Here is a 576,716-nt window from a genome sequence, read left to right as displayed (position 1 = left end):
TTTGGAACAGCCCCAGTCCCTTCTCAGCTCAAAGTTCGTTGGCTTCTAAAATCCTCATTCAAGCCACCAAGCAAAAAGCCACAGATCTGCCCTCAATCCATTCCTGTGCACACACCTGACAGGTGGAGTTTAGCTGCATTTTATGTATGAGAAAATAAAGACAGGTCACCATTTTCAGAAGTGGGCACAGCTCTTCCATAAGTGTCTCGAGCTGACATCCGAAAATGGAGCCACTCAAATCTCAGCATGTGCTACTGAAAACTTGGCGGATGCCAGGAACTTCTCCGAGGCCACAGAGCAAAGGGAGAGAACTAGGACTAGAACTTCCTGACACCTAGCTTCTGAATCACACGGTCTTCCTTAGCTTGATCGTGCTGCAGTGTCACCTCCAGCCCCCCACACTTCAGGAGGGAAGAGTTTAGAGATCTAAACATCAGGTTTGATTCCTACAGGTTTGAACTGTGGCAGGCTTCTCTCGGCTTGATATGAGATAGCCATGTGGAATTCGATGCTGATAACTGTCCTGGAGTCTTGCAGTTGAGATCTTAAAAGCCCAGCATCCATCAGCTCTGCATGGATATTCAGGGTTCCATGGCATTTGTCATAACAGATTTCAACCCAAGCACCCTTATGCCCGGATTGTCCCTATTACACACGCCTTGATGCACAGCTTGCTTTGCAACAGCTGCCTACCTAGCTTTTACCCTTTACTCCAGGTGCATGCTTTTGATAAGGACCTTTGGATGGAAGGATATATTTTATATATGCAAAATGGGATGGTCCTTCAAGCCAGCCTGTAGGACATGGCTGCAAAGGGAGTGAGGGATGTGTTTGGGAGAAGCCACATTGGAATCCATGTATCTGGAAGCACCACATATGCACTACCAGATACCTGCCGTTGCACAGCAATTTCTTATATTAGGAAGTCCAGAACTAAGGACCTTTCCTGTGCAGAGATCTGAAGATGACTTACAAAATACAGGTGTCACTAAGCTGCCCAACCGTTTTCTGTATGTTGCTGATGGTGAGGGGGATAGCAAGACACGGCTTAGCAGCAACACAGCAGCCTGATAAGGTCTGTGGTTGTCTGTGTGCTGCTTGACAGATAACCATTGTGGGGACCCTGAAAAGTCCTTTTATTTTCTTCTTTCCCTGTCCCAGCTCAGCCACACATTACATGAAAGCCTTTCAGACAAAACTACCTCACCCAATAGATAACAGACAAGCACTTTGAGCAGAGAGTGGCAAAGCAAATTTAACCCTTCAACTCCTCTTCCATTGCATCTGCTCTGCAAGCACAGTCTAGTGAGGTCAATGGAACATCTGGATGTACCTAGAACATTCAGCAGCTCAGCAGGTTTGCCATCAGCCTGTGTTACTGCCAAGGGACTAAATGCACCTGCGGCAGGAGAAGGCACCTGCTGGCACCACTTGCAGTTAAAGGGCTTGATCTTGGGCTCTGATACAAAACTGTACTTGTTGGTGTATGACATGCAGGCTTTGCAACCAATGTTAGTCACCTGGTACCTAAGGGCAACATCAAGCGGAGAGTCGTCATGTCCTAATTCAGCTGGTCTAACAAACATACTATCTGAGTAGTCAAAGGGGTAGCCATGTTAGTCTGTAACTTTAAAAACTACAAGAAGTCCTGTGGCACCTTAGAGACTAACAAAAATATATAGAATCATGAGTTTTCGTGGGTAAAACCCATTTCCTCAGATGAATTGGAGTGGAAATAACAGAAACCAATATATATATATCAGCAGAAAAAGTGCCTGCCAGTTGTAGGACCCATGTTAATGAAGCTAATTAAGTGGGCTGGATGTGTCTCATTCCTAGCTTTGGATGTGAAAATGCAGATGCAAAATTTCTTCTGCCTTTACATTTATTTTTGTTAGTCTCTCTAAAGTGCCACAGGACTACTAGTTTTTACCTGAGCAGTGTAAACCTAAGCGGAACAGCAGCCTAGTCTAGTAGATAGGGCATAAGGTCAACACTCACAGCACCTGAATTCCAGTGCCGCCACTCAGCTGCTCCATATCGTAATGCAAGTTGCTTCACATAAGCGTCCCTTCCCACCTTTTGTGTATCTTATCCTTTACATTTTAAGCTGTTTGGGGCAGGACTATCTGTTACCATGTGTTGGGGCCCTATGTGATACTGGAATATATCAATACATAGTATTTTACATGTGCATAGCACCTTCAATCCAAAAGAATCTCAGCACTATACACTTGGCATCCATACAATATCACTAAATTGGGGTCAACTCCAAGGTGGGGAGTAGCAGATGGGCAGGATGGTGCCCAATAGTAGGGAACTTCTGCTAATGTTCTAAATCCAAATGGACACTAAGGGTGCGTCTACACTGCACTGTAACTCGAAATAAGATACACAATTTGAGCTATGCAAATTGCATATCTTATTTCGATGCTATTTTGAAATAGCTTATTTTGTCAGTTGGCGCTGTCTACACAGCACCGAAATTTTGAAATAAAGCGCTATTCCAAAATGTCCCTTACTGCTCATAGAATGAGGTTTACAGGGACATCAGAATAGAGAGCCTGAAATAACAGGCTTCCTATGAAGACATGGGATAGCCATTTTGGGATACTCTGGTATACTGAAATAGTGTTGCAGTGTAGACGTACCCTTTGAGAAAAACAAGGGCATTCCTTCCCCTCCTAACTAATGACAATTGGCATCTTTTGCATAGGAACGAGGCAACATCAGGACAAGGACCCAGGTCAGACTTCTGCTCTGTTGAGAGAAGCTGTTCTCTTTTCAACAGCCACGGGGAGCAGAGGAAAGGTGAAATCCTGACCCAGTTGAAGGCAATAGAAAGAACTCTCCTTTGACTTCAATGTGACCAGGACTTTAGTGCAGGCCTTCAGTTCTAAGAACTTGTCCAAGTGATTTACATTGAATAAAGTGGATGGGATTCATTTCTACTACAACACCTTGGGAGGAGGAAGAGGCTTTGATTTAATGACTAGCTGACACAAGCAGCAGGCCCCAGTGCTGTCAAACTTCAATTATTTTACAACCTTGAAACCCTATAATTCTTCCTGGTATACAGGAACTTAGTAGTACCCAATGGAAATCACCCTGCAGGGCAGGAGAGATCCACTGTATTATGGAGATCAAATTAGATTATTGTAATGGTCCCTTCTGACTTAAAACACCAAACCAAAAAATCTGGGTGAATCCCTGAAATTCAAGGGTGATGTCTGTCATTCTGGACAGTATGTTTATTATTCAGCTAGGCCTGGTTGTAATGTCTCTTGAAATATAGCATTTTCAGTCTCATCATCACTTCCCCTTCCCCCAAGTATTAGCATAGGTCAGATATATAAAGGGTTATATCAAAAGAGAAGAGGTTGCTTTGAATAACTGCTCGTTGGGCTATTGCTCTAGTTGTGGTTGATCATCTATTTTAAGCAAGACTTGCAAGAGGGGTTGAAGAGATGGTATTGGAAGAGCTGCCCGGAAAATAACATCAACTTTGGCTGGGGTTTTTCAGTTTTATTTTGCTTTTAAAGCAGTCTCCTTAGAAATAGGGAAGTTGTTTGGCCACAACATTCAACTGTCACTTATTGCAGCGTGAAAAGCTTGACCTAAATCTGTCAAGGGTGAGCACAGCTGTGTGGAAAAAAAAATTCTCCTTCTGGACCCATTGCCCCAAACCCACCATGGAATATTAGAATTTCACTTGAGAACACAGCGATAAGATGAGGAATTAAACGCCCTATAGGATGTAGCTATTCCTTCATCTAGCTGCTAGGTACAAAACAAGCACAACATGGGCAGCAAAAGCTCGCCTGTCCTGCTCCATCTGTGTAACAGCCCCTGTTCTGGAGAGAATGATGCTGGACTAGAGGTGGGGTAGAACATCCGTAACCATTTTGGGCCTGATTCGATGCACACTGGAGCCAAAGGATGTCTTTCCATTGACTTCAGAATGACTTGGTGGAATAATGTCACAGAGGCTTGATGGGCTAATACACACAATTGGAATATTGGTATAGAAGGGTACAGCTTACTCAGGAAGGATAGGTGGGGGGAAAAGGGAGGAGGTGTTGCCTTATATATTGAAAATGTACACACTTGCACTGAGGTGGAGATGGATGTAGGAGACAGATATGTTGAGAGTCTCTAGGTTAGGCTAAAAAGGGTGAAAAACAAAGGAGATGTCATGTTAGGGGTCTACTACAGGCCACCTACCCAGATGGAAGAGGTGGATGAGGCTTTTTTTAAACAGCTAACAAAATCATCTAAAGTGCAGGATTTGGTGGTGATGGGGGACTTCAACTATCCAGACATATGTTGGGAAACAAACACAGTGAGGCACAGACTAGCCAATAAGTTCTTGGACTACATTGAAGACAACATTTTTATTTCAGAAGGTTGAAAAATCTGCTAGAGGGGAAGCTGTTCTGGATTTGATTTTAACAAATAGGGAGGAACTGGTTGGGAATTTGAAAGTGGAAGGCAGCTTGGGTGAAAGTGACCATGAAATCATGCAGTTCATCATTCTTAGGAATGGTAGAAGGGAGAACAGCAAAACAGAGACAATGATTTAAGGAAGGCAGATTTTGGTAAGCTCAGAGAGCTGGTAGGTAAGGTCCCATGGGAAGCAAGACTAAGGGGAAAAATAACTGAAGAGAGTTGGCAGTTTTTCCAAAGGAACATTATTAAGGGCCCAGAAGCAAGCTATTCCACTGCGTAGGAAAGATAGAAAGTATAGCAAAAGGCCACCTTGGCTTAACCAGGAGATCTTGAATGATCTAAAAATAAAAAAGGAGTCATATAAAAAGTGGAAACTAGGACAAATTACAAAAGATGAATATAAGCAAACAACACAGGTATGCAGGGGCAAGATTAGAAAGGCAAAGGCACAAAACGAGCTCAGACTAGCTACAGATATAAAGGGAAACAAGAAGACATTCTATAAATATATTAGAAGCAAGAGGAAGACCAAGGACAGGTTAGGCCCACTGCTCAGTGAGGAGGGAGAAACAGTAACAGGAAACTTGGAAATGGCAGAGATGCTTAATGACTTCTTTGTTCTGGTCTTCGCCAAGAAGTCTGATGATGAAGGAAAGCCTAACATAGTGAATGATACTGGGAAGGGGGTAGGTTTAGAAGAGAAAATAAAAAAAAAATTAAAAATCACTTAGAAAAGTTAAATGTCTGCAAGTCACCAGGGCCTGATGAAATGCATCCTAGAATACTCAAGGAGCTGATAGAAGAGGTATCTGAGCCTTTAGATATCATCTTTGGAAAATCATGGAAGACAGGAGAGATTCCAAAAGACTGGATAAGGGCAAATATAGTGCCCAACTAAAAAGGGAAATAAGAAAAACCCAGAGAACTACAGGCCAATCAGTTTAACTTCTGTGCCAGGAAAGATAATGGAACAAGTAATTAAGGAATTAATCTGCAAACTCCTGGAAGATAATAAGGTGATAGGTATCAGCCAGCATGGATTTGTAAAGAACAAATCATGTCAAACTAATCTGATAGCTTTCTTTGATAGGATAATGAATCTTGTGGATAAGGGAGACGCGGTAGATGTGATATACCTAGACTTTAGTAAGGCTTTTGATACCGTCTCGTATGATATTCTTATCAATAAACTAGTCAAATACAACTTAGTTGGGGCTACCATAAGGTGGATAACTGGCTGGATAACCCTTCTCAGAAAGTAGTTTTTAACGGGTCATGATCCTGCTGGAAGGGCATAACAATTGGGTTTCCACAAGGTTCTGTTTTGGGATTGGTTCTGTTCAATATCTTCATCAATAATTTAGATATTAGCATACAGAGTACACTTATTAAGTTTGCAGATGATACAAAGCTGGGAGGGGCTGCAACTGCTTTGGAGGATAGGGTCATAATTAAAATGATCTGGACAAACTGGAGAAATGGTCTGGGGTAAATAGTATAAAGTTTAATAAGGACAAATGCAAAGTATTCCACTTAGGAAGGAACAATCAGTCTCACACATACAGAATGGGAAGCGACTGTCTAGGAAGGAGTATGGCAGAAAGGCATCTAGGGGTCATAGTGGACCACAGGCTAAATATGAGTCAACAGTATGATGCTGTTGCAAAAAAGGGAACATGATTCTGGGATGCATTAACAGGAGTGTTGTGCGCAAGACACAAGAAGTCATTCTTCCACTTTACTCTGTGCTGATTAGTCCTTAATTTGAGTATTGTGTCCAATTCTGGGCATTGCAGTTCAAGAAAGATGTGGAGAAATTGGGGAACAGCAACATGAATAATTAAAGGACTAGAGAACATGATGTATGAAGGAAGACTGAAAGAATTGGGCTTGTTTAGTTTGGAAAGGAGAAGACTGAGAGGGGACATGATAGTGGTTTTCAGATATCTAAAAGGGCGTCTCAAGTAGGCAGGAGAAAAATTGTTCTCTTTAGCCTCTGAGAATAGGACAAGAAGCAATGGGCTTAAACTGCAGCAAGGGAGGTTAGGTGGGACATTAGGAAAAGCTTTCTAACTGTCAGGGTGGTTAAACACTGGAATAAGTTGCCTAGGGAGGTTGTGGGATCCTCATCACTGGAGATATTTAAAAGCAGGTTAGGTAGACATCTAACGGGGATGGTCTAGATGGTACTGGTCCTGTCATGAGGGCAGAGGTATGGACTTGATGACCTCTTGAGATCCCTTCCAGTTCTAGTAATCTATGATTCTATGATTCAGTGAGAATTGGGTCAGCCCTTTGCTTCTCTACAGTGCAAGTGGCAAAGAGTGCAAATTCAATACCAAGGATTTTTAATAAGGCTATCTAGTCACAGGTAGTACACTATGACTGGAGAATAACAACTGTCATATCTATATGTAATAAAGGGAAACAGAGTGTTCTGGATAAATCTGACCTGAGTGCAATTGTTATATGAGATTTTAGAACAAATTGTGAAGGGAAGCGTAATTTATCTGATTTCCTTCTCTGAGAAAATAAGTGGGATTTTTGGGGGGTAAAGGAAATGCATTAGATCTAATATAGTTGGACCTCAGTAGAGCATTTGACACAATGCCACATGGGAAATTATCAGTTAATTTAGGGAAGCGGGGATCGGTACAAGAATTGTAAGGTGGATAAGTAATTGGTTAAAGAGGAGAAGGCAACGGGTTGTGCTAAAAGATGAATTATTGGGCGGGAGGGGGATTACCAGTGGAGTTCCTCAAAGATCAGTGTTTGAACCAATATTATCCAATGTTTTTATTAATGACCTTGGCAAAACAACAGGAGAGTGTTAATGAAATTTGCTAATGATACTAAGTTAGGAGGCAGCAGCAACACAGAGGAAGACCAGAATGTTATGTAGGAAGATCTGGGTGACCTTGAAGAGTAGAGTGACAGAAATGGGATGAAATTCAATAGTACAAAGTGCAAGGGTCTAATAATAAGAACCTCTGCTGCAAGCTGAGGAGCTTATCAGTTGGACATGACAGAGGAGGAAAAAGACCTGAGTGTATGGATCATGTATCGAATGCCTATAAGAGTCCAATATGATGCAGTTATGAAAAAGGCAAAGGGGATGCCAGAATGTATTAGGCAAACACAAAACAATTTCAGTTTATTATTTGAGGTCGGTAGTCATGGAATGCAAATATTTTAAAAAGTATTAATCTCACTATATATAAAACTAGCTCCACAGACAAACGCAACAACTTCTAAAAGCATGTGCAGCATGACAGAGCATTTCACAGAGATCTAACAGCCGACACGTTCAGATCAACTGAACTTGAAAGATGTTTTTGTAACTCCATCATCTGGTGACTCCAAGACAATATTACAGTATCTTGGAAATGCAACGGAGCCATCAACTCATTTCTCAAAAGCCAAAGAACAGCAAGATAGCAACAGGTGACCACAGCTGGACTTGAAATGGTGATGCAATGGTGATGAGTTATGTATCCTGTTATCATTTCTGAGTCATCTTTCCTCTGAATATTTATAAGGATAAAAATGGCCATTTCTGGAGACAGAAAAGGGTCACTTTACTGCCAGGAGCACTTTTGGCTGCTAAAATGCTGACATTTATCTGTAAAACAGTAAAATTTGCCGCATAGTGCACGTGTACAATTTTCCCCACGGGATGGTATTTTGTCACAAGCAGTTGCATTTGCTGGCAGATACAGGGAAGCTTTATTGTAGCTTAGTGGTTCTCCAATTATTTCCCCTTTCTCCATGGATTACTTAAGGAGGGCATTCTCTCCTAGACTGTCTTCCCTGTCACCGTCCCAGGCCATCACTGTGCAATTTTCCAAATGTGCCATTCTGTAAACCAGTGTTTCCCAATTTTATTTGGCCATGGAACCCTTTTAAACTTGAAAGAATTTTGCAGAACCCCTAATAACAGTCTAATATATTGAACTGAAAAAGTCGACCACAAATAAGTAAGGAGAATAATAAACAAATGCTAAACAAGGTCATGAGATCAACATTTAGTTCAATTGCACATATTTAAAAATAAAAATCACATGATATTAATTATTTTTTTAATCATAAAATGTTAATGTAATGGAATTTTCTCGCGGAACCCTTATTTTCACTTTGTGGAACCCCTGGGTTTCGTGAAACACCATTTGGGAAACACTGCAGTAGACTATGCCTGTAGACTTGAGAAACCACTCATGGTTGTTGGACCACAGCTAAAGAGCTGCAGTCATAGATCAAATCTGCTATCAATGTGAAAATATCACTTTTCTCATGCAAAATGGGTCAGAAACTAGTCCTCAGCTGGAAAAATTGGAGGCTAGGGGCTTTAAAAAATGCACTGGAAGCTTACTTTTAAAACAGACCAAAATAGCTTCTTATGTTTGCCAGACTAGTCAGCCTTCTATCAGCCTAATTAAAAAGGACAACACTCTGTAAAGCAAGGAAGAAATATTAGGGCAACACAAAAAAGAAAAAAAACCATGTTTGATTACTAATTACACTCTGGGCTGTCTAATAGATCCCTTCTCTTTTTCACTGCAATGCAATGTAGCATGTGCTGCAGGTGATTCAACAGAGACAGACAGAGAGCAATGTCTATCTGCTACACAGATGTCTGATTTTTGTACTGGCTCTAGCTAACCAGCTTGTTTTTCAAAGTGGGGAGGGTAAAAGCTGTCCTTCAGCACTCATATTTCCCTGTTGCCACAGCTGGCTGAGCACTTTGAGCAGGAATTAGCCTCCGACTGGGAGTCATTATCAGATGCTTTTCTCCTCAGTGCCTCCAGTGGTGGGAAAAGCACAGATTGTATATGGGATCATCTTCATTCTTCTTAGTTCTGCATCAGTTCTTATCGCCAATATGCACAGTCTGCACAGAGAAGAACAGCCAACTCAGCACTGACACCAGGATGCGTGTCAGGGTTTTGCAGGATGGTTCCTCGGTGAGACTGAAAAGGAACTCTGATTAGCAAGGGAGGCTAGCCCAATGGTTTGGCTACTAGCTTACAAATACCAATTGCGCAAAAACCCTTCTGTTCTTTCAATTCTCTTGTGCAAAAATGCGCTTGAGGTGTGGACGCTCCGTGAGTTTTTGCAGAAAAACAGCTGTTTTTCCATGAAAACTCTGTAGTGTAGACATAGCCTAAATATCTATCATAGACTGGACAAGGCAGCAGCATTGAGGTTGCTGACTCTAACTTTCTTGTTGGAGTAGGATCCATATTAGTGGCTTTGGTTAACTGTCTCCTATGTGATTCTTCACTTTGGCTATGTCTACACTACTAGATTATTTCAAAATAAATTATTTTGAAATAATAACTCCCAAAATAATCTTACTCTTCACAAGCAGGAGTGATTATTTCAAAGTAACAGGCTTGGTAGTGTAGACGTGTAACCACCACCAGACAGTTTTGAACCTAAGACCTCAGGAGATCTGTGTAGGAAACTTTACAGCTTGATCAATAAAGCCAGCTGGCTTTTCTGGAGATAAATATGCTTTAAAGAGATTCCAAATGGCTGTATAGCTCTAGCTGTAGAGGCTCCTACACTGAGGTTCAAATCTGCCTTGTGGTGATTACATCCAGGATCTCAACTGGGTCTCTGAAGCTCAAGATGTGCTTCCTCAGCTAGGGGAAGTATGTAACCCACACACCTAGTGTGGTTCACTGTCCCATGTGGTGGTACTGAGACCACTTACAGTGAGAGATAAGAGCAAGGGAGCTCTACAGCCTAAGCTGCAAGGCAGTTGGCTTTATAGCTTAAGCTGAAGAGCTTCCTACCCTAAGTTCTAGAGGTGCCAAGTCCAGATCTGCCCGGTGGCAGTCACAGATACTTGCCTTACTATTTCGAAATAACTCCGCAGTGTAGATATTCCCTCAGTGAGGAGGCTTTGACCAAGCCATAGCCTAGACCAGTGTTCCCAGCCTGCAGCACAAGGCACCACAGGCCTGCATGCCTACCACGTCCCTGGCTGCCTCAGGAACAACTCTGCTGTAAGCCTGGCAGTGCCAATCTGAGCAGCTGCTGTCTCTGCCCTGTGGCTGCTGTTTCCCACACTAGCCACTTGGTACATCACAGGGAAGGGAGGAAGGAGACTAGTGGCTCTAGTCACTCCATTGCCTGCTGCCCTGCCAGGCTGTAACATTCCCAGCAAGAGCTCTGACAGGAGCCTGACTGGCTCTGCCTGAGCAGCTAAGAAAAAATGGCTCCACTGCCTCATACAGCTACCCAGAGCAGCTCAGCAATGGAGGCAATCTAACTTGCACCAGGTGGCTATACCCCCCCAGGAGCCAGAAGGTAAACTGGGGCACAACACTCTCCAGCTACTCCCTCTCTGTTCCCCTTCACACATGTTCCCTGTGCCAGAGGTTAGGAGCCAGCTGTGCCAATTCTGTGTGTGTATATATATATAAATATATATATAGGTGTGCCAATTCCTATATTCCCTGCCTATATGAGCACCGTCTGCCATTGGAGTACTGTAAAGGGAGCAGAACAGGCAGAGGATCTACTCCAACATACTGATTGCAGCCCCTGGACCTTGCTGGAAGATGTTTGACCCTCAGGCTGAAGAGGTTCGATGCCAATGTTCTAGGCACAGAGGTCTGTAGCTCTAAGCCATAGCTAAACAATGGTTAAAAAACAATTAAAAACAATGAATTGTCTTGTAGCACCTTAGAGACTAACAAAGAATATAGACAGTATCTTTTTTTTGATAGTCTCCAAGATGCTGCAGGATCACATGTTGCTTTTTAAGTTTTTGAAGTTACAGACTAACATAGCTACCCCTCAGAAACTGAAATGGTTGATATGGGAAAGCCTCAAAGACAGAGTTTGTAACTTCATTGAATAAAAGCAGTTTCCCTAGTGGGGTCAACCAAGTTCTCTACCACAGTGGAGGGAATTTGTGCCCTCTTTGTGTCACAACATTTCAGCTAGTGGCCTTAAGCTATTTGTGCAGAACCCGTGAGCAGTCATGGTTTGAGTCTCTTTCAATACAATGTTGTAGGCTGTGTCTAGACTACATGCCTCTGTCGGCAGAGGCATGTAGATTAGACAGGTCAGCAAAGGCAAATGAAGCCACGATTTAAATGATCGCGGCTTCATTTACATTTACATGGCTGCCGCGCTGAGCCGACAAACAGCTGATCAGCTGTTTGTCGGCTCACCGCTAGTCTGGACGTTCCCCCTGTCGACATCAAAGCCCTTTGTCGGCAGCCCCGTTATTCCTCGTGGAATGAGGTTTACCAGGGCTGCTGACAAAGGGCTTTGATGTCGACAGGTGGAACGTCCAGACTAGCGGCGAGCCGACAAACAGCTGATCAGCTGTTTGTCGGCTCAGCGCGGCAGCCATGTAAATGTAAATGAAGCCGCGATCATTTAAATCGCGGCTTCATTTACCTTTGCTGAACAAACAAATCTACATGCCTCTGCCGACAGAGGCATGTAGTTTAGACGTACCCGTAGTGTCACACAGCTTGGGTCTCACTGTTTGTCTTCATTGAAGATACTCTTTCCTGGATTTGTAGCAATGTATGCGCATGAAGCAGAGGATGGAGAAAAGTGATATGGGTATCATACAGCAGATTCCTCACAGCTTTCCATGGAGCTGTCAGAGTTTCAGAAAGGAATAATACATTCTAAGACTCTTAGGCCTGGTCTACACTAGACCAGGCAGGTCGGCTAAGGGTATGCCATCCAGCTATGCAAAACACGTAGCTGGATTCAGCTTACCTTAAGCCAAGCCACCATAATGTGTACACTGAGGGAGGCCAATGGGAACACATGCTCTTGTACGTTTCCCTTACTCTTTGCAAAATGAGGAATACAGGACACCAGCGAGGGCTGCCATGATTTAGAGGTCTACACTAGACCTGCTAAATTGAATACTGGAAGATCGACCTCCAGAGGGTCTATCTTCTCTGTAGTGTAAACATGCCTTTAGGGCTTGTCTACACGGGCAGTTATACTGGAGTAATTCAGGAGTAAATAAAGACACTCTAGCGATGCCAGTATAACTCCCTGGGTGAATGCTTTTATTCTGGTATAAGAGTTTTTTTTTTCCAGTTTAGCTTATATTTCTTTGGAATCAGTTTAAGCTATGTCAATAAAACCCTACTTTTATTCTGGGATAAGAGTGTCCACACAGGATTATACCAGTGTAATTAGAGCATTGAACTGTACTAGTATAACTGGAAAAATCTTCCATTTACACAAGATCACTCACTCACCAACATCAGACAAAACCAGTAAGAGCTGTGGGCACATGGGAAGCAGCTCTGGTTTGAGCTTTAAGCAAAAGTTTATCTGCTCTTACTCAATCTGAACCACTTTTCCCTTCTGTCTGGTTTTTTTTTTTTTTTTAAATCATGGCCCTTTGAAGCCAATGAATGGCTTTGGGCCTGATCCAAGAGCCTCTCGAAGTCAGCTGAAAGCCTCCCATTGACTTCAACATGCTCCAGATCAGCCCTTTAACGAGGAGCAAAGCACTCTGCAGAAAAGCAGCGTGGCTGCTTCTGCAAGCCAAGGGTACCTTATTCCTGCAGCTCTTGTTTTTCAGCAGTAGTGTGCTTCTTGGCAAAATCAATTCAGCAAATGACCAGATTTAGAGTTCGGCCGCATGGCGACCTTTTCAGGGCTACACAAGCAACTATTATTTAAAGGCTTTTACAGTATATGTATTATAGGACAAAGAGCACTTTTCCATTAAAGAGTTAAAGCCTTTCCCTAGTGAAGCATGTGTCACCTTGAAGAACAATTTAGGTCGTGCATATAGATGTGACTTGTATGACTGCCACTGCAGGTTCACTTGGCTGGCTTCTCGACAGGTGCCTTCTTCTGCCAAGTAGGTCAAACTGTAAAACCTTTTTCATGGGAGATTCTGAAATGCTTCTCCCCCAAGTAAGTACATGCCAACAGGCTACATCAAAGGACATTCTGTCGACTCATAATTTACTTGAAGAAGACCAATACCAATAAGAGCCATGATGCTTGTCATGGGGTAGACATGCTCATGGGTACAACTTCCACATTGCCAGTTCCTGAAGTTTTGAAGAGAATATTTCTCCTGAGGAAGAGCAAACCATCAGACATGTTATTGAGTGCTGTCCCAAAAGTGGCAACTCCAGCTTGAGCAGGGAATAGTAGGGAGGGAGTGCAAAGGGACAGGGTTAGGAAGGGGGAAATAAGAAGCCCAGAATGTCTTGTCTCTCAGACAGGGCCAACACTGTATCGTTACTTTGTGTGGTGGGCTTGACTTTCCTTTTGCTCACGCTGATGTGGGGTTACTCCTATTTACATCAGAGAGAAGAATCAGGCTCATAATCTGTGCCCTTGCTCTGAGGTGCAGGCAGATGTAGACCCACAAGCATGATTTCCACAAACTATTTCATATATTTCCTATTGGTGGGGGCGATCAGTTTTTTTACTAAGGTGTTAGTTCTCTTTTAAGTGCACTGGCTGTGCTAGGTTCACATTGTGGAAATGACATCCCTACTCTGGGAGTTCATTCCCGGGTAAGTTGAAGGGAATGCAGCAGCAGGTCGGACCATTTGTATGTGCCTCTCATCTTAAAATTCCTAGCTGCATCCTGGGTTTGGATGGGAGGGTGAGTGAAAGCTCTCTGCGATATTACACAAAGGCTCCCTGCTACGAAAATAGAATGCCACCAACTGATTCCACTAGGAGTGCTTTGGTGTTTAAAATGATGTACACAGCAGAGAACAGCTTGATTAATTCGTAAGAACGTTAACTACTCAAGGCTCCATTCATCTGGAATGATCTGTAGCCTTCTCTGCCACAGCAGTTACAAAATGTCCCAGCCTGCAGTTCCAGGTGATCTATTAGTCACACCCCCCAGCAGTCAGCACTGTCACAGAACTGCTTTTGTTTTAAAGATCTATACAGCGGAGCTATTGAGCACCAGACAAGGGCAGGGACTTAAACATGCAGCTGTGCAGGAAGAATGGTGGGTGGGAATGGATTTCCCTAGAGATGGAAGGAAGCCGTGTGGACAAGGCACACTATTGGGTGAATGTGAGAGGGATTCTTTACATGGTATTATGGGGTGGTAACCATTTCATTGTCTGTATCTGGGAAATCATCACCATTGTACGCCGCATGCAAGGGTAATGAGGCACCTGGTCAGGTCATCTACAGGGGCTGATCTCAGAGGCTCTGGAGGTACATGTCAAAATACCTTTTGGGGGGGTATTCATCAAAATTAGAGTTTTCCATAAAAAAAAATTCACCAAAGCCGTTTTTTTGTTTTGTTTTGTTTTTGCCAATTTCCAATCACAGGTCACTCTTTAAAAAGGATTCCAACAGTGTCTCAGTCTGGCATAGGCTCTGGATATTTTAGCAAAAGTCTTTTGCATAAGTCCCCCTTTCTGTATGGCTTGTAATAAAGAACTCACAAGGAAAGCTGTGGGATTTGGGAATCTATTCATTTGCTTTCCTGCTTAAACAACTGAAATCGAGGTGAGAAAAGATGTATCCCAAAAAATTGTAAAGTGTAAGGATCGTATAGCACAGCATTCAGTGAGTGTCACCCACAATGGGGTTAGGTCAGGCTGTAGCTGGAGCTTCAACTGGGAACACCGTTTGGAAATTCCTTCCTAAATGTTATTAATGGTAAAACGTGAACTTTCGGAGTCTTATTAGCTAGCATTGGAAGAGTGACTCTGAAGTCAGCACAAACAGGTTCAAGTTGTGTATCACCATGCCTGCTGGCCATTGTTAAACCCTACTGCAGCCAAGATCAGCAGGCAAGCTGTTAAAGATCACTTGTGTGTACTGAATGCAATGTCTTGTTGAACATCACACTTGTTAACACGAGTTAAGGACGTTGTGGCATAGTGCCACCTTGTGGACACTGTGACTACCTAACATTAAGTGGGCTAGACCAGTGTTTCCCAACCAGTGGTATGAGTACCCTTAGGGGTACTCAAGAGAAGTCACGGGGGGTGGGGGGGGTACATCAACACAACTGAAATCTGGAGAAAACTAAATTTTTGCTTGAAGTTTTACAGCGCTTAATTATTGTTGTACTTTTTCCACCCAAAAATTTCATCGCCTGCCCAGCAACGATTAAGTTATTTAAATAAATGTGTTGCAATGGTAGAAAAAAAAATTGTGTGTCTGAAAACTGTAGGTACTGGGGGTACTTATAAAGGGGTACTTTATAAAAAAAAAAAGGTTGAAAAACATGGGGCTAGAGAGATACATGGCGATAGACCAGGGGTGGGCAGAAGCAGAGCATCACACTTACAGCTGGCAGCCTGTGTTCCACTGCCTCTCCCCCCACCTTGCTCCGTCCTGCAGCCAAGCTGCTTCCAGGATTCTCCTGCTAGCTGTGCAGAGAAGAGGGAGGAGGGGAGTGCTGAAGCCAGGGTGTCCACAGTCATTCTCTGGGGCATAGGGAAGTGTGTTTGAGGCTATGGAGTTGAGCAGTCTGTAGCCATTCCCTGAGAGGAGAACGTTTGAGCTGGTATACCCAGTGACAACGGAGCCAGAAGCTGAAGGAAAGAAGCCAGCAAAAGAACAGCAGGATCTGAGATAAAGCAGAGCCTAGCTGAGTGGCACAGGTTTCCTAGACCAGAACCTAATTAGGGGCCCTGGTTCCCCTAGCAGCCACTGGTGGAATTTGCACATATTGGACAATGGAGCAGAAGACTACCCTAGATAGTCATCTGACAGGATTCTGATATCCCAGAAGGGGAGGACTATAGTGACTTGCCATAGAGCCAAGCCATTGAAGAGACAGTGCCAAGTTGCAAAGAAAGAGAGGCAGCAGGGAGAATGAACACATGACAGAAAGGGGAATCAGACCTGGAAGAAGCGAATCCCAAGTGCAGCCAGGATAAGGCTGGCAATGAGAGCACACTGTGACAGGCTGCAAGAAGGAACCAGAGAGCGGTTGGCCTGCACTGCCTCTTATACCCTTGGTTGTGCTTCTATGAACAAAACAGCAGCTTTGGCAACCTCGAGCATTAGTAATCCAGTGGAGCAGCTGCCAAAATCCTTGGCATGTGGCTCTGAATCTGCTATAGGTCAAATTCAGTATTCTGCTCTAAAACACACAGGACAAATAAATAAAATGAAGGTTGTGGTGAAAGCTCAGTGCAGGAACAAATTATTAAACCAACAGAAGTCAAGTCATCAGTACAAATGACATAAGAGAGTCATAGAATCATAAAATACTAGAACTGGAAGGGACCTCGAGAGGTCATCAAGTCCAGTTCCCTGCCCTTACAGCGGGACCAAGCACCATCTAAATCATCCCTGACAGATGTCTGTCTAACCTGCTCACAAATATCTCTAAGGATGGAGATTCCTCAATTTATTCCAGTGTTTAACTACCTTGATGGGAAATTTTTCCTGCTGTCCAGCCTAAACCAGTCTTGCTGCAATTTAAACCATTGCTTCTTGCCCTATCACCAAAGGCTAAGGAGAATAATATTTCTCCCTCCTATTTGTAACACCCTTTTCTCCCCTCTCAGTTTTCCTTATTCCAAACTAAACAAACCCTTTCTTTCAGTCTTTCCTCATAGGTCATGTTTTCTAGACCTTTACTCAGTCTTGTTGCTTTTCTCTGGACCTTCTCCAGTTTCTCCACATCTTTCCTGAAATGTAGTGTCCAGAACTGGACACAATACTCCAGTTGAGGCTTAATCAGCACAGAGTAGAGTGGAAGAATCACTTCTCGTGTTTTGCTCACAACACTCCTATTAATGCATCCCAGAATCATGTTTCTTTGTTTGCAACAGTGTCACACTTTTTACTCATATTTAGCTTGTAGTTCAAATGACCCCTAGGTCCTTTCTTCAGTACTCTTTCTGAGACATTTTGTATGTATGAAACTGATTGTTACGCTCTAAGTGGAGTACTTTGCATTTGTCCTTATTAAACTTCATCCTATTTACCTCAGACCATTTCTCCAGTTTGCCTAGATCATTTTGAATTATGACCCTATCCTCCAAAGCAGTTGCAATCCCTCCCAGCTTGGTATCATCTGCAAACTTTATAAGCCTACTCTCTATGCCATCAGCTAAATCACTGATGAAGATACTGAAAAGAAACTGTCCCAAAACTGATCCCTTTGGAAACCCCCTTTTTATGTCCTTGCAGCATGACTGTGAAACATTGATAACTTCTTTCTGAAAATGGTTATACAACCAGTTGTGCACCCATCTTAAAATAGCCCCATCTACATTGTTTTCTCTAGTTTATTGATAAGACGATCATGCAAAACTATATCAAATGCTTTACTAAAGTCTAGGTACACCACATCTTCCCCTTCCCCCTTTTCCACAAGTTATCCAATCAAAGGGTATGTCAACACTATAGTGTTATTTCAAAATATCTAATTTCGAAATAGTTATTTTGAAATAGCTTATTTCAAAATAACGTGTCTACACACAAAATGCATTTCGAAATAGCTATTTTGAAATAACGTGTCCACACTGAGTGGACGCTGAATCGCATTTAAGGCTGGCCAGAACCAGGTCCGGCAGGGCATCAGGTCAGGAGTTATCTTGTGTGGCTGCTGCCTAAGGCTATCTGAGACCTGTGCTTAAAGGGACCCGACCCCTCCCCTCCAGACAGCTGGTTCTAAGGTTTCCCTGCTTGCTTGCCTACCTTGCTGAGGGACAGAAAAGCATTTTTTTCTCTGTGTGCTCTGGTTGCCCTCACTCAGGATACCACAGCACTCTGCAGCATGGAGTCGCAGCCGCCCTGGGCACTCTGGTGCTTCTCCTAGACATGTTGCTGTGAGCCTGGCAGCACGTTCTGGAGGCAGTAACAGTCTCCCTGGTGTGGCCCACTGGGAGCTTGTGCCTCATTCCTCCCTCACGTTCTTCCACTTACTCCTCCCTAAGCCCCCTTCCTGCTGTACAATAAAAGATACACGTGTTCATTACAACAAAGCCTCTTTATTGAACAAAACTGGGGTGGGGGGAGAATGAAACTGGGGTGAGACTGGGGAAAGAAGGTGGGAGAGGAGAGGAGGGAGGATGGGAGAGGGGAGGGGAAAACCTGGAAGGAGGGTGCTGGCAAGGGGAGAAAGGAGGAGGAGAAGCTCAGGGCTCAGAGTTGGGGGTCTCACTGGCCCAACTGTCTCCCAGCACCGTGAGTGCGGGGGCCTTGGCATTCCTGGAGGTGTGGGGAGGGTGGGGAGGAAGAATCAGGAGGAGGAGAAGGAGCGGTAGCTGGGGAGGCAGTAGGAGCTGGAGCAGCAGGAGGCAGTAAGCTCTGCCCCAGGATCGATGACCACCTGGGGGGCACAGACCATCCTGCCCCCCAGAATGGGGTCCACGGCATCAAAATAGGGGCAGGGATCTGGATCTGCCCCTTGTTGGGAGCTGCCCCCTGTGGCCCTGGTATATGCCTGCCACAGCTCCTTTATTTTCATGCGAACCTGCTCCTAGGTTCACATGTGACCTTTGGTGGCCAGGCTGGCAGCCATCTACCTGTAGACGGTTGCATTCCTCCATTTAGTGCAGAGATCATGGATTTTGGAGGCATCCCCCCAAACCTGAATTAGGTCCCTGATCTCTGCACTGGAACAGGCACGTGCCTGCCTTTTCCGGCCCTGGCAGGCTCCTGGGAGCTGGCAGACTGATCCTGGGGAGCAGTGGAGGGCTGGCTGGCACTGGCTGCCTGGCTCATGCTGGGGCCACTGGGTCAGGTGCAGTGACTGCTAGCTCTGGGCTGGCAGGCTTGGAGCTGGCACAGGCACTATGGCCAGAGTCTACCCCTTTAAGGGCTCCAGGCAGAGGGGGAGAGAGAGAAGTTTTCTTGGTTGTGCCCAAAGTGGCATCTACACAATGCATATTTTGAAATAGAAATTTCGAAATTGGTGCTATTCCTCATGGAATGAGGTTTACCAATTTTGAAATAAGCCCTCCGCTATTTCAATTTAATTTTGAAATAGCGGTTTGGCTGTGTAGACGCTGATAAAGTTATTTCGAAATAACAGCTGTTATTTTGAAATAACTTTGCTGTGTAGACATACCTAAAGAAAGCTATCAGGGTGGTCTGACATGATTTGGTCTTTACAAATTTATGCTGACTGTTAGTTATCACCTTATTACCTTCCAGATGTTTCCAGATGAATTCCTTAATTATTTGCTCCATTATCTTTCCTGATACAGAAGTTGAACTGACTGGTCTGTAGTTCCCTAGGTTGTCCTTATTTCCCTTTTTATAGATGGGCACTATATTTGCCCTTTTCCAGTCTTCTGGAATCTCTCCCGACTTCCATGACTTTTCAAAGATGTTAGCTAACGGCTCAGATACCTTCTCAATCAGCTTCTTGAGTATTCTAGAATGCATCCATAATTCAATACTTGTAGTATTAGCAAGAGAGGTGTCATCAGAGGACACAAGAGAGCCTCCACGATTTGTACTGAATGTATGGATCTAGAGCTGGAGAAAATGTGGTTGAATAATTCATCAAAAAATGCAGTTTGGGGGCAAAAGAAAATTGTTCATAAACTCAAGTCAAATACAATGAACAGATTTTGCCAAATAAAAAATGAAAAAAAGTTTTTAAAAAAGTTCAACACGTTGCTTTGATATTCTGGAAAGAAAGCATTTTAACTTTTCCTTAAGAAAAGTTTTGTTTTAATTTATTTACACGTTTAAGGGTGAAAACCACCCCAAACATAACAAAATGAAAAATGTTTTGTTTTGGTTTGTACAAAATGTTTCATTCAACCTAGAGCAAACTATTTTTAGTTTTAAATTTTGGCAAGAAATTTTTTTTTTAATCAGCGTAGGTTCAAATCATAATTTTTGGGGGGGGGAAGATTTTTCAATTCAGCCATAAACCAAAAATTCAATTTGCTCAGCTCTATATGGGGCAGAACATCCTGTCATCTGAAGATAATAGGGAGAAGAGAGTCATCCTAAATTAGATGTATAATCTCTGATCCTAGATATTATCAATGATTCTCAGACCTAAATACATTTCCTTTAACTTAATGGGAGCCTCGGGGGGTTGAATAATGAAAGTAATAAGGACCTCATATTTGGTCTTAGTGCCTTAGTAACATGATCCTTGTAACAGGATAATCTGTCCCAATGGCTCCAACACCTCAGCTGCAGACTAGAACATGAATGTGACCCAGTCACCATTCTTTCCTTGCTCCCCACTTGCTCTGGGGAGGAGTAAGTGACTCCCCCTGACAGTTTGCAGCACCTCTGGTCAGCAAATAGAGGTGGGGCAGAGCCTGGGCTCCTCTCCTTCCTCACCTCTGCCCACTACCCACCCACTTGCTTATAGCAGAGGGAATCCCACGACTCTTCCCTGCTCTCCTCCCATGCTCAGAATCACAAGGGAGGCAGTGGGGATTATTTTACTCTCCTGCGCATCCTTGCAACGTCAGTGACAATCTAGCCCTTAAAATCCATCTTCTCTTCAAACATCCTTTTCCAATTATTCCTCCTGACTCACCCCTCACCCTCAACAAATCATGGAACTAAAGACATTTATCGCAATCACATTGTTCGCCCTTTCCCCTGCCCTGTGGCTGTCTTGTCCACTTACACTGTGAGCTCTTCAGGGCAGCAGCTGTCCACCATTCTGTGTTTATTCAGTGCCTAGCACAAAGGGTCCCCATTCCCAGTTGGTTCCTAGGCACTGCCATAATAAACAGAATTACTAATTCCTCCCGAGAGACCCCCTTATTAAAATATTCAGTGAACACAAACAAGCATCAAGGATGAAAACCAAACAAGGTCTAAGTTTAAAACCTGTTTTGGGAATTCCTGGTTCTAACTTTCATCCATCTTGAGGCCATACATGCTGGCAAAGCAAATCTATTTTTCCTTTAATTCCGGGGGAACTTGTAGAAAGATTTCAGAGGCATTCCCCCAGCTCTGGTAAATGTTTATCTAATAACTAACAAGTAGACAGAATAAAAAAGGACCACAGCATAAATAAAGAGAAACTCCGATACAGAACATGTACTTACAAAATAATACTCATGCATGAGAAGTCACTAAGTTCACTAAGACCCATAGGTCTAGATTACAAGGTTTTGTCGGAAAAAGCGACGCAAAATGAGCTCCATATTTTGCATAGCTTTTCCTGATTCTTTTGTCGGAAAAGGCTTTTCTGACATTTGGCCCATCTAGACTGGGCCAAATGTTGGAAAAAAAACACCTCTTTTGGAAGCCCCCTTCTTCCTTGTGGAAGGAGGAATACAGGGGCTTCCAAAAGAGCACAGCTGCACTTCTACAAAAAAAGCAGAAGTGCAAATGCGTTCACTGGACGTGGTGGGGTGGGGTGGGGTTGGGATACCTCCGGTACCCCGAAAAAACTCCATAGTCTAGACATAGATATATATTATAGTGAAGAGAGTTCCTACTTTCATATCACAAGTGGTCACAGCCCCCTCTCTGATTCACAGCCCCCTCTCTGATCACCTGACAGCCACCTGTTCTGTTCATTCTCTCTGGGGCACTTGGCATCAGCCATTGTGGGAAGCCAGGACACTGACCTAGATGAATCTTTGGTCTGACCCAGTATGGCCATTCTTATGTAATGAGAATCCCTGCCCTAAAGAGTTACAAGCAGTTTACAGTCTAAACCCCACAAGAAACAACAACTTTGGACCATGCTGGTGCACCCTGGCCACAGAGGAGAGGAAAGCAGCCAGAGGCAGTGTGAACATATCGGAAGTATTGTGGTCCACCTACTACAAAACTTGGGGAGGAAGTAAGGCAGATTTGTTAGCACCCCTATAAAAAAAGAGGGAAGATCAGGCTAGCTTGCCACAGAACGATGAGAACAAAAAGAAGCCACCTAGTTACTCTCTAAGGACACATTGTACAGGAGACACAGGGCAAAACGGGTAAAAGTCAGTGCATAGCCCCCATCCAGTCAGATGACAACAAAAGTTACAGGGAATATCTAGGCCTTCCAAAGGCACGAAGTAGGGGTATCCTCTCCCTTATTTCCAATGAGGCCAGGTGAGAGCATGCTCATAAGAGATACAAAGGAATAGGAATAAATTGTGCAAGACAATTTATGCAGTATTGTAATCTGAGTTTTCTAGTCTGAAACTCAGAGGCAGGAGACTATATGGCCAGAGCCCCATAGTAATCAAATTACCCCGAGTTTTTTTAGCACTACTTGTGGTGTGTAACTCTTTTGTACTTTTAGGGAGACACACAGAATTGTTAGCAGCCTAAGAGACTGGGAATTTTCCAAGAACTTTACCTCTGGCAAGGCAGTTCGTTGCCTCTCTTGTGGGATACAACTGGGAGGCCCCAGGTGTCAACCTCTAAAAGGGTAGGACCATAAAAGTGAGTCATTAAATTCTCTCTGAGAGTGCATGTGAGAAATCAGTTAACCAATGATCAAGGAAGCTCTGGTCTGAAAAATGATTAGAGCTTTGACAGCATGCTACAGATTATAAAAGAATAGCAATAATCACCTCAGACTAATGGTCCACCTCCGTTAGCATTGTGTCTCTGACAGCAATCACTGCCAGATGCCTCAGAGGAAGGGGCAAGAAACACTACAAAGGACAATTACGAAATAAAACAAATAACACACACAAAACCCCGAGAGAGGAACAATCTTTCCTAATCCTGGGCAGTCAGTGGTTGGTTCTTATGTCCTGAAGCAGAAGGATTTCTATCTCTATTCTTTTCAACTCTAATGTGTCTTTTCTGACTAACTTCTTTACTTGGAATCTATCCTTAACATGCAACATTTTTAGAACTGGGGATTTAATCTTCAACTGATCTCAGCAGTTGTTTTTTACCCTGCATTAAACTTTGATAGCCATCACGTGCATTGCTGATATTGCCTATCACCTTCACAGTCATTGTCTTCTGCAGAAACACTTGTCTTAAAGTAAATCATGGAGACTTTCATGCATGTCTGGATGATGTCTTGTATCCAAAAGAGTAATTCTTCTAAAGGCAGCCTCTTTAAGCCTTATGTTTGCCATTCAATAGGTTGTGAATTTTGTCTTCTTTCAAGCTGAATCTAGGAAATGTAGATGTATTACTTATGTGCTGGCTAATTTGTATGCTTGTTGCTTCCCAGTCTCCCTGCAAATTTATTTTACGCTTCTTTATTTAGCCTGTAAGATATGTCCTGGCTCTTCCCCCAGAATGTCATGGGCGAACATGATGGCACTAGCTGCCATATTGTCATTTGAGAGCCAAGCAATGGGCTGGGGTTCAAGCTCATACATTGCAAAATCAGTCACTCGACAGAATGTATTCACAGCAAACCGTGAAATTCAGCACAAGATAGAAATTTTGCTTGGCTGGCGCTCGCATAGGCACACTGAAAACAAGGAAGTGGAATTATTGGTGAGCAGAGAAACTGAATGTACACAAAATGCAGCTAAACCAGAGCTCAGCTTGAGAGGGGGAAAAAACTATGGTGCAGCTCTCCTCTTCCACCCACAAACCAAACTCCACCCACTTGGGATGTCAAAATGAGATTCTGCCTCCCATTAAATGTGCTGATCTTTAGACATTAATTGCTCCCTGCCTTGCGTGCATGGCTTTGATCAGCAATCAAATAGGCAATGTCAACATTTAAATGATTGTCCTGGGGCATCTGACTAATGCTACACTCAAATGACCATAGGCAGTTCATATTGCTCAGACCTTTTGTTTCAGGCTGTCTGCAGGACTTCAATGGACATCAGAACGTGGGTTATACTTGGGGTCGTGCTTTGAAGGTTTCCACAACCATAAATACTACAGACTCATTTGAAAGGGAAGTGAGGCTATGTCTACACTACAGAGGTTTTTTTGGAAAACCCACCATTTTTCCAAATAAACTCCACTTATGTCCACACTTCAATTGCATTCTTTCGGAAAAAAATCAAAAGAATGGAGGGTTTTTTCCAACATTGGTATACCTCTTTCTACAAGGAAGAAGCCTTTTTTCTGAAAGAGTTCTTTTAAAAAAAGGTGTGTGTGGACAGGGAAGAGGGAGTTCTTTTGAAAGAAGAGGAAATAGGAAAAAACACAGGTGCCCTGATGGCCACTCTGTTCATAGTAATCACAACTTAAATGCGAGATAGCGTTCATTCAGCGTGGATGCTATCTTTAGAAAAAGCAGATTGCTTTTTCAATGTGCTTTTGCAGTGTGGATACTCTCTTTCAGAAGTTTTTTTGGAAGATCTCTTCTGGAAAAGCTTCTTCTGAAAGAAACCTGCAGTCTAGACGTAGCCTGAGATTCTGAATAAAGGATAGTACCCTGAAAAGGGTAGCAAGTTTCTGAGACATCATGGTGCAGGCCAATATGAATCTTTCAAAAGCCTTACAAACATCAGTAGCAACTCTGCACTACAATAGGAGTAACTGGAAGCCTGTTAATAGACACCAAAGAAGTGATGGGCTTTTGAAAAATAAACTGGTCTGCTGCTCTGGAGGTGATCCATCCTGAGAAGGGTTAAGGTGCATTGGAAAGGGAAAGCTGGTCCGATAGCTTCTGGTTTGAAAGACACAATAGAATTGAACCCTGAAAGGTAGATCCACTTCTAACTAATGTAACTGATTCCTAGTCTCTGCACATCGAGAATAACATAAGGTAAAATATGTTCACCAATGTATTACATATGCTATGCTTCTGTCTGACCTGTACAGCAGTTGGACTGTAGAATTTTAATAGGTAGCAAGTTAAAAACAAACAAAATGAAGTTTTTCTTCACGCAGCACACAGTCAACCTGTGGAACTCCTTGCCAGAGGATGTTGTGAAGACCAGGACTTTAACAGGGTTCAAAAAAAACTTGATGAATTCATGGTGGTTAGGTCCCTCAATAGCTATTAGCCAGCATGGGTAGGGGAGGTGTCCCTCACCCTTGTTTGTCAGAGGCTGAAAATGGACAACAGGAGAGGGATCACTTGATGGTTACCTGTTCTGTTCACTATCTCTGGGGCATCTGGAATTGGCCACTGTTGGAAGACAGGACACTGAGCTGGATGGATCTTTGGTCTGACCCAGTATGGCCGTTCTTATGTAGATGGAATATTCCAGCCTCTGTAAAGCCAGCTTCTCACACCAGGATGATTAATATGATTAATAATGTGTGTTTCAGTTTAATTAATAATGGTGTTAAGAGTCACTGGGACACTTCATGCTACTGCCATGCTGCAGAGCAGCTGTTCGCCCACCATAATTGGACAGGCCATATCAAACATTTGCTTAACCCATGAAATCACATCTATAGCCAGTATCCCTCCTCAAGCCTTCCCTTTCTGTTCTATCCTTACTCACCCACCAAGTCCTTCACTTAAGCCCTGATCCTATAACTGTGTCCACACAAGAGGACACCTACAGCTGTATGGTGCTCCTCTGACCTCAGAGGTGCTCTTTTGGCTCAATCTGATTGCAAGATAGGGGAATAAGATTGTAAACTCTCCATGGCAGGGACCTGTTTTGTAAGAGGCTTTGGAGAAGCACCTAGCATACTTGTGGCATGGGTGCTATAAAATAATACAGAATTATTATTGTTGTTGTATCTCTTGGTTCCTGTGACTCTAAAGGTATGTCTACACTACAAAGTATGTCTACACTACGAGGACTAACGCTTAGTACGAATTAAGTAGTTCGAATTAAGGGCTGTGTAGCCACTTAATTCAAACTAGTGGGACAGCAGCTCCACGCTCTAAGTCCTAACCTGATGTCCTGCCAGCACTGCTTCCGGCCATCCTTAACTTCGGTTCAGGGTTCACTCAATGTGGACATGCTAGTTCAAATTAGCAAAACGCTAATTAGAACTAGCTTTGGTTCTAGATGCACTAGTTCGAATTAGCTTAGTTCGAATTAACTAATTCGAATTAAGTTAGTTCGAATTAGTGCTGTAGTGTAGACATACCCTAAGTGACTAGGACTCTGCTTTATATCTCCACCCACCTCCTTCTCTTGCCGAAAGGTATATCTTTTAATTAAGGTAATCATTGTCTAACAGAGATGGGAATAAGAGTCCAGAGGGGACCAAGCCATGAAGGTTGGATCCAGATCCAAACTTTCTTGGAGTCAATGATTCTTTTGATTTGGCTGGTTCCTAAGAAGGAAATCATCATGTTTTGCTAGCAGTATAGTTTCACATGTGAATGTGATAATTATAAACATATCACAACCTCTACAGGTTACTTTCTCCTTTAAGACTAGGCTAGGAACCATGTAGCACTTGCTTGTGGACTCCACTGGCCATCCTGATGGTTTGTTGGCTTTCTTAGCTGCTTATTGAAAATCTTTCAGCTCTTGTATTTGCAAATTCAACTTGGAAGCAAGTCTGAGAACTGGGAGATGATCCAGATGATCCCGAAGTAACCTCCAGGCATTTACCAGCACTTCAGGAAGGATTTACCTTAACCCTAAAGAGGAGTATATTTTAAAAAATACAAATATGGGTCTAGCTCCTGAGCAGGTGTAACTGAGGTATCTCCACTGCCATCAATGTAGCTATGTCAATGTAGTTCACAGCAACTGAGGATGTGGTCCAGGGAATTCAATGTGCTCCTAAGAAAATATTCTCATACAAGTCTTTGCATGCTCATATTACAAGAGACCTTCACTTTCTTTAGATTGATACGTTTTATTCTCCCACAGGTGCTCATTATATTCTTCCGCATGATTCTTTTATGGAGGTACAGTCTGTGGCTGGATGGATGGCGTGGTTTGTTCTGCATATTACATTTTAAGGGTAATTTTTTTTGGCTTCAGGGACTGGCTCCCATAGTATATATTCCAGGAAACATCCATAAAATATCTCTCCTGCCAGCAGTGGGCTTTCATCCCATCCATTGGGAATGATGAGAAATGATGTGTCAGAATTCACGGGCTTTGCAGTGTGCTTGGCTCACCACAAGGATTCTAGGGAGAGGTGAAAAAGCAGATTACTATAATCCACAACTCTGGATAATCTTCTGCTGCTCTTCACCTCCATGAGCGTGGTATTGGTCATTCTTCCTGGGCCTCTCTCCACTTCAGATTTAACACCCCCCACCCATGAAAAATTGCATGATTTGGAGTTTTACAATGAAATACCATCTCTGTGGTGAAATCAGGATTTACCCTTCTCTCAGGTGGCTGATTTTAATACAGTGACAGTACAAAATGGCTGTAAGGCCCCAGATTCTTAATGAAACCTCCCTTTCTGCACAACCCACCAAACAAGCCCAATCTTCTTGGAGCAAGAATATGGGATACAAAGTCAAAGAGCCTTTTCTCACAACCACAGCCTTGCGCCCCATTTCCTCCTGTTCACACCACACCTCAAGAAATCTTTGCCCACTACCCACATGTCTATTCTAATCAGATTCTTATATGGCTGTCATCACCTTACTATCAAGCACCTTCCAGAAGTGCGCTAAGCAACCAGACGGGTATCTGGCATACTTGGGACTATCTCTCTTTCATTTTCCAAGGAAAACTTGGAGAGTGAGGTTAATTTCTGGGTATTTACAATAATAACATAATGTACGATCACAGCTCAAAGAAATGTGCCTTCCTTTTAGAGCAGAAGGTAGTGAGGTTTGTGATGGTTCTTTAATTTCTGTGGGTGTTTGTTCCACTATTTAAATCCCAAGCACACGGATCCAACTAAATAGTTTTGCAAGGTGTGCCACTCTATATCTTGGAAAAGAGCCTTGTAACCCCCATATTCCTCATTAATATATAGAATCGTAGAATCATAGAAGATTAGGGTTGGAAGAGACTTCAGGTCATCTTGCCCAACCCCCTGCTTACAGCAAGACCAGCCCCAACTAAATCATCCCAGCCAGGGCTCTGTCAAGCCAGGCCTTAAAAACTTCTAAGGATAGAGATTCCACCATCTCCTATTTCAGTGCTTCACCATGCTCCCAGTGACATGATTTTTTTTCTAATATCCAACCTAGAACTCTCCCACTGAAACTTGAGACCATTGCTTCTTGTTCTGTCATCTACCACCACTGAGAAAAAACCTAGCACCATCCTCTTTGGAAACTTGTCCCCCTTAGGTAGTTGAAGGCTTCTATCAAATCCTTCCTCATTCTTCTTTTCTGCAGACTAAATAAGCCCAGTTCCCTCAGCCTCACCTCATGAGTCATGCACGCCATCACCTCATCATTTTTGTTGCCTTCTGCTGGACTCTCTCCAATTTGCCTATATCTTTTCTGTGGTGAGGGCCTCAAAATTGGACACAGTACTTTAGGTGTGGCCTCACCAGTGCTGTATAAAAGAGAATAATCATTTTCCTCAATCTGTTGCCAATGCTCCTACTAATGCAGCCCAGTATGCCATTAACCTTCTGGGCAACAAAGGCACTCTGTTAACTTCTATCCAGCTTCTCATCTACTCTAATACCCAGGTCCTTTTCTGCAGAACTACTGCTTAGTTGTTCAGTCCCCAGCCTGTAACAGTGCTTGGGATTCTTCTGTCCCAAGTGCAGGACTCTGCACTTGTCCTTTTTGAACCTCATCAGATTTCTTTTGTCCCAATCCTCAAGTTTGTCTAGGGCTACGTCTAGACTGCATTGCTTTTTCGGGATACCAGAAGTATCCTGAAAAAGCAATGCCGCATCCAAGGAATTTTTTTCGAAAGAACAGATGTACTCTTGCGCCATCCCTGTAACCCTCATTCTACGAGGAATAAGGGATGGCTTGAAAGAGCACTTTTCCCCGAAATTTGGTGCCGTGTAGATGCACCAAATTTAGAAAAAGCCGCTTTCGAAATGAAATTGAAAAAGATATGCAATTTCCATAGCTCAAATTGCATATCTTTTTCCGATTTAAGAGTGCCATCTAGACCTAGCCTAAGTCACTCTGGACCCTATCCCTATCCTCCAGTCTACCTGTCCCTGTAGCTTAGGGTATGTCTAAACTACATGCCTCCGTCAACGGAGGCATGTAGATTAGCCAGATCGGCAGAGGGAAATGAAGCCGCGATTAAAATAATCGCGGCTTCATTTAAATTTAAATGGCTGCCCCGCTCTGCTGATCAGCTGTTTGTCGGCAGATCGGGGCAGTCTGGACGCGACACGCCGACAAAGAAACCTTTCTTGATCGGCACAGGTAAACCTGGTTTCACGAGGCATACCTGTGCCGATCAAGAAAGGCTTCTTTGTCGGCGTGTCGCATCCAGACTGCCCCGATCTGCCGACAAACAGCTGATTGGCAGAGCGGGGCAGCCATTTAAATTTAAATGAAGCTGCGATTATTTTAATTGCGGCTTCATTTCCCTCTGCCGATCTGGCTAATCTACATGCCTCCGTCGACGGAGGCATGTAGTTTAGACACACCCTTAGTGTCATCCACAAATTTGCTTAGGGTGCAATCCGTCCTATCATCCAGATCATTAATGAAGATGTTGAACAAAACTGACCACAGGACCAGCCTCTAGAGCACTCCACTTGATACTGGCTGCCAACTGCATATTGAGCTGTTGATCACAACTAGTTGAACCCAATGATCTAGTCAGCTTTCTATCCACCCTATAACCATTCACCCAAGCCATACGTCTTTAACTTTCTAGCAAGAATACTGTGGGCGATCAATTCAAAAGCTTTGCTAAAGTCAAGATATATTATGTCCACCACTTTCCCCATACCCACAGAGCCAGTTGTCTTGTCACAGAAGCCAATCAGGTAAATCAGGTGTGACTTGCCTTAGGTGAATCCATGTTGACTGTTCCTGATCGCCTTCCTCTCATCCAAGTGTTTCAAAATGGATTCCTTGAGGATCTGCTCCATGATTTTTTTTACAAGAACTGAGGTGATATGGTATAATTGTGATGCTGCATGTAAAGCATGCCATGTGAGGTAGCAAGGGGAAGGTTATGATGTGCTGGGAGCCATTCTTCTGTTTCAATATGTACATCATCAATGCATATGAAATCATAAGAATTCTGTTGTATGGTTTTCACTAAAATATGCTGTGGGTTTGGCAAGCACCCAGATACTAGCTCTCCGGAGACAATGACAAGGGAAGTAATCAATGCCCAATGTATTCTGAACAGATATCACCAGGCATTGTCCAGCAGAGGAATTACAATGCAATGGCTTACTCACAGGAGATGTGCCCAGGGTACTGCTTCCCCTTGAGACTCAACAATGCCCACTAGACATGCCTGGACTTGTGTTCTCCAAGCACAAGGGTCTAAAACAGAAAACAGCAAGCCCATGCTCAACCTTTTCTCCTCCCCCACCTATGCTGCAAGCAACAAGGACACTCAGAAGACTGAAGGCTCCACCAGAGGAGACTGGCCCAGGTGTCAAGGGTAAAACCGATGTACTCTGAATGGCAATATCCAGTGGAGTGAAAAACACTGCTTAATCTAGATGTTGCCCCCTCAAATAGGGCTGAGAGTTTAGAGTGTATGCTTATGTTTTATTTTCTTTTGGTTACTACTCTGACATTTTGCTTATCAATTATAATTGCTTAAAATCTCTCTTTTGTACTGTTTAGCTTTACCAGTAAGTTTGCCTGAAGTGTGTAAATCTGCTCAGGTTTACAAAGGCAAGTGTATATCCACTTTCCATTGATGAAGTGGTGAATCAATTAATAAACATGCGCCGCTCGACTTGAGCAGTGCAAGATGGTATATTCCTGAGGAAAAAGGCTGGGAACTAGGAGGATTTGGCTGGTGTCTTTCTCTGTGTGATTCACGAGTGGCTCCGGAAGCATTCATGCAACCTAGCTGGGTGTGGGGCTCCACATGTGGTTGTGCTAAGTGATAACAGCATCTGGAGTAGTTTGCTGCTTGACCCTAGAAAAGCATTGTGAGAGACAGCCCAGGATGCAGAGTTAAGGGGGTACCACATTCTCTTAGTCCCAGGCTACCCACCAGGGATCCCATCACACAAGGAACAATCTGATTTTCATCTCGTCCTTGTTCTTTTTTCCATGAGCAATGTACCCCCAATAGCCAACACCACAATTCTGCCACCCCAAGCCTTCCAATGAAATCTCTTGGCTTAAACATTTTTTTTCAGTGTTTCCCTTTAAAATCAATGCCAGGAAAAGCATGCCAAATGACAGCACTGGAGAACTGAGCCCCCTGTTTAGCTGACAAATATCTATGCCACGAGTATCAGCATTGAGAACTTATCCACCAGTGTGTTCAAATCCTGTTCCGGAAGAACCACCTTTGTTGACAAGACAGTCATCCCTTTGCTATGCTCATTCAGTCCTTAGAGTCCCTGATGTGATTTCCAGCAGGGGGCATGATTAATACCAATTTGTGTGGGTGGGGGGCTGAGTTGTGCTGTGAGGATTTTTCTGGTAAGAATAGAATTGAGACTACTGAACTCTTTCAAATTGGCCACCCAGGTAATAATGACCATGCACTATTATTGGAATGGGCCAGATTAGACTCCAGAAGTAACTTTTCTGAATTGACAATTTAAATTCATTGGTGGCCGGGGGAGGGAGGGAATAGGGGGAGGGAGAGAAGAGGGCTGTGGGTGAGGGAGGCAGGATGTGGCAGGGAATACTTAGAGAGAGCCGTGAGAAATATTGGTTGAGTACTTCCATGGAATTCTTCATTCTGTTTAATTTGCTCATGGACAAGATAAATGGTCCATGGACTGCATGTTCTGGAAGCCACTCCTTCCTGCCAAACAGACTTGCATTAACTACTCAAATAAATAGATGCAAGCAAAGAAACTTCCTCCTGTCAGATTGATCATGTCAGCGTAGAATTCTTGTATGGCTGCCAGAGCTGACAGAAATGTAAACGAACGTGGTCTTGTTTCCCAGCTCATATTCATTTCCATGCTTGTTTGGTTTTAGCCTTTTTGTGCGTTCGCTTGGGTTTTTTTCCAGCTAATGTAACGTTTGCAAAAGACAGAGTAGTGACAGTTGTGGGGACTGAAATGGTTACAGATGGCAGTGTGGTCTAGTGGATGGGGTGCCTGTTACAGGCTTAGCTCTGCTGCTGGGCCAGTCTTGGTAAGTTACTGCTCTGTATGGGGAATGGGCTGCTTAGTACTGTGGGCTTACACAACACTTGGCATAGCACAAGGGGGCTTCTGTTGCAGCTGGGGCTTCTAAGCACTACCCTAATACAAATAATAAAATGCATGGGAAGGGATTGCACAGGGTGAAACAGTGGTTTATTGTGTCCTATCTTTTCTTTTTTTGATCCATTGGGTGCGAACAAGGACTCATCGGGCGCATCTACACAGCAGGACTTAACTCAAAATAAATTACGCAAATTGAGCTACATCAATTGCGTAGCTTATTTCAGAATAGCTTATTTCAAAATTGGGAGCATCTACATAGCACTTATTTCGAAATAGAGCACTCTTCCTCCGACTTCCCTTACTCCTCATGCAATGAGGGTTACAGGAGTCAGAGTAAGAAGTACTCCAGCTTGACAGTATTTCGACATTATTTCAAAATAACTGCCTGCTGTATAGACATAGACTAAGTTATTTCGAAATAACGCTAGTTATTTTGAAATAATGTTGTTGTGTAGACATACCCTATGGCAAACAGTGAATATTTTCTCTGTAGTCTCGAGTTTGGAGTCATTTAACCTTGATTTCTAAGATTTTAAAATAAATATGACCCAACTTCCCTCCACAAAGATGTGAGCATTCTCCAGCGTGAATATTTGAGGCTTGCACGTGCTATATTAATTGTATTTCCCTTCTTTCATCCTGATTAAACTGTCCACTAGTAATTCTTTGCCTCTAGGCAAAAGCCAGTACAATTTTGTCACTAATAGGAAGTGAGCATGTATGCATAAAAATACAATTAGAGTAACAATATACTTCACATTTCATACCACTCAAATTGGCAAGTGGATGTGTTCTTGCAGGATTTCTCAGGCATTGGTATGAGTTTTGCATATTCTCTAAATTATATATTTCCTTTTACTTTAAAACTGTAATGTACTTTAAATGTTCCATACATTATTTTTGTTTTAAATTAAAAATTTTCCCATGCCCTAGCACATCTATATCATATCCAACTCTACTCTCATGAGCTGAGCAGAGTCAGGTCTAGGGTCAGTATTTGCTCAAGAGGCTGCCTGAAAAGCCCTAGAATATTAGAGATCATGGAGATCAGCAGGGAGGCCTAGCAGCTGGCATTTTGCCCTGGGAAGAGTGAAGCTGAGTGCTTGGGCAGCAGCCCTGGAGAGATTCAAATGCCACCCAGCTGAGTAGCAGAGCACCTATAGCCAGCAGCATGTGTTTCTATTGGTGGTGCACATGCCTTGGTGCATAGAACAAAATTTATTCTGCACTGGTTTGAAAACAATTAGAGAGACCATTTCCTGGGACTCAAGAGAACTAGGTTGCAGTCCTGGCTTTACCACTTCATCTCCCTGGCTACATCTAGACTGCACGCCTTTTTCGACAGAGGCTTTGTCGACAGTATCTTTCGAAAAAGCCTCCGTCGAAAAAGAGCGTCTAGATTACATTATGCGGATCGAAAAATCGATCCGTGTTTTCAAAAAAGAGCATCCAGAGTGCCAGACGCTCTGTCGAAAAAAGAAGGCACCCAGAAGTGCTTCTGGCAGGGCATGGGGGCAGCCTTTATTTCCGGGTGCTGCTAAATGCCCTTTGCAGAGACAGGTGCTTAAAGGGATCCACCTGGACAGCCATTGCTCTGCTCCTGCTTCCGGCTTGCCTACCTCCTAGAGGGAATGCAAAGCTGCTGCAGTTCTTGCTCTGGTTGCCCTGCTTCCTCGGACACCACAGCAATTTATTTTCTGTGTGGTTTTTCTGCTTTTCACTCTTTTTAGCCATGGAGCTTGAGCTGCCCCACGCTGCCATGCTGCAACGTCTGCTGCATCTTCATGACTCTGTCATGAAGCTCCTGCCCCATATGGACCCGGACCGCACCAAGGAGACCCTCCTCCAGGATGCAGGAGCTTGCCCCCAAACTTTTTTGGGGACAGGCAGATTTGAAGGCACGAGATGAGTTCGGACTGGTGGGACCGGCTCGTCATGCAGCTCTAGGACAACGACCACTGGCTCCGCAACTTCCGGATGCAGAAGGCCACATTCCTGGAGCTGTGTGCCTGGCTCGCCCCTGATCTGGAACACTAGGACACTCACCTGTGGCCTGCTATCCCCCTGCAAAGTGGGTCGCAATCGCCCTGTGGAAGCTGGCCACCCCCGACAGCTCCCGCTCTGTGGGACACCAGTTTGGCGTGGGGAGGTTTACAGTTGGGGCCGTCTTGTTGGAGGTAAGTCACTTTCAGGAGACAGGCCGTGCTGAGTGGGGGGGTTGAGAAAGGGGGACTGCCAGGCAAGGGCAAGAGGGAGTGGGGGATGGAGTGGCACTTGGAGGCCGCTCCTTGGCCACCCCCGCACTGATGCGGGGGAGGGGGGCATCCTGACAAGGGGAGGGGCGGGTTGAGGGGCAGGGGGAGGGTTCTCCTCCCAAGCGCTTAGGTAACCTGTCTAACTCCCTGGGGGTACGTCTACACTGCATCCCTAGTTAGAACTAGGGATGCAAATGGAGACGACCGAAGTAGTTAATGAAGCGGGGATTTAAATATCCCGCGCTCCATTAACATGATCTCGCCGGCGCACTTCCTGGTTCGAATCAGCCGTGATTCGAACTAGCACGCCGGCGAGATCATGTTAATGGAGCGCGGGATATTTAAATCCCCGCTTCATTAACTACTTCGGTCGTCTCCATTTGCATCCCTAGTTCGAACTAGGGATGCAGTGTAGACGTACCCTGGTTTCTGTCTGTCTATTTGTCTCGTGCTGCAGGTGGTGAGAGCCATCAATGCGGAGCTGCTGAAGAGGCTCGTGCATCTCGGGGACCTGGACAACATCATTGCCGTATTTGCCGCCCTTGGCTTCCCAAACTGCAGAGGAGCCCTCGATGGCACACACATTGCAATCCGCTCACTGCCCCTTCGAGCAGCCCAGTTTATAAACCGGAAGGGCTACTATTCCATGGTGCTGCAGGCCCTTGTCGACCACCGGGGACACATTATGGACATTTGTGTCGGGTGGTCGAGGCGGGCACATGATGCCCGCATATTCTGCAGCTCCTATCTGTACCGCAGGTTGCAGGCAGGAACATTTTTCCCCCCAGCAGCACCTCTGGAGGTTCGGCTCCTGCTGCCTCCTCTTCCTCGTCCTTCTCCTTCTGGTGCAGCTCTCCCGCCTCTCCTGTCTCGTCTTCCTCCCGCAGGGGTTGGTCCACGATGTGGTGGGGTAACCCGGACTCCACCACACGCAGTGGAAACTGGGCTTCCCCATTGCCCAGGAACTGCTCCAACTCCTGGTAGTAAGGGCAGATTTCTGGGGCTGCCCCGGAGCAGGAGCTCTGGTCCCAGGCCCTGGCATATCCCTGCCACAGCTCTTTGACCTTGGCCCTCACTTGTGCCATGGTGAGGGGGTGGTGCCTTTTGGTGGTCAGTCTCTGGGCCAGGTGCTCATCGATGTCCGTATTCCTGTGGGGTGTAAGCAGGGCTACTTCCTGAGACCAGAGCGCCAGCAAGCTTTTTTTTTCTTGCCCTGACCAGGCTGGTGCCTGCCTTTTGGTGCCCCTGGGTGGGTCATCCTCTCTATCCCAAGAAGGGCCAGGGGGGCTGTGAGGCTGAGACATGGCTAGCATGGCTGGCACGGCTGCTCTGGCTAGCTGCCGGACAGCAAGGCCGGTCTGGGTGCCTGTGCATTTAAGAGGCTGAGGCCAGGAACCATAGAGGTGCTCTACATGTAAAGGCTAGACTGTCCACCAGGGCTTCTTCCTGGAGGCATTTTTTTTCGACAGCATGGGCTCCCTACGTCCACACACACCTTTTTTCGACAGATCTCTGTTGACAAAGGCGCTCCTCCTAGTAAAACGAGGTTTATGCTGTTGACAAAACCGTCATGTTCTGTCGATTTACTCTCGACAGAACGCGGCGGTAGTCTAGACGCGGGTATCGTTTTTTTGAAAAAAAGCCACTTTTTGTCGGAAAAACCCTGTAGTCTAGACACCCCCCCCCCCTCCCCCCCCCCCGTGCTCTGGTTTCTCTACATGTAAAATGAGACTAATATTGCTCCTCTCCTATGAAAAGGACTTTGACATTTAGAGATGCAAAGCTCTAGCTAAGGGCTTGGCAGTATTAAATTCTCATTTGCTGCCTGAATCAGCTCCCTCTGCAGCATTGGGGGAACAGTGCTGTTGGGCATTGAGCCTGTCTTGCACCTCATGTGGTCACATGTTCCCATGCAAAATGCTCCCATTCAGATTCGCTAGCATTTTACAGCCGCTTGGCAAAGGACTGAATAACTGGCTGGAGTACAAGGCAGGGGAGAATGTGGCCTGCCACATTTCAGAGGAGATGAACGGTGCTGATCACTTGCGTTCCTGGCACCAGCTGCATGAAGAGAGGGGGCTCAGCCTGATGTCCTGCCCACATGGCATTGCGAATACATTCTATACACTTTTAACAGGGAAGAACAATACTAAAAGTGTCGTTTACATATGACCCCTGGAATGTTTTGTAATGGCCCATGGCAAAGGTACGTATTAGTGCACATATTTGCATACATATGCAACTCCTTAAAACGATCCCATGACAGTACTCACAAGAGGCTATTTAACCCTAGAGGCCTGGTGACCTGCCAGTTTGGAGAAATCACATTTTGCCTGCCTAGACGCTACAAGCCGTTCCAACTCGATCGAGCGTTCTTCTGCACTTTCCACCTTGCACAGTCCTGTACTGTGCACAACTAAACGGCTTCCGCCTCTCCCCCTAAAGGTGGCTGCATTTATTAATATTTAGGAGGGGGTTGTTAAAGCGGTCTAACTCAGGGAGAGTTGGGGGGGCCGAATTATGCTTGGCCCCTTTGAAGGATCCCACTATCCGCCGTCACACTACACAGCTCTTAACATCTTCGAAGTGTGTTGCAAACATGAATCCAACCACACAGCCTCGCGTGAGGCAGGGAATTATTGATGATGTAAATGCTGAGGCTGCTCAGTGTCAGAGAACACCAAAGCCCTAGGTCCCGGTCGCATGCCAGGTGTATGGGATACAGAGTCAAGCACTGTAGATGCTTTAGCAGATAGGTGCTGACTTCCCCAATAGCCTGGGGATGCTCGACCCCCACTCTGCCCCTGCCCCACCCTCACTACACACCTTCCCAACTCTGCTCTGCCCCCAGCCTGCTCCTTCCTTTAAGCCCTCGCCCCTGTTCTGCTCCCACTCTGCTCCCAGTCCACCCTCTTTCCCCAAACTCCTACCCCTGCTCCACTCCCATGTCAGCCCCAGAGCACCCAGGGAGTCAGCGCCTATTCTTTCAGCAGTCCTTGTAGGTGCTATCCCTGGTGGGGTGCCAAAAGGGAAAGAGTATCTTCCCGAGGGCTATCAGGAAAGGGAAGGCTGCAAATATCCTGGTAGAAAGGCTTATGCAGTGTTAGTGCCAAGTGGGTTTTGTGAAATTTTTGGATGGGTAAAGCTCGCCAATCTGATCAGAATAGATCTAAGTTCATCCTCTATCCCAGATTACAATTCCATGGAACCACAAGGCTCCTCCTCTTGAGGGTCAACAGGCAATGGACAACAACCACACCTTAATTCAGGGAATGAAATAGAAAACAGTTTTATTGCTAATGGAATAATGATTATGATCACCACAGCAAACGCTACAGGACACAAATCACTTCCCAAGATGTCATTAACACAATTAATCCCAAATGTATCTAAGTATACAAAAATAATGATAATAATAGTAATAATAATAATTCCTACACACACAAGAATCCCAAGGTAGGATGGAGAAGGGTGGCTTCCCTTCCCCTGGAGACCTGGAGGCAAGTGTTAGTAGGATTCCTAAAAGCAGACTTAAACAAGAAAAGAAAAGAAGCTGTTACAAAAGAGAGGAATAGAAATAAGTCCTACATTTCTCTAACCTTGTGCTCATGTAACCCAGTATGGACTGCGCTCTTTCTGCGAGGCATCAGATTTCAGCCCCAATCTCTCTAATCCCTAGGCCTAAGTACCCCTTTTGGGCACCAAAGCATACCAGATATACCACCCCTTTTCCATAACTGGGCTTAACACCCCAAGATTTCTGAGGGTGTCACTTTAATTGGAAGAAATCTCTGGGTATCTTATGAATATTCATTATGGGTGCCAGATGACTTTCTTGGACGCGGTCCCTATACCACACACAAAAGGCGGGAAGCTTTATGGAAGCTGCAGTTACCAAGGTTCCATCTGTTCGGATTGCACCAAGAGATGAAACACCCATAACTGTCATGTTAGCAGATTGATACCATAAATTCCGGGTAAGGCTCTTGCTTCACCCCTTTATGGGAAATTACAAGCACAAAGCATATTATTCCCCACTTATATCTTAGGGTATGTCTATACTACAGCACTAATTCGAACTAACTTAATTCGAATTAGTTAATTCGAACTAAGCTAATTCGAACTAGTGCATCAAGACCTAAAAACTAGTTCGAATTAGCGTTTTGCTAATTCAAACTAGCAAGTCCACATTGAGTGGTCCCTGAACCGAGGTTAAGGCTGGCCGGAAGCAGTGCCGGCAGGGCATTCAGATTAGGACTTAGAGCGTGGAGCTGCTGTCTCAGGCTAGCCGAGGGCTGTGCTTAAAGGGACCCGAACCCCACCCCGGACAGACAGTTCTCAGGGGTTCCCCGCTCGCTTGTCTAACTTGATGACGGACAGCAAAGCAGTCCTGGCTTGGAGTGCCCTGAATGCCCTCACTTGGCACATCACAGTACTCGGCCATCAGCCCGGCTGCACTTGCCGCAGGCTGCCATCTGGGGAGGGAGGGTCAATCGGGGGGCTGCAGGAGAGCTTCCACCCCGAGGAGCCCGCAGAGCCAGCCCAGTCCTCCCCATCGGGGGCTCGTACCCCATTCGTCCCTCACCTCCTTCCACTTACCCCTCCTTAGCCCCTCTTCCTGATGTACAAAATGAAGGACACATGTGTTCAAAAATAGAAAGTCCCTTTATTGAACAAAACTCGGGGAGACTGGGAAAAGGAGGTGGGAGAGGGAAAGAGAGAGGGTGGGAGAGGGGAGGGCAACTAAAATGATCAGGGATTTGGAACAGGTCCCATATGAAAAGAGGCTAAAGAGACTGGGACTTCTCAGCTTAGAAAAGAGGAGACGGAGGGGGGATATGATGGAGGTCTATAAAAGCATGAATGGTGTGGAGAGGGTGCATAAAGAAAAGTTCTTTATTAGTTCCCATAATAGAAGGACTAGAGGACACCAAAGGAAAGGAATGGGTAGCAGGCTTCAAACTAATAACAGAAAGTTCTTCTTCACAAAGCAAATAGTCAACCTGTGGAACTCCTTGCTGCAGGAGGCGGTGAAGGCTAGAACTATAACAGAGTTTAAAGAGAAGTTAGATAAAGTCATGGAGGTTGGGTCCATGGAGTGCTATTAGCCAGAGGGTAGAAATGGTGTCCCTGGCCTCTGTTTGTGGAAGGCTGGAGATGGATGGCACGAGACAAATGGCTTGGTCATTGTTTCGGTCCAACCCCTCCAGGGTCCCTAGGGTTGGCCGCTGTCGGCAGACAGGCTACTGGGCTAGATGGACCTTTGGTCTGACCCAGTACGGCCATTCTAAGCTCAGGGCTCAGGGTCGGGGGTCTCACTGGACCACCCTGATTTTCATGCAAACCTGCTCCTGGGTGGCCAGGCTGGCAGCTATCCTGCCCTAGACGGCCACTTTCCTGTGCCTAGTGCGGAGGTCGTGGATGAGGTCCACGATGTCTGCACTAGACCTGGTGGGTGCCCCCCTCTTGCGGACCTGGGCAGGCTCCCGGGAGCCGCCAGCCTTGTTCCGGGAAGAGGCGGAGGGCTGGGTGGCAGCGGGTGGCTGGTTCGTGCCGTGACAGGTGCAGGGTCTGCTGGCTGGGTGCTGGCAGGCTTGCACCTGGCACGGGCACTGTAGCCAGACCGTGCCCCTTTAAGAGCTCCGGGGCCGGAAGGGGGGCAGAAGAGTTTCCCTGGTGGTGCCCAGAGTGGCCACCAGGGCAAGCTGGGAAGGGCTAGCCTCCCACTAGTTCGAATTAAGTAGCTACACAGCCCTTAATTCGAACTACTTAATTCGAACTAGACTTAGTCCTCGTAGAATGAGGTTTACCTAGTTCGAATTAAGCGCTCCGCTAGTTTGAATTAAGTTTGAACTAGAGGTTTGCCTGTGTAGCGCCTATCAAAGTTAATTCGAACTTACGTCTGTTAGTTCGAATTAACTTTGTAGTGTAGACATACCCTTATTGCCATCATCCATCTTACAGAATCTGGATTCTGTAGGCCCCTTGCGTTACCAGCATATTTCAAATCTATACTAAAAAAATATAAGAATAACTTAAAACTAGTACTTAACTAAAGTGAATATCATATTCACAGGCCAAAATAAGGCAAATAGGGTATGTCTACACTACAAAGTTAATTCGAACTAACGGACGTTAGTTCGAATTAACTTTGATAGGCGCTACAGTAGCAATCCGCTAGTTCGAACTTAATTCGAACTAGCGGAGCGCTTAATTCGAACTAGGTAAACCTCATTCCACAAGGACTAATGCCTAGTTCGAATTATCTAGTTCAAATTAAGGGCTGTGTAGCCCCTTAATTTGAACGAGTGGGAGGCTAGCCCTCCCCAGCTTTCCCTGGTGGCCACTCTGGGCACCACCAGGGAAACTCGTCTGCCCCCCTCCCGGCCCCGGAGCTCTTAAAGGGGCACGGTCTGGCTACGGTGCCTGTGCCAGGTGCAAGCCTGCCAGCACCCAGCCAGCAGACCCTGCATATGCGCCAGGATTACTTATCAGTAACAGGGATTGTCTCTTTGCTGGAGATGCTCCTCCTGAAGCCCTACCCCACTGCAGGAAGAGTCCCTAATGAGGAAAAAAAATTTTCAGAGAGAAATTTTTACGAAAAAGGGGGAAAAAATCCTACAACTATGGTAAAAACTAAGTATGAGGAGACTAGCTATGGAAATGCAAAAGTGAAAGCAATGATTCTAACATGATTTAAGGTCTAGAAAACATGACCTATGAGGGAAGACTGAAAGAATTGGCTTTGTTTAGTTTGGAAAAGAGAAGACTGAGAGGGGACGTGATTGCGGTTTTTCAAGTATCTAAAAGGGTGTTGCAGGAAGGAGGGAGGAACATTGTTCTCCTTGGCCTCTGATGATAGGACAAGAAGCAATGGGCTTAAACTGCAGCAGGGGAGGTTTAGGTTGGACATTAGGAAAAACTTCCTGACTGTCAGGGTGGTTAAACATTGGAATAAATTGCCTAGGGAGGTTGTGGAATCTCCATCACTGGAGATATTTAAGAGAAGGTTAGACAGACATCTATCAGGGATGATCCTGCCATGTGGACAGGGGCCTGGACTTGATGTTCTCTCAAGATCCCTTCCAGTTCTAGTGTTCTGTGATTCTATGAACATCTTCATCTCTAGCCATGGGTGATTAAGAAGGAACTAAGTGGGGTTAGCCTGTATGTACTGGCCAGATTCATGGTGGAGCACAAGGAGAGATTGTGCATGTGTGGCCTAACAGAAACTGCTACCAGAGTTTTCTGATCAGCAGTACAGGGATGCAAACACACCAGAGTGGATCCACAAAATCATGTTGACTAGCATTAATTATAAGTAGCACAGAGTCATAGAAATGTAAAGCTAGAAGGGACTTGAAGATATCATCTAGTCCATACCCCAAAACAGAGGCAGCAATAAGTGAATCTAGACCTTATCCTTTCTTTTTTTTATCAATTTAATTCTGTATCAGCTTTTCCATTATTTGTTTCCTAGAATTGATGTCAGGTTCACTGTCTCGCAGTTCCTTGGTCTTCCTATTTGCCCTCTTTGAAAATTGGCATATCATTAGCACTCGTCCAGTCTTCAGGAATTTCCTCAGTATTCTAAGATTTATTAAAAATAACATCAACAGGACCTTGGCCAACTCTTTTAGGACTCTTGATTGCAAGTTATTTGGCCCGTTGATTTAAAAATGTAAATCCTTAATGGATGTTTTCTAAAATCCTTCTCAGCTGCTATGCATCCAGAAAGTACATCATCATTCTCATATGATACAAGTACATCTTCCTGATTATTTCCAAATAAAGCACAGAAATATTTATAGAACATATATGTCTTACTCTGCATTATTATTAACACATCTCCCATCTCTATTTAGTAATGGGTCTATGTCATTGCTAAGATTTATTTTGTTCCTAATATACATAAAAACACTACCTTCTTGTCTATAACCCTACCAGCCATGATATCCTTAGCTTCCCTTATCAATTTTATGCACTTCATAAGTTCTAATTTTGTCCATTGCTAACTATGATGATGTCTAGTTTATCATAATGGTTCCTTCTGGCTTTAGAAAATCTGTGAATCCCTGAGGGTACGTCTACACTACAACGTTAATTCGAACTAACTTAGTTCGAATTAGTTAATTTGAACTAAGCTAATTCGAACTAACGGATCCAGACTAGTTCGAATGCGTTTTGCTAATTCGAACTAGCATGTCCACATTAAGTGGACCCTGAACCAGGCTTAAGGATGGCCAGAAGCAGTGCCGGCAGGGCATCAGAGGAGGACTTAGAGCGTGGAGATGCTGTCTCAGGCTAGCCGAGGGCTGTGCTTAAAGGGTCCCGACCCCCACCCCGGACAGACAGTTCTCAGGGGTGCCCCGCTTGCAAAGCAGTCCTGGCTTGGATTGCCCGGAGTACCCACACTGGGCACATCACAACACTCGGCCATCAGCCCAGCTGCACTTGCCGCAGGCTGCCATCTGGGGAGAGGGGGCAATTGGGGGGCTGCAGGAGAGCTTCCACCCCCAGAAGCCCGCAGAGCCAGCCCAGTCCTCTCCATCGGGGGTGCGTACCCCATTCCTCCCTCACCTCCTTCCACTTACCCTTCCCTAGCCCCTCTTCTTGATGTACAAAATAAAGGACAATTGTGTTCAAAAATGGAATCTGTCTTTATTGAACAAAACTCGGGGAGACTGGGAAAGGGAAGTGGGAGAGAGAAAGAGAGAGGGTAGGAGTGGGGAGGGCAACTAAAATGATCAGGGATTTGGAACAGGTCCCATATGAAGAGAGGCTAAAGAGACTGGGACTTTTCAGCTTAGAAAAGAGGAGACGGAGGGGGGACAGGATAGAGGTCTCTAAAAGCAGGAGTTGGGTGGAGACGGTGCATACAGAAAAGTTCTTCATTAGTTCCCATAAAGAAGGACTAGAGGACACCAAAGGAAAGGAATGGGTAGCAGGCTTCAAACTAGTAACAGAAAGTTCTTCTTCACAAAGCAAAGAGTCAACCTGTGGAACTCCTTGCTGCAGGAGGCTGCAAAGGCTAGAACTAGAACAGAGTTTAAAGGGACGTGAGATCAAGTCATGGAGGTTGGGTCCATGGAGTGCTAATAGCCAGGGGGTAGGAGAGGTGTCCCTGCCCAAGGTTTGTGGAAGGCTGGAGAGGGATGGCACGAGACAAATGGCTTGGTCACTGTCTTCGGTCCATCCCCTCCAGGGTCCCTAGGGTTGGCCGCTGTCGGCAGACAGGCTACTGGGATAGATGGACCTTTGGTCTGACCCAGTACGGCCATTGTAAGCTCAGGGCTCAGGGCTCAGGGTTGGGGGTCTCAGTGGACCACCTTGATTTTCATGCACACCTGCTCCTGGGTGACCAGGCTGGCAGCTCTCCTGCCCTAGATGGCCACTTTCCTGTGCCTAGTGCGGAGGTCGTGGATGAGGTCCACGATGTCTGCACTAGCCCAGGCGGGTGCCCGCCTCTTGCGGTCCCGGGCAAGCTCCCGGGAGCCGCCAGCCTGGTCCCGGGAAGAGGGGGAGGGCTGGGGGGCATCGGGTGGGTGGCTCAAGCCATGCCAGGTGCAGGGTCTGCTGGCTGGGTGCTGGCAGGCTTGCACCTGGCACGGGCACCGTGGCCAGCCCGTGCCCCTTTAAGGGATCCGGGGCCGGGAGGGGGGCAGTAGAGTTTCCCTGGTGTTGGCCAGAGTGGCCACCAGGGAAAGCTGTGAAGGGCTAGCCTCCCACTAGTTCGAATTAAGGGGCTACACAGCACTTAATTTGAACTAGTAAATTCGAACTAGGCTTAATCCTCGTGGAATGAGGATTACCTAGATCGAACTAAGCGCTCCGTTAGTTCGATTCAAATTCGAACTAACGGAGCGCTAGTGTAGCGGCTATGAAAGTTAGTTCGAACTAACGTCCATTAGTTCGAACTAACTTTGTAGTGTAGACATACCCTGAATGAGTTAAATGGCTAGTATGACTCAAATATATTGTGAAGTTATGTCAGAGGGGCAGACTAAAGTGATCGAACAGATGTGACAGTAGGAAGAGTGGAATATTGCGGTTGCACAGTGGTAGGTGGCAGTGAGGGGGTCCAGGAAGAGGAGAGGTTTCTGGCAGCAGAGGGAATGGCAGCTGAAAGACAGACCATGTCATAGCAGTAATGAAAAAAGAAGCATCTTTCCAGCTTGCGCATCCTGACGGTGTGTGCATCCCCATTAATAACACTAAGCTGGTGGTGATGGATAGCGCTTGGAGATGAATTCCACCAACCTGCGTGACTTTTTCCCATAAATATTTCTAAAAATGCTAAAAATGTATCAGGCTGATATAAAATATCATTTTCTCCGGGCTAGGGAGCCAGATGTTCGGCTGCATAGCTCCACTGAAGTGAACAAAGGTATGGTGATTTACAACTGAGACTTCAATTTTTATTTTAATTCTCCTTTACCTTCAATAAAATAAACTATAGACTGAAACTTGATCTCTGGCCTCAACAAGTGCTTGCCATGGACTCAACAGATAAGAAAAATAAAACCCATAGGGTATGTCTACACTACAAAGTTAGTTCGAACTAACGGACGTTAGTTCGAACTAATTTTCCTAGGCGCTACACTAGCGCTCCGTTAGTTCGAACTTAATTCGAACTAACGGAGCGCTTAGTTCGAACTAGGTAAACCTCATTTTACGAGGACTAACGCCTAGTTCGAACGAGCTAGTTCAAACTAAGGGCTGTGTAGCCCTTTAGTTCGAACTAGTGGGAGGCTAAGGCTTCCCAGGTTTCCCTGGTGGCCACTCTGGCCAACACCAGGGAAACTCTATTGCCCCCCTCCCGGCCCCGGAGCCCTTAAAGGGCCACGGGCTGGCTACTCACTTTGTGACAGTTGCAAGGCTGCAAGCACCCGTGCCTGCACAGCCTGCACCTGCCACAACATGAGCCAGCCATCCGAGGGCTCCCAGCCCTCCACTGCTCCCCACGACCAGCCTGGCGGCTCCCAGGAGCCTGCCCGGGGGCGCAAAAGGCGGGCGCCCGCCTGGTCAAGTGCGGAGATCGTGGACCTCTTCGAGGTTTGGGGGGAAGCCTCCAATGTCCACGATCTCCGCACTAGCCACCGGAACGCGGCCGTCTATGGACGCATGGCTGCCAGCCTGGCCGCCAGGGGCCACCAGCGCAGCCGGGAGCAGGTGCGCTGCAAAATAAAGGACTTGCGGTAGTCCTACTCCCGGGCTTGCCTGCCAGGGGCCGACCCGGAGGCCTGCCCCCACTTCCATGCCCTGGACCGCATCCTGGGGCCTCATGCCGTCCCTGCCCCCCGGGACGTGATTGACCCCGGGGCAGAGGGACCGCTCCTGGAGACGGAGGAGGAGGAAGAGGGCTCTGAGAGCCAGGAGCCTGCCACCAACCTGCCCAGGACCCGGGACCCCCGAGGCACGCCACAGAGCCGCTCGCCTGAATCGTCAGAGGCCGGGGAGGCGTCCACCTGTGAGTACCCTCGTGTTCCCCTTATGTGTATGGGGGGCTGGGGCAAGAGGGAGCCCCGGGACCGTGCGCCTGGGCCTTGCCCACCACGGAGCAGCAGCTGGGGATCCTGCAGGGGCACTGGCCTTGCAAAGGGGAGCTGGGTTTCACACACCTGGGCCCCTGGGGAAATTGACCGCTGGTCTTCTTGCACCACAGCTGCAGCACCTGGGCCTGCAGGACGCACCACCCCGCCTGCAGCAGCCGCCCGCGCCCGGGCAAGCAGGACAGCCAGGAACCAGGAGGACTACCAGAGGCGGCACTTCCGGTTCCTGGACCGACAGCTCCGTCTCCAGGACCACTGGGTCCAGGAGGACCTCAGGCTGCGCCAGAGGAGTCTGGAGGCCCTGGAGGAGCAGGGCCGTGCCCTGCGAGGCCACCTCCAGAGCCTGCTGGACCGCTTTCCATTTCCTCCTCCCCCTGCTCCCCCTCTTGCTCCCCCTCTTGCTCCCCCTGCTCCTCCTGCTTCCGCTCCTGCTTCCGCTCCTGCTTCCTCCACACCCCCTGTCCCCTCTGCCCCCCCCTCCACAACCATTCCCCACCGACGCCCCCGGACCCGCAGTGTGGCGAGACGGGAGAGGCAGCCGGACTCCCACCCCTGAGCTTTCCTTTCCCTTCCTCCCTTCCCTCCCCTCCCCTTCCAGCTCCCTCATCCCAGGTTTCCCCCTCCCTTCTCCCACCTTCATTCCTCCCTCCCCCCACCCCAGTTCTGTGAAATAAACAGACGTTTTTGTTGGAAAAACAGGTGTCTTTATTTGACAGTAGGTAGGGAGGGGAAAGGGGAAGGGGGGGGTAGGGTGGACGAAGGCCCCAGTGGGGCATGCAGGGAGAGGTCAGTCCTCCTCCTCCTCCACCTGGAAGCTTTCCCGCAGGGCTTCCCGGATCCGGATGGCCCCCCGCTGGGCTTCCCGGACGGCGGCGGTGCGGGGCTGACCGTAGTGTCCAGCCATGCAGTCAGCCTCAGCCATCCAGGCTGGCAGGAAAGCCTCCCCCTTCCGCTCACACAAATTGTGGAGCACACAACATGCTGCCACCACGGGAGGGATGTTGTGCTCGGCCAGGTCCAGACGGGTGAGGAGGCATCGAAAGCGGGCTTTCAGTCGCCCGAAGGCCCCCTCCACCACGATGCGGGCCCTGGTCAGCCTGGCATTGAAGGCCTGGCGAGAGGGATTGAGGTGCCCCATGTAGGGCTTCATGAGCCACGGCTGCAGTGGGTAGGCGGCATCCCCCACCAGGCACACGGGCATGTCCACGTCCCTGACCCTGATGTGGCGGTCGGGGAAGAAGGTCCCGTCCTGCAGCCGCCGGCACACGGAGGAGTTGCGGTACACTCGGGCGTCGTGTGCTTTGCCGGACCAGCCCACATTTATGTCCGTGAACTGTCCCTGGTGGTCACACGGCCTGCAGGAGGATGGAGAAGTACCCCTTGCGGTTGACGTACCGGGACGCCTGGTGTTCCGGGGCACGGATGGGGATGTGCGTCCCGTCGATGGCCCCCCCGCAGTTGGGGAAGCCAAGGGCGCCGAATCCCCGGATGACGGCGTCCGGGTCGGCGAGGCGGACCAGCACCCGGTTGATGGCCTTGACCACCTGCGGAGAGAGACACAGCAAAGCGCCAATCAGTGGGGCGCCCGGGTGGCTGGGAGCGTGCGTGTCCTGGCAGTGCCCCGCGCCCCACTCCCGGAAGCAACCCCCCTGGCGGCGTGTAGTACGGCCGGGACAGCCCGACCCCTCCGGTGCGGGGCGCTTTCGCCTCCTCCCGCCCCCCCTTTGTCCCTGGGGTGGCCCATCCCCTCCTCGCAGCCCCCCTCCCCCCCGTCTCGGTGGCCGACGAGCGCCGTACCTGCATGAGCACCGCTCCGACGGTGGATCTCCCCACGCCGAACTGGTTCCCGACGGATCGGTAGCTGTCCAGCGTGGAGAGCTTCCATAGGGCGATGGCCACCCGCTTCTGGAGGGGGATGGCGGGTCTCATGCGAGTGTCCCTTCTTTGCAGGGCAGGGGCGAGCCACTCGCAGAGCTCCAGGAAGGTGTCCCTCCTCATCCTAAAGTTCTGGGTCCACTGTCGGTCGTCCCAGCGCTCCAGGACGATGCGGTCCCACCAGTCGCTGCTGGTGTCCAGACGCCAGACGCGGCGGGGCACGCCGGTGCCGGGGTGCCGCCGTGGCTCCTCCACGGCCCCCAGGGCGGCCAGGCGGAGAGGGAGGGGGCTGACGTTCCCCAGGTGGTGCCAGGCAGCCTCGAGCCATTGCTGGCAGGCTTGCAGCAGCAAGTCCAGAAAGTGCACCAGAAGGTGCAGGGCGAGCTGTGGCTCCATGTTGCCACCTGCGGCGGTCCCCCCCGAAGGGAAGCACCGACACAGACGGGCACAGAGACCGACGCTTTGCTGTCCCTCGGCGAGGTTGGCAAGCAAGCAGGAAAAGCTGAGAACCGGCTGTCCAGGGGGGTCCCTTTAAGCACGAGCCTCAGATAGCCTCAGACAGCAGCCACACAAAGCAACTGCTGACCTGATGCCCTGCCAGAACCGGTTTCAGCTGCCCTTAAATGCCCCCCTGCGTCCAATCAGTGTGGACGCGCTAGTTCGAACTAGCAAAATGTTAGTTCGAACTAGTTTTTAGTTCTAGATGCATTAGTTCGAACTAGCTTAGTTCGAATTAACTAATTCGAACTAAGTTAGTTCGAACTAGCGCTGTAGTGTAGACGTACCCATAGGGAACTGTTTGATGAAAAAGACCAAACAAATTCAACAGAATGAGATTCCTAGCCATCTAAAAAAATTAAACATGGAAGCTAGCCCTTTCTCATTCTCGTGGAGCCAAATTCTCAGCACTGTTATGCTGGTGTAAATATGGGGCCACCAATGAGTTCAGTGAAGTCACTGGGAATTTTCACTGGTTAAAATTAGAATCTGGCCCATAATGAATTACTTTTGTGTAATGAGTTAGTCTATAGCAGTGGGGATTTAGCCTTGTAAAAATGTATTTCACAGCAATGGATTATCAAAATTAACAATAACAGTCTTCCTATGTGGAGGGAATGTGGGGTAAGAGAAGGTAGAGATGAAGTGAAGATATGTGAGGTACAAAATATTTAAACTCTTGTAGCCCCTTTCATAGGAGATATTCACAACATTTTAGAGGCAGGACTGTACACACTGCTCAGTGGGAAGTGGAACAACACAGATGGGGAAGCAAAACAGCTGGAGCTGCCTTGCTCTGCTTATCCCACTGCTGGTGGTGAGTGCGAGGGTGGCAGACCCCTGCTGCCAGCCCCCCAGCCACACTAGTCCCCAAGGCTGCTGCCATTGGGGGAAGAGGCAGGGTGGGGATGAGTCCAGGCAGGGGTGAAGTGGAGCAGGGAGGGGTGGAGCAAGAGTGGGATGGGGAGGGGTGAGGGCAGGAAGAGGTGGGGTGGGGCAAAAGAAAGGAGAGGCAGAGCTTGGCATGGAGGGGGGTTGTCTCAGCCCTTGGGAGGGGAGATTACATGTCCCCCTCCTCAGTAGCTGCCTGTGGGCCAAGATAAATATTAACCTTATGCTATGGCCAGGGAAACTGAGGCACTGGCATGTTATGTCTTTCAGGATCCCACATCAGAACCAAGAATGGAACCAATTTCTGCCAATTCCCAGCACGTCTTCCCTAACCACTAGATTAAACTAATTCTGATAGAGCTGGCTAAGTAGTACAGGCCAAATTCTCAGTGGCTACGTCTACACTGGCCCCTTTTCCGGAAGGGGCATGTAAATTTCACTAGTCATCGTAGGGAAATCCGCGGGGGATTTAAATATCCCCCGCGGCATTTAAATAAAAATGTCCGCCGCTCTTTTCCGGCTTTTAAAAAAGCCGGAAAAGAGCGTCTAGACTAGCCCCGATCCTCCGGAAAAAGTGCCCTTTTCCGGAGGCTCTTATTCCTACTTTGAAGTAGGAATAAGAGCCTCCGGAAAAGGGCACTTTTTCCGGAGGATCGGGGCCAGTCTAGACGCTCTTTTCCGGCTTTTTTAAAAGCCGGAAAAAAGCGGCGGACATTTTTATTTAAATGCCGCGGGGGATATTTAAATCCCCCGCGGATTTCCCTACGACGACTAGTGAAATTTACATGCCCCTTCCGGAAAAGGGGCCAGTGTAGACGTAGCCAGTGGGTTTATGTAAGGGGACTGTTACCCCTTACTAAAACTCTGTGGGAGTTTTTTGGTTTGCCAGCTCCCAGTTTCAGAAGGGGAAAGGTTCATGAGACTGACAGACCCCAGAGACAATGAAAAGCAGCCAACATGCCAGCTCAGCCTGATTGACAGGTTGGACAGGCCAGTGAGGAAGGGGAGAGGCCAGGCTCCGTCCTCCCTGTGAGCTGGGATTGTTCTGGCTCTCTCTGAGAAAACAGAGAGCTGAGAGAGTGCCCAAGGAGTGCAAGCTGTGTGCAGAAGAAGTCCTGCAAAAACAGGGAGCGGAGAGACAGCCCAAAGAGTGCAAGCTGTGTGCAGAAGAAGTCCTGCAAAAACAGGGAGCGGAGAGACAGCCCAAGGAGTGCAAGCTGTGTGCTGAGGGGCAGTTTTTGCAGCAGCTGAGCCAGACACACACATCTCAAGGAGTGCAGACCCTGTGTCGAGCAGCAGACTGGCAGTGCTCAGAGAGCCAAAAGGAACAGAGAAGCAACGCAAGAAGCTAGAAACTGGCCAAGCAGCACAGCCTGCAGCTGGATGTGGTGAGCAGCTGGGAACTGCAAAGTGTGGGGAGAGGCTCTGTACTGGGAGAGGGGTCTGGCCACTTAGAGCTTGAGGCTGTGTGGTCACTGCCAGAGGAAGCGTGTGCAGCCTGCAGCACCCCCTGCAGCACATCCAAGGCCTCTAAGGGGCCTCTAAGGAAGAGACTGTGGACTGTCCTTACACTCTGCAGGCTGCTGTTTTGATGTCCCTGTGCTACAGAGCAGGGCTGTGTGTTCTCATTTAACCATTCTCCTTTTTTCTTATTCTTTTCTCTTTAATCAGTTGATGTTTAATAAATTGTATTTGCTTTGAACCTTATGAAGTGATCACTGGGCCAAGAAGGCCTGCAGTGTAAAGAGAGCACCTCGGAGTGGGGACACCCTAACTCCTGCCCCTAGTGACAACAAGGTCAGGGATTAAGCCCCAGGAAACCTGGGCCCAGCCTTGTTGGGGTTTCGAGGACTCTGCTACTCAGGAGAGTGGAGGGGGAGCCCTCAGGATCAGGGAGGCCGTGGGGTAAAGGAAGTGGGAGCGGGGACTCAGATCCTTTCGCTGGTCCATTTCACCAGGGTGGTATAGAAGCCAGGAAAGTGCCCCACAATAGCGGGACCATTCCCCCGCTTACATTTAGATGAATTTTCCCCTATCCTTTCTTACGCTAACAGTGCTATTTACACTGCACAGCTGTGCTCATTGCCTCCATGCCCCTGGAGTGAAGAGACTTTATAATATACCCAGACCCCAGTGGTAAAATGTTACACCCACTTTGCACAGGAGATTCAAGGCAATAAACAATTCAGCCTGCCGATGATGACAAGACTCAGCAGAGTGTCCAATTTTTTATTTGAAGGGGCACATTGAGGGCACATCTACACAGCAGGGCTAAAGTTGAATTAAGCTACGTCGATTGCATAGCTGAAGTCAAAACAGCTTAATTCAGCTTTTGGCGCTGTCTACACAGCAGGAATTCGAGGGAAGAACACTCTTCCTTCGACTGCCCTTACTCCTTGAGAAATGAGGGTTACAGGAGTTGGAGTAAGAAGTCCTCCAGCTCGATATCATATACAGACTTGGGCTACGTCTACACTGGCCCCTCTTCCGTAAGGGGCATGTAAATTTCAAGAGTCATTGTAGGGAAATCCGCGGGGGATTTAAATATCCCCCACGGCATTTAAATAAAAATGGCCGCCGCTTTTTTCCGGCTTTTAAAAAAGCCGGAAAAGAGCGTCTAGACTGGCCCCGATCCTCCGGAAAAAGCACCCTTTTCCGGAGGGTCTTATTCTTACTTCGAAGTAAGAATAAGACCCTCCGGAAAAGGGCGCTTTTTCCGGAGGATCGGGGCCAGTCTAGACGCTCTTTTCCGGCTTTTTTAAAAGCCGGAAAAAAGCGGCGGCCATTTTTATTTAAATGCCGCGGGGGATATTTAAATCCCCCGCGGATTTCCCTACGACGACTCTTGAAATTTACATGCCCCTTATGGAAGAGGGGCCAGTGTAGATGTAGCCTTGTAGTATAGGCGCACACTAAGTTATTTTGCAATAACAACAGTTTTTTCGAAATAAAGCTGCTATGTAGCCATACCCTTAAAAACTTACCTCTCTAAAGCTATCCGTAGGTTGCTAACATGGTTTACCAAACACTCTAAAATTAGCTCCCCCTCTATAGAATCATAGAATCTTGACACAAATCTTTTCCTTCTGTCTTTGGAATGCTCAGTCTCAAAGTCACACTGGAATATAAGGCAACTGCTGAACAAAGACTTGCTTTGCTCTGCTCCCCTCCCGGTGACAGAAATAGACTCCAGGGCTATTTTTATCCTAGAGACCACACAACGCATGCCCAAGTTACCACTGCCAGTAATAAATACATCCCTAAGAGGGTCAAGAAGCTACTGTAAACAGTGATTAGTAATGAAACCATTCTGTTCTCTTATTACCATGGAGGCATCATTATCTATCCTCTAATTTCATACTTTATGTCTCATCACATGAAAGCCCTTACAGAAAGCAGACAGAGCTGTATGTCTTCTCAGGCTTGACCATTAAGAGCAGCAGGAATATAAATAGCTCTTGACCATGTACCCCATCTCCCACTGCATACCATGAAAATACCGTTTCCAAGGCTAGTACCTCAGCATTTCCTTTTGCTGCCATTTGCGGCTGATGCAGTAGCAGGAGATTTATCTTCCTCATTATTTTTCAAAGGGATGTTCATGCTGCCACAACATTTACAGGAAGTGGTCTTTATAACATGGGTTTAAATCTTTATTTTGTGCTGTCCATCATAAACTGACGGGTACATTTTTGTGGTTTGTGCCTCATTGTATCTGAGAAGTTTATAAAGAAAAAGATTTTCTCCTTATAACTGTGTGAGAGGCGTACATTATCCCAATTTGCAGCTGGGGAAACTGAGACACAAGGGTTCGGTAACTTACCTGAGATTGCATAAGGAGCCTATGGCACAGCCAGGCATTGCGTCTGTGTTGTACTGCCCTCTCTCCCTAGAGACACCTTTCTAACCCAACCACTATTGTATCTTTCTAATCCCTGGCTTGTGTCACAATAATTCATAACAAATGCTTTGAAGTCACAGGACCAGATTCACACGAGGGAGGTATAGACTGCACTTCCCTTATCATCTAATCTTCCTCCATCCCATACATGGCTGACTAACATCTGCAGCCTGGAACTGGAGAGAGGAGCACAGTTTGCAGGTAGGAAGAGTTTAGAGGAGGCACCAAGAAGCCACCTGTCTAGTTGTGGGTGGAGCACCTCTGGAAATAGTTCTCTTAATAAAGAGCCAGGTTACTTTTGTAAATCTGGAATCCTCTCATGTTATCACGCAGCACACAGTACATGAAACAATTATGAAGAAGAGGCGGTTGTCTCAGACACGTGGACACAATGCAGCTGCAGCAGCAGATGCTATTTCAGAAAGGAGAAAACTGCTATTTGGACATGGGATCTACACAACAAAATTACTCCATTTGGATAGAAATGACAGATCAGGTCCCAAGCAGTCTCATTGGAAGTGCCATCATTTTGTATAATAGGGCCAGCTTTATCATCACGGAAGTTGACTTACAATTAAATCATTCTCCTTTCCCACTCTTCCACCCACTCCCACCCCTAATTTATGTAAAATGCATTGTGAAGTGAATGAAAAGTTGAAAAGTGCCCTGGAAACTCATATCTTGTGTCTGTTAGCAGTGTTGTAACCGATGTGGGAGAGACAAGAGGAATGAGGTAATATCTTTTATTGGACCAAGTTCTGTTGCTCAAAGGGACAAGCTTCCAAGCTTCACCAAATTCTTCCTTAGTCTTGGAAAAGATAGTGAGCATGCCTGTCATGGCCATGAGGGATGACCAGCAGCCTGGGGACTAAGGGGTTAACTATGTCCCCTGTACCTAGCCAGGTAAAGGTCGGCCAATAGAAATGCAGGCAGGGATTTCAAACTGAGACAAAAGAATTTTTAACTTTTCCCTCTTTTGTCTCTGAGGCAGTTTGCTCTCTAGATACTGAGGGAAACAGAAGCCATGTGTGTCTCCAAGAAAAAGACTCTTCATAATGTGTAAGTAGGATAAAGTCTAGATAACTCTGTCAGGTTTTATTGTTTTCTGGTTTGGGAATTTGGATCTGAGGCCTGTGCTGTTAGGAATGGTTTTCCTCTCTTTTGTAACTAAGTTTTGGCCCATGGGGGGATTCCCCATGAGTATATAAATTGGTGGCTCTTACCATCTAGCCATTCAACTATGCTTGTAACTGGGGTTTTGTTTTGATAATAAAAGTTCTTTTTTTTATTGACCTGATATTGGTTAATTTTTATGTCCTGGTTTTACTTTAGGGCTGAGATTTCCCAAGTGATCTCTTCCCTGGTTTTCTTACCATTAGTTGGGTGGGGGCAGCAGTTTTTATTTCCCAAAGTCTGGGTATTAGGATTTTGGGGGGAGTTTTTGTACCAAAGCCTGTAGAGATCAGGTTTTGGGGTGCTTTTGCAGGCCCCCACTTCTGCATTCGTTGTGACCAATACAAGGTGGGGCACATGAGTAAGCATACAGGGTGTACACATGTGGTAGGAGACAATTAACACCTGTGCAACCCTTTGACAACTGTACATATTATGCAATAGACTGTGTGTTGCAGATTGTTGTAATGAGCCATCAAACCAGTGTCTCTGTTAAGTTCACAATCTTTAGTGTCCAGCAGAGTTATGAATTTAAGTTCCCAGTCTTACCGTTTCCTGGTGTGGGGCAGGTTTCCTTTGAGGATGAGGACTGGGAGGTAAGATGTGGCATGATCATGTAACCTGTATACCTTGTGGGCATGCTGGACTTTTGACATTTTCCTGTGTGAGTTCATTTGAGAGCAGAGCGATTGTCTGGTTTCACCCATGTAATTGTTGTTGGGGCATTTAGCGCCCTGGAGGAGGCATACCACATGTTGCCACCATAGGAATGTGTAAGACCCATTGATCATGAAAGGTGTGTGTCAGGAAGTATTGGTTATCACAGTGGTGGTAACATGGCTGCAGGTTTTGTATGTGTGGTTCTAACACTGTCTATTGCCACTTTGAGTTGGTGTGTCCTAGTCTTGCTTTTGATTATGAGCTTGAAGGGGTTGTTCGAAGGCCATAAGAGGGGAGTGGGAAAAGATTTCTTTCAGGATGCAGTCTCCATCAAGAATGGATGTTAATATGTATTGCTACCCCATATGGGATCCAATGCAGTGTGACGGGTGGCAACTGAGGTTTACAATCCATGGTTATTTTGTTGTTGTTGTTTTTCTGTATTGAAGCAAGTTGCCTTAGAGTATTTGGACGGTCCATTCCATAAGTTCTACTTCTCTGTCTGATCCCAGTGAAGGAACAGCATGGGCAGCAGCAAATTCATCACCAGCTGGGTACCTCAATCCTTATGTGGAGAGATGGGGGGAGAAAGCAGCCCAGTCTCAGGCTACGTCTAGACTGCAGGCTTCTTTCGGAAGAAGCTTTTCTGGAAGAGATCTTCTGAAAAAACTTCTTCTGAAGAGAGCATCCACATTGCCAAGCACATCGAAAAAGCGATCTGCTTTTCCGACAGATAGCATCCAGACTGAACGTAAGTTGTGATTGCTATGGATGGAATTGGCACCAGGGCACCTGTGCTTTTTCCTCTTTCCTCTTCTTTCGAAAGAATTCCCTCTTCCCTGTCCACACACACACCTTTTTCTGAAAGAGCTCTTTCAGAAAAGGCTTCTTCCTCGTAGAAAGAGGTTTACCAATGTCAGGAAAACCCCTCTGTTCTTTTGATTTTTTTTTTCAAAAGAACGCAATTGCAGTGTGGACGTGAGGGTTTTTTCGGAAAAATGGTTGTTTTTCCAAAAAAGAACTCTGTAGTGTAGACATAGCCTCAGTGCACACTTATCAGCATGTTCTATGCTTCTCTGGAACAGAGGGAGCACAGCCTGGGAATCTGAAATCCAGAGCCACTCAAATCCCAGATAATCCCCCATTCACACAACAGCTGCCACCCGGGCCATAACTAGGGATTAAACTTGGGACTCTCAATAGCAAAACCTCTCTCTATCTGATCTGAGTTGGAGACTGTAACAGATTGTCAGCCTTTGGGGATCCAGTACAAAGGGGACATTTAATACACACGAACTAGAGTTGTATGTGCTGACCTTGACCTCTCTGGACTGAGACGGCCAGCTAATTCCAGCTGATGATAGGACTAACACTTCCTGCTGGAAAAGAGACTGAATTCTGCTGGAAAAGAAATTCTGCCCTGACAATGCCAGACACAGACAGGTCCCTGTTGTTCTCCCAGGCCAACTAAACACAGCCTGTTCTATCTAGTGTTATCATTCAGGGTGGAGGGATAGCTCAGTGGTTTGAGCATTGGCATGCTTAAACCCAGGGTTGTGAGTTTGAGCCTTGCAGAGACCATTTAGGGCAAAAATATGTCAGGGATGGTACTTAGTCCTGCTGCACAGGCCAGGGAATGACCTTAAGGTCCCTTTCAGATCTAGGAGATAGGCAATCTCCATTAATTTAATTTAAATCCTGCTAACTACTCTGCAGATTACTGTCTAATATGGCTGGAGACTTTTGACTCACTTCACACATACAGCAAAGTTTGCCTTTATTTAGTAATGGGTCACCCACCAGCTCTTCTTTTACTGGCAACTTCTATTCCAAGAGGCAGTTTACAGGAATATTTTATTCATGACATATTTGATCTATGAGTGATAAAATCCCTGCAACATCTGGCAGAGGCTGAAATGACAGACCCCACAGCTGGGGGGGCAAATCAGAGCTTGGGAAGCTAGAGACCTGGGTCCAGGGTTCCTGGCATGACTGTTCCTCTAGTTCTCATTTATACACTGGACAGGCGAAGGAGGTAGGCTTGTGGGGGTCAATCGTTTTAAAAAAAAACAACAACACTGCATCTGAAAAAAAGTACTAAAACTCCCAACAGACAAATGGAGCTAGCTGCAAAATAATAATTACAAATTATTTTGCAGTGTTTCCAGTAGCTTTTATACAAACAGAGAAGAAATGTATTCAAATTAGCACTGTGCCATATTCATATTTTGTCCTGATAAAAATGTAAGATTGTTGCATATAATTATGTAGATGTGCAACACACAAAAGGTCCCATGGCACAAATCCAGCCTTGCAAACGTCTACTTGCTGGAGGCATTTTTTCTGATGGGTAAAATATCATTAGTTTTTAATTATGGTTAATCATTATGGTCAAGATAAGCAAATAGATTTTGGCCTACATTGCCAGAAATGACTCATATTGGTGGGCACCGGCAGCCCATGAGCCTAGGCGAGCTAGGCAGCTGCCTAGGGTGCCGCTGGCCCGGGTGCCCGATGATGACATCACGAGGTGCTGGGATGCCCTGTGATGACATCACGGCCATTGACAGCCATGCAGGCAGGGGCACTGATTGCGCCACCCCGCCTAGGGCGCCAGCTTCTGCAGCCAGCCTCGGGCCACTCCTGGGTGGGTGCCCAATTTGAGGCACCGGAAGGGGATCTCTGCACTTACTGAAAATGAGATTTCTTTAACGGAACTGTAAGTCTGGGCTGGTAAATGTTCGTGACATTTCCTACAAGGCTGCACTCTACACCGGAGTAGCAGGGTTGTCCCCAGTGTGAGGAGGGAGGGAAATGGTTTCCCCACATTGTGAAAATGAATTGAGCTGTCAAAATATTTCCCGTTCTGTATCAGGATGAACCTAAGACCTTTGTGAAAAATGTGAGAGCAACCAATGTCCAAAAATGGATTAGAGCACTCATGTGGGGTATGGGAAACTGAGTTTCCAGCCCAATATTTGAATCAGAGGGTATGTCTACGCTACAGAGTTTTTTCAGAAAATGGCTGTTTTTCTGAAAAAAAAACTTAAATTATGTCCACACTACAATCGTGTTCTTTCAAAAAAAATCGAAAGAACTGAAGGGGTTTTCTGACATGGGTAAACCTCTTTCTACCAGGAAGAAGCCTTTTTCCAAAAGAGATCTTTCGGAAAAAGGTATGTGTGAATGGGGAAGAAGGCGTTCTTTCGAAAGAAGAGGAAAGCGAAAAAACCATTCCACCCATAGTAATCACAGCTTACATGCGAGATAGTGTCCATTCAGTGTGGACACTATCTGTCGAAAAAGCAGATCACTGTTTCAATGCACTTGTGTGGATGCTCTCTTTCAGAAGATTTTTTTTCAAAATATCTAAAAAAGCCTGCAATCTACACATAGAGACTTGAACCTGAATACCTCAAATATCCCCGATGAACATACTAATCCTTGGGCTATTAGCTAGTCTGGAAAAGGGATCTTTGGTTTCCTTCCCTCCCTCCCTGGAATCAGCCAGAAATTCCATTCTAGATCTGTGAAATCACTCCCTGATAAGTGTTTCATTGAAACTGTTACATTATCTTGAAAAGTTGACACTATTCCAGTGAAAAACCATTTAGTCAGAAAACTCTCAGCCAGTTCTCATGAGCAATTACATCCTAATCCCACTCCTCCTAGCTCTTTCAGAGGAAATGTGGCATTCGTCATCACTTTTTGGCATAAGCTGTGGTGTTCGGTTCTGCTGCTAAACAGCTGCCACATTTCACGCTAGAGGTGGCTGCATTTCATTGGGAAGTGATGTAAATCCACACAGGGAATCTGGTGACTGAACTAAAAACTGACTCCAGATCCCGTCACCCAGTGTGTTTGCACCAAGCAGTTCTTCCTCTCTTAGAGCCTTTTACTGAAAGGGAAACAAGGTTTTCTCACTCAGGCATTTCTTCAGGAAGGTTGTAGCTATTTATGTCACACTTTCAGTGACATGCACTAGCATGTCCTCATGCGCGAGAGGTGCTTGTCTCAGACTTAAACACACTGGCTGTGTCTACACTGGCCACTTATTCCGGAAAATCAGCCGCTTTTCCGGAATAACTTGCCAGCTGTCTACACTGGCCCCTTGAATTTCCGGAAAAGCACTGATGATCTAATGTAAAATCATCAGTGCTCTTCCGGAAAAACTATGCTGTTCCCGTTCGGGCAAAAGTCCTTTTCCAGAAAACTGTTCCGGAAAAGGGCCAGTGTAGGCAGCACAGTAGTGTTTTCCACAAAAAAGCCCCGATTGCGAAAATGACGATCGGGGTTTTTTTGCAGAAAAGTGCGTCTAGATTGGCCACAGACGCTTTTCTGGAAAAAGTGCTTTTCCGGAAAAGCATCTTGCCAATGTAGATGCGCTTTTTCCAAAAATGCTTATAACGGAAACGTTTTCCGTTATAAGCATTTCCGGAAAATCATGTCAGCGTAGACGTAGCCACTGTGTTGGAGGAGGCTGACCTTGATTCTACCTGCCTCTCAGTTCCTTTTTGCTTGAGGATGCACTCTCCCTAGTGGGACAAGTAACACACCTTGTTAGAGCTGCAATCATTTCATGTTCTCTGGCTGCAGTTAATGTCTGGATAGGGAATCTTTTACACTGTGGGATAAAAGAAATCAGAATAGGAGCAGAAAAATGTGTGGCGATTAGATTAGTGCAGATGAAGCAGGATGCATTGTTTGGGGGAGCCATTCTAGATTATTCCTCCAGGGGCTCTAAATTGAGATAGCACATCTACATTAGGGATGTAGGGAATAAGTCTGGACACTCTGGATGCAGGTGAAAACAAGTCAGATGATTTATTACACACTCAGCGCTAGTGGAGTGACAACCACGGGTTAATGTGGTGAACGCTATTTAATCAAAACATTACAATAGATTATATAGGCAGCAGATGGACGGAGAAGAAGCAATTTGATAGGGTCTGGCAGCAAGACAAAATGAGTACGTAAGCCAATCAACTGCGAAGGTTACATAGCATCTCCTCCTATTGCCAATTAAACACATTATCAATAATACAGGTAGTTGTTCCTAACAAGCTGAGCATAGGCGTGCACACGGGGTGTGCCGGGTGTGCCCAGGCACACCCTAATGCCGTGATCACCAACCCATCCATCCAGCAGCTGTGTGCCACTTCTGGGGATTGAGAAAGTGCACAGGCTGCTCCCGTTCCCCCAAACAGCCGGCGCCGTACCACATAGCAGATCTACGGCACGCTGGAGACTGTCTGCGCGGAGAGAAGGTAGGAGTCCCTAGAGGAGGCACGTGCTGGGGCTTTCCTTCTCCACTTCGGGGGTGGGAGGTGTTTCGAAGTCCTATGAAGAAGCGTGCCCAGGCTTCCCTCCTCTATGGGGGAAGGGGAAGGAAGGGGTTTAGTAGGGCTGCTCCAGTTAAAATGACCAGCAGGTGTATAGATATCACTCCAGTTCCACCACCAGACCCACTTCTAGCCCTGTGGTTAGCAGGGTAAATCAGCACCGGAGGTGTGGACATCCAGCCTCCATCATTTCTCAGTCTGTTCATCTACTATAAACCTCTCTTCCCCTCCCCCAAACTCCTTGGAATCTCCACCCTAGATGTATTTGGAACTGTCTCCTCCTGACCAGAGACAGTGACTAATGCCCTAGTACCCCAAGAAATGCAGTATTGATTTTATATAAATACCCCTCGGCTGTGTCTACACTGGCATCTCTTCCGGAAAAGGGATGCTAATGTAGCACTTTGGAATAGGCAAATCCACGGGGGATTTATTTCAAGTAGGAATAAGAGATCCTCCGGGAAAGGCTTTATTTTCCAGAGAATCATGTCTAGACTGGCGCTTTTCTCCGGCTTATCTCCAAGCCGGAAAAAAGCGGCAGCCATGTTAATGCAAATGCCACGGGGGATATTTAAATCCCCCGCGGATTTGCCTATTCCAAAGTGCTACATTAGCATCCCTTTTCTGGAAGGGATGCCAGTGTAGACACAGCCCTCGGGATTGGAACATGATTTCCCACTGCGCTACACCTTGCCTTCAAAATAACCTCAGCAGCAGTGTCCTTACAGATCTCTGCCCTCAGTTCTCTTCATCTTATCACCACCGTGGTGTCAGAGCACCTGACTGGCAATGTTCCCTCTAATTTTTTCCATCCATGTGCAGAATGAATTTTGGTATGTGCACAAAGGCATGTGCAGATGTGCACCACCAGCAGATACACATGCTGCTGGCTGTGGTCGGCTGTGAGCACTTTACTAATCAGCTGGGCAGCATTTGAATCTCTCCTGGGCGGTTCCCAAATGCTCAGCTTACTGGGAACACCACTCAGCAAGTTTTCAAAAATCATGGTTTTTACATGCGCCTTATATTTTAAGTTCCTCTCCCTCCTAATAACATGATAAATAATTCATAATTATTAATCATAACCTGTGTCTCCCCCAATGGGCTTTTCTGATGTGACAGCAATAAATATGGACAATGGTTTGATTAAAAATACAGGTCTTTGTCCTGTGAGCTCAGGTCAGATTCAACCTTAGTGACCCATTTAATGTATCTAATCCTGATGCCTTCCATTTACATGCATTGGAGATGCATTATAGCACCTTCAATCCCTACACAGCTTTTACCTTGTGGGATGGCTGGGGCCACAAGAGGGTTAGAAAGGCAGCAGGCATTCTGCATGAGTAGCTCCGTGCGATAGGTTCTTTAATGGATGAGAAAGGAGCAAGCAACGTTTCCAAATGAAGACACAGTAGACGTTTCGGCCAAGAGAATGCAATGGGAGTGAGCTGAACTCTGGCCAGGATGCCAAGCTCAGCCCAGGACCAACTCACCCACAGAAAAGAAAGAGAGTTCCTGTAAGAGGCATTGGTCCATCTGTGCAATTTTCAGAACAGCCTGGCTAAGATTCTCCTGAAGATGCGAGAGCACCAGATTCGCTTTGTCGCCAAGTCGTAGAGCACGTGGGTGAGTTTCAGCTGAAGCAAGTGGCACAGTACGTTTGCTTTCCCCCTAAAACCTCTGGCCTTTGCTGGACAGACACTTCTCTCAGTCAAGAGGCATCATTAGACTCAAATGTAGACTCATTAGACAGCATCATTCACACAGGGATGCTAGTAAGAGTGTGCATTTCACAAAGATGCACAGGGTTCAAGAAAGAACTAGATAAATTCATGGAGGTGAGGTCCATCAATGACTATTAGCCAGTAGGAATGGTGTCCCTGGCCTTTGTTTGTTAGCGACTGGAAATGGATGACAGGGAAGGGATCATGTGATGATTCCCTGGTTGGTTCACTCCCTCTGGGACATCTGGCATTGGCTACAGTCGGCAGAAAGGACACAGGGCTAGATGGACCTTTGGTTTGATCCAGTATGGCTGTTCTTATGTTCTAATGTAAAGAGCCATCACACCAAGGTCAATTTAGGAGGGAAGGCAACCTTCAAGGAGAGGAGCTGGGACTTGTACAAGTTTCAGTCTGGGTTCTGGGGGACCACCAATGGAATGTGCTTAATCAGCATACAAAGAACTGAATGACACTCAATAAATAGCTCTGCAGCACCTTAGAGACTAACAAAACATGTAGGCTACGGCTACAGTGTAGTCTTCTTCCGGAAAAGCTTATGCCAAGCTTCCTGAAAAAATAAGGAAGAACGGCTCTTGCGCAAGAAGGGTTTTTTGCACAAAAGGGAGCTGTGTAGATGGCTCCTTTTTGTGCAAAAGCCTCGTACGCAAAAGCGGCTGCTAATTAATTATGCAAATGAAGTGCAGTGATATTCCATGCTGCACTTCATTTGCATAAGCTTTTCCGGAAGAAAGGTACAGATGAATGGAATAAGGGGTTCAGGGTTCAAATAAATAGCAGAGAAAGAGAGAGGATGGGGAGGGAAAGAAAAGGAAAAAAAATAGGAAAAAAATACTGTCGATTAGAGTGTCCATGCTAAATGAAGCTAATAGAGTGGGCTGTAAGTACCCAGTACTTAGCTTTTTGTGTCATTAGGGTGAGGAATGTAGTGGCCCATCCAGATCAGGTCTTTGTTCAAACCTTGATTACAGGTGTCAAACTTGTAAATGAAACCAAATTCACCCATTAGAATATAATCTTACCACAGGGCGTGTCTGAAAATCTGGCCTGGATTTTCTATTCTCGGGGACCCAAGCCCTGGACATAACCCAGCGTACCCAGAACTAAAGCTAGCCCCTACGTTTCATTACGGCTTGATTGGAGGTCTGTGCTGCATATTCAGCTGCCCTTGTTTTAAAGGCAGTTGGTTTTCTAGCTGAGTTTAGCCCTTACAGTGGCAGTCACGTGCCAGTGATAAATGGGGAGCAGCAGAGCCAGCTCTCAAAACCTGAGCTTGTTGGCTGGGAGCAATATTCCATTTATTCCTCCTCACACACCAGAGGCCAAATGACTTCAGTCAGGATAAAGGAAACACAAGGGCTAGAATGGATCTCCCTCAGCCCCACACCACTTTCATTCATTTTTTCTTCAGGACTGCGGAAGGGAGCATTTTTGCACAGTCTAATTAGATAAATGCCAGTGAGATGAACAGTCTGATTTCCCTTTTTAGCCAGGTGGCACCAAATGATATGATTCCTCGGAGCAGAACCAATGCCACCTGAAACAAGAACAAGGCAATATAAGGCTTCTTCAGCTTTGTCTTGCCCCAGAGGGGAATTTGGCCACAAAACCCTGCTGCATCGAGATCTGTTTATACATAACTATTCTGAGATCCCTGCTATACTTCCAGCCCTACTTCCCAAGCACCGGTGTATAACTATAGAATAGCAGCAAGCAGAACTGGTCCAAAAACTTCTCTATATGTCCCACAAAACAACCTGAACAAACTGAAAAATATTTATTTTAATTAGTTTTTTATTGACTTTTTCTGTTTTGGATGAAATTTGATCCTTCCCTGTCATTAAGGCTATGTCTACACAGCAGCGTTATTTTGGAATAACTAATGTTACTCTGAAATAATACAGTCTGCGTCCACACTACAAGCAGTTATTTCAACATAATGTCAAAATAAAGTTGAGCTGGAGTACTTCTTACTCCAATTACTGTAACCCTTATTTTACTAGGAGTAAGGGAAGTCAAAGGAAGAGTGCTCTTTCTCGGACTTCCTGCTGTGTAAACAGCGCCAAAAGCCAAGCTAAGGTATTTTGACTTAAGCTACGCAATTCATAGAATCATAGAATCATAGAATAATAGGACTGGAAGGGACCTCAAGAGGTCATCGAGTCCAGCCTCCCGCCCTCAAGACAGGACCAAGCTCCGTCTACACCATCCCTGACAGATGTCTATCTAACCTGTTCTTAAATATCTCCAGAGAGGGAGATTCCACCACCTCCCTTGGCAATTTATTCCAATATTTGACCACCCTGACAGTTAGGAATTTTTTCCTAATGTCCAATCTAAACCTCCCCTGCTGCACTTTAAGCCCATTACTCCTTGTCCTGTCCTCAGAAACCAAGGGGAACAAATTTTCGCCTTCCTCCTTGTGACACCCTTTTAGATATTTGAAAACCGCTATCATGTCCCCCCTTAATCTTCTTTTTTCCAAACTAAACAAGCCCAGTTCATGAAGCCTGGCTTCATAGGTCATGTTCTCTAAACCTTTAATCATTCTTGTCGCTCTTCTCTGTACCCTTTCCAATTTCTCCACATCTTTCTTGAAATGTGGCACCCAGAACTGAACACAGTATTCCAGCTGAGGCCTAACTAGTGCAGAGTAGAGCGGCAGAATGACTTCACGAGTTTTGCTTACAACACACCTGTTGATACAACCTAGAATCATATTTGCTTTTTTTGCAACAGCATCACACTGTTGACTCATATTCAACTTGTGGTCCACTATGACCCCTAGATCCCTTTCCGCCATGCTCCTTCCTAGACAGTCGCTTCCCATCTTGTATGTATGGAACTGATTGTTCCTTCCTAAGTGGAGCACTTTGCATTTCTCTTTATTAAACTTCATCCTGTTTACCTCTGGCCATTTCTCTAACTTGCTAAGGTCATTTTGAATTATGTCCCTATCCTCCAAAGAAGTTGCAACCCCACCCAGTTTGGTATCATCTGCAAACTTAATTGACCAAGCTCAAGTTGCATAGCTTATTTCTGCTTTAGCCCTGCTCTATAGCCATACCCTGAAAAAGGAGGGATGAGAAAAACATCTTGGGGTGAGAAGGTAGAAAGGGAAAGAGAGGATTGTTGAAAAACTGGAAAAATTTGACTCACGTAAAAGTTTTTCACACATTTTGATCAAAAACCCCTTTCCAAAAAATCAATGTTTTAACCCAAAATCAGAGTCAGCCACTTTTCTGAGCAGCTTTTATGGCAAAATCTTTCACTGGAAATGCTGCCACTTCTGAGCTGAGAGCTTGGCTACCTGTGGATGCAGAGTAGCAGATATTTTGTCCAAGGATATGGGGCAAACCTTTCCTTTCCTGGCACAGTCGAGACCCCCTGACACTTCTTTGTCAGAGCACGCAGAGCTTCTGCTTTTAAGGTCTTCCTTTACAGACCCACACTAAGTAACTGTAGGGCAGGGGTCTCAAACTCAATTTAACTTAGGGCCAGTGCCCATCCTGAAATTCTGCTAGTAGGCCAGTGGGCACCTTTCTCTGGCAGGATGGGGATCTCTGTATATCTCCCCTCCCCATGTTTCCCAGCCTCTCCTGCTGACCCACAGCATTTAAAAACCTGCTGGGGGCTCCTGCCGCCGCCACCTGCAGTGCAGAGGGGCTAGAGTGGCTTCCTGCTGCTAGCTACATGCTGCTGCCAGCACATCCCTGTGGCCTGGGAGAGGGGTGAGCAGAGCCATACGTGTAAACTTTGAAACTATTAACTCGTGTTGTGAAGCTGATGTCGACGCTTCTGATTAGCTCACAAGCCTCCTGATCATTTGCGCTTTTTTGTTTCTGGAAAGCCCCAGCCACATTATTAGAATTAAGCCAGATCTGGGAACTTCACTACCTGATGCCTCGTGTACCGCTATCAACTGTGATCGCTCTGACTTAGTTGATGGTGCCTGTTTGTTGGTGCCTGGTGTGAGAAAAGAATCCCAGCGGCCTTTTTCTTTTTTCTTCTTTTTTTCCCCCAAATGAACACTTTAGGTCTCATGATTTGTGGAAAGAAGCTAGAAAACATGCCCCAAAGACCTCAGACACCAAATAAAAAGATCCCCAAGAGTATTATTATCTGTGATTTCCAGAAGCCATTCTCTTTTTCAGGGCTGGGTGGGTGGGTGTGTGATTCACGAGTTTAGAACTCTTGGGATTGGCAATAATACATGCAAGTCGATAGTGTCTCTGCCTGTGAACAGCAGCCCAGACAGAGACCAGGATCCTACAAAAGACCTGAAACTGAATCCTCACCCTCGCACCCTTGTGCTGGGATGTTCCCCTGCTAACATCCCCGTTCTCATGCTGGGACACCCTGCCGCCGGCGGGGCAATAGAAAGCAAAATCCACTGGCTGCAGAAGCAAGTCAGCTTGGGCAGCTCCCTGGCCTGTGCAGTTTGCATAGCGGCAGAGGCAGCCAAAGCAGCTTCCCGGATTGAGTGGCACCTCTGTGGTGGGGGTGGGCATGGGGACTTGGGTGCTGCTGGGAGCTGTGTGCGAAGGTGTGACCCTATGTGACGCCCACTCCCATGTCTCTAGACCAGCAGCCATGTGGGCCTGATTCAATAACTTCTTCAAAATATTTCATGGGACGGATTGGGGACATGCTCAGGCCACCGATAGTCCCGGGGCTAGGAGTGTGCGGCCCTGCTGCAGGGTGCTCAGAACCACCAAGGGCAATCCCAGTATATTTCCAGCCATGATGAGGGTGAGCAGACCCTTTAGGCTGCCTCCTAGAGAGGAAGAGCAAGGGCCACCTGAAACTAGAGCGCTAAGCTGACTGCTCCACTCACAGGAGAGAGCCTGTGACAGGCAGTCCAAGCTCTTCAGGGCCCAACGAGCATATCACTTCCCCCCGTTTTCCCTAACAAAGGTCTCCATCTGTGTCCCTGGTCTAATTTTACATTTTCATTGAAGTAATGAGTTTAATGGGAGCGGAGAGACATGAAGGATGGAGAGAACTGAAGGCCAAAATCTTTTCTGCATGAGTCACATCCAGGTTAAGCACCAGACACCTTTCCCACAATCCCAACTGAGAAACCGCAGCAGAGATTTCCAGCCACACACCCACTTTCTGTGAAAGGCTCTGAGTGCTACGATGCTCAAGTTAACTCCAACCACGTGGGGGATGGAAGAACAAGAGCCTCGAAGCCAAGACGTTCCTTGTAAATATTTCATAGAAAGGCTCTCACACCCAGAGTGATCTTGCTGGCAAACGACTCCTCTGTCTGCTGCCAATTCAAATATTCGGGACTCATCTGTGAATGACTGTTTTCATTGAGGTTCCCCATTGTTGCTGCCACCTGTGAAGCTCAGTCAGAAGCAGCTGTGTGAGGAATGCTAGCGCAGACTTGCTGCTGAGGCTGAGCCAGGTGAGGAGACATGGTGGTTAAACTGCCGATGGCTAGGCTGTTAAGCCAATCCAAATAGATAAATGAAAAATAGTGTGGTGAGGTCTTATGTTCTCTTATGGCGCTTCCGGAGCCTCAGGTAGACATATTAAAGGTTACCATGGAATTATAGGTAACCCAGTTTCCTGAGAATCCTTTCATGATTCTTTGCCATCAGCGTTGGATTTAACTATCTAAAGTAATTCTGTATCAACTGCAAACTTTATCGTCCCTTTTTCCAGCTCATTTCTGAATATATTGAACAGTACCGGACCGATTCCTAGGGGACACTGCTATTTTACCTCTCTCCATTCTGAAAACTCACAATGTATTCCTAGACTTTGTTTCCTGTCTTTTAACCGGTTACTGATCCGTGAGAGGACTTTCCCTCTTATCCCATCACTGCTGAATGTGCTCAAGAGCCTTTGATGAGGGACCTTGTCAAAGGTTTTCTGAACATCTAAGTACACTGTATCCACTGGACCACCCTTGTCCACATGTCTGTGACCCCCGCAAAGAATTTGTGTAGATTGATGAAACATGATTTCTGTTTAAAAAAGCCATGATGATTTCCTACCCTCAATTGTGCTAATCCATGTGTCTAATAATTCTGTCCTATTCTATATTATAGTTTCAATCAATTTGCCTGATACTGAGGTTATACTTATTACCCTGTAAGGGCTAGGATCACCTTGGGAGCTTTTTTTTTAATGGCATCATATTAGCTACCTTCCAGTCATCGGATACAGAAATTGATTCAAGGGATAGATTACATACAACAATTAGCAAAGCTGCAATTTCATATTTGAGTTTATTCAGAACTTGTGAATAAATACCATCTGGTGCTGGTGACTTATTGCTGTTTAACTTATCAATTTGTTCTAAAATCCACCTTTAGCAACATTTCAGTCTGGGACAGTTCCGCAGATTTGTCACCTACAAAGAATGATTCGGGTGTGGGAATCTCCCTCATGTCCTTGACAGTGAAGAGCAATGCAAAGAATTAATTTAGCTTCTCTGCAGGTACTTTGTCTTCCCTGAGTGCTTCTTCAGCATCTCAGGCTATTTCTAGACTATGGAGTTTTTCTGGGATACCAGAGGTATCTCATAAAAACTCCACCGTGTCCAGGGAATGCGTCTGCTCTTCTAACATTTTTTGCAGAAGAACAGACACGCTCTTTCGGATGCCGTGTATTCCTCATTTTATGAGGAAGAAGGGTTCTTCCTAAAGAGGAGTTTTTTTCCAAAATTTGTTCCAGTGTAGATGGGCCAAATTTCAGAAAAGCCTCTTCCAAAAAAATAATCGGAAAAAGGTACACAAATTGCGGAGTGCAATTTGCATACCTTTTTCTGAAAAAAAAAGCAGCAGTCTAAAAGTAGCCTCATTCATCCAGTGGTCCCACTGATTGTTTGGGAAGCTTCCTGCTTCTTGTATACTTTCAGTTTATTTGTATAGGGTTGCCAGGTGTCCAGTATTGAACCGGACAGTCCGGTAAAAAAATTCAGAAAATGCCGGACACCTAAAATGTTTGGGACTTTCTGATTTTTTCCCGGCCAGGAGGTGAAAATCCCGGGCTGTCTAGCTCAATACAGAGGCAGTGCTTACCCTAGTGCTTACCAGGTTCCTCAGGGGAGCTGTTTGGCCCAGCACAGGGTGGCAAGATGGCAGGAGGCCACCAGCAGCCTGTTAGGGCCAAAAAGCCTCACCACACGGCTTTAAAAGGGGCCACAGTGTTTTTGTTTGGTTGGTTGGTTTTTGCTTAATAACTCTCAGGGTCTTTTTTTTTTCCTCAACAAACTTTTTCCTGGCGTGTTTTTTTGTTGTTGTTCTTCAGTATTATTTCTGAAACCATCTGGCAACCCTATTACTTGCTGAGTCTTCCGTTAGTGGCTCTTCAAATTCTTTTTTTGGCTGCCTAATTATTTTGTTACATTTGACTTGCCAGAACTTATGCTCTATTTTTCCCCAGGAGGACTTTACTTCTAACTATAAAAGGATGCCTTTTTGCCCCTAACTGCTTCTTTTACTCTGTTGTTTACCCACCGTGGCATTTTTGGTCCTCTTGCTATTCTTTTAAATTTGGGGTGTACATTTAATTAGAGCCTGTATTGTGGTGTTTTAAATAAAGTTCCCATGAACATATTTCACTCTTCTATTTAACTAATTTCCTTGTTTTTGTTTAGTTCCCCTTTCTGAAGTTAAATGCTACCTTAGTCACTTCTTGCTCCCCTCCCCAACACACACCATATCCACATATCCACATAGAAGGATGTTATATTTCATTGTATTACAGGCACTATTACCAAACAGTCCTACTATATTCTCCTCTGGGACTAGATCCTTTGCTCCACATAGGGCTAAATCAAGAATTACCTCTCCTCTTGGGGGTTCCAGGACTAGCTGCTCCAAAAAGTAGTCATTAGCGGTGTCTAGAGACTTTGGCGCTGCAAAGCATTCTGAGGTGACATGCATAGGCATAGTCTGACTTCTGTATTTGGGACAGGGAGCAGCTCCAGTCAGGCAAACAGAGCCATGCATGATGGGAGAGGGGAGGGCGGTATTTATCCCTCTGATGTATTTATACAGAGTACTCATATATCCCCTCAGCTTACAATGGGTTAGACCAAGCCAAACGGCCATATTGGATCCAACCAAAGGTCCATCTAGCCCAGCATCCTGTCTTCAAACAGTGGCCAATGCCAGATGCCCCAGGGGGAATGAACAGATCAAAAAATCACGTGATCCATCCCTTCATGCTCATTCCCAGCTTTTGGCAAACAGGCTAGGGACACCATCCCTAAGCAGATCAGAAGTGACCACAGGGCTCTGAGAGTGCAGGTGCAGAAGTTACAGCACACATGATGTTTCCATCCATCATTTCAGTCAAAGATAGGGGCCTGAGTAGGGACAGATGCTATGGAGATAAATGCATGGCTGCGCGGATGTAATTGCCAAGAGGGCTTTGGCTAGCTCAACTCAGAAGGATTGCTGAGCAGAGATGGGATCCACCTTTCAAGGAAGGGACACAGCATCTTTGGATACAGCCTGGCTAACCTCATGAGGCAAGCTTGAAACTATATTTGATGTCTCATCAGACAAAAGTCCACAGGTAAGTCTAAAACATGGGGACCAAGATGGAGTGTTAGAATCTGAGGTGGGGAATGATAGCAGGGTCAAATGAGAGACAAGAGGGAATAGATGGAAACATCTAATGATCATGCTGGGTGTCTGTATATAATGCAAAAAGTATGGGAAATAAACAGGAAGAACTAGATATACGAGTGAGTAATCATAATTACGAGGGATGTTAAAATATGTTTATTTTTATAAACATATTTCCGCTGAAATTTTCAGTGGTTACATGTTTACATACAACGGGGGCAGGATCCTGCCTCTCCTGCTCTTGCTGCTGTCTCTAATACAAGCCAGCTCTCCATGTGTACTGGCTCCTGCCTCCCCACCCCCCATGCTGCTGCCTCTGTGGGAGGCAGTGTTGGCGCAGGGGGAGGGGGGCTACACAGGTGGCAACACATTGGAAAAAGTCCAGCAGAGGACAACCAAAATGTTTAGGAGGGTGGCGCACATGACTTATGAGGAGAAGCGGAGGGATTTGGGCTTATTTAGTCCACAAAGGAGGAGAGTGAGGGGGGATTTGATAGCACCCTTTAACTTCCTGAAGGGAGGTTCCAAAGAAGATGGAGAGAGGCTGTTCTCAGTAGTGACAGATGACAAACAAGAAGCAAAGTTCTCAGGTTACAGTGGGAAAGGTCTAGGTTGGATATTTGGAAAAACTATTTCACTAGGAGGGTGGTGAAGCACTGGAATGTGTTCCCTAGGGAGGTGGTGGAATCTCCATTACTAGTGGTTTTAAAGTCCTAGATTGACAAAGCCCTGGGTGGGATGATTGAGTTGGGGTTGGTCCTGTTTGGGTAGGGGGATGAACTCAATGACCTCCTGAGGTCTCTTCCAGCCCTAGGATTCTATGACTGGAAACCATGGTCAGAGTAGTTATCAACAGTTCATGGTCACACTGGAAAGGAATATCCAGAGAGGTCCTTCGGAGTTCTATCTTAGGTTAGTCACTGTTCAATGTCTTCATAAATTATTTAGACAATGACATACAGAGCACATTTGCAGATTATAAATTTGCAGATTATAAGAAGCTGGAAGGGGTTGCAAATGCTTTGAAGGACAGGATTAGAATTCAAAAGGATCTTGACAAATTGGGGAAACAGGCTGAAATAAATATGATGAAATGCAATAAAGACAAATGACAAACACTGCTTTTAGAAAGAAATAATCAATTGCACAAATACAAAATGGGAAGTAAGGGTATGTTTACTCTAGCCCCCTAGTTCAAACTAGGGAGGCTAATTAGGCATTCGAAGTTGCAAATGACTCCTGGGATTTAAATATCCCGGACTTTATTTGCGCCTTCTCATCCGGGCACCATTTTTAAATCCCCCAGTCCGAACTAACTGCCCTTGGCTACACACGGCAGTCAAACGTTAACTCGAACTAAGTCCACCTCGTGGAATGAGGTGTAACAGTTAACTCGAACTAAGGACTTATTTCGAGTTAACGTTTGACTGCCGTGTGTAGCCGTGGGCAGTTAGTTCGGACTAGGGGGATTTAAAAATGGCGCCCGGACGGGAAGATGCAAATAAAGCCCAGGATATTTAAATCCTGGGCTTCATTTGCAACTTCGAATGCCAACATTAGCCTCCCTAGTTCGAACTAGGAGGCTAGTGTAGACATACCCTAACTGTCTAGGAAGGAGTATTGGAAAAAAGTATCTGGAGATAATAGTAAAACACAAACTAAATGAGTCAACAATGTGATAGCATTGCAAAAAATGCAATCATCCTGAGATGTATTAGCAGGACTGTTGCAAGCAAGCCACAAGAATTCTTCCACTCTAGTCAGCAATTGCAAGGCCTCAGTTGAAGTACTGCATCCATTTTTGAACACCTGTCAGCCGACGGTCAGGCCAGTGTGTATGTGCTATACACCCGAGACTTCAACTGCTGGGACCGGGGTCCCTTGCAGTGGGCAACCTGGAGGAGGTTGACAGGTGCCCAATAGGTTTACAGGGAGAGCTTATAATACCTAAGATTTCAGCTGCTAGAATTCATAATTCCTTCGCAGCGGGCAGCCTTAGGGAAAGACTGAAAGGTGCCCCAGTGGATCTGCCACCTGGGAGTGACACAAATCCAAACGCCCAAGCTCTCCCTATATCTGTCCCTTAAAACCGGCTGAAGTTCTTTTAAATTGTGCCTGGTTCTGTTACATCAACTGAAGGAGTCAGGTTAAAGCTTAAACAGTTACAGGTTTATTGAGGAAGCTTATAAATCATATGGTTGCAATGGCTATTGTTCTATTTCTTAACTGCTGGCAAATATATATGTGTGTGTATATATATATATATATAGATCTTAAAAAATGGTTACAAAGAAAATAAAGATAGAAAATAGAGAATAATGGTACCAAATGACAGCTTAATCTTTAAAGAGCTCTATTCTATGCATGCACTAAAACAAAAGGACACATACGGGTACAATTTTTACCCCCTTCTACGTCGCTCGGTCCCAGCGTGTCAGGCCAGTATCGGTCCCTCAATTCCTTGGAAAGACGAAAATACGAGGTGGGCGTCCCCATGGAACCTCGGGAGGTCAAAACACCTAACCTGACCAGCAGGTAGAGGGTAGATTGACACTCAAAAGTGAGTGCGCTGCTGTACCCACCTTTATACCCATTGGGTCACGTATTTCTCTTTCTTATCTGTGATGCCAAATGGTGCTGGTCTGTCTTTTGTGAGACCAGTTCTTACAAGGGAGTTGTGAACTTAATTTACACTTGTAAGAGAGAGTTGAGAGGATTAAATTGGAAGTACTGGGCATTCTTTTTCTCAGTGGGAAATTCCTCTCCCAGGGACTGTGTGTGTTTGAATCAACATGGGTGCCAGCTGGGCACTTCTTGCAGCCTTGAGCTCAGTTTATTGCCTTAATCGTTACTCAGAGTCAGAGAACACTCGCATATCCTGATCTCGCATCAAAGCAGATCAAAGCTTAATGGCTATGCTGATTTTCTTATTGTTCCTTCTCTGCCCTGTATACAGACATCTCAGAGGGCAAGCAAGATTGGTTTGACCAGGGGGGGGCAGTCTGTCTGGCTACAACACCATATTTGGGGAAAGATGAGAACAGCCTAGAAAAAGTGCAGAGAAAAGCAACAACAAGTAAATAAAAACGTGTCATAAAGAGGAGGGTGATAAATTGTTCTCCTTGTCCACTGAGAACAGGACAAGAAGCAATGAACTTAAATTAAAGCAAGGGAGATGTAGGGCAGGTATAAGGAAAAACTTCCTATCTGTAAGGTTTGTGAAGCACCGGAACAAATGACTTAGGAAGGTGGCAGAACTGCTGTCTTTGGTGGTTTTTAAAGTACAAGGTATGCATACATCTATGGGATGCTCTAGATCAGTGTTTCTGAAAGTGTTCTGTGAAATCACTTTGAGAAACACATTAACTGGCCGCCCCGGTTTGTTTATTTACTGGAGCCATGGCCACAGAGCCTCGCGGCTCCTTTTTGTCCTTTGCAGCCAAGGGGAGCCGCGGGAAGTGGGTAGGGGGTTAATTGGAAGAGACAACCTGTCAACAGAAGCAGATTTACCACTGAACACACCGTACCATCGGAGTCCCCAAATTGCAGCAGAGCAGCAGGACTCAGGCAGGCAGGCGGCCTGCATGCCACAGCCAGTGGCCCCGCACTGCTTCTGAAATCAGCCAACTGCTGGCACGTCTCTGTGTGCCCCTGACCGGGGAGAGGCGGTTTCACACACATTGCTCCCGCCCAGGGCAGTGCGTAGAGACCTGCAGTGCACAGAGACCCACCCAAACTCCATCTCAAAGCTCACACCTCTAACCCCTCCTACGCCCCAACTCCCTTCCCCAGCCCAGAGCCTGCACCCCCACCCAAAATCCATCTCAGAGCCCACACCCCAACCCCCCTACACCCCAACTTCCTTCCCCACCCGAACCCACACCCCCATCCAAACTCCATCTCAGAGCCCACACCCCAACTCCCTCTTATACCCCACCCCCTTTCCCCAGCCCAGAGCCTGCACCCCCACCCAAAGTCCATCTCAGAGCCCACACCCCAACCCCCTCATACACCCAACCCCCTGCTCTAGGCCAGAGCCCACAACAAGCATCCAAAATCCCACCCAGAGCTTGACCCCCCCGCACCAATTCCTGCACCCCAATCCCCTGCCTCACTTTATTTTCATTTACTTCATATTCCTTCTAATATAGGAGAAGAAGTTGGGAGGGGGGATAGCTCAGTGGTTTGAGCATTGGCCTGCTAAACCCAGGGTTGTGAGTTCAATCCTTGCAGAAGCCATTTGGGGCAAAAAATCATCAGGGATGGTACTTGGCCCTCCTGTGAAGGCAGGGGACTGGACTCAATGACCTTTCAAGGTCCATTCCAGTTCTAGGAGATAGGCAATCTCCAAGAATTAAGAAAATAAGACCAGAGGTGGGGAGAGAATGTTCCTTTTCTTGCCTGGGTCCCAGTTGGGGGCAGGGGAGAGGGAATGAAGCTGCATGCAGGGCCCCAATAACTCTAAATCCACCACTGCCTGTCAAGCTCCTGTCCAGTCCTACATTTCTCTGATTCTATAATTAAACGTCTGAGGACAGAAGAGGGAAGCACCAAATAACATCACTGGGTCTTAATACAAAATGTGTAGTAGCAATCGCAGGCACCACAAGCCTATTCCAATCCCACCATTACACCCGAGCCGCTGCATAAAGCAAATTGAAATGAGCTGCTTTTCAAAGCCCTATTAGATGATTTCTGATCTGTGCTTGACATTTCACACCTGAGCAGCAGCCCCCCCAGTTAAACTGCTGGGCAAAAGCACTTAAATAGGATTAGGCCTCCTAAAAGAGATTATCTTTGCCAGGTATCAAAGGGCTCTATTGAGACCAGAGCCTGGCACAGGGCCCAGAGGGATTACTCACTCTTAGGCTTTGATCAATAGCACTGCAAACTACAGGGGTGGGCCGTGTCTCCCAAAACAGCACAGCATCTGGCGGGCAGCACATGCTGTACCACCAAAATAGGTGGCTAGACAGCTCCCGAACCCGACTGACTGCTCAGCTGAGCAAAACATGCCTGAAAGAAAAATCGACTCCAGGCTTCAAACAAATAGAAAGGTAAAAGGGCTCTGTTATTTCTGAATTAAACCATAAGGTCTGATATGGCCAGGCGACAGGTGTAAATTAGGGATGTGAAAGGTTAACCAGCTAACCAACTATCTGGTAAGCATCAACCTAAACAGGTAATGCTTACCGGTTCTGGTTAACTGGGGCGGGGGGAGGAAGGGAGAGCTGCTCCAGCCCCATAGGGATCACTGCAGGCAGGGACTGCTCCGGCCAGCTGGCTGGAGCAGCCCCTGTCCATGGTGGGCCCAGCCTGGCCTTCCCACCACAGGTAACACACTGGCTCCCCTGGTGCAGGGCCGGCAGCTCTTGTCAATCCACTCCCAGCAGGGGCTGGAGGCCCCGCTCCGAGGGAGGTCTCGCTGCAGTTCTCTGCAGTATAAATCTTATTTAAGCTTTTATATGGCAGAGGCACAGCGTGTAACTGTGTCACCACGAGAATTTTTAGCGGTGCCACCTGTTTAAACGAATGTTACATCCCTAGCGACACAAGGCAGAGGTGGGTTAGATCTGGGAGCATTTTACACCCTCTTTGCACAAGCTTACATGATCACATCCCAGTGCAGCACCCCGCTGAATCAGGCCCCTCCTCTTCTCTCGACTTGCATAAAGCTGGTATACTGAGTGGAAGGGAAACACAGAGGTGCCCTTCACTGATTAAAGCTCTCGGCTTTCACTCCTGTGCAAGGAGCCTGATGGCTGCACCTTGGAAGATTGCCGGTAGTAAGCAGAGGCCATAGAAATCCTAATGCGAAAACCAGGAACGACACTGAATTTGGCAGATATCTGATGCTGTAGAGAAGGGTGAGGGATCTCCAAAAATGTGAGTAGCCAGTTATATAATGGATTAGAGCAGAAACTGCCAGGCAGGCATGCTGATAGGGGGACCCGGCAATTCTAAGGGGCCCTGGAACTCCCCAGGGCCACCCCAGAGTGCCAGATCACCACACTGGGCGCTCCACAGGCCTCTGAGGGCTGGGGGGGCCCAATGCCACACTCTGGGTGGCACTCGCTGCCCCTGACCCCACCCCTTCTGCCCAACAACTCCCCCCTTCTAGGGCATGGAGCGGATCCCCCCCACACCTTGGATTGGCCCCACTGCTGCCAGTCCAAGCCTGCCACAAAACCTACGGCCTGAGGACAGAGCCTGTGAAACTCTGTGCCTAATGTATTCATGTAGCTACAAAATTTGCATTTGTTCATGTAAATATCCCAAACTTCTCTCTCCATCCATCTACAACATCAGTGCTCTGGCAACGGAGCAAAACCAACAATGAAAATGGAGTGGGGACAGTGTACACTGCTCTTCGGATCATTGGCCATCATCTGTATAAGCGATTGCACTTCCGACAGCCTGGTTTGGCGGTCAGAGGCTGTGTTTCAGGCAGGCAGGCGAGGGGTGAGCTGCAGAATGAGGGTGGCAGAAGGCTTCCTGAGAGAGGCTGGTCTGAAGGACAGCCCGCTGAGTGCCTAGCATGAGACAGAAGCTGGACTGCGCTGGTTACTGCGCAGCACCTTGAGACAGGGGGACTGTGCAGTAAGATGCACACCTGGGGCTAGGAACCATCTCTGTGCTCTGAGTTCGCATAGCAGCTAGCATCCTGCAGGCCTGGCTCATCATTAGGGCTGCTCAGCGCTACCGCAATACAAACTAACAAGGCCAAGGGGCAAGAGAAGACAGCAACTGACAGAGTAGAGCCGTGAGGATGGTGCCTAAGGGAGTCAGGGATCCTGGAGCAGCAGGGCTCTGGCTCAATATTGGCTACTTACACTCCAGGCTGGTGCCGGTCAGGTAAGTCGCCACAGGCAAAGAGACAAAAAGGGCTACGACAATTGCAGCGCTCCCACTCGGTGCCACGGCCTGCTCCCCTTCTCTCCTCCCTGCCTGGTGCTGGCATGGCCAGTGGGGAGGAGGAGGGCAGGGACATTGTGCAGCCAGGGGGCCGAGAAGGGATGCCCCCTTGGCAACAGGTGGCACCGCAGTACTGGGTGAACTTTGCGAGGGCTGACGCCTCGCTTTGTGCTCCATTATCTCTCACAACCGGCCCTGCCTCTGTGCCCAGCATGTGCTTCATGCTGACATGCACTTTGCATTGTGCTCATTTGTTGGGGGGAGGGGAAGGATTCACTGCCACATGGGCTGGAATGCACGGAGTGGATCTGGGGAACTCTCCTCCGCGAGCTCACGGAAGCTGCCGGAATGTTACCTGCGCCCGACTCCATGTTTTTAGACCAAGTCGGGAAGGGATCCTTTGCTACACATCATCCCCAAATGCAACTCCGGTCTGTTCCCACCACAGCGCACAGAGCCCACCAAAGGGTTTGCAGGGAGGAACCCTTAAGAAACAAACCCCAATGAACAGACTCCTTTCCCAAACAAAGGGTGTGTACGGGAGACAGGTCTGACCCCTCCACAGACATGGACCCTCCTGCTCACTAGATGGTCTGCAGGAGTTTATTGTTTAAAAATAAAAAAATATATACAATGGAGATTGCCTATCTCCTAGAACTAGAAGGGACCTTGAAAGGTCATTGAGCCTAGTCTCCTGCCTTCACAGCAGGACCAAGTACCATCCCTGATGAATTTTTGCCCCAAATGGCCTTTGCAAGGATTGAACTCACAACCCTGGGTTTAACAGGCCAATGCTCAAACCACAAAGCTATCCCTCCCTATCTTTGCAAAGAAAAAAGCTGGGGCATCCACCCGTCCCTTAACTGGGCTCATCACAGACATGTCCGTGTGTCCTTTGGTGGAACAGCTGCATAACAGGGCTCCTAACTTTCTAGGAGACCAACTGGGAAAACTCTCTCAGCCTGAGGCAGACTCTAGTGGCCCATGACTTTTTTTTAATATTTTGGCTGGGTTATTGCAATACATCACTTGGAAAAATAAGCTCTGGCCCATGCAATGCTCCAAACAAACATCTGCTAGGACTGGCACTCATACAAAGCAGACACTGGGCCACTCCCATTGCAATGTGGGTGTTCCAGCTAACCCTGGGTGGCATCGGAGGAAAATGCCACTGCTATGAGGTGATAGTGTTTTACCAAGTCAGAGTCACCATTTAAGGACAGAAGAGGACACCAGATTATCTCTGATCTATTGTACATCAAAGGCCACCACTGCCACCCAGCACTTACCTGGAGCACAGAAAGATTGGAAAAAAAACCAAGATGACTCTGACTTGGTTGAAAAATTCCATCCCACCCTACATGTGGTGATGAGTTAGACCCTGACCAAGTGAGCCAGAACCAGCCAGCTAAGCACATGAGAGTGAGGGAGAATGCTCAGTCCCACCTCAGAGCCCTGTCCTGTCCTTGTCCAGTGTCCTATTTCTGAATTTCAACAGAAAAAGACAACACACATATCCCGCTTCCCTAAGGGGAGGATCCCTCCCTGGCTCCCGCAGGTGACCAGTCACCCCTGGGGTGCAGTCTAGGAGCTGGAGGAGCTGGTGTACCTCAACTCCCCAGCTGAGCAGTCTCTCTTGTGCTGCTTTGCTGGTGATTCTGCAAGCCTCACCAGCTTGTTCCGACACAACAGCGGATGGTGCCACACACCCAACCAAGCTACCTGAGGGTATGTCTACACTACCCCGCTAGTTCGAACTAGCGGGGTAATGTAGGCATACCGCACTTGCAAATGAAGCCCGGGATTTGAATTTCCACGAGGTGTACCGGAAGTTCAGAATAGGAAGCCTGGTCCGAACTACCTAGTTCGAGCCCCATGTAGCCGCGCTGCACGGGGTTCGAACCAGCGGGGTTTTAAAAATGGCGGCTCCCCGCTTATGCAAATGAAGCCCGGGAAATTCAAATCCCGGGCTTCATTTGCAAGTGCGGTATGCCTACATTACCCTCCTAGTTCGAACTAGAAGGGTTGTGTAGACATACCCTGAGTGCTTTATTTAAGCCACTCAAGGACAGACAGCCAATTTTCCAGCTCCCCAGTCTTGCACCCTTGCTGAAGATTAAACACAGCATTATACCATCTTGCACTGCATAGGGCTCTGTCTAATGCAAGTTCATTAATATACTCACATCCCTCTCTACGTGGGAAAGATATGCATCAGCCTTTGTTCACAGGGCTAAGATTTTCCCAGACACGTCACTCAGAACTCACTGATTAAGATAAAGCATAAAATAAGTTTATTAACCGCAGAAAGATAGATTTGAAGTGACTCTAAGCAATAGCAAACAGATCAAAGTCGATTACCTAGCAAAAATACTTAATGTACTAAATGGATAGGATTTGAATTAGCCATATCTCACCCTGACTGATGATACCAGCAGGCTTGCAGGTTCTTAAGGAACAGACTGCAACTGCTGTGCACCTGGCTTCCCTTCCTCCCTTCCAAGTCCTTTGTCTTGCAGAGATTCTGTCAGGTGCAGAGTTGTGGAGGAGTGAAGACAACCCAGGATGTCACTTCTCACCTTGTACAGTCTCTCCAGGATCCCTCCTGGCCCATGCGCCACCCAACTTCTCCTGCTCCTGATCTGCTCCTGTCCTCAGGCTCCTGCTGCCACAGTGAGTGTAGGGAGGGGGTGATCCCTGCTGCCACCCCTCACCAGGCTCCCAGGTAATTGCCTGGGCCACCTTGGGCCCCACAGGCTCCCATCAATATGGGGGACCGTCCCGTCCATAAGATAGTTGGGACAGCCACCATGGTGTTCTCCAAAGCACAGTGCCTAGGGCTGCCACCCCAAACCATCCTATGTACAAGATAGCTCTGATCACAGCAGCAATTATTCATTGGCTTGCTGAAGCATTCACAGGAAGGCTAAGCTTTTTCATGGTTCGCTGTCTTTGCTGTCATCAGCACTGTCTAGCTTCTTCACTCTTGTACCTGAAATGCTAGCTGTGGGTGTTATCCAGAGTAAGCCCATCTGAAATACAGATATATAGTCAGTATTCATAATGCCAGATACAAAAAATGATATTTGCTTACCAACCAGATTATCATATTCAGCAACTTGTGATGTTTCCATAGACACCTCACAAGACATGTCTTGTAAAAGATGCAATATAATTATGTCACAATCATACCATTATGATGAATTTCACAATGAGCTTTCAAGAACATATGACATAAACCAGAGGGGAAGGCTGTAGCAGCCAATCCCTGCTTCCCTCCCCCCATGACCATCACAAGTAACCCCATCATACAATCATACTCAAATGTGTCCACCTCTCTTAAAACCAATGAAGTTGTTTGCCATTCCCATTTGGAAGCTTTCCAAAACCTCACTCCTCTGATGATTAGAAACCTTCCAAGTTCCAACCTGAATTTATTCACAGCCAGTTTATTCCCATTTGTTCTTGTGCCACAAATGGGCTTGGTTCTTGTTAGGGCTTTCCTTCACCCTCCCTTGTTTCTTGTCACACAGACAGAAAGGAGAAGGACAGAGTCTAAAGTGCAGGCAATGTGATGTTTATTGGGTTACTAAGCAAGCATAACCCACAGCTCTGTACACCAGAAGAGCTTTTTCCATCCCCCCTCCTCCTTCTTAGTAGTCTCAATTATACCTCTAGGCTGTGTCTAGACTGCATCCCTTTTCCCTAAAAGGGATGCAAATTAGACACATCGCAATTGCAAATGAAGCGGGGATTTAAATCCCCCGCTTCATTAGCATAAAAATGGCTGCCACTTTTTTCCAGCTCGGAGCTTTGCCGGAAAAAAGCGCCAGTCTAGACGCGGATCTTTCGGAAAATAAAGCCTTTTCTGAAAGATCCCTTATTCCTCTTAAAACAAGGAATTTTATTCCTCTTAAAATAAGGAATTTTAAGAGGAATAAGGGATCTTTCAGAAAAGGCTTTATTTTCCGAAAGATCCACGTAGACTGGTGCTTTTTTCCAGCAAAGCTCCAAGCTGGAAAAAAGCGGCAGCCATTTTTATGCTAATGAAGCGCGGGGGATTTAAATCCCCGCTTCATTTGCAATTGCGATGTGTCTAATTTGCATCCCTTTTACGGAAAAGGGATGCAGTCTAGACACAGCCCTAGTGCCTGGCCCTGGTTCCAACCCTTACAATTTATGGTCATGTTCTATTTTGTAAGGTCTCGAGTCTGGGTGGTGACTTCAAAATCACCTATTTTGTACCCCCTGGGAGGGGTAGGAAGTGAAGTTGTGTTTCAGCTAAGGTCACCATTTCTTCAGTGTCTAGTGTTTTCTTCTGCCTCCTACAGCACTCCTCAGGCCAATAAACAGGCCTAAATACTGTATCACCATCACTAACAATTCTCCACTGCCTTGCAGCTTGCCTAGGCCCTTACACCTGGGCAAATCAGATATAAACTTACCATCATGTTTTGTAACCCCTTTGTGCACATGTAAATGGCTACACGAGCTGTAAGACTGCTAAGAATCTGGGCGCTAATGTCTTTCCTTTGATCAGATGCGGACGGTAGCCTGGCTGGGCATGAGAATACTTCTTTGATTAAAAGCTAACAAAGATTCATCCCTCCTTAATCCCAATGGACAAAACCTAGACACGCAAAACTCATTCATTTGTGGTGTATTCCAGCAATCTGCTTCAAAACGTTCTAGGGAACAATAACAAAACTTAAAGGACTGTGAATCAGGAAGAAATAAGCCAATAAATTGCATTTATTTAAAAAACAAAACCTAGATCAGCGAGGACATACCCTTTATTAATGACAGGTGTTAGGAAGTTACATATAACATGTACAGATTCTTACCCATAGCGGCTCTTCAATAAATTGACAAAGACATGTCACCACATGGAGAGCAGGAGACAGAGATAAATGTCATGTTAACCATGGGATAGTTTCCTAGATTTCTGATGCCCCATCAGCAGATGAAAAACTACAGAGAGAGTACAGGAGAGCAGATGCATCAGTGGTGAAGGTTATTGCCATATAAGGCAAGGAAAACCAACCACTCACCGAAAGAGGACAGGTTCAAACAGATGGAAAGACCCTGGTTCAGAACATTGAACAGTGAGTGCTAAGCAGAGCCCGAGTGAAATATGAACTAGAAAACAATCTGTCACTGCCCATGAGAAGATCAGAGGAGCCAAGAAACTGCTCTGTGGACATATGGTGCTGAACAGAATCAGTCCTGACACTTTGGAGCTCTAGAGACCAACAGCTCGGATGTGCTAAGGTGTCCAAGCTCACATGTAGGCCATCATCCTGTAAAGAGAGCCTGAGACACATGGACCCCCCTATGTTCTGGTAAAATCACTCAGAAGTCTCTATGACTCTGGGGGAGAAAGAGTGGCTGTGTCTAGACTGGCAAGTTTTTCCACAAAATCATCTGCTTTTGCGGAAAAACTTGCCAGCTGTCTACACTGGCCGCTTGAATTTCCACAAAAGCACTGACTTCCTACTGTAAGAAATCAGTGCTTTTTGTGGAAATACTATGCTGCTCCCGTTCGGGCAAAAGTCCCTTTTGCGCAAAAGGGCCAGTGTAGATAGCTGAGATTTGTTTTCCGCAAAAAAGCCCTGATCACAAAAATGGTGATTGGGGCTTTTTTGCGGAAAAGCGCGTCTAGATTGGCCATGGACGCTTTTCCGCAAAAAGTGCTTTTGCGGAAAAGCGTCCATGCCAATCTAGATGCTCTGTTCCGAAAATGCTTTTAACGGAAAACTTTTCCATTAAAAGCATTTGCAGAAAATCATGCCAGTCTCGACGTAGCCAGCATGTCTAGAATGATCCCTTTTCTGGACTGTAGCCTATCCTATTGACATCTTCATGTTTTGTTGGGCTCTCCCCTTGGTTGGGATCCATCTGTTGTCTCTTGTCTTAGTTTGACACTGACAGTTCTTTGTTTTTGTTCATGCTTTTGTTCTCTGTTGGTGCAGCAGCTAGTATTATGAGGTCTAGGCACTGCCACAATACAAATCATGAACAGTTATAGTCTTGGCCAGAATCACTGGAAGAATCCCAATTCCATGATCTTGGTGTGGCTTGAGCACTGGTGAGCCTTTGACTGCTGTACTGCCACAGAGAATCTAAGTCCTGGCATTAGTACTTAGACAGCAAGGCGATTAGGGCCTTAGAAATACCTTAGGTAGAAGGAGATTAGAGGCTGATAAGTGTTGCAATTGCTTACCTCTCCTGATGTGATCTATCAGTGCTGAGGGGATTGTTAAACAACAGACAGTCTGCATCTTTAGGCTATTTTAAATATGGCCATCAAGACTACATTAAAAAAATAACAAAGAGCCAGATTCTCTGCTGAGCTGGGGTTATTTCGGGGCAGCAAGCAGGAAACAGATCATGGCTCTCTGGCTGGATTTGTGCCAGCCCCAGCAGAATGTAGAGCAGCTCCTTCAGCTAATAAAGGTTCTTCAGGGACCTACACCATCTAGGGATGGCTGTAAAGCAGAACTCTCCGGCCACACCTTCTCCCATTAGGGACTTCAGCCTCAGGGGCGTATCAAGAAAGGGAGGGAGCATTTAGATCAGCTTTACGCAGCTGAGAATCTCCCCAGTTTGAGGAAGTAAATTCTCAAGTGGCCAGTCAGATTTTGGCCCCTGTGTCACAGCAGAGCTGTACAAAGGAGGTCAGAGGCAAGGGAGAAGATCTGGCCCTGCATTACAGCTGGTCGAAGGTTTTATGAACAAGAATTTTTTCAAACCAAGGGTTTTCATCCCAAACCCACAGAGTTACCCCCTCACCACAACATTGTCATTACTCTAAAAAAATAGGCATTTGGGCTCCGCACTCCCCGTGCTGTATGCGGGGCATGGAGCCCAAACGGTCGCTTGCGCCTCTTGCTCCCACGCGACAGCCCGGCTGAGCGGCGCAGAAGTCAGCCGAGCGCCACAGCGGGAGGCGGAGGGGGGCGGGGTGATGATGTTCACGGCCAGGGGGCGGGGCCTGGAGCCGCTGTCACGCCGCACATCACCGCCCCGCTCCCTTCCCCTGCCACCATGGCACTCGGCTGACTTCTGCGCTGCTCAGCCGTGCCGCTGCAGGGGAGCAAGCGGTGCAAGCGGCCATTTGGGCCCCACACTCCCCATGCAGCACAGGCTGCCCAGAGGGAACAGCTAGCATTTAAGCAACAGCGCCACCCAGAGGGAACAGACAGCATTTCAGGCAACAGCGCCCCCCAGAGGGAACAGACAGCATTTCAGGCAACAGCGCCCTCCAGAGGGAACAGACAGCATTTCAGGCAACAGCGCCCCCCAGAGGGAACAGACAGCATTTCAGGCAACAGCGCCCCCCAGAGGGAACAGACAGCATTTCAGGCAACAGCGCCCTCCAGAGGGAACAGACAGCATTTCAGGCAACAGCACCCCCCAGAGGGAACAGACAGCATTTCAGGCAACAGCGCCCTCCAGAGGGAACAGACAGCATTTCAGGCAACAGCGCCCCCCAGAGGGAACAGACAGCATTTCAGGCAACAGCGCCCTCCAGAGGGAACAGACAGCATTTCAGGCAGCAGCGCCCCTCAGAGGGAATAGTCAGCATTTCGGCGTTACAGACTCTCAGACACTGGGCTACTATATCTCAAAATGGTTCCCCCTACCTCAGCCACAAAGTGAGACTGGGCTATTTGCCTCCACTTATCCACCTATCCACACACACTGGCGGGCCAGTTTCCATGCCCCTGCAAGCAATGGATTCAGAAGAGTCGTGATGCTGTTTGGTCTCTTGCACGTGTCCTCCCTTTCTGGGGTAACAAAGAGGACAACATGTAACAAAAGTCCTTTCCCCCTCTTTCTAAGACCTTAAGTATCTTGCCTGCAGAGGTTTCCACACTCCCTTTTCCCCTCAGGACAAGCGGCCAGGCTAACGAGTCCCTTATTCAGCAATAATTGTTCCCCCTCCAGAAGGCAGTGGTTTCCAAAGTCCTTTACACTTCACTACAGGGGTCTCTGCACCAGCTCTGGAGATGAGGCCTTAGGAGGCTGGTAGTGGGTTAGCCGACTCCTATGTACCTCCTTTCAGCTAGGGATGGTTCTGGACCACCCTCCTAACAATTTCGCCCTCAAAGTGCTTCTTAAACAAACCCATAAAGGTTCTTTCATCCACTCACCCCTTTTTGTCACAGGTCTGAGTTTATTCACATAAACAAGGCACCAATATAAAACTCCAAGTCTTCAGACACTGTCCATCACTTTTACCCTCTTTAAAGGTCACTCCAGGCTTTTCCTGCTTGTAATTCCAGCAGGGAAACCCCAAGCCCCAGGTCATTCCCAGAAGTCACCAATTCACTCTACTCCCAGGCCTTCCTGCTTTGGGCTTTTCCTGCCAGTCCCAGAAACAGACCCTGCCTCACTTTTCTGGCTCCCATCCCAGAATTTAAGTCTTCCCTGTAGAAGACGTTTCTCATTCCTGTGCCTCCCTCTTCATTCCAGCCACCTGCTGCCCTTTATAGAGAATTACCTGATCCACCCCCAGTTGTGTCTCTTTAGTAACCTGGGTTGGCTCACCCCGGACAAGCCACCTTGTTACAAGTCCCATATCCTCTCTGTAACTACCGGTGCCAGCTGTGAGACCCTAAACCACAGCAGCGCTCCTTCCCGCCACCCAAAACCTCCCTGCTTCTACAGTCTCTTCCTATACTGTCTGTCTCTTTCAGGGCCTTTCCTTTGTCTCATTGCAGATCTGTAGCACATCTGGCTGGAGCTCCTCCCCAGAATTCCTCAGCACAGGCTTCCTGAGTTCTTATCCCAACATTTTTTATGAGACAAGAGGAAAGATGCCACTTACCCCCCTCTACCTTTCATCTTCAGGGCTCCCATCATCTAAGGTAGACGAACAGAGCCTCGTACAGTCTTCTTCCATTTCCTAGCAGGTGTTGCTGTAGCCTGAAATTGCCTGGTCCACAAGAAGAAAGCCAGGCACAGATGGGAGCTGGGCCGTGTCTTAAAGGGCAGCTCACCCTGTGACGGTATAATAGTAGAGAACAATGAATATGATTATGCAATAGGTCAGTCATCCTGCCTAAGCAAAAGCAGAGCTCCAGTTGTATCATCGGAGTAAGGAGTAGTAGTGAGCAAATACAAAATCGTTTTCCTTAAATTTAACCAAATTTTTCAGTTTTATTTCAGCCTGTGCTGCAGCTCATTTGCATGGCATTTTCTGAAAATGACTTGTTTTCACTGAAGAATTTAAACGAGGGTTTGGGGGGGGGGTTTGCATGGAAAAAATAATCTTGCATTTGCAATTTGGGGTTTTTGCTGAAAAAAATCACTAGTGTTACGATTTGGGGAATTTTTGTTTGTTTGTCCAAAAGCCTAATAATCATGAAATGTGTGTCTATTTTGTAATCAAAGAAGTGACTCAGAACAGCACACCCAGTACAGCGGGACAGTGCTTAAATAATGCGTTGGATACAGTGGTTCCGGTTCTGATCTTTAATGGAGTTGTTCTGGATTCACACCATTGTACCTCTGATCAGAATCTGGCTTACTGCTCCTGCATGCAAAAATAGGCTTGAAAATTAAAAGAACACAAAGCCATCTGGTTTCTTTAATTCACAGGAGTGACTTCAGGCCCCAGAACAAGGAGAACGTGTGCCAGAAGAACCTTCCCCAAGGAGCCCTTCCACAGACACAGTCAATCACAGAACCACTGTATTAAAGAGACGCTGCTGAGGCCCATTAATCAAAGAATGACACTCACGTACCATTTCATGATACATGTTTCAGATGATGGAAGAGGAAAACATGAAAGGCTTACTCCAAAAAACACTATAGTCAGTGGACAAATTCACATAGATTTCAGTGGGGATAGTCTTTGACGCAAGGACTAATATTCTAGAGAATCCAAAACTTTATTTTAGCACAGCCCCAGGATCGCTTGATGAAATGATAGCTTCATGATTTAATTTGTCTGGGTTTGTTAGAACAGGCACCTAGCCTGTTCTCTGAGCACACGTATATTCCAATCAACGAGAAAACTTACCCACAGTAAAAACGATGAACCCAATCAAGAATCAGTCTCCTTCTCAAAAGCATCAGACAACACATGGCTACCAAACTCGGAGCAGTCAGAGAAGTGTAACTCACTGCTCAGTATGTGTGATGTGGTGCATTCTGGGCCTGGACCGATCCACAGAAGATACAAGTCTGCTACTGCTCCTAGCTAGGTAATTTAGCTGCGTTGGCTCAGGGCCAGGCCACAACATTTTGGCACCTGAGGCGGGGAGCTCAAAAGACACCCCCATGCCACCTTTTCTCCTGCCTCCCTGTTATGTCTCTTGTGCCCTCCTTCCTCCAGCACAGCACTCTACCATCTTTGTGCATCTAGAGCAGAGAGAATACATATGCACCAGCAGCAGAAACAATTTTCTACACTCTGGGTCCTCGTGGCGCCTCCCCCTATAGTCTGGCACCTAAGGCGGCCGCCTCAGTTCGCCTTATGGTGTTAGAGGGACTCTCATGTTATAATGTTGATCTGTTCATAATGGTTATAGTGCAATTGTTGGTTACAGAATTTGGGTAAGGTACACAGTTAAAATGGCGATTGTCATCAGAACTCGGTGGAAAGATCTGGACTTGTTTCCCACCAGAAGTCTTTGCACTCATTACCAACTTATGCACATGGCACACAAAAGCTGTGCACAAGGCATGCAGAGGTTTGCACCAGGCACTCAGATCCTTTGCACCCAGCCTGAAATTGTGCACACCACCCTACGCAAGTTTTTCCGCCAAAGATGGTACAAAAGCACTGCACCCCAAGGGAGGGTGTGGTCAGTGTTCCGTCTGTGTCTGTGAGGACAGTGTGTCTATGCCGTTGAGGGCCCACTTCCCTGTGTCGAAGGATCAGGATCCAATGACAGTTACCCTTCAAGAGCAGCGTTCCAGCCTGACAGCGCCACAGAGGGAAAAGGCAGAGGGATCATTCACAACTGCGGTGGGTTCCCACACCATGCTGTGGCAAAAGCTCAGCACGGGTGATCTGGGATACACCAAACAGAGGTGTTTGATCTCTACCTGCCTCAGGCCATAACATTGTCATTGTCCCTGAAACACTCCGTTGTGGTGAAGGCCCAATGAGAATCATACCAGAACTGTTCCACCATTCACCATCAGCCGTGGCTCCTGTGGCAACAGCCTAGGATTCCACCGAGGGCAATTGATCCATCTGCAAGGTTCCTCCCGGAGGGCTAACCTGAGCCCAAAGGTAGAAGGTCGTAAGCACCAGTACCACCATCGGCAACACAGAGACTGCTGTATCGTACAAATACCTTACCTGTATTGGGGTCTTTCTGTCTTTCTTCTCTTCTGTTTTGTGGTGGGGTTTGGATTTTTTGGTTGTTGTTCTTGTTCTTGTTCATGCACTTGTCTTACAATATATTAGTGAACTTTAATCTGGACTCCAAGCATGTTTCTTTTGGGGAGACATCACCGGTGATCAGATTCAGTGTCAGGGGCCTCCCTTCTGGTAACCAGAGCATTTAATATCATCAATCAGATCCCTTATCCTAAAATCTAAATTAATTCAAAAGATTCTGCTCGTTACTGAGACTCTGGGGTAACAATGGTAAGGCCAGCCCTGCATTGGCTTATTATGATTTGGCTCTGGAGATCCTGGATTCGAGCCAATGACAAGAAAAGTGGCAATTGTTACAAAAAGTGAGGACTTGTCCAGGGTCAGAAATGCTGTGGGTCTCAGGTGCTCACAATGAGCTGCTTTTGTCCAGAAGAAATCTCTAAGGCACTGTCCCATGTGTGTTATATATCTCCCTGAAGTGCAGGGGTAATCAATTATTTTTTTGTCAAGGTCCACAATCCTTGGTATAGTCAAGGTCCAGATAAAATAATACAAAAATAACAATTATGATAATACTAAATAACTAAAAAGATGTTGTGATCTGCTCAAAAGGGAATGGTGGTCTGGATTTGGCCTCTAGTCTTCCTATTGGACCCCTCTGCTCTAGTGACTAGCCCCTTGCTATAGTGACTAAGCAGTATGGGCCAGCTATTGCTACCAGTGAGAGAAACTAGTCCTTCAGCTCAAGCTGTGGGCTCCGGAAGCCATACTCATGTCTTTGCATGAGGAAATGGGAGAGGATTTCAAAATTTCCCCCCACTCTACGTAATTTGAAGAATTCATTACCAGACATGGGGATTGATTCAGCTAATTTGTTCAATGTGGTCTTAATTGTGACTGAGACTTCCTCATCTCATGTCAGCTAATAGCAAGAATGGTGAAAATGAGTCAGTTTATGCCTGCCTTTGTGTGTGTGTGTGTGTGTGTGTGTGTGTGTGTGTGTGTGTGTGTGTGTGCGCGCACGCACATAAGTACATCTAGTCTACAGAGCTTTTCCAGGATACCGTCTGCCATCCTGGAAAAGCTCTACCATCCCAGAAAATCTCTACCACATCCAAGGAATGCATCTGTTTTTCTGGCATCCCTGTAAGCCTCGTTTTATGAGGAAGAAGGGATGTTCCGAAAGAGAGTTTTTTTCTGACATTTGGCCCGTGTAGATAGGCCAAACATTGGAAAAACCTCTTTTGGAAGAAAAGCAGAAAAAGATATGCAAATTGTGGTTCTCAATTTGCATATCTTTTTCCGACTTTTCTTTGTAATGTAGACACAGCCTATCTGTGTGCATACACGTGCACACAAATAGAACAATTCATGTATGTGTGAATAGAACAATTCAAGACTCCAGCAAGTGATCAAGAAAGTTTTAGGCAGCATCTTCACTGTAAATAAACTACAGGCCCTTTTCTCTGCCAAGAATACTTAATGTAGCCACAGACAAGTGGCATTAAAAATGGCTTTGCATCTTCTAAATGACAGCAATGCATAAAAGAAATTCCCTGTAGTGATTGGCTACTTTGAAAAGATACATTCCTGCCCTCCTCAAGAGCTCCTGACTTTAAAAACGGTATATGTGGCCTAATTATGTAGTAACTTCACAATAGAAAGGAGCTATTCTGTTCCAGCAGATAAGCACCATGTTTAAAACAACCATTTATTATATCATTATATAAAGGCCAGAATGGCTCTTTAGAAAACAAAACAGATCTGCCATCTACTCAAATGCAAATTATTTCCCCCACTCCCTCAGTACCTAATTACTAAGGAGCCTGTATTTCTCCACCCCCCCTCCCCCATCATTAATACATATTTTATAAAGCTCCAAAAAACACAGGGCCAGATCCTGAGCTGGTATAAATCGTTGACATTCTATTGATTTTGGTGGAACTACCTACTGTGATGGACCGGGCCGGGTCTGGGCACAGCTGAGGGCGTCTGCTCAGGGTGAATTGATCAAATTCGGGGCTCTTTACAGCCCTCCAACTGGAGACCTTCCCAAATAGGCCACAAACCAGTGCCACAGAGCGCTTCAGCTGCCTGCCTGAAGCCCCACAAGCAAAATCCCTCCGACAGCCCAGCAATATCCGTGCCCCAGATGGCCCTGGGCCTCATACACAGGTGAGGGGTCTTAGAACCCATCTCACTTACCCCGAAAAAGTTCTGTCCGGTTGCAAGAAACCAGCCACAGATCCCAGGTCAATTTACACTCTGGATCTTACCCACAAATCACGCTGAGCCAATCCTTTAGAATCTACAATCTAAAAGTTTATTACTACAAGAAACAAAAGCCTGAGAGTAAGGTTGTTAAGGTATCATACATTACATGCATCAAATCTCCCAGTTCTCGATGCAGGCTCGCAGCAGAGATGTTATAACTGCTGGCTTAAAAGTCTTTGGTGAACATCCTACATCAGGATGGGTCCACAGTTGTTTCTGGCTCTCCGATCCCTGCACTGCTGCCTCTGGGATGAAGAGCTGAGCTGAGTACCAGGATGGAGTCAGCCACATGGCATATTTATACCTCCTTCCTGGTCTCTTCTTGGCTGCAGCAGGTCACCTGGCCAGCAGCCTATCCCTGTGTTCCCTGCTGGTAGCCCTTAGCTGTCATTCCCCATTCTTGAGGTGTATCCTTGGCCTATTGAGGGCTATTGTTCCAAAGAGCCTCACTAACTAGCATGTCCATAGGCCGAGCTCTGCCCATTGCTCAACCACATACAGAGAAACATTCAGTACTCATACAAAGTACATGCTTATAACTTCACACATAGATATTATACAATTACATGAATAGCATATATAGAATCAGCAGACAGTAAGCTTTAGTTTGACACCTCACATGGCCCCCCCTTATACCACTTTTGGGGCAAACACCCCCCCATGGATGCAGCAGTGATATGGCTGCTCCCCTCAAAATCCAGTAACGTGACACCTACATCCATTTTAAAGGAGATTAGTCCCACTGAAGTCAATGGTCTTGTGTCTACTTTCTGGCAAAATTAGTGGCAATAAGTATAAATATGTCAAGCTGAGTTTATTTTACTATTGTCAGCTCTTATCGCAAGTCTTGTGATTTTTGGTGCGTTTCTGAAAGCCCCACTTTCACCAAACTTGAGATTCCATAAGAATCTCAACTTCTTTTTTTAAAAAAAAGTATGCTTATCACTTTTGCAGTTGTGGAGAAAATCCTAACAACACGAAGAGAGAGTAGCCAAAAGGCAAAGAAAAAGAACCCAGAATGTATTATTTTAAAACAACGGCATGATGTTTGGGACCTGACTTGTGACTTTTGAATGTGGGCGGATGGCAATATTGCTAATGCATCATTGTGCTTGGGTTAGGCCGGGGGCAGCTAAGTGTAAGTCTGCCTTCAGGCCCAGGAACTTTCTCCTTGAAAAGCACTAATGCGGAGGGTGTTTCAGAACAAGGCAGAGATGAACTGTGGTGAAAAGAAGCATGGTCCAGGCAGACATCTGCCTCGACACTTCTGCGCCCTTCCATTGAAGCAAGTTAGTGTAGTGCTCAGAGCTGCGCTAAGCTGCACCAGGTCTAAATTTAGGAGTAGGTGACCCAGGCGACTACCTGAGGTGCCAGGTTTGGGAAGGGGGGAACGGTGCCAAGCTCAGGATGCTGGTTTTGTTGTTAGTGACAGAAGGGAAAATAGAATCTTTGAAGTCAAATGATTTAGGTATTCCTTAGGTGGATTCATTTTTCACTGACCTCTTAGAATGTTCTGGACCCTTGTAGGATTTCATAGGATTTCATAGAACCTTCATGCATGAGCACCTATATTGAGTAGTTTGTAAAGAGACTATGGATCATTACTGCAGCAAAACAATTCAATATGAACTGAGTGACCTTATGGCAAGTGGGAGGGGGGGGAGGCTTGATAACATATTGATGAGGCTCAGCAAAGCGGGGAATGACTAGGAAGGAGTACTGCAGAAAGGGTTCTGGGGGTTATAGTGGACCACAAGCTGAATATGAGTCAGGAGAGTGACACTTGGCAAAAAAAAAAAAAAAAAAAAAATCATTCTGGGATGTATTAAAGGAGTGTTGTAAGTAAGACATGAGAAATAATTAGTCCTCAACTGGAGTAGTGTCCAGTTATGGACACCACATTTCAGGAAAGATTTGGAGGAGTTGGAGAAGGTCCAGAGAAAAGCAACAAAAAGTGTTAAAGATGTAGAAAACATGAACTATGAGGAAAGACTGACAGAACTGGGTTTGTTCAAACTGGAAAAGAAAAGACTGAGATTGAACATGATAACTTTCAAGTGCCTAAAAGGCTGTTACAAAGAGAAGGGAGAAAAAATATTTTCCTTCGAATCTGATGATCACACAGGAAGCAATGGGCTTAAATTGCAGCAAGGGAGGTTTAGGCTGGACATTAGGAAAAACTTCCTGTCAGGGTGGTTAAACACTGGAATAAATTGCCTGGGGAGATTGTGGAATCTCCATCACTGGAGATTTAAGAGCAGGTTGGACAAACATCTGTCAGGGATGATCTAGATGGTGCTTGATCCAGCAATGAGTACAGGGGACTGGACTTGACCTTTCAAGGTACCTTCCAGTTCTAGGTTTCTATTATGTCATAATAATGGACTATACACCCAATAGTGTCACAGTGAAAAGAGGTCATTTGCAGTAAGATTTATTGAGGAGAATGGCTGTATCCATGTAAAGAAACACTGTATCTGTTTCTAGTCTGTGGAAGGCTCTACTGGAAAAGGCCTAACAGAATTGTTTATGAACTTTTTGAATGAGAGTAAAATAAAGGACTGTCCTGTTGTGGGTAGCATGTGTGTATTTTTGAAGCCACCACTGTGACAGCAATCAACTTATATCCTGTGTGACATACACTGTGGCTACGTCTAGACTGACATGATTTTCCACAAATGATTTTAACAGAAAAGTTTTTCCATTAAAAGCATTTGCGGAAAAGAGCGTCTAGATTGGCACGGATGCTTTTCCGCAAAAGCACTTTTTGCAGAAAAGCGTCCGTGCCAATCTAGACGCGGTTTTGCGCAAGAAAGCCCTGATCACCTTTTTTCACGATCGGGGCTTTTTTGCGCAAAACAATACCACGTTGTCTACACTGGCCCTCTTGCGCAAAAGCATTTGCGCAAGAGGGCTTTTGCCCGAATGGGAGCAGCATAGTATTTCCGCAAGAACACTGACAATCTTACATAAGATCGTCAGTGTTCTTCCAGAAATTCAAGCGGCCAGTGTAGACAGCTGGCAAGTTTTTCCGCAAAAGCAACTGCTTTTGCGGAAAAACTTGCCAGTCTAGATGCAGCCTGTGTGTGCCACACTGAGCACCCACATGGTTGCAAAGGATGCCAGCACCTTTGCCTATATGCCATGCAATGGCTGCCTTCACAATTATGGCCTCCGTGTTTTCTCCTGTGAGGCTACTCTAAACCCAGTGCCATGCCTCCTACTTCCTCCCCTTGTAGATCTTTGCCTCTTCCACCCCAATTGCTGTGTGTAAGACACATTTATAAATTCTGAGCCAGACATCCCACAGGTGTAAATTGACATTGCTCTACTGAAGTCAGTGAAATCATTATTTGCATCAGCTGAGCATCTGGCCCATTGTATCCATGGCAAATACCTCACAGGGCCTAAGTGCTGATTGCAGCTATTGCTAATAATTGGAGGTGGTCAAATAATATTAATGAAATTATTTATTCACTTTCATATTTTTCAAAACACAAGGAGATATCCAGTGGCACCTTAAAGACTAAGGCCTGGTCTACACTACAGCAGAAGGTCAAATTAAGATGTGCAACTCCAGCTACGTTAATTACATAGGTGGAGCTGACGTATCTTAAATTGAGTTTTTGCACCATCCACACAGCAGGAGGCCAACAGGAGCAAACGCACCCGTCAGCTTCCCTTACTCATTGCAAGGAGTGGGAGTACCGGTGCTGATGGGGACACCTTCTGAGTTCAATTTAGTGGGTCTTCACTAGACCTGCTATATCGAAACCTGGAAGATCAACCACGGCAGAATGGATCTTCTGCATAGTGCAGACATGGCCTAAGAGATTTATTTGGGCATAAGCTTTTGTGGGTAAAAACTACTTTGTCAGATGTATTTTGGGATGAGAATCTGCCAACCCTCAAAGTGGTAAAGTGGGTTTTACTTAAAGCTTATGTCTTTAAGGGGCCACAGGATTCCTTGTTGTTTCTGGCAGATACAGACTAACATGGCTATCTCACTGATATTTTTCAAATAAATTAGCAAACAATATCTGTAAAACATTATTCTCCCATCATCTACAGAGGGACAAATATATGATTTGACTAAATTGTTCAATGCTTTCGGTCAAACTTGTCAAAGAAAATATACACTGAATATTTGTTTTCATTCCCATCTCTACTGATAATAGACCTATAGACTATTAATCTTGAAATAATATGAAATTGCTTATTGTTCTCCATTTATGCAGTGAGTTTCCTTTTGGCTTTTCACTGAGCATGGCTAGTGAAACTGCCCAGGTCAGTTTCTCTTTGTTTCTCTTCACTTTTGCTCTGTGGTTTTCAGAGACTAGCAGAATGTTACTGGGTGGGGGTCACAATCGAGGGAGCTGTTTATCCTACAATCAGAGGAGTGACTGCAATCTTGCAGTGAACAGATAGCAAAATGTGAAACTGGGACACATTTCTGGGGGGCATAGGAAGTGTTCAGTTGCATATATCAGACAAGGCTCCTCCTATTAGGACAGTCCCTATAATGTTGGAATGTCTGGTCACTCTACTGCAGCTTGGCTACACATACCAGAGCTAGCTTTGATGTAACCAAGATGGCTAAAAGAAGCTGTGAGGATGTGGTGGTGTGGGCTTTGTCGAGGACAAGGCATATGGTTTATACCCAGGGTGAGCAGGTGTGTAGAGCCTACACTGAAGCACAAGATTTCCCTGCTTTGTTATTGTTAGGCACTCTAGCTAGATTAAAGCTAGTGTGGGCATGTCTATTTGAGCTGCAATCCCACCTTCAAAAGCAGAGTAGGCATCCCCCCAAGTCAGAGTGTTTAAAACCATCACAATGGATATACAGTATTTGTTTTATGAAAGAAATTTGAGTTTGGTTTTCAAATCTTTCCCCTGAGATTACAAACCAAGGCTCTGATCTTGCAGACACTTGCATACAACGCCTATGGCACCAATGTGTGTCTAGGAAGGAGTATGGCAGAAAGAGATCTAGGGGTTATAGTGGGCCACAAACTAAATGAGAGTCAACAGTGTGACGCTGTTGCAAAAAAAGTAAACATGATTCTGGGATGCATTAACAGGTGTGTTGTGAGCAAGACACGAGAAGTCATTCTTTCGCTCTACTCTGCGCTGATTAGGCCTCAATTGGAATATTGTGTCTAGTTCTGGGCTCCACATTTCAAGACAGATGTGCAGAAATTGGAGAAGGTCCAGAGAAGAGCTACAAGAATAATTAACAGTCTAGAGAACATGACCTATGAAGGAAGACTGAAAGAATTGGGCTTGTTTAGTTTGGAAAAGAGAAGATTGAGAGGGGACATGATAGCAGTTTTCAGGTATCTAAAAGGGTGTCAAAAGGAGGAGGGACAAAAATTGTTCTTCCTGGCCTCTGAGGATAGAACAAGAAGCAATGGGCTTAAACTGCAGCAAGGGAGGTTTAGGTTGGACTTTAGGAAAAAGTTCCTAATTGTCAGGGTAGTTAAACACTGGAATAAATTGCCGAGGGAGGATGTGGAATCTCCATCTCTGGAGATATTTAAGAGTAGATTAGATAAATGTCTATCAGGGATGGTCTAGACAGTACTGGGTCCTGCCATGAGTGCAGAGGACTGGATTCGATGACCTCTCAAGGTCCCTTCCAGTCCTCGTATTCTATGATTCTATGTAACTCTTATTAATGTCAGTGGAAAGACGCCTACTGACTTCAGTGGGACATGGATCAAACTCAGAAAGGATATGTGTACACAAAGTTATTCTCATGCATAATGTTTGCAGGACAGCATCTCTATTTTGTACCTAGCTTTACTTAACAGTATTAATTGCATGAGAACAGGTTCCATTTTGATGAAGCAAATTATAGAGCTCTTTGGCTAATATTGATACAAATACATGAAATAGAGAAGTTGCTTTGGCCAAGTAACCTATTGTTCAGCATGCCTGTGTGTCCCCTGAGGAGATGGTGCACAGAGGGCATGAGTGCACTATCCCAGAAGCTAGAAGAGTTACCCCTTTTGACCCAAGTGGCAGAAGTTCATACTTCTGAGCCCTGGACATCCCAGGTGTTATTACAACAGAACTTCACACTGAGCTTAAGGAACTGAAGAACACACAACCGAAAGGAGGGCTGCCTTTCCTTTCATCCGAGATCTCAACATGAGACCAGGCCAAACACTTTGCAATCCGGTGACTAGAAAACAGTATGATTTACATGGCACTGTAAATCTGATATTTTATATTGTGTAATCAGCGGCAGATTGGTTCTTTGGCATCTGCCATTGTAAAATAATGTAAATGTCTGAAAAGTTTGTATTGTCACTGAAAGGCCAACATTTACCGAAAGCAGTACAATTTGAGATGAAGGAGATTAAATACTACACCTAAAGGGCCTGATGCAGCTCCCATTGAAGTCAATATGGGAAATGGATCAGATCCCACACCTGAGGGAACCTTTTGAGCTCATACACTTGTGTGTTGGGGACAGTCTGTCTTTTAACAGCCCACTTTCTGTTCTGAACTTAGTTCTGGTTACTTGAAATACTTTTCCCCTGACTCTCTAGTCCCTTGCCCGGCCCTCTGACTTTCCATAATGTGCAGCTGCAATACAATAACAAGTGTGGCCATATGTCACATTTGACAGCTGTATGGAAAATGGAGAGGATTCCAACAAGAATTTTGTATCGTGACACTCTTACATTCCAGCTCTGTACACCACAAGAAAGGAGTTTCTTGCTGGGAGGTCCCATTGAAATAAATATTGAATTATTTACCATGCATTGTGTTTAAAACTGAGCTAAAGAAATCAATGTCGCTTACAATGTAGGAGGAAAGTGGTTTTGCTGTGTGGTACTTTGTACATTAATTACGTGGAGGCTGGACAGACATCTGTACAGTTAAAAAATGAAGAAGCTAAGTTACAATTAAACCTCACATTCACAAAAAGAGTAAACATCAATTTGATTTTTTTTGACAACTCATATCTAATCTCTTTTCCTTCACAATGAAACCAGACTTAAGCTTCAAATCTTGTTTGCTTTCCTCATTAGTCTTTCTACTGAACTCCACAAGCCAGATCCTCCATTGATGTAAATTGTCATAGCTCTATTGCAGTCAATGGAGTGAGCCTGTTTTATACCATCTGTGGATCTAGCCTTGTGTATTCATTGAGGCATAAAATTATTCATGTGCCTAAGTATATCCAGAATGTAGGGAGATATTATGAGTAGAGCTCAGTACGGTTTCTAAATGTACACAGCCGACCTGGCATTCTGGACATATTTTAGGAAAAAAAGTGGAACGCTGACTTGGAAAAAGAAATGCAAAAGGCTTCAGATTTCACTGATTTCCCTTGAGAACCATTTTGGTACCTGGAGTGTTTCCTGTTCTGTTCTGGGAAGCCCTACCCTGGTCTGGGACCGCCCTCTCAAACATTACCAGCTGTATTAACGGAACAGAATGCAAGGTGCCAAAAGCCCCTTGGGCTATTTACATTTGCCTGGAACTCACTGCTCTGGCCAAGTTACAGAGATACTTTGTTCATCAGCCGTGCAAGGAAGCCAGCTACTTCAAGCTGCTTGGCCTTGCTTATGCTTCAGATTTACCATGGAACTCCTCTTGCCTAGCAGCTTTGTAAACAGAGATGTTACAGCTGTATTTTCCAGGACCTGCCTCTCCACCCTAGGAGTGCCTGGAATTGGCAGGAAGAGTTGGGATGAAGTTCAAGTGCAAACTAACTGAATGCTTTCAGTAAAAGATCACTCATAGTAGCATGGAGCCTTGATTCTTTCTTGTCGCAAAAGAGGATAGCTGGATTGAGGATGTAAACACTGTAGGATACAAGGGGGAGTGGTATGAAATATTTGTATCAGCATGAATTTGGGATGGTGGCAGCCCACACAAAGCAGCAAAGCCATTGATGGCATATGCAGATCACTTCAAGTAAGGCAGTTTCAGGTGAGTAATGCAATCCCATACAGCAGTGAAAGGAATTGTTCTAAGAACTTGCATAGAAGCCACGGTGAGGTGTCTAAATACCTTTGACACTCTGGATCTGAGTGACATGCATAACATAACTGGGCCAAACGGTCAGCTGGTGTAAATCAGCGAGGCTGATGGAGGTCCACGTAGCTCTGCTGATTTATAACAGCTAAGGATCTGTCCCAGGATCTTTCACTAAGCTTGAGGACAGAGTTTAGGGACCAAGGGTGAAATCCTGGCCCCACTGAACTAAGGGGGTGTTTCACCATTGATCTGTGGTGCCAGGATTTCAGAAGGAGATAGCCGTTTTGAGAGGAGGAGCAGAGAGAGAGTTTGTCCCTCTCCGTCTTTATCCTTTGCTGGCTGGCTAAAGATCCCAAACAAAGATGCTTTGGGTGGCATTCCTGACAGTGGCGCTGCTCCTGTGAAACGAAAGCTTTCTTGCTGCTTGTGCCCTGCAAAATCAGGAGTGCAAATAGGTATGAATAAAATCCATGCTGCTTGCTATTTGCATCCACCCATTTTCTCCTACAGAAGGAACAAGTCAAACCTAGAGTTCGTTCTTTCTTGATCAATAAGAGCCACCACCCTGCTAAGCTTTTTCATTTCAAATTAGGGATGGGTGAACAAGCTGGATAAAATGATCAAATTCCTGAAAGCCCAATTGAAGCTTTCAATCCAAGTTTGAAAAGTTCACTTATCTAATAGCCTCTGACATGGCAGGAATAGGAAAGCAAAGCTGCTTTTGGACAGACAAAAGAATATATTACAATCCCATTATTAAATGCATGTTCACTCACTCACACAGGCTAGACACTAGAGTAACTCTACTGAGATCAGTGAAATGACTCTGGATAGACACTGGCCTCTAGGTCTGTTTCTATGGCAATCATGGGTTGTCATGGCAGCTTGTGTAGACATACCCAACCTGAATATGACCTAGTTAGGCTTTGTTGATACTACCAAGTTTTGTTTCCAAATGTTATGTCGACACCCAAAAGTTAACAAAACAAAAAATGCCAGAGGGTGTTCACAATCACTCCTTCTGTCGACAGATTGTGTTCACACTGGGGGGCACAATCATCAACAGTGTGAGCAATACACTGTGGGTATGTATCCCATAGTGCAGTGCTGTGGGAAGGCAGAGATGATCGCATCTTGGGATTCCTTCTGAGTTCTTATGGATAAGGGAGAAGAGGTGGATGTCATATACCTAGACTTTAGTAAGGCATTTGATACAGTCTCGCATGATATTCTTATTGATAAACCAGGCAAATATAACTTAGATAGGGCCACGATAAGGTGGGTGCATAATTGGCTGGATAACCATAGTCAGAGAGTTGTTGTTAACGGTGCTAAATCCTGCTGGAAAGGGATAACAAGTGGAGTTCCGCAAGGGTCTGTTTTGGGACCCGTACTGTTCAATATCTTCATCAATGATGTAGATATTGGGATAGAGAGTACGCTTATTAAGTTTGCAGATGATACCAAACTGGGTGGGGTTGCAACTTCTTTGGAGGATAGGGACATAATTCAAAATGACCTTAGCAAGTTAGAGAAATGGTCAGAGGTAAACAGGATGAAGTTTAATAAAGAGAAATGCTCCACTTAGGAAGGAACAATCAGTTCCATACATACAAGATGGGAAGCGACTGTCTAGGAAGGAGCATGGCGGAAAGGGATCTAGGGGTCATAGTGGACCACAAGTTGAATATGGAGTCAACAGTGTGATGCTGTTGAAAAAAAAGCAAATATGATTCTAGGTTGTATCAACAGGTGTGTTGTAAGCAAAACTCGTGAAGTCATTCTGCCGCTCTACTCTGCACTAGTTAGGCCTCAGCTGGAGTACTGTGTCCAGTTCTGGGTGCCACATTTCAAGAAAGCTGTGGAGAAATTGGAAAGGGTACAGAGAAGAGCGACAAGACTGATTAAACGTTTAGAGAACATGACCTATGAAGCCAGGCTTCATGAACTGGGCTTGTTTAGTTTGGAAAAAAGAAGATTAAGGGGGGACATGATAGCGGTTTTCAAATATCTAAAAGGGTGTCACAAGGAGGAAGGAGAAAATTTGTTCCTCTTGGTTACTGAGGACAGGACAAGGAGTAATGGGCTTAAAGTACAGCAGGGGAGGTTTAGATTGGACATTAGGAAAAAATTCCTAACTGTCAGGGTGGTCAAATATTGGAATAAATTGCCAAGGGAGGTGGTGGAATCTCCCTCTCTGGAGATATTTAAGAACAGGTTAGATAGACATCTGTCAGGGATGGTGTAGACGGAGCTTGGCCCTGCCTTGAGGGCGGGGGGCTGGACTCGATGACCTCTCGAGGTCCCTTCCAGTCCTATTATTCTATGATTCTATGATTCTCCCACAGCCTCCTCGGCTACTGGAAGCAGCACTATGAGTCTGTAAATTCTTTGTGCTGAGGAAATCAAAGCAGCATAGCAGCTTGTCCCCCTCCCCCTGCTGCAGCCATCTGCCTACCATTGTGTTCCTAGCAGGGCAGAACAGATGCAGTCCAATGATTTGTTCTTTGTTTGTTCCCCAAATGAAGCAGCTCACTCAGCTATCGGATACTTCCCAGAGCTTTGCAAGGGGAAGGATACATGCCTGCAAGGCAGCAGAGATCACAAAACACAGCACAGCCATCAGGGCAGGCATTGTGGGACACCAGCAGAAGCCAGTTCTGTCAACAAAACAAAGAGCAGTGTCTACGCTTGTTCTTTATCAACAATAAAAGGAGGGGAAAAGAAAAAAGTTTTTTGTCATTGAAATTAGGTGTTTTTCCTGACAAAAGTCACACTGCAGTGTGTATGCTCACTGTTTTGTTGCCAAAAGGCAAGTTTTGATGACTAAACTTGATAGTGTAGACAAGGCTTCCAAGGTTGGGTACTGGAGTAATGACACTGCAGCAGCTGTACAAGTCCACCCAGAACCCTGGATCACCCTGGGTCTGAGCTGAAGCCCTTGTTGCTGCAGCTTCACTGCTAAGAATTCTGTTTGTCAGAGGTTGGGAATGAGTGACATCACTTGATGATTACCTGTGCTGTTCATTCCCTCTGAGTGCATCTTGCATTGGCCACTATTGGAAGGCAGGATATGGGCTAGATGGACCTTTGGTCTGACCCAGTATGGCCGTTCTTATGTTCTTACGTTATTCTGGTTAGGACTTGTGCGCACATGTAGCATTGAAATGGTGCAACTGTACTGCTTTCGTGAAGACAATACTAGGTCAATGGGAGAATTTCTCCCATTTGTTTAGTTGATCCATCTCTGTGAGAAGTAGTAGCTATGTCAATGGGAGAAGCTCTCCCATCTGCCTAGCACTGTCTATACTGAGGAGGATTAGGTTGGTATAACTGCATCGCTCACAGGTGTGGATTTCTCACACCTCAGAGCTATGTATTTATACCCCTGTTGAGAAGTGTCTTTGATCCCTCCCTGCCTCTTCAATTTGTTAAACTTTTGAATTCCTTATTTTTAATTGCATTTGTAGCTCATTTTGATGCATGATTTGCAGGTATGATTTATCCCTGCCATATAAGACAATATATTTGCACACTAGAATCTGTAAATGTTTATTAATTCATACCATATGTAAGCAAATAAAAATTGTTTTCTCTAGGCTTATAGATACTTCTTAATTTTAAGAATAACTGAAACATGCTAACATCAAGGAACTGAACTGTGCATCAACCCTGGGTGGACCAGTATTAAGTTGTATTAGAGTCTGTAAGAAAGGTATACAGTTAACCCCATATTAATCTTACCCTTGTTTTCATAGGCCTCAATTATGGTCCCCTTATTCATATAGAGTAGCACATTTCTCCACCAATAGTCTCACTGAAGTCAGTGGGAGGTAACTTAACTCTCAATGTGAGCCAAGGCAGCACTTTGTTAAAAAAAAAAGACAGGAAAGCATTTAAAAACTGACAAAGCAAGATAAATAGGTGGCATAAATAAAATATGTGGTGGTGCAGGAGGCAATGCCATAAAGATATTTTTATTGTCACATGTCTGGAAAGACCAACATAACTCATCACCTCATCACAGCTCTGCCACTCATCAATAATGAAGTAACGCCCCACACACGCCGCTAAAAACATTATAGCATCCTCACGTATGACCTGTATAATGGACAAGGGAATAAGGAGTTGAAGATTGTTAATAAAGATGAGATTCCCATCACCACATCTTAAATACCTGGCTTAATTACTATGTAATATTAATAATGTCTTACCTCACACACTATCATATGTGCCTCGGTACCTGCCCTGTGGGTGAGGTAATATCATTTATTGGACCTACTTCTGTTGGTCAGAGTGACAGGTTTTAGAGCTTACACAGAGCTCTTCTTCAGGTCTTGTTCAGTCTCAGGTGCTTAGACAAAGCTGGTCACTATAGTATCTCAAGGATACTAAGGTGAAATTGTGGCTTCACAGAAATCAACATGAGTTTTGTCCTTGAGCCAGTGAGACCAGGATTTCACCTGTAGGCCTTGTCTACCCTAGACCAGGCAGGTTGGCTTAAGGTTTGCCATTCAGCAACGCAAAATGCATAGCTGGACTCAGCTTACCTAAAGCCAAGTCACCGCAATGTCTATACTGCGGGATGCTGACGGGAGCACACACTCTTGTCAGCTTCCTTTACTCTTCACAGAATGAGGAGTACAGGACGCCAGCAGGGGTTGCCCTTAGTGTTTGATGTGGGAGCCTACACTAGACCCACTAAATCAAATGCTAGAAGATCGACCTCTGGAAGGTTGATCTTCTCTGTAGTGTAGAAATGCCCTTATAGTCCAGAAGGGTATGACTACACTCGTAGAGTGAATCTAGTTTCTGATACATGACACATAGTACAGTAGGCAGTGGGAGTTATGTTAATAGCCATTCTTCCCCACCCACAACTATATTCAGAAGTAGATTATTATGTTACTAATTCAAGGGACTCCCATTCTGTCTTTGCATCTTGGAAATCATGTACTGTCAGCTTTTGTCTATGTTTATAGCTAATGTCCACCACGAAGATGCCAGAAGCAAATGTGATTTGAGAGAGAGATAGAAAGACAGACAGACAGAATGTGTGTGGGTGTGTGCACGCGCATGCATGTGTATGTGACTGTGTGTGCTAGCTCAGTCATGAAATAAATTAATAATGTATGTCTATGGCACAGGCAGTGTGCAAAAAAAGTATGTGTGACTGCAGGGATTTGGAATGAGTATGATTGTAATTGTGCCTTTGAACAACTTCAGTCAGAGTCAAAGCACTGACAAACCCTAACCCTCAACAACATCCAAGCAAAGTTTATTCCCATCCTCTAATTCTTTACATTATGTTCTGGTAGTTCTGTGGCACCAGGCTGTGCTGGGGATGAAGGAAGGGGAGGGATCATATCACTTTGTTAACTTCCCTTTTCTTGGTGACATTGTAAAGTATTTTGTATTGTCGTATGGTGTCAGCTCAATTTTGTCACCTGACACTTCGGCTGTGTGATTACACATGGGACAAAAAACTAGGAACCAAAAATCACACCCAGTTTAAATAATAAGAGGGGTGAAGTACCTACAATGAAATATCTCAGTCATCAATCAATGAACTATTACTCGATAAAAGAAGGTCAAGTACCCTGCAACTTAGAATTTAAACATAAGAGGCTGGGTCTTCAGCTAGTATTAATAGGTCTACCTCTACTGCAGTCGTTATAGCACATCAAGGACCACTCTGAAATCTGCCAAGTAGTCATGATATACATACAGCCGAGTGGAAGTTTTTAGACTAAACCTTTTTTCTATATAAATGTGGATTTGGGTTGAGCAAACTTTTCATGACTCTCAGCCACTGGGGCTAAACACAACATGGCTCTGAGGGTTCTCAATACATCGCAGGATCAGAACCCTGGCACTGTGAGAGAGAAGATGCCATGTACCATCCCCTTTCCCTTCAACATCCCATCCCAGTCGGCTGTGTGGATTTTCAGTTTTTTGCCTGCTGTATTCTCAAGGCACAACATGTGATAGCTAAATGCTACCTACACTAAATCATAACCAATCTGACACAACATCCGATAGAGACTACTCGGCATACTTGCTACCAATGGAAACTCAAGGTATCAACCACTGCCCACCTCTAAACTAAGCACCTCAGGAAGAACCATGAGTAGAGCCCTGCTGATATAAAATTGGTATCTGCATTCACATCAGCAAAAACGGTCTGCAGATTTCTGCATCCACATCTGCAGAAGCAGATACCTGCTAATATAAAGTGGATAACAGCAATTTTGCAAGTGTCTAGATACAAAATTTGTACTCACATACGTATCCATAAAAATGAGCTGTGGATATCCACATTGGTATATTAAGCAGATATCTGCGAAACTGCAGGGCTCTAACCAGGGCTATGTCTAGACTGCAAGCCTCTTTCGAAAGAGGCTCTTTCGAAAGATACTTTCGAAAGAGCCTCTTTCGAAAGAGAGCATCTAGACTGCACATTGAACTTTCGAAAAAGCGGCTTGCTTTTTCGAAAGAAAGCATCCAGTGAGTCTGGATGCTCTCTTTCGAAGAAGCCCTATTTACATTGAAGAACGCCTTCTTTCGAAAGAGGAACTTTCGAAAGAAGGCGTTCTTCCTCGTGAAATGAGGTTTACCGCCATCGAAAGAAAAGCCACGTTCTTTCGATTTAATTTCGAAAGAATGCGGCTGCAGTCTAGACACAGGTGAGGTTTTTTCGAAAAAAGGCTACTTTTTTCGAAAAAACCCCTGAGTCTGGACACAGCCCAGGAGAAAACAGGCAGGCTTTTTTGTATGTATTCTAGGCTCAGAGTTTCAAGTGACCTTAAGGCAGTGGTCCCCAACCTTTTGGGGCTGCTGGGCACCCGAGGGCGGAGCTGCCCATGCGCTGGGCGCCCAGGGCAGGGTCGGCCCTGATCACTCAGTGGGCGCACATAAATGCCCCTGCGGGCGCCATGGCACCCGCGGGCACCGTGTTGGGGACCACTGCCTTAAGGAGTTCAATGCCTAAAGTCTATTCAAATTCAACTGAAGTTAAGTATAGAGTTGATCTGAATTTTTTTTTCTTCCACAGAAATTTTTAACAAAAGCTATATATATATATATTCTTGAAATTTCCCATAGAAAATTTTGACATTTTCAATAAAAACTCGAAATTTAAAATATTATGACTGAAAATGAAAGCTGTAATTAGCTCCTCTTTTCTCTGCTCTCCTTCATGGGCTGGGATTCCCAGCTGTAGTACATTTCCCATAATGCATCACAGACAAGTTTGTCTTTTTGATTACGGGAAGCTGTACAATGTTCCCTGGCCATGGAACATTACAAGAGACATAGGTCAGCTGGAGATCCTGCCTCTAAGAGGAGAATGGGGACACAAGGAGCAAACTACAGCCCCCTGAAAAGGTCGTACAACTCCCACTTTTATCTGAAATATTTTGGTTTTCACCTGAATTAGTTGGATGAAAAAAATGAAGTTTTCCATGGAAAGTTTTCAGTAGCAAACTCAACTGTTTTTTAGTTAAAAAAAATCAGACAGCTCTCATTGGGTGCTTACCTCCGGTAAGTTCGTTTGAAAACCCAAACCAGCCTCAGTTATTTTGCACCAGCTGGGAAAACAAGTTCCACAGCTGAGATCTCTGCTACAGCCTCCCTTCCTGCAGCTTCCAGCTATGCAAATCAAAGGAATGGGCAATGCAAAAAAACAATATTCAATACTGCCTAGTGCTTAGATACTTGTGATACTTTAATATGTAGCTAAAGGCCAATTCTTCAGGGAATACTGCTTACAACTGCATGTCTGTTCATTCCAGTCAGACTCCTCCTGGTAGCAAATGCTGTAAAACTTGTCCAAAGAGCACATGGGTGAATGGACAGACCTCCATTGACTTCAATGGGCTTTGGATCAGGCTCTTGTGATGCTGACAGACCAGACACCGACACATGCCCAGACTCTTTGGCCTCAACTGAACACTGATCAAACATAGCTTCAATCTGTTCTTTCCATATTCTGACTTGTATTCCTTCCCTCTTGTTGTTAATACTGTGTTGCGTATCTGGTGAAGACAGAGAAACTTGAGCTCAAGGCATCTCCTGTTCAAATGGAGGCTAAAATGCTGGAAATGTTATCAGAGAACCTATTCCTAATGTAGAAACAAGCAGTCTAGAGAAGTGGCCACATTTGTAGTCTCAGAGGAGTAGCCATGTTAGCCTGTAACTTTAAAAACAACAGTTAATTCTGTGACATCTTAGAGGCTAACAAAAATATACATGGTATCACGAGCTTTTGTGGGCAAAACTCAGTTCTTCAGGTGAGCCGGAATGGGAGTAACAGGAACCCAGAATTTACAACAGAAAAAGAAGGGAAGAAAAAAAAGGTACCTGTGTGGTGTAGTGGGGTGCTGTCTGCTCTGTGACCCGGGGTCCCCCTGTGCTGTGATGGGAGATTCTCACTGACTCTCCCAAAAGTGTATTAACCCAGACACCCAGGCTCAGCCTCCCAGGGAGGGAGACAAAGGAAGGAGGGTGGAGGCTAACACCTGGCTGGGGGGCAGGGCTGGAAGAGAAGTTTTAGTTTCTGTCTGGTATCATGGAGGAAGCAGCCTAAGCAAGGGGCTGGGATTTAGGGGCCCAGTCTCCCCCATCTCAAGGGGGGGGCTAAGGCATCCTAGGCCTGGCCCTATAACCAGATTACATCTATGCTGTGCTGTATCCTGGAGAAGCAATAAACTCCCCCTATTCTGCTGGCTGGTGGAGTCTGTTCATGCCACTATGGGGGTGCAGGAGATGGGGGAACCCCGACGCGCTGTCACAACCTGTCAATTGTAGTACTGGTGCTAATGAGGATAACTGAGTAGGCTAGAAGTGTCCCATACTTAGCTTTTGATGTAAATGGGGTGTTAAATGCAGGGAAGGCTGGTTTTATAATGTGACATCCAGTTAATGTGTTTGTTCAATCCCCGGGAAACAGTGTCAAATTTGCATATGAAGATCAGTGCCTCACTCTCTCTCTCTAATTGGCGTGTGAAATTGCTTTGTAGAAGAATTGCTACTTTTAAATCCATGATTGCATGCCCTGGCAGCTTAAAATGTGCCCGTGCAGCAGGTGTGGGAACCTCAGGCAGGACTGGATGTGGCCCCTGGCTTGCCTGGATCTGGCCCCTGAGGCTCAGAGCTCCCCCCCAGCATTGGGGAGTCCACCTGGCACTCCAGTGCCACTGCTACCCCACCACAGGGCTATAGCACACAAAATCTACTAGCCTGGTCCCCCTGGCCTCTGGTGTGTGAGGGGAATGTGAGGAATGACTTTCTCCTTCTCAGTCAGGGGCCATGTCAATGAGGGTTGGTTTCTTTGTTTGCTTTTCATGTGTGCAGCCCCTGATTCATTTTCCTGTGGTTCAGAGGTCCCTGGCCCCAAAAAAAGTTCCCCATCCCTGACCTACAGGTTTGTGTGTGTTACCATTTCTGATGTCTGACTTGTGTCCATTTATTCTTTGCTGCAGAGACTGTCTAGTTTGGCCAATATCCATGGCAGAGGGGCATTGCTAGCACTTGCCGGCATATATCACATTAGAGGATGTGTCGTTATATGAGCCCCAATGTTGTTGCTTATGTGGTTGGGTCCTGTGATGGTGTTGCTTCTATAGACGTGTGGACAGAACTGGCAACAGAGTTTATTGCAGGGGTAGGTTCCTGGGTGAGGGTGTCTGAGGTGTCACCTGGCAGTTGGAAAGAATTTGCTTCCAGTTAGGGGGTTGTCCAAAGGCAAGGATTGACCTGTATTTTTAGTACTACTTATTGCAATTTAATAATTGTATTGTGGGAGCTCCCAATAAGTAAGGATCAAGCCCCACCTTGGAAAACGCTGTCCCTTGACCCCAAAGAACAAAATCTGGGGTTTGCCCATTACTGTGATTTACTTATTATTCCAGGGTTACGGTGGCATGAAAGAGAGGCATCATATGCAGAATCAGTTTAAAACTAAGGTGAAAGCGCCCTCTACTGCCCCCTCTAGGAAACTGAGCTGTTTTGTTAAGAGCTTCAACATCTGCCGCTCAGGACACAGGCCTGTGCTTGCTCCTCCTTGTGTAAGTATGTAACACCGCTGCTGTGTAATGAAAAGAGAAGCATGAAAAAGGAGCTCTAATTGTCAGCCTGACATGAGTGCACTGGAAAAGCCCTGTCTCCTGGTACACATGCAGTTTGGGGAGGGGGGAGGGAGGTGCTAGTCACATAAAGACATCTCTGCTCCCCAACAAAAATTTGGGCCAGTGAGAAAGCTTACAGAGCACATTTCTACAGAGCCACAGGGAAACCTTATTGCTCAAGCAACCTACCGAGCCAGCTGTCTTTCTGTGAGAGATCCAGACCAGGCAGAAGGGAGGATGCTGGAAAGCAGAGTGCTGCCAAATAAAATAAAGCCACCAGGCATGATAAAGACTTGGACAGACACAAGCAGGGAAGGGAGGTGATCTGGGAAATGGGCTGACATGAGTATTCTGCGAAGCCAGCTCCAGGCTCCGTGGCGCTTAATGCAAAGACTGACATGCAAGGCCCCAGGTAGGCTGGGGTAGCACGGACGGCACATACAGGGGAAGGTTGGACATCTTCAGAATCACTTGTCATTAGGATGACGTGGCAGACTTGTGCCATATGATTTCAACAAAAATACCGGATACACTTGTCATTACATCACAATCTACATTACATCTTATTTAGAAAATACCGGACGTTTATATTTTCTCATTTTGTTTCCCAAACAGAAAGCTCAAATACTGGACTGTCCAGTTCAACACCGAACACTTGGCAACCCTCGCTAAAAGCAGCTGGAAACCCCCCTGCCCAGCTTTAGTAAGCAGCTAAACACCATCACCTAAGCTGGAGCATTGAGAACTCTCCCTTCTGGTTCTATTTATGTTACGTGTAGCTGGGAACCTGACTGGGTTAAGCCCCGAGGGGGTGTAACTGGGGTGAGGTGGGATGGAGTGCTAGGACAAAGAGAGACCCTCAGAGTTACTGAATCCTATGAAGTCCCTCAGTTGGGTGGGCTGGGTAACCTGAAAGGTGCAGGAGTGGTGCTAAACAGCAGACATGATGCCCACAGTTAGCGTGAGAGGAGCCCATCCAGATATTGTGTGTGTACTTCCCCTCACAGACAGGAACCAGCACAGAGGAAGGAGCACGGTTCTTGCCCAAATTCTCTCTGTGCACAAGGGCTGTCCAAAAATGGAAGCTATCAAGAGACAAACCTAGCACAGCTCCCACTAGCTTGGGCAAGGGGAGGCTTCCTTCTGGGTACACTGGCAGTACTGTTAGCAATGCACTAAGCCAGTCTCCATTTGAGTTGAGGAGAATACCAGCCAATGTGCGTGTGTGTGTGAAGTGGGGAGGGGGGGGATCCACTCATTGGCTAAGCCAGCTATGGCATTTGACCACGAGCTGGCAAGCAGATCAGGCTAAAAAAAAGTCTTAAATTCCTCTGAATGGGATATGAGGAAATAAAACACCACCCAGCAGCCAGGCACTGTGCTGGCAGACAAAACAGGTGACAGATGCAAGCTCGATCCCAAAATAAAATCAAGGCCCTCTGGTTTTTTCCCGGTCCCCAGATGTTTCTGCTGGCAGGACCTCTATCACCACTTGGCACCTCGCTCCTCAGAGGACGTGAGGAATGTGATGGAATATGGAGTCAATGGCATGTCTCTCTAGCACTAGAGCTCAGTGCTGGCTGCTCTCTAGTCCCTCAGTACTCAATAGAAAAAAAAAAAAAAAAACACCTCTCACAGCCTCTGTGCTGCTCTGCTTGGCGGGCTAAGGTCGAAAGGCAAGATGGAGAGCTGCAGGATGCGGCCAACATAGGGGCGGGTAGTGCTAACAGAGAGAAGGCCCTGCTGTCATAGTCTCATCAATCACAAGCAGTGGAGAGGGGATGCTCTTCAAGGGGCACGAGGAGGAATTCCAGTAGACTAGGGCTCAAATCTGCAAGGGGCTCAGCTTCCATTGATGCTGCTGGGAATTATAGATATTCCAATACCATGATTGTTCCCAAAAAATTCCATCAATGTTGTTTTTATGCAAATTTAGGGGTTCATCTAAACTAGCTTATTTGCTGAAGATTTGTTCTTATTGTTGCTTTCTTTGATTTCATTTTTCATTAAAAAAAACTCCACAACACCTGAAAACAGGAAAATGTTGATTTGGAAATGCTGCCACAATGCCTCATGGGAGTTGAAGTTCAGGTGCCTCATTTTCTCCAGTCTATCCTGCAGGCTGAGTTGCCCAGCACTGTCTCCCATGGTCTCCCGTGATAAGTGTTTCCTGTAAGCTGTGTGCTTGGGCATCCACCCAGGAGAGATTCAAATACCGACCAGTTGATTAGTAGAATGCCCAAAGTCAAAAGTGTGTGTTTCTACTAGTGGTGTACATTCCTCGGTGCATATAACAACATTTATTCTGCACATGGATGGAAAAAAATTAGAGGGAACACTGCCCTTGCTGAGCCACAACAGAGTATCACTGTGATCAGAAAAAATAGTGTAATTTGATGAGAGAGCCTGGTCCATAATGAGCATGGAGGACCCAAAATGCCACTCAGAGGTGACATCAACGTGGCATTTCCAAGCCAAAGGTGTGGGGTGTTGCATGAAAGTTTTCAATTTTTCACCAACAGTCAAAATTTCCCATGGAAATTCCTCACAACTTTCCAGCTACACAGCATCTCTCACAATTCGGCTTCATTGGACTGAGGTCTTGGCTAGAAGGGAAAGACCAGGAGTTAACACCACAATCAAAGCTAGACTTACCTGCTAATGTTTGCTTTGTCTGCTTGCTATTGCCTGTATCACACTTTAAAAATCCCACTGTCGTAGTTGCCAAACACCTTGCAGACTTGATGGAGAAAAATATTTGGCCAAACTATATTTGTCTTCCCAGGTATGAATTTTGATACAGTGGTCTCCCATCAGCTTTGGGGCTGCTGCATTTATCTGTCATTCACACTTGTCAGTGACTAGGATGTGCATTATTGTGTGCAGCAGCTGAAGCCTGAATCAGACGGAGTGATTAGAGATGGAGTGAGTCGTAGCGATGTAAAATCCCATTTAATTAGTTCACTGGTTAAATGTTAAGTTAGGGAAGGGGTATGGATGCAGGAGAGGATTTTGAACTGGGGGAGGTGATGAAGGAAGGGGTAAAGGGTCAGGGGGGAGTTGTAACCTGGGGTGGGTGCAGGAGTTGTGCAAAGGGCTTGGGTGGTGACCAGAGGCATGGAATTTGGGGAGCAGGAAAGGGGGGGCAGAGGCAGGCTCTGGTCAAGAGGCACTTAATTGAGGCAGTTCCTGGTCAGCATCCCAACAGGGACCCTGAGGCAAGCTACCCGCCTGCTGCAGCCCCAGGCTACTCAAAATGGCTGGCAGCTCCCTCTAGGTGTTGCACACCCCTGGCAAGAGCAGGGAGATTTTGTGCACTGACCTCACACCCAGGCCAAGCTCCCACCAGCCAATGGGCTCTGCAATGACTGGGAGCAAGGGAGTGCGCAAAGTCTCCCCTCTCCTCAGGGCATCTAGAGGGAGTCACAAGCCATTTTGAACAGCTTCAGGCTGCAGCAGGCGGAGATCTCCCTCAGGGTCTCAGCGATTTGGGCCGGATCTGTCCCATGGGCTATCTTACCCACCCCTGTGCTAGGAGGCCCTTTGCATATCCATGGACAAAGAAACAGGTTTCCTATTTTGTTATGCACTTAATTTCCATTAGGCTCCATATATGCTCAGGGCCAGATCCTCAGCTGGTGTAAATTGCGGTAACTCCACAGAAGTTAATGGAAGGACACAGATTTACACCAGCTAAGAGTCTGCTGCTCAAATTCCCCAGATTGGAGTCCCCAGACTCAGATTAAGCAGGTCTCTTGGCAGTCTTGCCTTTTGCTTATTGATAGGTTATTACAGACTGTTCCTTGATGCTAAGAGGCATGTGCCTTTGGCCTCTCATCCACTTCTCTGGGAACAAATCTCCCAGCATCTCTCTCTCACTAAGATTTGTACTTACTCTTAAGGCCAAGAGGGATTTTAATGGATTTCCTATGTACCTGCCGCAATGCACTTTATCTTTGCTGGCAGGCCAAAGTGCCTTCAGACTTCCTTCTCCTGCACCACTGCTCAGCTATCCCTTTTGTCTCAGCTCGTTAAGGTGGGAAGATTTGCAGCACTGGCAAAGAAGAGGTTTCCCAATAATGAAAAACAATATCTTGTGTGTATTCTGAAGGAGTCTAAGACACACTCCAAATTATATGAGTGCACAGACCAAGATTACAGGGATGATATTCATACACTAGGTGACTATGTAACTAGGTAGATTTGAACCTGGGACCTCGGGAGGTTAGCATAAGAGCTTTTACAGCTTGAGCAATAAAGCCAGCTGACTCTCAGCTCAGCCTGTGGAACTCCCTCATTCTTAGCTCTCACTGTAAACGGTCCACTATATGGGATAGTGAACCACACCAGGGCTATGTCTATACTATGCCTTCTTGCACAAAAAAATATGCAAATGAGGTGAAGTGTGGACGATTGCTGCCCTATCACAGTAGCTTAAGTTGGGGAATCCCCCAAAATGGAGGCATCTCAGATCACAGGCCACTTTTGAAAACCTTGGTCTTAATTTCAAAATAGCCACACAAATAGTTTTTTTTGTAGTTAGGTAAAAAACAAATTTCACTCCTGACTTGATACAGCTTGTGGCAACATTCAGCAAGAACCCGGCTATTGGAACAGACATACCAACCCCAATATAGATTGTTTATAAAGGATACACTTGCAGAATATTAACTGTAGCAGCACTAATTGGAGCTGTTGTGAGACAAAACTTTGAGACCTATTAACAAAGATGTTTTTCTTGGTTTCCCTTTGCTGGTTTTTCTTTGTTTTCTGTAAAATAGATGGATTTAAAAAAAAAAATCTTTGATGACACTTAAAACTTCCTAAGCAGTCAGAATTTAGAGCCGATCAGAAATGTTTCCAACAATTTTGTTTGATTTTGCTGAAAAAAGCAATGTCTTGAATCAGAAACTGTTTGTGAAACTGCGTAGGGTTTGAAGAATTTCCTGACTCAGATTTTTTTTACTAAAAAGGTTAAAAATCATCATATCCTATTTCAATACTTTTGAACCTGAATGTTACTGGGTTTTAACTTTCCAATTTGAAATTTTAGTAAAGTTAGAGAACAAATACTTAAAAAATGAAACAAGGTCAAAACTGAAATGAAAGGGTCTGGAATTATTGAAAAGAAACTTTTTAGTAGTTGGCCCAAAATCTGGCCTCAGGTGGGGGGGACTCTGAGGTTTTTTTTATTTTTAAATCTGCCTCCATATCTCTAGTGAACTGAGCTAAAACCTTGGTGCCAGACATCCTCTAGGCTTTGGGTAAGTTTGACACCAGACATAAACTTTTTAACTGGCATATTCACTACAAGAAAGAGAATGCCAGTTACCATTCTGCAGTGACGGCATTTCCCCCTCGCAGGCACCCCATAGAGCATGTTATTTCAGAATAAATCCAGAAGGTGGCACCCTTCACCACGCTCTGCCAGTCTCATGATGAGTCTTTTGAAGTAACCTGAAAAAAATCTTACCAGCATTCTGATCTCAAAGCCCTGAATCAGCTCAGTCACTCCACATGTGGCGTGTCTGATGATCAAGCCAGGTGGCAAGGAACAAACAAGTGTTGAGCAAACCGACACAAAGCAGTAAATTTGGGCACGTACAATAACAAACACACACACACACACACACACACACACACACACACACACACACACACTGCCAAAAACCAGCTCATCACATAAAACTATGACCCTCTGTAGCCTCAGGTCGATCCATCGGACATGCTGCTACAGAAATGATCTGTTGCCCTCTAATCCCATCTAGTCTTTCTTCAAATCCCCACCCTGATTTCTCCTCAGACAAGGCCCTGCCCAGTCTCATGCCACCTCTCAGGGTATGTCTACATGGGCGTGCTATTTCAGCATTCTGGTGACCCTCATTCCACGAGGGCTAAGGGATGACTCGAAATAAATAGCACTTTATTTTTAAATTGGTGCTGTGTAGAGCAGCTCTCTTCCCCACCAGACCTTCCACACTTCCTCCTTACAATCCTTCCTTGAAACAAAATGCAGGACAATGTAGCACTTTAAAGACTAACAAGATGGTTTATTAGATGATGAGCTTTCGTGGGCCAGACCCACTTCCTCAGATCAAATAGTGGAAGAAAGTAGTCACAACCATATATACCAAAGGATACAATTAAAAAAATGAACAAATATGAAAAGGACAAATCACATTGCAGAAGAGAAGGGGGATGCGGGGGGGTGGGAAGGGGGAGGAAGGAAGGTAAGTGTCTGTGAATTGATGATATTAAAGGTAGGGAGAGTGGGATGTTTGTGAGTTAATGGTATTACAGGTGATAATTGGGGAAACTGTCTTGGTAATGGGTGAGAAAGTTCAAATTCTTGTTAAGTCCTTGTTGGTAAGTGTCGAATTTTAACATGAATGACAGTTCAGAGGATTCCCTTTCAAGTGCAGATGTAAAAGGTCTTTGTAGCAGAATGCAGGTGGCTAAGTCATTTAGAGAGTGTCCTTTCTGGTTAAAGTGGCAAGAAACTGTTTTCTCTTTGTGATCTTGTCTGATATCTGTTTTGTGGGCATTAATCCTTTGGCGAAGTGTCTGAGATGTTTGTCCAATGTACATAGCAGACGGACACTTTCGGCACATGATAGCATAGATTATATTTCTGGATGCGCAGGAATATGTGTTCTTGATCTTATAACTCACTTGGTTAGGTCCAATAATGGTATCAGCAGAATGAATATGTGGACAAAGCTGGCAACGGGGTTTGTTGCAAGGGAAGGTACCAGGGTTGGTATTAGTGTGGTATGTCCTGTGGTGGTTGGTAAGAATCATCCTGAGGTTAGGTGGTTGTCTATAGGAGACTATGGGTCTGTCTCCCAGAGCCTCTTTGAGTATGGTATCCTGTTCCAATATAGGCTGTAGTTTATTGATAATGTGTTGGACAGGTTTAAGTTGGGGGTTGTAGGTGATGACAAGTGGTGTTCTATTGTTGGTTTTCTTGGGTCTGTCTTGAAGTAGATGGTTTCTAGGTATTCGTCTGGCTCTTTCAATTTGCTTTTTTATTTCTCTGGGTGGGTAGTTGAGATTTATAAATGCTTGGTAGAGATCCTGAAGCTTCTGGTCTCTGTCAGTGGGGTTAGAGCAGATGCGGTTGTATCGAAGGGCTTGGCTATAGACGATGGATCGTGTGGTGTGTTCTGGATGGGAGCTGGATGCATGTAGGTAACTGTATGAGTCGGTGGGTTTTCTGTAGAGAGTGGTGTCTAATTTTCCATTGTTGATTTGTACGGTGGTGTCCAGGAAGTGGATCTCTCGTGTAGAATGGTCCAGGCTGAGGTTGATGGTGGGGTGTAGGTTGTTGAAATCTCTGTGGAATATCTCCAGTGTTTCTTGGCCATGTGTCCAGATCATAAAGATGTCATCGATGTACCGTAGGTAGAGGAGGGGTGAAAGGGGACGGGAGTTGAGGAAACGTTGTTCTAGGTCAGCCATAAAGATGTTAGCATACTGTGGGGCCATGCGTGTACCCATGGCTGTGCCGCTGATCTGGAGGTATAAGTTGTTCTCAAACTGGAAATAATTGTGGGTGAGAACAAAGTTACATAGGTCTGCTATCAGGTTGGCAGTAGTGTCCTCTGGGATAGTGTTTCTAATTGCTTGTAATCCGTCTTCATGTGGGATGTTGGTATATAGAGCTTCTACATCCATGGTGGCAAGGATGGTATTATTGGGGAGGTTATCGATGTTTTGTAGTTTCCTTAGGAAGTCAGTAGTGTCTCGGAGATAGCTGGGGGTATTGGTTACGAAGGGTTTGAGAAGAGTGTCTACATAGCTGGATAGACCAGTAGTGAGCGTGCCAATACCAGAGATGATGGGACGTCCGCGGTGCCCAGGTTTATGGATCTTGGGAAGTAGATAGAACAATCCTGGTCGGGGGTCAGAAGGTGATTCTGTGAGGATTTGTTCCCGAGTAGCTGTGGGGAGGCTTTTAAGGAGACAGTGTAGTTTCTTTTGGTAGTCCAAGGTGGGGTCAGAGGGGAGAGGTTTGTAAAATGTGGTGTTCGAGAGTTGTCTGGTTGCCTCCTGGTTATAGTCGGCCTTATTCATAATGACCACAGCACCCCCTTTGTCAGCTGGTTTGATTACAATGTCCAGGTTGTTTTTGAGACTCTGGATGGCATGGTGTTCAGCGCGGCTAAGATTGTGTGTTGCTTGTTGTCGTTTGCGAATAATGTCAGTCTGTGCATTGTTGCGGAAGCTGTGTATATAGAAATCCAGATTGTAATTCCGACCGTCAGGGGGAGTCCATATAGAATTATTTTTCCTTTGGTGTTGGTAGGGGGGATCTGGTAGGTCAGATTGATGTTCAGTGGTGGTTTGGAAATATTCTCGGAGACGGAGGCGGCGAAAAAAAGCCTCAAGGTCACCACAAAATTGTATCCAGTTTGTGGGGGACGTGGGGCAGAAAGAGAGACCCCGGGAGGCTTCTCCCAAGAGGCCGGTGAACCTGACACAACACAATAAAAATTCCAGAGGCAATACATAGACCCTAGCAAGGCAGGTGTTAACCCTTCTCGCTCAGCCACATGCTTTTTAGTGTATGTCCCTGTGCATACCTCTGTCTGTGCCTTTTAAGAGATGAGCTTCCCACACAGGGTCTGGGCAGGTCACTGGGAAGCTTTTATAATGCCCAGCTAGCTCGGATGGGAGACGGAATAAAGCAGAGCTCTTATAAGCCTCTTTCTTAAGCGCTGAGGCTATATCTACACTGCACGCTTATTTCAAAATCATGCATGCTATTTTGAAATAACAGAGTACGCATCTACACAGCAAGGCCATTATTTCAAAATAATTCTGTAATGACGGACTTCTTTCTCCAACTTCGTTAACCCTCATTTCACAGTATGTAAGGGAAATCGAAGGAAGAGTGTTCTTCCTTCGACTGCGTGCTGTGTAGGCAGCACCAAAAGCCAAGTTAATCTACCTAGATTTCAGCTACACAATTAACATAGCTGAAGTTGCGGTTCTTAACTCAACATTAGCCCATAGTGTAGATGCAGGGCTGGCTTTAGGCCGATTCGACCGATTCTCCCACGTGCCAGGCGTGCTGTGGGAGGGGGCATTGGCTCCGGAGGAGGAGCGCGGCAGCTTCTCTGGATTTAAAGGGGCTGTGACTCTTTTTGTGTGTGTGTGCATTTTTTTTTTTTTTTTTTTTTTTTGCCCAACAAAAAATTCTGGCTGCCAGAGCCCCATCGAAACTGTTCAAATTGGGCCCCACACTTCCTAAAGCCAGCCCTGTGTAGATGTGCCCTATGATCACTGAACACCACATGGTACCAGGAATAAAGGGGAACTAGGAAATAGCCTGGGTGGAAGAATGGAATTGTTAAGTCACTCTCTGACATGGGTGGCAGGTGATGGTCCAGCTGGGGAAGGCAAACCCAAGCCCAACCCATTCTGCCTGAAGCCACACCCAAAGCCATGCCTCTTCAACAACCTCCCTCCTCCTAGCCAAACCCCGCCCAACCCCAGCTGGCAAGCTGATCCTTCCTGACCACCCAGAGGGCAGTGCTGCCACACCCAGCCCTCCCCAGCAGCCAGGGAGCATAGACAGTTTTGATAAGGCAATGCCTTCCCTTGCCTACATTACCTGCCACCCATGCTCTCTGGAAATACGGAAAGCAACTAGAGAAGGCGTCAGCAGTACATTGAACACCACTACTTCCCTTCTCTAAGTTATATCTGTTCTCATAGCATGTAACAAAGGAGGAGGTAGAATTAAGAGATGGGGAAACTAGGCACAGAGCAATTATGTGACTTACATAAGAACATAAGAACAGCCATACTGGGTCAGACCAAAGGTCCATCTAGCCCAGTTTCCTGTCTGCTAACAGTGGCCAATACCAGATGCCCCAGAGAGAGGGATCACAACAGGTAATCCTCACATGATCCTTCCCATCACTCACTTCCAGATAAACATGGCTAGGGACACCATTCCTACCCATCCTGGCTAATAGCCAGTCATGGACCTAACCTCCATGAATCTATCTACCTCTTTTTTGAACCCTGTTAAAGTTCTAGCCTTCACCACATCCTCTGGCAAGGAGTTCCATGGGTTGACTGTGCACTGAGTGAAGAAAAACTTCCTTTTTGTTTGTTTTAAACCTGCTGCCTATAAATTTCAGTTGGTGACCCCTACTTCTTTTATTGTGGGAATAAGTAACTTTTCCTTATTTACTTTTTCAATGCCAGTCATGATTTTATAGACCTCTATCATATCCCCCCTTAGTCTCCTCTTTTCTAAGCTGAAAAGTCCAAGTCTTTTTAATCTCTCTTCATATGGGACCCGTGCCAAACTACATTGCCCAAGTTCACCCAGCAGGCTAGGGGCAGGGACTGGAAAAGGCAGCAGCTTTGCTGAGTCTGAGTCCAGTGAACTATCCACAAGACTACACTGTCTTTTCTCTCCAGTGTAAACTCTTCAGATCCAGAACCTTGTCCTCATACAACTTCTCCATAAAGCACCTACCTGACTAGCAGAGCTATGTCAAATAATGATTACAATAGGACATTATCATGAACAGAAGGAGTGCTGATCAGTACCTGGTGACTAAAGGGTTAACTCAGGTACCTAACAAAGGTGTCAATGGAGGGGGGGGAGGGAGTGTCAGACAATCAGCCAATAAAAATGCAGATAGGAATTTCAAACTGAGACAGAGGGGTTTTTCTCTCCCTCTTTTTTGTTTGAGATCAGAACAGTTTCTCCCAGGTATTGAGGGAGATGCTTTCTTTCTCCAAGAACGGACTTCTTGAAATGTGTAAGTAGGGAAAAGTTTAGATAGTCCTTCCAGGTTTATTGTTTTCCTTGTTTGGGGGTTTGGAAATCATATCTGAGCTGGCTCATTGTTTTTCTCTTTTATAACTAAGAATTACAGCCCAGAGACTTTCCCTGAGTATAAGTCCATTCATGGCAATTTACCACCTTGTCAATTTACTATGCTTGCAACAGTAGTTTTGTTTTGATAGTAAAAGAGTTTTCTTTTTTATTTTGATTAACCGGTAATGGTTGATTGTTGTGTCCTTAGGATTAAGTGGCTAATTACAAGGGCTGAGTCCGTTGTTCTCTGTGGATTCCCTCTGTTTTCCCAACTCCAAGCAAAACAGAGGTTGGGGGAAGGGGGAAGAGCTTTACCTTAGGGAAGAGATTCCCAAGTGATCTCTTTCCCAGAAAGGGGATTTTATATATATATATATTTTTTCTTTTAATCCCTTGGGTGGTGGCAGCACCAAACAAGTCTTGTCTTTTTTTGGATCTCAGGGGAACTGAGCTTGAATAGGTTTGTCTCTGGGAATCACAGAGTGTTCCGCTAACTGGCCCCCTGCCTTCTGCATTCATAATGTCAGAGTGGGGATTGAGCCATGACAGACATGCAATAGTTCCCAGAGGCTCGAGTCAGGAATTAAGGCCCCTTTATGCTAGGTTCAGTATACACATGTAATGATAAGACTGTCCCTGTCCAGAGAGCTTACAAATCTAACTCTAAGATAAGAGAGAGTAGATGCAGACATTAGATAGATGGGGGAGTACAAGTTAACCATGAGACACATCTAAATACTGTAATGTACCCTAATGAGTTAGAAGCTAAGGGGCTAGATCTAATTGCACCTACCCCTTATATAGGGCTTTCCACCCAGAGATCTCCAAGTACATCTGTCAGTTCATAGACCCAGTTCTCAGGTTTGCACACACTCACTGGCTCAGGCCTAGTATCAAAGGTTTCTTTTTTTAGCACACACATGTCTGGGTAATGATTTTCCAGCTTGAAGATACTTTTAGTGATAAATGTGGCAATTCTTGTCCGCTATAAGTTGTCCTTGGCAAATCCAGTATTCGCTGTTCTTGTTCAAGCACAGACTTTGTTTGTTGATCTCTCCAGACCAAGCAGAATAAACCCACGGAAAGGACTTCACAGAATGTGAATTATATTTTGGGACCAAGGCCCACAGTATTCATGGTCATATGAGATCCCGTCTTGCTTCCTGGAAGAGCAGAGGTGTTACCATTGCCAAATTCTGACTTCAGTAGTTATATTTTGTCTATAGTACCCTACTGAGAGCCAACTGGAAAGACTACAGTCCTCATAATTAATGAACTGTTTATATTAATTCAGTTTGGGACCCAGTCTACCCATCAGGCCAAGTCATCATTTTGTTTTAGACCTGGCAAGAGCAGTCTAGTCACAAGAGTATTTTGCATCTTCAAGAAGAGCTCTTTATTGCTTTGCAATTTTTTCCCAATGAGGCAGCAGCCCTTTGGTGCCATGGCTGACATTGGGAAAACTGTCTGGTTTGGGGCAGGACTGGCCTTGTCTGGTCTTTGCTTTTGCGGTGCCATAGAGGAGCCCAGCAGGAGCAAGGGCAGGCTGGGAAGGCCTTGCCAGCCCTGGCCAATTTCAGAATTCTGCTCAGAGCACACTGCCCAAAACTGGGAACAGAACTAACCTTCCTCCTCTTGGCAGCTCCGCAAGCTGCCTACCGAAAATCAAAGCAAATTTCAAAAGCTGCTTGCTGCAGTTTCTAGTTCGTTGCGACCTGGTGAGCTATTAAGAATTACAGGACCAGTGAAAACTCAGTGGGTAGAACTCTGCCCTTGATCAGCTTGAGCAGCTCTGAGCAGCCCATCCATCACCTCTGCTCTCACCTCCTCTCATCCTGGCCTCCCTCTCTGTGATAGCTCCTTCCACACTCTGGCACAATAAATGCAGGAGTGGGGGCCAGCAAAAGTACCCCAAAAAATCTTATGTACCAGGCTTTGGTATAAAACTTCCCCCCAAAATCTTAACCTAGATTTTGGGGATAAATTCCTGCTGCCAACAGCCAAGTATTGATAAGAAAATCAGGGGAGAGATCACATGGGAAATCTCACCCCTAAAGTACAAACCAGGACACAAAAATTAACCAATGCCAGGTTAAGAAAAGAAAAGAGAAAGAACTTTTATTATCAATACAATATTCCTGATGCAAGCATAATGACTAGATGGAAAAGTAACAAAGTAATATACTCATGGGCTACGTCTAGACTGGCCCCTATTCCGAAATAGCCATGCTAATTTCAGACTTTGGAATAGGGAAATCCACGGGGGATTTAAATATCCCCCGCGGGATTTAAATAAACATGTCCGCCGCTTTTTTTCCGGCTTGGAGAAAAGCCGGAAAAAAGTGTCTAGACTGGCACGATCCTCCGGAATAAAGCCCTTTTCCGGAGGATCTCTTATTCCTACCTGTCTTATTCCAAAGTCTGAAATTAGCATGGCTATTTCGGAATAGGGGCCAGTCTAGACTGCACCCATTCTGCGGAAAAGGGATGCAGATTAGACACAGTGCAATTGCAAATCAAGTGGGGATTTAAATCTTCCCCGCTTCATTTGCATGAACATGGCTGCCGCTTTTTTCCGGCTCAGGGCTTTGCCGGCAAAAAGCGCCAGTCTAGATGGGGATCTTTCGGAAAATAAAGCCTTTTCCAAAAGATCCCTTATTCCTGATTTTGCAATTGCGCCGTGTCTAATCTGCATCCCTTTTCCGCAAAAGGGGTGCAGTCGAGACACAGCCATGGAGGAGAAACACACCATGGGCCAGGAGCTTAGTTACAAAAGAGCAAAAAGCATTTTTAAATGCACTGACATCAGATCACATTTCCCAAACCATAAAACAATACAACGTAACAGATTTATCTAAACTTTACCCTACTTACAGAGAAGTGAAGAGTCTATTCTTGGAGGGAGACATTCTGTCTGTCCCCCTCAGTAGATGGAGAGAAGCTGTCCCATAGGCAAAGGAGGGAAACCCCCCAAAATTCTTTGTCCCAGTTTGAAATTCTTACCTACATTTCTATTGGCTGCCTGCCACCTGGTTTAGGTAAGGGAGGGTATGTCTACACTACAGCACTAATTCAAACTAACTTAATTCAAATTAGTTAATTCGAACTAAGATAATTCAAATTAGTGCATCTAGACCTAAAAATTAATTTGATTTAGCGTTTTGCTAATTTGAAATAGCATGTCCACATTGAGTGGACCCTGAACCGAAGTTAAGGCTGGCCGGAACTAGTGCCAGCAGGGCATCAGGTTAGGACTTAGAGTGTGGAGCTGCTGCCTCAGGCTAGCCGAGGGCTGTGCTTAAAGGGACCCAATCCCCACCCCAGACAGACAGTTCTCAGGGTTCCCCACTTGCTTGTCTAACTCGATGAGGGACAGCAAAGCAGTCCTGTCTTGGAGTGCGCTGAGTGCCCTCACTCAGCACATCACAGCACTCGGTCATCAGCCCGGCTGCACTTGCCGCAGGCTGCCATCCGAGGAGGTCAATTGGGGGGGCTGTCAGGATTCAGGAGGCCCTGCAGGAGAGCTTTCACCCCGAGGAGCCCGCAGAGCCACCCCAGTCCTCCCCATCGGGGGCTCGTGCCCCATTCCTCCCTCACTTCCTTCCACTTACCCTTTCCTAGCTCTCCTTCCTGATGTAAAAAATAAAGAACATGGGTGTTCAAAAATAGAAACTCTCTTTATTTAACAAAACTGGGGGGGGGGGATTAACATCTAGGGAGACTGGGGAAAGGAGGTGGGAGAGGGGAAGAGAAAGGGTGGGAGAGGGGAGGTGGAAACCTGGGAGGAAGCCGGGGAAGAAGGAGCAGGGGAAGTATAAAACTATGGTACGCCATATCTTCAGTACTGTGTACAGATGTGGTCTCCTCACCTCAAAAAAGATATTTTGGCCTTGGAAAGGGTTCAGAAAAGGGCAACTAAAATGATTAGGGGTTTGGAACAGGTCCCATATGAAGAGAGGCTAAAGAGACTGGGACTTTTCAGCTTAGAAAAGAGGAGACTGAGGGGGGATATGATAGAGGTCTATAAAAGCATGAGTGGTGTGGAGAGGGTGAATAAAGAAAAGTTCTTTATTAGTTCCCATAATAGAAGGACCAGAGGACACCAAATGAAATGAATGGACAGCAGGTTTAAAACTAATAAGCGAAAGTTCTTCTTCACTCAGCAAATAGTCAACCTGTGGAACTCCTTGCCACAAGAGGCTGTGAAGGCTAGAACTATAACAGAGTTTAAAGAGAAGTTAGATAAAGTCATGGAAGTTGGGTCCATGGAGTGCTATTAGACAGGGGGTAGGAATGGTGTCCCTGGCCTCTGTTTGTGGAAGGCTGGAGATGGATGGCACGAGACAAATGGCTTGGTCACTGTCTTCGGTCCATCCCCTCTGGGGTACCTGGTGTTCGCCGCTGTCGGTAGACAGGCTACTGAGCTAGATGGACCTTTGGTCTGACCCAGTACGGCCGTTCTTATGTTCTAAGCTCAGGATCGGGGGTCTCACTGGACCAACTTGATTTTCATGCAAACCTGCTCCTGGGTTCGCATGTGGCCTTTGGTGGCCAGGCTGGCGGCTATCCTGCCCTAGATGGCCGCATTCCTGTGTCTAGTGCGGAGGTCGTGGACGTTGGAGGCCTCCCCCCAAACCTCGATGAGGTCCACGATCTCCGCACTAGACTAGGCGGGAGCCCGCCTCTTGCAGCCCCAAGCAGGCTCCTGGGAGCCGCCAGCCTGGTCCTAGGAAGAGGCGAAGGGCTGGGTGGCAGCGGGTGGCTGGCTCATGCCGTGCCAGGTGCAGGGTCTGCTGGCTGGGTGCTGGCAGGCTTGCAACTGGCATGAGCACTGTAGCCAGCCCGTGGCCCTTTAAGGGCTCTGGGGCCGGGAGAAGGGCAGAAAAGTTTCCCTGGTTTGGCCCAGAGTGGCCACCAGGGCAACCTGGGAAGGGCTAGCCTCCCACTAGTTCAAATTAAGTGGCTACACAGCCCTTAATCGAACTACTTAATTTGAACTAGGCTTAGTCCTCGTAGAATGAGGTTTACCTAGTTCGAATTAAGCGCTCCGCTAGTTAGAATTAAATTCGAACTACTGGTTTGTATGTATAGCCGCTATTAAAGTTAATTCGAACTAACATCTGTTAGTTCGAATTAACTTTGTAATGTAGACATACCCGGACATCGTTAACCCCTTAGTCCCAAGGATGCTGGCTAACCCTCATCATCATGACACTCTCCCATTGCTTACTCACCTAGCTTCTCTCTAAGCTTCTCTCCTCTCACCTCAGCTTCCCTCCACACATAGGCTACATCTAGACTGCAATGTTTTATCGGAAAAAGGAAAACAAATTGCGCGCAGCAATTAGCATACCTTTTTCTGATAATTTTGTCGGAAGAGGCTTTTCCAAAATTTGGCCCGTCTACAGTGGGCCAAATTTTGGAAAAACCTCCTCTTTCAGAAGAGCCCTTCTTCCTTGAGGCATGAGGAAGACAGGGCTTCCAAAAGAGTGCATTTGCTCTTCCGCAAAAAAAAGCAGAAGAGCAGACGCATTTCCTGGACACAGAGGAGTTTCTAGACGTAGCCTTAGACTCATAGGCTACGTCTACCCTACAAGTTTTCTTGGCAAGAAATATGCTAATGAGGGACTCAATTGCATGAGTTGCGAACTCATTTGCATTTTTTTCTGCCGATCCGTTTTTGAGCTGGGGTTTTTGTTGAAAAACAAGCAACGTGGACATTTTCTTTTTGAGCAAAAACTCCTTTTTCTGCAAGATCTTTATGCTCCCCAAAAAGGAGGTATACTGATCTTTTGGAAAAGGGGGTTTTGCACAAAAAGAAGATGTCCACACTGCTTATTTGTATGCAAAAACCCTCAGAGCAAAAATGGATCAGCAGAAAATATGCAATTGAGTCCCTCATTAGCATATTTTTTGCCGAGAAAACTCAAAGTGTAGACTTAGACGGGACCATCATAAAGTCCCAGAACACTAGAACTGGAAGGTACCTTGAGAGGTCATTGAGTCAAGTCCCTGCCCTCATGGCAGGACCAAGCATCATCTAGATCACTCCTGATAGATGCCTATCCAACCTGCTCTTAAATATCTCCAGCAATGGAGATTCCACAACTTCTCTAGGCAATGATCATCCCCTATACATCCCAGACTCTAGAAGCTCACTCACCCACTCCTGCAAAAGACTCAGAATATCTGGTTGAGTCACTGAAGCCCTCAAATCCTGCTGTACAGACTTCAAGTTGTAGAGAATCCACCATTCCCTCTGGTTCAAACCAGCAAGTGAGCCGTGCCCCATGCTGCAGAGGGAAATGAGCACTTGTGTTATTTCTGAAGGCTAGACAAAGAATGGTTTTCCCATAGCTTGTCCCCAGCAGATCACTTCCAGCACAGAAGCACACAGCCAGGCAAGTCTTGTGCTCAGAACTGAAGAAGCAGAAGGATGGTTACGTGTCCCTTGTATTTCAATATCAAATGACAACTGGCTACAGAGCTTGCTCACACGAACCAGAGGTGTTCATTGTAAGATCCCTTTTGCTATGCTAGGAATGGCTAAGGTTCATTTAATAAGGTATTTTACACACAGTTCCACCTATCGGCTTAACAGTATAATGCAATATCATCTATTACAACATGGTTAAGACACTATGCTAGGACTCAGGAGACGTGGGTTTAAGTTCTGAGTTAGCCAAGAGTTTCTGGACAAACTTGGGAAGGTCCCTTTGTCTCTTTGCACCTCATGTCCCAAGATGTAAAACGAGGTTTATTATGTTGATCTCTTTTGTGATCTACAGATGAAACGGGCAATATAAGAGCCAGATGTCATTATCTGTAAAATATGGGAAATACTGCTTCCTTTTCTCTCTGCCCCTCCCCCCAATCTGTTCTGCCTAGACTGCAAGCTCTTCTGGGCAGGTGCTATCTGTTAGTCTATGTAAGGTCAACAGGTGAAATTGAACCTGGGACTTATGGAGCTCCAGAGGTCCCAGGTTCGATTCCACCTATTAGCATTCCAAGTCAGGGTTCATCTGGGACAGGCCTGCACAACTCAGAAAGCGGCGAGGGCCATATTATTCCAAAGAAAACAACTGGGGGCCACAAGTAGGGATGCTCTCCCAAAAAATACCAAACACACAGGCTAAAAATTTTTGTTGAGCAAAAAACAAAACAAAAAAAACGTGTCTCTACTTGGCCCCCTGGCATTTGTCTCTCTTGCCCCTTGGTACCTTCCCCTTTCTCCTGACCTGCCCCCCTCCCCTCAGCACAAGCCCCTTCCCCTCCCCTACCTGACTTCTCCCTTCCAGTTTGTGGGACTGCCAGAGCCTTTTTGAATCCGGCGGTCACCAGCCATGACATCACGACACCATGTCATGCCAGCATCCTGGCATCTGCCGGCATCCCACTCTCTGGCTCACTCCCTGCCTCCTCGCTCCGGAGCTGCATGCAGGTAGCCCAGCGGCGCTCCGCTCCTCCACCTGGCTGGCGGATTGGATAGAGCAGCGCCGCCTATAGTCGGCATGGGCAGCACAGTGAGCCCCTGCGGGCTGCATGTGGCTCTTGAGCTGTATGTTGTGCAGGGATATCTGGGATTTCAACTGGGATATCTCTGAAGCTTGAGATGTGCTTCCCTAGGGGAAGTATGTAACCATGCACTTCCAATTAAGGCTGTAGAGCAGACTCATTATTCTCTCTCTAAGTGGTCTCAGTGCCACTAGATGGGATCTGACCCAAAAGGTGTGAGGGTTACTACATCTATACTAGAAATGCTATAGTCATAAACTACAGTGCTGCAGCAGAATAGGCAATTACTACAGCAATGGAGGAAGGGGTTCACCCATCATGGTGAGTAAATCCACCTCTCCGAGGAATGATAGGCTGACAAAAGAATTCTTCTGTCAACCTAATGGTGTCTATCCTGGGGCTTAGGCTGGCTTAATTACATTGCAATTCTCTCTTTGTTTTGCAGGACAGAGCAAACATCTGTCACCCTCTGGGATCCGCCTGTTCTTGGTGCTTTTGTTCCTCTAATAGTAAACCACCTGTCTTCGGAATACAGTTTGGTACATGGCATGTTCCTGAGCCACCAGGCAAAAGAGTGGCTGAGTCTTTGACTCTCAGACTGCAAAATGCTTCAGCGAGACAACATGGTTGGGTGAAAATGTTCTGAGCAGCTCTGATGAAATCTGGGTTTGCCCCAGTGTTTTCATAAGAGGCTTTCTGAGGTAGGAACAGCCTCGCAAGGACTGGTAGGAGCCAGGCTCCTATCTGCTCTTCAATGCCAGCTCTCTGAGGCCTGCTGACCCTGTGCTCACTACTCACCCTTAATATGTAATCAGAGAGCTCTGCCAGGGGAGGGGACTTTGCCCCTCTTAATTCCTAGCAGCAAAGAGAGAGAAAGGAAAAAAGGAATCAGCTGCATTGTAGTGAGGTGCATCAAGGAACAAATTATACAATGGAGTCATATCCCGGGCTGAGACAAGCATTCTAGCAAGTAAGTGACTTAACTCTGCATTCTCCCCAGAACTATTTATTCCACACCATGATGGACAGGAGAAAGCTGAATGCACTGAACCTAGAAATGGCTGAGGGCTGCATTGATCATATGGTAAACGTTTAAGGTGTTCTAGAAAGGAAAGGAAAGTAAGAGGAATGAGTTGAAATTAGGAAAGGGGAAATATCAATTGAATCTCAGGAAACATCCCTAGTGGTGAGATCAGGCTATAGAATAAGCTTCCAAAAGGGCCATCGCTGTGAATCGTTTAAAACTAGACATAAAAATTCACTGCAGAAGTGTACAGTGTGGCTTAACCCCAGACCTGCTGACAGCCGATGATCTAAGAACTCTTTTCCTTCTATAACATCTGTGAGTTTTAATTGAACCATCCTTGTAAGTGACATAGACAGTGTCGTGGCCAAGAGTTTCCAAGGTGACAAGTGCTTTGGGTACCTCACTCCTTGGGGGCAGAGGCACAGATTTTCAGAAAGCACTGCACTGCCAAAATCAGGTTTGTCTTCTAACATGTCTGCCAAAAGGCACCAAAAATCACTAGTTTCTCTGGAAAATCTTGGCCAAGCTATTTTTTTAGGGTGCATCTACACAGCACTCTAAACTTGAAATAAGATATGCAATTTCCACTATGCAAATTGTATATCTTATTTCAATTCTATTTAGAAATAGCTTATTTTGAAATTGGGTGCGTCCACACAGGGCCAAGTTTCAAAATAACCCACTATTTCGAGACATCCCTTAATCCTCGTGGAACGAGGGTTACAGGGATGCTGAAATAGTGTGCCCATTATTTCAAAAAATATTTCAACATAATGGGCTGCTTGTTAAGATGCAGGGTCGCTATTTCGGGATACCAGAGGTATCCCCAAATAGCCACTCTGTGTAGACGGACCCTTGTAGAATGCAAATGACTTCTGAAATATAGTTTGCAAACAAAGTTGGGGCAAGGGTGTTAATATGCCAATCTAATATAGGAATGATTTCAGTTTTTTCTACAATCTTGTATTGTGAGTTTCCACTGTAAATAAATAACTAACATGCAAACTGTTGCCTGTTATTGTTTCTGTGAGAGCAATGTCTAGAGGACCATTGAAAAGCCAGGGTCCAGAAAGTTCTGTATGTATTGAAATATCAGTTTAATGATCTATAGACCAGTGCCTGATATTTTTGCAACTTATTCTTGGGGCTTGAGTACAGCCATCTCCAGTTAATAGACATTCACTAGACAGACATATTTATGGCAGCAAAGGCATACAAATGCTAAATATCACTTCCTCCATTTACCATCTCAGTTAAGGAGAGGCAGATGGAAGATCACATAACATTAGGACCAAAGGGTGCAGTGGTATTAGACCAAATTGCGCCCTCAGATACAGACTAATATCTTGCACAAAATAAGTTTATTTCTGTAATGATAAAGAAATCTCTGTCTCTAGTACATCGTTAGTAGGGGCTTTCTGCCCTACTCTGGCAGGGGGTTGGACATGAAAATCTTGTAGGGTTCCAGTAGATAGAGACTGAAAAGACCTAACTCCTGCATCAGATTTAAAGTTGACTCAAAGAGCTCCTTTCAGCTGGATTTTACTGGTAAAAAGTTAATGTTGCAAAGAATGAAAAAAAGCGAACACTGTTCTAGTTTAGTCACTGTTGCCTCTAGCCAATGCAGTGTCTACCACACTAGTAGGTACAGTACAGCTACTATATGCTTTATTAATAGCATTTCCTAAAATGTGGGGAAAAAAACTTTCCCAAGTGGTTTCAAGAGAGACAGATATGAAGAGGGAAATCCTGGCTCCAGTGAAGTCAATGCGAATTTTGCCAGGAACTTCAATAGGGCTGTGGCCAGAATTTGAACCCAAATGTCTCTTAGCTAGTGGAGAAAACTCCACATTACTTTTACATGCTCCCTGCAATGTACTTTGTAAATTACAAGCAGGCAGCCAGGATAGTGTGCGCACCATATCCCAACATTGGTGGGCCATCTCTCTCCCTTCTCTGTCAATTCCCTCTTTCTCTGCTCCCTTTAATCTGATTTAAAGTGTGGCTGTTTCTAGCAACTCTCAGCACCCGGGGGTTGGATGAAGAATCACACTTCGAGGTGCATAGCCACGCTGGGCAGAGGAACTTTTGAATTTTCCTCCTCACATCCATGCACCTATAACCATCCTCAGGCATGGAAGCCCCAATTCAGGAAATCATCCTTCATCAGGGCAGAATTTAAGCCCTTGGGATTAACTTGAAGCATGTGATTAAGTCATTCTGACCCGCTTTCCTCAATCAGAACAGTAAGCGTATGATGGGGTGTACATACACCGTTCTGGAGAACCGGGGGTTAAGGAGCAGCTCTGGTCACAGGAAGCTCCACCCAGCTGCAGCTGCTGGGCATGGTCTCAATGAGGGTGGGTTTAAAGGGAGAAGCACTCTCAGTCATGCAGGTGAATAGTCCTGCACCCCCCTCCACTCAAAGCCGCTAGCCAATATAGAAGAGACAGTGGAGTAGCTGCTCGTGGAGTGGAGAAGGGAATTTCCTAACCCCCTCCTGCAGGAATGCCATATGTCAGGCCTGCGATGTGCCTGAGGGGAGGCCAGAACATGGAAGGAAGTAACCCAGGGAGTAGGCTGGGTGATAACCTAGCCCAGGTCACATACCTGAATTGCCAGCCCCCAGGTTCTGGGCTGGAGCCTACAGGAGTAAGAGGATTCAAGTTCCCCTAACTTGAACTCCTTGGACTTGAACCACTAAGTTCTATGGCCAGCCAGTGCTCTGACCACTGGGGCATACAGTCTAACCAGCTGGTCCCCGTCACACGCTGCACGCACCATTGCAGTATCCAAGAGTGCATGATTGTTCCTAGGATGTTTCTGCCTCAGTGCATGCCATAGTATCTATAGAGCCCCGCGTTCGACACTTCACTGCCCCCATTCAACCCCACTGACATAAGGAGTTTGCAGAGGTGCAGTGGAAGGCAGAGCAAGGCCCATGTAATACACGCTGCTGCACGATATAAATGGAAGAGAGAGATTGTCAAAGGCTTTTCCCAAACTCACCCTTCATGGATTTTGCTTCTTTCCTTCCTGCCAGCAGGTAGACAGTTGGAGCTGGGCGGGAGAGCATGGAAAGAACTGGCAAGCCGAGGCAGCCTCAGTCCTTTCGCGTGACCTTTGGCTCACCAGGGAGCAGCTCAGCTCACCGAGCAGCAGCGCTAGGAAGAAACTCGGTCTCAGAATTAGTGGCCAGGTGAGCAGCTGATTTTCAAGTGCCACTAACCCTTCTATATTACTGACGCATTGAGATCCGGGTGAACTACAACAAACAGCCTCCTCAGCCCACCCTCTGGGAGCTCTTGACAAACCCTTAAAAACACACTCCCGATGGCTGCAGCCGTGACCCAACAGGGATGGCTATGACCTATAAATCCCCAACTGGCCAGGAGGGGCTTCCCACCTCTCTGCCCTGCTGAACCTGCCACAGCTGAGGTCATCCAGGCCTGTAAGCTGTGAATCGCTCCTCAGGCAGCAGCTCACTGGGAATGTTCTGTGAGAGCGCTGGGATTCTGGAACTTTCTCCGTACCTTGGTCCAAAATTGCCCAGGTTTGGCAACACTGCAAAAGCCCCTTGTTTGAGAGGGTTTTTGGAGAGGGCTAATGGTGTTCTTCCCACGGTAAGGGAAGGGTCTCTAGGCTGGCTGTGGCCACTGTGATGCTGGTGAGATTGTACTATGCTAGGGCAGCCAGAGCCTCAGAGAGGCATCTGTTTATTGTTTCATATTTAAATAAATCCTACAATAACCTTGCCCACTCAGAGCACAACCCCGCTAGCAACACAAACCTAGTGTAACAAGCCAACCCCACCCAGCAGAGCCGCCGCTTGATTGGCAAGAGGCATGTGCACCCCAGACACTCCTCTGCCCTCTCCTCCCTCTGCAGAGCAGAGGGGTCTCTCTTCAATGATAGAACGCTGCACTAAATCAGGCCAGAACATTCTCTTTCAAAGTTTGTTTTCAGATCTCTGGTGTCTACTATAAGTTTGCAGGGTCAGACCCTGCCTTGGCATGCATGGGCAACTCCCAGTGAAATCAAGCATATCCCTGGGAATGGAAGCTGGTAATTAATAGACATACTTCAAGCTCTGAACCCTTTTAGCACCTCCCCAGAGTGTCCGGCCTGTGTTCTGTTGGCCATTCATAGAAGTCACAGATCACAAAGGAACCGTGCCCTCAGGTTACTGTGCCTTCACCCTTGCTCATAGCACTGAGATTATTTTACAGAGAAAAACAAGTACAAGTTAGTTTAACAAGGTCCAGAGATTCTAGAAGTGGCATGCAAAAGATTTGGAAACAGGTGCTTAAATGTAAAATATAATCATGTCCTGCTTTTCTACAGCCTAAACTTCACTGCCAGGACAGCCTCCTGTCTCACAAAGCTAGTGCACTCAAAGTCCTTCTCACCGGGTCAAGCAGCCAAACCAGCTGTGATCCTCCATTCCTAAAATAAGCCAGCTGGCAGCTTGTCCTCTAGATGAAGGCCCTGGGGTTGTACCACTGCACTCTCAGATATAGTTCCAGCAATCCATTGTCTTCTCTCGTGAACAGGGTATCCTTTGCTGCTTGTTTTTTATAGATGAGAATCTCCCCTAGAAACTTCATAATCTCATGATTAGCATTTGCCCAGCCTGTAAATAGGTGTTCACTGTGAAGTATATAATACACAGTTTACACATAGCCAGATAGGTAGGTCAGTGTCTCCCATACATTTCACAGTGATTGTGGTGTGTGTGGCATAAGATTTCAGTAGACACTTTACATGACACCCTTTAAGACACTATTATGTCAATAGCAGATGCAGGGGCTCCTTCAAACCCTATGTATCCCTCTGCCTTTTGGCACCAGGAGGTCACTGGGATGCAATCCCAAATACAAACTCAGCAAAGCCACAATAAGTTTTTCATGAAACCTGAGTTCTACAGGTTTCAGAGCCCTTCTTCCATGCTGATACCTTTGAAAACCTGGGCTGTTCCAGTACATGTGTGCATTAGATGCACAGCATAGAAGGAAGTAAAGTGCCACATTTTGTCTTTTGTGTAGGTATCAGAACATACTGGACTATGAAAGAACCCCTTCAAAGCAAGTGAACTTCCAGGTGAGCTACAGGCAAACTGGTTAATATAAGAAGGACAGAAGAGAGAACAGGCTGACACACTATATTGACTTAATGAATGAAAATCAAGCAATTCACAGGAACTGGCTAGCACTTTGGATGTGCTTTATTTACAGCCCTCTGCTGACAGAGGGGTGTAGTGTAGACTTGGCCCTAGTGATACCTATACCCAGGGTTAGATTGGCTCAGTTATATCACACCAGGAGTGACATTTTTTCATGTTTGTGTGTGATCTAGTTAAGCTGACCTAAATCAGTTGATTTTAACTGAACATATCACAGGCTTTAGGACCTAGCAGAATCCTAAAACTAGTCACAGAATTTCCTGCTGGTTAGGCAACTGGTATGCGTGACTATTGCTTATCATGCTATGATGAGTATAGTCTCATTGTTGACTTGTACTCAGGGCCATACTTACCTATACACAGAATATGCAGCTTACCCATATGCAGAATACATATGTTTGTCTACAGAAGCTTGATTTAAAATCTCTCTCTATATAAAAAAAACTTCTCCTGACAGGGGGGTTGGTGAACGTAGCAAGCAGGAGGCACCGCCCCTTAGTTTGCTTTAAAAGTATCTCACATACTCCGTCCATAAACCCTAGCGAGTGGTTTTGGGGTAGGAGAGGTGAGAAAGATAGGAGGAGAGTGACTGATGGAAGATTGTCCAAGCCTAGTAATGATAGAAGGCATGCCACTGAGAGTGGGTGATGGGGTTCAGGACTGGGAGTAGAGTTTTATAATCCCACTGCACTTCCTCTGGGCACAGCAATGTGGCAAGTAGAGAGTAAGTCTAATCCGATGTATTTTTTAGAGCATGGTGAGAAATGTTCTACAAAAGGCTTCGGGGGAAAAACTTGCCCCACCTCAAGGCCCTGTCAATAATGGGTCGAGGAGCAAGTCGATGGAGAACCTTACCTTCTATCAATTCAGTAGCACTGCGGTGAAACAGAGACTTCAGACCAGTGGAGACTGGAGACTTCCGAACACCGGCAAAGCTGCTCCAACTTCACAGCCTACGGCTTTCCCTTTCCCTGCACTCCAGACAGCCCCTTTTAGGGGCAGTTTTAGGAAGAGTGAGATGGAGCCCAGCACAGTGACAGCCATCCAGGGGACTAAAACCTGGACAGAACTGGCCTTCTCTTCATCCCAGAGTAACAGCAGGAGGCAACAATGGAGCGTTGCCACCCACACAGAGAAGGAGTCAGCCAGAAAGGTTGGTGAACTCTCTTCTTCCAGTCCTCCCAAGAAATGTGTTTCCCTTTAGCATTCAGAGAGGGATCCTGCTGCCTTTAAAATCAGTGGCGAAATGCCCATAGATGTCAATGCGATAGGGAAGCATTATTGTGAATGGTGAGCAGAACTGAGAAAAGGAGATCAGGTTTCTGGAGGGACACATATTGGTGTGAGACTATATGCTCAGAAGAGTAGGTCTAGGTCAGGGTGGGCAATAACATGGTGGTGGTTCACCAGAGTTAGCCTCTGGTGGGCCGCCACCATTATATTTACTTGCGCATCCACAGGTACCATTGATTGCAGCTCCTGTTGGCTGCAGATTGAAGTTCCCAGCCAATAGGAGCAGCAGGAAGCGGTTCAGCTGGACACACCACTTTCCGCCACCCCCATTGGCCGGGAATGGTGACTCGCAGCCAGCAGGAGCTGCGATCACCAGTACAGGCAGTCCCCGACTTACGCGGATCCGATTTATGTCGGATCCGCACTTATGAACGGGGCTTTTCTCGCCCCGGAGCTCACGGGCGGCGGGTCGCCACCCATGTCCTCCGGGCCCCCCCTCTCCCCCAGCAGACCAGGCTTTTGTTGCGGGACTCCTCGGGTAGAGCAGCTGGGGTGCTGCCGGGTTGGTCCTGTGGGAACCTACCGGGCAGCGCCCCAGCTGTTCTGTCCCAGGCTCCAGATTCAGCAGCTGTTGAAACTGATCAGGCTGATTCCAGGAAGCTGGGGGCAGAGCAACTCTGCCTCCTGCTTCCTGTAGTCAGCCCCTGGTCAGTTTCAGTGGCAGCAGCTGAATCTGGAGCCAGTTCCGACTTACATACAAATTCAACTTAAGAACAAACCTATAGTCCCTATCTTGTATGTAACCCGGGGACTGCCTGTATTTGTGGCTGTGGAGATAAATATAGCAACGAGGGCCTGCCAGGAGCTAACCATAGCAGACCAGGTCTGGCCTGCAGTCCAATATTTGCCCACTCCTGGTCTAAGTGTTGCTCCTGGGTGTGGCTAGAAAATAAACAACAGCGCTTAAGACATGCAACACTGGCATATGCACAGAAGCCATGTTTCTTACACTCACAATTCTTGCTGCAACACATATTGTTATCAAAACAAGAACACTCCCAGCTTCCCAAGCTCAGCCAAAGTTTTGGCTCCATTGGAACTACTCCTGGAATAGGGTACGACTTCATGAGTAATAGCAGTAGGATCTGGCCCTTCGCTAGTAAGTGGTGGTGGGTGTAAAGAGAAATGCATTAGGTTTTAGCACCAACTCACGTGGCCAGTGAATAACACTGAGGAGAGCCAGTAAACATCCACTGGGGGAGAACAAACTCACTTCCATTTGTGGTTTAAATTAGCTTTGAATCCTATTCTGCAGCATGTACAAAATCCACTATGGACCAAAGTCCCCTCCTCCTCAGCCCTTCTAATCTAAACACGTATCTTTCCAACCCTAAAACACTGTTCAGCCTAGGCCATCCTGGCCTCAGTGATTTCTAATGAGCTATTACCAACCACAAGGGTCATATGCCCCAACATTCATTAAGTGTCCTGAAAATCTGTGGGTGATCCAGAAAACACAGCTAGGCAAGCACACGCAGAGTGCCCTCTTGGCAGTCATGGAGTTGAGGTCACATTGGATCTCATGCTTATGCCTCCTGAGAGCAACCAACAAAGACCAGAGAGCTACTTGCCCTGCTTTTTATAGCTCTTGGCAGCAGGGACACTGAAGGAATCAAATGTAAATCAAAAAGTCTTGGAAGAAGGGAATTAATGAGACATGACACTTTGGCAGGGCGAGTGGGGTAAAGCACAATTCCATAAGCTGTATAAAGAGCGTCAAACAAGATACTACTGCCAGTCATTAGCATCAAAAGGCAGATAACTTGCCACCAATGTTCCCTCTAGTTTCTTCCATCCATAGATGGAATAATTTTTGTTACATGCACCAAGGCATGTGCAGTTGTGCACCACCAATAGAAACACATGCTGCCAGCTGTGAACACTCAGCTAATCAGCTGAGTGTCACCTGAATCTCTTTGGGGTGGCCACCCAAGACCTCGGCTTATAGGGAACATTGTGTGCCATAATACTGCTGCTAAGACTCTTTTGAGACCCCCAACTGGAACCTCATAAGGCACTGCTGTATTGTAGAGCATTACCGATAACAGTACTACTGGATGAGGAGACAATAATTATCTTCAAAGATAATTCCAGGCATGAGAAATCTCCACGATGCAGAGACAAGTTAAGGAAAGGGTTGGCCTTAGCTCTGTCAAAAAGAGGCAACCATGAAGTGACTGTAAAAAACACAGTAAAACTTTGTCCAGACTTTGGGTTGATAGGCAAATAAACCTCTCTGGAAATGGCTAAAAAAGAAGGAATACAATCCCCAAGGGCAAGCTTTTGAACTCTTTACTCGCACGGAGTAGTACTTTACTCACTAACTATACTACTGAAGCCAACGGGACTACTTCTGGAGTAATTCACCACTCCCTGTGAATAAAGGGGAGATAACTGGCCAAAATGAAAGGTAAACAAAGGGTTTACTCCATGAGTACGGTGGGGGCTAAGTGTCTCTAGCATATGCTCGGGTGAAGTTATAATAATGTCAGTAGTATGGGGGTGAATCTTTAGTGCTGGTTAGAAGCCCTTTGGAATCAAGAAACTCTCCACTCTCTGGGGCTGATGCACTCTTCTAATTATAAAGCAATTTGGGCATGACGGGGGCACACCAAAATGTACCATACAGACAGTCTATCAGACCCTCAATGGGACAATATGCCCTATGATCTAATTGTTTTCCGTACATGCCAGTGCCTAGCAAGGTTCCCAGAATCTGTTTATGGAAATGTAACTGTCCAGCTAGCAGCTCAGACTGTTATCATTCCCAAACAGGAAGCGAAGCTGTCCGGGAAAAGTACAACGCTCATCTCTGCTGAAGTGCCAGATACAGCCTATGACTCAGCCCTGGGCAAGCACTGTGAGTCCCTGATTTATTTTGGTGATCTCAGCTTTGGTGTCCTACTGCCAGGTCTCGGACTGTGCTGATCACAAAAGAGGGGTCGCCCCCAGCTCTTGTGGAAACCCACTGCGGTCACTTAAAAATCAATGAAGTTGCCCTAAACACAGAGTTTGGACAAGGTCGTTCTTGCCAGCATGCGTGGCAGCTTGGATGGCAAGGACAGGGCAGTGGATGGTTCTGTCTAGGAAGATGTGGACCCAGGACAGGGTCGATCTTAATGAGACAAAAGTAGAGGGCAAATTATCTAGCAAGACAGACTGCAAATTACTTAAAGCAAATTAAACTCAAATGTATCATTTCATTGACTTGACACAGATGTGTTACTGCGACGTTTTTAGCCTCAGAGAATTAGACAGTATAACTTTCTGAGTATAGACACCAACTTCTCTTGCCGGGCGTGCTCAATCTCCTCCCTTGCTGCAGGTTCCACTCCCACTCCATCCCTTCCCCTAAATGCCTCCCGACCCACCTCTTCCTTCCCCTGCTCTATTCCACCCCACTTCTTCCCCACCTCCTCCTCCAAGCACGCCCCATCTCTGCTCCTCCCCTCCCTCCTAAGCTTGAGCACCACACATCAACTGTCTGTGGTGCTGAGGAAGCACTCGGAGGGAGGGGGGAGGAGTTTGTACATGCAGGGCCACCAGCGTGCGAGAGGCTCAGGAGAAAGGGGGAAAAGCTTGGTGCTGATGGTGTTGAGCACCCACTGATTTTTCCACAAAATCAGTGCTTATGCATTTGAGTTTCAAAACTGGGAAACTGAGGCACATTACTTTGCTGTGACTTGCTCATGACCACACTCTGAGCCCATGAAAGCAGGGGCAGGAATACAGAAGCTGCTGGCATCTGGGCCAGCACTTAGTTCCTAAGATCCCGTGAACATTGGGTACGTCTACACTGTGGGCTACAGTCGAATTAAGATACACAGCTTCAGCTATGTTAATTGCATAGCTTAATGCGGCTTTTGGCACTGTCTCCACTGCAGGAAGTTGAAGGAAGAATACTCATCTTTCAATTTCCCTTACTTCTCCTGAAATGAGGGTTACAGAAGTCTGAATAAGAAGCCTGTTATTTCAAAATTATTTTAAAATAACGGGCTTGCTCTGTTATTTCGAAATAACACTGCAGTGTGGACATACCCTGAGCCGCTAAGCTAATGTTTAAAAATAGGTGGTATCAAATTAACCAGCAGCATGTCCCTGTTTAACCAGGGTGGGTTTGCACTGCATTTGAGATGAAATAATTCTTCCCTGCTACTCAGTGAGCTCTGAGGTGTATTTAGTACATAACTAATTACTTGAGCTACAGCCGTCTTGGCTTGATTCCATTTCTGACAGTGCATGGATGATGAATCAGACCCAGGCATCATTGGCTTATGTGATCCCCATGCTGTGATCTCATTAGAACTCAGCCACTGCTTTCATAGGGTCTTGAGGAATGTACTCACTAGTACAGCTATTTGCGACACAGAGCAGCTGAGGGGAACCTGGAGGTGTTCTTTAAACAGAGTTCTTTAAACAGAAAGGTGGTAGGACTCATCCTCACACCTTGCTTAATAGGTACTGAGGTTTTTGGGATAGCATAGACATTGGCTTCATCATCAATTTTACAATGTGAAATATAGGAACATAGCTCATCATCTGGTTGATGAATGGTGATACACTAGCAAGCTGTATTCGGATTGTATACTCCCACCTATCCCTTCAGTATCTGAGCACTTAGGCCACATCTACACTGCAGAGTTTTTGTACAAAAATGACCATTTTGTGCAAAAACTGGCTGAGTATCTACACTGCAGGTGGGTTTTTGCGCAAGACAAAGTACAGTCAATCGTCAGAAGACATGACCTTTTGCGCAAGAGTTATTCCTCTTTCTACGAAGAATAAGCCTTTTTGTGCAAGAGCTCTTGCGCAAAAAGACATGTGTGGATGGACAAGAGGGGTTTCTTGCGCAAGAAACCCCTATGGGTACGTCTAGACTACATGCTTCTGGCGACAGAGGCATGTAGATTAGGCTACCTGGCACAGGAAAATGAAGCGGCGATTTAAATAATCGCCGCTTCATTTAAATTTAAATGGCTGCCACGCTGAGCCGATCAGCTGTTTGTCGGCTCAGTGCGGTAGTCTGGACGCTCCGCGGTCGACATCAAAGGCATTTGTCAACCTCCCAGGTAAACCTCATCCCAGGAGGCATTGCTGTTGGGTGTGGGTGTGTTTCATCCCTCTTCCAGGCAGAATACTGTATGTGGTTTTTTTTTTACTAATTGAGGTTTTGTGGGAGTGAGGGGGTAGTTAGCTGAAAGGCATAGTAGGATGTGATATCACTTCAGTGCAACAAAGACTGAATTAGTGTCTGATATGACTACAAATTACAGCATTACATGTTTAGACCAGCTGCAAAACATGTATATTTTTTTCTCTTTTCCTCTTCATTTTGTATTAATTTAAGAACGTATCTACAGGGAAGTTTCAAAACTCAAAGTGGGGCAGGGGAGAGAAAAGGAGAAAATGTAAAGTTAAATTATTTATTTATTTCCCTGGCATAAGGCTCACACATCCTTAGTGCAGTAGGAATAGACCATAAAATACCCAGCAATCACTTTATTTTTACTTTGTTAGTTTAGCACTAATGCAGGAAAGCATTTTAGTAATATACCTTATGAAAGTCTATCTGGCATGAGGGCTTACACTGCCATCTAGTGGTAATGAAGTTTCTTGCCTGTACTCCAAATCTTTGGATTGGACTTTTAGTAACTGTACAAAGTCCTCGCCTTACAGAGATGTAAGTTGTTCAGTAGTGACACGGGGGGAGGGCTGAGGGAAGTAGCTGCTGTTTAGGAAGGAATATCTGGTCTCTTACTCCCTCGGCTGTCCAGCAGGGCTGAAGAAACTGTTTTCCACCTTGACGGAGGCAAGCCCTGTGTTCCTCAGCAGCAAATTAAGGCGCGATCTTGCTGGGCTATGATGATGTTGCAAAGTCGTCTTTAGCAAGGTGACTGTGATATGAGGCACCAAAGTGTGGGGAGGGGAATGCACTGAAATATCAGAGGAATTTCTCTGGACTCAAACTGGGACACTGCCCCCACTGCGAAACATACTCCTGGTTCAATGGATGGCGTCGGGTGAGAAATATTTTCTTCAATGTTCATACAGCATCTTGCACAGTAGGGTCCCAGATTCTATGGCAGTAAGAGTAGGATGAAGAGGGAGAAGGATGTGGGACAGACCCCCAAGCTGGTGGGCATCAGCAGTACTCTACTCAACTCAGCTGAGAGACTGGTACAAACCACAATGCATATTTAGGGCTTACCCCTTCCTGCCTACGCTGTCGCCAAGGGACAGGAGGCACTGGGTTATGTTACTGGACAGCAGCAGTCTGAAGGTGTTAACTGTCTTTCAACACTGTGTGGGCAGGAAGAGACAATATACTTGCAGTCAGGGAGGGGAGAAGGAGGAATGGGCCAGGTCACTCCCTAGCTCCTCCCCTGTGGCTGGAAGCAGCTCTATCTCTTCCTCTCTGCACAGTGCTGAAAGGCTGCTACTGGCCACATTCTGGTGTGAACCCAGGCAGAAATCTAGGGGGCGGACACATGGCCCTGAGTGTCCCCACTACATGTTGCCTCAGGAAGACCCAGTGTCGTGGACCAGGAGAGGCAGGGACCCAGCCAGGTATGGACCGTGGAGCGTGCCAGGCAGGGAGAGCTGGGCTGGATGGGCACTCTCTCTGTATTAGGGAAAGGTATGAGGGCGGAGGAGGGGAAGAAAAGGCTTCACCTCTCCTGGGTGGATCTTAGAGATAAGAAGATAAATAAAAAGAATCCACCTATGGATTTCCTTTTAACAGGGGTTCAGTCAACTGGATGTTAATTTGAACATTTGGACTGCATACTTCTAATTGATTGCCATGGAACTTGCTTGAATATGAGTAATTTTACCAGGTGTCCTACATTTAGCATAGGGAAACAAGGTCATCCTTACCCTTTCACCATTTTTAGGGTGAAGGCACCCTACTGACTAATCGAAAAGTCAGTGCAAAATGCATCGACTATTTGATTAGTCAATTACTCGCAATTTAACATCCCTAGCACACACAATTCCTTTGTGAGCATGAGAACAGACGACTGAATCCAAAGTCCATTGTAACTAGCTAATAGAGCTGGTTTACTGCTGTTTGTGTCTCACACTGCCTCAGTTAGACACTTTTTAAATAGGGGATCTAAGATATAATACTGTCTTGTGGCAAAACAAAAAGGGAGTGTGCAACAGGGTCTCCCCAAACCCATGATCAGACGTCCTCTTCAGTTTCCCAATGCTCATACAAGCTGGCAGGCCAACTCCCCAGTCATTTTGTCAATTAAGCTCCCATCATTGTCAGTATCTTATTCTCTTTCCTAGATGTTTACTCATCATTCAATGGATCATTAGAAATCAAGGCAGGAAAACAAAGTCCTGCCCTCTGGCTCCCTGGTCTTGGCCACTGCCTACACAGCTGGAATCCTAGCCAGGTCTTTCACTTAGGTTTCCCAGACCTGGGTCTCCTGGAGGATCCTCCCTACTTCCTGCAGCTCTCTAGGAAGCAGCTGACTAGTCACTGGCAGGGACTATGCCCAACCCCCTCATTCTCCAACTTTTATGTCATCTACTTTGATTTTGAAGTGTCTCAAAAATGAGGCTGGTGTCCTCATCAAAATGCACAGTTTCAGAACCATTCTGTTAAGAAATGGCCTTGTTTGTTTTGGATTAATGGTCTTTTATTACTGTATTTGTGTCTTTATCGTGAATATTCCACTAAATTAGATGAGATTTTCAGGTTCTGGTTTGATAGCTGATGCTACACACCTTTTTCATTTTTCGTAGAAATTTTGTAAGGTCCATGTTGTTTAAGGGTTAATGTGGCTTTTTTTTAATTGATGGGGATGTATATAGTTACTTAGGCTATGTCTAGACTGCAGGCTTCTTTCGAAAGAGGCTCTGGACGCAGGGGAAGTTTTTTCGAAAAAAGGCTACTTTTTTCGAAAAAAACCCTGAGTCTGGACACAGCCTCAGTGATTGTGGTCTATTATTTGAATGCATGAAAATGTTCTAAGCAGAGATGTATGAAATTAGCTGAAAACCGTCAATTTACTTTAAGTTGATTTGGTAGTTAAACAAATGTGAAAATCTCTGGGTTTTTAAACAGTTTTTGTTTACTTGGAAATACTCTTCTTCCTCTCCTGTGAACAGATGAACATTAGATTCTTTTCTGTGTATTTAAAGCCGGTGGTATAAGAATAGCGCTTAAATTATGCATTGGGCTATTAACAATTTGGTGATTTATTCCCAACCTATCAAAAATGTCACAAGCTGCCATTGATAAAAACTCTTAAGATGGGATCTCAACCAGACTGCTACCAGCTGCTGTCTTCTCCAGCAATGTGGAATCGCCCCACCCGCACCCTCTGGGTTGCAGGTGTTGTTGTGCTCCGTCCTTGAACTTATGCCCTTCCACTGCCTTTTCCTAGCAGCCATGCTAAATTAATACGCTGCAGCTCCACAGTGTGTCCTCGGTGTTCCCGAGCTAGCCATTTGCTGACTCTTGCTTGTTACAGAGCTTACGAATAATCTAGTTAGCTGAGCTGGTAAACATGACAATCCCTACTATTTCCACTCGGGTGAGTCAGAACCTGGTGGGTAATCAATGAAATGCATGCTTAGTCAGATCCCCGGCCTTCCCCCCTCTCAGAGCTTGAGATATTCCATGTGGGGATATTTTATAAGAGACTCAGCTACTGCTTAATAGTGCCTTACTCAGAGACCACTTCTTACGTGGCATGTTGACATGGGAGATTAATGACTGTGGTTTCTGCACTATAGCTTCTCCAGGGCTGTTCCCCTCACCCCCCAGGTAATGGGATTTCAAGCAGTTTTGAACAATCTTAACTTTCTTCCCTGATTCTCATCTGTTGAGTGAAACAAAAGAGCAATTCCTGGAGGGGACCCTCCTGCAAGATGTAGGGCTGCATCCCTGGATCTCAGCAAGTGGCTAGTAGGTTGTGGTATAATTGTGTATTTAAGGAACAGTCACTCCAGGAAGCACAATAGGAAAGGGGAAATAAACAGTACTCTAGGCATAGATACCCAAGAATTGTAAGTAGGGGATTGAGCAACCGGGGTTGAAAAAGTAGCTCTCTCAAGATATTTGGCCATTGCCACAAGGAAAATAGGGTGCCACTGGGGATCAAAATCTGCCCTCGCTACAACTCCCACTGAGTTCTTATCCTTATTTATATTACCCTAGAGCCGACAGGCTCCTACTAATAGCAGGGCCCCATTGTGCTAGGTCCTGTACAAACACTTAGGGAGACATGGTCACTGCTGCAAAGGCTTTACAATCTAAGGCCAAGTCTACACTAGGGGGCAAAGTCAAACTAAGATACACAACTTCAGCTACGTGAACAGATGAACTCACTTCTTGACTCCCCTTATTCATCTCAATCCAGTGGGTCAATGGGAGCATGATCAGCAGTCGATTTAGCGGGTCTTTACTAGACCCATTAAATCAACCCCAGGGAGATTGATTCCCACAGTGCCGATCTCCCAGTAAGTGTAGAAAAGGCCTCAATAATAAAGAAGACAAAAGAAGGCTGAGGAACTGAGGCCCACAGGATTGAAGTGGCTTCCCCAGTGCCATACAGGAAATCTGTGACAGAGCTGGGAACGGCAGCCATCTTGATTTCCAATTCAGTGCCTTAAGCACAAGATCATCATAGCCTCTCCCTCATTCAAACTTGTCTTTCATCTTTAGCTGGTGGTGGGATTTACATTTTTAGTAGCCACATTTTACGAGATTTGAGCACAGGATTGGAGTAGATGACTTCCTTAGGTCTCTTCCAAAACAAAAGAAGTCTGGGGAATCATCTATGATTCTTGAAATTCCTCAGTGGGTAAATTAGACCAACTTAGATGCCTCTAGAACATCAGCAGAATGGATGAAATTAGACCCAAAAGGAATGTGAATGTAAAGTATCTAAGGTAGTGCAAAATCTAACTTACACATCACCTCTGAATTTGTCTGGCAGGCATAATTTTAAAGTGGACTGAGAATAAAAAGCATGAAACCTGCACAGAGCACATACGTGCAGCTTTGTACTAAGAGGGGGAAATTCCTTGCTGTCCTCAGTGAGTGAAAAGTTTGTGTTCTAAGGTCTGTCCACTCTTCTTGATTGTACTCTAGCTAGGATAATGTTCGATGCTATTGCTGTTTATACAGACCACCCTCCTCCAAAGTCTAAGAAGCAAGGAAAATTTTAAAGCAAAAACTGTGAAATACACTGGTTAAAAAAATCCTTTTATCTCATTATCACATGATATTATGTAATGTGACACACAGACCCACTGGCCTTCTTTGTATCATTCCTTATTTTATGATCCTCTGATCCTATTGTGCTGTTCTCTTTTCCAACCAAACAGTTCTAGAAAAAAATACACGGCCACTGAAAAAGCTCATTATGAACCAACTTGTATTAACTAATACCTGTTGCCTTTCCCAGCTTTTAACATAGTAAAAATCTCATGACAGCCGCAAGGTGCCAATGCCGTGGCCCAAGGACCCATGAGAATGACTCAGGAAAGTGCCTCTTCTTCAATGCACAATATTTGGAAGCTTATATGTCCCTTTACTGAATTACAGTGGGGTGGTGCTGAATGAATAATCCCATCAGCATGGCAAGCTGCTAGTGCCAGCAACAACTCAAGTCTCACCTCCCCCCAGCCATAGCTACAGGAACTCTTGATTGATTCAGCCTGATGGGATAGCGACTTCCATATTCCCTAAAAATAAACCCTTTGGCTCATCCTCTCAACTTAGCCCAGCGCACTGTGATAAAATCAGCTGTCAGAGACCAGTCAGAGGCAGAGAACAGGCTCAAGAGACACAGACTGAAGCAGGGCTTCTTCACAGGATACACTCGGGGCTGCTTGGTTGTGACTTTGAAAAATAACCGAATTCTGCTGGACTTTCTACGTAAGAGACACGCTAGCTGGGCTGGCAGGAACGCTCTGTAAGTAATCTTTTGCTCAGTGAGTCTAGTGAAGATTTGCATGTACTATTGTAACGGGTCCAATGTTCTGAAGTCACAGTATGAACTTCCAAGTGACTTTGCTGCCACCGGAAAGCAATGGATTTTGTCAGCCTGAAACCTCATAAATCCAGAGCTCTGGAGTCTCTTCCTAGGGAGTGCCTCTGCACCATGCGTTGTGTTTTTTGTCTAGCGCAGCAAAATGCGGATTTGAGTCTTGAAATGAAGCTATGGCCTTTAACATGGTGACAAACCCATTCCAACCCACCCCATAACAACACAGCCAAGGTTGTCACCATGTCTAGCTTTGGTGCAGCCATTTTAAATTCACTGGGCGAGTTTCTCAGCTTCAGTTACTTTCATGATCAATTTCTCCTACGGGGTTGGCTCATTGTAGCAGTCAGGTCAGGTGTTGAATCCATGCATTCTGTGGATCAGCTAGTCAGATGGTTCTTTGTAGCATCAACCTGTCTCCTGCATTGCTGCAGCTCTTTGCTCAATTGTTTAACAGGAACCAGAAGTGCAGCTCTAAGGTGCATATGTTGGATGGAGCAGGGCACAGAAAGACAGGACACCAATGTGTTAATCTTGATTTTGCCACTGACTAACTGCATGACCGTGGGCAAATCCGTTAATCTCTTTGCTCCAGGCTCTCAATTGGTTTGAAATAGCATAGCTCTACAAACTTCATTCCATCTGCTATAACAGTTACCTGCAGAAGGGAAACATAGTCTTAACTAAGGGGGAGGAAAAGAAACCCCAGGCTGTGGGTGGGAAATGATACTATGTCTTGAACTATTCATTATTTCTAAAGTAAGGAAACAAATGAAGCTCAAGATGATCCCCTGAGCATATTCCTGAAAAGCTGAGGGCTCATCTGCTCACAAAAGTTGTACCCCTGTAATTTTCCCAGGGTAACTAACATAGAACTGCCCCTATTGTGAGCACAGGTTTATCAATCTAAAAGTGATTGATATAGTACAGCTTACTTCTGTGTGGGACAGGGAATAAGCTATACCAGTATTAGGCACTATTATACCAGTAGAACGGTACATCTACACTGCACAGCTATTTTGGGATGCCTCTGGCATCCCGAAATAGCTATCCCGCGTCTACACAAGCCACCCGTTATTTCAAAATACTTTTAAAAAATAATGGGCGTGCTATTTCAGCATCCTGGGAACCCTCGTTCCATGAGGGTTAAGGGATGTCTCAAAACAGCATGTCATTTCGAAATTTGGCACTGTGTAGACATACCAAATTTCAAAATAAGCTATTTTGAAATAGATGCAAAATAAGATACGCGATTTGCATAGCGCAAATTGCGTATCTTATTTTGAGTTTAGGGTGCTGTGTAGACGCACCCTAACATGTCCACTCTTGGGGTTGTAATGGTGTAAATGGAATCAGTAACACATCATACCACTAACCCACATAGCTACACCAATACTACACCACATCTAGGTTCAGCCCAAGACTTAGAGGCACAGAGAGGTCTGGAAAATAGCAAAAGTTTATTAGCATTAAGCACTCTGCAATAACCATAGGAGATTTCTGGCAAACATTTCACTTTCATTTCACTTTACTGATTTTGTCCTTTCGTTCATCCTCTCGTAGACGAATGTCTCACAAAAAATTCCATAGTGTCAACTACTGACCAGTAGTTATTCATTGGTGAGACCATGTCCCTCAAGCTTACTAAGTACTACCTCTCCCCACTTCCTGGTCTCTAGAAATCTTACTGCCTGTCACAGTTCAGATCTGCTTTATTCCATCAAGGAACAGGTTTCTGGGAAGAATTTTTCTCTTTTGCAGGCAGGAACTCTCAAAACTGCATTGGGAGCAGCTGGCTTTTCAAAAGGGAGATACATTCTGGAAGCTGTACATGTTTGTATAGGTAGCAACAGGTCTGTGTATGCACTTTCAGATCTCCGTGCAAGAGTCCCTAACTACAACTACTGTGAGGAATTGGCTAATTCATGATGCCTTGGGTCAAAGGCAAAATCCTCTTCATGTTTGATTGTAAGCTCTCTGGGGCAGGGGCCATGCCCCTGTACAGCAGCTAGCACAATGATGACCCAATAATGAGTAGCTTTGTGGTGCTACTGTAGTATAAATAAATAATAAGTAATAATTCAGGTCCAGATCAAAATATCTGCCTTTTGCTGTTCTATTCCAGAAGACAGACATGAAAAAGTAGGATTTCTCTCTTCTGCTCTTTTATAGGCAGGCCTCTCCCCCTCCCCCTGCCCTGATCCTAGTCAACAGTTTGCATCTCTTGGGAAGAGGGGGAAATGTTTGTGGAATACAAGGGCTTTGCTTGCTTTTTTGCAGATACTGTTTGGATTTTTTTTCAAATCAGGTTCGTTTTTCCAGAGCAGAAGTAGGATCTCTTGCCCATTATTAACTAAGACTAGTCAGTAGTTTCATGGGCCCGTGTGATACTTAACAACTGCTAAATGAATAGATAATATGGGAAAGATGTGAAACAATTACTTATAACTTAGGGTACGTCTACACTGCAACACTATTTTGAAATAACTAGCGCTATTCCAAAATAACTTAGTCAGCGTCTACACAGCAGACAGTTATTTTGAAACAGTGTCAAAACACTGTCAAGCTGGAGGACTTCGTATTCTGACTCCTGTAACCCTCATTGTAAGAGGAATAGGGGAAGTCGGAGGAAGAGCGCTCTATTTCAAAATAAGTGCTGTGTAGACACTCCCTATTTCGAAATAAGCTATTTCGAAATAAGATACACAAATGATGTAGCCCAATTTGCATAGCTTATTTCCAGGTAAGCCCTGCAGTGTAGATAAACCCTTAATTGGTGACATGCATGCAATAGCAGGGCAAAACTATCCACTCGGCTAACCAGTAAGGTCATTGCAAACAATGCTTCAATTTATCCAATCAGACCCCTTTTTATTTGCCTTTGCGTTCTGGGATTCCTTCTACATTCCAGAAACATAAAATACATGCAGCAAAAGAAAACATATCCAGCACTCTGGTCTGGCCTGACATTCTCAGGATGTCACTTCATGGGGATTAGAAAGGACCAGCCTTAAAAGGCATGGCATTCCTAGCCCTAAAGTGATCCTTCTTCCCACTAAGATGGGAAACCAATGGCCAGCTCCGTATGACTGTTCCCAGCGATGTTGTCAGAAGCAAAGCTATTGCTATGAGTCTGTCGGCTGCAGCTTGGCCACCAGGTGGAAAAACCTTTAGAAATCAACTCTCTGCTCAACATGATCAACTTAAGCTCATAGCAAGTGTAGTAAAATATAGTAAAAACTATGTGTGCTTCTTCCCCCTTCCATTACTTAAGCTTGAAACAGCACATATCTAATTGCGCATGTTTTAGAAGCTGTAGTAAAAAGGGGAACTAGCTGTTTAGACCCATTTCTCAAGGACTGGATTACACGTATTACTTGAGTTAGGGGAATTTGCTAATTGCTATTACTTAAGTAAGCTGTACTGGTGGTTGTTACTGAGTGGAATAGAGTTGAAATATGCTAACCAATAACGCTGCAACACGAAGCTAAGGTAACAAATCAAGACGTGCCAAGTTGGATAAGAAAGTTAAAGAAAGTATAAAAAAGGATGCTTAGCCAACGCCCAGGGTCAGCTTTGCTTTGAGCAATAGCTCCTTGGCTGACCATTGCTTGCAAACAATAAAATGGAGTTGGACCCAGCCTGAAAGTGTGACTCTCTTCTGTGGGCAAATTAGACTGGCCTCCAGGGGACGAACCTTGCAATTTATGCAACACAAGGAGACCAAAAGTAGCCTACAAGGTGAGTAAGAGAATAAGCGATCAAACCAGTCCCATCTAAATAAAGCTAAATAAAGAAAAAATAAGTAAGGATGGGTTCTGTGGTTAAGCACTGGATTGGGGCTTAGGTGAGCTGGGGTCATTTCTAATTGTGTCAGGGGCTTTCCATGGGACCTTGGAAAAGACACTTAGGCTAGGTCTACACTAGAGGATAAGTTCAAATTAACTCCTAATTGCGTTGTCAGAGTTGAAGTATCTTAAATTGAATTTTGGCACCAGCCACTCTATGGGAGGTTGACAGAAGCACACTCTCCCCTCAACTTCCTTTATTCCTCATAGGAGCAGGACTACCGGCACCGATAGGAGTGCCATCTCAGTTCAAATTAGCGTGTCTTCACTAGACCTGCTAATTCAAATTCCAGAAGATTGACTGTGGAAGCTTTGATCCTGCCTGTAGTGTAGAGATGGCCTTAATTGCCCTGTTGCTTTTTTATAACCCAGAAATAACATTCCTTTGTCGGTTTTGGTATTGAGATTGTAAGCTCTTTGTGATGGGAACTGACTCTCAGGCTTTGTCTATACTACGGCTTTTGCCGGAAGAGGCAAAGCAAATGAAGCATGGATTAGCATTTTTTTATGCTTCATTTGCATAATCTCTTCCGGTCCGTTTTTGCACAAGAGATTTTTGCACAAAAATAAGCAGTTTGGACATTTCCTTTTTGCGCAAAAACCCCTTTTTGGCCAAAAGATCCTTATGCCTTGAATAAGGGATACATTTGTGATCACACTTTAGATTAAAGCTCAATTTATACATACTCCATAAAGGGTTAAGAAATTATTAATATATTTTACAAGCATGTTATATATAAGAGTAGCTCATCTGATTGGCAGCTTTAAGCACATCCGAAGTGTTCTAGATGATTACAAGCCACCTATTGACCTGATGGATTCTATAATAATTTATTAAACATTGATTAAAATATCTGCTAGCCATTTGTTTCAACCCTTTATCGTGGAAGCTGACTCCAAATTGTGACCCCATTGGTAAAACTCTATAGCCATAGCTTCGTCCATTTAATCTATTAAAATTCAGAATGCCAGGAAGACTTGCATGGGTGAGCTTTAAACCCCTCTCTAAGGATGGCTCTTTCTAACCACTTGCGGCCTTGCCAGCAATCCTCCTGTCAGCAACACCCCTAGCAGCTGTTACTTGAGGAAGCGTCTTTGCATTTTTTTGCGCCGGGAATAGCATCTCTCCATTCCATCGAGCTTGAATTTTTACAAAGGCCGAAAATAACATCAGAGTGCTTCAAAGTGACTCTAGAGTTAGTCCAGGGCTGTGTTTCACTGAGTCTTATGTTCTTATGTTCTAGTCACCTCTGGACCTCTTTAAATTGCATGAGAGCATGAAATTGTGGTGTGCCACTTGCAAAGAACTGTCAGATTCGAGTTATAGGGTTGGGATTTTTCAGCAGTGACTAATGACTTGGTTGCCTGAGTTCTAAGGTACCCTCTTGTCACTTTGTAAAAGGGGGCCTGCTGTTCAGTGGCTAAGGAGGGGGACTTCTGAAAGGCAGGCCCATTAAAGGTGACTCAGGCTGCGCACCCAAATTAGTCACTCATGAAAATCATCACCTAACTTGTTTTGCTCAGCACTCCTCAGATTAATAATGCTGAAAGAATTTCTCTTTCACCAGAGCGGCTCTCTATTTACTCGTTTTGTATGTCACTCTTCTGATTATAGTCAGTTTCTCTTTCCAGCTGACATATCTTTAGCACAATGCTACTATATCATTCTAAGGCATTCGCACAAGGTTACCATGCCACATGGGAGTTGAAATCACTGCAAGAGGATGTTTAAATCCAAGCATTAAAATGAAAGCTGATTTATATGGTATTTTTGTACAGATTGTGTTCTTATGATGTATTTGTAGCTATGACAGAGCCTAGAGGCCCAGAAGTGAAATCAGAGACTCATTGGGTTAGTTGCTGTGCACACGCATTATAAACTATAGTCTTTACCCTAAAGAGTCTGAAAACGGTGTTATTAGCTCTTTTATTGTGGGTCTTTGATAATTTAGTGTTTTCCTTAAAGCCCCAGTTGCTAGTCATGTGACTATGAAAGAATCTTAGCTTTCATTTATTTTTAAATGTCCATTTCTAATCCTCATGGGAAATGGGGCGCAGGTGCACGTTAAAGGGTCAAAAACTAGAAAGGAAAAAAACCTCCAGAGGCATTTTTTTCTTCAAAAAACACATGATCTTTAAGCCAATGTGGGGGGGAGGGGAGAAATGAGCTCATCGTGTTTGACTGTTAGTGGTTGGCAATAATGAACTTTCCCATGAGGCTGGCCCATCCCTAGAAAGAGCCCAGCTTGAATTTCAGGTCCCAACTGGACTTTGCAAAAACGGCAGCTGGAGGGAAAGCAGGTGGTTTGCAAACCAGTAAAAACCTGATCCCAAAGTCATGGAGCAAGGGAGAGAATAAACAGGAAGTCTCTGCATGTCAGTGTTCCCAGCTCTTTCCTGCCAACAGCCTCACTTTGAGCCTCTATTTCCCGCTTTCTCCAAATCCTGCCCTTTCTTTTCACCTTGGCAAAACCAGCACATGGCCTTTGAATGATTTTTCTGTGTCCCAAACACTCAACAGCAAGGTTGCTGTTGGGCAGCCAGGTCAGGAGTAGCTGAAATGCACTGTTATCCTCTGCTGAACTGCCTGAACAAAAACTGCCATTCCTACCACTGAAACACATACGCACACACCCTCTGTCTACAGAGAGTCGACCTTTTATGCTAATGGAAGGTCTCGTCTACTGCATTATCCATTAGTTCCAGGGCAGAGTATCTCCAAGATCACTTCCCCTTTCAGCCCAGCTGCTGGGACTCTCCATCCTCCAACAGGGAGAGCGATTCAGACTGCCTGGTCAGTACTCTGAGCTTCCCCTCCCCCGTCTGCTTTCCACGTCCTTTGTATTCAGCCCTGTGACAAAAGGGCTCCTGCCACAGCTGTCAGGCAACAAAGCTGGATCATTCCATGAGGAATGTGGACTCGGAACAAGTCCTATTGGCCTTTGCAGAAACTGATGGGATCAAGGAACTGACAGGCTCACAATGGGCTGCCAGAGCACAGAATGGAGGAAGAGATTTGAATTTGTTACCATTGATTTAACAGGGCCAATGAGGGCCTAGTCTCCTAGATTAAGCTGCCACACTGGCTTCTGCTCCAGCTATTATTAGTGCTTATCCAGCTATGAGAATTCCACCAGACTAGCACATGAGTGGCGCGTGTATTTAGCAGGTCTTTTGTTAGAGGACTGAGGATGGAGGGAGGGGAGAGGAGGAGTGATTCAGCACAACTAACTTTAAATGCTAGCAACAGAGACATGATCCATCAAAATCAGAGGGAGGGCAAACTGCGGTTGTGATGCACGAACTCGGAGGGCCGGTGTCACCAATCAGCGCCAACACCATCTCATAGAGGCTGATGGTGTGTTGCCCAGGTTTTACTAGTGCACAGGGCCAGTCCAGGGTGGGTGACCAGGGGCAACCCATGGAGAATGAGCAGGGGCAGTGACAAAACATGCTGCAGAACATCCCACCAGCCTGCCACACAAATACCCACTCAGGAGTGTGAAGCTGCTCCTTCACTCAGTGCAACTCCCTGCAGACACCATAGCTGGGTGAGTCAGAGCCCTTCCCATACCTCAAAGAACAGCTGGGATTCTAGAGATTCTTGGTAACAAAACCTGCTGGCTTGGGATATGTCAAAGAACATACAACCACTTGCATCACTCGCACTCACTACCCTGCTGCACCCGCGGAGGTTAAGTTACTCCGTCGCTCAGGGTATTTACAAACAGAGTGGGCAACGGGTAGAAAACATGCGGTGGAAATCAAGCCTGTGGACAGATAGCTCTTTGCCAGTTCTGACTTCCACAGGCCTGTGAAATGGCAGGCTGCTCTTCATAATCAATGCAAGTTTCATGAGGCACAGTACACAGCCACTAGTGACTCATGGTACTCTAGTGACTGGCAAAAGCCCGGCTCAGAAAAGTCTACTGGAAGGAGTAGCCACCTATTTCCCCATGGCTGGGGAAACACCAAGCAAGGCAAGGTCAACGGTAGCTATAATCAATCACACTTTCTTCCGAGCAAGAAGAAGAAGCTATCTTGCCTGGCATTGCTGGTTTGCATGGATGTGAGAGCCCTTCTAAGGTTTGGTTTCGACACTCACTTCACTGGATGGTTCTTTGAATTGTAAAAACAAATGGTAAAGATGAATTAAATTACTGTAAAAGTGGTAGACTAATGGCCATAGCTAGAACGGGGCATAGCGCAGACAGGCACTGTGCAATTTAATCACTGGTAGACTTTGCTGATACTCCACAATCCTGCATCACCTTGTACTATTCCACTTTGGGGCCACTGGAGACCCAGTGCATCTCACCTCTGGCTGGCAGCACTTCATGACCCGGACAAGACATTGCTAATGAGGCTCTCAACCATTTTAACCCAACATAGGAGTTTGCAGGGCAGTGTCTGTGACCAGTAGGGGCTTGTTACTGGTGTTTTAGTCAGAGATGGACCCCTTACAGTCGTATCCTGTTTACAGTTTGTCTGAATGTCAAGTAATTATATACCATGTGATATGCCGTTTGGTAATTGCTAACAGTGATACAGCCTGGCTTTCTGGCTATCAGAATGAATCCTTGTCCCGCAGCCATGCAGGCCATTCTCTGTCATTAGCAATTTAGTGAGCGGCTGCTGTGCCTCTGCTGAGCTGTGGCTGCTAGCTGGCCCAAGATTACGTCTAGCAGGAAACCTAGTGGACTACTCAAGAGGTGCTTTGCTGAGCTACTGAAACTGTGGCAGCTTCCCAGATTCAATTAGCAAATACACTAACAAATTCCAGCCCCACTGGAGCCACTGGGCTTTTTGACATGGTCTTCAATGGTAACCAAACCAGTGCCTTGGGCTAGATCCTACCTGCTTTACTCCGGGAAAATTCCCAGTGAAATCGTCGGTGCCAGCTGTCACAGAAGCCCATTCATTATGAGCTAGCTAGTGAGAATGCCTGGAATGATCAGAGGATTGGGTTTAAATTCCCTAGACGCCCTGGGACCACACCTGGTTCTCGTTTTATTTACGTCAGTGGCTGCTCACTGCCAGTGGGATGGCAGTCATAAATCAAATATGGAGTCAGCCTGGACCTTCATCTAGCAAAGGTAGAAAATTGAGTCCCATTCAGTCTATTGGAGCTGTAATTGCCAACAGTGATACAGCCTGGCTTTCTGGTTAATGGAATGAATCCTTGTCCCTCAGCTATGTGAGCTATTCTCTATAATTAGCAATTTAGTGAGTGGCTTCTGTGCATGTTATCCTGCAAAGCTGTGGGTCCTCACATACTTTCCGTGCTTTCAGAGCACACAGCTCATGCGGCTGTTTTTAACTCCCTCTCTCTAAAGCATGTACTTTTCAGGAAGGTGATAAGCAAAGAGCAGGTCTGCAAATACCAAGCTCTGTACAAGAAAAAGAAAGGCAGCCTCATATCTAACTTCATCCCTCCTCCACAGAGCAGCCCTTTGGTTTTTCAGTCAGCTGATCTAAGTGCTGGAGGATAAGAATTTGGCCAAGTGGGATCATTCATTTTTGCTATGCAAATGATTTAATGTACTATAAATCCAAGTTAGATGTTATCTCCATAATCTTGGGAGAAGAACCATCATTTTGTTCTATTTGTGGGACACCTAGCACAGTCCATTCCTGGGGTTCATAGGCACTATGGGCATACACATAATAAAGCAATGCTATGAAGTACCCCCAAAATACAAATCTCGGGTAACTAATGCAGACAGCACATCTCTGGCTTCAGGATATAGCATATTTATGTGGCTCCCTAATGTTAACTTGTAAAGGGGAAGCCTGGACCTGCTAGCTATAGACCCTATACCAGTGTTTCTTAAACTGTGTTCCACAGCAGACCTGTGTGCCACGAGGCAATCAGAGCTGTGCCACGGACAACAACAGAATTCAAAATGGCCACCCTTAAAGGGGCAGGCGACCTTTTCTTTTTTCTCAATAACTTTCTCTCGACCCTTTTTTTTTCTTCAGTAACATTCCTCCTGACCCTTTTTTTTCCCCTCAACAAAAAATCCTTGGTGTTCCTTGAAAAAAAATTGTTTGGTGTTCCTTGCTCTTAAAAAGTTTAAGAAACACTGCCCTATATATGTCATGCCTCATGATCAGTTCAATTATTTTTAAGAAAGGGCAGATCTTTTATCACTCTGTTTGAATTGATCATTTTAAAAGAATTCTGAGACTTCATACATTGCTTAACACAGAGAGACTGTTTCTTTGTAAGGAAAGGGGGTAGAGTGAGTTATGAAAATTAAGTACTACCCCCAGTCCTAAACCCTGTTGGCACACCTAAGCCAGATCTACACTACAGAGTTAGGTTGATGTAAGGCAGGTGGTGTTAACCTCACTCTGTGACGTGTCTACATTACAGCATTGCTCCCGCTGATGTAAGTCCTCCACTTCACCAGCCTAATAACTCACTTCCACAAAAGGCACAGTGCATAAGTTAATATACAGGCAGTCCCCGGGTTACGTACAAGATAGGGAACTGTAGGTTTGTTCTTAAGTTGAATCTGTATGTAAGTCAGAACTGGCGTCCAGATTCAGCCGCTGCTGAAACTGACCAGCGGCTGACTACAGGAAGCCTGAGGCAGAGTTGCTCTGCCCCGGGCTTCCTGGAATCAGCTGCTGATCAGTTTCAACAGGCTGAATCTGGACGCCAGTTCCGACTTACATACAGATTCAACTTAAGAACCCCAGGCGTCCCCAAGTCAGCTGCTGCTGAAACTGATCAGCAGCTGATTCCAGGAAGCCCGGGGCAGAGCAATTCTGCCTCGGGCTTCCTGTAGTCAGCGCTGGTCAATTTCAGCAGCGGGCTGACTTGGGGACGCCTGAGGCAGAGCAGCTGGGGTGCTGCTGGGTTGCTCCAGTAGCACCGCTCCTCGGCGCTACTGGACCAACCCAGCAGCACCCCAGCTGCTCTGCCCCAGGCTCCAGCAGACCAGGGAGACGCGGAGTAGCTTTTCTCTCCCCAGAGGACGCGGGCAGCGGGACCACGGCGCATCTGGGCGTCCCGCCGCTCCCATCCTCCGGGGCGAGAAAAACCCCGTTCGTAACTGCGGATCCGACATAAGTCGGATCCGCGTAACTTGGGGACTGCCTGTAATCAGCTATGCGTGCAACTCAGAATGGAGGTCTCTTTACAGAGCTAGCAGCCTGGGCTGTCAGTACCTCACACAATCCCCACTTCTGTGAGGACATGCACCACCGGCCAAAGGAGGGTAGTGGGGACATGAAAACCCACAGAAGTTGTAGACTTGATGCAGGAATTACTGAGAGTGGTTCTCTGGCCTCTGTGGTACAGCTGAGATGGCCCTAATGACCTTTTCTGGCCTTACAATCTATGAATCTTAATGACTTGGCCAGAGAGTCATAGATTCCAAGGCCTGAAGGGACCACTGTGATCATTAAGTCTGACCTCCTGCGTATCGCAGACCATTGAGTTTTCCAAAGCAATCCCTACAGCAAAGGTGGGGAACCTTTTTTTGGATCAGGAGCCATTGACCCACAGAAAAATCTGTCAGATGCTGCACACAAGTGGTCCCTAACTGAGAAGGAGAAAGACACTCCCCATATTTCCCTTGCACACTAGAGCCTAGGAGGGCCCAGGCTAGTAGATTTTGTATGCTCCAGCCCCATGGTGGGGCCACAGGCTCCCCAGTGTTAAGGCAGACCCCTGAGACTCAGGACTAGATCCAAGCAAGCCAAGGGCCACACCTGGCCCCTGGGCCTGAGATTCCCCACTCCTGCCCTAGAGCACCTCTCTCCGAAAAACCACCCAATCTGGGTTTAAAAATGGTTAGTGATTGAGAATCCACCACGACCCTTGGTACATTAGTCCAACAGCTTCTCTCTCTCTCAAAAAATTACACCATATGTCCAGTCTGAATTAGTCTAGCTTCAGGTCCCTGGATCATGTTATTTCTCTGCAAAATTGAAAAGCCCTTTTTAAATATTTGTTCCCCATGTGAATAACTCCTGTAACTTGTATAAGTTACTTGATCAAAACACCCCGTGACTTTCTCCTTTGGGGGGCTAAATATTGAGCTCCTTGAGTTTATCACTGTAAGACATTTCCTAATCCTTTAATGATTCATGTGGATCTCCTCTGAACCTGCTCCAGTTTGTTGACACTCCCCCGCCCATGCTCAAGCTCTGTTGTGGCAAATACCACAACTGCTTACACAGAAGATAAATAAGGAGACAAATCGATGTATTTGGAGAGTGCTGCAAGTTGTGTCTAGTTCCTCTTCTTCCCGTAGGTGCCAGTCACCCCGGCAGATCCAATTAGGCTCACTCCCCATTGTTTCCAGGTGCTTCCCAGGCATCTGCCCTCCTTTCTGCACTGAAAAGCCTGGGCATCTATAGAAGCAAATGGAAACAAGGAGGAACAGCCAGCACCATGTGATGTGCCACCAGAACTGTCCCATCCATAGGATGAATCAGGGCAGCCGCCCCAAATGTCCTATGGATGGGAGGGACCTGGGGATTACAGGGCCCGGGTGTGGCAGCAGAAGGGGTCACCTTCTCTCCTCCCTACTCATTATGTGGGCAATGGGAGCTGGAGCGGCCCAGCAGTCTGCTCTGCCCTGCCATGCTGCTCTGACACCCATTCCTGGCCTCACTGTGCTCAGCTTCCCCATGGAGGTGGGAAGCAGAGCGTGCCACCCTGGGTGCTCTGGTTCCTGCCACCCGTGGATAAGCGAAGCACAGTAGGCCGGAAGGATGGCATCGTGGGGCACAGCAGGCTGCCAGGCCTCTCTGGCTCCCACTGCACACGTGGTGAGTGTGGCAGGAGGGATGGGGGAGGTAACTCATGCTGCCGCTGCGACAGGCATCCTTAATAGCCCAGGCTGCATTGCTTGAGGAAGGAGGTAAGGGGACAGGGCGGAGGGGGATAGAGTTGCCAGGTGTCTGGTAGTGACCCAGACAATCTGGTATTTTCACCTCCTGTCCAGTAAAAATATTCAGAAAATACCAGACACATAAAATGTCTGATATTTTCTGATGTTTTTTCCCTGCCAGGAGGCAAAAATACAGGACACCTGGCAACTCTACACACACTCAGCAACGGGGCCCAGCCCCAGGCCCCTCCGGCCCCTTCCTCCAGTTACTGGTTCCGCAGGGGAGCTGTCTTCTGGCTTGGAGCAGGAAAACAAGATGGCCACTGGCAAAAAACCACAAAGGCCTTTCTTAAAGGGGCCATGCTGGTGGGGGGGGGGGGGTGTTAATTTTTTTTTTTTTTTTTTTTTTTTTGCTTAATAACTCTCAGGGTCTTTTTTTTTTCTTTTTGCTCAACAACTTTGGTCTCCCCCCTTTTTTTTCTCAACAGAATTTTTTCCCTGGTGTTTTTTTTTGGGAGGGGGGAGCAGAGGGTGTTAGGTATTTTGGGTTAAACCATCTGGCAGCCCTAGAGGTGGAGCAGGGGCAGGGCTTAAGGGAAGAGTGAACTGAGGGCAGGGAAGGAGCAGGCCTGCAGCAGAGGGGTTTCCCCAGGTCTTGTGCCTGGGAGGAGGTTGCCCCTGGCCCCACATCCCTCTTGAGACAGCCCTACCTGAAACTTCTACGTGGTCTGCCAAGAAGTGTCACCAATAATCACAGGGGGAGACACACACACTAGAATGGTGTGTCTCAATCAGTGTTGCCAGGTCTCAATTTTATCCCGAGTCTCATGCTACTTGCCATTTTACCTGAAGCCCAATCTCCTGGGGTCATGTTATTGTGAAAGAGTCCCAGCTTTCACCTCTTTTTGAAACATGCATTTCTTGCAAGCATGGATGCAGAGAAAGGCTTTATAAAATATATATATATATATATATATATGGGAGATTGCCTATCTCCTAAAAATGGAAGGGACCTTGAAAGGTCATTGAGTCTAGTCCCCTACCTTCTCAACAGGACCATCCCTGATGAATTTTTGCCCCAAATAGCCCCTGCAAGGATTGAACTCACAACCTTGGGTTTAGCAGGCCAATGCTCAAACCACTGAGCTATCCCTCCCCCTTTAAAGAAGTGAAATCTGAGGATCAAAATCAAGAAGATAAAAAATTAACCTCCAATTTATTTTCCGTGTATCATGATTTTCAGCCACTTGTGTGGGTCTTAGGGACCTGACACAATGCATGGGGCTGGCAATCCTGCATAATGAACCAAAAGGATTAGTATTATTATTTATTCAGACCCATAAATATATATATAGTAGACTCCTGTAAAAAATAAATCAAGCGTTATTGCACCGCAGTCGTTGGATTTATTGTGATGTTTCCTGGACAGTAGGTCAGTGGAAAACACTAAATACTGCAGTAAATTCCAATGCAACTAGCATATTTTTTTCTTTAAGAGGGAGGTAGCATACCAGCACGGTGCCGTAGTCTTCTCTTGTTTTCAATGTTCTGACAGAAGAATAAAATCTTAACTAGAATAGAGAGAAAACACATTCAATATTCCCTCTAATCTTTTCCATCCATGTCTGGATTTTTTTCATCTATGTGTGGAATAAAGTTTATGTGCACCAAAGCATATGTGAATGTGCACCACCGATAGAAACACAAAATCGAGCTATGGTGCTCTGCTAATCAGCTGGGTGGCATTTGAATTTCTCCTAAGTGGCCACACAAGCACACAGCATAAAGGGAACAGTTTGCATTCATGTGCGGACATAACTGTACACATGCAAGTTCTAAGCTGTGGAAGCAGAGTGGAAAGGTTGTTCTTGACATTTTAGCATGCATTTGGGTCACTGCCTTCTTTACTCATGACAAAGCAAAATAGCAACACTTTGGCTGGAATATGGAGTAATGGATCTCTTTTGGCAAGGTCAAACTGGCTGCAGTAAGCATATTTATTTCCATATCCATCTCTCTGTTAGGGTCTCACCCTGATCTGTCTCAGTCAATGGCAAAGTTCCCACTGATTTCAAGATCAGGCCAGGTTGGGCAGCAGAAGTCTGGGAGAGCTAACTGGAAAAGGAAAGTAGGCAAGTGTGAATGCAACACTGGCATTATGCGAGGGGTGGGTCTTAGGTGCTCCAGAAGGCGAGCAAATATAACGGAGGAAGGCTAGTCTCACGGCTAGGGCATTACACTAAGACTCAGGTTCAATTCCTAGCTGTGCACTGTCTTCCCACATGACCTTGGGAAAGTCAGTTCACCTCTCTGTGCCTTAATTCTCCCTCTGTAAAATGGGGATTATACAATTCCCTTCTTCCCAAGAGAGTTGTGACGCTCATTGCATTAATTGCTTGTGAGAAAGGTTAGTAACATAGTGAAGGGGCTGTTGATTAAAAGTTTCAAATAAATAAGAGTTTCATTTACTCGCCCCCTCGCATTTCCGGCCATTGCATTCCAACACCAAGGTGACATTCCCTTAGCCCTGTGAGGCATGGACCGGCTTGGGTCCGAGCTTTAGAGAAATGTAGCTGTGCTGGCCTGACAACAGAGTGGGGAGGCTGCTTGCAAATACGTCTCTTGCTGCTCACAGGTGGCATCCTGTACATGGTTCCTCCTTCAAGCTCAGAGTATGGAATAGGCAGGGCTCGGGACTAACTGGCCCAGTGCTCTATTCCACAATGGCAGTTCCAGCATTCTGTAGTTATTTTCATCCCCTTGAGAATTTGGAAACTGGCAATGTCTCTTTCATATCCCAAGAGGAGTCAATACTAAGAAGGAACCTGGTGATTGGCAGGACTCCTGGCCTGCCAAACAGTTCACCCTGGGCTGCCTCCCATTCCAGTCTCGGAAAACACCAACAGACCAATGACTTGTCCTTGGAGCAGGAAGCAGGGTCCCCTTGCCTTTGCGACCGGCCATCCTGTTCCTCCCGCCCCTTGAGACCTGAGCAATTGGGACCCAAATTACCGAAGGGATTGATTGGGGAGTTGCTGAGGCTCCTGTCAGGGCTCTATATAGTCTTGTCTTGCTTGGGCATAAGCCCTGCCCTCTTTGCTACCTTTGTCACATTGGCGTAAAGCTAACACACATCTCTGTCCCTGTTTCAGATGAGAGAACACGGTCTGATTTAGACATCACTAGACACATACTCCTCCAAGGCCCCGGGAAACCCTCCTCCCCCTCCGTGAAGGAGCGGTCAGCTCTCTATCTCTCTCAGACAGCTGCGGCCGCTGCTCACACAGGCAGCCTCCCACAGTCTGTAAGTATCTCGTGCTTTTCATTCCTGGGCCTTGTATGAGCCACCAAAAGCATCCAGGCAATGTCCAGTCCCAGCAACTGGCTATAAAGAAGGAAAGAGCTCTTGCGCAAGAGAGCTTACACTTGTAAGAAAAGAACGTAGCTCTTGCACAAGAGAGCTTACACTTGTAAGAAAAGAACGTAGCTCTTGCACAAGAGAGCTTACACTTGTAAGAAAAGAACGTAGCTCTTGCACAAGAGAGCTTACACTTGTAAGAAAAGAACGTAGCTCTTGCACAAGAAGCCGTCTCTTACCACGCCGTACTGTAAATCTTCTTGCGCAGGAGTGGGTGGACAGTGTGGATGCACTGCGGATTATTGCGCAAAAACAGCCATTCTTGCGCATGAAGCCGCAAGTGTAGACATAGCCATATTGTATATACATTATACACACACACATATGTATTGTGTACGCATATTATTCTATCTTTAATAACTCTCTTCACTTACCGTGCCTATGTTAATCATCTACAATACTCTTGGCTACGTCTACACTGGCACCCTTTTCCGGAAAAGGGATGCAGATGAGACAAGTCGGAATTGCAAATGCAGCGGGAATTTACATTTTCCCCGCTCCATTTGCATGAACATGGCTGTCGCTTTTTTCCGGCTCGGGGCTTTGCCGGAAAAAAAGCGCCAGTCTAGACAGGGATCTTTCGGAAAATAAAGCCTTTTCCGGAAGATCCCTTATTCCTGATTTTAAGAGGAATAAGGAATCTTCCGGAAAAGGCTTTATTTTCCGAAAGATCCCTGTCTAGACTGGCGCTTTTTTCCGGCAAAGCCCGGAGCAGGAAAAGAGTGGCAACCATGTTCATGCAAATGGAGTGGGGAAAATTTAAATCCCCGCTGCATTTGCAATTCCGACTTGTCTCATCTGCATCTCTTTTCCGGAAAAGGGTGCCAGTGTAGACGTAGCCTTGCAGTTTCAGCTGCATGTCATATCATTCACTCCCACCCCTACATTCTTGTGTGGTGTTGCTGTGTGCTGTTAAATGGCTGCTGTACTCCACCCCAGGGGTGACCATTTCAGCCGGTAAAACTCATTCCAGGCCTGGTCCTGCTTGCACGGTAGTAACTAGCAAAAGTCAAATACACTTCAAATAGACCCTGGAAGGATGCATCTACACTGCACCCTTATTTTGAGATAACTAGCGTTATTTTGAAATAACAATGCGAACATCTACCCAAAATAATTTTGAAATAACGGATGGCTTATTCTGAAATCTGTAAACCTCATTCTATGAGGAATAATGCCTATTCTGAACTAGCTATTTCAAAATAAGGCCTGTGTAGACACTCCACTGCTGCTATTTCGAAATAGCCCCTCACCTGGGTCGTTCTAAGTTATTCCTTCCCAGTGCCTCCTGGAGCTCTTGAACTAATTTGGAGGCTTCCTGGCAGTGTAGATGTGCTATTTTGAAATAAACTATTTCAGAATAACTATTCTGGCATAGCTTATTTTGAAATAAGCGTGCAGTGTAGACATACCCTAAGATACTTTGTCACCTTGAGTGACATGTCTTCATAGAGAGAACACTGATCGCAACACATCAGCTGTATTGTTCTAGCCTTTCCTTTGGCCACGTGCTGGCCAGGCTGTCAGTGGCACTGGACGCCAGCTCAGCATAACACACCACATCCTACAACCCCTGTGCCCAAGCGATCTGCCGGCCTCAGCCTCCTAAATCACTGGGATTACAGGCATGCACTGCCATGCCCTGTCTCCATAAGATACACAGATAGTAATTTGTAATACGCATTAAGACTTTCAAAAGGTGTCATACAAGAGCCTAACGGAGGCTGAGCACCCCACAGTTCCCACCAACCACAAGGAAAGTTGTGGCTGCGCAGTGCCTTTCAGGATCAGGCTCTGACTAAATCCTAATGGATACACCAATTTCAGAGTGGAAGGGAGCAATTTTCTATGTGATTTCCATTAAACACCTATAGAAAAACACCTCAATATGTCCTATAAGCACCTGTGCTGTCCGTACAGCAGCACACACAAAGTTGGTGCATGCAAACACACGTGTGAGAGGAAACCACACATTCAGGCCTGCGTTTTAGCTGGGAGGCATGCGTAGATATACCCCTGCTAGCTTTGCTCAAGCTAACATGGGCAGCTTCTTGGCCTCCCAAAGACAAGCCCAGCCAGACCCCCGGTACGTCCCACAGGCGACTAGCCCAAGCTACACTAATTGGGTTAGAAGGCTAGCACAAGCAGATAAACTCTCAAATGTAGACATATCCACAGTAAAGCGAGTTTAAGCCCTAGGGCAGTTGTCTGCTCTGAGAAGCAGGATGTCTTAAGCTCTGTTCATGTCCGTTTCCTTACTCATAAATACACAGGTACCAAAAAAAGGGGAGGAGGCAGGGAAAAAAATGTGTCCAGTTGAGAACAATCACTTGAATATGCCCTTCTCAAGCCTTTTAGGTCCCCTCTTATACTCCTTCCGCTCCTACATCAGAGCATCTTTATAGCCACACAACAATGCTCTCATCTCTGCAGGTTCTGATTCCCCTATGCTCCCTTCCCTTTGTACTTATGTGTGTAACACTTCATGCCTCTCCTGCAGTGTACTTATTGGGCCACAAGGGCATTCTTGATTTTCAATTATAATTATTTCTTCTGGGTTTTGTGTCAGAAAAAAATTATTCTGAAATAATAAAAAGTCTAATGTAAGAGCTAGACCACTGAAATGTAAGAGCTAGACCAAGTCACTGAAATACACTGAAATACACTGAAAGGGAAGGTTGGCTCAAGACACGCAACTCCAGCTATGTTAATTGGAATAGAGTTGATGTACCTTGTATTGAGTTTCCCCACCATTCTCACAGCAGGAGGCCAGTGTGAGCAAATGCTTCCATCAGCTTCCCTTGCTCCTTGCAGGAGCAGGAGTACCTGCCACCAATGGGAGCACCTTCTGAGTTTGATTTAGCAGGCCTTAACCAGACTCACTAAATTGAACTCCAGAATATCGATCATGGAGGGTCAATCTTCACTTTAGTGAAGATATGACCTTAGTGTGTTTTATATTCACAACCGTTTTATATAATTGTTTTATTTCTCTTTCAGAATACCACAAAAGAGGACACTGTTCATTGTCTTGACAGCCAGAAAGCAAGCAAGGTAGGACATGCTAAAAAACGTGTTGTTGTCTAACCAAGTCTTTGTGGATTGATGTACAGTGTGATTTAACTACCTGCATATGACAATGAGGTATGCTCTCATGCAGAATATGGAGGTCTGACACCTTAACTAACCAGCCATATGTAGCACTTATTTATGGGGTTAAAATTGCCTTTATGTAAATAGGTCCAAGAATTTAGAAATATGTCAGCTCATATGAAACTGATGTGTTTTGCAACTTGACATGAAGTATATGGATTTTGGACTTTTGTCACTAAGGTTCAATGCATTTTTTTTAAACTGGAAGCATTTGAGTGTTTAATGGAGTGAATTAGCATTGCACATGACCAATCCTGAGTGAAAAAATATGCAAAGCATAATGGCATGCAAAGGTTTTTACTTCTATTGAAAGATGAATAATTAGAATTATGGCCTCTCTTAGGTAATAATTATTAGCATCAGCTATCTCCATTTGTAAAATCTCCTATGCAATATAGGTACTGTGAGTTCAACATAGGACGATGCCATACCACCATCAAACTAGGGAGCAAAGTCAAAGTATAAACAGACAAAATTCTAATGTCACATTCACTTCATTTTACCAAAGATTCCTTTAACTGAGGGCCAAATTTGGTCCAGTAGGTTTGTCAGGAATCTACTGGTGTAACTTATACCTCCTCCTGTTTCCTCAAAGTGTGTATGTGACAGTTGCTTTGATTTCTTTCTTCCTACTTAATCCCCTTCTTATGTATCACGTCTGAATTTGGCCCACCCAGTGTCTCTAAACTGGTTTAACTCACATGTCGAGGAGTCAGAAGGGAAGACTACATAAGAAAAAGTAACGAGGAGCTGGGTTTCAGACAGTGGAGACTGGGCCTGCCAACAGAGGGGGTCAAGGGCGATAACTTTCCCAGGGCCTGCCAATTCAAAGGGCCCCAGAGCTCCCAGCCACTGCTGTGGCACTAGCGGCTGGAGACCATGCCCTTTAGAGCACATCCAGAGCACCTTGCTGTGCACTCCATGTGGCTCTGAGGGCTGGCTGGCACTGGCCCCACCCCTTCTACTCAAGGCCCCGCCCCTTCCAGGAGCATGGAGCCTGCCCCTCCCACCTTGCCCAGGGGCTTGCAGAGGCTGTTGGCTCCCCTGGTGGACGTTAAAGGAGATCACACATTCCCACTATGCCCTTTTGCACATTTTCTTCTGCCTCCATGATGTGTAAGATACTCTCCTCTACAGATCACAAGTGGGCATGAGGGGGGTCTCACACTCAACTCTCATTTTGGCCCAATACCCATGGCTTTCCCAGTTAAATGTCACCTATGTTTTCCAAATGTATTCACTACTGTTGTCCCCCCTGGAGCCACATAGTTTACTGCTATGGGAATTCTGTGCCAAAACATTAAAAATTCTGTGCATCATTTTAAAATTGTGCACATTTTATCTGTCAAAGTAACACTTTGCCTAATCACACCAGTTTCAATTATTTTGGTAATTTATTTCAAAATACCGGTCAGTAAATATATCTGTAACAACAGAAACCCCATATGACAGCCCAGTCCCTTTTTCTCTGCCCTCTTCACCCCTCAGAGCCCAGCGGGGGGGGGGGGGGACAGACATTCACACCCCTCCTTCCCAGAGCTAAGCCATGGCATCCCCAGCCCAGATACCCACCTCGCTGCCCATCAGAGCCTAGGAGAGAGAGAAAGCCGGATGCTTGGTCCTGGGCTTGAATGGAGTTTCCTGCATGCTGAGCTCTCCTTCTCCCAAGTGTGTGGGGAACTGCAGCTGCTGGGAACCCTCTAGTTCTCTCCCACTCCTCCTGGGCAGTCTCTTCTATGTGCCAGCTTGGTTCTGCCAGCTCCAGCTGCCCCTACAGGCATCCAGCAGCACTGCAGCCCATTTCTGTGAGGGGAAAGGAAATTCTGCTAAAAAAAACACACACATTAATTTCCACAACAGTTTGCTTTGCACATTGGTGCAGAATTCCCCCAGAAGCAATAGCCAAGTCACAGCCGAGGAAATCATGAATCCAGTCACATTTTCCTTCATTCTGGAGATGCAGGATGCACAGATGTAGGAACTCACTGAGTTCTGTCTCCTCGTCGGGTCTTCTCCCCTCTGATTACCAGGGAGCTGTCGTTCCACTGGCTTCCTTCTGAATCCAGACCTGGGCCTTCATTGTGCAGGCCCACTGCAGCACTGCTCACCTGAACAATCTAAGCCGGGCATTCGCCCCCTGCTATTCAGACATGCCCCCATGGGCAGCAGGTATAATAGATGGGAGAAAGGCTTTCCCTTCCCAAACCGTCAGACTGGCCCCACCCACACTCTGCCACCAGAACACCTCATGTTCCAGGCAGGGGAGGCTGGGGCCATGCAATGCCTGCTTTCCCCATGCTCCAGACCTAGGGAGGCTGGGGCCACATGCTGCCCACCCTCTCCGTGCTCCAGGGCCAGAGAGCTGGGGCTGCACACTGCCCCACCTTCCTGTGGTACTGGAGGGGGTGGCTTGGCTCCTGTAGGGGTGTGGCATGGGCAGAAGGGGCGGGGCTGGGAGCAGGGTGTGAAGGCTTGTCTCCTCAGCCCAGTCTTTACGCACCACCAGGGCCGGCCCACAAAATTTTGGAATCTGAGGCAGGGAGCTCAAATGACGCCCCCATACCTCCTCGCTTGGGCCAAAACTTCTAAACTATGGGTCCTAGTGATGCCTCTCCCCACCCCCACCCCCCACAGTCTGGCCTCTGAGGCAGCCGCCTCAGTTCGCCTCCTGGTAAGGCCAGTCCTGCCCACCACCCATGCAAACTCCCGATAATGTTATGTGGATGCTCATCCTCTCTTGCTAACACTGTCCCAATCCGGTGACACTCCAGCTGTGGGGATTCTAGAGGACCAGTGGTAGGAAAGTGTGGATTAGAGACCTCGCTTTGAACTGCCATGCTGTGGAAAGTGATTTAACACTGTAACCCTCAGCCTGGGAAGAGTTTGCTGTGGCATGGTGTGTTGGCGTGCTGTGTGCTGCAGCCTGCGACTTATGGAACTCATATTCCACAGGTGCATGGGCTTTCCTCACGTGTTTGCTGTGCTTGCTACTAACGAGCACCGGGCCGGTAGGGAGAGATAAAGCTGATGTTTAAAACTGTTTCCCCAAAGATGGCAGAGCTTCAGAACCAGACGTCCTCTAAAGTGAATGGCAAGAAAGTAGAAGAGGACTTACCTCCTCCTCCCCTGCAAGATTCTTTCCAGGCCTCTGCTTCCCTGGCTGGTAGCCAGGATTCAAACCCCCTGCCTCCTCCTCCCCCTAAGGAATCCTTCTCCAAGTTCTACCAGCAGCGCCAGGTGAATGAGCTGAAGAGGCTCTACAGGCACATGCACCCTGAACTGAGGAAGAACCTGGAGGAAGCTGTAACCGAGGACCTGGCAGAAATGCTCAGTGCTGAAGATCCCAGTGCCCCAGCCTCAGTGAATTTGGACGCGGTGCTCCCGGGGGAGGTTCAGTCCATGCGCTGGATCTTTGAAAACTGGACCCTAGATTCTATTGGGGAGCATCAAGCCACCAAGAAGTTGGCGGAGGAGGAAACCATTCCAAGCGGGGATGTGAAAAGCACCTCCAGGAGGTTCGAAAGCCAGGCACTCAATGGAGAGGGATTGTCAGCAGTGACCAAAGGGCCCGAGACAGACCACACCAAAGGGGATGTGCGTACAGCCAGGTGGCTGTTTGAAACCCAGCCGCTGGACTCATTAAACAAACTGTACTCAGATGAAACAGACGTGCAGGAGGCAGTTCTTAAAGAGCCTGTTCAAAGAGGGGATGTGAAAGGCGCCAAGCAACTCTTTGAAACCTACTCCCTGGAGGCGCTGGGCCACTGCAGCTCTGTGGAGGAGCAGAGCATCCTGAAGCTCAAATCAGAAATCCAGGAGCTAAAGGGTGACGTCAAGAAAACCATCAAGCTGTTCCAGACAGAGCCACTTTGTGCTATCAGAGACAAAACGGGTGCCATCCATGAGATCAAATCCGTCTGCAGAGAAGAAATACAGAGCAATGCAGTCAGGACCGCGCGCTGGCTGTTTGAGACTCAGCCACTGGATACCATCAACAAGGACACCTCCAAAGTGCAAATTATCCGGGGGATTTCATTAGAAGAGGCAGGAAGGAGAGATGTCAGTGGAGCTAGGTGGATGTTTGAAACTCAACCTCTAGATGCAATCAAAGAATTGACAGTAGAAGAAAAGGATTTCAAGGCTTCCATGGATTTTGTGGAAGGGGCAGATGTCAGTAAGCAGCGTCTACTTTTTGAGACCCAGCCTCTCGACTCTCTGAAAGGAGAAGACTCAGACAGCATCCCAGCCAAGGAAGAAGTCATCGGTGGTGATGTGAAATCTACGCTCTGGCTGTTTGAAACCCAACCAATGGAAACCCTGAAAGATAATTTTGAAGTGGGCTGTTTAAAGAGAGTGGGGGTTTTGGAAGAGGAGAAGGGGGATGTGAAGCAAAGAAAGCACGTCTTTGAGACCTGTCCCTTAGGCAGCATCTCCAAGGCATCCTCTGAAGACCTCCCAGTCTCTAATGTACACGAGGTGATGAAGGGGGATGTGAAATCTTTCAAAAACTTGTTTGAGACTCTCCCTTTAGACAGCATTAAGCAGGCTGATTCTGAGCCCATCACCAAACCAGAAGAAGAGATAACAGCTGGGAACGTTAAAGCCAACCAGTTCCTATTTGAGACAACACCTTTGTACGCCATCGAAGACAGCTTGGGAAACTTCCACAAAGTTACCTCTGTAAGCAGAGAGCAGGTCCTGAGCGGTGATGTCAAGAACTACAAATGGATGTTTGAAACCAGACCTCTGGACCAGTTTGATGACAGCACCGAGAAGGTGGATATCATCCGAGGGATCACAAAGCAGGAAGTGATAGCTGGTGATGTCAGAACTGCAAAATGGCTCTTTGAAACCCAGCCCATTGACGTCATCCATCACCGGGCCAACCAAGCCGAAGAGCACTCCTCGGTGAAAAGGGAGGTTTCCCAGCGGGGTGACGTGAAGACCTGCCGGTGGCTGTTTGAGACGCAGCCTGTTGACACCCTGTATGAGAAGGTGGAGAGAAAGCAGGAAGGGGAAAGCTCTGTGCCGCAGGCTGACGTTAAGTCATATACGTGGATGTTTGAGACCCAGCCACTGGACTCCCTGAAAGGCCAGGAGGAGCAGTATTTGCAGATCAGCAAAGCCTACTGCCAAGATGACTTACAAGGAGTCAACGTCAAAACAGTCAGACATCTGTTTGAGACTGAACCACTGGCCAGCAATGCCTCTGGCGAGACTGACTCAAAGAAGATGGTCAGGTACTCCAGCCATGTGGAGATACAGTCCGGAGAAGTATCTCGGGTGAAGGAGTTCTTTGAAGCCAAGCCCTTAGATGTACAGGGTAAACTGGCTGCAGCCACAAAAGAGACTGGCATCCCTGCAGATGGGAACATTGAAGCTGGGTCAGTACACAAGTTCACCTGGCTCTTTGAGAACTTCCCCATGGACACTATAAAGAGCAATACTGAGGGCATCCAAGAAATCCCCCCAGAGAAGGATATTGAAGGGGGAAATATCCAGGGCAAGAGGTTCATTTTTGAGACCTACTCCCTTGACCAGATTCATGACAAGGTGGATGAGACGGAGATCAAGAGGATCCAGGAGGAGACAATGAGCAAAGCTAGTATCAAGTCCTGCACCATGCTCTTTGAGAGCCAACCCCTGTATGCCATCCAGGACAAGGAGGGGGAATACCATGAGGTCACCTCAGTGAAGAAGGAAGAAATAATGAAAGGCGACTTGAAAGGCGCCCGGTGGCTCTTCGAAACCAAACCTCTGGATCAGATCAAGAAGGAGGAAGAGGTGTTTGTGATCAGGGCTGTCACCCAAGAGGACATAAAGAAAGGGGATGTCCAGTCTGCCCGATGGAGGTTTGAGACTGAGCCTCTCGATTCCTTCTCTGGGGGGAAGAAGTCTGTGGCCAGGACTGTGGACGATGTACAAAAAGGAGATGTCCAGTCCAACAGGGAGCTTTTCGAGTCTCAGCAGGTGAGCCGGAAGAAATACGTGAGGATGGTCAGCGTCAGCGACGTCCAGCAGGGTGATGTGAGGACATCCACCTGGCTTTTTGAGAACCAGCCCATTGATTCCCTGAGGGGGGAGTCGGAAGGGAGCTCCAGCATGACCACCGTGCAGAGAGAAGACAGCCAGAAAGGGGATGTGAAGCGTTGCACGTGGCTGTTTGAAACTCAGCCCATGGACAGCCTCAAAGACCCCGAGGGACCTGCCAAGGGCAACGCCCCAGAGGTGGTCCCTCATGCTGACGTGAAGAGTACAACGTGGCTGTTTGAAACCACCCCCCTGGATAGATTCAGCTCTTCTAAGCACAGAACCGAAATGGAGGTGAGCGAGAGGACTGTGAAGGAGACTTTGGAAGGCCTCTGTGCCTGCCAGGCCATCCAGCATGATGGGATCCTCATTGAAGCCAACGACAGAGGGAGCGTGAGGATGGTGAAGTACCAGCTCAGCAGGCAAGGTACTCCAGAGATCCAAAAGGAAGAGATTATGGGAGGCAATTTGCAAAGGATCATGCTGCAGCTACTGCACAGGACCAATATGGAGGCCCAGGGGACGCTGGTGGAGGAGGACGAGGAGGGCAAAATCAAAGTCAGTCCCTTGCAGCTACTGGACCCGAGCGAAGCCAATAAAAGCAAAGAGGAGTTGAGGGATGATGTAGCTAAGGCTCTCCAAAGTCTCCTTAACCAAGATGCCTCCATCAAAAAGGGAATGGTCATGCAAGAGACAGTGGCGGGGTCAGTGAGGTTGACTATCTACTCCCTCCTGCACCACTCCATCCAGCAGGAAGTTGTCAAGGGGGATGTGAAATCAACCATCGGGAACCTGCTGGCTTCCTCGCAAGAGCAGAGGACAATGGCAACTGTCAAACGGGAGGACAACGAGAAGGGGAACGTCCATCTGTACACCAGCTGCATCGAGAAGGGAGACCTGGACTATTTAAAGAACCTCCAGCGAGAGTCCAAGATAGAGTCCCTTGTCTCCTCCCAAGCAGAACAGGAGACAGCAGGGCCCATCCAGCAGGATGTGCAGGGGGGAAATAGGCACACCTTGCAACAGGAAGAACCAGGAGATAAAGGGGCTGCAGATGTGGGGCAAGGGGGCATGAAGGGGGCTAAAAGAGTGCTAATGTGTGAAGGAGTTAGCAAAGAGAACGTGTTAGCAAGAGAGGTAGTACATGCAGGTGACACAGACTCCCCCCTGCAGTGTCTCGGGCAAACTTTGAGCTTACCCGCAGCAGTGGAACAGGAAGATATTGTGCCTAGGGATATTCAGGTGACCCCCCAGTCACTGCAAAAGACTCAGAATGGCAGCAAGAAGGCAGAGAGGGGGGTGAAAATTGCACCACCAGGAGCAACTGCCCCCAAAGCAGCAGCTCAGAGAGATGACATGGCCAGAAGCCAGCATTCAGTGGCAGGGGAAACCAACCCGATGACAAAAAAACTGGAAGAGCAGGCTCTTGGAAGTGACCTTCAAGCTGCAATGCAAAGCCTGAGGCTAGCCACAGCAGAGGCACAAAGCATTCAGCACCAAGTCCAGAGCAAGCTCCGCAAGAGCACGGAGGAAATTCATCTGGTCCCTAAGCAGCAGGCAGCCAGCACTTCAGTGACCCTGCAGTCGACTGTTCGCAAACAGGAATGTGCACCTGCCACGCAGCATCAAGCTAGCGCCGCCTTCGCAGTCCAGGAGTCACCCAAGTCCCACACAAGTGTCCCTCAGAAGCGCATGGCATCACACAAAAAGGTCAGTGCTCCCGAGGAAGGAGAGGGAGGACAGCATTTGGGCCAGGAAAGCCAAGTTATGCCTAGTGCAGATGTTAGCATTGACGGTCTGTGTACTGCCAAGCCAGTAACACCCTGTGTAAGCCCTTTTATTGAGTCTGATTACAAAGAGCAATCAGTGCAAGAAGAAAGAGAGCAAGATGTAATGCTCAGAGGGGATGTAAAGACAGCGCTCAGAGCACTGCAAAGTGCTGCGACAGACCAGAGACAAGTAGAGAAGGAGGATGTTGTTCGAGGTAACTTAAAGGCCACCCTTCAGTCGCTGGAGAAGTCTAATGTTAATGTCTCCAAAGGGGACTTTAAAGCCGCTATGATATACAGAAATGCAGGGCAGGCATATTCCATAAGTAAAAAGGAAAACGAGACTCAATCAATTATTAACCAGACAGCGATAGTGGCCTCAGGGTCCCAGTCTGATAATGACTTTCCTCCTCCTCCTCCAGTTGCTGTGATGAAAACTAAGTGCGGTCCACCCACGGCACAAGCAAGAGAAGCTACCCCTTCCCAACCAAGCAAAAAGGATGAAGCCCTAGGATGTACTGTGCCCATGCACAATGCTCTCCCTAAATCACTCACGACTGCCTCCGCCAAAGCCAATGATCAGAAGCCTTCAGAGAAACCAGCCATTCCCCCCAAACGGGAAATTACTGCCCCGCCACGGAGGAAACCTATTCCACCTCCAAAACCTGAGCGCTTGCTGCACCAGGCACCTTCGTACCCTGCTAGGAGCAGCAAAGGGATGTTGGCAAAGCCAGTCCCACCCCCACTACCTCCTAAACCTCCAGGCCTGAGTGAGTTAAGCAAAGCAAAAACCCCACCCATGAATCAGACAAAGGAGTTGTGTTGTTCTGATGCTTCCGCTCAAGTGGGATGTGGAGATGGTCTGTCAAAGTGCTGCATCTCTCAAACATCCGTGGCCAACGCAGCTATGGTAAAGAACCAGAACTCTGAGGAGAAAGCACCAAAAGACATCATCAAAACACCTCTTCAGATAGCCGAGGAAAGGTACAAAGCAATCAAGGAAGAACAGAGCAAGCAAGAGTCAGTTGACTCTATGACATCAAAGCCACATAAAAATGGAGTGTCTGGCTCTGAAACAGAACATATGATGACCAAAGAGAAGGCAACAGCTCCAGAACATGTGATGGCCAAAGAGAAGGCAACAGCTCCTAAGAACTGCTGTCCAGCTGAGGAAATTCAGGGATGCAGACTTTCATCTGGCCAAGAGAACAACTGCACATTAACATCAGGACAAGAATGTCTGGGTAGCTATCAGTTGGGTCTTACTAAACCAGAGAATCAGAATAAGCCATGTGCTATGAGTCAAGCCACCCTTCTGAGGAAAGGATCTGCCACAGCATTAAATGCCTCACCTAAGACAGAAAGTGCAAGCATGTCTAGTGCCTATGGGTCATGGGATAAGCATAACACAACAATGAAAACAAATCAGAGAAGACAAGAAGAGCTGTCAGCATCTTCCCACCAGTATCCAAGGGACCTCTTTAAGGAGCAGCAGCAAGTGAACAGCGGACAAGTGGGAGATCTTGAAGCGAAGAAGGAGCAGCTTGCCCAAGAGAAACCAGTGGTGGTCATGCGAGAAAAGCCCTGCCGAGAAACAGAGGACGAACGTCGCAAGCGGCTGTCTTTCCACAAGGAGGAGATCATGAAGGGCAGTGTCAAGGAGGCTATGGAGATCTTTGAGAACCTGCGGAGGCAGGAGGAGTTGCAAGAGATCCTGACCCGAGTGAAGGAGTTTGAAGAAGAGACATTCAAGGTGGATGTGAAAGCCCTGAGGAGCTTCTTTGAGAATGTTCCAGAATGGGTGGTGCATGAGAGGGTTCACCAAGCCAAGCAGCAGCACAAAGCCGAGAAGACTGAGCAAATGGCAAAGGAAGACTCTGACAGCGTCTCTTCCGTGGAGCTGGCTTTTGAGGACCTGGAAAGGGCAAGTGCTGAGATCATCCACCTGAAGGAGCAGACTCTCGCCAGGCTGCTAGACATCGAGGAGGCCATTAGGAAAGCTCTCTCTTCTGTTTCTCATCTAAAGTCAGAAGCAGACATAGCTGGGCTCTCTGGGCTCTTCAAGGAGTCTCTGGGGAATGCCCAGAGCCCTGCAACCAGCACCAATATCCGCAAGATCAGCATCGTGTCCAGCAAAGCCAAGCAAGAGAAAGCAGCACAAGGGACACCGAATGCAGCATCTGTGGGAAGTGCAAATGTGTCAGAAAAGACGGAGATGCCCAAGGGAGAGCTAGAAGTCCCCTGCGTCATTCAGCAGCGTGTAAATTCTCCATCCTCACCTTCTTATATCTCCATTGAATCTGCTGCCAGAAAGCCTGTGGAATCACCCAGGACAGTGTATCCCCCCCAGGATGCCCCCTTACCAGATTATCCCACCATGCCAGGGAAAAGAGACACGTTCACTCAGGACATCTTTAACTCATTAACTCGCAAATCAATAGGCTCTGGTGGATGCAATCCAGCTCCCTTTGAGAGCGAACAGGAGCCCATCCAGATGAAGATAGGATCGAACTCAATTAGGCAACACCGTCTTAGCAACTCGGCGCCCCAACTCAGTGACCATAGTGACAAAGAGCAATGCACACCGGACATATCCAAAGGCAGCTGCCGTGGTGCCGTCAAAGGAGGCTTTTCTGACTACAGCTCCAAAGCCCCTCTGAACATCTCTAGCCCACAGAATGCAAGGCGGCAGAAAAGCATCCTAGAACTGCAGACAGGCCCAGACGGATCCAAACTTTACGGAGCCACCAGAACCGTGACCGAGCAGTACGAGGAAGTGGATGAGTTCGGAAACAAGATCATCACTTCGTCTACCACTGTCACCAAGCAATCAGAGACCCAAACCTCCTCCACCTGCAGTGTGGTCTCTCCTCCCCGGTATGAGATAACTGCCTCGCCCCTCCTTCGGCGATACCTACACAGCCCAAGTGAAGACTTCCACTCAAATGGTAGTTTCCAGGAAAGTGGGGTGGTCTTTGTCACGTTTGGTAACTCCAAGCCAAAGAAGTAGAGGGCTTTGAATAATGGGAGATTGCAGAAAAAACAAGTAATTCACCGATCTAACCATGTGATGTAAAGGAACTCTGCCAAGCCCTGTGATTCTTTCCAAATATTTACCTAGTCTTTGGCATACAGACACAATAGATGCATTCAGGGGCAGCACTTGTGGTAAACAACACCCTTCACTTCACCAGCCTGGCAGACCCCACATGTGAAGAGCTGAAACTTTGATAGAAGCACAAGCAAGAACATAAACAAAAGGGTGTTTTAAGGTGGTTTCTTCTCCTCTGAATAGTATTTGCGGTTGTGTCCAGGGCATCTCTGAATCCAGGCAGAAAAAAGGTCAGTTAGAGCCAACCAAAAGACCAGCCTGTCTGGGTACTTTGGAAACCGATTCATTTATCCTCTTTCTGATAGCAGTGCTGACCTCCCAACAAGCATACGTTATCACACAGACACACACACACATATGTACACACCCATGGGTGGGTTGGAATAGGATTCTCTTAGCTATTAGAAGAAATAACACCTTCAAATTGCTTTTGGAGGATAGGGGGAGAGACACTTTGCAAAAGCTCAGTACATAGCAAGTATTCAGTAGTACCTAAAATTGTATGAATTAGGATTCCCAGGGTGTTTGTGAGTGTCTTTCCCCCTCAGAAGGACATGAAGGAAGATGCTCTGGTTAAGACTACAATAAGTTCAACTAAAGAAATAGATGGTTATTGCTTTCCTTTCTTTTCTAGACCTGTAATTTATTATTCATTATATACAAAATCTTTTATTTTAAAGTCCATGCATTCTTATGTGTAATGTTTAAATCCATTTTGAAACATTGTAAAGAAATTTTCTTTTTATTATGAACTTGTTTTGTACATCCTCAACACAAGATTTTAGATATTCTGAGCCCTCCCCCTTTTTTAATTTTTATTGCGCATTTTGAAGGTAAACATTACCTCTGAAAACACTCTGGTCTGGTTATTTGTTTTGTCATTTGTTTGATTGAGTTCCAAGTACTTAGCATTCCTCTGTACTTAGCATTCCTCTGATGATGAACTAGTTGAGTCTTTTGTGGTCACCACCCAGCTTTATCAGTGGACACTAAAAAGAAAACAGAGCTAGAAACGATAGGAACAAAAACTGAATTGTGAATTTTCAATACAAATGTATTTCCAAAAGAAATCCACCAAAAACCTGGAAAAATGTTATTTTCCAAGCTTTTCCTCTTTTACGGCCATATTATTTTGAAAATTCAAAATTAAAAGAAAAATTCTGCGTATTTTGACCAGCTATAAAAACAGGAGTGAAGAATGTATCTAATGTTTGGCAAGTTGATTGGAGTTCATGAGGACTACCTTGTGATTTGGTCATACAAGGGAGCAAGAATCCCACTTGACTGCCAGGTTACTTTGGGTGAACCATGTCTGGCTCTGAACTTAGCCTGGTGTAAGTGTCCATATTACAAAGCTACATCTCCGTTGGTGTGTCCTTACTGGTGTTGCAGTCACTCACATGCCTCACTAGAATTTCTGGGACATCACCCGTGGCTTTCAGTGCTATGGTGAGTTGAGCTGCTCCATGAGTCTTTTCCAGTGACTTACAGGAGAACATATCTGTTCTGGGTGCAACTGTAGGAAGGCATTGGAGGACTATCAGCATTGGAGGGTTTAGCTTCGGTCCTTCCTGCCAAGTATGTGGTTCACCTGCCTGAGTGTAAGGAGCACTTGGGCTTTAAGACACCACCACTTTGGGTCAGTGGGGTTTGTGTGTGCTAGTACAGGCCAGTAGCAAGTTACTCCCTCTGCCCAGAGCAAGGAGGAAGCAAAGGTGTGAGGAGCGGCAGGGTGTCTGTGCCCCTCACGGCTACAACGTGGAGCTGCTCAGGCTGTGCCAAAAGTCACAATCTAGCCCCTCCTCTGGAATGGAGATGAGTTGGTGGGGATTTCTCTCAAGCTGCGTGCTGTCTTGGAGAACTTATGCAAAACTCACATAGCAATGTGGCTTAGTGGTTAGCACCCTATGGATTCTCTTCCCAGCAATGCCAGCAGGCATGTTGGGTGATCTTAGGGAAGCCACTTTGCTATTAAGTCCTTCCATTTCCTTTTCTGTAAAAGGGGGGCAACGATACAGATTTCTTTTGCAAACTACTTTGAGATCTACTCATGAAAAGCACAATACAACCGCTAGCAATTATTATCATTTATGATTGTTGTTGTTATTCCTTCTACCAATCCCCGTGCAGAAAGAAGGGGTTCTGACATTTACACTGATGATTAAAGAGAAGAAAGAAATGAAAGAAAATATTTATTCCTGTGGTGTGTCATTAGTAATAGAACCCCTGCTTCAAAAAACCCCAGGGAGCTAAGCGGTGAGCTGAAAAGGACCCAATTATTCTATGCTCCCTGACACTATGGGTGTGTCTACACTACAGGGTTTTTTCAAAAAAAAGTAGCCTTTTTTCAAAAAAAATTCACCTGCGTCTAGACTGCAGCCACATTCTTTTGAAAGTAAATCAAAAGAACGCGGCAGTTTTTTTGATCGCGGTAAACCTCATTCTACAAGGAATAACGCCTTTTTTTGAAAGTACTCTTTCAAAAAAAGGCACTATTGAATGCAAACTGTGCTTTTTCGAAAGAGAGCATCTAGACTCTCTTTCGAAAAAGTGGCTCGCTTTTTCAAAAAATCTGCTTGCAGTCTAGACTTTCTCTTTCAAAAGAAGCTTTTTTGAAAGATTCTTTCGAAAAAGCCTCCTTTGAAAGAGGCTTGTAGTCTAGACGTAGCCTAGCTGAACTGTGAAAAGGAGGAAGTTAATCAGACTTCATACTTGAGGACATAAGCTGATCAACAGTGTGGAAGCCAGGACGAAACCTTGTCTGCTTAAGCAATGCTGCACCCTGCGTTATAGCTGGTTTATTCCTTCTTTTGAAACATATGGCCTTGGATGATACATTGGGTGGACCGAGTGATCAGATGCAAAATAGACACTCGTGTAAGATACATTAAGAAGGAGCACAGGGGCTAATGCAGGCATCTGATATTGCCATGTGTTGGGGATCTGAGTTCATGCCTCACTGCTTGGGGAGCAGGGTCTTGGAGGACTAAGCTCTGGAAGCAGAGAGCAGTTCCCATATAGTGTGAGGGTGATTCTTCAAGATGACATACTTTGTAGCCCTGATAGGCTCCCGCCAGAGCCTTGATAAGCCTTTCTTGGAGCAGAGGAGCAGGAGGACCTTTTGAAATATAAGCCAAGGGGAAATGGCTCCATCTCTTAGAAAGAAAGCACACACACACATGCAAGAGAGATTTTTAAAAGTGGGGAGGCAAGGGATTGGCTTTGGGCCATATTTACCTGAAGCTGACATTGAGATACTCAGGAGGCAAAGTCAGAAAGACAGGAGGCAATAGGGCAGTTTCAATTCTGGCCAGAACCCAGAAGAAAAGAGATGTACAAAACAGTAAAGCAAAGGGCAAAAGCACCTTGGTCCATGAAGGACACCATCCATTGCGTGAACCCGGTCTTGGGATCCAAGCATTTTAGCGCCCCACTATTGTTTTGTTCAGGATCAATTCTGTAAACAGGACTCAGAGGGTTTATTTTGATTTTTTGGAGTTGCAGTACAAAATGCTTGCACTCTGCTTTCCTTATTCCTCCTTGACACCAGTATTAATTTGTTTCAAGCTGCAAAGATGCTTTACAAAACTGCATATTGCTTGCATGGGCTGTGTTCTGATTCCACATGGTCTCCGATAAACCCAAATACCTTGCACTGCCAGCACTTAATAAATAATAGTCTTATTGTTTGTGTTGTTATTTTCATGGGCTTTTCCAGTGCCTCACTGAGCCATTTATGAGGCTGAAGTAATTTGAGATGCCTTCCCTTCATGCTAGTCTCATCACCCAGGAATGGCAGTATCATGACAAAGATGGATGTTGGATTATTTCAGCTCTATAGGTGGCCCCTTGAAGCATGAAAAAAGCCAAGGAAAAACAAATGCAAATGCCTGTAACATAAATGCAAGTTAAAAAATCACCACATTGTCACTTCCTCATCGCCATTTGAAGTCCCTCCAATAACAATCCCTCTCAAATCCCTCGCACTTTTGTATACTGCTTGGGGGGTCTTTGGATATCGTGTACTACATTGTTTGGAATTTTTGCTCTTCTGTGTCTCTCTGCAGAGGACAGGGGGCATTGTAAATTTTACTTCATGGTGTATTTGCAAGATAAAATTCTAAAAAGAAGAGTGCAGATTACTACACTTAGAAAAGAAAAATCAAATGCACAAATACAAAACCATCTAAGAAGTAATACTGTAAAAAGGGTTTGGGAGTTATAGGAATCACAAATAGAATATGAGCCAACCAGGTGACAGAATTGCAAAAAGAGACTAATATCACTCTGGAGTGCATTAACAGGAGTGCTACATGTAAGACACAAGAGGTCCCAAGTTGCATAAGGGAGGCCTTAGCTGGAGAAATGTATCCAGTTGTGGGCATCAGGCTTTCAAGGAAGTTATGGTCAGACAGGAGGCTGTCCAGACAGCCACAATGATAAACAGTTTAGAAAACCAGGCATATGAGGAAAGGATAAAGAAAACTGAGCATGTTTAGTCTTAAAAAATGAAGCCATTTTGAACACTATTATACTTTAGCTTTCACGTCGTCCCCTGGCAAGGAGTTCCACAAGTTGACTGTGTGTTGTATGAAGTACTTTCCTTTTGTTTGTTTTGAACTCATTGTCTATTTCATCAGGTGACCCATGGTTCTTGTGTTAGGTGAAGGGGTAAAATAACACTTCTGTTTTCACTTTCTCCACACCAGTCATGGCTTTATAGACCTTTGTCGTATCACCTCAGTCATCTCTTTTCCAAGCTGAACAGTGCCAGTCTTTTTAATGCCACCTCACGTGGAGGCTGTTCTATACCCTATTCACTTTTGTTGCGCTTCTCTGCATCTTTTCCAATCCTCTCTTTTTTTTCCTGAGATGGGGTGTCCAGAATTACATTCGGTATTTGAAGAGTGGGTATACTGTGGATTTATACAGTAGCATTATATTTACTCTCTTATTAGCTATCCCTTTCCTAGTGATTGCTAACATTGTTAGCTTTTTTACTGCCCATGCTTTCAGAGTGGATGTTTTCACAGAACTATTTACAGAGACTCCACGATCTCTTTCTGGAGTGGTAACAGCTAAATAAGACCCCAATCATTTTGTGTGGCAAGATGAGATTATGTTTTCCAATGTGCATTACTTTGCACTTATCAATATTGAATTTTACCTGCCACTTTGTTACCAAGTTACCCAGTTTTGTGAGACCTTAGTAACTCTTTGTAGGCAGCTTTGGACTTAACTATCTTGAATAATTTTGTATCTTCCAATTTTGCCACCTTACTTTTTACCCCCTTTTTTTCCAGATCATCTTGAAAATGGATTGTTTATCCCTGCCCTTTGTTTTCTATCTTTTAACTAGTTACAGATCCATGAGAGGACCTGCCCTCTTATCCCATGACTGTTTACTTAACAATATTTGGTGAAGGATTGGGTTAAAGGTTTTCTGTAAATACAAGTACACAATATCCACTGGATCACCCTTGTCAATGTTTGTTGGCCCTCTCCACATTGGGCAGATGTACTATTGCTTGTGATGAAGTGGCTACAGTAGCTGTGATATAGTGTACATATAGCTGGCACATTGTTTCACTGATGGATAGTTTCAAAAAGCTTCCTTTCACTTCTACTAAGTAGTCTGACAACGGCTTCCATGAGCTGTGTCAATAGTACACAACGGCAAGTTGTTTTGAGAGCCTCTCTTAAAGGTTTCCCTTCCCCAACCGGTGGCTGCCAATATTTTCTATCACACAGTTTACCATCAATTCTTACTGTGGGTCTCCAGTAAGGTTCCCTCTAATCTTTTCCATCCATGTGCAGATTTTTTTCATTTCTGTGCAGAATAAATGTTTATGTGCACCAAGGCCTGTGTGAATGTGCACCACTAGGAAAAACACAAAACCTAGCTGTGGGCACTCTGCTAATCAGTTGAACAACATCTGAATTTTTCCTGAGCAGCCACACAAGCACCCAACTTACAGAGGAGTGGTCTCCATTTCTCATCCATGCCAAACATGATGAACAGTCCAAGAGAGACAATGTCTACATTATAGATTCTGTGCCAGTAAAGCTATGCCACCTGAGCCTGCTGGTGAAAATGCAGAATATACCCACAGATGAAGTTTTCTGCCGGTATAAGAGCAGGTGATGTTAGCTATGCCCACAGAAGCCTTCAACTGGCCGCATAGTTGTTTCTACACAGAGGGTTTTTTGGCACAGCCTTATTAGTGGGGGTAGGTGGGTTTTTCTCACCTCATCACATAGCTGTGTGATACAAGTTTTACAGATAGCCCAAGACAAAGTCTTTATGTTCCTCAGTGTTGCCTTAGAATCATAGAATAATAGGACTGGAAGGGACCTCGAGAGGTCATCGAGTCCAGCCCCCCGCCCTCAAGGCAGGATCAAGCTCCGTCTACACCATCCCTGACAGATGTCTATCTAACCTGTTCTTAAATATCTCCAGAGAGGGAGATTCCACCACCTCCCTTGGCAATTTATTCCACTATTTGACCACCCTGACAGTTAGGAATTTTTTCCTAATGTCCAATCTAAACCTCCCCTGCTGCACTTTAAGCCCATTACTCCTTGTCCTGTCCTCAGAAACCAAGAGGAACAAATTTTCGCCTTCCTCCTTGTGACACCCTTTTAGATATTTGAAAACCGCTATCATGTCCCCCCTTAATCTTCTTTTTTCCAAACTAAACAAGCCCAGTTCATGAAGCCTGGCTTCATAGGTCATGTTCTCTAGACCTTTAATCATTCTTGTCGCTCTTCTCTGTACCCTTTCCAATTTCTCCACATCTTTCTTGAAATGTGGCGCCCAGAACTGGACACAGTACTCCAGCTGAGGCCTAACTAGTGCAGAGTAGAGCGGCAGAATGACTTCACGAGTTTTGCTTACAACACACCTGTTGATACAACCTAGAATCATATTTGCTTTTTTTGCAACAGCATCACACTGTTGACTCATATTCAACTTGTGGTCCACTATGACCCCTAGATCCCTTTCTGCCATGCTCCTTCCTAGACAGTCGCTTCCCATCTTGTATGTATGGAACTGATTGTTCCTTCCTAAGTGGAGCACTTTGCATTTCTCTTTATTAAACCTCATCCTGTTTACCTCTGACCATTTCTCTAACTTGCTAAGGTCATTTTGAATTATGTCCCTATCCTCCAAAGAAGTTGCAACCCCACCCAGTTTGGTATCATCTGCAAACTTAATAAGAGTACTCTCTATCCCAATATCTACATCATTGATGAAGATATTGAACAGTACGGGTCCCAAAACAGACCCTTGAGGAACTCCACTTGTTATCCCTTTCCAGCAGGATTTAGAACCGTTAACAACAACTCTCTGACTACGGTTATCCAGCCAATTATGCACCCACCTTATCGTGGCCCTATCTAAGTTATATTTGCCTAGTTTATCAATAAGAATATCATGCGAGACCGTATCAAATGCCTTACTAAAGTTTAGGTATATGACATCCACCGCTTCTCCCTTATCCACAAGGCTCGTTATCTTATCAAAGAAAGCTATCAGATTAGTTTGACATGACTTGTTCTTCACAAACCCATGCTGGCTATTCCCTATCACTTTATTACTTTCCAAGTGTTTGCATACGATTTCCTTAATTACCTGCTCCATTATCTTCCCTGGGACAGACGTTAAACTGACCGGTCTATAATTTCCTGGGTTGTTCTTATTCCCCTTTTTATAGATGGGCACAATATTTGCCCTTTTCCAGTCTTCTGGAATCTCCCCTGTCTGCCATGATTTTTCAAAGATCATAGCTAAAGGCTCAGATACCTCCTCTATCAGCTCCTTGAGTATCCTGGGATGCATTTCATCAGGACCTGGTGACTTGCTGACATCTAACTTTCCTAAGTGATTTTTAACTTGTTCTTTGTGTATCCTATCTTCTAACCTTACCCTCTCTCTGCTTGTATTCACTACGTTAGGCACACCTCCAGACTTCTCGGTGAAGACCGAAACAAAGAAGTCATTGAGCATCTCCGCCATTTCCAAGTTCCCTGTTACTGCTTCTCCCTCCTCGCTAAGCAGTGGGCCTACCCTGTCCTTGGTCTTCCTCTTGCTTCTAATGTATTTATAAAAGGTCTTCTTGTTTCCCTTTATGCCTGTAGCTAGTTTGATCTCATTTTGTGCCTTTGCCTTTCTAATCTTGCCCCTGCATTCCCGTGTTGCTTGCCTATATTCATCCTTTGTTAGTTGTCCTAGTTTCCATTTTTTATATGACTCCTTTTTAATTTTGAGATCATGCAAGATCTCCTTGTTAAGCCAAGCTGGTCTTTTGCCATATTTTCTATCTTTCCTACACAGCGGAATTGTTTGCTTTTGGGCCCTTAACAACGTCCCTTTGAAATACTTCCAACTCTCCTCAGTTGTTTTTCCCTTCAGTCTTGCTTCCCATGGGACCTTACCTACAAGTTCTCTGAGCTTATCAAAATCTGCCTTCCTGAAATCCATAACCTCAATTGTGCTGGTCTCCCTTCTACCTTTCCTTAAGATCATGAACTCTATTATTTCGTGATCACTGTCCCCTATACTGTCTTCCACTTTCAAGTTCTCAACTAGTTCGTCCCTATTTGTTAAAACCAAATCCAGAACAGCTTCTCCTCTGGTAGCTTTTTCAACCTTCTGAAACAGAAAGTTGTCTCCAATGCCTTCATAATGGCAAGTTCATCATATACTAGTACATGGTAGCCACTCATTTTATCACGCCATTGTCTACCCTCCTGTAACTCAGGATCTCTGGTGTGGAAATGTTTTCGTTCTTTGATCCAGCATTGGCCACAAATCCATGCCCTCATGGCGTATAGTACAGTGGAAATCACTTCTTCACAGCACGGATCTTGGTCCACAGCTGCATGCCATGTTGAGTTCATGTACCATCGTGTAGAAAAGCAAGTGCAAAGCAAATTCTCTGGATACATATTGAACTTCCTTATCTACCACTATGTTACTGAGCATACTGCCAAGGAATGAGGGGCAAATGTCACTCTGCTTAACACTCTTCCATGATCTGTGTTAAATTCAGATTAGCACAGAACCTTTCCCTTTGGAATGCTGCACTATCAATAGCTCATTCTAGACAATGAAAACCAGGCTGAAACCTCTAATCCTCCGATATTCCCAATGAGGCAGCTTTTTTTTCCTTACGCTTTTAAAGAATCAGTGAGTGCAAAGCACCCGCTGCACCCTCATAGCAGAGCTGAGATAGCTTTTCCTGCAAACAGTGCAAAGGCTGGCCCCCTCCCCCAAATGGAAGGAGCACCTAATTCCACTGGCCATGAAGACGTAGAATACTAGAGGGATTCTGGCCTCCTTGTAAAGTGGGAAACAGAGCAAGGTTGGAATTTGTAGTCAGATTGCTCAGAATATATCTATCTATTGCTCATCTGTTAATCCCTGCTCACTTGGTGAAAGACTCAGACTTTTGACTAGGGGCTGAAAACACCTCTTCTGTCCTCCCAGGAGTCATCCAGTAAAAAGCAAAATGACTTCATACCTCTGGTACTTTTAAGGTAAACATGTAGGGTATGTCTACACTACAAAGTTAGTTCGAACTAACAGACGTTAGTTCGAACTAACTTTCATAGGCGCTACACTAGCGCTCCGCTAGTTCGAACTTAATTCGAACTAGCAGAGCGCTTAGTTCGAACTAGGAAAACCTCATTTTACGAGGATTAAGCCTAGTTCGAACTAGCTAGTTCGAATTAAGGGGTGTGTAGCCCCTTAATTCAAACTAGTGGGAGGCTAGCCCTCCCCAGGTTTCCCTGGTGGCCACTCTGGCCAACACCAGGGAAACTCTTCTGCCCCCCTCCCGGCCCCGGAGCCCTTAAAGGGGCACGGGCTGGCTACGGTGCCCGTGCCAGGTGCAAGCCTGCCAGCACCCAGCCAGCAGACCCTGCACCTGGCACGGATCGAGCCACCCACCCGATGCCCCCTAGCCCTCCCCCTCTTCCCGGGACCAGGCTGGCGGCTCCCGGGAGCTTGCCCGGGACCGCAAGAGGTGGGCACCCGCCTGGGCTTGTGCAGACATCGTGGACCTTGTCCACGATCTCCGCACTAGGCACAGGAAAGTGGCCGTCTAGGGCAGGAGAGCTGCCAGCCTGGCCATCCAGGAGCAGGTGTGCAAGAGAATCAAGGGGGTCCAGTGAGACCCCCCGACCCTGAGCTCTGAGCTTACAATGGCCGTCCTGGGTCAGACCAAAGGTCCATCTAGCCCAGTAGCCTGTCTGCCGACAGTGGCCAACCCTAGGGACCCTGGAGGGGATGGACCGAAGATAGTGACCAAGCCATTTGTCTCGTGCCATCCCTCTCCAGCCTTCCACAAACCTTGGGCAGGGACACCACTCTACCCCCTGGCTAATACCACTCCATGGACCCAGCCTCCATGACTTGATCTCACTTCCCTTTAAACTCTGTTCTAGTTCTAGCCTTCACAGCCTCCTGCAGCAAGGAGTTCCACAGGTTGACTCTTTGCTTTGTGAAGAACAACTTTCTGTTACTAGTTTGAAGCCTGCTACCCATTCCTTTCCTTTGGTGTCCTCTAGTCCTTCTTTATGGGAACTAATGAAGAACTTTTCTGTATGCCCCCTCTCCACTCCACTCATGCTTTTAGAGACCTCTATCCTGTCCCCCCTCTGTCTCCTCTTTTCTAAGCTGAAAAGTCCCAGTCTCTTTAGCCTCTCTTCATATGGGACCTGTTCCCAACCCCTGATCATTTTAGTTGCCCTCCCCTCTCCCAGCCTCTCTCTTCCCCTCTCCCACCTCCTTTTCCCAGTCTCCCCCAGTTTTGTTCAATAAAGACAGATTCCATTTTGGAAGACACGTTATCTTTATTTTGTACATCAAGAAGAGGGGCTAGGGAAGGGTAAGTGGAAGGAGGTGAGGGAGGAATGGGGCACGAGCCCCCAATGGGGAGGACTGGGCTGGCTCTGCGGGCTTCTGGGGGTGGAAGCTGTCCTGCAGCCCCCCAATTACCCCCTCTCCCCAGATGGCAGCCTGTGGCAAGTGCAGCCGGACTGATGGCCGAGTGGTGTGATGTGCCCACTGTGGGTAGTCCGGGCACTCCAAGCCAGGACTGCTTTGCAAGCGGGGCACCCCTGAGAACTGTCTGTCCGGGGTGGAGGTCGGGACCCTTTAAGCACAGCCCTCGGCTAGCCTGAGAAAGTATCTCCACGCTCTAAGTTCTCCTCTGATGCCCTGCCGGCACTGCTTCCGGCCATCCTTAAGCCTGGTTCAGGGTCCACTTAATGTGGACATGCTAGTTCGAATTAGCAAAACGCTAATTCGAACTAGTTTTTTAGTCTAGATCCATTAGTTCGAATTAGCTTAGTTCATATTAACTAATTCGAACTAAGTCAGTTCGAATTAACGTTGTAGTGTAGACATACCCGTAGAGTCTAATATCGGAGGGGTAGTCGTGTTAGTCTGAATCTGCAAAAGCGTCGAGGAGTCCTGTGGCACCTTATAGACTAACTGAAGTGTAGGAGCATAAGCTTTCGTGGGCAAAGACCCACTTCGTCAGACGAAGTGGGTCTTTGCCCACGAAAGCTTATGCTCCTACACTTCAGTTAGTCTATAAGGTGCCACAGGACTCCTCGACGCTTATGTAGATTCTAATATCTTTATGGATCAATTCACAATACAGATCCTCCTTTCCCCCGTTTTCCCCCTTACCAGGTCCCATTTCAGGCCCCGGTGTGTACAATGTTGTAATGGAATAGTTCTTTGAGTTGCATTCAGTCAGGCAACCGTTGCCCACAGGCCTGCTCCCCCTAAAAGGTAGGAAGTAAACTTACCTCGGTCTCTCCTTTGGGAATCACATGCTGCAAACTGGCAAAGCTGCCTACAGAGCCTAAGGGATCAGAGAGCAGCAGCAAAACACACACCTATGCCAAAGCAAAGCAAACATGGAAAAGCTTTCAGGAAGAAATCAGCTTTTCACTCCTTTGACCTGTGAAGGTTGGCCCAAACTCTAGTTAATAAATCAGTGGAGCCATGCATCAGAGGTTGGCTTCCCATGAGTCCGGGGGGGCGGGGAAGGGGGTCAGCTCCTACCAACCCTCTTCAACTCTTGTGAGGGCTCTACAGACTAGGCTTAAGAAAGCATTCATCAGGCCAGGTGAGCTGCTGAATAGTGTCACTGTGAAAACAGGAGAAATTTCATCTTTGCAGGCCATCCTAACTATAGTTCATGCAAATCACATATGGTCATTTCAGCATCTGGTCGCTGCTCCTTTTCTGCCCAGAAAAACTGGCAAGGGGTCTTCCACGGCTATGCAATGCATTCCAAAGTGATCCACTGGGCATAATTCACTTGAATTGGTGTTTGTAAAATCAGGCCATAGTATGGGGTTTATACTGTAAAATATAGACCATAATAAAACTTACTAGATGGATGTGTGATCTGGACTTATTACTGTAGCTGGTAGAGAATTAACATTTACATTTGCTGCCATTGTGTGATTTTAACTACACAGCCCATGAGACCTTTTTCTTTTTAAGGTGGGGATTAATCCATCTGGTTTGTGTAGGGTTACTCATTGGACTAAGAGTTTGCAGGATTAGGTCAGGTCCTGTGTGTGTCAGTTTCTTTTTTTACCCACTCAAATTTTTTTAAATGGTTCTTTCTGCTGATGGGGGAAGGTTCAAGGCAAGTCTTGTCTCTTCCAAACTCGGTCACCCATTCCTACCTGTACCCCACACTCTGATCTTATATATGACAGCAAATTGCTTGGACCAACCAGGAATTTGAGAGCATAAGAAATAGCATAATTTGCAATATGACAAAAGTTCCACGATAAGAGCCAAATCAGCAAAATGATGTTGCATGTTTAAATGCAGATATTGGGGTCACCGTGTTATTTAATTTGGGGTTTGTCGTTTCAGTCGATGATGAAGGAGGTATGTTCCTCATGCCTCCAGCCTGTCTCTTCTCTGGAGTGTGTGATAGCCAACAAAGTCCTTCTGCACCACTCCTGCTTCTGCTGCAAGCTCTGCAAGAGGAAGCTAAGGTTAGTAGTGGGACAAGGGGCTGTTTATTCCTGAGGGAACACCAAGTAAGTTATGAAGTGTGGGCCCAGCAGTGCTTTCCAGTAACTCTGGTCGGGAAGATTTCTGCAGTGGGCACAGAAAGGGAGCAGTGTTTCTGTGATAGAAACTCTACCCTCCCTCCCCTTGGAGCTTGAAGCCTACCTACCTCAAACACATGGTGGAAGGGGTCTGTGGATCAGGAAGCCTGCAGAAGGCAGGTGGGGGCTAGAAGCAGATGCAGCCCCCACCATGCTCCCCTGAGGACTCCTGGCTGCACCGCAGCAGAGATCTCTGTGAGTATGTCTACACTTGCAGCCTAATTCGAACTAGGGCTGCAAATGTAGGCATTCGGAATTGCAAATCAAGCCCGGGATTTAAATATCCCATGCTTGATTAGCATCTTCCCAGGCAGGCTCCATTTTTGAAATTTATAAGCCCGAAGTAACTGCCCGCATCTACACGCAGCAGTGAAACGGGCATTTGAAATAAAGCCCTAGTTCGAACTACCTGTTAAACCTCATTGCAGGAGGAATAACAGGTAGTTCGAACTAGGGCTTTATTTCGAATGCCCGTTTCACTGCCGCGTGTAGACGGCAGTGAAACGGGCCTAGTTTGAATTAGGCTGCAAGTGTAGACATACCCTGTGGGAGTTAATGACATATCAAGCAACATGGACTCATACTGGAGTCCAAAGCCCTGGAGCGAAGCAGCCAATGAAAGGGCAGCCCCATAGCTGTCATGGGGTAAGGAAGCCAGTGACAGTATAGCCCACACAGATGCCATGGGGCAAGGCAGCCAGTGACTGTACGTCTGACCTGACACTGCACAGGTCCCATTTCAACCAGTGTTTCTGGTTGAAAGATCAGATACCTGGCAACCCTAGCTACACTAGGGTGGATCTAGCAGTATTCAGAGGGCAGGGAAGATCCCAAACAGGATGGGGATCTGTGGGCCACCTGGGAAACCTCACAGCCACCCAAAAGAGCTGGAAACACCAGCTGGAGAATATCTGTTCTGCATCCTGCAATGGTTAAATCGGACACTGTTAGGATATGTCTACACTACAGAGTTTTCCTGGAAAAAACTTCAATTATGTCCACACTGCAATCACTTTCTTTCAAACTCTTTTTTTCTGTGGCACATTCGACAAACAAAAATTTTTCCAACTGGAAAAATGTGGCTTTTGGGTGAAAAATTGGAAAGATAAATATTTCAGTTTGGAAATTCTGCTATGGGAATTGTAGTTTGGATGCCTCTTGATCACTTTCTCCCCGGTAATTGGCTCCCTATTCAGACTACATCTCCCATGATGCACCATGGTCTCCCTTCAGGGGAATCCCTGGATCATGGTTCAATGAGGGAGACAAACCTGACTCAGGGGAGAATGGGGACATGAGGAAACTGAACTACAACTCCCATGGTGCAGCACAGCAGGATAGCCAAACAGAAACATTTTGTTGTGCAGGTGTTTGGTTATCTGATTTAAAAAATCTAAATTTTCCATAGAAAATTCCATAGAAAGCAAAAACTTCTAATGAAAATTTTCATTTAATCCCAAAAAGTTTCATCATAAAAATATTGTGATGGCAACTTTTCATCCAGAACTAATAGTAACTCGTTCCCTCACACATAGCATTCAACTGCTGTCCTGGTGTCTGTTTTACAGCTTGCATAACTACACTGCCCTCCACAGTGCATTTTACTGCAAAGTTCATTGCAAGCAACTTGCCGAAGTCAGGGCAGGAAGTGAGGAGGAAAAGAATGATTGCGAACGACAAGATCAGCTGCTGCATATGGGCCTAGGAGCAGAGCCCGGGAACAGATATAACAGGGTAGAAAAGAAGATTGTGCAGAGAGAGAGACTGCAACCCAGATCCTTTAATTCACATCCGCATCTCAGTGTGGGGCCAGCTGACAGAATGAAACAACAGTGCAGCGAGTTTGTCATGAGAAACCAGCTCAGAACTAGCTGGCCACCTTTAAAAGAAAGCTCCGCAGAGGGAGCCAGAAACTCTGACAAACTTGGAAGGAATGAGGGTCGAGAGGCTGCATTGAAAGCCCATCAGGCTGCCGGCAGTAGAGCAGATGGGGCTATGCTCAGAACACGAAATGGAAAATCAATAGCAGGAACGGCTGTGGAAAAAAACCTGAGCTTGTTACCGAGGCTCACTTTTCTAAAGGAGGAAGGGCCAGGATTTTCCTGGGTTAAAGCTGGGGGCAGGAAAGGAGAGCTGGGAGAGGGTAAAAAGAAGCTGGAGTTCAGGGAGGTAAAAGTACCGAGAGTTCCCAAAAGAAAGCAAGGGAACAGCGTATCAGAGAAAGTTGCCATGTTCCAGCAGAGTAAACCCAGACAAGAGAGGGAGAGCACTCCAGTGAGCTCACCATTCACCCTGTTGCCTGTGAAACCTCCTACCCATGGTTCATTCATCTCCTATTCAAAAGCCCTGAGAGCTATTAACTGGGCATCTACAACAGCTGTTCCCGACGGTGCTCTCTGCACTACAAAGCTTCCGCTGAAGGACAACAAGCTTAGTGTAACTCCTGTCAGCGAGGGCTCATTTAATGAAGGAAGCACAAACCTTTGCATAGAGAGAGCTGAACCCATTCCCAAAATTCTAGTTAATTTGCCTGAGCTGACTCCATCTACGAGTTCCAGTACACACGACCAGCAGCATCCTGAGGATGCTGGGAGTAGCCCATTGGCCACCTATGCACCAGGAGAAGCTGAAACGCACAACATTCCAAACCTGGTACCAGGAGGTGGAACTGGGGGTTACGTTTCCTCCCAGCACAAGCCGGAAACTCAGGTGCATCCAGCTGAGCATGAGGCTGTGGAAGGCAATGAAACAACTCACCTCACCAGTGAGTCAGAGACATCTTACACAGTGGCTGATTCACCAGAGCTAGGAGTTTTGGTGCCATTACATGAGACAGTGGAGCAGGTGAGTAAGGATTCAAAGACAGACAGCCAAGTGTTCTCTGGAAACCTAATGCCGCTATCTTATGAGGCAGATGCACAGGGATGCAGGGAAGACCTCAAAAGCAATGGGCCAGAGGATGAGAAGGTGAAAAAAATACAGCCAGAGAGCAAAATGTGTTATGAATTTGTGGAACACCCTCCTGGACCTCTCTCTCAGGAAAGCAAGCCAAAAGGAAGAGGCATCTCTTCAGCTGGCCAGGCAGGGAGAAAAGGTGATCAAACTGGATCCTACTTACTAGAAATAGAATCTCAAAACATGTGTGATTTCCTAGTAAATATCCCACAAGAGGATATTTTGATAGAGAATCTTAAATTATCTACAAAGGACTTTTCAGGATCGATGGACACACATCTGAATGCAGCCAACACTACAGGGGTCTCACATGAGAAGCCTAGCAGCTCAGAAGATACTAAACTCAAGTCAAAGGATCAAGATGACACTTTGGAACAGAGCATCCTTCATCTTTCTTCTGAACCACAGGATAAAAAGTTAGAAGCTTTCAGATCTGATGAATTAGCAGGCAAAGCCAAAACTCATCTAGCAGGAAACGAGAATGTGGATATGAAACCCCAACATGAAAATGAGTCACTTGGGACTGCTAGTGCTCTTCAAAGCAAAGGCACTGGAAATGGTCATGCCAGGAAAGATACATTAGCAAAAGCTTCCAGTTTGGGGAAAAATCCCTTTGCTAGGCTTTTTACTAACGAAAATAAAGGCAACACCACAAAGAAACCCACTAAGCCCCAGTCTGCCTTGGTGACATTATTTGGCTATTCCTCAAATAAAGAAAGGCATCAAAAGCAAAGTCTTATAAAACCTTCACCAAAACTTTCAGAGCAAACAAACAATGGAAAACGGCAGGAACCTTCCCAGATCAGAAGCTCCACAAGCCAATCAATGCAAAAGGCCAACAAGGAAAAGGAAGCACAAGGGGCTGTTACTCAGATAGGAACAGCAGAGGCAACCCCACAAGATTCACGGCAGCACCCTGAGTACCACCTGGAAGATGGACTGAGTGAAAGTCTTCCACATTTAGGCAGCACTGAAGTCTTAGGGTCCAATGCACTTCTGATGACTCCTAGTGCAGACAATTTGACCAACAGTAGAAATGAACATGAGACACCTAGTCTTGAATTTCATCACCCAACTGATTTAAATGTGCAAACTGCACAGCAGAGTGACGGCCATTGCTTATCTTCAGTTTCCTCAAGAGACTCTCAGGAGGAAACTCCAACCACCAGAGAATGCAGACAGCCTCCTATGGAACCTACAGCTGCAGCAGACACTAGTGTGAGTCTCACCAGTGAAGGAAAACTTTATGACACATGTCTACTTAAAATGGAAAATTTGGCTGGTTTGGATGATGAAGATTCAAAGATCAAGACTGGAGCCTTTTCCACATTAAGTCATTTAGGCACATCACACAAAGAAGTTGACCTTCCCTTAGAAGACAGAGGTCTTTTAGACTCCAGTACAGTTTTGTTGTCTGCAGGGACCAGTAATTCGAAAAGCACAAGCAAAAACTTTCCTGACCTCAGTGGCACAGATAGCCAATACTCACTTGATCCAGACATGCAAAATTCACAAGCAAAGGATCAACTTTCTTCAAATTTAAATTCCTCAGAACTACACACTCCATGGCAGAGAAATGACCCTCAGCTGTTGTTAAAATGCAGTTCCCTTCTTCTGATGGAAGAAGACAATTTAGATATCCTGGGCATGCCCAGAATTCGGAACTCTGAGCTGTTACAGCAGCTTGAGCTAGACTCCCAGCTTCAGGTGGACAAAGATGATCCTTTTGGACTGGGTCTCAACACTAGACAACCAACTGCTGATCATCTGCATCCTTGGGGAGTCAGCTTTCAACCACTAAGCACATCTACTCCCTGCATTTCAGAGTCCCTCAATGATATCCTGGATACCTTGAATACCGAGGCAACAGTAGCACTCCAGCAGGCACTGATAACAGTGGAAGAGAGTGTACAAGCACCAGATCTTCCATAGTATTGCATGATGTCCAGCCCCATGCAAACCTGGCTTTGCTCAATTATAATTTTAAAACCAGAGACTGTTTTATGTAGATATGATTAATTGAGAAAAACCCATAAACACACACATACCATAATTTAGCTGACACTGCAAGACTTTTGCTTCACTCAAATCAGATTAGATCTCCACCCAGGATGTGACCCAACTGCTGAATTTGAATGTGTGTGACAATTTTTGAATGGCATGGGGGTTAGAGTTTGAGATCATAGCCCAGGTGGATAGCTGCTGGTGGATAGGTGCCCACCTCGCAAAATCCTCTGTCAGCAGTCTCCAGAGAGAACCTGAAGTGGTCACCAGGACTAACCTTTCCCACCACCAGAGCAGAGTCTCTTCATGTTGGCAATGAAGCATAACATCAGGACAGCATGGTAGAACTGCTGCTTCCGATGAGGTGGATTCGCAGAGGCCACTCCAAAGAGGTCAATCTCCTATGCTTTCATGGGCAGCAAATTCAATCAGAAATCAGGAGAAAATCTTACTACCATATGAGGATCTTCCTCTTAATAAAAATGACAGTGGTGGAGCTGCAAACTGTGCAAAGAAACTTCCTTTCCTGTAGCTTTTCACCATGTTGTTTGCACAACACCTAACAATGCTGTTATTTAGTTCTCACATAGCACTTTTCAGCTGTAGATGTCAAAGCCCATTTTACAGCCTGTAACTTCATTAACCCATCAGTGTGATTAGACCTCCCTGCTCTTGATAATTCCAGAAGAATATTACTTTGTAGGTAGAAAATAATTTCCTTCTTTACACCCAGAGTAGCTGCAAAGCTGATTGCCATCTTATATGCAAAATAATACATTGATCAAAAGATAGAAGGGATTCAAAAGACATGAATCAAAAATCAAGGGTCAGATTCTAGGGTTCGGCTATAAAATGAGGGTTCACTAAAATGGCAATGCAATATAATTGTACACCTGCGCCCATGAGGTAGGTAGGACTCCACCGGCGTAGCCCGAATGTTGAGTTAGCATGGCCAGGACTCCTGGCTCCTATCACACCCCTTACTCTTGAAATCAAAACCTGCTGCACTGAAAATATCCCCCTCTCAGGCACAGGTGGTTGTAACTGGAACAGCCCGGGGAGAAAGGCATGTGATGAATCTCCCAGGGTATGTCTACACTAGAAAGTTAGTTCGAACTAACGGACGTTAGTTCGAACTAACTTTCCTATGCGCTACACTAGCGCTCCGCTAGTTCGAATTTGAATCGAACTAGCGGAGCGCTTAGTTCGAACTAGGTAAACCTCATTTTACGAGGACTAACGCCTAGTTCGAACTAGCTAGTTCGAACTAAGGGCTGTGTAGCCCTTTAGTTCGAACTAGTGGGAGGCTAGCCCTCCCCAGGTTTCCCTGGTGGCCACTCTGGCCAACACCAGGGAAACTCTATGCCCCCCTCCCGGCCCCGGACCCCTTAAAGGGGCACGGGCTGGCTACGGTGCCCGTGCCAGGTGCAAGCCTGCCAGCACCCAGCTAGCAGACCCTGCACCTGGCACGGCACAGAGCCACCCACCCGATGCCCCCCAGCCCACCCCCTCTTGCCGGGACCAGGCTGGCGGCTCCCGGGAGCTTGCCGTGGACCGCAAGAGGCGGGCACCTTCCTGGGCTAGTGCGGACATCGTGGACCTCGTCCACGATCTCCGCACTAGGCACAGGAAAGTGGCCGTCTAGGGCAGGAGAGCTGCCAGCCTGGCCACCCAGGAGCAGGTGTGCATGAAAATCAAGGGGGTCCACTGAGACCCCCGACACTGAGCCCTGAGCTTACAATGGCCGTCCTGGGTCAGACCAAAGGTCCATCTAGCCCAGTAGCCTGTCTGCCCACAGCGGCCAACCCTAGGGACCCTGGAGGGGATGGACCGAAGACAGTGACCAAGCCATTTGTCTCGTGCCATCCCTCTCCAGCCTTCCACAAACTTTGGGCAGGGACACCACTCCTACCCTCTGGCTAATAGGACTCCATGGACCCAACCTCCATGACTTGATCTCACTTCCCTTTAAACTCTGTTCTAGTTGTAGCCTTCACAGCCTCCTGCAGCAAGGAGTTCCACAGGTTAACTATTTGCTTTGTCAAGAACAACTTTCTCTTACTAGTTTCAAGCCTGCTACCCATTCCTTTCCTTTGGTGTCCTCTAGTCCTTCTTTATGGGAACTCAGGAAGAACTTTTCTGAATGCACCCTCTCCACCCAACCCCTGCTTTTAGAGACCTCTATCCTGTCCCCCCTCCGTCTCCTCTTTTCTAAGCTGAACAGTCCCAGTCTCTGTAGCCTCTCTTCATCTGGGACCTGTTCCCAACCCCTGATCATGTTAGTTGCCCTCCCCTCTCCCAGCCTTTCTCTTCCCCTCTCCCACCTCCTTTTCCCAGTCTCCCCCAGTTTTTTTCAATAAAGACAGAGTCAATGTTGGAAGAAACGTTATCTTTATTTTGTACATCAAGAAGAAGGGGGGCTAGGGAAGGGCAAGTGGAAGGAGGTGAGGGAGGAATGGGGTACGAGCCCCCGATGGGGAGGACTGGGCTGGCTCTGCGGGCTTCTGGGGGTGGAAGCTCTCCTGCAGCCCCCCAATTACTCCCTCTCCCCAGATGGCAGCCTGCGGCAAGTGCAGCCGGGCTGATGGCCGAGTGGTGTGATGTGCCCAGTGTGGGCACTCAGGGCACTCCAAGCCAGAACTTCTTTGCAAGCGGGGCACCCCTTAGAACTGTGTGTCCGGGGTGGGGGTCGGGACCCTTTAAGCGCAGCCCTCGGCTAGCCTGAGACAGTATCTCCATGCTCTAAGTCCTCCTTTTATGCCCTGCCGGCACTGCTTCCGGCCATCATTAAGCCCTGTTCAGAGTCCACTCAATGTGGACTTACTAGTTCGAACTAGCAAAACGCTAGTTCGAACTAGTTTTTAGTTCTAGATGCGTTAGTTCGAACTAGCTTAGTTCGAATTAACTAATTCGAACTAAGTTAGTTCGAACTAGCGCTGTAGTGTAGACGTACCCCCAGTGACTACTCCCCTTTGCATCTGGAACACACCGTGGACATGAGCTGAAATAGAAACATCAGATCTGAGCAGCCTTCCACTCTATGGAGCTGATCCGTAGCGCACTGACATCAGTGGGAGTCTTTCCCTGCAATTCAGTGGGTTCTGCATCAAGCTCATTCATTCCTGACTGGTCTGTGCTTCCCTGTTAGGTCAACAGCGGTGGCAAGCAATACTGATAAAGCCACCTAGCTCTTACAGAGTGGTAACTGAGGCACACAGTGGTACAATGACTTGCCCAAGATCACCCAGAAAGCCAGCATTAGCACTGGGAATATAATCCAAGTCTCTAGAGTCCTCACCCCACATACTGCCCATAGAGGCATGGCTACTAGTGACCTATTACTATTAATTTGTATTACCATAGTGGCCTAGGAGCCCTGATTATGGACCATTGTGCTTGGTGCTGTACAAATACAGAACAAAGAAATCATCCCTTCTCCAAAGAGCTTACACTCTGGCTGCATCTAGACTAGCATGATTTTGCGCAAAAGCAGCCGCGTTTGTGCAAAATCTTGCCACCTGTCTACACTGGCCACGAGTATTTGCACAAGAACACTGACTTTGTACTGTACAAAATCAGTGGTTCTTGCGGAAATACTCCGACGCTCCAGCTCAGGGATAAGCCCTCTTGCGCAAGTATTCTTGCGCAAGAGGGCCAGTGTAGACAACCATGTTAATTTCTTGCGCAAGAAAGCCTGATGGCTAAAATGGCCCTTGGAGCTTTCTTGCGCAAGAGAGCATCTACACTGGCACAGATGCTTTTGCGCAAAAGCAAATCTTTTGCACAAAGGGAAATGCCAATATAGACGCTTTCTTGTGCAAATACTTTTAACAGAAAAACTTTTCCGTTAAAAGTATTTGCGCAAAATCATGCCAGTCTAGATGCAGCCTCTAAGTACTCCCACACTGCACTCCTTGCAAAATTGGCATTCGATATAATTGATTGTTGATTTAGGAATCATCATATGTGTTTTTTTTCTTTTAAAGCTTTGCTATTCACCATTAAGGCTTAAAGTGGTCTTACCTCACTGTGGTGTTCCTATGCATTTCAGCGTATAATAAATAAAACCATCCATCTTTGAAGGCCCTGGAAGTATCAAGGAACAAGAGCACAGTTTTATCCTTCCTTCTTCTGACTTTGCCTACTTTAACGGTCAGCAAGATATCTTCAGAAACGAGAGCCATGGACCAAGTATTTTCTCTTTCTGATCCCCACTCTTTCGGAGTGTGATTCACTTCAGGGCGTAGAGGAGAGGTGTCAGTGCTAGACACCATTGTGGGGAGGCCTGGGTGGGTGGATTCCCCGTATGAGTCTTGTGAATTGGAGGTCAGGGGTAGGGCAGCTCCTCCCCACATATATGTAAGGTGGGGAGATGCAGATGAGGGCAGAGGGACCACTGGGCCACAGAAGATGTATGCTGAGATGAGGGAGGTGAGGTGTGGTAGACCTACCAGACTGCAAAGGCACCAGAGGGATAAGAATAGGCCTCTGTGGATCTTGGGGAGCCCTTCCATCCAGAGGGTCACCTGAACCTTGAAGCTGGCTAAATAGTTACACATTAACCAGGCAGATGAGCAGTGTAAGGGTGCGTCTATACTGGAGCATTTTTCCAGAATAATGGTCATTATTCCGGAAAAACAATGCTTGCATCCACACTGCAATAGCATTATTTTGACAAGAAGTTGAAATAACAGAAGGCTTTTTCTGACAGTGGTAAATCTCATTCTCTGAAGAATAAGGCTTTTTCAGAAGAAGGTGTGTGTGGATATGGAAATGAAAAAAGAGGCCTCCAGGAAATAACACCAGTGCCCTGCTGGCCACTCTGGCCACACTCATCACAACTCTATAGTTTCCGTCTCCCAGCAGCTCTTAAAGCCACAGACACAAACACAGGCCTTGGGGCAGGAAGCTGGCCCTGGGAGCTGCAACTCACCACACATCTGCCAGTTCCTGACTTGTGGGCACCAACGTCCCAGCCACAAGCCCCCCAAGAGCCCACTGGCCCTCCCAGGGAGCACACCCGGGGCTCCCAGGAGCCTGCCAGGGGCAGGAAAAGGCGTGCACCATCCTGGTCTGGGGCGGAGATCCTGGCCTTCCTGGAGGTATGGGATGAGGAAGAGACCCTCCAGGATCTCCACTCCAGGCAGCACAACGCTGATACATATGGCTGCATGGCTGAAAGCCTAGCCGTGAGGGGGCACACAAGGAGCCTTGAGCAGGTCAGGAGAAAGGTCCAGGAGTTCCAGCAGGGCTACGCCAGGGCAAGGGAGCGCAGCTCTCACTCTGGGGCAGGACCCACTCCTGCTCATTTTACACTGAACTGCACCACATCCTGAGGGATGGTTCAGCCCGTTCCCCGCCCCTGGTGGTGGACTCGGAGCTGGAGATGCCCGTTGTCAATCAGACGGGGGTCCCAGCCCAGGAGGAAGAGGAGGACGAGAAGCTGGAGAAGGAAGAGATGGCCAGCACCATCACGCTGGAGCCAGTAACCAAAGCGTTGGATATGTGGTGTCCAAAGGCAGGGCAACCAAGGCTCACACAGCAAATGCTTTACTGTCCCTTGGAGAGGTAGGAAGCAAGCAGCAGAAGCTGAGAAATGGCTGTCCAGGGGGGTCCCTTTAAGCATGAATCTCAGATAGCCTTAGGCAGCAGCATCTAGAAGCAATTGCTGACCTAATGCCCTGCTTGAACTGGTTCCAGGTGGCCTTAAATGCGAGATAGCGTCCAATCAGTGTGGAAACTATCTTTCTGTAGTCCCCTTAGTAAAGGAGCCTCTGACTTTTACTGGGAGGATCCTTCGTGCTGCAATCTAGCACGAGAGACTACAACTCCCATGAGCCGTTGGGGGAAAAAGGTGGAATGGTGGCTCTTCCAGGTTATGTAGGAGAGGGTGGGTGAGCTCCATTTTGGAGAGAGGAGCCAGCCTGCTGGTGGGGAGCCTGCCAAGGCGTGGATCCAGCAGGGTGCTTTAGGGGCTGTTGATTATCCCTAAGAAGGTAGACTCTGGCTGTGCTTGTGGCTGAGAGGGGCTTACATAAGCCTGCACAGGAGGTAACTGTGAGTAACTGGGCTCTTTGGGAAAGTGCTGCCTGGGACAGAGCATAGAACATACACTGACTCTGGGTCCAAAGAGAGGCAGAGTGACCAGTCCAGTGAACCAGAGCTTCTGGCATTTGGTGGGGTCTGCTCCAGTGGCAGAGGGATGTTGAAGCTGGCTGCTCAGCTTGGACTAACAAACACAGAACCTGAACAGTGCTGTCTCCACTCCAGCTGCAGACCTTCAAGCATGCCCATGCAAGTGTAACCCTTCCACCTGGTAGCACAGGCAGCAGCCAGGTCTGGGTTCATTATCTAGGAGTCTCTTTTCATCCATCTCACACAGAACCAGCTCGAGTTCACACCCAGCAGCCTGGGAAATTCACACACCCCAGGCGCCTCTGAGAGGCAGTGCTTCCCCACTCACAAGCAGAGTCTGAGCGCAGAAAATAAACTTTTAATGAAAGAGAGAGAGAAGTAACATAGCTTGGGAAAATTCCACAACCAGAGTTCATAACCAACCCACGAGTAACCGTCCCAGCTCAAATGGATTGAGCAATGTCCTTTGCCTCTCAGGCTCACTGGTCCAACAAGGTAAGGGTCCCATTCACCTACCCAAACTTTCTCCGTACCCCACTTCAAATGCCCCACTTACAGCTCTGTCCAATCAGTGGGGACCCAGACACATCACCCTGATCACTCCACTCATTGAGCCTGAGGCCATGCCACCTTTGTACTGCTCCTGTGGTCCGTTTGCTCCTGTCAGCCACCCTGCTGGATGACTGCTCTCGCCAGCCACCCTGCTGACCACCTGCCACTGCTCCTACCAGTCGCCTGCCAGTTGCTCCCACCAGCCACGCTGTTGGCCACCTGCTGGTCACTCCCACGAGCTGTCCTGCTGGCCATCTGCTGCTGCTCCTTCTGGCCACCCACCGGTCACTGCTACCAGCCACTCCACTGACCACCTGCCACTGCTCCTATCAGCCACCGCCGGTCGCTCACACCAGCCGCCTTGCTGGTTGCCAGCTGCTGCTCCTACCAGCCACCCGCCGGTCACAATGGATCTGGCTCCAGGCCAAACCAGTGACTTGAGCTCTGAGGGTATGTCTACACTACCCCGCTAGTTCGAACTAGCGGGGTAATGTAGGCATACTGCAATTGCAAATGAAGCCCGGAATTTGAATTTCCCGGGCTTCATTTGCATAAGCGGGGCGCCGCCATTTTTAAATCCCCACTCGTTCGAACCCCGTGCCGCGCGGCTACACGCGGCACGAACTAGGTAGTTCGAACTAGGCTTCCTAGTTCGAACTACAGTTACTCCTCATTCCACGAGGAGTAACGGTAGTTCGAACTAGGAAGCCTAGTTCGAACTACCTAGTTCGTGCCGCGTGTAGCCGCGCAGCACAGGGTTCGAACGAGCGGGGATTTAAAAATGGCGGAGCCCCACTTATGCAAATGAAGCCCGGGAAATTCAAATCCCGGGCTTCATTTGCAAGTGCGGTATGCCTACATTACCCCGCTAGTTCGAACTAGCGGGGTAGTGTAGACATACCCTCACAGATGATATCTAAAGTCTCAGATAACTCTTATATCAGCTCCTTGAGTATTCTAGGATGAATTTCATCAGGCCTTGGTGACTTGCAGACATCTAACTTTTCTAAGCAATTTTTACCTTGTTCTTTTTTTTTATTTTACCTTCTAAGCCTACCCTATTTCCACTAGCATTCACTATGTTAGGGATCTCTTCATCATTATACTTCTTAGGGATGACAGAAATACAGAAGTCATTAAGCATCTCTGCCATTTCCAAGTTCCCTGTTATTGTTTCTCCCTCCACAATGAGCAATGGGCTTATCCTGTCCTTGGTCTTCCTGTTGCTTCTAATATATTTATAAAATGTCTTCTTGTTACCCTTTATGTCTCTAGCTAGATTGAACTCATTTTGTGCCTTTGCCTTTCTAATCTTGCCCCTGCATATGTGTGTTGTTTGCTTATATTCATCCTTTGTAATTTGACCTAGTTTCCACTTTTTATATGACTCCTTTTTTATTTTTAGATCATGCAAGATCTCCTGGTTAAGCCAAGGCGGTCTTTTGCCATACTTTCTATCTTTTCTACACAATGGAATAGTTAGCTTTAGGGCCTTTAATAATGTCCCTTTGAAAAACTGTCAGCTCTTTTCAGTTGTTTTTCCTTTTAGTCTTGCTTCCCATGGGACCTTACCTAACAGCTCTTTGAATTTCTAAAATCTGCCTTTCTGAAATCCATTGTGTCTATTTTGCTGTTCTCCCTTCTATCATTCCTTTGTATCATGAACTCTGTGATGTCATGATCACTTTCACCCAAGTTGCCTTCCACTTTCAAATTTTCAATCAGTTCCTCCCTATTTGATAAAATCAAATTGGTAGTGGTGCAATGAAGTTTGAGAACCCCAAGCCTACATTGAGATGGTTTACACCAGCATAAATGTAAATGATGAAGTTACATTAGTTGGTTTCCTTCATGTACACAGGACCTAAAGGTTGAGGCTCCAGCTCAGGGCGGAGAGAACAGTGCAGTCTCCATAGGTCAGTCAGTGTTTGGCCTCTCTGCTAAGGGAGGTCCCTGGGGCCAAGCATGGTAAGGGGAACATTCATTAGGGACTGGACTGAGGCCAAACTCTGTTACCAGGCACCTACAAAGAAACTTTTAAGCTCTCATTTACTACTGACCATGCCTGGATTTGAACTAGTGACCTAAAGATGGTCCGTGTCCCCTTTATTCCAACTCATGCAGTGCCAGGAAATATCCAACATCTCTATCTAAGCTATGGGTATTCCTGATGAATCTTTGGTGTGTAGGCTTGTGACAGGTCCAACACCCACGTCTTGTGAGCATCTCCTCTGGTTGCATGTGCCTGTGTTCCTTTTCTTCTGGTGACTGCCTTTTAGTGGTTCTCAGGTGGTTTTTCTAGTCCCGCCTAGGATTCTATCTTTAAATGATCTCATCCCTTGAATGGGGCTATATCCCCAGGGTTTTCCATGTAGAGACACTGTTCTTTTGAGACTCTCTCCAAGCTCAGTCCTCATCCAATGCAACCAGCTGTCCAGAAGCCTCTCACTCCATTGGTCCCTGACCCTGTTTAGCTATGGTTGTACTGCAGTTCTCTGAGGCAACTGGGCATCCAGTCCATTTCCTCCCAGCCCCTAGTAACAGCTCAGCCCAGAATCTCTTACCAACACTCCCCTTGCCCTGTTCTACCACTCCTTTTTATATGGCCCTCCTGGGCCCTGATTGGTTGCTTCTTGTGACACCACTCTAGCCTGCTTGGAGAATCTCTCCACTGTTCCCTTCCTGGGATAAGTGTGACAAGAGCTCTGAAGTCTTCAGCAGGAGACCTTTGGGCTTAGTCCACACCTTCACAATGATCTATTTGTGCAACATCCACATGACAAGTTCAACAGCTACCCTATCTCATATACATTATTTTGGTCTTTCTATGTTGTAATGCACAGTAGTACAGGTTTTTAATTCATTTTTATTATTATTATTATTGTAGCCAATCCATCCTATTAAAGTGACAAAAAAGAGGGAGAAATGTAATTAACAGGCATAGCTCTTCACTCAGCAGTTCACATTCATATCCAAACTGATCCTTCCTTAAAATCCACCATTATTCTTCATAGTCTGAAAACAACAAAGAACAGGTTCAATACAGAATATATTGTTTTCTTCTCACATTGTTTTTAAATGGCTGGATACAAATGCTAGACCAGTCCTCAACGTTGCCAGATCTCTCCATTCAGCACAGTTCAGGAAAGTGGGGCAAATGTGACTCACTTTGTACTGGATCTGGAGAATCTGGTTCAATTCCTGGAGCAAATTAGAGCAGCTCTGTGGCTGTTCTACATGCTGGGAATTGCCTCAGGACATTAGCCTTGTACTCTTCGCCCGTCATCATGTCCTGGGCATGTCCCCTGTGCCAGAGAACTGAGGGACGCCAAAATGAGATGACTAGCTATGGTCTCTTTATACCAGCAAGGGGTTTGCCCATATGAAGGGAATTCCTAGCTGGCTAATTCCACCAGGCTTCCACATGCAGCTGAAGCAGGGCTAAAAACCTGATAATAAGACAACTTTCCAACTTTCCAAATATACTGTGTTCAGGTTCTTCATGGGCACTTTCCAACTAAAGGGTAAGTTACTTCAACTGAATCCACTGGGTTGTCTCCTGTCAACTCTAACTCGTGAGTGCAGGTAAGACGCCATTTAACCCTTTGAAGGTTAGCTCTCCAGGGCCTGTTTTACTAGGTGAGGGATGCATTGCAGAGACAGCCATCTTCTGTAATAAATGGTTGTCCTGTTTTTATTCATAATGGTTTAGAACATCCATCTTGTCTAATACAGAGCACATCTTACAAGCATTATCCTTACATTTGGAGGAACTTACGTCATAGAGCCAGGGGATAAAAGCAGATACCCGTGTGAAGACTGTAGGCTTCTGGTAGGTGTTGCAGTAGGGGATAATTCCAAAACTAACAATCCCATGGATTTGCCATAAACCATCCTTGTAACACTGCAAAGGGCCCCCTGAATCACCCTGCAATTAGAGTGGGGAGAAGTGACACACAGTTAGTTGCACCCAGATTGAACATTCCAGTCAATGAGCCAGATACTGTGACATGCTGAGGATTTTTTAGTACAGGCAGTCCCCGGGTTACGTACAAGATAGGGACTGTAGGTTTGTTCTTAAGTTGAATTTTTATGTAAGTCGGAACTGGTACATATTGTAGGGGAAACTCTAGCCAAACATTTCTCCAGAGCTCAGTTTTATTCTCCCACGCCTCACTTCCCTCAGTCCTTTATTCTCAAACTGAGGTGTCTGCTGAGAAAAGCCGCTCCGTGTCTCCCTGGTCTGCTGGGGGGGAGGCGCTAGCTTCGCGTCTCCCTGGTCTGCTGGGGGGAAGCAGCTAGTGCAGGGTTGCCTCACCCTGTTTGTAAGTATGGATCCGATGTAAGTCGGACTGCCTGTACTCACAATACATACTGAACCCAATGGGAGTAAAGAGTGATCAGCACCTCCCAGAAGGAACGTGATCCGTTGCGGAATCGAGCCCATAACTATTTGTTCTCTGCACACACACACACACACACACACACACACACACACTTTCTGCCTCCTCCCATTCAATATAATTCATGTTTAAGGCACTTATCAAATGCCTATTGAAGGGGATGGCATAACCATAAGTCAATTGTATTATTTCCAAAATCTATTGATCTGTAGTAGTTTTGTTCTTTGATTGACCATGTCTTCCAGTAATGAGTTAGGTGGAGGGTGTGAAAAGAAGTAGTCCTTTTTTTTAGTAGGAGCATAATATTTTCTATCAACACTTTTAGATGCTGGGTAAATGCTGGCTGGTGTTTGTCATCAGTGGGGCTGACAACCACCATGGGCCCCAAGGTAAGGTGTCAGGTGGGGCTGGCTCCATGCTGATGGAAGGGGTGGAGCCTTTGGCAGAAGGGGGAGGGCCAGGAGCAGCCAATCCTCAGCACTATCTGGATTCTGGCATGCCCCTCCCAGCACTCAGAGCCTCGTGGGGAACCCAGTGCAACACTCCAGCACTTCAGCAGCAATTGAAAGGTGCATGGAGACCCAGCTGCTGCTACTGCAAAATGGTGGTGGCCAGAGCTCTGAGCCTCTTTAAACCACCAAGCCTCCCCTGGCAGAAGGCCTGTCTGCCATAATATTTTCACCAACTCCATCACTGCATCATTAATTGGCAGTGCTATCTTGGATGTAGAACATATGTGGAGGACCTTTGGAAGTTGATGTTGGGTCTGAGCTACTTCCTCAGCTGGGATGTTTTGGCATTGTGCTACTCACTGGAATAATTCTTGAAATTGTTTAAAGTCATCTACAGCCATAGGAAGCGGGGGTTTTACAGTATCATCCACCAAAGGATGTGTCTTGTCCCATGTCCATTTCTCTTTCGTCTTCCATTTCCTCAGGGCCCACCAAGGGTTCCTATACTGAGGTTGTAATGCCTCCTTTAAGGTCTATTATACAATTCATATAGGCTGCCCATGTGTGCCATTGTGGTCATTGCATCAGGAATGGCACAGATGAGTACATCCACGGTATCTGAATCATGGTTGTATGTCTCGGTCCCACTGCTCTCCAGATTTCATATGTCCCAGCGTTGGTCCGGTGCTGGTAGTCCTGGAGGTTCCTGGTGCATCTAAGGTGCTCACTCTCAGCCTGGCTGGAAGTGAGGATAGTGACTTTGCAGGACATCGTTCTTTTCAGTGGTTCTCTCTGCTGACACAATGTGTCCCTTCTCCTCACTTTCTTGGAGGAGCAAGTACTTGCTGTTTCTAAGGGTGAGTGCCCAGAGTCCCTGGTTGACGGGTTCTGTTGTCTGGCATTAGAAGCTGATTGGAGGGATTTCTCCATGAGAATGAGTTTCCATTGGAGATCTCTGTCTTGTCTGGCTGTAGCTCTGATGTTGCTGCAATGAGTGCACTTTTGTGATTTGTGACTCATCTAAGCAATAGACACAGAGCGAATGGCCACCAGAAATAAGCATCACGCCTTTACATGAGGACACCCTTTGAATTCTGGTAAGCCAGGCATGTTTTTACTGTCCCTCGTCAAGGTAATTTTCAAAACTGAATAACGGAAATTTTATGTTTTGAAATAAAAACAAAAAGGAATGAGAAATGGCTAAGTAGTAACTTATTAAAATGTAAATAACATTAATAATTTCTTTCTATTTACTTATTTTCCTAGACTGTCTTTTGTCTCTATAGGGCTTGTTTTCCTAGACTATCTTTTGACACTACGTAGCTACAGTGCTACGTCTCAGGTCAAGGATAGTGTGAAGGACCTGAAGGGGTCAGGTTTCATACATGTGCTTGTCAAAGTGCCAACAGTGCTGCGAGACAATCACTGCACACATACAGCCATGATGGACCCTGCTACCAAAAATCTCCAGTTCGCAGCACTGGGACACACTGACACCTGAAGTGGAAAATCCACCAGGACATCACTTGAAGAAGTACTCTGGAGCTTTTTTCTCTTTTACACCCTTCCCATTGGTTTACTGTCGGAGGGGGCAATTAGTAGCAATAAAAATAAAAAGAACACTACTCAAGAAATAGAACTTGTCTGGAGGGTTTGAACGCCCGATATGTTGCATGCATTGGGGGAGTGTGTTGTAAATTACTTAAAATTCCTATTGTAATGGGGTTGTATAGTAAAGGAGTTAATGGGAAAAAGAGAAAGGTTTGAGAAATCCCAGAAAATATGGCACTTACACTGCACCCGGACTTCACGCCATCTCCACCAGCACACACCATGATAACCTTTGCACTAGAGCCCCACCAGTTAGGCTGAGAGCAGATGGCGTGGTCAACCACTGGGAGCATCGCTTCTTGAAGTCTGGCAGGTGCACTGCCACCAGCTTGAAGGAGAAAAGACAATATTCTGCTCAAGAGACACTCTAAGTAAAAATAAATTACCACCTCTGCTGCCCTTATTCTCATTGAGTAGTAACTTATTGGCAGTACTATTTACTGAGGAAGGTACAACTCTATGGAACCATAGTAGCATTGGGTGCAGGATGAGGCCAATATGTCCCCTGCTTACTCATAGGATCTCCTCCCTGTGTTTAGTCAGTCATGTCTGCTAAGTTTAGTGCTCAAAACAAGCTTTTAATGCTTGAATCATGATAGCCGTTCATGGCCAACCCTAGAGCAGATCCCAGGATAAGCCACTGTCACTGAGACATTAAAAGTGGCAATGCGTGTCCACACTGAATGCTAAATGGTGATAAACATCATGCTGTTTCAGAAATATTTACTGTGGGAAAATACTATGATGACAAGAGATGATCACAACATTCACCCCCCTGCAGAGAGTTTATTAGAAGACCCATGCACCATGTTCATTCTACTTAAGCTGTCAAAGATGTTGCACGACAATAGGTTTTATTGAGAAAACGAGTCGTGCTGGGTCTCTGGTCTTGGTCAGTCCTTCGGGAATGAGAATTAACTTTTTTCCACTTACCGCTAGACACTCCCCATCCAGTAATATAACATGGGAAATTATTAGGCAAAATGTCGCCTTCAGATGGAAGCCTTCCTGTCTCAACAAAGCCGTTATTATGTGCCGGTGAAGAGAGATGCAGCAAGGCAATGTCATTTCTGAAACAGGACACAGATGTTAGCCCTTTGCATGCTGTGAGGCAAAATTCTTGAGTCAGTCATGACCAAACTCTGAATATCCTTGCTCACTTTTTTACTTACCTATCTAGGAACTTATATAGCCTCCTGTGCCACTATATCTTTAATACTGTAGCCTTAAAATGCCATTTTACAGATGAGGAACTGAAGGTATGGAAGGACTGAATACTTTGCTAAGTCATACAGGAAGTTTGCAGACCAGAAACTTACCCCAGATGTCCTGAGTTCGAGTCCAGTGTTTTCTACAAGGCCATCCTAAACCTCAGAGGGTGATGGATAGAATATGTACAGTGACAGGGTCAGGTCAGAGGGTTACAAAAGAGTGCTAGAAGGAAAGTATGTCAGCCTTAGCTGTTGGTCTCTGTTCCCTGGGTAAACTGGCATGGGCTGGCCTAGAACCAGGAGGAACTTTCCAGAAGCAGTCTGGACAATCAGGCCAATTAGAACACCTGTAGCTAATTAGGAGCATCCCAGAGCAAAGGGAGTCAGGCTAATTAGACAACTTCAGGCCAATCAAGAACCAGTTGAGACTGATTTATAAGGGCTCCTTTTCTGTTAGTTAGGTGGCACCTGAGGAGAAAGGAAGGAAGGAGCCAAAGTGCTGAGAGTGAGAGGAGTTTGGGTGAGATCTGGGAGCTGCCAGGCAGGAAGACTGTGTGTTGGAGGATCAAGTCTCAGAGGAAAGATACTGGGAGGGATCATTTGGGGAAGTAGCTGCCAGACCGGGAGTAGAACAAACTCCATCTGTTGCTGATGCCTTAAGGTCCCTGGGCCGGAATCCGGAGTAGTGGGCGGGCCCGGGTTCCCCCAAACCTCCCCACACCACTACAGAGTCTGTCCCTAGATAGGGAGACCAGGACTACAGAGGGCTTTCACCTCCATATTATGGACTAACCTGTGATGAGTATGGCTCAGAATGCTGTGAACCCTGCTTCTAATTAAATTTAAAAAAAAAGAAGTCGTGTGGTGGGACACAGTGAGCCTCTGAGGCTGAACACTATCCTCCAGAAGCAAAGGACTCACAGGCACAGCCAGAGCTTTGCCACAGTACATAAACATTTGCAGGACTGCCCCTAAGTAAGGACATCAGTATTCATTTCAATGCCAAGGTCGTATTCAAAACAAATTACCCGTTCCCTAGATCATAGGGGTTCCAGGCTTCATGAATAAATATTTTGTCCACACTAACAAAATATTCAGTGCCATCCAACTCAGAGAGATCGTGCTCGCCCAGAGCCACTTGGTATCTTCCTCCATTTGGCCTGAAAATTAATTGAAAAATGATTACCATAAAACATCCCCTTTGTTCCACATTGGTGCCTTTATATGCTAGATCCTATTTCTGCAGAAGCTTTCTCCTATTATAGTCATTTTTTAGAATCATAGAGCTGGAAGGCTACGTCTACAGTGCAGTGCTATCCCAAATTAGCTATCCTGCATCTTAACAGGAAGCCCATTATTTTGAAATATAATGAACTCATTATTCTTACGTCCTTGTAAACCTCATTCCACTAGGAGTAGGGGATGTTTTGGAATAGTGGGTTATTTTGAAACTTGGTGCTGTATAGACAACGCCAAATTATGAAATAAGCTATTTTGAAATAAGATTGAAATAAGATATGCAATTTAAGTAGCTCAAATTGCATACCTTATTTCAACCTATGATGAAGTGTAGATGCACCTGAAGCGACCTCAAGAGTTCAGTCACCTGAACTTATGGCGGGACCAAGCACCAGCTAAACCATTCCTGACACGTGTCTGTCTAACCTGTTCTCAAAAATTCAACAACCTCTTTAGATAATTCCACCTGACAATCTTCAGAGTGATTTATAATATAATATATAATGGGCATCTACAGCTAAAGATATGTTTCTTCTAACTATTGTAATGTATTGTTTATAGGGAGTAAAAAATATGTGAGGAACTTTGTGTATCATATAAACAGACATGGAATACAGAGGGGGTAGGCAAGGTTTCCTTCCTCACTCTGTCTTTGTGCAGGTTTATGCATATTTACATTTATTTTAAAGTGTTACACATATGAATATTTGTATGCATTTATGTAAATCTGTAATCAGATGCTTTTTTGCTTCCAAAAGTTGACAGAAATGTGTAAATATGGACGAGTCTTTTAGTATTTATCAGTGGTCACAAAACTAATTGTCGAGTAATTGTATTTGCTTGTCTCACAGAGAACATACATGTTGAGAGCTGTGAATGTTGAGAGCAAGTCATGCCTGACCATCTTACATGTTGAACCTCTCTAGTCTGGCAACATCCGTGGTCCAGCATGATTTTAGTTAGCCGGATGTCCACTTATCATGGGTGTGGCCGAGTATCTTGCAGTTTCATAAAGTTTGTTTACAGCCACTAGTCCTGGGCCTCTGTGTTCTGCACTGTTATTTAGCTCTAAATTATCCCTCAATGTCTTCCAAGAGCCCAGCAATCAGTGGAAGTGTCGGTAAAGCTGCTAGACAATACTGACCTCCTGTGGTTTGGCAAATTCTTTGGTTCAGTACTGGTCAGGTCCCAAGGGTGCCAGACTAAAGAGGTTCAACCTGTAATTGCTTTCTATGATGAGATAACTGGCTATGGGGAAAACAGTGGACATGATATACCTTGACTTCAGCAAAACTTTTGACACAGTATCCCACAGCATTCTTGCCAGCAAATTAAAGTATGGCGTAGATGAATGGACTATAACAGGGATAGCAAGCATGCGATTGTCAGTTCAATTGTTAGTGATCAATGGCTCGATGTCTAGATGGCGCCTGGTATCCAGTGGGGTGCCCCAGTGGTCAGTCCTGGGGCCAGTTTTGTTCAACAACTTCATTAATGACTTGGGTAATGGAGGGACTGCACTCTCAACAAGTTTGCAGATGACACTAAACTAGGGGGAAAGCTATATACGCTGAAGAGTAGAAGTAGAATCCAGAGTGACCTAGACAATTTGGAGGACTGGGCCAAAAGAAATCTGAGTTTAACAAGGACAACTGTAGAGTCCTGCACTTAGGACGGCAGAATCCCATGCACTGCTACAGGCTGGGGACAGACTAGTTTAATGACTATTCTTCTGCAGAGAAGGACCTGGGGATTACAGTGGATGAGAAACTGGACATGAGTCAAGGGTGTGCCCTTGTTGCCATATTGGACTGCATAAGGAGGCGCATTGCCAGCAAATCGAGGGAAATGATTATTCCCTGGAGTACTGGTCCAGTTTTGGATCACCCACTACAGGAAGTATATGGACAAATTGGAGAGAGTCCAGAGGATCACAACAAAAGATATTAGGGGATTAGGGTACATGATTTATGAGGAGAGGTTGAGGGAAATGGTCTTATTTAGTCTGCAAAAAATAAGAATGGGGGGGGGGGAATTTGATAGCAGCCTTCAACTACCTAAAGGAGGCTTCCATAGAGGATGGAGCTTAAGCTATTCTCAGTGGTGGCAGATGACAGAACAAGAAGCAATGGTCTCAAGTTGCAGTGGACAAGGTCCAGGTTGGATGTTAGACAAAACCATTTCACTAGGAGAATGGTGTAGTACTGGAATGAGTTGTCTAAGAAGGAGGTGCTTCTCCATCCTTAAAGGTTGTTAAGTCCAGGCTTGACAAAGCCCTGGATGGAACAATGTAGCTGGGAATGGTCCTGCTTTGAGCAAAGGGGTAGAACTAGATGACCTCCTGAGCTCTCTTCCATCTCTAATTTTCTATGATTCTACATAGAATGGCCCAATAATGGGACGGCCAACAGACTTTGCCAGGCCCTGGACAAGATGAGGGGGGCTGACTCCCAGCCAGCCCTTCAGCACCACCTGGCGCTCTGGCAGCTATTTAAACAGCCCAGAGCTCCAACTGCTGTGGTAGTGGCAGTGGCAGCAAAGATCCCTGGGCCCTTTTAAATCACCAGTCCTGGGACGGCTACCCTCTCTTCCTCCCCATTCCCCTCTCCACCCCATCAGTGGCCCCGTCCAATAGCAGTCCAGAATGAGAAGCAGAATTGGGATTTGTAGCAAGAGTTACAAGCTTCTTATTATTTTACTTACATTTGGATACAGTGGGCAGCAGTCATGACCCAGTTGGGACTAACAAGGGTCCCACCACAGATATGAGAATAATAGTCAGGATAGTATGCATCGGCTATTTGGAGGGACACCTGTATCAAATGGTAAAATATTGAACATCAGCGTTCCATTCCGAGCTCTGCAGCAGTTTACCAGAGTTATTTCAGTCAGTTACTTGCCCTGCAATCCACCCACACTGAAGCTTGCTTTCTGTGTCTGCTTAAATGTGTGCTGCCCCAGGGCAGTGGTAGGAAGAGGAGGTTACTTACCTTGTGCAGTAACTGACATTCTTCAAGATGAGTGCCCCCCCACAGTAAGTGCGCCCCTGTGCCATGGACCAGAGTCTTCAGAGCAGTGTCGTCAGGGCCAGTGTCTTCAGAGAAGTGTTGTGAGGTGTGGTGCCCGGACCATGCACCCTCAGTATCCTGGTATTGCACATGTACGATGCCCCTCCTCCCCCCCCCCCCCCGCCCTCCAGTTCCTTCTCTACCTTGGAGAAAAACCCCTAATGAGAAAAAACTCTGAAGTAGAGGGGAGAAAGGGAGGGTAGTGGAGCACCCATAGGGACTCATCTCAAAGAACGTCAATTACTGCACAAGGTGAATAACCTCCTCCTCTTCAAGAGAGATACCCCTGTGTGTGCTCCACAGTAGGTGATTGTAAAGCTGTATATATTAAGGAGGTAGGGACTTTGGATCCAAGTGGAAAGCCATGGACAGGACCACCTTGGCCTCTTTGAGGTCAGATAACAGGCCCTGTGATAGATAAATAAAGTTGTATGTTTGCTTTGACACATCTGATATCCTACATTTCTGCTTTGCTGTCATGTTCCCAAACCCTTTTGTTTTTTAATAAGCAAAAGATTTCAAATACAATTTTTACCTGCCACTTCCAGCGGTTTCGCTGTGCCTCATGTCCTCCTATTACTCGCTCATTGTGAAACTCATAGTCCAAAGGGCTTCCAGAAATTGCCCCTAGCCACAAAGAAATGAATGCAGTTCATCAAATGGATTCTTAACCAGAGTCAGCCAGTTTGGTTTAATGTCAGCTACAAACCTGTGCCGCACACAACAATCAAGTACACAAAACTGAAAGCTGAGGTAACTTTTTCAGTTATGAAAGAAACTCGTTAAAATACAGTGGATTGTGACTGCAAGAGGTTCTGTACTGTTTCTCTTTCAGATTCATATTGTATTTTAAATGAATGACTTTAAAAAATAAATTATATTACTGCACAGAAAGACCTTTCTATCCTAACTTCTTAAAACAAACACATGAAGGAATTAACAGTAGTAAATAATTTTACTTCTGTATCCTTTTTAAAGAAATGGCTATGCTCGTGGTAGGTTCAAAACCTATTCCATGAATTTGGGATTACCTTTATTAAAGTGCTGGAGCACTCTCTAGTTTTGAACTTTTTATGATGGAAAATTTTAGGAAAACAATCCCAGTATAACAGACTTAGAGGCCCCATCATCTCCATGCAAGGTTAAATAATCTCTCTTTTACTAAACTGCTGAATATCCCAGTGAACTTTCTGGAATAAGCAGGGCATGTTTCTGGTGTCATGAATAATCACTCCTTCTATAAAATCAGATTCTGGATATCTGAGATGACAAGATAGATCCTGGCCAGTTCAGCTGCATGATCACAATAGTGCTGATATGTCCATCAGTATTTCTTTAAAACCCTTCCTGAGATAACTTGCATACAGATGGCACAGAGTAATACCAAATCAGATGTTCTGGCAAATTAACTTGCCCATTAACATGGAGATATGCTGAATTATGAATATGAACAAATTTGATGAGATTCATCACACCATGAAAGCATCTCAGGCAAGGTCTACTCTAGACCTGGAAGGTCAACTTTAGGTATGCAATTCCAGCTATGTGAAATATGTAGCTGGAGTTGGTTTACATTAAGTCAAACTTAGTGATGTCCTCACTGCGGGAGGCCAATGGGAGCAAACGCTCCAGTTGGCTTCCCTTACTTCTCACGATCACAAGGGCTGTGTCCAGACTCAGGGTTTTTTTCGGGAAAAGTAGCCTTTTTCCGAAAAAACTTCACCTGCGTCTAGACTGCAGCTGCGTTCTTTCGAAATTAAATCGAAAGAACGCGGCTTTTCTTTCGACGGCGGTAAACCTCATTTCACGAGGAAGAACGCCTTCTTTCGAAAGTGCTTCTTTCGAAAGAAGGCGTTCTTGAATGTAAATAGGGCTTCTTCGAAAGAGAGCATCCAGACTCACTGGGTGCTTTCTTTCGAAAAAGCGGCTTGCTCTTTCGAAAGTTCCGCGTGCAGTCTAGACACTCTCTTTCGAAAGAAGCCTGCAGTCTAGACATAGCCAAGGAGTACAGACACCAGCCACAGCTATACTAGACCCACTAAATCGAATGCCAAAATGTCAATCTTTGACTCAGCGAGTGAAGACGTGCCCTTGGTGTAGTACATCTCACTTGAATTCAATTCTATCATATAAATACCCTGTACAAGAGACCTATCTGCCACACTCCTCTGCAGCCTCATGCAACTGGAGTAACATGCTAACCCCTTGGGATGCAAGACCCCTTTGCTTAAAAACAGATTTTCTGGTATCAATCAGCCTGGCAGATTTTTAGGGGATCCTTGTCTAACCCACCTCAGTTAAAAGGCAACACTGAAGGAACAGCTGTGAGTTGTAAAGAAAAAACAAGAAACTAGGCTCTAGCAGTTGTTCAGAAAATCCAGCCACCCTCTCACACCTAGTTAAAATCTTTTAATAATAACTTACCCAGGCAACTAAGGAGGATCAAATAGCGAATCATTTTTTAAAAATGAAATGACAACACTTTCCCAGTGCAATTCATTTTATACTGAACATTTGATAAGCAGCTCTGTTTGAACTATTAATTAAAATAATGTATCTGCACTGTCTCATGACAACCCACTAAGCAGATGATAACCCAGAAATATATAGAGAGGAAAATGATAACCTCTTAATGACACAGTACAAGGTAACATAAACACTTCCACACCTGCAAAATTTCCACGAACTTGAAAAAACAATGATGTATTTAGTGTATACTCATGTTACAAGCCCAGGGAAAAACGATGCCAACTTGGGCTAAATATTAATAGATTACCTGTCTATATTGCATATAATCCCAAAATACTTTGGAAATTAGCAGCCAAATTCGTCTCCCAGCTGCACCTGTACCACATCAATTATACCAGAGTTTGCATTCATAGAGAGAATTTGATCCTATCACTGATAATGGCACTTCACTCGCTGTTTATGTGCAGCCAACAACAAAGTGAATAATAACTGTTTTTATGTATGCTGCCATACAACAGTTTAGGACAGGAAGTAAGGAACATAGGAATGACCAGACAGGATCACACTTCAGCTCTGTCTAGTCTCCTAACGTATCTCTGACAGTGGCCAGCACCAGATGTTGCAAAGAAAGGTGCAAGAAATTCCATAATGGAATAACCTGCTCACAGGGAAGTTTTTTTCTAATCCTAATCAGTTAGTGGTTATGTGCCTTGGAGCATAAGGATTTATATCCCTTGTATGTAGTTTTACTCCATATAATGCAGCTGTGGATATTATAATAGAAGAATGCTATTTCCATTACAAACTGCAGTAGAGAGTGAGACAGGTGGAATAAAATCACCTGGCCTATGTTGTAAAGAAAAAGAGGGTAAAAAAGCAAAGTCTATCCAAACACTCTTGAATGTTAAGAAAACTCAGAGGTGTAGCCATGTTAGTTTGTAACTTTAAAAATAACAAATGGTCCTGTGACACCTTAGAGATTAACCAAAATATATACAGCAATGAGCTTTTGTAAGCAAAACACACTTCATCAGATGAATTGATCACTCATATTTGAATGAATATATCCACAAGCCTATTTTCTAGTTCAATTTCAAATGTAGTTGAAAACTTTTGTGAACAGCCATTCTCACAAGATATTTAACTAAAGACAGCTTCTTATACGATTTCCACCAATTAGAATGGTAGGAAACTTGAAAAACCATTTTGAACCAGTTTATTAGGTTTCTGTGCCAGCTTATTTGAACCCTGGTCCTGACACAGACATAAATTTGACACTTTGCCAGATACTCTCCTAACAGTAAAGATTAATCTATGAGTCTAAGTTCCTGGCATTTATAAAGCATTAATTCTGACAGTATTCAAGAGTCTAGGCAGAATAAAAGTATAAGGGTATGTCTACACTACCCTCCTAGTTCGAACTAGGAGGGTAATGTAGGCATACCGCACTTGCAAATGAAGCCCGGGATTTGAATTTCCCGGGCTTCATTTGCATAAGCGGAGCTCCGCCATTTTTAAAACCCCGCTCGTTCGAACCCTGTGCCGCGCGGCTACACGGGGCATGAACTAGGTAGTTCGAACTAGGCTTCCACGAGGACTAACGGTAGCCTAGTTCGAACTATCTAGTTCGTGCCCCGTGTAGCCGCGCGGCACAGGGTTCGAACGAGCGGGGTTTTAAAAATGGCGGAGCCCGCTTTATGCAAATGAAGCCCGGGAAATTCAAATCCCGGGCTTCATTTGCAAGTGCGGTATGCCTACATTACCCCGCTAGTTCGAACTAGTGGGGTAGTGTAGACATACCCCATGTGAACTAGGGCATAGCCCTTTCCTAAATCTGTAGTGGAAGACAGAGAAAGGAATCTTCCTCCTAGATTACATGCTCCTGCAAGGGAAAATGGCAATCCTGTACTCAGGAGAGGGGAGGAATGATGAGACTCATCCAATGATATATCCCTTAGTGTACACCTATCTTCACAGGAAATTAGGCAAGGGCAGCCATTATTCTTCTGCACTGGCTCACGGAGAGAGATTGAGACTCAGACATGGAGTAGCAGCCAACACATTCCCTAGGCTCTTACATTCCTTTCTCCTTCCCTCTCCCCTTTTTCTGCTTTAAAATTTAGGATTTCTGTATCTCTCTGTGTTCCTTGCTCCACTCACCTGAAGAACTGGGTTGTGCCTACAAAAGCTCATGATACTAAATAACTTTGTTGTTAATCTCTAAGGGTATGTCTACACTACTGCGCTAATTCGAACTAACGCATCCAGACTAAAAAACTAGTTCGAATTAGCATTTTGCTAATTCGAACTAGCTTGTCCTCACAGAGTGGACCCTGAACCGGGGTTAAGGATGGCCGGAAGCAGTGCCGGCAGGGCATCAGATGAGGACTTAGAGCGTGGAGCTGCTGTCTCAGGCTAGCCGAGGGCTGTGCTTAAAGGGACCCGACCCCCACCCCGGACAGACAGTTCTCAGGGGTGCCCCGCTTGCAAAGCAGTCCTGGCTTGGATTGCCCGGAGTACCCACACTGGGCACATCACAGCACCCTGCCATCAGACCGGCTGCATTTGCCGCAGGCTGCCATCTGGGAAGAGGAGGCAATTGGGGGGCTGCAGGAGAGCTTCCACCCCCAGAAGCCTGCAGAGCCAGCCCAGTCCTCCCCATCGGGGGCTCGTACCCCATTCCTCCCTCACCTCCTTCCACTTACCCCTCCCTAGCCCCCTTCCTGATGTACAAAATAAAGGACTATTGTGTTCAAAAATAGAATCTCTCTTTATTGAACAAAACTGGGGGAGACTGGGAAAAGGAGGTGGGAGAGAGGAAGAGAGAGGGTGGGAGAGGGGAGGGCAACTACAATGATGAGGGGTTTGGAACAGGTCCCATATGAAGAGAGGTTAAAGAGACTGGGACTTTTCAGCTTAGAAAAGAGGAGATGGAGGGGGGATATGATAGAGGTCTATAAAAGCACGAGTGGGGTGGAGAGGGTGCATACAGAAAAGTTCTTCATTAGTTCCCATAACAGAAGGACTAGAGGACACCAAAGGAAAGGAATGGGTAGCAGGCTTCAAACTAGTAACAGAAAGTTGTTCTTCACAAAGCAAATAGTCAACCTGTGGAACGCCTTGCTGCAGGAGGCTGTGAAGGCTAGAACTAGAACAGAGTTTAAAGAGAAGTGAGATAAAGTGATGGAGGCTGGGTCCATGGAGTGGTATTAGCCAGGGGGTAGGAGTGGTGTCCCTGCCCAAAGTTTGTGGAAGGCTGGAGAGGGATGGCATGAGACAAATGGCTTGGTCACTGTCTTTGGTCCATCCCCTCCAGGGTCCCTAGGGTTGGCTGCTGTTGGCAGACAGGCTACTGGGCTAGATGGACCTTTGGTCTGACCCAGTATGGCCATTGTAAGCTCAGGGTCGGGGGTCTCAGTGGACCACCTTGATTTTCATGCACACCTGCTCCTGGGTGGCCAAGCTGGCAGCTCTCCTGCCCTAGACGGCCGCTTTCCTGTGCCTAGTGCAGAGATCGGGGACGAGGTCCACGATGTCCGCACTAGACCAGGCGGGTGCCCGCCTCTTGCAGTCCCGGGCAAGCTCCCGGGAGCTGCCAGCCTGGTCCCGGGAAGAGGGGGAGGGCTGGGGGGCATCGGGTGGGTGGCTCGAGCCGTGCCAGGTGTGCTGGCTGGGTGCTGGCAGGCTTGCACCTGGCACTGTAGCCAGCCCGTGCCCCTTTAAGGGATCCGGGGCCGGGAGGGAGGCAATAGAGTTTCCCTGATGTTGGCCAGAGTGGGGATGTAATGTCAAAGGAGAAATAAATTACACCAATAATGAACTACAGCTCTATGCAGCACTCCTCTGTTTAGGATGTTCTAGGGTGGAACTCTTCAAGGATTATCTGATTTTTATTTTGTGCTATATTTTTTGGCCTTGAGAAAAATATGACTCTTGAGAAGGCATGTGAATGAAGAGAGGGGGGTGAAGCTAGTGCACTAGGAAATTTGCTCCATGGGTTGCATGGAAGACGTTATAAAATAAATAATGGGAAAAAGAAAAAAAAGCATGGAATGAAGGGGCTGAGGAGGAATGTGAAAGACCATTTATTTGTATTGCAGTGTATTTTGGTAAAGCCTATGGGCTCCAGAGACCTCAGCTCCACGGGACTAATTGCTGTAAAAAATAAGTAGAAAGAACGTAGTTCAGGCACCAAAGAGCTCCCAATGCAGCATGTGGATGAAACTCAAATAGGATGAGTGTGGTTGAAAAAGAAAAGTAAAAGAAGAACACTGCATAGGAAGCAGTAGCCTTAGCTTGCTACCTCGCTATTATGACATACAAAATGTAGCCTAAGGAAGATGATTTTTCATTGAAGAACTAGTAACTTTTTCTAGACATCAACAGAGAACTAAATAATTAGAGTGTTCTGTTCCACCAGTGCTGGAATTGATTTTCTGGATCATGTTTCTACTTTACTAGTGCCTAATTTGTGACCAGGAATATAAAAAGTATATTTCTAGGACAGCACAAGTTTCATGCTGTCAAATTTTGCTCACCAAAATATAGAAGACAACTTATAATATACTGTAAATACTAGCCCAGGGTGAAAACAATAGAGTTTGAGATTTTGTAAGTCTTGAACAATTTGTTTACAAAGATTCACAAAGCCAAAGTTGAAGTTCATTCATCTTGTATACTGTAGATATACAGATTGAACCTCTCTCATCCAGGACTATCTGGTCCAGCAGGACCACAGATGTTACTAGAGCAGATTGCTGCAGCCGCAGAGGTTGAGAGCAGCTGGGAGCGAGCCAGTATAGTTGGCAGCAGACTCCAGGGGTAATGACCAGAGGTAGAGAGCCCCGGCAACAGTTGCTGCCTATCTGCTTCCGGGGTTCCCCAACCTGAACCTCACATATAGTGGTAGCTTCTCCAGGGGTTCCCCAACCCCGGCTCCACATGGCAGCAGCTGCTCCAGGGCTCCCTGTCCCTGTCCTCCACAGGGAATCCCAGGAGCAGCTGCTGTTGCCATGCGTGGGATGGGGGAACCCTGGGAACAGCTGCCACCACTGTGCGCACAAGCCAGGGAACCCCGGGAGCAGCTGTGGCCACTGCATGGGACCAGAGGCAGGAAGCAGAGCCCCAAGAGTGGGCTGGGTGCAGCAGACCCAGGCAGGTGAGCCGGAGGAGGTCAGGTCTCCAGGTTCTCCCAGGGCAGCAGCCAGGATGGAAACCCTGGGAAATCCTGGATGCCTAACCTCCCATGGTCTGGCTCATTCCCTTGTTTGGGACCATTCTGGTCCCCAGAGTGTAGGACCAGGGAGGTTCAACCTGTATTAACTTCCTGATATATATATTGTAGTTTTTATATTTGTACTTGCCACAAAGTCCTATGCATTTAATAGACCCATAGTGTCCAACACACTAGCCACTAGTGGCTATTTGACTGGTTGCGTGTGGCTAGTTGGCTTGAACAATTATTCATTATTTCAGAATAATGTGGCTAGTTCACTATAGGAATCACCATGACACTATTGCGACACCACGGTACTAGACTATATTTACATGACTTTTACAATGTGCATGAAGAATAACTTCATTGTACTTATTGTGTATAATTCAACACATAATTCTTAGTTGGAGTTTACCAACTTTGTGAACCATTTTTTGTCAATTACATAAATTTCTTAGCAGATATAGTGTATTGGTATGGGTACTTAATCTAAAATTAGAGATAACTTCAAACCAAAACCTTGGATCCGAATACCCTTAGACCTTGCGAAAGCTCAGATCCCACTGCGATAATCACTGAAAACATCTCAATATAAAATGAGGAACGAGGTGTACCGGTAGTTCGGAATAGGAATCCTAGTCCGAACTACCTAGTTCGAGCCCCGTGTAGCCGCGCTGCACGGGGTTCGAACCAGCGGGGTTTTAAAAATGGCGGCTCCCCGCTTATGCGAATGAAGCCCGGGAAATTCAAATCCCGGGCTTCGTTTGCAAGTGCGGTATGCCTACATTACCCCGCTAGTTCGAACTAGCGGGGTAGTGTAGACATACCCCAAGTGAGTCTCACAGAGAACCTTCAAAACTTCTCTAAACTCTGTTCTTAAAATAATTTTGAAAGCACTATAATATATTGTAAATTAAATATATTGAGCCTGAGTCTCACTTCTATATATAATTTTTTTTCCTGTGGGATGACAAAGGGTATGTCTACACTACCACCCTAGTTCGAACTAGGGTGGTTAATGTAGGCAACCGAAGTTGCAAATGAAGCCCGGGATTTGAATTTCCCAGGCTTCATTTGCATCTTGCCGGGTGCCGCCATTTTTAAATCCCCGCTAGTTCAGACTCGTGGAACGAGGTGTACCGGTAGTTCGGAATAGGAAGCCTAATCCGAACTACCTACTCCATGCCGCGTGTAGACGCAGGCACGGAGTCCGAACTAGCGGGGATTTAAAAATGGCGGCGCCCGGCAAGATGCAAATGAAGCCCGGGAAATTCAAATCCCGGGCTTCATTTGCAACTTCGGTTGCCTACATTAACCACCCTAGTTCGAACTAGGGTGGTAGTGTAGACATACCCAAAGTGACATAATCATGTCAGTGTCAACAGGATGGGGGCAGGGGTAGGCGGAGCCAAAGCCGAAGGAGCCCCATGGGCAGCATGGTCCACAGCGGCAGGATGTGGTGAGCTCCCCGTTCGCCCTGCTGGCAGCTCCCTCGCTCACCACCTCAGACCCCTGCAAGATTGGAGCTCCACCATCATTTTCCTGTGGGGTGAGGGCGGGAAAGCCCCAAGCTTCTCCGCCAGATCTGGCTTGCCAGCTCTGTATGCTGCTGTTTCCCTTTCCCCTCCCCCAGCTGAAAGCAACCCGCCCCCCAGCCCAAGTCAGCCCAGCTCACCAGCTGTGGCTCACACAGCTGGGAAGCCACCTGCAAGATGGATCAGCAGGGAAGAGGGGACAAGGGAGGAGGAGAAACCAAGGGAATGGAAGAAGAGGAAAATAAATCAAGGAGGGGACAGGCAAGAAAGGAAGGGGAGAGAAGCAAATAAGGGAAGGAAAAGTGGAAGAACAAGGGAGGAAAGCAAGAAGAGGCAGACAAAGGGGGAAAGGGAAAGGGCAATCTGCAGCTGAAAAATGGGTACAATATCCCCGCTCCCCAAGGGGGCAGTGCTTTGGGACACTGAGAAACACGTCTCACTGTTCGTGTCACGGTACAATTAGGACATTTCAGGAGTGCGAGCCAAGAGGCAGGCTGGAAACTGGTCAATGATGTGCCTCTGTTCCCCCCGTGCTGGGCAGTGATGCCATAGGGGACACCACGTGAGTCCTTTCCTGCCCCAGTCACATGTACACACACAGGAATGTTTGATGATGCCATTCATTGCCTATGTTGTGAGCAGAGCCCGGGGGCGAGGTGGCAGAGTTTGGTAGTTATGCAATTCTACCATGAGAAACACTTCATCAAACTTCCAGTGAACTTCAGCAGCAGGGAGCCACCTGTCGGGCGCTTAGCAAATCCCAAATAAAGAAAGAGTCAATTTCCTACTCGACTGTGATATAGCAGAGTTGATTGCTATGAAAACCCAGGACAGATTTTCTCTTGAGTTGGGAGTGGAGGCAGACGAGCTCCAGGAAAAAGGATAAGAACATAAGAATGGCCATACTGGGTCAGATCAAAGGTCTATCTAGCCTTCGAACAGTGACTAATGCCAGATGCTCCAGATGGAGTGAACACAACAGATAATCATTACGTGATCCCTCTCTAGTCGATTAGCTGATTAATCGAAATTTAACATCCCTACTGCCAGCTGGCCTACTTGGTCAGTTAAGCTTTGGGGGCTGGCGAGCATAGCGAGTGGAGGGCATGGGCCCCTAGTTTGCAGTAAAGATTCTTTACACTACTCTGGCAGGGTAAAGGGCCTTAAAGTGAATGTAAATATAGTTTACTCTCACTATAAGGCTCCTTCACTCTGATGGAATGAAAGAAAGGGCCTTATTAAAAATGAGAATCATATTCACTCTGGTTTTTTTTAAACTGAATCCTGTAAATAATGAAGACAAAGAGCATAGATTCCTTCGCTGAATTTACAATTCTCCTTTGTCAGCCCATATACACAGTTTAATGGCCTTGCCTCAGCCTTAGTATTTGTTTATTTCCACATGAGTTTTTAGCAGCATACTCTCTCCAAAGAGGCAAGGCTGAGTTTTGTATGAATTAGAAAAGTCTAAAATGCATAATAATCTTTACTTTAAATATGTTTTATTTCTAGTGCTCATTGACATATTTCTGATAGCACGGAATTTCATCTTATGAAGATTTTTATTTCTAGGGTTTAAGAGCTGCTTGCGCCCTTTCCAAAATCTCTTCTCTTATTTTTGGGTAACTTGGGTATATCTTCAAAACCTAGTGTAAAAAAAAAAAAAAGGACAGTCAATAAATGAGTCGTTATTCATTTCATAGTCTAATTAAAGTTTTATGTAGAACTTACATCATGACAAACTTCTATTGCCTCCACATATTTCTTATCTTTCAGGTAATTGAAAGCAAGTTTGAAACCTGCAGAAGGGATGAAAAAGATAATGTGATTTCATCGTATTGGAACACACAACTACATATAGTCTTAAGACTTAACATTTATTAAACAGCAGTTCAGGCAAATAACTCTAATGAATTAATATTAAAATATGGTATAACTAGATTTATCTGGCATTGCTCAGGTCCTTAATCAAATAAGTTTTGTTTTTCTTCATTTAAATTATTGTTTTGGGATGGAGGTGAGAGATTCAGTATACAAGATGTCCCGGGAGAGAGAACAACCCCCGCCCCCTCTTACTGCAGCAACATGAAGCCAGGAAAGAAGCATGTGTCCATGGCCACCGCAGCGGGCATAGCCAGGGAAGGGATGCATGTCCCTCAGCTGGGAGACAGACAGATACACAATCTCTCTGAAATGTATAGAAGATAGCTGTCTCTTTCTCCACCCTTACCCCCTGCTGCCCCAATGGGGTTATAGCTGTCCGTGTCCTGTCTCCAGCCCTTTGCTGCCCCCCTGTGGTCATTCTTCATTCATTTCTCCCTCTACATGCAACTATTTTGTACTTGGCTTTTCTCCAGATTTTCACTTTTCTTACAATATTATGCAATATTATCATTAGCTGTTAATAAGCTCTTAGCAGCATACTAGATTAAATACTGCCATAAGTTATGTGTCTGTAACACAATTATCTTCAGTTTCCTTGCGTAAGTGCAACTGGGGGCAGAAGCACCTATTATATCATCACAATTTGTTACATTCGGAGGAGTAAATGTGCTGGATGATACTGAGGTAGAACTTGAAGTAGAAAAGTATTTTGTGAACTCACCAACAGCAGGATTTGCTTGATTACCGTATTTCCAAGCTAATTCATAATTAGCTGCAGCATCCTTATAGGCCTGTTCCTTCTCCATGATAAAACCCATATATTCATAAGCTTTTGAACAAGACTTAAAAACAAACAAACCACAAAATGCTACATCATTATTGAGAATACATAGCCTAAATGTCATAAGAGCACTGAGCTTTCTTATTTTAGTGAATTTAAATTGTGATCAAGATTGTAAATCCAGGCCTCAAATTATATTCTCCATTTAAATATAAATGGAAAATGGCACTGTTTCCTGAATCTAGTTTTCTTGTTAAATGTATAGTTTGAGGTTTTATCCTTTAGAAAATAATAAGATATGTACGAAAACATGGAGGCCTGGTCTACACTATAGCAGAAGGTCATATTAAGAAGCACAATTTCAAATACATTAATTACGTAGCTGAAGTCGACATATCTTAAACTGAGTTTCTCAGATGCTCCTGTCGTCTTCCATTACTTTGTGAGAAGCAGGAGCATTGGCACTGACAGAGACACCTTCTGAGTTCGAGTTAGCAGGTCTTCACTAGACCCACTAAACCAAACTCTGGAGGCTCGACTGTGGCAGCTTTGATATTCCGCGTACTGTAGACGTGCCCAGAATGCACAATGTGACCATTTTTCAGAGAAGTTAGTCTGTTTCAGAAAAAACAACAAGGAGTCCTGTGGCACCTTGAAGACTAACAAATGTATTAGGGCATAAGCTTTTGTGGGCTGCAGCTAATTATGAATTAGCTTGGAAATATAGTAATCAAGCACTTCAATGAGCTGCAGCCCAGAAAAGCGCCATTTTTAAATGCCCCATAGTTCGAACTACCTGCCCGCGGCTACACGCGGCACGGACTAGGTAGTTTGAATTAAAATTCCTAATTTGAACTACCATTATTCCTCCTGCAAGGAGGTTTAATGGTAGTTCGAATTAGGAGCTTTAATACGAACTACCTAGTCCATGCTGCGTGTAGCTGCGGGCAGGTAGTTCGAACTACGGGGCATTTAAAAATGGCGGCGCCCAGGACTTATCATATCTATATGACCAAGTTAACGTTGCATTTATGTTTTGCATTTTCTGGCTTTTCATGGTTTAAAATTTGCAACCTTACGGTGCTGCTTTTGTTTTGTTTTTTTAAGGTCACAATAGTAAAATCAATAATGAAACTCTCACCAATTTCAATGGGATGAAGATTTTGCCATTAAATTAGTGATTCTTAATATCCACTATCCAATTTTATTATAAATCTGGTTCCAAATTACAGCTGCTGATTATAGCTGTTACTTTCGTAGATTATTGTAAAAGGTTATTAATGAAAAACCCAATATGTGTTCAAATCTCTAACAGGTCACAATGTTTTTCCACCTTTTAAGATTTCTTTGTATACATCTCCTTTCTTTCTCACCTTATTGTATTGTAAACAGCGTTTCAGTTGCTCAGTTGCAAGATCATACTTTCCACTTTTGCAGTATATATCAGACAATAACATCCAACTTTTTTCTAATTCTTCAGCATCAGATAAATTCCAGTTTGATTTGGCTAATCTTTTTAGCTGAGTTCTCGCCTTGGGAATCTGTTTCAGAATCATGTAGGCTTGGGCCATTGCCAAAATAGCTGGAACACTTTCCCTCTAAGAAATAAAAGCAGAAATATTATTATTTAAATATCAAGCTCTTTTCATGGTCTAGTAACATTACTGGTTTTACTGTCAAACTCTAAAATTTAACTTCTTTCATTGTTAACCAAATGTCATTTGCTTTATTAAAAGACATAGTTGTTAATAAACAGTATTTCCCTTTACATTAGTCTATCATAAACAGAGATGACATTCTAATGAACCAATCTTTCAATTAAATCCATTCAGACAGACCATTATGATCACACATTGTAGATAAATCTACAAATAAAAGTATTATATAAGAGCTAGGTATCTTACTATGATAAGAACATGAAGTTAATGAATGGAACTACAACCACACAAACGATCCTCCTATTTGGATCCTATTGTAGAACTGGGGACACGGGATAGTGGTATTTTGGATGTCAAGGGACCTGTTAAAAACAAACTCCCAAATGTAACTATAAAAACAAATGTAACTATAAGAGTCCTGTGGCACTTTGGTCACAAATATATATAGAGAGTGTCTCTAAGGTGCCACAGGACTACTCACTGTTTTAAAGTTACAGACTAACACAGCTACCCCCTGAGACTTTCTTTAAAGTGCTACCACACTATTTATTGTTTTTTAAGTTTTTCCTGTTACAGACGAACTCGGCTACCCCTCTGAAATTTAACTATGACATTCTAATATCTTTATGAAGAATGCTCCCATGAAAGCACTCAGAATGCTACAATAATAAAGTACTATGCAAAGTGCAAAAAACAAAAATATAATTAAAAACAAACAAAACAATAAACTCAAAAACAGAAAACTAAGAAGGAAAAAGGGCCATGTTCCACATATGAAAGCCAACAATGGCCACAATAAAAACAACCTTTGAAAAATAAGAGGTTTTTGTTTTTTCTTAAACATGAGTATAGAAAATATTCAGAAGAAAATATTCCATATTCTAGGAGGCCATGGTAGCAAACACGCAACTTCAATGATGCAGTCCCTTGGAACTGAGTCTTGTCAGTATGCTAGAGTACAGCACAACTTGACTATCCAAAACACTATGTCAAACCAGGGACTAAGCATTTTACCTCCTATTTAGCATCCCATTTATGCCTGTGCTTAACTTAAAGCATGCATATAATCATATATAAGTTAAAAAGTGTATTCATTTGTTTACAATTAAGCATATCTATTATGTATTTTAAAGAGTTTGTCTTGTTTGTCTGTTTGATCAAGAATTCCTCTTATTCCAGGTTCAGGCAAAATACGGCCCATGGGTCGCCTCAAGCTTCTGGATCTGGCCCATGGGTTGCCTCACTGGGATCCTCATGGCACAGAGCAGCCAGCCACTTCAGAGCAGCCACATGCCGCTTCAAGTGGCTGGCTGCTCCCCATACCTCTCTGCTCTAGTGGTGTGGGGGGGAAGGGGGGACATACATGGATGGGGGTAGCATGCAAAGGCTCCACTATCCCCCACTCGGCACTCAGAGCAGAGATCCATAAGGAACAGCCAGTCATTTTGAGCAGCCTGGGGCTACAGCAGGCAGGGTGACCTGCTTCAGGGTTCCGCAGGACTGCTGGCTAAGAGCTGCCTACGTAAGCACCTCCTGACCACAGCCTGCTTTCTGGCACCTCAACCCCTTCTGCAGCCCAACTCCCTGTCCCGGTCATCACCCTCTTCTGCCCTAGGTCACCATCCAAACCCTCTGAATGCTCCCTCTCCTCCTCCCCCAGGTCACAATTCCTTCCGGGTATGTCTACACTACCCTCCTAGTTCGAACTAGGAGGGTAATGTATGCATACCGCACTTGCTAATGAAGCCCGGGATTTGAATTTCCCGGGCTTCATTAGCATAAGCGGGGAGCCGCCATTTTTAAATCCCCGCTGCTTCGAACCCCGTGTAGCGCGGCTACACGGGGCTCGAACTAGGTAGTTCGGACTAGGGTGCCTATTCCGAACTACCGGTACACCTCGTTTCACGAGGAGTACCGGTAGTTCGGAATAGGACCCTAGTCCGAACTACCTAGTTCGAGCCCCGTGTAGCCGCGCTACACGGGGTTCGAAGCAGCGGGGATTTAAAAATGGCGGCTCCCCGCTTATGCTAATGAAGCCCGGGAAATTCAAATCCCGGGCTTCATTAGCAAGTGCGGTATGCATACATTACCCCGCTAGTTCGAACTAGCGGGGTAGTGTAGACATACCCTCCCTGACCCTGCACTCCCTCTTACAGCCAGTATCCTCTCCTGCATCCATAAGATTAAGAAATTTGTATTAAATCTGACTTGTCTCTAGACTATGTTGAAAGTACAATGTATAATCTACTACAGGTTGGCCCTCCCTGGTCCAGCTTCCTTGGAACCAGAGTGGTCTTGAACAAGGGAATCTGCTAACCAGGGGAAGACATGTGTCTGGGCTTTCCTGGCCTCCCCTCCTGGCTGCTGCCGTGGGAGAACCCAGAGGCTTAACCGCCTCTGGCTCATCTGCCTGGGTCTGCTGCTCCCTGTCCCTGGCTCCGTGTGTTTGGCAACAGCTGCTGCTCCCAGGGTTCCTCAGCCCTGCACGCGAAGCAGCAGCTGCTATTCCCAGGGTTCCCTGCACGTGGGGCAGCAACAGCTGCTACTCCTGGGTTCCCCGGCCCAGTTCTGCATGCACAGTGGCAGCTGCTGCTCCTGGGGTCCCCCATGGGGGAGGAGACATAGAGTCCCAGGAGCAGCTGCTGCCATGCGGGACTGGGGTTGCGGAACCCTGGAAGCAGCTGGGCAGCAACTGCTCCCGGGGCTTTCTACTGCCAGGTTACTGCCCATCCATCCCAGCCACTCCCAACCTCTGAGGTCGGAGCTCTCTGGTCTAGCAACATCTATGGTCCTGGAAGACATGGATGTTGCTGGACCAGTGAGTCCTGGACAAGAGAGATTCAACCTGTACTACTTATTTCCATTTTGGCTTTAAAAACTTTGCTGTTGAGTATGAGGTGTTGAAAAGCAAGTGCAACCTGCACACTTATGAAGAGTGACAATAGCTATTTTTGCACAATTTGCAAATAAAGCACAATCTTTTAATTATCAGAGGGGTAGCCGTGTTAGTCTGAATCTGCAAAAGCGACAAGGAGTCCTGTGGCACCTTATGACTAACTGAAGTGCATAAGCTTTCGTGGGCAAAGACCCACTTCGTCAGACATGCATCTGACGAAGTGGGTTTTGCCCACGAAAGCTTATGCTCCTACACTTCAGTTAGTCTATAAGGTGCCACAGGACTCCTTGTCAATCTTTTAATTGATTGTATTTTCTAAACACTGGATAAAATCCTGGTTCTGTTGAAGTCAATGAAAAAAATCTGTTACTTCAATTATTTCAGCCATTGAATTTGTTGTAAAGGTTCATTCTGAGTCTAAGTACAATGATTTTAGCACACAATAAAAAGAAAGCTAAGCAAACATTCTACAGCTTTATTTCTAACCTGCAGATGTTACAGCTTACATTTTTCTCTCCTACTAAGCCTTTTAACAACGAAATAACACACAATTAAACATTTTTTTCTTCCTCTCCCCTCTTATTCTCACTGGTCTGGAGCCTACTCAAGATCATCTGATCTGAAGAAGTGGGCTTTGCCCACATAAGTGCATGATACTTGGTTAGTCTCTAAAGTGTCACAGGACTACTCATTTTTAAAGTTACAGACTAACGTGGCTACCCCTCTGAGACTTTTACACATTCAAACAGTAGCACCTTGCTGTACTATTAAGTTCGAAGCCCTTAGCAGTTTAAATTTAAGGAGAAAACGGGTGGTTATTCAACTGAAAACATTTCTAATAAAAAGCATGTTATATATTAGTATTTTACAACAGAGGAGAACCTAAGATGATTTGAAGAATTTACTTACCTCATTTTGAGCCATTTCTACAAATACACTGAGAGCTTTCTCCACATTAAGTTTGTCCTTTGTGGCCATCAAACAGCAGTTCTGTAACATCTTCATCTGATTTTGTCCCTCTTGTGAGTGAGGATAAAACTCTTTCAGTAGTTTCTCTGCTGTGCGTATCCCATGTTGCTGAGATTCTTTCTTCTCTTTTAAATCACTGTTAAAATTAAATTCTACATAATGATTCCCAGCTTGTCAAATCCTACTTATGATAAGGCAATGTCTTTTCATTCCAATAGCACCATATTTAACAGAACAGATTTGCATTTCTTCTTCCCAATATATCATAAATACATACATATTAAATTACAGACCCATGTCCCCTCCAAACCAGAGCTAAAGGAGCTTAACCTGCCACAACCTATGTACCTGTTCTGTGTCTAAATTCAGGCCAATAGTCTCTAGGCCACTCAGTCTGGTACTTTCAACAAGCATTAAATTCCCCCCCCCCCCTTTAAAAAAAAAAAGCACAAATGTGGCAAACATTTCTATTTTCTCTTAGGCTACGTCTACACTGGCCCCTTTTCCGGAAGGGGCATGGTAATTTTTGAGATCGTAATAGGGAAACCCGCGGGGGATTTAAATATCCCCCGCGGCATTTAAATAAAAATGTCCGCCGCTTTTTTCCGGCTTTTAGAAAAGCCGGAAAAGAGCGTCTACACTGGCCCCGATCCTCCGGAAAAAGCGCCCTTTTCCGGAGGATCTTATTCCTACTTTGAAGTACTTTGAAGTAGGAATAAGATCCTCCGGAAAAGGGCGCTTTTTCCGGAGGATCGGGGCCAGTGTAGACGCTCTTTTCCGGCTTTTCTAAAAGCCGGAAAAAAGCGGCGGACATTTTTATTTAAATGCCGCGGGGGGTATTTAAATCCCCCGCGGGTTTCCCTATTACGATCTCAAAAATTACCATGCCCCTTCCGGAAAAGGGGCCAGTGTAGACGAGCCCTTAGGCTATGTCTACACTACATGCTTCTTGCGCAAGAAACCTTTTGCGCAAGAGCTTTTGCACAAAAACATCTTGCGCAAGAGCACATCCACACCTCAAAGAACATCGCAAAAGCCATGTGCTTTTGCGCAAGAGAGCATCCACACTGCATGGACGCTCTTGTGCAAGAAAGCTCCAATTGCCATTCACAAAATGGCCATCAGAGCACCTGTGCTTTTTCCCCACTAAAAGTAGTTATGCCTCAGAAAAGGAGGTTTACCTACGGCGGAAAAAGCCTTCTCTTCTGCCATTTAACTGCCCATTTAATTGCGTAAGAGCTCATTTGAGGTATGGACACTCGCAGGTTTTTGCACAAAAGCCTCGTAGTGTAGATGTAGCCTTAAGCTATGTCTAGACTACATGGTTCCGTCGACGGAGCCATGTAAACTAGTTTACCCAGCATAGGCAAAGAAGTGGAGATTTAAATAATCCCTGCTTCATTAAAATAAACATGGCTGCCGTGCTGTGCCGACAATCAGCTGATCCGGCACAGTGCGGTAGTCGGGATCTGTCGGCTGGGGAAGCCTTTGCCGACCGATTCTGTATACCTCGTTTCATGAGGCATAAGGGATCGGTCAGCAAAGGCTTCCCCAGCCAATAGATCCGCGTGTAGACTGCCGTGCTGTGCCGGATCAGCTGATCGTTGGCACTGCATGGCGACCATGTTTATTTTAATGAAACAGGGATTATTTAAATAGCTGCTTCTTTGCCTATGCCGGGTAAACTAGTTTACATGGCTCCATCGATGGAGCCATGTAGTCTAGACATACCCTTAGTGAATACATCATAGAGGGCTCAGCTAAACTATAACCCTTTGCTTTGCCTCCCTTTTACACTTTGGCTGTGTCTACATTGGCACCCTTTTCCGGAAAAGGGATGCTAATGAGACAAGTCGGAATTGCAAATGCCACGGGGGATTTAAATATCCCCCGCGGCATTTGCATGGACATGACTGCCGCTTTTTTCCGGCTCGGGGCTTTGCCGGAGAAAAGCGTCAGTCTAGATGGGATCTTTCGGAAAATAAAGCCTTTTCCGGAAGATCCCTTATTCCTGATTTTAAGAGGAATAAGGAATCTTCCGGAAAAGGCTTTATTTTCTGAAAGATCCCGTCTAGACTGGCGCTTTTCTCCGGCAAAGCCCCGAGCCGGAAAAAAGCGGCAGCCATGTTCATGCAAATGCCGCGGTTGATATTTAAATCCCCCGCGGCATTTGCAATTCCGACTTGTCTCATTAGCATCCCTTTTCCGGAAAAGGGTGCCAATGTGTAGACAGCCATGGAGTGGAGAAAGAAATGACCAGAGCTTTACGTTAATCTTAGACATATAATGAAAGTGAATTTGGTATTCCATTACGTTTCTCAATTACAAATAGTTTCCATAAAAGTCGGGTTTCTCTTTTACCTGTACTCTTCACTGAGGCTTTCAAACACTTCTCCTCCTATTATCTCATTATCAGGATTTAAGCAGATCTGAATCATATTGCTGATGGCTTTCTGGCCCCAGTCACTATCCTTTCGAGCTTTGTTGAAATACTTGAGAGCCTGATTGGGCTGTCCCATGTACCTGTATGGAGAGAATATGTAATATGCAGTTGCAACAGGAGTGTAGGGTGATCATCAATTTTCATAATATTTTCATATTTATATACATAAAGCACTAATGAAAAAGATTTTGTCAATATGGAAAAATCTTGTAATATTTATAAAGATGGAATCTATTATACAGAGGAATAAAAAAAAGTGCACAATCTGCCTCAGATGCTTGTTTGGAATATTTTATATTATACTGATGTTCTTTTATGCATTGATTCTTTGACTGTAGTATATACTGCTTCGTATGATTATTTATTATTCTTTAGATGATATTCCCATTTTCCTGTATCTATTTGTCATCTCTGATATATTAATACAAAATCAAATTAGATAGAAAGCTAGAAAAATATAAAATGGTATAAAGACTAAATTGTTTAAATATGGCTGTGGTTCTATTGTTTGCTAATATTACCGGAATCCAGCAAAGGTTATACAGGCAGTCCCCGGGTTACGTACAAGATAGGGACTGCAGGTTTGTTCTTAAGTTGAATCTGTATGTAAGTCGGAACTGGCGTCCAGATTCAGCCGCTGCTGAAACTGACCGCCAGTTCTGACTTACATACAGATTCAACTTAAGAACCCCAAGCTTCCCCAAGTCAGCTGCTGCTGAAACTGATCAGCGCTGATTCCAGGAAGCCTGGGGCAGAGCAACTCTGCCTCGGGCTTCCTGTAGTCAGCGCTGGTCAGTTTCAGCAGCGGCTGACTTGGGGACGCCTGGGGCAGAGCAGCTGGGGTGCTGCTGGGTTGCTCCAGTAGCACCGCTCCTCGGCGCTACTGGACCAACCCAGCAGCACCCCAGCTGCTCTGCCCCAGGCGTCCTGATTCAGCCACTGCTGAAACTGACCAGCAGCGGCTGAATCAGGACCTGGGGCAGAGCAGCTGGGGTGCTGCCGGGTTGGTCCAGTAGTGCCCAGAGCGGGCGCTGCAGGACCAATCGGCAGCGCCCCAGCTGCTCTGCTCCAGGGTCCAAAACAAAAGCCTGGTCTGCTGGGGGGGGGGGCTTGAGTCCCAGTGCCTGTGGTCTGCTGGGGACGGTCTCCAGCAGACCAGGGGCACCGGAGCAGCTTACGAACGGGGCTTTCTCGCCCCAGAGCTCGCAGGTAGCAATCCGCTACCTCGACCTCCGGGGCAAGAAAGCCCCATTCGTAAGTGCGGATCCGACATAAGTCGGATCCGCGTAAGTCGGGGACTGCCTGTATAGCAACCATACTAGGCCTAACATGAAGAAAAAGGAAAGGGAAATTAAAAAATACTAAACCTTCAGTTCAAGAAAGCACTTAATAATATGCTTAAATTCATTCATTTTCAGGAAACCACTTAAGTATATATTTAACTTTAAGCATGTATTTAGTTTAATTGACTTCAGTGGCATTTAAGTATAAGTTTAAATGCTTCCCTGAATAGGCATGTATGCTTTCCTGAATTGGGGCCTTAGTGAGCACTGCTGGAATCTTGGAAAGCTAGACGTTGGAAATGAACATAGATTATGTACACTTAAAAAATTAACAAAAATACATGAAACAAAATCCTAGCAAAACATAACAACCTGCTGAGCACACAATTCTCCCCACAAGGAAAGAATGGGCCATACATGATAGATGTTAGTCAAATTGTTTCTGAAGGACTAGAAAGTAGTCAGATACTACCATAAAGAGAGTGGAATACAAATCTATACAGAATAAATTTAAAAATACAACCCCCTGAAATAAAGAGGGAAATGATTGGTAGAATTGGCATGCAGCATTTATATTTGGGTTGTAGTAGTACACAACGGTTAGTAGGGGGCCTGACTCATGCCCTATCCTCTTACTGTTGACCATGATGGTCAAAAAAATCTTGAGAAGTATGTAAGTTCCAGCAGAATCATGTTAAGAAGCCAAGACCCTGGATCTGAAAACCCTGCACAGAGGATATCTACAGAATAAGTACGTTTACTGCTTTTTTTTCCTTTTAGCACTGCAAAGCCATCACAGCAAAGACTAAGGATACGTCTACACTGCATTATTTCACCATCCTGGTAAACCTCGTTTCATGAGGGATAAGGGATGGCTCGAAATAACACACTATTTCAAAATTTGGCACTGTGTAGACATGCCAAATTTCAAAATGGATTAAAGATAAGATACACAATTTGCATAGTGTTTAGGGTGCTTATTTCGAGTTTAGGGTGCTGTGTAGATGCACCCTATGAGAGCTATGCATTGTATTCCAATTAGTGCTTCATCAATAAATTCATGTGTTAAGTTCCAATCAATTTCACCCCCGGAATCATCTTCTGCTAATCAGAGTGCACAGATATTACTGAGGGTATAATTTGGGTATATCTTTATTATTCATAGGAAGGAAAGAAACCAGCTTAATTGGTTAGATCTCAGATTAAGTGCACAGAGATAATAGTTTAATAGAAAAGCATCTTTTGACTTGTCCTAGTTTGACACGTGAATCACTGAAACAAAGTATGTATGTAACCTTGCAATGCCATGTTTAGAGTCATATTTTCAAACACAGCCAGACGTCAAGGTTTCATTAAGATAGGCTACCTGCTGCTTTGACTGTGGGGCTCACCTGTTTGGAAAATGTTTTGAGATCCCCAAGTGAAAAGGTGTTATATAAAGCAGAAACTATTCTCCATCATTTGACCCTCATAACATAGAAGTTTAATATATTATATCCAAATATGCTGGGTAGATCCTGGCCTCTCGGAAGTCTATGGGACTTTTGCCATTGACTTCAAAGGGGTTAGATTTCACTCCTTGGTTTTAGAGCCATCTGAAATCAAACTTCCGTTCTCTTGTATTGAGATTTCTGAAGTTTGATACATTCAAGTCAACCAAGTTTATTCTATTCTATTATTAGTTCTATTCTATTCAGGCTCTTACAAACCACCCATTACTTCCCTATATTCCCCTTAACCTTAACCCTAAGGTTTTCTTTTCTCTATTTCAACATTGTCCTCTCCCACAAAAAGCTTTAAGTCCAGTAGAAAATCAAATTTGTACTAGAAATTTAACTTCCCAGCAAACCTGAAGGTACTGGTTTACTTTCAGTTCTTGCAAACCAAATTGCAGTGCTCACTTCGCAAAATAAACCTGAAATAGCACACACAGGCTACACAGGAATCGCATAGCCTTACATATCATGGTATTTATAACATTGATAAAGATGACAACACAAATTACCAGCAGTAAAGTCCTTTGCAGTAGTTATAACCAGGCTCCAAAGGTACTCGAGTTGATTTTTTCTTAGCCATTTCAAAGAAATATGTAGCTTTATCAAGTTTACCACTTCTTCTTAGCAAATCAGTTAACCTTTCCATGACTGAGAAGTTATCTAAAATGACAGAACATGCTACTTGGAAGTCTTGTTCATTAAATTAAGACAACAGAGTTGTCACATATTTTCATTAATTAGTCTTTTAAAATTAGTGTGAATCTGAAAAACCTCCACCTTATTTAATAGGCGATACCTGGTGCTTTATCCAGAACATTTTGGTAAAGATTTATAGCTTGTTCATACTTCTGTTTTCTAAACATAAGGTCTGCCATCATCTAATAGAGGGGGAAAAAACGCATTAAAAGTGACTGAGTTCAATTCCTTGAAAAGAACCAAAATGTAAAAGTTATGCTGAAATATTCTTGACAACCAAAAAAACACACCAACCCACTATATTTAAGAAATAACTAAGCATGAACTAGCATTAAACAATATTCCAGATGAAAATATGAAATATGCAATAAAACAACTATGCACTATTCTGATGGATAATTTAATTTAAAGACCAGATGTTGTTGCCTCTTGCTGGATTTAGGCCCAGTTCTCTCATTTGTACTTCAAGAGCCCTGTGTATTCTATAATTCTGCAGCTTTGAAATTTACCATAGAGTTCACCCCTTGCTTGTTTAACTCAAAGAAACTTCCTTTAAGGTTTCTCACATGTGTATTTGTTTATGGGATCAGTGCCTGTGTTAAGACCAAATAGTTCAAGCAAGTTATTCCTGGTACTAGTAGCTGTTGCACCAATTAACCTATTACATGGCTGAAACATAGGACTTCAGTAATAGGCTACGTCTAGATTGCATCCCTTTTTCGTAAAAGGGATGCAAATTAGATGTATCGCAATTGATAATTAAGCGGGGATTTAAATCTCCCCTGCTTCATTAGCATAAAAATGGCTGCCGCTTTTTTTCAGCTAGGAGCTTTGCCGGAAAAAAGCACCAGTCTAGATGCGGATCTTTCGGAAAATAAAGCCTTTTCCGAAAGATCCCTTATCCCTCTTAAAATAAGGGATAAAGATCCCTTATCCCTCTTAAAATAAATTGATAGACGAACATGATTACCCTCAAAAAGCAAACACTTGCCCATTATTCATAGGTAAGTATATACTTTATATTTTTTCTGCTCTTATGCAGATTGCTTTTTGGGATGTATACATTTGTCTTTCACTTTCCCCTTACCTCTCTTTCCTCTGATTCTTCATGGGAAAAGTTTTTTTAGTAGATGCAACCTATTTTGTTATCAATTGCAGCATAGCTACTTGGGTACAAGACATAGTATGCCAGTACACAAAGAATATGATTAGAATAGCCTAAACACTGGGCTATAGATAATTAAATATTAACCATTTATACCATTGTTGCAATTTCATTGCAATTGTCATCTTGAAGAAGCAGAGCACAATGATGTTCACATGCATCAATATCTCCTTGCGTCAAATAAAGACGAGCCAATTGCAATAATACCTGAGAGAATAAGGATTAATAATTAAAGAAAGCAAACATTTTGATGATCAATGTAATTTATATTGAGAGTAATTTTTTTCTTTCTTGATTCAGAATCCTATCTCAGAGGTTAGAGATGGACAAGATTTCAATGAAGTGACATTAAGAATAAATTTGTCCCACAATTACATTTACGTCATCTTCCTTTAGAAAGCAGAATACTCCATCTACAAGTATGTTCTTCAGTGCTTTTTCTTGCCTAGTTTTAAATTGTCCCAAGTTATAGGGATAGCATTATAAATAAACAGCTCCAGTTGATGTGGGGCTAAACAGCTCCTGAAAAGCCATGGTACATGCCATATTATCTTTGGAAATTAGTGTGATATGCATATGTTAATGTTGTTCTCATTTAAATGGAAGTTGCAGATGCTTGATCTTATGACATGCCCGAATGACATTAGCTCCCAATGAAGACAGTTAAAGGGGTGACAAAGAAAAGATTAATGCATCCCATAATGGCATTTGCTTTTTTTTTTTAACACTGTCACACTGCTGACTCATATTTAGCCTGTGATCCATCATAACCCCTAGATCCCTTTCTGCAGTACTCCTTCCTAGACATCTATTTCCTTCCTAAAGCGGAGTACTTTGCATTTCTCCTTACTGAATTTCATTCTATTTATCTCAGACCACTCATTGAATGAAATTCAAAAGATGTGCTATAAGAATTATTTTGGGGAAGTTCTGGCCTATGTAATAGAGGAAGTCAGATTAGATGACCACAGTAGTCCATTCTGGCCCTGAAATCTATGAAGTTGAGAGTGTACAGCATGACAAAGTTATGCTCAAAACTGCACCTTCTTGGAGAAAGAGAACATAGGCATCTAACTCAGCAAACTTCCAATGGACTTCAATTAATGTTCTGTCTGCACAGACAGAATTCATCAACAATATTCAAGACCATGTTGCATTGCTTAGTGGATCTAACCCTCAAAAATGCAAAGGGAGTTTTGTACATGTAAACCTTTTATGACTAGGCCCTTTCTTTGTTGTTAACAGAAATACATGTTAAAGAAAAATATATCATAGGAAAGGTTTTTTTTTCCTGGAGTTGGTGGTTGGTATTTAATTTCTAACACCACTGCTTTGGATTTTTTTAATTATACATATGACCTTTTTTTGTAACAATGAATTTTATAAAATAAAATGAAAAAGTGCTAGTAAAAGCCTGGACCAATAATTTCTTATTGCATGTATATTTTTTTTGGCTGCTGTTCTGCTGAAATGAAAAAATTAAGGATTTACTCTTGGTATTTGTATATGCTCAAATATATATTCAAATATACCCCATAAACAACAAAAATGGCTAACATAACAATTTTTCCAACTTAATGTTCACTTAAAGTATTGTTGAATTTTGTTGGATTTGAGGCAATGCTTACTTTACTATCTGTCTGAGTATAAGATAGTGCATCTTTATACCACTTCACAGCTTGTACATAGTCTTTCTCAATTAGGTATTCCTCAGCAAACTGTACACAGATCAGTGATGTCAACTGTTTCTGAGAAGGGATCAATTCAGGTTGTTCCAGAGGGATACGCTTCAGTATTCTCAACTGTATGTCAAAGGCCTTATGGAATAAACAAATATATGAAGAAAGGTTATTACTCAAACAGTAATGGAAGTAATTATTTTAAAAGTTTTTCATAATTTTGTTGGGCAGTAGGAGTCTAAACTTTATACTTGCTAAATTACTTAATATGTTTCAAAAAGTTTTTTTATACTATAAATCAAATTTGCATTCCATTCTCTGCAGTTACTTTCTTTTTTTAAGGTAATTGGGTTATCTTAATATTTTGCAATACTGGATTTTAAGAGTTTTTAGCCTATAGCCTTTTCATTTTTTTGGTGCTGTGATGGGGTGGAGGGGTTTGACTGGGAAAGCCGCGCACCCCGCACCAAAACAGCGCTTGGCCCCAGCGCCGTGGGAGTGCCGGGTATGCTCGGCAGCCGTGGCATACGCATGCATGGGGATTCCGGGGGCCGCCACGCTGGGACAGCACATGTGCCGGCGTCCCAGGGAGAGGGTGCTGGCTTTGAAAAGCAGGGTGCCTGGGCAGAGAAGGAGAGAGGAGATGAGCTGGATGAGGAGGGGAGCAGCACCGGCGAGGAAGGAGAGAGAGACCAGTGGCGGGATGAAAGTCATGGCGGAGGCGGTGAAGCCGACAAGCGGAAAGGAAGCAGCCCAGAACAGGACAGAGTCAAAGCCCGCGGGTCGGTGAGTTGCAGTACGGCCCCACCAGCTGAACAGGTTGCCGTTGTGCCTGTTCTTAGGGTCCTGGGCTGAGACCTGGCCCAGGTCTCCCTTCCCTCTTGGCGCTCGAGGGGCCATGCACTAGCGAAAAGGACCGTGAAAAAAAGACTGCTGTCTACCACTAGCTGGGGGTGCAGGTTAGATGGAGACACCCAGCGAGGAAGTCCTCCCCCTTGGGGAAGGACTACAACAAACTATAACAATTAACTACTATAGGCCACAGCACAGCTTCACAGGTGATTAATCAGCCCTGTACAATTGGTCAACTCAGCTCTGACTGGGCGGGGCTGATTAATCACCTGTGAAGCTGTGCTGCTGCGCAGCTTAGCGAAAACACTGCTGTAGGCAATAGCTTGGTGCATCTACTCTTTTACTATGTAACAGGTGAATATTCTCAAGGAATGAAATTCACCCATGTTTAGAAAGGTAGCACAAGATCAGTCGGATCTAAGTGGTGAATAGGCCTGAGATATATCTCCATATAGGCATGAGTTTTACCAAAGGTCTATACTTAACAATACCAAATGATTATAGCTGCAGGTTTGATAGACACATTTTTCTTCAACATAATATATCATTTAATGAGAACTGAGATAATGGTTCTTTATGGTGGATTCACAGAATAAGTGGAGATTCCCCATAATTTTAGACCCACCAATCATGCCATGGTGCTTATGGCACTGCTTAATCATTCACAATAATTACATGCACACAGCAATATAATAAAACCAACTAAAGAAAACAGACAAATTGAGAGAATCATATATCGAAATAAGATTATGGGGAAAGATTTTCAATATGGGGCTGACACTGGGGAAAATATCAGACTCAATTCCCTGTTTGTTACACCAGAAGAGAATTTGCCTCATTATCCTATGTTGTTTAAGAGTGGGTAGAATAGTCAATAGGAGGAATGAATTCCATAGCCCCGTGGTCACCAACCAGTAGATCGCGATCTACCGGTAGATCTCAGGGGCTTTAAGAGTAGCTCTTGAGCCCTCGCTGAACTGCGCACCTGTGCAGTACATTTACATTAGATTTCCTCATGTAATGTAGGCGGGGCTTCAAGGAAGGGGCAGGGCAGTAGATCTTCGCCTGTTCTGAGACTTAAAAAGTGATCTTGGGTGTAAAAAGGTTGGAGACCACTGCCATAGCCTATGACAATAAAATTACAATTGCTTGTCTACCTAAGTTGTAATGGTATAATCTTAAAGAACTGGAATGTATTAGAGCATAAATACTAGTGAGGAAAAGACTCAGCAAAGGAGGCAATGAATATATCCAAGGTCAATAGCAACATTCCATATGTACTGAAGTGCATAATGAATTATTTGAGCTAAACATGGAGGGCCTGGTTTCCAGAAGAGCTGAGTACTATAACTCTGGGTAAAGTCAATGGAAATTGCAAATGTTCAACACCTCTGAAAGTAAAAAAACATTGGACGAAATGTTGTTGTTGTTGTTTTTACTGTAACTGTGGTTCTTTGATATGGTGACGCAGACATGAATTCCACTTAGGTGTGCATGTGTCCAATACATTGGAGCCAGAATATTTTGCCTAGCAGTACCTAGAGAAAGGCAGTGCTTGTGCCTTGTGGCCACAGCTCTTCCCCTGGCTATATAAGACAGCAAGTCCCAGCCCCTTCAGTTCCTTTGCACCAAATTTCAAGAGTATAGACTCTGATGCAGATGGCTTGGAGGCAGGGTTGTGGAATACACATCTACGACATTTGTTCAACAGTCATAGTTACGGTAAATAACTGTTTCTTTTTCTCTTTGTAGATATAGTCACGTATTCCACGTAGGTGACTCACAAACAGGAGACGGGGCTCAGAGACTATTTAAAGGAGGACTGCAGAACTGTTCTACCAAAAGTCACATCTGCTCTGGATGCTGCAGTAATGACATAATGCTTGGTAAATGTATATATAGATGACAAAGTGGCGGCCCTTCACATGTCCAATACTGATACATCATTTAAATATTGGCAGTATAGCCTGTGCCCTTATAGAGTGACTTTCTCCCCTTTGAGGGGGGCATTGTTCACTCTATTTCATATGCTACTTTGATGCAGGAAGAACAACGAGAAGTCCTGTGGCACCTTATAGACTAAGGCTACGTCTACACTGGCACCCTTTTCCGGAAATGCTTAAAATGGAACAGTTTTCCGTTATAAGTATTTCCGGAAAAAGCACGTCTACATTGGTCCCGGAGTTATCGTTATAACGATGCGCTTTTCCGGAAAGCACGTCTACATTGGCGGTGCGCTTTTCCGGAAAAGCAGGAGCCCGGAACCATTTTGAAGAGGGCAAAAGGCCACCAGACCTTTCCGGGGGCGGGGCCGGAGCCGGAGCGCCGTTCAGACACGTGCTTAAAGGGGTCTCGCCAGACAGCCGTTGGTCTCCTGCTCCCGTGCCTTGGGGCCTCTGCCAGGAACTGACACCCTTAGCAGGTTTGGTGGTTGCCCTCTGAGTTTTGGGGACACCACCCTTTGGCCCCCAACTGCTTTTCCCTGTGTTTTGTTTTTTCTGCCCTGCTCTGTCTGCCATGGAGCCGTGGGTGGCCATGTGCCTGCTCGGGCCCCTGTTGGGGCTGTACAAGTGCCTGCAGCTCATTCCGCAGGCCGGTACCCTGCTGTTCATGAACCAGGAGGCAGAGATCGCATTGGACTCCCTCACCAGGAAGGCCATGGCGGTTGTGTGGCATCAGCACCCCACTGTGGTGAGGCCAGTCTGGAGTTTGGACAGCAGCACCGACTGGTGGGACCGGGTGGTCCTCGGACTATGGGACGACCAGCAATGGCGCCGGAATTTCCGGATGAGAAAGCAGACCTTCCAGCAGCTGTGCACCTGGCTCACCTCCGCGCTGCAGAGAGCCACCACTCGGCTGCGGGCACCCATCCCCGTGAACAAGAGGGTCGCCATCGCGCTGTGGAAGCTGGCCACACCGGACAGCTACCGCTCGGTGGCACAGCAATTCGGGGTGGGAAGATCAACCGTCGGTGTGATCGTCGTGGAGATAAGTCCCAGGGGGAGTGGGGTGAGGGGAGGGTGCTGCACTCCATGCCCAGGGACAGCCAAGACTCCAGGCTGGGTCACCCAGGGGTTTGGGCCGTCCCTCCCTTGCACAGGCCCGCTGGTGGGGGGAGGGGGCCCTGGTGTGCGTGTGCGTGTGTGTGTGTGTGTGTGCATGAGGACAGAGGGAATCAAGGGGGGGGGGCCCAAGGCAGCGCACACTCACCCCTGCCGTATGTGATGTGTTCCCTTGTGTTTCTCTGAACCCTTCTGCAGGTCGTCCACACCATCAACATTGTGGAGCGCAGTGGGGAGGCTTTCCTCCCTGCATGGATAGCAGCCAAGGCGCAGACATTCGAACAGCCCCACACAGCTGCTGTCCGCCAGGCGCGCCAGGATGCAGTGCACATCAGAGAGGCCCTGGTGGACATGTTTGCCCAAACCCCATAGTAGGGTCGCCTGGGTCTCCCCAGACTACTCCCTCCTATCCCCTGCCCTTCCCCACCCCCTCCCCTGACCTCCGCCCAATAGTAAAGCATCGGGTCAAAGCACATCAGCCATCATCGTGACTGTTCATCGGGTGCGTCGGGCTTAGTTAGGGTTTTTCTTTTTAGTTTAGGCTAGGGTTTAGGCCACCATCGCCTGTCCCGAAAAACAGCGAAGAGGATTCAGGGTTCGTGTGGAAGGCTCAAGTCAGCGTACCTGATTCCAGTCGTCTTCGAGGGATCAACTGGCTGTTCCTCTCCTGAGGCCCGGAAGGACCAAAGGATTGAGGTTGCCAGCTTTGCCGTCATCTTCCGTCGAGGAATATCCTGGCTGTTCCTCTCCTGAGGCCCGGAAGGACCAAAGGATTGAGGTTGCCAGCAACACTACCCAATTGTCCTCTCTGCGTCTAGACTATGTTTAATAATCTTTAGTGTGCATCTTTTAACCGTTCTTGCTTGTTTGTTAGCTATGTAAATATAGTTTGTGGTTTAAATTTTACTGAAAAGTCTCAGTATTTATTTATGCGCCACAAACCAATGACCACTTAAAAAGGGCCCCCCTGGTGATAGATTAAAGAATTTGTTGTCCACAGTTTGTAACCCTGTTAAATTTAAGTGGCTAATCGGCATCTCAAATCATTTCTTACAGTTACTAGAGTAACACAGTAACCAACACAAGAATCAACTGAAACATAGAACTTTTTATTTACAGGGGGGGGGGGAGACTTTCAACTGGGACGGGGAGGAGGGGGGGAGACCTTCAACTGGGACGGGGAGGGGGGGCAGCTACTGGGACGGGTGGCCCCTGCGAGCGCTCCTTCGGGGGCGGACCTGCACATGCTGGGCAGGCCGCATCGGGGCAGGCTGCACAGGGAGGTGGGCAGGAGCAGGGGCAGAAACTGGGGCAGGAGCTAGGATAGGAGCAGGGGCAGGAGCAGGGATAGGAGCAGGGGCAGGAGGGGGATGTGCTGTGCTACGGGAGGGATGGCGGGGGCATGGGGTACAGCCATGCCATAGTGCACGGCGTGCACAAAGTGTGCTGTGAGTATGTCCATGGAGTTGCCCATCCTTCAGCACTCTGTCAAGAAGTCACCCCAGCCCTCCTGCCGCCACTGCAGGTCCCCCTGCACCCACTCGCCAATGGAGGCCTGGATTGCCTCCACGGCGATTACATGGCGGCGAAGAAGCTGGTCCCGCTGTCGCAGCCTGCGCCTCTGGGGTTGGCCAGCTGGGGGTGCCGCTGCTGCCGGAGTGGAGGGTCTGGTGCTCGGTCCTGCTGCAGGGAAGAGAAGAAAGGATGGGTCAGTCAGGCAGGCCATCCACTGACCCCACACCTCATGCCCTCCACCCGAGCCCAGGTGACCCCACAGTTGTGTGGCTTGGGCCCACTCGGTTCCCCCCTGCCCCCGTGTTGTATGTTTGCAAGGAGGACCGCCCTTGGAGTAGGGTCCTCCCTCCAGTATTGTAAGCACCAGTCTGTGTCCTGGCCCCGTGGAGGGCGGGAGGGTGCTTGTGCTGTGTTCACCTGTGGAACTCCCTGCCGGTGGAGACTGTGAAAAGCTTTGGGCTAATCACTGGTGTTTGACAGGGAGCGAGATGCATCCCCACACAGTGCCTGGGAGCACATCTGGCAGAGGCGGTCTGGGCTCTCAGATCCCCTCGCGTGGGATATCTCCCGGACGGAACCAGAAGAGTGACTGGGTGGGGGGTTTTCCCATCCTTGCAGCAAAACTCAGGGGCCCTTCTCCCTCCCACTATCCCTCCTGCAAGCCCAATAGCCCAGGGACAGGTGTGGCCACAGTGGGGACTCCCTTCGGGGAGCCAGCCAAGGCACTGGGAGTAGGCGAGGGGCTCGGTGGGGGCCACGGTCACAGGACTGTGACGCTGCAGCGTACCCAACAGCAGCTGGCTGTGCCTCACAGCCAGGCATGGGACAGTGTGCCGTTCTCCGTGCTGCACCCTTGGCGGAGGTGCGGGCTTTGGGCTAAGTCCCTGGGGCCCTGGCCGGTTCCAGCCGGCATCCACCCTTCCCCCTGGTCCCGCCGAATGTGTGTGAGCAGCACGGTCCCAGGCATGCCCTGCAGCTCCCTGCCGCAGCCACGTGCCGCTCGGTCACCAGGCTGTACGTGGTTGCACGTGCTGCTTGCTGCCTAATGCTACGCAGCATGCAGCTCACGTGGCCTGAGTGACATGCTCTCCCCCTACCCCCTGCCCTCCACCCCCACTTGGCTCCCTACCCCCCATCCTCCGCCCCCCGCCCTTTGGTAGTGCAAACTGCAAAGACTCACCCGTGGCTTCTTCCCCGGCCTCAGCCTCAGAGGAGCTGCTGGAGGGGGCCTGCTGGGTGGTGACAACGCTGGCCTTCTCTCCAGCAGATGCGCCGCCGCTGTCCTCTCCCTCCCCCGCCTCGCTGAGTCGGACAACGGGGGAGGGGGGGGCTCGCAGGTGTCCACCAGCACGTCCGGGGCTTGTGGGGCTGGCTGGCCCAGAAATGCATGGAAGCATTCATAATAGGGGCAGGCATCTGGTACCCCAGCCGCAGTTCTTTTACCTTCGCCCGGACCTGCTCGCAGTTCCGGGCGGGGTGTCCCTGCTGACCCAGATTCTCGGCCAGCCGCGTGTAAAGGTCCACGTTGCGGCGCCGGGACCTTATGTCGTGGAGACCCTCCTCCTCCTGCCAGAGGTCCAGGAGGGTCTCCAGCTCCCTGGGGGTCCAGGATGGGGCCCGCCGTTTGCGGCCCCTGGGGGCCTCCTCCGCTGGGGATGCAAGGGGCTCACCGGCTGGAGCTGCCATGGCGCGGTGAGATGGTTGGCTGGGCAGCACAGGGGCACATGGCAGAGCTCAGGCTGCAGGGTCTGCGGCACGCTCCTGCCACGTGCACCCAGCAGCCTGCGAGCTTTTTAAGAGCTCGGGTTACCAGGAAGTCCAGGGCTCCTACGGGGTCTCCTGGCGTCCAAACCGCTTTTTTCCGTTTCTTCTGCTTTTCCGGAAAAGCGTTAGCTGGCTGTCTACACTGGCCCTTTTCCGGAAAAGCTTTTCTGGAAAAAGGACTTTTGCCCTAACGGGAGTGCCATAGCTTTTCCGGAAAAGTGGCTGATTTCATACATTAGATCGTCATTGCTTTTCCAGAAAAGCAAGCGGCCAGTGTAGACAGCTTGCAGCTTATTCCGGAAAAGTGGCTGATTTTCCGGAATAAGTGGCCCAGTGTAAACACAGCCTAAGGGTATAGCTACATTTGCCCCCTAGTTTGGACCAGGGAGGCAAATGAAGCATACCGAAGTTGCTAATGAAGCGCAGGATTTAAATATCCCATGCTTGATTAGCATATTCGCAGCCGATCACCATTTTAAAATACTGGTCGCCCGATTTAACTTGACGTGTGCAGATGCGGTAGTCGGATCCAAAACCCTTTTTAAAATGGCGACCAGCCGCGAATATGCTAATCAACTTCATTAGCAACTTCAGTATGCTTCACTTGCCTTCCTAGTCCGAACTAGGGGGCAAGTGTAGACATATCCTAACAGATTAATTGGAGCATAAGCATTCGTGGGCAAAGACCCACGGTCTGTGAGAGTAGGAAATCATTGTCCAGGAGAGGTTGTAGATTACTGAGGATGTAGATCTGTTTCATGATGACAACAGCACCTCCTTTGTCAGCCTCTTTGATTATAATGTCAGAGTTGTTTCTGATGGCATTGCGTTCCGCACGGCTGAGGTTATGGGGCAAGCAATGCTGGTTTTCCACCATCTCTGCCTGTGTACGTCGGCAGAAGCATTCTATGTATTGCTCCAGTCTACAATACCCACCTGAGGAAATGAGGAAACAGATCAACAGAGCCAGACGTATACCCAGAGGTCTCCTGCTACAAGACAGGAACAAAGAAAATAACAAAGAAAATAACAACACCACTGGCTATCACCTACAGTCCCCAGCTAAAATCTCTCCAACGCATCATCAGCGATCTACAACCCATCCTGGACAATGATTCCCCACTCTCACAGACCTTGGGAGGTAGGCCAGTTGTCACCCACAGACAACCCACCAACCTGAAGCAAATTCTCACCAGCAACTATAGACCACACCACAATAACTCCCACTCTGGAACCAATCCCTGCAATAAACCTCGGTGCCAACTCTGCCCGCATATCTACACCAACGACACCATCACAGGACCTAACCAGATCAGCCACACAATTACGGGCTCATTCACCTGCACATCTACCAATGTAATATATGCAATCATGTGCCAGCAATGCCCCTCTGCCATATACCTCGGCCAAACTGGACAGTCCCTACATAAAAGAATAAACGGACACAAATCAGATATCAGGAATGGCAATACACAAAAACCTGTAGGATAACACTTCAATCTCCCTGGACACAGTAGAAGATTTAAAAGTAACCATCCTGCAATAAAAAAAAACTTCAAGACCTGACTTCAAAGAGAAACTGCAGAGCTACAAGTCATTTGCAAATTTGATACTATCAGTTTAGGATTAAACAAAGACTGTGAATGTCTAGCTAACTACAAAAGCGGTTTCTCATCTCTTGGGCTATGTCTAGACTGCAGGCTTCTTTCGAAAGAGCCTCTTTCGAAAGCATCTTTCGAAAGAGGCTCTTTCGAAAGAGCGCGTCTAGACTACAATGCGCGGATCAAAAGATCAATCCGCTATTTCGAAAAAGAGCGTCCAGACTGCTGGACGCTGTTTCGAAATTCAAAGCCACCCGGAACTGCTTCTGCCAGGGCATGGGGGCAGCATTTCCTTCCGGGTGCTGCCTGCCTGCCCTTTGCAGAGACACGTGGTTAAAGGGACACTCCTGAACACCCGTTGCTCTGCTCCTGCAGCTGCCTTTGCTGTCCCTCGAGGAATTAAGCAAGGCATTGCAGTGCTGGTTTGGAGTGCTCAGCTTCCTGGGACACCCCAGCAGCTTTTTTCTTTTGAGGTTTTTCTGCTTGCAGACCCTTTTTTTTGGCATGGAGCCAGAGCTGCCCCTGGGCAGGTGATGGCCCCACACCACCATACTGCAGCTGTTGCTGCATCTTCATGACACTGTCATGAGGCTCCTTCCCGAGCTGCTCCCAGACCAGAGGTACGAGGGGTTCCTCCGTCAGGCAGCCGCACTGCCCTTGCCTCCTAACTTTTTCGTGGACAGGCGTGTTTGGAGGTTTGACACCAGCTCTGACTGGTGGGACCGGCTCGTGATGGAGATCTGGGATGACCAAGACTGGCTACGGAACTTCCGGATGAGAAAGACCACTTTCCAGGAGCTGTGTACCTGGCTCGCCCCTGCTCTGGAACGGCAAGACACCCACCTGCGGCCCGCCATCCCCCTGGAAAAGAGGGTCGCCATTGCCCTCTGGAAGCTGGCAACCCCCGACAGCTACCGCTCCGTGGGACACCAATTTGGCGTGGGGAGATCTACTGTCGGGGCCGTCTTGATGGAGGTAAGTCATTGTCTGGGGACAGTCACAGTTTGGGGTGGGGGGAAGGGAGACTGTCAGGAAGGGCCAAGTGGAGTGGGAGTGGGAGGGAGCTCCTCCACTCACCCTGAATTGTGGGGGGGGGGGTTCTGAGGAGGGGATTCCCGGGCTGTTTGAGAGGGAAGGTGGGCGGTGGGTTCTCCTCCTAAGAGATAAGGCACCCCTTCTAACATTTTGTTGTCTGTCTCGTTCTGCAAGTGGTGAGGGCCATCAATTCGGAGCTGCTCAACAGGCTCATCTGTCTACCGGATCTGGACAGCGTCATGGCCGGCTTTGCTGCCCTCGGCTTCCCCAATTGCGGAGGAGCGCTCGATGGGACACACATTGCAATCCGTGCACCGCCCCATCGAGCAGCCCAATTCATAAACAGAAAGGGCTGCTTTTCTATGGTCCTCCAGGCCCTGGTCGACCATCGTGGCCAGTTTTCGGACATTTGTGTTGGGTGGTCAGGGCGGGCACACGATGCCCGCATCTTCAGGAACTCGTACCTCTACCGGAGGCTTCAGGCAGGAACATTTTTCCCCCATTGCCAGTTTGCAGTTGGGGATGTGCACATGCCGGTGTGCATAGTGGGTGATGCCGCCTATCCCCTGATGCCGTGGCTGATGAAGCCCTACACCGGTCAGCTGGATGCGAGCAAGGAGTAGTTTAATGCTCACCTTAACCGGGCTCGCAACCAGGTCGAATGTGTGTTTGGCCGTTTAAAGGGCAGATTCCGGTGCTTGCTCACACGCCTCGACATGGGGGAGACCAACATCCCCGAGGTGGTGGCCGCGTGTTGCGTCCTCCATAACCTCGTGGAGAGGAAAGGGGATGCCTTCCTACCAGGGTGGGGGAGAGCTGCTGATGCCCAGGAGAGGCTCTTTGCCCAGCCCCGGACAGCTGCCATCCGCCAGACTCACCGGTCTGCAGTTGGCATCCGGGAGGCCCTCCGGGAGCAATTCTCCAGTGGAGGCCACTGAGACTGAGTGCACTGAGGGGCTTCTGCCTGGGGACTGGGCCCTGGCCCAATAGAAGCTTCCCTCCACAACCCATCTCCTGACCCAGTTTGGACACATCTGTTACACCAGGGTGTGTTTCAAAATAAAATGTTCTGTTTACTTATTTATAATTTTGTACATATTATCAAACAATGTTGCAAACATAACAAATTTTTTTTTCATTTTTGTTGTTGCAAAACTATATACAATAAAGAAACAGTTCGTTTAACCCTTTGTTTGTGCTTTAACTGGGGTGATGGGGGTGATTGAAACCTGGAGGGGGGAAGGGGGAAGGGGACTGGAAACCTGGAGGGGGAAGGGGACTGGAAACCTGGAGGGGGGAAGGGGATCAGGTTGAACGGGGCTTGGCAGATTTCCCTTTCCTGCCTGGGCCTCGTGTTTGGGGTGCTCCCCGGCTACGGGATCGGGTGGTGCACCTGTCGGTTGGCTGGCTGCTGGGGTGCTCTTGGGACGTGGAAGCCTGGGGGAGAGGAGGGCCAGGGGGAGAGAGGGGCTGGGGAACTGTGGGGGATGGGGGAGAGGGAGGTCCAAGGGGGGAAAGGGATGCTGTTGTGGAAGGGGGGTTTGGTGGGGTGGGATCATGGGGTGCTGGAGGAGCAGGACCAGGCACAGCAGCAGGCAAGCCGCTGACCTCCCTCAGGGTGCTGTACAGGACCGTGCGCTGCAGGACCAGCTCATTCATGAGCCGATCACGCCAGCGATCCTCTGCCTCCACCCTCTGTCGCAGGATGGAGTTCTGCTCCTGCACAGCCTCGACGTGCTGTCTGAGGATGTCCGCGTAGACACGCCTGTGTCTGCGGCTCCCATGTCCCCGAGATGGAGATGGAGGTGGGGCTGGGGTGCTGCGGCCCTCTTCCACGGCTGGTCCGGCTGTGGAGGAAAAGAAGAAGACACAATCAGTCCTAAAAACTAGACTCTGTAGCACTTACAATACTAACAGGATGGTTTATTAGGGGATGAGCTTTCCTGGGCCAGACCCACTTCCTCAGATCAGAGTAACACGGCTACATTTCTATCACAATCAGTCATGTGTGCAACAGCTGTCCAAAAGGGCATGCCCTCTCCCTTGAGACAGGGGAAGCAGACATTCTGAAGGTCACACTGTGTGTGTGTGTGTGACCTGGGCATCAGCCTGAGCATGACAGGTTTCCCTTGTGCATCACCCACTGTGCACCCACCTACCTCCCCCCCCCCCGGGTGTGACACAACCTCACTGTACTCACCTGCTGCTTCCTCTCCTGCGCCAGATGACGCCTGGGAGGCCTCAGAGGTCTGGGTGACTGGCTCCAAGGTGGTGAGGGTCGCCATCTCCTCGCTGTCCTCCTCCTCCTCTGGGACCATGTCCCCGTCTCCAGAGTGCTGTAGCTCCTGCTCTGGAGCGTCCACCACGGGGTCTGCCAGTCCGGACTGCACGAACCTCCGTGGTGTGCGTGCTTCTGCACTGCCACCCAGGATCTGGTCCAGCTCTGGGTAGTAGGGACAGTAGTGGGGGGCTGCCCCAGACCGGGAGCTCTCCTCCCTGGCTTTGACGTACCCCTGGCGCAGCTCTTTTACCTTTGAGCGCACCTGGTCCTGGGTGCGGGGGTAGTGGCCCTTCTGGGCCAGGGCTTCAGCCATGCGGCCATAAATTTCGGCGTTTCGCCGCCGGCTTTTGAGGGCCTGTAAGGCCTCCTCCTCTCCCCACAGCTCCAACAGGCTCTTGATCTCAGCGCCAGACCAGGATGGTGCCCGGCGCTTGGAGCCCTTGGCTGGGTCCTCAGAAGGCTCTGTGGAAGGGCCAGGACGGTCTTGGGGCTGGGACATGCTGCAGCAAGGTCGCCGTGTGCTCTGGCTCCTTGTCTGCAACAAGTGTCTGTGAGGGTGCCTGTCCCTTTAAGGAATGGCTGCAGCCAGGAACCACAGATGTGCAACTCATGCCCCAGATTGTCCACCAGGGCTTCTTCCTGGAGGCCAATTCTTTCGAAAGAAAGGGCTCCCCCCGTCCAGACTCACGTTCTTTCGACGGATCTCCCTCGAAAAAGGCGTTCTTCCTCATAAAATTAGGTGTACAGCCGTCGAAAGAAAAGCCGCGTTCTTTCGATTTACTTTCGAAAGAACGCGGCTTGAGTCTGGACGCAGGGGAAGTTCTTTCGAAAAAAGGCTACTTTTTCCGAAAGAACCCCTGAGTCTGGACACGGCCTTGGTGTTCACACCTCCACATCAGCTGCTAGAAGTGGACCTCATCCTCCCTGACTGAATTGACCTCCTTATCTCTAGCCTTACTCTTAATTGAAACTCTTTTCTTATGCCTATATATTTATACCTGCCTCTAGAATTTCCACTACATGCATCTGACAAAGTGGGTCTTTGGCCATGAAAGCTTATGCTCCAATAAATCTATTAGTCTATAAGGTGCCACAGGACTTCTCATTGTTCTTGCAGATTCAGACTAGCACGGTTACCCCTCTGATACTTTGATGCAGGAAGTTATCCACATGGAGACTGCCTGAGAAGAGACTCTCTCCCCCTTCATCTGGTCTGCATAAAATACAAACAGATGAGATGTAGTACAAAAGGGTTTAGTCCTGTCCAGGTAAAAGGCAAGGTAGCACCCAGACATCCAGTGAATGAAGGCACTCCTTCAGGACTGAATGTGACTTAGGACAGAACTCAAGTAGATATACTGCCTGGCTGAGGTGAAATTAAGACACCACTTTAGATAAAAACTTAGGATGTGGCTACAAGGTCACTTTGTCTTTAAAGAATTGCATATAAGGGAAGGTCTACCATCAAAACTTGCAATTCACATACTCTTCCCATCGATGTTATAGCCAGCAGAAAGATAGTCTTTTGACAAAGAAGAGGAAAAGAAAACTCCAAAGACTCAGACAGAGGTCCCATCAGAGACGTATTGAGATCTCACAAAGGAACCAGTAATCCCTCTGGTGGGTGGAGACAAAGGACTCCTTTCAAGAACTTCGCTACCATGGTCTTCAAAAATACCAACCACCCCTGAACAGATGAAATACAAAAATCTTAGCCAGTTGGATCTTTAACAAACTCAGTACAAGACCTGAAATCTAAAGGTACTCCAAGATGTCCTAAATAACTCATACCGAATAAAGGTGGCTGCCAATCTGATGGAAGCTACAGAGTAAAACAAGCATCAGAGGGTTAACCATGTTAGTCTGTTTCAGCAAAAACAATGAGAAGTCCTGTGGCATCTTAAAAACTAATAGATTTATTTGGGCATAAGTGGGAATCAGCCCACAAATGCTTATTCCAAAATAAATTTGTTAATCTTTAAGGTGCCATAGGACTTCTTGTTGTTAGTGCCAAAACAGGTTTCTTGGCCTATTTGAGATAGTGCTGCTAAAGCAAACATCTCTAGTCACCTGACCTCTTTTTGTGAAAAATGTATAAACTGAACTCTCAAGACCCTCACACCAAACAAACCAACCCCCTCATAAAGGGACCACTGATATGATTTGCCAAACGACATGTAGTGCTTCAACCATGGTGAGGGCCATCACCTAGGCCAAATAACTATACTAACATTAAGTAGGGTACTAACTGACTATGCAATTATGTACAGAGAAGACTCTAAGAAACTGAGAAGGGATTGTGAAGTGAAAATGACAGAGCTCCAGCTCCAGCCACCGACACGGAGAAGGAACTGAAGGGTGGGAGGTCAAGGTGGTAATGCCACCTTATATAGTCAGGGGAGAGGCTAAAGGCACACCACAAGGAGTGAGCACTGTACTCCTACAGGTATTGCCAGGCAAAATTATGTAGCTTCAGCACACTGGTCATGCACACACCTAAGTGGGATACACAACTGCATGTACTCGAATAACTTCAGCTATTTCTATTGATAAATGATTAGGAAAGATCTCTAACATTATATATGACTTGTACAACTTCTTCATTACCTCGTTCAAAGTTTCCATCACTTCTTCTTTTTTATTGTTTTTGTAAACCTTTGCCAATAAAATCAGGCTCTTGACATCCTTCATCAGGGAAGGCAAGTTATTAACTGAAAGATTAAAATGGTAACATGTTATCTTTCTAAACTGACATTTTTCTGGACATCAGAAACAAAAACTGATTTTTGGAGTACATAATAAAGAATTTCTGTGTTACTAACATATGTGTATACCATGGCCTAAGAAAGAGCCCTCATACTACGCAATTTAAATATTTATTGAATGCTTGTGTAACTGTATTCAATCTAGAAATATAATTAACTTGAATAATTACTTATGAAGAAATTAATGTTACATATAGTAAATGATTCACCGGGCACATTTGAATAGAAGGGGCAATGTTTACCAGAGTCATGGTCTAGAGCTTGATTCAGAACTTTTTCTGCTTTGTTAAACTTCTTGAGTTTGAGGAGAAGTTCAGCAAGATCATGGCATAAGAAGTCCTGTGTGCTCATTTTTAGAGCTACTTCATAATAATTAATAGCCTATAAAGAAATTTTAAAATGTTAGTATAATATCCCAAATATAGAATTATGGTAGGTCAAAATGAAGCTTTCATTTATAACGTCTGCCATCTATTCAATTTTATTATTTCTTTTTGTTCTTATGATTTAAAATGCTCAGTGAAAAACAATAAATTATTTATTTTCAAGACCTTGCTATATTGGTGAGTTTTCACATATGCCTGTCCAATTTTTCTGGCCAGTGCTGCATCTAAAGGATTCTTTCTTTGAGCTGTTTCGTATACTTCCACAGCTTTATCTGGCTAAAAATGACAGAAGTGGGAGTTATTTCTATATGTAATATTACAAGCTAGAAATATATTTGCAGAGGATTCATCAATATTTATTGCATGCTATATAAGTGCTAGATATTAATTATTATTTAAATTCAGCGTTTCAAAATATATTTATGTTTGAATTTACTACTGATGTATTATAAACGTTTATGCTAACCTCTTGAATATTCATGTAGGCATCTCCCAAGAGAATGCTAGTATGAGGACTTGGCAATTGTTCACAAAGTTCACTATAAATAAAAGAACAACATTTAGACTCAAGAAATAATAAGAAACAAATATTGAAATCTAATGCATGAAATGTAAGAAAAATACATGAACCCTCCAGAAAACAAAGTCAGTTCTGTCATATATATAAAACAGAGCTGGAACCTCAGTCAGCATAAGTCAGAATAGCTCCAATGACTTCAACACCAACGCCTCAAAATGCTTGCACAATCTAAATGAAGACAAGATGCAATATACAGGAGCAGCCATCAGAGAGAATTGGGATGGAAAGTTGAAGATTATAGTGATAGAAACTCATGGTTACAAAGAAGAACCAAAAGAAGTTAGAAGGTTTTGAATTTTAAAAAATATTGATTTTAACAAGAAAACTTAAAAAACAGCAATGGTCCTGTAGCAACTTAGGGTGTATCTAGACTGCAGGGTTTTTTGGGTTTTTTTGAAAAACGGCCATTTTTCCGAAAAAACTTCACGTACATCCAGGCTGCTATTCCATTCTTTCAATAGAAAATTGAAAGAACGCAGGGGTTTTTCCGACATTGGTAAACCTCATTCTATGAGGAAGAACGTCTTTTCCAAAAGAGATCTTTCAGAAAAAGGTGTGCGTGGACAGGGAAGAAGGAGTCCTTTTGAAAGAAGAGGAAAGAGGAAAAAAGCACAGGTGCCCTGATGGCCACTCCATCCATAGTAATCACAGCTTAAATATGAGATATAGCGTCCACATGGAATGGACGCTATCTTTTGAAAAAGCAGATCGTTTTTTCGATGCGCTTTGGCAGTATGGATGCTCTCTTTCGGAAGAAGTTTTTTCAGAAGGTCTCTTCCGTAAAAGCGTCTTTCAAAAGAAGCTTGCAGGTTAGATGTACCCTTAGAGACTAACCAAAAAATATATTTCACTACCACACTCTGATTCTAGCTCCCTCTTCACAAACACACAAAAGTTCAAAGGGCTTGCCTGCACTTTGAAATATACTAAAATTGCTATTCCAGAATAATTATTCCTCAGGCTAGATACACTACAGGTTGGACCTCAATGCCAATTTGGGGGGAAATATACACTCTTGGCTCGTGATTAATTCTTGGAAAATTCTGCTATTTATACTCACACTTGTGCAGTAAGGCAGTACTCAGAATGAGTAAAGGTGGTACAATCTGATGCCAACTGTTTAGCACAATATTTTATATGATAATGTTTGTTGTTGTATTGTTGTATATTTAAATATCGATACATTTCCTTAAGATTCTCAATGATTCCTAATTTTTTCTTTGTCCTCCAAGATACTTAGTTGTCTTGTTTTCTTAACACAATATGTGTATTCATGATAAACAAAACTGAATTAAAAAGGTGATTTGTGGAAGTGGACTTAATTCTCTGGATTCACAGTTTTGTACTTTTAACTCCTAGCCTCGACTATCCTTTCAAAAGGCTCTGAAACTGGTTTTGCTTTATATTGCCAGCATTTTTCTCCATGTAAAGCCATTCTTTTTTTTAAATAAAATATTTGAAAATGTAAACATTTCAACAGAATTAATCTTAAACAATATTACCAGTAACATCCAATGTATAGTCTCTTATCCTTCCATATCTGAAGGTATATCTGAGCCATTTTTTCTTTAACTTCAGTATAATATGGTTGGGTTGGGGTGATATTTCTCAGCATGCTTAATGCTATTTCCACTTCCCCTTTACTGAGAGCCAAATCTACATTAGCAACAGTGATGCGGATTTCCTCAGGAGTTCCACTAAATTCATTAATGGCATCCTGCATTACTTTAGTAGCTTCATGCTGGAATATTAAAAAAAATGTACATTTGTAACTAAATTACACTAGTACTATCAACAGGATTAGAAAAATGTATTTCATTTTAAAGCTGTTGGGTTTGCCAAACCCATTTTCATTTTATATTAAACTGGAGGTTCAATCTAATCCCAAACCATATTGCAACCGTATTGCAAATGTTGTGACCATTGTTCTTCCTTTAATGCTAACCAGTTTTTTCTCATTGTTATCTTCACTGTTCCCTTGTATTTCCCCTATCTGTTTGCTGTATCCATATGCTCAGTCTTATACTTAGGGTACGTCTAGACTACAGGCTTCTGTCGACAAAGAGCGTCTAGACTACATTGAGTTCTGTCGACAAAGCAAGCTGCTTTGTCGACGTGGTAGTGTAGACGCAAAGGACAGTTTACATTCAATAACACCTTCTGTCGACAGAAAGTCTGTCGACAGAAGGTGTTATGCCTCGTAAAATGAGGTTTACCAGCGTCGACAAAACTGCTGAGTTCGGTCGACGTTATGTCGACAGAACTCAGCGGTAGTGTAGACGCAGGTATAGTTTTGTCGACAAAAGTCCACTTTTGTTGACAAAACTCTGTAGTCTAGACACACCCTCAGATTGTAAGCGCCTCAGGGCATGTGCTGTCTTTTGGTTGTATGTTTGTACAGTGCTTATTACAGTGGGATTCTAGTCTATGACTGGTGTCTCTAGGAACTACTGCAATACAAATAAAAAGTAGTGTAATGTTTTAAAGTTTGACAGCATGCAATGGTACTTGAATGCCAGTAATACTTGAATAAAAATTTTCCTTAAGCAAATAAGAGAATTATAGATAAAGTTGAGGCTTTATTCAACAACTCCATAACTGAATAACTTGAATGTTTGTGATATATATGGTAAATTAAAAAATAACTATTGCTTATAGTGTATCTCCTTTGTAAACTATGAAATATTTCAGATAATTCATGCTGTTTATCTTTGAATAGCAAACAGCAATTTGCAAGCGGGTTATTTAAGGAAAATATTCAATATTTTGCTTGGAAATGTCTTATTTCAGTTAACTAATTGGTCCCAACTCTAATAGGAAATTTTCTCATAAGTTATATATATTTTAAAAGGCAAGAGGGGAAAGTTCATCACTTTGGAACAACACAGAACTAAAATAAAACAACATAATTTATCTGCTCTTTCAGAGTTTGGAATTCTCCATGGCAAGACAAGAATGACACTGGAAGCAGATGATTATAATTATTATCATAGGAAAACATGCATCAACAAATCATGAAACTGTCTTCATTGTCTATTCACCTGATTTTTTGAAGTCTGTCAGGATGCAGTTCATTTTGGATTTATTGCAGTTGCCACATATTTCAATAAATCCACTGATGACGAGTTTTACTACACTTAATTTAATGAGCACTACAGAGTACATCATGGACTATGCCCAAAGGAGTTCACATACTTGATTCCAAGAAATACTGAGTACCTACAGCTCTCATTTAAGTAGGAGCTTCCCATAGCTCCCCTTGTCTGCAAATGAAGAACCATAGCCAATGGAAACAGCAAGGCTCCGTGGCTACAGAGCCATTAAGTAAATAAAATGGAGCATCCAATTAGCAACTTTCACTACTTTAGACTAAGATGAGGACAATGTATATACACATATAGAGCATCCCCGCTATAAGTTGCCCCGATATACATCCGTTCTGCACTAAAGTCATTGACGCTTGCGGGAACTGATGCATTGTAAATCTTCCCATTCCCCACTTTTAAGTCGTGCACAAAAAAACCCAACAACCCCAATCTGCGCGAATGGAAGCTGTGGGGAAAATATTCTCTGTTTCACTATAAGGCCAAGATTTTTGGAATGTATCTTGGACTTACAGCAAGGATGGCTTGTAATACATAAGATACACTAGTGTTTCCAAATACTGTAGCTTATGTCTTTTGAATGTGGAATTGGGGATTAAAATGTATCTATTAGGTCATGCAATTTTTGTTTTCAGTTAGAAGTAGAAATGGCCTTTTTTTGAATTACTACTTCTTATAGGAATATTTAAATAGCCTTTTGAGGATAAGATGGAAAGTTTCTCAACTATTTGTTATAGGATCCATATATGAAATATGTATACAGTAAAACCTGTGTTATCCGGAACGCTCGGGGATTAGGGGGTGTTCCGGTTATCTAAAAATTCCAGTTATCTGAGGGTCCCATCAACATAGGAAAAACCAATGGACAATAATAGTAAAACTCAAGTTTTTAATATTGGTAGTTTTGTAGCATGAGGCAGTTGGTCTCACATTTCTATTTTGAGTTAAAGATGATTAGTACTTCTTAAATAAAAAATTGTTAAGCCAATAATGGTAAACCAAGACAACCCTGTGCGCCTGAAGATGTGACAGTATTGTGGCTGGGGGCAATGCCGGTTAACTAAGTTTTCTGGTTAACAGAGTGCCAGATAACAAAGGTTTTACTGTACATAATCCCGTCCCCCCTTGTTATTTTTACAAAGTCTGTTCTATGTAGTGAGGTACTTATTAGGTATAGTACACTACATTCAATATGGGTGGAATCCTGACTCTATTGCAGTCAATGGCAAAACTCCCATTAACTTCACCCACTATGTTAGAGGAAACCACTAAAATGTTGGCATATTCTGTATAAATGCATACTTTCAGATTTATTGCCAACAAATAGCACAGAGGACAATATTATTAAGTACAATAAAATAATATATTATGGATAATAGATAAAGTGAATTTCAATTATCCCCTCAGTGACGTTTGGAATCATCTTCATTGTCTTGCTAAAAAAACAGGGTAATTGTCATAGCTTAAAGAAATTATAAGTTTAATGAGACACTTGGACTAACTCTGTAGTTTCTAGAATTTACAGAACATGGTCACATCATATAAAATATATGCAGAGCTTACCGTAACAAATGGACTGCCTATCAAAAGGACTTCTTTGAAGAGATTTTATAACTGTGCTGTTGGGTTCAAAATCTCTATAGTCTGAAAAATTAAGACTCATTTGCTGTGTAACAGAAGTATAGTTCCTGTATTACTGCCCCCGCAAAATTGCATTAGGAAGCGCAAGAAAATTGCTGCTGTACCTTCTTCTAGATCTAGATTTATCATTTTCCTATATGTTCAGACATGGACTGGATACGGAAAGGACTCCGATGAGTGAATTTGCAATCATAAAATATCATATCTGCCTAATGAATTTCCTCATATTTCAAGAGATATTTTAGCAACTGATTTAGAATGCAAACATAAATATTGTTGTGCTCTATTAATGTATGGCCAGTTTAGTTTTCCTTACTGAGTTTCATTATTCTAGTTTTGCCTAATCAGAATGGCTTCTGACTTTCCAATTACAAACTTTTTACAATGTTCCTCATAATGAAAATGTAGTTTATATTTAAATTTCTTACCAGTTCCCCATTGTGTCGAAGAGCTTCTGCAAGTTCCAGATATATGGACACCCGTTCATTGGTTGTTATACTGGTACTAGTGGTTCTTTTACTTTCACATTTCTTCATGTAAGGTAAACTGATAATCATTTTTAAAATTTTTATGGCTTCTGGATAGTCTCCTACTTTATTCAGTGCTTTGGCCTTAATGAAGTGATACAATGGATAATCACGAACCTGAAAAAATAGCATGTACAGGTTGTATGATCATGACAAAAACTCAGTTACTTTGCAACCAGAGCCTGATCTTGCAGTGATTAGTTATGCAAGTTTTCAAAACCTACCATGGAACTGTCAAATGCACAGGAACCTTTGACTTGGAACACTAAATAGATGTCCTTCTGAAATTGCACTCAAGAATGTTCACTTGAAAATAAAACTAAGATAAATCATAAATGTTGTAGCCCTTTCTCTTAGGAAGGCATTTGTTACTACAGATAGGAAGAAGAAAAAAGGACCACTCACAGGACATTAGACCACATCCTTTACTGTAGCCAGGAAAAATCACTGGTTGGAAAGTACTGACTCTTCTGAGAGCACTATCATACAAAAGTGAACTATTGTGTTGTTTGCTACTCCTGAAGCTAGTATCAGTATATCCGCATTTTTAACTTTCGTGGAATGTAAGTTACTTAAGGGTATTTCTTAAGAGGAAAATATTTAGTACAACATATAAGGGATTAACTCACACAGCACATTGTATAATGTGAACAAATAATTCCAATACAAAGATTTTTTACAGATAATACTAGCTCTTACCTGAAAATTATGACTTACGCCTAACTCCAATGAATGAGAACACTCTTTGAAATTTCCTTGACACAGATAGATCTGGGCCATTAGAAGATGGACATCTGCTGATGTAGGGTCCAAATCTAGACAGCGTTGCAGAGTGCCTTGAGCATTTTCCAATTCACCTGAAAAACAACTGACCATTTTATTTTGTTTTATAAGCAACATGAATATACTGCAAATATAATGTCTGATATGTGTCATGATGCTGTCAGTAGCTAATAAAGAGACAGAACTTTTAACCTCTGAAGCATATAATTCCTATTTAAGAATAAGAATATTAAAAAAAAGAAGAAGAAAAGAAAACATGGTGTACAGAACATATCCAAAGTTCCAGTTTGTCAATGCTTTGTGGCATCCTTCATGGTCTTACATGTAGTTCTCACTGACTTTACAGATCCGATAAAAATTCACTTGCTCTGCTTGGGTCTCTGGCAGTTAAAGGAATATCAATCAAAGAAGCACTGCTATATGATGCAGGGAAATAGCACTCTGACTCTTGGAGTAGAAATCACTGGAATATTACTGTACTTCTTCCCCAGCAACTAAGAATGGGAGGTAGGATAAAAGACTTTCCATTTTTTTCCCCAAATGAGAAGACTGGAAATACAATGGTTAATATGTATGGGAGAACCAAACAAATATTTCTGATATTATGTCTTGTCATTGTTATGCCGTTTGCCTCATGCTCTTACATTATTACTATCTTTACTTTAAAACATTCATCACTATAATGTTTTCTTGGCATCAATTACATTAATGATATAAATTCCTAGAGAGGGGAACAAAACTCTCTAATTATTGTCTATACAAACATAAGCCCCATATGAGTTTCAGTGGCAACATATAGGTGCAAAAACTCATTTTGAGCTGTACAGTGTGAAATAAAGATATCCCATCATGATTATATAGTTCTTCACAACTGAGTTCTTCACAACTGAGTTCTACTGCTTCTGAATAACTTTAAATAAAGGGGTATTTTATCAAATAATTTAATTAAGGATGGTGTAGTTCTGCCCATAATGGCTCCCACAGAAACCCACCTTATTCAATGCAGACTCTAAATGCCACAAATATTTTATATAGCCTTGGGAGTCATTTATATTTTCTGCTTTTCATTATAACCTATGGAGATTGGACCTGTGTCCATAAGGGACTGTTCAGCTGAAAATTCAAAAGGAGTAGTATTTTCATCAGATCCTAGCATTTTCCCCCGTTTTTGAGAAATAGTCATGGCTGGTTTAATCCCAATAACGAACATAGTCCTCCTTATCATATTTTCTTCTCTCTCAGTTTCATTATCAGAGACCAAATTATGACAACTTCGTCAATATTATACTACTCCTATCCTTGGAAACTGCCATGTGCATGAGCCACTGTCTAAATCCACCTATGTTTCAAATCTTGTGGTGTTATTTAATTACACTGGACAGACAGAAGGACACAAAGAAACATAATACATCAAACAGTTCTAAGAGACAAAGAAGGTGAGGTAATATCTTTTGTTGAACCAACTTCTGAGGATGGAATTGTCCAAGACCTCAAGAAGAGCCCTATGTAAGCTCAAAAGCCTGTCTTCTGACCAACAGAAGTTGGGCCAATAAAAGATATTACCACACCCATTTTGTATCTTAAATATCCTGGAAACCAACATGGTACAACAGCACTACATATGTCGAAAGGTACAAACTCAGTTTAATCCAAATTTTCAGAATGTGCTCTAGCTGTCAATGAGTCTTAACCCTAATCATCAGTTAGCATGTACATTTTTATTTTTCTTTGGATTTGACAACAGTCTTGTCTTACCTGATAAATATTTAACTTGTGCCATTAGATAAAGAGGCTCCAGCACACCAGGAGCAGCTTTAATCACTGGATTCAAAATTATAGCTGCTTGTTTAAGAAAGGGAGATACAATCTGACCAGGTGACCTAGGCTTTGAAAAATTAAGAATTAGATTGTCCTTACTGCATTTTCCAGAAGCGTAGTATACAGTTTACCATTTTAAGAGGAAAATATAATAGTGTCTAGTCTGTCCTCCATTTCTATATATACAGCTGCATAAGATCAATGAAAATTATGGGCAGGTATTCTGAAGAGATTAAACATCTAGATTTCTAAATTACAATATCAAAGTTAAATATAAATGGATAACAAATGAATACTGAATATTAAAATATTTCGCACCTGTTTGGGACAGAAGGCTAAATATTCCTTCACAATTTCATTCAAGAACATGGGATTTAGCTTTTCATAGTATTCCATGCTCAGAGAAAGGCCATGTAAAGCAGAAAAATGAAGTTCTGCAGCTTCATTCAGAAGTGCAGTTGCAGCTGATTCATTCTTGTTTTTCTTTGAAGCAATAACTGCCTGAAGATAAACTAAAATCTGCAAAAGGGAAATTCCATATTTTACTAAATCAGGACAAATGCTGTCTTTGGATAAGTGCATTTCAGTGCAAACACAAAGTGATCATCTAAAGTTTTAGTCCACTTACATCTGTTTACACACCAAATTGTGTAAACTATCCCATCCCTTATCTAAATGTTGGACTTTTAGTGCTTCGTATAATCATTTACATCCATGCAAATAAGTATCAAATGAGTATAAAACTCTACTAAATCATCAAATAAGCATGTGATTTAAGTGCCTTTCTAGACTAGCACTGGAGTACTTAGCATCTTGCATGACTGAACAATAGAGGGTATTGCATCTTAGAAGCATTTAGAAACTACAGCTAGAGCAGAAAGTGGTTCATTTGTTAAGAAGCATTCCCCGAGTGCACATTACACTAGTATTTAGGGGTCTGCAATGGCTGCTAATTGATTTCCAGATGAAGACAGATATTTATTTTGACCTATAAAGTCCTAAATTGCAGGGTCTGTTTAAAAAACTGTCTCTTTCCCCATGTGATATAAAAGCAATAGCAATCATTGTGCTAGAGCTAACATCCCTGACTAAATGAAAGGAGGGGGGCAATAATGTTTTCTGTGGGTGGTCCTTGATTCTAGAACATTTTTTTCACCTTGATTTTCCAGAGTCCAGATTTGGTAACCTTCATAAGATCCTTCAAGACATAGAGACCCTTCCTGCTTTTCCTGAGGAAAACAAATTGTGTGGGGAAACGGAGTTGGGAGTTTTTAGGAAATCTAATTCTGAAGATTAATTTAACACATTTTGTGAATCTTTGTGGGACAGATTCTGGTGGTCAATGAAGTTACTTTTGATTTACCCCAGCATAAAGTCACAGAATTTTTAAGTTGTTAATAATGTGTCTGGAACATGGGTAAAAATGAAGAACAAAAACAAACAATTGTATTTCTATTTCTAACCGCAGATTTTCCAATCGACTGTTGAACTTCCTTTAAGAATTCCAGCTGGTGCTCTGCTTCATCTAGCTTCCCTTCCAGCACCTGGCACCAAATAATACCTGTAATGCAACAATATTAACATAATAACATGACAAATGCTTAGAAATGCAGTAAACAGAACACTTAATCACCACAATAAAAGTTCTTCTTCGAGTGGCCCCGTGCGTGCTCCACTCTAGGTGTCGGGTCCCGTCCCGGCGCCGCGGCTCAGAGACTTTTCATAGCCATGCTCCGCCGGCTCGCACATGCATGGTTCACCAGGACAGCGTTCGCGACTTTGATCAGCCGTGCGCGAGCCAGCAACCCTCAGTTCCTCTCAACCGCCTCAGGTCGCGGTCGGAGCTCCCTGATCTCTTCTTTACTGATGGTTTTAGATAGTTCTCTATTGTAAATAGTTAGAGTTAGTTAAAGCTTAGTGTTAGTCATGTTCCTGTTACTTGTTCTTCTATTTAAAAAAAACAAAACAAACAAAACAAAACAGAAAAGAAAAAGTTCTCTCTCAGAACTGTTCAGTGAAAAGCGCTGCAGCAAGGCGCTAAACTGGCGGGGATTACACAGGCATTCTTTAACTGTGGTGACAATGCCTGGATCAACTGGATTTAAAAAATGCTTAAGATGCCATGAAACCATGCCAACGGCTGACGGCCATGACACTTGTATCAGGTGCCTGGGGGAAACTCATGTCCCTGACTAGTGCACCCAGTGCCGAAAATTAACCTCAAGAGCCTGGAGGGAGCGGGAGATGAAGACAAGAATGTTGATTTTGACAAGGCATTGCAGCCTGATCTGATCCCTCCTGCAACCACAAAAACCTCTGGGCATAAGAGGAAAGCGGCTTCTCCGGGACCGGCTCTCTCCAAGACAGCAAAGCTGTCCCCGACGCGCTCTCTCCCTGCGGCAGCCACAACGTTGGCAGAGGCTTCCAAGGTGACCCCCGGGGGGTCTGGACACCTTGCTGGGGCTGGTAGGAGAGAACCCCCACCGCCCAGAGGGAGATCGGCTTCAGCGCCGACATCGGGAGCGGCGCCGCAGCCGGCCAGCAAGTCTGCACCGGCTTCAGCGGCGCGCTCCCTGAAACTGATAGACGCGCCGGTGCCGCAATTGACCAGCCTCTCGGCACTGGCTTCAGCGGCACCTAATGCAGCGGCACCTATTCTGCCTGCCCCGACGATGGCATTGGCACCGTCCCTTCCAGCACCGGTATCTGAGGCGGAACATGTTAATGCCTCAGACTCAGCACCGTCGTTAACCTCGGCACCGGGCGTCATACCGGCACCAACATCACTCCAACAACAGCTGACTCCTCCGGCACTGCTTCACTTTCATTCGGTGCCTGGCTCCCCCGTGCCTCTGGGGATGGATGGGACTTCTAGACCTAGAAAGTCATTGTCCAAGACCCATTATAGGGACAGGTCCCTTTCTCCAGCTGTTTCACCAGGAAGACATGATCGCTATCGTAGTTATGTGTCTCCTTCATGGAACATGCACAGCCGGCATAACTATAGGGACGCAGTGTACTTAGACACACATCGGTCCCGTTCATGATCCCGTTCACCTTCCCGGATTTCGAGGTACGGGTCTGTTAGACGCTCTCCATGTCGCGTCTATTATATCCATCATGGTAGTGCACGCTCCTCTCGGCACTCCTCCCCGTCGCAGTCCGAGCGCTATTATGAGCGCTATCATGGATCATATTACGATCGTCACCAGCATGACTATACTACATCATCACACAGGGGATCTTCCTGCATCTGCCAACCACCAACAGCGGAATACTTACCTCACCGATCACAGCCACTACACTCTCCTTCTCCGGCTAAGAGTCCAACGATCCAACTAGACCAATCCGAACCGGAAGAGGGGCAGTTGTCTGAAGCAGAAGACCCTAAACCTGAAACTTCTCCAGCAGCCTGCTCCTTGTCTTCCCTGGATGAGGTGATATACCCAGCTGACATCTCCCCACCGGATGATCTGAAACACTTTCAGGATCTCTTCAAACAAGTGGCAGGCACGCAGGAAATACAGCTGGCAGATGTTCCGGTTAAAAGACACCGCCTCTTGAAAAACCTCCATCCACAACAACGTGCAAAGATCGCGTTACCAATTGATGACGCGATAATGGAAGTGGCAGATGAGATATGGCAAACCCCAACATCGGTTACCCCTACGAGTAAAAGGCTGACAGAAAATATTTTGTTCCGGCGAAAGGATTGGACTTTTTATTCAATCACCCCCAACCTAACTCATTGGTAGTAGACGCAGCGTAACGTAGGAGTAAGGCGCCACAGTACAGAAATACCCTTCCGGACAAGGACAATAAAAAATTAGATGTTTTTGGTAGGAAAGTCTACTCCTCAGCCACGCTGTTACTACGAATTGCAAACTACTCAGCCCATCTATCAAATCATAATTTCGATAATTATTCAAAATTAACAGAGTTGCTGCACCATCTTCCAGACAGCAAGAATCCACTCCTGAAAGCAATAGTACAAGAAGGGTACGCATCATGTAGTACTGCACTACAGATTGCCATGGATGTGGCTGACACAGCAGCTCGAGCCGCTGCTACAGGTATCGCCATAAGGAGATCATCTTGGCTTTCGTCAGCAGGGGCTCCAAGGGAGTTGCAAAGCAAGGTTGAGGATCTACCATTTGACAAACTTAAACTCTTTGTGGCAAACACTGATGAGGTCCTCCATTCGGGGAAAGATTCACGCACCACTCTACGTACGCTGGGGATGTACACACCTTCCTTCAAACAGAGACATTATTTCCCTTACCAATGGAGATACAATTTCAATTTTTCTAGACAGCAAACACGTCCCTTCGACAACCAGCATCCTAGACGGCGCCCTCAGCGCAAGCGGCCACAACAGAGCCGTTCGGCTAATCAGTCGTCGACTAAGCAGCAGATTTGACTTGATTGTCGAGGATGCAAGCCAACTGCCCTTAATCAACACGGAAACTCATCATCTTTTTCACCATCGTCTACGCTCATTTTATCACCAGTGGTCTGCAATCACCACGGACAAATGGGTGCTAGAAGTAGTTCAGTCCGGCCTCTCCATCCCTTTTCTCTCTATTCCCCCTAGCACTTCCCCTACTCCATCCCTCTTCAGGGACCCCTCTCATGAGAAACTGTTGAAGCAGGAAGTTCAACGTTTGCTCGCCATCGAAGTGATAGAGAGAGTTCCCAAACAGTTCTGGGGAAAAGGGTTTTATTCCCGATATTTTCTCACACCAAAGTAGTCGGGAGGTTGGAGACCCATTCTAGACCTTCGAAAGCTAAACCGGCACCTTCGAAAGCACCATTTCAAGATGGTAACCTTATCAACCATTATTCCGTCGTTGAACAAAAAGGATTGGTTTGCAGTCCTCGACTTGCAGGATGCCTATTTCCACGTAGAGATCCATGTGGCGCACAGGTGTTTTCTTCGTTTCCAATTAGGGAGCAAGCATTATCAGTACAGGGTTCTACCATTTGGTCTAGCATGTGCTCCCAGAGTTTTCACCAAACACTAGCAGTGGTCGCGGCCCATCTACGCAGACTGGGGGTGACAATATTTCCTTACTTAGATGATTGTCTCCTCAGAGGTACGACGTATATGGAAACATGTCATATGGTTCGGACAGTATCCGACGAATTTGCGGCTCTGGGCCTCCTCATAAACTCAAAGAAGTCATCATTAGTTCCATCCCAAAACCTCATGTTCATAGGTGCACGACTCGATTAAACTGTGGCACAAGCATATTTACCAATGGAACGTTTTACGGTAATCAAAGAATTGGTACACACCGTGGTACATGCTCCAACAATTCCCACACGAGTCTGTCTACAGCTGTTGGGACACATGGCTGCCGCCACCATTGTAGTGCGCAACGCAAGGTTACATTTTCGTTGCCTCCAGCATTGGTTAGCCGTGGTTTACATCCCGTCAAAGCACACTGTCCACAAGCTGGTAGTGGTGCCACAGTATGTCCGGGATTCCCTACAGTGGTGGGTCAACCCGGCCAATCTTCTCACGGGCGTTCCATTTCATCGTCCACAACCCACAACACAAATTACTACAGATGCCTCCCTTACGGGGTGGGGAGCTCACATGGGCAATCTCACGGTACAGGGACGTTGGTCGACACAAGAAATGCTACTACATATCAATGTGCTCGAGTTGAGAGCGGTACGGCATGCTTGCAAACATTTCCAGTTGCACATTCAGAATACAACGACCAGGATTCTAACGGACAACATAGCGACTATGTTTTATATCAACAAACAAGGGGGTGCCCAATCCCATTCTCTTTGCGCAGATAGTACTCGTTTATGGAATTGGTGTATCGCCAACAACACCGTTCTCACAGCATCCTATCTTCCAGGCATCGACAACTTAATAGTGGACTCTCTCAGCAGGCATGTTCCACACGACCACGAGTGGGAGGTTCACACGGACGTGCTGACTCGTGTCTTCGCTCGATGGGGATTTCCGATAATAGATTTATTCGCGACAGAACTTAATTCGAAATGTCCCACTTATTGTTCAAGAGCCGGAATAGGATGCCACTCGCTGGGGAACGCCTTTCTTCTCCACTGGGGGACATCGTTACTGTATGCCTTTCCCCCGGTAGTGTTAATTCCCAGGGTTCTCAAAAAGATCAACATAGACGAGGCCCGGGTAATCCTCCTAGCACCGGCATGGGCTCGTCAGCCTTGGTTCTCTCCACCAGATGTCAGTGAGAGCGCCGTATCCTCTGCCTTCTCTTCCGAATCTGTTGACCCAGGACAATGGATCTCTCAGTCATCCGAGACCCGAAGTTCTGCACCTCACTGCATGGATGCTTGCTGGTTCACCGACTCCGAACAATCCTGTTCTTAGCGAGTCAAGCAAGTGTTGATGCATAGTCGAAAACAATGCACACAAACCGCTTATGCAGCTAAGTGGTCAAAGTTCCAAGCATGGTGTACGGACAACAATGTGGACTCGCGTTTCGCAACCCTGCCTTGTATATTGGAATACCTCTTGCAGCTACATGACAATGGCCTGGCAGTTGCATCTCTACGAGTGCACTTGGCAGCAATCAATGCCTTCCACCACAAGGATGGCGATATTTCCTTGTTCGCTCACCCTACTACAAAAAGATTTCTGAAGGGGCTCTCGAATCTCCATTCCCCGCGGAGGCCTCCTCCGCCCTTATGGAATTTGGATCTAGTCCTTCAAACTTTGACTCGTCCCCCCTTTGAGCCCTAAGCTACAGTATCATTACACTTATTTACTATCAAACTGGTATTCCTCCTAGCCCTTACTTCGGCTCGCAGGCTGAGTGAGATAGCAGCTTTTATGGCCTCACTGCCCTATACAGTTTTTTCGAAGGAATCAGTGACACTGAGGACCCATCCAGCGTTTATTCCAAGGGTTTCCTCTGAATTCCACATAAACGAGCCGGTAGTTTTGCCATGTTTCTTTCCGAAACCCCATACCTCAACGCAAGCAGCACAGTTGCATACGTTGGATGTGAGAAGATCCTTAGCGTTTTACATTGACAGAACACGGGATTTTAGGAAGACAGACCGTTTGCTAGTATCATTAGCGCGCCATTCGAAAGGGCAACCGCTAACTTCTCAGCGTATCTCGAAACTGATAGTTTCATGTATATCCATGTGCCATTCGTTACGGGGGAAGCCTCTCCCTTCTCTTCCCAAAGCTCATTCAACTAGGGCAGTTGCTACTACTATGGCCTTCCTCAATGGAGTGTCCTTTCGTGACATTTTGCAGAGCGGCAACATGGTCTTCTAATGTGACTTTTATGAAGCACTACGCTATAGTCGATCAGTTTGCTTCAGATTTTTCTGTGGCTACAGCAGTACTGAATCGTGCTGGTAGTCTTGATTCCGGAGCGCTCTAATTCTGTTCTGTGTACTGCTCCGGAATCACCTAGAGTGGAGCACCCACGAGGCCACTCGAAGAAGAAAAGGAAGTTACTCACCCTGTGAAGTAACGATTGTTCTTCGAGATGTGCCCTGTGGGTGCTCTACGACCCGCCCTTCCTCCCCGTTCCGGAATTTTCTTCTTAATTTTTTCTTTCAGATGAGCGGGTGAGAGAAACTGACAGTTGCCGGCTCGCGCACGGCTAATCAAAGGCGCGAACGCTGTCCTGGTGAACTACGCATGCGCGAGCCGGTGGAACACGGCTATGAAAAGTCTCCGAGCCGCGGCACCGGGACGGGACCCGACACCTAGAGTGGAGCACCCACGGGGCACATCTCAAAGAACAATCGTTACTTCACAGGGTGAGTAACTTCCTTTTACTTTCCTTCAGTCATTTGGTTCTTCGAGATGGTCTATCCACATGGATCCCACACGAGGTACATAAACACCCTGTGTGCCTGAGACTGGATTCTTTGCTCATTCCATGTTCATTAGGGCTATTAAAGTACCCTGGGTATCCACGAGCCCTTCATTTGAGGACATAAATGGCAGTGCAGCCCCATCTTCCACTTAGTTCTTTCACCAATACAGAATCCCAAGTTTAAAGGACTCTGCATTAGTGAGATAGAAGGCAGATTATGGGATCCATATGTAGAAAACATCTTGAAGAACCGGTTACTCTAATGTTAGTAATCATTTTTTCTTCTCCAGGTATTTTTTCATACAAATCTCACTCTGATTGGCATGTAATGGGTACTCTAAATTGGTGAGTGCTAGATCCTATCTAAACAAAGACTGTAAAACTACCCTGCCAAATTGGGTGCCAGATCTAAAGGCTGATTTAAGAAATGAATATATTGTAAAGATATGTACTGAGCTTCACATAAGAGATCTACAGACTTCAAGGACCGAGATTGTTATTGACCAAGGAAGCTGTCTAAGCTCTAGTTTATTGTGAGCTGGTAATATTTATTGTAAATTCAAGAGAGTTAGGAAATGCCAGAATAAGGTCAACCATTCAGCCTTAATTTGTCTTCCTTTTGAGTATGCATTATAATACAGTCTTTAAATTATATGACCATGTACTATTTTTTCCTCACAGGATCTCTCTCATTGCACATGATGGACCTGCTTTGGGAATATATCGCAGTTGCATAGTGAAGGAAACTTGTCTGTAGAAACCTTCGTTCATTTATTACAGAATTTGGAATGTCTGCAGAAAAGAGGCAGGAAACTGCAGGAAGAGAAAATATAGGTTCATTTTTAAGGGAGTGGAATGATACCCTGTAAAACTGGATTTGACCCCTGCTTCTGACTGAGTTCCTTTGTGAAGCTGAATAAGTCACTTAAACCAAATTTGTTACAGGAAATCATTAATTGTGCATTCCTCCTTTTCTGGGTGTGTGACTGGGTGTGTGACTCTTGATCTCATTTGCAGATGTGCTGAATACTCATAGTTGTAACTAAAATCAGTAGGAACTATGCTTTGAACACAAAGTGTAATAAAATGTTAAGTCTCTTGAAAATTCTAGATACTTCAAATTGAGTGCCCATAATTAGTGTACACTTTTGACATTAATGTCACTATCAGTCTGCTCCCATTCTGTAAAATGGGGCTAATAATTAGTATCCTACCTCACAGATGTAGTGAAAATAAATTCATTAAGATTTGTGAAGTATTCAGATGCTATAGGGATGAGTGCCATTATATGAGGAAATAAACCAATTCAGTATTCAGTAGAGGATTGGAATAGTACAAAATCACGGGGTGACACTGTCATGAACAGAAGGAGTGCTGACCAGCACCCAGTGACTAAGGGGTTAATTCAGGTACCTAGCAAAGGTGTTGGCCGGGGGCCAGGAGAACCAATCAAGATAGAGGATCGAATTTGAATTGGATATAGGTTGTGGTTTGGTTTGAACTGCTCTGAGTGATTCTGTGTCTCTCCTTCCCCTTTATCATCTAAGTATTGTGCCAGAATTTTTTTTATTTTCTGTTTTAATTTGTTTTCCTTAGTTGCTCTGTAACACCTAGCAATCAAGTATGCTTTATCAAGTTTATCTTTTGTTTTGTAATAAAAATCACTTCTTTTAAGGTGATGATTTGATTCTTGTGTCCTCGAAGGTCTGTCTGTGTATATCTGCATGCCTCTGACTAAGGAGTCAGCTACCAGAGAGTGCAGCTTGTTTTTCTCTTTTCTTTTTTGCAAGCTCTTTTGGGGCAAAAGATGTTGGGGTACCCTTGGGGTGATTTCAAGTTTTTGCCTCCAGTTTTAGGTCCCTTCCAGTTCTAGTGTTCTATGATTCATATTAGGAATGTAAAATTCTGTTTACTGATTAATTAGTTAAATGATCAGTTTGAGATGTTAACTGATTAAACGAGGGGTGGGATGTATGGTGGGAAGAGGATACAGAAGCCCTTCACACTATGGATGGGATCTGCTCTGTCTGGGCTGGAGTGTCTCTGCCCACAGATGAGGGCTGCTCCAGCCAGGTTGGAGTGCCCCCCGCCTACAGCAGGCCCCACAGGGCTAGAAGAGCACTTTCCAGTTAACAGGTTAACCATTAACATCCCTAAAACACATAAGACAGATGAAATAAGTTTTGGTGGGTGGCCTTAAATCTGGCATTTCCTAACTTTTTGTGCTTGACTTCACAACCATAATGTTCTTTTATGTATTTGTGTGCATGGAATATATAGATCGGTTGTAAAGTCCAAACAATTATATCCCCCTTGTTCAGACCAGTGTCTAAATGAAGGCAGTACTTCCATGAAAATCAGATTCTAAAATAAAAAAAAATTCTCAGGTCAAGGTAAAAGTGTTCAGAAATATGGAAGGTAGTGACCAGATGCAGAAATGCATGAGCAGACCCTTCCCAGACAATGATGCCAACAGAGTTGGAACTGAAAATATTGAAGTAGAAGCTGCAGATAAAGAGAAGAAGAAACACCATGAGAAACACAAGAAACAGACTGCAAGAGGAGATTCAGTGGGTGTGAACACAAGCTGTGATTGAAGTGATGAGTAAAGGCCTCCATAGACTGTTAGTTCATAAAATTCCCGCATATTTGAAAATTATATTGCAGTTAGTAGATAGGGATGACTTGTCTTCAAGTTTTTTCTGGTGCGGATGACATTTGTATCTATGCAAAAACACAAAAGACCTTATAGGTTTGTAACATCAGCTTTTTACCTTTGGTAGAAGAATCCCCCCTATCTTCCCTTTAAAGGCAATTATAAATCCCTCTTGTGACATTGAAGCAGTGCAAAAGGGACTTAGCCCTTGCCAAGGATCTGGCCCACATACTCCATATATATGAGTGTATGTAAAAATTTCAAATGTTAAGGCAAAAAAGGAAAACCGAGAACACTGATCAAACCCAATTGCATTCAGATATTACATCTGCTAATGAAAAAGCTTAAGCAGCTGGTGCCTTGAAATATTATTTGTTTCCAATAACATCCACAATGTTCTAACACTTTCCAAACACAAAAGAAGGCGGATATTCTGCCCCAAAGAGCTTAACATTATCATAGTTCTCTTAAAACCAACCAGCCAACCAACCTTACCTGTTAGAGCATCTACACTGCTTTCATCCAACTCCATGGCTTTCTTATACCATACAGAAGCATCTTGCCACTTCCCCTGAAGAATTAGTTGATATCCTAGCTCATTAGCAAAACATGCATCTGAAGACTTTAATTTTGTATATGAGTGTTCAATAAATCCATATATTAACTGCAAGATTTGCTGATTCTTCCCACACTGAAAATAACAAAATGAGATATTCTAGATAATAGTTATGCCAAATAACACACAGAGGCAAAAAGAACTATTTGTGCAGTAAGGTTCTACTCAATGTGGGTCAGAGTGGCATGATGAGGCCATAGAAAATAATTCTAATATTAACCATGCAATGTTCCCCAAAGACCTCAAAGAAATTAGAGTGCAGATGAAAAAAAAACCCTCTAATTTAATAGACAGAGCAATTTGGAGATGATTTAAACAAAAAATCTAACACTTTCTCAAGTGAAAACCTACATTGTGAAGAGACATCTCCCTCAGATGGTTTGAACAACTGCACCATAACTTTAGAGAAAAAAAAATAACCTTTCATCAGATGCCACAAAAAACATTTAAGCTAGAAAGGATTTTCTTTTTTGGAGACTGTATCAAAGAGGCCTAGAACAGACCTGTAATGGAAAACTAGCTACAACCCCAATTATGTAGTTGCTTCCACAGACACATAATTCCTATCGGTTTTTAAACAAACAAAAATGCTTACCAATCTACTGACCACAAGAATTTTCCGAAGATGTAAGTCTGCATTTTGAGGTTCCTTAGTCTCCAAAGAATGAATAAAATCTCTAAGTTGAAATGATGCCTGCAGAAAAAAATATTTAATGAATTAATGTATTTATTTCAAAATTAGAGACAATAATAATACTACCATTCTTTACACAAGAATCCTTTGACTGTTAACGAGATAAAATTAATGACAACCAAACAATCTCTGTAGACTGGCTTTGTGTATGGGACTGTGTTGGGATGGAGCATACAATCCTTCACCAGTTGGCATACAAGATACAGAGCAGTTGCACAACCTCTCAGTAGGTGCTACTCAAGCCCCTGGATTTCATAATCATGAACCCACTCTCTTTTGCCTCTTCTTTACTCCAGTCCCTATTCCACAATAGCCTACGCCGGCTATGTCACAGGATAATGATATGAAATCTCCCTGTGATTATTTTGTATGACAAAATTATGACTGTTCAGTTGCATTGTGCTGCTGGATGAATTCTATTCTAATTGCAGGAATTATTTGATCAAGTAAATTAGCATTCTGATTTTCAGAGTACACATATAACAGTTTAGATTACGAACAATAAACTGGCTCATAAGAACATAAGAATGGCCATACTGGGTCAGACCAAAGGTCCACCTAGCCCAGTATCCTGTCTGCCGACAGTGGCCAATACCAGATGCCCCAGAAGAAGGGAACACAATAGGTAATCCTCATGTGATTCCTCCCTCACTCTTCTCTTCTACAGACTAAATAAACTCAAATCCCTCAGCCTCTCCTCATAGGTCATGTGCTCCAGCCCCCTAAACATTTTGATTGCCCTCCATTGGACCCTCTCCAATGCATTCACATCTTTTCTGTAGTGGGGGCCCCAGAATTGGATGCAGATGTGGCCCCACCAGTGCCTAATGAAGGGGAAAAATAACTTCTCGATCTGCTGGCAATGCTCCTCCTAATGCACCCTAATATGCCATTAGCCTTCTTGACCAGAAGGGCACACTGTTCACTCATATCCAGCTCCCCATCCACTGTAATCCCCAGGTCCTTTTCTGCTGAACTGCTGGTTAGCCAGTCAGTCCCCAGCCTATAACAGTGCTTGGGATTCTTCTGTCCCAAGTGCAGGGCTTTGTACTTGGCCTTGTTGAACCTTGTGAGATTTCTTTTGGCTCAATTTCCAATTTGTCTCAGTTCACACTTTAGGTACCTGGAAGGAGTCTAAAGAGTGGATTAACACAGGTGAATTTTGAAGACTGAATTTCAGTATCACATGTTACTGAAAGCATAATATTGATATTGGAGATATAGGGAGATATGCTCTGACAGTTAGGATCCACGGAGTATTGGAATGTCTTCTAGGATTAGAAACTCTTCACACCATTCCTCTTGAAACAAGTGCCATGAGCTCTTTAAGGAGCACAAAAAAATCAAGGCCTCAACTTTATATTTCAAATATGAGTAAATATAGAATACTCACTGCATTCAAATTTCCAGTTCTTGAAAGCTCATTTACAATACTAGCTTGAAGTCCATCTATATTGGTCCCATCTTTACTCAGGATTCTTAAACAATATTTATTGTATGTAAGTTGCATACAAGTTGTACAAAGCAAAACAGAAAACAGTAAATAATTTTAATAGATTCAGCTTTTTCTCTGATGTTGAAAGATACTCTAGCTATTGAGTGAAAGCTTCATAAATTATACATTTCTACATTTCCAATTGTGTTACAAGATTAGAGTGAAAAAATTGTGGCTCTAAAGTATCCAAGGGTACATCTATACAGCAAGAAAATCCCCATGACAGTGAGTTTCAGAGCCCAGGTTAAATTAACTTGGACTCACACCACAGGGCGCAATGGTGTGAGCCCAATGTCTACGTGGCTATTCTCAGCTGTATATCACAAGTGCTCCAAGCCTAAGACAGTTGACCTGAGCTCTGAGGCTCACTGCTAAGTTAGGTTTTGTAGCTATGCAGACATAATCTGAGTATTTACACCCTGATATAAGTGACAAATATAGTCCCAGGGAAAACATTTTAATTACCAGGAAACTGTTTAATACCACAAAAAATTTCTGGGACCTCATGAAAGAAAATTGCCCATAATATTTTAAGTTATTAAATGTATTTTGAGGAAATGAACTTTACTCTTACTTTACAGATATATGTGTATAACAGAGGCATGTAACAGAATTTAGAAAGGAAGTTACATATCTCAGTCTGCTCTGGGTTTGTTTTGTTTTTATCATCCCCTACCTTAGTGCAGTTTCTAAAGTTTGCTCCCAATCTTGCTGAGCTAAAAATAGCCTCATCTTGAGGACAAATGCTGGTATGAAACCAGAAAAGTGAACTATTATTTGGTTAACCACTTCCAACGCAGATGAATAATTCTGTTGCATCATGAAATATCTTGCCTATGGAGGAATAAAATAAAAATAATCTCATTGATTCACAAAAGAAGCAGACTGTACTGATATGTTATTGGATATCATTACATTAGTAGTTAATTACTATCTGCTTCCTTATTTAAAAAGACCCATATCACTTATTGTTGTGGCAAATGAAGCCAGCAAGAAGGGGGAATTAAATTAAGTGCCTTCCAGCCCTCCCTATACAGCCATCACAAGACTTACCAGTAAATGTTGTAGAGAACTGAACCTCAGCATCTCATTTCCCATTTCCCACCCACTTTCATGCCAAGACTAGAAAGTAAAGAGACAGAAGGGAGTTAGGCACCGAACCCATTGAGGCTCTTTTTAAAATCTCACGAGGCACCTATCTGCATTGTTAGGTGCCTAAATCCCTTTAAAACTGGGCGTATATTTCTGGAAAGCAACCTAGGGGTCAACAGTTTTATGGATCGGCACAGAAAAAGGAGGTTATCCCATGTCCTCTTTATCTAAAATGAAGTCCAACAGCAAGTGAAATAAAGAAGGAAAGTATAAAAATAGAGTTCAAAAAACAAGAATAAACAACCATACCTTTCCCATCATCCCAAATATATCAGTGGTGTCTTGGATCCCTTCATCTAGGTATTTAATAGATTTTTTAACAGCATGCGGTTTGTCAGATGTACAGTATACCCATCCTTTAAGCACAAGACCCTGTTAAGGTAAAAAAAAAAAATTTTATATTACGCACTAGGCAAATCATAATATGCAGAAAAAAGTCTTAATTTCTTGCTTCAAGTACATTTATATTTGTTTAAATATTTAAATGCAGAAAAATAATAAAAAGACACATCTCACAAACTCTAAGCATCTTTGACTGTAATGCCGGACTTTCAACCATATATAACAATAACTGATAGTCTAATAACAATACCCGGTGGCTGTGTCTACACTGCACCCCTTTTCCAGAAAAGGGATGCAGATTAGACAAGTTGGAATTGCAAATGCAGCGGGGATTTACATTTTCTCCGCTGCATTTGCATGAACATGGCTGCCACTTTTTTCCGGCTCGGGGCTTTGCCGGAGAAAAGCGCCAGTCTAGACGGGATATTTTGGAAAATAAAGCCTTTTCGGAAAGGTCCCTTATTCCTCTTAAAATCAGGAATAAGGGACTTTTTGGAAAAGGCTTTATTTTCCGAAAGATCCCGTCTAGACTGGCGCTTTTCTCCGGCAAAGCCCCAAGCCGGAAAAAAGTGGCAGCCATGTTCATGCAAATGCAGCGGAGAAAATGTAAATCCCCGCTGCATTTGCAATTCCAACTTGTCTAATCTGCATCCCTTTTCTGGAAAAGGGGTGCAGTGTAGACACAGCCTGTCTGTAACATTACACCTTAAGCATAAAAGTATCCTCCTCACTAAAATTCAATGAACTTTATGTGCAAGTGTCAGACCAATCAAAAGATGGCCTTTAAGCACAATGAAGTACACCTTTCAATGCCTTACCTTGATTATAAAATGAAGTTTTGTTATTACTGACAGAATAAAAATGACAGACCAAGACTCAAACATTATCAAAGTCAATATTCTGGCAATTATTTAAATCAGCCATTGCACACAAAATTTGTTAAAAGGGACAAATTGTTAAAAGGGACAAATTTCCATTACATGCATCTGACGAAGTGGATCTTTGCCCACGAAAGCTTATGCTCCAATACATCTGTTAGTCTATAAGGTGCCATAGGACTCCTTGTCGCTTTTGCAGATCCAGCTACGCCTCTAATACATTGTTAAAAGCGTCATCTTCCAATGACAATGTACATGGATGTAACCAGGAAAACACAAAATTGTTGTCTTAGCCATTTAACAGGGAGTCAAAAGGAACACATTTTTAGTGTGCAACACATTGATAGATGAGAATTTTCAGAAAAACATCCCAAAAAGTATATTGAAAAATTTGACTAGATTTGTCATTCATAGATGTTGCTGTGCATCTGTCAAAACTTCAATACAGTAAACTTCCGATAATCCGGCACCTTTAGGACCCAGGGAGTGCCGGATTATCAGATATGCCGGACTATCAGAAGGGGGGGATATGAGGGGTCTGGAGTGGGGTGGGAGGGGATGCCACCTCAGACCCCTCATAGCCCCCCCTTACGATAGACCGGCTCTGCCCCAGGCGTCCCTGATTCAGCTCCTGCTGGTCAGTTTCAGCAGCAGCTGAATCGGAGATGCCTGCAATAGAGCATCTGGGGTGCTGCCGGGTTGGTCCCGCAGCACCGAGGGGTGGCGCTATGGCACCAACCCAGCAGCACTCCAGTTGCTCTTGGGGACGCCTGGGGCAAAGCAGCTGGGGTGCTGCCGGGTTGGTCTCATAGCGCTGCCCCTCGGGGCTGTGGGACCAACCCAGCAGCACCCCAGCTGCTCTTGGGGATGCCTGGGGCAGAGCAGCTGGAGTGCTGCCAGGTTGGTCCCGCAGCGCCAAAGGACGGTGCTGCGGGACCAACCCGGCAGCACCCCAGCTGCTCTGCCCCAGGGATCCCCAAGTCAGCCGCTGCTGAAACAGATCAGCGGCTGATTCCAGGAAGCCCGGGGCAGAGCTGCTCTGCCCCGGGCTTCCTGGAATCAGCCACTGATCTGTTTCAGCAGAGGCTGAATCGGGGACCCCTGGGGCAGAGCAGGTGGGGTCCTGCCGGGTTGGTCCCGCAGCACCGTCCTTTGGCGCTGCGGGACCAACCTGGCAGCACTCCAGCTGCTCTGCCCCAGGCATCCCCAAGAGCAGCTGGGGTGCTGCTGGGTTGGTCCCACTGCCCCGAGGGGCAGCGCTATGAGACCAACCCGGCAGCACCCCAGCTGCTCTGCTCCCGGCTTCCCCGATTCAGCTGCTGGTCAGTTTCAGCAGCAGCTGAATGGGGGAAGCCTGTCCGGTTGCCCCAGCACTTCCGGGTTCCTGATGGTGCCGGACCATCAGGAGTCCCGGAGCATTGGATGCCGGACTAATGGAGTTTTACTGCATATGAATTATCCCAAGCTTGTGGCCTTTGTTTACATGTGACTGATGTGACCTGCCTGTCTTAATTTTTTGCATTTTCAATATCACTTCTGTAGCCAGACTGCTTTCTTCTGGAATGAAATCCATGGGGAGAATTCAATAGAAGCAAAAATCTTGAGTCTTCCTGGCTTCCTTTCCTCAATTTTTTTTTCCATCAGTGTGGGGTTTGCCTCTCTATAGTACAGGCTATTATACAGTCCCAGAAATTGCACAGATTCCAAGGTAATCTGCATAAAGGCTATGTAATTATGGCCTGAATGTGTGTCCAATTATATTAAGTAACTTTATTTATGTCAATGGGGTTACCTCACATTTAACAATAGAAACTGGCCTACCATGGCATACTTATGTGATAGTTGTCTTAATTCAGAGCCATGATGAAACAATTTGCTTTATTCCTTTCAAGTCAGTAACATCATACACTAGTATTTGACCATCTGTGTACTGTGAAAAGTGCTTCATCAGTTTTTACAACTAACATGTTTGTACACAGTAGAAATGCTTTTGTACACAGTGTACACAAATGTAGTAAAGCCAGTGGCATTTTCACCATGGAAATTCACCATGTAGTTATATTCCTTTGGGAGAAAGAAAATCCAACCCTTGCCCCCCTGAAAACCTCGCCTGACACCAACCCTAGGAGTTTAGGTGTCCAGACATCCTGGAAGCTGTAGGTGGAAGAAAAGTACGGCTGGAAATCAACAGAGAACATGGAAGGAGGGAGTGGTTTGTGGGTGCCTGATCCTGAGTCAGCAGCTGATTCCAGGAAGCCAGAGGAACTTTTCCATTGGGCCAGAGGAGCAACTATAGGTGTTACGGGTGTGAGGAGCTGAGCCATATAGCAGCTCAATGCCCCACTTCCGCATATGATCCCTCTCAGTACCTTTCCTTTGGTACCTTTGCAAATCTGTCCTGCTTCTCCATGTCACTCTGCTTTGCTTGCAACCCTCAGCTCATGCACAGTACACCTTCTCATCCTCAGATCTTGGGCTGCTGCCCTCCATGAAGGGAGACCTTATAAACAAACGCCAGCATATCTTCAAGGCACCTGCAGTCCCTTGATTAGTCTGCTGCTTCTGGCAAGCTCTTAATTGGCCTCAGGCACCTGCCTGATTATGCTGCACTAGGCTTGTTCCTGTTTACTCAGGGAAGAGGAAACTGTATACCCAGAGCCCAGCTACCTTCCCTCCATCAGAGTGCACCAATCAGCTGGTCTGGATCTGTCACACTATCTAAATAAAATTGTGATCACATTTAATTTTATACATTAAGAACTTCAGCCAGAAATCTGTCTTATTGGTTAAAAACCTTTGTATACATTACCTCTCTAGATCCATTAGACATTTTCAGCATTCGGTCAATGTATTCATTTGCTTTATCATTTTTACCCATTAGCCACAGAAACATTCCTGCATAATATAATGCATTAATTCCTGCAGTCTTTCGGGTTTCCTTTAATTTGTTTTCCAGCTCCAAAACAGCATCACGATCTGAAAGCAAATATCCCAACCAAAAATGTTTAAAACATGTATTGAACACACATAATTACAAAATATGGTATGATATGGTACTTGGTAGCCAAATGAACCAAAGGACCCAATCTTGCAAACTCTTATACCAGGGGTGGGGAAGCTCCTGCCACATGTGGTTCATCAGAGTTAGCCACTAGTGGGGGGGCAGGTGGTCTGTTCACTTGAGCTTCCACTGGCATGGAGCCCAGCTCTCTGTTCCTCACTCTTCTCTACCCTTGACTCTTTTGCCCCACACTCCCTATGAAAGGTTTCCCTTGCTAGCCCCCATTCCTGGCTCGTCTCCAACAACTACTGCCTATAGTCTTGCTTCCCTGCTGTGAAGAGTCTCTGGCAAAAATGCCATGACAAGAGCCAGCTAGAAGAGACTCACTACTCTGTCCTCAGCAGGGAGCTGCTTCTGTAGCTGACAGAGAAGTGCTCTCCCCCAGCCAGACAGCACCATGCCCAGCAGCCCTGTGGGTAGGGCTCATTAAGCAGCTCTAGGGCTAAGCTGCCATGCAGTTTACAGGGATCCTTTGTCACCTTCCATTTGAACCACTCTCTAAACTCTAATCTCCACTAGGGAGTTATTTCAAATAATAAGAGAAGCATCCACACTACCAAGCCCATTATTTCAAAATAATGGGCTAGTTATTTCGAAACAACTCCTGCTTTCCACGAGGAATAACACTATTTTGAAATAGTTATGGGGCAACCAGTTTTTAAGCCAACTTCCCCCAGCATCGGCTTCTGCTCTTCCCCTTGCTGCCTCTGATAGTTGCTCGACTAGTTGCTTACATCCCTAGTATGGACATTCCACCGCTGCTATTTCAAAATAGCTACTTACCAGGGTCATTCAGAGTAATAACTTCCCAGTGTTTTCTGGGCCTTTCAGTCAAGGTAGCACATCCACATTAAAGGAGCCTGCCTTGGACTAATTCCGAGGCTTCTCTGTAGTGTGGTCACACTATTTTGAAATAGTTATTTTAGGAGTTATTTCATTTCAAAATAATTTCTTAGTGTAGATATGCCCTAAATCCAGGCAATGTCATCCAGGCAATGTCAAAATATTTATGGTTTTTCTGCATATCGTTTCTAAGACATGGTCCTATCCCATCCACACAGCTGCAAATCTCACCCAGATTCTCATCCTCTCACATGTCAACAACTATAGTATATTTTTCCTCTGACCTTAACAAATGCAATCTTCCCCACTGATATATATTCAGAGTATTGATATAAACTGAACCTCTTTAGTCCAACAACATCCATGGTTCCACATAATTTTAGTTAGGTGCATATCCAGTTATCATAGGTGTGGCCAAGTATCCTGCAGTCCCATAAAGTTTATTTACAACCACAGTCTTGGCTCTCAGTGTTCGTTGCTGTTATTTAGCTCTAATTTACCATTAAATGTCTTCAAAGAGTCCAGTAAGCAGTGGAAGTGTTGGTAATGCTGCTAGACAATATTGACCTCCTGTGGTTCGGCACTGGTCAGGTCCCGAGGGTGCTTAATGAGAGAGGTTCAACTTATACAAAGATCATTTTCTTATTCTGTTGATTTTGACCATGTTACCCCTCTCTTTGCATGCCATCTCTCTCTCTCTCTCTCTTTCTTTCTCCTCTCTATCATAACAAACATAAGATAATCTGTATTCATTTTAAGGCCCTTCATGACTTATTCCCCACTATCATCTTTTATTCAGTACTGAAAGGTCGACTACCCCCTCTAATGAGCCATAATGTCAGCCTCCATAACTCCCTTGCTACAAACAAACACCTTTGTGCTTTCTCCTATGTTGTTGCTCATGCTTAGCAGAAGCTACCCAAAAGCATCTACAAAACTCACTCATTGAAACCCTTCATCTCCTTCGAGGCCTGCAAAAAAATTTGACAGTGTTTAGGTTGCTGGTGTGCTAAAAGCACGGCCCATAAGGCTGACCAATATTTTCTCATTGTTTACTTGAACTCCTCTGTCTGTCCATCTATTGTTTCTTGTCTTATATTTAGAAAGCAAGCATTTTGGGGCAGAGACTGTATCTTGTTCCATGTCTGTACAGCACCTAGCACAGTGGAGCATTGGTCCATGACTGGGACTTCCAGACTTTTCAATAATGCAGATAATCATAATTAATAATATTAAAATATTCCACAGTATGTTTTGAAAAGTAATACAGCTGTTGTAATAATACTTATAGGAATATGAGACCACCTAACTGCATACTGCTATGAAATCTCTGCTGTCAGATTAAAATAATGATTTGGGGGATAATTATTATTTTGGTTACTAATAAACTGATAATCAGAGAGGTTCTACTATAATATTGATATAGCACTTTTTATCCTCAAGGATCCCAAAATGCTTTATTAACTACTTTCATATGGCAATTATATAGCTTTGTAAGGTATCATTCAGAGCACATATATTTCTGCAAAAAATACTCTCAGACCCTTTTCCCCCTATGATCTTCATTTGACCAAAATATATGACTGCAGCACAAGAAGTGCTGCTGTTTCAGAAGGTTGAAAAAGCTACCAGAGGAGAAGCTGTTCTGGATTTGATTTTAACAAATAGGGAGGAACTAGTTGAGAACTTGAAAGTGGAAGACAGTATGGGGGACAGTTATCATGAAATAATAGAGTTCATGATCTTAAGGAAAGGTAGAAGGGAGACCAGCACAATTGAGGTAACGGATTTCAGGAAGGCAGATTTTGATAAGCTCAGAGAACTTGTAGGTAAGGTCCCATGGGAAGCAAGACTGAAGGGAAAAACAACTGAGGAGAGTTGGAAGTATTTCAAAGGGACGTTGTTAAGCGCTCAAAAGCAAACAATTCCGCTGTGTAGGAAAGATAGGAAATATGGCAAAAGACCAGCTTGGCTTAACAAGGAGATCTTGCATGATCTCAAAATAAAAAAGGAGTCATATTAAAAATGGAAACTAGGACAAATAACAAAGGATGAATATAGACAAGCAACATGGGAATGCAGGGGCAAGATTAGAAAGGCAAAGGCACAAAATGAGATCAAACTAGCTACAGGCATAAAGGGAAACAAGAAGACCTTTTATAAATACATTAGAAGCAAGAGAAAGACCAAGGACAGGGTAGGCCCACTGCTCAGTGAGGAGGGAGAAGCAGTAACAGGAAACTTGGAAATGGCGGAGATGCTCAATGACTTCTTTGTTTCGGTCTTCACCGAGAAGTCTGGAGGTGTGCCTAACGTAGTGAATACAAGCAGAGAGAGGGTAAGTTTAGAAGATAGGATACACAAAGAACAAGTTAAAAATCACTTAGGAAAGTTAGATGTCAGCAAGTCACCAGGTCCTGATGAAATGCATCCCAGGATACCCAAGGAGCTGATAGAGGAGGTATCTGAGCCTTTAGCTATGATCTTTGAAAAATCATGGAAGACAGGGGAGATTCCAGAAGACTGGAAAAGGACAAATATTGTGCCCATCTATAAAAAGGGGAATAAGAACAACCCCGGAAACTACAGACCGGTCAGTTTAACATCTGTCCCAGGGAAGATAATGGAGCAGGTAATTAAGGAAATCATATGCAAACACTTGGAAGGTAATAAAGTGATGGGGAATAGCCAGCATGGATTTGTGAAGAACAAGTCATGCCAAACTAATCTGATAGCTTTCTTTGATAGGATAGCGAGCCTTGTGGATAAGGGAGAAGCGGTGGATGTCATATACCTAGACTTTAGTAAGGCATTTGATACGGTCTCGCATGATATTCTTATTGATAAACTAGGCAAATGTAACTTAGATAGGGCCACGATAAGGTGGGTGCATAATTGGCTGGATAACCGTAGTCAGAGAGTTGTTGTTAACGGTGCTAAATCCTGCTGGAAAGGGATAACAAGTGGAGTTCCGCAAGGGTCTGTTTTGGGACCCATACTGTTCAATATCTTCATCAATGATGTAGATATTGGGATAGAGAGTACGCTTATTAAGTTAGCAGATGATACCAAACTGGGTGGGGTTGCAACTTCTTTGGAGGATAGGGACATAATTCAAAATGACCTTAGCAAGTTAGAGAAATGGTCAGAGGTAAACAGGATGAAGTTTAATAAAGAGAAATGCAAAGTGCTCCACTTAGGAAGGAACAATCAGTTCCATACATACAAGATGGGAAGCGACTGTCTAGGAAGGAGCATGGCGGAAAGGGATCTAGGGGTCATAATGGACCACAAGTTGAATATGAGTCAACAATGTGATGCTGTTGCAAAAAAAGCAAATATGATTCTAGGTTGTATCAACAGGTGTGTTGTAAGCAAAACTCGTGAAGTCATTCTGCCGCTCTACTCTGCACTAGTTAGGCCTCAGCTGGAGTACTGTGTCCAGTTCTGGGCGCCACATTTCAAGAAAGATGTGGAGAAATTGGAAAGGGTACAGAGAAGAGCGACAAGAATGATTAAAGGTCTAGAGATCATGACCTATGAAGCCAGGCTTCATGAACTGGGCTTGTTTAGTTTGGAAAAAAGAAGATTAAGGGGGGACATGATAGCGGTTTTCAAATATCTAAAAGGGTGTCACAAGGACGAAGGAGAAAATTTGTTCCTCTTGGTTTCTGAGGACAGGACAAGGAGTAATGGGCTTAAAGTGCAGCAAGGGAGGTTTAGATTGGACATTAGGAAAAAATTCCTAACTGTCAGGGTGGTCAAATATTGGAATAAATTGCCAAGGGAGGTGGTGGAATCTCCCTCTCTGGAGATATTTAAGAACAGGTTAGATAGACATCTGTCAGGGATGGTGTAGACGGAGCTTGGTCCTGCCTTGAGGGCGGGGGGCTGGACTCGATGACCTCTCGAGATCCCTTCCAGTCCTATGATTCTATGACTGCTCATTTGGTCAAATTTCTGATTTTTGTCAGTTTGTGATGAATGACATTTAATACTCAAGAAAAACTCACCAACATTTTCACATATTTTGTGTGCATAAATGAGTGCCAAAAGGCAACATAATGAAACATCAGAGTGGCACTTCCTGGCATCTTCTAGCTGTAAGATTGCATCTTGTATTTGACCTGAAAAGGCAATATATATGATTCATTAATTCTCACGTTTTAATGATCACTCAAAGAATTTGATATATACGTAGTTAAGAGACTCAGGCTAGCTGAGCAGGACATTTTAATTCAGGGCTGGGCAATAATTTTTGAAAGGTAACAATTAATTAATTTTGGTATGTGTTCACGGGCCAGCTCCACCCTTGGAAGGAGCAGGACTTGGGTGGAAGATGTGCAGCTAGGGACTAGCCTCCCCCAGAGTTGTCTGGGGCTGGAGGCTTTGAATTAAAAACACAGCAAAGGGCTTGTGGTTTTGGTCCCTGCGAGCGTAGTGCCACGACCAGGAACCATGAGGCATTACAATAGAATCTTGCTGCCTGAGTCACTACCTGGCAATTTGGTGGCACAGGCACCAAGATATAAATAGAAAGTGGACAGATGGAGTCCACGGGCCAGATCAAAGTGTTAGGCTGGCCAGATGTGGCCCCAGGAGGCATCTTGTCCAGCCCTGTTTTAATGACATGTCCTTAGTACTGGGGCTATCTTGTTTCTATCTCTATATTTAGTTCATATGCTAGCTTTGGGATCATTGGAACATTGAAGAATAATGGTCTATGGGGTACATTACGTGATCCAGATTCATTATTAGCCTGGTTTGCTGTTTACTTCTGGTGGAATTCTGCATCATTGTGGAGAATTTCATGTTGTGCATGCAGAATTCTCTTTCCCCCCACAGAAATGGGCTGCAGTCTGACTAGCAAACACTAGGGGCTACTGAACTTGGCAAAACCCTGTTTGCACACAGAAGACACAAGGGGTGATGGGGTGGTGGGAGAGAGAGTTAGAGCAGGGATGGGGAACCTATGACAAAAAATTAAAAGGCAGAAGTAGTATAATCCATTATAGTCCATTTTGAAACTATAGAATAAAAAACACTGGTGGGAGGGAAAGTAAGTTCAATTGTTGCTTTTCCTTACCAATATAACAGTCAATTCTTCTTTGTATTTACCTAAATGTAAGGTTCCATATGCCTTGAAAAACTGAAACACTGGATCATTGATGTATTTTTCCAGTTCTAAATTTGCAAATTGCCTTACATGGTTGAAATATTTTTCTTGAGCATAGTATATAATATAAGCCTGGAGGAAGGAAGAGAGCAAGAAAATTTATTTTTATTTAAGTAACTGTGTTCTTTTTTGATTTGCAAAATGTATGAAATGAGGAAATTCTTTCATTAAAGAATGGCAGGTGCTGCTGATTATTGATCATATTATGATCCTTAATTGATAAACTGAAAACCAGATATTAAGTATAATTATTGGCTACATCTAGACTGGCATGATTATCCACAAATGCTTTTAACGGAAAAGTTTTCTGTTAAAAACATTTGCAAAAAAGAGCGTCTAGATTGGCACGGACGCTTTTCCACAAAAGCACTTTTTGCAGAAAAGCGTCTGTGCCAATCTAGACGCGGTTTTGCGCAAGAAAGCCCCGATTGCCATTTTCGTGATTGGGGCTTTTTTGTGCAAAACGATACCGCGTTGTCTACACTGGCCCTCTTGCACAAAAGCATTTGCGCAAGATGGTTTTTGCCCAAACGGGAGCAGCATAGCATTTCCGCAAGAAGCGCTGATTTCAGACAGGAGGAAGTCAGTGTTCTTGCGGAAATTCAAGCGGCCAGTGTAGACAGCTGGCAAGTCTAGACGCAGCTGCCAGTCTAGACGCAGCCATTTAGTGGTGGATACTATGGGCACAGAATATTTGTAAAAGTCATACCTTTACATACATACATTATTTATTAATACTAAGGATGTTAGCGTATAGTCGAGTAAACAATAAACTGATAAGCCTAGGCATACTGGATAATCCTATCAACTACACCCACTCCCCCCCACCCGCTGCCTCTGTATCAGAGGCAGCAAGGCGGGGGAGAGTGGGAGTCAGTGCCCGTGAAGAGCTGGCTTTAAGCAGGCTCCCCACTAACACCAGATCTGCCTGCTCACTCACCCCATGCTGTTGCCTCTGATACAGAGGCAGCTGTGCAGAGGGTGAAGGGGGCAGGCGGGAGTTAAATACATACAGGGAGCAAACTTTCAAGCCAGTTCCCAATGCATATCAGTTCCCATGGACCTGCCTGCCCTCCTTTTTGCTGCCTCCTATAGAGGCAGTGCAGGGCAGCAGGCAGCTGGTCCGCGAGGGAGCTGGTTTTTAAACTGGATCCCCTCACAGACCAGCTACTGTCTGCCATCTTGCACTGCTGCCTCTGATAGAGAGGGAGCTGAGTGGGGTGGCTGGGGTCTCCCTGGGAGTGGGGCTGAAGCATACTGGCTGCCAGCCCTGCCCCCGGGGAACTATCAAATAGCCATGTAACTGATAATATTTTATGCGGTTACACAGCTATTCAATAACACGATATCTAACATCCCTAATTAATACAAGAAAGGCTAAATGCTAACCCAAAAACACTTATTACTCTGTTTTGTTTTGTTTTTTCAATTTGTTTTACACCAGTTTGTGGGCTTAAAATCTGATTTAGCTCTGCTGAAGCCAACATGAGTCCGTCCATCTACTTTAACAGATGCTGGATCAGACTCACAGACAGTAAATCATCCCCAGGATGAGGATATCTTTCAGTCACCATGCCTATTTAATCCTTGATTTTTCTGGCCAGACTGGCAACAAAGAACTTGGCCAGTAGGAACAGAGCCACTCTCTGAGATCTTGAGGTAGCAGAGTAGAAATCCTGCCGCTGTAGGTGTGGGGAGAGAAGGAAAATAAGAGCCCTGGAGAAGCAGGATGGAGCAGAAGAATAGGGCAGGGCAGGAGGGACAGCATTATAAAAGTTGATAGGCGGGGCTAGGGAACATTATACATTACAAATACTCTGAGAGAGTTGGCCCATTCATTACTCAATGAAAGGAAAAAAAATAACAGAAAATGTGGAAATAAAAGAGGTGCTTAATGAACTTCTCACTAAGAAAGTTGGAGGGAACTGTATGTATAAAAAAGTGAATGCCAGTGAAAATGAAGTAGGATCAGAGGCTAAAATAGGAAAAGAACAAGTTAAAATTACGTAGACAAATTAGATATCTTCAAGTCATGAGGGCCTGATGAAATTCATCCTAGATTACTCAAGGAGTTGGAAGGGATAACTGAAACATTTGTGATTTATCTTTGAAAAGATTCCAGAAAACTGAAAAGGGCAAATATAGTGCCCATCTATTAAAAAAGGGGAAATAAGGGCAACCTGGGGAATTACAGATCAGTCAGCTTAACTACTGTATTGGGAAAGATAATTGAACAAATAATTAAGCAATCAATTTGGATACATCTAGAAGCTAATAAGGTGATAAGCAGGGCTCGCCAGCTGTGCGGTTCTGCGATGTGCGCATGGGCAGAACGTTCTGCGCATACACAGATCACTCTGCGCCGGCTCTTCCAGAGTGTAATCTACTCGCCCCGGGCGAGTAGATTACACTATTTGTTGAGCCTTGGTGATAAATAACAGTCAGTATGGATTTGTCAAGAACAAATCATGTCAAACCAATCTTATAGCTTTGACAGGGAAACTAGTCTTGTGGATAGCAGGGAAGTGGTAAAGGAGGTATATCTTGACTTTTGAAAGTTTTTTGATACTGTCTCGCATGACCTTCTCATAAACAAACTACAGAAATGCAATCTAGTTGGAGTTGCTATAAGGTGGGTGCAGAACTGGTTGTAAAATGGTGCCCAGAAAGTAACCAGTAGTTCACAATCATACTGGAAGTACATAATGAGTGGGTCGCTCATTCTGTTCAATATCTTCATCAATGATTTAGATAATGGCATAGAGAGTACACTTATAAAGATTGATGATGAGACTAGCAGGGAGAGACTGCAAGTGCTTTGGAGGATAAGATTAAAATTCAAAATGATCAGGGCAAAATAGAAAACAGTCTGAAGTAAACAGGATGAAATACAATAAGGCCACTTAGGAAGGAACAATCAGTTGCACTCACACATACAAAATGGGAAATGACTCTGCCTAGAAAGTAATACGGAAAAGGATCTAGGGGGCATAGTGGATCACCAGCTAAATATTAGTAAATAGTGCAACACAATTGCAAAACAAGAAAACATAATTTTGGGACATATTAGCAAGAGTGTTGTGAGCAAGATATGAGAAGTAATTCTTCCTCTCCACTCTGCACTGATTAGACTTCAACGGGAGTACAGGCAGTCCCCGAGTTACGCGGATCCAACTTACGTTGGATCCGCAGTTATGAACGGGGCTTTTCTCGCCCCAGAGGACGGGAGCGGCGGGATGCCCAGATGCGCCGTGGTCCCACCGCCCCCGTCCTCCGGGGCGAGAAAAGCTGCTCCCCGTCTCCCTGGTCTGCAGGGAGATGGGGAGCAAAGCCTTGGAGCACGCCCGCAGCGGGACAGCCCGGGCGCGCTTGAGCTGTCCCCGTGCGGGCGTGCTCCGCGGCTTTGCTCCCGGTCTCCCGACCAGCAGACCAGGGAGATGGGGAGCAAAGCCTGGGAGCACACCCGCAGTGGGACAGCCGCGGCGCGCCTGGGCTGTCCCGCTGCGGGCGTGCTCCAAGGCTTTGCTCCCCGTCTCCCAGGTCAGCAGACCAGGGAGACGGAGCAAAGCCGTGGAGGACTTGGGCGGTCCCGCCACCCCCGTCTCCCTGGTCTGCTGGGGGGGGGTGCAGCTAGTGCTCCCCCCCCCAGCAGACCAGGCTTTTCTTGCCTACCCCTGGGGTAGAGTAGCTGGGGGGCTGCCGGGTTGGTCCCGCAGCGCTGCTCCAGACCAACCCAGCAGCACCCCAGCTGCTCTGCCCCAGGCGTCCTGATTCAGCCGCTGCTGGTCAGTTTCAGTAGCGGCTGAATCAGGATGCCTGGGGCAGAGCAGCTGGGGTGCTGCTGGGTTGCTCCAGTAGCGCTGAGGAGCCGCGCTACTGGAGCAACCCAGCAGCACCCCAGCTGCTCTGTCCCAGGCGCCCCCAAGTCAGCTGCTGCTGAAACTGACTACAGGAAGCCCGAGGCAGAGTTGCTCTGCCCCAGGCTTCCTGGAATCAGCCGCTGATCAGTCTCAGCAGCAGCTGACTTGGGGATGCCTGGGTTTCTTAAGTTGAATCTGTATGTAAGTCAGAACTGGCGTCCAGATTCAGCCGCTGTTGAAACTGATCAGTTTCAGCAGCGGCTGACGCCAGTTCTGACTTACATACAGATTCAACTTAAGAACAAACCTACAGTCCCTATCTTGTACGTAACCCGGGGACTGCCTGTACTGTTTCCAGTTCTGGATACCACATTTCAGGAAAGATGTGAACAAATTGGACAAAGTCCAGAGAAGAGCAACAAAAATGATTAAAGGTCTAGAAAACATGACCTATCACTATGAGTGAAGATTTGGGGGGGGGGGGAGGGGAGAAATGGGTTTGTTTAGTCTGGAAAAGAGAAGACTAAGGGGGAAGATAACAATTTTCAAGGCTGATATAAGGATGGGGGAAGAAAAATTGTTCTTAACTTCTAAGGATAAGACAAGAAACAATGGGCTTAACTTGCAGCAAGAGTGGTTTAGATTGGACATTAGGAAAAAGTTCCTTGCAGGGTGATCAACCACTAGAATAAATTGCCAAGGAGGGAGTTAAACAAACACAGATCATGGATGGTGTAAGTCACTGTTTCTCAACCAGTGGTACAAGTACTCTAAGGGGTACTTGACAGAACTCTGCGGAGTATGTCAACACAACTGAAATTTGGAGAAAACTGAATTTTTGTTTTCAGTTTTATAGTGTTTTATTATTTTTGTACTTTTTACACCCAAAAATTTCTTCGCCGCCCAGCTACGATTAAGTTGTTTAAACAAATGTGTTGCAATGGTAGAAAAAAATGTGTCTGAAAACTGTAGGTATTGGGCGTACTTATATTTTTTTAAAGGGGGTAATTTATACAAAAGGGTTGAGAAACACTGGTGTAAGTAATACATGGCAACCCCGCTGCCAGGAGGGCAGGGGACTGGACTTTACGACCTCTTGAGTTTGAGTCTGTGAATCCGGTGGGGAACTCGCCGGGGACGGGAAGGGATTCCAGGCCGAACGGTACCGGGCGGTGGGAGCACACACCAGCAAAGCTGTGCAGGTCAGAGACACTGGGGCTATGTCTAGACTGCAGGCTTCTTTCGAAAGAGGCTCTTTCGAAAGCATCTTTCGAAAGATCGCGTCTAGACTGCAGGCGGATCTTTCGAAAGAGAAATCCGCTTTTTCGAAAGAGAGCACCCAGCGAGTCTGGATGCTCTCTTTCGAAGACGGCCTCTTTACATTGAAGAACGCCTTCTTTCGAAAGAGGAACTTTCGAAAGAAGGCGTTCTTCCTCGTAAATTGAGGTTTACCGCCATCGAAAGAAAAGCCGCGTTCTTTCGAAATAATTTCGAAAGAACGCGTTTTGAGTCTGGACGCAGGGGAAGTTCTTTTGAAAAAAGGCTACTTTTTTCGAAAGAACCCCTGAGTCTGGACACAGCCTGGGGGAGGGGGGAAGAGCCCGGCAGCGGGAGAGCCGGGAGATCACTGGCCCATGGGCCCCCACCAGCGGGGACAGGATCTGAACATGGCAACCGGGTCCCGGCCAGCTCTTTACATCGCTCCCCGCTGGCTTCTGCTGCAGCTCAGCGGGGCGCACCCGGCTCCCTTTCGCCCGAGGCCCCCACCCACCCCTGCCGTATCACACCGCCCACAGCGCCGGCTTCCCTCTGAGCAGCGCCCCGGCACCAGGCTGAGCATCAGCCGCGCGCGCCGGTGCTCGGCCCCTCCCCCCACGCGCACGCGCTACCTTCTCCCCCTCCCCCCTACATCTTCTGCCCCCCGCACCCGCTCACAGCCCTGTGCGCCCCGGCCCCACACGTACTATGGGCTGGGGGTCGCGCTCGCTCATGGCGGCAGCTCGGACTCCTCGCTGGGGCAACTGAGAGGCGGCGAGCTCCGCGCTTCGCGCTCCCCGCAACAGCCCTCCCCCCCCGAGACTGGATCCCCAACGGCTCCAACCGCCACCAGCCGCGTCCTGAGTTACCCGTTGCCCCGCCCCGTTGCTATGCGCGCCCTCCGTCACGTGATGCTGGCGTGGCCTATCCGCGGCCGGAGCAAAACCCCACCTTTTTGCCCAGGCGGAAGCAGTCGCTCCGGCCGCTTCGGCGCTCGCTTGCTCGGGTCTGTGGTGCTGGCAGGGCTGAGGTGGCGGGCGGCCCCGCAGCGCGGCGATGGGGCTGGGTTCTAGCACTGAGCTTCCCAACGGGGGCGCCGAGGGCTTCCACGTGCACGGGGTAAGGAGCGGGAGCGGCTCGCGGGGGGGTTCCCGCTCCCGAAGGCTCCTGCGCATTAAACGCGGCCAGACTGACCCTGCGTGTTGAGCATTTGCTGCGTTGCCCCCGGGTCTTCCCACCCGCCCCCTGCTCCGAAAGCGCCCCGAGGGAGAGCGTAGCAGCCGGCTCCCTCGGCCTGACGCAGGTTTGCTAAAGGAGGGGTTTGGCCTGAACGTCCATAACACCGCACCTGTCTTGTAACTACGGCCGTACGGAGGCGGGTCTTGCTGCGACTGGCCTCGCTACATCCAGTCAGCTGTTCCTCTGTCCCAGGAACAGGAGCTGTGCGGTATCCACAGGAAGAGGGCGCCGTTTTAGGCCAGCCCATCACCGATCTATATGCAATCGTCTTTGCCTTTTTCTTGTATGGTCATGGAGTCCAGGCAGGCCTTGTCCCCTGAATCACATTCCTGAATGGAGTAACACAAGTGTATCTCTATTCAGTCCCTCTTGATATGGGGCATTGCATGGTTCTCAGCATCCTAATCTCAGACATGAGTGTCATTAATCACTTTCCTGTTCTGTTAATTCCTTCTGGGGCACATGGCATGTCAGAAGACAGGACACGGAGCTAGATGAACCTTTGGCTGACCCCATGTGGCTGTTCTCACAGTCTAATCACTAACAAAGTGCTCTCCCTTATAGAGGAGACAAAAGCAGTCCCTACCCCAAGAAACAAATACAGCAGAACATAAAATGTTGATTTATGATCAAGAGCAAATGAAGAAGAGGAATCTTTACAAATAATAGATGGTGTTAGTGAGTGACCAGCGTATGAGGGTGTTTGGGCACAGCCTTAGCCTTAACAAAGTAGGCAAGTAAATACTTTGTATTTTTATTTTTTTAAATACAGGGGTGTTTGCATACACATGAATCACAGTGTACTTAGTCTCAGAGGAGTAGCTGTGTTAATCTGTAACTTTAAAAACAAGCAGTCCTGTGACACTTTCTTGCAGGTATGGTCCTATTGCAACCTGGGTCTCTGCCAGCTCTTTAAATAGCTCCCCTGCTGGCTTTTATGACAGCTCAAGCAGCTCTTGTTGGAATTGTGCACCAGGACACACCTGATTACTTTCACTTCTGCTAACAAATATGTTAGGTCATGAGCTTTCATGGAAAAAACCCCACTTCATTAGATGAATTGGACTGAAAATTACAGAATCCAGAATATATATAATAGCATAAGCTAACCTGTCTGTTGTAGGAACAGTGTTAATTATGCTAATTGAGTCAGGCTGGATGTGTCCAATTTATAGTTTTTGATGTGTAAATGCAGATAACAGAGGTGTTGGAAATTGCATTCGTAATGTGTTAACCAGTTAATAGCTTTATTCAAGCCCAAGTTGATGGCATTAAATAGAAATGTGAAAGTGCAACCGGGTACACGGTTAACTGATGAGCTTGGTCTTATAAGTTAATGTTACAGTTACATGCAGGTACACTGGTACCTGGAAAGGTGAGGAGGCAGGAGCTGGTATGTGTGGGGAGCCAGCTTTTAAGGCAGCTCCTGCATGCATTGGCTCCCGGGGAAGCCACCTGCCCCAATCCCCCTGCACTGCTGCCTCTGCATCAGGGGTAAGGACATGTGGGAGCTGGTTGTGTAACTTTTCAGCAGTTACATGGTTACTTAAACACATTTTAACCTCCCTTGTGTCCAACTTGTAAATGAATTCACTTTGAGCAATCTCCATGGCTACGTCTACACTGGCCCCTTTTCCGAAAGGGGCATGCTAATTTCACAGGTCGTAATAGGGAAATCCGCGGGGGATTTAAATATCCCCCGCGGCATTTAAATAAAGATGTCCGCCGCTTTTTTCCGGCTTTTAGAAAAGCCGGAAAAGACCGTCTACACTGGCCCCGATCCTCCGGAAAAAAGCCCTTTTCTGGAGGATCTCTTATTCCTACTTCAAAGAGATCCTCCAGAAAAGGGCTTTTTTCCGGAGGATCGGGGCCAGTGTAGACGCTCTTTTCCGGCTTTTCTAAAAGCCGGAAAAAAGCGGCGGACATTTTTATTTAAATGCCGCGGGGGATATTTAAATCCCCGCGGATTTCCCTATTACGACCTGTGAAATTAGCATGCCCCTTTCGGAAAAGGGGCCAGTGTAGACGTAGCCCATGTGTAATTTGGTGATAAAGTTCTTTTGTAGAAGAATGGCTACTTTTAAATCCATTATGGAATGTCCACGGAGGTTAAAATGTTCCCCTACAGACTTATGTGCATTACCATTTCTGATGTCTGATTTGTGTCCACTTATTCTTTGGCACAGAAACTGTCCAGTGTGGCCAATATACATGCAGTGGGGCATTGCTGGCACTTGATGACATATCACATTAATGGATGTGTAGTTGTATGAGCTCCTGATGATGTGGCTTACGTGGTTAGGTCTTGTGATGATGTTGCTTGTACGGATATGTGGACAGAGTTGGCAAAGCGGTTACAGAGGTAGATTCCTAAGAGACTAGCTGTGGTGTGAGGAGTTGGTAGATACTGATACACTCCTGAGAAGGAGTGTTCTCTTTTTTGAAAGTTCAGATATGGTAATGGTAACCCTACTAGTAGGAAGTAGTTATGGTTTCACAAGCCTTAATGTAAAGTAAGGAAGTGGGGGTTATTTTTGTTCCAGGAGAATTGTGAGCTCACACTCAAGGAGACTTATGTCTCTTACGTTTCTGTTCATTTATAAACTGACAACTTTGGTCTGACACTGCATTTTTACCTTTAATTAATCAGACATCTAATCTACGTGGAAATAGTTTTTCCAATTCAATATGTGATTACCTATATATTCTATGTTTTGATGCAGTTTAATGTCAATTTGTGCTCGTGTATCTTTGTCTGAACTGCATTTTGATAAGTATTATATACCCTTTATTATAAACCTGTTTTCTCACATGCAGATGTTGAAAATCAACACAGTGACTTATTTCATGCTTTCTTTAATATAGCACACAGCAATGCATTGTCTTCTTTGGGCACTTGTGTCGGCTACCATCTCTATTTATTTCTAATCTAACCTGCCATGTTAACTGTGAGAGTTCTCTTACCCATACAGAAACTGAATGAAAATGACATGAGAGGGGGAGATTTTTTTTTTAAATACAAACTACTAATTGCAAAAAACCTACTGACCATCAACCTATTCTGCAAAGTGTTCAGTGACCATGCACTACTCATTCTCCTTTGCAGCACTTCTGTATACTTGCTATTAGATCTTAAGAGTCTCCTTCAATGACTAGAGGAATAGCCCTTAGGTGCTGACCTTGCAACCTTCTTTATGCAGACAAACCCGTGGGGAGCTCCTTTGCTTTCAGTGAGTCTCTGCAGGATACAGGGAGCTGGTTGCAAAATCAGGGCCTTGTTTGTAAGTTTTAGGCCAGAGTTTCTGTTTTGTCTGACATGCTGCTCAACTGGAAAGTACCACACACAGCTAGCAGTACTTAAGTGCATCATTGTCAGTTCTGCAGTTCTTAACATGTCGTTGTCCTATGCACTACGTGAGTGCAGCTATCAGTACTACAAAAAGGTAATTTTCGTTCATAGCCATTAAGATCAAAAGGAATCTTGATCATCTTCGTTGACCTGCTCAGCATAGGCCAAAGAGCTGGATTCATTTAATAGTGTGTATATATCACTGTATTCAGTTCTTCTTAACAGCAAAGAGCAGATAGTACCAGGTACGTTTGGGAATAGTTATCCATTGGGCTGGAAAGTATCTGGTCTGTCTTCTCATTTCCTTGGTTTAAAGCGTGCATCAGAGAAGAATGCTGCCAGAATATACCTGCGTTTTGTCAGCTTCAAAGGCGTTAACGTTGCAGAAAATACATGTGTCTCACCTACTGAGGCTTACTTGACACCCGCTGTCTACCAGGACTGCTCCACAGAGGGCCCCGTATGTGATTCATGGTTCTGACAATCGAGGAAAGGGAATTCAGAATTTTGGGAACACTTCCAAGGCCACCTAAAGAGTCTCATTTGGTTCAATCCTGAATATGCTTTGTTCTTGATTCCAGTATTTACAGAACTGTGACTTGATGTTTATTTTAGATTTTTCTTCTTGTAAATTAACTGTGTAATTTTGCAGGTTCAAGAAAACTCTCCAGCTCAGCAGGCTGGGTTGGAACCTTTCTTTGACTTTATCATCACAATAGGACACACCAGGCTGGTAAGTGGCTAAAGACAAGTCATTGTTAATAAAGTAATGTAATAGTTTTTACTTTCATTTAGTGCTCTTGAAAAGTGTGGCCTACTTCACTCTGGAGGATTGATGCTCTCTTTAGTCAGAATGGCAACCACACAAGCTTCCCTATACCTTCTTGCCAGTGTACCTAAGCCCTGACCTAGAGGGATCTGCTGTGAGTGAAGTTATTGTTTGGTCTGGATGCTGATTCCGTCCTCAGCTTTTATTCTTTTTTGAAAGATCCTCTAAACCAAGGCTTTTATTTTCGAAAGAACCATGTTTAGACTGTGGTTTCACTTTCGAAATAGTGCTTTTTCGAAAGAGCACCATAACACGATTATGCAAATGAAGCATGGGAAATGCAAATCCTGGCTTCATTTGCAATTTAAGTGTCTAATTTTACATCCCTGTGTTGAAAGAGGGATGTAGTCTAGATGTACATGGTGTGCAAGAGGAATGTGGGGAGTATCTTTCTCCTTCTCAGTCAGGGGCTTCTCACTTGTGTGTGGCCCCTGACTGATTTTTCTGAGGGTCAGTGGTCCCCAACCCAAACAAGGTTCCCCACCCCTACACTTGGAAGTAAATGAACATGCTTCTGATGTTGAAGGAGTTACCAACTGTTCCTCCACTGAGCAATCCTCATTAGAGCAGAAGAGGAACAAGTGAAAAAGTTTGTGTATTTTTGCTAGATTTGAGAACAGAAGAGGAACAGGGTGATTGTCTAAATCATTTTGTCTGTGTTTTTTTTTTTTTGTTTTAAATGAAAACTAGGGATGTAAATGGTTAACTAGTGGGGACTCAGCCAGGGGGTGCTCCAGCACATCCAAAACAGCTCTTGTCTGAGGAGGGCCTGGCCCAGGCAAGCGGGCTGGAGCAGCTCCTGTCCTTGGCAGTATGGGAGAAGGGGCTGCTCCAGCCCGCTTGCCCCGCCTTCCACCTTGGTCGGTTATCTGGTTAAGCATTAAGTCTAACTGGTTAACCAATTAAATGGGATTTGATTAAATGAAAAACTATGAGGCAAACCTAGGCCTTAGTCTAGTCCAGTGTTTCTAGTCCAGTGTTTCTCAATCTTTTTTAAATAAAGTACTCCTTTAAAAAAATAAGTACCCCCAGTACCTACAGTTTTCAGACACAAAATTGTTTTCTACCATTGCAACACATTTGTTTAAACAACTTAATCGTATCCGGGCAGGCAGTGACATTTTTGGGTATTAAAAAGTACAAAAAATAATAAAGCACTGTATAACTTAAAACAAAACTTCAGTTTTCTGCAAAATTCAGTTGTGTTGATGTACCCCCCAGACTTCTCTCAAGTACTCCTAAGAGTATTCGTACCACTGGTCTAGTCTTAGTCTACATGAGGCAAACCTAGTCAAGGCCTGATCTAACTTCTGTTGAAATCATGGGACCCTTTCCTTTGACTTTAATGGGACTTGGATCAGGCTATCAAATACTTCAAAAATAGTGACAACTTCTCAGGAGAGCCTCCTACTTTTGTTTCCCTTCCCTCTTTTATAAGGCTCAGAGTCCATGGTGCACTTATTTGGTATCTGCTAAGGACTTCAGCCAGGGATCTTTATAAGATGGAGCTGTAGTTCATTGTACTATAAGTCCCTGAAGTCACTTTTACCTCTTGTGGCCAGTTGGGGCTAAGCCCCTAGGTTCTGTGCTTCTTGGCAGGGTTTTCTTCATGTGCCTCAAAGGCTCATGGTGTCTCTAACCCTGCCACGAAGGCAAGAGTATCCCACTTTCCAAGCCCTTTTCATTATAGGCAAGTCCAGGGTATGGGAGGTTAGCCCCTACATTAGGCCACAGAGCCTCTCCTGTTTCTTGCAGGCAGCTCACCAGCCAGGAAGGGGTTGGGGGAACCCGGTCCCACCCACTTGCTCCAAGTTCCGGCCCAGGGCCTTATTGGGAAGGGGGGGGGGAGAGAGAAGACCCAAGTGGGTTCTGAGGCCTGGCTCTTGCCCCATAGACCACTTCCCCAACCCCTCCTGAGTACCTCCTCCCAGTGCCTTGGGTTAGGCTTTGTTGCAAGCTGTCTTGGGTCAGTCTCATGTGCTGGGCTACTCTGTTCTCCTTCACTTCTCCTCTGGTCCATCCATCCCTCCACTCCTTCCTTCCCTTGCCTGAGGGAGGGTTATTTATGGTGCATTCATCAGCCTTAACTGGCCTCAGGTGTTCTGATTAGCCTTCCCTTCAGGCTGATGGCAAATGGGCTTCAAGTGTTGAACTGCTGGGCCACAGTCTCTGGCAGCCTATAATGGGAACATAAAACTGCATACCCAGCTTCCCGTGTATCTGCCTTCCACTAGTGTTCGACAGCCCCCTGCTCTCAGGCTGCCACATTCTATAGTAAACTGGTCTTAATAGTGGCCCTGCATTGTGAACTGAAGCCTACATAACAGTTAAATAATATTTAAAAATCTTCCCCACGTTGCATCCTATCTTGCCCATCTTCCTATGCCTCTTGACTAGTAGAGTATCCTCTGGCATTTCCTATATCTGTTTTTCTGGCACAAGATTAGTCCCAAAGGGTTTTTAGGCTGTTAGAACTTGACATTTATTTAAACAAATGTCAACACTTGATTAAATATGAACATGATAATGAATCATTAACAAGTGGGAATCTGCCATATGCTCAGTCTCATTAAGGGACTGGTTGAATGCCTGAGACAAGAGGAGACTTTCATAGTTGTTGTAAGGCAAATTCTATTTTTAAAATCAGTTTTGCAATTAAAATCAACAAATAAGTTTAAATAAAAAATCCCTCACAATTTTAAAGATTTTCTGCTTTCTCATGTTCAGACAAAGGCTGATTTAAAAAAAAAAAAGATTTGTCTTGCATCAGACTGTCTCTCTCACTGGAAATTGTCAGTACAATGACTGCTTATATTGAGAGGCCAGGCACAGCATTAACCATGTGGAAATACTGTAATGAAATACTGGTAGATATTTCTAAAAAACTGTCCTAAAATTCCCATCTATTCTTCTATAGTAAACATTCAGCTAAGTTATAACTAGTCACTACTAATTTCTTCTAAGAATTTTATGTCCAAAATTGTTGCATTAGTGAGATAATGAAAAGGATCAAAGTGACTATATAAAGTATTGCGATTTACTGTCGTGTGTTCATAGTGCAAAATTAATATAATTGACTAAAATTGTTATAACAGCATTACAAGAGAAGAGGGTGGCAGAAGTGACACTGATGGAAGTGAGAAGGGAATGACAGTATCCAGGATTAGAATTGGTTTCATTAGATCATGCATCCAAAAGAAGTAGTGCTGGTCAGGTTGTTATAGAGGGTAGAAGTTAGGTCCTTTTCTCAGTTGGTTCTAAGTATTGCAATTCTGACTTTGTTGATGTTTTTGGATTCTAGATCCAGCTAGACACTGTCAGAAACAAATCTTGCCTTTTCTCTGTTTCACAGAATAAAGAAAACACCATGTTGAAAGATCTGCTGAAGGCAAATGCTGAGAAGGCAGTGAAACTGGAGGTATACAATATCAAAACGATGAAAGTGCGTGAAGTAGAAGTGATCCCTAGCAACATGTGGGGAGGGCAAGGACTTCTCGGAGCCAGTGTGAGGTTCTGCAGTTTCCAAGGAGCCAGTGAACATGTGTGGCATGTTTTGGTGAGCAAGAGAAACTTTGGTGTTCTCATGTGGTGTACTTTAGCTTAGTGAAAATCGTTACTAATGTGTTCTGTCATTTGTTCTTTGAGATGTGTTATTCATGTCCATTTTACTTTAGGTGTGCGCATGCCCAGTGCTCCATGGTAGACCAATACAGGTACCTAGGCACTTCCATTCCTAAGTGGAATGGATTGTGCACTCATACAGGGTGGGGAATCTCAGATCCAGAGGCCGGATACAGTCCTCGGCTTGCCTGGGTCTGGCCCCTGAGGCTCAAGACCCCCCAGCACTGGGGAGACTGTGTTGGTGCTCTAGCCCCCCTGCTACCTCCCTGGGGACTGGAGCGTACAAAATCTACGCCTGCAAGGTTGGGCCCCCTAGGCTCTGGTGTGCAAGGGAAATGTGAGAAGTGTCTGTCTCCTTCTCAGTTGGGGGCTACAGTGAGGGGTTTTTTTTCCACTTCTCACTTGAGTGCAGCCCCCGACTGATTTTTTTCTACGGGTCTGTGACCCTCCCCACCCCCACACACACACACACTCAAAAAAGGTTCCCTACCCCTGCATTAGCATACAAACTTGGTACCTTAATGCTCAGTTCCCAAATGTTATTGATGTGTGAAATACCTCCTACGTATTTCTCTTTTTTGTGCGTATTTATTTTAAGCCTTAATAGGCTTATCTTAAGTATTTATGGATTCAGAGTAAAATCAGTTTTGAATTTGGCTGGTGGAGTTCTGTCTGGGAAAGTTAGAAGAAAAGGGAGTCTGGTTGGGAAAATCCAGATGGGGAAGCTAGAGCAGATAATGTTTAAACCAGAGTAGGAATTTTTTAGCTCAACTATTCTTCATCAAAAAAAGCTGATTTGTTGAAACTGGAACATGTCAGCTTTATTAATCTGTCACTAGGAAACTTCCTCAGATTCAGGATGGAATTTTTGGTTAAAACCACAGCAAGAGAACTAGATGCACCCCAGAATAGACTGGTGGTCAGGGCACTCCCCCTGGGATTGGGGAGAGACAGATTGTGCCTGATTCAGATCAGGATGTTGGTCTCCCATATCTCATGTGAGTGCCCTGACCACCATGCTACTGGTTATTCATTCTCTCTCTCTCTCACTCACACGTTCCCCACGGCCCCCATGGAAAAAAATTAGGTCTCTTTTTTGTCTTGATGCGAAAGTTTCATGGGGCAGGAAAACCATTCCCTGCAAGGAGGAGGGAGCTTTACTTGGGCACCAGGCAGCTTCAGCTCCAATTCACCCTTGTTCCTAGTGTCCTTTCTGTTTCTTCTGAGCCAGGGAGCTCTACCAGTCCCATTTATCCCCTGCCTTTGTGGAGAGTATTTTCTACTGGACTCCACCTGCCTGGGCTCCTGGACTCATAACTTTACTCTTGATTAAGGGATTCTACAGCCCTTTCGTGGGTCTGTGCTATGAAGCAAGCAGGCTTTGCCGCCCAGGCCATCAGAATCCAGAACCTTGCTCTATTATTTTTCACAAAGCATAGTTAACCTGTGGAGCTCATTGCCATGAGATGTTGTGATGGCGAAAATTATAACTGGGATTCAAAAAAGTACTAGACAATATTGTGGAGGACAGATCCATTAATGGCTACTAGTCAAGATGGTCTGACTCAGTACAGCAATTCTTATGGTCTGATTCCATGGAGCCTCCCTTGATCATGGACACACATACTTCTCCTTGGTTCTGGGGCTCCTCAGCCCTTCTTCCTAGGGCTGTAATTCAGGCAGGTTTCCCTAGCCCACTAGTTGCCCCTGGTTCCCACTGCAAGGTACCTCTCTTCTGACTTGATACTCCCCTGTAATTCCCTCTCCAGTCCCTTTTCTCCTAGGAGTTATCTAACAGCTGGGTTTTATCCTTTTAAGGAGCTAGTTACCTGATTAACACCAGCTAGCCCCTGTACCATTAAATTCCTGTTTTCTTAAAGAGGTCACACCATGGAATACAGTGGCAACTGGTTTAAAATGTTAAGCAGTTAAACTATATGGTTAACCGTCCCACCATAGACTATTGTCCTGCCAAGACATGTGGCCAGCTCACCTTATGCTGGAACCCATTTTGGATGTTGTACTTGAAGTTTGAAAAGTTTAAACTGAACACGAAGGATCTGCCCTCGTCAAAAGAGATCTAAAAGTGGGAAGCCAAACAATAGGGGCTGCTGCCAGACGTCAGGACTCCCTTACTTACCACCCCAGTTGACTGCTGGAAATATCTAAGACCGACGGGGGAAGGATAAGGCCCAAGTTGGGAGGCTTTCCATCTTGTGAGGAAAAGATGATTAGAACGACTCTTGAAGTAAGTTTCTTTGAGAGTTAGGCATAGCTGGTGGGTGGTGTTTTATTTTGCTCAGTAACTTACTGTGGTCTGTCCTGCTATCACTTGAAACCACTTAAATGCATGGTCCTGCTGTGAGGGCAGGGGACTGGACTCGATGACCTCTCAAGGTCCCTTTTAGTCCTAGTGTTCTATGATTCTATGAAATTCTACTTTTTATATTTAATAAAATCACTTTTTTATTAATAAACCCAGTGTCAATAATTTGTACCTGGGGGAGGGGGAACAGCTGAGCATCTCTCTATTTCATTGATAAAGGGGACAAACATTTTGAGCTTGCTCTGTATAAAACTGTATACAAAGCAAGACAGATATATCTGGGGTTCTGGTCCCATTGGGGCCAACCACCTGTGTGCTGTGTAAAGTCCCTTTGACTGGACCTTCCCAGAGCTGAGCCAATCTCAGTGTCTGTATTACTCCGCTGTGGGCTGTGACCCCATCTCTGTGCCATCACTGGAGGAGACTAGAGGGTCTGGCTCAGCAGGACATGATGGTGGGACATCCCAGAGGGCAAGTAAACAGGCTCTCCGGTATTTCTGCACATCAAGTGACAGTCTTAAGGGGATCTTGGTGACTGACCCGGTCATATTCCCAATACATGGAGCCTTTAAACATAGTTTTCCACTCATTTTTTGTATGCCAAAGCACTAATAATATTGAAGTCAACTAAGAGAAGAGTAAGAACTGTTCTAAGGATTTGCCTCAGCAAATATAATTTTTCAGTGACCAGTAAGAGGGGTTTCTTTTGAGCAAGGAAGCACAAATGTGAGCAGATATTAGCATCTTAGCCCAAGACCTTCTTTCTGGATGCTGAACATTTTTTTCTTGTTTGTCATTTTACTGGCATCTGAGTAGTTCCTGGCAAAGTAAATGCATTCCAGTTGGATTGGTCTCTTTAGCTTGGCTGACCTTCATTAAAATAACATGGAGATGGAAGGAAACAGAACAGCTTTACTTGTAAAGTAAATGTCAGTATTGGTGTAGGGTAGTGGTCTCCAGCCGTTTTAAGCATAAGTGCACTTACATTCAAAAAGTGACATCTAAGATCTACCTCAAACCCAAATACCCTTGCTTTGCCTCCTTTGCACTCCTTCTCTGAGGCCCTGCTCACTCCATCCTCCCTTCCTTCCCCATTCTCCCTCACTTTCCCTAGGCTGGGGAAGAGGGTCAGGGTGCAGACTCTGTTCTTGGATTAAGGGATTTGGCATGTGTGAGGGGCTCTGAGCTGATCTTGGGGCAGGCAGTTGGGGTGCCAGAGGGGGTTCTAGGTATAGGCTCTGGGAGGGTATTTGGATGCAGGGGTGCTTGGGGCTAGGGCAGGAGCCTTGGGTGCAGGAGGGGGTTCACGGTTGGGGTAGGGGTTCAAGATGTGGGCTCCAGTGGACACTGCTTACCTCAGGTGGCTCCTGGGTGGTGGTGCAGTGGGGCTAAGTCAGGCTCACCCCTGCCCTGGCGCTGCACCACTCCCAAAAGAAGCCAGCAAAATCCATCCCAAGTCCTGTTGTGCCCCTTCTCTGCTCTGTGGAGTTAGGATACAGGGTGGGAGGAGGGGCACCTTGACATCAGCACCCTTCTCTCCCTCCCCTGCACAGCAAGTAGGAGGCTCCTGAGGGGACAGCTCCAAGGCAGAGGGCGGGAGATGTGCAGCAGTCGGGGGAGGGACAGCTGAAGTGCCAGCACTTGATAGTCTCTTGGCCAAACCAGTCAGGATCACCTGTCAGAGACTCCAAGATCTACCAGTAGAAACCGATTGACTACTTGGTGACCACTGGTGTAAGGAGTAGGCCAAAAGAATCTAGGAAGGGTCACCTGCAAAAGCTAATTTCACCCTGTAATCTGAGACTTCTCTTGCTGAGATGTCTGAGGGCTAGAGAGAGATTGCACTTGGATTAAAACACGGATTAGGTTGTGAACTGCTGAAATTTGTTTGGTTTTCCTTTATGAACTTTGAATACAAAGAACTGTACTTAAATGCAGTATCCCCAGACATTTTTCTAATCTCAACGTGAATCTTACATTTTTTCCTAAGTTAAATTTTTCACTCTTTAATTGTTGGACGGTTTATTCAACTGTAAATATGGGCCTGTATTGTTCTTTTATAGGATGTAGAACCTGCTTCCCCTGCAGCTTTAGCTGGTCTGCAGCCGCACACAGACTACATTGTTGGATCAGATCAGATCCTTCAGGAGGTAGAGCATATTTTTCCTTTCTTTGAATCTAACTATGGCAGTTCTTAGTCGATTAATGTTCACATTCCAAATATGCACAATCAGAAAGAAGCAGCAAAAGGGAGAGAAGAGGAGAGGATGCTTCAAAGCGGAAGTGCTGCCAGCAATTTACTACTCCAAAGGATTAACGATGACTAAGTGTGATCTCTCCCTTCATTGAGAACTGTTTATATATGTAAAGTGGGAGCTGGGGATAAAATAACCTGTTGTAAGAGCTAACACCCTATCTATTTTTGATTAGTCAGAGGATTTCTTCTCACTGATTGAATCCCATGAGGGGAAGCCATTGAAGTTGATGGTCTATAACACGGAAACCGATTCCTGCCGAGAAGTATTAGTAACACCTAATGGAGCCTGGGGTGGAGAAGGAAGGTATTGATTTGTGATTAGTCTTTGCCTAATTATAAGGTCTATTTTGGAAAGGTCTTTGTAAAAGAACATCACCAGTAGTTATAACTTTTCAATTGAGTCTTTTCTTCAACTTTTTCACATACAGTTTCTCTTCTCTGAGATTTTAAATAATGGAGAGCAGCTGTGGAGCATAAATTTGGCACACAGCAGCTCTAATCCTGCTCCCATTGAAGCCAATGATAACATTTCCATTGACTTCAGCAGTAGCAGAAGTGGACTTTTGGAATTAATTTGGAGTTTTTCCTGCTTTCAGTTCCTACATTGTAATGGTGGAGAAAATGAAGCTCTTGAGGTTTTTGGGTCACACAAGGCTAATGCTGAACTGCATCCTGGCATCAGTATTATTGCAGTGAGGTTGGGTCTACGTTGCATAAGTACATCGCTCAGGGGAGTGAAAAATCCACATCCCTCCGTGATGTAGTCAGTCCAACTTCAACTGCCCATGTAGACAGAGCTATGTCAGTTGGAGATCATCTCCTGCTGACATAGCTATTGTTTCTTATGGAGGTGGAGCTATTAAGCCAAGAAGAGAATTCTCTCCCACTGGTGCAAATGTGCTACGGCAGTGCAGCGACACCTATGTAAATGTGTAGTGTAGATCTGGCCTTAGTCATGACTACAATTCCTACAATGCCATATTTCTTCCCATAGACTAAGGAATATAAATTTACTAAATTTCTTCTATTTAGCGATACCTAACTTGAAACACAGTCCGCTGTAACCTATCCAGTTCCCTTTACTTTGCAATTCTCATGCAGTTTAGGATGTGGCATTGGATATGGCTATTTGCACAGAATTCCAACGCAGCCTGTTATACCAATGAAGAAGCAAGAAGAAATCAGATCACCTTCACCTTTGCCATCAGCAGACAGTTCCCCTGTGCCATCGACAAATGGCTACATAGAGGTACATAAGAAATGTGTTCTTATCTGTAGGCTATTTCTTGGTTTTTATGACTCTCCCACAGACTAGGTTCCATGAGATAAGGACATGAGTAAAAGTGGACTTGGTGAAGGTCAAGCCAAATGAGAGGTGATCCTGCTAGAATGGGAAGACATAGTAACTGAGGATATGTCACTGAGCTGGACCTTTTGTCACTCAAAATTGCAAACTGAGATCCTCTTGGATTCACGTGACTATCGAATAAGCATATGCTTATCGGCAGGGCTCGCCGAACCATGGCGAGCCCCGCTCACCAGCCGCGCTGTCCAGCGATCTGCACATGCGCAGATCGCCCGAACCCGGCTCTTCCGGTTTGCAGTCTACTCACCACGGGCGAGTAGATTGCATTGTTTGTCGAGCCCTGCTTATCAGACAGTCGACTGGTGACTTGACTAGTTGCTCCCCTCCTCCCTCCCCTATCAGAGAGGTGCAGGAAGGGGGGTGGAGCAGGAAGTGATGGGAGCCAGCTTAAAAACCATCTCCGGGGGCAGGGCAGCAGGGAAACTGGCGGTGCTTCCACCTTTGAAATGTAGCAAGAGTGTGTGTAAACATCTCCAGATGTGTGTGCCTTTATTCCATCTAACAGAGGTGAATGTCCTGCATATGGGCCTCCTCTTGACCATTATGTCAGAAGAGTCGGCCCACTTACTTAGAAATGTTTCTTGTGTGGTATATATTATACCTATTCTCCAGAGAATACACTTGCTTTTAGATGATTTCTGAATCATTTCCCAATCAAAGGTGCTGATTGCGATTATTTATTGCCCTTTATGGCTTTGGGTATGTTGGAAGCTCTCTCTTCCCTTTGTTTGTGACTCAGCATTTAGATCATCTGGGATGTTCAAGCTGCCCTTCTGAATTTTGTTTTTGTACCAGCAGGGTAGAGCAAATACAGTGATAGGCCTTTGGCAGGTTGACCAGAGATAGTACAAACAGGATACTTCTCTGTTATTTTAGGCTCCATTGTTGGCACCTAATTCCCAAAGGGACAGCTCTGACGAGGTTATGAACTTGGATGAATCCACAGATCAAGGAATGAATATTTATGCAATGGAAAATGCACGTCTCCCTCCTCCTCCTCCTGTCCAGAGAGTTATGGATCCAGGTGAGCACTTCAGTTATTCCTCTTCAGAATATACTGTTAAATTAATGAGTGCTATTTAATTCTTACTGCTCCTGTCCTCCAGTCCGCCATTTTTTAATTTCGGTTAAGAGTGACCCTTGATGTTCTCGTTTGAAATCTGGCAGAATTTTAACATGCAGATGTTGATTAGGGACCCAATCCAAAGCCCAATGAAATCAATGGGAGTTTCTACACTGACTTTGGAACAAGCCCTATATCAGAATGGTGCCTTCTTTCTAGGTGCTGTAATAGATGTAATGCTTGCAATTACTGGGAAGGGTAAAGAGGACAGGGCGGGGAAATCCACGGATTCTAAGAATCCGGGTGTCCTTTTTCCTGACAGTCTAGAGAGAGTTTCTTACTAAGTTTAAAAAAAAAAACCTGTACCTTTTGATTCTTCCTTCAGGTTTTTTACGTGCATCTGGTGTTTCATTTCCTGAAACTGCTGACTTAACAAAAATGCCTAACTTGTCTTCCTCTACCCTGTTCAACATGTCAGCTACAGACTCATTGTCAGGGACTGAAAGTTTAATACCCAACAATGGAATTACTACTTATTCTGGTAAGTTTGTTTAAAATTATTAGCTTTTTGGCTTGGAATTGGTTATTACGCAGGAGATTATGGGATTCATGACTGAACTACAGAGTCATGTTTTGTGGGGACATGTACATTATTCTTAGGAAAACCTCCTCCTTGCTGACAAATCATGCAGAAGGCACAGTTAATATCAGAGTTTGTTTAAATTTAAGATTTAAAAGGTAACCTAAATAGTAGCCAAGAATGAATGAGTTAGTTAAAGCCAATGGATTCCAAATTTGATAAGGTCAGTGTCATAAGATATTTTTTATTTTTGTTTTTTTTAATAGGAAAGATGGTTTGCTCTACTTTTAGAGTCTGGTAAACATAAGGATTCCCCTTCAAGTGCCTAAGTTCTTCTGATGCAAGAATTAACATATACCTCTTGTAAATCTTTGCTGCAAGGGGTATTTTCATGTAACTCAGTCCATCTTTTGCAGAGATGGAAAACTGTTGTTTTAGCAAGGTTGCTATCCATTTATAAGGACAGAAAATCTAACTAAAATATTCAAAAGTATTGCACTTTTTATTTTGAAGGAAAATTTCTTGGTAGAAAGACATGTTCCTTTTTTAAGAGGGGCAGGGAGCATTCAAAGAATAAATGCTGGATTTGAGCTAAAAAAACAAAATTAGGCCCTTATAGTGAGGCTAAAATGTTAAAGTAAACTAAAATATTTAATTTAGCATGTTTTTATAATTCTAAATCTTCTGAGGGTTTGAATTTTATAAGTAACAGCATTCACAGCTCATTTGTCCTTAATGGGAGTTTGAGGGAGCTCAGCATCTGAATGTGTAAGGCCATTTCTGAAGGGTGATGATAAAGGTTTAGCAAAATCCTTACATAATTCTTGTGTATGCTCTTAGTGCCCAGCAGTTCTAGTCATAGACCAGGAGCTCACTTGTATTGCTATGTGTTAGAATAGTTCATCAGTTGCATTGCTTCCAAGCTTGCGCTATAGAAATACAGCCACAAAATTGGACTCTACTGACAAGTTTTGGTTTGTTTAACTTAACCTCTTATTTTCTCAGAGCACGCCATGGCTTCAGTCCCTGCAGATCTAACCACATACGCAGAGAGCTTAGTAAAACAGCCCGAGTTGGACCACATAATGCCTTCACTGTCCCCTTTACCAACTTTTGCTCTTCCTAACGATATTTCTTCAAAAGCAACACTAAGAACAGATTCTGATGCTCAAGAAACTGCACTACTTGAGGACTCGCCACCTGCTAACCCATTGAAACCTGGCAGTGATGAAAAGATAAATGAACTGAAAGAAGCTATACAAGACTAGCCCTCAAAAGAACACTTCCTTATATCATCAGTCTGCAGTCTGCCATATGCTGTCATGCTACATCTTGAATGTTGACTTTTTGATCTCAAAAGATAATTGCAGCTATTCTGTTTTGTTAGCATAGGCAATGCTGTAAAGAGTATATAGATCTCATGCACAGTACTTCTCCTCTTATCTCTCTGCAGCATTGTTTGATAGATGGAACTTTATTTAAATATTATTCAAACTCAGATTAGTCTATTGATCATGCATCTATTTGTCCTTTCAAAATTATCAATTTTTAAAAATTGAACCATTTGCTGGAGCCTGGGAAAACTCACTTTGTTTTTCCTCTATTAATAAGCGTTATTACAATTGTTTAAGTTCATCCAAATATATAGCATAGTTTTCATTACGTGAAGAATAAGCTACATTTTAATGGCAATTTCCCTGATCTTTTACAGCATTTAAGAAAAACGCTATTCTTAATTTTGACTTTGCTGAAAACATTTTTTACAGCTTAATACAATTTTTCTGAACACACACATCCTATTTTTAGATCATATAGTTCCAAAAGTAACTTTATCTTATCCAAATTTCTTAATGCACATGAAAGTTATGCAAACTTTATTTAACTTGGTTTGGAACCGATTAAGTGTTCCATTGCCTTTCATTTAGGGAATCAATGGGAGTGAATTTACTGGTTGCTATAAAGTTATTTTTTTTAAAAAAGATGAAGGAAAATACTGTACATTGGAAAGTGCAACATATTCTGGGTGATAAAGAACTGCTGCATTGGCTTTTAGTAGATTGTTCATTAGTTTGCATGGTGGTCTTTTACAAGGAACTTTTTTAAATGAAAAAGTTATAAGGGAAATGTGGTTGAGTTAAAAATTAACTAATTTGATTTCTGCTCAATGTTTCAGACTATGGTTTTATGATGAAGCACATGGGTTGAGTCTGGATTTTAAATGGTCAGGAGTGTTCTGTTAGAGGTAATGGGTTGACAGTGACTAGCCTTGGTATTTGCTTTTATTGATCTATTGTGTATTTTCCCATTTCTTAATTATTTTTTATAAGTATATAGATTTACAACCATAAAATACGACATGTTGAGTAATCTCTATTGCTTTTATAGATTTTCTTTGTTTTGTTTTCAAACACTTCCTGTACTTTTAAACACTTATTTTATGAATATTTGCTATTATTGTTCAGCCAGTTGTCATGCTACCAATATGGGCTCCTTCTCATTATTCAGGCGGTAACTTCCTTAATATTTTAAGTACAATGGAGTGGATCCAGTCCTCCTCTTATGCAGGAATAACTTCACTGTGGTCATTTATGCTGATGTAAATCCCATAGAGGTGAAGAGAAAGATCTAGAACGTATATGTGAAGTCTAAAATGCATCCTAACTGGAAAACAATTTGTAGCAATGGAAAATGTTAACTCGCACTTTTTCACCTTCCTACATCAGATATTTAGGATGTCTTTGAGCCAGGCTGTCTTAGTCATAGGGTTTTGTCTATAGTCCTCACATGTAGTAATCATGATTTAGCAAAACATCATAAATGAAGCCACAACACTTGAAAGCAGATTCAGAGCTGGTGTAGGTTGTCATAGACACAGTGGAGCTATGATAACTCGAATCAGATGAGCATCCTCCGCAAAGCTCTTAGATCACAGTGCAATTTCTGATTTAAACTTTATTTTTACAGTACCTATGGTTTCTATATTAACAAGATGGCCAACCTATTTTTTACCCTTTCTAGTGAAGACTATATTAAGCATTAAGTACAGAGGATTTGCATTTAACCTATTTGCAGTTATAATTTGACATGCATTGTGTAATTGCTGAATTTGCTTCTCACTACATTATATAATCAGAATACTGTATTTGCAACATGAGAGCCCACTTGAGTGAATAATCAACATTTATAAAGTAAAGATCATAGAACTTAAGCTACTGGTTAATTTATTTTTCTTGTTCAGTCCTTTTGTTTCCAGGGCATGATGAAAGAACCTGCTATCTTGAGTAAAGGAAAATTTAGGTAGGCAAGTAAGTATTCTTCTCATTAGCAGGTGTGGAGTAGAGAGGGAGGGAGTTGTGGTTTTGTTCGGGGGGGGGGGGGGTTTCTTAAGCTAATGGAAGTTCAGTTAACTGAGTGGTGAGGAGTTAAGGTCCTTCAAACCTCCAGCTACTCCTTATGGTCTATCCCCAGACATCATACTCCTACTCCTAGTATCCTTTCACTCTCACCCCTAAGTCCCTTCTCCCACCATCTTAGTTCCTGTTTAGCTGTTGGGAGTTTTGATGGCCATCTGCAGCAGCAGGCCTCTTAAGTGTGGAGGCATGTGGGGCTCTGCACTGGAATTATACTTCAGGGAAACCGTGATCACCTGCTCCCGTAGCAATTAAATTAAGGACTTAACAGCAGTTCCTTCCAGATATTGAATGACATGGATAAGCAAACACCACACACATTCATGAGTATATTCCCCTACCTTGTTGGCTGGGCCAAAGAACAATGGAGTGTTTTAATGTTCTGGGTTTTTTTTAAGTTCATAGAAGCACTAACGGAGAATGGCTCTCATATGAATGCTAAAATAGAAGTATGATTCCTGACGTGGTTGGTGACTTAAATGTGCTATCATGCACATTTTAAGCAGTCTAAAATATTCCCTTATTTTCTCCTGTTTTTGTTAATGACTTTTTCATATTCTTATAAAAACTTTATAAATATCTAAGTTTCATGTCACTGATTTGTTCAAATGCCTTGTGTTGCTAAATTAGTATGGGTAACTCTTTCTGCATAGCAGTGTTTTAGGAGGATTTGTGAAATTAATCCAATCTAGGCAGACTGCAGCGAGCTGGGGCTACAGTTTTGATCATTTGCTTGGAATGCATTTTCAAATTCATAGTAATTCGTGGTGTGGTGTCTGTTTTAGAACTCATTATTAAGACAGAAAAAATTGGAATTCTGTTAAAGTATAGTTCTGTGTCCTAAGCCTGAAGAAGCAAAAGCCAGTGTTATTTAAAAAGGAGATGGGGAAGACATTCATGTGAATTTTGTCCAGTGTTAAGGTTGTCCAAATTTAAACTTCTGAAATATTATTCTGCTGCAATATCTTAGAATATGTAATTGTACAGTGCCAGTGCATGAGGACAAGGGGAGGGGAAAGGAAATCTAAGCTTAATAATCTTTGCTTGTAGAAGCAAAGACAAAGATCTGTGTCAGTGGAGGAAAGCATCTTCCTTCTTTCCTCACACCTACTCTATGTATTTAAATTGTAGACACTCAAATGAGTCTTCTGTTTTGTGCTGATGGCAGTGAGGTATATGTAAGGAAGTGAAACAGCGACTAGGTGAACTTGCGTCATGTAAGATGGTAACAACATTGTGTATTGAGTAGATCATGTACATCACATATTAGCTAGTAATACATAAGGGCTGTGTCTAGACTGGCAAGTTTTTCCGGAAAATCATCATCTTTTCCAGAAAAACATGCCAGCTCTCTACACTGGCCGCTTGAATTTCCGGAAAAGCACTGACGATCTCATGTAAAATCATCAGTGCTTTTCCGGAAAAACTATGCTGCTCCCGTTTGGGCAAAAGTCTTTTTCCGAAAGACTTTTGTGCAAAAGGGCCAGTGTAGACAGCATAGTACTGTTTGCCGCAAAAAAGCCCAATTGTGAAAAAGGCGATCGGGGCTTTTTTGCAGAAAACTGCATCTAGATTGGCCACGGACGCTTTTCCACAAAAAGTGCTTTTGTGGAAAAGCATCCTGCCAGTCTAGACGTGCTTTTCCAAAAATGCTTTTAACGGAAAACGTTTCCGTTAAAAGCATTTTTGGAAATTCATGCCAGTGTAGACGTAGCCAAGCACTATAAGTGTTGGCCTCGGTTTTAGTGTTGTTAATAAGATCTTTAAATAACCATTGGGGAAAGGAGTGCAAACAAAACCTCTTTGGTTCACTAGATATGCTGTCTCGGGGGTAGCCGTGTTAGTCTGTAACTTTAAAAACAATGAGCAGTCCTATGACACTTATAGAGACTAACAAATATATTGTATCATGAGCTTTTGTGAGTAAAACCCACTTCACAAGATTAGTCCACACATGATTCTGTATTGCGGTGACCTGGAAGCCAATTTTTGCCATCTCCGACTGAAGGAACATTTCCAACGCACCACTGATCCACAGTATCCCTGCTACCAACACTACAAGAAGAATTCTACATGGGCTCCTCCTGATGGTTGAAATGCCAGTCTGGACTTCTACGTTGATTGCGTCTGCAAACGTGCAAAGGCTGAGATTCTGAACAAACAACATCATGTGACACAACCTCAGCCATGCAGAATGCAATGATATTCACAGTCTCAAAAACAACTTCCACATTATAATCAAAGAGGCTGACAAAGGGGGTGCTGTAGTCATCTGACTATATCAGGTTACGAACAGGAGGCTGCCAGACAATTCATCAACACTGGTTTCTATAGGCTTCTTTCCTCTGATCCCACTGAGGAATACCAAAAGAAACTACACCATCTGCTCAAGAAATTCCCTGCTACAGCTCAGAACCAAATCTACACAAATACCCCTCCCCCCAGAGCCCTGACGAGGAGTATCCTATCTGCTTCCTGGAAATCCTGGATGTCCCATCATCTTAGGCATTGGCACCTTTTACATTCTGGCTATGTTGACTCCTCAGATACTATGCTACCAGCACTCCTAGCTATCTTCAAGATACCACTGACTTCCTGAGGAAAGTACAGAGCATCAATAATCTGCCTGAAAACACCATCCTGACCACCATGGATGTAGAAGCTCTTTACACCAATATCGCATATGAGAATGTATTACAGGCTGTCAGGAACACTATCCCCCATGATGCTACAGCACATCTGGTGGCTGAGCTATGTGACTTTGTCCTAACCCACAATTATTTCTGATTTGGGGACATTTTATACCTTTAAGTCAGTGGTACTGCTACGAATACCCACATGGCTTCATAATATGCCAACTTCTTTTTGCTGACCTTGAAAAACATTTCCTCAGTGCCCATCCCTGGCATTCATCCTCTACTTACACTGCATTGATGACATCTTCATCACATGGACCCATGGGAAGGAGACCCTTGAAGAATTCTGCAGATTTTAACAATGTCCACCCCCTCTGTCAACCAGTTCACACAAGAGATCCACTTCCTTAACACTACAGTACAAATAAATGATGGTCATATAACTCTCTCCCCCTCCCCCCCTCCACTCCACTCCTCTTTTCCCCAATACCATAAGCCTACTAATCACAACTCTTACCTACATGCCTCTAGCTTCCATCCAGGACACATTACACGATCTGTTGTCTACAGCCAAGCACTAAGATACAACTGGATCTGGTCCAATCCCACAGACAAAGACAAATACCTACAAAATCTTTCAGGCACTCTTAAAACTTAAATACCCCCCCGGGGGGAAAGAGGAAACAGATTGACAAGCCAGCTAAGTACCCAGAAGTCATCTACTTCAAGACAGGACCAACAAGGAAAATAACAGAATATCACTGGTCATCACCTACAGCCACCAGCTTAAACCCCTTCCGCGCATCATTGACAATCTAAAACTAATACTGGAAAATGACCACTCACTCTTACAGGCCTTGGAAAACAGGCCAGAACTTACTTACACACAGCCTCTCTTCCCCCTCGCCTCCCACTCCCCACCTGCTGCCTAACCTTAAGCAAATATTTACCAGTAGACGCACTAACCCAAAAATCTACTCCTGCAACAAACCCCATTGATGCTGTTCGGTTTTTTGAGTCTCTGATTTGGATACAGGACAAGCATAAGGAGGGTCTAAATCAGTGGTTCCCAACCTTTTCCAGATGGGGACCCATTTTGACAATTCAGAAAGACTTGATGAGCCAAGGCAATTAAAAATGGGGTGGAGGGAGGAAGGGAGGAAAGGGGGTAACAATTCTGTAACTAGCTAATTTTGTGCCTGAGGCAAGAATATAAAATTGTGCCCCCTCCTGTTTGTTTATTCATAGTAATTATTTTATAGAAAAACTGAAAATACATTAATAAAATAATAACACTATGTTTGAGTTGTGGTGGGGGGGAAGATGTCATCCCCAAACCGCTCACCCCCCCCAGCTTAAACCCCCCACACAGAGGCTGGAGGAGTCACACTCAGGGTCTCCAGACCCAGAGGGCCTGAGAGTCACACTCAGGAGCTGGGAGTCTGTCAGGGATCGGGGGGGAGAGGCACACTCAGGGACCTGAGAGGGATAGGTCAGTGGTTTGAGAATTAGCCTGATAAACCTAGGGGTGTGAGTTCAATCCTTGAGGAGGCCATTTAAGAATTTGGGGCAAAAATCTGTCAGGGATGGTACTTGGTCCTGCTGTGAAGGCAGGGGACTAGACTCAATGACCTTTTGAGGTCCCGTCCAGTTCTAGAAGATAGGCAATCTCCATTCATTATAATTAAAAGAGAGCCATGCTCTGGGCCTGGGAGTCTCACACACAGGTGTTGCAAAAATATTAGAAACATAATACACATTCAAAAAAACAAGTAAAATTTAGTATCTTACCAAACAGTTTCACCTGAACTCAAATTAACAGGATGGTTGAGCTTGCATTTGCTTTACTAACTCACGTATCCTTGGAATTGTTGTGGCACCTCCCAGCACAGTCCCAGCCAATACCCCAGATCTCCATGGCTGCAAGCTGGCCAGGACTCTGCCTTGGCCAGCCAATGCCAGCCATGGGAGACCCAGGCGGAAACTTCTCAACAGACACCCAGACACCTGGCCCCCTACCCCCACCTACCTGAGCTGGGCGCTGCTTCTTCTCTGCGTTCCCTAGAGTTCTAACTTCTTTCCCTCCATGTCCAGGGATATTTCCTTACGCCAGTGGTCACCAACCAGCAGATGGAGATCTACTGGTAGATCTTGGAGCCTCTGACTGGTTCGGCTAAGAGGCTATCAAGTGCTGGTACTTCAGCTGCTCCTCCCCCCACTGTTGCACACCTCCTGCCATTTGCCTGGGAGCTTCCCTCCATCCCCTGGGAGCCTCCTGCCTGTGGTACAGAGCAGGGAAGGGAGAGGAGGGGTGATGATTTCAGTCTACCTCCACAGAACGGGAGAGGGGGACAACAGGGACTGGAATGGAAAGAGTTTGCTGGCTGCTTATGAGAGTGATGCAAGGCCAGGGTAGGGGCACCGAGAGAAGGGACACGATACTGAGAGTGGCCACTGGTGGCAGCTGCAGCACCAAGAAAGTGGCCAGGAGGGCTGGGGGTCTGCTATCTTGACTGCCTCCCGACCAGGTAAGTAACCCCCGGTCTGAAACCTGAAGCTTGCCTCCACCCTGCTGTGGAGAGCCTGCAGGTGGGGTGGGACCACTAGAGTGGGGACAGCCCCCAGAGTCTGCCTCTCCTGTGAGAGCTAGCAGACTGCTGTGGGAGGGGGGGAAGGCCGGGGACATCCCTTGGAGCCTCATGCCCTCCTCCCCAACAGCCTGCAGGGATTAATAACAAGAATTTTAGTTATAAGCTGGGGACACATCAGTTGGAAGTAACAGAGGAGGAGAAGGACCTTGGAGTCCTGGTTGATTATAGGATGACTATGAGCCGCCATTGTGACATGGCTGTGAAAAAGGCTAATATGGTCTTGGGATGTATTAGGCAAGGTATTTCCAGTAGGGATAAGGAGGTGTTAGTGCCATTATACAAGGCATTGGTGAGACCTCATTTGGAATACTGTGTGCAGTTCTGGTCTCCCATGTTTAAGAAGGATGAATTCAAACTGGAACAGGTACAAAGAAGGGCTACTAGGATGATCCGAGGAATGGAAAACCTGTCTTATGAAAGGAGACTCAAGGAGCTTGGCTTGTTTACCTTAACCAAAAGAAGGTTGAGGGGGGACATGATTACGCTCTTTAAATATATTAGAGGGATAAATACCAGGGAGGGAAAATAATTATTTAAGCTTAATACCAATGTGGACACAAGAACAAATGGATATAAGCTGGCTAGTAGGAAGTTTAGACTTGAGATAAGAAGGTTTCTAACCATTAGAGGAGTGAAGTTCTGGAACGGCCTTCCAAGGGAAGTAGTGGGGGCAAAAGATCTATCTGGTTTTAAGATTAAACTAGACGGGTTTATGAAGGGGATGGTTTGATGAGATAACATGATCTTGGTAACTAATTGACCATTCATTATCAGTGGGAAATAGGTAAATGGAGGGATGATAGGAGTTACTATAGAGAACTTTCTGGGTGTCTGGCTGATGAGTCTTGCCCACATGCTCAGGGTTTAGCTGATCACCATATTTAGGGTTGGGAAGGAATTTTCCTCCAGGGTAGATTGGCAGAAGCCCTGGAGGTTTTTCGCCTTCCTCTGTAGCATGGGGTACAGATCACAGCTGGAGAATTCTCTGCATCTTGGGGTCTTCAAAGTATTTGAAGGCTTCAATATCTGAGATATAGGTGAGAGGATTATTCTAGGAGGGGGTAGGTGAGATTCTGTGGCCTGCACTGTGCAGGGGGTCAGACTAGATGATCATAATGGTCCCTTCTGACCTTAAAGTCTATGAGGTAGAGGGTATCCACTGGAGAAGGGGGCAGCCTCTAGAACCTGACCTTCCCAGATAGTCTGTGGACCATGGGGGCAGGGCAGCTGAGGGGGTCAGCTCCCCTGGAGCCTGCCCCCCCCCCCAGCAACTTTCAGGCCATGTGTGTGGGAGGTACTGGAGGAAGGAAGGAACTGCCCCCAGAGCCTAGCCCCTCCTTAGACAGCCTGTAGGCTATGCCACTGGAAGCTGGTGGCAGCCCCCAGAGCATCTCCCCAAAAAGGCTGTAGGATGGGGGGTACACTGGAGGCTGATAGTAGCCCCCCCAGACTGCTGCCCTCAAGACCAACTACAGAGCTGGGGGGGGAGGGGGAAGAGAAGTTACTCATTTTGTGCAGTAATGATTGTTCTTCAAGATGCGTGTCCCCGTCGGTGCTTCACAGTTGTCGGGCTTGTCCCGGCACCACAGATCAGAGATTTTGAGAGCAGTGATTGGGCATGCTCCCGCCTTTGAAATAGCACATGCAGCCGGCTTCTCCTCCTGTTTCTTCTTTGACACCCTCATGGACTGCTATTATTGCCTGAAGTGAGGAGGAAGATAGGTAGTGGAGCACCCATGGGGCCTTGATTTCTGCACCCCCACGTCTGCAGGTGGTGATAAAAGTAGGGGGTCATCTTGGATATAAAAAGATTGTACTGAGACAACTTTGTTTGTGTACATGTAGCCACTCCATTGACCTGTTCCCCCTCAGTTGATCACTGGGGTTTGGCATTCTGTTATGATGCCGCAACAGACCTGTTACTTGGATTTGAATTTGGAGTTAGTGGTGGTTTTGTCTGCTACAGCGAGCTGTGGTGGTTTGCTTTTCTAAGCCTTCCTCCCTTGTAGTCTCAATTCTCCTACTACTCACCAAATAAAAAGTAACGTGCCATGGATGCAAGTCTGACTATCTTCAATGTTGCCACTGATCCTTAAAGACTTTCCAGCTTTGCTTTTGTCTTAGAATCATAGAATACTAGAACTGGAAGGGACCTCGAGAGAGCATCACGTCGATGCCCCTACCCTTATGGCAGGACCAAGCACAGCCTATATCATACCTGATAGATGTCTATCTAACCTGCTCTTAAATATCCCCAGTGATGGAGATTCCACAACCTCCCTAGGCAATTTATTCCAGTGTTTTAACTACTTTAACAATTAAGAAGTTTTTCCTAATGTCCAACCTAAACCTCTCTTGCTGCATTTTAAGCCCACTGCTTCTTGTCCTATCAGAGGCCAAGGAGAACAAATGTTCTCCCTGCTCCTTGTAACATTCTTTTAGATACTTGAAAACTGCCATCATCTCCCCTCTTTTCTGAACTAAACCAGCCCAGTTCTTTTAGTCTTCTCTCATAGGTCATATTTTTAGACCTTTAAATCATTTTTGTTCCTGTTCTCTGGATCTTCTCCAATTTGTCCGCAAATTTCCTGAAATATTGTGTCCAGTTTTGGGCACCACATTTCAGCTGAGGCCTAATCAGTGCAGAGTAGAGCGGAAGAATGACTTTTCGTGTCTTGCTCACAACACTCCTGATAATGCATCCCAAAATCACGTTTGCTTTTTTTTTTTCCAGCCAACCAAGGCACTCTGCCACATCTGCTGTCATTCCTTCTGTCAGTTTCATAGTGGAGACTGATTCACGAGGTTAAGGTCTTTCTTTAAAAATAAACCTGCCTGTGATAAATGTTGTGGAAATGTTAAGTTTTTAATGACAAACAAGAAGAGGCTTTTGTCCCTGGGATGGAACATGCCTCTGTGTTCACATGCTATTGTAATAATCTTAGTATAAGCTATTTCTAGTGAGATGAGATTTGAAAACTCACATGGTGGTTGGTCATTCAGTATTGTCCTGTTAAAATGTGTGTGGCAATAGTGTGTGGGAAATGAAGATTCCTCTGTATGGTAACATTCTAACTAACAGCCCTGCTTGAGCAGACATTGGCAAACAGGTTTGTGCTAAACAATTGCATTTAAGCAGTAAAGAGTCATCAAGCATGTGTAGATGTACCCTTTCGTTATTTAGATTTTGAAATTGTTATTGCTTGAAAATCAAGAGTGGAATACATATGGACAATTACTTGAAGAAAGAACAATTACTTAACTACAGTTACTGTAAAGTCTAAGATGTTATCCATATATATTCTGACCCATGCTCTTTTCCCACTTGTACAGAGTCTGACAGCACCTGAGTTCTGTATTAGCAAAGGTACTGTGGGAGAGTTGGCCTCACTCTGCCCTTTATGATTTCAGGGACATGAGGGCACTCAGGGCTCAGTCCTAGTCAAAACAATTCTAGTCAAAAGATTGTGAATTTAAGTATGTTGGGCACCAAGAGTGGAATATAGTTAGCACATCTTGATGCACAGTTGCTGTAAGGTGAGTAGGAGTTTTTCTAATCAAGACAAGCAGCAACTCTAGCCATTGCTTACATGGAAAAGGTGAAGACTTTAGTGTATTTTTAGACGTCTTCAAGAAATTTAGGAGCTGAAAATGGGAATACTTGATCAGGCAGGCCTGGTGGCTCACCAGAGATACAAAGAACTGATTTTGGGAATATCTGGCTAGGAAATGAAAACAAACCATTTGTTTTTAAACTCTGTTTGTGAAAATGGGTAGTAACAGCTACGCCTCATATTTTAATGAAGATAAACACTTGTGATTAATTACAATACTGTACCACCCTCCATCAGTGTCTATATTAGCAGGTGACCTTGTTTGTAAACTTATCCTAGAATAAAGAAGAAGTTTAAACTCAGCGCTGCTGCCTTTTCCCATTGTACAAATGTCTCAAAGGTAAAGGGCTACTTGACTACAAAGAAAGGACAATGTCTTTGGAGGAACCAGAGCTCTGCTCCCAGTGTCAGTAATCCTGGGTTGAGCCACAAGCTGAGAATTCTTTTCCATTTTCCCCCCGCTTATGTGCCCCTTATTTTGTTTTTTTGTTGCAAACATTATCCTGAGAGCAAATATTTTGTTCTTAGTCATTCAACCATGTTATGCTGTATTACAAAATCTGAATAAATTAATATGTGCATTTCACTGTGGCATTGCAATTATGTTTAAGCTAGTGGGAATCTGACTGAGCAACTTTAAAAATTAGAAAATTATTCACCTTTGGAAAAGGGTGGAAAAAAAACACCTCAGGGTTGCACAAGTGAACCAATGAATGATCAAAACAACTTCTAAATATTTTAAGTAAAGCCTTTTATTCTATATAACTGTGAAATACAGATCATTTACCCTTTTGGCATTGCAGACTCCCTCAATCTTTCCTGAAACTGCATTATTGGGATGGTTAGAAGAGTAACCTTGGCTGTTTTCAGACAAAAAAACCTGAATTAACAAGCTGGGAGCAGTTACAATGTATACAAAGGGACAGCAAGACAACCAGAAAGAATCACTGTCTATTAGAACAAAGCATAGACCTCTGCTATTAATAAATACAATTCAGGACAATTTATTAATAAAAGTTACAGTTCGGCTAAACCATTTAATTCACAAATATCACTAAAAATGTGCAATATAGCACAATTGTGTCAAATGGAGTATGCACAGAAATGGGGCTTAAATTAAATTTAACTTTCAAGTAAGGGAAAAAGACATGCTAGCTTAATTCTTAACCATACCCTCTTGTTTAAAGGTTGTAATGTATTTGGATATTTTTCAAACATATGACAGTGAATATTTTTTTCAGTTTGATCAATATAAAATTCCAATAATGTACCTGGGATTTTCTATAGGCTCCATCCTGAATCTTGACAGCAAAACATAGGAAGGGCAAGAGCACGTCTCTTGAAGAAATCTGAATAAATATACTGCCCTCTGAAGGCACTTGTGCTTCTGTTTCAGACAATTTATGTGTTACACAATTTTGTGGTGAGGATTTCTAATTTGTTTTACAGTTACAAATAGTCTTGGGACAGTCCTAAATTTTTGTTCCAAAAGCTGAAGTGTTTCCTCCCCACACTGAGAATGTTAAACTTTCAACAAGGTTGTTATGAATATATGAAAGCCTTACATTTTTAGGAAGAATGGGAAAAGAAGATGTGTACACCTGTAAGAGAATTTGCATATAAAACTTGGGAAAATAATACAAATACTTTTATATCATGGATATGAAATTTGCTGAGAAGCTTCTGTAGTCTGACATCCCCAAATAAACTTAATTTTCATAATGGTCTTAAGTTTTAACAAAATGCACATAAGAAGAGAGTACAGATTTCTGGAATTCCAACTAGCGTGTCTTTAAAACAAGAACACAGTGCAGGAAGAACTATATTTAAAAAAAAAAATCTATTAAATTTTGCAAAACATGTTTATTCTATTATGATGCACAGCATCACTGGACTAGCCCTGTAATAATATTTCTCTAGTGTTCTTAATCTGAATGTCAATAACTCTCTAAGAATGTTTGAAATGCAGTAGTAAAAAAATTCTAATTATGTTAACATTTGACTTACAATTAAATGGGCTACTACTTTCAAGTGTGTAACAAAGAAATCTCAAACACCAAAAGCTAATGGGTATAAATTATTTTTATGAATGACTTGTGAAAAATCATTGCAGGTAATAGATGAATGGAATGTATTAAAAATATAGTGTGTGCAGTTCTGAATTACATTATGAACACAGTGACTAATATGGCCAAAACAGTGTATCATACCAAGCATGAGCAGATGAAGATTTAATGCTTTGGAAAAAAACCCCAAGAAGGAAGCAAAAGTCTGCACTGGATTACCATTTGTTCTCTGTACATCTCACATAACATGAACCACTAGGGACTTCTCATTTTACTTGTTCTGTCTTGACTAGGACAGATTTTAGTTTAAGTCATATAGATTTTTTTCTCTATATTACAGATCTATTAGTCATTTCAATTATTAAATGCATACACTCCGTCCAGACTGAGTCATTAGAAGTCTCATCTACCATAGGGTTCAGTGGGCTTCTATAGCACTACTCTTGGAACCAGTACAGTAAGGTCAAGTAAATGAACAACCATTTGAGTCCATCATATCCTTTCACGTTGATTTCTGTCGGTAGTGAAGTGTCAGATCACCACCGCTTTTCCAAATGAAGTGCTTAACAGTTCGAAGGTCCATATTTGGATCCAAAACCTGCAATGTAATAAGATTTATATTTTATTGAAAGATATTGGAATATTTTTTAAATCTTTTGAACCTGGAAGTTTTGATTTTCTTACATGCTTATTCTAACCTGAGAGTGGGACAACAGCTTATTGAGAACTGGTGCCAGTATTTTCGAGAGCACCAGCAAAGGAGTATATAAGTGTACATGATTTTGTCAGTAAACATCAAAATGTATGAGAGGGGCAAATCTGCTCCTTGAGTCCCACCTTCATTTCTGTAAAATGTATTGGAATACTAGTGTTGATGGAGATGGAGCACTGTTTAGGTGGCTTTAACTTTTGGAATCTCTACATCTACTGACATTAGTTGTCTTTCCCCCCCATAATTTTACAATTATTACACAACTTTCTCTTGAAAGTTTGAAACCTGCTTCCAAAGTAGCATTGCCTCTTGCTGTGCTATTGTATATTGCCACTCAATAACTTTACTGCTAAACATAACAAGCCATATAAGTATATATCTGAATTTGGAAGATTTTGAACATGACCAGAAATGTAACAATATTCTAAACCCCATTGTTTATTTATATAATTAATCTTAATGGTGTTACACAGAAGTATGTTTTATTGCATATGAGCATTCTGGTTGCTATTGAATTCCTAAGACATAAAATAGATGAAAATGAAAAATTATTTTAAGAACTAATTTGTGCCTAGTTTGGTTTTACAGCTTTCTAAATAATTTGTAACCAACAAACACGAGAAGCTTAAGGCCCTCCTCAGTGGAACTCTTCTTTAAAATCTGTGATCTCTGAGAAAAAACAGAGTATAGTTGGATCTCCCTTGTCTGGCACCCTCGGAACCTGACCCATCCTGAATGAGGGAATGTGTTAGATATGGGGAGGTCCCCTGCTACTGGCCTCCCAAGATGCTTTCCTCCCTGTGGCTGGCTCCGCTCCAGCTCCCCTGCCACTGGGCTCCAGCCTGCAGGGCATTAGGGCTTCCCAGGGATGGAGCTCCCCAGCCACTGTGGCCCCGCTTCTCCCCTGCCCAACCAGGAATCCCTGAGGACGGGGCTTGCCAGCTGTCCTGCTTTCGCCACACTCCGCTGGGGATGGAGCTTGCCGGATGCCCCACTTCTGCAGTGCTTCACTGGGGAGCCCTGGGGACAGGACTTGCTGGCTGCCCTGCCTGGCCAGGGATCCCCAGGGACATGGTTCCCAGCTAGTTCGCACTCCCGGGTGCAAGAGCTCTCTGATCCAGCAACATTGCCGGACCAGAGAGTCCCAGATTTCAGAGGTTAAACCTGTGCTTTCATTTGTGTTTACTATTCATATCAATATAGCCAGGATACGGTTAATATGAGTAGTAGCAGGAATAAGTTTGGAGTATTAGGCCCCAAAAGAGAATACAATTCAACCACCAAAATTCTGTGATCCAGAAATCTGATAATGTAAATGCACCCATGCTCTATATGCAACACACAAAATAGTACTATCAGTTAACATTTGAGTTCATAATATAAAATCTATTTTCAAAGACATCTGTTCCAAAGTAGCTCACCTGTAGCACATTTTACGAACAGCATCTAGAGGTTCACAAATTATTTATTACTGACCGTCAAATTTTTGCAAGAAGGCCTAAATAGGTGCTTATGTCAACTTACCTGGTCCTGGCACAAGAGTTCAATTTTTTCTTCTGCTAACACAGCAATATCCTCCTCTTTTTCTTGTTCTCCAGTTTTTTCATTATTGGAGGAGCTAGTTGTCTGAGATTCATTATCCAGGTTTATGATTTTCTCATAAACGTGCTCCATCACTTTTCTGACCTGCAGCATGTCACTAGCGGACAATCTGTCTCTGTACAAGCAAGATAAATTAAAGTTGTGAAACACCAGATTTAGCCTTTTAAACACTTATCTTCATAGTATCATATACGAAAGAGTTTTCTGTAGGAGTTGTCTGTATTATAAAATAAGATCTTTAAAATAACGCTCTTATATAAATCAATGGAGAAGACTCATCTGGAATTGGAGTGCAGTTCTGAGCACCTATCTGAAAAGAATGTTGCACAACTACAGAATTTTCACAGAAGAGCAACAGGAATTATTAAAAGCATAGCAAAACTCAGATGAAGCCAAACTGAAAAGACTGGGAACATTTACCTTAAAAAGGAACTGAATAATAGGGGAGATGTTAAACATATAAAATAATGACTTGTAAACAGAAAGTAGGTCAGGAACTTCTGTTCTCCCTGTCTCATAACAGAAGGGACATTGAATAAAATTCAAAAGGAGGGAAATTCAACCTAACAAAAGGAAATACTTTTTTTTTTTTAAAGGAAACACATGATTACAGTGTGGAACTTACTGCCACAGGAAGCCATTGAGGCCAAGAACTTATCCAGATTCACAGAATACCATAACTGGAAGGATCCTCAAGAAGTCATCAAGTCCAGTCCTCTATGCTCACGGTAAGCCCAAACAGAATCTAGATCATCCCTGACAGATGTTTATCTAACCTGCTCTTAAATATCTACAATAGAGATTCCACAACTACCGTAGGCAATTTATTCCAGTGTTTAACCACCCTGATATAGTGAGGAATTTTTTCCTAATGTCTAACCTAAATCTGCCTTGCTACAATTTAAGACAAGGAGAACAATTTTTCTCCCTACTTCTTGTGACACACTTTTAGATACTTGAAAACTGCTATCATGTCCCCTTTCAGTCTTCTCCTTTCTAAACTAAAGAAGCCCAATTCCTTCAGCCTTGCCTCATAAGTTCATGTTTTCTAGACCTTTAAATCATTTTGGTTACTCTCCTCTGGACTGTCTCCAATTTCTCCACATCTTTCTTGAAATGTGGTGCCCAGAACTGGACACTACTCCAACTGGGGCTTATTCAACACAGAGTTAAGTGGAAGAATGACTTCTTGTGTCTTGCTCAAAATTCTCCTGTAAACGCATCCCAGAGTCAGGTTTGCTTTTTTTGCAACAGCGTCACACTGTTGACTCATATTTAGCTTGTGGTCCACTGTGACCCCTTTCTGTAGTACTCCCTCCTAGACAGTCACTTCCCATTCTGTATGTGTGAAATGTTCTATTCCTTCCTAAGTGGAGTACTTTGCATTTGTCCTTATTAAACTTCATCCTATTTACCTCAGACCATTTCTGTAGTTTGTCCAGATCATTTTGAATTTTGACGCCCTCCTCCAAAACACTTGCAACCACTCCCAGCTTGGTATCATCTGAAAACTTTTTTATGACTGAAAAAATATATTTTTGTATTAATCTGGCAATTTTTTTAAAAAATAGGGCCAAACAGCCTCCTTTTTAAATCCCTTTGAAGCTCCCCTACGGGAAGAAGACTCAGCAAGGTTCCCTTCATGGAATTTCTCCAAACTGTTCAAGGGGAAGGCATTTTCCTAATGTGCAAAATTAGCAGAATTTTCTTCCTCCAGATCCTGTGATTCCACCTAAGGTATGTGGTCATCCTTTATCTTCAGATTTTGCTTTCATTCCATTATCCATTCCCTAATCCTTTTCCTAATTGAACCTTCCTTTTCACCTCTTGAGAATGGGGTTCTTATTTAGAGAAGACCCATAGACAAGTTAATGTAATATCAGATTAGAGATGTTAAATTGTGGTTAGTCAGCCAATCAAGCAGTGAACGAAATTTCCATCGACTACTCGATTAATTGATGGGGAGGGGGTGCTTGCTAGGCCCGCTGCAGCTCTAATGTAGTAGGAGCTGAGCCTGGCACCTACCACATCCAAACTACAGAGCTGCAGCAGGGCCAGCCCCTGGGGGTGGCACGAGCCAGGACTAACAGTTTGGTAAACAATACCATTTACAACTACAATATCTCACAGATCTTAAAAATATGTTTATATCATTCAGTATGGTGGGAAATTGTCCTGTAACACTAGAGATACCTTCTGCCCCAAGAGACAGCATTCTTCTAATCCTCCTAATCTCTGAAATATTAATAGTCAAAAATATATACGTACTTTTTTAACGTTTTTGCCCCTGAAGATGAATGAGGTTGAAGGTAAAAGGGAATCTTATTGAATTTGGGCATATTTTTCTAAAAAGAAACAAAGTGTTAAATTCAGTACAAATTGGCATCATACAGGTTACATTTACTTCATTATTTCCATTTGGAAAGTGTGTTATCTAATATGTATATTATTGTATCAAATAAACATGAGATTTCCTCTAACACAACCAGGGAGGCTTGGTTAGCTTCTGAGGAGCTCAGATCTATCTCATGCATGTCTTTTGTTTGCCTAGCTTTTATGTAAGTTGGAGTTCATTTCAGCAAAAGCAGAAAGATGTCAAAAGTATACAGGACTTCTATACAATAAAAAGTTAAAATTCTAAATATTTTGTTTAAAAAACTAAGTTTTAAAGAAGAAAGTCTCTGAATCTAGAAGAAAGCACCAGAAATCAGGTTTCTTGGAAGGTGATTTGTTAAGGAATGGAATACTTATTTCAATATGCCAGCATGCGTCAACCCTGCAGACAGTACGTCAGTCATTTCCCATCAACCAGCAGACCCCAATGAAGTTGGCTCGTCTGAGAAGAAGCCAGGGTAGAACTTAAGAAAGAGGTCTTCATAGGCCCAAGTTTAAAGCCTGACCCAGACCCAGACAGCATTGAGTCATTTTCTGAACTGATGCAATGTGAATCCAACACTACCCCCTGCAACCTGTCAGCGTCATCACCATCACCTTGAAGCTGTGACTTGTCAGCATAGTCACTTCACAACACAGTGGGAGCAGCCAACAGGCGTGGGGCACTCAGCTGCTGCCACGACAACGCCACAAGCAGAAAGTAGCTGGAGACAGAAGACAGACACGGGGAGTGGGAAGCCTCCAGTAGGCCAAGCCCCATGTGACAATGCTACCATAGATTTGGTAGTGGAAAGTGTTGGGTTGGGTTTGGGTTGTTTCTGAAAATGACAACTTGAGACTCCTCTGCTGGACTTGGGTACATGTCAGGCTTTAAAATTAGGTTGAAGGAGACCACCTCTCTGGTGGTTGATGGAATATAAGAACTATATAGACTGGGAAATAGGATTTACATTGGGCAGTGCCAGTGACCTTCAATGAGGCTCAATTTCTACGGGTGCATGCAAAGGTTTTTTGAGTGAATAATGCCTTGAATACCCATTTAGGTATGGTTACAAGAGATATTCAATAGACTTTACTTGAGATGCTGAAGTCAGGTTCACCTATAAAAAGACGGGCTAAGTCTATAATGAATGACACTTACATCCACAGTGATGTCAATTACCCATTGTGGCACCGTTTCATTAAGCAGCATAGATTCAGTTTCACCACCTGAATCGCGGCATAATAATCTAAAATATATAGAAATGAGTTTAATAAATGATCCATTTAAGCACTGAACAGAAAATTGCTGTACAGCACAAATGACAAAACCCAAATGCAAAGATTAAAGAAAGTGTGCACAAACACAGTAAAATAATAAATCCGCTAATCAGATCAAAGAATAACAATTCCAGAACCACCAGTTAAGCAAGATTACTGTTTTAGGAATCCTGTGTAAATGAATTTTAAATTAAAAACAAACTGCTTTCAAATTATAAGTAGATACAGTCTAGCAATTCTGAGCCCCAATCCTTCAAGTCTAATGTGTGTGTGTGTGAGGGTGGACCTTTGCCCTTGTGTAGAGTCCCCACTGATGTAATGCAACTTTCTGTGGACATTCACATCTACCAGTGCAGATCAAATTGATGGGTTGGGACCCTTAGTTACAATTCAAAAGCATTAAGAGCTGTGGGAATAGGGATCATTGTAAATTGAAAATGTATCCTCTTTTTACTTGAATGACTTGTGATCTGAAAGTTACACTGCTTCCAGGCTTGGGATGTGCCATACAGGTAGCCCCCAAGTTACAAACACATCAATTTACGACTGTTTGTCCTTACGATCAACCTCGCATTAAGCGTGGCCCCGAGTTATAAATGCGATCCGCGCTTACAAACAGCGCGGTCACATTGAAATGAATGGGGTCCGACTTACGAACATATTGAGTTACAACCAAGGGACTATCTGTTTTCAGCTCTGAAAAACTAGGAAACCTAGACTGAAAATCAGTGTTAATTTAAGTCTGGATGTATTCAGTTACCAAGGATAAACATGAATGCTTTATGGTATCCAAAGGCCTGGTCTCTCAGGAGTGTTCATCCCCATAATATTCACATTATATTATCTATTAAAGTCATTTTGGAATCCAAGTGGAGTAAAAGGCAAGATGAATAGTAATCAGAGTGGCATAATAAGATTTCATATTGACTGGTCAGAGCTAAAAGCACTCTGATAAGCCACCAAATTTAGGAGAAGTTCCCCAGACCAGTGACCAAAAAAGGAGAAAAAAATCTAATCCCTGCAGACTAATACTGCAGCACCATAACAGAAAGCAATTACACATCAAGTATTGCTTTAACTTATGGGGTACATTAAGTAGCTTTAGGAAGAAACTGGATCATCTTTTGATGGCTGTTGATTGGTCTATTGACAGGAAGGATGGTGTACAGAAAGTGCCCTCAGAGCTATAAAATCAGCAAGTCCTTGTAAGAGTTACCATACAATTCATGATCTTGAAATGAACCATGTTTAGATTATTTGGAATCTACATGTTCCTAGCCTAACTATGGAATGATGTTACCAGCCACAAACCAATTTGTGTCATCAAATATATTCCCTGGACAATTATTAACTTCTGAAATTGTCCAAGAGACAAAAAAAAGAAAATAATTCCATTGCTTTACTCTCACTGCATTCTCTTAATTTCTGTACCTGAACAAAGTGCGTCCTCCAGCTTCACCAAAGATAACTGGTGTATGTGGTGGCACCTGAAAGTATCCATTTCCTTTCTGTACTCTGTTCTCCTGCTCACCATTCACTATGGAAAAATATACATCAAGGCTATATAGCTAGTTTTAGAGCCAAGCATACAGATTAACACACATTGTCTCTTTCCAATACAGTTGGTGAATTTTAAAAAGTAAACAAAACACATGCAAAGATGAAGCAGCATTGATTCCTTGTCATCCAGAATTTCTAACACTTAAATATTTCATGAGAAACACCAAAGAATAATTAACTCGTAAGTTTGTAGACGGCAACTCTCAATGTATGATATACAAGAGTATATGGGCTATGAGTGGGACACTGATTTACTATCACTTTTCCCCAGTTTGAGTAATATAGAGGTGTAAGTTTCTGGGGAATTGAATGAGCCTTACTTTAGAGATGAACAAGATAAAAGAATCATTCTGCTAAGACAATTATACCACTCAAAGCCCTGAATACCACAAAAGCAACATCTTAAGCATCTTCTTTGCTTTCCCACCTAACTACCAACTCTGAAACAAAGGACCAGCAGAACTTGACAGAGACATCTGGATTTCATGGTATTGTGCATTCCATTAATTATTTCTCAAGTTGATGTCTACGGATTATACAACTAAAAGTGTTCGATGGCATTTCAAATGCAGAAGGTCAGATTAAAAAAAGCAGTGTGGGCGATTTACTTGTTACAGACGGGCTACGTCTTTCAAAATGAAATGCTTTGATAAATAATTATTTTGCAGTGCAAAGTAAAGTTCTCTGAAAAATGTGAACAAAAACTGTTTGAGTGCAATGCCTTCCAATCAGAAAAGAAACCCAGACTTGCTATGTGGTATCTGTAATTCACCAATTACTAAATTTTCATGTTATGTTGTGCCAGTGGTCCCCAACCTTTAGAGGCTCCCGGGCGCCCGGGCCACTCACGTGCCAGGCGCCCGGGGGGCGGGGCTGCACGTCCTGGGGCACGCCAGGGTGGGGATGCCCTTGCACCTGGCGCCGGCATGTGCCCCAGGGCCGGGGCCGCCCGAGTGCCTTGTGCCGTGGGCTGGCGCCACCGCCCGAGCCTGGGGCCGGCACCGGCGCCGCGTGCCCGCACGTGCCCCGGGGCCGCCCAAGCACTGCGCACCAGGTGCCGGTGTGTGCCGCGCGCGTGGGGCCGGCGCCTCCAGTGCGCCGCGCGCTGGGGTTGGGGCCGGCCCAGGTTGTCGGCGGGCGCACACCGCGTTGGGGACCACTGTGCCATTTACATCAACAACGCACCTTGAAAATTGAACAACATGGGTTCCTGTGGGGAATAGGAGGTTCCAAAAAGACTGTTTAGTTCATATATCAGCTGAGCATAAAGTAAATGAAGGATCAGAATTCATAGCCAAGAGAAGCCTAGAGAAGGACAAGGATAAGACTAGTGTATAGTCCCACACCCAGAGTTTATCAGAAACAAAATAAAATCATTATGGAAATTACAAGAACTTTTAAGGTTTTAGAGATTTCTTAAAAATAAAATAATTTGGTCTTACTCAGATGCAAGCATCTGACAAAGTGGGTCTTTGCCCACGAAAGCTTATGCTCCAACACTTCGGTTATTCTATAAGGTGCCACAGGACTCCTCGCCGCTTTTGCAGATTCAGACTAACACGGTAAATGATTTGATTGTACATACAGAGACCCTCTGACTAATGATTTGGAAAGTTTGTTAATTACTATTTTTTATTCTCTCCATCCAAGATTAAGAGCTTGACTTAGCCATTAGTATAGACAATAAAAAGAAGAAAAAAAGGGAAAGGCCCACCCCCGAATGACATAGCTAATACCAACTTAACTGAGTGTCTACAAGGTGCTACGGCGGGAGATACTCTGATGACAACCAAGGTTCCACCTCTTGTTGACATGGATTGAACTACTTTGATGTAATGGGCATGCTACCGTTGATATGGTTCATCTTCACCAGAAGTGCTAAATCAACATGGCTGCATCAACAGCTGTAATACCACCAATTTAGTTTGGTAGTGAAGACAAGCCCTTAAGCCTTCTAATACACAGCACAAGTAGTAACAATGCAAAAGCCTCCACCCTATTTTGAGACCAGAGTGAGTGAAAAAGCAGCTAAACCCACATAATCCACAGGAACATATGACTGGAAGGGACCTTCGAGGTCCCCGAGTTCAGTCACTTGCTATCAGAAGCAATTCCATCCTATAATCCCATTCATAAATTTTATCAAACTGCATCTTAAAACTAGATTACCCCAACTACTCCATTGGAAGGCTGTTCCAGAATTTTACTCCTCTGATGGTTGGAAAACTTTTTCCAATTTCCACACTAAATTTATTACAACACATGACAAGGATTTCAGATGAAGGCCAATCTGATAAAAGAGCCAAGAAATTACCAAAACTAATAGTTTTGTAATGTATACATCTGTAAGACATCTGAATTTAAACCAAGCTCCTAAGTCTCTGAGCTATACAGTTTCTCTTATTTTCTGTCAAATCCACCTACCTATCCAGTTTGCCATTTAGCCTCACCTTTACTCCAGAAGGTAACATCGTTGGCTTGAACGCAATTCTTTTCCCCCCAAACACTCATTCAGTGTAACACAGCCCAAGAAATAGGACTGCTATTTATTAGTTTATACCACCCAGTAATGTCTAAAAGCAAGTTAGGCAGTACACCCTGGTACTTACCCAGAAAAGCATAACTGAAATACTCCCATTTCCCTGCTCCTCCTAGAAATTGAGGAATGTATTGTGTATCCTTTAAAGTTGAACTTCAATTTTACCAGGATTCCAGATTTTTTTTTCATTACAGAAATGCTATTAGTTGGCAAATTCACCCTCAATCCATATTCAGAATCACCTTTTCAATTATTGTTTCTTTATTGTGGAGTTCCAAAAGCTTTTTAATAGCACTTCTGGCAGTGGAGGAGTGCTACTTAAATAATTCCAAAGCAGCAAAGTTATACTAAAAGCTATTGTACATACAGAGACATCTGTAAACACCTCACATAAAACAAACTAGCTATGACTGCTAGAGACCATAGGACTGAAAGATTCTTATATTGTACAGGTGGACACTAACCATGATTTATCTCATTTTCCTCTTCATCCATTGGATTGATGTGTGTTCTAGGCCAATACTCTAGAAGAGCTTGTAGTAGAAGCCCTCCAAGATTCACTATAAGAAATAATTAAAAGCATAGAATATAGTTATGAATCTCTGACACACACAGCCAGTTTAGAGAAAAAAAAGACACTCTACATTTTTAATATCAGCTCAAAACCCTGGCAACTAACTCTGAAGGTGCCTAAAGTCTTTTGGTACCTAAATTTCTAATGAAGTCCTTGGGACTTAAGTTTCTGCTTCTGGGTAGGTGCAGAGCTTGAATGTCTCTCACACCTGCACCATGAAGGATATGTGAACCATGTGAAAGTAGGCATTCCTTTTGCCCATCTCACCAGCTGGACCCAATTTCTTGGGATGCTTTGAGCACACCTAATTCCATACGTAACTGCCAGAGGAAATAAGGAAGAGCAGCAATGGAAAACTCCCTAACCAGGGCAGTGCTTTCCAAATAGTTGGTCCCAACCCACCTTTGCACTGTGAGAAAGTTTTAGATGGTTGTTGCATCCAAAGCCAGATAAACACATCACTGAATCCTGACCTAGTCATACACTTTACCTGGAATGGATGGAAAGACTCAGGTGGGGTGAGGTGGTGAGTGAAGGATATTGATGAGCGAGCCTGCCTCGCACTCACCTCATATTGGGCCTCAGTGCGGTTCCCAACTCTGTTCGTTGCGACCAGGCATATGAAGCTGCAGCACCAGGTTTGGCCTGGCCAACCCTCCCTCATGATAGGCAGATAGGCCGAACCTGAATGGTGCTGAGATCTTCAGCATTAGACTGCACAGGGTGGGAGGGTTTGCCTTACAACTTCACCGCCACCCACTTAGGCTTCCTTTCTATGCTGGGCCAGGATTAGAGTTGTGGTAACAGGGAGGAGGGTGCATATACATAAATAATGGGTCACAAAAAAAAGAAAAACTGCTGTTGGTGGATCATCTTAGTAAAATATTTGGGAACCTCTGGGCCTGAGGCATTCACCTGAGAGATGTGAGAATCCTGTTAAAATTCCCTTTTTGCAGGGCCCACCATTTCTTGGGTGATGCTGTCAACCACTGGGCCAAAGGTTGTAAGGGAGGCTGCCACTTCCTGTTAACTCCCCATTCAGACTCTTCTGTCCCCCGCAGGCTTCTGCATGGACTTAGGTGTGTGCTTCAATCTCTTTTGCAAGAAACATGCCTGACTCCAATAAAGGATTCTTAACTGTATATCCCATGCAGAGAAAGGCACCTAATTCCCTTCGAGGGACAAGGCTTAGAATGCACCCTTCTTGGCATCTGCTGCTAGCTAGCTTAGGCAGTTCCCCACCTACCACTATGGCTTTTGTGGATCCCTCTCTTAGGTGCCTAACTCTCCCCATGAATGAAGCAGGGACCTGGCACCTAACTCAGGTTTATGGATTCCATGGTTTGCAAAACACCTAGAAGTTAGGTACTCCCGTGATCTGTTTTGTAATGCCTACGTTGTTTTGTGGATTTGGGCCTTAAATCTTTAGTCTTATAGCAGAATTAACTTTTTCTATAATTCCAGTTTGAATTGTTTACTACATACAGTATTATAGTTTAGAACTTTCATGTAATAATTCCAGTCTAGCATTTTTCATTTTCCTTTTTGAAGGGCTATGTCAAAATGAAATAGATAAACTGAACCCAAGATTGTCGTCATAAAGCATCTTAGTGCATTTTTGTTGGAGGGTCGTTTGCAGGATTTAGTCTGAAGAGAAGTGGGGAAGTCCAAGCAAGCATAAAATTACCATCTGTCAGAAATACACGAATATGTATAATGTGGTTTTGTATTGTTTGAATTAAATGCTAATTTCAATTAAAAAAAACTCACATTTTGGATCAGATCCATCTGGACTGCTAAACCCAGCATCTTTTGCTGAGACCCAAGCTGCAAAGCAGTCACTCTCATCTAAAGTAATTGTCAACATCTGTCAAAAGAAGACCAGTGGTAGGAATACAATATGAATATTGTATTAAGCAGCCTGCAGGTTTCTTGTATGTATACAGAAGACACACTAAGTTGCAACTGCAAAATATGGCAGTGTTTGATTACATATAGGCTGTCTACAAAACACTCCATTTGTCAAATTTTATTACATTAGTAATTGCAGTGTATAAGATTAAACAGACATCTCATTACAAAGAATTCTGTTATCAACTACTCTTCAAGATTCAAAGAAGCATTTATTCACATGTTGATTGAAAGATATATAATTTACCAGATAATCAAAATATAGTTTATGCCACACACACACACACACACACACACACACACACACACACACACACACACACACACACACACACACCAAACTAAATCTTAGAGTTAAAGCTATATATGGCTCACATAAGGTTTGCTTTGTGAATGCTTTCATGAACAGTCATATGAAATGGACAAATACTCAAAATAGAAAAGAATTTAAGTTGGGTCTTACCCCAGTTTTTAAGTCTACTGAGAACCAGTTTGGCACATACACCATTTTAAATCTCTTTTTAATTTCTTCTTCAAAATCTACTTTCCCAAGGTCTTCAACTTTACATGCCTGAATATTAAAAAATAAAATTAAAGAATATTAAAAATTCAGAAGTTTCTTAATACTGGTCATACAGTCATATCCACTGTTAAAACCTTTAATTTGTGCATCAGAAAAATGCATTTAAAAATGTACTGTATTCCCTCATGTGTATATCCTCTATATAATGCAATACTCAAACTTGAAGATTCTCATTCTCAGAAGGCTGTACAGTGAATTATATGTTAAGTAAGCTTGTTAGTTTTCTGGGTAGCTTGATGCCACTATCTTCCAAACACTAAAACAAGGAAGAATGGAAGCACTACTTCAGAACAACATAAACTTCTTTCCCAGTGCTGTACATTGCTTTGCCTTGAACTATAGTTCATTTAAAAAATAAACAGACTGATAAAAAAAGCAACAGAATGAATATCAGCATTATTCATTACAAGCATCTACTAGTTATATAAAATACTACTTTGATAGTGGTATGTTAGTGATCTATTGACAAATTATTACCAAAATGGATTTTGAAATGTGCTTTATATTTTTAACTTTTTAATCTGAAAGAATTGCCTGTTCTTACCCTGTTGTCAGAAAAGACACTTTCCTCCCCTCCTCCAGCTAAGCCTGGAACCCCTAGTAACATCTGAGCAGTGTTATAGCTCTCAGATACTCTCTTAAGTCATGGAAAACTCTGGTATAAACATGACTTCCTCCCACTCCCACCAAAGCCTTCATTTACTCTCAGGTCCTTACACTCTCAGAATCCAATATAGGCTTCAGGAAGAGACAGAAGTTGACATCAAAGGTGAGTAACTCGTCTCTCTTTCCTTTAAATATAGTCAGTACAGATCCCCAGTTCTAAAGTGAACTGAATCATATATAGAAACTTGTTGTGAGCATCTCAGTCCCTGAAGGCAAGGTGCATTTAGCTAACCCTAGGGCATGCCTTTGAAATTCCCCAGTTATGAAATACATAAAGATGCTACCTGGTGCTTAGTTCACCCTTTGCACAGCATTTATCTCTAGACTGGGACTACCTCAGGAGAGCAGTTTTCTCTAGTAGCCTGATTAAATTTCCTCTTCATCAGTTTCTTACTGTTAGACAATTTCCCAAATTTGTACTGACAGTATCCAAAGGGAGAAAGTTACTCACCTTTCTCTGGAAGTCTTCAAGCAGACTGTTATTACAAATACACTCTTAAATCTCCAGCCCTGTTTCTTCAGTCTATAATGGAGTCTAAGGCACTGTAGGGTACCACACACTGTGTTATAGAACCTTATCTGAAGCATTCTATGTATCAAGAAAAAGGGACAATTTCTCAAAAGCACTTACGCGCCTTAGAAGCCCATATCCACTGACTTTTGGAGAAATTTAAGAGATGAAATGGTGGTCACTTTTGTAAATGGAATTTAGGCATTTCTGAAAGCATTACCAGGAAGCCATGCAAATACCACAGTAATCAGGATTTTTGGAAGGCATATGCACAAATATGCAACATGAACTGGCATTTCCTGGTTTGTGCTGCTTACTGCTGACGTTTTGACTGATATTCCTCTGCCCTTTCCTCCATGCATTCTTACTGTGTTCACAGTGTTTTATTTTAAAAACACTATTTTAAGCACACAGATGTAAGAATGAACATTAATGCAACAGAAGAGACAAATATCATCCATTATCAATGAAAGTCTTACAAACTTGCACTATGTTTTATGGCACATGACGACCTATTTTCTCCAATCACCACCTCACATGCAGACAAATATAAGAGGAAACAGAAGAGAAGAAAACCATTAATAAAGGTCTAATCAAAATTTTACACTTACCTTTAATACATCCCAATATGCCACATTATTATTTGTATCTTTGGTTAATATATGTCTCTTGTCATTAAGAATGTGGCACTGAATAATACTAGCACCCCCTAGAAGTTAAAGAAGAAAAAGTCAGCAATGTCATTTCATTAAAAAAAAAAAAAACAAAAAAACCCCACAACATTATACTACTACAAAAGTAGTTTCACCACATTGGCATGAAGCTATTTCAGCACATAATAAATGTGTGGTATCTACTGTGTACAAACAATTATGTTGATATATTGTACAGTCAATTGTTTGACCATATTTTATTAAAGAAATATACTCAAAAAATAAAATAACCAATTTCAGACAAGTTTATTGCTATACAGCAATAATATAGTACAGAAAAAAGGTTCTATATGATACTGTCTCATGCAGCAATGTTACATTCACCTTACACAGAAGACGTGCTCCCAAAGTTACATTCCTAAAGCGATATTTTTATGTCCTTTGCAATGCTTGTACAAGACATACTAGTCGACAAGTGAAAAAGGTACTGTACACATCATCTGAAACCAGATTTAACCAAACCGCTTTCTATATTGATTTACTGGTATCACAATGTACCCTTTGTTCTGAATGCATTCATTTCAGGTACAAAAGGGCATGAAGCACCTCTTAGGTTTGTATTAGGATACCACAATCACATATCTTGTCTACTTCCTTCAGTACAGGCGCTTCAGTACAGGCCTGAGAGAGGAAATCCATTCCTTTTGTTAATATAAAGCTGTCTTTTGTCCCTGTTCTTGACAGCTTCCATATCTTCTTCAAGGAGTTATAGGATACTTAGCATATGTGAGTACAGTTGCATTAAAAATAGGCCAATACAGGCTATATACTTGGAAGATCAGTGATTTCACTGACGCGAATAGTCTCGCCACCGATGCAGATCGCAACTTTTTTACAACGTCCTGTTTTATGCGGTCTCGTCCATGTCCTTCCAATGAATTCTCCAAAAAGGATCCACTCAATGTGCTGGAGGCCTTCCACTTGTTCTTTTTAGATCTCACGGATACCAATAGAGTATACGCGCTATCTGTTGTGTCTCAGTCTCGTTACATGACCAGCACATCTCCTTTTCCAGTCCTACATAACTTGGATGATATCATTGACACCGCTTCTTGCGCACAAACTGTCAATAGTAACATGCTGTAGCCTACTTTCATGTGTCTTTCCATTGTTCTTTGGGTGGTTTGCAGCTTTAATTCTTCTGTAAGCATCATGTTCCAGGTTTCACTGCCACACAGCATTAACAAAAGGATACTGGTATTTAAGAGACGGGCTTTCACAGTGGTGGAAAGTTTGGGATCAACAAAAGCACTGTGCAGACTCCCAAAGGCAATCCATCCTGACCTCCTCCTTCTGCTCAACTCTGAGCTCAACTCACTGTCCATCTGCAATACTTGTCCAAGACATACATACTCATCCACCAGCTCGACTCTCTGTCCATCCAGCTGCATGACGTACTCTGAACAATACGCCTTTTTCATCCACATTGTTTTTCCAGTGTGGATGGTCAGGCCAATTTCCTTCACGTTCTTACCGATGTCATTGAGGAGGTTTGCAATGTTTTGGGTTTCAATTAAATTAGGGTGAGGTCATCTGTGAAAAGAATCATCTGATGGCGAGGTTCTTCAATCAGAAATCCATCTTTCACTTCCATCTTCCAGGATACTGGCAAACAACTTCGGTGAACAAACATTCTCCTGCTTTAGGCCTCGCTTAATTCGATGATCAAGGGATCATCAAAAAGTGTGATTTCCATAGTTGCATCCATTATGGAATCTTGTATGATTTTAACATTCACAGGGTGTCTCCACAGAGTCAAAGGCTTTTTTAAAGTTAATGAACAACAAGCATGGTGGGATTTTGTACTCTCTACACCTTTTGGCCATCTGCATGACCACAAAAATATGGTCCACTGTGGAGAATCCCCTAGGAAAACCTGACTGTTCCCCTCTCATGTCTTCCTTAAGGACACCCTCAATATAGGCATAGATCATTCTCACAGAAGACCTTATAAAGATGAGAAAGCAGGCAGATGGGTCAATAGTTGTGAATGTCTTCTCGATCACCTTTTCTTGGCAGAAGAACAGTTCGCAATCTCTTTGAATCTTTCAGAATTCTTCCCTCTTTAATGTATCTTGAGAATCTCTCACTAGGTCTTTTAAAAGTGTATCACCTCCCATATGAAGTTATTTTCTGTGTAGTTGGTCTAAACCTGCCACTCTTCCCAACTTCATCTTCTGAAAGGCCGCTGCCACTTCTTCAGAGTGCACATCAGGTTCAGGAATGACAAAGCACAGGTACATTGGCTCCACTGCTGTCTCTGATGAAAATAGTTTGCTATAAAAGCACCACCTAACTTGTTCCATTTCACATCTGTTTGTTGTTGTTCTACCGTTCTCATTAACAAACGAGCTTGGAAGAGTTTGGCTTAGCTGGATTTCACACCATGCTCTTCACAAACTCATTTTCTCTTCAACTGCCTTTTACTGTTTTGTGATACTGCTCATAATCTTCTATCATCTTCCTCCTCAACATTTTACAGATGAGCTTATACTCCAAGCCAGTATTGCCCTTGGCTGCCATGTCTCTCTGCCTGGCAAGAAGATCAAGTGATTGCTGGGTAAAGATGGTTTCTGGACTCCTGTGGCTTCTTCACATTGGCAGCAATTTTACATTTGTCAAACTACACTAAAAACGGTAGTAATCGGAATCAATATCTTCGATTTTGTCCATTTCCCACAACTCAAGAGTCAACAGCTTACTTAACAGATCTCAGTGGAATTGTTGTACCCGCACACCGTGCCTAACTCTTGCCTTTATCCCGTCTTCCGGTTTGATGTTTCTTTTGTCGCTTGCTCTAACCAGTTGATGATCTGATTGTACAGATGACCGATTCCAAAATTACTGTTACATCTGTAACCAGTCACCTCTTGTCCACCAGGACATAAACTCATTTCTTATTACGTCATTCACTGCTTGCCAATTCCATCAACTTCTGACCCTCTTCTTGAAGGTGTTCCTGACTTATAGACGCGAGGATTCTGCATAGTTAACCAGCCTTTGGCCTCTTTCATTTCTCATACCCAAGCCATATTGTGTGATGTAGTTTTTTCGATTTTCTCCTATACCCACCATGGCACTGAAGTCACCAAGCACCACCAAGTATGTTGTTTTAGTCTGTTTTACTCTACTCTCTTCACCAGCTATTTTCAGCAGCTAGCAATATTAATTATTTTTGAGATGGTCTGAAAGCCCATTTACCTTTGATAACTTGGTCAGGCTGTGTACAAAGAGGTGTTATAGGATTGGTACAGTCATTGTCATAGTCCCCAGAAGCTCTAAAATTATGAATTCCCTTCAAAGTCTAAAAGAAGAGACAAAAGCATGACAGTCAGCATTTGCAGAGATTGTTAAAACCTATGAATATAGTTAGCTATGGTAAGTGAGATAGCATCTTTTACTGGACCAGCTTCTGTCCATGAAAGAGAATCTTGTGTGTTAGCTCAAAAGCCTGTCTCTCCCCTTGATATAAGTCCACTCAGTCCTACTTCTTGTTCACCAATGGCCAATACAAACAAATGTGTTTACATTTACAGGAGATAATGCTCCCTGCTTCCTATTTATAATCTTACTTAAAAGTAAGAACTGGTGTTTGAATAGCACTGTTGTAACTGACACAAAGTTATTTGTATGTTATATGCTGAACATTCCTAAGCCCTTTCATGCTTCAACTTGTAGGCTCTAAAGTTTTATACTGTTTAATTTGAGTGCACTTATGTAAAAATAAATTCTATATTTGTAAGTTGCACTTTCATGATAAAAAGACTGCAATACAGTACTTGTATGAGGTGAATTGAAAAAAACTATTTTATTTATCTTTTTTATAGTGCAAATATTTGTAATGAATATAAAGTGAGCAATGTACACTTTCTAGTCTGTTACAGCAATCAATATATTTGAAAATATGCAAAAATTCCAAAATATATAATAAAATTTTATTATTGTTTAATAATGAGCTTAAAAATGTGATTAATTGCACCTTTTTTAAACTTGCGATTAATTACAATTTTTAAAAATTGTTTGACAGCCCTAAAGTAATATTGAACTTTATTTTTAACCATTTATTGGACAAAAGAAAATAACTCACCCACTTATTCACAGAGGATTTAGTTGTTGCAACCCAAAGGGCTGGCGGAGGATCAGCTGATCTATCAAGTTCCATCTGAATAATTAAACCAAAAAATACTTTTAGATTCCCTAAGTTTAACATTTTCTTTTCAAGAAGATTTTGTGCTCCAGTCATTGCCAGATGTGCCTAGAAACAGTTCTATCCTCAAGCTTACCGAAGAAATACAAGTTTCAATATAGTAAATAGCGAATTATAATTGCTAAGTTTATTGGAGATTTTAAATTCCATTAAACAATAAAAACTATTTTAAATCTTTAAAAACATTTTAAATGAGACTAAAAATTGTGTAGTTTAAATAAATGTTGAATATATTTAAGTAGCTTTTAGCTAATCAGTTGTGGTTTAAAATGTTTCACAAGTGTAGTACATTTGTATGTATGCACATTACCTAAGATTTTAACATTTGACATGATGATCATTTAAAAAAGATAATTACAAAAGCTCAGTACTACTAAATAAGTAGACTTGCAGAAAATTAGATTCACTTTCTAACTTACTATAGCAATAGAGATCCCACCCTTTTAAAGCTTCATAGCACATTTCTATTCTGGCCCTATGTGTGATCATAATTTTTAAAATATATATATAAAATAAATTTTCCCTCGGGACAACAGAGTGACATCAAACAACACCGGCATTGTCCCACCCCCAGCTCCAGGTAGCTCCTCTGGCCTTTACATTGCTCCTCCATGGAAGGGTCATTTTAGGCCGCCACCACCAGCTACTGCCCCCACCTGCCTTCCGCACTGACTAGCCTCTTCCCTCGCAGCCTGCAGACCCTCCTTACGCCATGCTACCATCACCACTGGCTGGGCCTGCTGCCTGGCCCCAGCCACCTTCCCCACTGACCAGCTTCTTCTCCCACAATCCTACCTCTCGCGCCACCCCAACCCTCTCACTCACATTCCCCAAGCCGAGACCCCGCACCTTCAGTCTGCTCAATCACTGTCCTGCTGAGACCGCGCATCCCCAGTCCCCTCACTCACCGCACAGAAGAGACTGTGCAACCCAGCCCCCTCACACACTGTAGTTCTACCACCTTGCCCCCCCATGAGGCTGAAGTACCAGCACCAGCTTCCTGAGGGAGGTGGAGGGGAAAAAGTCCTGAGGCTCCCCACGTTCTGCAGCTTCCCTTCCCCGTCCCTTGGCTAGGAAACAGCAGCACAGGGACCCACTTCAGAGAGGCTTCCCCACTGCTGTTTCCCCAGCTGGGGCAGGGAGAAAGGAGTGGCAGCCTGTGAGGAGCCTTAGGGCTTCCCTCCACAGGAAGCTGGCGCTGGTGCTTCAACCTCATCGGGGGTGAGGGCTGTAGCCCCAGCACAGGCTTCTTGCTACGGGGAGAGGTGGGGCAGCTGAGCTGGAAAGTGAGGGGGTTGGAAGTGCAGGGTCTCTGCAGAGTGGTGAGTGAGAGGAGTGGGAATGTGGGGTTTTGGCTGAAGCTGGGGGACGAGGCTCCCAGCGCTGCCCCAGCCTGTTTACTCACTGCCCTGCCGAGATCCCACACCCGCAGCCCCGGGGATGTAAAAGAGTAGCCAATTAGCCTAGGCTTATCTGGTAGTCGAGTAGACTATTCACATTTACCCCTCCTACCCGCCTCTATATCAGAGGCAGAATGGGTGAGAGGAAGCAGGAACTGGTGCTGGGGGGGGGGGAAGGGCGGGAGGAGCTGGCTTAAAAGTGGCTCTCTCCCAGCATCATCTCCATGGTGCTGTTTCTCCCCCTCCAGTGATGTTATGTTTATCGGAGGCACTGGTGGTGGTTGGGGGGGTGGGGGGGCGGGCTAGGGAGGCTGCTCCAGCAGTTGCCATGATCTCAGGGGGTCCCAACTTCTGGCTGGGACCCCTCAGTGGACAGGGGCTGCTGCCGGAGCTGCCTCTGTTCACAGTGGCTGGGGCTGGCTGCAGACAAGAGGCTGCTCTACAAGCAGCTCCTGTCGGTTGTGAACTGATGCTGCTCTGCGACAGCCCGTCTACGGGGGTTCCAGCAGACAGGGGCTCCTGGACTTGGCGTCAGCTGGGACTGAGCAAACTCGGCTTAGTCCTGACTCATGCTGGTCCAGGAGCTACCTCTGTTGTGGCTCTGCAGTTTAAATGTAGTGGAAGCTGGACTGCCTGCATGCCTAGCTCTTACTATGTTTAAACTGTACAGCCACAGTGGGGGTTGCTCCTTCTGAACACCTTCCCTTATTGACTAATCATGTAGTCGATACAAATTGTCTCCATGCATAGAGGTGTTGAAGTCTCGGCTTGACAAAGCCCTGGCTGGGTTGGTTTAATTGGGATTGGTGCTGCCTTGGTCAGGGGGCTGGACTTGATGGCATTCTAAGGTCTCTTCCTGCTCTACGATTTTATGATACCCCATTACCCACCTCTTAACATTCTTACCCAGCCCCCTCACTCACCAGCCTGCCAAGACCTTGCACCTACAGCCCCCTCACATATCCCATCCACCGAGACCCCACACTCCCAGCCGACTCCTGCATCCTCCCGCAGGCCAGACTCTTACCCCCGGGGGGGGGGGGGGGTTTGGTGAGCATAGCTCTCACACTCTCTGGCCACGAAAGTCATCAGAGAGAGGGCGGTTGGCAAGCCTAGCGAGCAGGGGGCACAGCTCCCTAGTAATTTTTAAAATTTCATTTTCCAGTTGAAATTTTCCAGGATTTGACCTCTCCAAAACTAAACTTTAGGTGTGCACATTAGATATTGAATATGGTTCTTTTGCTAATGCAATAAAAGCATGCAGCTAAGGAAGACCAGACTGCTCCTGCATTTTATCTGTGCTGGAATATACACCCCTTGGGGTTCTAGCTGTTCCCGTGATCCATAGCCAAGTAGTTTCTGGCTACAATATCTCCCTCCATCTTTTTTCCTATTTTAAAAAATGAGAAATTAGATTTTTTTAATGTAATTTCCTAAATTAAGAGGATGTAAGTGTTGCAAAATTAGATACTCTAAAGCGCTATACAACCTTTACTCTGCTATTCCCCGTGAATGTGTATCATAGTACAGAGTAGTTACATGATCACATAGTATTTCTCAAATACAGTATACAATTTTTTCTTTACACTTAGGGTACGTCTAGACTACCGTGTTTTGTCGACGGAAGTTTTGTCGACAGATACTGTTGACAAAACTTCCGTCGACAAAGAGCGTCCAGACACATTGAGTTCTGTCGACAAAGCAAGCTGCTTTGTCAACAGAACTCTGTGTCTGGACGCAATGTTACAGGCAATAACACCTTCTGTCGACAGAGTTCTGTCGACAGAAGGTGTTATGCCTCGTAAAATGAGGTATACCAGCGTCGACAAAACTGCTGAGTTCTGTCGACGTTATGTCGACAGAACTCAGCGGTAGTGTAGACGCTGGTATAGTTTTGTTGACAAAAGTCCACTTTTGTCGACAAAACTAGGTAGTCTAGACACACCCTTAGAAACACTACTAAGTTTTTATAATTTCCGTCCTACCCTTCAGTACCTACATTATTTTAATCTTAACAATAACTGACTTCAGAAGTTCTATTCAGGTAGATGGATACATGCAAAGTGCACAGTTTCTTTTATTACATAATTAATTGATTTAAATAGAACTCAGAAACCATCTTTGGAATGGATTTCACAAGAAATCTCACTATCACTTTGTCTTTTAGAGAAAGGAGCAAGTGAAGATCGCTCACTCTTCTGATCAAGGTGTTGTCCACCAAAAAGCTAGTCTTGCAAGTAAGATTATGGGTAAAGGGTTGAATCTGAAATTCGAAAATCTATAGTGGTTTGGACACTATCCAAGTTCTGTTTTGCTGCCACAGGCAGTAAGAGAGAACTGAAGGACTGCCATTGGTCTGCTCTTTCATTGGGTATCCTAAACATATTTTTACATACAGTTATGTTCGTAGCTATTCTGTTACACAACATGCCACAGATTAATCATAACTGTTTTACTATACATTTTTCTTTTAATGTGTGTCTGTGCATCCAAATAAAGTATTTCAGAAATAGTTAGTAACCACCCCTATAACTAAAGACTGTTGAAATACACACAGGCCAAGGAGGACAGTCAAGCTTGTTTCCAAATATATGAGTACTTAGACATTGACTCTAACCCTCTTTCCATAATCCTTAACGGAAATAATTCTCAGTAACTTGCTCTATAATGCAAGGATCTGAAAAATCCTTTTCAGAGAAGAAAAATTTTCAAATCTTTATTAGATTCAAAGTTTTACCAGGGATCATAATTCTCTCTTCAGGAGCAGTAACAAGAATTTTTTTCCTGGTCCGAAGAACAATTATAACGGCCCAAAGGGTTTCCAGCTTTGTTATTTTATAACCTTAAACATCAAGTTATTGTATTTTAGGCTATGTCTACACTGTACATTTATTTTGGAATAAGCTATTCCGGAAGTAATACTCCAAAATCTCTCATTTCAAAGTACCATGTCTACACTACAGAGAAGCCTCGAAATTAGTCCAAGGCAGCCTCCACTAATATGCATGTGCTACCTCGATTTAAAGCCCCAGGAAGCACTGGGGAGTAATTACTTCGAATGGCCCTAAAGGAGGAGCTATTTCGAAATAGCAGGGGAGCATCCACACACTACTGCTATTCTGAAATAACTGTTTTGGAAGAGGCATTATTCCTTATGGAATGAGGTTTACCCATGACGGAATAAGCCACCCATTACTTTGATATTATTTCTAAATAACAAAATTGCTGTGTAGATGCTTGCAAAGCTATTTTGGAATAATGGATGTTATTACGAAATAACATTGCTATGTACATGCGCCCTTACTGTCTTACATTTTAGGAGATACCAAAAGGTCTTATGTGAGATCAAACCTGTAGGAATCTTATCAATCAATTACCTTAAGAACTGGTGCCTTTTCTTCACAGATGAGCACACGGATATCAGGATTTCGTAAATCTGTACAATAAATCTTCCTGTCTCTTCCTCCTGAATAAACATGAGTGAAGGCGTCATTGACCTGCAGAGCCCAAACACCTTCATCGTGGACTCGATAAGTGGCTATACATCTTTGCTGGCCAAGGGACCATAGACGAATAGTTCCATCAGAACTTCCTGAAAGACACTGAGAACAAACGTTGTATTTAAACTATAGCAGTAAGCATCTGGAAAAAAGTGATTATTTAAAAAACAAAACAAAACAAAAACAACAAAAAACAGTTCTTACATGGAAGCTCTCAAAAGCTGTATTTTCCATTAAGACAATGTTAAACTGAGAATTGCATTACATTTTTCTTTACCTAATGCATATACTGTATACTGCGTCAACAAGAGAGACTGAGACAAAAAAATACTATTAATGGTTTTATTCCCACCAACCGGTTCACCATCAAACACAAACTAGCCTAGTATTACTTTATAAGTAAAACAAAAGAATGTATTCAGATGTGAACTCACAAAGTCATTTTTTAACAATATATTTGTCAATTCTCTTAACTACTAGTCACAATTATGCATCATACAGTAAACCAAAATGTTATTCACAGATTATTTAGTTTAAAATATTTATATTACATCACCTTCTTATCAATGTAGGTTTTTTTTAACTAAAATATATCTATATTCTACATAGAAATATGGAAAAAAACTTGTACTGAAAATGTGTAGTAATATTTTGATAGAGCTTTAAAGAAAAACCTTAGTGAAAATATCTGTGCTTCAAATGAAAACCTATACCTGTGTCCCATCTCTGTTCAACAACAAAGCTTTTACATTATCCGTGTGCCCTTTAAGTTTCATCAGCTTTGCACAAGTCCTTGGATCCCAAACCCTTAAAACCTGTAAAAGTAGAGAATTGCATATAATTTTTCCTTCTTTTCACACATGAATTGCCTACATATGCAGTAACAGATCATTAAAGTAACTCCCATTTCTTCAAATAAGTGATTTTTCCAAGTGTTATTTTTTAAACAGATACTCACCAACACCTAACATCTTCTCTATTATCAGGAATATTTACAGAAGAGATTTTTATGTTTTTACAACAAGACCAATTTACTTCATATTCTGACACAAGTTAAGCAAGAGGACATTTATTACAGAGTACATGCAGAATTAGATTAGAGTTCAGTGCCTTAAAAAACAAAAAACAAAACAAACAAACAAAAAACAACAATCATTTTATTAAGACTCTAAGGGTATGGCTACACTAGCCACCCTACTTCAAACTAGGGTGGCTAATGTAGTCATTCGAACTTGCAAATGAAGCCCGGGATATCCTGCAATGAGGAGTAACGGTAGTTTGAATTAAGAGTGTTACTTCGAACTACCTAGCCCGCGGGCAGGGAGTTTGAGCTACCAGGCATTTAAAAATGGCGGCGCCTGGGAACATGCAAATGAAGCCCGGGATATTTAAATCCCGGGCTTCATTAGCAAGTTCGAATGACTACATTAGCCACCCTAGTTCGAACTAGGGTGGCTAGTGTAGCTATACCCAAAGAGTTCTGCCAGGTTCTGCTTACCTTCTCAGTGGACCCCGATACAATTACTGTTCCCATTTGATTCATTGCAAGGCTGTAAATGGAATCTTTGTTCCCACTCAGGGAAGAAGCTATTGAAAAAGAAGATAACAGCATTAATGCTTTGTTTTCTCCATTTGCCAAAAAACAATTACTTCATTTCGGAGCCAACTGCAGGTTTTGATTCAGTATGATGGTCCTATGTGAAAAGACAGCAGACTCCCAGCCTTAGTATTTAGAATTAATTTTAATAGGCAAACAATCTAGTTAACATATTGCTAGAAAAAGCCCTCTCAATTTCTAACTTGCAATTCTCTAAAAATAACTTATGATAATGGTACACTGCAACACCACTGCACTAGTAAACTGTTGACAGCAGAGGTCAGAAACTTTTCAGAAGTGGCATACCAAGATTTAACTATTCACAGATCTGTGTGCCAGGGGGAGATGGGATAGGGAGCAGGGGCAGGCTGGGTATGGTGACCATATTTTCTGAACCAGCTGCAGCTAGGGAGAATGATTTAATTTAAATTACTAAACAGGTTAAGTGTTTTAACTTTCTCATGTTAGTTTATCAAACTTCATTTTAAATAAAGTAAAAGATTATGTCCAACACAAAAGCTTTCAATGTTTTCTTTATTTATGGCAGGGGTAGGGAACCTTTTTTGGGTTGGGGGTAAACCTCGTTGTATGAGGAATAAGGGTTATTTCAGAAGAAGGGTTTACTCCCGAAATAACAAATGCTGTGTAGATATGGTTATTTCGAAATAGGGTATTTCGAAATAGCGGCGGTCTGAGATTATGCAAATTAAGTGTGGGAAATTCAAATCCGTGCTTAATTTGTAATTTTGCTTGTCTGCATTTGCATCTCTCTCTCGAAAGAGGGTGCAAGTGTAGACATACCCTAAAAGAGGAAAATATAAGAGACTCTGAAATATACCAGGTTTGTGTTACAAACAGAGACTATAACATTTTGTATATGGAAATTCAATTCCACAACTTCTAAAAACAGTATTTTATAGATTACTAAGGGGCTGCGGCCCCTGCTTGCTACCTTGGCCAATCCCCTCTGTCCACCGCAGCCAGATCATGTCCTCCCCTTCTACCCGTGCCGCAGCTGGATGGGGGACTGTCACCAACCTTTCCTGTGGCCAGGTGGAGGCTGGACTATGGGGCCTGTCCCAGTATTGGGGCTGGGGACAGGATGCTGTGACCAGCTGGGGTCTGGGCTCTGATTGGGCAAAGTGTCTGGTTGGGGGGAAGGGTTAGGAGCCGGCTGAGAGCAGAGTGTCTGGCCAGGGGGTAGGGGACAGGAGCAGGACAGGGTGCAGGAGCTGGCTGTGGGTAGGGTGGCTAGCCGTGGGAAGGTGGCAGGGGTGAGCAAGGGGCAAAGTATCTGGCCTGGGGGGAGGGGTCAGGAGCAGGGAAGGGTGCAGGATCATATCAACATGCTGCTATTCACAGCCAGGGGAGGGAGAAAGGAAGTGGCAGCATGTGCACTTCCCTACAAGCTGGATCTAGCGCAGAGCCTCGGGGCTCTCTTCCTGCTCCCTCCCCCCACAGGATACCAGCAGAGTCTGGAGCGCCTGGCCTGGGGCAAGCAGTGGCAGTTCCCCGGGAGCCAGGTCAAGAGGCAGCCGGGCTACAGGAGCCGGGGCCCACCAGCAGAATGGACAGCTGGAGCTACCCCCCTCGATCCTTCTGCAGGAGAGCCCAGGGTGTCTCCCCAAGAAGGTCAGGGGAACTCCAAGCCATGGCCACCACTTCTCCTTCTGAGTCTTCTGGTCCTATGGAGCAAATATAGCACTTTTAGATTAGGGTGTGTGTGTGTGTGTGTGTAACTGGAAACTTGTAGTGTGGGGATGGATGTGTCAGAAAATTTAATATTTCTCCAAAATGCAGGGGTGTGTGTAAGAGAAGGCTGAAAGGATCCCATCATCAGCACAGGAGCATGGACACAAAACATCAGAGGAGTAAGAGTCAGTTCAGAGTTCAGAACTATCCCTCAAGCCTTGTCACTTTCAGAAAGAAAGGCATAGGCACAACTAAAATGGATGAAATAGCACTGAAAGCAATTATCATAGTCCTTATTACAATCTAAGGCATCATAGATATAACTGTACGGTACATAAACTCTCCACCTGTTTTTTAAACGCATTGCTCACCATGCAGCAGCATAAACATTCTGCCTAATTGAAAAATATGTGGCTTCATTTCTTAAACATCTACAACAGGAGTGGGTAAGAAGCAGCTAACCAGCCGGATCCAGCCCGCGGCTGCCTCGCCATAACACTTAGGCACAGAGCAGCTACAGTTGCTTTAAATGCAGGGTGCTCTATGCTTTAGATGCTAGGGAGCCAGGAGAGAGACATTGCGTGCTGCCCCACCCTACCCAGCAAAATCTCTCAGATCCCACTGGCCAGTTTCTGGCCAATAGGAACTGAGAAATTTTACTAGGAGCAGGGGCAGCAAGTAAAGCGTGGCTCTCTCCCCCACTGCCAAAGCAGAGCCACGTGGAGCAGCCAGAAGCCTAGGACTGTTGCAGGACGCCTGCCTCAGGTTCCTTCAAGGCTGTTGGCTGGAAGCCACCTAGGTAAGCACATTCCAACCAGAGCCTGCCTCTGGCATCTCCCCTTCTCCCAACTACCTGCCCCAAGCTACCACCCAAATCTTCTGCACCCCTTTCCCCCCCTTCTCCCAGGTCACAACTCCCTGCCAGGCTTTGAAGCCCCTCCTCTATCCCTCCCCCAGGCCAGAATCTTCTCCTGCACCCATACTCCTCCTCCTAAACCCTGCATTGTATAGCAATACAACATGTCTGATTTCACTGAATTTTGCATAAAGTTATATTATTGGCTATTGGGAAATTATGGTTATATATTTGCTCAGCAAACATGATCATATTATGATTAAGATATTACCAGCCAAAAATGTATTCTTCCAGTTTCATAATATGTAGCACTTGATTACTATATCCAAGTGGACAAAGGAGAATAGTTATAGTGTCTCTGCATTGTAAAGATCCAAAAGCACAAATTGTGCCGGAAACAAAAGTTTCACACCTTTGCTATTGAAGGAAGCCTTCTTCATAAATAAATATTGTTCCATCTGAATTAGTGCCTTCATCTAGAAAGACTGATGGATGCACCCTTTTAACAAAGGCCTGTCTGCTGTCAGGCTCCTTTTACTGTTTCCTGTCAGCCTAATAAATGCAGGATCAAATTCTGCCTACATTTACAGTTTATAAAACTCAGTGAAGTCTGTAGAGTTATACAGAAACAATGGCAGAATAGAACTCTACATCTATCCTATGTTTCAAAGGGCCTCTGGGGGCATTCAGTATGTTTTTCTCTAGCCCATTAGGAACACTGTTTACTGAACAATCAAGTGCTTAAGAAGAGTGATAAAACCAGAGCATTTTTTTCCTTTGGGCATCTTTACTGATTGAACTTCATAAGCACACATTTGTTTCTACTCCTTTTGATCTAAGGTCAAATAAGTGGCTTGTGAATTATTTATAGGGATGTTCATTTACTTCAACCTGGCACAATATCATTATAAAAGTTTCTAATAAGCTCATCTGGACTTGAACTACAACAGTCTTACAATGTTTTCCTCTAAGACAGCTACTAAATTTCTAAGCTATACCCATTAGGCTATAAGAGGACCTACCCATAGTGTCAGCAAAGATTACTTGGAAATAAAATCGCCCAACTACTTCAACAATAACCAGCTTTCAAAAATTACTGAAATAAAACAAAAGAACATTGCTAGCCATTTGGAAAAGATGGCAAAATATTCACCTGGAACACCACCGAGGAGTGTTTACATTCTTTGTCACCAAACAAACTCAATGCTCCTGAAAACTGGGTGTATGTTCTGTTACATTTCAAGCACACAACCTTTAAAATGGGGCTTGAAAAATCCATAAGTGATTAGTGAGAGACTTCTCTAGCAGGAGCCTTCATCTAAACCAGTGGTTTTTGCCATGGTGCCCGCCCATTTATGTGCACCCACCTAGTGACCAGGGCCGGCCTGAGCCATTCTTGTGCCCCTCCGCCCCTGGGTGCCTGGCAGCCCCAGAAGGTAGGGGACCACTGATCTAAACCAAAGCAACATGTTCTTCCTGACTCCACACACACACACACTTTCAGTGTCTTTACTACTGTTCACAGCTTTATCAAACAGTGCAGAAGTAACATGAACAAAACTGGTCTTTTTATTGGTTTTATTCAGAACCTTATAGCAACAATGTAGGAGAGACCTGGGATTCACCAAAGCATTGCTCTTAGACAGCTTTAGTGTTGTTCACTCCTATTTTGCCCCACCCTCTCCTTTTGTATCTATATCTGCCTATAGATGTAGGCTATACACTTGTAGTCTTTCTATGAGTAGGCACTAGTTATGTTTATCAAGCTCTTCTTTAAAAGATAAATACAACTGCTTCAGTCTAATATAGAAGATGGGAATTATAGTATGCAGGAAAAAAAAACATTAAACTAATATCCTATGGGGAAAATACTACAATTGAGATGCTAAGAGCTTTTGAAGCTAAAACTCTATTCAGTCTAGATGAAATAGAGGGTCATTACATTTAATGTGATAATGTTCAAAGAGATTTACTCTCTGTTCTAGATTCTGTAATAAGCTGCTCTAGTTTTTCAGCTAAAACCATGGTTTGCAATGATCAGATTGATTACTTGTATTAATGCTTTCAGTATATTAAATTCATTTACATTTTAACTACTTTTTCAAAATCTTTAAGGTGTTAACAAAGACTGGCTCTATAATTCAAAGACAGAGTGTTAGTCTCTAACCTGTGAATTACTTATATTCAGGAATTTCTTATGATTATTAGACTATACTCTATTCTGGCCAGTTCCTCCAAGTCTACGAGAAAACAGCAGAGAGCCTCTCAAACTACCAAAAAGAGTCTATAGAAATATAAGCATGGTTGATAAGAAACAACTGTTACTGTAGATGCATTCTGCGGTGATGAAATGGTGATCCATTAAAAGATGTTTTGGGAAATGCCAGTTGTTCTGGTTGTTAGGAATAATGGCCAGATTAGAGTTTTCTGTTTGTTAACCAATCACACAACCTAAAGATATTGTAAAGGGAATTCCATCAAGTAATAAGAAACAAAAACATTAAAACATAAGATACGGGGAAAAAATGTTCACAGGAAAACATTTTTCCATTTCCTTGTCTCATATCCTATAAAACACCGAAAAGCTCCAGCTACACTTTAATATGGCAGTGTGGCCATGGCAGAAGCACTTGAAGATAAACTAGCTCCACAAGGGGAGTAGCTAACTGTGGTGGAAGTACTGATCCCAGTGCTGTTGCCTGATTTACACTGATGCTTTATAGCACTAACTTGCTGCACTCAGGGTATGTTTTCACACCCTTAAGCCAGAAAGTTGACATTGAAATTGAAGCCTTAGACTTAAAAACTACTTACATACAAAAATCAGACATAAAAATACAAGAGAGTCACAGCACACTATTACTGAGAAGTGTTTACTTTCTCATTTTTAACATGCAAGTATAAATGTATTGAAATATAAATATTGTACTTAGAAGTTCCCCTGAACATACCACTGGTTGAGAACCTCTGTGGTAATGTATCTGTTGTTTCTGTATAGTGCTATATTAATCTCAAATTAATAATCTTTGATTAAATAATTCCATTTCAACCTGTTTGACAATTTCAAATTATTAAATTCAAATATGCAACAATACATACACAAAAACTTGAGTTTACTGTCCTAAACTAAACCAATGAAAAATGTTAACAGATGCATTGTATTTAATTTTTTCCCCATGTACCTACTTGTGACAGTGTTGTTTGAGGCAGTCAGTGCTGTGAGAGTATTTACATCCCAGAGGAATATTTGTCTGTCCAGCCCGGCAGATGCTACCAGTTCTTTATCTTTTGCATATGCTAAGGCTTTCACATAATCCTACAATAAAATGGGTACAGCAACATGACAATACAGAACCAACAAATAACCTAATGGTTTTTCTTAGAATAGTAATGATGATTCATACAATTACAATGCATGCCTTTTACCTTATGCGTCCTTAGTGTTGACATGCAAAATCCCTTATGTGCATTCCAAACTTTAACAGTAGTATCCGAAGAAGCAGATATCACTAAATGGAAAAGATTAGTATGTTTTAACAGACTTCTTCATCAGGAACATGTGAAGCTCTTAAAATCTTTTAGTTTCTCTTTAAAAATTAGAGGAATTGTATGAACAAAGATATACTTCACCGAAAAATTTTTATACTAAAGAAAACATGCAAAAAGTTACCAAAGTTATAGCAAGTGAAGCAGTAGGCAACAGTCATATATTTATATACTTAATACATTTCTGAACACCTAATTTTCCCATTTCATACTTAGGGTTGCCAGATTGTTTCAACAAAAATACCGGACATACTTGATATTACATCACAATCTACATAACATCATATTTAGAAAATACCGGACGTTTATATTTTCTCAATTTGTTTCCCGAACAGGAAGCTCAAATACTGGACTGTCGGGTTCAAAACCAGATACCTGGCAATCCTATTCAGACTATTAAATACTGCACAAAATAAAGTGGTACTTACATGTTTTACCATTGCAACAAAGTACAATATCATTTACCCAATCGGTGTGATGTTCCATAGATGCTATATAAGGATCTTGCTGGAATTAAAAAATAAATTGTGTGAGGTCCTCTTCAACATTGAAAAGACTAAATTGGTTTATGGATATACTTGCGATATCCCCTCTAACCTCTCATGAGGTTCAAATACCCCCACTGAATAAATTGGCCTACTTGTGATAGTTAAAACAGAAATAAAAGATACAGTGCCAAAACTGAAATCCCTGCAAGCTGCATGGAAACTTTAATTAAAGAGACATCATGATAGAGGCTCAACTTAAATGACTACCTCAAATTAAAAAAAATCAAAAAAGTACCACTGCACTAAACAACAAAAATAAAAGAAGCAGTGAAAGACAAAAAGGAATTCTTTACAAAGTGGAAGTTAAATCCTAGTGAGCAAAATAGAAAAGAGCATAAGTTTTGGCAAACGAAGTGTAAAGGCCAAAAAAGAATCTGAAGAACAACTAGCTAAAGACTCAAAATAGAATATAAAAAAAATTGTAAGTAGTCAGAAGTAGAAACCCTGCTAACTAGTGATACCACTGAATGATTGAGATGCTAAACGAGCACGCAAGGACAAGCCAACCATTACAGAAAAACTAAATGAATTATTTGATTTGGTCTTCACGGATGAGGATGTGAGGAATGCTCCCAAACATAAGACATTCTTTTTAGCTGACAAATCTGAGGAACTGTCCCAGACTGAGGTGTCAATGGAGACAGTTTTGGAACAAATTGATAAACGTAACAGTAATAAATCACCAGGACCAGATGGTATTCATACAAGAGTTTTGAAGGAACTTAAATGTGATATTGCAGAACTATTAACTGTGGTTGGTAACCTATCATTTAATTCAGCTTCTGTACCAAATGACTGGATGATAGTTAATTTGATGCCAATTTCAAAACGAGCTCCAGAGGGGATCCTTGAAATTACAGGCTGATAAACAGGCAGAACCTTGACTTCAGTACCAAGGAAACTGGTTAAGCTATAGTAAAGAACAATATTGTCAAACAAATAGATTTCATCAACAAATGTTACAGTCAACATTGGTGTTTGTAAAGGAAAATCATGTCTCACCAATCTACTAGAATTCTTTGAAGGGGTCAACATGTATGTGAACAAGGAAGACCCAGTGGATATAGTATACTTAGATTTCCAGAAAGTTTTTGATAAGGTCCCTCACCAAAGGCTCTTAAGCAAACTAAGTTGTCATGGGATAAAAGGGAAGGTCTTTTCATGGACTGGTAACTGGTTAAAAGATAGGAAACAAATCGTCAATTTTCAGAAGAGAGAGATAAATAGTGATGTCCCTAGGGATCTGTATTATGACCCGTTCTATTCAACATATTCATAAATGAACTGGGAAAAGGGTAAACAGTGAGGTGGCAAAATTTGCAAATGATATAAAATTGCTCAAGATAGCTAAGTCCACAGCAGACTACAAACAGCTGTAAAAGGATCTCACAAAACTGGGCAACTAGTCAACAAAATTCTCGGGTGTGGTGGCAGTGATCCTCAGCTCAGGGCCTTGATTGGGGGAGACCTGCAGAGCTGGTCCAGCAGGATCGGGCAGTGAGAAGCCCCAGAAAGCGGGAAGATGAAAGGCACCCCCAAAGGGTCTTCTGCAACCTCACCCCATCACAGCACCAAATATATAAGAGAAGATTACTAAGCAAAAGAGCTCACAACCTAAAATCCTGTAAAGGTGCTGAGCTAAAGACACACCACCTTGCAAGAGCTGGCCCTAATTAAGACAGATAACATATTAGTAAAACAGAACATCATAAGCAATAATATGTCTACACTAGCTCGTTAACTCGAGCTAGGTAGGCAAATGAGGCGACCAGGGTTGCAAATGAAGCACGGGATTTAAATATCCCCGGCTTTATTTGCATGTTCCAGTCCGGTCGCCATTTGAAATTTCACTAGTCCGAACTCACTGTCGCATGTAGCCGCGCGGCAGTGAAATGTTAATTCGAACTAAGTCCTTAGTTCAACTTAACTGTTACTTTTCATTCCACGAGGAGTAACAGTTAATTTGAACTAAGGATTTAGTTTGAATTAATGTTTCACTGCTGTGTGTAGCCACACGGCAGTGAGTTCGGGCTAGTGAAATTTCAAAATGGCGACCGGACGGGAACATGCAAATAAAGCCCAGGATATTTAAATCCCGGGCTTCATTTGCAACCCCGGTCACCTCATTTGCCTACCTAGCTCGAATTAACGAGCTAGTGTAGACATACCCCAAAGGAGAAAAATTAAGACAGAACCTGATAAAATAAAGGGGAGTTGGAGAAGCAGAAAAAGGAATCTCCTTAAGATTAAATAAAAAAAAAAAAAAAATTATGATCAAGCTAAATAGCATACACTCATGAAAAAAGTCCAGATCCATCAAAATAAGTACATTAATAAGCAAAGCAACTCCATAATCCCCCAAACTATATATCCTTTATTAACTATTTTATAGTGTTCTCTTAATAGACTGTAAGCACTTTTGGTTATGAAAACATGCCTTATTTGTCTGTAAAATGCCATGTACTTTTTTGTGTAGTATAAATAGGATAAGGTCTGCTGTAAACCCATAGCAAGGTGTCAACATTTTGGTATCTCATTTAAATAAGTCAATCTGACAGAAGTTGGTAATGTAAAAAGTGACTTACCTTGTGCTGATTGACACTCCATATCCTTATTATAGAGTCTCGACCCGCTGTGAAGAGTCTGTTTAATGCTGGATCCAGCTGGAGTGCATTTACCCCATTTCGATTATACTTTTCTACCTCATCTCTAATCACATAGGAAACCTAAAATGTATTTATAGAAAACTGATTATGATATTCAGATATTTAGTCTACATGAAAGTAGTGACTCTGCAGCAGTTGTTCTCAACCTGTTTATTATGGGCTGTATACATGGCCCACAGGCAGATGGTCTCAGTGCACACTCTTCAACTCTCACCTTAAACCACTATGCCCAGTACCCCTGCCCAAAATGGGCCAGGAGCGAAGCCCTAGGTGCTGAGCCAGGTGGCTGGATTGCATCCAGACCCACTGTCTCAGAAGTAAAGCCCCCATCTAAAACTTGGGTTCCCAGTGCCTCCCACTCTCTCAATGCCCCCCCCCCCCCCAAAGCCTACCCACAAACTCACTCTCCTGCCCTTTGCCCCTCTGCAGCATTCACCAGCTCCCTGCTGGCAAAAGCACACAAGCAGGCTTTAAGATCCTGTCTGACCTCAGCCAGCATCACCCCTTGCCAGACTAGAGCAGCAAATTAATTTTCACATGTGGGGTGCAGGTGCTAATTAGAAATATAAAAGAGTAGTTGAATAGTCGACTACTTGCATTCCCGGCCACCGCCCTCCTCTCCCCCCCCCCCCCCCCCCCGATGCCTCTACTTCTCTGACTGCTGTGGCACTGCCTTTTAAACGTAGGAAGAGCTGTTCCCCCACCACTGACTCTGCAATGCTGGGGGGACAGGGGAAGCAGAAGCGCAGTGTGGGACCTGGTGCGAACGGGAACTGAAGCAGTCTAACTTGCACCAGGTCCCCAACTTCTGTGGCTCTGCCACCAGGCTCTTACTACATTTAAAAAGGCAAAGGCACATCTGGGTTAACTCCCAGGGCCAGTGTGAACCGGGATTGCTTAGTCCCAGTTCATGCTGCCCCAAGGAACTAACCCCGCTGCAGCTCTGCAGTTTACATGTAGTAGGAGCCGGGCTGCTGGATGCCCAGCTCCTACTACATTTAAATTGCAGAGCTGCAGCAGGGTTAGCAAGTGTCACCTCCCCCATCTTCAACATCAACTACTCCATTAGCTGATTAATCGCAATTTAACATCCGTAGTGCTAACTGGGCAGCAGGCTGAGAATCTGTGTTCTAAGGCCATTTCATTTTTAACAGTGCCTTCCATTCAAAAAATCTCAAACTTTACAAACATTAAATAACAAAGCCTCAAACTCTGAGACTGACACCATTATTCCCAATTTACAGATAGACGAACTAAACCACAGAGAGGTTAAGATATTTGTTCTAAGTCACAAAGTCACAAAGATAAGTCACAAAGATAACTGTCAGAATCTGGAACAAAACCAAAAAGGAAATATAGTTCAGTGGTTAAAACACTAGTCTAGGCATTGGAAGACCTGGGTTTAATTTCCTGCTTTGCAAAAGACATGCTATTATTTCTCTGAGCAAGTCACTTAGTCTGTGCCTTGGTTCTCCAGTTGAAAAATTGAGATAACAGTCTCTCCATCTCACAACACTTTTGTGAAGATAAACACTTTAAGGATTGAAACAAGACAGGACTATGCAGCACTTTAAAGACTAACAAGATGGTTTATTACGTAATGAGCTTTCGTGGGCCAGACCCACTTCCTACGAAAGCTCATCGTCTAATAAACCATCTTGCTAGTCTTTAAAGTGCTGCATAGTCCTGTCTTTTGTTTCAGCTAGACCAGACTAACACGGCTGCATCTCTATCGCTATTAAGGACTGAGGCATTCTGGAAATGAGGTCTATATACTCTCTCTCCTCACTCTTAGTTCTCTGCTTTAAAAGGGATATTATCTTGAAAATTGTTTCTTTTGGAAAAAGTCTGATGTTGCACTGAACTCATACGATTACAATACATGAATAAAGTTTTTTTCCAGTTGATTTATTTTTGCAGTTGACAGCATTGTGAATATAGTTCATTAAACTATTTTGCTGATGGTCCACTGTACTTCTGTCTTTATGTACAGTCATAATTAGCAATGGGGGAAACTTACATGCTACTTCCACAATTTCTACAAGATGTAATTGGAACAACATTACTTTAAGGTTACAATACAATCTACTACAGCAAGACACACTTGCATACACAAGTGTTTCCAACACATGTAAACTATTTACAAACAGTAAACATTTGGCCTTGTCATTACTACTTGTCTGGTTTACAGTAGTACCAGTATACCCCAAACTAGATCAGAGCCCCCCTGTGCTAAGGTGTTGAACAGTTATGTATTAAAACAAAAAAGAAAAACATCCCCCCTCATAAAGCCCCTCATATTTATCAGCTAGCCTCCTTCCCTGTATAGACCTAAGCCCCTTTCCCACCTCTTCCATCCTTTATGACCTGGCTCCGAATAATACTAGATTCTCCTTCTTGCAATCTCTCAGCTCCTCCTACCAAGGTCCTCACATAACTCTGTCACAATTTACCACTTCCTCCAGGGGGCTGGGCCCATCTTCTCATCTGCATTTTCCGCAACTCTGCTGTAATGATAAAGTCCTTTTCCTATAGCCAAATTATAAGATCTGAAGCCTTTGTCTGCAGCCAGATTAGGAGAGCAGCAGCCATGAACTAAAAAGCAGAACATATCCTCACATTCCATCTAAATTACATTAAAACAATGTACTACTGAACTGTTAAGACAATGAATCTATCTTGAGAGTACCCACCATCACCAGTTAAAGAAACAGAACTTAAGATGGCTAAAGAAAAATGTGTTTGATAGCATTCTATCTGGCAAGATATCACTTAACAGTTGTGATTGTAAATTGTAACCTCTTTTCTTCTATTGTTTTGCCCTTATAGTCCCTTCTATTGTTTAGCCATATGGTCTCTGTCAGGTTCCTTGATTGTTTCTGTCTGTAGTGTAACTAAATTTGCAAGGTAAATCAATGATGGTGATGAGGTATGATTGGATAAAGAATTGTTTCCCAATATGTTATGACAGGTTAGAAAATTATTCAGTAATATTTTAGTAAAATGATTAAGGTTAGCAGGACTCAAGTTTCACTACATAAACAGGAGTCCAAAAGGAAGTCCAAAAGGAATCAACTCTAGGACACAGTCCGCAGATCAGAGCTGCCAGACTTCAACACTTTGCTAATGGCAATGGGCAGAAGCTGGAGCTCTGCAGGTGACCTGATCCTGACAGGCCATCCATTAAGGTTCATCTGCCTTAGGGAGAGTGGTGAGCATTCTTAGCATGTGCACTCTGTTTTGGTAAATTGTTAATAACGGTTGAATCAGGGTGCGTAAAACATGGCCCCGGGCTGGATCCAGCCCACCGTAATGGCCACAGGACATTGGTGAGACCTTTGGGTAAGCTCCCTGTCTGCTGAAGCCCCAAATGCCCTTCAAAGCAGCTGGCTGCTGGGGCCAGCATGAATCTCTCTGTGTGGTGCACCCCTTGACAGCTCCCATTGGCCAGTTCATGCTTGCATGTGCATACAGCATGTGGAGACTGGTTGCTCCCTCTTCCCAGGGAGTGCTGGAGTAAAGAGGTTCAATCTGAATTACCTTTTAGTCACTGGAGGATTTTGTGATATTTAGCAAATTGGAATTTTGTTGACGATACATTATATTACTTTGGAGACGAGCACTAGTCAACCAGACTGACAGTTCCTCAGAAAAGAAAATTCTTTCCCTACCAGTTAGGTTGCATACTAGAATTATTTTTTCTTTAACACGGTTTCCTCACTAAGGACATGTCTACTCCAGCATTTTTACCATGAGTTAATCAACTGCCAATTTAAGCCACAGACATTAGAACACACACTCTGGAGTGTCTGTATTATCTATCAAGTTAATTGACAATCAGTTAATTTTATATAAACAAAAGACACAATGTATCACAATAATTACATGTCCTATTTGTCTAAATGTAAATATTTTAATATAGTCCACTATAGTTCAAACAGCTTCCACATGACATCATCTCAATTCAAGCAGACTTTCTATTGCAATATAAGAAGAACAGAGGCTTGCATTGGACATTTGTATTTTATGCCTGGTCTACACTTAAAAGGTAAAACTAATACAGTGATTTGTTAAGAATGTAGGCTTTTTTTGAGTTGTTTTTTAAATCAACATACTTATTATAAAGAACAACATGAATGATTAAAGGTCTAGAACAGTGGTCCCCAACATGGTGCCCGCGGGCACCATGGCACCCGCAGGGGCATTTGTGTGCGCCCACCAAGTGCTCAGGGCTGGCCTGGCCCCAGGTGCGCAGCACTTGGGGGGGGGGGGGGGGAGCGCCGGCCCCGGGCACGTGGCTCTTAAGAGGGGGAGGGGGCGCCAGCCCCGGGCACGCGATGCTTGGAGAGGGAGGGGGCGCCGGCCCCGGGCGAATGGCCACGCCCCCTGGCGCCCGGCAACCTCAAATGGTTGAGGACCACTGGTCTAGAAAATATGACCTATGAGGGAAGACTGAAAGAATTGGATGCTTAGTTTGGAAAAGAGAAGACTGAGAAGGGACATAGAATCATAGAATTATAGGACTGGAAGGGACCTCGAGAGGTCATAGTGTCCAGCCCTCTGCCCTCAAGGCAGGACCAAGCTCCGTCTACACCATCCCTGACAAATGTCTATCTAACCTGTTCTTAAATATCTCCAGAGAGGGAGATTCCACCACCTCCCTTGGCAATTTATTCCAATATTTGACCACCCTGACAGTTAGGAATTTTTTCCTAATGTCCAATCTAAACCTCCCCTGCTGCACTTTAAGCCCATTACTCCTTGTCCTGTCCTCAGAAACCAAGAGGAACAAATTTTCTCCTTCCTCCTTGTGACACCCTTTTAGATATTTGAAAACCGTTATCATGTCCCCCCTTAATCTTCTTTTTTCCAAACTAAACAAGCCCAGTTCATGAAGCCAGGCTTCATAGGTCATGTTCTCTAGACCTTTAATTATTCTTATCGCTCTTCGCTGTACCCTTTCCAATTTCTCCACATCTTTCTTGAAATGTGGCGCCCAGAACTGAACACAGTACTCCAGCTGAGGCCTAACTAGTGCAGAGTAGAGTGGCAGAATGACTTCACGAGTTTTGCTTACAACACACCTATTGATACAACCTAGAACCATATTTGCTTTTTTTGCAACAGCATCACACTGTTGACTCATATTCAACTTGTGGTCCACTATGACCCCTAGATCCCTTTCTGTCATGCTCCTTCCTAGACAGTCGCTTCCCATCTTGCATGTATGGAACTGATTGTTCCTTCCTAAGTGGAGCACTTTGCATTTCTCTTTATTAAACTTCATCCTGTTTACCTCTGACCATTTCTCTAACTTGCTAAGGTCATTTTGAATTATGTCCCTATCCTCCAAAGAAGTTGCAACCCCACCCAGTTTGGTATCATCTGCAAACTTAATAAGCGGATATCCTTTCCAGCAGGATTTAGCACCGTTAACAACAACTCTCTGACTACGGTTATCCAGCCAATTATGCACCCACCTTATCGTGGCCCTATCTAAATTATATTTGCCTGGTTGATCAATAAGAATATCATGCGAGACCGTATCAAATGCCTTACTAAAGTCTAGGTATATGACATCCACCGCTTCTCCCTTATCCACAAGGCTCGTTATCCTATCAAAGAAAGCTATCAGATTAGTTTGGCATGACTTGTTCTTCACAAACCCATGCTGGCTATTCCCTATCACTTTATTACCTTCCAAGTGTTTGCATATGATTTCCTTCATTACCTGCTCCATTATCTTCCCTGGGACAGATGTTAAACTGACCGGTCTGTAGTTTCCAGGGTTGTTCTTATTCCCCTTTTTATAGATGGGCACAATATTTGCCCTTTTCCAGTCTTCTGGAATCTCCCCTGTCTTCCATGATTTTTCAAAGATCATAGCTAAAGGCTCAGATACCTCCTCTATCAGCTCCTTGAGTATCCTGGGATACATTTCATCAGGACCTGGTGACTTGCTGACATCTAACTTTCCTAAGTGATTTTTAACTCGTTCTTTGTGTATCTTATCTTCCAAACTTACCCTCTCTCTGCTTGTATTCACTACGTTAGACACACCTCCAGACTTCTCGGTGAAGACCGAAACAAAGAAGTCATTGAGCATCTCCGCCATTTCCAAGTTTCCTGTTACTGCTTCTCCCTCCTCACTAAGCAGTGGGCCTACCCTGTCCTTGGTCTTTCTCTTGCTTTTAATGTATTTATAAAAGGTCTTCTTGTTTCCCTTTAATATATAGCAGCTTTAATGATAGCAGCTTTCAAGTACCTAAAAGGTTGTTGAAAGGAGGAGGGAGAAACAATATTCTCCTTAACCTCTGATGATAGGACAAGAAACAATAGGCTTACATTGTAGCAAGGGAGGTTTAGGTTGAACATTAAGAAAAACTTCCTGTCAGGGTGGTTAAGCACTGGAACAAATTGCCTAGGGAGGCTGTGAAATATCCAACATCCGAGATTTTTAAGAGCAGGTTAATTAATTAAACATGTCAGGAATGATCTAGATCAGGAGAGAGCAAAATCCAGCCCGCTGAATCCAGCCCACAGGAGCCTCTATTAGGGCTCCTGCCTACTGCTCAAAGCAGCAAGCCTGGGAGAAGAAGTGGTTTCTGTTCAATGGGAGCTGCCTGTTTGTGCTACCTGCACAAAGTATCCCACTCCTCTCCAGGCTTTCAGAGCCACACAAGGCGCCTGCAGGGACATGGAAGGCAGGGACCCTGGCAGAGGAACCAGCTGGGCTACTGTCCTGAAGCCACTCAGGTAAGCATCTCCTGGACACAGCCTGCCTCTGGTATCCCATTTCCTCCTCCCCCCATCAGCTTGCCCCCTCTCCCATGTTATCCAAACCCTCTGTACCCCTGCCCCCTTACCCTCTTCCAGACCCTGCACCCCTTCCTACTCTCCTCCTCCAATTCACAAACCTGCCCAGACCTTGCACCCCAATATCCTACCCCAGGTTACAACCTACACCACTCCTCCAGATCACAACCTCCTTCCAGACTCTGCACTCCCTCCTACCCCTCCTACACCACTCCTTGTGGATAAATCTCTGTAACATTTCCATATAACCATGTATCATTCTTCTATAACTTTGTATTAAGAGAAACTTTGTAAGTCCTTTTATTTTTATATACACACACACACACACACACATATATATATATAAAATCGGCGAGCCGTGTGTGTGTGTGTGTGTGTACACACACACACACACACACACACGGCTTGCCAAACCGCAGCGAACCCCGCTCGTCAGCTGTGCTGTCCGGCATTCTGCACATGCGCAGATCATCTGAACCCGGCTCTTCCGGGTTGTAATCTACTCACCACAGGCAAGTAGATTGCATTATTTGTCGAGCCCTGTGTGCGTGCGTGCGTGTGTACACACACACACACACACACACACACACACACACACACACACACAGAGAGAGAGAGAGTGAGAGGCTGGAAGCCAGATCTAAGACAATACTTGTGAAGTGAGCTTATTGAAAAGAAGAGTGGACAGACAGACTGCCCTGGGAGTCAAGCAGCAAGTACCTGCCCTTGAAAGAACTCTTTGAACCAGCATTAAAAAAGGAGAGGTGATGACTAACTGGCTGCATGAGAGGGATAAATATGAGGCATCTTGCAGAGGGACCCCGGGTTTTCATCTTGTCAACATCAGAGCATCGATCCAGATCTGCAGAAGCCTGGCTCCAGCCCTCCCCCATCTAACTCACCTGGCCAGTGTAGTTAGAGGGAACAACCATTGGTAACAAGACGGAGTGTCTTGTGTGTGTGTGCGTATACAAGTGCATGAGTATAATGTATCATATGCAGGGCTTGACAAACTGCTGATTCTACTAACCCGTGGCTGTGTCACTCAGCCGGTCACTCCGTGTGCCCCATTCACTGGCGCTGTGCGCATGCGCAGTGCCAGTCTGGTGCATGCGTGGTGCAGGGCTGGCAAGTAGCTCTTGCTGCGGTTTGTCAAGCCCTGATCGTATGCATATGATAAAGTATTGATTGATTTATGTATGTTCAATAAATGTGGCGTGTTACCTTATCTCCCCAAAAAAGATCCCAGATGCTTCTTTTAAGCACAACATCCTCCAGGTCAGAATCATCTCCTGAACCCATATCACCTCCCAGACCCTGCACGAGGGATGTCAAATTTCAAGTAACTGACTAATCAAATAGTTGATGCAATTTACATCGACTACTTGAGTCGATAGGGCACTTCCACCTTTGAAGTGTAGCAACATCTCTAGGGTGGCTACTCTCCATCAACAGTTATTGCTCATCTCTGATCTAGATCTTGGTCCTTCCATGAGTGCAGGGGACTGGAGCGGATGACCCCTTGAGGACTCTCCCAGTTCTAGTATTCTATGAATCCATGATTTCAGGACTCATATTTCAGGTCCATAAACCCTAGACAAACTTTATACTAAAAAGTTTTGCCAGAAAAATCGAAATCACTTGCCTAGCCTACGTAGCTATCCACTGCAATAATGCAGCTTATACAGTAGAACCTCAGAATTCTGAGCACTGGTTACAAACTGACCAGTCAACCACAGATCTCATCTGGAACCAGAAGTATGCAATCAGGCAGCAGCAGAGATGACAAAAAAGGAAACACAGTACAGTGTTAAACGTAAACTACTTAAAGAGAAAACAGCACTTTCCTTCTGCCTAGGAAAGTTTCAAAGCTATAGTAAGTGAATGTTCAGTTGTAAAGATTGAAAAAAAAAAAATTATTCAGAGTTACAGACATCCTCCATTCACAAGTTGTTCATAACTCTGAGAGTCTACTGTACTGGCAAGAGACTCATTTTTGTCATTCAGGAAAGTGGTTTAAATTATAACAGCAAAATAGTTCACTCTCTCGCCACAAATGGACACTGCAGGTACAGCTATCCCAGAAAAGCCTTTGAAGCAAAAACTATCTCCATTGTCTATAGTTATATAGAATCATAATATACTAGAACTGAAAGGGACCTTGAGAGGTCATGAAATCCAGTCCTCTGCCCTCACGGCAGGACCAAAAACTGTCTAGAACTAGGGTTGCCAGATGGTTTCAACAAAAATACTGGACACACTTGACATTATATCACAATCTACATTACATCACAGTCTACCTTACATCTTATTTAGAAAATACCGGACATTAATATTTTCTCAATTTGTTTTGCCCAGAACTGGACACAGTATTCCAATTGAGGCCTAATCAGCGCAGAGTAGAGTGGAAGAATGACTCCTCATTTTAATATAACTGTGCTTATATCAATATAACTTTGCAAAGTTTGAGAAACACATACAAGTGACACTGGTATAATTGGATCCACATTAGGAGGACTTTACCTGCCAAACCCTCCTAACATGGACAAGCCCTTAGCTCTGAATTTAGTGTGCATGTAACATTCTCTGTTTATTCACAGAATATGTTTTACTAAAGTAGTAGTAATTGCATGCTTCCTGAGTAACACTTCCTCAGCTCTGTTCTTATGAAATGTTATCACTTCATGATTTCATTATGAGTCTCACAATTTCTGTTGTTTTTCTGAAAGCTTCAGCTCTTAGAATCATGAAAAAAAATCACACTTTAAAACTTTAAATTTCTTATTATTAAAAAAGTTTAGCAAATTCTCTCTCTCTCTCACTAGTATTCAGAGAGAAAGCATTCTTTTTTCATCTCTGATCTTGGTTTTTTGGACCTCAGTCATGGTTTCTGAACCCTTTAAGTCAGTGATCTCCAACCTTTTTACACACAAGATCACTTTTTAAATGTCAGGGCAAGCCAAGATCTACACCATCCATTCCTCAAGACACTACCCTTTCCTTGAGGCCCCACCCTCTCCATCACTTGCTGTCCCCAGTCCTTACTCACTCCCACTGGGTTGAGACAGGAGGTGCAGGCTCTGGGGTAGGAATGAGGGATTAGTGTGTGGGAAGGGGTGAGAGGTGTAAGCTCTGGGAGGGAATTTGGATGCAGGAGGAGTGGAGACGAAGATGCTAGATCGGGGACGGGGCTCCAGACTGGAGACTGTTGGAGTCAGGTGAAGAGTTGGGGTGCTGAGTAAATCGCAGACTTGTGGATATCAGGGTGCAGAAGTTCGGGTTGGGGTTTATGAGGGGCTCAAGGAGGAGGGTTGCGTGTATGATAGGCTCAGAATTGCAGTGTGTGGATGGTGCAGGACTGTTGTGGCACAAGACTGGGGATGTGGGGGGCTCAGGGCACGGGGTTCAGGTGTATGACCAGCTCCCCTGTGGGCAGGTGCAGGGGTGTTATGATACTGAGGCCAGATGAGGATTTGACCACAACTGGGAGCTTGTTGGCCAGGCTTCATTTTTAAATAAACTATTATGGCCAACACAAAACATTTCAACATTATCTTTTTTTATGGGAGGGGCAGGGAACATGTTTTGGGTCAGGGGGCCACTGATCCTCAGAAAAATCAGTTGGGGACCACAGAAGCGAGATGCAAAAAAACAACACCTCCTAAAAGCAACAACCCTCACTGATGTGGCCCCAACTAAGATACCTCAGTCTCCTGACACTCCAGCCCCATGGTGGTAATAGCGGTGGTGGTGGGGGGGGGGGAGGAAGGACTGAGGTTCAAGGTCCCAGGACAGATTAATTCTTCTGGGGGTCCAGGGTTAGTGAATTTTGTGGGGCCCCCCAAGGCTCTGAGATCGGGCCAAAAATGAGGGATCCAGTGTGTGGGACAGAGCTGCCAGTGAGTGGGGTAGGGATGAGGGTGCAGAATCTGGGTGGAAAGTAGGGTACTTGAGCAAGCTGATAGTAGGTGTCTGGCCAGGAAGGAGGAGCTGGAACAGGGTGCTGGCACTACAGGCTGGGGCAGGATGCTGGTGGGTGTCTGGCCAAGGGAGAGGGGTCAAGGGCAGCTTGGCTGGACCTGGGGGTCTCCAGGGATGAGCATCTCTCAGGTAGGATCTGTAGGTGGTGCTAGAAGAAGTGCACGTGCGGCTCCTTTAAAAAAATCCAGCCGCTCTGGGTCCTCCACTGCCATCTTAAACTTCCCCCATGCCTGACTCTGCCTCCCTGGTACACGGGGGAAGGAAGGCAAGACAAGAAAGCACATGCACTGCTGTGGAGTGGGGAGGAGCAGTGTACTTGAGCTTCCTGAGAAGCCGGATCTGGTGCAGAGCTGCGGGAATTCTCTCCTCCTTCCCTTCCACCACAGGAAGCCAACTTTGGCTCCAATTTTGGGAGGGGCGGGAGGCTGTAGCGCCAGCACAAGTGCCTTGTTGTGGGTTGGGGGAAATAAGGGGGCTAGGAACACTGCATTGAAATCAACTGGCAGGGCCTCTGCAATTGACCACTTGATCATGATCAACTAGTTGGTTACCACTGCTTTAAGTTGTCTATGTTAATTATACCCTGAGCTGAAAAAAACCTCCACTTTCAGGGGATGAGAGTAGTCTGTCTGCAGTGGAGGACCCAGTAAATCTATGGTGTCCAACCAGTTCTAAAGCAGTAGCCACTACAGTAAACTAACCACACTCAACTGGCATCCTCTTATCAGTTAAACAGTTAGCCGGGTAAACTGCAACATCTCTAATTTGAACTGACCACCTATGATAGGTTGCTATTTACATCAAGAATCCCCTATACCACCCTGTCTGTACTGACATTTATAATTAAAATGAAATTAAGAACGTTTACACTAGACCAAAGCAAAATGAAGGAACATAATATCCACTGTGCTTCATTTTTACTTTCACTGTTGAGAAAGGTTTGTTTTGCATAGATTTCATCAAAAGGATCCATCCCCAGGAAGATCATCAAAACATTTATCTCTTTCACGCGCACATCAATTCCTCCTCCTCCTCCAAGCAGGATCCTGTATGCCCCAAACATACCAGGCTGAAAAATAGCGTAGACACAATGGGATAACTGAAGCATGTTCTCACTTTAAAAACAGTTCAGGAATTAAAGCTGAGCAAGTACTACGGCCGATTCCATACGAAGAGTCTGACACAGTTAAGGCAGATCCTCATGTCCCTAAGGAAGCACCCACGCTGCCAGAGCCTCACGGGCCAGTGCTTAGGCACAGGTGGAGCGCAAGGGCAGATTCCGCTGACAAGTACATGGGACGTGTTTTAGTCCCATTTTGCTTCATTATTTTATGTCTAACACTGACAGGCGCCGAGACTCCCAGCGGCCGTGGGCGAGGCTGGGGAGGGTCTCCCCTGGGCTCTCTCCCTGCTCTCAGCACCAGAGAAGTAGCCTGTTCCTCCCCAGGTCCAGCAGCAGCTGCCCCAGGCGACACCCAGGGAAAGAAGTGAGCCCTCGCGACCGACACTAGCCCGGCTCCTCCCCCCGCCCCAGTTCTCTACACCGCCTCCCGCGCTCGCAGTCCCGCTCCTTCACCTGCGGCGCCCCGCCCCCAGCCCAACCGCCCCTCCCAGGTGCTCGCCCGCTCTCGGCCCGCGCCCCCTCTTCCGCGAGCCCCTCAGCCGCGCCACAACCCCGCGCCGGCGGGCAGCCCAGCAGACCTCTCACCTGCACTTTCCGGCGCCCGGCCGCATTCTGTCGGTGATGCGCCGCCATCTTGCATGTTGACACGCCAACGTCATTTCCGAAGAGGGCAAAGCGACCCGGAAGTCCCGCCCCGCCGAACGTTGGACCCGCGCTAGGGCGCTGGGCTATGGAGGGAGCTCGCGGGAAGCGGGGCAGGGAGTTGGGCCAGACGTCAACCGCCCGACTCCCGCGCGCTCCTCAGGGGGGAGTCTCGCGGACGGGAGAGCGTTAGGCTGCCCCGCCCGACGGAGGGCTCGGATACTCGCCCCTTCAACGTTCCCTGAGGCCTCGTGCCCTTCCCCGCGTGGGCTTGGTGCCTGCATCCCTCTGCCTGCCACGCCCGCTTGCCCCTCCCTCTGTGCCCTCAGGCCCTGCGCCTTCCTGGGACTCGGCCCATCATGGCCGTGCTGCCCCCTCACTGTGCCCTTCACCCCCACCTCCCTTGGTGGTGCCGTGTGGCTGCTTTGTGCCTCCCGTCTCACTACCCTGAGGCCACGTGCCTGCCTCCAGACCTGAGGCTGCCTCCCCTCCCTGTCCCTGACCGTCTTCTCGCAGTGCCCTTTGGCCAAGTTCCCTGCCCCCAGATCCTCAAGGCCACCGTCTCCTCTCCCTGTCTGCTGTCTCTGACAGAAGCAGGGAGCCCACACGAATCCTGTGAGCCTTGCAAATACAGGATGAAAAACTCTCCTGTAATTTGCAAGCCTGCAGGAAGGAACCATACGAATGGGATTTTTGAGGCCAGATACTTGAAGTAGTGAAAAACAATAGAAGGTTGTGGCTGGTGTGTACAAAGCCGCAGGAGATGACGGGACCATTGTTTCTGGGTTTGGGAGCACTGAGTGGTTCGATCGTGTCATAATGCAGGTTTGGCAGAATTTTCAAATATGAAAGGTGACATTTTTGTATCCGTTTTTCCAAGCTCTCTCTGGCACAGGGATACCAGAATGAGAGAATCACTACAGAGGAGTACGCTAGAAGCTTGCATTGCTGGATTACTAATGGTCGTGGGAAATACTTTTGAAACTGGAAAATCCACAGCAGGTGTCATTTTCATGTGAGTTTGTAGAGCCTTTAACAGGCCTCTCCTGCCCTAGCTCACAACCCTGCACCCACTTATGTACCCCAATTCCCTGCCCTAGGTCACAATCCAACCCCCTGTACCTCAGTCCAGTGCCCCCAGTTACAACTGTCTCCTTCACCCAAACTCCCTTCCTTACCCAAGGTCCCTTTTGCACCTAACCTCCATCCCAGACCATGCACCTCCTCCATTAATATCATGGAAGAATACGTCCCTTGACCACTTTCCAAATTCTTGGAGTGGCCCCATGAAAAATTATTGCCCACCTCTGACTTACGGTATGTCTACACTACAGGGTAAAGCTGGATTAAGATATTCAACTTAAGTTACATTAATTACGTAATTGAAGTTGAAGTACCTTAACTTTTGGCTCTGTCCACACTGCTCTCTTTTACTTCCTGCACTCTCCCTTCAACTTCCCTTACTCCTTGAGGAAGCAAAACTACCAGCATCGACCAGAGCACCTCTTTCAGTTGGAATTAGCATATCTTCACTAGATCCACTAATTCGAACACTAGAGGATAGACAGCAGCAGCTGTCATACCCTAAGGGTTCATCTACACTGGCCCTTTTTCCGAAAGGGGCATGCTAATTTCACAGGTCGTAATAGGGAAATGCGCGGGGGATTTAAATATCCCCCGCGGCATTTAAATAAAAATGTCCGCCGCTTTTTTCCGGCTTTTAGAAAAGCCGGAAAAGAGCGTCTACACTGGCCCCGATCCTCCGGAAAAAAGCCCTTTTCCGGAGGATCTCTTATTCCTACTTCGAAGTATAAGAATAAGAGATCCTCCGGAAAAGGGCTTTTTTCCGGAGGATCGGGGCCAGTGTAGACGCTCTTTTCCGGCTTTTCTAAAAGCCGGAAAAAAGCGGCGGACATTTTTATTTAAATGCCGCGGGGGATATTTAAATCCCCCGCGCATTTCCCTATTACGACCTGTGAAATTAGCATGCCCCTTTCGGAAAAGGGGCCAGTGTAGACGTAGCCTTAGAGTGCACTTAATTTTGGAGTATGCCCCATTGAACTCACTGGCATTTCTGATTTTTAAGAAAGCAAGTATTAGATGGGGTTCCCTTGGGAAAGCTTAGTTTTGCTGAAGTAAAATAGAAAATAGACTTACAACATCGCCATTATGGTCTGTGGCCGTAATGTTCCAAATTATGGGGAATGTGTTAGGTAATATAAAATAAGAAAATTGCGCTCAGTTTCTACTGACAACTCTAGATTTCTTTTGCTGCATTTTTCTGTACTGCCTACTTGAGGGATACATTTTTCACTACATGGTTAACTAATTAAACAAGCCATAAAGATTAGCTAAGCTAAACTTTTTTTGTAGCAATGTCCAACATAGCAAACAGCTTGGGAATTACTTGTTAAATCACACACTGGCATAGCAGGAGTATTGAAGAGTGATGTGTTGCAAAGTGAGTTATTTAAATTATTAACCAGTTGATCAACATTGTTCTTCATCCACATTATTTTCTCCCAGTTAGTAGTTTTCCGCATGATGTTTCATTCTTGTAAGGGGGCCCTGCATCTCCTTGCACTGCTGACATTTGACACATTTTTTCTTTTTTGTTCAGAGAAGGAATAACTTCAAAATATTCCCAGACAGGGTTTCTCTTATGCCATGACAGTTTTTCTTTTTTACATTCCTAATGCATAGCACAAACTGTAATAACTAACACTTATATGCATCTTTCATAACATAATATAAAAAAAGATGTAGAAATTGATGTATTCTAGAGCCACAGACTCTGCCATATTGCAGACATGTATTTCTGAACTAGATGTTGGTTTCTGTTTTTCTATCAGTTATATGTAGTTGCATCTGGTTATCAAAGTGCCAAGTTCCTTGCCTTAAGCAATTCCTCTATCTTTGTCAGCCCTGAGCTATATGTTACCATGAATTACATTTCCCCACATTAGCCTTGAGGATATCTCTGTAGTGATTTTTCTGACCTCCTCTAGCATGTTTGCCGTGGCTGAGTTGAAAATAGAAAACTTCTTCAGGAATCCAAACACAATGACTTGCCAGTGAAGTTGATGATAGATAATTATTGCCTTGATACTTGTGATATCTGCTTGTGGGAGGATATCAATGTTAATACATCTAACAGCCCATTTAATTTGAAGAATCATTTGCATACAGTGTGATGATACTTCTCTAAAGCCTTAAGATGTTCCCTATGTTGTCCATGTTTCAGCCCTTTACAACATGATGGGGATTACAACAGCTTTGTAAATCATAAGTCTGGTTTTAATTCTGATGTTGCAACCTTCGACCACTCTTATTCTCAGATGACCAGATGCTCAACTAGCACATTTGAGCTGATCCTGGATTTCTTTTTCAATGTCAGCTGCCTGTGAGAGTGGCTTCCAAGAATGGGAATACGCAATGGTCTCTAGAAGGTTATCATGTATTTCTGGTGCTGGCAGTTGTGCAGTAGAAGCTTGCTGATAGAGGACCTTTTTCTACTGTATGCTGAGAGTCTGATATGCATCAGCAAAGCCAAATGAGCCCACTCTATAATATTGTCAGCATATTGAAGCTCAGCCACTAAGGTTGGTGATGTTTTGGTTCTGGATTGGAAGCAGTCCAGGTTGAACAGCTTACCATCTTGCCAGTTATCAAATAGAGCATCACAGTGAGGAAGGTGGAGAAGAGCGTCAGGGCAGTGAAACAACCCCTGTTAAATGCCTGTCTTTGCCATAAAAAGATCTGTTGCTTCCATGTCATTGTGAAAGAGATGAAGAATGGTGACAAATTTTGGTGGACATCCATAGGTCAGAAGGATTTTTCCACAGTGCTTCTCTGTTGGAGTCAAAAGCTTTTGTCAGGCCAGTGAATGCAAGATGCATCTATGTTTTTCTCTACATTTTTCCTGCATCTGGCAAGCAGTAAAGATCATGTCGGTAGTGCCTCTAGATGTTTTAAGCCATGGATGGGCAATAATTTTCTTAGGGTAGCCACTTCATGAATTTTGGTACACAGGCCAGCTATTGGTTTGCTAGAAGGGTTGGGACCTTGGGCAGAAAGGGTGGGGCTGGAGACTAGAGAGAGAGAGAAAGTGAGGTTGAAAGAGGCACTCTGTGTGCAAGACAGACTTTGACACATTGAGAGCGTGTGGCACAGAGATGGAAGAGTGTATGTTGCAGTGTGTGTGTGACAGTGACTGTATGTGCATTGGCTGTTGCTGAATACATTTTTGAGAGTAGCCACGCTATTGGTGGGACAGGGGAAGCTATCCTGCTCTGTTATCTCGCTCTCCCTCACTGTGCAGAAATGAAGTATGGGTGAAAGAGAGAGTGCATGTGCGCGCACACAAGCACTGAAAACTTAAAAACAGTTCTCTGCCTCTTAAGGCAGGCACTCTGAGTCACTTGCCATCCATGCTTCAGATTGGAGCAGTTTTGCTGTGTGTCTCCCTCTGCTTGATCCCTGCTCTGCAGAGATGGAGTAGAGAGGCAGTAGAACACCCTGCCTCAGCATTCTCCTTTCCCCTCCACACTGTACAGCTGCTTATTCTGCACAGCTAGCAGGAGAATCCTTGGAGTAGCTCAGCTGCAGGATGTGGAGCAAGATGGGGTTGGGGCAGTTGAACACACACTGCTGACTAAATATACATGCTCTACTCATCAGCTGGGTGGACTGAAGAGAAATGCTGGGCAGGCCAGATTTTAGCCTCTCCTGGTCTAAACCCACACTGAGAATCAGGAAGAATATCTTCAGTAAGAGGAAGAAGACAGTTCAGGAGAAATCTAGCAAGGAGGCACTCACTATGCATCCCATTACATGTACTTTGTGAGGCATTTGAAAACTCATACATTTCCAATCAGTATTGTCCTAGTAAAATATGTATGGCAAAATTGTGTAATGATGCCCCAAAAATTCCTCCCGTTTTCTCTACAGCATTGACAACACTTGAAGGAAAAGTAACACTGAATGGTGGAGGGGCCTGACTGAATGGAATCCATCTAATAAAACCACTGAAGCATGTGGTGAGAGAGATCTTTGCTTTGAAAGCATTTAGCTTGTTAAATTAGATAGTGTTTTACCTTTCATTTTCTTGTAACCAAATTTAACTTGTGTCTCATTGGTTGTAATTAAGCCTCTGAATTAATCATAGTTAAACTAACATGATTAACTGAAAAAAATTAATCCCAATTAGAAACATTAATTATGATTAATCCTACTGTTACAGTGAAATACCCCTTGACATTTAATATTTTTGTTTTTTTCTGCATTTTCACATTGATTTCTATTACAACACAGAATATAAACTGTAAAGTGCTCATTTTATTTTTCATTACAAATATCTTGCACTGTAAAATGATAAACAGAAGACAGTATTTCAGTTTACCTCATATTGTAGCGTGATCTCTTTAATATAGATTTTGTTACATAACTGTATTGAAAAACAAAACAATGAAAACTTTAGTGCCTACTTTTCATCTATTCACTAAAACAAACTAGCTTGTTTACATTTATGGAAGATAATCCTGTCTGCTCCTTATTTACAATGTCACCTGAAAGTGAGAACAGGCATTCACATAGGGCTTTTGTAGCCAACATTGCAATGTGCCAGGTATGCTAAGCATTCGTATGTTCCTTCATGCTTCCGCCACATTTCCAGAGGACATGCTTCCATGCTCATTAAAAAAATTTGTTAATTAAATTTTTGACTGAATTCTCACCTTATAGCAGTCTCAGATGGTGACCCAGCACATGTTCATGTTAAGAATACTTTCACAGCAGATTTGACAAAATGCAAAAAGGGTACCAATGTGAAATTCCTAGAAATAGCTTTAGCACTCGACCCAAAGTTTAAGAATCTGAAGTGCCATCCAAAATCTGAGAAGGACGAGATAAGGAGCATGCTTTCAGAAGTTTTAAAAGAGCAACATTCCAATATAAAAACTACAGAACTCAAACGCCCCAAAAAGAAAATCAACTTTCTGCCTGTGGCATCTGACTTGATGAAAAGTGTCATTGTTGGTTCACTTTGTTTTGGATCATTATCCAAATTAGAACCCATTAGACTATTATCATGTCCTCTGATAGCAAAGATACCTTCTGTATGTGACTCTCAAGATAGGATTCATATAATTAGAGAGCATTTCTTTGGACCACTGTCATTTCCCGCAAATGGGATAATATCTTGCAATTAACCATAATGAATATTGCATAGGGGTCTGGGAGTGGGACAATGGACATTTGTTTCATATATAGCAAGAGATCCTCCATTAGCAGTATAGTTTCTGTTCTGTATCCTGATGTAATAGATTGGAACTCATGACCATGGCATCTCCTGCTTGTCATGCTGGGAATTAGCTCAGTCATGGAGTGTACCCCTCATTGGTGTCTTGCCCGTGGTCCACTCCCCTGTCTCCACCCTCTTGCTCTGGACCTGTATCGCTCTCTTGGTCTTCAGCGTCTGCTACAGGACACTTCCCTCTGGCATTCTCCCCTCCTTTCAGAGGTATTGGCAGTCCTCAGTCCACGCACCTGTCTCAGAGGCCAACTTCAGGCCCAAAGTCTAGCCCCTCACCTCAGGGGCAAACCTCAGTCTGTATTGGCCACAATGTAGTGTGGCAAGGTGTGGTACAAGGGAAAGCGGAGGCAGAAAGACCTGCCCACTACTCTTGGCCCCGACTCAGGGACCCTCTAGTTGCAGCCTTATTCTGTCCTACTTCACTACTTCACTTGATTACCTGTGGGCCACTTCCCTGCATCCCTTGTGCCGTCTCAGTCTCAGTATCAAGGCCTGCAAATCTGGTAGTGGTTAGCCAGAGCTCTTACTCCCTCGCTATCCTGCCCAGCACTGCTTTATCTCAGGCATGGTCCTCCTTCTCTGAGAGTTTATCCTTCCTCACCAGAGCAAGAGTAAGCTCTTCTCAATCCTGTAGTTTTTTATAAGTCTCTGCCTGGCCATGGTTGCCTGACTTCTCTGATTGGCCAGGTTTGTACTGGCTCCCTCTGGCCTGTTTTTAACTCTTTTCCTGCCAGAGTGGGACAACTGCTCGACTACACCTTGCCAAAACCGGATTATGTGAGATCCTTTACTTCTGTGCCAAACAGAAAAGGAAAGGTTAGTATTAGCATTTCTGATAAACTACTGAATTCAAAAAGCAAAACCTTTTTAAGCCTCCTTCAGAAAACATCAAGAAAAGATCAATGACTTTATAGACCTATAGATTTTTAAGGACAGAAAGGACACTTGTATCATCTAGTCTCACACTGAAGGCCATAGAATTAATCCACTATCTCCTGAATCAAGGCCATAACTTCAGACTGAGCTAGAGCATATATAATAGAAAAACATCCTCTCTTGATTTAAAGCAGGGGTAGGGAACCTCTGTCCTTGAAGATGAACCTGGTCTGCAGCTTGCCTAGATCCAGCCTGGGAGGCTCTTGTTCTGCCTGGTGAGGGGGAGGAAACAGCTCTGCATGCTGGCATTTCCCTTTACCCTGACTGGGGGAACAGCAGCACAGGACAGCTAGCACAGAGGCCTGTAGGCTTTTCCCCTGCCACTCTCATTGGTTGGGAATCATGGCCAATGATAGGTGCAGGGCACAATGCCTGCAAGGCAGGGCAGCATGGAGCTACCTGTTCCCCCCCTGAACTCTGCCAGGTAGGCACTTCAATGCCTTGTCCCCTCTCACACCTTCCCTCCTGCCCAGTTCCCACACCTGTAGCCCATTATTGCACTCCCATCCAGACCCCTCATCTCCAGCTACTTTTACACCGTATTTCCCACCCAGACCCCACATACCCACCATATTCCTGCACCCTATCTCCTGTCCAGACCCTGCATCCCCACCACAGCCTGCTCCCCTCCAGCCCCCTCCAGCACATTGGACCCCTTATTTTTGGCCCCACCCCAGAAGCCTAGGGTGGCCCTACAAAATCTTCTTGCCCTGGACTCGCAGAAGTGTTTATCTGGCCCTTGGGCACTGAGCCTTGTTCCCTTTCTGTGGGGCTGGAACATGAAGGGAATGGGTTTTTTTTAAATGCCTCTCAGTTGGGATACACATCTGTGAGTGGCTTTCCCCCCTTCTTTCTCACTTGAAGGCCAGGTCAGTGAGATTTGGGGTTTTGTTGTTGTGTTTTGGTTTTTTGCTTCTCACCTGTATGTGGCACTGACTGATTTTTTGTTTGTTTGTTGGTTACTGGCCCTGATCCAAAAAAGTTTCCCCGCTCCCGATTTAAAGACTTCAAATGAGAATCCAACACATTGCTTCATAAATTGTTCCAATGGTTGGTTAACCTACAGATAATGCAGGGGACATTAAGCTATTTGTATAAAAAAATGCCAACTTTGGGTACTTCTTTAAGTGAAAACAGAACAACTAATACTTTTTCTATTGAGTTATTTTGTTTAGTGTTTACATGACTATTCCAGCTCTTATTCAACAGCTAAACACCATTAGATGGCAGCATTTATCATGTTTAAAATGTGGTTAATCGTAACTGAAAAACATTCCAAAAATATTGTACGCTTCTTTGAAACTATTAAAGTTTTTTACATAATAAATATGAAGATGAGTTCATGACTGATATGAGCCTTACTAATGAGTGTCTCTCCTCCTGCATATGCTCTCAAGTCAGCTGCAAATATATTAAAGTGCTTGTCCTGTCAACTTGGTATAACTTCTGTATGCAACCTTTTATTGTTTTCCCTTCCTACTGCCTTGATGGATCTTGTAATAGGAAACACAAACCAATTTGCTTATGGCATGTGTAACAAGGAGAAGAGGGGAATAGGAAACTTGAGGATGTGTATTTTCAGTTAGTAAAGAAAAGAACCTAAAGATTAGAGGAGTGAAATGTGAGAATTAAATTATGGTAATACTAAATAGTATACCTTACTTTAGATGTTAGTTCCTCCAGTGCCACTAACACATTGGGCAGTGCAGTTCGTCCATTGATTATGGTTGCTCCCTTCATGTGGTACTTCACAGGTGATGACAGCACACTTAGCATCCTCAGCCACTGTCTTCTCTTACTTTTGTAGAAGATACTGACAGAAGACTTAACAAGTTTTAGCCACAAACCCTATCAGCTGGAGCTGGAGACCTAGGAGACTGAAATAAGCCTTCGGAGCTGATGGAGCCCAGAGAGTAAGCTAGGCATATTTCACTGGGATTCCCCGTTGAGCTAGTGGTGGCCCACTCCACCACTGCCAACGTCCTGGGTTGGGGCCCAGTAGTGTTGAGTAGGCTAGGACCCCCCTACTGGGGTGCCGCCCCACCCCCTATGTCTAGAGACAGTCCCCTTGGCACTGGCCATCATTCCCTGCATGCAGTGCTGCTTTTTTTTTTTAAAGGTGCCAGTACTTTGGGGCAGACTTGTTGAGCCAAAAAAGAATCACGCTGGGGGCTGAAATGCAGTCGCAGTCCCTTTAGCCAAAGCGCTGGGAGCCAGAAAAAAACCCACCATGCATCCCAAGCAGGCTTCCGTTAGGAGCCGAGCTGCCCCAGGAAAATAGGTGCCCGTACACGCAGGGGAAATCCCAGTCCTTTTCTGTGGGCTGGGAAAATGGGTGAGGGTATGCTGTTCTAGGCTGTACCATCACAAAAAAAGCACTGCCTGCATGCAAGGGCTGGTTCTCAGACTGTGGCTGTTTGTCTGTGCTGCCTCACAAGTGAGGATTATTGTATGGGCTCTGGCCATTAAGCTGCTCTGCCCTGCACCCAATGGCTGGTTTATAGACTCAGGCCATTAGGTTGTGTTGCCCCACAAGCAAGAGTTCTATAGACCCTGGGTATTAGGCCATTCTGCCCTGCAACCAAAGAGCTAGTCTAGAGAGTCTGGCCATTAGATAACATTGACCCACAAACAAGGACCGAGCAGACTGGCAGCAGTAATAGCGGTATCCCATTCCTGTAACCCTTCTCTTTGGACAGGGTGTAGAAATGCCGCCACACGTGGAGATGGCGGGCATCGACCAGGACTTGCTAAAAAGTCCAAACAAAAGACTGAAACAGAGGACAAACCTTCCCCCTCCTCCCTGTCCCAGCAACCTTGGAAGATGGATGTGAAAAGCTCTTGAAGTGGATGCTGGAAAGCTAACATTGGCATGTGACCTAACAGCAATAACAGCGGGCCCATCTGATACAGCCAGCATCAACTTCAGATGACCCAGTGCCAAGAGCAACAGCAGCAACTGCTCCCCAAGCTGGCTGTCCAACACCAGAACCAACAGGAGCACCTGGACCAGCAGGTGGAAGCAATATTATGCTCAAGTAGACATCTTCCACAGAAGGATACATCTTCCACAGAAGCAAGGTTGGGAGATGTCTTGATGATTCCTACTTCAAAGTAGGAATAAGAGATCCTCCGGAAAAGGGCTTTTTTCCGGAGGATCGGGGCCAGTGTAGACGCTCTTTTCCGGCTTTTCTAAAAGCCGGAAAAAAGCGGCGGACATTTTTATTTAGATGCCGCGGGGGATATTTAAATCCCCCGCGCATTTCCCTATTACGACCTGTGAAATTAGCATGCCCCTTTCGGAAAAGGGGCCAGTGTAGACGAGCCCGTTGTGTTAGTCTATAAAGTGCTACCAGACTGTTGGTTTTTTTCCTCAAGAACATGTCAACATAGGATTCCAGAAGTGGAAGTGGATCCTAAAGGTCCATCTATCCCCTCTCCCCCCCAAGACTAACTGCAAACTGCAGCCCAGATGTTAATCAATCAGGAGTAAACATCCATGTCGAGCTGGCGAGAGATGGAGACTTCCTGTCAGAACAAAAGGAGGACCAAACCTGGAGCTGAGATTAGGAGCAGGCTGTGGTCCCCAACCCAGAGGAAGCTGGTGAGCCAAAATACCTGCAAGGCCACAGTTCAAGATCTGGAAGGACCTTCTATACCTACTGACCCACCAACTTATCTCAGGTATGTGGTGGGAGGTGGTAAATTATAGCCATTGGTTGATAAGGAACAAGCTCTCAGAAATGCCAACACCAAGACAAAGAAGCAGGTATGCCAGTTTCTGGGTCTAGCTGGCAGTTACCATAGTTTCAATCCTGATGTTATGACAATTGTGGCTCCTTTTTCAGAACAGACTAAGAACTCCCATCTCTGTCAGGTGAAATGGACTAATCAATGTGAGTGGGCATTCCAGGACCTAAAGAGACAACTAGTACAAAAAACAGTCCTCGTACATCCAGATTTCACATAAGAGTTGCTCCAAACACTTACCTCAGGAGTCAGGTTAGGGGCTGTTCTATCCCAAGTGGTCGATGAGGAAGCACATGCTGTTTTGTTCCTGAGCCAAAACGTATTCCCAAGTGAGACATGGTACTCAGCAATTGAAGAGGAGGCCTTAGCAGGTAAATGGGCTGTTGATGTTCTGCCCTCTGGAAATGACTTTTAAGTTTGTTACTGACTATATACTCCGCCAGCAGCTACACAGCAGATCATGCAGTGGTACCTCTCACTACAACCCTATAATTTCCGCATGTTTCATAGTCTGGACATGGCCCACGCCAATCCTCTTTGCCCAACCTGGATTTCTTCTCCAGTTTGGGCAAAGAGGAAACTGGAAGAGAACACCATCTGGGTTCCCTCTTAAGGGGGAAGGTGTGTGTGGGATGTCATACCCTGCACTGGGCTGGAAGGGGTTAATACCCTGTGGGTGGAGGAAATCCTGTCCCCCAGCCATAGTGAGTATACTCCAAGTGCTGGACTAGTATAAAAGGGAGCAACTCAGCTCAGTCTGGGCTGGATGCTGGAGAGGAAAGACCTGTTGCAGGAGCTGCTGAGGCGGACTAGCCACAGATACTGACAGCAGGAGCCAGAGACCAAGGAGACTGGAACGAGCCTCTACTGCCCCAGGGAATATCTTGTGCTGTGGAGTCTGAGGATCCTGAAACCTCACCTCACGGAACATCCCACTGCAAGAGATGGTAGGCAGTGATCCAGGGTGGATGTGCAAGTGTTATCTCCTACCTGAGTGAGTTTGGTGTATTTTGGTGGGATTACCTGCTGAGCTAATGGTGGACCACTCCACCACTGCCAGGACTCTGGGCTGGGCCTGGTAGAATTGAGTGGGCCTGGGCCTGCTACCGCGGCTACCATCCTACTACCCCCTCCATCTTGCAATAGTTCTCTTAATGCTGGTCATTAGGCTTTGCTGCCCTGCACCCAAGGGCTGGTCTGCAGACTGTTGCTGTTAAGCTGCACAGTCCAAAGGACTACTCCATAGACTGGCCATTAGGTCACATTACCCCAGAAACAAGGAATACAGACCAGCAATGGTGATAGCAGTGTCCACACATTCCTGCAACTCTCCCCCCCCCCCCCCCGTGGTGTTTACCCCAACTATGTGCCTTGTTTGGGGGGGATCAGAAAGTCTAGCCCCACAGGATAGGGTGATGGGGAGCCTCAAAGAGCAAGAAAGGTGGGTGTCAGTGGCAAAATCAGGACACTGGGGAACAGTCCCAAAAGGTCTGCTGTGATCACATCCCATCACAATGCAGTTGAAGAAAGGTTCTATATGAAAGAGATTGTTTATAGGATTGTGAAAAGACAGTAAATCATTAAACAGAGAAAAACACCAAGTGTTTGGAAAAAAACCTGGAAGGAAGAGAAATGAAGTAGCTAAAGTGTGAATCTTGTATCAATAGAACTTTTAATTTTTTTTTGGAGTTTCTTTTGTTAAATATCAAAGAGACTCCTCGTCTCTTTTGTTAAAGTTCTCTTTGCTTAAAAATACATAAATAAAAAGATACCTGTTAAATTTTAGCTCAGATTGGAACTTATCATCCTTTCTTTTATTTCCTTTTTAAAATGGGATTTGCTGATTCTGCTACTTTGTAAGTTTTTGGCTGCGTCTAGACTGGCATGATTTTGCGGAAATCCTTTTAACAGAAAAGATTTTCCGTTAAAAGTATTTCCGCAAAAGAGCGTCTAGATTGGCATGGATAAACTAGGCAAATATAACTTAGATAGGGCCACGATAAGGTGGGTGCATAATTGGCTGGATAACCGTAGTCAGAGAGTTGTTGTTAACGGTTCTAAATCCTGCTGGAAAGGGATAACAAGTGGAGTTCCTCAAGGGTCTGTTTTGGGACCCGTACTGTTCAATATCTTCATCAATGATGTAGATATTGGGATAGAGAGTACGCTTATTAAGTTTGCAGATGATACCAAACTGGGTGGGGTTGCGACTTCTTTGGAGGATAGGGACATAATTCAAAATGACCTTAGCAAGTTAGAGAAATGGTCAGAGGTAAACAGGATGAGGTTTAATAAAGAGAAATGCAAAGTGCTCCACTTAGGAAGGAACAATCAGTTCCATACATACAAGATGGGAAGCGACTGTCTAGGAAGGAGCATGGCGGAAAGGGATCTAGGGGTCATAGTGGACCACAAGTTGAATATGAGTCAACAGTGTGATGCTGTTGCAAAAAAAGCAAATATGATTCTAGGTTGTATCAACAGGTGTGTTGTAAGCAAAACTCGTGAAGTCATTCTGCCGCTCTATTCTGCACTAGTTAGGCCTCAGCTGGAGTACTGTGTCCAGTTCTGGGCGCCACATTTCAAGAAAGATGTGGAGAAATTGGAAAGGGTACAGAGAAGAGCGACAAGAATGATTAAACGTCTAGAGAACATGACCTATGAAGCCAGGCTTCATGAACTGGGCTTGTTTAGTTTGGAAAAAAGAAGATTAAGGGGGGACATGATAGCGGTTTTCAAATATCTAAAAGGGTGTCACAAGGAGGAAGGCGAAAATTTGTTCCTCTTGGTTTCTGAGGACAGGACAAGGAGTAATGGGCTTAAAGTGCAGCAGGGGAGGTTTAGATTGGACATTAGGAAAAAATTCCTAACTGTCAGGGTGGTCAAATATTGGAATAAATTGCCAAGGGAGGTGGTGGAATCTCCCTCTCTGGAGATATTTAAGAACAGGTTAGATTGACATCTGTCAGGGATGGTGTAGACGGAGCTTGATCCTGCCTTGAGGGCGGGGGGCTGGACTCGATGACCTCTCGAGGTCCCTTCCAGTCCTATTATTCTATGATTCTATGAAAAAGTGCTTTTGTGCAAAAGCATCCTTGCCCAGTATAGACGTGCTTTTGCGCAAGAAATCTCTGACGGCCATTTTAGCCATCAGGCTTTCTTGCGCAAAAAATTAAGGTGCCTGTCTACACTGGCCCTCTTGCGCAAGTATTCTTGCGCAAGAAGGCTTATCCCTGAGTGGGAGCATCAAAGTATTTGTGCAAGAAGCACTGAATTCTTATATTTAGAACATCAGTGCTCTTGCACAAATTCAAGCGGCCAGTGTAGACAGCTGGCAAGTTTTTGTGCAAAATCTTGCCAGTCTAGATGCACCCCTTCTGTACTGGGGTGGTGTCTTTTAAACTGCTATGGAAAATACTCATGTAAATGTTGAATAAGTTATCAGAGAACATTTGAAGCAGAGTCCTATGGAAACAGCATTGTATGGAATATTTGGCAAGAAATGCTCAGTCAGCTTCTACAACACATCCTTTCTGAGAAGCATTTGGATACCACGGTTAGGAGTTCTTGAATAATATTTGGAGAAGTGGTTGCAGAGTAGGGTGTGGTATCACTGGTAAAACACTTCCACTTAGCTCAATATGTGATTTTAGTGGACTGCTTTCTACTATTAAGCTATATTTCCTGAACTGCCCTGAGTATCTTTCTCATCTTTATCTAGCCATTCAGTTGTCATCTCATGAGATGCAGACTGTTAAGGATCCAGCTGCAATATTCTAGCTAATGAGAGAGGAATGTTCCCTTTCTCCAAGTGGTCTACAGTGTACAGTGTGCATGGGGTTGACAACAGGTTGATGTGAAGTATTGTGTATTTATAGTGTTGGGCTGCTATCTTAAATATTAGAAACTTCCTATGATTTGGCAGTATTGTCATATAGAAGTAGGCATCCTGCAGATGAAGGGCAGCAAACCAGTCATTGCAGTCTAGAGAAAGAATGATTTATGCTAGGGAAGTCGTACAAAATCTTAGGTACTTGATGAACTTGCAGATATTTCAAAGATTAACCTTGGGTCTCAGATCTCTTCCCACCTCAGTTGTAGTTGGGGATCAGAAAGTATTGTTAGTTAAACGACTTTCCCTGAGGTTGAAGGGGAACTTCTTCTATGGCCCCTAGAGTGAACAGTGTCTGAACCAGAGTTGTTGAACTCGAGTCCAACTTAAGTTGCCTAAGTGATTCGACTTGAGACTCGACTTGAGACTTGACTTGGGTTCATTGTTTGTGACTTGAGACTCGACTTGACTTTAAATCTACTTGGTGAAAAAATTGTCTGCAAATGCTTATATTGATGGCTTGTACAAAAGTGACTTGACATTTTTTAAATTAAGACTTGAGACTCGACTTGGGACTTGACTCAAAAGTCCCTAAAATCACTTTTGAGTCAAAAAATAGGAATGTAAAATTGTGATTATTTGGCTAATTGAATACTTGATGCAATTTTCATCGACTATTCGATTAGTTGATAAGGGTGCTTCCGCCTTTGAAGTGTAGTAACAGCCCCAAGGCTGTTGCTACACTGCGAGGAGCTTGGGGCCAGTGCGGCACTGCTTGAGTCTCCCGCTGGCCCCCTGCTCCCTGCGGCATTTCAAAGCAGCAGCACCACATGGAGTCCGGGGTCAGCTGGAGACTCCCGTGCTGGTCCTGGGCTGCACGTGGCATTTCAAAGTGGCAGCGCTGTGTGGAACCCGAGGTCTGGCCCCAGGCTTCACATGGTGCTGCTGCTTTGAAGCATGCTCTGCTCTCTCCTCCCTGCCCCTCTCCCCCGTCTGCTGCCTCTTTCTGATAGAGCAACTAGTCGTTCACATCCCTAGCCAAAACTATTAAAATAACTTGAATTGAAATAGAATAGAATACAAAACCTTACTAATAGATACTAGCTGCTGTTTACAGATAAAATAGAAAGCTAAACTCACTGGCTACATAGAGGAAAAAATGTGAGGTAAACAGCACAGGGAGCTTCAAATTGGGCCTCTGGAGGTGAGAAGAAAATGATCAGGGTCAGGACAGACCACCTCTGCACTGGTCACAATGGTCCATACCGACTACGGACATGAAAGGTTAACTGGTAAGCATCACCATTAATAGATTATGCTTACTGGTTCTGGTTAACCATTAATTGGTGGGGCCCGGAGCAATTTCCCTGTCTGCTATGAGCCCTGGACGGGCTGTTCCAGTCATCCAGAGAAGCCTCTGTCTCTGGTGGCCCCACAGGCAGGGCTTTCTCTAGCATCCGGATCAGCCTCTGTCTGTGGTGGGTCTTCTCTGGCTGGGCTGGCGATTTCTTTGCCTGTGGCAGAGGGGCTGCTCCAGCCTGGCCTTGGCAGGCATGGGGGGTGGGCCCTAGAGCCTGTAACCTCCTCTAATCAGTTAGCCAATTAAATGACTTTTTACATCCCTAATATCAAAAGATATTGCTACAGAAAACTCTCCAGTTTCAGCACTCTGGGCACACACACAAACACCTGATACATGTGGGATACATGTGTGCAACCAATCAAAGAAGAGAGTTAAATTCTGACACTATCAGAAAAAAAGGACATGAAGAAAAAAAGAACAAAATTGTTGACATTTTCCATTCTTTTTGTTGGTTTTGATTATATGATATTTTTGAATGTCGTAAATGTAGGGGAGGCCTAGGTTGTATATTAGTATAAACTATTCCACTAGGAGGGTGGTGAAAGCACTGGAATGGGTTACCTAGGGAGGTGGTGGAATCTCCAGCCCTAGAGGTGTTTAAATCCCAGCTTGACAAAGTCCTGGCTGGGTTCATTTAATTAGGGTTGGTCCTGCTTTGGGCAGGGGGTTGGACTCAATGACCTCCTGAGGTCTCGTCCAGCCCTAGGATTCTATGATTCTGTTCTATAATGTTTTCAAAGAGGCTGTTGAAGATGTTTCTTTTAGCAGAGTCCAATTATGCATTAGCTTCAGCCTAGCAGTATCTATCAAAGTGTCACAAATGCTTTCATATATGCAGTACATTGCTTCGTCAGACACCAGAAAAGGAAAGATTTAGGCACCACAGAGTTTTCTGCCTAAGTAGGTGTTGAGCAAATTACCCCATTACATTTCAGCATGCATTAGTCCATTAAAGAGCTGCAGATTCCTTTGTGTAACCAAATGGTTTCAATGTGTACTTATACTAGTCATTTCCTGTAATTCCATAAAGTTCTTATTAGCCTTTATTTAAAAGATCTGAATTTTTGCATGACTGTAAATGTAAAAACATTTGAGAAAAAGAAGCATTCTCATATAGTTCGCAAAGTAACTAACTAATTATTAATATTAAATCCAATTACACAGTGATTTGAAGGACTTTGTTTTCCCTTAATTTATTAACATTCTAGATAGCTTTCTTATAATGGGTTTAGTTCCTTATTTACCAGGAAACAAATCTGTATTTTAATGTTAGAACAATTCTGCTGTGAGAAAAGAACAAGATGAATATAACATTTAAGGCAGACCTCAGTTAGCTATTAACATTATCCAAAAGAGCCATAGTGTTGTGAATTCATTGTTTCATTTACTATACTACTATTCTTATTTACAATAGTAAATGCTGGGGAAATATTTAGTTTATATAAAATATAGTCTCATATAAATAAGTTACTAACTTAGGGTGAGTCAGTCCAAGAAGTCTCTCTCCACATTCATGTGTTGGAATCATGTGGGTGATTCAGTGAGCATGTGAGATGTTTATGTCCACTCTCGCGCTGTCTGGTATGGCTTGCAATTGTGAGTGCCCATAGAATATCAGAAAATGGGTAGATACCTCAAACTCATAGTATATTTTTAATTAGATTTCACCAAGCCAGTAACAAGTGTCCACTCTTAGCTCACTATACCAGTTTTAACTTAGGAGTCACAGAAGTTAGGGTTGCCAGGTGTCCAGTTTTGAACTGGACAGTCTGATATTTGAGCTTTCTGTCCGGGAAACAAACTGAGAAAATATTGAACATATATATGACCGGTATTTTCTAATTAAGTAAGGTTTATTATTACCATGAGTATCAGTATGTAGTTGCATACTGCCTGGCTGGTAGACGCGCTCACACTGTGTAAGCGTGTCTACCAGCCAGGCAATACACAACTACGCAGTAGAGGAAGGGGCGGGGCTTGTGCGGGACGGGCAGCACCCCGGGATCTGTATGTGCACAGGCCAGCCCCACTCCCTGCCAGCAGGTCCCCTCCCTCTGCTTCCTCCTGGCCAGCCCACTTCCCCCTGACCCTCTCCCAGCCAGTCCCACTCCCCGCTAGCCGGTTCCTCCCCTTCCCCCCGATCTCCCCTGTGCCCTTCCCAGCCAGCCCCGCTCCCCACTGATCAGTTCCCCCCTGGCCAGCCCCGCTCCTCCCAACACCCTCCCAACCAGCCCTGCTCCCCTCCCAGCCGGTTCCCCCCACCCCAGATCCGAGATCAAGTGTGTCTGGTATTTTTTTCAAGCCATTTGGTAACCCTAACAGAAGTCCCTTTAGACTCTCCAGCCTATCTTGCTGCCCAAACAAACTAGACTTTATGATATTAGTCACAATGCCAAATAACACATCACAATAGTTACTCCCAACCCCAAAGACTACTTATCGAGGTCAAATTATGGTATTCTGAATCTCACACAAAAACATCGCTCACAGCCAATTTCTTTAGTAAACTAAATGTTTATTAGCTAAGAAAAAGAAATGAGGGTTATTCAGAAGTTAAAACAGATCAAATATATTAACAGGTGAGTCAAAATTTGTAAGTCCATTATGATAGCAGAGATGTAGTGATATGCTAGTTTTCTGTAGGTTTCTCAGACTCTTCCAAAATAACTTTGGGGATCTCTGTCCAGTCACTCACAATTCTACTTTGTCAGAATTGTGACCGCGGCGGGGTGCGATCACCCTCGCCTGCCCCGGGAGAGGGGTTCGGCGGACCCCGTCGCCAGCCTCCGACCCGTTGGTCCCGGAGTCTAGTCTGGTTTAGCGCCTTTGGGCACGATCACCCCGCTCGGCCGAATCCGGGGAATCTGCGAGCCAAGGGTTCGCCTGTCCCTTTGAGCGGGGCTTTTCCCCGCGGTCTCCGCTGGAGGCTCCGGCTCGTTGGTGCTGGAGCGACCCGCAACTCCAGACGACGGCAGGAGGGGAGGGGAAACCGGGCCCACCCTCTCCACCGGGTCCCAGCCCAGGGTCCTAAGCAGAGGGATCTGCTAGCTCCCTGTGCGGCGGACGTGGGATTCCTTCCCAAAACGCGTCCACCCACGGGCGCCAAAAGGGCCCCGCCCCGGGCTGCTTCCTCCCCTCCGCAAACCCCGTCATCCTCTCCGTGGGGTCTCCGTAGCCTACCGTGGCTCGGTCACTCAGCGCTGGAGTAGTCTGTCCTCTGCCGTGGGGTCCGGTCCTGTCAGCGACCCACCGCCGCGACGTCTTTGATCCCCTGCCTCTGGGGGTCCCCGTCGGGAATCCGGGCTCCCTGAGGTGACGTCTCCCCGTGCCCGGCCCCAAACCCTGTGGGAGCCGGCCTCCAAGGTCGCCCTCCCCCCCCCCCCCCCCGCGCTGCCGGCGGGCCCTTTTTAAACGGCCCGCCGGAGATGACGTCCCGCCGGCGTGCCTCCCCTCTGGCGTCAGCGCGCGCGCTCCTGCCCCACCCGGCTCGTCAACCCCCGTGCCTGCCCTCGGCGGACGCGTGCTGGGAGCTAGACGGGCCGCAGCTCTGTTTCCCAGCCGCGGGGGAAGTTCCCGCGGCCGGTATCCGCCGCGTGCCGGCTTCCCACAGCCGGACGCCACGGCCAGGGGTGCTGCCTCCCCCAGCCCCCTTTTGCGCTCCTCTGTGCGGGCCGCCTCCGGCCCGTCACAAGAATCCATGGCTACGTCTAGACTACATCCCTTTTTTGGAAAAAGGCTGTAAATTAGACGTATCGCAATTGATAATGAAGCGAGTATTTAAATCTCCCGTGCTTCATTAGCATAAAAATGGCTGACGCTTTTTTTTGGCATGGAGCTTTGCCAGAGAAAAGCGCCAGTCTAGATTCTGATCTTTTGAAAAATAAAGCCTTTTCCGAAAGATCAGCGTCTAAACTGGCGCTTTTCTCCTGCAAAGCTCTGTACCGAAAGAAAGCAGCAGCCATTTTTATGCTAATGAAGCGCGGGAGATTTAAATCCCCGCTTCATTATCAATTGCGATACGTCTAATTTACAGCCCTTTTCCGAAAAAGGGATGTAGTCTAGATGTAGCCCATCAGTCTAGAGATGCCAAATCATTCCCTTAAACCAGTATTTATAGATCCTGCTCACAAAAGACAATTTGAGTGGTGTTTTCTCCCAAATGGGTTTTGATGAGTAGCAGTTGTAGATGGAGACTGGAGACAAGTAATTTAATTACAGTGACTGAGATATATAATATTATATCTATCTCAATCAATATATATATTGACAGACCTAAACCAGCAACCTGTCACACTCTGGTGGAAGGCAGATATAGAGGGCACTGGAAAAGTGATTTTATCTTTCCAGAATTAACTTACTAGAGCCTGCTGCAATAAAATGAAGGCAGGAAAACATCTGGGGCTAATTAACTAGATTGTTCCTTCAGGGAAGTCACTCAACACCTGCAGCCAATTGCAGCCAGTGAAGTTACTTTAAAAGGCCTCCCCTATGTAAGAAGAGGGGGAAGACAAAGAGTGACAAACCAGAAGGAGAAAGGGAGGAACAAGAAGAAGTCGTGTATGAGGTGAGAGCTGGTTAACAGGTACCAGATGGAGACATTTTGGAGGGGTTGTTTGGGGAAGTGGCCCAGGGAAAAAGCTGCCAACTCTGAAGAAAAACAACCTTGACTGCTGCTGCTACTTTTTTAAGGTCCCTGGGCCAGAACCCAGAGTAGTGGGTGGGCCTGGGTTCCCCCCAAACCTTTCCTATGCCAACATATAGCATGTCCCAAGAAGGGAGACCAGGACTATCAAGGTTCACTAAGCTGTGGACCCTGCCTCCTGTAAAGAGAAAGGGGTTGTGTATAGGACCACAGTGAGTCTCTAAGGCTATTATCCACCAGTAGTGCAAGACCCAGAGGGCACAGCCAGAACTTTGTCATTATATATATATATATATATATATATATATATATGTTTTTAAAAATAAAATGTGATTGCCTGACATTGTATTATAATAAGGATCAATAAGTGAAACAATACTTGTATAATTCACTAGTATTCATAAAGTTCTAACACCTGCATATACACACTGATCTAGGGTTAATTAAGTACAGGGATTTCTTCAGCTGTCCCTCAGTCGAGTACGATATCTGCCAAAGGAGTTCATTGATAGGTTTCAAAGTGGTTGACGAGCCCAGTTCATGCCCTGCAGATTTTCCCACAGGAGTGCCAAGTGTAACATTGGAATAGACATAGTTGTTGGCTGGACTGATGTGCTCTTTCTTTCCTCCTTTGTCACTTCTCTGTCTCATGAATACGTCTGGTCTCCTTCAAGTGAGTTGTGGCATGGTATGGCACCACTTTGTTCTGTTCTGCTCCAAGTCCTCCCAGTTTGTTGGATCAATTCCTGTCTTTTTAAGGAGTATTTTGATATGTCTTTAAAGTGCTTCTGCTGCTCTCTGTGAGCACTTCTTCCCTGCCCTGACCTAACAGAGAGAAGCATACTTCCTTCAGGAGTATATAGGTATACAGTGAACAGTCCAGTGGAGTTGGTGTTTCATGACATGCCCTTTTATATTACTGAAGTTGCAGCATAGACATAGGTTGAGCCCTACATGGGCTAGTAGCCCTGAGGTCCAGGATCTCTCCGTGGAAGAGGTCTTACAGCCATTGACCCCAGACACATTCGTTGCAGCCCATGAGTTGATTGAACTCACATCTTCCCCAGAACCAGCACCGTATGGCACGGATTCATACTCAGGCCGAGAGCGTCAGACTGACAGTCATACAGCTGGCGCTGACTATGATGCCGCTTACGATGCTAACAGCGCAGGAATCCAGACCAGCAGCATACTTAGTAGCAGCACTGTCACATAAAGTTATATGTGGGTCCTGTAGCTTAGCAGGCTCGGGATAGAAGTTTCCATCCTACCTGTACACAGCCTGGTAACCTTGTACCCTGCAAGTGCAAAAAGCAACTCGGCTTTATCAGCTTTAACTCATGCCTTCCGCTGGGAAACTACTAAGTGGCAAACAAGTTTGACCTCGGTCTCAGCTCATTAGAGTGATAAGAATGGGGTTGAGCCAGTTCATGCCTGGTAAACAACTGTAGTATAATTAGTGTAGGGAGTCTCTTGCCTGGTGAGTCTCACCAGGGACCTAGATCTCGGAGGGTGCCCTGGATTTCCCCTAGCTAGAGCCACATCCCCTGCAGCCTGGTGGAAGGTGACAGGAACAGGACTCCCCACAGACCGAAGGGGCGTAAGCATTTCTAAGTGCCTGTTACTCTCTTTTGCATTGCTCTGCCTGTGCTTATTGATGTTTCTCTTTGCAATAGCTGTGGAACCCTCTGGCACTATTAAACCTGTAATAGTAGTAATGTAGTGAGATTAATAAAAGCAACTATCCCTAACGGACTCTGTTGTAAAGCAAATCCATTATTGTGTTTGGCCATGGCCCTGTGAGTTGACATGCACTAGGGCTCTCCTGGCACCACTGGCACTGCCTCCACATTTGTCACCAGAGCATAATGCCATGCCCCCTTTGGCTCCGATACTGCTACCACCTCATCAAGGGAAACCGGCGGCCATGGTGCACCACAGCCGGCATCAGGAGCAATCAGTATCTGCGGCACTGCCATAGTCCATGTCTGAGTACTCCTCCGAATTCGATACGGAGACAGTGACATCAAGGGCATCATCGCATCACTCCTCGAGGTCAGGCTGGTTCCAGTCTCCGTATCAATCCTGGTCCCAGCATTGATCCTGCTCACGGTGCCACTCGAGGAAAGCCAGTCCTCTGCCATCACAGACATGGCCTCCACAGTGGCAGCCACCAGCTCAGTAACCTTTTGGGCATACCATCAGGCCCAGGAGCAAGGACTTTCGAAATCGGGGTCAGTCTTGGCCTCATTGTACTCTGGACATAGGGCTACACCTTTGGCCACCCCGCTTACCCAGGCTCTAGCATCAGCGTCCAGGACCAGTCCCTCAGGTACAAACGGGGACCCAACGGGCCCTACCCAACCGCATCCTTCCCAGACACAACCAGGGATGCCCCCTGAGATAACATTGCTGAGGAACTCCTTGTCTTCTTCCCCTGATGAGGATCTGGTGGACCTGTCTCTAGCTATGCCCACCATGGATATACATACCCATCAGGACCACCTCAGGAGGTTGGCCCAAAACCTGGGGATGCAGACTGAGGAAGTTGTGGAGTAATCGGAGCTTATGATGGACATCTTGACAGCAGATACCTCTGATAGGATTGCCCTCCCCCTTAATAAGATGGTGGTCAAAATTACAAAAACTCTCTGGCAGTCACCAGTGTCTATTCCTCTGACTTAGAAGGGGGTTGAGGGGAGGTATTTGGTGCTGCAGTCAGGGCTTGAACATCTGTTTGCCCACCCACCCCCAGTTGCCATGGTCTCTTGCCAAAGGGAGAGGTGGAGGAAATCTGGTCCCACTCCCAAGAGTAAGGAGCCTAAAAAGTTTGACCTTGGGCAGAAAGTAATATGCTACAGCTGGGCTGTAGCTGAGGCTTGCTAACCAACAACCAATGCTCAGAAGATATGCCCACAACTCCTGGGTGGCAGTAAATAAGTTCAAGGCTCAATTACCTAGGGAATCATAGAATACTAAGACTGGAAGGAACCTCAAAAGGTCATCGAATCCAGTCCCCTGCCCTCATGGCAGGACCATATACTGTCTAGACCATCCCTGAGAGACATTTATCTAACCTACTCTTAAATATCTCCACAGATGGAGATTCCACAACCTCCCTGGGCAATTTATTCCAGTGTTTGACTACCCTGACAGTTAGGAACTTTTTCCTAATGTCAAGCCTAAACCTCCCTTGCTGCAGTTTAAGCCCATTGCTTCTTGTTCTATCCCCAGAGGACAAGATGAACAAGTTTTCTCCCTCCTCCTTATGGCACCCTTTTAGATATCTGAAAACTGCTATCATGTCCCCCTTCAATCTTCTCTCTTCTAAACTAAACAAACCTAATTTCTTCAGCCTTCCTTCATAGGTCATGTTCTCTGGACCTTTAATCATTCTCATCACAGCAAGAGTTCAGGGCCTTGATGGAGGAGGTCAGGGTGGTGTCCTGCACTGACCTTCAGGCCATGCGGGATGCTGCGGACTCGGTGGCATGCTCAGTGGCCACGGGCATAGTCATGCGGAGGAATTCATGGCTTTAGGTCACTGTCATCCCGCCTGAAGTCCAGACTGCACTGCAGGACCTGTCTTTTGAAGGGTCAGGGCTCTTCTCATAGCATACTGACAGTAAACTGCACAGTCTGAAGGACTTAAGAGCGACCTTGAAGTCCTTAGGTATACACATAACTGCCCCACAGCTGCCATCTGCTGAACCCTAGGTCACAGAAGGCTGTACCAGCAGGGTCTCAGACAGGATGCTAATAGGGGTCATAACAGCAGGGGTGCCAGGAGGTGCTCTTGTTTGGCCTCGGGTCAGGCTCATGGGCTCCCTAACAAAACTCAGGGCCCAAGGTCAGGTTTTTGAAGGTCTGCCTGAGGACATATTACCAGCTCCGGTATTAGATCATCCCTTCTCAAACAGACTGTCCCCTTTCCATCGTTCTTGGCAGTCTATTACCTTGGGCTGGTGGGTTCTTGAGATGGTGGCAATGAGATACTCTTATCCCCTTTCCTTTTCTCCCCACCCTCCCACCTCCCTTCCCTGTCCCTCCTCAGGGACCCCTCTCACGAGCACCTTCTTCGTCAGGTCTCCTCACTCCTGTCATTGGGGGCAGTAGAAGTTCCCCTCACATTTCGGGGGAAGGGATTTTATTCCCAATACATCCTCATTACAAAGTCCAAAGGGGTCTTTCCCTATCCTAGACCTCAGAGCTCTCAATGCCTTCATAAGAAAGTCAAGGTTCAGGATGATGACACTAGCCTCCATCATTCCCTCGTTCAATCTAGAGAACTGGTACACCACCCTCGATTTGAAGGATGCATACTTCCACATTTCAATTGTCCCTCACCACAGGGAGTTCCTACATTTCTTGGTGACTGGGGACCACTACCAATTTGTGGTCCTGCCATTTAGTCTTTCCACTATCCTCTCAGTATTCACCAGATGTACGGTGTTGGTGGTGGTAGCCATCTTCCTAAGAAAGAGAGGGCTTCATGTTTTCCCGTATTTGAACAACTGGATTATCAGAGGCCACTCCAGAGACCAGCTGCTATCCCACATTGTGTTGGCCTGGGAAATCTTCTCCCAGTTGGGGTTCATATTGAGCGATGTGAAATCAACCCTTATCCCTTATGCAAATAATAGAGTTTGTGAAGGCAAGGCAGGATGCCACAACGAGGTGAGCATCCATACCAGGCTCTAGGTTTGTGGCCATGAGGGACATTATTCAGCAGAGGCTACACTTCTGACTACTGCGAGGCATTGTATGAGGCTGTTGGGTCACATGGCGGCATGTACTTACGTGGTGCAATATGTCAGGGTGTGCCTCCATCCCCTGCAGGCCTGGTTGGCAAGGGTCTACAGGCCGGTTTGTGACCACATAGATATCGTGGTGACCATCCCACTGGAGATCCTGTCCATGTTGGACTGGTGGCTGCGGAAGAGTGAGGTGTCCTGCAAAGTCCTCTTTGCCCAGCAGCCCCCCTCGATGCAGTTAGTGATGGATGTCTCCAGTATCGGGTGGGAAGCCCACCTACCTGACCTGTGGACACAAGATATCTAGTCTCGGGCAGAGAGGTTTTTAAACTTACACATCAGTGTTAGGAAACTGAGAGCAGTATGTTTGGAGTGCCAGACGTTCCTGCCTCAACTGAGGAGCAATTGTGTCTCCATCTTGACGGACAGCACAGCAGTGATGTTTTATATCAATCGACAGGGTGGTGCTTGAGCTGTCAAGAAGTCCTCAGGGACTTTTGCATCGCTCAAGGGATTCATCTACAAGCCATCTACCTTCTGGGTGCCCACAACACCCTGGCAGACCGCCTTAGCAGGGCATTCTTGGCCCACAAATGGTCTCTGGAGGAAGTGGTGCACCTTCCTTTCTGCGGGTGAGGGACTTCCCTCCTTGATCTTTTCATCTCACAGATCAACAAGAAGTGTGCCCAGTTCTGCTCATACTGAGGCCAGTGCCCTGGGTCAGAAGGGGATGCCATGCTGATGTGGTGGCCCCCTTGTCTCTTCTATGCCTTTCCCTCTCCTACATGAAGTGTTCCTGAGGGTGCGAAGGTACAGGGCATCAGTTATTCTGTTGGCCCCAACCTGGCATCACTGTCTGTGGAGGACCTGATTGCTCCCCCACTCCTACTAGACCTCTTGACTCAGGAGCTGGATCAGGGTCACCTGAACCTGCAGTCCCTCCACCTCATCACATAGAAGATCCACGGTTTGGGGGGAGAGGGGTGAGCTCCTCTGTTTAGATGCAGTCATGCGGGTACTGATGGATAGTAGGAAGCCCTCCACCAGGGCGACCTGTCAGGCCAAATTGAGGAGGTTCTCAATTTGGATCACTCAGAAGGGTAGGATGGATTCCTTTCGGGCCCCCATCCCTCTGATCTTGGACTGTCTCCTCTACCTCAGGCAGCAGGGGCTGTCTACCTCATTGGTGGGAGTACACCTAGCGGCCATCGCGGCCTTTCACCATAGGCGTGCGTAGCACATTTCATTAGGGTGTGCACCCAAAGAATTTTTTTAAAATGCACTTTGACCCCCCCCATTATCTACACCCCTTACCCCTGTTAACCATGCCCCTGGCCCCCATTAGCCACACCCCTGGAGGGAACCCTCTCCAGGCAAGATGGGCACATGACCAAAAGTAAAAAGTGTTATGTGACCCCTGACCCAAGGACTTTTCCCACCATCCTCCAACCAATAGGGATTAGTTTGGCTCCCACCAACCCACCCCATCAACTATCCTGCAATTGCATTAATCAAATGTGTGTGACATTAATGCGGGGGTGGAGAGGCTGGGGGGGGGAAGTGTTCCCTCTAAGAGTTTCCTCCCATGAGCAGAATGAATGTGAGCTACCCCTCCTCATCCCTTCGTCTAACACCACCCTCCCCTCTCTCCTCTGGTGCTGGTCCCTCCTCTGCAGGTGTCTGCCCTTCTGCTTCACCCCAGAATTCCCTGGCACCTACACCTTCCCTTACCCCTGCACCCTCCTGGTGCCTCCCCTTTCCCTCACTGCCCCTGCCTCCTTTGCCCTTTTTTCCCTGATGCCCATCCCCTCACCACTCTCTGCCCCCATTCCCCTCATGCCGCTGTGCCCTCACACATGACTTGCTCCAACCCACCTTCCTCATGCCTTCCTCAAGTCTTCTCCCAGCACCTCCTCCTCCAATCCCCAATGCCTTTACCCTCTCCTCTTCCAACATCACTCTGTCCCCCCTCCCACTGACACCTCCCTTCCTGCCCTTTTCCTCATTGTCTCCACTTCCCCCCTAGCATTTATGTCTCCTCTACCCTGTCCCTTTGGTGCCTTCCCCTTTCTTCTCCCTCTCCCCCCCCTGTACAAGCCCGTTCCACCCCTTCCCCTTTCTTCCTCCTCCAGCCTCCCCCACCGCAAAAGCCCCTTCCTCTCCCACCCCTTCCTCTTATCTCTCCCCCCCCACCTTCAGCTTCTGCCTTACAGCTTGCAGGGCTGGAGTCAGAGCCAGCCCAAGCTGCAGGGCCGGGGAGGGGCACCCCCAGGGTGCCGTATGGTGCTGCAGGGCTGCCCAGGGGCGCCCCAGGGTACTGCGTGGTGCTGCAGGACAGGGCGCCACACGGTGCTGCCAGGACAGGCGGGAGCACCCCCGAGGCACCGAGATGTTAGGGTGTTTCTGGGGAAACCTGCACACCCCATGTGCACCCCTATGCCTTTCACTAGGAGAAAGGGGGGGGGGCTCTGTGTTCACCCATGTGATGGTCAAGCGCTTTCTGAAGGGCCTGGATAGACTCCTCCCCCAGGTTAGGCAGCCTGTTTCCCAATGGGACCTGAATCTAGTGATTCAGGGACTCCTGTGGCCCTCATTTAAGCGTATAGCTATGTGCTTTCTCTCTCTCTCTCTCTCTCTCGCTCTCTCTCATATTTAATAGAACGTGGCCTTTCTTGTGGCTATCACCTTGGTTAGAAGAGTATCCGAGTTGTGGGCCCTTTCTTCAGAGCCACTGTACACTGTGTTCTCTAAGGACAAGATGGTGTTGCGTCCACACCCCCGCATTTTTACCTAAAGTGGTGTCCCTGTTCCATATGTCCCAGGAGATTTTCCTGCCGGTCTTCTATCCTAAGCCGCATACAAATGAGAAGGAGCAGGTGTTTTACACATCAGGGGGCTCTTTCTTTAGAGAGGACAAAGCAGTTTCGTAGGTCAACGCAGCTCTTTGCCTCTATTGCGGAGAGAATGAAGGGCCTCTTGTTGTTGGCCCAGTGCCTGACCTTATGAATCATGGCATGTATTAAAAGCATGTTATGATCTAAGGGGAAAGCTGGCCCCTTCTATCATGGCCCATTCTAGCAGAGCCCACATCTCCTAAACTGCATTTCTATTGCACGTGTCAATCCTAGACATCTGAAGAGTGGCTACATGGTCATCAATCCATACTTTTACTGATCATTATGCAATTACAGAGCACACTAGACAGGACATGGCTGTTGGCAGAGCAGTGTTGCATTCTCTTTTCTCTTAGGTTCCGCCCCCACAGGCATAGGTGGGGAATCACCTAAATGGAATGGACATAAGCAAGCACTCAAAGAAGAAAAAACAGTTCTTCTTCGGGTAGTGTCCCCGTGGGTGCTCCATTGAAGATGTCGAGCTCGTCCCAGCACTGCAGGTCAGAGATTCGTCAGCCATAGTCCAGCTGGATTGCACATGCGCAACAGGAATCTCATGCCTTTCGCGCCGTTTCTGACTGCGTGTGGTCCGGCTCCTGCCAGTTCCTCCTAACCATCCACAGTCGCAGGCAGAGCGAGCTGCCTGAGGAGAAAAGATTAGATTTAGTTAGAAAGTTCATTATGTAGTTATAGTTCTTAGTTAGTAGTAGTTCTGTAGTTATAGTACATAGCTCTTCGTTCGCTTAAAAAAAATTTTTGTTGTTCAAGTCGAAGTTAGATAAGTTCATAGACATGCTGGGATCTCTCGGTTTTAAAAAATGTATTATGTGTCTCAACCTAATGCTCGCATCAGATGGACACGTGAGCTGTATCAAGTGCTTGGGCGAAGGTCACATCCCTCAGAAATGCCTACAGTGTTCCAAGCTAACAGCGCAGGCCAGGCGGGATCACGAAATGTGGCTGAAAATGCTGCTTTTCAACAAGGCCCTACAGCCTACTGACACCGAATCTTCCATATCCCCGGGGTCTCTGGAGTGGAGTAAACTCCGCACCGCCCCGAACGCTCCCAAGAAAAAGACATCCTCACCCTGCTACTCATCATCAAAGCAGATAAGTGTGGGGGATAAGCCAGGAACGTCGGAAAAAGCCCTCAATCATCATGCTAAGAGGCATAAGATGTGCCTCAACACATCGGTGCTGAGTCCAGCTCTTGCAAGGGAACCAGCACTGGCGACCTCCATGATGCCTAGAGCAGCCTCAGCACCAGCATCAGTGCTGGGAAAATAAGCGGCAACAATGGCACCGCCTAAGGCGGCACCACGGGAATCGGCACTGCACATGAGATCGGCACCGAGCCCAATGGCACGGGGCTCACCCACTGCATCAGCAGCACCACCAATAACGGCGCCTGCACGGACAGCGCTGCTGGCATCAGTAGAGGCCATGCCACCATATCACCAACAATCCTCCCCGGCACCAGAAAAAGTGAGGCAGAAGTCTAGGAGACTGGTTACTCCCTCTCCTAGCCCAGAACTGGCTTGTTTCTCCCCAGAGCCACCTTCTGGGGATAGAACAAGAAACAATGGACTTAAACTGCAGCAAGGGAGGTTTAGGTTTGACATTAGGAAAAAGTTCCTAACTGTCAGGGTAGTCAAACACTGGAATAAATTGCCCAGGGAGGTTGTGGAATCTCCATCTGTGGAGATATTTAAGAGTAGGTTAGATAAATGTCTCTCAGGGATGGTCTAGACAGTATTTGGTCCTGCCATGAGGGCAGGGGACTGGACTTGATGAGCTCTCAAGGTCCCTTCCAGTCCTAGTATTCTATGATTCTCCGGCTTCTGGCTTCTCAGTATGATTGGAGCACGTTGAGCATGCCTCTCCTATTATGCAACATCATAGCCGCTCCCCGTGCTACTCACCATCTCCACAGCATTATCACTGACCTTCACAATCTCCAACATACTCTCAGGGCAGATCTCGTTCGCCCAGATCGTCCACGCGTTCATCCTATTCCAGATATTACCGGCCAACTTGGAGGAGGTATTCCCCAAGGAGATACTACTACGATCGTCATTATGAACATCATTATTATCATCGCCAACATAATTATTCGCCTGAACACTCTTGTTCCAGATCTCCTCATTACCACCAGCTGCAGTGTTTGCACAGCAGCACTAAATTGCCAAGTCCTCCTGATGCAGCCACAAGCCTCCTGATGCCAAGTCCTCCAGGGATGTATCCTCAGAAGTTTGCCAACCCGAGCCGGATGATGTGCAAACCTCAGAGCAGAGTCAGTTACAAGCAGACCAATCGTCATCTTCTCTGGATGATGCTGTCTTCCCAGGTGATTCTTCACTGACGGATGATGCTCGACAGTTCCAAGAATTATTCAAACCAGTGGCAGAGATGCAAGAAGTACAACTCGTCAAGGTACAGCAGAAGCAACACTGACTGCTGAAAAATCTCCAGCCATCTCAGAAATCCAGAATGGGGCTACCACTTGATGAGGCAATCCTTGAGATTGCAAGTGAGATTTGGCAGACTCCTGCTTCCTCTCTGCCAACTAATAAAAGGGTGGATAAAAAATATTTCTTCTTCTTCGAGTGGCCCCATGGGTGCTCCACTCTAGGTGTCGAGTCCATCCCGGCGCCGCTGGTCAGAAAATTTCAGAGCCATCTTTGGCCCGTCTGCGCATGCCCCCTTTCACGCCTTTGATCATGAGCGCAGACCGCCCCCCCCCTCCATTTCCTCTCAACCGTCCTAGGTTGCTGGTGGAGCTTTGCGATCTCCTCAGATGCAGAGCAAATCCTGTCAGAAAGAATTGTAAAATAGTTAGTCTTTGTTCAGTAGTTAGTTTCCTGTTAATTAGTTTTGAAAGAAAGAAAGAAAAAAAGACGTCATTCTAGTCAATTTTTGCCAGTGCGGCAGTTTGCCTAGTCAATTTTATCATGCCTGGGACACCAGGATTCAAACGGTGTTCCCAGTGCAAAGAGGTTATGCCAGCCTCAGACAGTCACACAGTCTGTGTCCGTTGTTTGGGGGAGTCCCATGTGCCCCCAAAATGCGCTCATTGCTTGAAATTAACCTCGCGGGTGTGCAGGGACAGGGATCTCCGGCTCAAGCTTCTTCTCTGCGACAAGGCTCTTCAGCCTGTACAAACTTCACAGGAGCAAATAACTGCTTCAAAGAGAAGAGCGCTATCACCAGGAGTGCCTAAAACAAAAAAGAAAAAGGCTTCTCCCGCCCGCTGCCTCCCTGCCATCCCCCTGCCGCGGGTGAGTCAGGACAAGTCGGAGGCAGCAGCAGTGAGCACTCGACCGGCATCTAAATCACTTTCCCGGTCTGTGGCAGAATCATCCAAGCCGCGCACGGTTTCAGCTCTTGCAGCAGCTTCCCCTACTTATAGGGAGCATACACGGACCAGAACCCCTTCGGGGGATAAGCTGGCCATGCCACTAATGCCACCAATGATGCCCGGGTGCCGTGTGAGACCATTCACTTGGTGCTGTGTGAGACCATTCACTCGGTGCCGAGAGAGCTGCTCAGTCCTCCCACCCCTCCGCACCGAGATTACAATCAACCTCTCTGCCTCCAAAACACACTCAGCTGGTGCATGCTGAGCGTAACCATGGCAACCCAGCAGGAGACCTGACAGCTGCTCCAGAGTCCCGGACAGCTGTTCCTACTAAGGCAGCAAGGAAATCAGCACCTAGAAACCATTCCAGGTCGCCTTCACCGTACTTCTCGCCTGAGCCTTCCCCACCTGCATGTCACTCAGACAGGGGGGCTTATTCCTCTGCATATAGCAATTCTCATAGACGCTCCTGCTTGAATTATTCCTATAGATAGGATCGTGTCTCTCCACATAGATCGCGCTTGCCGACCTACTCTCCTCCCAGATCATATCGGAGCAGGCATGGCAGCAGATATACATCAAGGAGATCATCTCCTGACTATGATTAGCATGCTCACAGGCGTTATCATGCCCCAATGAGGAAGGACAGATCACACTCCCATTCCCACTCTTGTTGTTGCTCTCAGTCTTATCACAGACGATCTTCACCACATGCTCCAGAATATCAAAGACCTCAGTCGCTGAAGCCGCTCCTTCCCACGGCCCCCTCAGTATCAGTCCTCTCTGATCCGGAGGAGGGTCAAAGTTTGGATACGGACGAGCACACACCTTCAGCTTCCCCTGGGGATGTTCAATCCTCCTCCCCAGATGACGCAGTTTTTGTGGCGGATCCTTCACCACCGGACGATGCCCATGAATTCCAAGACCTATTCAAGAGGGTGGCACAGTCGCAGGAAGTTCAACTAACGGACGTGCAGGCGAAACAACATAAGTTGTGGAAGAATTTGCACCCTAGGCATCAGTCCAGAGTAGCCTTACCACTAGACGAGGCAATTCTAGAGTCGGCTTCAGAGATCTGGAACACGCTGGCTTCAGTTACCCCATCGTGTAAAAGGGCTGGGAAAAGATATTTCGTAGCAGCCAAAGGGGCAGAGTTCCTGTTCACGCATCCCAGCCCAATTCACTGGTGGTGGAGGCAGCCTTGCAGAGAGCAAAGAGCCCACAGGTCAGAAATTCAGCAACTGACAAGGATGCAAAAAAGCTAGACTTTTTTGGAGGTGTATTCTTCATCCACGCTTCTCCTGCGTATCGCTAATTTTGCGGTGCTCTTGCCCAATCATAGCTTCGATAACATTGCAAGATTGACGGAAATTGCACAACGAATCTCTGAGGCCGATAGGATTCTCCTCCGTGAGATAATTCAAGAGGGCTATGTGTGTGCCAGAGCAAGTCTGCAGATTGTCAGTGACATGGCTGACACAGCGGTGCGAACAGTAGCTACGGCAGTATCCATGTGAAGGGCCTCATGGCTAACAATGGCCGCAGTACCCAGAGAGCTACAATCTAAGGTGGAGGATCTCCCATTTGATAGGATTAAGCTCTTCACGGAAAAAACAGATAACGTACTCCATACAGGGAAGGACTCACAAACAACCTACATACTTTCGGAATGTACGTCCCACCTTTTTGCCGCAGACGATATTTTCCGTTCCAAAAATGTTATGACTGTCAATTCCGGAGACAGCAAAACCATCCTTATGATAAAGGTCATTCTAAGCAGAGGCCACAGCATAGACGTCTTCACCCAGCTAGAGCGAACAATGCCGGGACGCCCAAACAGCAGGTTTGACTTCCATGTCGAGGGCGTGCTGAACACTCCAGTCGTTGCCAGAGATGCCAAGCCTATTTTTCATCACAGACTGCAATCCTATTACCATCAATGGGTTGCTGTAATATCAGACAAATGGGTATTGGAGGTGATAAGATCCGGTCTCACCGTCCCATTCACATCCCTCCCTCCTACCACCCCACCATTCCTGTCCCTTTTCAGGGACCCATCTCACAAGGATCTTCTGCAACAAGAGACTTATCACCTAGTTATTCATCAGAGCGATAGAGAAGGTCCCAGAGGGCTTCAGAGGAAAAGGGTTCTATTCGCGTTATTTCCTAACGCAAAAGAAAACGGGGGGATGGAGACCTATTCTGGATTTGCGCTAGTTGAATCACTGCCTTCGAAAACAGTGATTCAAAATGGTGATGCTCACTACGATCATCCCAGCTCTGGACAACAAAGATTCGTTCGCGGCCCTTGACCTACAGGATGCTTATTTTCATATAGCAATACATCCTGCATACAGACGATTCCTGCGTTTTGTCATAAAGGACAAGCATTTCCAATATTGTGTCCTCCCATTTGGACTGGCTTCCGCTCCACGGGTATTTTCAAAGATCCTCGCTGTCGTTGATGCGCACCTCCGGTGACTGCAAGTCATATTACCTTATCTGGATGACTGTTTGATAAAAGGTACGTCTCAGGAAGAAACGTCCCTCATGGTCACAACGGTCAGACGAGTGTTTGACTCTTGGACTGATTGTAAACAAGTCAAAATCGACCCTCACTCCAACGCAGAACATACAGTTAATAGGGGCAGTTCTTGACTCCAGGATGGCAAGAGCCTATCTACCGAAGGACAGATTCCAGGCAATAAAGGACTTGGTCAGTCTTCTCGGCAAGGGCCCAGTAGTCTCAGTACATACCTGTCTGCGTCTCCTGGGCCACATGGCTGCAGCCATGTTTGTCGTTCCCCGTGCACGCCTCCACCTCAGAAACCTGCAACACTGGCTATCAACTGTGTATGTTTCGGGAAGACACGACATTCACAAGCAAGTTTCTCCTCCACTCCACGTTCACGTGTTTCTGCGCTGGTGGACCAAGGCATTAAACATTTTGGTGGGAATGCCTTTCCACAGACCGATTCCATCGGTACAGCTGATGTTGGACACCTCCCTCATCGGATGGAGTGCGCACATGGGCGTTGAACGCATACAGGGTCGCTGGTCTCCTGCCGAGAGCTGTCTACATATCAACAGACAGGAGTTCCGTGCCATATTCCTGGCATGCAAGAACTTCCACCCTCACCTGAGAGGCAAGACAAGAGTGCTTACGGACAACGTGGCGGTGATGTATTACCTAAACAGACAAGGCGGAGCAAGGTCACGTTCCCTATGCATGGAAGTGGTATGGTGCTGGAACTGGTGCATAAAGAACAATATCACCAAAGCAGCATCCTACTTACCTGGCATAACCAATGTCATTGCTGACTCCCTAAGCAGATGCTTTCCTGTCGACCACGAGTGGGAGATAAGGCAGGATGTGATTCAGGACGTCTTCAGCAGATATGGTATGCCCCTGGTAGATCTATTTGCAGCGGCCTCCAACAAGAAGTATCGCCTTTTCTGTTCCAGAGCAGGGATCGGCAAGGGATCCCTAGGCGATGCACTGCTAACCAACTGGAAAAAATCACTACTGTACACGTTTCCTCCAATAGTTCTCATTCCCAGAACACCGGAGAAGATCAGAACGGAGGCAGCAACGGTGATACTGATAGCACAGGCCTGGCCCAGACAAGGTTGGTATCCGTTCTTGCACAGGATGTCTCTATGGCCTCCATGGCCTCTGCCTTTACACCAGAACCTTCTCTCTCAAGAACGGGGTTCTCTTCTACATCCCAAGCTAGAGGTGTTACATCTGACAGTGTGGCTCCTGACTGGCTCGAACGAGATGAGAACCTTTGCTCACAGCAGGTCAAGTCCATTCTGATTCACAGTAGAAAAGATTTGACAAGACATACTTACCTTGCTAAATGGCGCAGATATTCGTCTTGGTGCCTCCAAAACAATGTCCGACCGCTGTTTGCTCCATTATATCAGGTCCTGGAGTACATGCTTCACTTGCGGACTTCAAAACTCTCGTGGGCATCCCTTCGAGTTCATCTATCAGCCATCAGTGCTTTCCATTGTCCGATACAGGGTTTCTCATTGTTTTCATACCTGACCATCAAGTGATTCCTCAAGGATCTGAATAATATAAGTCCACCTCGGAGACCTTCTCCACCATTGTGGAATTTGGACTTAGTACTCGAAACGCTTATGCTTCCCCCCCTTTGAACAACTGGCATCCGTAGCATGGCAGATGCTAACTATGAAGACTGCTTTCCTGCTTCCAATTACGTCAGCGCGCAGAGTCAGCGAGGTAGGAGCGATGAGGTCAACTCCCCCATTCACATTGTTTTCAAAAGAAGCAGTGATGCTACGATTGCACCCGGTGTTCACTCCCAAGGTCTCCTTGTCATTTCACATCAACGAACCGATTGTATTTCCTTCTTTTTATCCAAAGCTGCATGCCTCAAATAAGGAGGCTATGCTTCATACGCTGGATGTTAAACGTGCCCTTGCCTTCTACATAGACAAAACCAGACAGTAGCGCCGAACAGATAAACTTTTGGTATCAACAGCGCAGCGATCCAAAGGGCAGGCGCTTTCCACTCAACGCATAGCTAAGCTTATCTCCTTCTGCATAACCACGTGTCACTCTATTTGTAAGAAACCGTTGTCCTCTTATCCACAGGCACATTCGACTAGGGCAGTAGCAACTTCTACGGCCTTTGCCAGGGGAGTTCCCCAGCAGATATTTATAGAGACGCTACGTGGGCTTCAAGTACTTCTTTTATGAGACACTATGCCATAGTGCAACAATGGGCGTCGGACCATGCGGTGGATTCCGCAGTCCTGTCTTTTACAGGCAATAATTAATTGATCCGGAGCGCTGGTGTTCCGGTTACTGCTATACAGTCACCTAGGGTACATCTAAACTACATGGCTCCGTCGATGGATCAGCTGTTTGTCGGCTCAGTGCGGCAGCCATTTAAATTTAAATGAAGCTGCGATTATTTAAATTGCGGCTTCATTTCCCTTTGCCGATCAACCTAATCTACATGGCTCCATTGATGGAGCCATGTACTTTAGACACACTCCTAGAGTGGAGCACCCACAGGGCCATTCGAAGAAGAAGAACATGTTACTCACCCTGTGTAGTAACGGTGGTTCTTTGAGATGTGCCCCGTGGGTGCTCCACGACCCGTCCTCCTTTGCGCTCTGGGTCTCTCCCTTTGATTTATCATTTCAGGGATTGAGCGGTGAGAGGAACTGGTGGGGGGGGGGGCGGTCTGCTTCATCCCACTTCGTCAGATGAAGTGGGTCTTTGCCCATGGAAGCTTATGCGCCAATAAATCTGTTAGTCTATAAGGTGCCACAGAACTCCTTGTCGCTTTTGTAGTAACACAGTAGTGAAATAGTTCTGTAGGCTCTGAAGTTCAAAGTCTTTCTTCTTCTCACCTTCTTATCATTTCATAGAAAGATCAAAGTCTACACAAATTTTATGAATGTCAGAAATTATATAATATGCGGGGCTCGACAAACAATACAATCTACTTGCCCATGGTGAGTAGATTTCAGCCGCATGCCCCATTCATTCGCAGTGTGCACGTGTGCATTGCTGATCTTGAACATGCGCAGTATGGGGCTGGTGAGCAGTTTTCGCCACAGTTCGTCAAGCCCTGATAATGTGAGACAGTTCTCTTCTCGCAAATATCATGGTAGTATCATAAGACCCTTGGGCTGTATCTACATTGGCAAGATTTTGCGCAAAAGTGTCTGCTTTTGCGCAAAAACTTGCTGCCTGTCTACACTGGTGGGGAGTTCTTGTGCAAGAACACTGACGTTCTAATGTGTGAAATCAGTGCTTCTTGCGCAAGAACTATGATGCTCCCGTTCAGGAATAAGCCCTCTTGCGCAACTGTTCTTGCGCAAGTGGCCAGTGTAGACAGGCAACATGAATTGCTTGCTCAAGAAAGCCCAATGGCTAAAATGGCCATCAGAGCTTTCTTGTGCAAGAGAGCGTCTACACTGGCACAGATGCTTTTGCGCAAAAGCACATCTCTTGCGCAAAAGCACATGCCAGTGTTGACGCTCTCTTGCGCAAATACTTTAACGCAAAAACTCTTGCGTTAAAAGTATTTGTGCAAAATCTGGCCGATGTAGATGTAGCCTTGGTTTAATTGAAGTTACTCCTAATTTCCTGAGAGAGGAATGTGTTTCTGTGGTTTTCTTCTTCAAGGAGCTAAATAAAACGTTCCCTCTGTTTGGCCATATGTTTTTCTGAAGGTCCTATTAAAAACTGATTTCTTGTCATTGTATATGTTTTTTGAGTGATAAAGTGCATCGTATTGTCATGGCAAATCTCTAGATATACCTCATCCTGGTTGGTATAAATAGTACTAGTGATGCTTATTTTTTAACTTTGAGTCAGTATTGTAACTCTTAATATTATGTAGTTTGACCACTAGGAGGAGAAAAATGGAGCAATGCTGAGTACTCTATGTAGTACTTAAATAAATAATTTTCTTGTTTAAAATGTGCATTAGACCATTTAGAAAATTCAAGATTACTGTTTGCCACAGAGTGGTTTCAGTATGTTCTTAAAATGAAAGTCATTTCCTCTTCTTCTGTAATACCAATTACTCATTTAAAAGAGTTTGGATTTTACAATGGATTTTGGATTTTACATCAGTGTCATTTCTTATTTCATTTGTTGCTAAAAGAAAATGAGAATCCTTTATATTAGTTCTTTATTTTCACAAAGATGCCAGTTAACTACTTTGTACAATTAAATTGCAGTATTACATGGAATACAAAATGACTTATATTTTCCTCTTAAAGGAAAGTTGAATATAATATTGTCAGGGCTGTTCCCCACTCTGGTACTCAGAGTGCAGAAGGTGGGGGCCCACAAGAAAGCTTCAAAACTTTACATCTACCGGCACTGGTTACAAAAACATCCCCCCAGAATCATAAAACACAAATTTTGGGGAACTATTGCCACCATCAAGTGCTTTTTCCATAAAACCGGGGGTGAACACTTGAAATCACCCTCAGAGGTACCCCAAACTCTTTTGCCCCAAGGTCTGTCTGTGTGTATCTGCATGCCGCTGACTGAGGGGTCAGGTACCAGAGACTGCAGCTTGTTTTTCTCTTTTCTTTTTTTGCAAGCTCTTTCTGGCAGAGGCATGCAGATACACACAGACAGAACTTCCAGGACACAAGAATCAAATCATCACCTTAAAATAAGTGATTTTTAGTATAAAACAAAAGATAAATTTGATAAAACATTCTTGGTTGCTAAATGTTACAGAGCAACTAAGGAAAACAAATTAAAACAGAATAAAAAAAACTCTGGCACAATGATAAAGGGGGAGGGGAGGAATAGAATCACACAGAGCCATTCAAACTGAAAAATAAAGAAAAATTAACCAGAACACAACTGGATTCACATTTCCATTGTACTCACTTCTAATTTTCTCTTTGTTCAGTCCACTCCCATGCCCTGAATTTTGTGGGGGGCATGGTAGTCTTGCCTGGGTTTAAATCATTCTGTGGCTCTCAACTCCTGGTTTAACTCTCCCCCACAAAGAATGCAGGCAGGGAATCTATATCCAATTCAAATTTCAACCCTCAGCAGTGGTTCTCAAACTTTTTGGAATCATGCCCCCTTTTTGATTTTTGAGAACCTCACGCCCCTCTCTGCCCCCAAATAGCAGCAAAACGTGTTGAGCAAAAAAAAAAAAAAAAAAAGGAACTGACCGGAGCAGCAAAATTTGATGGGGGAGCGAGGGGGCTGGGTCGCCTCGTGCCCCCCCTGGAATTTCTTCATGTCCCCCAGTTTGGGAACCCATGCATCTTGATTGGTTCTTCCCGCCTCTTGGCTGATACCTTTGCTAGGTATGTGAGTTAACCCCTTAGTCACCGGGTGCTAGTCAGCACTCCTGTTCATGACAAATATAAAAGCTATTCTAATCTTCATGTTATTACAAAGTACTGCAAATCACTAAATACTACTTCAGATTATTTTCAGCCTTTAAATTGGGTGAGAAATCTTCATTTAAGTTAATATTCACTGCATCAACATTGATTTATGGGGATGCCACCCCTGTTCAGTAGCCCTCTCTTCTGTTAGAGTTGGATTGTCATCAGAGATCATCAGAGAAGCTGGAAGTTATGTAAAGTCATTGTGCTTATGTATGGCTAGACTAGAGGTGGGCAAAAGGGCCTCCGCAGGCTGGATCCAGCCCACCAATCGGGTTGATCTGGCCTGAGGAGGCCCTACTGCTCCCCTGCATGAGTGCCCAGAGGGAACCTGGGAGGGAGGGCAAAGGTGCTCCCCCACCACCAGACCAATCATAGTCTGTGGTTGGGAAAGCAGGGAAGTATCCTGGCCCCCCCCTTCTGGTGTGGCCTGGGGTCACTTAAAAAAATTAGGAGCCTATTGAATCCAGTCATTTCAATCAAACATGTACCTTTCTTGTAAATCATGATACTTCACATTTAATGAGTGCTGTTCTTTCCAGATAATAAATATATATGACACTGAAATGTTTCCTTGTCTTTAAGTATTAATTCATCTTAGATTCAAATATCCATTAAGATCCATCCAGTATTTACTTTGTCCATTTTCTACACTATATATTCACTAAGATGTATTGCTTAGACTTTTAGTGCCTCTGGATCACCTTTATGCATATGCAATCTCTAGTCATTATTTTGCAAAACAGATCTAAATGGTTCCTTGCCATTGTATAATTTTGCTTTTCACTTCTTGTTTTTGAAAGACTATAATTCACGAAACCAATATTTATCTTTTCCCCCTTTTCAGAGTTCTTTAACCCAGACATCAATTACCTCCAGTCTTGTTCCAGTGGCCCACACTTTCTCCCTTCATTTATCATAACAATTACCTTAGTTTATTTTGAAGTTCTTCCCTTTTTACACTGATGGACTGGAAAGAAAAAGGTCGGAGTAGATAGAATAGGGAGCATAGAAATAGACTTCTCTCACACCATGGTTGGTGATTCAGAAGGAGAGGTTGGGTGAAACAAGTGGGAAAGGGTTGATCTAGATATCAGATAATATCTAAATTGTGTCCTCTGATTATGGTGGATTTCAATAGGGAACTTCACTGGAATTATCTCTGCAATAAGTAGCATTAATTCTTCCTCCACAGTTCTAATCACCTGGAGATGAGTGAGAGAGCTGGAAATAGGGGACATGTGCAGTGGGCAGTGCAAAAGGCATAGTTTTTGAGAGTTGCTATCAAGGGACAGGGAAAAGTCAAGAAATATTGCAGAAGAGGAAGGTTTGCTTGAAGATAGACCATTATTTTTCAGCTTTCTGCTTTGCTTTTTGCATTGGTTCTGAGGTTCAGTGGGAGATTGTGGCTCACCAGCCCTCTTCTTTCTGCAACATTTTAAACATTTTTCCTCTATTTGATGTGAAATTTCCAGAGATCTCTAAGTAGTTTAATTACCCTTCAGGTACTGCTGACCAAAGAAGACTCTAGTCTCAGGCACATGAGATGCATGCAGATCCATTAGTGGACTGTGCATATGGAGTATCAATGTCTTCCTTCAACAATCCTGGGCAGTCTTCCCATTCACCGTCCCATGGTGTTATTTCCTCAGTGGCTGGTTGGAGAACCCAGGCCTTTCCTCCATTATGGGTTCCAGCTCATGGACACTCCTGCCAGCAGTCTAGGACTGTTCCCTTCGTGATCTTACTTACTGCCTTTCCCTGAGTCCTGTACTACCTTTCCGACCCCCTCCCTCTCTGTGTTTGCCAATCTCTACACACCTAATTTCTCCCAGGGAATGACTGCAGAGTTTCCCAATAGACCCTTGCTACTACAAATTTCCTGCTTGAATAGCCCCAACTAGCTTCATTCCGCCTCAGCTGGGGTTCCTCAGTTGGGGGATTTCTTAGCTTATCTGTGGCCTGTTGTGGTTATTTGTCTTTATTAACCCTTTCAGGGCAAGTATAATACAAACTCTCCCATATATAGCCTCAATATCATTTATTTCAATGGGAGTTATACACTTCTGAAAATCCCACTAGGCACTTATCTGAAATTAGGAGCCTAAATACTTTTAAAAATCTGACCCACAATGCCCTTTTACTTCTGTGTGTCTGGTTTGTAGGTCCAAATAACCTATCAAGGAAAGAAGGGTGGTTTTTACTCTCCTACATGGGCATCTTATCCAAGTTACAATCTAGCTCTAAGAAAACCAAATCACAGGTGAGTAATCAAATGTCAAATACTATGATGACGGGGGCCATGTAAGGACTTAGGTAAAGTGATGGCATAAAGCATTGAACGGTACACAGATAATACAATTTGAGTTTATATTATGAAGTCTGAGATTTGTTTGTTTGGTTGATCTGTATAACCTACTCTTACTTTAGGCTCTTATTTGAAAAATAATAATTGAAGGAAGTGAAACAAAATAGATGGATAAAACTTTTGGCTGCTTCTCTCTAAGTGAAGTGTTCAGCAGCACCATGAAACTTCCTTTAACTATTCCTGGATTTCCACACTGACCTATTTTAGAAGTATATGTTTTGACTATGGAATTAAATAGTTGATATAGCATCCTTTTTTTGAATTCTAGCTAATCAAACCTCATTTTCTTGTGCAAATTCTTGACAACAAATTTTACATAAAACTAAAAATACCACTTTGCAAAGGACAGCAGGGCACTAGCACTACTTAAAAGTTGTGGATGTGATGAATCATACACTTGCCTTAATTATTGTACTGACACCCATTCATCCTTATCTCATATATATCTTACTGGTTTTATAACACCATGTGCTAGATTGGTGTTCTGTCCTTCTTTCCTAATGACAGAAAACTAAGGCTTAAAATAAATTAAAACTGAATTACAACCCTAAACCTATTGCAAGGTTTTATTAGAAGCCCTGAGAATTTTCTTCTCCACTTCCACAAAAGCTTTCAAAATACACCATAAGGAACTATAAATTCTGGTAAATTGTGTTATTAGCCCTTACTGCCCATAGTCCATAGCAGAACTTAGCAGCCAACACTGCAAAGTGCTTTCATCTTCTATAATTACAAATATAGCTCACATTTGAGAAAACTTAGGCTTTGCAGATACAATCCCTTATGATGGTATGCATTTACTTAATTGCTTTAATCCCTTGAGGTCAGCCTTTCCTAACCAGAGGAAGTATTATAAGACACCCTGGAGAAGACACAACCCAGATGAGTCAGCCCATTTCCAGTCATTTTTAGTGTGAAAGTGTCATGAGCAACAAAGGCCTCCTATGACACAGAAAGTGCTTCAGTTTGAGAAGGACTCTTCCTTCCCCCTTAAAACATGCCATAGAGTAAACAATAAAGCTGAAATAAAGCTATTCTGGATGCAGTGACAGTGGCTAACTATTGCCCAGTTTCAAACCTTCCATTGCTGATCAAGCTATAGAGAAGCTGGTCACAAGGAGCAACAAGTTTATCTAGAAAGCATTCAATAAGGCTGATTACAGGAGAGAAGAATGTTGGGGTCCAAAGGAATGCGCTAGAACAGTGGTTGGTTCCCAACCTTTGTTATACCATGGACCAAACAAACTCGTTCAAAATCCATCAGCGGACCAGCATGGAAATATTTGCATATTCATTATTATTAATGTATTCACATATTTACATATTCATTATGGTGATTTTAGTCCATGGATTATCAGGCAATCAAAGGAGGGGGGACATGATGGTTAACAAATTTTGAAAAACTACAGCACTTGTCCCTTCTAACCGGGGCACTCACTTTCCACTCCAAGCTTGGCCCCCCGACTGGGGCAGCTGCTTTCGACTCAGAGCTTGGTCGCATTGGCTGGGCCGTGTAATAGGGATGTGAACAACTAGTTGACACACTAGTTGACTAGTTGCTTTCCCCTGCCTTGCTGCCCCTATAAGAAAGAGGCAGCAAGGGGCGGGGGAAGAGGAGGCCCAGGCTGCATGTGGCATTTCAAAGCGGCAGTGCCACGTGGAGCCCAGGATCAGCTGGGAATTTCCCTGCTGACACCAGGCTCCATGAAGTGCTGCCTCTTTGAAATGCCATGGGGAGCACAGGACCAGCACTTTCGCCTTTGGGACTGTTGCTACATTTCAAAGGTAGCGGTGCCCTTATCTACTAATTGAATAGTTGATACAAATTGCATCGACTATTTGATTAGCCCATTAATCTAAAGTAAACATCCCTATCGTGTAGTGATCACTGGAGCTGGAACTGGGGCCACAGTGAGGCTGCCCCATTAGGGACAGCCTCACCATGGTCCCAGCTCCAGCTGCAGCAAACCCACCTACTACCAGCCCCACACACCCTGTTGCTGTGTGCAGATTTGTGCAGGAAGGGAATTCCCTGGGAACCCCATGGGGTGGATCTAAATAAAGCTGGGGGCGTGGCCAGGCAATGTGCCACAGCCCATCAGACATGGTTTGCGACCCACTGCCAGTCCACGGACAACCGTTTGGGAACCATTACACTAGAATAGCTTAACTAGTTTCTGGAAAGACATTTTCATAGGGTAGTGATAGGAAATAATACATCCCCTTACTTGTAGAGCCCCACAAAGATCAATTCTCTCTCCAATCTTATTATTCAGACACTGATCAGACCTCATGAGCAGGAGAAGCACTCCACCACTGCCATACATGCTTTACTGGTTTCATCTGATTAATCTGTGCTTTCTAACATTCATTCTACATTTGCTACAAAGTTTTGCCCTCAAAATTGGAATTCATTAATGAATTTTGGGTTAGTGACTGAAAATCAAAAACATATTATTGATGGTTGATTGCATTCTTTCACTTTTGCAAAAGCTATACGTATTGTTTCCATTAACATCTTTTATTTCCTTCCTTCCTCTCTAATTTTGCCCTTTTTCTTTCAATATAGTTTTCAGACTCAGCACCATATATATTTTGCACTGTTTAGCTATTGAAAGGAGATTGGAAAATATTAAAATAAGATTAAAGTATAGTAAAAACTATTGGCAATACAGACAGAAGGGGGGGGGGAGCCCACTATGTGAAGAGAAGAGATTGTAAAACAGGTTTTGCCTTTGTATTTTCCCATCTGCTTTGCTCAGATTCAGAACAAACAATGGTTTGAGTTTTTTTGGTCAAAGATACTCTTATTTCTGCAGGAAGAGTAACATTTAAAGGGATACTTGGCTAGGAGCCTCCCCAATTCTTTGCTTACTCGAGTTACAGCCTTTCCCGTGAGATCTTGTAAAATCACATTAGATACTTTCACATCTAAACAAACACACACTCTTCCTTTATTCCCTCCCTTCCTTCTATATACACACCCCACATACAAATAACACTGTCTCTGGAATAAGAGCTTAGCCAGGATGAAGAGGAATTGCTTAAGAAGGAGATACCAATGATGATACGCCGAAAAGAATATTCTAACCCTTGGGAGATAACTGGTCTGAAACCTGTTTCTCTTTGAATTAATGAAATGAATTCCTGAGCCTTTCATTAGAAGAAGTGGAAAAGAAAGTAAGTTTTATGTACTTAATACTTCTTCTTGGCTATAGGAATATTAATGCTGGGAACTTTTGCTTTCTTCAGTGATGTATTACCTGCTTAAGAAGCATTCAAGAAGCTAAACAAAATCTTTCATCTAGGTACGTGGTTTGAACAGAACATTAAAATTGTCCAGGAGTTAAAAAAATGTAAATGTTCACTTCTCTGAGAAGTGAAATGAAGTTTCTCACACACTATTGTTAGTATATTCTATTCCTATGGTTTCATGTAGGGGCTAAATAACATTTAAAAGACAGATTATACTGGTCAGTAACATTTTATCTGCTTTGATATTGGGATGCCAGAAATAAGACTATTAAAAATTAAGATTTTTGTAGTTACGTTTTTTTCTTTAAAACAAAAGGGTCTCATAGAATTTGGAATTATTTCACTAAATTAAACTTTAATACCTCATTATTTTATCAGAGCATAAACATGTTTATTTTATTTAAGATCTCTAGATGCTGAGTGTGACTAACCTTTGTATGCTGAGACCAAGAAAAGAATAGATCTTATTTTAAAAGAAAACCACTTTAATTAGAGACTTAATGAGGTCTCTGTTTCTTATTTGAAATCAAAAGAATTCTGTGGGAAACTTGGAAGATGATATTGATTACCATGGTTGTATCTCAACAGGGCAATGACTCCAATGAGAGTTTGTTAGGAGAAAAATTAATTTAAGAATTATGTCACCAAAGGAAAAGTGTATGAAACTAAATATTTGATAGAGATTTGGCTGAGGAAATGATGATAGACTTTTTAAAGACACCCAAATGACAATCAGAGGTCTGTAGTTTTGATCAGTTAGGACACATGAAAATTCCTAAAGATTGAATTTGGGATAAATCTCTGGAAAGATAGTATACAATGAAATAGAAGCAGTACCTAGTACAAAGAGACTATGAATCCTCACAAGTAAACCTGTAGATGTACCCAAGGAGCCCTGTCCATGGTTCTAGAATGTATTCTTGACTATAGGAACATTAATGCTGGGAACTTTTGCTTGCTTCAGTGATGTATTACCTGCTTAAAAAGCATTCAAGAAGCTAAACAACCCTTTCATCTGAGTGGTTTGAACAGAACATTAAAATTGTCCAGGAGTTTCATAGATTTAAGCTTGTTTGATAGGTTTAATACTGTTGACTTGTTTTTGAAATTGTATGATTTGAACTGAGCGAGGGAGATAAAATGCTTATATTTATCTTGATTTCTTGTTAGGATAAGCAGAGCAGGCGGAGTTGCAGATCTGTGGCAACCTAAGAACTTTTATTGTCTAGATAACCTTTTCAAATTACTTTAATGCAAAAAAGGACCTCTACAGCTGCATTCTAATTATATAAACTACAGCTTCTTTTTGAGGCTAAATATGTTTAGGCTAGAACTTGCATACAATTTTTTTTTAATTTGGATGACAAAAAATTCATCCTTTGTATGATATTCAGTAGTCCATTTACAAGTGCCAAAATTTAATGTTGAGAATATTTGAGACTAAGGTATTGAACTCTTATATGACTAATAATTCTCATGTTTTATTGATTTTTTTTGTTCTTTTTTGCATTTTTTCTAAGAAAGGTTTAATTTTTGGAAGTAACAATTAAGATTTTTTTGGAAGTTTTTAAACAAACTTCAAAATAGACAATAGAAATATAACCCATTTTTATTTTAAAATGCTAGTAATTTTTGGGCTAGAAACACGTACATAAATTCATATTTATCCTAATTATAATTTTCAGTACATTATCTGGGTTAATATACGGCTAATAAATTGAAAGAACATTTTTAGAACACTATTAGGACCATTTTGTGATTTCCTTATTAAGCTAGAAAGACAGTTACATTTTAGCTGGATAATATTTATCCTATTTTTGTTAAGATTAAAAAAATAAAGTAGATGTATGCAAATTTACTGGATTTCTAAGATTTCTGGCCATTTGCCAGCATGGCCCTTAATGTTGCAAAGACTGCTCTTCACTATCTTCTGCAGTTTATGATTTCAACCACTTTGGTCCAAAGGATTTGAGTACTCTTAACAATGAAAAATAATAATTGCATGCTAAATAAGTGAGAATGCCAGAGACTAAAGTCCTGTCCTCATTAAAATTATAAGATAGATATTGAAGCATTGGAGGTTCAGGCATACTCATACCAATCTGTCAGTGTTGTTCATCCCTGTCTCAAGGGGAGCATTGCTAGTAGCAAGAGGTAATTTGCTTCCACACGCATTCAGTTTTTAGTCTTTTTTGCTAAAACCATCAACAGTGGTACAAGTTGTGATTGGGTCTTTGTGATTTAGAAAGCAGTTCACTTGGAACTAGACTTAGATCGCCAATGAATTTTAAATAAGGCACTGAACAAACATTAGGTAGCAATAACTTTTTGTCACTATTAATCTGAACTGTATTAAAACTGCTTTGCTAGATAAAAATGTTACGACAACTAATACTAACCCTCTTACTCATCCAGTTCCTTAATAGAATCATAGAATACTAGAACAGGAAGGGACCTCAAGAGGTCATCAAGTCCAGTCCCCTGCCCTCACGGCAGGACCAAGCACCGTCTAGATCATCCCTGACAGGTGTCTGTCTAACCTGATCTTAAATATCTCCAGAGATGGAGATTCCGCAACTTCCCTCGGCAATTTATTCCAGTGATTAACCACCCTGACAAGCAGGAAGTTTTTCCTAATGTCCAACCTAAACCTCCTTTACTACAGGTTAAGCCCATTGCTTCTTGTCCTTTCATCAGAGGCCAAAGAGAACAATTTTTCTCCCTCCTCCTTGTGACACTCTTTTAGATACTTGAAAACTGCTATCCTGTCCCCTCTCAGACTTCTCCTTTCCAAACTAAACAAGCCCAGTTCTTTCAGTCTTCCCTCATAGTTCATGTTCTCTAGACTTTTAATCATTCTTGTTGTTCTTCTCTGGACCCTCTCCAATTTCTCCACATCTCTCTTGAAATGTGGTGCCCAGAACTGGACTCAGTACTCCAGTTGAGGCCTAATCAGTGTCACCTTATCTTCCAAGTTTTTACAGATGATTTCCTTAATTACTTGCTCCATTATCTTTCCTTCACTGTGATATTCTTTGAACCACTATGGAGTCACTTCAACTGGTTCTCTCTCTCTATATATAAAAAACCTTTTCCTGTGAGATGACAGAGTGACGTCATCATGTCACTCTGCGTTCCACAGGCTCCTCCCTCCCATGGGCTCCCTGCTCTGGACACTGTTTGGGGATGGAACGAGTTGCTCCAGGATGCTTGCTTGCACTGCTGTTGTTCTTGGTGCTTACGGGCTGCTGGACCAGCAAGCTCTAGAGAATCACCAGGTGTGGGGAAAGGCACCTCACGTCCCCAGCCACCTGCTGCCCCATCCTCTGTCATGTCCCAAATGGCTACATCCTCAACCAAGTCCTGAGCTGCTTCGGTGAAACACAAGCCCAACTCTCAGACTGCCTCCCTTCCACCCAGCCACACATGGGGCTGCAGCAGTGAGCAGTGCTTCTGCAAAGCAAGTGAAGAGGCAGCACTGACCTGTGTGACCCAGGCCCCCTGTGCTTGGCACTGCAGCTTTGCCCTCCCTCCTCATCTGCGCAGTTACCATACTAGCACTAGCTTCCTGCTGTGGGAGGTGGGGAGAGTGAGAGAGCCTGAGCCTCACTGACTGGGGAAGAAGCATTCCCCTTCCCAGGCTGGGGGAACAACAGTGGGCTGGCGCACTGTCTGGAGCCTTTCCCTGCACTTCCACTGGCCAGATTCCGCCTAATAGGACCAGCAGGAGGCCGAGCCTGGGACCAGTGTGGGACCTGAAGACAAGTACCTCCCGATGCCCAGATCCTGCACCCCTAGCCCCTCACTCATCCCCCTGCCAAGATCCTGCAACTCAACCTGCTCCCATCTCCTCCCTCAGCCAGACACTCTGCCACCTCACCCTGGTCAGACACCCTGCCCCCAGACCACTTCTACAGCCTCCCGTGGTCAGTCACCCTGCCCCCTCCCCCCAGTCAGACACTCTGCCCTCAGACTGCTCCTGCCCCCTACCTACCACCTAGACATCGCACCCTCAGCCCCTCCTGCATCCCACCTCCTGCACTCCCATCCCTATCCCACTCACTGGCAGTTCTGTCCCACACACTGACCTTCTCATTTTTGGCCCACCCCAGAGCCCAGGGAGTCCACAAAATTCACTTACTCTGGAATCCCAGAAGAGTTAATCCGGCTTGGGGTCTTGAACGTCATTCCTCTCCCCTCCACCCCCATCCCTGGGGCTGGAGCATGAAATGTTTCAGTTGGGGGGCACATTATTGAGCGGTTAGGAGAGTTTTGAAGGGGCTTTTTTCCCTTCTCACTTGTGTGGTCCCCAGCTGATTTTTCAGTGGGTCAGTGGCCCCCAGCCCAAAAAAGGTTTTCCATCCCTGCCATTAATAAAGACAATGTTGAAACCTTTTGTGTTGGACATAATATTTTACTTTATTTAAAATGAACCCTGGCGAACAAGGCTCCAATTGGGGCCCAGCCTCCATCTGGCATCCTGTTCTCCTCCCCAATCCTAAGGCAGGGCCCATGGTCCAGCCCCCATCTAGCTGCAGAAAAGGCTGATGGTGTGGCCCCCCCTCCTGCTATGGTATGGTTAGGAGGAAAGGCCACAAAATCCGGCTGTGGTGAACTGAGGGCAATTGGCAAAAATAGCAAGCAGGGGATGCAGCCCCCTAATATCTAAAAGATTTTGAACACCCAAGGAGTGCTTGGCACAGCTTAGCTCAGAAGAGCGACGATGATGGAAAGGTGGCTTTAAGCCACCTTTTACTCTCCTGAGATTAAGCCAGTATACCCAGATGCACGGTATCAGTGCTAATGACAATAAGAAATCTTTCACGCACATAATAGATACAGATATAAACACTAGTGTAAATCCATATAGAATACAATAGAGTTGGACTGGATTTATGCATTGATGTAAATAAGATGAAAACTCAAGCTTCTTATAAACTGCTACAAATAGGGAGTCAAAAAGAGGTGATTATGATATTTTCAGTTCTTAGTTTTTGTTTTTCATCTTATTTCATACCTTTCAAATTATTATAAAATGTTTTTGTATTAAACTTTAATGTTTTAAGATATGTGAGTACAAAACGTCTTTATATCTTGCACTGTTTTATTTAAAATATTTTTTAAAAATCATCAATAACATAATGTTTGTTTGATGTTAATTTAAAATTAACAGAGTTTCATAGAATATAGCAACACACTTGAGAAAACAAAGGCTGGATCTGCTGCAGCTTTGAACTTTTCTACCAGCCCCAATGGTAGAAACTTACCCAGCTCCCAGAAAATTCCTGTCAGATGACTTAGACCTACCATAGTGACTCACCTGAAGCTAGAGCAAGGGGTATGTCTATGGTGGCTCAATACTCCAGCTATTCTGGCTACTAGATTGGCCCCATGAAGCCCAGGCAGCCAGTGCAATTTAGAGCAGCCACCTTCACAGTTGGTTTCTCCATGAGCTGGATAAAATCAGTATGCCTAAGAGCTAGCAAGGATGAAATCCTGGTTTCATTAAGTCAGTGATAAAACTAAAATTTACTTAAGTTGGGCTAGGATTTTCACTTCAAATCTTTAAAAAAGGACTTAATTACCATTATTTACAATTATAACATATGAGGATATTATATAACAATCTTTACCTGAGCAGAAGACATGTTTGAAAGAATCAGGAGAAAATTACCCAAGAATTAAAAAATGTAATTCACTAATGACAAAATTGGCCATTAAAACTAATTATACTTCCCATCCCTTTGCCCCACCCTGGGATCAGCCTAATAGATCTCAAACCACGGTTCTGATGTAATTCCACTGATTTAGTTGCAGACAGAATTTAGACCATAGTCACTACAAAAAACAGAGTTTAGAAAATATCTTCTACAGGTTGTACCTCCCTTAACCAGAACTCTCTGGTCCGGCAACATCTGTAGTCTGGCAAGACCACAGATGTCCTGGACCACAGAGCTTAGGTATAAGGAATCACTGTGAGGCAGAAGCACGATGGGGTGGGGGGAGGTGGGGACACAACTGGGAGCCCTGTGTCGGGGGGGGGGGGGTTAACTTGGAGAGATCTGGACTCAGCAGTGGCAAGGTGCTCCTGCCCCAGTCACGCAGCTCCATCCCTGGTTGCACAGCTCTGGCCCCAGTAGTGCAGCTCTGCCTGGCAGCAGTGAGGTGAGCCTGAAGCCCTAGCTGTGGGGCAGCATTAAGCATGGGCCATGAGGGGAGGGACCTCCCCTGGTCCGGCAAATCCCCTCATTTGGGACCAGTTAGGTCTCGAGTGTGCCAGACCAGAGAAGTCAAGCCAGTAAAATACTTTAGTTGAGACAGCAGAAACATCCTAGAAAAAGAAAAATTGGGAGGAAAATACATTTACTATAATAACTGACGTACACATTTGGGTCATCTGACGTAATGATTTACAATAAATATGTCAAAAATGTAAAATTTCAGCACCTCAGTTATATATTATTTTGTCATTATTTTGACTCCATCTTGAGCTAAGCTTGAGTGTTCAGGACATGAAACTATTTCCGACAAGAAAACACCTCATTGTAAATACCCTCAAAGTATTTTGTGAAAGGCTAAAATATTTTCTATGGGCTTTTGTTGTCTTCATTATTGTTGCTATTATTGTGCTACTAGTGTACCTTTTAAGTAACATCAATGACTTAATGGGATATGACTGAAGAGTTTTGAATAAACAAGGAATATTTCACTTAAATTTGAATAAATTTTATATTTTGAAGGATAGAGACATCTGAAAAATATCTTCACCAAAACCACATGAATTGTGAGGATGAGAGAGGAAGTGTTTTAAATGTTTTTTTTTTTTAGTATCCTGAGTTTTTGAGGCTGGCAGACGTTTGCGGAAACATTTTTGCTGATGAGCACCCCTGTAATATTTGGCAAACAGCGCACTAGAGCAATTATTGTATTCCCTCTGTGTACTGTACAGAAATGGTGTCATTTTATTCCTGATTCACAGCTCTCATTATTAATACCATAGCATCTGTGTGATCCCAAACAACATCAAAAAATATTTGTTTCAACTTTACTATATTAGAACAGGTTTCACTTTAATTTCACTACAATATTACAAGTTACACTGATTTCAAAGTCTCATATATGTAATATAAAGTTGCAAAAATATATTGGCCTGATTCAGGAAAATATGGAAGGATAGGTTTTCCAGAATACGGATGTATTTAAGTATGTATTTAAGGTTTTTTTTTGCTAATATGGGATCGAAAGGACCAGCGTTTAACTCAAGATTGTTTCTTTTCATTTCCATTTAGGTAGCCTTATTCTTTTTGTGTAGTTCACTGTAACAGAGTTCACTCACCACTTGGTATTTCTTCGTGGCCATGCCTGATGGTTAGCTGCCTTCAAAGTCTGACACTCCCCTTCCCTTTCCCTTTCACTCTGCATCCCATCTCATTCTTCAGGCATACAGTGTTCCCTCTTTGTGATTCAATAGCTCCCTCTTTGTGGCTTTGTGTTCTGGCCAGATCATTGTTTCCCCCTTCCTATGGTGTCAAAATGCCACAGGCTAAACCAGCCAAGGCAGGCTTTTCATATCAACTGCCCTGACTGTGCAATGTTCCCAGTGTCTGGGAGGGCAACCAAGACCTACCCTCTACTCTGGTTTCCAGCCTAGGGCTCTTCTAATCAGTGGCCAAGGTCTGCAGTGTCCCACTTTACTATTGTTTCCTTGAATTTTTCTTCCTATGCAGTCTCAGGTTTCTATCCTGTCACCTCCTGGGTAAACTCTTCCTTCAGGGCCTAGGGGTTGGCAGCATGGACCAGAACACCACTTTCTTGCCACTCCAGTCTAATGTGGTGTAAGCATCCCGTCACATTCCCCTGGCTCTCAGCTAAGGCAGTAGAGAAGACTTCACTTTGCCTTGTCTCAGTGAATTATAGAATCATAGAGCTGGAAGAGACCTCAGGAGGTCATCAAGTCCAGCCCCCTGCCCAAAGCAGGACTAATCCCAACTAAATCAACCCACTGTCATGGAAGGGTATAAACTGATCAGGAAGAACAGGCGGGAGAGAAAAGGACGAGGAGTTGCATTGTATGTAAGGGTATGTCTACACTAGCCACCCTAGTTCGAACTTAGTTCGAACTTATCAACATGAATTTCTTGAGCAAGAAAGCCCTATGGTTAAAATGGCCATGAGAGCTTTCTTGTGCAAGACAGCGTCTACACTGGCATCGATGCTCTTGCGCAAAAGCATATCTCTTGCACAAAAGCACATGGCAGTGTAGACACTCTCTTCTGGAAGAGTTTTTGCAGAAGAACTCTTCTGCAAAAGAGTTTTTGCATGAGAACGCGCCAGTATAGACGTAGCTGATTTGTTTGGGGACCGTGTCCAAACCCCTGAGGCAAGTGAGGAAGTTGGATGCCAGGAAGAAACATGAGGAAGGAGCAACAAAAGAGGACCTCTGATTCAGATGGAAAAGGTAGGGCAATCAATTGGTTATCTAAGGTGTTTGTATACAAATGCAAGAAGCCTGGGATACAAACAGGAAGAATTAGAAGCCCTCGCACAGTCAAGGAACTATGATTTGACTGGAATAACAGAGACTTGGTGGGATGACTCACATGCCTGGAACTCCCCTGTTGGCTGCTGCCCTGTTGGCTGTTCACTGTGTTTGCTCTGGCTGCTTTTTTATAAGGCTTAGGGTAGGCCCAACTCAAAGCCTTGCCTCTAGTTCAGTGACCCCCTGAGTTCCCACCTTAAATAAAGCACTCCTGATTCACACTTTCCAACTGCAGCTCTTTTCAAACTGCCAAACACACAGTCAAACAAATGCTCACAGACAAACACCCCACCAGCTCACAACACAGCCCCCCAAAAGCCACACTTACCTGAGCTCCTCTCGGACATTTCCCAGGCAAACTCCCCTGTTGGCTGCTGCTCTGTTCACTGTCCAGTGTAACCACATTTGTGACATGATGTTATTGATAGTCGGGAAGATTTTACACTTGGAGAACAAAATATTCCTTGCCCCAGAAAGCTTTGTGGGGTGTCATTGTATAGTAGGAATAGCAGGTGCTCAACACTTATGAAAATCAGGCTTGGGACCAAATTCTTAGATGAATGATGCAGCTTAGAATTACATAGGAACCTCTAATTAAAGTCACTCTCCAGTGAGCACCATAGAGACAGAGCATCTGCTCCGATACAGCAGCAGGAAAACAGCTGGAGCTGTCTCCTGACCCTTAAGTCAGCAGCTCTGCAAAACCCCAAAGCAATCTGCCTGCTGCAGCCCCAGATCACTTGAAACTGCAGGCTGCTCCCTGGGTTACACAGGGATGCCTCTGGGTTACACAAGGATGTTAAATTCATTACATTATAGTCACAGTGGCTAAATGGTTCTGCTGTATTCACCTCTTGGACCTGATCCTCTGTGCCAATCAAGAATTGCCTCTCCCTTTGAGAGTTCCAGGACTAGCTGCTCTAAGAAGCTGTTATCCAGCAGGGCTTCTATTCTCAGCAGGCAGCTTAACTTCCTTTTACATTTTTGCTTTTGTGCCCTTTTTACGGGAGATGGTGATTGAGCCCTGACATCAAATGGTTCCCTGGCTGTTAGAATTTAGCAGTTGGTCTTCAACTCTTAGTTCTTAGAATGGTGGACCCTGCTGTCCATCCATTTGGGGGCCAGTGGAATCTTTATTGATTGGTGGGCAGGGACAGCAAGAGGGAACTTCCAGGTTCAAGAAAGCATATTTCCTACATAATGGAATTAATGAACAGAAAGAAGTAAGTATGGCAGGGCAACGCCTCTGTCTTGCTTGTCTTAGCACTTCCTCCTCAAGCAGTGGGAGGGGCACTGGAGTAAAAGAGCTCAGTTACACGGGTGTTTGTTTTTTCATGTTGGGTTTATCGATCCATTTTTCCAAGGTATCAAAAGTTCCCCTCCACCAAACAAAGAACATTCATAACACAAAATAAAGGGGATATATTTTCCTGCTTCTTCTCTGGGGAAGGGAACTGTCTTATTTGTAGCTCTGGGGTGCCAGTCCTGCCCCTACACAGGAAAGAAAGCAACCTTTCACACTGGAGAAGCCTATATATATTGCCACTAGTCCTTCAGCACCTTGTCTCTCCTTCCCTTTTCTCAACAGAAGAGGGGGTTGTAAAAGTTTTTGGCAGCCCCTGGTAGCCCCAAGATAATCTCTTGTCAGTTTATAGGAAAAAGGGATAAAATATCTGCCTTCCACGACTTCCTTACAGCAATCCAGCCTAGCTTTGTCACACAAGAAAATAAAACAACAGAGAGTAGACAAATATGCAGGCTCAGATTATGGGCAGAATTCACCCTGGCATAAATTCAAACTGACTTCAATAGGAGTTATGACTGAATCTGGTCCACTAATTACAGGCAAACAGGATGCTCACAATGGGTCTTATTGATATGAGAGTCTGAAGGATTAAGCAAGCCTATAGGGGAAAAGAAAACAAAAAAGGTTTAGTGATTTGGTTAAATAAAAGAGAGACATATGATTTAGAATTTGTGTCTTTTTGGAGACATTCCATCTAATGTAGAATTAAACTCCAGTGGAGATCATCTGGTAGTAGCAGATCTTCACACCATTTTCCAGCAGCTTTCTGCCCTTGTATCAGAACATTAATGTCACCGTAGGTTCTTTACCTACTCCAGAATAAATGTTTGAGAAATGTATATATCATATTTGTGATAAGTTCAGCATGAGGCTCTGGGACCCAATAGGCTAGGGGCTCATCTGTCCTATTCCATAACCTGGGCACTGCTTGGATATCCCTTCATTGGACAGTCTGGCTTTAGAGAAGGGGCCTGTTACTAGGATATGACGTGACACAATGAAATCTTCATTTTTAACAATGTTGTTATCTTTTAGCATGTTTTATATGAGAGTGCAATTTAGTATATTAAATCACATTCTTACCTGTTCCCTGTAGTTAGAAAATAAACCTGTTACCTTTCCAGTATTTGCAGTTATTCAAGTTCATTTCCTTACACGGGAACAATATTTTTATTGAATTATTTTAGGGTTGGTTTTGTGTTTTTTTCTGGATAATTGTTCTTGCTCTAGTTACTACATAATAATATATCTGAGATATTGCACTATTTCAAACATTGTGTTATTATTGGTAACATTTGTGCCTATAGCACTACAAGGAAAACTATTAGTTTCCCATGCATTAAAATGCATGTTGCATATCTTCAAGATACATTGCTTTTCAGGGCATATTGCCAACTCCAGCTATTCATCCAGGGTTATTTTGGGGCCCAGGCAGAGATCAATCAGTCTCTATTTTTCAGGAACTTGAGATACATAATATTATTGTTTGATTATATTTTATTGTTTGATTATTTTTATATTAATATTGCACTTGCCTAACATGTAGCTATCTGCATTGTATAAATTGTGTAAGAATATAAATAATAGGTAAATGTAAACAATAAAATATTTAAATTTGCTTGCTACTTTTCCATGCTAAAATTATTGTAAAATCATAGGTGTAATGTGTTTTATATTTTAAAAGTCCTCATGCTTTTGGATTCAATGTATAAAACATCTTTTCCTAGTCTCTTACTCCTCAAGGAGGCAGGAATTTACAATTCCCATGGAGCCAGTGCCTTTATTCCTGACAGAGAGCTCTTTTCAGTGATTAATAGTAATGTCTCTGGATACTATAATTGGCCATCAACAAGAAAAGTAATCTTTAGTCCCTCTTGGCTGGAAGGACATTGGTTCAGATTCAAGGCCTCAGGGAGAGTGAAGAAAGAGAAAAATTATGAGGGCCACATAGATATGGTTGATCACCCCTCAGCCTCTAGAAAATAATTATATCAAGGTGCTTTTCACAAGTACTTGTCACTCACAACTCTACTTGAAGTCAATGGAAAATCAGACACTAAATCTATAAAATCTATGTGGACTTTACATATGTAATCTAAATGTGAACCCATAGACATTTTATTTAAGAAGCAATGTGAGTTCTGGATAATGATTGGTGTTACATTTGTGTTTGTTTCGTTTCTCTAGGAGGCTGACAGATACAAAAAGAGGTGCAGTTAAAAGACAACTGCAAAACAGAACTGTGGTTGGTTGTATTTGACAGGTTTTTAGTAATCGCTTATATGCGTATCTCTTGTTAGCTGTTTCCACAACTAGGGATACAGTCCATCATTGGAAGAAAAGAATGAAAAGATGGCTGACTTCTTACTGCCCTGTACTAACAATTTTCGCAAATTCACATGTGAATCCTTGGCTGCTATCGAGAAGCAAATTGCTGCCAAGAAAGAATGCATAGATCAGCAGCCTGAAGAGAAACCTCGGCCCCAGCTTGACTTAAAGGCTTTCCAAAAGCTCCCTGCTCTCTATGGAAATCCTCCTCAGGAGCTAATTGGGGAACCACTGGAGGATCTTGACCCTTACTACAGTGATCACAAGGTTAGCGCCATAAAATAAGTTTGTTGTTTTAACTTTGTTTCATTAAGAAAGTTCAGAGAAGATGTGCTTACATTTAAGGCTATACTTTTCATGCCTCTTTGACCAGCTATCAATAGGGATGGGAAAGGTTAACCGGTAAGCATCAGCCTAAATGGGTAACACTTACTAATTCTGGTTTATCAGAAACTGGTGGAGGCTGGAGGGCTGTGTTAGCCCTGCAGGGGACCTGCCATGGACAGGGGTTGCTCAAGTCCGGAGCAACCTTTATCCACGGGAAGCCTGGGCGTCTCATTGGCAGGGGCTGTTCTGGTGGGGGCAGGGAGCCGGTGGCAGTCCCCTGGGCTGAGGGCTGCTCCAGCTGGAGCAATCCCCAGCTCAGATCCCACTTTAGTCCATTAACCAGTTAAATATTAGGTTAAACGAATGTTTAGCCGATTCACTGATTAACCAAGATTTTACATCCCTAGTTATCAGTAGAGATTCTTTTCTAGTTTAGAGGTCAGAAAGTTAAATTTGTTAGCAATTCCTTTGAATGATTATATAATCATAGAATACTAGAACTGGAAGGGACTTTGACAGAACATCAACTCCAGTCTCCTCACAGCAGGACCAGGCATCATTTAGATCATCCCTGATAGATGTCTGTCTAACCTGCTCTTAAATATCTCCAGAAATGAAAATTTCACAACCTCCGTACGTAATTTATTCCAGTGTTTAACCACCCTAACAGTTATGAAGTTTTTCCCTAATGCCCAGCCTAAACCTCCCTTGCTGCAGTTTAAACCCATTGGTTCATTATATTACAACAGTTGTATTAAATCACGTTATAATAAAACAGATACCTAACACTTTGAGCAAAAGCTTCAGGGGGTAGCTGAGTTAGTCTGTAACTGGAAAAACTTAAACAAATAGTCTTGCAGCCCCTTAGAGACTAACAAAACATGTAAATGGTATCATGAACTTCTTCAGATGAGAGAAGCTTTAAGCACTACATGATAATGTAATAAAACCTGAATTTTATACTCTACTAATCAAACAGAATGAAATAAATCAGTCTGAGACATATGCATAACTTACTTTCTGCTTAAGCCCACCAAATAGGGCTCAAGTGGATTTTGGTAGTGTATGTTAGCCCTCTCCAAAAAGATGAATTTCACCCACAATGAAGAGAACATGGGACATAATATAAAAATCAGTTACTATATGATGGCAGATAACTAAGTTATTGTTTTATCTAAAGCACCTTCCAGCCTACTAGACCTACTTGTAGGCAGACTAAAGACACTACATTATGTGCAGTTTCTCTCTAAAGGCTGCTTTTAGTCAGAACCACTTAATACAATTTATTTTCTCATGTTACAAATTTTAAAAAGGAAATACAACATATAAATATATATATATTTACAGAACCACCAATTTTTCAACAAAGTTTTCTATAGACTATATTTTAGACTTAAATTCTTTTACCTACATTTCCCACACCTTGGTTAGTACTCTAATCCCCAAGCTAACAGAGGTGGATCTTTCCAAGTCTTTCCCATTGCAGTTTTTACATTTTGTATAAATAGTTAAATATTCATTGCCACAGCAACTTGATCCCATATCCCCAGTAGAGTGCCAAAACAGATAGAATTGTCTCTCTCTGGTCCGAAGAATATTATATATTCAAAGTCAAAGAGTTCCAACTACAGAAATTAAGGGAAAGAAAGCAATTGACTGTATATCCTGGGGCCTCTGGTTTCTTAGAAATTCTACCCTGGTGCTGAGGAACATTCACATTTAAATTTTTAGTAAAACGATCCCTTTTGTGGGAAAAGTTTCAGATTTGGCACATCAGTATTTTTTTGATGAAAAACTTTTTTGAAAAATTCTGGACCAGTTCTAATGTCAATATTAGTGAATTCTGAGAAAGTGGTTCAGCAAAATAAAGGTCCTGATCCTGCAGTGCTCACAGATGTATGTAAATTAACTTTCATATGAGTTGTCCCATTTACATTAATGGGAATGTTGACATGAACGCATGACTTATGTGCACGTTTTTTTTAAGATCAGGGTTAAAGAACAGAATTTCATGCTAAGCACTTACAACTGATTTTTTTTAATAGCTTAAATTTTCTTTGGGAAAAATGATATATAATAAATTCTCCATAGTATACAATATTTCATATTAATTCTTTGAAAATTGTGTTGTATAAATATATAACAAATTGAAAGGAATAGACAAAAATTACAAAAAAGTCCTTCAATTAAAAGAAGTGCAGGTCCAGACACACAACTTTTCCCTATAATCTGTAGTTCTGGATGCACATATAAACCATTAACATTCTCAATTCAATTTCTGTGACATTCAATTTATTTAATATAATCTCCCATGTTTTCCATTTCTTTAAAGACATTTATGGTACTGAACAAAGGAAAAATAATCTTCCGATTTACTGCCACACGTGCCTTATGTATACTTAGCCCTTTTCATCCAATCAGAAGAGCAGTGATTAAAATTTTGGTACACAAATATCCTTTCAGGTGGCTTTACTTATATTTTTTGTATTGTACTTGTTATATTTTATATGCTTGTTCTAGCCTTTTTCTAAAAATAATAATACACGTGCTTAGATATCTTATGGATAATTATTTTAGAAATTACTATTAATATATTCCAAAAGTTTCAGAGGGGTAGCTGAGTTAGTCTGTAACAGGAAAAACTTAAAAAACAACAACAACAAAAACACTTACTCCTACCAGACTATTTATTGTTTTTTAAGTATTTCCTAATAATATATTAGAAGACTTACCAGGTGTTGCTCAGTTCCTTCATGGTGAGGTGTGTGCAGGAGTCAGGGCAGAGGTTGAGGGGCTCAGGGCAGGTAATGGGGAGTACAGGAGTCAGGGCAGGGAGCTGGGAGGTGTGGAGGGCTCAGGACAGAGGATTGTGTGTGTATGTAGGCTCAGGGCAGGGGATCAGGGTGCAGGAGGTGGGGGGCTCAGGCAAGGGGGCTAAAAGGAGGGAACTGGGAAACGAGGGGGCTCACTGAGGCTGCCTGCTGTAGCTGCCGTCCCTTGGCTTCTCCAAGGGGTGGGTGGAGGCCAGGGCTGCCCCTTTTCTGGGGCGGGGGATGAGGTCCTGACAATGGGCTGGGGCTGTACAGAACAGCCCTAGTCCTGGCAGCTCCTGGGGTGGGATGAGGTAGGGGCTGAAGCTGTGCAGCCCAGCCCCAGCAGCTCATCGGGGGGGCAGGGGACCTAGGACTGCATGGGCTGGCCCTGGCAGCTCCTGTGGGGCAGGGCTTGGCCCCAGCTGGTCCTTGGGGTGGGTGGGTCTGTGCAGGTGGTCCATGATTCTGGCAGCTATTCAAAGGGGAAGGGCCTGCATGGCCGAACCCCAGCAGCTTCTCAGTGGGTTGGCCGGGGTTGCTCATCCCAGCCCTGGCAGCTCCTCAGGGGAGGGAAAGGCTGCACAGCCCATCCCAGGCAGCTCTTTTGGGGAACTGCACAGGCCAGTCTCAGAGGTGTTCTTAGGTGAAACACTGCAGCAGTGGGGCCGTTACCTGGTGGGGCTCTCCCCCTCAGGCTCTGTGGCCAAAGGGGAGAAGGTTGGGAGAGGCAGGCTACTTACCCATGGGTCATGGCCAGCAATATGGAGAGCTTTTATCCCAGCTGGCTACTCTCTTCCTGATGTCAAGTATTAGAGGGGTGCCATGTTAGTCTGAATCTGCAAAAGTAACAAGGAGTCCTGTGTCACTCTTATAGACTAACAGATTTATTGGAGCATAAGCTTTTGTGGGCAAAGACCCACTTCGTCAGATTCATGTAGTGGAAATTCCAGAGGCAGGTATAAATATACAGGCATATGAAAAGAGTACCAATCAAGAGTAAAGCTAGAGATAATGTGGTCAATTCAGTCAGGGAGGATGAGGTCCACTTCTAGCAGCTGATGTGGAGGTGTGAACACCGAGGGAGGAGAAACTGCTTTTGTAATTGGCTAGCCATTCACAGTCTTTGTTTAATCCTAAACTGATGGTGTCAAATTTGCAGATGAACTGTAGCTCAGCAGTTTCTCTTTGAAGAAACTATTGTTGTTCATTACTACTTTTCCACTTTTGAGGATGAGGGCAAGAACAAACAATCTTAGTTGCTTAGGTGCTACTATATAATAAATAATGTTAACAATAGTGTGCTATGAGGTGACATTAATTAAAATGAATAACATCAAAATAATATTGTTATGCATGTTATAGAATTTGATGTAAAATATTAGATCCATAACTGTTAAAACACATTTGTATTAGTGACATTTTCTGATTACATTATAATGTTCTTTTCCTTAACTCCTTTTACTTACATTGTTCACTCTGTTTATTATGTGCACTATTTTAACAAATTGTGTCTTCATGGCTATGTCAGAGAGTCCTAAAAAGCTTAAGACAGATGAATCTCCTTCATGGAACAAATATGTTGAGTAAGTATTGCTGTAGGAATTTATTTTTCTGAATTCTCTAGTTCTAATTTAATTTTTTTATTGGCCTAATATAGTCCTCACACAAAGTAACATTATACTGGAATCAGTAGGAATTTTGCTTGTGTTGGAACATCATGATTATTGCTTTATGGATATAGGGCCATCATCTATTTTCATTTGCTCCATTGTAAATCAAGAGTAACTCATTGGAATCATTCTGGATTTATAATGGAATAAATGAAAGAAGAATATGAAAAATGAAGTACCAAAAAGTGCTAACATTCTTTTATCTTTCCTCCACCTTTCATTGACCTAAGCCTTGAAATCCTTCCTCAGTTCTTTTTTCTCATTGTTGGAAGACTTGTCAGGGTAAGCAATGTAAATACTAAATAAGTATTTTAAGATGTAATCCTTTGTCCTTTTAAATTCCTTCCAAAAATGTTGATTTGTGTAGTTTTCTAGTTAGAGAAGAAAGTTTGAAAATGTGAACATGAATGCCTTAACAGAAGGCAAAGAAAAAGAACACCAAATGTGTTTTAAAAATGCCATTATTCTTAAGCTAATCATGTGTCTTTTTCGGGCCGGGCTTATGAGTTTTGAAAGCTTGCTGTTACCAACATTGGGTCCTATAATGAACTCTAGGTAGCTGGATCCATGTACCTGCATAAATCCCATTAACATTACTGCATCTCCTTCCCTTTTTCAGCATGTTGCAAGATAAGCATCTAAATTAACAACTTTCAGTCTATTAGCTCATCCAATTTACTAATATCTGCATAAAAGTGTGTAATGATTTTAATATACATCTCCAATTATATCAGGTGTACCCTCTTAAGTTCTATGAAAGGGAGTCAGAATTTAGAAGAAATATTATATTCTGCAAGAAGTGAAATGCTGTTTGAACTAACTCAATATTTTCAGGATAATTTTTCTCGATAAAAAGGGCTATATTGCTGTTAAATCATTTCTGAACATCTTTTCTGAGTATCAAGTGCCTTTAGAATTCCCTCAGGAGGCCTCAGTCTTGCTGAAGTGACAAGTGCACTTAGAAAAACCAGCTGAGTATTTACAATTTCTATTTAAAACAATACTGCCTTTAAAATGAAGGCCCTATACATTTGCATTACTGTAAGTTTTTCAGTATTCCTTATAGAAATGATTAGCAGATTCACAGAGTGACCACCATACATCTCATTTGGCACATTGACAAATGATGATATGAATTATGTTCTCATTTTTTAAAAGTGGCCTATGATTTTGGTTACTTCAAATTTGGAGTAACCAACCTGAGACACTTTAAGATTTTAGGAAAGAAAGTTGTCAGAGGCAAGCGAAAACACTGTAGAAATAGTGTTGATAATTGCATCCAGATTGCTGTCAGCTAATATTTCAAATTGCCTATGAGTTTGGTCCTGATCCAACACCTATTGAAATCGATGGATCCTTTCCATTATCTTCGAGAGGGACATTGGATGAGGTCCTGGGGGCCCTGAGGCAGCTCACAGATTGAGTATGCTGAGTGTGCCTCATCCATTAGTTGCTAATGTTCTCACATTTCTTGGACACTTTACTCCCCAGGTACATTTTCACTGGCATTTACACTTTTGAATCATTGATAAAAATATTGGCAAGAGGATTCTGTCTGAATGAATTCACTTTCCTTCGAGATCCATGGAATTGGTTGGATTTCAGCGTCATTGTTATGGCGTAAGTAAGAGTGTATATTTATGTAAGGGAATATCAGGCAGTTAAAGAATTTTTGCTCGTTTTGATTTTCTCTTGAACTTTTCACTGAAGTAACGAAAGGAGGGTACTTTGCATTCAAGATACAAAATAATTTTAAGGAGCGATAACTGTATCTGCAAAAGTTATCTGGTGCTCCTTTATCCCCTTTATTGTATGGCATAAAACAGTGTTTCTCAAAGTGGTCCATGGACCCACTCTGAGAGAGCCACTAACTGGCTGCACCTGGCTCTGCAGCTACAGAACCTTGTGGCTCCCGTTGGCTGCAGTTTGCCATTTGCATCTAAGGGGAGCTGCAGGAAGCAGCAGCCCACTCCACGCTGCTTCCCATGGCTCCCCTTGGCTGCAAAGTGCAGCCAGTGGGAACTGCAAGGCATCATGGTTGCAAAGCCAGTAAATAAACAAATGGGAATGGCTACTTAGCAGCTTTCTTAGGATGTGTCTACACAGCAAAGTTATTTCAGAATAAAAACCATTATTCCAGAATAACTGTGTGAGGCATCTACACAGCAATTCTGTTATTTTGAAATAATTTTGAAATAATGGATGACTTATTCCAGCTTCTGTAAACCTCCTTCTATGAAGAATGCCTATTCCAAAATAGCTATTTCGAAATAAGGCATGTGTAGACACTCAACTTCTGTTATTTTGAAATAGACCCTCACCAGGGCCATTCTTAAGTCATTCCTCCTGGGGCTCTAAATTGAGAAAGCACGTCTACATTAGGGAAGCTTACCTTTGACTAATTTTGAGGCTTCCCTGCAGTGAAGATGTGCTATTTTGAAATAAGCTATTTGCACTTTGCAGCCAAGGGGAACCGTGGGAAGCAGCGTGGAGTGGGCTGCTGCTTCCTGCAGCTCCCTTTGGCTGCAAATGGCAAACCACAGCCAAATAAGCTATTTCAGAATAACTATTCCGGAATGGCTTATTCCAAAATAACTGTGCAGTGTAGACGTAGCCTTAGGGTGGGTCCACGGACCACTTTGACAAACACTGGTATAGAAGATAGCAACAGTATGCCAATCCTGCAAAAAAGGATAAAAGGAATTGTAACATATGTCACATTCCATCACACAGAAACCAGCAGCCCCTTATTTGAAATAGGAAAAAGGGTCTGACCTAAGCAGATTTAATATCTGTAGTGTCATTAAGTGTGTGGGCATGCATGTATGGATATGAATACAGGTATATGAAGGTACTATGGCCATGTACGCAGACAGAATTGTAGTCAGTGAATCAAATCTGAGATTTCATCACCAGAAACACAGAACTTACACTGCAATTAGAAAGCTATTACAGTGATAGGCACAAAAGGGAAATAAAATCAGATCCATTAAGCCACTGTATTATAGATTCTTCTTTGAGTAGTGTCCCTGTGGGTGCTCCATTGTAGCTGTCAGGCTTGTCCCAGCACCACAAATCGGAGATTCGTCAGCAGTGGTCTGCCAGACCGTGCATGCACATTAGGTGCCTTGTGCTGTTCACACCCTTTCTGAGAGCATGCGGTCTAGCTCCCACCAATTCCTCTTAACTGTCCTTGGTCGCAGACTGAGTGAGCTCCCTCTCATCAGATCCTGACAGGAATTAAAATAGTTAATAGTTTGATAAATAGTTGTAGTTGTTAATAGTTCTAGTTAAATAGTGTTAATAGCAGGGTTTTTTCCTTGATTAAAAAAAAACCCAGAAAGACAGGCGGACAAGGATCTCAACACTGCATGTTTAATATATGGGACATTTTCGGCATGCCGGGATCACCCGGATTTAAGAAGTGTGCCACTTTCCAGGAATGCATGCCTGCTTCAGACAGGCATTCCCGCTGCATCTTGTGCCTCGGTGAGGGGCATATTCCACAGAAATGCCCTCACTGTTCAAAGCTCATAGCACGAGCAAGGCAAGACAGGGAGATGAGGCTTAAAATGCTTTTGTTCAACAAAGCTTTACAGCCTATGCAAGATGATCCCTCTCAGCCCAAGTTGGACTGTTTTAGAGCCAACAAGTGTCAGGCGGATTTTCCAGGGCCTTCAAACTCCGTCAAAAAAGGCCCTCCCCAACCCATTCGTTGCCACCAATGCAGGTTAGCACCGGGGATAAACCAGGCACTTTTGGGACAGCTCCTACCCGCTGCCCAGAAAAACAAAAAACGGCCTGTAGCACATCGGCACCGGGGTCAAATCTGCTGAGGGAACCCGCACCGGTGGTTTTTGCGATACCACAACCAGCGTCAATACCTGAATCGGCACCTGCGACGGCACCATCGATGTGACCGGCACCACCGGCAAATCACACATCAGCACCACCTCCTGCACTGCAGGGTGCTCCAGCACTGGCACCACAGCTGGCACCGACGTCAAGTGCACTTCAGTCAGGACCAGTACACTCAGTGACACCGGCAAAAGCACGTCATAAGTCGTGCAGACTCATCACTCCTTCTCCTAGCCTGGAATATATTTCTTTTTCTCTGGAGGAACCTTCCCCTTCACCAGTGCCGTCAGTTCACTCTGGGGAGATGCCACGACACCGCTCTACTGGCTAATACCAAAGTCCTTTGGCGCACACTTCTCTTTTGCCACATTATTATCACTGTCACCAACATTCATCCTTGTCTCCAGTGCACACCAGGTGGAGGTCACAATCGTCTAGATCACCCATGCTCTCAGCTTACACCCACTATCATAATGAAGGAAGCAGTAGATATTCCTCCAGGCATTCATCACTCGCCAGACGCCACTATAGCCATCACTACAGTCACAACTATTACTGACGATGCCATCCTTCCTCTCCAGGTCACTCTCATCCAAGGTGACCATGCTGCTGCCAGTTGTACGTCACCTGCAGCCGTGTTAATTTACCTACTCCTTCCAGGACAAGACCTCCTACTCCTACTCAGACAGATCCTCCGACACGTCAGCACTCTGAACCTGAAGAGGGTCAATCATCAGACCAAGAACAGCCTCAAGGGGTTTTCCCCTCAGACCAATCCTCATCTTCTCCTGACGATGCAGTGTTTCTGGAGGACTCATCACTCACTGATGATCTTCGCCAATTTTAGGACCTCTTTAAATGGGTTGTTGAGCCAGGAAGTGCAACTCACGGAGGTCCAACAGAAATAGCATTGCCTGCTAAAAAACCTGCAGCTCTCAAAAATCTAAGGTTGCGTCGCCACTCAATTAAGTAATTTTAGAAGTGGCAGATGATATTTGGCTAACACCGGCGTCTGCTACGGCAACCAACAAGAGGGCAGATACAAAATATTTTGTCCCCTCAAAGGGAATGGACTTTTTATTCACACTCCCACAACCTAACTTGCTTGACGTGGCACAACAGAGAGCTAAGGCTCTGCAATATAAAAATAACATCAACGACATGGACAGCACACGCTTAGATCTATTCTACAGAACGGTTTATTCCTCAGCCACTCTGATTGTGCGTATGGCCAATTATGCGGCTCTACTGGCGAACCATAACTTTAATAACTACACAAAGTTAACTGTGCTCATGGAACACCTAACTGGACACCAAACGCCACATTCTAAAAGCTGTAGTACAGGAAGGGTACTGTAGTACAGGAAGGGTACTGGTGATGCACATTCAACATCACCAGTACAGCTGCACGGTCCACCACAACCTCCGTAGTGATGTGCAGAGCCTCATGGCTGCAGTCTTTGGGAGTTTCCAGGGAACTAGAATCAAAGGTAGAAGACCTACCCTTCAATAGACAAAACTTATTTGCAGAAAAAATGGATCAAGTTCTCCACTCCAGCAAGGACTCCAGAACCACGCTCAAAACATTAGGCAAGTACACACCACTGTATTGGTGGAAACGATACATGCCTTATCAGAGGTATAAGCCTTTCTTATATGGTGCTCCTCAACATAGACCATATGATCAGCAGCGTCCCAAACAGCGACTGCAGAAATGACATCCACAGAGCAATAGAGTATCTAACCAACAAAATACCCGACAGCAAGTTTGACATGTCGGTCGAGGGCCTGTAAATCTCCTCCTCCTCACTCATCAACCCGAAGGAACCTGCCTATTTCATCACTGCCTCAGTCCATTTCAACATCGATGGGCCTTCATTACCACCAATCAATTGTTCCTCGAGCTCGTAACATCGGGTTACTCGATCCCCTTTACCTCGCTCCCCCCATCCTTCCCACCATCCCTATCCCTTTCCAGGGACCCCTCTCATGAGACTCTTGTAAAGCAAGAGGTCTCATGTCTCCTCACCATCGGCACAGTAGAGAGATTACCAGAAGAGTTCATGGACAAGGGATTCTATTCCCATTATTTTCTTACCCAAAAGAAATCAGCGGAGTGGAAACTGATCTTAGACCATGGACGGCTCAATCGGCACCTTCGCAAACAGATTCAAGATGGTGACATTAGCTTCTATCATTCCAGTGCTCAACAGCAGAGATTGATTTGCGTCCCTCGACCTGCAGGATGCCTACTTCCACGTGACAATCCGCCCAGCATACAGGCGCTTCCTGAGATTCATGGTAGGCCTGGAACCCTTCCAATACAAAATGTTGCCCTTTCATCTGTTGTCAGCACCCAGGGTCTTCTCAAAGACACTCGCGGTAGTGGCGGCTTACCTTCGGCGAGCCAGAATGTTCATATTCCGTTATCTTGACAACTGCTTGATCAAGGCGCTCTGGGCTCATCTAGACTACACTAGAGTGTCGAAAGAGGATATGCAAATTCTGTGGGAATTTGCATATCTTCTTCCAATCTTACTTTCAAAAGTGGAGCTCTTCCTCAGAAAATGAGGTTTTACGCAGTTTTTCAAAAAAGGAGGGGGTTTGCTGAAAAAGCTTCATCCAAACTACTTTCAAATCCCATGGAATTTGCATATCCTTTTTCAACACTCTAGGGTAGTCTAGATGAGCGTTCTCTTTTGACGACATACAACAGTCTACCAGTATAACAAGAGCAGTCTTTGAAGCTCTTAGACTTATAATCAACTTTCCAAAATGATTGATGACACCACAGCAATCCTTGGAATTCATCGGTGCATGATTGGACTCGATAACCATCTGGGCATACCTGCCCTTAAACAGATTTCAGGTCATTCAGGACCTCATACAAGTTCTTTCCACGGTCCGCAAGACCTCCGTTTACTACTCATGGGACACATGGCAGCTACCACATATGTTGTAGCGCATGTGTGACTGCACCTGAGATGCCTGCAGCACTAGGTAGCCTCAATCTACATATCTGGAAAGCACAATGTGTACAGGACAGTCTCTGTGCCACCAAGAGTAGTGAAGTCCTTAACTTGGTGGACCATTCCCACCAACATGCTATCTGGCATACCTTTCCACCGACCTCAATCCACGATGCAAATTACAACAGATGCATCTTTACTGGGCTGAGGTGCACATCTCCAAGACCGATGATGTTCAGGGCCGATGGTCCACACAAGAGATCTTCCAGCACATCAACCTCCTGGAGTTGAGAGCTGTGTTCAATGCATGCAAGCATTTTGTTACTCTTATCTGTGGTCATACCATCAGAGTGCTTACTGACAACATGACCACGGTCTTGTACATAAACCGACAGGGAGTAGCTCGATCTTGCTCCTCTGTGAGGAGGCAATACAACTATGGAACTGGTGCATCCACCATGACATCATGATCCTAGCGGCGTACCGACCTGGCAAAGACAATACCACTGTGGATGCATTCAGCAGGTACTTTGTCACACATCACGAATAGGAACTATACCAGGGGGAGCTCCTATACGTCTTCCTATGATGGGGATTCCTCACTATAGACCTATTCACAACACATCGAAATGCGAAATGTCGGTACAACTGTCCCAGAGCAGGCATCAGACCAGGATCCCTGAGAGATGCCTTTCTGCTCTACTGGAGTCGTCACCTGCTCTCTGCTTTCCCCCCAACTCCTTTAATACTGAGAGTCTTAGAGAAGATTGTCAGAGACTGTGCCACGGTAATCCTTGTAGCCCCCTTTTGGCCACATCAGATGTGACTTCCTTATCTCTTTCATATGTCTCCTCGCCTACCCTATCACCTACCCAGATGACATGATCTATTGACGCGGAACCAGGGAACCCTAGTGCATCCTCAACCTGACCACGTTCACCTCATGGCGTGGTTCCTAACTGGCTCTAACAAGCAGAAATGATCTGCTCTCAAGACATCAAACAGATTTTGATCCACAGTAGAAGATCCACTACTCAAGCCACTTACCTGCACAAGTGGTGTCATTTTCACTCCTGGTGCTCAGACAGTAGTCTTGATACCTCTTCTGTTCCTATCCATTGCATCCTCGACTACATCCTTCATCTAAAACATTCTAGTTTATCACTGTCATCTATTAGAGTACACATGGCAGCGATCACTGCCTTCTGGCACTCAGTAGAGGGCTATTCGGTGTTTGCCCACCCAATGATTAGGCAGTTCATGAAAGGTCTGGTGAATACTTACCCGCCACATAGAAAACCACCACAGCTGTGGAACCTAGAACTAGTCCTGGATGCCCTAGCACGGCCTCCCTTTGAGCGTTTGGCAACCTGTTCCTTACCAATGTTGATTATGAAGGTTGCCTTCCTGACAGCAATAACATCAGCACGCAGGATGGGAGAGATTGCTGCTCTCTTGGCTACACCTCCCTATACAGTGTTTACGAGCCATCAGGTTATACTCCATCCCAAACCAGCCTTCTTGCCAAAGATAAACTCGGAGTTCCACATCAATGAGCCTTTACTCCTTCCAGCCTTATACCCCAAGTCGCACTCCTCTCATCAAGAGGCTAGATTTCACACCTTAGACGTGCAACAGGCATTAGTGTTTTATATCAATAGAATACAGACTTTCCAAAGATCCCAACAGCTGTGGGTTTCCACAACTGATCGTTCTAAGGGCAAAGCATTATCTGTGCAATGCTTATCGAAGATCATCGCATTGTGTATCTTGCACTGTTACTCATTACAAAATAAATCGCTCCCAAAGACTCCAAGATCCCATTTTACCAAGGCAGTAGCAGCTTCCAAAGCTTTCCTCCAAGGGGTTCCCCTTTGTGACTGCTGTGCTGCTACGTGGTCCTCTGATTACACTTTTGCTAAACATTACGCTATCCCCAACATTATAATGAGTGACTCAGCGATTGTCTTTGCAGTATTCTTCACAGCTGCAAGACCTTGAATTCTGAATCCTGCCTCCTCATGTCGGACTACTGCTACGAAGTTACCTACTCTGGGGCACCCACGGAGACACTACTCAAAGAAGAAGAGGAAGTTACCTTGTGCAGTAATGACGGTTCTTCAAGATATGTGTCTCTGTGGATGCGCCGCTGCCCACCCTCCCTGCTTCGGAGTTTCTCCTTTATGTTTTTCAGATACTTGGCGGTTAGGAGGAACTGGCGGGAGCCAGACTGTGCACTCTCAGAAACGGTGTGAATGGCACGAGGCACCTAATGTGCATGCATGGTCTGATAGACCACTGCTGACGAATCTCCAGTCTGTGGCACCGGGACAAGCCCGACACCTACAGTGGAGCACCCATTGTGACACACATCTCGAAGAATCGTCGTTACTGCACAAGGTAACTTCCTCCTATCCCTGTTATTACACAAGCATGTCAAGAATATTTACAATCCACAGTTCAAGACTTACGGGGGATGTCTCTTTTTACATCAATTTCCTTTCAAATATAAGTACCAATGAAAGGCAAAACCTGTTAATCCAGGTTTTATTTGATTTTTCCAAACATTCCAGAGTGTTGTGAGTCTGAAGACACTGAGTCCTTTAGTTCCTTCTGTCTTAGTTTCTTTTGATCACAGTAAGGCAATACACAGGCAATTTTATTATCCACAGTGTTTCCGATTATTTAATTTCAGTAAAGAGTATGAAGTGTACTCCACACCAACAGTGGCTGGAGCTTTTATTCCCTACAGAGTTCCTCTGAGCTATCTGCACAGACAGCTTGATCCCACTATGATCCCACTTACAGCACACTGACTGCAGTTGAGGAACTTCCTACCGCACACACAAATTACAACCACAGATACTCCTGCTCCTCACGAGGAGTAAGGGAAGCCAATGAGAGTGTTTGCTCTCATTGACTTCCTGCTGTGTGGATGGTGTGGAAACACGATGTAAGATATGTCGACTCTAGCTACATAATTTATGTAGTGAAGTTGCGTATCTTTCTTTGACCTTCTCATGTAGTGTAGAAAAGGCCACTTTGTAGTTCTATTATATCCATAGGTCCCTTTCTATTGCTAGTTCACATGCCACTATTGAGTATTGAATACCATTCTAAGGGAAAGAATAGCAGAATGATGCCATTAAAGGAAAAGCGAAATATAGAGTTACATGTACCTCCTGTGAGTGTGTGTAAGTGAAGCTTTGCTGTGGTCTTTCCCGTTTTTGCTCCAAACAAACCAGATTGTGTATAAAATAAATTAGGAGAAATGTTCTGAATCACTTTGTCATTAATATCTCTGTTGAAGTTATAACTCACTTTGTCTTGAGTTTGACCTCCAGCTTGGCCAATAGAACTCTCTGCATGTGTGTGTGTGCGCACGCATGCATGTGTATGTATGTGTGTGTGTATGCATACACAAGTGCACATGCACGGAGGCCAGGGAAAGAGTAATAGCAGAAAGAGCTAGAAAGAAGCAGAGGAATAAAGGCTGTAGCAGATAGGCTTCTTTGGTAGAATGGGGCTCTTGGAGGGGTGGGAGAAGAATTGATTGCTTTGCATTGTGGGAATAGGAGACACAGTACTAAAGGATAGATTTTAGTTTTGGTAAGGAAAATAAATGGATTTTTTTTCAGAATGTTGGGCTGTGATGCAAGGGAAATTGCTAGCTTTATTGTGGGGCTGGGGAGGAAGTTTTACTTGATGATTTGATAAAAAAATAAATTATTCTCTTCTTTCTGTGTTTGAAATACACAATTTTGAGTAATGTCTGTGTTGTTTTAATTTAATGAAAAAAGTGTATTGTAGGAAGTTGGCAACATACATGATCAAGCATTATCATGCAAATAGGTTCCATTTGAAGTAACCAACAAATAGATTTCTAATGCATAATACATGGGATGAGCCCTTGACATATTATTTGTTAATGCCTAAGAAATTATATTCAGTACTCAGAAAGGTTAGCATTAGGAAAAGGCATGTAAAATAGCTGTTTTGTTTATTCAGTTCAATAGCATGTTATGTCATGTCTTGATTTTACAGATATGTAGGGGAGCTTCATGATGTAGGCAGTGTTTCAGTCCTTCGTACATTCAGAGTTCTGAGAGCTTTAAAAACTATTTCAATAGTCCCAGGTAAGAAGCACAGATCTTTGAATATTTTTTTCCAACAAGTGATTTTCTCCTCCAACTACTTTTTTTTTCAGAACTTTTGTATTTTTTTGTTTGACTTTCAGCTGCTACAGACACCATTGAATTTGTAGACATGTGTGGTATTTCAGGGTTGTTGACCCATTTAGAGTAATTTAAGCACTGGAAATAATTTGCCATCTAACTTACTTTGTTTGTTTATGTGTTTGAGTATTTTAGTTGATTTTTATAATGTGATACACTGAAATCTCTTGTAATTGTTGTTTATCATTGTTTTGACTATGCATTGTCACAACCTCAACAAAATTGTGCTTTACAATTAATATTTATTATTATTGGATCAGAATTTGTCCAGTTTTTATTACTCCTTGGTCAGGAAGTCAATTAGGCACTGCCTGATTAAGGAAGGGCAGTATACAACTTGAATAAGGTTGTTGAATTTGGTTCATTAGTCTCTTTCTGGTCCCTCTGTATTATTTTCAGTATGTTGTTAGTGTTCTCAGGTCCTCCCTGGGAAGCATCCCTGCAAATTTTATTAGCATTATGTTTATTCCACTTTCTAGATTATGAAAGACTATCCTTGATATCCATGCACGAGTGTGCATTACCTGGAGAAAGAATATAAGGCATCTTCTACCCTTCACACACCCTGCATTCCCTGCAAAAGTGCTGGGGATAATTGTGTGTAGGGAGAGAACTGCATGTAGATCACTTCTGTCTCACCTGGACTATGTTTGCATTGCAAAGATGCATGTAACACTGGCACAGTAATTATGAAACTATGGCCGTGCTTGTTGTTTTAAATCTCAAAGAATAGTACACGTTTCAGTTTCTCAGTCCGTACACTGATGAATTTTATCTCCTTAGGACTGAAGGTCATTGTAGGTGCACTGATCCAGTCTGTTAAGAAACTTACTGATGTGATGATCCTGACAGTTTTCTGCTTGAGTGTCTTTGCCCTCGTAGGCCTCCAGCTCTTTAAGGGCAATTTAAGACATAAATGTGTCAGAAGGTTTAACTCCACCAATGGAACTATTACTTCAGATGACAAGACATGGGACTCCTATGATATGTTTATTAATGATACAGGTAAACTATCCTCTTATTTACTTTTAAAATGCTAGTTTACACACACACGCACATGCACACACAATTCCTGCACTAGAAATTATATTGAAAATGCTGTTGAACTTAGCTACCACAGTATATTAGTCATCAAAGTGCCAGAATGGTTTGCAAATGTCCAGGGATCATTTCTGCTATTGGGGCTGCAATTTGCTCTCTCTCTTTTCCCATCTTCCTTCATCAAAAATATTGAAACTACTATTTCCAAAGTTTCCAATAATATTCATCTATGTTTCCCAGAATGATACCATAGTAACTGAAATGCACATTAGCTCATTCTCTAATGTAATTCCCAGAAGTTCTGCCTTGTAGTGTGTGCTGAACAGTTACAACTATCGAGCAAACTGTACATTTAAGTAGGCTGCAGATTTGTGTGTTTTGATGTAGACTGTGAACAGTTTTATTGAAGATTCAGCTATTGCTTCCTTGAACTATGTTCTATATTTCTTTATTCTGTATGTATGTCATGACTATAGTTAGTAGTACTAAAGGTATGTAAAAACACACCAAAGCATTTTTCTTCGAGTGATGTCCCCATGGATGCTCCACTCTGGGTGCTGGTGTATTCTTACACCAATGACCAGAGATCTTTTTTTTTTAGCAATGCCCCATTATGCTGCACACGCACAATGGTGCCTCCTCATGCCATTGGTGTCCGTTAGGCACATGCATGGCTTCCTCAGTTCCTTCTCTATTGTCCTCAGCAACAGACGGAGCTCCATTCTCTAATCCCTTTCTCACAGAAAAACAAGAACAAATAATTAATTCTTCTCAGTTTTCCTCGTCTTTCCAAGTTTTGAATCCCCCCCCAACCCACTACCCTTAAAAAAAAAAAAAAAAAAAAAAAAAGAACCACCCCATTTTTTTCTTCATTGTTCACCTAGACGTTTTTTTTCCTCATGCATAGATCCTAAGGCTTTAAATGGTGTGAGTCCTGCCTAGATGCTGTGCAAAGTAGAGGCAAGCCTTATGCATAAAGTGTCTAGGAGAGGCTCATCTGACACAGAAGTGCATGCATTGCTCCAATCTTACAGTTAGAGCATGCCACGATCGCACCAATAGGCTGAAAATGTATTTTTACAAAAAGTTGCTTCAGGCACCATGGGATGACTTGCGTTCCAAGTCTAAACAGTCAGACAAGCCAAAAGGTATGGACAAAACTCGTCCCTCTTTGTCTTCTGGCAAGTCAAAGGTGAAAATCTGTGTTTCCCCAGCCAGATCACTATACCCGGTACGGAGTTCTTTGAGGGTGAGCATTGGCGATAAGCCCAGCACCTCTAGTGCAGCACTGCCTAAGTCATCAGTATCACAGAAAAGGGCCCACTCCGAGCCCAAACAAAAGCAGCCAGCACCGGTGCCACCAACCGCACCGGCCGAATAGTGGGTGTCACGGAGACACAGACCGGCATGGAAGGCAACACTGGAGATGGCACAGGATGTGGCACCGAAAAGACATCTCACTGAAATGCCTTCCCCCCCAGGCACCATCCCCAATGGTGCCTGCGGCACAGAATACCAAACACTCAGCCATGGCACTGCCACCACAATGTGCACGGTACCATATGCCCCCCCTTATCCGGGCCTCATCGGCACAGCCATCTCCATGTTCATTGGTGCAGGCCGTTCACTCACCGAGATCTCCGGTCCCATCAGTCTGCCCCAGTGAAGCCAGCCCCGAACCACACAACCGCTTCTTATCTCAGCATTCAAATCCAACTCAGAGGTACCCGCCTTGGGAGTCTCGTTCCTTGACACACAATCACCTGCTTCCACCACTGCCTTGCTACTCACAACATTGGCCATATCTACCACCCCCTACCCTGGACAGTGGCATCCCTGGGAGTCTTAGTCTTCTCGTAGGAGCCATCACACTGCTCCATCAACACCAAAAAGACCACCTCAGTCTCCTCAACCGACACCATCAGCCACAGCACCAAATTCTGCAGAGCCCATTCAATCTGACTTGGACAACTCTGTCAAAGGGGGAAGACAGATCTCCCCCTACGCAGCTCCTCCTCTTCACCATATGAGACTATTATTTCTACCACTCCACCTCCATCCAATGATACTAAACAGTTCCAAGAACTTTTTAAAAGAGTAGCCATGGCACAAGAATGGGACCTGCGGGAAATGCAAGAGAAATAATATTGTCTCTTGTGCACTTTAAAGCCCCTCACATCCTCTAGGATCGCCCTCCCGATGGATGAAGCCATTATGGACCCCAGAGTCCATTACCCTCACCAATAAGAGGGCTGACTGCAGGTATTTTATAACACCTAAACATATGGACTTCCTTTTTACATATCCGCCCCCAAACTCTTTAGTAGTTGACTCAGTCCGTCACATGGCAAAACAGCCCAACATGAGGTTTACTCCACAGGACAAGGACCATGAACAGATGGACATCAGGGGGCACCAGGTCTATTCTTCAGCCATCTTGATTCTTAGACCAGCAAATTACACTGCTATGTTCGCTGATTATTATTACTCCAACTATTCTAAACTCCAGGAGCTCTTATAGTTTCTCCTGGACCACAAGAGACCAATTTTGCTAATTTTCATGCATGAAGGGCATACCATCTCCCACATGGCATTACAAACTGCCATGGACATGGCAACACTTCTGTCTGGATCACAGCCTCGGCTATCATTATGCAGAGAGCATCATGGCTCCAAGCGTCTGGGATACCTAGGGACCTCCAGCAGAAAGTTGAAGACCTCCCCTTTGACAAGCCCAACTTATTTATGGCCAAAACAGATGAAGTCCTTCATTCAGTGAAGGACTCCCGCACAACCCTCTGGAATCTGGGCATGTACACGCCCTCTTTCAAGAGAACAAGGTATAACAGCTACCAAAGGCCCATAGAACCAGATATGACTTCTGCCAAAAACACAGGCCTCAACAGCACAGACCTCAGTGCCAACAACAGCAACCCTCAACATCCCAACCTTCTTCATCAAAGCAGCAGATTTGAAGGTTCTGTCAGGAGCCAGAAAGAGACATCCCTACTGCTGTCACACCACCAACTGGACAGCTATAGTTCACTCATCACCTCTGGCCTTTTTACACCAATGGGCACAAATAACACTGTACTGATGGGTGTTGGAGCTCATCAAAGTCAGTTACTTCATCTCCTTTATTTCTCTTCTTCCTACTCACCCTCCTTCCTCATCCCTCTTCAGGGACACCTTCCACAAGACCCTCCTTAGGCAAGAGGTCCTCCATCTTCTTGGTGTGATAGAGCCAGTACCAACTGCTTTCCAAGGGAGAGGGTTTTACTCAATGTACTTCCTAACCCAGAAGAAGAGTGGTGGATGGAGACCCATTTTGGATTTAAGATGATTCAACAAGTACATCACATACCAATAGTTCAAGATGGTGACACTAGCAACAATTATTCCTTTCAGTTCCTCCTTCGCCACTCTTGTCTGTGGATGGAGCTCCAACCTTTCTTCCTCATGTCACTTCTGTGAAGGAAAGCGAAAGAAAATTAGATAGATATTGTAGACTTACCTGTTCCCGTTAGCTTTTCTTTTGTTAAACAAAACAAAACAAAAAACAGTTATTTTACTTCAGCTTGTATATAATTAGTCAAACAGTTTACCGTCACGCAGTGGCAAGCTGCAGCCAACTACAAACCGGAAAAAACAAGAAAGAAAGGGAGCATTTACTTATAAATAAGAGTCACAGAAGCGAGCAGTGTAGTCTGCCACCTGAGGAAATGCCAGGCTCCAGCTTCAAAAAATGTGAGAAATAGCGGGACTCTATGCCAGCCTCTGATGACCACAGCAAATATCTAGGGGGGAGGGATAGCTCCGTGGTTTGAGCATTGGCCTGCTAAACCCAGGGTTGTGAGTTCAATCCTTGTGGAGACCATTTAGGGATTTGGGGCAAAAATTTGTCAGGGATGGTACTTGGTCCTGCTATGAAGGCAGGGGACTGGACTTGACTCAACAACCTTTCAAGGTTCCTTCCAGTTCTAGGAGTTAGGCAATCTCCATTAATTTATATGCTGCTTGGTGAGATGCATATTTCACAAAAATGCGTTCATTGACACATTCTGACAGAAAGAGATTGCAAAGATAGAGAGCTCAGAATATGCATTCTATCCTTTGAGAAAGCCCTAGAAGCCCATCCGCATAACAGGGGCAATAAGGGCTCAGACACAGTGTCCCTTCAGGGGAACCTCTCAAGCCCCTCACTGCAAAAAGTGCATTCAAAGATGAAGCCCACACCAGCCCACTCCCTCCTGTCACAAATTAGTAAGGACAATGAACCATTTAAAAAGCACACGCCTCTTCACTAACAGGCTCAAAAACACACACTAAACAGTCTGCGAAGCTGGCTCCCTAGCCATTTAAAATGGCACATTTAATCAACAAAGGCACTGCTGGCCCTCCTGGCGCTATCCCCGGCACCCTGTGAGCCCCAAGCGGCTTTCGCCTGCAGCACAGAGAAAGGACAAGGAAAACTCCAACCCCTCTCTCATGATGCAGACTGACCCCAGGTCTCCCAAGGTTCCAACAGCACTGACGCCTTCACCACCAGCAATGGCAGATTTGGCACCGAGGCATAAAGTATCAAGCTGCCACCGTTCCCTAACGTGCAGCAAAACACAGCTCCATCAGTAATGGATGGGAGAACAAGAACCAGATCCCCAAGTGAGCCTTCAGCACAGCACCTGTCAAGGCCCTTCCCCGTTCTGGCATGATGAATGCAGAAGTAGGGGCCTGCAAGAGCACTCGAAAACTTGCCACTACAGGCTCTGTAACAAAGACTCCCCCCCCCAATCCTAATACACAGATTTTAGGGGATCCGCTGCCACCATCAAGTGCTTTTTTTTAATCCACAGACGGGGTGGACACTTGAAACCAACCCTGGAGTACTCCAAGAGCTTTTCCTCAAAAGAGCTTGAAAAAAGAAAAGAAAAAATAAACTGTAGTCTGAGATAGCTGACCCCCTCAGTCAGGCATGCAGATACAAACAGACAGACCTTCCAGGGCACAAAAATCAACCAATACTAGTTAATAATAATAATAATTAATAATAATAAAAGACCAACTTTTATTATCAAAAAAGGTACAATTGCAAACATAGTAAAGCTACAACTTAGTTACAAAGAAAAAAAAACACTTAACAAGCTCAGATATTATTTCCAATCCCCCAAACAGAGAAAACAACAAATTCTGACGGACTATCTAAACTTTTCCCTACTTACACATTTTAATATGTCCATCTTTAGAGAGAGAAGTGTCTCCCACTTCCCTCAGTCTTGGAAGAAACCACTCTGCCTCTCAGACAAAGAACAGAGAAATACAAACTCAACTTTTCCAGTTTGAAATTCCTACCTGCATTGTTATTGGCTGACCACCCGATACCTGGCTAGATATAGGCGGTATTAATGAACCCCATAGTCACCGAGTCACCAGGTGCTGGTCAGCACTCCTGATTATGATAGCACCGCTCATGCTCTCCCCTATCAATGAAAGGCTGTCTGCCTCCACCACGCTCACCTACTCTATCGCAACTCAGTGCCTACCAGGGGGATACAAAGAGTGTCTTCTCACAATACTCATTCCCAGAGAGAGCACATGAATCATACAGGGCACACAGATTACAACATCATCAATACCCCCCTTTGGCACCCCAACTGGCAGTACTATCCTTAGCATCATAGCCACTGGTCCCTCTATCATTGCTGGGCACTGCGACACAGCTCCACTGCCCCTCCCACACCAGCGCAGAGATCTCCATCTTCTACACACTTTAACCCATTACACTCTCCCATAGAGGGCACGGACTCTGAGCAAGAGAAGACTAAGGATGATCTGACCATCCAACAAGCAGACACCACCAATCAATAACTTATCTTCTGTATCTGATGAAGCAGTTATCCCAAACTATACCTCACCTAGTGACGACCTAAAACAGTTTCAAGAATTATTCAGAAAAGTGGCCGGTGGTCAAGAGGTTGTGATATCAGAAGTGCAGGAAAAGCAACATAAGCTTCTAAAGAACCTCCAAACCTCTACAAACCCCCAAATTCCTGTGCCTCTAGACTAGGCAATACTCAAAGCAGCAGATGAAGAATGGCAAATACCAGCCACAACCCTCTTCAACCAATAAAAGGGCAGATAGAAAATACTTTGTTACATCAAAAGGCATGGACTTTTTATTCTTACACCCTCAACCCAATTCTTTAGTGGTCGATGCTGCAAATCAAAGGTCTAAAAATACTCAGTACAAAACAAATATATAAGATCCTTCAATTTCGCATAGCTAACTACATAGCCCTACTCACTAATCATGACTTTGACAATTATGCAAAACTAACAGAGGTCATGCAATATCTCCCAGATGATAAGAGATCTATCCTCAAAGCCATCATTAAAGACTATATACTATATTTCGTACAACCCAGCAGATGGCCCTTGACACCGCCAACACTGCAGCAAGAGCTATGGCAACATCCATGGTAATCCTGGCTTTAAGCAGCTGGAGTTCCCAAGGAACTCCAGGCTAAGGTAGAAGACATACCATTTGATAAGGAAAATTGTTCTCTGCAAAGACTGATGAAGCTTTGCATTCTAGCAAAGACTCATGCACCACCTTACATACATTGGGGATGTATGCTCCCCCCTACCAAAGGAAGTGCTATAATCCCTACCAAAGCCATAGGGACACAATCTTTGGCAGACAGCAGCAGCATTGACCATTCAGTCAAAGTTGATTCCAATCACGAAACCAACGTAGAAGAGCCCTGAGCACACGCTCTTCCATAATTCAGTCCTCCAGACAGCAGGTTTAAGAATTTGGTTGAGGGTCTGCCCAGCCTCCCCTCTTCACCAGTGCTAGGCAAGTCCAACATCTTACACCATTGCTTGTTCCCTTTTACAACCAATGGTCAGCAATCACCACAGATCAGTGGGTTCTAGAAATCATCAGTTGTGGGTACTCTATTCAATCTCTCCAACTTCCCCACCTTCTCCATCTCTTTTCAGAGATCCTTCTCACGAAACCTTGCTCCACGAAGAAGTTAAACACCTTCTCAATATAGAGGCTGTAGAACGGGTTCCCAAGCAAATACCATGGGAGAGGTTTTTACTCAAACTACTTTCTCTCTAAAAAGATAACGGGGGTTGAAGGTCTACCTTAGACCTCTGTCAGTTGAACAGATACCTTTGCAAGCAGTGTTTCAAACTGATTACACTCGCCACAATGATTCCTGCACTAGACAAAGGGGACTGGTTTGCAGCCCTCGACCTCCAAGATGCATACTTCCATATCACAATACATCCCGTGCACAGCTATTTCCTGTGCTTTACAGTAGCATCAGACCACTTTGAATACAGAGTTCTTCCATTCAGACTCTCCTCTGCCCCCAGAGTCTTCTCCAAGACCCTGGCAGTTGCAGCGGTGCATCTCCAACAAAAAAGCATCACAATCTTCCCTTGTGTTTGGATGATTGCCTCATTCGAGGTCCCTCCCAACAGACCACAACAGACATGATCAGATTCACAAAGGCCTTCCTTCAGTCCCTAGAGTTTATAGGGGTTCATATAGATTCTATGACAGCACGTACCTATCTCCACAATCAATGTTTCAAAATGATAAAAAGCCTGGTCACAATAATGACCAGCAGCCCAACTGTTCCCATTCTAACTTGTCTCAAACTCACAGGGCATATGGCAGCTACCACATATGTCATCCCCCGTGCCAGACTATGATTTCAATGTTTCCAACGCTTGATTGCCTCAGTCTATACACCAACCCGACACCTATCCACAGGCACGTTTCACCTCCTCAGAAAGTCCTTGCCTCTTTACAGTGCTGGACCCAGCCACAGAACCTCTGCAGCGGGGTGCCTTTCCACCGAGATCAACCATCCAAACAAATCACTACCAATGCGTCACTTCTAAGTTGGGGTACCCGACTTCTAGCAACAGTATACCCAAGGAAACTGGTGACCTCACCAACACTATGACCATGATATTCTACATCAACTGTCAATGGGGTGCCAGATCCCCTTCCCTATGTGCAGAGGTGATTCAGTGCATCTGCCCCAACATAACCATTATGGTGGCATACCTACCTGGGGACAAGAATACCATGGCCAATACCCTCAGCTGCCACTTTGTCACAGAGCACGAATGGGAACTGCACAATCAGGTCACCCACGATCTATTCCAATCCTGGGGTCAACCACAGATAGACCTCTTTGCAACCAGCTGAAATTCCAAATGCCCCCAATACTGTTTGAGAGAAGGCATAGGGCACAACATCTTGGGAGAAGCAATGCTATTCCCATGGAATACTCACCTGTTACATGCTTTTCCTCCTATACCTCTGATCCTCAGAGTTTTCCGGAAGATACAGACAGACAGGGGTCATGCAATTCTAATAGCCCCGGCTTGGCATTGGCAGACATGGTTCTCATGTTTTTATCAGCTGTCTGTACGGCCTCCCTGCCCACTTCCAACCCTCCCAGACCTCCTCTTCGAGGGTGTGTCTAGACTACATGCCTCCTTCGACGGAGGCATGTAGATTAGCCAGATCGGAAGAGGGAAATGAAGCCGCGATTAAAATAATCGCGGCTTCATTTAAATTTAAATGGCTGCCCCGATCTGCCGATCAGCTGTTTGTCGGCAGATCGGGGCAGTCTGGACGCGACGCGCCGACAAAGAAGACTTTCTTCATCGGCACAGGTAAGCCTCGTGAAACCAGGTTTACCTGTGCCGATGAAGAAAGGCTTCTTTGTCGGCGCATCGCGTCCAGACTGCCCCGATCTGCCGACAAACAGCTGATCGGCAGATCGGGGCAGCCATTTAAATTTAAATGAAGCCGCGATTATTTTAATCGCGGCTTCATTTCCCTCTTCCGATCTGGCTAATCTACATGCCTCCGTCGAAGGAGGCATGTAGTCTAGACACACCCCGAGAGCAAGGGTGTGATCCTTCATCCCTAGCCGCAAATACTGCATCTGATGGTATGGTACCTGTCTGGTTCTCAGAAGCTGAGCAGCAGTGCTTGCAACAAGTAAGAACTGTACTACTACATAGCAGAAGACAAACTACACGTGATATTTACCTGTGCAGATGGTGATGATTTACACAGTGGTGCACCCAGAAGGAAGTCCAACCATCTACGGCTCAGCTCCATTTCATCCTGGAATATATCATGACCCGAAACAACAAATTTTTTCTCTTTCATCACTCTGAGTTCATCTGGCTTGATTATCCCCCTATAGAGAGATTCTCATAGCTTGTGCCTGCACCAGCCTGCACAAACTTTGTAGGCTCTTGCTGCATCTCATGGTGCTTCCAGCAAAGCCCTGACGAGCCCCACCTCACAACTGTGGTTTAGTGGGTTGAAAGGTGGTAGAGTTGGGAGGATGTGGTGGCAGGGTGGGGCAGGCAGTATGTGGGGGTAGGCATGGGGGAGGTTAGGGTGCTCGAAGACCTGGGAGCCACCATCTCAGGGGGTCAAGGAAGGGTTGGGTGGAGCATGGCAGGCAGGGACTTACCACCACCCCCACTGCTTGCAGCATCTCCCACGTCTCTTTTTTCCCCAGGTCCAATGTGCTGCTCAGAAAAATCATTATGCCACGGTAGCAGCTGCTTGATGGATCACAAGCTGGTTCCCCGCAATGCACTCTGCTGCTCCCGCCACCCTCAGGCCCTTGAGCTTCCCACCCCAGCGGACACAAGTCTGCATGGTACCACCACTGTCACCAGTTCCCTGCCACACCTATCGTCTACTTGCTGGGGAGGCGCCATGCCATGCCCCACCCAACCCAGCCCACCGGTCAACCTGCCACTGCACCTGCTCCCACCTGAGGGTGGGGTTCCCCTCAACTCATCATTTCTCACTCATTCTGGCATTTTCTAGAAACTTCTCAAGTCTTCCTGTGTATTCTCAAATGTTCTTTGTGACAGGTGGTATGATAGACGTCTGATTTTTTATAATAGTTTTTCATTTAATAATCTAAAATATGATACCGAGGCAATATTAAGACTTGGAAGCATTGCAGAGATCAGTGAATTCAAAAGTTAAGGATTTTTCACAAATGTTCATTTGGTCATGTTGTATATAATGTACATTTTATTGTAGGATACTGTCTCAGGTTGGTCCCCAGCATGCTGAACTGATTGGCCTGTTTCTTAACCTCTTAACCACAACACACACTAGGCTGTTACCTTTTACCATATGTGTATTTGTTCATCCTTTACAAAGTATTAACAGTGTGTTTTGGAGGCTTACAACGGTAGGAGACTTCCATAGAGTCTTTTCTCCTCAACCCAGGCTCGTCCTCTAAGTTTCCTTGACTTCTCCCAGCTTTCTGTTGCCCTCACTTATATCCTCTCAGTTCCTGATCCAATGGTCCCATTAACCCAGCAATTGCCACTCCAGTGTCAATAATCCCCATCAGAATCTGATTGAATTCAATTAATTAATGCTTCCCAGTGCTGCAGCATTTCCCGCACCTTACAGGTGATTCTTGGACATGCATATTCATCCTGTGAATCACAGCTGGGGGCAGGGAATGGCTACTCATTCCCTAAGGGTCTCTTCTCATGAGATTTATGAATAAAAACATAAGAGCAGCCAGACTGGGTCAGACCAAAGGTCCATCTAGCCCAGTATCCTGTCTGCCAACAGTGGCCAATACTAAATGATGCCATGTGATCATGAGCCAATAGAGAAAATTTCTGAGGAGGAGAAACATCCTCAGACTGAAAGTTTACAAGAGCCTTTAGCTATTTAGTCCTCATCTCTAGACGAAGCAGTGATTTCTTCTACACTGTCTTATCCAGATTACTGCAGGAGCTTCCAAGAACTGCTAAAGCAGATAGAGATGAATGCCTCCAGAAGTCTTTAAGGGAGATGCAGGGGTCCCCACAGGAACTGCTGGACATTCTCCATGCCAGAATGTCAGGGTGCATGACATTCCTTGTCAATGGTTTGTTGGTCCATGTAAAAATATTTGACAAACACACATGACAATTACCCTACATCCTCTCAGGTTCGTTAGAATTTGCACCACCTTCATTTTGATAGATATAGTCTCTGTCACCCCTCCATTTAGAAACCTTTCTTGACACTCTTGTATGCTTACTTACCATTTCTTTTGATTCCCAGGGTACACAGAACATTTGAGCAAGATGTTGCCAGGGTCATCTTGCTTGCTACTGCTAGTCTGAAGCAGTTTTATTATTTCATAATCCTTACCCATAACGCCAGACTTGATATCCCAGGACAATGGGGACATCTTTCATCTGAACCCCCTCTCTGCTTCATCTCTCTGTCCAGAGATTGAACTGTTTTTCAGATGTCAAGAATATTTTGGATAAATAGTAGGAAAGATTTCACCAAAGAAACCTGTGTTGTTAAAGGGAAAAAGTTACAATTAGGTATATACAATCCCCAGTTACCCTCTGTTAACACATACTTATCTACTATCTTGGAGTATTTACCATCTCTAAAGAAATCTAGACTTTCAGTTAATTCTGTTACAGTATGCTTCTTATTGAAGGCTGTACAATATCCTAAAACAGTTGAATTCCTCAGAGAACTAACTAGAATTTTCCCTCACCCTGGAGCTCAACACAGTGTTTGCAAGTCAGATGGACCTAAATTTGAACCCCAACAACATGATCACTATTACATTGACCTGTGAAAGCCTCCGTTATGGTAGGAATTGCATCAACTAGGAGAATTGAGGAAATACAGGGATTCATGGCAGAATGTCTGTATACAGTTTTTCTTGTTTCTAAGATATCGTTTACACCATAAAAGTCTTTGTCCAAGGTAGTTTCAAATGTCTACTTAAATGAGTAATATCGGTCATCTCTCCACATTTTTTCCTAAACCACATTCTAATCAGAGATAATCAAGATTGCATATCCTTGATATTTGTAGGTCCATAGACTTTTGTCTGCAAAAGATTAAACCCTTCAGATCTTACCTGAGGGCTTGGTTCACAACACGTTGGATCGATGCTGAAGTGATCAATCTACTGGCTGTCGATTTATTGTGTCTACTTAACTGCAGTAAATCAACTCCATTCACTCTTCTGTCAACTATGGTACTCCACCAGTATGAAACGATTAGCCAGAGTCAATGGTGAAGAGCAGCCCCTAGCAAACTTAGTGCATGAAAGTAACTTTTTAAAATAATTAATTGCCAAATTTACCCATCTGTGTGCATGCATGTGTGCAAGATCATTCATACTAATCTAGATGATTGTTTAAGAAGTATTTTTTGATATACTATGCTTTTTTTTTGTAGAAAATTTTCTTAAGAAAAATGGCACCAAGGACAACTTGTTGTGTGGCAATGGCACAGATGCTGGGTAAGTGCAATTTACAATCTTTTTTTATTCTTTTTTTTCTTTGTTTCATATTTTTTTGGTTTATTTCAGTCCACCTGTGACTAATGTGAAAAGCAGATTTCAAGTTCCAAATGACAGCAGTAATGGGAACAAGGATAATGAAGATTATCAATAAATACGGTAGCCCAGTGTCTGTGAGTCTGTAATGCTGACGTACACGGCCATGACCCCTGGCCATGTACGTCAGCACCCCGACGTACCCCAAACGGTGGACCCCAAATGGCCGCTTGCCGCTCCTTGCTCCCCCGCCGCAGCCCAGCTGAGTGGTGCAGCGCTCGGCCTAGCCACCAAGGAGGGAGGGGAAGGGGGAGCGGGGCAGTGACGTACACAGGCCCGCCCCCTGGCTGTGTACATCGGTGCCCCGCCCCCTCTCCTCTCCCGCGGAAGCCCGCTTCATTGGGGGAGGGGGACCGTCAAGGAAGGGAGCAGTGTTGGCCGGGAAGGGGGGGGCCTGGAAACAACTAGTGGGGGGGGCAAAGGGGCTGGCTGGGGGATATGGAGGGGCCAGCGGGAAGCAGGGCTGGTCGTGGGGGGAGGGTCGGGTGAATGGGGCTGGCCATGGGATATGGGGGGGGACCACTGGCCAGAAGGGGGCGGGGCTGGCCGGGAGTAAGGGGGAGGGAAGCACAGCTGGGAGGGTCAAGGGCCGGGAGGGTGGCCGGGAGGAAGGGGGAGGCGGGAAGCAGAGCTGACGGGGGCGGGGAGCGGTGCAGCAGCGCTGTCCAGGGAGATCAGGAAGAGGAACGGGCCGGCAGGAAGCAGAGCTGGAGTGGGGGGAATGCAGGGGGACTGGCTGGGGAAGATCAGGAGGCGAAGTGGGGGAGAACCGGCCAGGAAAGGGGGAGATGAGCAAATTGGCCGGCAGGGAGCGGGACTGACCTGGGCACTTGCTGCCTGTCCCGTGCAGGGTCCCGGCGACGCACGAGCGAGGAGGAGGCTTCTCCTCCTCCTCACACTCAACCAACTGAGGGCTCCCAGTGGCAATCACGGCCCTGCCTCCCTGCTGGGACTCCCAGCCGCTCCCCCTGCCCACGCCAGGCTTCTGTCCAGTGCGCAGCTGGAAAAATCAGTAAATACCAGACATTGCACATGTCTGGTATTTTCTGATTTTTTTTTTTTACCGGACAGAGCGCACAAATACCGGACTGTCCGGTACAATGCCGGACACTTGGCAACCCTACCCACCTCTCCTCCCCCGCAGCAGCCCAGCTGAGCGCGCAACACTCAGCCAAGCCACCACAGAGGGAGGGGAAGGGGGCAGGGCAGTGATGTACACGGCTAGGGGGCAGGGCCATGTATGTCACCACCCTCCCTTCCCCTCCCGCTGCGGCACTCAGCTGAGTGCTGCAACCCTCAGCCGGGCCGCCACAGGGGAGGCAGCAGTGCAAGGGGCCATTTGTGCTCTCCCTCGGCGGGAGGGGAAGGGGGGGCAGGGCAGTGATGTACACGGCCCTGCCTCCTGGCCGTGTATGTCACCGCCCCGCCCCCCCCCCCCTTGCAGCGGCCCGATTAAGCAGGCAGCATGCAGCCGAGCACCATGGCAGGAAGGGAAGGGGGCGGGGAGAGACGGAGGGGAGGGAGAGGCAGGAGGAGGAGGAGAAGAGAAAGGGAGAGTGAGAGGCAGGAAGGGGAGAAGAGAAAGAAAGAGTCGGAGAGAGAAGCAGGAGGCGGAGGAGAGCTGAGAGAGAGGGGGGGAGGCAGTAGGAGGAGAGATAGAGAGAGACCAGAGGCTCAGGAGAGAAGACCAAGGTGGAAGAAGGACCTGAAAATCCTGTCTTATGACGGACTAATTGGCTAGTATAAAAATAATAACATAATTTAATGAAGGATTAGGGAATAAAGCTCAAAGCTGTGATTTCCTTACTCATGTCTGCGTTCTTTCCAGGCCTTCTAGTAGATGTTTTTGCATTTATTTTCACTTTTTTCTCAGAAATGTGTTTAATACATATTTCCACTTAGTGAATTATATTTTGAAAGAATAAGATGTGGCGAAGGAAATAGGTATAGAACTATCACCCCTCTTTCCTGGAAGGTTCATGAGCATTATAGAAAAAATTAACTTGAATTTGATCATTATACTTAATGTTACCAAAATTTTAGGAGTACATAGGAAAACAAAAGGCAAAACAATTATATTGATATGCCTTTAAAACATCGGTATTTAGTGGTCCTTTCCTGAAGAAATTAATAATCATTAAGGTTTTACTGTGTGTACTTGTTGGAAACCAAAAATGTAGACACCGTGTAGATTCAAACAGGAGGGTTTATTACACACACCGCTGGCGGAGTGCCACTTTGCCACTTGGGCTCAGCGAACACTGCCAAGTAAATGATTACAATAATAGACTATATAGAGAGCTGATGGGAAGAGAGAGAAATGATGGGGCGGGGAGTTCCCAAGTCCTGGATAGGTTCTAGCAGCAAGAGCCAATAAGCCAAAAGTCTTAAAGATTAAACGGTTCAGGTTAACACAATTGCTAAACACAAGTATACGTCCTTGTCCTCCCCCCAAAAAGTGCGAGGCATAGCTACATTCTGATCAGGATGCGTAGGAATAGTAACAGTGCCTTCCCGATAGGTGTGGTCCATAGGTACTTATCTAGGGTTATAAAGCAAAAACCAAAACAAAGTAAGGTACGCAGTAGCAATTGTTAATAATATATCTTTGGTACATTAGCAAGTTGGGCTTGTAAATGGGGGGCGCAATCTCTAGATCCTTAGCAACAATTCGTGGTTGGCCTTGAGTGTGTCTCTTTTCCATGCAGACTGTGGGGCACCTCGCAGGGCCATAACCTTGGGTTTATATGTGAAATTAATGATAGTGGTATCCAGTTATAGCATTCCATTTAGTGTTGTGCTGCTTAGCTTATAAACAGACAGGGCTGCTTTTCTGTGTCTGTCCTGTTTTCTCTAAGCTTCTTGTTATCTCTTTTGTTTTCAGCTAGGCCTACTAGGCCTTGTCTCTTTGCTCCAACTGAACAGCAGGCTGCTGGGGGACAGCTTAGCCACAGACCATAGTTTAAGGTTTTACCTATATATCAAAGGGCTATTGGCTACAGTGAGTTAGAAACCTGTTCCTACAGTACTCTATGCTTGAAGCCTTAAATACATTATAGTTATTTAGTATGGGCTATACTGTAACTGTAGGCACAGTCTCTTGTAAAGGGTAGCTGCTAGCAGCCCCATTTTGGAAGAGCCCAGTGAGAGAATTCCTGAAGGAAAATAATTTGATAATGGCTTTTATCAGTTTCCGATTGGAATGGCATTGTGGAGTCAAGGCTCCACCTATTCCCAACCTGTTTTCTACGTCTGGGCATGTCCCTGCAGCTGAGATATGGGAAGGCTGTGTGAGAGAGTTTGGGGAGTGTAGGTCTTAATTCCTGTAATGTTCTTGTGTCAGACTGTGGTCCAGGCTCAGGCAAAGGGCTCTGCTCTGTACAAGACACATCCTCTGCCCTAAAGGTCTTGTAGTTCACAATCTAAAGATAAACTTAGCTCACAATGCCAAAAATAGATGTAAAGATCAATCCTCTAAACTATTAGTCCTGCACCCATATTCTCTTTTGATTTCAGTCAGTTAAGAGAAGATGCAGTGGAAGTGTTAACTTAGAATACACATATGCATACATACATATATAGAGAGTTAAAATATGCTTGTGTGTATCTGTTTTTGTATTACTATCTCTATCCTTTCACTCCTATGTCCTCTGTCCCACCAAAATATCACAGGACTGTGGAGGACATTTGCACAGATGGGTTAGAGTTTGCAGATCTCACAGAAGAAATGAGTTCCTATATTTGAGTTTTAATATAGTTGACTATATTCTCAACTTACTCATGAACTGAAGCTGCTTGCCTTTAAATTTGCACATTTGAAGGTTTCATCCATTTTCTGTTATCTGTAGCTCCTGTCCAGATAAGTATATATGTCTGAAAGTTGGGGAAAATCCTGATTATGGCTACACCAGTTTTGATACATTTGGCTGGGCCTTTCTTTCCTTGTTCCGCCTGATGACACAGGATTTCTGGGAGCGTCTCTATCAACAGGTATCAGATTTACTTATTTCAAATACTAAGTAAAGCAGTAATCTAACTGGATAAATGTATGAAGTATTTAAAATATAAATTGAGAAAGAAAAGTTCTCTTCTATGATATTGTGAACTTATACATGCCACTGTAAATGTGTGTGCCGAGTGACCTCTGGTTAGAGACTTTTGCATTTAGTTGGCACATGCACCCTTGCTCCCCTCATGCTGTCAGGTACGGCTGTGTCTCTTTTAGGGCAAGTCTACACTAGGAAATTATTTTGAAATAATAACTCCCAAAATAACTATGTTGAATAGCATATTCACACTACAAAGCACCATTGAAATAGCACAGAATTATTTTGAAATAGCGCGTCCACACCGATTGGAGCGTCGATCTTATTTAAAGCCCCTGAAAGCACTCCAGAGAGGGCACCAGGAAAGTGGACACTTCCTGTAGCTGTTTGCTGAGGCTAGCTGACATACATGCTTAAAGGGGCTCCTTTCTACAGCTGTATTTCACACGCCACTTTTCCACTGCCTACACTCTCGTGGAACACCAAACTCACTCCGTGTGCTCTGGTTGCCCTTACGGACACCACAGCATTGACAACATGGAGCCAGAGCTGCTGCAAAGCAGTGCCAGGCTCACGGGCCTCATGCTATGCCTTATGGTGCAGTTTATCCACACTGTCCACATGCTCCTTCAGGACAAAAATGACCAGCCTGGACCAGGGAATCTCTTCACCCAGGATGCAGCCAATGAGTCTCAATCTCCTGCACACTGTGAAATGCTGCTTCTGGCAGAGGGAGACCAGTTCCAACTGGTGGGACCGTATCGTCCTGCAGCGATGGGATGACCAGCAGTGGCTCCAGAACTTGTGTATGTGGAAAACCACCTTCCTGGAGCTCTGCAAATGGCTCGCCTCTGCCTTTATGTGACAGGACACTCAGCTGAGACCTACCAACCCCCTGCAGAAGCGCATCATCATCAGCCTCTGGAACCTTGCTATGCTGGACAGCTATTGCTCTGTGGGGAACCAGTTCAGCATGGGGAAATCCACGGATGGGGTCTTCCTCATGCAGGTAGTCAATGCCATCAACACCATCTGCTGTGAAGGGTCATCACCCTGGGGAACATCTACTTCTTCATCACTGGCTTTGCCGCCATGGGCTTCCCCAACTGTGGGGGGGGGGGGGGGGCAGAGATGTGCCCTCACATCCTATCCTGGCCCCTGGCTACTGGGCCTTGGACTATGTATACAGAAAGGGACACTTTTTGATGGTGCTGCAGGTCCTGGTGGACTATAAGGGTTGGTTCACAGACATTAACGTCCATGGTCGGGGAAGGTGCATAATGCCTGCATATTCCAGAACTCAAGCCTGTTCTAGAAGATGTACACTGGCACTTTTTTCCTGACTGCACCCTCAGTGAAAGCTGAACTTTAGACCTGGGTGAGATCCAGGACCAGTGACTGAAGACTGTCCACAAGCTGTCCACAGGAATGGACAGTGCCATGGACAGGGCTAGTGAGATCCTAGCCTCAGAACCTTGAAGACAACCAGACAGGGTAGCATCCGGAGGAAGTGACCCAGGGAGCAAGGAAGTACCAGATGGCCAGGCAAAGAGCTTACGCTGCACCCTTTGGCCACAGAGAGGCACTCACAAGCAGGCAGACCCCATTACAGGGATATACAACAGGAATGGGACTGAGGAAAGAACCTGGAATAAGGGAGGGGGAAAGAGAGACGGCAGGAAGGGGAACTCAGGAATAGGTCTGGGACTGGTGCCTGCCTCAGGTACCTCAGGAAGCTTCGGCTGCCTGGGAGATCTCACCGCCATGTGTTCAGGGGTCCCAGTGGCCCCTGGGGGGGGGGGGTCTAGCAGAGGAAACCAAGAGATCAGGTACAGATGCAGGAAGTTGGGGGCTGTAGGGGTGGGGGAGGTGGCTGGTAGCCAGCTCTATACACGTGGCCATGTGCTCCATGACTGATGAGGGACTGGAGGCAGGCTATCTGGTCCTACAGGAGATCTTCCCTGATGCACTTTCTGCAGTGGATGTTGTGGAGTTGGGAAGATTGCATCAGAAGTGCTAGATGCGTCACACTTGCAGTTGGGTCTACTGTGAAGAAAAGTGACAAGGTGTCAGCCGATGGTCAGGGCAGTGCGTGGTATGTGTGTTATACACCCGAGTCTTCAACTGCTAGAACTCAAGGTTCCTTCACAGTGGGCGGCCTAGGGAAGGCTGACGGGCGCTCCAGAGTTTAACATCCGTGTCTTTGGCTGCTAGGACCAGGGGTCACTTTGCAGCTGACAGACGCCCCAAAGTTTGCAGGGAGAGCTTATTACACCTGTGTCTTTAGCGTCTAGGACCGGGGGGGGGGGGCGGGGCGGGGCGGGGAGACCCTTCACAGCGGGCAGCCTATGGAAGGCTGACGGATGCCCCTACGGATCTGTCCCCAGGAGGCAACACGATCCAAACGCCCAGCTCTGCCTGCGTCTGCCCCTATGACCGGCTGGAGTTCTTTTAAATTGTGCTTAGTTCTGTTACAGCAACTGAAGGAGTCAGGTTAAAGCTTAAACAGTTACAGGTTTATTTAAAAAAAGCTTATAAATCATATGGTTACAATGGCTATTGCTCTATTTCTTAACTCCTAGCAAATATAGATATTTAAAAAAATGGTTACAAAGAAAATAAAGATAGAAAATAGAAATAATGGTACCAAGTGACAGCTTAATCTTTAAAGAGCTCTAAGTCTATGTGTACACTTAAGACAAAGTACATATTCAGGTACAATTTTTACCCCCTTCTGTGCCTCTCGACTCCAGCGTATCAGGGCAGGGCCAGTCCCTCAATTCCTGTGGCATGAGGCTAGGAGGGCTTCCCTGGTGCCACAAGCCCTTGCCCTTTTGCTTGCAGCTTTAAACTCTGCAGAAGGGGAGCAGTGGAGCTGTCGGGTGCAGCTGTGAGAGGCCTCTAGAGTGGTCACAAGTGCAGCTGTGAGAGGTCTCTGGAGGCCATTGATTTCAAAATAGCAGCAGCTAAGCGTCCACACCATGCTATTTCGAAATAAATTTCAAAATAAACATCAATCCTCATGACAAGTAAGAATTATTATTTCAAAAAACCCAGTCTGTTATTTCAAAATAACTGGCTTGGTAATGTGGATGCTCTTCTTGTTATTTCAAAATAAGGGGAGTTATTTTGAAATAACTCCTTAGTGTAGACCTGGGCTTGGTTCCTTCTAACTGCCCATGGTGACAGTTGAACCTTCCCATAATTTTTCTTTAATTAACCATTTTCATGAATCCTAGGACATGGTGTACTAATAGTTTAATAGTTCCATTCAATAGTCATTATAGTTTTAGTAGTTCTTGGGCAATTTATTATGAAAAAGTCCCCAGAATTTAAACCCCGTGAAAGGTGTAGGCCTGTTTTTCCTGTCACAGGCACACCAGTTGCCTGATCTGTTTGGGCGAGGGACATGCAGGTGACAAATTCTCCATTTGCACCTCCTTCACCAAGACTAAAAAACAACAATAAGCTCTTCTCCTATAGTAAACAACAAAACCACCAGTAGTTTGAAGATTCACCTCATGAAGGAGGCAAATGTAGCATGAGTTTGAACCGGGTCCTGACCATGACAGACTGGATTCTGATTAAACCTATAGTGCCCCTTTAGCCTTTTTTCACTAAAGCACAAGTTGGGTGAGAAACCTTATGCCTTGTCTTTTTTATTAGATCTGAGGTATTCCAAAATCTCTGACTCTGTCAAAAATTCGTCTAAGTCCTCTGATACTGGTTCTGGACCATACAAATCTAAGGGTGTGTCTAGACTACCTAGTTTTGTCGACAAAAGTGGACTTTTGTCGACAAAACTATACCAGCGTCTACACTACCACTGAGTTCTGTCGACATAACGTCGACAGAACTCAGCAGTTTTGTCGACGCTGGTAAACCTCATTTTACGAGGCATAACACCTTCTGTCGACAGAACTCTGTCGACAGAAGGTGTGATTGCCTGTAACACTGCGTCCAGACTACGGAGTTCTGTCGACAAAGCAGCTTGCTTTGTCGACAGAACTCAATGTGTCTGGACGCTCTTTGTCGACGGAAGTTTTGTCGACAGTATCTGTCGACAAAACTTCCGTCGACAAAACGCGGTAGTCTAGACGTACCCTAAGTGTTTCTTATTACTGTCTGAGGAAGCACTCTCTGCTCTGGCTCTGTCATGGCCTCTAAAACTGGTGACTTCACCCAGGCTTCTCCTTCACTGAGTTAGTCTGTTTCAGCACCATCAGCACTGTTGGAATAGATACCTGAGATATGGTAGATTGCACAGGATTTTTTTGTCAATGAGGGTTCTTTGAGGAGTATCCCTCTGGCTGCTCCATATGAGGTATTTGGGCGCCGCAGCATGCCTGACTGGAAAATTTCAATAGCAGTGCTAGTGACAGGCAATTCGCACATGAGCAGAACACTCCACACACCAGGCAGCTAATGCGCATGTGTGGGCTACGATCCCTTCAGTTCCTTCTCTGCCACCACCAGCGTTTGTCGGAACCCTCAGTGAGCTCTGCATTGAGCTTCTCAGACAGATAGTTAGCCTTTTTTACCACATATTTTAGTTAGTGTTAGCTTTAAAATTGCCTTCCTTTCACTTTACATTTTTTTTTCTTATTGCAATCAGCTGAGGAGCCGAAGATAAGTGACGGCTCCCTGCCTCCTGCTTTCCTCTGGTGGGACTCGCCCCCTCAATTCCCTCTGCATTTTATTTGATTTTATTTGATTTACTCTGTTTTGAGGAAAATTTTTCTCAGAAACCTCCTCAGAACACCCCCCTCAGGCTCGTATACCAAAGCCGGCTGAGTTCAAGTGCCATCTATTTGCTGCTTGTATATTCTGCAACCAGAGGGGTGTTCATTTATCTCCACTGCATGGGGGAGCACCACGGTGTGATTCATTGCACTCATCATAGAGACCTGACAGCTGGAGCACACAAAGCAAGAGAGCTAAAACTGAACGGAACTCGGACCAATCCTTGTCCTTGGTCCCCCTGCATCCCTGCTTAAATCCTCACAGCAGTGATGTTAGAGAAAGCAGCTTCAGCTGCCTTAGCTGTGAGCTCTGCAACCTGTAAACAATCTAAGAGGCCACATAAATATACTAAAAGGGAATCCCCTTCACCTAAGAAAGGGCGATCCCACAAATCCAAGCCAGTTCTGTCCCCTGTGGGGGCTCTGGACAAGAGCTTGCTGGAGCTGTGATCACCCACTGCACCCCGAAGGTCCCAGCACCTGGCCACAATGCTGAAACAGCTTAATTAAGTCCCCTGTGGCACAAAAACCCAGGGCAATCCCAGTACCATCCGCTCCACCGACACCGTGCTCTGCTATTGATAAAAATAACGGTTTCATCAAAGCCCCACACTCGATACCGTTGGTGTGTGCTCCTTCTCCAGTACCGGTCAAGTCAAAAGGCACACAGGCACAGTACCTCCTGGCACCTGTGCCTCAAACTTGTTCTTTTACATCTGCAGACCAACTAAAAGTTACCTCAGTACCATAACTCCACTTTTTGGTACTGATGTCTCCCCAGTACCAGCCAGGTTCTCTCCAGCAACTATAGCATCTTCTGCACCTCCTTTATCTAGTAAGGAGGAAGCCGTGTCTCTCCTAAATGCCATGTCACCCAGGCATTCCTCTTCTAAGAGGGAAAGACACTTCAGCCACAACCCCTGATACCTCAGTAGCACCCTAACCAATGTCTACTGCCTTCTATGCCCGCGCCTCCCACTTGGCCCTACTGGGACCCCATGGCATCTTATAGAACACGCCAGCAGCAACAACAATATCATGCTGATCAGGTTCACTCAAGACCCACATTGATGATGTGGAAGAAAACAAGCCTTCACTCTGCGTTTGTAAGCAACAAGTAGCCAGAGGCAGTTTATTTGAGCAATGTTGCAAGGGAAGTCTGATTCGGATGGGGGGAAGTGGGGAGATCTTTGAAATACAAGCAATTCTTCTTCTGGTAGTCCCCGTGGGTGCTCCACGTCTGGTGTTGGCTCATCCCGGTGCCACGAATCGGAGGCTTCACATAGCCGTGTTCGGCCGGACCACGCATGTGCGAGTAGTGCTAGAGGCTGTTCACGCCTTTCATCTGCCACGCATGGTCTGGCCCCCTCAGTTCCTCTCAGCTGCCCCTGGTCACGGACGGAGCTCTTCCCTCCCCTCAGCGTTATTCAAGTTACCTGTGAATAGTTAAGGGAAATACTAATTAGCCGTTATTTGTTCCTCCTTCTATATACTTTCAGTCGTTCCTTAAAAAAAACACAAAAAAAGACAGACTTTATGTACATGTTTATCTCCGTTAGTTATTGTTAGCGTTGTAGTTCTTAGTTCAGCGGATTAGCCGCCTCAAAAAAAAAAAAAAAAAACAAAGAAAAGAAGGGAAAAAAAATAGAAAACTGATAGAAACACTCAAATAAAGTACCAGATAACATACTTAAAGGAAACAAGAGAGAGTGTCAGACGCCTGGAGTGGAAAAATGTATGGATCCCCGGGTTTTAAAAAATGTTCTGTGTGCCGGGAGGCAATGCCGGTCTCAGACGGCCACGCTGCCTGTATCGGATGTATTGGGGGAGGCACATTTGCCTCAAAAATGCTAAATTGTGCTAAATTAACAACCAGAGCCCGCAAGGACTGAGAAAGATGCCTACAAATGATTCTGTTTGACAAGGCACTGATGCCTTCCGACGCTTCCTGCTCGGTTGACCCTGACCCTGCTACAAGAAAAAGGCGGGCTACCTCTCCGGGGATGGCTTCATCAAAGAGGAAAAGAGCCTCCCCAGCCCGATCCCTGCCAACCGTCCTGCAGACGCGGGTGAGTGCAGGAGATAAAGCCGGCACTTTGGGCTCCACCTCTGGCACTAGTAAGCCCAGGACTTCGGGCTCTATCTCCGGCACCGCACGTATGCAGGGTGCAAAGAAGTTGGCCAGCACCAAGCCACGAGCCCAACCCTCCACGGCACCGCCAGCACCAGAATGCCGTTCTAAGGAGCCAGCACCACCAGCACCGGCAGCCCCGGCACCGGTTTCCTCAGCTGCTCCAGCTGCAGCGCCACCTCTGTCAGCTCAGGAGCTGTCTTCAGCACCATTGGCACCACCAGTGCCTGAGCTAGAGCAAGCAGTGCTCTCCACTCCTCAGCCTGCAGCTGCTTTAGCACTGGGGCCCTCTCAGCTTCCTGCACACCCAGATCTGCCAGCAACAGCACCAAGGAAAGCAATCTCTAAATCATACACTCACGCTGTCTCACGCTCCCCCTCCCCGGTCTTCTCTCCAGAGCCATCCCCACAGCCTCACTCTTCTGTACCATCTGGCCACACCAGGGAGCAAGTGATTTGCCCACGGTGTAGTGTGTCACCTTATTATTGCCACCATAGAGAACCTAGATGGGCATACCCAAGGCACTCTTGATCGCGGTCCCCTTCCCGGCACCCGCGCTCACCTGTATGTTCACCATGCCATACTTACTACATTAGACATGGCAGCGCCATATCATCTAGGCAGTCATCCTCTGGGCGTTTGGACCGACACTACAGTCATTATCACAGACCCTACTACTACGTATCATCTCGTCACAGCTGGTTGCACTCTTATAGAAGATTGCCGTGCTCCTGCCATTCTATCAGCCCATGTTTGCTGCATACCGAACCTAAGAGACAGTTGCCGGCTCAAACCTCACCTCCTCCAAGGACCCCAGCTGCCCAGTTGGAACATTCAGAACCAGAGGAGGGGCAGCTGTCAGAAACAGAGACAGACATGTCGGCTAACGCGCATTCATCACTTCCTTCACCGAACGAAGCTGTAACCCCAACTGACGCTTCACCTCCGGATGACCTGAAGGAATTTCAGGATCCTTTTAAACATGTGGCGCAGAGCCAGGAGGTACAACTGACTGAAGCCCAGGTGAAACAACATAAGTTGCTCAAAAATCTACACCCCCAGCAAAGATGAAAGATCGCACTTCCCATTGACAAAGCGATAATGGAAGTAGCAGAGGAGATTTGACAGATTCCAACATCGATCCCACTAACCAGTAAAAAAGCAGATAAGAAATACTTTTTTCCATTTAAAGGCTTAGACTTCCTCTTCAATCATCCCCAACCTAACTCCTCGATAGTAGTCAAACACTAGTAGGTACCGTTTATTTGGAGCAGCTCGGTGTGCATTTGTTTCTCTGTGATGACCACTTCAAACCCAGACGGATTCGTCATGATGTTATATAGGCAGGTACATAAAATTTCCTTATTAGAGTGGATGCGACAGTCCTTTGGGCACAGGGAGGCTCCCACACCTTGGGCTCGTCTACACTGGCCCCTTTTCCGGAAGGGGCATGTAAATTTCTCTAGTCGTCGTAGGGAAATCCGCGGGGGATTTAAATATCCCCCGCGGCATTTAAATAAAAATGTCCGCCGCTTTTTTCCGGCTTTTAAAAAAGCCGGAAAAGAGCGTCTAGACTGGCCCCGATCCTCCGGAAAAAGTGCCCTTTTCCGGAGGCTCTTATTCTTACTTCAAAGAATAAGAGCCTCCAGAAAAGGGCACTTTTTCCGGAGGATCGGGGCCAGTCTAGACGCTCTTTTCCAGCTTTTTTAAAAGCCGGAAAAAAGCGGCGGACATTTTTATTTAAATGCCGCGGGGGATATTTAAATCCCCCGCGGATTTCCCTACGACGACTAGAGAAATTTACATGCCCCTTCCGGAAAAGGGGCCAGTGTAGACGTAGCCCTTGGGTATGAGTCCCCCCCAGCACAGCAGAGAGACCCAAGCAAAGCCGCACAGGCACAGCAGGGAGACACAGCAGGGAGTCCCCCCCAGCACAGCAGGGAGACAAGAGCAAAGCCGCAGAGGCGGGGGACCCCGCCGCCTCTGCGGCTTTGCTCCGGGGCAAAGGAGCAAAGCCGCACGGGCAGCGGGGTCCTGCCACCTGTACGGCTTTGCTCGGGTCTCCCTGCTGTGCTGGGGAGTCCCCCCCAGCACACCAGGGAGACCCGGAGCAGCTTTTCTCGCCCCAGAGGACGCGGTGGCGGGACCGCTGTGCTCTGGGCGGTCCCGCCGCCCGCAAGCTCCGGGGCGAGAAAAGCCCCATTCGTAATTGCAGATCCGACATAAGTCGGATCCATGTAAGTCGGGGACTGCCTGTAAATGATAAGAGGGTAAAATCATAAACATATTAAGATATAGAAAAAGGATACTTGGTATTGGTAAAGGGAGGAAATACATACAAGAGGCACTACATTTGCATTTTTCCAATCATCTAGGACCTCTCCCAATCTCTACGAGTTTTTAAAGATAATGGCCAAAGGCTCTGCAATGACATCTGCCAACTCCCTCAGTCCCCTCAGATGCATTAAATCCAGACCCATGGATTTGTGTATGTCTAGCTTTTCTAATAGTGATAGAAATGTAGCCGTGTTAGTCTGGGGTAGCTGAAGCAAAATGCAAGACAATGTAGCACTTTAAAGACTAACAAGATGGTTTATTAGACTCTCAACACTTCCGTCTCCTATGTCCAGCTCCACCTCACTTCAAGTGTGTTCATTTTTAATATACAAGACAACACCTCCTCCTTTTTTTCCCTGTCTATCCTTCCCGAGCAAGCTGTACCCTTCAATACAAACACTCCAATCGTGCATATTATCCCACCAAGTTTCTGTGATGCCAACAATGTCATAATTGTACTTATTTATTAGCACTTCCAGTTCTTCCTTCTTATTACCCATACTTCTTGCATTTGTATATAAGCATCTAAAGGTATGTCTACACTACCCCGCTAGTTCGAACTAGCGGGGGTAACATAGTCATCCGCAGTTGCAAATGAAGTCTGGGATTTGAATTTCCCGGGCTTCATTTGCATGAAGCCGGCCTGCGCCATTTTTAAATGCCGGCAGTTCGAACCCCGTGCCGCGTGGCTATACGCGGCACGGAGTAGCTAGTTCGGATTAGGCTTCTTAATCCGAACTAGCTGTACACCTCGTTCGAACTAGTGGGATAGTGTAGACATACCCTAAGGGTGTGTCTAGACTACATGCCTCCTTCGACGGAGGCATGTAGATTAGCCAGATCGGAAGAGGGAAATGAAGCCGCGATTAAAATAATCGCGGCTTCATTTAAATTTAAATGGCTGCCCCGATCTGCCGATCAGCTGTTTGTCGGCAGATCGGGGGAGTCTGGACGCGATGCGCCGACAAAGAAGCCTTTCTTCATCGGCACAGGTAAGCCTCGTGAAACCAGGTTTACCTGTGCCGATGAAGAAAGGCTTCTTTGTCGGCGCATCGCGTCCAGACTCCCCCGATCTGCCGACAAACAGCTGATCGGCAGATCGGGGCAGCCATTTAAATTTAAATGAAGCCGCGATTATTTTAATCGCGGCTTCATTTCCCTCTTCCGATCTGGCTAATCTACATGCCTCCGTCGAAGGAGGCATGTAGTCTAGACACACCCTCAGATACTGATTTGATCTTGCCTCCCAGTTTTGCCCTGACCCTCCTTTCTCTCTCCAATTATAGCCCACACTCCCTCCCATTTCTGACCCATCTCCCAGGTCTCCATGTTCTCCACTTACCTGTGGGCTTTGCTTACCTGTCCCTGTCGAACCTAGTTTAAATCCCTCTTCACTAGGTTAGCCAGTCTGTGTCCAAATAGGGTCTTCCCCCTCCTTGGAAGGTGAACGCCATCTCTGCCCAGCAGTCCTTCCTGGAATAGCATTCGGTGGTCGAGGAAGCCAAACCCCTCCTGGTGACACCATTCTCGCAGCCAGGCATTCACCTCCAGGATCCACCTGTCTCTGCCCGGGCCCCTACCTTCGACAGAAAGGATCGAAAAGAATACCACCTGCGCTCCAAACTCCTTCACCCATACTCCCAGAGCCCTGTAGTCACTTTTGATCCACTCAATGTCCCACCTCACAGTATCATTTGTGCCCACATGGATGAGTAGCATGGGGTAGTCGTCAGAGGGCCGGATAATCCTCGACAATGCCTCCGTAACATCTTGGATACGGGCCCCCTACAGACAGCATACCTCCTGAGATGAAATGTCAGGGTGACAGATGGGCACCTCCGTCCCCCTCAGAAGAGAGTCTCCGACCACCACTACTCTACGTTTCCTATTCGCAGTGGTGGCAGCAGACCTCCCAACCTTGGGGGTATGAGGCTTTTCCTCCTCCATTGTAGGGGGTGATTCCTTATCTCCTGTATAAAGAAGAGTATAACAGTTTCCTAGTACCACGGCGGGAGGGTTCGGAGCAGGGGTGGAGCAGTGCCTGCTGCCAGTGTCCACACTGAGCCATCTCCTCCTCCACCAACGGTGTGCCCACAGTCCTGTGTACTGGGACAGCTACCTTAGCTGTCTCCTCATGAACACGGTCCAGGAATTGCTCATGGATTCGGGTGCTCCTCAACCTAGCCACCTCCTCCTGTAGCTCTCCCACCTGCTGCCTGATAGATTCCACCAGCAGGCACCTTTCACATAGGATGATCTCCCCAGTCTGGATATCAGTAAGTGGGAATTGCAAGCCACAGTCCCTGCAAAACCACATAGGATCTGGGTAGAAGCATCCATGCTTAGGTGCTCTGTCTGGCTACAGGCGCAGGTGGAGGAGACAGAAGCAGTGCTGGCACAGGTGTTGTGGGTCTTTCTAACCATCATATGCCTCCCTCTGTCAAACTCCCTCTCAAACTCCCCTGTCTGCAGCCCCCTGGTTGCTCTGCCTCTGGTTTTTAAAACCTGCTTGTCTAGGCCAGGCCTTCCCCCTCGTGAGTCACACAGGGGAAGGCTGACCAGATGCAATCAAGAGAGCAATTAAGGGAACAAAGGGTCAGGCACTCAGTCCCAACTGCCACAGCAGCTGAAACTGAAACTGCAGTTCATGTACAAACACCTTAGATAACCAGTTGATTGCCCTACCTTCTCCATTTGAATCAGGGGTCCTCCTTTGTTGCTCCTTCCTCCTTGTATTTCTTCCTGGTTTTCCACTTTCCTACTTACTTCAAGTCTACATGGTCTATATGATTGGCAACATAATACAGAGTCTTGCACTTCTGAGTCTGACTAAAACCTCTTCCTGTTTGCTGTTTGGCAAACTTCTTTGTGATGTTTTCCAGACTTCCTGTAAGGGAACAATAAAATGCTTCCACAGCCCTTTAAACTAACCCTACTGTGTGGCCGTTCCAGGGAGTGTAGTGTATTAGAAGGAGACTGGGATATTACCATGTCCTGCTCCAGTAGCACAAAGGAATGTTCCCCTGTGATGCAGTTTCCTTTCTGTTCAGCCAAAATGAGCTACTTGTCAGGAAGATCATTAGGGCTAATTTGGGGTATTATAGGAAGTAGGAGAGGGTGCCAGAGGAGGACAGAGTTATTTTAAAGTTCTTTCCAAGCATTTTATTCAGGCATATGGAAATGTAACCACACTTTTAAAAACATTTTAGAATAATATTTACTACTTTTGAATCTTCAGTGTGCTTTCTGATATTAATTAATCTAAGTAGACTTGAAATGTCATTCCAGACCTTTTTAACTTTAGTGCATTCTTCATGCTTTTACAGACTCTCAGAGCTTCTGGGAAGATCTACATGCTCTTTTTTATGTTGGTCATCTTTCTGGGCTCATTTTATCTGGTCAACTTGATCCTGGCTGTAGTGACTATGGCATATGAAGAACAGAACAAAGCTACTATTGCTGAAACTGAGGCAAAGGAAAGGAAGTTTCAGGAAGCCATGGAACTGCTGAAAAAAGAGCAAGAGGTCCATGAACTATTTCCTTGTTAAAATTAGGCAATCTCTACCGTATAGTATATAATTTCTGTAGTAAAAATAAAAAGGAATCCAGTGACACCTTAAAGACTAATACATTTATTGGAGCATAAGATTTGTGAGTTGCAGCTCACTTTGTCAGAAATTTGTAGTGAAATTTATCAGTCAGTTCTTATCTTTGATTGTGTATAAATGACTCTATAGTCAACAGTGAGAACAGGTGCCAGCTACTATCTTATTAAAAGTTATGAGACTGCTGTCTAGAGTAATAGGAATGATTCCTTCCTAGACTATAGCTGTGAGGAGTGAGTAGCAGTACATAACTTTAGTCAATTGTGCTATAAGGAAAGTAATATTATCAAATATGTCTAAAATTCCAGCATCCGATAGTGACAGATTGTGATTTTCAGTATTTCAACGCTCATATTGAAGAGTGGATAGATTATACAGAATCAGATGAAAAAAAATTGTATTTTAACAGTAAGCAAATGAGTAATGAGTATACAAAAATGGGAATTAAACTGTATGCGTGTTCCAGACTATTATATTTGTCTCTGTTAGGGACTAGTATCTGTTTGCACATAAACATGGAGCATGTAACTACTCGGTGTGGAATGGAAAATTCTCCCTAATTCCTGCTGTGATCAGCTTGCACCAAAAACCATGAGTGTTAGTATTTTAACCATCTATATGAAATGATTATTGTTAACAAGCAAAAAATATGGAGCACAGCAATTTTTTCCCTTACTGATATGAAATTGTGCAACTATAATGCCAATTATGCTTTTGTCTGTTTAATTTTAGGCATTGGCTGATAGAGGAAAAGATACAATGTCACTTGGCTCTTTTGAAATCTCACCTTTACCCTCAAAAGAAGTCAAAGATAGAAACAACAGGAGAAAGAAAAATAAGTCCTTAGGGGTAGAAGATCATGTGGAGGATCAAAAAATTCCAAAATCACCGTCCACTGATGAGCCACAAAATTTGGTAATTCATTGTGTAAATCTAGGAATTGCTCAAAAGCACAAATAAAGCCCCATTAATAAACAGTTGTCTGTATTTATAGATATAAGCTAACATCTGCTTCTTTAATCTTTAAAAATCTCTTTTGGGATGGGAAAGAAGCATATAATGTTACAATGCAAAAGTTTAACTTTGAGAAAATTATGTATGAAATTATGTATGTATTAATATATATAATTACATGTTCATGAAACTGCTACTTTTACAGAAAATTACACATCTATAAAATGAGCCATTATATATATATATATATATATATATATCCTGCCTCAGCTAATAGGATTTCAGAAACTGTCATTTAAAATCTAAATTAAATCCTTTTTTAAATTTCTTCCATGGCTGATGGGGGAAATAAAAATCTTTATCATTACCAAGAAATGTATTGCTTGATGTGCCATTTCCCCCATCTTTCCTTTTTTGGGACTTTTAGGTTCTTCTTGGTCTTACTTATGGTGCAAGTGCAAATCAAATGAAGCGCAGGTTCAGCCATGGAAACATATTCAATTTCCAGATGTCTGGCAGAGACATTGGCTCCAAAACTGATTTTGGTGGTGATAATGATATGAGCAATGTTGGGGAAAATGAGATCCAGCATGGGTCACTGCTGGTTACACGGACTGGAAGACAGCTCAGTTTGCAAGGTCAAATGAGCCATAGTTCTTACCCTGCTACTCCAAACTACATGCAGAATGGCAAACGGAACAGCACAGACGGTTACAAAGGCGTGGTTTCATTGATGGGAGGAGGAAGCACCAGGGCATACAATCTAGAACCACTTTCTCCTGAAGGGTTATTGCTCACCCCAGTTATGGAAAACCCTAGAGTAGGTGATTTGGTAAGAAAAGTGAAATTTTAAAAATGTACTTATTATGTTTTCATGTAGAAGCATAAGGTTTCCTATGGTTTCTTTACATACTTTAATATTTTAAATATCCACCAAAATACAGGGCAGGACCTGCTGAAGAAAATCTGTTGTCTGTTATGCTATTTTAAATCTGGAGTAATTACAGCCGGTCCCCGAGTTACGAACAGTCAATTTACAACTGTTCGCATTTTGACCAGTACTCCCATTAAGCAGTCGTAAAGGCGGTCCCCGAGTTACGAACGCGACCTGTGCTTTTGAAAAGCGCTGTCGCATGTAAATCAATGGGGTCCGACTTACAAATACTTTGAGTTATGGCCAAGTGTTTGGTCCATAACTCGTTCATAAGTCGGGGACCGGCTGTATGGCGAAGTTGAGTACAGAATCAAAACCAGTCTGGGCACTGTGGAACAAATTCATCACTTGAATAAGAAGAGACAACTTCATTGACATAAAGGAATCATCATTTGCTTACTTCAGCAGTGAAAATGGCCACATGACTTTAACACAGTTCTCATGCTGTTGACAACTGTTGTTAAAGTGATAGAAGTATTTCCATTCTAAGCCGCCTTTTTCAGCTGTTCATAACTTTTACACATTTTTTGGGAAGCTGAAAGATTATAGGTCTGGTCTCCACTAAATTAGAGCAAAATGAGTTCAGACATTTTTTAATATGAAAACTAATTAATGTGACCTTTTTTAAGCAGCCCTTGTGCTGAAATGGTCTGCAATAGAATGATGTAATCTGGAATGAAGATACTCCTTAGATACAAATCTTGGTATCACCATGAAAATTTACTTTTGTGTGGAGTCTTTAAGATGGTTTGAAAATTGTACTCTGCCTCTAACATAACCATTTTTAATAATCTTTCAATGCACTACAATAAAGAGCTTCACTGTATATGGGTACAGGTCTTTTGAAACAGTTTTATGTGAGATTTCAGAAATTTTGTAATGTGTGAAAATTTTCCCACTGGGGATGAGGAGAATAGATGAAACATAATGAGAAACAATAACACGGACAGAGGAGAGCTGGCACTGTAAAAATAAAATGTGTAAGCTCAGTGGGAGACCTTCAACCTGTTGATCCTGCTCTAGGATAAAAGATTTGAGAAGATTGTGAATGGGAAAGATATGCAAAATGTTAGGACTTATGGATGATCTCTTGTTGAAAGCATACAAAGCCACCAAATATGTATATGATTCCAACCTAAATGTATGAAGAGAGGGAAAGGGAGGGAGGTCAGGATAACAAAGTACATAGAATGTTATAGCATAGATTATCTGCTTGGGCACATGTGTACAATATGCCATGTGTTTAGTGATGTAAAGAAACACTACAGATAAATACAGGATAGAAAATGCAGAAAGATCAATAAATGAGGAATTGTAGATCGGTAGAACCTCTTTAACCAAACTGAAATTTGTGCAGAACACTGGTATGAAAATACAATGGAAACTTGAATGACACAAGGGATTAGGGACTTCATTTTACAACTCATTCTAAATGGCTATTTCCTGAAGAAGAGACCCATTTATCTCACTGCATGTCTCCATTCATATTAACCTCCACAGTTATCCTGTTTGCTTAATACTTCACTTTGTTTCGTGATATTTTGCTAATCATGTTTACTTCTTTAAGCAGAGCCCTTTATGTAATGAGGTAAACAAGATGTATTTAACCTCTCATCTGTCAGGGGATTATTATAATGAGCCACTTCAAAGACAAAGGGCAGCAAGTGCAGTCAGTATCATTACCAGTGTTCTGGAGGGTAAGTCATTTATCATCATTTTTAAATTCAAACCTAAACATGTGTTCATGTGAAAGTTCAGAATGTCATCAAATCGTCAACAGTGAAAAATTTAAAGTTGTTAATAGAGCCTTTGTGGACACTCTAGTTAGGAATTCCAGAATTAATGTACCTATGCAGCCTTCATTTGGCTCCTTTGTGAATATGTGTTATAAAACAGTCTTTAATTACATGGTCAGACTTTTTATTCAACAAGACCTTCCCTCATTTCAACAATGAGGGTGCATCTCCTCAGCAGGATTTAACTCAAAATTGGTTACGCAAATTGAGCTACGTCAATTGCATAGCTTATTTCAAAATAGCTTATTTCAAAATTGGGAGCGTCTACATAGCACTTATTTTGAAATAGAGCACTCTTCCTCCAACTTCCCTTACTCTTTGTACAATGAGGGTTACAGGAGTTGGAGTAAGAAGTCCTCCAGCTTGACAGCATTTCAACGTTATTTTGAAATAACTGCCTGCTGTGTAGATGTGAACTATGTTATTTTGAAATAACACTAGTTATTTTGAAATAATGTTGTTGTGTAGATGTACCCTGAATGAGGTATGTGTACTGGGATGGAGAATGGAAATGTTCTTGTATTTCAGGCACTGGAACTGGATTCAAGAGAGCTGAGCTGTATTTCTGACTTTACCATAGTCTGTAATATTGAGAAAAACTATCATAAGCACATGCTCAAGAGAGCCAAATAAAGAATGCATAGGCAAAATTAAATCTGTCATTTCCAGACTTTTCAGTGTTTGACTTTGCAGTCTTAAAATTCTTTTAATTTAATTTTTTATTTATAATTATAAATGTATCTGTTATCTGATATGTCACATTATAAGAGTTTTGTTCACCTGCTTATAACTTGGCCAAAATTAACCTTTTGGGGTGAAATCTTACATGCTTGGTATCTATTTCAGACTGATCAGTTTTGGAAAACTTCAGCTATAACAATTTAGCCAATTCTGAAAAAAAAAGTCTAGGGAAAATATCATTTGTTTTGCCTATGTTACAACGGGGAGCTACTCCAAGATTTTGGAAAGTGGTCGAGGGCCGCACTCTTCCAGGATATTAATGGAGGAAGTGTGGGATCTAGGATGGAGGTTGGATGCAGGAGGTAGAGTGGGATCTGGGAGGGAGTTTGGGTAAAGGAGGCAGTTGTGATCTAAGGCAGGAGACTGTGGTGCAGGGTTTTGGAATGTGATCTAGGGCAGGATGGGTTGTGACCTATAGCAGGAGCTTGGTTTATGACTTAGGGGAGGAGCCTGGGGTACAGGAGTTTGGGTTCTGACCAAGGGTAGTAGGGGATTGTGATCTGGGGCAGTAATTGGGGTGCCAGATCTGGGAGGAGGTATGGGTGCAGGAGGGGGGCAAAGGGTTTGGGTATGTTGAGTGGGGGGGGGGGGGGGCAGAAGGTTGGGGAAGAGAGAGGCGGGGGTGCCAGAGGCAGACTATGGCCAGGAGACTTACCGGCCAGCAGCCCAGCCAACCTGCCTGTCTATACAGCTAAATACTTGCAGAGCTTAAAATGCCTACCTGCTTGCCTACCTGACACCTACATGGGCTACAGGGCCATGTGCTTGTGTGAATAATTGAGCTGGAGGAGAGGAGTGGTGGTACTTCATGTGCTGCCTATTATTCATTCATTGGCCAGTTTCTAGACAGACACTGGCCAATGGGATTGTGCTTGGAGCGGGGGCAGCGCCTGAGGCCTTCAGTCCCGGAGCTGCTTTTCTTAGCAGTGTGCAGGCAAGGTATGTCCATGGGCCATATCAATTGGCTTGGCGGGCCAGATGCAGCCTGGAGGCCGTATTTTGCCTAGGGCAGATCTATGCCATGCCAAAAGCTCTAGACCATTGTGATATCTGAGGTAATTCAAATACTCACTTTTACAGCTTGTTTACATTCAATAATTTTATTAGTACTATGAGGGACCCTGCAAAGATAACAGATTAGTTGGCCCCAGCTATCTCAAACCTGTAACACAATCAGCATATCCAGTAAACCCAAACATGATTCCGAAGCCTAGAATGTCTTTGGAGTCAGCGTGAAGTGATGAAAGCATCTACGATGCAAAGCACGAGCAAGAGCTCTTTTTGTATGGAATACCACCAGGTTTGGTAATTACTGGATTTGCATTCTGTCACTGTCTAGTTTTTAAGTTCTCAACCATTTTTGTCTTTTTTGCACACATGATTTTATGAATTACACCTATGTAATAGCACAGATTGTCAGCTCTCCATAAAATCATAGAGCTGGAAGAGACCTCAGAAGGTCATCAAGTCCAGACCCCTGCTCTAGACAGAACCAATCCCAACTAAATCGAACTAGCCAGGGCATTGTCAAGCCGAGACTTAAACACCTCTAGGGATGGAGACCTCCACTACTTCTCTTGGTAACCCATTCCAGTGCTTCACTACCCTCCTAGTGAAATAGTTTTTCCTAATATCCAACCTGGACCTCTCAAACCACAACTTGAGACCATTGCTCCTTGTTCTGCCATCTGTCACTACTGAGAACAGCCTCTCTCCATCCTCTTTGGAACCTCCCTTCAGGAAGTTGAAGATTGCTATCAAATCCCCCCTCACTCTTCGCTTCTGCAGACTAAACAGACCCAACTCCCTCATCCTCTCCTCATAAGTCATATGTTCCAGCCCCCTAATCATTTTGGTTGCCCTCTGCTGGACCCTCTCCAATGCGTCCACATCCTTTTTGTAGTGGGGGGCCCAGAACTGGACACAATACTCCAGATGTGGCTCACCAAAGCCGAATAAAGGGGAATAATGATATCTCTGGATCTGCTGGCAATGCTCCTCTTAATACAACCTAATATGCCATTAGCCTTCTTGGCTACAAGGGCACACTGTTGACTCATATCCAGCTTCTCATCCACTGTAACCCCCAGGTCCTTTTCTGCAGAACTACTACTTAACTGGTTGGTCCCCAGCTTGTAACTGTGCTTGGGATTCTTCCATCCCAAGTGCAGGACTCTACACTTGTCCTTGTTGAACCTCATCAGATTTCTAGTGGCCCAATCCTCCAATTTTTCTAAGTGACTCTTGACCCTATCTCTGCCCTCAGGCGTATCTAACTCTCCCCCTAGCTTAGTGTCATGCACAAACTTGCTGAGGGTGCAATCCATCCCTTCATCCAGGTCATTAATAAAGATAGTGAACAAAACCAGTCCTAGAACCGATCCTTGGGGCACTCCGCTAGAAACTGACCGCCATCCTGACATCGAGCTGTTGATCACTACCCGCTGGGCCCGGCCTTCTATCCATCTTTCTATCCATCTTACCATCCATTTATCCAATCCACATTCCCTTAACTTGTTGGCAAGAATATTGTGGGAGACCGTATAAAAGCCTTGCTAAAGTCAAGGTATATCACATCCACTGACTTTCCCACGTCCACAGAGCCAGTTACCTCATTATAGAAGCTAATCAGATTGGTCAGGCACGACTTGCCCTTTGTGAATCCATGCTGACTATTCCTAATCACTTTCCTCTCTTCCAAGTGCCTCAAAATGGATTCTTTAAGGATCCCTTCCATGATTTTTCCAGGAACCGAGGTAAGACTGACTGGCCCATAGTTCCCTGGATCGTCCTTCTTCCCTTTTTTGAAGATGGGCACTACATTTGCCTTTTTCCAATCATCCGGGATTTCTCCCGATCTCCATGACTTTTCAAAGATAATGGCCAAAGGCTCCTCAATGACATTTGCCAACTCCCTCAGTACCCTCAGATGTATTAAGTCCGGTCCCATGGATTTGTGTACGTTTAGCTTTTCTAAATATTTCCTAACCTGTTCTTTACCCACCAAGGGCTGTCCATCTTCATCCCATCTTGCGTTACTTAGCGCATTAGTCCAGGAGCCCACCTTGTCCGTGAATAAAAAGGCAAAGAAAGCATTGAGTACTTCAGCTTTCCCCACATCGTCTGTCACTAGGTTGCCTCCTTCATCCAGTGGGGGCCACACACCCTCTCTGATCACCTTCTTCTTGTTAACATGCCTGTAGAAACTTTTCTTGTTATCCTTCACATCCTTACCCAGTCGCAGTTCCATTTATGCTTTCGCCTTCCTGATAACCCCCAGGCATTCTCGAGCTATACATTTAAACCCCTCCCTGGTCATTTGTCCAAGTTTCCACTTTTTGTAAGCTTCCTTTTTGTGCTTAAGTTCACCAAAGATTTCCCCTGTAAGCCAATCCTGTCTCCTACCATGTTTGCCTCTCTTGCTACGCATTGGGATGGTTTCTTTTTGTGCCTTCAATAAGGCTTCTTTAAAATACTGCCAGCTGTCCTGGACTCCTTTCCCCTTCATGTTAGCATCCCAGGGGATTCTGCCCATCAGATCTCTGAGGGAGTCAAAATCTGCTTTTTTGAAGTCCAAGGTGTGTATTTTACTACTCTCTTTTCTTCCTTTGGTCATGATCCTGAAATCTACCATCTCATGATCACTGCTTCCCAGTTTCACCTCTACTTCCCCTATTAGTTCCTTCCTGTTTGTGAGCAAAAGGACAAGCTGCGCATGGTCCCTGGTCAGATCCTTCAGCACTTGTGTCAAGAAATTATCCCCAACATTCTCCAAAAACTTCCTAGATTGCCTGTGTACTGCCGTATTGGTTTCCCAACAGATGTCAGGGTGATTAAAGTCCCCCACAAGAACCAGGGTCTGCAATCTGGAAGCGTCTCTCAGTTGTCCGAAGAAAGCCTCATCTACCTCATCCACCTGATTCAGTGATCTCTAGCAGACACCAATCACAACATCTCTGCTGTTGTTTGCTCCTTTAAACTTAACCCATAGACTCTCAACAGGTTTTTCTCCCTCTTTATACTGGAGTTCAGAGCAATCATAGTGCTCTCTTACATATAGTGCAACTCCTCCTCCTTTTCTCCCCTGCCTGTTCTTCCTGAACAGTCTATACCCTACCATGACAGCGCTCCAGTCATGTGAGTCATCCCACCAAGTCTCTGTTATCCCAATTAAATCATATTTCTTGGACTGGGCCAGGGCCTCCAGTTCTTCCTGTTTGTTGCCCAGGCTTCTCGCATTAGTGTACAAACGCCTCAGGTAACCAGTTGATCATCCTATCTTCTCCATTTGAATCAGGGGTCCTCCTTTCTTGCTCGTTCCTCTCTGCATTTCTTCCCAGTATCCGACTTTCCCACTCCTCTCAGGGTTTTGGTCACCATCCCCTGACGAACCTAGTTTAAAGCCCTCCTCACTAGGTTTGCAAGCCTGCCCACGAAGATGCTCCTTCCTCTCTTCGTTAGGTGGATCCCATTTCTTCCTAACAATCCTTGTGCCCGGAACAGAGTCCCATGGTTGAAGAAACCAAAGCCCTCTCTGCGACACCACCTGCGCAACCACGCATTTACATCCTCAATTCGACGATCCCTGCCCAGTCCTTTCCCTTCAAAGAGAGGATGGATGAGAACACCGCTTGCACTCCGAATTCTTGGATCCTTCTTCCCAGCGCTACATAATCCGAAGTAACTCGCTCAAGGTCATTCTTGGCCGTATCATTAGTTCCCACGTGGAGAAGCAGAAAGGGGTAGCGATCCGAAGGTTTGATCAGTTTGGTAAGCCTCTCAGTCACATCCTGAATGCGAGCTCCCGGTAAACAGCTCACCTCTTGAGATTCCAGGTCCGGACAGCAGATGGATGGCTCAGTCCCTGTCAGGAGGGAGTCCCTGACCACCACCACCCGTCATTTTCTTTTGGGGGTGGAACCCCCATCCCTAGTACTACACATCCCATGCCTTCCAGTGGATGGTGTTCCCTTCCGGTTTCTTCCTTGTGAGGTCCCTTCCAAAGCATTCAGCACTGTAGAGCCTGTGGAGAGAGCCTGAAAGCGATTATTTACCTCTATAGCATTGGGGGATTCCCATGCTGGCCTTTCCCCCCTTTCCCCCCTTCTAGAAGTTACATGCTGCCAGTTCTCTTCCTGCTCACATACTGCCCTCTCTGGCTCCTCAGCCTGCCATGCTTGAAGGATTAAACGCTGCCTTATATCGAGGAAGTCTTCATCCTCTCTGATCGAGTGTAGGGTCGACATTTGGGCCTCCAGTCCTCTAATTTTTTCTTCCAAAATGTCGACCAGCTTGCACTTCGTGCAGATGAAATCCATTCTTTCTTCCGGGAGGAAGACAAACATGGCACACGCAGTGCAGGTAACAACAGCAGACCTATCACGATCCGTCGCTGCTGTCCTGGAGAAGGGATTTAAAAAGAAAGGCAAGAGAACCTCGCCCCCTTCCCTCTCTCCTTCCAAACTCCCTGTTAGCACTCACATGTTCGCAAGCTCCTTGGTTGCTTGCCCACTGCCTTATAAAGCCCTGGAGTGCCTGAAAGTCCCTCCCCCTACCAAGGCTCAGCCAATCAGCAGAGGCTTCCCCAACCCAAAATAATGTTTTTAGTTAAATGAGGGCTATGCACCAGATGCCATCTTTTTCTTCACTCAGATCCTTGAGAATAGTTGTTTCCACCATCATTGTCCAGATTCACATACAATTTGAAACCTAATAAATGTTATTTATGTGCCTGTTCTGGGATTTTCCTCCATTACTTTGGCTTTAAGTGAATTTGAAACTTTCCTAAAATTCAGGTGTGATATCATATAAAGTGGATCTAATCAATATGTAATGGGATTTCCACTCCATGCATCTGATAATGTGGTTGTTACCCATGAAAGCTTATGCCCAAATAAATCGGTTAGTCTTTAAGGTGTCATAGGACTCCTCATTTTACAAAATTTAATTGTAATATAGACACTTCACTTTGGCATTAATCTCAGAGCTGTTTATTGTATGCAGCATGGTCCTTGGTGATATTGCATATAAGGTTTATGACATGTAACTGGGACAGAAAGCACAAAAGTAGTGTTAAGTTATATATTCCTTGGTGCATCTGAAGCAAGATTTTACCTCAGTCATAATTTCTAATGGCGTTGACAGTAGGAGTGTATATAAAAAAAGAACAAAGGCCTGAATCAATGCCTGCTGAAGTTCAGTGGGTTTTTGAATTTGGGCCTTGTCTGAAGAAAATGAATTTAAATACCAATTCACTGACGTGAGAATTGTCTTTAAAATTATGGGAGAGTGAAGAAGTGACTTCTGTACAAAATGAATTATATGATTTCAGAAAGTGTCAAGAAGAGTTCCCTGATTACTTTTGAAGTGATGGAGTTTAGGGGGTTGGGGAACTGTTCTTTCTCTAGGTGCAGTTTTTCTTTGGCTTATGGCTCAATACTGATTACCTGGTTGTTGCTTTGTTTTTTGTTTGGCATTAAGAACTTGAAGAATCACAACAAAAATGCCCTCAATGCGTGAAAAACTTTGCCATAAAGTACCTGGTTTGGGACTGTTGTCCATTGTGGTTGAGAATCAAGAAGAAAGTGACAATTTTAGTAACAGATCCATTTACTGACCTCACTATCACTGTTTGCATTGTGATTAATACTATCTTCATGGCACTAGAGCACTACAATATGACAAACACATTTAAATCCATGCTTCGCATAGGCAACATGGTAAGTGAATTCTGATATTCTATTTCAGAAATGAATTTATGGATATTTTCCCAGTATACAAAGAATAGTTTCCTCCCTCCCTCCTTTCCTCCCTCCCGTCCTTCCTACCAATCAATCAATCAATATGGGGTTCCCAGACATTACTTTTAGTTTTTGAATTTTCTAAACATCCTTTAGAATGTAGCAAAAAAGCTTAGAGTTTGTATTGACAACGTATTATATGAATAAATATATGCTAAAAGTAGGATCTGCTACTTAAGGGAATGTAGTTTAGAGAAGATATGCTTATGGTGCCCTTTTGACTGACATCACTGGTTTTTTTTCCACAGGTCTTTACTGGCATTTTTACTGCAGAAATGATCTTGAAAATCATCGCTCTAGATCCTTATTATTATTTTCAGAAGCGCTGGAATATTTTTGACAGCTTAATTGTCATCCTCAGCTTAATTGAACTGATTTTTCCCAAGGGAAAAAGCAAAAGAGGACTCCTACCAATTTTACGTTCTTTCCGACTGGTAATGTCTCATACTTATTCAATCTCATAAAATCTTTGGCATGAATATAATAGAGAACATTTCAGTGCAAGAAAAATTAACTTGTAAACTCTCACTACTAGAAATGGGAGAGACATTTTGTCTGATTTCAAACCAATGTGGATGTAACTGAAACTAATAAAGCATTTGTATTTCACTTGGAGATGGTTAAAACATTTGGAGTGAAAGAGATAGGAAAAAATCCAACATTAACATATAATAAAAGCTGGAGCAGAGAATGAACAGAATGAAAAGCAAAAGCAGAGAGACTGAGAAAGAAGAAGAAGAGTTGAAGATGGAGAAAAATAGTAATAAAATAGGCATTATTTATATTGTATAATTGCTAGATACATCTGCTAGACTGAGTTTTAGGGAGGTGGTTGGCTTATGTATCCATATAAACATTGGTGTCAATAGGAATATTCACATGTTCAAAATTAAGCATGTTCTTACAGAGTTTTACTGGTTCAGTGCCTTGTATGCTATGGTGATGCATGGTATAAAAATGTCAAGATAGGTAAATGGCCTCATTTGTAGAGGTAATGAAAACCTATAACCAATGTTACTGCTTATCTTTTGTATCCATGTGTGAATTTTTTCCATGTGCAGAATACATTCTATGTGCTCCGAGACATGTGCAAATCAGATGCTCTGTTAATCAGCTGGGTGGAATTTGGATTTCATCTGACTGGCTGCACAAGCACATGGCTTACAGAGAACACTGCCCCTAACTCCTACCAATTTAGAGTTATGGGTCTAAAATTATTTGCATATAAAAGTTTGATTATTGTAAATGCAACTGAAGTACAAATTAAATTCATCAGGAAGATTATTGAAGTACTGTTTCTAGGAGATATGGAAATACAGGAAGAATGAAATCTGCCAATTCACTGTCCCCCAAGATTATATCCTGAGAAATTCAGTTGCAAGTTGGCAATGAATTTCTAGTAGGGGTCTTAAGTTATGAAACTGGGCAAAGACCAGAGTTAGGAGGGGGATCTCATTAGTTTGGAGTCTGTATAAAGATAAATAAAAAAGGCATTGCCCTGGAGGGCCTGCAAGCAAAAAGACACCAACAGATAGAGATAGAGGACAGTGTCAATATGGGTATATTGCATTGATCATATAATGACTTTAAAATACCTTACATGCCACAGTGTGTGAATAGTTTAAAAAGTCTGCAAATGTTTTTAACAATGCAATGTGAGGAATATCTCATCTTCTGTTTTCTAATGCTATGTTTTATTTTTTGCACAGCTGAGAGTCTTCAAACTGGCTAAGTCCTGGCCAACTTTAAATACCCTCATTAAAATTATTGGTAACTCAGTGGGAGCCCTGAGTAACCTCACCCTGGTTCTAGGCATCATAGTCTTTATTTTCGCTGTGGTAGGAATGCAACTCTTTGGGAAAAGCTATAATGAACATTGCCGTAAAATAAACGAGGACGGCAAGCCACGTTGGCATATGATGGATTTTTTCCACTCATTCCTTATTGTATTCCGAATTCTGTGTGGAGAATGGATTGAGACCATGTGGGATTGTATGGTGGTAGCTGGGCAACCACTGTGCCTTCTAGTCTTCTTGCTTGTCATGGTGATAGGAAACCTAGTGGTGAGTTTCCAGATATTTTTCTATTTTAATACATATATGGTATGCTGTATACTGATTTGTGTTTTTTATTACTACATAAAATCAGGAGTCCCCCAAATATGTTGGTAAAGAGGCCACGCTATATTATTTGCTAGAAAGTTACCTGTTTGTCTTTCACCTGTAGAAAGCCTATTAATATAAAGTAAGACACTTTCAATAGAATAGCAATGAGCTTTTTCTGATATTAGTGTTCATTCCAAGGAGGAATAATTTTCTACTGAAAAAAATACTGGCCACAATTTTTGTTGTTGTCATGTCTTTGCTGTAAATTATCACCAAGTATATGTGTAAGCAGAGTCTGACTAAGTTCTCTCCTGTCAGCTAGCGGGCTGGGACGGGGAGAGACTTCAGGAGCATACTGTGTTTACATGAACATGCCTACTCTGCCAACTTAGCCAGCAGCTAGAGTTGAGTTGCTCAAAGTGATCAACTTTGGTAGGTGTTGGGTTATAAATCACCTTGCTACTGAATGAAGGAGTAGTCAAATGTTAACAGTGTTGTTGTCTTTATTGCATGAACAAAGGGAAGCAGAACTGTGCTTAACCTGTCCCAAATGAGGGTGTTTTCCTCATCTGAAAGGATCTTGTTAAGCCAGGGGTTTGAATGCCAGACTCCTGTGAAGGTAGAAGGAGTGGGGATTGGTGTCCCAACTAGGAAGTGAGGACTCTCCCTAGGACAGTGTTTCCCAACCAGGGTTCCGTGGTGCCCTGGGGTTCTGCAGACCATTGTCAGCGGTTCCGCGAGAAATCATGGAATAAATAAATAATTTTTTTCTTACAATGTAAGCTGATATATATAAACAGCTCTTTACAAATAAATTTTCTTGACAATAATTTAGCAGTAATTGAGTTGCGCTCCCCGCTATCAACTTTTTCTGACCAAGCAAACGTTTTCATAAGTAGGGGTTCTTCGGGATATGAAAAATTATTTTAGGTGTTCCTTCATGGGAAAAAGGTTGGGAATCACTGCCCTAGTGGGCCCTTCGTCTGGTTTAACACGTTTCTCCCCATTGTTCAAAGATAGAGCTAACTAGGCTCCATTAGGAGACTTTGCTATTTTAAGTGCCTAAATAAGAGCTAAAATCAGTTGTGGTGGGACAGTGTTTTCTGCCAAGGCTGCCAAACTTGAAAATCACTGAGCTGCCAATCACTACCGGACTGACATGCAGAGCCAACAGCAGAGAGGAGGATGGCAGCAGATGATAATTGACAGTCAGCTGATGGGATCAGCAAGCAGCCCACAAGAGTAGCAAATAGTAGGCCAATAGAAGTGGCCAGCAGTCCACTGGCAGGTGTAGCTGTTGGGAGCAAGCAGCCAACAGGTGGAAGGGAAAAGTGGAACAAGTGGCTGGCAGGGCGGCCAACGGAGAGGAACTGCATGTTTGCAGGACAGCCATCCAGAGCAAATGCTCAGATGAAAAAGCAAGCAGAGTGCCCTCTTCCTTGGGTGGGAAGTGAACTCAGACAGATGCACCTCTGAACCCTGGGTCCTCACTGACCAAGGACAACTGCTGTGCCTAGGGTATGAGGGACCAGAGAAGGGCATAGAAAAGGAACTTTTGGTTGTAGAACTCAAGAACATGAGGCAGAAGATACTGCCCCAGGCACTCTGGGGTGAGTGTCCGGCTCACAGATTTATTATTGCGAATCCTGCTTATGGTGTTTTTTCTAATTAATATTCTGTGCTTGTGAGTGGGAAAGTATAGCTTCTCTGTGGGGTGGTGTCAGTGTTCCCTCTAAACTGCAGGGCAGCACAGCTTCACAGGTGATTAATCAGCTCCAGCCAGTCAGAGGCTCAGCTGACTGACTGAATGGGGCTGATTAATCACCTGTGAAGCTGTTCTGCTGGGCACCTTAGAGGGAACACTGGATGGCATGTAATTTTTCTAGGTTACTGGGTAGGGACTCAAACTGATTTTGTGTTGTATTGTCAAAAAGGAAACCCTAGGTATTGAACCTGGCCTTGGTTGCTGCTGGCAAAAGAGTTACATATTATCATAATGTGTGCCTGCACTGAGTTCTTTACAGCTAGCACCTGGACCCATATATAGCCATACTGGTCTGTAGTTCCCTGGATAGTCCTTCCCTTTTTTAAAGATGAGCACTACATTTGCCTTTTTCCAATTGTCCGGGACCTCTCCTGATCTCCACAAGTTTTGGAATATATATGAGCAAGCACTGAAAGAAGAATGGTTTTTCCTTGAGGAGCGTCGCTATGGGTGCTCCACCTTAGGTGTCGGGAGCGCCGTTGCACACCTAGTCAGAGATTTTTGAAGGCAGTGCCCTCCGATACCCTGCACATGTATAGCGGACAGCCCGCGCAGTGCTGCTACTATGCATTCGCTGCCGACTGTCCCTTCAATTCCTTCTCTGCCACCACCGGTGTCAATTGGAACCTCAGTTGCTCTCCAGCCAAAACATGCTTAAAACGCTGCCTGTCCTGCAAGCTTTCAATTCCCGTCTCTGATGGGCATTCACAACATGTCCGGTGCTTGGGACAGGCACACACTTTTCCACAGTGCCAGCACTGCAAACAGCTAACAGCCAACACGTGCAAGGCCAGGAGTGTGGGGGACAAACCAGGTTCCTCGGGATCGATGGTACCCCTGCATGCTGACAGGCACAAGTCAAGCCACAGCATATCGGAGCTGAGTCCTTCCCTTTATAGGGAGGCTACTCTGGCACCAGCCACAGCCCTAAGACCTGAATCTGCCCCGGCTCCTGTTAAAAGAAAGACTGTGGCACCGACGACCGCACATGTCTCGGCTTCGACACCCGCACCGATGTTGGCACCAACGCCAATGGCACTGGTTGGCCCTGCACTGCCCACTATGGCACCGGCTACTGTGGCACTGGCTACTACACCGCCACCTTTGGAACCGTCTCCGGTGTAGTAAGTTGAGGGTCAGTAACATGGAGTCAGCAGGCCTAAATAGAAGCCTGTAACATGAAAACAGCAACAGACCTGCAATCTAGTGAGCAAGACTTTGGTTCAGTAACAGGAGCCAAGAAAGAGGCCCTATTGATAAATTGTGTGATTGTGTAAGTTAGGTCGAGCATGGAAGGACACAGGGAGGTACTGGGTACAGACTGTGAGCCAAAGGGGAGTATTGGAACATCTTAAGAAGAAATGTCTTGGTACAAAAACTCCCTAAAAACTAATGCACATACCGACCTAGGTTCGGGACCAGATCGAGATTGACAGCATGAAGGATAGTAAGTAAGCTCCCCTTCCATAAGGTGAGGGGTGGTAACTAGGCAACAGAGGGTGGTAACCTGGTGCGTAAAGAAATGATGTAAGTTGTTTGTACCTGTCTATAAAAGGACACCGCAGAGGGTGCTCTCCGGCCGACCTGGGGGGGGGGGAGGGGTGCACTAGGCGCCTGAACGGCAGGTGTCATTGCCTAAACTTACAGAGTGCACAGTAGCTTCACTTTGACTAACTGCTGTTAATATCTGTAATATGGCAATAGGCCTGCCCGGTGTTGGTACCTTGTCAACGCGGGCCATAGTGCCCAGTGGTGTAACATTGTACTGATCTCTCTTACCAACTGGTAGAGCTTCGCATTTGACAATAAACCTGCTCGACTGATTTCAAACCTTGCCTGCATCTGTCGTTTCCGGAGCCTCTCAGAGATCTCTTGTGTTGACCCAAGTGCACGGGGTCTAACGCTCTAGATAAAGGGAGTACCGATTGTTACGCACGCAGCCGAAAGTTTAACAACGGAGTAGAGGTCCTGTCAGGAGTGCGCCAGGACAACCCTGACCAGACGATGCTGACACTGACAGTCCAGACCACCGAAGGTACTGAGGTACGAAAACACCGAGGTACAACATCCGGTACCCTCACAGAGCGGCTCATCCACACTGGCATCGGCACCGACCACCATGACGGCACCAAGTACATAGGTGCGCAGTGCCATTGAATCATCGGCACAGCATACAGCGGACCCTTTTACAAGGCACTCCGCGGCACCAATACAGCATAGGTCTCACACTGCACCATGCATTTCTCCGATGCAGGGAAAGGCTAAGCACAAATCCAGAAGGGTATTAACACCTTCCCCAAGCCCGGAACCGGTTGCTTTCTCTCCCCAACCGCAGTCACCAGCCCCTGTCTTTTCAGTACCACTACAACAGGAAAGTCATGTTATTCTCATGCCTCGACAACAGAGACCCTCACCACAGTATTTGCCATCACCACAGCATGATCATAGGCATTCAACTATGGTACGCCCACATCTTGAATACTGTGTACAGATGTGGTCTCCTCACCTCGAAAGATATTTTGGCCTTGGAAAGGGTTCAGAAAAGGGCAACTAAAATGGTTAGGGGTTTGGAATGGGTCCCATATGAAGAGAGGTTAAAACGACTGGGACTTTTCAGTTTGGAAAAGAGGAGACTGAGGGGAGGATATGATAGAGGTATATAAAATCATGAGTGGTATGGAGAGGGTGAATAAAGAAAAGTTGTTTATTAGTTCCCATAATAGAAGAACTAGAGGACATGAAATGAAATTAATGGGTAGCAGATTTAAAACTAATAAAAGAAAGTTCTTCTTCACACAGCGTGTAGTCAACCTGTGGAACTCCTTGCCAGAGGAGACTGTGAAGGCTAGAACTATAACAGAGTTTAAAGAGAAGCTAGATAATTTCATGGAGGTTAGGTCCATAAAAGGCTATTAGCCAAGAGGTAGAAATGGTATCCCTGGCATCTGTTTGTCAGAGGCTGGAGAGGGATGGCAGGAGACAAATCGCTTGATCATTGTCCTCGGTCCACTCTCTCTGGGGCACCTGGTGCTGGCCACTGTTGGCAGACAAGCTATTGGGCTAGATGGACCTTTGGTCTGACCCAGTATGGCCGTTCTTATGTTCTTATTCACGCTCGCCATCGTATGCCAGGTGTAGATCCCGTTCTCCTTGATCACCAACCCAATCCTCTTATTCGAGGTACCATTATGGCTCTGAAAGGAGATACTCACTGGGTTATTCTCCAAGGCGGTATTACCATGATTGTTACCATCGGCACCGCGATGATTACTATCAACGTCGCTATTCTTCAGGACACTTTTCCTTGAGGTCCCCACAATGTTACCAATGAAGTCCTCACAGTAGCCTCAGGTTACCGACCCCTCCACAACCGTCTAAAAGACCGCCTACACCGTCTGGGAATGTGCCTCTACCACGTCAACAACCAGAGCAAATACCTGAGCCTGAGCAAACGCAATCTCAAGCCCAGTCTCCAATGGACCAGTCTTCTTCCTCGATGGACAATTCAGTCTTTCCTGGGGACTCTTCCACCACAGATGACATCCTCCAATTCCACAAACTGTTTAAGAGGGTAGCGGAATCTCAAGAAGTCCAGATAGAAGAGTTTAAACAGAAACAGCATGGCCTCCTAAAAAATCTTCAACCATCACAAAAATAAAAAATGGTATTACCGTTGGATGAAGCAATCCTTGAGATTGCAGACGATATATGGCAGACACCTGCCTCTGCTCAGGCCACACATAAGAGAGAAGACAAGAAATATTTCGTTCCCTCAAAGGGGATGGAGTTTTTGTTTACGCACCCCCAACCAAATTCATTGGTTGTTGACGCAGCCCAACAGAGAGCCAAAACACCCCACAATATAAGAATGCCACTGCTGATAAAGAGTCTAAGAAGCTAGACCTCTTTGGCCAGAAGGTTTACTCCTCCGCCATGCTGACCCTGAGGATGGCAAATTATGCCGCTCTCTTCTCCAACCATAACGTTGATAATTATTCAAAGCTGGTGGCATTATTGAAACATATACAGGAGGACAAGCCAGGAAGGCTACGTGGCCTCAAGAATGGCCTTGCAGATTTCCCTGGACATTGCAGATGCGGCGGCTTGTACCATGGCAACATTGGTGGTCATGAGAAGGTCATCGTGGCTCCAGTTGGCCTCAGTGCCCAAGGAGCTTCAGGCCAAAGTCGAGGACTTGCCCTTCGATAGGCAGAGTCTTTTTGCCGAAAATACTGATCAAGTTCTACACTCGGGCAGACTCCAGAACAACTTTAACAATGCTCGACATGTATACACCGCCTTATCATCTCAAGCGTTACACGCCCTACTACAAACAGAGGCCCTTCTCATACACCAGACCCAGATACAGACAATTTGAACAGTGACTGCACGGCAGATCCCCCCAACAAAAACATAGACCGCAGACGGGTAGAGCGCCCAACCCTCAGAACAACAGACAGCTGGTTTGACAGTCCTGTTGAGGGACTGCGAACCATTCCATTGACATATCCCCTGGAATCACAGAAGTTGTTTCACCATTGTCTGAGATCCTACCAACTCAGGTGGTTTACCATTACCACAGACCGTTGGGTCCGAGAATTGATAACATCAGGATACTCGATTCCACTCCTACCTCTTCCCCAACCCCATCCCTTTTCAGGGTCCCTTCTCACAATACTCTCTTATTACAAGAGGTCATGCAACTCATAGAGATTGGGGCGGTGGAGAGAGTTCCCCAATAATTCCAGGGCAGAGGATTTTATTCTTATTTCCTCACTGAGAAGAGGTCAGGAGGATGGAAGCCTATCCTAGACCTTCAAGGTCTCAATCGGTATCTCAGGAAACACAAATTCAAGATAGTGACTTTAGCTTCTATCTTCCCAACGATAAACACGGGAGACTGGTTTATGTCGCTCGATTTGCAGGATGCGTATTTCCATGTGACAATACACCCAGCACACAGACACTTTCTCAGATTCGTTGTAGGCACGCAGCACTTTCAGTACAAGGTTCTTCCATTCAGCCTATCATTAGGGCCCAGGGTTTTTTCCAAGATGCTATCAGTGGCAGCTGGGACCTCGACGATGCATTTCTGATAAACTGGGGTCAATACCTACTCTATGCCTTTCCACCAGTTCCACTTCTTTCGAGGATACTGGAGAAGATAACTGAAGATGGAGCTGTGGTTATACTTATAGCTCTGTTCTGGCCCAGACAGACATGGCTTCCCCTCCTTCTGCAAATGTCCCTCTAACCCCCATACCAGTTGCCAAAGCAACCCGACCGCCTGACGAAACCAGGACTGTCAATGCCATACTCCCAAATCGACTGGCTACACCTGTCGGTGTGGCTCCTAGCTGGTTCCATAGCTTAGAAATCCTCTGCACCCAAGAGGTGAAACAAGTACTAATGTATAGTAGATGTGATTCCACTCGCACAACTTACCTTTATAAATGGCGTCGTTTTCATTCGTGGTGTTTAACCATAACCTCAATGAGGCATCCATTCCAATCCATCACATTCTGGACTATGTGTTTTACTTGCACCGCTCAGGATTGGGACTCTCATCCATCAAAGTCCATCTCACAGCGATCTCTGCATTTAAACAGTCAATCGAAGACTTCTCAAAATTTGCTCACCCGATGACCAAACGCCTTTTGAAAGTCCAAGCAAATCTATACCCCCCATGCAGGAAGCCTCCTGCTCTATGGGATCTGGAGCTAGTGTTGGACACCCTAACCTATCCACCGTTCAAGTCCTTAGCTACCTGTGACATTCCTACACTCACTATGAAAGTTGCCTTCCTTCCAGCTATAATGTTAGCTCGATGGGTGGGCGAATTGGCTGCCCTTTCAGCCAACCTGCCATATACTCTTTTTACCAGCCAGGGAGTAATACTTCGATCACACCCCAACCTCTTGCCGAAGGTAAATTCAGAATTTCACATCAATGAGCCTATCATACTCCCAACATTCTACCCCAAACCACATACCTCCAGTCATGAAGTCCACTTACACATCTTAGACGTTCATAGAGCCTTGGCTTTTTACCTCAAGAGGACATGCTCTTTCCGTCAGTTGCAGCGACGGTTCTGATGAATAAACCAAGGGCCAATCATTGTCTTCACAATGCATTTCTAAGATAATTGTAAAATGTATTACAACGTGCTACTCACTACGCAGCAGGCCCCTGCCAACATCAATTAATGCTCATTCCACCAGGACAACATCTACCTCAATGGCCTTCCTTAAAGGCTTCCTAATGCAAGATATTCGCTGTATGGCAACATGGTCTTCAGACATGACATTTGCTAAGCATTATGCGATCGATGCTATTGCTCGAGAATCTGTACCTGTCCCAGTTTGAATTCATCCTTCTTAAACATGGGAAACCAGAACTGCACACAGTATTCCAAATGGGGTCTCACCAATGCCTTGTATAATGGCACTAATACCTCCTTATTCCTACTGGAAATACCTCGCCTAAAACATCCCAAGACCGTGTTAGCCTTTTTCGCGGCCATGTCACAATGGCGGTTCATAGTGATCCTATAATCAACCAGGACTCCGAGGTCCTTCTCCTCCTCTGTTACTTCCAACTGATGTATCCCCAGCTTATAACTAAAATTCTTGTTATTAATCCCTAAATGCATAACCTTATACTATTAAATTTCATCGTATTGCTATCACTCCAATTTACAAGGTCAGCTAGATCTTCCTGTATGATATCCCAATCCTTTTCTAAATTGGCAATACCTCCCAACTTTGTGTCATCCACAAATTTTATCAGGACACTTCCACTTTTGGTGCCAAGGTCAGCAATAAAAAGATTAAATAAAATTGGCCCCAAAACTGATCCCTGAGGAATTCCGCTAGTAACCTTCCTCCAACCTGACAGTTCACCTTTCAGTATGACCCACTGTAGTCTCCCCTTTAACCAGTTGCTTATCCACCTCTCAACTTTCATATTAATCCCTATCTTTTCCAATTTAACCAATAATTCCCCATGTGGTACTGTATCAAATGCCTTACTAAAGTTGAGGTAGATTAGATCCACTGCATTTCCTTTATCTAAAAAATCTGTTACTTTCTCAAAAAAGGAGATGGGGTTGGTTTGGCACAATCTACCTTTTGTAAAACCATGTTGTAATTTGTCCCAATTGCCATTATCCTCAATGTCTCTAACTACTTTCTCCTTCAGAATTTTTTCCAAGATCTTGCATACGACAGATGTCAAACCAACAGGCCTATAGTTACCCGGGTCGCTTTTTTCCCCTTTCTTAAAAATAGGAACTATATTAGTAATTCCCCAGTCAAATGGTACAACTCCTGAGTTTAAAGATTTATTGAAAATTTTTGCTAATGGACTTGCAATTTCTTGTGCCAGTTCCTTTAATATTCTTGGATGAAGATTATCTTGGCCCCCCCAATTTACTCCCATTAAGCTGTTCAAGTTTGGCTTTTACTTCGGATATGGTAATATCTACCTCCATATCCTTAGTCCCATTTGTTATGTTACCATTATCCTTAAGCTCTTCATTAGCCTCATTAAAGACTGAAGCAAAATATTTGTTTAGATATTGGGCCATTCCTAGATTATCTTTAACCTCCACTCCATCCTTAGTAATTAGCGGTCCTACTTCTTCTTTTTTTGTTTTTTTTTTCCCTATTTATATGGCTATAAAACCTTTTACTATTGGTTTTAATTCCCTTTGCAAGGTCCAACTCTACTTGACTTTTACCCTCTCTCACTTTGTCCCTACATGCTCTAACCTCAATAAGGTAGCTTTCTTTACTGATCCCTCCCATCTTTCACTCCTTATATGCTTTCTGCTTTTTCTTAATCACCTCTCTGAGATGCTTGCTCATCCAGCTTAGTCTAACACACCTACCTATAAATTTTTTCCCTTTTCTTGGGATACAGGCTTCTGACAGCTTCTGCAACTTTAATTTAAAATAATCTCAGGCCTCCTCCACCTCAAGATCCATAATTTCTTTAGTCCAATCAACTTCCCTAACTAATTTCCTTAATTTATTAAAGTTAGCCCTTTTGAAATAAAAAACCCTAGTCTCAGATTTATTTTTATCCTTCCATTTAATTTGAACTTAATTAGCTCATGATCACTCGAGGCAAGGTTGTCCCCTACAACCATTTCATCTTATGAGGTCCTCGCTACTCACCAAAACCAAATCTAAAATAGCATCCCCCCTTGTTGGTTCAGCAGCTACTTGATGAAGGAATTCATCAGCTATCACATCTAGGAAACTCTTAGCCCTATTATGTGTCGAATTATGTAAGAATTAATAGGGGTCAGGAATGACTATACATTAGTGGTACAGGGTCCTGCCAAAGCAGGCATTGCCCTTTGAGCATGTTTTTTCCCTTTGTTTTTGCAGTTTAAAAAGAAATAAAAGGTCTAGCCAAAGCAAGTATTATCCTTTCTCATGTCTAAATATACTCTTTCCCTCTGTTCTTGCAGCCTAAACACATGAATAAATAAAAAATAAGCAGCAGCTGTTTTTCTTTGTTGTGTTTCTTACTTATTCTCACTTGCTCTGTAAAATACTTTCAGGGTCACATTCTTTGTAATTTTTGTAATTTGCTAATTTAAAAAGTTTGTAGTGTAAAAAAATGTTAATTAAATTAAAAGTTTGTAAATAGTTATTAGGGGCCTATTAATATTTATTGTATAAAAGTTAACATTTTTAAATACAAATTTTAAAAAGTAACAATAAACATGTAAATTAATATATTAAAATAAATCTAAAAGTGTAACTAACACCAAATTATTGCCACTCAAACATTGTGTTGGGGGGGCCTCAGGTAAACATGTGCCGGCAATAAAGTCCATTTACCCCATTTGCTCCTGGGTTCCTGTTTCTTCTCTAACATCTGGCTTCATGAACAGGATTCTAGGGGAGAGTTGTGCCTGATCACGTCTCAATGCATTGCATGGCTAAGTCTTTACTGCAACAGCTGTAAAAAAAGGCTGTAATGGTGTAGGACCTGTGTCTGGCTTGTAAAAAAAGTTACTAATCTTAAAAATAAAGTAAAAATTCTGCAGCAAATTGCTAAAAAGCAGTGTGCTGTTAACCATCAAAGTATGCTAGTAGTCAAAATGGCTAAAAACAATGAATTTTAATCATTTCAGAGCTAAAAACCTGACTTTAAAGGGTCAAGTAGATGCCTGAAAGCAAACTTCTTGACACACTCCTACCTTTTCTATTCGGCTATGTCTACTTTGGTATCCCTTTGCATTTGCATTTACGTGGCTGCCGCTTTTTTTGGGCTTGGGGATAAGCCGGAGAAAAGCGCCAGTCTAAACGCGAATCTCCGGAAAATAAGCCCTTTTCCGGAGGATTTCTTATTCCTACTTGAAAGTAGGAATAAAAAATCCTCCGGAAAAGGGCTTATTTTCCGGAGAATCGCGTCTAGACTGGCGCTTTTCTCCGGCTTATCCCCAAGCTGGAAAAAAGCGGCAGCCATGTAAATGCAAATGCCGCGGGGGATATTTAAATCCCCCGCGGATTTGCAATTCCGACTCGTCTCATTAGCATCCCTTTTCTGGAAAGGGATGCAATGTAGACATAGCCTTCCTGTTTACCCACCCTTACCTCCCCAAGCCTCGGTTCCTCCTAAGTATAAGAAACCCATTCACACTATAAAATCCACCTATCCTATTATAATACGGACCATGGTTAAACTAGCAACAATAAAAAATGCTATGCAGCAGTCTGCAAATCTGTTGCACCAATCCAACATTGAGGTGCCTTAGGCTCCTGCCAAAGCACAGGGAGGCTACTTTTCAGCAAAAGGTCACCATTACATCTTTGTCCAACTCTAATAATACAATTTTTTTTTATCAGAAGTTAAGCTTTCTACTCCAAAAATAAAACATGTTCATGCAATGGCTACAACATGTGCATAGCTGGTTAAACCAATATATTAAAAATAATTTAGCTCTGGCCTGTGAAACAATCCTGGGCCCCTTGGCTGCAGTTGTGGGTGTCTCTAATAAACCCTTCAGTAACATTATTGGCACACTTCCTGTGTCCTTTTTGGGGTTTATTCCCAAACTGTGGGCTCAGTTAAATTAGCCCCATTACGCAGGAAACACCAGCAGGCTGCTATTCCCCATGCAGTTAATTCAAACAAAGGACCAGCTTTCCATAGCTCCTTCATGCATCAGATTTTTAAAACTATTAAAATCAAACAGTAACTGCACATTCCATACCATCCTCAATCTGCAGGGCAAGTAAAATGCATAAACCATTGAAGAAGCTATGCACGGGTGCCAACACACGGAGCACTAATTAGGCCAAACTTCTACCCTTGACTTTAATGTATATCTATGCCCAATCTACCATGGCTACAGGTATCGCCCCCCACGATCTGCTAACAAGCAGAACAGTAAGTGGAAAAACCTGCTTACTCCCCTCCCCCACCAGTAAAGCAAGTCATACAGCCAAAAGAAAAAAATAAATCCTCCAACTCCAAAAGCATATCCAAGTACTGTGTGCAAAAGCTGCACAATCAAAGGGCATATGCTGCTATAGCCATCAAAAATTAAATTAACAAAACTACCCAAAAGCAGCAAAATCTTGCCAACTATATATATAAAAAATAAAACTCCCTGCAAAAACCTAATTTCTCTACTCAACTCCAATACCTAAAACATGCTCTAAAGCTATTAAATTTTTAAAATTTGCAAAAAACAGCCCTTAGCGCCACTAATTATTTTAAAATGCTATTTTAACCTTAAAAATATCACTAAATCCCTCATAACTAATCTAGTAACTAGTATAAAAAACTTTTTTTAAAAAAGTGTATGATCAAGTTCAACAAGCCCTTACTGTGCACCTTATGACCCTTTTACAAAATGCCCATAAAATGTATAACCTATAAAATTAAAATATATATATATAGCCAAGCAATTAAAATAGTACTAGGCCTTTGAAGCCACCTAGCACGCAACCCTAAAAAAATGGACACTAACCCAATGCGTCCTATCAAAAGTGTTGCTAAAAAAATAAACCTTGCAAAATTAACTGATGTCAAATTATTGCCACTCAAAACATTGTGATGGGGGTCCAAGGTAAACATGCATCAGCAATAAAATGATCCATTTACCCCATCCACTCCTGGTTTGCCTGTTTCTTCTTTAACATCCTGCAGATCTGTTACATAGTCCTTGCTCATACATTTGCTACACATTACATCCTTGATATTTACCTGTCCCAGGGCACCCGGTTTGGGCACACTGTTTTAGCTATTGTGTGTGATACTGATTAGCTAAAGCACCCACCTCCAATCACAGGTACTGCTCTATAATCACCTAGGTTGGAACACTCACAGGAGCATTTCTTGAAGAAGAGAGGGTTACTCACCATGTGTAGTAACAAAGGTTCTTCAAGACGGTTGTGCCTATGGGTGCTCTACTACCCGCCTTTCCTTCCGTCTGCTTTGGACATAGTTGTTTTTCTTCTGTGGCAGAGAAGGAATTGAAGGAATAGTTGGCTGTGCATGCTATGTGTGTGCAGCCTACCGGAGGACACTGCTACCAAAAATCTCTGACTCGGAACACAGTGGCACCCCAGACACCTAAGATGGAGTACCCACCATCCTAGTAATGGAGAATCTAGAAGGATCTCCATTATTGCACAAGGTGAATAACCCTCTTTTACTTCTTTTCAAGTAACTGATTCTTAGCAAGTCTGAGAGGGGTAGCTGTGTTAGCCTGTAACTTTAAAAACAATGAGTAGTCCTGTGGCACCCTAGAGACTAACAAAAACATATATAGTATCATCAGCTTTCATGGGGAAAACACACTTCTTCAGATGATCTTGAATGGAGAAAAAAATGCGCTGTCCATATACATTCCACGACTGACCCATCTTCCCTGCTACAACAGAGTTTTACCACATTAGGATTCTATACTGGAAAAGAAACTGAGGAGCAGTTGGGATTGTCCCACACTTGATGTCTTCTTTTGGAGGCATGAGAACACTCAAAGCACTGGTATGGCCTCAATGTACACTGCTGGCCAAAAAACTCTAGACTTGAGTGCTAAGGGCATGTGCACACCATCCATGGAATTGTATATAGATAGCTCCTTTCAAAGAACCACCATTACTTAAAGATAAGCAACCATATAATCCCACTATTATCTTAAAATGAATATAGAAATAGGTTTTCCTCCCAAGTTTCTACACCCCGCCCCCCCCCCCTTTGGAAAACCCAGGAGGAAAAAACATGATTCTAGTAACAGCTGATTCAGCCACCTCCCAAACTCTATTTGGAGCAATATATTCAACCTTTAACCAAATATACATTTTGCAATGCCACCTGCAATCAAATTGATTCTACCTAAGGGAAATAAGAACTAGAATATTCTTTTTGCAATGGTACAATGTTGATAGACATACTGAGCCTGAGTCTGATCTCACACACATGAAAATCAAAAACAACTCAACTCAAGTCTGTTGTAATTACACCTAAGTAAAACTGTTATGAGACTAGTGTCAGAGCCTTCTTATCCTGTATTAGGTCTAAACTGTGCTCTTACCTAAAATCCAAATACAGCCACTCCCCGAGTTATGAACGAGTTACGGACCAAACACTTGGCCATAACTCGATCCGTTTGTAACTCAGACCCCGTTGAATTACATGCTATCGCGCTGTTTGTAAGCGCGGGTTGCGTTCGTAACTCGGGGACCGCCTTTACAACCGCTCCATGGGAGCTTAGTCGTAAGTGCAAACAGTCGTAACTCGACCGTTCGCATCTCAGGGAGCGGCTGTAGCTCTACTGTTCAATCCTCTCCAAGACTGTTTTGCCAGTACAGCCCAGGTAAAAGACTAATACCCCAATAATTAGTATATCCATAATTTTATGTAATTGCCTTCTCTTGTGGGACTGACAGAATACTGTGATATACCAATTTTTTAAAATCTTGTTATGTTTCAGTTAAATTGTGTTTTTTTCATACATAGGCTTGTATTGGCAATAAGGTCATTTTATGCTACACAAAATCTACTTTTTTGGGGGGGTGATCATAGAAACATATACCATTGTGAGAGGCAAATATGCTGCATGAAAAAAATTTGCTAACCAATAAGTTCATTTCATCTTCGTGTGGTTGGTGCATTCAGAAAAAATTGTTTAGAAAGGCACTATAATCTTCATGCCCAATATTTACTTTTCAAAATTATGTTTCCTTTATTTTATTTTTATTTCAATTATTTTCAGGTTCTCAACCTGTTCATTGCATTGCTGCTGAACTCCTTCAGTGCTGACAACCTCCAGGCTCCAGAAGATGATGGAGAGATGAACAATCTTAAGACTGCATTTGCTCAAATCCGAAGGGGACTTTGCCAAGTGAAACGCAAAACATGGGATTACTGCTGTGGAAAGCTCTGTCATCCAAAGAAAATTGCCAAAAAAACAATTAAATTGGCTGCCAAGAACACGTGTGTGGAGGGTGGGAAAGAAACAAGGAATTGTAAAGAAAATCACAGTAACAATGGGACTGAGAAAAATGGGGACAAATGCTCTGTTAGTATTCTTGAAGATATCATCAACAATCCCAACATGTTTGTCTGTGTCCCTATTGCTGAGGCAGATACTGATACTGAGGATTATGAAGAAGATGATAATAAGATGACCACACTCTCAGAAACTGAGTACAATAAACAGGTAAGAAGCATATACAGGGATAATATATTGCATACTAGTGGAGGTTTTCATTTAGCAAACAAAGGCAAAGCACGATCCAGCTGCAGGAATTTGAAATTTAAAATGTTCTGACTGGAAATGAGGTTTAATTCTTTGAGTGCTTGTTCATGTCCATTTCATGAAGGTGTATGCATGCTGCTTGCATGGTTGTCTGAACTTTTTCCCCCCAGTGGTACTCATTGGGCCAGCCAGCGAGCCCCCTGGAGTGGCTCCACTCTGTTGGTGCATTTATACCTCTGCTGGCCCTTCACCCCCACAGTTTCTTCTTACCGCCTGTGACAATAGATGGAGCATCTCGACTTCTCACAAGTCTACCCTCAGCCTTAGTGTATATAGTCTGTTTTAGTGTTCTAATGTTCCTAGTAAATTCTTGGGGTTAATAGTTAGTTCAGGGGTGAGCAATAATTTTTAATGGGGGGGGCACTTCAAGATTTTGGCAAGTGGTCAAGGGCCGCAGTTCTATGGAGTGGGTGGGGGTGGGGTCTGGGACTGAGGCGGGGTGCAGAAGGAAGCTTGGGGTAGGGGATTTGGGTTCAGGAGTGGGTATGGGGTCTGAGAAGGAGTTTGGGTGAAGGAGGCGGCTGTGATCTGAGGCCGGAGCTTGGGGTGCATGGTCCAGGTGGGGGTAAGGGCTCAGGAGAGCATTCTGGCCTGGGGGAGAGGCTCTAAGAGGTGGTGCAAAGTCTGTGAGGGAGTTGTAACATGGGTGAAGGGGGGGGTGCAGAGGGTTGGGATGGTGACCTGGGGCAGGGGAATGGGGTATACGATTGGGGGAGAGGGGGTATGGGTGCAAGAGAGGATTCTGGCCTATGGGAGAAGTGTAGGAGGGAGGTATAGGGTCCACTCCAGACATGGAAGGCAGGGAGGGAGGCTTCCCACGCTGCCTCTGCTCCCCAAGAAAACTTCCCAGCTCCTATTGGCCAGAAACTGGCCAATGGGAGCTGAGAGATTTTTGCTCGGGGAGAGAGGCAGCATTTGAAGACTCCCCCAAGCAGTCCTGAGCAGAAAATCTCTGCTCCTTTGGGATTTTTGTATTACCCACAGTATTCACCTGGAGGCAACACACCTCCCAGGAACCCAGAATGTCTTGGCAGACAAGCTCAGCAGGTCATTTAGGCTATGTCTACACTGCAGTTATTCCAAAATAGCTTATTTCAAAATAGCACATCTACATTGCAGGGAAGCCTCAAAATTAGTCCGAGGCAGGCTTCCCTAATGTAGATGTTCTATCTTGATTCAGAGCCCCAGGAGGAATAACTTAGAGTGGCCCTGGTGAGGGACTTTTTCGAAATAGCAGAGGTCGAGAATTCTACACAGCCCCTATTCTGAAATAGCTGTTTCAGAATAGAGGTTATTCTTTGTAGAATGAGCTTTACAGAAGTCAGAATAAGCTGTCCGTTATTTTACAATTATTTTGAAATAACGGAATTGCTGTGTAGATTTTTGCATAGTTATTTCAGAATAACAGCAATTGTTCCAAAATAACTTTGCTGTGTAGTCACACCCTTAGGGTGCACAAATGGTCCCTCAGGGGGATGTAGTGCTGGAGATTTTCCTCAGGTAGTCTCATACCCATTTAGATCTGTTTGCCACCCACAGCAACCAGAAGTGTTGGTACTTCTGCTCCTACATGGCCTGGTCAGGGGGGACCCTACATGTGGAATGTACTCCTCAGTTGCTCTATGCTTTCCTGCCATTCCCTCCGATACATAAGTTCCTCCTCAGGGTCAAGAGGTTCAGGGCCTCAGTGATTCTGGTGGCGCCAGTATGGCCTTGCCAACACTGGTTCACCACCCTTTTGGATCTCTCAGTGGAGGAGCCCATGGTCCTTCCCTTACTGCCTGATCTAATAACCCAGGACCTGGGGGAGGGAGAATTGTGCCACCCGAACCTCCATTCTCTCTACCTTTCAGCATGGAAGGTTTGTGGTTAACAGGTGATGAATGTTTCTGCTTGGAGGCATTAAGGACGGTTCTGTAGGAGAGCAGGAAACCCACCACTAGAGCTGCATACTTGGCAAATAGGAGGTATTTCACCCTGTGGGCCTCCCAGAGAGAGGTGGAATCCATGGAGGTCTCCATCCCCTATCCACCTCATCTGTTCAGGTTCATCTAGCAGCCATTTTGACATTTCACCCAGGGGAGGAGGGCAGCACTGTTTGCAAATGTGCTAGTCAAGTGCTTCCTCGGGGAAGTGGACATGTTATCCCCTGTGTCCATCAGCCTTGGTCCTGTCAAGGCTCATGAGCCCCTCCCCCAACCCCCGTTTGAACCTTTGGCCACTTGTTCTATGAAACCCCTTTTTTGGAAGGTCAACTTCTTGATGGCCATTACATTGGCTAGAAGAGTCTCAGAATTGAGGACCCTCACATTGGAGCCACCTTAAACAGTTTTCTTTAAAGACAGGGTCAGACTGCACCTCACCCTACGTTTCTTCCTAATATGGTCTCCCACTTCTATATGTCTCAGGACATTTACCTTTCAGTTTTCTTCCCAAAACCTCACTCTATGCCCGAAGAGCAGTCCCTGTACCCATTGGATGTCAGGAGAGCCCTGGCGTTTTATATAGAAAGAATAAGACCATTGGACAACTTACCTCAACACTTTATTTCCATAGCTGAGAAGATGAAGGGCTTCCGGGTATTGGCCCAATGTTTATCATCCTGGTTCACGTCATCACGTTTTGCATTAAAACATGCTAACAGGCCAGGCCTTCCTCCCCACAGCTCATTCCACGAGGACACAGGCCTAATTCTCGGCCTTCTTAGTGAAGGTGCCCATTGACATCTTGACATCTTCAGGGCAGCCACCTGGTCATTGGTGCACACATTCATCAGTCACTATGATATTGTGCATCAGGCCAGGTATGATGCAGCCTTTGGCAAGGCTGTGCTGCAGTCCATTTCCACTTAGTTTATTTCCCTGCCTCCTGTGATAGAGCTAGGGAGTCACCTACATGGAATGGACATGAGCAAGTGCTCAAAGAAAAAGCAGTTACTTACCTCTTGTAACTTGTTCTTCGAGATGTGTTGTTCATGTCCATTCTAAATCCCACCTGCCTCCCCTTTGTCGGAGGATTCCGGGAAGAAGGAACAGAGAGGGTGGAGGACCAGCAAAGGTACATATGCACTGATATAGTAGTTCCACTGCAGGGGGGCTCCCTGACTGGCCCTACAGGTACCACTGGAGGAAAAAAGCTCTGACATCTGTACACCTGCATGGAACGGACATGAGCAAGACATCTCAAAGAACAAGAGTTATGAAAGGTAAGTAACGGTTTTATTTTTTTAAAGTGAGGATGATCAATCGTTACAAGAATTTACCAAGGATTAGATAAATTCTCCATCACTTGGAGTCTTTAAAATAAGAGAGAAATACAGACCATACATTGTTGGGCTTGATGCAGGAATTACTGGGTGAAATTCTACTGTCTGCATTATGGACAGATTTATATTAGTTGATTATAGTAGTCCATTCTGACCTTGAAATCTATGAATCTATGTTTGGTATCAGTAACCTGGCAGAGAGGAAATAGAGACAAGGCCTCTGTGAACTGTTAACAAGGAGACATTGCTTTCTCTTCTGACATTTTAACAAAAAGATGGATGCGTTAAAAATGGAATGGCTCTTTCCAAGTTATATTTATTATATTATAGTGCACAGTATCACATTTTTATGTGTTTGAAATTTTTGCTGTTTCTCTTTAACTGTGGAGAGACTTCTGTATGCACAGTATTATAGCTTTGCAGGGATCCCTTGGGTCAGTTATATGCATAGTAATACACTAAATGGTGGCATGGAAAGTCTGTGTACTCTTAATATTAAAAATGTTGTGAGTCTAAACTGAAAATTAGGTTCTCAAGGCAGGTAACCCAAAGATGACATACCTCAGGAATATTCCTTTCAAGGAACATATAATGGCATTTATCTCCCTGTCTGGTTGTGTGTGTATTTGTCTCACAATCGGCAGCAATTTGTATAAATGCTAGTGAAGAGATTGCAGAATCTTCAAAAAGAGGACATTTACAGGGAAAATTGAAGCTCATGAATAAAAACAGTGGATGGTGAGCTAACATGATGCCAATATTTAAAAAGGGCTCTAGAGGTGATCCTGGCAATTACAGACTGGTAAGTCAAAGTCAGTACCAGGCAAATTAGAGGAAACTATAGTAAAGAATAAATTGTCAGACACATAAATGAACATAATTTGTAGGGGGAAAGTCAACGTGGTTTCTGTAAAGGGAAATCATGCCTTACTAAACTACTAGACTAGAGTTCTTTGAGAAGGTCAACAAACATAGAATCATAGAATACTAGTACTGGAAGGGATCTTCAGAGATCATTGAGTTTAGTCCCCTGCTGTCACAGCAGGACCAAACATGAATCCAGTGGATATTGTATACTTAGATTTCCAGAAAGCTTTTGACAAGGTCCCTCACCAAGGCTCTTAAATAAAGTTGTCATGGGATAACAGGGAAGGTCCTTTCATGGATTGGTAACTGGTTAAAAGACAGAAAACATAGGGTAGGAATAAATGGTATGTTTTCAGGGTGGTGAGAGGTAACTAGTGAGGTCCCCCAAGGATCTGTCCTAGAAACCAAACCTATTTATAAATGATCTAGAGAAAGGGATAAACAGTGAGGTACCAACATTTGCAGATGATACCAAATTGCTCAAGATAGTTAAGACCAAAGCAGACTGTAAAGAGCTTCAAAAAGATCTCCCCAAACTAAGTGATTGGGCAACAAAATGGCAAATTAAATTTAATGTTGATAAATGTAAAGTACCGTATTTTCCGGCGTATAGGGCGACTGGGCGTATAAGACGACCCCCTATCTTTTTAATTAAATGATAGGGTTTCATCTTATACCCCAGCGCCCCTCCGCCTCCTTTGCTCCCGGTGTCCCTGGTCTGCTGGAGATGGTCCCCAGCAGACCAGAGGCACCGGGAGCAAAGCTGCCAGGAGCGCCTGGGCTCCCGGGCTCCCCCCCCCCCACCGGAGCCCCTCCGCGGCTTTGAAAGCCTCGGGGGAAGCCGGCGGGGGGGCATCCCAGGCGCGCATGGGCTGCCCCCCCCGCCGGAGCCCCTCCGCGGCTTTGAAAGCCTCGGGGGAAGCCGGCGGGGGGGCATCCCAGGCGCGCATGGGCTGCCCCCCCTCGCCGGAGCCCCTCCGCGGCTTTGAAAGCCTCGGGGGAAGCCGGCGGGGGGGCATCCCAGGCGCGCATGGGCTGCCCCGCCGCCGGCTTCCCCCGAGGCTTTCAAAGCCGCGGAGGGGCTCCGGCGGGCGGGCAGCCCATGCGCGCCTGGGATGCCCCCCCGCCGGCTTCCCCCGAGGCTTTCAAAGCCGCGGAGGGGCTCCGGCGGGCGGGCAGCCCATGCGCGCCTGGGATGCCCCGCCGCCGGCTTCCCCCGAGGCTTTCAAAGCCGCGGAGGGGCTCCGGCGGGCGGGCAGCCCATGCGCGCCTGGGATGCCCCGCCGCCGGCTTCCCCCGAGGCTTTCAAAGCTGCGGAGGGGCTCCGGCAGGCGGGCAGCCCATGCGCGCCTGGGATGCCCCGCCGCCGGCTTCCCCCGAGGCTTTCAAAGCCGCAGAGGGGCTCCGGCGGCGGGGCATCCGGCGTACAAGACGACCCCCGATTTTTGGGGGATGTTTTTTAACTTCAGAGGTCGTCTTGTACACCGGAATATACGGTAATGCACACTGGAAAAAATAATCCCTACTATACATAGAATATGATGGGGACTAATTTAGCTACAACTACTTAGAAAAGAGATCTTGGAGTCATTGTGTATAGTTCTCTGAAAACACCCACACAGTGTGCAGTATCAGTCAAAAAAGCAAATAGAATGTTAGGAATCATTAAAAAAGGGATAGAGAATAAGACAAAGAATAACTTATTGCCTCTATATAAAACCATGATACACCCACATCTTGAAAACTTTGTGCAAATGTGGCCGCCTCATCGCCAAAAAAATATATTGGCATTGGAAAAGATTCAGAGAAGGGCAACAAAAATGATTAGGGGTTTGGAACAGGTCCCATAAGAAGAGAGATTAAAAAGCTTAGAAAAGAGGAGACTATTGGGAGATATGATAGAGGTCTATAAAATCATGACTGAGGTGGAAAAAGTGAATAAGGAAAAGTTATTTACTTACTTATTCCCACAATATAAGAACTAGGAGTCACCAAATGAAATTAATAGGCAGCAGGTTTAAAAAAACAAAAGGAAGTTTTTCTTCATGCAGCACACAATCCACTTGTGGAATTCCTTTCCAGAGAATGTTGTGAAGACTAAAACAAAAGGAAAAACTATGTAGCACTTTAAAGACTAACAAGTTGGTTTAATAGGTGATGAGCTTTCGTGGGCCAGACTCACTTCCTCAGATCATATTCTTTGCAGCCAAGGGGAGCCATGGAAAGTGGTATGGGCTGGGCCATTGCTTCCTGCAGCTCCCCTTGGATGCAAAAGACAAAACGGAGCCAATAGGAGCTGCAAGGCTCCGTGGCCGCGGTGCCAATACATAAACAAACCAGGGTGGCCAGTTAAAGTGTTTCTAAAAGTGTTTCCATGGTAGACTTTTAGAAACACTGTTCTAGAATACGTGTAGTGGTTTTCTTTTAGAAACACTGTTCTAGAATACGTGTAGTGTGCCATTTGTTTCCTGTACTGTTTGCTATCACTTGAAGTGCCATACTTTTTTGAATAAACTTTGTACTGTTGTTTTCACTATGCATGTGTTTAATTGCTGACTGCTAAATAAAGTGGTAATCTGAGGTATAATTGGTGAATCTGAGGTGTAATGCTTCTATGGGAGCAACAAATCTGAGAGTATGGTGAGTACAGGGAACAGGGCCTGGATACTGGGAGTGGCTAGGGGTTGGAAGGTGCCTATTGCTAAGTCAGAGAAAGTAGAACCTGCTAGATATAGAAGGCAATACTGGTGTTGCCTGTGGACAGTGGAGTTGGTGAGCTGACCCACAGCAGGGACAGACAAGGCTTTCTCTTACTAAGGGCACGTGGTAGTGAAGTGCCTCAGAATCCTGGGTACCCACAGGAAATGTCTCAGGAGTCATGATTGTGACTTTAAAATCTTCCCTACAGATCCTAAATGCTGCTACATAGTTATACTGAGTTCTTCATTTGGTTCTGTTGCAAAGATTCCCATTCATTTTAGTGGACTTTTGATCATGCCCTTGATTAGCTGCCTGCTCTTGAAATTTCTTAATTAATTTTAGATAATGAAGAAAACCTTTTTCCAGTTTGTTTCTCTCCAAAAAAGTTAAGAGAGTGAGAGAACACTTCAGGGTAGTTGGTGTACCATTTGGAGTGTTCTTTAAAATTAAGTGTGCCATCCCTGTGAATAAAATAGGAAAGAGAAAATAAAATAAAACCATCTAAGATTATCTTTAGCAGGAATACCACCTGAGACAGAGGGGAGAGCGATGTAAAAGCCCAGGAGTATGGAGTAAAGGATCTGAAGTTTTCTCTGATGACTCAAGCGAGTTAAACATATTTATACAAGGGAAGGTCGACTCATCAAAAGAAGATAAAGAGGTAAAAGAATTCTTACCTAACATAAAGTCACCAACATGGGCCAATAGCTGCATATTTCTGTTTAGTTTTTTGGAATCTGATAATGACTCCAAAATAATGTTGTACAGTAAGTTTTTTATTATTCTATTTTATGTTTAAAGCACAAGAACTTTTTCTTCAAATATTTGGGAGATTTCAGATATTCCAGCCTTGTGGGTGTTCATTATTGTTCCATTTTGACTAATACTTGCATCATAACATATCTTGTAAATTTACTTGGTTCAGTTATATTTAACTTTAAGTATTGTGTCTCATTGGTTAGTTGTGGAATTGTTGGGTCTCTGTGAATGGAAATGGCACAGTGCTGTATTTATAAGTATTCATTAACACTTTATTAGAAAGAGAAACTAGTTTGTAAATTGCCTTTGATTCAGAATGATTACCTGTAAATTTAACATTGCCTACTTTATATCTCTTGACATCTTTATTACCCAAAGCATTTTATTCCAGAAAATGGTTTCAGGGGCCATTCTGCGGTGTCCAGTCCTTTTTTTTGTATAATTTTAAAACACATTAGATTAATTTTTAATGTGTTTAGAAACAGTTTTCCAAGCTGATTATACACTGCAACGCTATTTTGGGATACCAGAATATCACAAAATAGCTATCCCACATCTTCACAGCAAGCCTATTATTTCTGAATATAATAGGCTCACTATTCCAACGTCCTGTAAACCTCATTCCACAAGGAGTAGGAGACGTTTCAGAATAGTGCTTTATTTCGAAATTTGGTGCTGTGTAGACAGCACCAAATTATGAAATAAGCTATTTTAAGATACACTCAAAATAAGCTATGTAATTTGTGTAGTGCAAATCTTATAGCTTGTTTCAAGCCAAGGGTGCTGTGTAGACGCACCCTAAGAGTTCTACTCCTCCAGTCTGCCAGCTGTGTCTCTCATGGTGTCTGCCGTGGCTTTATGGGATGCTGAGGCTGTAGAAGGGCAACCTCGAGGCATCAACGCTACTGAAGCAGCCCTGGAGCCCTGCCCTCGAATCTGTTGATAGGCCCAAAAGGGCCACTATAGAGTCCTTTGCTATTGTGGTGGCCAAGTTGGTGGGTTCTGTAATTCATGGCATCCTGCACAGTGTTGGGACTGGGACATATAGGTGGTCCAGGCCCAATACAAATGACTCCCCAGAGTCTGAGGAATGAACAGATGCAGACCATGATTGTGCAGATCTCATCAGTGCTGGGTATCAGTGCTGTGGTGATTGTGACTATCACTGCGTCACTCAGAACTATTCACCATTGTACTTATTCAGTTTATTTTAAAGTATAGTGACTCATTTAAACAAACTTTTGATATATTGTCTTCTCTTGTCTAGAAACTTGATTATATCAGCTGCTCTGAAGGCAGCACAGTGGATTTCACAAATCCAGAAGAGCTTCTGAAACAGATCCCCGAGCTGGCTGAAGACTTAAAAGAACCTGATAACTGTTTTTCAGAAAGTAAGGATCTGATGATTTCACTATGATTAGGAAATGAGATGAACAATCCAAAGTAGCCTATTCTCCTATTTTAATGTTGAGACACTTTGGCAGTCAACACCAGGACACTGTCTACTTGCAGATTATTTAATAATAGTATATCAATTGAGTAGCTGCATAGCATTTTTTATCCATAGATTTCTGTAATAATCAAAACACACATGAAAAGGTGGAGAGAACTTATTAGCGTCTAGCTGAATTTCTGTAGGATAGTAAGTCCAGAAGCTTAGTTTAAATTGCTGAATAGCTTTACAAGTATGTTTCACGTCAGTATTTTATTCAATGTTTATTTAAATTATCATAGCTGGGTCCTTTTAGCCAAAACCAAGAAAACAGTGGTTTTCACTAGAGAAAAAATTAAATGTATTAACATTTCCTTCAAGCCCCTACTTCATATCCTTTATTACTCAGAACAAACAGTACTCTCCTTGAAGTGTCTGTACTAGAAGTAAAAGGGTAAAATGTCATTAAGATCAATTCACATTTAAATTCATTTTCTCCTGGGTTATGGTTCCTTATGATTAGAAAGGACCAATGTTCCTGGAGAACTAGCTGATTTTAGAAAGCTGGGAAGTACTCAGCTTCCCTTCTCACAATGCCACTCCCATCAGCGGACATGCTCTTTCCTCCTACCAGCTGACTCACAAGACACAAAGGCTCCTTCTTTTGGCCCCTCCATCAGCCATTAGCTGTTGCAGCTTGAATGTACTGTTCAACCATCCTCGCTTCTTCTGACTTCTTATGTCTTGTATCCACCCACTTTGTGACCTCAGTTATCCATAGCAGCTCTGCTTCTGCCATCGAGCTTCTTTCTTCACTTACTAACCCTATCTGACTACCTCTTCCTCGTTGTGCTCACTATCCCCGCTTCTGTCCTGCTCCCTATTCATTTTAACCACACTCTAGATTTTCACAACCCCTCCTTACCATGATCTCCCCTGTTATCTTCTCTTCCACATTTTTCCTGCACTATTCAGGGCCTTGTTTATCATTCCACCCCAACCTCTCCCCTGCAACACACAAGTATTTCCTTCCCAATTACTTCTGATTCCCCCACTCTTCCATTCCTGAATTTTGTCCAGAAATTCAGCATGAGGAAGTTTCATTGCAGGTGCAAGTACTAAATTACTGTTCTAACAAAGGCTCCATAAACTAGCGCTGGAGTAGATACCAGTGAAGCAGATAACCATTGTGGTTTCATGCTTGTGTTTATAACTGAAAAAAGAAACATCGTCAATACTTTAATGTGCCAGTCTGATATATTTCCTGCTTCCCATAGGGATGTGAATGGTTAACTGGTAATCATCTCCCTTACCAGATGATATTTACCAGTTACGGTTAACCTGTGGGGCCCACTATGAGCGGGGGCATGTAAGCCGGCCCAATACACAGTGGGCAGGGGTGCTCCAGCATATGTCTCTAAACTGGAGAATGTTGCAAACATCAATGCTAAAAAAGAAATAATAAAGAAGATATAAAATACATGGACAAGTACTACAATGAAATTATCAGGATAAGATATTTGGGTAAAAATAATCCCAGAGAGAGATAATTTAGGAAGCAGTAATTTAAAAAGAGAATAAAGCAAATTACATATAACTTGTAATGCAATATGTGATCCAAAACTATTAAAGCCAGTGGGAAGATTCCAATTGTTTTCAGCTGCCAGGAGGAAAACCAAGCACTATACATGGCTTTTATTGATCTAACTGAAGCCTTTGACTCAGTGACAGGCCGTGGCCTTTGGACTATACTTTTGAATATTGGATATCTTGGTAAATACATCAATGTCCTAAAGTTGCTTCATGACAACATGAAAGCGGCTGTTCTGAGCAGCACTGGCACCCAGAGTGAACCTTTCAAAGTACAAACAGGAGTCAAACAGGGCTCTCTCATTGCCCCAAATATGTTTGTGGTCTTTATTGCAGTCATTTTTTACCTAATTGCTGGGAAGCTCCCAGCTGGCGTTGAAATAATCTACAGAATGGAGGGAAAATTGTTTAGGCTCTTAGCAGACTGAAAGCTAAGAGTACGATTGCCACCACATCTATCGTGGAACTTCGGTATGCTGATGATAATGCAGTTTTTGCCCATTCTGAGAAAGGTCCTCAAACTATTTTGAATGTGTTTGCTGATGCTTATGCATTTCTTGGTCTTACCCTCAACATAAAGAAGACCAAAGTGCTCCATCAACCCACTTCAAATGAATTGGAGAGTCACTGGAGAATATAGATCATTTTCTCTACCTTGGCAATTATTTTTCATCCAAAGCAGATATTGATGTGCAAATCCAGCATAATCTGAACTGTGCCAGTGCAGCCTTTGCTAATTTACAGCACAGGGTTTTTGAAGATCACAACATTCAAACAGACGCCAATCTTCTTGTCTATCAAGGCGTCATTCTCCCAATGCTAATGTATGGATCTGAAACCTGGAAAACCTATAGACATCACTTGAAAGTCCTTAAGAGGTATCACCAACACTGCCTGTGAAAGATCTTGAAGATCAAATGGGAAGATGGGCACACTAACATTGGTGTTCTCGAAGAAGTAATGATCTCAGGTATCGAGGCAATGATCATCCGTCAGCAACTTTGCTGGACTGGTCATGCTGTTTGGATGCCAGGTCATCACCTCCCAAAATAGGTCCTATTTTCTCAGCTGAAAGAAGGGTACTGTAATATGGGAGGACAATGGAAGCATTATAAGGACTTACGAAAGGATAATTTAAAGAAGTGCAGCACTGACACTTGGGAGACACTGGTTCATCTAAGATCACTCAAAATGGAGAGAATTTGCCCACCGACATGCTGAAGAGAAGAGGTGCAGGAAGAATGGGAGATTGGCTTCTAGTCATGGTCAAAATCCTCCTGCTGTACCTGGAAACATCTGTCTTCACTGAAATAGAACTTGTTCAAGAATTGGCCTTATCAGACATTGGATGGTATGTCTATACTACTGAGTTTTGTCGGAAAAATAGCCATTTTTCCAACCAAACCTGAGTTACATTCGCACTGCAATTGCATTCTTTCAAAAGTAAATAAAAAGAACAGAGGGTTTTTTCCAGCATTGGAAATCCTTTTTCTATGAGGGAAGAAGCCTTTTTCTGAAAGAGCTCTTTCAAAAAAAGGCGTGTGTGGATGGGGAAGAGGGAGTTCTTTCGAAAGAAGAGAAAAGAGGAAAAGGCACAGGTGCCCTGGTGGCCACTCTGTTCATAGTAATCACAGCTTAAATGCGAGATAGCATCCATTCAGTGTGAAGCAGACTGTGAGGGACTCCAAGAAGATCTCACCAAACTGAGTGATTGGGCAACAAAATGGCAAATGAAATTTAATGTGGATAAGTGTAAAGTAATGCACATCAGGAAAAATAACCCCAGCTATACGTACAGTATGATGGGGGCTAATTTGGCTACGACAAATCAGTAAAGAGATCTTGGAGTTATCGTGGACAGTTCTCTGAAAACTTCCACACAGTGTGCAGCGGCGGTCAAAAAGGCAAATAGGATGGTAGGAATTATTAGGAAAGGGATAGAAAATAAGACCCAGAATATCTTACTGCCCCTGTATAAAACTATGGTACGCCCACATCTTGAATACTGTGTACAGATGTGGTCTCCTCACCTCCAAAAATATATTTTGGCCTTGGAAAGGGTTCAGAAAAGGGCAACTAAAATGATTAGGGGTTTGGAACGGGTCCCATATGAGGAGAGGTTAAAGTGACTGGGACTTTTCAGTTTAGAAAAGAGGAGACTGAGGGGGGATATGATAGAGGTATATAAAATCATGAGTGGTGTGGAGAGGGCCAATAAAGAAAAGTTATTTATTAGTTCCCTAAATAGAAGAACTAGAGGACACCAAATGAAATTAATGGGGAGCAGGTTTAAAACTAATAAAAGAAAGTTCTTCTTCACACAGTGTGTAGTCAACCTGTGGAACTCCTTGCCAGAGGAGGCTGTGAAGGCTAGGATTATAATAGAGTTTAAAGAGAAGCTAGATAATTTCATGGAGGTTAGGTTCATAAAAGGCTATTAGCCAGGGGATAAAATGGTGTCCTTGGCCTCTGTTTGTCAGAGGCTGGAGAAGGATGGCAGGAGACAAATCGCTTGATCATTGTTTTCGGTCCACCCTCTCTGGGGCACCTCGTGCTGGCCACTGTCGGTAGACAGGATACTGGGCTGGATGGACCTTTGTTCTGACCCAGTACGGCCGTTCTTATGTTTGAAAAAACAGATTGCTTTTTCAGTGCACTTTGGCAGTGTGGATGCTCTCTTTCAGAAGAAGTTTTTTCAGAAGATCTCTTCCAGAAAAGCTTCTTCTGAAAGAAGCCAGCAGTCTAGACTTAGCCTGAGGGTCCATAACTCCCTCGGAAGATAACTCAGCAATGAGTGATTGCCCATCATCATTATCATCATCATAGGTCAGGAAAAGTAACTTGTTATAGGTCAAGTCCCTTTATGGTAAAACTGTTCTTAGAACACTGCTTTCATTTCTTGTTGACAAACTGAACAGAATTCAGAGTTGAAGAACAAACATGGTTACAGGTCTGTAGGGATAATTTTATGAGGCAAGCTTTAAAAAGTGTTTATCAGTACACTGAAAGTGGCATTACGTCTTTTGCTGTTTACAGAACAAAAATAATATAAAGAAACTGCACTGGCCATTCAGTTCCAAATAACCACATTTATTAAATACTTATAAACATTTAGGCTACGTCTACACTGGCCTCTTCTTCAGAAGGGGCATGCTAATTTTGAACTTGGGAATAGGGAAATCCGCGGGGGATTTAAATATCCCCTGCTGGATTCAAATAAACATGGCCGCCGCTTTTTTTCCGCTTTTTATTCCTACTTCAAAGTAGGAATAAGAGATCCTCCGGAAAAGGGCTTTATTCCGGAGGATCGCGCCAGTCTAGATGCTTTTTTCCGGCTTTTCCCCAAGCCGGAAAAAAAACGGCGGCCATGTTTATTTAAATCCCGCGGGGGATATTTAAATCCCCCGTGGATTTCCCTATTTCCAAGTTCAAAATTAGCATGCCCCTTCCGAAGAAGGGGCCAGTGTAGACGTAGCCTTAAGGTCTTGCTACACATACACCTACTCTGTCTAGTCCTAGTAGCTCCTCAGAACATAAAACACAGTGAATACCACTACAGGACTCTCAAACTATTTAAAAGTATACTATGATCTACCTATGCAATATAAATGGGTATGAAGTAATCATCTAAAACTTGTTTATAAACAGTAAGGAAGCAGGTCACTTAGTTAAAACCAGTTCCAACATATCCATGACATGCATACCCCAGACATTATATATGCTTTTTGTAATAATTACAAAAAAAATGTTATTTTAAGTTGCAAAGTGAAGCACTCATAAGTTAGGAAATGCCGGAACTGAAGTTGTCTGTGCATCCCTAACCTGTCCTCTTTGTGTATATCCATTTTGATACATTCTTTAATTACATGATCACATACTATTTTTTCCTTAGCACCCTGCCTCATTTAGACTCTCACTTGATAATCAGCTATTCAGTCTTTTGTTTTCTCTTTGTTGATTAGTGTGTGGTCCTTTGCCATGTTTTCTGTACCCTATTCAAAATCTCCTATAAAGACAGCATTATCACATTTCTTATGGGATTTTCTCTTGTGCTATAGTACATGAGAGCTTCACAAGCAGTGCTTAACGTGTCTTCACAACACTTTCGTAAGGTGAAGGGATGGTATTTTCTCATTTTATAGATGGGAAATGGAGACTTGGGGAGATTAAGTTAAAAATACTAATTTTGGGTGCCCAAATGGAGACAGCTAGGACCTGATTTTTCAGAGTACTTAATAGTATATAGAATTTCATGTGTTCAAAGCACAGATCCAATTAATTTCAGTTACTGGCTGTGTGTGCTCAGGACTTCTGTTTATGAGACTCCAAGGCCTTCAGTCAGGCTCCCATAAAATGAGGCACATATAATTAATGACCATCTGTGAAAAGTTTGTTTTATGTAACTTAACTAACACAACATAAGAAGTCTGTGGAAGAAACAGATGTACAATGTAATTTCTCAGGCACCATTCACCTGTCATAACCATGAGGCCATCCTTTCTCTTCCTGAAGTCTACCATTACAACATTTCTCTTTTGGAATAAATAAAGCAAGGATACTACAAAAATACTTTTTGTTTTTGGTACCACGTCTCTTAGTTATTCTCAGAGGAGCTCCATCCTTATGCACTGAATGAAGCAGGGGTCTTGTGGAAAAAAATATGATCATATAATTAAGGAGTGTTTCATTATCCAGATGCACAAAGGGCCATATTAAGGTTGCACAGACTTGTGGCAGACCCCCAGCATGGAACATTTCAGTCAAAATGGTTAAAGTTTGACAAAGTTATAAGGGAATTGAAAATGGGGCTTTATAAGGGGCAGTGTCAGGCAGCCTTAAGAATAAGCAGTTCTGCCTGCCCCAGCTATATAATAAGATAAGTACCATGCTAGTCATGGTATTGAGAAAGCTGGTAAATCGCTAATGCCATGAAGGCCATCCTGTTATGTCAATTCAGTCATCAGCATTCCAAGAGCATTCTTGCTGTTTTTAGTCATTTCCAGTGAGCTGGAAGGCAGCTCACTAATTGGTGCAAGGTATTCCTAATTGCTTAAAATAATTGTATAGTTTGCTTTCAAATAATAAAGGACTGAGAGGAAAGAAGCAGAAGATACATTTAAGGAACTGAACCCAGAAATTTCCATAGTTACACTGGATGCTCATGTAACACGTGTCCCTCTTTCAGGCTGCGTTCAACATTTCCCATGTTGTGTGGTGAATACCACAAAGTTTCCAGGTGAAATGTGGTGGAATCTGAGGAAAACCTGCTACAAAATTGTTGAACATTCCTGGTTTGAAAGCTTTATCATATTTATGATCCTGCTGAGCAGCGGGGCCCTGGTAAATTTTTACTTAATCTCATATCAGGTTGAATTATAAATGTATATAGAGCTTTAATTATATATCCAAGACATGACTTTTTTGCTTAGAACAGAAAGGTGTATTTTCAGACTGGTTGGGAGAGGGAAAAATTACTTAACATAAGGGTGACTTTTTTTTTACAATGACAGTAAAGTACTATAAGTCTCAGGACAGATGATTTCTGTTCTGCTTGTATACTGGTTTTTCGGTGGCTTTTCTGTGGGCAGTTATTTCATACAGAATAGATGTTTCATTAAAATCAAAGATTCTTACCCATCATGTTAATTCTCTTGCAACATGAAATGAAACTACAGTGTAACCTCCATACTCCAGGTGTCCCTAATTTAGGAACACCTGTGGTATAGCACACAAAAGGAGTCACTTCTAGGAATCTGATGGGAATGGAAAATAAACCAGACTCTGTGACTCTGCGTCAGTGTCTCCCACCAATAGAAATTAGCCCAATAAAAGATATTACCTCACCCACCTTGTCTTTGTTATATCCCTGGATGAAGACAGCTATACCACCACCAGATTTCTGTTTATCTGAAAATATATTCTTCCTTTAGAATCCATTAAAAACAAAATTGCTCAGAACAGTAGTGATGTGTGTGTGTGTGTGTGTGTACCAAACTACAAATTGGTAAAATGGTGTAAGTCTGAATAAATTTAGTGGGATTATTCTTTGTCTATAGTAAGACCATTAAGAGCATTGTCATAGTTTGAAGAGATGAGGGTAAGAGGTAATAAAGCTCTTCTACAGTATCTTATATCTCCTTTTCACTATTGTCACTAGAGCTGGTCAAAAATGTTTGTCAAAACTTTTTTCTCCCCAAAATATTATTTTTAGGGAACCCCAACATTTTAACAACAGCGTACCCATAATCAGGGGTGTGAGCTCAGCCTGCCCTCAGATAAATTCCTCCCTCCCTATTCTAGCTTAGCATGGTAGTATTCCCAGGCCTCCATGGGCAGCTCCTGTAATACAAGTGCATGTTTCCAGTCTTCAAGCACCATAACCATAGCCTGCAATTGCTTTTTCTTTTGAGTGCTGCTCACAGACATACTATGCCTGGTCACGCTCCTCCATATTAGGAGCTGGTTAAGGTGGTGTAAGGTGCACTTGCAGGAGAATGGGTGCAAGTTGCTGGTCTGATGTGATAAGCCTCAAATCTGGGTGCTGCCACCTGAGGTGGGACCAGAGGAATGTTTTCTAACTCCCTCCCTGCCTTCTAGAGAGTCAGTCACTATCACAGTAGGGATAGAGAGCCATGTGTAGTTGCCACGCCACAGTAATAAATTAGTCCAGTATGACAGGATTGGCAGCACTTTTGGGAATGCTGAGGAGATCCCATCTCACCTCCATCCCTGAATGATGCAGAAAAAAGCTGAATAATCATGAATAGTCAGACATTTGCTGTTCTAGATTTAAAAAGGTCTAAACAAAGCATTTTGGCATTTTCCCAAATGTAACTTTTTCTGGATTCCAGTCTGTGAAACAATTCAATGCATGATGAAAACTTTTCTGAAATCATGAAAAACAAATTCTGTATTTTCAGCCAGCTCTAATTATCGCCTTCATTGGGATTACTTACACATGTAAAGCTAAACCTATGTATCACTGCTTGCAAGATGAATATTCAAGTTTCATAATGCATATTAAAATATTCCACTGAAATTCTGTCGAGCGAGATTATGTTTAATCTTTATTATTCCAGGCATTTGAAGACATTCATCTTTCAGAAAGGAAAAATATTAGAACCATGTTGGAATTTCTGGATAAAATCTTCACTTATGTCTTTGTCCTTGAAATGTTTCTGAAATGGTTGGCTTATGGCTTCACAAAGTATTTCACCAATGCCTGGTGTTGGCTTGATTTCATAATTGTAGGTGTAAGTATTGCGTTTGAACACTTCTGTGGACTGCATACAGGAACATAATGGTCACTCTTCTGTTTTGGACATACCATGAAGGGGAATTGATTTTTAAAAAGTGCTGAGAACCCATCATTTGATAATTGGATCTCTTCACTGTGTCTCAATTTGGGCAATGAAAATCATTACTCTGTTAGAATTTTAGACTGAGATTTCCTTTCAGCTTTAATAACCTCAGGTAGTGTTAGTAACACAGGTAAGTATATTTGTTTTGTTAAAATATATTGGGTGAAATCTTGGCACCACTAAAGAAAATTGGTATTGTACTATTAACTTCCATGGGACCAAGTTTTTACTCATTATTTTGTACTTGTCAGTGTCCATTTAAGATGCATTTCTACTTGTGCTATACAGGCTGCTTATTCACACTTCCACGGGTAAGTTTTTTTTTAAAGCAAGAGTTAAAAATATAAAGAGGAGGGGGAACAGATGGTAGAATTGAACTAATATTTTGGACTTTGTCTTCATTCAGGTCTCTTTAATAAGCCTCATAGTTAATTCACGTGGATGTACTGAAATGGGACCCATGAAATCCCTTAGGACTCTCCGAGCTTTGAGACCATTAAGAGCATTATCACGGTTTGAAGGGATGAGGGTAAGAGTAAATAAAGTAACAATTGAAGCCCAGCTAGCGTGGCTATCAAGGATGTAAAGTGACAATATTTTATATAGTTTTGTTTTTGTTATGTTGCATAGCACCACAGCTAAGATTACATTTAATAGTTCAGCTTTAATAGGAATGTTAAGTACCCATTTAATAAAAGTCTCATTGAAATGGCACCAAATGAAACACAGAATATAAACTACATGCACATTGTGATTTTTTTTAAGTGGATTGATGAAAAATGAACTTATTCACAGAGAATAATACAAGTTTTAAAATAATCCCTTTTGGCAATTTTTGACTAAATTCTCTCACTTTTTTTTGTAGTCCTTTTTAAGAAGAAATCTGCTACAATCTGGGGCCTTTCCCGTGCCTATATTGTTGTTCCTCATCATTGTTGCTTCTCATCATTGCTCCTGATCATTTAAATAATCAGTTGAACATCAGGAGTGTTGTCAGTAGAACATTTTATAACTTTTTATCCATAATGGCAAATTTAAATGGGTGTATCTATGTTTTAAATTTGAGTACCTCAATCTTTTGTAAAGAGTTTTTTTGTAGTACTGGTACCCTTGGACTCTTGATCAGAACTATAAGACCCCAACTTTATTTAATTCAATTCAAAGGTCACCATCACCTGTGCAGTCAGAGAGTTTCACCCTGATAAGCAATCTCATACAACTGCAATGCTACAGCAGCAGGCTTCCTTTGATACATTTTTCTGGGTACCAGAGTCCCATGAAACCCAAGAGAAAAAAACACAGGTTCCAGAGGAAGAAAAAATACAAACCAAGCTGATTCAAATATACAGATAGCCTCAAAAGTGTCAGTTTTGAAGGGCCAATTGAGGGTTTGAAGCCTCCCCATTCTTTAGTCTTCTAGTTACAAGTAGATTTCCGATCTCCCTGTTTTGACATTCATGACAAATGAATTTTGGAGATTGTCACATCCATTTCACATCCCCCTCTCCTTTGCACTCCCTTTCTCCTTCCTCTTTGGGAACCCTTCTCATGATTCCTAATAAGACTGGAAATAAATTCTCTCCTTTACTTAGGAGTAACAGAGCCTGTCCCAGCTCTACATAGGGGAAAGGGTTTCTATTCAAGGTACTTCCTCATATCAAAGAAAAACAAAGGGCAGAGACTGATTTTAGATGTAAGACTCCTAAACAAATTTGTAAAGTGCCAAATATTCACCATTGTGACTCTGAAAGTAATAATCCTTCATTAAACTGCGGAAATTGATTTTTAGCCCTTGACTTACAAGAGACATATTTCTGTTTTCTGATACACCCAGCTCACAGTCATTTTGTGATAGGTTAGGATCACTTCCAATATTGTATGCTTCCTTTTAGTCTTTCCTCAGCTCCAAGGGTTTTCTCAATGGCAATAGTGGTGGTGACTGCTCACTACATTGAGAAGCAATTGTGGTATTGCCATACCTCAGCAATTGGCTGTTCCAGGGTTAATTTTATGGGGTGGTGATGCTGGTCTCCCAGAAGACTTTCTCATGGTGCCTACAGTTAGGTTGTATGTCAGGAAGTATATGTAGATCCTTTTTCAAAAATGCACTTTGTTGGTTGAGGCATCTTTAGATTCACTAACTATCAGGGCCTTTCTTCCCTCTTATCAAGACTATTCAAGTGAGCCTCAGACCTCAGTGAGGCTCTGTTTGCAGATCCCTGGGTCACATGATGGCTTGAACTTCCATCACAGATCATGCAAGGTTACACCTTTGCTGCTTTCCGACTTGACTCGGGAGATTGTATTCACCACATAGACACAACTTAGACAAACAAGTTTCTTTTCCATGCCAGATGAAGGATTTCCTAAACTAGGGGAAGGCTCACCACAATGTTGGGGTTGACATTGCCTTTCTTTGGTCATTGCTGATGGTCACCATACTGATAGATGCATTCCCTACTCAAACGTGGGGGTGGGACACATCTCAGGGTTCATTTTGTACGGGGCAGATGATCACCTCAAGAGACCAATCTCCATACCATCTTCTGGAACTAAGGACAATCAGAAATGTCTGTCTCCTCTTTCTTCCTTTTATCAGAGGGAGGTCAGTCAAGATCTTGGCAGACAAAGTAGTCTTCATGTTTTATATCAACTGTCATGAGATCTCCTGTCTATGTGCTGAAGCAATAAAGTTATGTAATTGATGTATAGCCTATTGTATTCACATTTTGGCAGTGTACATTCCTGGAACAAAATTTGACAGTTGATGATCTTAGGTGACATATTTTGAATCTGGGACATCTAGAGGTGGATCTCTTTGTCTCAGCCACAAATAGGAATTGTTTTTCTGCTCCATGAGGGGCCTAGGCCTTTGGGAGATGACTTTCTTCTTCCTTGGACAAAGGTTCTGTGTTACACATTTCCACAACACCTCATTTTAAAAGTGATGAAAATAATCAGGCAAACATGTTTTTCCACCTCAGGGCATGGTTCCTCTGTGGTACATGGACATACAATAGAGGGTACAGCAGGAGAGAACCTTTCCATAATACTTCAAAAGTGGAACAGATTTAGCTGTTGGTGTGAATACCAGCAAATTGCACCTGAATCTTCCTAACATTCACTTATGCTGAATGGCTTCCTACAACTGAAGAAAGAAAACAGGCTTAACAAATAATTCAGTTAAGATACATCTGTGTGTGATATCAGTCTTCCTTTCTCTAGTGGAAGGGTTGACCATTACATGGTCTTCAATACATACTTTCTCCAAACACTATATCATGCTTCTATATCTGATGCAGCAGTGAGCAGCTCAGTTCTTTCATATGTACTAGAGTCTATTCCAAAGATGCCTCTTTCTGGGGATACTGCTGAGCAACTATCTGAAGTGGAGTACACACAGGGACAGCACTCAAAGAACGAACTCTCCCTATGCAATAACAATAGTTCAAAATGTGTATCCCTGTTGGGTGCTCTACTATCTGCCCTCCTTCCCCTCTACATTGGAGTTTTCTTGGTGTGACTTTGTCATAGAGGTTGTTCATCTGTACTGCTCTAAATAGCCTCTGAATGGGCAACAAAGATGTGTAGGGCATAAGAGCAAGTTGAATGAAAACTGCTAATGAAAATCTCGCATTAAGGGGCATGGGATGCTTGCACACTTAAATTGTATCACCCTTACCAACACACAACTTGAAGAACTATAGTTGCTGCATAGGTTGAATAACATTTCCTTCTAGACTCATGGATCCTTACACAAAGCATAGATATTAATGTTGGAGTTCCCCATTAAGTTCTGATATCCCTTTGTTAGTATTAAAGCCTTCTGATGTTTGTAAAGGCCTTCCATTTGTATCTCTTCAGCCAACTCTAATGAGGATAATGGAGGCCTCTGAAGTGAGTTGAAGTGTATATCTCCAACATCATCAAACTCAAGGGCTACGTCTACACTGGCCCCTTCTTCGGAAGGGGCATGCTAATTTTGAAAGTGGGAATAGGGAAATCCGCGGGGGATTTAAATATCCCCCGCGGGATTTAAATAAACATGTCCGCAAAGTAGGAATAAAAGATCCTCTGGAATAGGGCTTTATTCCGGAGGATCGGGCCAGTCTAGACGCTTTTTTCCGGCTTTTCCCCAAGCCGGAAAAAAAACGGCGGACATGTTTATTTAAATCCCGCAGGGGATATTTAAATCCCCCGCGGATTTCCCTATTCCCACTTTCAAAATTAGCATGCCCCTTCCGAAGAAGGGGCCAGTGTAGACGTAGCCAAGCAGTGTGGTCTTAGAGTCTCTTCTAAATATTAACACTATGGAACTTTAAGCAATTCATCTGGCCTGTATTTTCTTTTTTTTTATCTAATCTGGACAGACATGTTTAAATCATGATCAACAATACCATCACCATTTTTTACATAGAATCATAGAATTTTAGCATGAGAAGGGCTCTGAGAGGTCATGTAGTCCAGTCCCTTGTACTCATAGCCAAACTAAATATTATCTAGAGCATCCATGACAGGTGTTTGTCTAACTTGTTCTTAAAAATCTCTAATGATGGAAATTCCACAACCTCCCACGGCAATTTATTCCAGTGCTTAATCAACCTGACTGGAAAATGTTCATAATATCCAATGTAAACCATCCGTGCTGCAGTTTAAGCCCATTGCCTCTTGTCCTATCCTCAGAGGTCAGTCAAAACTATTTTTCTCCCTCCTTGCAAAAACCTTTCATGTACTTGAAAACTATTACCACGTTCCCTTTCAGTCTTGTCTTCCCCAGACTAAACAAACCCAGTGTTTTCAGTTTCCCCTCATGGGTCATGTTTTCTAGGCCTTCAATCATTTTTCGTGCACTTCTCTTGACTTTTTCCCATTTGGCCACATCTTTCCTGAAATGTAAATGTAATCTTTCCCCAGAATTGCACACTATACTCCAGATGAGACCTAATCCACATGGAGTACAGTACAAGAAATTCCTCTTGTGTCTTTCTTACAACACTCCTGCTAATACATCCTTGCATAATTGCTTTTTTCCCAACAGTACTCAGTATATATGACTCATATTTTGCTTGTGATCCACTGTGATCCACTCCTCCCCAATTGTTTTCTGCAGGTCTCCTTCCCACATAATCAATTTCCATTGTGTATATGTGCAACTGATTCTTCCTTCCTAATTGGAGTACTTATTGAATTTCATTCTACTTTCTTCCCTCCATTTTTCCAAGTTGCCCTAGATCATTTTGAATTTTAACCCTATCATTTCAAACACTGAAACCCCTCTCAAGTTGGCATCAACCACAAACTTTATCAGTGCTCTATACCATTATCTGAATAATTGATGAAGACATTGAACAGAACTATACCCAGAACTGATTCTTGTGGAACCTCATTCAATATGATCTTCCACCTTGACTGTGAACCACTTGATAACAACTCTCTGCACTGAATTTCCAGTCAGGTATGCACCCATTCGTAGTAACTCCATAAAGGTTGTATTTCCATAGTTTGTTTATGAGATGGTTGTGCAAGACTGTATCAAATGCCTTACTCTGATGGAAGAAGCAAGGATCAGTCTTAGATCTTGGAGCTTTTCTCTAGTCTATTCTGTTAAGCATTATGGGAAACCATGTGGGAAACTCTGCATGGGGAATTTGTCACTGCTCTTCCTGTGGAAGAATCAGGGATCAATCTCAGATCTTGGAAGATGTTTGCCCACATGAGGGTCCTGTGCTTCTAGACAGATTCAGAAGCTCATTTTTTCTCATCCCAGCATCAGTGAAAGGATATAATGGGGATCACTCACCATTCTGACACCTCCTGCTGACTGTCTTGGGAATTACCACTGCCTGTTAGTATGCCCTTTTTGGGAGGTGCCTCACCACTGGCACTCCTTCTGTAGGACCCATAGTGTCCTCTTCAGTGGCACAGCCTATAACCATGCAACACACTATGCTCCCCCTTTCTGGGGGACCTGCAGTCAGTTGTTCAGCCACTTCTCTTCATATGCAGCAAATTACCTAGCTACTTAGAATCATAGAATCCTAGGGCTGGAAGAGACCTCAAGAGGTCATCAAGTCCAGCCCCCTGCCCAAATCACAACCCACCCTAATTACATCATCCTAACCAGAGCTTTGTCAAGGTGGGACTTAAAAACGTCTAGGGATGGAGATTCCACCACTTCCCTAGGTAACCCATTCCCGTGCTTCGCTACCCTCCTAGGGTACGTCTAGACTACAGGCTTTTGTCGACAGAAGTTTTGTCGACAGATACTGTCGACAAAGCTTCTGTTGACAAAGAGTGTCTACACTACATTCAGTTATGTCGACAAAGCAAACTGCTTTGTCGACATGGCAGTGTAGATGCAAAGGACAGTTTAGATGCAATAACGCTTTCCGTCGACAGAACTCTGTCGACAGAAGGCATTATTCCTCATAAAATGAGGTTTACCAGCGTCGACAAAACTGCTGAGTTCTGTCGACATTATGTCGACAGAACTCAGCGGTAGTGTAGACACAGGTTTAGTTTTGTCGACAAAAGTCCACTTTTGTCGACAAAACCCTGTAGTCTAGACACAGCCCTAGTGAAATAGTTTTTCCTAATATCCAACCTAGAGCTCCCCCACTGTATCTTAAGACCATTGCTCCTTGCTCTACCATCTGTCACTACTGAGAACAACCTCTCTCCCGTTGGAACCCTCCTTCATATAGTTGAAGGCTGGTAACAAATCCCCCCTCACTCTTCTTTAGACTAAATAAGCCCAAATCCCTCAGCCTCTCCTCTTAGGTCCAGACCTCTAATCATTTTGGTTGCCCTCTGCGGGACCCTCTCCAATACATCTACATCCTTTCTATAGTGAGTGGCCCAGGACTGGACGCAATACTCCAGATGTGACTTCACCCATGCCAAATAAATGGGGAATAATAACTTTTCTAGATCTGCTGGAAATCTTCCTCCTAATGCACCCTATCATGCCATTAGCCTTCTTGGCTACAAGGGCACACTATTGACTTGTATCTAGCATCTCTTCCACTGTTATCCTCAGGTTCTTTTCTGCTGAACTGCTGCTTAGCCACTCTGTCCCCAGCCAGTAACAGTGCGTGGGATTCTTCCTTCCCCAGTGCAGGAACCCAAGTGCATCAGATTTCTTTTCACCCAATCTTCCAATTTGTCTAGGTCTCTCTGGACCCTATTCCTGCCCTCCAATGTATCTCCTAGCTTAGTGTCATCCGTAAACTTGCTGAGGGTGCAGTCTATCCCCTCTTCCCGGTCATTAATAATGATGTTGAACTACACATTGGGCTCGACAATCTAGCCAGTTTTCTATCCATCTTACAGTCCATTTATCAAATCCATACTTCCTTAACTTGCCAGTAAGAATACTGTGGGAGACAACATCAAAAGCTGTCACTGGAGCATTTAACCTGTGCAAGTGCAAACTTGACTGGTAAAATAATTTAGGTTGCTTTCCATTTTTCCTGATGTGATGAAAGATGTTTGAAACCTGTAAAGAAACAAATATCAGAAAAAACTAATCCTCCTCTCAGACAAGTTCAACCTCTCACTTTATCTTCAGATATTTCTTGGGTGTGAACCCCAGTGGTCTTCATGATCTCTCTCTTACAAATGTCACCTATGAGTTGCCAGCTCGCCCTGCTGGCTGTGACTTGTGTGAAGATGAAGCCATGTCTTTGGGTGATGGGGTGCTAATGGGGAGGGAGAAGGGATGGGTTTTGGGGAATGATCAGCTTCTCCTGCCCACTGGGAGTCCTAGGCTGGACTGTGAATATGCTGCAGCTAGGGGTGGCCTGTGGGCCAGGAGTTTCAGATCCCTCGTCTAAATGGTGCTTGGTCCTTCCATGAATGCAGGAGATGACTTGATGACCTCTTGAGGTTCCTTCCAGTTCTAGTGTTCTATGATTCTAAAGGAAATCTGAACAAAACTTTCAAAGAAGAAGTCTGGAAGCTTAAATTGATAACTTTGACAGTCACTTACAATAATGGGGATACTGGATTTATTCATATTACAACAATCTGTAACCCACTGAGCATCCCCACTCTACCTGCTACTATATATATAATATATGCTAGCTACTTATGCTAAACAATCTTTGTATTTAGCTGTAATATTGAATAGGATTCCTGGACTTGAAAAAGAGCTCAAGAGCTTGACTCTCTCATCAATATAAGTTGGTCCAATAAAATATATTACCTTTCCCACTGTGTCCTTTTAATATCCTGAGACCATCATGAATACATCATTACACACAAGGGATTCCTTAGTTTTTCAAATAGTTTAATGTGGTGAATAGCTATACAGAGCCCTGCTTATGGAAATGCCTATAATAACTATATGCTTTTCTTTTATTTCACTTTTTAGGTGGTTGTAAATGCCTTGGTGGGTGCCATCCCTTCCATTATGAATGTTCTGCTTGTATGCCTCATTTTCTGGCTCATTTTTAGTATCATGGGAGTGAACCTATTTGCAGGAAAATTTGGAAAATGCATTAACTTGACCGAAGAAAAATCAAACTTAAACAAAAATATTAAGAACAAATACAATTGTACCAACTATAATGACACGCAAAAAATATATTGGGTAAATGTTAAAGTCAACTTCGATAATGTTGGTTCTGGTTATCTGGCTCTTCTTCAGGTGGTAAGTTCTGTTTTCTTTTGCTTGTCAGCATACTATGGGGTAGTGTCATAGTGCTGATTACTCACCCACTTCTATAAAGGGTGCAGAATAGTGGCCCTATAGAGGAAAGATGGAATGTTTATTTTAATTTCATGAAACTGAAGGCAAAATTCTCTTTCTGCCAGAAATGGGAAGGGGGATATAGCATTAGAGAGTTAATTCCAGTTCTCTGATTCTTAGGATCAAACCCCATTCCAACACAATAAAAACCTGTTGTTCAGCAATTTTGTTCCACCACTGAATTAAGGAACTTTATGAATCATACACAAGTGGAGGACTGCTATGGTAGAACACTGCTGCAGTTTGCCTCCTCCCTCCCCTGACATGTCATCTATGCAAAAATATGAATAGGGCACAGAGGCCTGTGTCAGACATATCATCAGGGAGATCACCTTCACCAGAAATATGTCTATTGGGCATTTATAGATAGATTGCATTACCTTTGCTCCAGCTCAGTGGTACAAAGATGTTGCAAACTGGCTAAAGCATCTCTCCCTGAAAGTTTAATGGGATTTTAATGTGTCTTTTATTTTAGGCAACATTTAAAGGTTGGATGGACATTATGTATGCAGCAGTAGATTCACGAGAGGTAAGTCATACAAATTAATTATTCTCCCTGGTGACCTTTTCCCCAATTTTTAGTTGTGCTGGATCATTTTCATACTTGCTAGTGTTAGGTGACCCAATGTTATAAATCTTTTCTTTTTGTTGTTTTTGTGATGTTGTTCACCTATGATAAGACATCCTTATTTTTATTTACAGCATCAGATATGTACATTTCACTTGCCAATAACTTACATTACCATAATTATAGTTAATTGAGATAGTGAATATTATGGGGAAAATTGCTTACTGTCAAAGAACAATATTATATTTAAAGTGGATGACAACTATTTAAAATAAATTGTCAAATATTATAATTTATTTAATATTTAGATTACTGTAACATCCAGACACCCAAATCAGAATTGATTCTAATGCATCGGTTGGTGTATGAATGCATAAGTTTTGTGTCTACAAAGAATGAGAGGGCAGTTCACACACAATTAATTTTTGTGTGCTAAATAGTGCATTTTAGTATACATTGCTGGCATATAGACTGTCTACTGTTTTGTCATTCAATATGTATCTGTATGTCAATAGCTGGGACTTTCTGTGGAGTGAGCAGCTAGCATTCCCAGGATGCTTTGCTTCACTGCTGGACTATATACATACTGGAGGATTTCTTGCAGCATGTTTTGAGATATGTCAGTCAGGACTGGAATTCTTCTTTGAGGGACATCCCAGTGGCTCTTCCACAGCAGGTCTCAGTGTGCCCCAGCACTGCAGACCAGATTCTTCACAGCAGTGTTTAGGGGGGCCGTGTAAGCACGGCAGGTAGGGTGTGCGAGCACCACGCAGTGCAACCACGCATGTGCGGCCACCCTCCCCTCAGTTCTTTCTTACCGTCTCCAACTTAAGACAGAGCTCAGCAGTGCTCTTCACTCACTATTATTCTATGTAGGTAAGTTGTTTGTTTTCACCCATTTCTCATTCTTCTTCCTTTTGTTGGTCTCATCCAAGTTCGTTTCCCCCCCCCCCAAAAAGAAAAAAACTGTTATCCAAGTTGTTTTCCCCCATTGCTCTGGTTTTACCCTGTTTGGACAAAAATGCCTTGATCACAAGGATTTAAACGCTGCTTCACCGTTAATGACACGATGCCCATCTCAGATGGACGCTCAGAGTGTGTTAAATACCTAGGCAAGAGTCATGTGCACCAGGATTGCCACTACTGTGCTAAGCTTAAGGCATGTATGTGCAGGGATAGAGACCTCCACTTTAAGATTAGGAATGTAACAGTATAGTCGATTAACCAATTAACCCATAAGCAAATGCTTGTTGGTTAATGCTATAGACTACACGCATTTTCCTGCTCCTGTTGCCAGTAAATTTTTTAGCAGGATGGCCAGCAGTCCCAGCTTGCGTTGGGTCCTGGACTCCTGCTGTGGTTCTGCATTTAAAGTGTATTAGGGGGCAGGTGAGCAGGCAGCCTGGCTCAGTTCCAGCTCATGCCAGCTCCAGGAGCTCAGACCCTCCCCTGGACAGGGGCAGCTGCCACTCCATGCTACTGCCTTTGTATCAGAGGCAGCAGCACAGGGCAACAGGCAGCCAGTCCATAAGGGGAGCTGGTTTTTAAACTGGCTCTCCTCATTTACCAGCTTGAAAAAGCACAGCTGCCTGCCTCTGATCCAGGAACTCAACAGCCCAAAAAACAGAAATCTGACAAGGGGAAAAAATCCTCCAAATAACGTGCCTCCTCTCTATATCATAAATCACAAGTCGCCCACACGGCGCATGACTGAGAAATCAGCACTGAGAGTTGAGGCCGCTCCACGCATCAGCATGTGTGACACGCCAAGTGTCTCTGGCACCCAGCACGGCACCACTAAACAGAGAGCGCAAAAACCCTGCACTGAGACTACATACAAATTAAGGGCCCATTGCAGTGCTAGAGAAACTGAAGGCAGAATCATCAATGCCAGGACTACATCACGTGGCACCTCAAGATCAACTGGCACCAGACTCCAGTACCATCAATGCAGCTACCGGTGCCACAACCGTATGGTACCGCAGTAGTCATCAGTGTCAGTGGACATGCCATCAGCACCGGCACTGAGGTACCTGTGTCACAAGGACCTTGCCGTCTTTTGCACCTTTCACTCCCCATTCCTCGGCACTGATACATTGCCAGCCATAGTGGCACCGAGGTACATCTCTCCTCCTATGCTCCGATCCAGCAATGAAGATGACAGAGGGGAGTTATTATTTTTGCCTCAGCTGTCACCTGGCACCAAGGTCTTGGTACTGTCCTCCCACCCCACTTTTAGACATTCAATGGGGGCTGCAATCCCCCTTGAGAACCATACATATGGATGCCACTGCCCATGCCATACGGCACACAGTGGCAGTATTGGAGTCCATGGCCATGTAATTATAGGAGAAAGCACACTGAGAATACAGACAAACATCCTGAATTCTCCCCTCCACCTCAGTTTCCATCTCCTCAGTGGGTTCAGGAGGATGCAACAGATCAGCGAACCCTTGAATCAGGACCAGATACATCTCCTGACACCAACTCACCGTTCTTGCCGGATGAAGTAGTAATGCCACCATCTCCAATGGCAGCCGTTGACTTTATGTCATTCCAGGACCTTTTTAAAAGAATGGCAGTGATTTTGAATTTTGCCATGGAGGAAGTCTCTGAGACCCAACCTGAGCTTACCAACATCCTATGGGCCACCCCTACCACAAAGATCACACTTCCCATAAATCCTACTATCATGGACCCTGTGAAAACAATTTGACAGATCGCTGCAACCATACTTCCCACCTGCAAAAGGGCTAATAGAAAATACTGCGTTCCCCTATTTGGACTCTCCGCAGCACCAAGGGTCTTCTCCAAGATGCTTTCAGTAGTCACCCCCTACCTAAGGAAACTCAATGTCATCATTTTTCCATATCTTAACGACTGTCTGATCAAGTCCAGATCAGAGGCACAGTCCCATCACAGTATTCATACAGTCATGACTTGCTTCCATTCCTTGGGACTACTAAGAAATGAAACAAAGTCAGTGCTCACACCAGTACAGTCCATACAGTTTATAGGGCACAGCTCAATTCAATGGTGGTAATGACTTCCTTGCCCATCAAAAGGTTCAAGAAAAGTAGGGACCTGGTTAAAAAAATGGCACGTTATCGTCATGGCACATGATTGCCTTCAGTTGCTCGGCCACGTGGCAGCATGAAACCCAGTGGTCTCCAATGTACATCTATTCATGAGGTGTCTCCAGGGCTGGAACAGGCCAAACTACCATCCCCTAAACAGGGTTCTCTCCATTCTGCCACACTACTATTGTGGACAAAGACACAGAACCTATGCACAGGAATCCCATTCCAAACACCAGAGCCCTCTGTCATCATCACAACAGATGCCTCTCTTACGGGTAGGGGAGGTGCACATTGAAAACTCTACCATACCGGGCCTCTGGACACCAAAAGGAAAGACTGTCCATATAAATGTACTGGAAGTAAGATCTGTGAGTTTGTTAATTAGTTAATTCGAAATAAGGTAAATCGAAATAATGCATTTAGATACAAAAACTAATTCGAAATAGCATTTTTCTAATTCAAAATAGCGTGTCCACATTGAGTGGACCCTGAATCGAAGGTAAGGCTGGCTGGAACCAGTGCCAAAAGGGCATCAGGGTCAGACTTAGTGCATGGGACTGCTGCCTCAGGGTAGCTGAGGTCTGTGCTTAAAGGGACCAGACCCCTGATTCCAGACAGACAGTTCTCAGGTTTCTCTGCTTGCTGGTCCACCTCGCTGAGGGACAGCAAAGCATTTGTGTCTCGGAGTGTTCTGCTTGCCCTCGCTCGGTACAGCACAGCACTCTGCAACATGGAACCAGACCTGCCCCCATGGACTCTGCTGCATCCTGTGGACACGTTGCCAGCAGCCTGGCTGCACTGTCTGCAGGCTGCCATCCAGGAGCACCATCAGGATCCAGGGGGCCCTGCGGGAGAGCTTCCACCCTGAGGAGTACTAAGAGCCTCCCTGGTCTGCCCCACTGGGGGCTTGTGCCTCATTCCTCCCTCTCATCCCTTCCCTAGCCCTCCCCGCCCCATGTCAAATAAAAGACATGTATTTTCAAAAATATAACCTGTCTTTATTTAACACAATTGGGGAGGGTAATGAAACTCTGGGGGGACGGGGGAAAGGAGGTAGGAGAGGGTGGGAGAGGGGAGGGAGCTGGAAGGGGGAAGCAAGGGGAAGAAGGAGGAAGGGAAGCTCAGCACTCAGGGCTGGGGGTCTCGCCGGGCCAACCACCTCCCAGCACGGTGGAGGAGGGGGCTTCTGCATCCCCGGGGGGATGGGGAGGAGGGTGCAGAGGTTGAGATGGGGGGTGTGGACATTGAGGAGGAGGGTGTGGAGGTCGAGGAGGAAGAGGTGGGAGGGGGGGCAGGAGTGGGAGGAGGAACAGTAGTTGGGGGGGTAGCAAGCGCAGGACTGGCACGGGGCAGCATGCTCTGCAGCAGGGCCTGCAGGTTACAGTTCATTGCTCAGTCCTCCCGGTGGAGCTGCAGGTCCTCCAGCATTGAGGCCTGGATGGTGCGGTGCAGGGCTCACAGGGCCCCCAGGTGCTGGTCCCGGTACTCCTGCCATGTGCTGGTGGTCCGGAGCAGGCCGCAGATGTGGGAGCATGTCCTGGAAGGGGTGGTGCGCCCTGCACGAGCAGCTGGTGCAGCTGTAGAGAAAGAAGAGAAGTGGTCAGTTCACCCTGGGGACACAGTGGATGATGCCCAGCCCCATTCCCCCCCCCCCCCCCCGCCTCGCGACGTGAGAGTGACCATGCCCTGCACCGTCAGAGCCAATGTGCTTGCACAGAGGCCATGGTCAGGATGTGTGGCTCTCCCTAGGACTGGGAGCTGCCCCAAGACTGCACCCATGCCCCTGTGCCATGTATAGTGTGGCCGGGGCTGGGGGGAGATGTCCCCTGCCTCTGTGTAGAGGGGGTGTGTGAAGGGAGAGCATCCTGCTGGGTCCCACCCTGGGTCGGAAGCGTGTCAGGTCTCTTCACACATGCATGTGCCTATTGGGCCACGGCCCCTGGGTGTCACACAGCTGGAGCCACCTGCCCAAGAGAGGCATGGCACGTGCTTGCACGTGCACAGGTGGCTGCATGATCCGTGGGAGGCATGGCCCACGCACGTGGTCCCTGGTCTTCCTCTCTGCTTCCCCCCCAGATAGGGGACAGTGCTGGCACTTACCTCGTATGGCCTCCCCAGACGACCCTGCCGACTCTGGAGCCGGGACAGCTGGCGGTGGCCTCTCTGGTGTGCCTGGGTCAGAGCCCTCCGGTCCCAGCTCGCTGCCTCCCAGGCTGGCGCAGGCCACCCCGCCCCCCAGGAGTTGGTCGAGGGTGGGGAAGTAGGGGCAGGTGTCAGCGCTGCCCCTAGTGGCCCTGGCGTATGCCTGTCACAGCTCTTTCACCTTCAGGTGCACCCGCTCTTGGGTGCACCTGTGGCCTTTCCTGGCCATGGTGGCCACTATGCAGATGTAGACAGCTGCATTCCTCCGCCTAGTGCAGAAATAATGGATGTTGGGGGCCTCCCCCCAAACCTCAATGAGGTGCATGATCTCCGCACTAGTCCATGAGGACGCGCACCGTCTATGGCCGCTGGCTGGTTCCTGGTTGCTGGGGGACTGAGCGGGGGAGAGCTGGATGCCACTAGCTGCCATCCTGTGGCCACTGGCTGAGGGTCTGCAGCTACTGGCAGGCCTGGCTCTTGCACATGCCCAGTGGCCAGAGTTTGCCCCTTTTAGGGCCCCGGGGCTGGGGGAGAGGAGAGGAGTTTTCCTGGTTTGGACTAGAGTGGCCACAAGAGGAAACTGGGAGGGGCTGGAGGCCCCCTAATTTGAAATAAGTGTCTACACAGCACTTATTTCGAATTAGCTATTTGAATTAGGTGTTATTCCTCGTAGAATGAGGCTTACCTAATTCAAAATAAGGGCTCCGCTATTTTGAATTTATTTCGAAATAGCAATTTGTATGTGTAGACAGCTATTACAGTTAATTCAAAATAACGTCTGTTATTTCGAATTAACTCTGTAGTGTAGACATATCCTGTAAGACTAGCTTGCCAACATTTCCTTCCATTGATAGCCCACAAGCACATCAAGATATACACTGACGATGTCACCAGCATTTTTTACATGAACAGACAAGGGGGCACCCACACTGATGCCCTCTGTACAGAAGCTATTACCCTGTGGAATTGGTGTGTCTCCCATGGCATCGCTATCAGTGCATGTTATCTACTGGGTGCATTGAACACCACGGCCAATGGATTGAGATCACTACCTCAACAGAACAAGTGGCAGATAGACCAGGGGATACTAGACTCAATCTTCACATATTGGGGATACCACGTTGTGACAGAGCGCATGGGGCAAAACCCAGGCCCGGAGTCGGGGCTGGAAGCAAAGACCCAGCTGAGGCAGTTCTGGCTAAGGAGGGCCCAGCTGAGGGCTATATAAAGGAGAGTAGTTTCCCGCTCGGGGAGAGCAGTAAGGAGCTGGCAGCTGGGAAAGCAGGAGGCTCCCAGCAGCTCAAGGAGTGCTGGGGCAGCAAGGCAGGGACTGGAGAGGTCTGGCCAAGCAAGCTCCCAGGCTGTAGGGCCTGGAGCGCAGCCTGGGGCTAGGAGGCCTGTGGAGACGCAGCTGTGATAAACTGGGGTAGCAGGTCCATACCCCTTCGCCGGTGATGAGCGGCCCTTACAGACTGCAGTTTGCCCTAAAACAGGGGCAAGATGAAGACTGGCAGAGGGTCACTGAGGCAGGGTGGTGAGTCCTCTCCCCCACACCTCTAATAGACCTTTTCACCACAAGTACCAACAAAAAGTGCCCACTATACTGCTCTAGAGCAGGCATAGGCAAAGGTTCCCTGAGGTATACTCTCACCATCAAATGAAGTCGTTGTCTCCTCTACGCCTTCCCTCCCATTTCCTTCCTTCTCACAATACTCAAGATAAGGAAGGACAAGGCCAGAGTTATTGTAATAGCTCCATGCTGGCCCAGACAGCCCTGGTTCCCCTTTCTCAGCAGAATGGCACTGTTTCTGCCAATTTCCTTGCCATGCAACCCCAGACTGTTATATCAACAAGGCCTACAGACCCAACACCCATGGTTCCTTAGTCTCCATCTAAAGGCTTGGTACCTGGATGGCTCTCAGGCATAGAGTTACAGTATGTAAAGTATTTTTGCATAGTTGTGCAGCCTCAATGCGTAAAACATATTCCACTAAATGGACACATTTTACACATTGGGCCCTCCCTCGTAACATCTTTCCTGAGACTGTCCCATTATCTTTCATCCTTGTCTACCTCCTGCACTTAAAGAAGTCCAACCTTTCTGTAAGCTCTGTTAGCTCTATTAGCTGCACCTAGCTGCTATAACCACATTCCATACAAAAATAGATAACACAGTCTTTGCCCATCCAATGACAAATCGCTTTATGAAGGGCCTCCAGTCACTATATCCTGATGTAACTCTGCCAAGGGAGCTATGGAACCTCCATTTAGTTCTCAGTGCTCTCACCAACCCTCCATTTGAACCTATAGCCACTTGCACGCTTCTCCATCTCTCTATGAAAACTGCACTTTTAGTGGGGAATTACATCTGCCAGGCAGGTGCAATGGCCACCCTGATGGCGGATCCTCCATACAACACCTTTTTAAAGGATAAAGTCATGCTACATGCCCACCCCAAGTTCCTCCCCAAAGTGTACTTCTTATTCCACATAAACCATACTATTCACTTGTCTGTATTTTTCCCAAACCTCACACCAATACCTTTGAAGCAAGGATGCATGCTCTAGATGTCCTCGGGGCTCTCTCATTTTACATTCACAGAACGAGGCCTTTTAGAGCTTCTCCTGGACTCTTTATATCCATCTATAAACACAAAAAGGACAACAGATACCCTCCCAAAGACTGTCTCGCTGGATATTTAACGGCATAGCCTGATGCTACAGCCAGCTTGCGCCAGCTACCGCCATTCGGGACCATTCTGCCGGGGCTGTGGACACAGCTGTAGCTTACCTCTGAAAGATCCCTCTCAAGGACATATGCACTGCAGCCACATGAGCTTCTGACCAAATATTTGTGAAGCATGTACTTTCTCATGGACCTGTCTCCTCAACGAGGGTTGTCAAGACCATGTTATCTACAGCTTATCTGCCAGATCCAAAGTTCCTGCCTCCTTAGGACATATTGCTTTGCAGTCACTTGCTGTGGAGCACCCACAGGAATGTCTCTCTCTTGAAGAGGAGGTTATTCACCTTTAGCCATAACTGACGTTCTTCGAGATGAGCGTCCCTGTGGGTGCTACAATACCCTCCCGTCCTCCCCTCTATTTGGAGACCTCTTTTTCTACGAGCCGGTTTCCGGAGAGAGAAGGAACTGAGGGAAGAGTGGCTGCGCATGTGAATTTGCAATGTATGTTGCTCACACACCCTACTTGCCGCACATGCATGGCCCGCCCCCCAGGCCCTGCTGTGAAGAATCCGGTCTATGGCGCTGAGATGCACCGACACCTGCTGTGGAGCACTTCCAGGGTACGGCTAGACTACACTGCTTTTTCTGATTCTTTTGTTGGAAGAGTCTTTCCCAACATTTGGCCCATCTAGACTGGGATGTCTAGACTTGGCCAAATGTCGGGAAAAAAACCTCTTTCAGAAGCCCCCTTATTCCTTGTGGAATGAGAATTACAGAGGCTTCTGAAAGAGCGCGTTTGCTCTTCTGCAAAAAAAGTAGAAGAGCAAATGTGTTCCCTGGACGTGGAACAGTTCAACCGTTTAGTCTAGCCGTACCCCTAGGGACTCTCATCTCGAAGACCATCAGTAACTACTAAAGCTGCGTAACCTCTTTTTCTGGTACTTTAGAGTTGCTAACTTTCTATTTGCAGAAAACTTAAGAACCGAAGACAATGATCAAGCGATTTGTCTCGTGCCATCCATCTCCAGCCTCTGACAAACAGAGGCCAGGGACACCATTCCTACCCCCTGGCTAATAGCTTTTTATGAACTTAACCTCCATGAATTTATCTAGCTTCTCTTTAAACTCTGTTATAGTTCTAGCCTTCACAGCCTCCTCTGGCAAGGAGTTCCACAGGCTGACTATGCAAACACCCTACCCTGCCCCTTCTCCAAGGCTATACCACCCCACTGCCAACTCAATCCACTCTGTCACTTGCTCTCGCCCCTCCTTGTTTACTCACTCATTTTCACGAGGGTGGGGAAGCAGGTTGAAGTGTGGGCTCTTGCTGAGAGTACAGACTCTGGGGTAGGGCCTGGTATGAAGAGTTTAGGGTGAAAGAGGAGGCTCTGGACTGCAGAGTGGAATCAAGGGGTTCTGAGTATGGGAGGGGGCTCATGGCTGGGGCGAGGGGTTGGAGTGTAGGAGGGAGTAAGGGCTCCAGCTGGAGGATGGGTTCTGGGGTAGGGCTGGAAATGAAGAGATTAGGTGCAGGAGGGGGCTGCAAGCCAGAGCAGGGGTTGAGGTGCAGATGAGGTGTGGGGTGAAGACTCTGGGAGGGAGTTTGAGTACAGCAGGGGACTTAAGGCTAGGGCAAGCTTCTGTGATGTGAGAGAGGGCTTGGGGATGCAGATTCCAGACGGCTCTCATTTCAAGCAACTCCCAGAAGCAGCAGCATATCCCTCTTGCTCCGAGGAAGAGGCATGGCAAGGCATAATTATAAAAAACATTAGTGCCAATTACAGGAATCTGTTCTGCACAGTGGGCAGAGAATATCATAACAAAGATTGCAAAGGAAATAAAAATAATAAATAGCAGTTATACTATTAATAGATATTGGGCCAAATATTCCACCCAATTACTTCAATGGAAACACACCCACAGAAAATTTGGCATATTTTCAGTAGGCATTTTCAGCGTATCAGGAAGGATAATCAAATTCTAAGCAAAATGTTTTCCTTGTGAAATTGTCATTCACGTTTTCTGTGGTGTCTTTGGATTTAACTTTAATTATACTACTCATTTTGTCTCTAGTTCCCTTTCTTTCTACACTCTCCTGACAAAATGCAAGATCTATGGCTTGTGTACAGTGAGTTAGTGCACAGCTAGCCAGGGTGTGAAACCAGAGTGCAGCAGCTTACTAAACATACATCACTGTGCTATAGCAGTGAACATATGATGTAAGTCCCAGAGTGTGACTTAATCGTGCCCAGCTGGTGTACTGTAAATTCCCACCTGGGTTTGCTGCACACTAACTCTCTGGGTAGTTAATCCCTAATTTTTCTGCATTACAGACCATTTTTTCTGCATTTCTAGTGGTGAAACAAGTTTGATATCCTGCAAGTATCTCTGCATGGAAGAATCCCTACACTTTTACAGAGCTCATTCCAGAATGACAGCCATACTGTTCTTAGTTAATTTTCATCTTGCTTTTCATTTTCACAGAAAGAAGATCAGCCAAAGATGGAACGTAATTTATACATGTATCTCTATTTTGTGATTTTCATCATTTTTGGATCGTTCTTCACACTGAATCTTTTTGTCGGTGTCATTATAGACAATTTTAACCAACAAAAGAAAAAGATAAGTATATTGGATATGTACCCAGGCCCTTAATATATTCCTTATGTGTTGTCTTCAAACTAGAGGATGCTAGCTGTACACTGAAGCTCTGAAACATCTATACGCATGTATTACATGGAGCAGCATCAGTATTGAATTTAATAGAGGCTCATTACAAGTGAAGTGCTTCCCTTTCTCCATTCCATTACCTTATATCTCAGCCCGGTAATTCTCATCTCCTGGGGCTGCTTTGATTCATAAGAATCCCTGAAGCCTGCTACATAGTTCCATGATGCTGCTTCTCCTGCCCTTGAGCTGAGCACTGTGGCACAAGGTCTGAGAACAGCCCTTGATTAGGCAGACCTTGTGTGGGCAGTGGGCCTTCCAAGGAGGAAACAGCAAGATGGGCTGGAGAGGCAGGGAGAAAATTGCTCCTTCTCTCAGGTGCCTGGGCTCTTAGTAACCTAATCATTTTCCTGGTTCACCACTGAACTGCTGTTCTGAAAGATCTTTGTTAATTTCCTGCGCTGTTTTAGGCCTAATAAGGTGGAAGAAGGGTAAGCAAGAGTTGAAAGAATAGAAAAAGAAAGAAATATTGAATTCCAATAATTTAGACCTTTGGTGTCCAACAAGTTCTGAAGCGGTAGCCACATAGTGGCTACTGCTATGGTGAACTAGCCACACGCACTGGCCAAATAGCCACATTGTTCAAGCCAACTAGCCACACTCAAACAGCCAAATAGCCACATGTGGCTAACGGCTAGCATGTTGAACACTACAGATTTAAACTCTTGCATGGCAGCAATGTTTCTTTTCATCAACAATAACAGTATCATTGTCTCCATATACTTAGGTGGACAAGACATATTTATGACAGAAGAACAGAGAAAATACTATAATGCAATGAAAAAACTGGGATCCAAGAAACCCCAAAAACCCATCCCAAGGCCATTGGTAAGATCCAAATTCTTTCAATAAAAATATCTCTAATAAAAGAAAATCTATAATAAAATTAACTTAATCCACTGTGTTTGTATGTGGGAGAAAGGAGATTAATGCATGTACAATATACCTATTTCTTTCCATTAGTTTACAGTGTTCATAATCTTACCTCTGCACCAAAAATTGTCATTGATTATAAAGATTATACAGATTAAATGTTTATGGATTTCAATAAATAGCTTTGTATATTTATCTTGAAACTGATTATTCTTTGGGATTTATATACTCTGATATAAATATATAACCTACTTATTATGAAATTAAATAACATATTAACATATAAGGATTGGAGCTATCTGCTAGGGAATATTTACATTTATTTTGCATGGTTACTGCAGATGATTGGGGAACAGGGAGAAATAGTAGATGTGACAACTTCATTTTAACAAAGCTTTAACACAGTTCCACATGACATTCAAATAAGCAAAATTGGGAAATTTGGCCATGATGGAATTACTATAAAATAGGTACAAAACTGGTTGAAAAACCATACCCTGAGAGTACTTATTAATGGTTCGCTGTCAGAGTGATTAGACATATCTAATGGGATCTCAAAAAGATCTGTCTTGTGTCTCGTATTACTCAACATTTTCATTATTGACTCAGATCATGGAGGGGAGAGCACTAATAAAAATTACAGATAACATCAATCTGGTTGTGATTACAAGTACTTTGGAGAACAGGAATAAAATTTGATATGACCTTAACATTGGACAATTGGTCTAAAAGCAACAAAATAAAATTCAATAAGTAAAAGTTCAAACTACTACACTTAGGGAAAAAAAGGAAATACACAAATACAAAGCGAGGAATAACTGGCTAGGCAATAGAGCTGCAGAAAAGAGTCTGGGGATCACAGTGGATCACAAATAGAATATGAACCAATTGTATGATGCTATTTGTAAAAAAGCATAATATTCAGGTTCTAATTCTGTTTTGCTTAGTATTCAAGAGGCTTTAGCAGGAGTTTTGTGTACATATATTTTAAGAAAGACGTGGACAAACTGCAGTCCGGAGTAGAGCAACAATAATGATTAAATGTTTTGAAAATATACCTATGGGGAAAGATTAAAAAATGGGCATGTTTTGTCTTGAGAAAAGAAGAGTGAAGTGGGACCTAATAACAGTTTTCAAATATGTTAAGGGGTCTCTTAGCAGGACTGTGATCCAATTTTCTCAATGTCCACAGAAGGCCAAACAAGAAAAATCAATTTAATCTAATGAGCTATTAGAAAAAAACCTTCCTATCAGGCTAGTTAAGTTTCGTAGTGGGTTGCAAAGCGAGATTATGGAATCCCCATAATTGAAGATTTTTAGTAACAGGTTAGTCAATAGCTATCAGGTATTATCTAGGTATACTTGGTCCTGCCTCAGTTCAAGAGGATGGACTGGATGACTTCTTGAGGTCCCTTCTAGCCCTGCATTTCTATTATTGTAAGTTTGCCTACATTCTTGTAATCAATACTAAAAACTTTTTATTTATCCCACAGAACAAATACCAAGGTTTCATTTTTGACATCGTTACAAGCCAAGCCTTTGATGTTATCATCATGATTCTCATCTGCCTTAACATGATCACTATGATGGTAGAAACTGATGATCAAAGTATAAAGAAGACTAACATTCTTAACAAAATCAACATCCTCTTTGTTGCCATCTTTACTGCAGAGTGCATCATGAAATTGTTGGCCCTAAGACACTACTACTTCACCAATGGCTGGAACATATTTGATTTAAGTGTTGTCATCATGTCCATTGTTGGTAGGTAAAAATACACAATTTCTTCACTATCCCAAATTTTGTTTTCATAAAAGTTACAATTTGCTTCTTGGCCACAAATTGTTGCTGAAATGTGACGCAGGATGCTAGAAACAAAGTGTTGGGGAAAATACTCAAAACAGATTTAAAAAAAAGAGAGGGAAAAGGAAATAAAGGTCAGAGGAATAAATATCAACAAATATATTTAAAATAGCACAGAAGGTGAATTTATAAACTTTTCCTATTTTCTCTTAACTTTTAAAAGGAACTACTTTTTATAGTGGAAGGATACAATCTCTGATAGCTTTTTTGTTTTACTGTTTTAAAAGTTGTAAATGTAATGAATAATGTTATAATAAATATTATACTTGGTCTCATAACTCTGAAAAGAGAATTCAGGTGGAAAAATTATAATTTTCCATGTTAATTAGGGTTTATTGTAGAGATGTGAAATATTTTAATTTTTACAAAACTGCAGATTATTTTTTCAGACCTTAGTGATGGTATAATCTTTTATCATATGATATAACTTTTAATAATTTTGGTTTATGGAGAAATATTTTGCCAATTTTGAGGCATATACAACACTAGACCCAACAAGGGTGGGAGTGGCCGGTGGTTGTCCCCCGGGGTGGCTGTGAGGCATGCTGCCTGGCACCTGCTCCCTTGGGCTGGTCCAGGTCCGCAGCGGCTGCGCTGTCTGGCCAGCGGCTGCTCCCTAGGGCCAGCCACTGGTGGCAGGATCTGTGCTGCCTGTCCGACAGCTGCTCCCTCCGGATGGAGAGCTTGCTGCCCCCTGTGATCATTCTAGAGTATAACTTTCCCTCATGCTTGCTGTTCCCTTGTGATAATTCTGGAATATAACTATCCCTGCTATAAGAGCCCTCCCTTTACATATGATGAGAAACAATCAGATTCCAGGCACATCCTATTGTCCTGGCACAACGAAACCCTGACCTTGCTTTAAAGATATGAAAGGAAGCAGCATACCAAATTTGGTGGTCCTTGCTCTTGCCGTTTAGGAGAAGTTCCTGAACAAACAGACTCATGGATGAACAGACACACACAAACTCTTTCCAATATGTAATAGATATTCATACTGTAAAGGAGAATCTGTTGCAAATATTTAAATTGAAATATAGCTACTTTAATTAATCAATCCTGTATAACTGTAGTTATGGGAGTCCAGATATTGCTAAATGTTTTACAATTTTCCAATCATTCTTGTGAATAAGCACATTACCTTTGATAATTTCTCTTGTTAGAATAATCATTCTATATTGAGAAATTCTTACCTCACCCTCAAACACATTGATTTTTGTCTTCATGCCTATAATATATTGTCATAAATGTACCATTTTATTTTACAATCTAATTTAGACTGTATCTTGATTCACCTCTCACACTGGTAGAACTCAGCAGTTGCTCAACTGAAGTCAATGGAATAATACTAGAGTAGTGGTTCCCAACCTTTTCAAGCATATATCAATCTATTAAAATTTTATGGACTCCCCCTCCCCCCAAACAATATACCTATTTTCAAACACTCCATTACTTGATAATCATTTGAAATGTATAATAGTTCATGGTATCTTTTACAGGGTGTCCACATTGAAATGTAACAACTTTGAGGTGTCATATATCTGTATTGAATAACATTTTATTGACTTCACTGATCCATTTTTCCTAGCAGCAGCCCAACTAAACCCTTCCTGCCACTCTAGTAGCTTTTGAATGGTTAGAGCAGGGTGACATTTGCGTAACACGATAGTTTCAAAAAAGAGAAAAAATGGTAAAAAGTGACTGACCAGTTTATAAGCCGACTCCAGTGTACAGTCACAGCATGTCAGTTTTAATGTGGGCTGAGGGATATGCAGGCTTCAGGGCACAGAGTTTCTCAGCTCCCATGGGCTGCTGTTCGCTGTTCACAGCGAATGGGACCTGAGAGTCTCTGTGCTTGCAAGCAAACAAACTCAGACTCTGCAAGCAAAAAATGTCTCAGCAGAGTACAGCAGAGTCCACAGCACTTCCCAGGGTCACTTCCCAGCCCCGAAGGACAAATAGCTGGCGCACTAAGGACTTTTTATCCACATGGAGCATCTGTAGGCTTGGAGCCTGCCTTTCACCGTTCTGGGTCAAGGGATGCATCAGGAAGCTGTGGCCAGCATGTCCCTTGGCTCGTGCTGCTTCCTCAACTCCTGCCCCCTCCGTCTCCTGCCCATCCACAGAGAATATGGCAAGGGGGCTCTCATGACTAAAGGCAGTTCCTGCCCTGGCACTCCATCCTTGGCTAGGCACAGAGCTGTGGGGGAGAAAAGGAAAGGAAAAGAAAAGTAAGTATTGAGCCCACCACAGGACTGGGAGTAGGGAGAGGGCTGGAGTGTAAACAGCAGCGCAGCTGTCCGCGGGAAGGCAGATGGTCATGAATGGTGAGCCCTTGGGCAAAAATCACCTGGTGGAAAGTTTCAGTTCCGTGGAGGGCCCGATCCTTACGAGTATTGAAAAAAATGTATCCAAACCTCTTTCTGACTCCTCTTTGGTGACAGAGGTGAAAAACAGGAAGAAAAGAAGTGGATCCCCATAAAGATTAGGAGATTTAAGAAAAAATCTCCCTTAAAAGACAAATATTTCTCTATGGTGCCCATTGCTACAAGGAATTCCTAGGAAACAGAAAAAATGAATAGACCTTAAGGGAGAGCAAGAGAAAGAGGAGGAGGGCAGGGGGAAGAGAGTAACCATTTACATCAAGCCTTGGCCAGTTGATATCTGGAATATTACCTTTTTTCTGTTTTTGTGCAAGACTTCTTGGGGCTACAATAGAACAGTTTTGGAGGCCATCAATAAATTTGGTTGTCCTTCTGTAACAACACTTCTGGACTGGTCATCTTCAGTGATTGAACCTGAGACTTAAAGATCTAAAAGAATGGACTTTGTCCATTTTTTAGAGGCAGTACCAGACTAATAAACTTTTGTGTGGTCAAGCCACTAGAAAGGGGCCGAAAAGCCTTGGTATATAGAAGGATTACACTGTTATTTAACCTGTCTTTTTCTCTGGTTTATATATCCCTCATCACCACAGTATCTAAATATCGAATGCCTATGACTCTGGTGTCATGTTTTGTTTTTTTAATATGAGCTTTGGTTTTTTCCAACTTTTAGGGCCAGATGGGAAAATACATTTACATAAACTGTGCCTATAGAATGCACATGTACCTAGTGGTTGTGCAAAATGTTGCAAATAAAACACCTACTTCTATGTTTTACATGTGCACTAAGCTAATATACAGATTTTAGGGACACAACGTACACACTGGTGTTTGAAAAATACATTCTGTTGTCTTGTTATTGTTTTAATTTCAAAATTTTTTACAACTAAGCCATTTAACTTTTAAAAAATGTGTACCTTTTCCTTGAAGAATCAAAATCTATCCATTCTAGTACATTTTTATTTATACTATTATTTCTTTAAGATAATAATTAGCAACAATTAGAAATTCTAATTAATTATTAATTTCTGTTTTTAGGTACTGTGCTCTCTGGCATTGTAAAAGCATTTGAAAATTATTTCTCACCTACACTCTTCAGAGTCATTCGTTTGGCTCGAATTGGACGAATACTGAGACTAATCCGAGCTGCCAAAGGAATTAGAACTCTTCTTTTTGCCTTAATGATGTCCCTTCCTGCTTTGTTCAACATTGGCCTCTTACTTTTTCTGGTCATGTTTATTTATGCCATTTTTGGCATGGCTAACTTTGCTTATGTTAAGTGGGAGAATGGGATTGATGACATGTTCAATTTCCAAACCTTTGCTAACAGCATGCTCTGTCTTTTCCAAATCACAACTTCTGCTGGCTGGGATGGTCTTCTCAGCCCTATTTTAAACACTGGACCGCCATATTGTGATCCAGCCATACCAAGTGCTGTGGGAGAATGTGGCAAGCCTGCTGTGGGAGAATGTGGCAAGCCTGCTGTGGGTATTATATTCTTTGTAAGTTACATCATTATATCTTTTCTTATTGTTGTAAACATGTATATAGCTGTAATTTTAGAGAACTTCAATGTTGCCACTGAGGAGAGTACAGATCCTCTAAGTGAAGATGACTTTGATATGTTTTATGAAGTCTGGGAGAAATTTGATCCAGAGGCAACTCAGTTTATGAAGTATTCTGCACTTTCAGACTTTGCAGATGCTCTGGCAGAACCTTTACGTGTACCCAAACCAAATAAAATTGAGCTCACAGCAATGGATCTTCCCATGGTCAGTGGAGACAGGATCCACTGTTTGGATATTTTATTTGCTTTTACCAAACGGGTGCTAGGAGAATCTGGAGACATGGATACTCTAAAAGTTCAGATGGAGGAAAAGTTTATGGCTGCCAATCCATCCAAGCTTTCTTATGAACCAATCACAACTACAATTAGACAGAAGCAAGAGGAAGTTTCTGCCATTATTATCCAGAGGGTTTACAGGAGACATTTGAATCAACATCCCATGAGGCAGACCTCTTTTGTATGCCGTAATAGAACCTGTGATGGTGACATCCTTGAAGATGCTCCAGAGAAAGAAGGCCTCGCTGAATTCATGGTGAATGAAAATGCTGATAGAAATTTAGACAAATCAGAATCTGCATCCACAGCATCTTTCCCTCCATCCTATGACAGTGTCACCAGGACCACTAATGATCACCTCAAGGTGAAGATGGCAGACTCTCCCCAGAGTGATGAACCTATAGATTATTCACTATTTGCAGAGAGAGAGAAAAAATCCATTGTTTAAGATTTTGTTAAGACTGCTTTAAAATATTGTTCACAGCATGTAATGATGTACAAATACAGCAGTTGAAGCTTTCTTATTAAACATTAGTTGCAAAAGAACCATTGGTGATTTACCCTTAACTACAAGAGTTGGCAAGGTATAACCTTTGCTCTTGCTGCATTCAACTTTGCTTAATGTTTATATTTATATATGTAAAGGAAGAATCTGTGCATGGCTACAAACGTTATATCAGTGATAATCCAAAATTAAGACAGAATCCTTAGTACGTAGTTATCATGGCCCTGACACAGTATTGATAGAGCTGTATTTTATTTCTGGTAACTAGACTTCTTTATATTGGTTTGCTTTGTTGGGCGCAAGTTCAAGGAGTGGAAGATAAGTTTCATGGTGTCTGGAAATAAATGTCTGCCTGGGGCAAAGCATGGGTTGGGAGAAAATTTAAGGGTTGGGGGTTTTAGAAGTAGGGAGAGGATTGTAATGTAGCCTTAATTAATTCCTAATTAATATTTTGATTATAAACCTGGTATATTAATGGCTCACAATCTGTTCAGTCCTGTGATCACATATCATGACATAACCATTGCATGATTCATTGATATGTCATAATGTACTGGAACTGCTCCAATACAATGAATTTCAACAGAATAGCCATGGTGTGTATACTGTTGTAGTTATATTACTGAAGTATAATGAAATAATAAATGTAACATTCAACATTCCAGAAATAGTAATGAACTGAGTAAGAACTTTCTTATTTTTTAAGCAAACCTGATTTTTATCCTTTGTAATTATGACATTGGCCTAGTTATCTTCACCGTGTTTTCTTCCAAAAAGTCTTTGCTACTCTAGTGGTGTTATGCTCTTACAAAAATCCCACAAAGGCCTCAACTCCTGGACCTGGGTTCAATCTCTTTTCCCATGTATGTGAATACTTATTGGATATATATGTGTTCATATTCTCGGTGTGAACCATTTCAGTTTTCAGTGGCTGATTTCTCTTCCTTTGGGTCATATTTCAGTGTTTCCAAGATCCTTATTTCCACTCCATTTGTTTAAATACCATTCAGTTTTACCTGCAGGTCAGTTTTCAAGATTATATACTTTTTATGTTACAAGATATATGTGACTATGAAGAATGGTTGGTCTGGAGGAGGGGAGGAGCAGCTTTCCTTTCTTCACCACAGTAATTTCAGACTGAGAGGAAGCTTGGCCTTATGGTTGAGGCAGTACACTGGGACTCTGATCCAGGTTCAGTTTCTTCCTTAGTTACATTCTTCCCATGTGACCGTAGGCAAATAATGTCTGATTTCAGTGTAGATATGACCTTATTCTCTCTCTCACTCAGTGTTCCACCTGTAAAATGGGAATAATAATTATTATTATTTTCTCCCTCCTTCACTTGTGTCTGTCTCTCTGTTTAGACTTTCTGGGCAGACACTGTCTCTTACTATACATATGTAAAGGGCCTTGCGCAATGGGGATGCAATCTGATCTGAAGCTTCTAGGTACTATTTGAATACAAGAAATAATCAATAATATGTGAAATGTCTTTTAATTTTCTTTCTCTCTGTTGTATTTCCCTGCTTCCCCTCATCGATATGAATTCTCGCTAAGAAGTTTTAGGTCCATACTGTTGTTTTCTTCCTATAATTTGAATCTAGATACAGTCGATCATATCTGTTGTCAGTGTGAATTAGCATAGTGTCATAGAAGTTAGTTACTCTGTACCATTGAGATTTGAACTATGCAGATTTGCACCAGCTGAAGATCTGCAAAATAACTAAATAAAATACTTATTTTTATGAAGTGTTTGTTACTACACATTTTTTTTAAAAAAAAAATCTTATTTGTGACCCAGCACAAATCAGGTGATGACCCAAAACGAATTGCTACTTGCTGATTTGTTGGGAATCATTTTGCTAGGCTCTTCACCAGTAAATACAATCCATCTCCATCAATAGATAAAGCTTAATTTTATAAATTTAAAATCTTACATTAGGGTAAAATTAATCTCTCCCTGAATAGAGACCAAGGAATTCATGTTTATGCAAGATACTAAAATGCAGATAGGATAAATACATTTACCCTTCAATCATAGTTAAGCTATGGAGCTACAATATTGTCCCTTTATGGACACTATCCCAGTCTGACCCCTGGTCTACATTAAGGGATACATTTGAATTAAGATAAGTAACTTCAGCTATGTAATTTGCATAGCTTAAGTCAAAGTATCCTAAGTCGAACTTTGGTGCTGTCCACACTGCAGAAGGTCGAAGGGAGCACACTCTCCCAATGATATAGCTTACTCCCTGTAGCAGCAGGATTGCTGGCATCAACGAGAGTGCCCTCTCAGTTCAAATTAGCGTGTCTTCACTAGACCTGATCAACTGTGGCAGCTTCGAGCTTATCTGTAGTTCAGACATGGCCTAAAAGCAGGGAAATCAGTCAGTGAACTTTCATTCCTCCTGTGCAGGGGTCTGGGGACTGGATCTACATAACAGGTTGGTTCTTATTGGTCTTGCAAAAGGATTTAGCTTGAGAAGTTTGTTAAAGACATTACACTATATGAAAAAGAAATTATTGAATGTTCACAATTATCTTTACAAACTTGTGGGTTGTTGATTGAATATTAAATCCAGGTTTTTAAAGTTTAAATCATGTGAGTGTGTTGATGAGATTATCTCGTCTAAAGAGATTCAACAATGATACCTTTTTACAATGAAATTATCACATGGCTAATTTGTGTATACAAAATTGAGTTAAAGATATAAAAATAGAACTATATACATTTAATATATTCTCCCTATGAAAAGAACATAGTTCCAGGCATCAAAATATGGGTTTTGTATTTCCTGTCCAATTGGTTTTGTCCATAGTGTGTAAACCATGTGACTTTTCTTCTTAAGATTTTTTCATTGAGTAAAGTTTTCTGGGCATAAGCAGGTACATCAGAAGTGACAAAGCTAATATACAGTACAATCGAATATCCATCTAGGTCGGGGTGGGCAATAATTTTTGCCTGGGGGCCACTTCAAAAATGTTTGAAGTAGCCCTGGGCCACCCTTGAAGGGGCGGGGCCTAAACAGGAAAGGGCGGGCTAGCTCACCCCCAGACCATGATTGATCTGGGAGTGGGGGAGCCCCTTTGTTCCCCTTCCTCCTAGGCACCCATACCCTGGAAGAGGCTTGGCACGCTCCCCCACCCCAAGGTCAATCAGGGCCTGGGAGCAGGGGAGCGCAGGAAGCCTCCTCCTGCCCTGCACGGAACACATGGCACTTCACGCAGCTCCCCCGCCCCCAGGCTCTGATTGGCTTGGGGGCGGGGGAGCACGTGAGGCCTCCTCCATTCTCCCCCTGCCCTGCAAGAAGCGTGTGGTGCTCTATATGCTCCTCGCAGGGTGGGAGAAGCCTTCGCATGCTCCCCCACCCTCAGCCAATTAAGACCTGAGGGTGGGGGCAGAGCAGAGAAGGCTTCACGGGCTCCCCCGCCCCCACACCCTAATTAGCTTGGGGGCAGGGGATCAGTAGGGCCTCCGCGGGCCAGATCCACCCACTTGGCAGGCTGGATGCAGCCTGCGGAGGCCCTTTTGCCCACCCCTGATCTAGGTTAACCTTCTGTACTCTGTACATTTAGTAGTCACTATTGATTTGGTAGCCACATATTGTGAGGCTAGTCCTATTTGTTTGACTCTAACATGGTATTTTTGGTTCCAGCTAAAGGACACTACCTCCGGCATGTTCAGATTGGAAATGATCTTTTTGTGAATAAATTTTACTTAAAACTTTTTGAACTAGAATCTGTATGTATATTAACCAATCTACTGTATTGAGTTATATCCTCATTGTATATAAGTAGCCAGCTCTACAGCTTGTGGTGTAAATATCCATTGACTTCAGTGGTTCTATGATGATTTATATCAGCCGAGAATCTTCTCGTGACCCTAAGAGGATCCCAGTGCCAGCAGACAAGGGTTTCCTGGTATGCAGCAGTGAGTCTCAGATGGCCTGACCTGTGAGCATACACCAGCTCACTGTTGGCATCATAGGCTATGTCTAGACTACATGGCTCTGTTGACGGAATAGGCAAAGAAGCGGGGATTTAAATAAGGCACGAGGCATACCAGAGTGGTTGATAAAGGCTTCCCTTGTCGACCGTGGCGCATCTAGACTGCCGCGCTGTGCCGGATCAGCTGATCGTCAGCACAGAGTAGCGGCCATTTTAATTTTAATTAAGCGGGGATTATTTAAATCCCCGCTTCTTTGCCTATGCTGAATAAACTATTTTATATAGCTCCGTCAACAGAGCCATGTAGTCTAGACATAGCAAAATGTGTATCTAAAAGGTGTCATGTGAGGTATCTTATCTGATCTGGTAACATGCTGGTTTTCCTACAGTGGCTATGGAAGAACCCCTATCGTATTTATCAGTGAGAACCTCACTCCAGAAACCAGGGTCCTTGAAATGATATAAAATGATATACAGTTTAAAAGTGTGAAGCTTGGTGGTGGTAAAAGATATTGGAGCCCAGCGCATGGGAAACCTGAGGTCATGCCCAGGGCTGTCCCTATAGGGGTATGGAGCCTGGGGCAAATGCCTCCCAACAGGCTCCACCCTGCCCTGTCCCTTCTCCACTCCCTTCCTCAAGACCTACCCTCTTACCTGAAGCCTCCTCCCCCTACAATGCAAGCAAGGGAATAACTGGGGGCTGGCACAAGGCAGCAGCAGAGGTTGCTCCCACCCCACTGAACGTAACATAAGAACGGCCATACTGAGTCAGACCAAAGGTCCACCTAGCCCAGTATACTGTCTGCTGACAGTGGCCAATGCCAGATGCCCCAGAGGGAGGGAACAGAATAGGGATCCCAAGCAGTAGGTCTTCAAGCAATCCCTCTCCTGTCACCCATTCTGACAGAGGCTAAGCACACCATTCCTATCCATCCTGGCTAATAGCCATTGATAGACCTAACCTCCATGAATTTATCTAGTTCTTTCTTGAACCCTGTTAAAGTTCTGGTCCTAACAACCTCCTCTGGCAAGGAGTTCCACAGGCCAACCGTGTTCTGTGTGAAGAAAAAACTTCCTTTTTTTTGTTTTAAACCTGCTACCTATTAATTTCATTTGGTGATCTTTAGTTCTTATATTGTGGGAACAAGTAAATAACTTCCTTATTCACTTCCACACCATTCATGATTCTACAGACCTCTGTCATATCCCCCCTTAGACTCCTCTTTTCTAAGGTGAAAAGTCTCAGTCTTTTTAATATCTCTTCATATAGGACCTGTTCCAACGCTCTAATCATTTTTGTTGCACTTTTCGGAAACCTTTCCAGTGCCAATATCTCTTTTCTGAGATGAGGCAGCCATATCTGTACGCAGTATTCAAGATGTGGATGTACCATGGTTTTATATAGAGGCAATAAGATGTTCTCTGTCTTGTTCTCTATCCCTTTTTAAATGATTCCTAACATTCTGTTTGCTTTTTTGACTGCCTCTGAACATTGAGTGGATGTTTTTAGAGAATTATCCACAATGACTCCAAGATCTCTCTTGATTAGTTGTAGCTAAATTAGTCCCCATCATATTGTATGTATAGTTGGGATTATTTTATTCAAGCGTGCATTACTTTACATTTCTCAGCATTAAATTTCATTAGCCACTTTGTTGCCCACTTTTTGAAGCTCTTCACAGTCTGCTTTGGTCTTAACTATCTTGAGCAGTTTAGTGTCATCTGCAAATTTTGCCATCTCACTGTTTACCCCTTTCTCCAAATCATTTATAAATAATTGAATAGGATTGGTCTCAGGACAGGTCCTTGGGGGACACCACTAATTACCTCTCTCCATTCTGAAAGCTTACCATTTATTCCTATCCTGTGTTTCCTGTCTTTTAACCTGTTACCAATCCATGAGAGGAACTTCTCTCTTATCCCATAACAACTAACTTTACTTAAGAGCCTTTGACGAGGGACCTTATCAAAGGCTGTCTGGAAATATAAGTATACTATATCCACTGGATCCCTCTTGTCCACCTGTTTGTTGACCCCCTCAAAGAATTCTAGTAAGATAGATGTCCAAAACAAAGAAAAAATACCCTGACCACAACTAAATATACTTTTTCCCCTCTATTCATGATCCGTGCTGATCTGTACTTCAGTTCACTCCCATGTCCAATATTTCTTATAGGCATGGCAATTCTGAGTATTGCATCTGCTCCCTCCAGCCCTTAACTTAGAATTTTCTTTCAAAGAGAGCAGGCAAGGTATCTAAATACAATTCAAATTTCAGCACTGTATCCCCATTGGTTCTTCTGGCCCCCTGCCAACACCTTGCTAGCTAATTGAGTTTAACCCTTTAGTTACTGGATGCTGGCCAGAACTTCTATCTGTCACAATCTCTCACTGCTTCTTTTACTTGGTTGTTAAGTCACAGTGGCACTTTTTTGGTTCTCTTACTGTGTTTTTTTAATTTGGGGTATATATTTAAGTTGAGCCTCTATTATGGAGTCTTTGAAAATTTTCTGTGCAGCTTGCAGGGATTTTACTTTTGTCGCTGTACCTTTTAATTTTTACATTATGGTCACTATCTCCGAGCGGTCCAGTTGTATTTACGTCTTTGACCAGATCCTGTGCTCCACTTAGGACTAAATCAAGAATTGCCTCTCTCCTTGTGGTTTCCAGAACCAGCTGTTCTAAGAAGCTGTCATTTAAGGTAGCAAGAAATTTTATCTCTGCATCCCATCTTGAGATGACATGTACACAGTCAATATGAGGATAGTTGAAACCCCCCACTATAATTCAGGTTTTAAAATTTTGATAGCCTTTCTAATATTCCTTATCCCTTATCACTTTGTAGTCACTATCACAATCCTAGTCAGGTAATATATCCCTAATGCTATATTATTAGAGCATGGAATTACTACCAATAGAGAGTCTATTAAACATTTTAGTTCATTTAAGATTTTTTACTTCATTTGATTCTACATTTTCTCTCACGTATAGTGCCACTCCTCCACCAGCATGACCTGTTCTGTCCTTCCAATATATTTTGTACCCTGGTATGACTGTGTCCCATTTATTGTCCTCATTCCACCAAGTTTCTGTGATGCTTATTATATCAATATCCTCCTTTAATATAAGGCATTCTAGTTCACCCATCTTATTATTTAGACTTCTAGCACTTGTGTATAAGCACTTTAAAAACGTGTCACTATTTATCTGTCTGCCATTTCCTGATGTTTTAGATTTTTTTATTTGATTTTTTCTCATCTGATCTTACCTATACTTTATCATCTTCCATCCTCTTCTGTTTACTAGAACACAGAGAATTTCTATTAATAGACCAGCCCCTAAGAGATGTCTGTCCAATCCATGTGCTTCTCCGCACCCATCAGCTTTCCCCCAGCCCTTAGTTTAAAAACTGTTCTAAGACCTTTTTAATGTTAAGTGTCAGCAGTTTGGTTCCATTTTGGTTTAGGTGGAGCCCATCCTTCCTATTTAGGACTTCCCCTTTCCCAAAAGTTTCCCCAGTTCCTAATAAATCAAACTCCTTCTCTCTACATCAACGTCTCATCCACACATTGAGAGACTGAAGCTCTGTCTGCCTACCTGGCCCTGCGCGTTGTAGCCTGGGAAGGAGTTCTATAAAATTTGGATGGGTAAGGCTCGCCAATCTGGTCAGATTAAATCTGAGTTCATCCTTTATCCCAGATTACAATTTCGTGGAACCACAAGGCTCCCCCACTTGAGGGTCAATAGGCAACGGCCAACAACCACACCTTAACTCAAAAAGTGAAATGGAAAACAGTTTTATTGCTAGTGGAATAATGATTATGATCACCACAGCAAAAACTACAGTAAGAACACAAATCACCTGAATTCCTTCCCAATATGTCATTAACACAATTAACTCCAAACTTATCTAAGTGTACCAAGAGTAATAATAACAATTCCTACACACACAAGGATCCCAAGGTTGGATGGAGAAGGGTGGCTTCCCTCCCCCTAGAAAACCTGGGAGCAAGTGTTAGTAGGATTCCTAAAAGCAGACTTAAGCAAGAAAAGAAGTCGTTATAAAAGAGAAGAATAGAGATAAATCCTAAGCTTTCTCTGACCTTATACTCACACGTCCCTGGAACAGACTGATCTCTCCACTAAGCGCCGGATTACAGCAGCCCTGATTTTCCAAATCACTAGGTGTAAATACCCCTTTTGGGCGCCAAAGCATTCCGGATATACCATTCTGTTTCCATAACTAGGCCTAACACCCCAAGATTTCTGAGGGTACCATCTTTGATTGGAAGAAATCTTTGGGTATCTTATGAATATTCATTATGGGTGCCAGATGACTTTTTGGACCCTGTCCCTATACCACACAGAAAGGGCGGGAAGCTATATGGAAGCTGCAGTTGACAACTTTCCAGATGCTAGCGATTGCACCAAGAGATTGGAACATTTGTAACTGTCATGTTAGCAGGTTTATACCATAAATTCTGCGTAAGGCTCAAGAAAAAAAAAAACCCAACTTGCCCTGACTGCAGACTCTTGCTTCACCCCTTTATAGAAAATTATAAACACAAGGCATATAGTTCCCCACTTATATCTTATTGCCATCAGCCATCTTACAGAACCTGGATTCTATAGGCCCCCTGCATTACAAGCATATTTCAAATCTATATTAAAAGGATATAAAGATAACAAAACTATTATTTAACTAAAGCAAATATCATATTAATAGGACAAAATAAGGCAAATAACGGTTAATAGGCTACAGCGTGGAACTGGAAGCATTTCAGAGAATGCTACCACAGTGGTCCTGGATTTCAATCTCTTTCCTAGCAGACTAAATTTGGCCTCCAAAACCTCTCTCCTACTCTTTCCTATATCACCTATATGTACCATGACCACCAGCTCCTCCACAGCACTGCACATAAGTCTATATAGATGTCTCAAGGGATCTGCAACCGTCGCACCAGGCAGGCAAGTCACCATACAGTTCTCTTGTTCTTCAGAAACCCAGCTGTCTATATTTCTAATGATCAAATCCCCCATTGATAACACCTGCCTTTTCCTAATGACTGGAGTTCCCGCTCCCGGAAAGGTATCCTCAGTGCAAGAGGATACCATAACATCCTCAGGAAGGAGGGCCCAACTATGGGATGGTTTCCCTCTGCCCGAGATGAATGTTCTCCTTCTCTAAGCCTTTCACCCTCCTTAACAGCACAGGGGCTGTATGACTGGAGGTGGGACAGTTCGACAGTGTCCCAGAAAGCCTCATCCACGTACCTCTCAGCCTCACTTAGCTCTTCCAATTCAGCCACCCTGGCCTCCAAAGCCACTGCACTCACTGCGGTGGCAGGTGCCAGAGTTAGGCTCCACATAGCTGTCCTCGCCCAGCATGCTGTGCTCTCCTTCAGCCTGGCAGGAAGCGGAGCACTCTGAGGTTGGGGTGCTCTGCTTCCCGCTGCCATGACAAATCAGAGAGCAGTGGCTGGGAGAAGGTGTTGGGGTGGGGCAGAGAGGAACAGGCTGCCAGGTTGCTCTGGTTCTTGCCATGGTGAGTGTGGGAAGGTCACTCCTGCTGCCACCCTGCACCAGGCCCCCTGGCAATCCCTTGGGTCACCTTTGGCTCCATCCATTGGGGACAGTTGAGACAGCTGCCACAGGGCCTCTTAAATTGTGAGGCCTGGGTCAATCACCTGAAACCAATGGCTCTGATCATGACATCCCTGTACAGCAGATGAGGTATCTGAGATATCATGTGATTACGTGACTTGCTCATGGACACACAGGGTATGTCTAGACTACATGGCTCCGTTGACGGAGCCATGTAGATGAGCTTACTAGACATAGGAAAATGAAGCGGCGATTTAAATAATCGCTGCTTCATTTACATCAAAGTGGCCGCCACGCTGTGCTGATCAGCTCTTTGGTGGCACAGCGAGGCAGTTTGGATGCTCCACGGTCAACAACGGACGCCTTTGTTGACCGCTCTGGTAAACCTCATTTCACGAAGCATAATGAAGCAGTTGACAAAGGCTTCCGTTGTCGACCACCCCCACTAGTAATGGGACTGCTTGAGGGCCTTACACATCCTCTTCTGTGGTGGATGGTTGCCAGGGGGCGCTGTACCATGAATTCTGTTCCACCTCGGCAATTAATTCAGCACCTGACGTGGAGCAAGTGACCTAGTTAAGCTATTGATGCTCATTTTCCTGCCAGGAGACTGGGGACCACAAAACACGTATCAAATTCTGATTTCAAATTACACCCAACTGTCAGTTTACTCCTATGTAGCTGAGATCAGCATTTGATACATTGACTATTACTGCACCTATTTTACAAACAGAATCATAGAACACTAGAACTGGAAGGGACCTCGAGAGGTCATCAAATCCAGTCCCCTGCCCTCATGGCAGGACCCAGTACTGTCTAGACCATCCCTGATAGATGTCTATCTAACCTGCTTTTAAATATCCCACAACCTCCCTAGGCAACGTATTGTAGTGTTTAACCACCCTGACAGGAATGAATTTAAGTGACTTACCCAATGCCATGCAGTGAATCGGTGGTAGAGTTAGGAATACAACCTGGCCCTTTGGTTTCCTAGTCCTCTGATACAAAACCACATTTCCTTCTCTATACAAAGAAGTATGGTAGATACATTTCTCTGTTTATTCTCTCCTGACTTTTTTTTTTCTTTTTCTTCAGGTTTTATTCTCTAAATTCATTCTGTACAGCAAAGGGCCTCTATTTACACTGTAGAATATGGTCTGTTCTTTTGCTTACAGTTTGCTTGGGAAAAGCTTACACAGTGTGGAGGAATTATAAACCTTGACTTGACATACTGGGATTAATAATGCCAATTCAAAAAAGCTAATTTATGGAACTGAGAACTACAGGCACAGCATCTCTAAAGCTCCCAACAAAGTCTGCTGCCACGATATTCAAAAGTGATTGCTGGTTTGAGGTGCATCAAGTTTTTGGTGTCTAACTTAAAAACACTTAAAGGAACTTGAATAAATTAAGCAACTGATCTCTGAAAATCAGATCCCTGTTAAACCTTCAAAAATAGAGCCCTTCCCCCAAAAAGCTATGGTCAATTGCAGGATAAGGGGGTGCTTATCCTGCAATTATTTGTATAAACCCCACATCTTGGATTGCATTGTAATTGCTTTTGTATAAAAACCTAGAAAAACTGAGAGCAACATGGCTGTGGCCTGACTGTCTAATTGTACTGTGCAGGACAATGTAGCACTTTAAAGACTAACAAGATGGTTTATTAGATGATGAGCTTTCGTGGGCCAGACCCACTTCCTCAGATCAAATAGTGGAAGAAAGTAGTCACAACCATATATACCAAAGGATACAATTTAAAAAAATGAACAAATATGAAAAGGACAAATCACATTGCAGAACAGAAGGGGGATGCGGGGGGGTGGGAAGGGGGAGGAAGGAAGGTAAGTGTCTGTGAATTGCTGATATTAAAGGTAGGGAGAGTGGGATGTTTGTGAGTTAATGGTATTACAGGTGATAATTGGGGAAACTGTCTTGGTAATGGGTGAGAAAGTTCAAAGACTTGTTAAGTCCTCGTTGGTAAGTGTCGAATTTTAACATGAATGACAGTTCATGAACTGTCATTCATGTTAAAATTCGACACTTACCAACGAGGACTTAACAAGTCTTTGAACTTTCTCACCCATTACCAAGACAGTTTCCCCAATTATCACCTGTAATACCATTAACTCACAAACATCCCACTCTCCCTACCTTTAATATCAGCAATTCACAGACACTTACCTTCCTTCCTCCCCCTTCCCACCCCCCCGCATCCCCCTTCTGTTCTGCAATGTGATTTGTCCTTTTCATATTTGTTCATTTTTTTAAATTGTATCCTTTGGTATATATGGTTGTGACTACTTTCTTCCACTATTTGATCTGAGGAAGTGGGTCTGGCCCACGAAAGCTCATCATCTAATAAACCATCTTGTTAGTCTTTAAAGTGCTACATTGTCCTGCATTTTGCTTCAACTACCCCAGACTAACACGGCTACATTTCTATCATAATTGTACTGTGTCTACTAAATATTAGAGAGAGTTTGTCTGTCTGTCTACCTGTTTGTTCAAGAACTCCTCCTAAACAGTAAGAGCGAGGACCACCAAATTCAGTATACACCCCTATCTAGGACTACCCCAGGTCTAAGTCTCCCACCCCTCAGGCACCCTTTAGGTAAGGTAGCGTAAGCTGATGCTTCCCTCATCCCAGTTTGTACGGGAACATTGCTGACTGCTCCCCTTCATCAGGGAGCGAGGCGAAAGTGCACCGTTTGCTGCTTTCCTCACTCTGGCTGTGGACCATGGGGCAGGTGAACCTGGACCTACCCCAGCCTACTGCAGAGGCCAGCAGCAGAGGCCATGAAGAGGTGCTTCTCACCTGGCCCCAAACTGTTGCAATGAGAGAGAGCTGAGGTAGTCCTCTCTCCCAGGGGCAGCCTGCACCCTGAACCCCTCCTGCCTGCACCACTCCAGAGCAACAATTCAAATGAAGCCAATTCAAACAATTCATTTTATTTTCCCCAAACCCAAATTTAATTGAGTTAAGGATCTGAGCAACATCATGGAAATCTTCAAGTATTTTCATCATTTAAACCCCGTGCTCAGATCCTATGGTTTTTCCAAAGCACTGTACAGACATTAATGTATAAATCCTGGCTCCACTGTGCATCAAGAAAGACTCAGTAAGGGTATGTCTAGACAGCAAAGTTATTTCGAAATAACTTTCCTAGCGTCTACACAAGCCAACTGCTATTTTTAAATTAATTCAAAATAGCGGAGGGCTTATTTTGAAATTGGTAAACCTCATTCCACGAGGAATAGTGCCAATTTCGAAATTGCTATTTCAAAATAAGTGCTGTGTAGATGCTTATTTTGAAATAGGGGGCCTCCAGACCTTCCCACGATGCCCTGCTGGCCGCCCAGGCCACAAGGCAACTTCTGACCTGATGCCCTGCTGGAACTGGTTCCAACCAGCCTTAAATGTGATTCAACATCCAGTCAGTGTGGACGTGCTATTTCGAAATAGAAAAACACTATTTCAAAATGCATTTTGTGTGTAGACACGTTATTTTGAAATAAGCTATTTTGAGTTAACTATTTAGAAATAGCTTATTTCGAAATAATGCTGTAGTGTAGACATACCCTAACTCTGCCAGTAAAATGGAGAAAGTGAGGCACAAAGTGGTTTCATGACTTGCCCATGATCACACTAAAAGCCCAGGACAGATGGCATGACAGAACCCATCGCCAGACTAGCCTCTTAGGAACATGTTTGGGCATCTGCCTGATTTTCAAAAGTGATGAGTACCCACTAAATCGTATGATCTTCCATGGGCACTTAGCACCTTTGAGAACCGGGCAGGTGCCTAGAGGTGGCCTGAGGAGGCTAACTTTAGCAATTGCAAAACTCCAATGAATTTCAGTAGGGCCTGTATTTCACCCCAAAATCTAAAGTAAAATAAGCAACAAAACCATTAGCTGTCTTTTTTTTTTAACCATCTTAAAGTGCAATATTAAATGCAGCTTAGACCTTATCCATCCCCTAGTGGAACTTTACAATTTTGACAGTTAATACTGGTCCTGCAAATTTAGCGGCTGACATTTTGAAGCCCATTTGTTGGGAATGGCCCAAAATATAGCTTTTCTGGGAATAAATATCTAGAGAATCCTCCTTGCCAGAGGATGCAGTGAAGGTTAGGACTTTAACAGGGTTCAAAAAAGAGCCAGATAGATTCATGGAGGTTAGGTCCATCAATGGCTATTAGCCAGGATGGGTAGGAATAGTGTCCCTCCCCTCTGTTTCTCTGGAGGTGGGTGACAGGGGAGGGATCACGTGAGGATGACCTATTGTGTTCCCTCCCTCTGGAGCATCTGGTATTGGCCGCTGTCGGCAGACACAATACTGGGCTAGATGGACCTTTGGTCTGACCCAGTATGTCCGTTCTTATGTTCTTAATGCATGAGCCTATACCACATGAGCTAAAAGCAAACTGGCTAGTATCTAGGCTGTAGAGCAGACTCATTATTCTCTCTGTAAGTGCCACTAGATGGGACTGTACACCATGCCCGTAAAGTATGTGGGTAACACTGACACAACCAAGCCCTGACCTTCCTGTAAGTTATGATAAGAGGAAGCTGCATACCAGACTTGGTGATCCTAGCTCTTACTGCTTAGGAGGACTTCTTAAACAAATGGATTTACATGTGGATGGATGGACACAGAGACAGACAGACACACAAACTCTCTAAAATATATCATAGATTGTTAGTGATTAAGGGAAACTAGTTTTTTTTAGTAAAATGTATATTCTTTAGCCTAATAATGTCCCTTTTAAAGGTGAATTGAACACAAAGTAAAACTCATTTTTGCTTGTGCCCTTTACTCCTCCTGTATTATTTGATAATCTTAAAAACATTTATGTATTTATGTGTTTGTTTCTGGCTTAATGGTTTAACTGTGGAGATATTAGGAATAGCAAGCTTTGAATTTCCTGGTTTTGCTTCAAAACCGTTTGAAAAAGCTAAGTCCTTCTGCCATCCACAGTAGAGCACAAAGAGCCAGAATTATGCCCTGATCCTGCAATGACTAACATACTCAAATGTAAGTTAAACACCTACATAAATCTGGATAATTGCTATTGTGTCCAAACTGACCCTTCTTGAAGTTGGGTTTTACTTTCAACTCAAAAATCATAGCTCAGTTTAAAATTCTTCATATATCCCTTCTCTGGCTGTTCTTGTTGCCTCCAGGACTAAATCTGGCTTAAAGAAACATAGAAACATGCCATTCTTTACAGTACATCAAGATCATCTCATCTGAAGAAGTGGATTTTGTCCACGGAAGCTTATGATTATATATATATATATATATATATATATATATATATATATATATATATATATATATATATATATATATATATATTTGTAGCCACAGGACTACTCATCTTATTTTAAAGCTAATTGCTATTATAAGTAGCAATACTCTCTCTAGCCAGTAGAGGGAGGAGATTGTTGGTTTAACTAAGAATTATACACAAATATTGCATCAGACTTAACATTAAGGAAGGTTGTTAAATAATTTATATTTTAAGGTGACAGCAAACTTAATGTTAAACACTGTGCATTGGGTCCACACATTAAAAAAAGTCTATATAGGTGTTTCATTGAAAATCATAGAATCACAGAGTTGGAAGAGACCTCAGGAGGTCATCAAATCCAGCCCTTTGCCCAAAGCAGGACCAATCCCAACTAAACTATCCCAGCCAGGGTTTTGTCAAGCTGTGACTTAAAAACCTCTAGGGATGGAGATTCCCCCACCTCCGTAGTCAACCCGTTCCAGATTTTCATAATTTTTCTGTCTGTGTGTGTGTGAGAGAGAGAGAAGAGAGAGAAAGCTCTGAAATTTTCCATCAAATTAAATATATTTATATTTCAAAATAATTTCCTTTTAGAAGGCATTTTCTAATTTTTCTTTGAAAATATAAGACACTAAAGCTCATTTTTTACCTAAAACCATTTTCAACCTACACTGGTTTTTTTCTGTGTGTTTGTTTTTTAACCAAGACTTTTTTTCAAAAAAGTGAACATGTTTCAGTTGTGGACTCAGTTTTTCCTTGGAGAAAAAAATTACAACAAAATGGAAAAATTACATGAAAACATTTTTCCTGCATAAAAAAATAAATGGAATTTTTAGATCAGCACTTGTTTCCTTGTAGAAAAGCTATGATATCTTAAGAAAACAATGGAAGTACCAAGCAATTAATCCAATAGTTGGTTGTTACTCGCACCACCTCCTCCACCCGAACACACACACTGCTTGTTTCAGCTGATTGTTTTGAGCTTATTAAACGTGTTCAAAACTTGCTTGGAACCAAATGAATCTCTCAGGGTATGTCTACACTTGCCCCCTAGTTCAGACTAGGGAGGCAAATGAAGCATATCGAAGCTGCAAATCAAGCGTGGGATTTAAATAGCCCGTGTTTGATTAGCATATTCGCGGCCAGTTGCCATTTTAAAATGCCGGTCGCTCGAATTAACTCGCCGCATGTAGTCTGATTTAAAACCCTTCCCTTAAATTATTGCAATGAGGAGTAACAGTTAATTCAATGAAGAGTAACAGTGCAATGAGGAGTAACAGTTAATTTGAGGGAAGGGTTTTAAATCAGACTACTGTGTCTACACGCAGCGAGTTAATTCAGGCGACCGGCATTTTAAAATGGCAACCGGCCGTGAATATGCTAATCAAGCACAGATATTTAAATCTCACGCTTGATTTGCAACTTTGGTAAGCTTCATTTGCCTCCCTAGTCCGAACCGGGGGCAAGTGTAGACAGACCCTTAGAAAGCTTTGGGGTGGTAGAAAATGTCTGTTGTTTATTGTGTTTTTATCTATCTGATCTTTCTGTTTAAATGTTTCAGTTAATATGTTATTTTGTTATACATTATTGAGATTGCAGTAGTGAATATGAGCACAGTTCCCAAATTGTGCAGCAGCACTGCCCAGTCATCTCTGTACTCCAAGTCCTGCACCTCTCGCTGGGAGGGGCTGATTAATCAACTGTGAAGCTGTGATGCCATGCAGCTTAGAGGGAATGCTGCATATGAGCTATAGTAGTGGATCAGGACCCCATTGTGCTAGGCTCTGTACAAACTCTGCCGGCTTAGAGAACTAACAATTTAAATACGGTTTCCAAGCTTAGTAACTGCTTTTAGATAGATAAGTCCAAAGAAAACTGTGAAGAGCTTCAAAAGATTCTCACAAAACTAATATTTTTCTTCATAAGTAGTCCTACTGATTTCAAACATACAACGACCTTATAAGATAGGGAAGTATTATCATGCCTATTTTACAGAAGGGAAAACTGAGTGTCTTGCCAGATGTCACAAAAGAAGTCTGTGTCATCAACAGGAATGGAATCTGCAAAGATTCACTTTTAATTCTGTGCTTTGTTTTGGCCAGAAAACTTTCTTGGTTCAAATTGTGGCTCTTTAATTAAGAGTAAATATCTGTGTTGAAAATATTGTGTTGCCTCCTTTCTAACAACTCCGCTTTTAGAGAGGCCTTAACTTGGCACAATATTTGCAAGTTGTTACCTTGCAAAATCTTCCATATGCAAAAATGTCAATTGCATTAGAGGGTACCTAAACTTTAATGGTGAAAGCTTATTATCTTGTTGTTTGTGATGAGCAAATGACCAGATTTAGTCCAGGGTCCACCTATTGACTTTCCCTGCTTTAATTGGTCTGCATGATAAGGTAAATGCCCTCCTCAGTCATTCAATTGCCTGTGAGCCTCTCTGGACCAGTTGAAGTCCACCTGCCCCACCCTCTCCCCCACCCCCGGTGATGCCGAGACCCCCGCACCTGCAGTGCTGGGAGACAGGTGGGCCAGCAAGACCCCCAACCCTGAGCTTCTCCTCCCCCTTCCTCCCCCCACCTTCCCCTCCCATTATGAAGATTGGGTTGTAGAAGAGCATCTTTGAGATACCCCCACAGTGCCTGTACTTTGAGATAAGAACAGGAAATGCACCTGAAGGAAATCTATTCTCCTGTCACGGAGATAAGGCAATAGAGTGTTGACTTTCTTTTTGTCCAACATGTTGTTACAATGTTGATATTTAACAGGAATCCTTGAAGCCAAGGAAGAGGTTATGGTATGGCCGGGGTTATCTTTTGATCCTCTCTTCATGTCTCTGAATTTTTTGGACAGCCACCTACGCTTCAAAGGGTTGCTGGCCCTTCATTGCTCAGGAAAGAGAACTGATGGCAAGAAAGGGCATCAAAGCATACAATACTTAATATCCAGCAGATCCAGGGTTTGTGGGTAATGAGTCAGGGGAGGTCAAGGACAACTGGTGAATGCAGTGCATGAATTAGCTCAAACTGGAGGATTTCTTGGTGGCTTCAAAGGGGAGTTACTCTAAGGATCAGTCCCAATGAAAGGATCAACCCGTCTATGGATTCCACTAACTCAAGGGAATCATCATGTTGAGTGGAGGTATTGTGTACTGAGATGAACTCTATATCCATGAAATTCCCTGAGGTAACCTAGTCCACTAGCACTGCTAGATTGGACATAGCAGGGTACCAGAGCGAGAGAAGGAGTTGGAGATATATTGAACACCAATTACCAACAGACAAGCATTAGATGGCCTGTTGGGGTGAAGAGAAGAGCATCTGTCCTACGTGGAGTCCCATGTTGGGGCTTGACTTTCCTTGACCTGGGTGCAGCTCAGATCTGGCCTTGATGCAAAGTATTTTGGTTCCCCCAAAGTATAGACATAGGCCTGATGCCCAATGTCAGTTCTTCTCTGCAGCAGAGAGGCAGGTCCAGACCTGATAAATTTGCATGGGAAGGACTTGACAGGGAGGGACCTAGGAGGATCTTTTCTTTTCTCTTGGCAGCATTTGGTTAGGCATTCATCAGTCTTGACACATAGGTTAACTAAAGATTAACTCACGGCCAGTGTAGACAGGTGGCAAGATTTTGTGCAAAAGCAGCTGTTTTTGCACAAAATCTTGCCAATGTAGACACAGCCTGTGTGTTTGTGAGAATGACAGACACACACAGTGTGTGAGAGTGACAGAGATTTGCATTGCCAAGCTCCCTCCATCCCCTTCTCTCTGTATGGAGATAGGGTACAGAAGTGGGGGATGGAGGGACACCCTGACATCATCACCCCCCTCTTCTTCTTCCCACGCCCTGCACAGAAGCAGGAGGCTCCCAGGGGGGCAGCTCCAAGGCAGACGGTAGGAGCAGCAGGACAGAGGGTGGAGGGGCAATTGAAGTGCTAGCACTTGATAGCTTCCAGGCCAGACAAGTCAAGATCACCTGTCAGACGCTCCAAGCTCTACCAGTAGATCCCAATCTACGGGTTGGTGACCACTTGTGTAGTGAATCAGACAACCTACAACAGGCCAGCTGTACTCATTGGGTTGCCTAGCAACTGGCACTGCTGAAGGCCCTGCTTCCAAACTGGCTCCCTGCAGGCCTTGCTTCCAGACTTTCTGGTGCTGGGAGCAACAGATACTCCAGAATTGTTGATGTGGAGAGAGCGCCTCGGGTTCCCCAGATCAGCTGTGTGAGGTTCACCTCAGGACCTAGAATCTGCACAACATCCTGTGCATCAATTAAGAGTTGATGTGATGCCTAGGGTCTTGTGCACAATCTCTTCACAGGAGTGATTATAATCTAGACAGAATTGTTACCAGAAGGTTTGGATTTGGCTGTTCAGATTATTGTTTTTACCCTTTTATATCTGTTCTGGTATTGAAAGTGATAGTTCACCCTATGAACTTTCCAGAGAAAAATTGTTAACTAAAGATTAGCTAGCTTTTCCCCTGAAGGCCACAGATACAGCCCTTCAATCAAGACTAGGCAAGAAACAATAAATTCTTTGAAAACAGAAATAACATTTATTTTGAAGCAAGGTTACAATGGAAAGGAGAGAGAGAGAAATAACCAAGTAAAACAATACATATTACAAATACAGTCTAAAGAGGGTGGCACATAATATAAGAACATAAGAACGGCCATACTGAGTCAGACCAAAGGTCCATCCACCCCAGTATCCTGTCTGCTGACAGTGGCCAATGCCAGGTGCCCCAGAGGGAGTGAACCTAACAGGTAATGATGAAGTGATCTCTTTCCTGCCATCCATCTCCACCCTCTCATAAACAGAGACTAGGGACACCATTCCTTGCCCATCCTGGCTAATAGCTATTCATGGACTTAACCTCCATGAATTTACCTAGTTCTCTTTTAAACCCTGTTATAGTCCTAGCCTTCATAACCTCCTTAGGCAAGGAGTTCCACAGGTTGATGTGTGCTGTGTGAAGAACTTCCTTTTATTTGTTTTAAACCTGCTGCCCATTAATTTCATTTGGTGGCCCCTAGTTCTTATATTATGGTGTCACGAGTCGGGCTACCCCTCAGTCTTACAACCTATTCATCATCGGGGCTGGCTGCCCATGCACCTTTCCCTCACTCGTGCTCCCCGTACCCCAGTACCGCTTTATGGCTAAGTTCGTGGCTCCGCGGGGAGCACACTTGGTCTCAACCTCGTCGATGAGGTGCCTCTTGCTGTGAGGTGGGAGGGGGACACGGACCCACTCCCACTCCAAGTCCTGACCCAGGACCCTTAAAGGCAGTGGCACCCTAGTGCCGCCCAGTTGGTGGGGCGTTCCCCGAAACTCAACAACCCTCGGGGAGTGTTTGTTCCCCATCCTGGGTCACTTCCTCCTGGTCCTCTGTGACCGTTCCGGCTCCCAAGCTGCCTCGCCCTGGTCCTCCCGGCGTTCTCCCTGGGTCTCGCCTCTCCCCCCGCTTTCCTGTTCCGGGAATCTTTTGAAAGGCCCGCTCCTCCTGGCCCCGCCTCCTTCCTGGGGGTGATGATGTCAGCCGTGGGGAAGCTCCGTCTGAGACATCCCAGATCTCGGCTGCCCCGGTACCTCCTGGGCATGCGCATCAAGGCGCAGCCCGTACCCGACACTGTGCCCCGCTGCCGCGGCTGGAGCAGTGTTCTCCTCGCCGGAGGCTTCCCCACCCTTGGCTGGCCAGAGAGTGCGGGGTGCCATGCGCTTCTCCGCACTGGAGCCCGGCGCCCCGTCACATATAGGAACAAGAAAAATAACTTTTCCTTATTCACTTTCTTCACACCACTCATGATTTTATAAACCTCTATCATATCCCCCCCTTAGTCTCCTCTTTTCCAAAATGAAAAATCCTAGTCTCTTTAATCTCTCCTCATATGGGACCCATTCCAATTGCCCTTCTCTGAGCCTTTTCTAATGCCAGTACATCTGTACTCAGTACTCAAGATGTGGGCGTACCATGGATTTATTTAAGGGCAATAAGAAATTCTCCATCTTATTCTCTATCCCTTTTTTAATGATTCCTAACATCCTGTTTGCTTCTTTGATTGCTGCTGCACACTGTGTGGACGTCTTCAGAGAACTATCCACGATGACTCCAAGATCTCTTTCTTATTTAGTTGTAGCTAAATTAGCCCTCATCATATTGTAAGTATAGTTGGGGTTATTTTTTCCAATGTGCATTACTTTACATTTATCCACATTAAATTTCATTTGCCATTTTGTTGCCTAGTCACTTAATTTGGTGAGATCTTTTTGAAGTTTTTCACAGTCCGCTTTGGTCTTAATTACCTTGAGCAGTTTAGTATCGTCTGCAAGCTTTACCACTTCACTATTTACCCTTTTTTCCAGATCATTTATGAATAAGTTGAATAGGATTGGTCTTAGGACTGACTCTTGGGGAACACCACTAGTCACCCCTCTCCATTCTGAAAATTTACCATGTATTCCTACCCTTTGTTTCCTGTCTTTTAACTATTTCTCTATCCATGAAAGGATTTTCCCTCTTATCCCATAGTAAATAAAGGCACAGTAAATAAAGACTCGACACAACAATAAAAATTTCAATTAACTTTATGACATGTAGCAATCTAGCACTATGTCATTTAATATTAACTACTTAAAATTAAATACTTAACTCTAAACATCTATTAAAAGTTGATCAGGTAATTGTCAGATGGGTGGGAAAAGATCTCATGCATAATTCACTCACTCAGCTTTACTAAACAAGAAGAAATCCTGTGGCTCCTTATAGACCAGGGTGGTCAACCTGCGGCACGTGAGCCGCCTTGCAAAGAAAAAAATTGCGGCTCCTGACGGAACTGGGACAGAACCCGAAACTGCTCAGGTCAGCCGCTCTCACAGCCGGGCCACTGTGAGCCACATGTGCACTCAAGGCCCACACCATTCCACTCACGGCCCCCAGCGCACTGCCTCATATCCTGCACATGCAGGCTGGGTCGCACACAGCATCCCAGCCTTCACATGCTAGCAGCTGGCTGTTGAGCATAGGCAGCGACAGCGGCTCTGGGTGCGAGGAAGCGCCAGCACCAGTGGCGTCTCCAGGACCTGAGCATAAGGTTAGTGGGGAAGGGGGACTGGGTTAGAGCGGGGAGGGGAGGTGTCTTGCTCTGGGGGAGGGGAGCGTGCACATGGCATGCTGGCTGGGGCTTCAGCTGCTTTTTTTTGCTCAACAACTTTGCCCTCGGCTCGTCACGCTGTCTCCACTGCTGTTGTGGCTCTTCATCTGGAATGGGTTAGCCACCCCTGTTAGGGTATGTCTACACTACCCCCCTAGTTCAGACTAGGGAGGGTAATGTAGTCATACGGAGTTGCAAATGAAGCCCGGGATTTGAATTTCCCAGGCTTCATTTGCAACTCTGTATGACTATATTACCCCCACTAGTTCGAACTGGGGGGTAGTGTAGACATACCCTTAGAGACTAACAGATTTATTGGAGCACAAGCTTTCGTGGGCAAAGACCCAGTTAGTCTATAAGGTGCATGCATCTGACAAAGTGGGTCTTTGCCCACAAAAGCGTATGCTCCAATAAATCTGTTAGTCTATAAGGTGCCACAGGACTTCTCGTTGTTGATCCAGCTTTACTGGAAGCACACTATAAACATTTCAGGATGTTAAAGAGGAGCAGATTTCTATTTACTTACATTGCATTATCTATTTACCTCTTGCATTGTCTCAGGTCCTTCTGCTCTGTCAAGAAGATTGCAAGTGATGATGCTGGTAGCTGCAGTGGTAGGCACACGGGGTTTTTCTGGGTAGCTGTCTGCTAGCACTGAGATAAAACTCTGCTCAGGTAGAGGATATGGAAGCTGGTTGGGCCCTGCTGCAGTGGAAGCCTCCTGCTGGCTGGGTGCCCAGAGCGGGTGTTGCTAGGTAACTCCAGTGCTCTGCCATGGGCTGCTGCTGTTGCTGCAGTTGCGAAGCTCCAAGCAGCCCTTCTCCCACAGGGCTCCAGAGCCACTTCTCAAGTAGCTTCTTTTGCGTTGATATCTTCTCCAGCTCTTCTGCAGTCTTCCTGTGTCTTATCTCTCACAGAGCTTTGCCTCCTAGGGTATGTCTACACTAGCTCGTTAATTCGAGTTAGGTAGGCAAATCAGGCAACCAGAGTTGCAAATGAAGCCCGGGATTTAAATATCCCGGGCTTTATTTTCATGTTCCCATCCGGCCACCATTTTTAAATCCCCCTTAGTTCGAACAAACTGCCAGCGGCTACATGTGGCAGTTTAAAGTTAATCCAAACTAAGTCTTTAGTTTGGATTAACTGTTACACCTCATTCCACGAACAGTAAGGATTTAGTTCAGATTAACTTTAAACTTCCACATGTAGCCACGGGCAGTTTGTTCGAACTAAGGGGAATTTAAAAATGGCGGCCGGACGGGAACATGCAAATAAATCCCGGGATATTTAAATCCCGGGCTTCATTTGCAACTCCGGTTGCCTGATTTGCCTACCTAGCTCGAATTAATGAGCTAGTGTAGACATACCCCTACAGAGCTTCAGCTTGCCAGCTGTGGCCCTAACATTCAATGCAAGATCATGTATTAATTTATTATTTTAATTCCCCTAATCAGTTTTCAGGGATTGTCTATGCTGACTGATGTCAGGTGTACAGAGGTATGACAAATTACAGTAAAACAAATTACAGCAAAACCTCTATTATCCGGCACACTCGGGGATTAGGGTGTTCTGGTTATCTAAAAAGTCTACTTATCTGGGGGCCCCTTTTTGGAGCTGCAACCTCTTCACTGCAGGGGCCACCAGCTGCCCAGCCCTGCTCCCAGCTGGTTGGATCATAGTGGTGTGCTGTGAGGCTGCGCCCAGCCTCGCGCCAGCTGGATCAAAGCGCTGGGCCGTGCCAAGACCCTAGAAATTTTGCCGATTTCTAAGTTTTCTGAATAGTTAAGCACCAGATAGCGCAGGTTTTACTAACATCCTTTAGCTGAGCTGTGACATTATCACTTAGTCAATGGATCAGCATTCTTGTTGCTGCATCTGCCAGGACCTCACAGCCGTCCGGGAAGCTAACAATCCAACCTGCATGCTGAATTCCACAAGCACCAGCTCAATGGATCAATCAAGCTGTTGTCTCCGCTATTTATTGGCAAGAAACACGTGTGCCAGCTGCTGAAACTGGGTGTTATTGTATTGATGGCTTCATCCTGTGGCTTCAACTTGGGCCATGTGGTACACTCACAGTATGGCCGAACCACATACATTCGGTCCGACATTGCAGATACCATTCAGCTGATGTCCACTGAATTCTGTGATACCATCCACGTTTATAAGCCTCCAAGCATCAACTGGAACCAACAGATTCTACCAAGCCTGCCATATCCAGATGTTTACATTGGAGACTTCAATAGCCATCACACAGATTGGCAGTATAAAGAGACTGACACTAAAGTGAACAATTTGCAGACTGGGCATGTCAAAAAGACCTCACCCTGATCCCTGATGCTAAGGAGTGAGGCACAGTTCTTCTAGATGTGATGGTCACTATTTTCCTGACTTGGGCTGGGTCAGTTCAGTTCACGGCCAACCAAGCCAGTAACATGCCAAGTCTGGGATAATTTTCCATGCAACCAACACAGACCATCGCTGGTTCATATTGAACTAAAGCTCCCAGTTGTTAAGAGTTCCAAAAAGAAGTGGTGGAACTTCTGGAAGGCCGACTGGGAAGAATACAGAGAAGTGCTGGAGAGAATGTGGTGACAATACCAGCCCAGCATATCTTAATAAATGACATCCACCATCACTTCTGCAGTGCTATTTACAAAGGACCCTGCAGAGCCATCTCATGGATTGCCACCCTGTCTACATCCTCTGTCTTAATGAAGAGATTGGTGCCTTGCTCAAGCCGTATGAGGCATCTTGTGACCCAGATGTAACTGACCATGTGATCGAATCACTGAATGCTGCCTGCTGAGCCAAATGTAATAAGAAGACCGAAAGGATGAGCTTTACCCACATCAGCTACAAGTGTTGGAATCTGCTCTGATGCCTTGGAGTGGCAGAGCAGCCACCTGTACTCCACTGAGCTCAGTGACACCGAACTAGGTAGGCACCTATATAAAGTGGGCAGTGCACCTTTGGAGAGATAGATGCAAAGACAAGTGAGGAATGGGTAACATATGTTTAAATGTGTACACCAGATCAGAAGCTGCATAGAACCATTCACTGTAACAGAGTTGCAAAATAGACACTGGGTGTCATCAAGTGTGGAACGTCTGTGGGCTTTGACAACTTATCTCCAGAATTCCTGAAAATCTTGGCCCCCATGGTTGGCTTTGGCCTATGAAGTTCTTTACTAGGGTCATCGTCTTGTCCCCATGAACTTTGTCATACTATGCAAAGCACATTTTAACCAGAAAAAAGAATCTGGCCATTAGGTCTACCAGAAGAAACAGAGCAATTCTTTTGCAAAGCAAATTAATTGCACCCAGTTCATTAGCAACTTTATCTGTTTTGCTGGGGAAAATTGTTCAAGGGTCAGAAGAGAAACTGGGATCTCAAACAGTTATGTTGATCAACTGACAAGTTGATGGTCCAATCAGGATGAGAAGCATTAGCAATGACACATTTGTATATGATACTGTTGAAAGGAAGTTTTACAGGAATGAAACTGTTTAGTAGATTGTTAGGGGAAAAATACTAAATTAAAGGCATAGAGAAGAACCTAGAAAGAGAAGCTGAAAGAGAGAAAAATGTTGTAGTTAAAGGATTAGTCTCACCCATCTGTTGAGGCTTTTTCTACAGCAGCACAAATGTTTGCTTTTTTTAAAACACTACCTGTTGCATTCCAATTTGGTGTGAAATTTATAATCTCTTGCTTTTATTTTTAGATTTGAGTTGCTGGTTTTGCTATAATGTGAGCTCTTCAGGAAGGGGGCTGAGTGTATCTTAGTGTGTTTTATAAATAAATCACTGTGTAAGCTTATGGTGCAATATAAATACCTAATAAAACATCAGAGCCCCATTGAGACACGGAGTCCTGTGGAATTGCATGGAATATTTTATTTAATTCTCTAATACAGAACTCTCTAAGTCAGAGTTCACAAACTAGTAGTAGCTTGCCATATCTGCAAACATTTGGAATCTTATAAATAATGATAATTAGCAATAACTTTTTTTTTAGTGTAAGTTATTTGGGCCAGAGATTGCCCTTTTGCATGCCATATTTGCAATGGTAGTCTTTGAAGATCAAAATGCTATTAAATAGTAATACCACAAATCAGGTCAACACTACCATGTCTCACAAACTCAGCATGCTTATGCACAATATCTATTGCACCCTACCTGCTGTGAGATTACATATTGGATACACTGCTGGGATCTGTTTAATGGTTTCATAGGGCTTCACTGACTGAGCACAGTGCAGGGGAACAGGCATGCACTCTGATCTCTGAAACTCTAACCAAGATGGATTGAACTTTCCTGACAGATGGGGAAAACAGAATAGATTCCACCAACACAACCCTAGTCAAAGGGATCTTCAAAAGAGCTGATGTCTCCTGAGGAAGTAGTCAGAAGTGTAAAAAGTCCTGAGAAGTGTGACATTAATGGAAAAATCTTTCACTCTGCACACAGCTGTTAAATGTTGTGTTTGAGATCGCTGAGTAAGTGATATTCCACTACTCTTGCTATCAGTTATCAGCAGTGTGTGTTCTCTCTGCATGTTGCACCAGCTCTGCGCAGACCTTGATCAAACTGTCCAAAAAGATCACAGACTTGGTTCAGTAGTAAGGGCACTCAGACAGGTTTATTGTCAATGAAGCATGATATTAATACCCATCTTTTTCTCTGAGGATACTAAGATGTGTGCCCATTATAAGAGACTTGGTTCAGTGAGGGGCAGGACTTTCTGCTCCTCCTCAGCTAGTCACAGACACTTACTCTGTGACCCCACTGGCATGGTTAGTTATCACCCTTTACATTGTGCCTGTTGGTTCAATAAAAAC

At 44.5% G+C, this 576,716-nt stretch overlaps 7 protein-coding genes and 1 long non-coding RNA gene across 15 annotated transcripts; 4 read left to right on the top strand and 4 right to left on the bottom strand.

The window, feature by feature from the left end:
• Positions 1-128,778: 128,778 nt before the first annotated feature.
• XIRP1 (xin actin binding repeat containing 1) lies at positions 128,779-181,679 on the top strand. 4 transcript variants are annotated; one of them, XM_089776797.1, is made up of 8 exons: positions 128,779-128,929; positions 132,030-132,185; positions 134,032-134,086; positions 134,920-135,321; positions 138,237-138,321; positions 162,323-162,474; positions 165,589-165,642; positions 168,793-181,679. In XM_089776797.1, exons 2-8 carry the CDS (start codon positions 132,061-132,063, stop codon positions 176,548-176,550), a joined length of 8,631 nt encoding a protein of 2,876 aa, XP_089632923.1. In that variant the 5' UTR covers positions 128,779-128,929; positions 132,030-132,060; the 3' UTR covers positions 176,551-181,679. The 4 variants fall into 4 exon arrangements, with proteins under 4 accessions (XP_089632923.1, XP_089632924.1, XP_089632925.1 ...); XM_089776798.1 differs by having other exon boundaries at positions 128,854-128,929; positions 132,033-132,185; XM_089776799.1 differs by lacking the exons at positions 128,779-128,929; positions 132,030-132,185; positions 134,032-134,086; positions 134,920-135,321; positions 138,237-138,321 and adding an exon at positions 146,222-146,398 and having other exon boundaries at positions 168,793-179,026.
• A 22,576-nt stretch (positions 181,680-204,255) lies between these two features.
• On the bottom strand, positions 204,256-215,924 carry LOC112545378 (elastase-1-like). Its single transcript, XM_025183356.3, has 8 exons — positions 215,865-215,924; positions 213,976-214,067; positions 213,076-213,185; positions 210,162-210,293; positions 208,856-208,992; positions 208,105-208,250; positions 205,235-205,384; positions 204,256-204,471 (listed from the first exon to the last, which is right to left on the bottom strand). Exons 1-8 carry the CDS (start codon positions 215,896-215,898, stop codon positions 204,445-204,447), a joined length of 828 nt encoding a protein of 275 aa, XP_025039141.1. The 5' UTR covers positions 215,899-215,924; the 3' UTR covers positions 204,256-204,444.
• Positions 215,925-224,144: 8,220 nt separating this feature from the next.
• TTC21A (tetratricopeptide repeat domain 21A) lies at positions 224,145-294,065 on the bottom strand. 5 transcript variants are annotated; one of them, XM_089776795.1, is made up of 29 exons: positions 293,905-294,065; positions 287,991-288,152; positions 286,918-287,031; positions 281,810-281,976; positions 278,030-278,152; positions 277,305-277,462; positions 276,527-276,611; positions 275,035-275,133; positions 274,319-274,514; positions 264,787-264,884; positions 263,642-263,842; positions 263,261-263,390; positions 261,422-261,579; positions 260,624-260,839; positions 256,953-257,191; positions 255,337-255,409; positions 255,036-255,146; positions 254,727-254,865; positions 254,327-254,430; positions 239,559-239,747; positions 238,027-238,137; positions 236,866-236,947; positions 236,579-236,729; positions 233,209-233,370; positions 230,788-230,983; positions 226,698-226,922; positions 225,265-225,385; positions 224,391-224,458; positions 224,145-224,305 (listed from the first exon to the last, which is right to left on the bottom strand). In XM_089776795.1, exons 4-29 carry the CDS (start codon positions 281,891-281,893, stop codon positions 224,228-224,230), a joined length of 3,597 nt encoding a protein of 1,198 aa, XP_089632921.1. In that variant the 5' UTR covers positions 281,894-281,976; positions 286,918-287,031; positions 287,991-288,152; positions 293,905-294,065; the 3' UTR covers positions 224,145-224,227. The 5 variants fall into 5 exon arrangements, with proteins under 5 accessions (XP_089632921.1, XP_075778958.1, XP_075778961.1 ...); XM_075922843.2 differs by having other exon boundaries at positions 288,023-288,152; XM_075922846.2 differs by lacking the exon at positions 255,036-255,146 and having other exon boundaries at positions 288,023-288,152.
• LOC149525460 (uncharacterized) lies at positions 244,656-254,317 on the bottom strand. The gene is made up of 2 exons (XM_089776796.1): positions 251,639-254,317; positions 244,656-251,285 (listed from the first exon to the last, which is right to left on the bottom strand). The coding sequence occupies exons 1-2, from the start codon at positions 252,216-252,218 to the stop codon at positions 250,744-250,746; spliced, it is 1,122 nt and encodes a 373-aa protein (XP_089632922.1). The 5' UTR covers positions 252,219-254,317; the 3' UTR covers positions 244,656-250,743.
• Positions 294,066-294,153: 88 nt separating the features above from the next.
• On the top strand, positions 294,154-313,035 carry GORASP1 (golgi reassembly stacking protein 1). The gene is made up of 9 exons (XM_075922850.2): positions 294,154-294,316; positions 298,438-298,518; positions 301,967-302,170; positions 306,625-306,711; positions 306,992-307,122; positions 307,920-308,067; positions 309,061-309,208; positions 309,633-309,788; positions 310,833-313,035. Exons 1-9 carry the CDS (start codon positions 294,254-294,256, stop codon positions 311,093-311,095), a joined length of 1,281 nt encoding a protein of 426 aa, XP_075778965.2. The 5' UTR covers positions 294,154-294,253; the 3' UTR covers positions 311,096-313,035.
• A 7,764-nt stretch (positions 313,036-320,799) lies between these two features.
• On the bottom strand, positions 320,800-371,896 carry WDR48 (WD repeat domain 48). Its single transcript, XM_006120557.5, has 19 exons — positions 371,747-371,896; positions 359,161-359,301; positions 356,456-356,534; positions 355,908-355,990; positions 355,668-355,797; positions 349,835-349,923; positions 349,050-349,151; positions 348,214-348,438; positions 343,317-343,391; positions 342,431-342,533; positions 339,128-339,225; positions 337,220-337,327; positions 336,616-336,712; positions 334,736-334,831; positions 331,604-331,709; positions 330,054-330,141; positions 328,787-328,863; positions 326,441-326,633; positions 320,800-324,802 (listed from the first exon to the last, which is right to left on the bottom strand). Exons 1-19 carry the CDS (start codon positions 371,792-371,794, stop codon positions 324,707-324,709), a joined length of 2,034 nt encoding a protein of 677 aa, XP_006120619.1. The 5' UTR covers positions 371,795-371,896; the 3' UTR covers positions 320,800-324,706.
• A 50-nt stretch (positions 371,897-371,946) lies between these two features.
• LOC149525459 (uncharacterized) lies at positions 371,947-382,089 on the top strand. The gene is made up of 4 exons (XR_016348987.1): positions 371,947-372,818; positions 376,754-376,842; positions 380,860-380,965; positions 381,752-382,089. It is a non-coding gene; the product is annotated as an uncharacterized LOC149525459 (long non-coding RNA).
• A 47,044-nt stretch (positions 382,090-429,133) lies between these two features.
• LOC102448247 (sodium channel protein type 5 subunit alpha-like) lies at positions 429,134-551,577 on the top strand. The gene is made up of 27 exons (XM_089776792.1): positions 429,134-429,628; positions 432,021-432,139; positions 433,968-434,084; positions 435,663-435,791; positions 445,043-445,134; positions 446,017-446,238; positions 458,564-458,627; positions 462,572-462,713; positions 475,307-475,504; positions 476,318-476,500; positions 476,967-477,371; positions 479,044-479,170; positions 486,491-486,729; positions 487,059-487,244; positions 488,520-488,873; positions 503,927-504,373; positions 511,825-511,965; positions 513,331-513,454; positions 520,271-520,425; positions 522,165-522,338; positions 522,853-522,975; positions 530,821-531,099; positions 531,674-531,727; positions 542,158-542,299; positions 543,128-543,228; positions 544,767-545,037; positions 548,559-551,577. Exons 1-27 carry the CDS (start codon positions 429,386-429,388, stop codon positions 549,809-549,811), a joined length of 6,084 nt encoding a protein of 2,027 aa, XP_089632918.1. The 5' UTR covers positions 429,134-429,385; the 3' UTR covers positions 549,812-551,577.
• Positions 551,578-576,716: the final 25,139 nt, after the last annotated feature.

This window comes from Pelodiscus sinensis, chromosome 2, assembly GCF_052426305.1.
Source record: "Pelodiscus sinensis isolate ZL-2025 chromosome 2, ASM5242630v1, whole genome shotgun sequence".
NCBI classification, from domain to species: domain Eukaryota; kingdom Metazoa; phylum Chordata; order Testudines; family Trionychidae; genus Pelodiscus; species Pelodiscus sinensis.
Note: the sequence above shows the minus strand (reverse complement) of the source record. Positions and strands in the feature narration are given on the sequence as shown.

Bases quoted from the DNA above. Each gene is read 5' to 3' on its own strand.
- XIRP1 (XM_089776797.1), top strand. From the start codon at position 132,061: ATGGAAAGAACTGGCAAGCCGAGGCAGCCTCAGTCCTTTCGCGTGACC. The intron at 135,322-138,236 runs GTTGGTGAACTC...ATTCCCAAACAG, and splicing joins AGAAGGAGTCAGCCAGAAAG to GAAGCGAAGCTGTCCGGGAA. The intron at 138,322-162,322 runs GTGAGTCCCTGA...TCCCTGTTTCAG, and splicing joins CTCAGCCCTGGGCAAGCACT to ATGAGAGAACACGGTCTGAT.
- LOC112545378 (XM_025183356.3), bottom strand. From the start codon at position 215,898: ATGATTCGCTATTTGATCCTCCTTAGTTGCCTGG. The intron at 208,993-210,161 runs GTAATTTGTTTT...GTCCTGTTTCAG, and splicing joins CCCTATGATCTAGGGAACGG to AAATGACATTGCCTTGCTGC. The intron at 208,251-208,855 runs GTAAGTGGAAAA...TTCTCCTTCAAG, and splicing joins TGGATGGGGAGTGTCTAGCG to CTGGTGGCAGTGCACCTGCC.
- LOC149525460 (XM_089776796.1), bottom strand. From the start codon at position 252,218: ATGTCCCAGCCCCAAGACCGTCCTGGCCCTTCCACAGAGCCTTCTGAG. The intron at 251,286-251,638 runs GTGAGTACAGTG...TTTCCTCCACAG, and splicing joins CGCAGGAGAGGAAGCAGCAG to CCGGACCAGCCGTGGAAGAG.
- TTC21A (XM_075922843.2), bottom strand. From the start codon at position 293,931: ATGAGCGAGCGCGACCCCCAGCCCATA. The intron at 288,153-293,904 runs GTACGTGTGGGG...TCCTTCCTCCAG, and splicing joins AGCGCGACCCCCAGCCCATA to GCTTATATTATATACTATGC. The intron at 276,612-277,304 runs GTAGGGGATGAT...ATATTGTTTAAG, and splicing joins ACTTTAGAAACTGCACTAAG to AATCCTGAGTAAAGATGGGA.
- GORASP1 (XM_075922850.2), top strand. From the start codon at position 294,254: ATGGGGCTGGGTTCTAGCACTGAGCTTCCCAACGGGGGCGCCGAGGGC. The intron at 294,317-298,437 runs GTAAGGAGCGGG...GTAATTTTGCAG, and splicing joins AGGGCTTCCACGTGCACGGG to GTTCAAGAAAACTCTCCAGC. The intron at 307,123-307,919 runs GTATTGATTTGT...ATTCTCATGCAG, and splicing joins GCCTGGGGTGGAGAAGGAAG to TTTAGGATGTGGCATTGGAT.
- WDR48 (XM_006120557.5), bottom strand. From the start codon at position 371,794: ATGGCGGCGCATCACCGACAGAATGCGGCCGGGCGCCGGAAAGTGCAG. The intron at 337,328-339,127 runs GTAAGTGTAAAA...TTTAATATTCAG, and splicing joins CATATTGGGATGTATTAAAG to GCATGTAAAGTTGAAGACCT. The intron at 336,713-337,219 runs GTAAGACCCAAC...TTCTTTTGACAG, and splicing joins CAGTAGACTTAAAAACTGGG to ATGTTGACAATTACTTTAGA.
- LOC102448247 (XM_089776792.1), top strand. From the start codon at position 429,386: ATGGCTGACTTCTTACTGCCCTGTACTAACAATTTTCGCAAATTCACA. The intron at 511,966-513,330 runs GTAAAAGAATTC...TCTCTTGTCTAG, and splicing joins CATCAAAAGAAGATAAAGAG to AAACTTGATTATATCAGCTG. The intron at 520,426-522,164 runs GTAAATTTTTAC...TTATTATTCCAG, and splicing joins TGCTGAGCAGCGGGGCCCTG to GCATTTGAAGACATTCATCT.